Source organism: Paroedura picta, chromosome 12 (genome assembly GCF_049243985.1).
Source record: "Paroedura picta isolate Pp20150507F chromosome 12, Ppicta_v3.0, whole genome shotgun sequence".
Taxonomy (NCBI): domain Eukaryota; kingdom Metazoa; phylum Chordata; class Lepidosauria; order Squamata; family Gekkonidae; genus Paroedura; species Paroedura picta.
Window position 1 is genome coordinate 17,729,892 of NC_135380.1, and position 576,716 is coordinate 18,306,607.

Consider the following 576,716-nt stretch of genomic DNA (forward strand, 5'->3'; position numbering starts at 1 on the left):
ATGGACTATAAATCCCATGAGCCCCTGCCAGAGAACACTGGCAGGGGCTCATGGGAATTGTAGTCCATGGACATCTGGAAGGCCACAGTTTGATTACCCCTGGAGCACAGGATCCAACTCATTGAAAATCTGTAATGCTGCTGCTTCCCTGCAGAACTAGATATTGTCTCAACTCACATTTACAATGACAATGACACTGCTCAATTAGGGCAACTGCATTTGCATATGATGCACATTGATTCTCTAATTATGCTAATCATGGGCTTTAGTAGTTGGATTGTGTACCTTTGCTTTGTTTTTGGTCCTGCCAACAGCCACAAAAATAAATAAATAAACTAACAAACAATCAAATAAATAAATAGAAAAGGGGAAAAAAGACAAAAGCCAAGATTTGTTCACGCTTCCTTCAACAAAGATTGTCAAGAAAAGATGTAGCAAGCATGTTCATCACAGCTTTGATATCCTTCATTGGCTGAAACCATGGAAAGGAGAAGCAGGTTTGTCCTACACCATGGTTTGGCGAGAAAACTGCCTGCATATTATGCTCTGTATCCTTGGAACTGCAAGGATTGCAGTGCCATTCTAAGTAGATCCAAAGATCCCAGTAATCTAGCCAAAACCCAGATAATTCTTTGTTCCAACCATTATCTTCACCTTTGCAGAGATGTGATAAATGTCCCTTGTTTAAATATGAGCCAGGAATGTGGGGAAACCATGAGATTATCCCTTTACCAGGTGTTGCACTATGCACAGGTCCACACCATCCATCCATTCACATTCTCAGCATGTTAGTCTGTTTATGCAATTGGGCTCTTTGCCAGTACCAGTTTCCCAAAGCTATATTTAGGGTTGTCTGCCTTGGGACAATAGGCTTCAAAGCATGCACATGTTTTCTGAATACAAGGCAAACACTTATTTAATCAAAGGAAGCTTTTAGCAAGTCAGAACGTTGCAAAGCAAAGCCAAACAAATTTGTTCTGAAGGGGGAACAGCATATCAACCAATGTGAACTCCTCCTTTGATCTGTTCTGATTTCTAAATTTTGGTCCCCTCCAACTTACAGAAAACATTTAAAAAATGACATGTAAGCAAATAGAATTGTTGCATTTTGTTTATCACTGAGCATCTTTTTGCATGTGGAAATGTATGTATGTATGTATGTATGTATGTGGGAGGAAGGAAGGGAGGGAGGGTGGGATGATGGATGGATGGATGGCATACTTCCTTATTTGATCCTAAACCTATTCTGATCAAATCAAGCCTGAACCCTACTTGGAAGGTTAAATACGTGGCCTGGGTCCTGCTTACCTGCGGGACTGCTTGTTTGCTTATGCCCCCCGCAGGGCTCTTCGCTCTGTGGGTTTGAATCTACTGGCTGTCCCGGACTCGAAGAAAAAGATAGAGGGGAAGTTAGCAAGGCTAATAAGGAGAGAGAGGGAGAGAGAGGTAAAGAAAGAGCAGAGGATACTAACCAGGGACGAAGGGCCATTCTGGAGAGATGTAGGGGAGATTGGGGGGAGATTTCTCAGTCAGCCCGCAAGCAGGATGAAGAGCTGGGGAGAACTACAGTAGACTCCTAGCTCTGCCACTCCCAAAAAGGGCTAGACCGAGGTCCAAAATGCGATGGAACCTAGAAGACAGTAAAATTAACTTACCTAAATTCTCAGCAGAAGGGAGAAGACTGCTAGAGGGGAAAGAAAGGGTGAACACTGTTGAGAGGAAGACACACAACGAAGCCTAGAGCCAGGCGGGGCGAGGCCAGAACGGAGTGAGTGTGACTAAATAAGGGGCGGAGTCAGCACGGGGGAATATAAGGAGGGGAAAAGGAAAGGGGAGTTGGCTGGTGTAGGTTGGAGGTAACACTTGGGTGTAGGGACTGATGCTGAATAAACTGTTGCTGTGGAGAGCTGTGTGAGCTGCGTATCTTTGCCAAAAGTGATGTAGGAAGTTTCATATCACGGCGGAGAAAGAGGGAGCCGAGGGTGGGACCCAGGAGCGCCTCACAACCCAGTCAAGGAAGCTACAGTCCCCAATTCTTTGCCAAAAGTGATGTAGGAAGTTTCATATCACGGCGGAGAAAGAGGGAGCCGAGGGTGGGACCCAAGAGCGCCTCACAACTCAGTCAAGGAAGCTACAGTCCCCAATTCACAGCTGAGTGTAAGATGGGTGAAGGACATGCTTTAGGAGGGTCAGTCAGTCACTGGAGCTAATGCTGAGATCTTCTTTAACTGCTGTGGGTCTCGGAGGTGACATCCTGCACTGTGGTCCTCTGCTCCACCAAACTTGCAATCATAGCATAGGTGGAGTTCCATCAGATAGCCATGTCTTGGATGAACATACTCCTCCCCTCCCTTTCTCCCCTCCCCCTGCCTTGATTCTTCACAAGAAGTGGCTAGCCAGAGGGGATGGGAAGGTGGTGGCTTCAGCAGTTCACCTTTTGGTGAGCTCCTGATCTGGACAGAAGGGCCAAATGCTCCAGCACTCGGCAGAAGTAAATGAGGCATGCGAGCCTCGCTGAACTCCCACCTTAAGGGCTCCAAGAAGTTTTGGAGCTCTGGGGGACCTGTTTCTGATCCACAGAGAGTCATTCTCCAGATCTTAAGCTGCCTATGCTCGGGGCCCAGAAGCCACCACTGCCATTTCTTTCTGCTGCTTGTCAGGAGTTATATTTTCATTCTCTTCTCTGTATTTCTTTGTCAATTGACCTTTTTTTCCATTAGCTATATTTTCACTGTTACATCATTTAGACCTCTTATGCCATGGACACTGCAGGGTATAAGAAGTGTCCATTTCTATGGCAATATTTCTGTTGCATTTTAATAATGTTGTCAAGACAAGGAATATTCAGTTTCTTCAAAGTGTTCAAACAGTGTATCCTTCAGAAATGGATTGGGCTCCCAGGCAGCCTCCAGTAATCCCGTTTGCCTGGTAATTTCCAACTCCTCACACTACACTTTCAACACAACATTTAAAAGGACTTTTCAAAAGAGGGAGTTAAATCCCCTTGCTTTGATAGTGACAGTCTCAAGACCTGTGTTATATAGACAGCGTTTTAAAGATTAGAACTCTTCATCTTGGGAAGCAATAACTAAGGGGAAGAATACAATTGAACTGTGTATCATCAGATATAACATCAAGAATGGTTTGGGGGAAAGCCCCTGGGGAGAATCTTTGACTCAGCTGTACAGCACATACTTTATATGGAAAAGATTACAAATTCTATCACTAGCATATCTAGTTAAATGATCTCAGACAATAGGTGTAGAGAGAGAACCTGATGCACTGGGCCCACGAATGACTCGGTGCCCACCAGCGTATTTCCTAACATGCACCAAGTATTTTTAGAAAGCAGGTGGGGTCAGATTGGTCATTGGAAATCTGATTGGCTGTGTAGGTTAAAAAACAAACAAACATTGTTCTGGAAGTAGCCATCACTGCTGTAATCTGTGTGCCTTGCAAATTTTTTAAATAACAATATGATCAATTTAAAAGGCATCCTGTTAAGAAGGTCTCCTGCTTGAAATGTTGAGGAGTTACCATTAGATTCAAGTGGGTTGGCCCAAGGCAGTGGCATGAGATTTGAGTCCAGTAGCATCTTTAAGACCAGCAAACTTGAACTCTGGCTTTTGTGTGCATGAACAAATCATCAGAAAGTTTCTTCAATTACAAGTTATATGATCAAAAGGCTTACAAAAGCTCCTTTCTCCACAACAAGCAAGGGTGATATTGGTGGGAACCTGAATTTATATGGAATGCTCTGTATGCGTAAACATAAGAAATGGCTTTACATTGAATCATCCATTTGATTCTCTTCGTTTAGTGAGCATCTGTACTCCAGGAACTCAGAGATTCCTAGTATTTACTAGCTGAGGCCCTTTAATTGGATGGGAACTCAAGCTTTCTGCTTGCAAATTCTATGCTCTAAATACCTCCTCACAGTTCGGTGTGTAGGAACCTCCCCACTTACCACAGATGTAGAGATTTGTGGTGACATAACTCTTATACTATAAAAACAACCACCTGAGACATTTTTTTTTCTAATTTACAAGGAATTACCTATTCCATTTAATATTTCTGGTAAGGCCTTGGAGGAGGAGCTGGTCTCATGGCTTAAGTGACACTCAGTGCTTAATACTGACTCAGGATCGGTGTCCCACCCCTGAGTGCCTCCTCCTCCAACCAGCTTGCCTGTCTGTCCATTGGCCAGCTAATCAACTTCTCTTCCCCACCCCCTGACCACCCCCTCCTCCTTCGACTTCCCTCCGAGGCACGGAGGCTGCAGATCTCTGCTGTGTGAGAGCTGCCCCTGCTGGTGAGTTCCCTACCTCCAGCCTGCAGCCTTTCCAGATCCCAGGGGGAGGGAGAGGCAATCTACAGAATTTTTCCACCACCATCCAATCTAGCACCATTGTATTCCTGAATGGAACAGGCTTTGCCCCTAGTTAATGGTTAAATATGGAGAAGATCCAGAGTGAAACTGATTAGATGGGTACAATTGATCACAAAAACATTTACCCTGTTCCAGTTTGACTTCGGGACGCAGCTCCTCCTATGTCCTTAAAGAGAACTTGGAAGCCTCCATCAGTGAAAAGACAGCCGTCTGTTTGTTGACTAAGACAAGCTGTTTTGATTATATAACACCCGTTTTGAAATATCTGTATTCGTTGCCATAGACAACCAATGGCCGAGGTAGATTTTTATACCTCATGTGGCTTCAGTCGGGAATACACAGAGTGGATTTGGGGTGTGAGTACTCACAGTATTCTCTGGTGACCCTGACACACATCCAGACTTGGTTTAAGCATTTTGTTCAGGGGTGAGCCCCATCCACTTAACGTCACAAATGGAAGCCTTTGATTCTGGTTCAAAGCAAGTATTGAAAAGGGAGTTGAAATCTTGTTCAGCTGATGGAAAATTCTAATCCTGTGTATTTTCTAATATCCTACCTAGTAGGGAGTGGGGCTTTAATTTCCAAGGTAGAGCTAAGCTGTTGCTACTTTCATACTACTTATGGCTATCCATATCCACATCAACATCCCCCTCACCTCAGACCATGTGTCATGCATGGAGTTGTGACATATTTACATAGCAGGAAACCCCAGAAGGTTAAACAAGTCTTTGTGGATCAGCAACCATCGAAGAAACTGTGTTGGTGTCAGTCTGGCACCCGGGGAGTTGTTTGTGTTGGAAAATACGAGTCAGTGAATCCCCCCCCCCTTATCTTTTTATCAGGGTGCTCTACATTTTCTTAGCTTTCAGAGAAATTTTTGTGCATAAATTTTAAATGAGCAGCCCTATTTCCTTTCATAGAATGGCACATGGGCAAGATATGTCTTACAATAAGGAGAATGAGTGTTGCTAAAATAGCCCGTTGATATCCCTGGAAGGAGGTCTGTGATAAGACTCAGAATGGAATGCTGGTTAATTCTCTGCTTTGCATTTATGGCGAGGATATGCTCTAGCATTTCCTAACATGCTAATTTGGGACTGGGCTATACCACTTCAGATTGTAGAAGGGGGTTCACAAGTTCCATGTGATCCTGAATTTCTCATTCCTGCTGTTTCAATTCGAAAATCCATATTTCAATGTTGGTTTCTCACTTGTGCAAATTGAATCCATTTCATATTTCCTTACATTGAACTTTCTCTCTAAAAACTACACACACACACGCAAAAGAAACAGTGAAATGGGAAGAGCTGAAACTTTCACACAGAAAAAAATAAAATGCATATAAAAATAAACAGACAAGATAGAAAACTAGAGTATATATATATATATATATATATGTCTGTCAGAAAGATGGATTCTAACTGTAATTTCTCTACAATATGCTAGATTTGTATATGTAGACAATACCTTTATATAGAGCAACATTAAATCATGTGAACCTCCATGTGCAGTTATATAATCCAGCCACAGATCTATCAGTTCATTAGGAAAAGGACATGGCTCTGTGACAGAACATCTGCCTGGCATGCAGAAGGTCCTGGGTTCAAACCCTCACACCTCCATTTAAACCTATCAAGTTGCACAAGCAGTAAAAGTCCCTAGCCTGAGATTCCGCAGAGCCACTGCTAGACAATTGTTGTTGTTATTAGTTGCAAAGTCGTATCCAACCCATTGCGACCTCATGGACAATGATCCTCCGGGCCTCCCTGTCCTCTGCCATTCCTGGAGTCCATTTAAGCTCACAAAGACTGCTTCAGTGACTCCATCCAGCCACCTAACAATACTGAGCAAATAATATTGACCTTGATGGACATGATTCAGTACAAAGCAGCTTGGTGTGTTCATGTCTGTGTTCAAGGGTGGAGGTGCGATTTCATTCCCTCCAATATAAGCCTATGCCAATTCATCTCTCTTTGCTGTCTTTTGCCTCGTTTCTATGGAGGTTATAAACTTGTAATTGTATTGAATTGTGTCACTTGGTGGGAGGGGGGGGGGTCCTCTGCAAAGGGATGCAGTGAACATTAGAGTTGTAGGCACTCTGAGAAAATGAAATATCCCAGGGCTGCTGATATCTGGGCCAATAATGAATCTACATTCCCGGTACTGGGGTGGGGAAGGAGACAAAAGAAAGCCATCATGGTGGATATAGGGGGGGACAGAGGAGAGATGCAACCAGAGCAGTGAAAACAGCCTTCCATTAAAGAAACTGGGGGGTAGAGATGCTTTGAAATGTCTTACTGGTTGTTAGAATATTCCTTTTAATTTCTGTAAGACACCAAACTGGAAGGACCATGATGCGAATATTCACTTGTTTTAGGTACTTTTGATAGAAAATATAGCTTTTTATGTAAAAAGTAAAATACATGTTCTAATGATTTTGCTCAAATGTGTATTGGTAAACGCATACGGAAGAAGAAGAAGAAGAAGAAGAAGAAGAAGAAGAAGAAGAAGAAGAGTTGGTTCTTAGATGCCACTTTTCTCTACCTGCCTTCCCTTTCCTCTTCCCACCTGCCTTGCCTTCCTCTTTCCTCTTCTTATATGCCTCTCTACCCGAAGGAGGCTCAAAGCGGCTTACACTGCTTACTCCCACCATGAGATGGATTAACTCAGTTATGGAAGTCACAGCCCTTTAATTGCAAGACCTGAGTAGGTAGGATGCTTTGGAAGTCATAGGGTTGCTGTACATCAAAAGTTTGACTCCCTTTACATGCACACATGCAAAGAAGAGAAATGAGGGAAGTACTCATGGGAACGGGGTAGAAGTTCATTAGGGAGAAGTCAGGAATTGCATCAATTTAGAACTCTTGGGGGGATGTTATAATATAATCATACATATAGAAGAAGAAGAGTTGGTTCTTATATGCTACTTTTCTCTACCCGAAGGAGTCTCAAAGCAGCTTACATTCACCTTCCCTTTCCTCTCCCCACAACAGACACTCTGTGAGGTGGGTGAGGCTGAGAGAGCTTGGTCAGAAGAGTTTTATCATTGCCATGGAGAGCTCAAGGTCACCCAGCTGGCTGCATGTGGGGGAGTACAGAATCGAACCCGGCATGCCAGATTAGAAGTCTGCACTCCTAACCACTACAGCAAACTGGCTCTTCATAATTGCTGGCCCCCATCTGAATCAAGCCTCGGGGAATTCACTCATCACAACTATCTTCTTCAGTTATGACATTCGAGCCATAACGAGTTAAAATACCAAATCCAATTTATGTCAGTATGTATATTTCTTTATATTAATTTTCTGCTTACCCTCTACCAATATGTATGGACCCACAACCTTCATTTCAGTGTCTCTGAAGAAGTGTGCATGCCCACAAAAGTCTTAATGGTACCGCTGGACTCAAACTTTGTTTTGCTGCTTCGGATCTACCCAGCTACCCCCCTCCCCCGCTTCTCTATTTCAGTTGGTCGTAATTCCTACTGCCTGTAATATTTACCCCATTATCTTGGTACTGTGGCAGGTTCATGTAGCTGTAATTGCAGGAAAATTAAAAGCATTGCTGCCCAGCAGTTTTGAGATGACTCATAGCTATCCTCTGAAATGATCGCTGCCCCCGCCCTTGGCTGGAATGACTGATGACCTATTAATTTCTGTCTCCTTTGGGGTATGGAGCCTTCCTGAAAAAACAACCTGTGATTTTATGTGACTCTCCCCCACCTCCCGCTCATGGTTGTCAGGATTCTCAGGACTCTGGATCAAAACCCGCATCGTCTGGGGCAGGAATAAGCAGCCATTGATAATTAAAGAGCCAAACTGCGTCAATATTCAGAGCAAGCGATCAACAGAGAACGATCATTGATATATAACTTTGTACATGCAGCTTAAAATTAGTGATAATTAATAGACTGATTAAAAATCCATAAGGTTTTTGTAGCATAAACATTGGTGGTTGTGAGTCCTTAATGAGGGAATATCACCCAAGGGGAGCAACAAAAAGGAATAAATATGCACAGGACCACCCTGTGACTTCAGTGGTATAAATCTGTGCATAGTTTGAACCTGGATTGCTGGCAACTGTTCACTCTTTCCATGTCCCTTTCTGTAAAGCATCTCTATGAAACAGTTTAAAAAGGTAAAGGTAAAGGTATCCCCCTGTGCAAGCACTGGGTCATGTCTGACCCTTGGGGTGATGCCCTCTAGCGTTTTCATGGCAGACTCAATACAGGGTGGCCTTGCCAGTGCTTTCCCCAGTCATTACCGTTTATCCCCCAGCAAGCTGGGTACTCATTTTACTGACCTCGTAAGGATGGAAGGCTAAGTCAACCTTGAGCCAGCTGCTGGGATCGAACTCTCAGCCTCATGGGCAGAGCTTTCAGACTGCATGTCTGCTGCCTTACCACTCTGCGCCACAAGAGGCTCTTATGAAACAGTTTAGTCCCGCACAAATCATTGCCTGCTCTTACCTCCACCTAATAGTTATTCTAGCATCCCAGGTACCCCACAAGTATACTGCATCTTAAGTAAGTCACTCCCTGTTTCAAAGAGTGATATTTGGTTCTAAAGCCATAAGCTGCAGACATCTGCCAAAGCAGGAGATCTGGCTTCTATGAAAAAGTGGTCTTTCAATAATGAAGGGGAGTTCTTGTGATGATAACTTAGTGGGCTAGCCCCCCGCCCAACTACTGAAAACCCACTTTTGCTTGGGCAGGAAACACCACACACCCCCCCCCCCCACAACCATTCCCAGAACTCCTCAATTGAGAGCAGGAGAAAAAGGAGGGAGATGAGAAACAGTTGCCAACCCTGGTGATACAATGTCATCACATAGCCAGTGATACTACAGTGTTTGGCAGGACACTAGAGCATTTCTGGCGATGCAGTGACCTCACTTCCAGTTGTACCAGAAGTGATGTCATTACGTCTGGCAACATTGAGACATTAAATAATGATTCAGGGTACAAATGTTCTCATATTATACTCAGGAAGGACATGTTTTTGAGATAGAGTCAGAGTGTCCCCTAACTCTTTCTCTACTCATTTTCAGTAGGGAAAAATTATCATTAGGAATGTATGGATGTGTTTTTTTTAATGTCTCACTTATTTTCTTTGTAAAATTTCTCACCCCATCTTTTTTTGTAGCATTTTATAAACAACGCGATGCAAATTTGACAAAATAATGAAATAGTGTCTGTTTATGATTGAGAGTCTTCTTGTTTCTCTTCACCTGTCCCGGAATAGCTCTTCAACTTTTGGAAGGTAACAGCCAAGCCTACAGACAGGATTCTGTGATTCTGTTCACTTCCACTATACTCTGCTTATGTGTTTGAAAATAGTGCAGCTATTGCAAAGATCCTATAGGGCTCTAATGCCTGGAGCTAAGGAAATGAAAGCCAGTTGGCTTAGTAGGGAATGTGTGTTTGGTGAATGGCCTCTTTGTACACCACATGTAAACAGGGCTGGAAAGTGTTGATTGTGATTTGCTGAAAGATGCTATGAAAGATGCTATGCTTCATGGCTCCATGGAAATTTGAACCGGTGTCTCCCACTCCCTATAAGGAAAGCAAAGATGGAGGATAGGAACAAGCAACTGGCATGAAATCAGCCTGGCTCAAGCTGTTGACCATCCTTCTATTAATTAGCTGTTAAACTTCCCCCACTCCAGTTCTTGCTAGACAGATGTATTCATCACACAAAAATGGCATCACAGCTGGCACCAATAAGCTGCCTTCCAGGGCTTCTTAGCAGAAGAGCCAACAGTTTGATACATGCCATTGTGAACATACTGCCTTCCCATATGGATGCCTCTCCAGGCCTGGACCCAGCCCATCAGCAGAACAGCAGGAGAGAAACTCACGCTGTTGCTGATCATGCTGTATCTGTTTTATGGATAAGCAGAAAGTGTCAGACTCCAGACTGGGCAGTCTGTCTGGCACTCCTTCTCACTACCAAATACTAATCTGGAAGACACTTTTGGTTGTAACTTGAGGCTCACTCCTCATGTTCGATTCTGGCCAGTGGAACAAGGGAGAGGGGACTTATTTTCTACACAGAGAAAAACCTTATGAACCCCACAAACACAGAACCCAGATCATAGAATGAAATCTCCTTTTGTCGCTTTGGCTGAATAAAATTTGAATCAAGCTAGACCCAAGCTAGCCTGATCTCATCAGATTTTGGATGAGGGCTAGCATTTGGATGGAAGACCTTCAAGACATGCCAGAGTCATAGTCCAAAGGCAGGAAAATGGCAGACCATCTTCGAAAGTCTCTGGCCTTGAAAACCCCAGAGGGCTGCTGTAAGTCAGCTGTGACTTGACAGCACTTTACACCACCACCAAATGTGTAATGGTGAGATTTGTTTGTAGCTCTCTCATGGTTCCTTCAAAAATAAGTACAAGACACACTGGGTGTGGGGGGGGATATTAGAGTCTCATCAAGGTTGGAAAGCATCTTTGTCTCTGCACTGTTTTATCAAACTCATTTCCCCACCCCATTGTCCAGCAAGAAAATAATACAAGCCCCGTATAAGTGACTGTGTGATTTCTCCTAGAAATTAATTACCTGCTCTGGGAAGCAATGAAGGGGAGCGGACAAAAGTGTGACTCCTTCCGTGGAAGGAAAATGGGTTTCAACAAGTGATGGGGTCTCCTCTGGGGTGGCACGCCAGCAGTTAAATACCCTTTCCCTTAAAGATCACCTGGTGTTTAGATGTGGTACCAAAATGCTTTTGTTTGATCTGGCTTACAATTTGTCTGTTTGCTATATTTGCTCCTTGTTTTCATGCTGAATTATACTGTTGCTTTTACTGGCTGCGGTTAAAAATAATGATTAAAATATTACTGCCGATGTTTTAATTTATAGTGTTTTTTATGTTATTGTTTTTATTTTATCTTATGCTGTTAGTTGCCATGGGCGGATTCAGGTGGATGTGGGGCACAAAGCTCTTAAAAATAATCTCCCTTGCTCTGTTTTCTCTCTCTGTTTTTTCTTGAGAGACCCAGCTTGGTGTAGTGGTTAGGAGTGAGGACCTCTAATCTGGTGAGCCAGGTTTGATTCCGTGCTCCCCCACATGCAGCCAGTTGGGTGACCTTGGCCTCACCACAGCACTGATAAAGCTGTTCTGACTGAGCAGGAATATCAGGGCTCTCTCAGCTTCACCGTACCTCACAGGGTGTCTGTTGTGGGGAGAGGAAAGGGAAGGCAAATTTAAGCCCCTTTGAGACTCCTTCAGGTAGAGAAAAGTGGCATCTAAGAACCAACTCTTCTTCTTCTTCTTCTTCTTCTTCTTCTTCTTCTTCTTCTTCTTCTTCTTCTTCTTCTTCTTCTTCTTCTTCTTCTTCTTCTTCTTCTTCTTCTTGCAGTTTGATGCATCTATATATTAAAGTGCCTCTGAAGCATCCCTAAAGCTCTCCCACAGCTGTTTTGGCACTTTAAAAGTCATAAGGAGGGAACAAGATCGACCCCATCCTATATTGGTGTAAATGGTTTTTCCTACCTATATGCAAAACTTTACATTTGTCCCTATTGAACTTCATTTTATTCATTTTAGCCCACTTCCCGAGCCCACTTCTTAATACACATCATGTTGTGTTGGTAAGGGTGCTCTTAACTATGATCTGGGAAACCTAAACTTGAATCTCCATTTTGCCATTAAAAGCGCTCTCTCTCTCTCTCTTCTCCTAATGTTAAAATGTCATTATTTGTGAGGATAAAATGGAGGGAGGAAAAGCAATATAAGCAGCTTTAGTCCCTATTAGGAGGAATAGTGCAGTGAGCCTGAGCCCAGGAACCTGAATTAATACCCTATTCCTGGCCTACTTATGGGGGTCCATTTTCTATTCTTTCTCAGCTGAGATCTTCTCCAGTTGTCCTTTCCCTCCCAATTTGTTACCTCTGTGCCAACACACAGGCAACTGAGGCAGAAACCGCCATGTGATTATTACTATCACATCCATAAAGAATGAGAGCAGATCTGTATATCTCCCAGTATCCAACACTTGTGAAAGTTACACAAAGAACCGCTAGGAGAGAGTTTGATTTTACCCCAAAGACCTCAAGCTCCTTTCTTCTCCCGCATGCAAACACAGTTGTGCCGGCCCCTGCACCCTGTGAGGAAATTAAATCCAGAGGATTTTGTGTTTGCATTCACTCTGATCATATCTCAAAGAATATGTTAGAAATGATTGTCGTGAGACAAGGATGAAAATACGTTTCAGTTCATTTCACTCTACTCTGCTTGCTGATCCCAAATAAAATTGCATGCATCTGACCTCTTGCTTGGTATTTCTTGCATTTAGAAGAAATGGGGATGGTTATCTAATAGCTTGGGCTTTGCAGCATTTAGGCATTTATGCACATGAGGCAAGAGAGGTTCTTCAATCAAGTTTGAAAGAAGAATGTAAAATCTACTTTGGTCCATGCTTGTTGTGAGAGCTGAGACCTTACCCTGAGCAAATGTCATTTTGCTCAGTTTAATTAACTTGCAGTAGAGCTGTGGTCTTGGCAAGGCTTTGATCTTGCAAGTTCAACTCTTGCAAAGCCTATCTCCAATACCAATCACATTGCTTCTCTAGGAAGAAATGGAACTTTTAGATGAAAATGACAAAACTGAAAAGCACATTTGGAGGTGCTAGATCTAATGCATCACCCCCCCCCTTCAAGCTTCTGATATCTGGGCACAGGATACCTCTCCTCCCAATTAAAAGTAATGGCAGATTTTACTTCATACTCAACAATGGAAGGACACCTGTGTTTGTGATAGTGCTGAATTTTGAAATCGGACAGTTTAGAGTGTGAATTTGGACTAGACTATTTTGAATTTAGACATGGCTTCAAATAGAGTTCTTGCTGCCTTCCCCTGTTAGCAACCCCTTTCTTTCTGTCCCTGTTCCTACAAATAGGGTTACTAACAAGCCTTGAGAAAAAAAATGTCCTGTCCCTTTAAGACCAATTATGTATGGTGGTGGCCATGCTGGGCCGCCACCAATTCCTAACAGTGGGGCAAGCATGCCCCATTGCATCCTGTGTATGCATGGGGGAAGAAATACCCCAGCACACATGGTCTGTCCCAGAGTTGTGTGTGCACATGCACAACTCCAGAGTAGGAAGGTTCTACCGCCCCTCAAGGTGGCAGCAGTGGCTGTGGTGGGGGAGCAGGGGGTCATGAGGTGCCATCGCAGGATGTTGCTTCTGCTGGCCGCTGCAACAAGACAGCGAATGTGGAAGAATTTGTGTTCCCTTGCGACGGGCCATCCAAGGCCCTAATTTGGGCCAGGATGGCAGCAACATGGTACATACGCAGGGATTAGCCCCACTGCCCTGCCACTACCAGCCAGGCCTTTCCGCCCCATGCATAATCAATCAAAGAGAGGCTTTATGAGATGTTACTTGTCAAGTGATGTTATTTATGTCCATGTCACAAATCAAACCTCTATGAAGTCCTAGGATTTAGGTAGAATAAGAATAATGAAATAATTAAAGAGACAGGAGATTTTGCACTGGGGCTTACCCATAATACCTTACCTTTGTGAACTGATAGGGCTGCTATATGGCCCACTATGCAGGATTATACCAGAATTTAGACACAAAACCCAATTACCCATCAAAATAATTCATTACTAGAAAAGTAAATCAGTCCTTTGGGTTGACTTGTCGACAAGTGAACCCAAAGGACCTATTTGCTTTTCTAGCGATGAATTGTCATACCGCATATTTATGATGTTGTGACACTGTTTACTAATTTGCTGCTAATTTATTTTCTCCTTATATCTGTATGTTAGTGAACGGAGGGTATGTAAGCAGCTTGGCTTTTCAATTACCTTGGAAGCTGAAGAACCTGGAAGGAATGTGGCCTATCTAAGTGATAGTGGTTAGTAATTAATTCCCAAGCAGTTTTATATATATATAGATAGGCAGAATGAAATAGATATACAACTATTGCTGCTCCATTCCTGCACCAAATTTTGAGAATCTTAAAATGATTTATATTGATTAACAATAACAATATATGGCATACCAAGAATGACAACTAATACATAGAATTATAATAATATATTTTTTAAAAGATGAAATTTGGTGCAGGAACGGTGCAGCAATATAGCCTGCTTGTTGGCATAGAGCCTGTGACATCATCTCTTGTTGTTCAGTGAAGTGTCCAAGATTATGGAGCAAGGTGTTAATCTTGAGTGTTGTAGTTAATGGATTAATGGATTGTGCACCAAGCCCCTTAGACAGTATTACTTCATGTTGTATAAAAGATCTGAGATCATTAGTCCTGCAATGTTATGTATACTGGTTTGGACGTTATTCCTATTCAAATCGATAAGATTTATCGCTGAGTCAGTTACGTCTCACAGTAAATTTCATGGAAACCAATGAAAGCCCTCTAAAATCAATGGGAGGTAGGTGTGCCCAGAATAGCAGTCAATATTACTTGTCTGTGAGGATTTTCAGCTTTGATAGACTCAGGCAAAATGCTACGAGTGTGTGGTTTTATTACATATTTTTTACATACGTATGAAGGACCCCAAGTTCCTATATGAACCTACCTGACTTTCAGTCAGCTTCAGAGGCCCTGCTTCAGGTTCCCCCTTCATCTAGACAAGGAGCAATGCAAGTAAGGCCCTTTTGGAGCATGGCACTGAAACTCTGGATCTTCCTCCCTAGGGAGATTTGTCTGTCTGCCTCTATCTGTCTCACACCATTGGGTGAAGACTGTGTTTATACATTCTATTTATTTTACATATTTTATGCATATATGTGGTTTTATATATGTACTAGCAAGAAAGCCCATTGCAACCAGGAATGGAATGGGCACCAAGACCCAGGGGATACTGGGAAGTGCAAATCTCTCTCTCTATGTCTCTCTCTCCCTCTCGCTGTGTGTCTCTCGGTGTGCCTCGCAGCAGGAGGCATAGCAGGTAATTAGGGCTGGTTTGTAGGAGGGAAGCAGGGCTGGTGTGCAATTTAGAGCAGCTCTCTGTCTGTCTCTGTCTCCCTCCATCGCAGCAGGGGCAGCTTTCTCTGTGTCTCTTTCTCTGTGGCAGCAGGAGCCATAGCAAGTAATGAGGGCTCATTCTTAGGAGGCAAACAGGGCTAGTCAACAGCTTGGGGCAGTTCTCTCTGTGTCTCTCTCTGCCTCCCTCACAGCAGGAGTGATAGGAGGGAATGAGGGCTTGTGTTCGGTCTGGCAGGGCTCTGTGTGTCTCTGTCACTGGCGCGTCTGAGAGGAATGTGGCTAGTGTCCAGGGAGGGAGCGTGGGAGCTGTAGGGACAGGGACAATCAGTGTTGCTGGCTGCATCCTGATTGGCCCTATTCCAATTCGGATAGCAGGACACATCCCACCCCCCAGACTGTTTCACAAATATATAGAGGAATCATGAATAAGGATGTGTTGTCGTGTTGCAGCCAACTGATGGTGACCCCCCCCCCCAAGCAATGGATTTGCAAGGCAAGTAAGAAGCAGAGGTAGTTTGCCTTTGCCTTCCTCTGCAGAACCTTCCTTGATTCCATTCCAAATACTGAACCTCCTAAATTGGATGAGATTGGGCTATACCATGCCAGACCACATCCATGCATTTTAAGTGTTTCTATTATTGTCCAAAACATTTTAACAGTTGAAATGTTTTAATGTTTGCTTTCTTGATTACTCTGGCATAGGTGGAAATAAATAATCTATGTCTGTTTCACATTTAACTGTTAATGTTAGATTTAAAAAAAGCAAGTAAGGGCCTTCTCAGGAACTTGTTCTTGAACAAATTATTGAACAAATGTAGATGTATGTACAACAGAGGGTATGTGGACTTTCTTTATCCCGGATACATTTTGCTGTTGTTGAATTCGAGCAAATCTTGGTATGAGTCAAGAGTCAAGTAAAGATGCATTTTCTATTATCTTCTCCAGTGTTCTGTGGTTGTTAACTGGGGGACATACAAAGCAACTGGTAGCTAACATGATTCATGTGCTGAATTTGCATAATTAGCAAGCATTTTACATGATATGCAAAATAGATTGCTTGGATTTGGAGAAACTGGATATGGCACCCTTATAAATGGGGAATGATAAGTGGCCGCAGGCAAGGTTTAATTAGATGCTGGAAAGGGCTTGTACATCATCTCACTAACTAGCAATGACAAATCCCATTTACCCTGGCTATAATTCCCTGACATGGATTATGGGATTTGTAGTTTTGATTCAATTCAGGAAGCAGAAAAAAAACTACAAATCCCATAATCCCTGGCAGGAAATGATGACCACAGAGGATGGGATTTGTCATTGCCAGTTAATGAAAGGAGCAAAAAGCAATTTTAAAGAATATTTATCTAATAGCACCATGAGTTCCTCCTTTCCCCATTGAAAAAATTAAGGGAACAGGCAGAGTACAGAAAGAATACACACTCCCCTTTTAAAAATCATTAATTACAAATGTTCATGGGGAAAAAGACATTTGTCAGGAATATACTAAAATGATGGTGTTTGAGGTCATCCAAGGACACGAGGAGTGTTTGCACATCAGTATTCCTTCTTGTAACTAACCATCAATTTCACCATCACTATCAAACACAATTTTAAACATGCCTAGGCATCATAACATATTTTTGCAACCAACCAACGTTGATTGTAGGTCTAGAATCTGAGTGTATTATAATAAAATACAAAACCATAAGGAAAGAGGAAGGGAGGAAGAATGTAAGAGGAACAACAGGTTTTTATTAGAAAAGCTGTAGCTCAGTAACTGAGCATGTGTTTTTCCCATAAAACCACCTGGGCTGAATTTTGGGCCCTTTCAGGGAAGTAGAAAGGACTTGGAAAGAGCTTTTTCAACCAGCCTGGAGAACTGCTGCTAGTCAGAAGAGGCTGTACTCAGCTAGGTGGACTGGTGGTCTGACTTGGTATAAGGATCATCCAACAATCTACCCCTATTGTGCCTGGAAGTTCAATAGATGGAAATGCTGGTTGTTAGCCAGGCACAGGATGGAGGGAGTAGGAGCCCATCTGGGGGAGAGGGGCTGTCTAATGGTAATGAAGGTCCTTGGCCTTAACTTGGTGGAAGAGCACCATTTTAGAAGCCCTCCAGTACTGAAAAAGCCCTGACTGTGGTTGAGGCTAATCACACTTCTCTGGGGCCAGGGATCACCAACAGGTTGGAATTTGCTGAATGGAGAGCTCTCCAAGAGTCATATTCAGAGAGGGCTTTTTCGGATGTATGCTAACTACATATCTCCCCCAATGCCCCCGTAGGATATTCTTCATATTCTCTTCAATCACACACTACAGATCTTGCATATTCCAACAATTTGTGTATTGATACACTGCATTCATGCCTTATACCAAAAGTGTAGAATATGTATTCACAGTGCACATGAATCTGCAAAATTAACCAGGGAAAGAGGAGAACCAAAACCAGTGACCAAGAAACGAAATAAGGGAATGTTGCCTTATCCCTAGTCTGAAAGGGAAGTGAAAGGGAACACAGAAACCCCAGTTCTGCTTGCCCTACTTGCCTGATTTCCAAATAATACTTTCCTTGGTTTCCATGTAGCTGGATATATTTGCAGATTCTCTGGCCAAGACATCGTTGCAACTGCTATTCCCGCAAACATGAATAAAATGTCTGGTATTAATATTCTTGGAGGAAACAAGCAATGCCAGAACACTGCAAAAGCATTCCCATTGAGGCTTGTAATATGGGCAGTGTTACACTGTTATAGGCATGTTTCGTAAATCTTGTCCCGATTTCCAAACTGACATGGCTGGTGTCGCTTTAATGCCAGCACTTTCATTTTCTCTTTGGAAACATAAATGGCCATACATTAATGCAATAACATAATATTGTATGACACACAGAGTCTCTCTCTCTCTCTCTTTTTAATAACATTCGAAATGAAGACAAGTGACTTTTTAGCCTGCTGAATTGTTCCAAGAATGAAAGAAATTGAAAGGCCTTAAATGTATTAACAATTGCCAGGTCTGAATTATTTTTATAGAGCTGCAGGCTCAATTAACTAACTCAAGGATGATCTTCTGTATAAATGATAACCTTAAACACAATTGCTGTGCAAGCGAGGAATGGAAAATAGGTAAGTGATAGGTTGGAGGAAATTTGATTTGGAGGGGGGGGGGGTCATTTTTTTATTTTTACGTATCATGTGACAAGGGTTACTAGTTTCCATGTGGAGAGTAGAATTCTCCTAACATTTTAACAGAGATCAGTTCTTCTGGAGGAGAGAAAAGTGGTTAGTTTACAGGTAACACTAAGTTGTTCAGGGTGGTGAGAACCAAGGAGTATTGGGAGGTCCTTCAGATCTGTCAAGGCTGAGCAACTGGATGTCAACATGAGGTTCAACCTGGGCAAATGCAAAATAATACATATTGGAGCCAAAAATCCTAACTATAAATATATGCTGATGAGGTCCAAACTGGTGCAAGCTGATCAAGAGAGAGTTGTGGTAGATAACTCACTGAAAATGTTGACTCACCATGTGGCTTCAATAAAAAAGGTAAATTCTATGCTGGGGATTATTAGGAAGGAGGCTGAAAACAAATCAGCCAGTATCATAATGCTCCGGCATAAATCTATGCTGTGGCTTCCTTTGGAATATTATGTACAGTTCTAGTCACCTAGTCACCTCAAGAAAGAAATTATAGCACTATGAAAAGTGCAGGAAAAGGGCAACTAAAATAATGAAGGGAATGGAACCCTATGAAGAAAGCTTAAAGAGATTAGGGCTCTTTAGCTTGAAGAAATGATGGTTCAGGGGTGACATGATAGAAGTTTACAACATTGTACATGGAATAGAAAAGGTAGAAAGAGATACAAGTACTTTTCTCCCTTTCTGACAATACAAAAACTTGTGGGCACTCAATGAAAGGAGTGATCAGGAAGCTTAGAAAGATAACAGAAAGCACTTCTTCACACAAAGAGTAATTAACACATGGAATGCACTGCTGCAAGAAGTGGCTGTGGATACGAACCCAGACAGCTTCAAGAGAGGATGGGAGGTTTTTGAAATCTCACATCATGAGTATTGGCATCATGTACCAGCTTCAAACGAGCCTCTTGTGGCGCAGAGTGGTAAGGAGTCAGACATGCAGTCTGAAAGCTCTGCCCATGAGGCTGGGAGTTCAATACCAGAAGCCGGCTCAAGGTCGACTCAGCCTTCCATCCTTCCGAGGTCGGTAAAATGAGTACCCAGCTTGCTGGGGGGTAAACGGTAAGGACTGGGGAAGGTAATGGCAAACCACCCTGTACTGAGTCTGCCAAGAAAACGCTGGAGGGCATCACCCCAAGGGTCAGACATGACCTGGTGCTTGCACAGGGGATACCTTTACCTTTTTACCAGCTTCAAAGAAAGGCGAGTGGGTTGGCAATATGGATGGGAAAACAGACTTTGTCTCTAATGAGACCTGAATATGGATTATAAATTTTGGATGTGGAATATAAATTGATTTAATCCCCCTCTGAAGAGGAAAAAGGAGAGAGAACATTTTGTTGGCTTTCAAGGATAATGAATTGGAAAACAAACATGATATTTGCCTAGATAGGTGATAATAGTTGTGAGAAAATTATACACATAATACTGGGGGGAAATATAAACTTATACTAGAAGACTAGAAGACTGGTTGTTAAATTCTTAGAATTGGCTGAAATCTTTAAGCTTGTTATTTTGGTTAGGAAAAAAGCATTTACTTCTGCGATATACTGGGCTTTTTGTTGCTTTTTTCCCCTTTTGATTGTCAGGGAGAATAATAGTTTGATAATTTATAGATCTGAAGATCACAGATTTCTAAGTCATGTATATTTTAATACGAAGGGTCTAATGATCAGAGAGTTGAGGAGATTTAAAAAGGTTAGAGATGAAGTAAAATAATAATGTAACAATATCCTGAGTAATGTAAGTTAAAAGATATATGATGTCTATTCTTTGCGTTTTTCTTTTATCCTTTTCTATTGTATCCTATAAATGAAAAAAATTAAGAATTGCATTAAAAAAGAGAGGATGGCAAAACATATGGAGCAGAAGTCCATCAGTGGTTATTAGCCACAAGGTGTAGATTGAACAATGTGTCTGGGGCAGTGATCCTCTGTATTCTTGATGCTTAGGGTTGGAGGACTTCTGGAATTCTTGGTCTGCTGGTTGACCTCCTAATGGCATCTGAGTTTTGGCCACTTTGAGACAGAGACTGGATGGACTACTGGTCAGATCCAACATGACTTCTCTTACGTTCTTATGAAATGGCAGATTCATTGGATTAACACTATGGTATACCGCTGAGTCAAAGAACAATGGCATTGCATCCTTGCTGATCTTTGATCCGTCCACAAACTCCAGCATCACTAATCACTGTCCCCAAATCTCCTGGAATTTGTATAGGTATAACTGGCCACTCTAGCAGTTGTCCCCTACTAAAAGGTATTGCAATGCTATATATTATACCTTTCACGAGACATATTGCCTAAACAGTTCAATTCAGAAAGACATTATGGGGATGTTAAATTATTCCACTGTGATCCTAACTATAATTATACCAATCATTGGGCTGGCAGTCTCTTACCCTCCCTATGTATTAGTTGGTTGATAGAAGGGATTTGTTGTGTATTTTTTATTTATTATTTATTTTGGGATTCATATTCCACCTCTCCCAATGGCTCATGGGGTTTACATGTGTGTATAATTTTCTGTTGATTGTGCTCGTGGGAGTGTGAGGGTGTGTGATATTGTACAACACCTTGAATTGATAACAAGTGGAACAATGGGTTAAAAGTCTCTAAATATAAAGCAATGTTATTTTAAAATGCATTAGGCCATTTCTATCAATAGATGGTAGCCATTACACCAGTTTTGTTATTTTACAATATTTATCCCCCACTTTTCCTTTGATCTTTAAGTGGCTTACATGAGTAAAATAATATGCAAAGATCAGTAACATGGTGGTGATGGAAAGTACTGTCAAGTTGCAGCCAATTTATGATGACCCTCTTGGGATTTCAAGGCATGAGATGTTCAAAAGTGATTTGCTGTTGTGTGCCTCTGCATTGTTGTGTGCCTCTGCAATTCCATCCTTCCGAGGTCGGTAAAATGAGTACCCAGCTTGCTGGGGGGTAAACGGTAATGACTGGGGAAGGCACTGGCAAACCACCCCGTATTGAGTCTGCCATGAAAACGCTGGAGGGTGTCACCCCAAGGGTCAGACATGACTCGGTGCTTGCACAGGGGATACCTTTACCTTTACCTTTTAAGTGTTATATCTCTGAGCTTGCTTCTAAATTGCCCAGTAGTGACAGAGAAAGAATGCAGGATGAGATGGGGCTTTGGTCTGGTTCAGCAGAGCAGTTCTTAAACTGTAAAAACAGGTATGAGCATGGCTGAGATTGCAATATTCTGTACCCAAAAGTAATGACTGTTGAGGCTGACTATGAAAAATAGGCAATAGGCTCTGGCATCTCTCTGTATGGCAGGACAATTAGTTATAGTGCATTTTAGCAAATGTACTTGATGGAGATACCGAGACTTGGTGTGTTTCTTAAGTCCATGGAAACCAAATAAATTCATTCACCACAATTTTCTACACTAACACATATGTTTTGTTGGTATCTAGGCAATATCTTTTCACAGTTATTCCGATGGCAAGGAATATATTGAAATACTAATAAAAGACTCCTGGTAGCTTCAGGGAACTGTAGTGTTGCAAAGAGTAATATGAAATACACAAGGGGGGAAATCCAAGGTGGGCTGAAATAATTTTGATGAAGGGAGGTTCAGAAGGTAGCTGTATGACCCCTGAGTATTATTCTGCTGTGAGGCTGTATGATACATAGAAAGACAGACATTCATTTCAGCAGCAGAATATAAACCATCCCACTGACAGCTCCTCTAAAATAAAATTAAGCCCCTATGAGTAACAGAGGAGGAGGGGACACTGTCTAGAAAAAGTGAAACATTGAACCCCAATTCATTTAGGTAGGAAAGTTGAACTGTGTACCAGTTGACTACCGGATCAAGCTTAAGATTCTGGTAATCACCTTCAGGGCCATATGCAGTCTGGGCCCTAAGGACTTGAGAAATTGCCTCTCTATCTAAGCCCCCCCCCCCCAGAGAGCACTGTGCTCTGTTAACATCAACAAACTGGAGATCCCCAGCCCCTGGGTAACTTGTCTGTCCTCGACCGGAGTCAGGGCTTCCTAGTCCCCCACCTGGTGGAATGAGCTCCCAGATGACATCGGGACCCTGCTGGAGCTAAAACAATTCCACAGGGCCTACAAAAGGGAGATCTTCCACCAGGCTTTCGGTCGAGACAGGTGAACCAACCATCAACCAGAGTCCAGAGTCCACTCCCACTACCAACTGCACCCACAGAAGAAGAACAGATCCACAGTACAGTAAAACTCAATTAAATGTTCAATTTCTTGATGTTAAATTGAAAACTGTTTTACTTTGATACAAATTCCTATGGTGAAAAAATGTAATATATGCAAATCAAGATGCTTATTATATTGTACTGTTTTATGAATGTTTCCAATGTAAACGACCCTGAGCCTCAAGGGAAGGTGGTATATGTTCCACTATATATTTCTGGTAAGGGCTTGGAGGATGAGCATGTCTCATGGCTTAAGTGCCACTCCGCGCTTAACACCCACTCAGGGCAGTTGTCCCACCCCTGAGTGCCTCCTCCTCCAACTGGCTTACCTGTCTGTCCAACAGCCAGCCAATCATCTTCTGTCCCCCACCCCTGACCACCCCTTCCTCCTTACACTTCCCTCTGAGACTCCAGATCCCTGCTGCATGAGAGATGCCCTTGCTGGTGAGTTCCCTGCCTGGGGGCTTCCAACCTGCAGGCTTTCTAGGTCCTGGGGGGAGGGAGACGCCATCTGCAGAGTTCTTCTACCCCACCCCACCCCACCCCAATCTAGCACCCATTGTATTCCCAAATGCAACGGGCTTTGTCCCCAGTATAATATAATTAAACAAATAAAACAAAGTTCTTAAATAGCTCTCATTGGAGCTAATGGTCTTGGCCTTGTTGGCCCTGATTCCTCTTGCCATGTTGTCTTAGACAGGAATAGGAAAAGTCTTGGAAGGTTAGGCCTAATCCAAGAACATAATTGCATGTCAGAAGAACCAGTCCTGTTTCTGCAAATAAGAGGTAAAGCAAATATTTTTTTTGGTTAAAAATGTCAAGCTAACAACCACTGACAATTCCAGAGCTTTTTAGAAAACAAAATGCCTCCAAGAAAAGCAAACACTCTAAAAGTCAACAAGAGTTGCTCTCCACTTCACCAGCAATAAGGCTTATTTGGGGAAGGCGGGGGGGGAAAAACTCGGTAGGAATCTCCCAGTGTTGCCTCTCACCTGTTTGTACTTCACATGGTAATGAAGGTTAAATTGTATGAGAATTAGAAGTGTCAGAAACAGAGGTGAGTTCTAGACATATTATTGGGTTCTGCACTATAATAATCATCCATCTCCTGCATTTTCCTGTGGATTTTCCTAGCTGGAAGAGAATTTACGTGACACTTCATAGTACTAGGAAAAAAAAGAGTTGATTCTTAAATGCTGATTTTCTCTACTAGAAGGTGTCTCAAAGCAGCTTACAAACACCTTCCCTTCTTCTCCCCACAACAAACACCCTGTGAGGGAGGTGATGCTGAGAGAGCCCTGATTTTACTGCTCGGTCAGGACAGCTTTATCAGTGCTGTGGTGAGCCCAAGGTCACCCAGCTGGTTGCATGCGGAGGAGGAGCGGAGAATCAAACCTGAACCACTAGATTAGAAGCCCACATTACTAGCCAATATTCCAAGCTGGTTACAGGACTTAGAATCATAGAATCATAGAGTTGGACGGGGCCATACAGGCCATCTAGTCCAACCCCCTGCTCAACGCAGGATCAGCCCAAAGCATCCTAAAGACTTCATGATATTTCTCAGATCGTATAGCATATGTGAACAGGGTTGCCAAACTCCAGATGTGGGATGAAGTTCTCTTGCAGCTTCAAATGATCTTAGATTACAGTGGTTAGTTCTCCTAGAGGGCAGACTTAAAGAGTGAATTTAGTGTAGTGATTAAGAGCCAGTTTGGTGTAGTGGTTAGGAGTGTGGACTTCTAATCTGGCATGCCAGGTTCGATTCCTCACTCCCCCACATGCAACCAGCTGGGTGACCTTGGGCTTTCCATGGCACTGATAAAACTGTTCTGACCAAGCAGGAATATCAGGGCTCTCTCAGCCTGACCCACCCCACAGGGTGTCTGTTATGGGGAGAGGAATGGGAAGGCGACTGTAAGCCGCTTTGTGCCTCCTTCGGGTAGGGAAAAGTGGCATATAAGAACTAACTCTTCTTCCTCTTCTTCTTCTTCTTCTTCAAGTGGTGGCCTCTAATCTGGCAAGCTGGGGTTTTCTCCCAACTCCTCCTCTGTTAGCTGGGCAAGCTGGGTTAGTCACAGTCCTGATAGAGCAGTTTCTCTCAGAGCTCTCTCAGCCCCACCTACCTCACAGGGTGTCTGTTGTGTGGAGAGGAAAGGAAGGTGATTGCAAGCTGCTTAGAGTCTCCTTCAGGTAGTAAAAAAGCATATCAAAAAAGCAGCTCATCTCCATTTCTTCTTCATGGTATCAAAGCTCCCTGACTTTCCCTGACTCCACTATCTACAAGTATCGCCCCACATCTCCAGGAATTTTCCAAGCCAGAGATGGCAACCCTGAGTTTGATGGCTAGAACTGTTCTCAAATCAAATGTTCCTGGTAAACATCATTTTCTTCCTTTTGGTTAATCTAACGTTATCTGAGCAAATTCATGACAAATGACCTGTTATAAGGTCATGGATGCCTGACTACAAAAAACACACAAAAGAAATCAGTTTATTGATATGAAGAAAGTTGTAGGCAGGGTTGCTGACAATCACAGACAACTAGGTGGTGACTTTTATTTTCTTTATATTATTTTTGTTGTTGTTGTTGTTGTTGTTGTTGTTGTACCTTCTTGGTTGGCTCAGGGTGGGTAACAAGAGGCATGCTGCACTGACAACAATTGATAACAATTAAACTTTCCAAGTTAAATTATTAATTCAATTATATTGTTATATTTTTAACTTATTAAACCACCTCTAATAGGATAAAGGGGAATTTCATTTTTGCTGGGCGGTTGGTTTGAGGATGGTATCTTACTGGTTTTGTGAGAAGGGAGGACAGCATTGTTTCAGTGTTAATTTCCTGAACGTCTTACAATCCTGGAGCATCAGTCTTTTCTGGTTGCATGATGCCCTCACCCCAAGGGCACCCTGGAAAGCTTTGCCAGGCATCATTTGTCTTTATCAGCCCTCACTGCCCCTCATGCATGATCAAGCATGTTTTCCCAGCAACCACAAACAACCCTCCAAAGAAAGGGACAGCTCCCCTTTTCAGATTTATATTCACATGTTCTCTAAGTACCTTAGCCAATCTGGATGCCAAATTCTGTGGTTCAAGCTTACCATAACATAGTCCCTCCAATCAAGGTGCATATCAAAGAGCAAGGGTCCCCCCCCAGACTGTAAATACTCATACTCTGTACATCATGGGGACACCAACCTACCATTTCATCATTATCACAGCATATGTTGCCCATCTGCCTCCATTCACCATGCCCACCCCTAGAAATATTGTTGAAATTTGTTTTTTCAACCTAGAAGTTCAAATCATATCATTGCCTTTAATCGAGAATGCTGTTGGAACAGCTTTACGTGCTAGAAAAATTAATCCTACCTTTGAATATTTAGAAAAAAAACCTGAATCTATATAAGACAGGTAGTAGACGAGGATAAATGAGTAATGAGTCAGGAAACCTAGGTCTTGATACAGTCCAGAAGGATGCCTTTCCTTGTGTTTCATTGTCATTTGTAATTCAGCAATCTCTCTATCTTATCTCCTTTTGTGAGAGAACTGCTACTCTCAGGTCAGCAACGAAATGTCTTGGAAGTTCAAAGTGTTCCCCCACTGGTTTCTGGATGTTTTTGTTTTGAATGTCAGACTTATATTCACAGGGACTTACCTGTTTGTTCAATGCAGAGGATGTAAAGGCACTCTTGATATGGAATAGCATAAATCACATTAGAGGATGACCAGGAATATGAACCCGAGATGGTACAGCTGATGTTGTTGGGTCCACCGATGGTGTTGCAAAGATATATAAGAGAGCAAAGTTGGCATCTTGGTTTGTTGCAGGCCTTGATAACCAGAGTCCAGGTCACTGTTAAGGAGTTAATCACTGAGGGGGTATGCAAGAAAATACCCTCCCCCCAATGCCAGGGTGTGGGTAGTATTGCTATCCAGCATGGGTTGCAGGCTATTAATAATATGTCGAACAATTGTAGCTGTTAATAATACGCTGAATCATCTTTCTTACCATATCAGGAGGATGCTGTAGTGGCAAGAAGGCCTGCTGTAGATCTTTCAGGTGTGTATCTCTGTCTGAGGGGCTGGAGCAGATGCAACTACAATTTAGCTATGGCCAATAGATGGTTTGATGTGATTGGGTGTACTAGCTGGAAGCATGTAGATATGTATATTGATGGGTCAGGTGCCGGTCTGTCAGTTTCTGGTAGAACGTGACACTTACCAAGAAGGCTGAGGAGGTTCCAGTGCCCCAGGCAGCGGGATAACAAAGATTTTCAGGTGGTGGGACAAACATATTATTAGCCCTTTTCACTTTCCACCTACGCCTTGTGCGTGCACAAAGCAAATGTAATGCTTTCAAAACTGTATCTATATTTAACTTCATTCCTGAAATTAAATACTTCCAGAACATGTTGAATGCCATAATGTTGAATGCCATAATGCTCCCTTTCTCCCTCCCTCCCAGAAACCCATTCATGTGTTCTGCCCCTGGACCTGTTTGCTCTGTTATAGTTACCTCTGTTACAGTTATTAATGTTAATATTGTTGTAGTTATATATATAAATTATGGAAAATCTAAGTTCCTTGTATTGTTTCTACATTCTATGTAAACCGCCCTGAGCCTCAGGGGATGGTGCGGAATATAAATATAATAAACAAACAAATAAATAAACAAACTACCCTTTTGATACAACAAAATCAGAGTCCAATAGTACTAAATTCTGAGGAAGAGTGCCTGCACGCGAAAGTGCACGCCCTGAATAAATCTTTGTTGGTCTTAAAGGTGCTATTGGACTCTGATTTTGTTGTGCTACTTCAGACCAACATGGCTACCCACTTGAATCTACCCTTTTGATAGTTGTGTCGTTCCGGCAGCCTGAGCTAGCTCATGGTAGGCCAACCTGGAAACAGAATGGACTACAGTTCTGTATTTAGGGTTGCCAGGCTCGCTCCAGCTAATGCCAGGAATATTGGAACCCCTTTTTAAGATGCTTGTCCCTAGTCATTGTGCTAATAAATGCTTTGGACATCAAGAATCGGTAACAGTCCTTGGACTTGGTGGCTGCCTTACTTTGTTCTGTGGCTGATATACCATCACCCCTTGCTTCTCAGGCCCACATCAAGAACTGCTGAATAGTATTTTGCTCTTGCCAAGCTAGGGGAGGGCCTCCCCACACCTCTTCCATTTACAAGCAACATTTCTATTGCTTATTGTTTCTCATACATTAAGACTGCTTTATAGAAATTAGAAAGCACCAACTGTACGATTTAAATCTCGCTCAATGTCACACTTTCCAGCATATTGACAGAATGGCAAACCAAATACTCTGATTGCAGCTTTTATATCAATGAAAAGCTTAACGAAACAAATGCTGCGCCATCCGGCAGGGTGATATAGTACAGAGCAGCTGTGGGGACAGACCCAGTGGTTATTCGTATTGATAATTTCTGTGGTTTACCAGTAACAGCAAGCAACCATCTTAGGTACTGTTGCATTGCAAGCTAGTCTCAGCTATCCACCTGCAATTTTCCCTGCATGTCATGTATAAATTGTTCCGTCTTTCATCCTTGGCTATATTTGTCAACTAAAAATAGAACATTTTGAGCTTGGCATTTTGTGGATTTGTTGGGCAATGCAGACGCTTTGGACCTCTCTCCCCTTAAACAAGGGTCTTTGACTGTTCTATCTGTTCTCCTTCCTCTGCTTCTCTGGCTGAAAACAGGTGGCGTTCTTCCGCAACAACCTGGTGCCATTATGACTGGAGTCCTTGGTTAGGCTTGCCAGCTCTGGGTTGGGAAATCCCTGGAGACTTTGGGGTTGGAGCTGGGAGTGGGTGGTATTTGAGGAGGGGAAGAACCTTAATGGTGTATACTGCTGTGGAGTCCAACCTCTGAAGCAGGCATTTTGTCCAGGGGAATTGGTCTTTATTGCCTGGAGATGCGCTGTAAAACCAGGAAATCCCTATCCGTGGTGCCTGCAAAGTAATGCTGAAAAAGCTGGACCTTCTACCTAGGATGAGGGAGCTCATGCTACTTATTAGCCTAGCTAGAGCCTCTGAGACCATTTCCACATTGGGAGCTTCACTGTTCCGGCAGGAGCACAATTCCAGGATGGATGAGGTGCACCAGAACAAATGCTCCTCCGTGCGGGAACAAGAAGAGGTGGGACAACTTGCCTCAACTCTAACTCCAGCTTGCAGCCTGGCACAAAACCTCCAGTGTGGAAGTGGAGGTAATCTGACATAATGCTTGTACTGACATAATAAATGTTATATCCACTAGACTATTTATCCACTAGACCAGGAGTAGTCAAACTGCGGCCCTCCAGATGTCCATGGACTACAATTCCCAGGAGCCCCTGCCAGCATTCGCTGGCAGGGGCTCTTGGGAATTGTAGTCCACGGACATCTGGAGGGCCGCAGTTTGACTACCCCTGCACTATCCACTAGACCCATCTATGGACAATAACATGGAAAGAATATGCTGGCCGTCCTTTGACATTTGTGCAATTGCAGTCTGAACATTTGGAAAGCAGGATTGCTGAGTGCAGGGAGGGAACATGTATGTGGACACTTCTACTGAACAGACTACTTGGCGACCATGTGGAGATGGGGGGGGGCAGCACATCAGTGCACTTATACCTGCTATCCCTCTCTGCACTGTCAGTCAACATGCAGACAGGTAATCTGTACAGGTCTTCTGTCAGTGCCCTGAAAGTCAAATGTTGGACAGGTGAAATGTTGGTGAAATGCTGGACAGGTGCATCCAAGTTTGCCCACTGATAAACTGATACCTAGCTTGGTCTCAGTCTTGTGACTGCTTCGTTATTCTTTCTCTGGAGCAGCTGGAAGTCAAGACCTCCATTTTCTGTTGTGCTTCTCATCCATGCAGGTTTCACTCTATGGGAACAAGCGGTTGGGCAATCACCTACGTTAACTTTTGGCAATGAGGCAAAGGCACATTAGCAATGTGTTTTGGGTGGCTGGGCAGGGGGCTGTGGAGTGGGCTGGGGGCTGTTCCTAAGAAGGTATCAAAACACTCTCTGATTTGTGGTAGCAGTCCTAGTGATGATGCCAGCACTGAAGAAAGCACACAGAACATGCACTTACATACTTACACAACCTCTCAGAGCAATGACAAATTTCAGGGCCAGTGCTGCCTACGGTGATTCCCAATGAAACACTGAAGATTTATAACACATTCCACTGCCTTATCCTAAATCAGACCCTTGTCCTATCAAAGTCAGTCTGTCTACTCTGTCCGGTAGTGGGTCTCCAGCATTTCAGGCTGAGGTCTTTCACATCGCCTCCTATCTGATCCCTTTCAATGGAGAGAATGCCTGAGAACCTGGAACCTTCTGCATGCCAAGCTCTGCCAGTGAGATGCAGCCCTTCCCCTTTTGTGTAGTGTTTATTAATTGGATTTTTATCCCACCACTCTCAGAGACAGGCTCTCAGCAGGTTACAAGGAACAATCCAGACAATAAAACCTCATAAATACCCATTAAAACCCCAACAATAACAATTACAACAACCCAAGATGGCAAAACAACCATCCTAACAGGAAGTCCCTTATGAGGAAGCCTGAGCTTCAAGATGCCTGGGAAATGGCAACTAAGAAGTGAATTCTGGGTGTAGTAATTAAGAGCAGCAGCTTCTAATCTGGTGAGTGGAGGAGGAGCAGATTCCGCGCTCCTCCTCCGCATGCAGCCAGCTGGGTGACCTTGAACTCACCACAGCACTGATAAAGCTGTTCTGACTGAGCAGTAATATCAGGGCTCTCTCAGCCGCACCTACCTCACAGGGTGTCTTTTGTGGGGAGAGAGAAGGGAAGGGGATTGTAAGCCGCTTTGAGGCTTCTTCTGGTAGAGAAAAGTGGCATACAACATGCAGCCAAGACTCACTGCAGTCCCTGTTGATGCTATGGAGGGCTGGCTGGAGGGGGACGCATCTGCCCCAGCAGCCCATTTGCAAGGCATATTGCGCATCCATGTGCACAAACAATTGCAAGTGCGGGCATGTGGGACCTGTGGTGCATATAAAGGTGCCATGTGTGGGATCCTGTTCTCTTCACCCCAGACAAAGTGGAGCTGCTTCCTCCCCTCTCACCCACCCTCCCTACGTATATGTGGGAACAGCTTTCTTTCAGGATGTTGAGGTGGATGTTTCCCCAGTTAATAATTTTTCACAGCTGCGGGTTTACATGGGATGGAGCCTATTGGCAGGGAGTCTGGTGTATGATAGGGTTCAGGGCCTCTGTAAGAGGTAGCATGTAAATGAGAGTGGCTGACCCAGCTGGGAGGCCCAGGGGCTCGTTTGCCAGGTGGCCATGTGGCCAGGCACCCTTTGGCTCCCCCACGTAGCTCACTTCCCTTACTGGCGGAATCCAGTAGGCGAGGGGATCTGCTCTCCTTGCTAAGAATGCAGTGGATCCTCAGGGCACCTCTGGACTCCGTGGGTTTTGGTGCAGTCTGCTGACTGCTGGGTCAGGCTACCTCTCCCATGCTGTGCCACCCTCCCTTGGGGTGCTAATAAAGCTGTGGCCTTGTTTATTGGTGTGTCACATCTTATTCCAGCCTGAAATGCCCTCCTGCAAGTGAACAACCAACTCTTCTTCTTCTTCTACTACTACTACTACTGAGTGGGGAAGCAGGAAGAGGTAGGTTTGTGCAGTGTGGGAGGACAGCTAAAGTTGGCAACTTCAGTCAGCACCACCTTCCTGAACTGCCGCTAGGTAGAGGGAAATAAATTTTGTGGCCTGAAGCTCCTGAATCCTGCCTCAGATTTTCATGCATTTTGATTTCAAAAAGATAAAGAGGTGGTGGTGAATCAACGGGGAATGTGTGCAGGTGTATGTCATGATAGTGGGTGGCATTCATTATATATATATCCATACCTGCCATCTAGAATTTGTCAAGTTTTTCATGGGCCTTGATGTGACAGTGGAGTGTATTCCTGCTGAAGGTGCAGTTTCATATATTCCTCAGAATCATAACAAGGAGAGGAATTTTTTTTTAAAGAAAGTTTATGGAGACATTTTCTTTTAATTTTTTTTAAAAATAAGGCTGTGTCCTTGGTCAGGGATTGCTTATTCATGCCCATTCAGTCATGTTGCCAAACCTATAGCTTGCGGTGAAATCTGACACATGAAAATTAATATCAGCAACAATAGAGCAAGATTGTATGGAAGGAACTTGATGGGACTCCACTGACTGTTACCAACTCTGGGTTGAGAAATTCCTGGAGACCTTGGAAGTGGACCCTGGGAAGGGTGTGAGGGAGAGTCTAGTGCCATAGAATCCAACCACCACAGCAGCCATTTTCTCTAGAGGAACTGATCTCTGTGGGCTGAAGATCAGTTGTAATTCTAAGAGACTGCCAGACTTCAGCTGCAGGTTGGCGACCTAATTTAGATTTTCATAGCTTGTTCACGGAGAGAAGGTCACACGTCACATTGCCCAGTTCCAATGATTCTTTTTGAAACTCAAAAAAGGAGGGAAAATGTACTCGGCATTTCTGACAGAAGGAGCCATATTGACACGTGTTAATGACCAGGTGTTTTCAGATCGTGAGGTATGCATTTATTACATTAGGCCTCCCTCCTTTCTCCCCACCCATTTTGTCTCCCCCTCCTCTGCCTACTGCCACCAAAAGAATTGGTGACCACCAGCAAGAAGGTGGCAAACTGAATGAATTAGCAGAAGGATGGAGCGTTTAGAATTAGGTCTCAGGGACTGCTTCTCTGAGTCCGCCCCCCGGAAAATGCTTTACTCTATTGGTTCCAACCTGTCAGTGATCCCCAGCCTCAGAAAAGTACACCTGTCCTTGACCAAAGCCAGGGCCTTTTCAGCCTTGGCTCCAGGCAGGTGGAATGAGTTGTCAGCAGAGATCTAGGTCTTTTTGGAACTGTAAAAGTTCCCAAGGGTCTATATGTCTTCCAGCAGGCATATGGTTGAGGCCTGGGCCATCACATATTCACACTTGAATTGGGCCCCCCAGTTCTCCCTCCCTGGGTTATAAAATCCTTTGATCCGTCTGTCCGAAGGTTTTAGTGATGGAACTTCTCCTTTTAACTGATTGTTTTAAATGTAATAGGTTTTATATTTTATGTCTTGATGTATTGAATATTGAATTTTAATTGTTGACAGCCCCCCCCCCCCAAAAAGCTACTGCCCGGGGGTGGGTGGGTATATATAATTTTTAAAATAATAAATAAATCCTAGGGTATTTTATTATTTTTCATTGAAAGTCGATTTTGTAAGGTATTGTTGTAACCCCCCTCCCCCCTGACCATACTTGCGGGGTGGGAGCGACCAAGACATCAAATCATACATAAAAAATAAATTTTAAAAATATAACCCTCAAGAACTGGGTTCTGTTTCCCCTTGGGTCATTTATAGGAGGGGTCTCCTGAAACCTTGGTTGTGTATTATGGTCAGTTCTTGTGTCTTAGTGGTCTCTCCAGCTGAAAGCTACAGGAGAAAGCAATCAAATCCCTACTCAGTTGTAGGTAATGAGGCTTACTCTCAGAAAAGCATCCTTAAGATTCTACTGAAGGAGACCTGTTGTGGAAGCCACCAGAGTCTTCTGCAAATAGACTGAAGTCTAAGTCTGAAGGGTAAACAGGAAGCAGGATAGGTAAGCTTACCCCCACCTGTCAGGCCTCCAAGGGATCTGAAGTGGGGGCCCAAGAACTAGTTCAGGGGTAGTCAAACTGTGGCCCCTCCAGATGTCCATGGACTACAATTCCCAGGAGCCCCTGCCAGCATTCGCTGGCAAGGGCTCCTGGGAATTGTAGTCCATGGACATCTGGAGGGCCGCAGTTTGACTACCCCTGAACTAGTCAATAGTTCCCCCATATATGCTGTTGACTGAATGTTGCTTTCCCCAGCCCCTTCTTCCTAAACCTGCCATTTTCAACCTATTTACCCGCTTTTCAATTAAGTACCCCTTGGATCCCACTTCTGTGTTTCCATCTTCATAGAGAAGGCCTTCCCCCCTCCCCCCTCCCCCCCTTTCACCTGAATGAAGATAATGGAACAGTTTGCAGCTTTTGTGTGTGTGCCTTGTGGGGGGGGGGATCGGTAGTATTCAGGTCAGAACTCCAGTGCCTGGGTGTTAAAATTAGAATTCACCATTTGTCTTTGCCGCCTTGTGAAATTTTGGAGAGGGGCAGAAGTGTTTGAAGCCGATTTTGAGGCACCGACATGGAGCCATAACCAGGGAACTGTGTGCTGTGAGATCAGGGGTGGGGAGGGAGGGGGGAAGGCTGATGCAGAACAGGGGAGGGGGGGAAGCAATCCTGTGTCTTTAATTTTTCTTAGTGAAAGGAGGAAGGCTGCATAGCAATGACAGCCTCGCTTGTTCTTGCCTTTAATATGTGATCTGTTTTCTCCAGTGGAGGGCACTCAGTGTATCGCAAACTAGAACATTAGCACCAACAAGCTCCCCAGCACCGTCGCTGTCTGAGGGAGGGGGAAAAAAACCCCTTCTGAATGAGAGGAGAGCCAGCCTCTCTCGGCTACAAAACACTTTCAACCTGACCGGCTAAACGGAGAAAACTCGGCTGCCCGGCTTTTTGGGGAAAAGGGGGGCTGTTCTTCTACAGCAAAGGAGGCCTGCTTGACATCACATATCAGAAGAGCTGCAGGATGGATTGCCGTGTCTGGGGATGGCAGGAGCCAGCCGAAAAATAAGGGATGCTCGGAGCCGGGAAAGGGGTTTTCTTTTTTGCCTCTCCCCCCTCTTCCAGAAGTTGCGTTTACCTCCATGGGCTGCCGTCGCTCCACTGTGCAGCTTGCCAATTTATGCTAATGGTCCATTGGTGATGTGCAGAATGGCTCTCAGAGGTTAACCCCCCCCCTTCTCCTCCTGTCCATCAGCACCCCCACCCCCCAGTCCTGTCTTCCCTATCCCCCATCATCCCCATTCCCTTCCCCCCCCCCAGCCCCCCAAATTCTTCCTTGTCCCTCTCGGGAACTTTGTGTGGGTTACTTGCCGGATGGCAGTGAAGGAGGTAGCAGCTGGGCTTGTGTGACATGAACATTGTGATGGTTTTGAAGAAAAGAGACTGACTTGGAAAAAAAAGGGGGGGGGGAAGAGACCCAACCGAAGCAAGCAAGACGCAGAAACAGCTGGAAGATAGAAAAGGGGGACACGGTTTTGCAGATGTCAAAAGGATGGGTAAGTGAACTTTTCTTCTTCCTGTAGAACAGCTACAGCTGTTCATGTTGTACATGTATAGATATCGCCCGCTAGCTATAGATATAGCTTTCATAAGGCTGGTCACCCAGCAAGGAGAGTGAATGGTCTAAACATCTCTAGTGCATTCTTTTGCCAGGTGACTCATTTACAATTATATTTTTAGATCATGTCCAATTTATTTTTTGCTCCCCGACTCCTGCTCCTTTCGTCTTTGTCCCTGCAGTGTTTCTGTATATAATTAATCTCAGAATGCATGTGCAGAGTTAATTGCTAGAACCTTCATATGCATCCCAGAGCGGTCGTGCTGCTATGTCCATCTCCCTTTTCTGGACCACTTTGCTGTCCACCCCAAAGTAGCCAAAGGCATGTTGGATCCAATCAAGGATTCATTCACTTTGCACATCCAGTCAGCTTTCTGGGGGGGCATCCAGATTCTTAACCCCTTGCAATGTATGGTAAGGGAATGTAGGAAGGGGGGAGATTTGCTCTAGACTAGGTCTCAGAAAGGATGGGTTGAGATCTGGAAAGGTACCCCCCCCATCATTGCCAAATAACAGTTAGATCCCTAGCAGTCATTTGGTATCCTCCCCCCCCCCCCGCTCACCCCAAATTGTGACAGGTTTATATTTTCCCCTTCATCTGTAAGCTAGAGCATGTTTGTGCTTGGCTGCTGCTCTTGGCATGCAGGCAATAAGAAAAGATCAGAATTTAAATGAAAAACCTCACCGTTAAAGTGAAAAGATCGGAGACGGAGTCGGGAGCTTTTTAGCCTGCAAATCTCCACCCCCCCCCCACCACCACGCACACACACACACACACCAAGATTACATCAGTTTCATAGAGGAATAATAAAGAAAATAGCTGTGCATTCAGTTTCAGGTCTCTTTCTCCCCTCCTCCCTTCCCTTCATAATAAAACTATTATTTATTGAGAAGATAATGGCTTTTTAAAAAATCTCCTCCTCAAAGAATGCAGTCCAGTTGTCAGAAAGATTATAACTCTGGAAAGAGCCCCTGGCTCAAAGATTATTACAAGGTTTGAAAAAAGTCTCTCTCTCTCTCTCTCTTTTATGGGCTCACACACATGTATGTGTGGGCTGGGTTTTCTGAAACCTCTGTTCACTGTTAGTCAGAGAATGTGGAAAATGTGGACTGCGTGCACATTGGAGCATTAAGTACAATAAGTTGCCCAGCATGTGAAATGCATAATATCCATAGTGTCAGAAGTGGGGAAGGGGCAGAGGGGAGATCTTGATGCATATCTGAGACACCCACGTTTGTACTTTCGTTGATATTGGGATGCCATTCTGATCTAGCTAATGGATATGATTTTCGGTGAACAGCTGTCTGCATATACATACATAAATGCGTGCATAGTTTCTCTGCTGGCATCTATCTGCTTCCGACCCTATGGGACTTTCTATAGAATATACAAGAGGGGGCTTGTAGGACTTGCACATTTTGCTTGCACCCAGGTCTACTGTCTGACATGTTTGTCATCACAAAGACATCCCACCTTCCATTCCACTGTAGGAACATTCATCATGATTCAATTTGCCAACAGTTTCCTAACTTCTATTTGGTGATGTGACATAAAGCATATTTGTAAAAGAAGATGGAGCCTCTTTGGTTTGCTTGCCTGGTTTCTTGCAGGGCCATGGAGATCTAAACTAGCAAGTTGGTTTATTAAGAAATCTCTGACCTGTTCAGGAACTGTTAATTGCCCTGGAGATGAAGCTCCTTTTCCTTCTAAAGCTAAATCCCAGTGACTGGATAAATATGTTGACTGTTAAAGCCTCAGCATCCTAATGATAAGAATATTCCACCCAAATGGCATGCTGATGCACATGGGAGTGAGTCAAAAGCAGGTAGGAGCCTTAATTCTTGCTCTGAGGTCACAGATCTCACCAAGGTAATTGAATAACTATAGCATGGTAGTACATGTGGGTTGGGAATGGGGGGGGGGGGAGGCAGAAAAAGGGACCAAATCACAAATATTAGCATGCAAGACAAACAGGAGAAAAGGAACAGCAAGGAGGCATACAGGTTGCCTTTCACTCGGCTATGCTTGCTATGTACTGTGCACAATTCCATTGAAAAATAATGTACCTCTGATGGATCTGAATGGCTTGACAATGCATGTTTGTCTTCTTAATATTGTAGGTTTCCATGTAATTAAGCAGCTGAGAGGCATGAGTGCGCTGTTCGTGCTCCTTCCCACGGTGTTGTTTGTGACACTGACAGGGGCACAGCGAGCTTGCCCCAAGAACTGCAGATGCGATGGCAAAATTGTATATTGCGAATCTCACGCATTCAGAGACATCCCTCAGAACATTTCTGGTGGCTCTCAAGGCTTATCATTACGGTACAACAGCATCCAAAAGCTCAAGCCAAATCAGTTTGCAGGCCTTCACCAACTCATATGGCTTTACCTTGACCATAATTACATCAGTTCTGTAGACGAGGAAGCTTTTCAGGGCATCCGTAGGCTGAAGGAATTAATTCTAAGCTCCAACAAAATCACTCATCTGCACAACAAAACGTTCCATCCAGTGCCCAACCTCCGCAATCTGGACCTGTCATACAACAAGCTGCAGGCATTGCAGTCGGAGCAGTTTAAAGGTCTTCGCAAGCTCTTGATCCTGCACTTAAGATCCAACTCATTAAAAACTGTCCCAATTCGAGTTTTTCAAGATTGCCGCAATCTCGATTTTCTGGATTTGGGCTACAACCGCCTACGGAGTTTATCTCGTAATGCCTTTGCTGGCCTCTTGAAACTTACGGAGCTCCACTTGGAACACAATCAGTTTTCTAAGATCAACTTTGCTCACTTTCCACGTCTCTTCAACCTCCGCTCCATTTACTTGCAATGGAATAGGATCCGTTCCATTAGCCAAGGTTTAACATGGACCTGGAGTTCCTTACACAACTTGGATTTATCGGGGAATGACATTGCGGGGATTGAACCCGGGACGTTCCAGTGTTTACCCAATTTGCAGAAGCTCAATTTGGATTCCAACAAACTCACCAACATCTCTCAGGAGACTGTCAATGCCTGGATTTCCTTAACGTCCATTACTCTGTCTGGAAATATGTGGGAATGTACTCGAACCATTTGTTCTCTTTTTACTTGGCTTAAAAACTTTAAGGGAAACAAGGAAAGTACCATGATTTGTGCTGGCCCTAAGCATATCCAGGGAGAAAAGGTGAGTGATGCTGTAGAAACCTACAACATCTGTGCTGAAATCCCAGTTGTGGTCACTGAAAAGCCCTATCAGCCACCTAAAACTCCACAGAGACCTATCTTCATTCCAAAACCTACTCTTCCCAAAGTGGAGGACTACCAATCAACCTCATTCACATCTAGCCCATCTCCAGATTTCCCAACATCTGGACCAGAACCAGAGTATGAACATGTTTCCTTTCACAAGATTATTGCTGGAAGTGTTGCCCTCTTTCTTTCAGTGGCTATGATTTTGTTGGTCATCTATGTCTCCTGGAAGCGCTACCCAGCCAGCATGAAACAGCTCCAGCAACACTCTCTTATGAAGAGACGTCGGAAAAAGGCCCGAGAGTCTGAAAGGCAAATGAACTCCCCTTTACAGGAGTATTATGTGGACTACAAGCCAACAAATTCTGAGACCATGGATGTATCGGTTAATGGATCTGGACCCTGCACATATACCATTTCTGGCTCCAGGGAATGTGAGGTATGAACCATGATCCTCCTAAATCCATTTCTGCTGCTGGGAAGGAGAGGTAAATGTTTGAAGCTCTTGAGGTGTCTCTAATCACTAGAAAGATTAATGAGCCTTTTGCTTTTGGGTTCGCTCAGTGTGAAAGGTTATTTAATTAAATTACAGCAATCAGGAAAAGTGATGGTGGTTCTTTTCAATAGCTCAGACTCCAAAAAAGGCTCGTTCAAAGATGAGTCAAGGGTAAAATAAACAACAATGACAAACGCATTTGGGCCTTGCTTTACCTTCTCATTGTTAAAGGTTCATGTGAAGCTGTTGGCTTCACAACCATTCTTCTCCTTTTTTTTTTTTTTTTGCCTTGTCCTTGATGGAAAGGGGGAGGCAAATAAGGCAAATAAGACTGCATTACCCGATAGCCTTTACAGTGGATGGGAGAGTATATCTAAACCATTCTGGTTTGGCCTGGGGGTGTATACAAAATCCCATGCTTTTTCTGATCTATTTCAAATGAATTATCAAGCTGAGTATTTCATAAACTTCCTTGCATTTTTGTCCTAGTTACTCAGTACATTTAGGAAATAAGAATTTTCATGGTAAATCTCCATGGAACATAAAGAAGGATGTTAAATCCTTGTTTAAGTGCCTTGTAAATACAATGGGTTTGAGTTTGGGATGAAATATTTTGGCTGAAATGAGGGGTAAGAATCCAAATTAAACCGTCTATTATCATTGAATGTAAGCATCATCTGCTTTGTTAATATGCCATCGTCAGACTTCAAGTAAGCAATCAACAGTTGCTTACAATACATTATTTGAGTAAAATATGTAGCTATATCTGAAGACCTCAAATCCAGGGCGATATCTAATGGACTATAGCTGCATTGGCCACCCAAAATTTGTTGGTGGTGAAGAAGAGTGCTGGATCTGGCTATATTTATGCATATTGTACCTTTGCACTTGGAAGATTGGGACAGTTCTTTCCCTTGAACTGGAAAAGATGGTATAATTTAGGGTCCCTTTGATTTTATTGGGTTGTTCCAAATCAGGCACTTCAGTTTAATATATTCCTAAACCATATATCCAAGTATACCAAGGTAGGATGCTTTCTGCATCTTACTAGACATTAAAAGGGGATTTTGCTTCAGATCAATGCCCATTTGTATACATGGTAGATTTATATAAGATGCAGGTAAGATGGATACATGCTGAGATGAATTTATTCTGCTGTGCTGCATAACAGTCTCCCCTTTGGTTTTACATATCAGTATCGTTAGCTTCTATGAGCACTTTTCTCGAATGTAAACTGTTGAATTTCCTCATTGTGGTTGGCATTCCTTTGTGGTTTGGGTTCTTATACCATTAAAGGGGAACAGTTCCCATTTCAACAAGACTTGGTAGTGAAGTTGGCTACAAGTGAATATTATAAAGATTTGTATTAATTTGGGGCATTCCACTGCAAGAGGCCTTACATCCTCTTCATCAGATTTTATGTCAGTTTCATTTAATGTGTCTCAGTAAAGAATCAAGGTAACTTTGTAAGTTTCCTTTAAAATAAATTAATTGAATAAACCTATGTGGATTTACTGGTGTTTAGACATTACTCATATTGTATGACTAATGTCACCCATACTGCAGTTGGAACTGTCTCAGACTCAAATGAAAGTTCTCATTGGAGAGATGGAGGGAGGAAGCTAGTAGATGTTTTTCATCTCTGTGGAAATAAGTTTTAATATAGCCTTAATCCTTTTATGACTGGAAGACTAGCCCCACAGTTTTGTAAAGTAATAGGCAGATAAGTGTGGCCAATACATTTGTTTTAGCATCTGTTTAAAAAAGACTGCTGCTTTCCTTGAGGAACAAAAGTATAATTTAAGCTGATTCTAAAGACTGTTTGCCCTTTTCAGTGGCAGTAATAAAAGATGGCAAACGCAATATGGCCTTTGACAGCAAGTGCTAAAACCTTATCATGGATCTTAAGGGCAGTGATAAGAGCAGGCCAGCATGCTGACAAACAAACTGCAGATGGACAGATGCATTTACTAAATGAGCAGAGTCCAGTAAATCTCATTTCAATAGGTAGATATTTATGCTTTTCTTAAATGTCCAGATGCAATCTGAAAGACGTAGTATTACAAAAAAAGACTATGGCTTATTATGTACAGGTGTTTTCCCTCGCTTTCACGGTGCATGTCCGTTGGGTTTTCTTTATCATTCTGCATTGATTTTCTTCCCTTCAGTGCTCAGTTTACTTTCTGATTGCTGTTTCTCCGGGTATTCTGAGTACTTTTGTGCTGATATTTCTCTTGTTTTACTTCCAAGCCAAAGGTCATTCAAAAGCACACAGATTCTCTCGAATTTCCCACCACTCTTTGGCTGCCCCTCAAAGACCACTCTCTGCCCATTTTGAAGTAATTCTGCCCACTCTATACCTTCCAAAGCCCTCCCCCTTTCATCAGTGTACAAGCTCAATTTTTCCCTTATTTGTTTGTTTGTTTATGTATTTAGAAAAGGTAATGAATCCATCAATATGAGACTATCGCTAGTCTTGGATTGCTGAATTTCTAAACAAAATAAAATGGCAGGGAGGGACTTTAAAAGGAGCAGTGCAAGATATAGTTCTTTGCTGGTATTGACTTGAAAGGAAGATCAAAGAGGAGGCAAATGGCAGCATCCTCAGTGCAAAAAGCACACATTAGTTCATTGCTGCATGCAAACAAAAAAGGGAAAAGTAGGGATCATTGTGGAATGAAATAGAAATGAGATGTAAAGAGAGAGAGAAACTGGAACGGAAAACCTAATGCTTTGAAAACATTATTAATTTTAATACTTTAGCGAACAAAGTTTTTGGGCTGGAACCATTTCGACAATCTTTAAAATGGCAGCTGAGCCACACGGACCTTCTGCAAACCACTGAATTTAAGAACCACTTGGGATTGATACATTTGGATGAAGAGTGCAGTTCATATATGACAGGCTTTTAAAAACTGACCAGCTGATCGTGACCAGCGTGCAGGATAAAATTAGAGAATCACAAAAAGAGAACTGAGCAAATTTTCAAGACTCAAGACTGAAAAAGCTGTCCAGAACTTCTGCCAAGGGACTACTCCTCCAAACAAATTGCAGACCTGGTCAAAGTATAGTGGAGTTGCCACAAACTTTGCACAGGCATGCATGTGAAAACACATCACCAATAATCACAGTCTGCAAAGCCAGTGTCAGTGGGTTCTGCCATGTATTCCATACACTCAACATGTTTCCCCATATTATAAGATCATTTGAATCCTTCCCCATTTTTCATAGTGGCTGATAATACAGAAGAGAACCCCCTAGTGCTCTACAATATGGAAAATGGGGGGTTGCAGCTCCTGTCAATTTCAAAAAAGTCTTATCAGTTTTAACGTTGGCTTTCTCCCCCTCCCTTTAATTGCATGCCTTTCTGTTCTCTTTCATTCAACAAACTAATGCTAAAATGTATGTACAAAATCTGAACTACAAGGCTTTAAATGGAAGGTGCTTGTTGATTGCTACTTCCCACCTTTGATAGGGCAACTGTGCATTAAAAAAAAATAACTTTGGATGCCACCCCCCTCACATGTCACAAGTGATGTTTCACCTCAATTTAGAAAAGTGCTTTTAATAACTTTAACTGCAGAATAAATACACAAGAGGAAAAATAATGGTAGATATGGAAGGCACAGAATCTGAAATCCAGAGTAAAGGCTTAATGCTTTGAAGATCTACAGTAAGGTATGCATGCATAATAGGCCCAGGATTTTTACAAAGCAGCTCTCATATGTGAGATTTGGATGCTGAATACATGTACAGTTTGCCACCTGTCCACAACAAAAAGGAGAACATATCCTGTTCCAGATCAAGAACCCACCCCAAAAAAGGGTCAAAATAGGGAAAGTATGCTCAAGCCTCTTTAGGGTAAAATGTGTTGTCAAATTAAATATTAATATTTATTTAAATGAGAAACCCAAGGCTTGAAATAGAGCCTCATTAAAATCCAAATATACATTCATGCTAATGCCATCACTGATGAGACGTTTTTCAGCATCTCTGCCTTTATCAATCAACAGGCATAAATAAATAAAGCAGCATACATGCAATAAAAGAACAGCTATGTTAAATATACCGTTGGCTCCTTTACGTACAGTGATTTAATATGTTAAATAGGTAGGACACTAAGGACCTTAATTGATTCTATGGACCCGAAGGCCAGATAAAATTCTTTGAGGCCTCTTACGTTTCTAAATCAGGCCGTGGTCCAGATGAGCACTTCCAATGTCAAATGAGGGTCCTATAGGAGCCAGCCTTTCTCCAAAGTATGCTAAGGTGTGTCATACTCTGGTTTGTCAGATGTACAGTAAAGAAAACTCATTTGGCTTTCCAGACAGTCGCCACCTGGGACTGGGCCCACAATCAGATGCTGAATCTGGCTAGTGTGGTACATCACCTGGCATCAGAAGAGAAAATTACAGCACTCAAAACAACAGAGCTTTGGTCAATAGGAGTCAGTGTCAGGGGAGATGGAGAAGTCAAAAATGAAGGCAGAGAAAGAGAGATGCTGTCAAGAAAGCTAGAGGAGAAAAAAAATACTTGCAGACTAGGATATTGGCTTAGTGTATGGGAAGGATGCTAGGTCTTTCGTGCATGCCAACGATTGCTATCCATTTCATTGTCACACGAAAAAAAATATTTCCATCATTCTGCCTACTATAATTATGCGCTGCTTTTAAGCCATGAATCGCTTGAAGCAACTGGAGTATTCAGGCTAATGGGTGTGTGGAGAGCAGCCTGGTCTGCCCCTTAGCAATTAATGGCATAATCCAGGTTCTTCCTCTGGATGAGTGAAATGTTAATGCCTTTGGAGATGCATCTCGCTGCATGCTGGATATTATCTGTAAGTAAGGCTATGTGTTTATTACCTGTTAATGCTGGAGAATTAAGAACATGATGCGAAAGCACCTACAATAACGATCATAAGACAGTGCTGAAATAATAGACTTTGCTTGAATATATCATTCTTTGTCTCCATAGCTACCAGGTTCTGCTCATCAAAAGGGCAGATATTCACCATGTGGTACTCATAAATTGGGGTTGTGGGGAGTTGCATGCAAGCTCACATCTTTCCTTAGTATCTCCCAGTACTAAAGAGAGATTTCAAAACTGTGGGAATGGAGAATATATATCCTATTAAATAATTAATGCTGTCAGACGAACCTACTTCTGGAAGGAATCCTATCTTGTAGCAGGGCATCATAACTCAGGTCTGTCTCCCCAAGGCCCGTCCCATTTGCTGTACCTCAGCTTGGCTTTCACAAAGCAGAAAGATTTAGATGGGGGAAAAGAAGTTCAAGGTCTCCCAGCGAAGCACTAGAATTCTTAAAGAAATGTAAGGTTGCCCAACTTTTTATGTTGGAAAAAAAAATCCCCAAAGTTTCCCTCCCACACCTTTGGTTTTGTTTTGAAGAAAGAAAAGGTAACTGGAAACATTATAGCTGCAGAAAAGAAATTTTTTATTTTTAACGGTTGGTTGCTACCTGGTTGTTCTATTTTTATAAATGCTTTGCAAGCCAATACTAGACATGTTTAAGAGGTAGTTCAGTGGGGCTTACTCTCAAGTAAATGTATGTCAGTAAGGTCTCCCGTTCCCTATGGATGATTTTTATAAAGGGCAGGAACAGTTCTTTTCATGATAACCTCTGATAGCAGTACACATGTTATATTTTGTATTTGGGGTCAACACTTACGGTACAGAGAAAGATACAGCATGATGCCCCTCCTCTGCCCACAACCAAGTGTACTAGCCTTGTTACATCTACATGTATTTGGGATTCACCATCACAGATTAAAAGAATAGACTGCAAAACAACATACATTTACTTGAAACTATATCCATGAAAGGTACAGTCTATACTTACATGCATACATAGGTATTGTGCCCATAATGGAATGAATATGCATAGGTGGAGAATTTTGGCTTTTGGCCATGGGTATAGGCAGAGCAAGTGCATTCAGTTCTTCCCCTAAATTCATGTTGCCTTATATACTCAATAGAATTTTGGTTGGCAGGACAGGGAAAATTATAGGAACCAACACAAAAAGAAGGTCATATTAATGATCGGGGAAATAAATTTTGGGTGAGCTCATGGTAAACATCTATGGATTTCCTGAGACTGGATTAGGAGGGTTATTTCCAGGAGAGTAATAAAAAGAGATTGCACTGAGGTCAGGGTGGATAAGAGACTCTGGCAAGATGGAGTCTTTACCCATCTCTGTAGGAGACAATCATGCAAGGTCAGTAAAGATTATCTTTGGTGGCTTGACACTAATTTGATTTTGCAAACAGAAGGACTTGCATTGGCAGACTGAGGTGGACATTTCCTCTAATTGCAAAGTAACTAAGCTAAAGACATTTATGATGGTTACAAAACCTTTGGCAGTGATTGACTGAGATGCAGTAAGGCCAAGGAGGGGCAGGACAAATTTAAGGTCCTCTGGAAATCATTAGATAGCTGCTTTAATGCTAGAGTGGAGCAGTCCACACAGAATTGCCTATGGAAGAAGAGATAAAAGATGTCTAGTACAGAGAAAGTGGGATAGTCAGAGCAAAACAGGAAGATTTGCTCTGTGATTAGTCAAAATGAGGCAGGTGTTTTAGGCATAAGATATTGGGAAAAACTTGCTGACCACCACCTTCTGTCACAAGCTAGCTAGCTCCACTTCTGTCAGAATTTTGTCCTTATCTTCCTGCTTTTCTAGGCTTCTTAGAAACAATGTAGTACATTTATTGTGCCATTTACTGTGGTTTTGCAAGCTTCTTGTGAGAACTCAGTCATCTTTGAGAAACCAGTATGAACCCAAGGGATTTTGGGTTCCTTGGACAAACTATGACCTCCCCATTGAGAAAATTGAGATCTAAAATGAATCTTTGTCTTTATTTACTTGGTATTTGAAATGCTCGTTGTACAATTAAAAGGATATACATTGCTGTTGTTTTCCCTTTATTAATCCTAGGTATGTTGTGCTATCTAAATGGACACTCTTTAAAGTCCTAAGAATCTTTCTAATTTGTCTCTACGCTTGGACTAACTCTGAGGGCAACCAAAAATGGTGGCTGAATTTATTCTGGAAATCCAGAGTAGGGTTGTCAAACTCTAGACAATGGCTAGAGATCTCTCATGAGTACAGCTGATCTCAAGGTTACATAGAGCAACTTACCTGAAGAAAATGACTGCTTGGGAAGATGGACTCTGTGGCATTATACCCCACTGTGGTCTCTTCCCCACCTGCCTGCCTCAGGCTCCACGCCCACGATCTCCAGATATTTCCCAACCTAGAGCTGGCAACAGTAGGACACAGGAAGCTTGTTAAGGTATTCTTAAAAGTAGTTTGGAAGGCAAGAAGTAAAGACCATTATCTCCTCCAGTTCCTAGACAGGTGTGGCGAGGGAAAGGTAACAGCTTAGAGGTAGCCAGCTGGTGCTTATTGCCTCCACTGCTACTACCTCAGACAACAAAAGATCTCAAGTCACCTTGAGAGGAACCCTAGAAAATGCAAGTTGGAAGTGGCATGAAGGACAGTGAAGGCTGCAGCATGAACAAAAGAAATTGAAGAAAGACATAGGCAGAGGTGCATTGGCCAAAAGCTACATGAATAGCCAAGAGTGAAATGAACCACTGAGCCTTAATATAATATAACATGGAACCTCTGTGTTCTCTTCTGAAAGACCCAGCCTAGTCAGAGCCTAGCAGCCAGAGGCCATTTGCAAGGTCTGTGATTTCTTTGAACCCAACATGTCATTTTCCTTTTCGAAAATGTGCCATCATTCACAGAAACTGGAGCACTCACTCTTGTTACCTCTTGCAAAACCTGGCTCATACACAGATGGCATTTGAACTTTCTCAGAATCTGATTTCTCAAATATGTGCCTCCAGTCCTTTTGAAAATAACTGTTCCTGATTGTTTCCAAATATGGAAGCATGAAGCTGTATAAGAGAAATAGGACTATGACACTAGTGTACCTTCACACAAAAGGAAGAGGGGGAAAACATCGTCTTGACTTTTCTAGCAAGATAATTGCATGAACATCTATATTACTTTCTAGGTTAAGATGACACCAGTCTTAACTTCCCAACTTTTTTCCCCTTTATGAAAACTACCATAAATAGGATATCCCCCTGAATGCCATTTTTGAAAGCACTGTTCAAAATGCTCAAAATTTTAACCTCTTTATTATTTTATTTTAATTTTATGCATGTATTGTCAACATACAGGAAAATGCTGAGCAGATACAGAGAATGTCAAATTATAATTTCAAATGGTAGAAGAAAATTAGCTTTAGTGTTCTCGTACAAATTTAGTTGAGGTTTGTATAATCATAATGGCATACATAGCTCCAGTGATTGCATCTTAATCAGTGCCTCGTACTAGAGTTTGAACATCAAAGTAGGATTGAAAACTGGTTTGGAAGGAGTCTGATTAACATTGTGTTACCCGAAATGCTCTCCCACGTGTCCTGTGACACGCGGGTTCAAGTTGTGGGGAACAACTGGCTTAGCTTTGCGAGAGGTTGGGTAACTTAGCGTTATCGGATCGTTACCTATGTCTACGAGGTAAATTAAACCCGTGAACGGACTTAAGTGGACAAGTCAATATGTTGTAAAAATAACACTTTATTAAAGTAAGAAAAATAATAAAAAGCATAAAATACACTAACACACTAACATACAGTCGGATAGAGAAAGTAATAGAGTGGGGAAAAGAGGTTACCTTCCATTGAGTAGAGAGGCAAGAGAGAGAGAGCAGCAACACATCCTGCTTGAAGGGAGATTTCCAAGGGTCCCAAGGTGGAAAAACTCAAAGTGAGGGTCTTGGGCCACTATTTTTATGGGGTCCCAAAGGGGAGGGGACCTAGGACTGGGGCATGGGTGGTGTAGGTGATTGGACAGGAGGGGTGCATGTGGGTGGGCATGCAGTGTGCATGTGAGTAGGCATGCGGTGTGCATGTGATGGGGTCTGTCCAGGGTCACTGCATTGGGAAATGTCCTTGCCAGGACAGGAGATGGGTGTTAATGGCTCTAGACAAAGAGTTAATGGGCTTAAGCTGGATGGCTGCAGGGTGTCAATGGGGCTAGCTGTACCTGTTTGAGGAAGAAATTCCCCTGGCAGACAGGCTTAAGTCAAGAGACAAAGAGATATGCCCAGGGTCCCTGGGGCATACTGGCTAGAACCAAATCACTCTATCAGTAGTACAATGGGGTGGGGGGGAGGTCAAGAGTAGGGCATGGAGCCACCTGGATTTCCAAACCTGTAGCTGAGAACAAGCTTGGGCTTGTCCTGGTTCTCAAGATGGAGTCTGCTCTGACATTGTCCTGCCAGAGTGACTTGGTCTGTCCTGTTTCTAGCTTGCTCCCAAGTCTAGACTGTCACACTGCGCTATTGGTTAAGGAGTACAGTGTGCCAAAGCATAAGGCAGGGATCCTGCCATGCGTAACAATTGTCATTGTTAATAGTATAGATGTGATGCTAAAAGAGTTAAGGCTGCAATCCTAAAAAATCCTTCCCTGAGATTATGCTTCACTGACTGAAATGGGGTTTACCTCTGAGTAGATTTGCTTAGGAGTCATGGATTCCAAGCCTGAATCCCATGGGTTCCCAAGAGCTAGTGTGCACAAGAAAAACAATCCTTGTCAAAATGTAGGCAACTTATTTAAATCCTCTCCAGACATAGTTTTAATCTCTAGGTAACACACTACTCTAAAATCATAAAGAAAACAAGAAAATCTAGCTTAACATTCTAACACAATTGAAACCAGCATTACATGGCACAGTCTTAAAGTCCTAAAATCAAAGGTCATAGCATAAACAGGGTCCGTGTGGCTGTCTAATACCCTATAAGCATATCAAAGTCCAAGCATTTAGTTCATCAGATTCCAGGCTAGCCTTCTTCTTTAGGCTCTGAGCCCAATTATATCTTTTGGCCAATTCACATCAGGTGATGATGATAATCCAGTCAGGACCGGTTCTAGTTGGAATCTTCTAGAAAATTACCTCATCACTCCTGATTCCCTTCCCCCATCTTGATGGTCGCAGGTTCTTGCGATGAGCCAATTATCTCATTCCTAATTCAGGCCTTTATAAAGGCCATGTGGGAAGAGAGACCCAATTAGAAACACCTGCAAGATGGAAGGAGCCTCTCACTATACACATTAACCCTGGGGGAGAAAGCAGGGGTGATTTGCCACATAAAGGGATTGCCTTCTCACTCCAGCAGAGGCAGGAATGGCCAGAGAGGTGGGTAATGTCCTGTGTTGCCATGGGCTTCAGTTGTAAAATAATGGTTTCCAGAGTGCCAGTATTATGTTTTAACTAGGACAGGTATTCATTTAATATATTTATATGCCAATTTCTCTCAGAAATATTGCTGGAAGAGGTTTTCCTATGCAGTCATATAGCATGAAAAAACAGAAGTTTGCTGGATATATATCTCCCATGGTTATTAAAACCAAGGAACTGCATATTACTTTTGGTCAATGAGGACCTAATGAAACACTGACCTATTGTACTGTGGTGTTTTCCATCACTTTCATGCCCATTTTGTTTTCTTTGTCATCTTGCATTGATCTTCTTTCTTTCAGTGTTCAGTTTGCATTGTGGTAGTTGCTTCCCCTGGTTTTCTGAGAGTGCTTTTGTGCTGATTTCCCCATTCAAGCTGAAGGTAATTCAAAAGAATATAGATTCCCTCAGATTTTCCCTCCACCCCTTTCCCACCCCTAAAAGGTTATTTCCCTGCCTTAGTTGACATGACAGAAGTTCTTGGGAGTATATCCCTGTTGAATCTCCTGGACCTTTCCGTGGCTTTCAGTAGATCATGGTATTATTCTGGAGAGACTGATAGGTTGGGACTGGGGGAGGCCGAGCTAAGGGAGTCCTCAGGAGGCACTTGGCTCTGCCCTGAACTGTTTAGAAAATTAATGAGTGTGCTGTGGAAATGAGTTCAGAACCTTCCATAAACCTGGCCTTTCCAGTAAATGTCTCATTGCTTTTCCTGAGTCGAAAGACCATTAGGTGGGAACAACCTGCTCATTTTAACTCCAGAGCCTGTTTTTACTTTACGTTGCCACCTGCTGAAAAGAAGGTAATGACTAGTTTTAAACTGAGTTTGAAGGTATAAGGCTGAAGGAGCAAAAATAATGGTTCTGTGTTACATTGCATGTAGTCCCCTCTGCTGGAAAAGTCTGAAATAGCTCTTCCAGAAGCCTTATCGAGTTCCATTTTCTTTCCTTCGGCCTCTGTCCCACTTGACTTGCCAAGGTGCAAAGACACAGTGCAGATGAAAACAGCAGCACAAATTTTATGTCCACTTGACCGTAGAGACTGGGCTAGCTGGAGTGAGGTGCTTACTGATCTGCCAATTATTCTGCATTTTTCATTGCGTTCCTGCCAGCTTGCCACTGGATGCTGTTTCTGGGATGGCTTGCTCCCTGGGTGTTTGCTCATACAGATGGCTCAGACAGCAAATACCCAGATGGTGAGATTCTTATTATGTTCTTCTTCAGCTGTATTCCTGGAGAGATCCAGAATATCATATCAACTATTTATCCTTTTGGCCCATTGTATCTATGCTAGGGATACCAGTGTACAAACACACATTATGTTTTCCATTGACATATGAATGAGTGTTCAGAAGGAACTCCATTATTAGATTAAAAATTGGCCCTGGTGATGTGGAAGCAACTTCATTCCTGCTCTGTTCTTAATTGGCTTGGTGTTTCTGAGCTCTCTGAGAAGGGTATCTGTGAGCCTGAGTGTATGTATGGGTACTCCCTGCTAGCCATTCTTACTAATTTCCCTTCTTTTCATAAAGACTTACCTATAGAGAAGCAGTGGGTAAAATGGCTGGCAGGGAAGGTTGGTACAGTGGAAGATACCATGCCTCTGCGACCTGGATTTTCCATTACTGCCTCATAGAAGCTCTGAGCATGCTCAACAGGAATTTGAGAGGAAGCGGGAGGGAGTAGAAATGTAAAGTTCCAAGGCCTCAGCTCAGCTGCTCTGGTTGCCAGTAATCCCATTCAGGCAGAAGAGACTCTTGGGGATGCTCCCTGTCTCTCTTCTCTGTTCAGATCAATCAATGCAAGGACATCATTTCTCGTTTATGTGATAATGCTTTAGGGATTTTCATCTCTGTACGGATTTGGAAATTCCTAAAGTATCATCGTGCCACTTCCTGCTTCAAAACAGGAAGCAATGACCCAGCAGTCTCTGTCCCTCCAGGTTCCTGTGGTTTGCCAGCTGAAGGAGCCCGGAGAGTCGAGTAATTTGCTACTAAAGGGTAGCAGAAGTGTATCTGTTCTCATCAAATACTTTGTATGTATTATGAATGTGAGAGGAGATTGGAGGGAATTGTTGTCTGGGAACCTGTGGAGATTTTTAGCAGCCCAGATGCTCAAGAGCATCTAATAGCCTCTAGGGAGCATGAAGATGGTAGTTTTCCAGTGGCTCTTGTCTCAAGGCTCTCGCCTGGTCTTGCATTCTGCATTTTATGGCCATATTGCTTGGCCAGGAGAAACTGTTTTCAGCCTTTTTTTCTATGGTAAATATAACAAGTGTTCCAGCTGTCAGTATGGCCACGTTTGTGATAATCTGCTGTTTTATGCAATCCAAGGCCAAACACTTTCTCTTACAGAAAGCCTGATATTTTCTTTCCCACCCACTCTGTTAGCTGAATACTGTTTTAAAGCATGAGTGCTATAAAGCCACAATTCAAAACAAATCCTTCTCCTGGGTTGGAGAGGGGGAATCATTAGTTCATATGCAGGTGAATCCAGAGATCACAAAATGGAAAGCAGAACTCAATGACTACATTGGTACTAGAAAGTGGATATTTATTATTTTGATAGCACTCTGAAGAAAGCTTTAAGTATATTTTTGGATATATTCCGACATCAAGTCAAATTTTAATGTATTTTAGGGTAGGGAAAAAATCCTTCATTTTTTGAAAAAGTTTGTGGGAGCAAAAGACATTGAATTGGCATCAGACTAAATTTTCTACTGCTAAAATTGAACTTTCTTGCCTCCCACTTTGGGATGCCAGTCCCCAGGTGAGACCTGGGGATCCTCCACTTTACATCTCATCCACAGGCAAAAGAGATCAAGGCCCATTCCGCACACACAGGGTAATGTACTTTCAATGTGCTTTGGCAGCTGGATTTTCTACTTCTAAAGTGCATTGCAAGTGCATTTTCTATTGTGTGCAGAACAGGCCCAGTTCTCCTGGGGAAAAAATAGCTACATTGGAGGATGGACTTCATAGCATTATACTCCATTAAGATCCCTTCCTGTCCCATTCCTGGCTACAACCCCAACATATCCAGGTATTTTCCCTACCCAGAGCTACTCCCACTGTAGCCCACTTATCTCCAGGGACTGCTGTTCTTTAAATAAATCTTATTTCGTTCATAAGACAACATTGGACTTGTTTAATTTTGCAGATAAACCCACGTCACACACACATACACACCTCTTGAATTAGTAACAAGGAGTTTCTGTATCATGATCTCCAAATCACAACCCAAGGACTTTATTACATAGCATGTTGCCGTAAGCCTTGTTTCGAAAGCATCGGAAATGTTTTGTCTTGTCGTGGGGGAAATTTAAAATTATTTTTTCATCAGTTAGTGATTGTAGAGTGCATGCATCATTGCAGAACTTCGTGCTCATGACAAACAATTCTCGGGTTTATCAGTGCACCAAACACAGAAAACAGGATGGCAGAGGGGCCTTGATCTTCTGCTTGTGGATAAGGAAAGGGGCCAGGGGTAAACCTTCCAGCTTTAATTAGATTATACCTGATGTGAACTTTACCATTTTCTCTGAATAGCAAAAGGATGATCCTTTTGTATATACAAAAGAAGGGAATTCCTCTGCATAGTGATATGAAAGAGATATTGGCAAACCACAGGGGGGGAAAAAGGAAAGGGGAAAAAAGAAAAGAAAAATGAGCTATGTGATACAAATGCTGTACAGAATACAATGCAATGTTTTACTTTTTCCCACCTTTTTTAGGGCAATCTCATCAAAAGCAAACCGTGCCCAGCCCTGGCTAGTTCTTGGATGGGTGACCTCCAAGGAATATCAGGATTGTGACATGGGGGCTGGGAATGGCAAACCACCTCTGAATGTCTCTTGCCTTGAAGACCCCACAAGGTTGCCATTAGTCTGCTATGACTTGATGGCACTTTCCACCGCCACTAGGTTTGCAGTGATTATTCCTGAATGCATTATGCTGCAGTCTAAGGCAGCGGTAGTCAACCTGTGGCCCTCCAGATGTTAATGGACTACAATTCCCATGAGCCCCTGCCAGCCAATGCTGGCAGGGGCTCATGGGAATTGTAGTCCATTAACATCTGGAGGGCCACAGGTTGACTAGCCCTGGTCTAAGGGACAGTTCCTTGGAAGTAAGCCCCATTGAACTTGGTGGGATAGACTTGCGAATAAATATGCAAACGTGGCTTGCCATATGTCGTACTGCAGATTATTCATCATTTGTCCTCATGGCAGGCTGCAACCTACTCCCTGATATATTTTCATTTGTTGCTTGTGAATTATAGCCGAGGGGTAGGACTAGTGGTCAGTGTAACCATTAGGAGTACCGTGTGCACATGAAGAAGAGTTGGTTTTGTATACCCCACTTTTCACTGCCCAAAGGAGTTTAAAAGCGGCTTACAATCTCCTTCCCTTCCTCTCATCACAACAGATACCCTGTGATGTAGGTGAGGCTGAGAGAGCTTCTGACAGGACTGCTCTGTAAGAACAGCACTATCAAGGCTGTGTCTGGCCTGAGGTCACCCAGCTGGCTGCATGTGGAGGAGTGGCCAACCAAACCTGGCTTGCCAGAGTAGAAGCTGCTGCTCATAAACAGTATGCCACGCTGGGTCTTAACTACTACACCTTTTCTATTGGATGTAGGACTCGATTCATGCATCCTAGTTCTATAAGAGAAAACTGATTCATATAGATGCCAAAATCATTTTACTCTATCTTAAGGTCTCTTTTGGAGATAGGTGAGCTACAAATGACTTCAGTTTAATAAATAAATTCTGTAATAAATAAATTCAGTTAAAGACCCACACTTACCACTGTTTTCTGGACACTGGCCTCTTGTCTATTAAGTCATAGGCACCTGATAAAACATGTTAGACCAAGATCTAGGGATTTCGCATTTGTTTTCAGAAATAGTTTCCATGTATTTCCCAAGTAAACATTGTTTCTTTGTGATGTTGACAATTTTGATCTGCCAGCGTGTGTGTGTTTTTGTTACTAAAAAGCTTGTTTATTATTTCATAGGCACTTCTCTTATTTTCCACTCACAAACATTTGCTGTTGGTGCTTTTATGTTGTAGTTGTTTTTACTCTTGGTTTTATTTGTTTTGCTGATTTGATTCTTACTATAGATTTTACCCCTGTGGATATCTTCAAGAGTTTATGGTATGAGATGAAACAAATATTAAATAAATAAACAGTATTTCATAAAAGAAGGTTCAGAGGGGAACAATGAGAAAGATCCTGGGCCTGAGGACCAAGCCCTGTAAGGAAAGGCTGAGGGACGGACTTGGGAATGTTCAGCCTGGAGAAGACGAGGTTGAGAGAGGACATGATTGCTGCCTTTAAGTATTTGAAAGTCAGGGATTTAAATTAAGGGTAGAATGGTACTGGCTAAATATCAGAGGGGGAGGGAGGATCACAGTCAGAGTAATTCAGTGGTAGAATAGGCTAACTAAGGTGGTGAGAAGTTTCCCCTCACTGGCAGTCTTCAAGCAGTGGCTGGACAGATACTTATCCTGGATGCTTCAGGCTGATCCTGCATTAAACAAGGGGTTGGACTAGATTGCCTGCATGGGCCCTTCCAACTCTATGATTCTAAAAATATATCATATTGTCATATACATGATGGATCGGCATAATTATGCAAAATCATTTTCAGCAGCTACTTTGCTGCAACCAGTCTTTGTGATCATTAAGGAATGTAAAGGTTAGTTGGAACCTGTGTGGCAAGCTGAGAACAGATGGATCAACTTCAATACATCCCATTATTTTGAGAAGTATCAACTTAGAACAACAGGCAGAGATGTAGTGCTTATTTAAAAGAAAGCCCATTATTTGGATCCAGACGGTTTTTCTGTTGGTGATAAAGCACACCCCAAAAATCTACACTGGGGATAAGGGGACCTACATGGACAAAGGTCCTGCGGGATGGGGGTGGTGTTAAGGAGGCCTAGGTACCTGGGCAGGGCTGAGTGAACAAAAGCTAGTTCGATCCATCCTGATGTTTATTGATACAGACTTATTCTCAGGAAGATGTCATTAGGCTTGCTGCCTGTGGGTACTAAGATGTTTTTCTGAACTACAGCCATAGAAGTTTAGCATCTGTGGTAGAATTGAGTATAACTTTCCATAGAGCTCAGCCACTATATTTGCAGATTCAAGATTTTTCCTTCATAAAGGAAGCAGTATATCATCACTGGTTCTCTAGATTGTTCTGAATCAAAATGGCTGGAGGTGCATGTGTATCAATTTCAGCACTTGAGGAACTCCAGAAGAGAGACCGGATACAATATTGCCAATGCTATTTGGATCCATTTGCACATGACTTCAAACTAGGAGTAACTTTTTGAAAACTAGATATGCAGAACAAATAATCCTCCTGACGAGCATTCCCCCATTCTCTAGTTCAGGGGTAGTCAAACTGCGGCCCTCCAGATGTCCATGGACTACAATTCCCACAAGCCCCTGCCAGCATTCGCTAGCAGGGCTCAGGGGAATTGTAGTACATGGACATCTGGAGGGTCACAGTTTGACTACCCCTGCTCTTATTGGCTCAGTGTCTAATTGAATATTATAATATGGATTCTAAACTGTGCACCTGTAATCCTGCTTCTGTATATGGTTTTCCTTTGCTGGGTGAGCATGACTACCTACTAGCACTATATACTCAGGGAACAGAAGATATGCCCTTGGTTCAATTACCTTTGTCTTTCCTAGAACAGACAGAGAAATAAAAGTTTTCTACTTCGCATTTGGACAATGATAGCTGGGAGCAACAATGACCATCCAAGGAGAAGAGATGGAGGAAGTCACTCATAAATGGCTTTCACTCTGTTGACCCCAGCATTTGTGCCACAATCGTGGGTGCAAGGTGAGCTGCAGGGAGTAAGCCATAGAACAGATCCCCTTTCCCCCCTAAGATCAAATACAAGTGAGACACCAGGTCAGGTGTCCCTAATTCATCTAGTTCTTGAAGGAAAACTTGCAGTGATATTTTGATTGAATGAGTTCTTTAATGTATATATATATATTCCTCTGGGCAAACTATTGACCCTTTTGTGTCACTTTCAATGGTATATCTTGGAACCAGACAAAATTCACCTGAGTCTTGTTTTCCAAAGAGAAATGAAGTCTTTACCCAAGTTATAGCTTTGTTTTTTCTATAAGGATTTGATTGTTTTTCAGTGCATTGTCCAAGACATATGTGTGTGTGTTGGGAGGTATATCTTGGCCAATGACTGACTATGCATAGACTAGGAAAGTCAGGCCAGTGGGTCTAATCTCCACTTACCCATGACACTACCACCATCCAGCCCCCCTCCTGGCCCTGGCCTGTGTTAGGGCTTCCAATGGCCCATGACAAGGGAATGTTGATTCTTCTGTGTTCCTAGTCTTGCTGTGGCAGCCAGCAGAGGCCCAGCTGGGGCAGGTCCATGCACAAGGGAAGAGGCCTGGCTCCTCCCTGCAACCTACAGTGTCCCTGCATGGACACAAAACACCCCACAATAGCAGCATGCTGTTATTCCACCATCATGTGGTGGGATTCCTATGTCCCCTACCTCCCCCTGCTGTTGCTGCCACCATGAGGCACAACGGACCCTTCCAGCCCCAGAGTTATGCATGTACACACACAACTGCAGGGCAGACCATGTGCACTGGGTGGGGGGGGGGGATAATCCCCTATGCATACATGAGCTGTGGTTGGGCATGCTGCTCCACTGCTAAGAATCGGTGGCAGCCTGGAACAGCCACTGCTGTGCATAATCGGCTAATGTGTGTTTTATTGAGAAATAAAGAAGCACTGTCTTATCCCTCACACACAGTGCAGTTGAGAATGACTGAAAACCTCTTGAGCTGTAAGCCATTCATGGCTGCAGAGAGAACACTAAAATAGCTAAATTATCAGCCCATGTTCCAACATAGTGGAGATGCAAATATGTCTACTGAGATGTCCATGCAATGAAGAATGTAGATTTTGCGAGGAAAGGCATATTCAGAGTCTACCTTTTGCACTAAACCTAGAATTGATGGTAGTTCCTAATGAAGTTCAGTAGTTTAGAATCCATCCTTTAAACTGTGTATGCCAACCTTTCTCTGCCTGTTTTTTGGTCTTGTAAAAAAAAAATTCTACATAAGCAAGCAAACTATAAAATGGTTTTGACATGACTAGAGCTACCCTTCTTTGGCCAGGGCATGATCCGGTTGTGAGTCAATGGAAGAGTCACAAGAAGAGTCCAGAAGAGTTTAGATCAACCTTATTTATGTAGGAAGCTGACATAGAAATGTTTTAACTAATCATCATCACCGTTGGTAAAGAAATATCTTGACCTACAATCCTTCAGTGCTACTGAGTTTCACCTAAGGTGAATATTTAGGTAGAATGTGGACATTCAGGAAAAATCATCTGAAGATGATGGAGCCTGCCAGTATCAGACAGGAAATGTACTCTTTGTATACCAGTGTCATATTCTTGTCCTGCCTGATCTTGGACAAGGAAGAGCCTACTACCTGAGAAACCTTTAACTGAAGATACCAAGCCTCTTGTGGCGTGGAGTGGTAAGCAGCAGAAATGCTGTCTGAAGCTGTCTGTCCATGAGGTTGGGAGTTCGATCCCAGCAGCCAGCTCAGGGTTGACTCAGCCTTCCATCCTTCCGAGGTCAGTAAAATGAGTACCCAGCTTGCTGTTGGGGGGTAAAACGGTAATGACTGGGGAAGGTACTGGCAAACCACCCCGTATTGAGTCTGCCATGAAAACGCTGGAGGGTGTCACCCCAAGAGTCATTTGGTGCTTGCACCTTTACCTTACCAAGAACTGAACCTTCAAACTTATGTATACCAGGCAGGGGCTCTATGATGAGTCATTTCTTGAATGCTTAGGGCTGATCCTGCGTTGAGCAGGGGGTTGGACTAGATAGCCTGTATGGCCCCTTCCAACTCTATGATTCTATGATTTTATGAGTCAGAGCCCATTGATCCTTTCCCATATTCTTGGAGAGACTAATTCAGTGCTAATTTTTATGCTATGGTGCTATGATTATATCATGCCATTTTATTTTGTGAGCTGCCTCAAGCAAGTCTCTGGAGATGCAGCATATCAATTTTCTTAAATAAATAATAGACCTATTATTTGGAGACTCAAAAATCTGAAGCTCCCATGCATAGCTGGACCTTACACAGAAGAGCCACCTGAGCTCTGTTTTGAGTTCCGTAAGAACAAGACCGTTTTGTGCCGTTTTGTCTTGGTCTGATATCAGAAAAGATTTCTGTAAAGCCCTTTTAAGAAAGTCTACACTATATCCATATGTAACAGAAAATTGCCCGCAGCTCCTCAGGTACTGACTTGTCCCAGTGGTTTTCTGCAGCGCAGTAAAATTGCATGATTTTAATGTAAAAATTCTTATCTCCTCCCCACACACTCACACCTACCCTGTTCCTCCAACATAATCTTTTTCTTTTTTTCCTTTTTTTTTGCCTTTCTAGGGCCTTTAAACCATATGTTAAGGAGCCTTTGATTTCAAAAGCCTTGCCAGTGTTGTGCGTGAAGTGAAATGGGGGGGGGGGGGGGATGAAGGCAGTGCTTGTATTCTCACAGTTGGAACACAAATTGCACCAATCAAACCACAAATTTGCCTATAGAAACTAATTCTATACATACTTTCCGTGTTTTATTAATTTTTTTCCTAAATATATTCACAGTTCTGTGAGTGAGCTGGGAACAGGGGGGAGGGGAGAGACCCTGGGAAGTCTAATGAAATGATTAACCTTTTCCTCTTAGTTATTTACCTCAAGAATGGATTTAAAAAAAACGAGAGAGCTTGATCAGCTTTTTCAACTTTATTGCTCTTTCCATTAGACATGTATTTGTGGTCTGATGCAGTTAGCAAAAAAATGATGGTGGGAAATTTTTAAGTGGCCCCAAAACGCTTAAATCCAGATCTCTTTGGCTTCCTGAAAAAGATCCTCTTAAGCTGATTCCACACAGGTGGAAAAAGCCAGGACAGCATCTGTATAAACCCCGGGCTAATCCCTGTGTCCATATGACATCACAGCCAGGCTGCCGCCCTCCTGGGCCTACTGCAGATTGGGCCCTCAGAAGCCCTGCACTAAGGGAACGCAGATACTTCCACATTCCCTTTTTGTGCTGTGGGGCCCAACGGGGCCTGTCCCACAGTAGGCCTATGTGGACAGGATGGTGGAAGGGGGCAAAAAGTGCCCTTCCTGCAAAATAACACCCCTACCCCCATGTTGCAGAACCTTTCTGCCATGGCTGCATCCCCTGTGGGAACACATTTCAGCAGGATACTGGGTGACCTGCTAAAATGTGTCCCCCGCAGGGCACAATTGACACCGGACTAGATCAGTGAGGACACAGAAAGCTGTTTTTTAATAATTCTATTGTACCTGATCTTGCAATGGCCTATGGCCTAGTGCAATAAAGTTTGACTTTGAAAGCTGCGGAGCATGCAGGTTCACAGCGATGCACTGCTGCTGTGGCCTTAAATTCTTCAGGGCAATCACAGTATATGCATGTGGTAGTTGTTGTTAGGTGCGAAGTTGTGTCCGACCCATCACAACCCCATGGACAATGATACTCCCGGCCTTCCTGTCCTCTACCATTCCTCGAAGTCCATTTAAGTTTGCACCGACTGCTTCAGTGACTCCATCCAGCCACCTCATTCTCTGTCGTCCCCTTCTTCTTTTGCCCTCGATCGCTCCCAGCATTAGGCTCTTCTCCAGGGAGTCCTTCTTTCTCATGAGGTGGCCAAAGTATTAAAGCTTCAATAAAATCTACCAACATAGCACATTCTTTTAATCTATGCATTCCTGCAGAAACCGTTGAAGGAGACCACCAAATATCCATCCTTGAATTATTTTAACAAACCACTGGCCAGCTGTGTATTGAGGATGCTTTGGACTAGATTTGTAGAGAAATAAATCATTTTTTTTCTCACTTCTGTTGTGAAAGGATGATAAGCTTTTCTTCTGGGTGGTGTACAGAATGCCCCTGCTTTGTTATTTTTTCAATTGAATCTTTGGTATGCCACCTGACACACAGCTTAGGCTCCCCAAGATGGAAAAAAGAAAACAATGGGTTTTTTTAAAAATCATTTTGGGGGGGGGGCATAACCAAACATAACCAAAAGCCTCACCCATTGGCAGAGGATTATGATAAAGAAGACAAATGAATTTCCTTGAGGAAGAAGCCCCAGAATTTGGGTGCTACTCATCTAGCCTCAGATGCTGGTGAAATCTGAAGCAGGGCTTGTAGAGTGATCAAGTGGGTTCATATGGGAGTAGGTGGCCATTTTCCATACAATGGAAAATGGAGTTCTAAGCAGAACTTGTGTATATCTCAGTTCACTGTGGTTCCACTGTGATCCATGGCTCAACTGATGGGAGAGTATCATGTGGAAAGTGTATGTGGGGGAAACTGGCAAGACTGCCCTCAGCTTAGCATTTCTGCCATGGTCTGCTAAGCAGGAAGGGCTTGGGGAGAACTCCAGGTCAACAGATCCCTGGAGATCAATTGTAATTACAGGAGATGCCCAGGCCTCACCTCGAAGTTGGCAAATCTATGTATATGACAAAAGATAGTTATCATATTGGTATCATGCAGACTTATGGACACATGAGTATGGTAAAAAAACAGGACTGCACGGAGGAACAGAAAATATGAGAAGTTAGAATTGTGGGTTTAGTTTGCCCAAAGCAGAATCAAAAGGGTTTGTGTGTTGCATCTGTAGAAATCTGAAATTATCCCTACTTCCATTCTGCTAGTATAGCTTTTAAAGGGCACCTCTTTTATGCAGGGTTTGGCAGTAGGTCAGGCAAACTATCCTCTTGAGAAGCATTTCTGCTTACTATGGCCAAGTGTGTCTGCAGGTACCTAATAAAAGGCTTTCCCCCTAAAGGTCAGAAGCCATGCTGGATGTGCCATAGAATACCACCTAACAGTGCTTCTAAAAATCAAAACAAGCAGCCTGTAACTGCACTTGACTCGGAGGAAATAAGGAAGCTGCTCGCTTCATCTTTTCGGGTATAATAGCAACGGCATGATTTATAAAACCACTATTCCCTGTTCCATCCCTGTAATGGCGGTGCCTTGACGGTTAGCAACAAGCATATTATTTCAGCTACATTAGTTTTCTATTATTGAATTTCAACCAGGATTTGGTGTGGGATACTTTTCTCTCCTCTCCCCCATAATCTTTGATGGGAAGAAGGAGGGGGGGGGGAAAGATAGACCTTATTTTACTGCTCTACTCTGGCAGTAATGTGAGAACTAATAGTAAAGTAAGGATAAGAAACTGGGAGGTCTGATCTGGCTCTCCAAGGCTTTGAAATTGACCCTCCAATGGATCTCAGGAACATTGCAAGTTACCTGCATTCTTTCACATGACACTTCCTTAAACAGAGGCGGGCCATTGATCTGTCAAGATTGGCATGGTCTCAGACTGGCTGTACACCATCTACTACCTAATTCTTTAAACTGGAGAATGAGAAAACTAAGAATGTTACCTTTCTTGTATGCTGATTCCCCCACCCCTTTGAAATGAATTGAGTAAATGGAAGGGTAAAAATTGTAGTCCAGAGCTATTGTTTGAGCTGCTGGTGGATCCAGCTGTCATGGAGGTCTCACCTGTACCTGCCTATGCCTAGCAACTGTGGACTTCCTTGATGGCCTCCCTTCCAAATAGTAACTAGGGCTGAGATTGGCTTAGCTAGGCCATCCAAGTCATTTAGCTAAGCCAATTCAAGGCTATAAGAAAAGAATAAGGCACACATCCCCTTCCTTCATGACATAAGCTCAAAAGACTTCTCTTTAATTATCCTTGATTTGTTCTTAAAAACTAACAGTGAAGGATGGTGCCATGGAAAGCAATGTGAGCAAAAACATTTGGAAAAAAATGATTCAGTGATTTGTGGCTCCTGCTTGTAGTTTGTGCACAAATTGCAATCTGAACAGAGAGATGGTTAAGGATTCCTGAACATAACTGGGAAGACTCAAGTGGATAGCCCTCTTGGTCTGAAGCAGCAGAACAAATTGAGGGTCCAGGCCACCTTAAAGACCAACCAAGTTCTATTCAAGGTATGAGCTTTTGTGTGCATACACACTTCCATTCCATGACACTGTATCTGCGGAAGTGCGTGTGCACACGAAAGCTCATACCTTGAATAAAGCTTGGTTGGTCTTCAAGGTGTCCCTGGACTCTCAATTTATAAGTCAAGATTGTGCTCCTTGTTGCTGTTTCTGACAGAGGAAGGGAGGGCAATAAAGTAACCTTTGCCCATGTCTTGAAATGACTGTTTGAGTTAAAGGAGAACTCTGCCCAAGCCTCTGTTGCATTTCACAGTGTGGAGGAGAGGCTGATGAGCCCTTTGCCTGTGTGTCTGTGCTCATCAAATGAGCAAAAGAAGAAGAGTTGGTTCTTATATGCCGCTTTTCTGTACCCAAAGGAGTCTCAAAGCGGCTTACAGTCACCTTCCCTTTCCTCTCCCCACAACAGACACCCTGTGAAGTGGGTGAGGCTGAGAGAGCCCTGATATTACTACTTGGTCAGAACAGCTTTTATCAGTGCTGTAGCAAGCCCAAGGTCACTCAGCTGGCTGCATGTGGGGGAGAGCAGAATCGAACCTGGCTTGCCAGCTTAGAAGTCCATACTCCTAACCACTACACCAAACTGGCTCTCATCTAACCTCTAGCCATTTCCCACATGCTCAGTTTGAAGTATGATTCCTTTTAAAATTTAGTTGCCAGCTGAAACAATGGAGACACTCATCCATCCTGCCAGTAGTGAGACATGTTCCCTTGACCTGATCATCCTCCTTTAAGTCTTTACCTAGAACACTGATACACAGAAATAATATATTGTAGTGTTGATGCTTTGGTAACAGTGAAGATACCATGTCAAGGTTTAAGATTTCCACACATTGCATGAAGCTGTGATGGATTGGTTGAATAATGCTCCATTCAGTGGCGCAGCATACCTCTCTTGAGCATGGAGAGGTCAAAGGAGCATTGAGTAAGCGAAACATCAGGCCAAGCTTTCTTGAATGTGTCCTTGATAACCTAAATCTTTCTAAATGGTCTGAAATTTGAAAGCATCACTAACTCATAGTAAAAGAGAAGTGGAGAAACCACAGGTGTCAGAGATGTGGGTTTGAGAATTAACCCCAATTTATTCCCTGGAATTTATGGTGCCTTTCCACAATGACATCGGACTTCCTGCATATTGTGTCTTCAGCGAGACATCAGACACTCAAGTGACTCAGCAAACTGCATTCTCCATTTCTTGTTATTGTATGATTCATGCTTTACCCATAAGGTCTTCTTGACTCTTGAGTCATTCATAACCCTCTATGGTTTTTCTATAGAACTCTGAGGTCACCCGAGGATTAAAGAGTGAGTCTGATATCCCTGACCTTGCCAGGGGTTGTTGATAATAAATGATGTATCTAAGAAGACAAAGGAGAACTATGCATGTAAGAGAAATTCCCCCCACACACGACCACCATCTTTTCCTCCTCACAAGTACATTGGTAGATTCATATGTCAGACTAAGAACATGCCCTTGTTTTGCTCTGTGAAATGCTGTTATGGGTGATGCAAGTGAAGACAGAACCTTGTGTTTTTCTTACAAGGTGATAGCATGTATAACACACACAGCTAAGAGTCAGATATCGTCTATGATACTTGGAGGCTTGATGACAACGGAGGAAAGTGTGACCCCCAACTCCCCAGAAGTAATTAATTCAAGGGTTTTTTGTTCCTAATTAGAGTTCTGCAGAAGCTGGGTTATTTTCACTTGCATCCAATTAAACACTCAGTCCTTTTGCTTTCCCCATATGCTGGTGTCTGATAAGCTTTCTTTAGGACGGCGATCCTGTTGAGAATAGTGCTGGATTTAATTCTTTTGTTTACACATAATGTATCCCTTAGTTAACGTCTTGTTGTCTTGCCTAAACAAAGGTCTTTCAATCATGAGAAGAGTTTCATAGCAGCTTAGGGCTAGAGTTCCTGTGTTTTTGTGTTTATCAGTTTTGCTTTGTTTGCAAAATGGTGACTTTCCCTGGAGTGATACATGTTACAAGCAGGAGAAAGGAAGGGGATAACACTTAACTTGATCCACATGGAAATTCATTACTTGGTGGCGGCTGCATCAAGGAATCCTTGAACGTGTATGGAGTGCAATCCTAAATAGGTATTTGGGAACCTACCCCAGGATCCTACTTAGGGCTATTGAATGAGCCTTACTCTTGACATTGCTCTGTAAACTGCAGGTGGGGCTTCTGTATCAAGTAACGGGGTGCCAAACAACATCCATTCTTTTCAATGAAGTCCATTTACTTGTTTCATTAAGAGGCATCATACAGTGAGAAAGTAAATAACAAAGTGTTCATGTCATGTGACTCATCCCTAGATATGAACAAAATCCTGAATGTAAGTTTATGTAGAGGACAGAGAACTGAATGGCTAGTTTGGGTATCCAGACCCATTTCACTGATCTATGGTACTGTATGGACAACAAAGGTCAGAATTTAGGTGAAGACTCTGATGAATATTTTCCTGTTTTGTTTTTCATTGTTTTTTTAATACAAAATGTTTCTTCAAACCTGATTCAAGACTGACTGTTTAGACTGTACTTATTCTGCCCGGTGCCCCCAATCATATGGATGCATGTTCAAGTGAGAGTCAGCTTGGTGTAGTGGTTACCAGCAGTGGCCTCTAATCTGGAAAGCTGGATTTGATTCCTCCACATGCAGCCATCTAGGTGACCTTTGGCTAGTCATAGTCCTGTTAAAGCTGTTTTCACAGAGCAGTTCTATCAGAGCTCTCTCAGCCTCACCTACCTCACAGTGTAGAGGAAGGAAAGGTGATTAAAGGAAGAGGTATTCCTGAGAAAGATCTTAACCAGGGAACTGGATCGTAGAGGAGGAAGCAATCTGTCAAGGACTCCATCACATGCCATTTAGGGCTTTGAATTATGTCTGACATTGGGATGCCAGACAACCTGGTGGGGGCAGAGGTGACCCTTTCAGCTTCCACCTCTCCACTGCCAGACAGCTGGCAGGCAGGGGGGAGTTATCCATCCAAAACGGGAGGAAAGCCACAAGTCAACACCATGTTCCTATGTGGCCTGGAAGTGACATAGACATGTTGGGGACACTCTGATTTGGGGGCAAAGCTCGATGATAAAAGCTAATTCTACCATAGAGTTTTGCCCCCAAACCAGAGGGTCACCCCCCTGACATGCCTATATCATTAGTGTACCTGGCTGTTCCATTATCAGCCTGGTTGCTGCCTCGCCGTATAATGACTCATTGGTAGCAACAGAAGCATGTAGGGAACTAAGAAGACTTTTGAAGAACCAAATATTCAGGCAAGACACACTTATGGCAACATATGCGGTTGACTTTGTGGAGTATCCCATCAGTCTCTGCAGGAGTTAAAGGCTATGCAAGGAAAACAATTTTTATATTGGGATTGGATGCAGGACCTAAACCAGGCCTGGTTTGAAAGGCCGGATTTACCAACAGATGTATTCACTATTTCTGAGCGTGGAAGATGTATGGGACAGTCATATTCCCCTTCTCACCCATCCTACTTTAGTGAAGTATCACTGTGGCAGTCTTGGACCTCCCCAAATTAATTAGGTTCAATATGTCTTCACCTCAGGCTCTGCTGGCCACTTTTGGAGGCAGTCCATGTCTCTGTAAAGACATCCTTCCAAGTATCCAGACAGCAGGAGTTGGTGCTGAATCCTCTTAATTAGCCCACCCTGGTGGGAAGTGAACTGTGCCAATTAAGAGATTATCCCTTCCCTGAAATTACCATAGGGGTACACTGTGCCAGAGAGAAGCAGGGCTTGACTGAAACTAGCTTAAACACACAAAGCAGATATTTGAAAAATCTTGTGTGCCTTCATACATATGCAGCCACACAGATCAGCTAAACAATCAATGGCAGACTGACTAGGCAAGTTATCATATGTGTTCTCCAATTGCCCGAGAAGGGGCAGCAGTGAGTATAGTTTCAATAGTCATGAATAAAAGCTGCCAGGAATGTATGTTTCTGATGTAATGTTTGTTTTATTTACACCTCTACAAGCGGCACATGTTGTTCAGAGGCAAAGAGGCTCGATTTCTGCACAGCAGTGATCATCTAGCAGGAGTGGTCAAACTGCAGCCCTCCAGATGTCCATAGACTACAATTCCCATGAGCCCCTGCCAGCTGAACTCCCATTCCCCACCCCCCACTAGGCCTCTGTTGTTATCCCAGAAACACCATTTCTATGAGCTTCTTCTTTCTGGCTCTCACAAATATAGGCTGTTACTAGGAATTTTCCTGACCCCCCAAAAATTAGTTGGTCTTTTCCCAAGAATGAATTCTGAAATCCATTTGGCCAGGTGCAAAAGTTTGATTTTCTCACCATATTTTGTGGTCTGAAGGGGTAATAAGCACTTCCACCAGTACAGAGGTATCCAGGTGGGATGCAAGCCTACTAAGATAGGGGGGGACATCCCCAAGATGTGCTAGGCAGTGAGACTTGTGCTGCAAACCTTCTAGCATGATAAGGTAGCAACTGTTTCATAATCCTACACCATACCACAAGGCTGTGGTTGTGAGGTCGAGCTTTATATCCAGAATGTACTTAGAATTCACTACAAATCAGGTAACCTTTGGTCTCTTCTAAAAAAAGCTTCTGACCCAAATGGAACCTGATTCCCATGCCTAGTCTGTACACAATAGATAATGCACTTTCAATGCACTTTAGAAGTAGATTTTACTGTTCTGCATAGGAAAATCCAGCTACCAAAGCACATTGAAAGTGCATTATCTATTGTGTGCAGAATAGGCCCCAGGTGAGGCAGAAATCCATTTCATTTTCCACGATGAAAGAAATCTGTCCTTCCCAACCTCTCTGTACCAAAACCCTCTCAATGAGTAAGCAGTCCTGGCTAGAAGATGCAATGATCAGATCTCCTGGTGGGCTCCTATTCTGTATTTCAAAACTGCAATGAAAAGGTAGAAAATGGATGAGCGACTCAGCCATGCTTTGGTAACTTGATACAAGCACGTTTTTATGAACAGGCAAGTAAATTCCACTAGCAACCGGTTGCTAAAATGGATCTGTCTTAAATGACAAACCCATTAGCAACCAGTTACTGAAATGGAATGCAAAGGTGGTTTGAAAAAGGCCAAAGTTTTAATCCCCCCCCCTTTTACTGGTGTATGAAAAACAGACCTCCCCATAGTTATACTGAAAAAGAAAATACCAGGATGCCCCTCCTCATCCCAATTACAGGTGTCGGGGGGGGGGGCAAGCAAATTGATAGCAGCTTCTTGAAAACATCTCAAAGGCATATTAAAAATTAAAGCCATTTCACCGTGGAGGGAGATCATTCCCTTAGAAGTAAAATAATAAAATAATAATATCCTTACTCCATTCTGCCTTTTCTGTGTTTTATTGCATTTATTGGCCTGAGCTAACCCTTTTCCCTTGTTTTATGAAGGATTTTGCCCTGCTTGTAAGTAATGGCCAATGTATTTTAATTGGCTAGATCTCATTTCCCTTAATGTTTAATAAAATAACTCAAAGGCAGTCTAAAAATAAAACTGGTGTTTATGTTGAGCTTAAACAAACAATTAACTGTAGAAGCATCTAATATCCTTGAGCGGCTTTGAGCGTACAGTGTTCATTTGGTGGATGTCTTTCTGGAGACATAATGCTGTCTGCGTCTCACAACAATGAGGAAATGAGGTAGCTGGAAATCACAGGCTTTTCAGGGCCAAACGGCATGATGTGTTTTGCAGAGTTTATTGGGATCAGATTTCCCAGTTTATATGGTAGCCTTATATGTGAGCCAGTTTGGTGTAGTAGTTAGGAATGCGGACTTCTAATCTGGTGAGCTGGGTTCGATTCTGTGCTCCCCCACATGCAGCTGGCTAAGTGACCTTGGGCTCGCCACAACACTGATAAAGCTGTTCTGACTGAGCAGTGATATCAGGGCTCTCTCAGCCTCACCCACCTCACAGGGTGTCTGTTGTGGGGAGAGGAAAGGGAAGGCGACTGTAAGCCACTTTGAGACTCCTTCAGGTAGAGAAAAGAGGCATATAAGAACCAACTCAGAAGGCCTGCACCCACAACAGCAATTGCGTACTCGCCGCCGTCCTCATGGGCTGCAATCAATGGCGGCTGCAGTAAGTCCCAGACGTTTATTTCTTTTTAAAGTCACCGTAACTTTTTCACGGTCCACACAGTCAAAAGCTTTGAAACACCATCTGATCTGCTTCTGAAATGCATATACTCCAGGAACCAATGTAAATTTGCAAAATGATCTCTAGACTCTCCCCAGTTCAAGTCCTGCAGTCATTTTTAAAGGTTTTAAAATACATATCTGGGGATGCAGTCATACATCCCTAACTGAACATATGTTTTGGTCCCAAGGAAGCCACACTGGAGTCCCAAACTGCATCTTCAACCCTTGTGCAACAATGGCTAAGCGATAGGTACTAGAACCACAAAATGCATCTTGAACACTTGAGCAAAAAAATGGCAAAACAGTTGGAAGGGGAAGAACAAAGCACTGTGATGTTGCACTCTGGTATTTGGGCAAAAGCTCCCTGGTAAAAATGGCATAAAGCATAGAGTTTTTGCTCCAATACTAGAGCATTGACCAGACATTGCCAGCAAGATGATGTCATTTATGGTGCATGCAGGAAGTGACAATACCACATGGCTTGCAACATAGCCTTGGCCTCCCTCCCAGCTGATTGGCCGTGGGGAGCAGGGCCTGATGGTAGGTGAGTCCTACCTCCACAGGGGAGCTGGCAGGGCTATGACTGACAAATAGTACAATGGGTAGAAAAGCCGATAGCAGGAGGAAGAGAGAGGGAAAGAGGACCCAATGGGTAGGAATCATCCTTAAACTGAGCTGAAAGGGGTAAGGAAGAAAAACCAGGAGCCTTAACTCTTTATTTACTTCATTTATTGTTGGTCTTTCTTTTTTAGACTCAAAGGTGGTTTTCAGAATTATAAAACAGTGCAACAAAAGACATTCCATACCAAATGAGATTATTTTGCTGCGCATAATTTCCCCCTGTGCTGTTGACATAGGAAGCAAATGTTAATCTAATCCACAGAGTTTATTGCAAAGACCAGAGTACCTGTGTTATTCAAAAGAAGAAAACATTACTATTTATTGATGTTTTTTTTCTAATGGCCATCAGGACAATCGACACATTCCCCCTTCCTCCTAGTGTCCTAACCACATCTGATGTAGAACCAAAAGGAAAAGAACTGTTTAGCAAAGGAGAAATGTTGCCTCTGCTTGGAGAGATTTCCTCACTCTGCCCTGTAATGACATTAATGTACAGTACATACCTCAGCCACTAGATGTCCCTACATGCTGGATTGAGTCCAGGCACAAATAATAGCAGAGTAATAAATCAGGAACACAAACTACATGGACAATAGAAAGGGGGGGGGGGCACATTTGCTTCTAGCCCCGGTTATAGGTGACTACAGGCATAGGTTTCTTGTTCTGGTGCATCAGCAGTCAATTCCATCTTGAATAAATTATTTAAGTAATACTTAACTATGTCTTAAATGAGTTTACTGACTCCTAAGTGAGTTTCATATTCAAATGCCATAGTGAATAGGGTGTGTGTGATTCTTGTTGAAAAGAATAAGTAGGCTGGGCGGGGGGGGGGGGTTGCACAAGAGATTTATTTGTTTGGTTAACTTTTCTAATACAATAGTATAGCTGGAACTGTGCACCCTGTCATAATTGAAATCCACTGGATACTTCTCCACAAAGACCCACGGCCCCACTGCATGAGTTAAACTAGGTTCTGATTCTTGATTGATCTACAGCAGCCTTTCCCAACTTTTTGACAACTGAGAAACCCCTGCAACATTTTTCAAGCTTCAAGAAACTCTAGAAGTGGCATGAACATGCAGGATATGGTTGCAAAGCATAGCTGTTTACATGCCCACCGGGGGCCCTCGCACTCACACCCCCTCCAGGCCCATCCTTGACTGTATGGGAGGGGGTTGACATGACCAGATATGGTCATATCACCCAATAAATGTTTAACAAATATTAAAATACCACTAAATATTATAAAATTGAAGTTGCGTGCAGCCAACTCACTCCCTACCTGATTTGTCCTGGGGGTGTGCTACCAATCAGGAGATACCACTCTGCCAGTGAGGGCCAATCAGTTGAAACTGGACTCTGCCAATTATGACCATGCAGAGCAAATTGCACTCTGTCAATGATGGCCAATCAGCTTCAATTGCAATCTGTCAATGAGGTCCAATCAATTCAAATTGCATGCAGACAACTCAATCCCAGGGCTTGATTGGCCTTCCCTGGGAGTGTGCTGCCAATAGGGAGACACCACTCTGCCAGTGAAAGCCAATGAGTTTAAATTGCACCCTGCCAATAAATGCCAATCAGTGCAAACAGCACTCTGTCAACTAGGGCCATTCAGTTCAAATTGCATGCAGACAACTCAATCCCTACTTGATTTACCTTCCTTGGGAGTGTACAGCCAAGAAAGAGAGAACACTCTGCCAATGAGGACCAATCATGGAGTTTCCTGGGTGGAAGATGTGCTAACCTCTCTAAAAGGCCCTGCTGCTGATACATTGCACTATTCTCAGCCTCTTTTCAGCCTCTTTGCACCCTCCATCTCTCCCAGGAAAGGGAGGGAAGCAAGCTGCTTCATTTGCCTCCTGTGTTGGTCTCAGGTTTCAGCTCTCTGATAGAAAGATGATGAGCTGCAAAGGAGGCAGAGATAATCAGTATTTCAAAAACCAAATGCCTAGGAACAGACAAAATGCAATGAATGTCGTAACACCATGCTAACTTGGTGTAGTGGTTAGGAGCGCGGACTTCTAATTTGGAAAGCCAGGTTTGATTCTGTGCTCCCTCACATGCAGCCAGCTGGGTGACCTTGGGATTTCCACAGCACTGATAAAGCTGTTCTGACTGAGAAGTAATATCAGGGCTCACCTACCTCACAGGATATCTGTTTTGGGGAGAGGAAAGGGAAGGTGATTGTAAGGTGCTTTGAGAGTCCTTTGGGTAGACAAAAGCAGCATACAAGAACCAACTCTTCTTCTTAATCCAATCCAGTGAGTCAAAGGTTTCTTCAGGCAGTCCAAGGGCATCAGCAGAAGGAGCAGGTCACAGGTTGTGTCCAAGTTAATATAGGTTGTCAGCAGCCTCTCAATTCTCACTTTGTGATAAGTCCCAGTCTTTTGCAGTCACCAACTGTCTTGCTAATATGGTGTGGTGCCTTTTAAACTGGAGCTTCCTTTCCCCACATAGCTGGCATTGCTTAATTGGCTCAGGTGAGCCAGGTTGACTGATAAGGCAGGGAGCTGCAGCTGGAGGATGGGAAGAATGAGGAGTTCCTGCAACAACTTTTGGAATCTTGGTTTGTCTGCAGCTTCATTCCCTCTTGCTGGTCAGAGCTCTCTGCCTGTTCAACATCTGGCTGGGTATGCTCTCATCCAGCTGAGGCTCTCGTATCTCCATTTCATCATTTAATGCAGGGGTGGACAAACTGTGGCCCTCCAGATGTCCATGAACTACAATTCCCATGAGCCCATGGGAATTGTAGTCCATGGACATCTGGAGGGCCACAGTTTGCCCACCCCCGATCTAATGTGTATGGCTAAAGAACTTTCATGTTTGGGGATGTAACCTGGTTTGTTTTCCCAACCTCTCACCCCAAAACCACGGTACATGTAAGTCTCAGTGAATAGCATAGCACTACTGCTGACATTTCTGCATTGGCTTTTGTTCTATTTTTATTTATTTTAGTTATTAGAGTGCTTTGTGGACTTCAGCTTTTTGATTAAAGAGCATTCAAGGGATTGCATTAAAGTGAGTGTGTATCTAAACACCCACACCGAACGAGCCAATTGGATTTTTTGCGTATGTGAGGGTACATCCCAAATTCAATTGGCTTATTCTCAGTATTATTATATTTCTGCAAAATGGTAAAACTCAATTACAGAATGGAATAAGCCATCTGGACCTTGTCACAGCTACTGTATATAACATTACATATGGAGGAAATTGCGTATTGATTTAGCCGAGTGTGAACAACTGCAGCTAGAGAACCACAAACATATTCTAAATACTAATAGATACCATCAAAAACAACATGCTGTACTTGAATCTTGGCTACAGGGCATCAAGTTTAACCAAAGAGCTTTTTAAAAAAAATCATGTACTTTCTATGGAAGCGTTTAATGAAAAATGTCTCAGCAAGGAGAGTGTAATGCATTTCGAGACAATGGTGTATGTTTGTTTGAGAGTACTAACGGTATATTGGATTGCAGACAGATAGCTTAATAAACCAAAGCCTTCAGTGAGTGAAGCACTTTAATTTAGGAAAATAAAAAACTGGTCCAGAAGTGAGATTTTAGACAGTGTTTATGTGGCGCTGAGTGACAGACTGGTGGGGTCATTGGCCTGACCCAACATGGCACCTTTTTAGTTCTTATGAGTGGAATAGTGATAGTCTTATTCTTGGTGCTTGGGGGCAACAATGGGAGGGCTTCTGGAGTTCTGGCCTTGCTGGTGGACCTCTTGATGATGCCTGGGATTTGGTGACTGTGTGAAATGAAGGGCTGGACTGATCCGTCATGGCCCCTCTCATGTTCTTATGGTTAGCTGGCAGCCCATCTAGTGAATATTCTCAATTAGAAGCAGGGCTGGCTTCTGCAAGGCTACACTGCAGGAGGAAGAAGCTGCAGCCGGGCACTAGGCTTCTGGCAGAGGGAGGAGGACACCTTATCCTGCCCAGAGAGGTCCAGCCTCCTTGCCCAGGCTTTGGCCACAGCCTCCTGAATCCATTTCAGGTACCTTTTCCCTGAAGAAGAGCAGACAGCCAGCCCAGAGTGCAGGTCTTGTTCTGTTCATGAAGTATAGGAGATCAGTTTGTACGTCTTTGAGATTGCCAGCCCCCCCTGGAGGTTGGCATCTCTAGCAATGTGTGAAAGTCAAATGTAGGGGGGAGTGGGGTGGGTCTAATAGATATGTCAGTTCTGGTGACACAGGAAGAGGCCTGGGAAACCCCAGTTCCTGTGATGGGAATGCACCAGAGTGTGTAGCATCACTAATAAAATAAAATGCTTGTTAAATAAGAAGTTAGTTTCATTTTTGTGTGTGAAATATGCTAAGTAACAAACCTTGCCTGAGCAAAACAAGGAAATATTCACCCCTGCTGTCATAAAGGTACCCCCGAGGAATGCATGCACCACCATGGCAAGACTTTTTTTCTGATCACGAAGGGCTGCATCTGGTTTACCTGTCAACCTTGGTGAAAGGTGCTCTTGGCCACTACTACCACCTGTTTACTGAAGAGGTCTGTGTCCAGGAGTACCCCAAGCTACGAAGAGTTGCTTTTAGAGTAGAATGCAAATGAGGAAGGGAAGAACATGTATGCTCCTCTGAGCTAATCAGAGGAATACAAAATAAAATGTAATAGAGCTATACAAAAATAATTCCAGAGAAGGAATGTGCTCAGTGTGTCATCTGTTAGCACCTATTGCTCATTTACATCTTTTCTCCCTTTGCAATGCAAATACGCACATTGATGAAACCATAGCTAGAAAAGCAGCTTGGTTGCATCAGGGTTCATTCAGCACTGTGTGTTAATGATCTACAATTGTGCTCCTGTGCCCCCACACAGAAAGTATTTTGAGATTCCCATCAAGATGTCTTTTTTTTTTTTTTGCAGTGTTTCATGTGCATATCATTAACACGCAGGAAAAAAAAAACACAGCGGGGCAGAAATGCAAAATATTCCCCCCCCCCTTTTTAAATTCCTGCTCTTCAAACAAGGCAGAATTGCAAAATGTGGTAAGAATGAGGAGATCAGAATTTTGGAAGATCCTTGGTCCTACGATTCACCTTCTCTCTCTTCACCACTCCCATATATGGAATCTCCCAGGCATTCCTGGAGTTCCAACTCACAGGACCATTGGGTAATAGGGACCCAATTTGGATTGTTAAAGGGTTGTCCAAATCAGCTGGTTCAGATTAGGGTCCAGTCTAATCGCTTCGGACTCTACTGAAGGTATTCCGCCAATAAAGTCAATGGTGCCATTGACTTCAATGGGAATTTTCAGGTTTCTGTCTTCTCAATGGCCGGGTGTGGGGGTGGGGGTGGGGGCTTGAGTTAGGAGCTTCAAATGTTCAGTGTAATTTCAGGAGTCTAGTCTCTGACAACCTTCCAAATTTTGAGTAGATTCAACCAGGGGGTCCAATTCTAGGGGCTCCCAAAGAGGGTGCCCACATCATCCCTCCATTATTTCCTGTGGGTAAGAAAACACAGACTCTCTGTTCTGATCATAAATTCCCAACATTGCAAGTAATGGACCAATGGGTAGGACTAGAAGTGTGGGTCAGACCTTGCAGTCCTGTGCAGCCCCTGTCACCCTCATCAGTAAGCAATGATGGGCAAGGCTATACTTCTGCTGAAGAGGTAAAAAGCAGCACAAACCCACCCACGGAGCAAGACTTTGCTGTACCGTCTGGCAGGTCTGGATATTTTGGATTTCAAGGAGAGTCTTGTTTACACGAAAAGCAACACTAGGTGCTGTTATCTCCGCTTATTATGCCTTCTGTCCTTGCCTACTTCTTTTTCTTCTGTCTTTTCTTTTTAGAAAGCACAGCTATTCCAGCCTGTGGCTAATGTTTCTTTTCTCTATCTTTGCAAAGCCTGCTGGTTGCTTTAGAATTCCCCGTGAGCTTGTCTGTAATAGCATCTGGTCCGGATGCCATTTCCTTCTGAGTCGGATGTTGGGTGTTTGCGACGAAGGTATCCAGAAGTCCTCACACAACCTTCTTCCAGCGGGGAAGGGGGGGAAAAGTAGAAATCTTTATAGAAGGAAAGCTCAAGAATTCTCTTTTTAAAATTTGGGATCCCCAAATCAAGGCTGTTGGGGGAGACTGGTTTGGATTCTCTTGTTTCCTATCCAGTTCTAATGTGAGATTTGTTACTACGTACTTTGCAAGATTTGGGTTGGAATGCATTATTTAATCATTTAAATGGCACCCCATGCCCACATTGGATGTAGTTTGTCCTCAACCTTTGTCATTTAGAAAATGCAGACATGAGGACTGTAATCTAACAGGTGCAGGGAGAAAGCTTTGTTAATTCTCCTCTGCTAGTCCCTCCCCCCCACAAACTAAATAGTCCTTCACCTCCAGCAATTCTGTTGTCATCCTCTTACAGATGTGCTTACTCATTATCTTTTCTAGAATTACTTCCAAAATCCCTTGAACCTGAATCTTCTGGTTTCCAAAGTAGAACCAATGTGTTAGGAATCTAGGGATGCCAGTCCCCAGGATGGGCCTGGGGATCCCTGATTTTATAGTTCACCCCCAGACAACAGAGATCAGTTCCCCTGGAGAAAATTGCTGCTTTCCCCTCCGTTCTTTTTTCCTGTTCTCAGTTCCACCTATCCCAAGCCCTGGTGTTACTCTTTGTCCCATTGACTAAAACATTTCCATTGCCTCTGTGTGTTGCTCATGTCTCTCTCCCATCTGGAAGAACATCTGGTTGAGATGTTGGAAAAAAATGGTGCCGGGAAAAGGTTAACTTGTTGCAAGTCACTGCAATCAGAATCCACTCCTAGCTGCCATTTATCCAATCAACACCACCACCACTAGACTTGGGAGATCTATTCACCGACAGTCTCATCTCGCTTAACTCCCATTTCTCTCCCCTCCTGGTTTCAAAATGGACCAAATACTGCTGTGGTCCCTTCTCAAAGCTTGCCCTCCAGGTTATGCTGCCATAATATCTGGGTATTTCCCAACCTGGGGCTGGCTCCAGTGGTGAGAGCTCCTTCTTGCACACAACAAATACCATATTTACTCAAAACGAAGATGAACTGAATGTAAGATGACCCCCTTAAAAGATTATACATAGCCAAAATTATTGTTGGATATAATCTGTAATTTAAATGGCACAACTTCCTTTGCCTTTTTCTCAGCCCCTAATCTCTGGGGGGTTCAGCAAGTTAGAGATATCCCCCGGATATGCACAGCCATGTTTTTCTTCCTTAGATCAATGGAATAACGTGGGTTTGTTTTATCACCCGTTTCACCCCTTTTTAAATTTAACTAACCATGACTTTGTTTTAGCTCTGTCCGATTCCTTTTCCGTCTCTGCTCCAAGCAGAATCATTATAATTCAAGAGGCCTTTCTCTTTCCATGGTAGCTGAGCAAAGACTGTAGTTTCCACTCTGGGACTGAGAGTACAGCCTTGCTTTCCCACTTCTGATGGATTCCTGACCCACTGGGCTGTTGTGTCAGAAAAAAAAAAACTGTTGAATATAGCAGGTGGCAGGATGCTTCTACCAATGGTGCTTTGCTGATATAGTAAAAACCTCCGGGATTTTGCAGTGGTGCAGCAGCCAAGGAGATAAGAAGTGTCCTTATGCCAACTTCAGTGGTGGACCTGTCAAGGCTTCAGGCCAGTCCCCAAGATCCCTTAGAGTTACAGATCCTCTGCACACTACAGAGATCCATTCACCAGAGAAAACGGATGCTTTGGAGGGTGAACTATATGACATTGTACCTCACTGAGGTCCCTGTCCTCGCTGGAGGTCCCTGTCCTCCACCCCAAAATCTCCAGGTGTTTTCCAATCTGGAGTTGCCAACCATATCCTGCCTTACACTGATGACCAGGGAAGACCTGGCAACCATAGGCTGTTGTGATTGACAGACTTGAGTCTGTAAATCTCAGCACAGGCTTGATTTGCAGAACAGCTAATTTCCAGTGAATTTTTGTAAAACTGGGATAACTGAACACAAAAGCTGGTGTTTCTCTCTTACTAAAACAATGGCTTGCATCCTATAGCTTTGTTCCATGTAGCAACATGGAGGCTGCCCTCTCCTATGGACCATACTCCTCTTGGACTAACCATTTTGGTGCTCCATGGAAAATGATGTTGTCCAAGTAGAAGAGTCTAGAAACAGAGCAGCATGCTGGTAGAGGGCCGCCTCCAGAGTGGCCGGAGAGAAGTGCACATGGGACAAGGGCAAAGGATCCAAGTCCATAACTGGGAGGGGCAGCTTTTAAAAAAAAATAATGGCTTGGAGAGAAGGTACATTTCTTATGATCACACACATTTCTTTGCAAGTGCAATTGAGTGCAAGTATGACTAAGCTTAAATGCTCCATTATGCTCCCTGACAAATTTAACTCCACAAAGGTGCTACGCTACCATGTTAAGCATATAATGGCTATGGTGCTATTAAATTAATAGGAACCGCAACAATGGTTATAACATATTAATGAGAAAGAGAGGGAAAATGAATGCATTAGTGGCAAACAAATGCAAGTACAATTTTCTAAATTCTTAATTTGGCCTTGAAAGTGTTCCAGCTCATCTGTTTCTTCAAATGAGAACTCTCTAGCCATTACTCATTGTCTGAAGAGTTTTAAATTAACAAGTTCATGTCAGCAGGATTAAAGCATCCATTAAAAGGAGGGAAGATGACTCTAAGCTGTGGATCTTTGGTCGGTGGCTGAACTTAGGTAAAAAGATCTATGAGGCCATTCACTGAGACTTGCCCCCTTGCAACCTCCCACATTCATTTAAAGCAGTGGTCCCCAACCTTTTTATCACCGGGGACCACTCAACGCTTGACGATTTTACTGAGGCCCGGTGTGTGTGTGTGTGTGGGGGGGTAGTTTACTCCTCTACTCTCGACCACTGCCCTAATGCTCTTTGGTCGCTATGGTAATGTTTAAACATCCCTTCAAAATAAGATACAGACACGCCATAACAATGAACATAAGGAACATTTCATTTTCATGGAAATTTTAACTCATGACAATGACAAATCAATGGGAACCCTGAGCTTGTTTCTCTGCAACTAGATAGTCCCATCTGGGAGTGATGGGAGACAATGACACCCGAAGTGTGTTGTAAAGGGCTGGGGGGGGGGGAGAAGGCGTCCTTTGCAGCCCACCTCCAATTAGTTGACAGACCACATGTGGTCTGCGGCCCCCAGATTGGGGATCGCGAATTTAAAGTATCAGGTGTACTCTCCCTTTGATTGCCTAGGCCCATTTACACATTGAACAGGATTAAGGGATTCCCCCACCCCCCCCTCCTGGTTGGTACCACTTTAGGACTCAGTTGCAAGATTCAAGGCTTTTTTTCCAAAACAAAACCTCTGCATGTAGAACGCTAGTAAGTCATGGTGAAGACTAGGTTGGACCATCTATCTTAGCATGCTAGTTCTCTGCATTAAACAAATTCTTATCATTGGGAAACAATTAAAATACAACTCAGCCAAGGCAAGCCCAGCCTCATCAGCTCTTGAAAGCTAAGGAGGGGTCAGCCCTGGCTTGCACTTGGAAGGGCAACTTCCAAGAATACCGGAGTTGTGACGTGGGGGCAGGCGATGGCAATCCGCCTCCAAACATCTCTTGCCTGGCAGATGGTCAATGTAGCCACTGGCCCTTTCCGTGGCAGAACCTGCCTGGCTACCCACAGCCAATGGGGAATGGTATCTGTGTCTTCAGGGGTTCTTTTGACACTTGGCCTGTTGCTAGGGAATCACAGAAGCCTTTGTAAGGCTTTGCAGCACTCTGGGGTATCTCTTGAACATCAAGCATAATTTTGGGTTCTTGACCTTAAAGAGGCCTAGGTGTAGCTGTTTGATCACTGTGGCAAACCCCACAATGTCTGCCCATGGGTCCTTGCTGCCTCTGTTCTTGGCATTCTCACTTCCTCCTCCCTGCTTAATTATTTCTCCTGACATTCCATTACCAGGGTTCTTTCTTATCCAAAATCACTGACCCCTGAATGGTTTTCCCAAACAAAGATGATGACCATGCCTCCTTTTCCGACTCCCTTTTGTTTCCCTGTGCTGAACGCACTACATTTTGCCGATTCCATCTTTATGAATGTAGTTGGTATCAGTCGTCCAAGTTATGGTGCATATTAATTGAAACTGAACATTGTGTTTAGATAATAGCAATACTTAAGCACATAACATCTTCAACGTGCTGTACAAACATGAACTAATTAGTACCCCCAACACTCCACCGAGGTGTGTAATTATGTGCATTATTAGAGCTGGTGGAATTATTCCTTACGAATAAATTAGCCAGCAGATTTGGCTTTTTTCCCTGTTCAGAAATTTGTATGAATTCTAACCTTAATATCATTTGCGCAACTTTGGTATTGGAATGGTATTAGGAGGAAACTCAACCTTATGTAGACCAATCCCTATGCAAGGGAAATACTTGTTTTGGGGTGCAAGATGGAAAGAATGCTGTGCGTGGAAAACTAGGAATGATTTAGACATTGTCTGCAGTGGGGAATGGTGTTGATGAGCAAATTTCTCTACCTTCCTATCTATCCATCTATCTAGTTGCTGGGTCCCTCTTCAGAATTTTTTTTTGCTAGGTTCCTTCTGGAAACCAGTGGGAGATGGGAGGGGAACTTACTGAGAGTAGGAGGAAGAGCCAGGTGGCCTTGCAACATTGTGTCTACTTCACTTCTGATATGATGTCGATGTCACATCATCACACAGAGATGTTGGGTGATAATCTGATATTAGGGCAGAAACTCTATGGTAAATTTGGCTTATATACCATAGAGCAGGGGTAGTCAAACTGTGGCCCTCCAGATGTCCATGGACTACAATTCCCAGGATCCCCCTGCCAGCAAATGCTGGCGAATGCTGGCAGGGGGTTCCTGGGAATTGTAGTCCATGGACATCTGGAGGGCCACAGATTGACTACCCCTGCCATAGAGTTTTTACTCAAAAACCAGAGCATTATCCTGATGTCACTGACATGATGATGTGGCCTCTACATCGTGTCAGAAGTGACAGACGTGTTGTGGCGATATCCACCAGGAGCAAATAACAAGCAAATAAAATGGCTTAGCATACTTCCCTGCAAGTTCCTGTTTCTTTATAATAAACATTAATTATTACTCCATGTAAATTATACTATCTAAATTATGAACTCTCTCTCTCTCCATACAGACTTTTCCTGCAGGGCCATTCCCTCTGCTTCATCTTCATTTTAAATATACTTTTATTGTCAGCCTCCTACCACCATATTTCATAGTTTGACTTTGTGCCTGTTGTTTGGACTATTTCCCCTCCTTTAATTAAGGTTTCTCTGCTTTTATTGTGGAATTACCTGTCAGTGTTTACCTCACTATTAGTTCAGAGGGCTCAGAAAAGCCTGCTCAATTTTCTACCCTCATTCCATCATCACAACAGTCCTGTGAGGCAGGCCAGTCTCAGCAAAAATGACTAGCTGAAGGTGACAAAATGAACTTGATGTCTGAAAAGGGATTTCAACACCAATCCCCTAGGCCTTTGCTCAGTGCGTCAATCACTAAACAAGTTGTCTCTTTTCCTATTTACTAAACGTCTTATTTATACTCCAGAGAAAATATGTTGAGTCTTTTACTTCACTTATAGGAAAGTTTATATTCAAACTTTCTCCCGCCCTTTCTCCCTCTTCCTCCAGTTCCAATCCTCACTGAAAAGAAAGTGGGAAAATGTGCTCTAAATGCTTCATTGTGTGCATGTGTAAAGACCCAGAGAGATTATTATAGCAGGCAACACTGGAATCATTAGGGTAGTCATAGCAACCAGAATCCTTTTTTTCCTATAGACTTTGGGGTGAATTCTTTCAATTCTGTTGCCTTTCTTGTCAAATGCAATGAATTGATAAATCTCAGCTTGCAATATGCATCTCAGATTTGGTGTTGGTCTCTTGGACAAAGATTGATCTTAATGATGCCAATTCAAAAACAAACACAAATCAAAATTAGGAGCATGCCAAGAATGTAGAAGGTTGGAACATTACATTCATATTTCAGTTTGGGTGTCACAGCCCAGCCACATAATGGGACGACAAGGCTGCCTTGCTGAAGTTCTCGCAAGATTTGCAAGAGGCAAAACTGGTACAGAATTTCCCATCAATTTGCAATTGAAGCAAATTTGGGGTTTCCTTCCAGGAAAGATTGCCATCCCCCAGGTGGTGGCTGGAGATCTGCAATAACAACTGATTTCCAGGTAGCAGAGATCATTTCTCCTTGTGCCGGATGGTGGCAGATATATGCAATATGTTATATTAGGGACAAAGCCCATTGCATTCAGGAATACAACGGGTGCTAGATTGGGGAGGAGGGTGGAAGAGCTCTGTGGATGGCTTCTCCCTCCCCCCAGGACCTGGAAAGGCTGCAGGCTAGAGGCTCCCGGGCATGGAACTCATCAGCAGGGGCAGCTCTTATGCAGCAGGGATCTGCAGCCTCGGAGGGAAGTGGAAGGAGGAGGGGGTAGTCAGGGGATAGAAGGTGATTGGCTGGGTCCTGAACAGATAGGCAAGCCGGTTGGAGGAGGAGGCACTTGGGCAGGACATCCACCCTGGATGAGTGATAAGCGCTGAATGGCACTTAATCAAGGCCCAGCTTAAAAAAAGGCCCAGCTCCTCTTCCTGGGCCTTACCAGAAATATTAAGTGGAATGGATATGCAAGATATATATGCAAAAAGAAGAGATTTCTTTGGTGCATACACTGGTCAATAAAAATAACCTGTAGTGAGATGCTACTATATATACAGCAGGGTCCAACCAACTTTTATGCTGTTGAAAAAAAAAGAAAGGAATGGTCCCTTTTGGACCACCATTCTGTGAATCATGAGACTTGCATATGTCGTGTGGGATAAGGGCTGGAGTAACAAAAGGAATTGGGTGAAACTGAGTTAAACACCAGTCTGGATCCATATCATCCTTGTATTTGAGTAATGGGAAGTAGAAATCACAGCTTAATAACTAGTGTCTTGAGTAACTCTGTATTCCAGCTGTGAAGCAGAAAGAAATAGAATTTCTGTTACATTCCATCTAAATAAAGCCATCTTCTGAGCTGTAATATTTGTTCTTCTGCTAAGTGGTCAAATACTTTATGGCTAGATGAGATGCTTTCAGTCGACCTATTGGCAAATGTGTTCATGCTTAAATGAAGACTTTGTCAGTAGTGATAGGGTGAGTGCAAGGATTTGGATAAGGATATTTTAATACATAGTCCCTGGAAGGCTAAGATCAGTTTGGAACTGTTTTTTTGGGGGGTTTGGGGTAATGTCCAAAGGGAAATTTATGGAAGGGACATAGGAAAAATTTGGATACAGAGACAGTTGATATATGTTCCCCCAGGCACATTTCACTTTGGATGTTGTAAAGAAGCACTCCAAGTTGATGTAGGGTTGCCAGATCCTGGCAGGGGATGGAGATGTGTGGAAGAGTGTGGAAATGTGCTAACATCACCCAGAAGAGACATTGGCACCTTAGCGACCTTGGGGGGGGGGGTGATGCTCTGGCTTTTGGGCAGAAACTCTATGATATAATTAACTTCTAACCAAAGCATTTTGCCCCCAAACTAGAGCACCACCTCTGCTGTGCATAATGTTAATTTGCTGTTTTCTTCCCTTGTGGAGAGTTTAATGGAAGGGCGAGGTATGTCTGGAACACAGGGCACCCCTGCCCAGATCAGGGGACCTGGCAAACCTAAATGGTTGTGCAGGACATGCACATTTTTAAAAATGAATTTCATCCTGCTGAATATCCAGAGCTACTTACCATTTATCTCTCCACCATTTTATTCTCAGCACAACAACCTTGTGATATAGCTGTGGCTGAGGGAGTGTGATGGGCCTAAGGTTACGCAGTGAGCTTCCATGGTACAGCAGGGACTTGAAACTATCTGTTCCAGTTCATAGTTCAAAATCTAGCCTTTACTGGCTATTATCTGGTTGGTGGTGCTTTGTGTAATCTTTGTGTCTTTACCAAGAGTTGAACTTGGGGGAACCTGCATTCTTGGTTCAACAGCACTTTAGGACCCAATTGAAAACAATGGGCATATTGTACACAAAGGAGGTTACTCTCTACCATCCTGGAGCCCCTTGCTGTGATAACTGGAATCTAGGTATGTGTACTATTTTACCCACAGTTCTAAATCTCATAATTAAGGACTGCCAAGTTCAGGGGGGGGGGAATGAACACAGTATATCTGTCCCCTGGAACCAGAGCACTTGGATTCTTTAGATTAGTCACTTTGCATGTTGCTAAGCAAGTGTTAATCATAAAATGAACACTTATTTGTAAAAAGGATAAGGGAGAGGAAGAATGTTGAACAAATATGTTTTGTTGAACAAATATGTTTTTCCCCTCTGAAATACACTGTATTTAAGCAGATCATTTATAGAAGATGGATATACACACACACACATACACACACAGAATTTCTTACAGGAGGATTGAGTTACTTATAATTTCCCTCTTATTCAACTCGGGTCAAAAAATTTAACACTGAAGTTTAAAATACCGCATAGTTGAGAGAATACAATTACTGAGTTTTCCTGCATGAGTCAACAAATAGATTTCATTAACTGGGTAGTGGGGGTGGATAGGAGATAACATATTATAGAAAGCTCTTGAAATCTGGCAGAGCAGCACAAAACACCACTGGAACACCCCCATCCCTGGCTTATTTAATGAAGGGTTGTCTCTCAGTGCTTAAATGTCCATTAGGTTTTTTTTTAAAAAATCCATAACCTTAAAGATCTTCTATAATCAAAAATTCATGCAAGTCTTTTCATGTTGGCGAACTGGAAACGAAAGTCAACAACAGCATTGAAAGGTCATATTAATTAAAGGAAGCAACTTGGCACAGGTATTTCATGCCTGTTTTATAATAATGGAGAAGATGTCAAAACACATAAAAGTCATTAGCATTGTTTTGTTCCCCAGGTGTCATTTCTGAAGGATTCATTCGCTGCATGGATGTATAAACATAGAACGTGTTGAATCTACACTGTGCTCAGTGGAACTATGCTAATGGAAATGAAGTTTTGTGGTTCCTTTCTCCCAGGCCCTTCCTGAAAAATTGTTCCTGGGGTGCAGGGACATCCTACTTACCTGCACTTCTGCCACCGCCTCAGCCCTGGTGGGTCATGCTGTGGCTGTCTAGGCCCCTGGGGCCAGCGCACATGATATGGAAACTATCTCTCTCCTAGTGCAATCTATAGAATCATAGAGTTGGAAGGGACCTCCTGGGTCATCTAGTCCAACCCCCTGCACTATGCAGGACACTCACACCCCTCTTGCTCATCCACTGTGACGTGCCAGCCCCTTAAGCCTTCACATAATGAGTTTCTCCTTCAGATGGCTATCCAGCCTTTGTTTTAACATTTCCAAAGATGGAGAATCTATTCTATCACCCCAGTGTCCATTTGGTGACTAGGGATCTCCTGGGATTGCAACTGATCTGTAGGTGGCGGAGATCAATTCACCTGGAAAAAAAATGACCACTTTGGTATTATATCCCCTCCCCAACCCCATCTTCTTCACTCTTCACCTCCAAATCAACAGGTATTTCCCAACTTGTACCTGGCAACCCTAGCCACCCTGGTGCCTTTTGCATGTTTGAATCAGGCCGCAGATGGGGAGCAAAAGAGTAATCTTGGGCAGGACCCTGGTGAAGCAGTGCAAAAATCTCCTAAACGAGCTAGTAAGGAATAACAAACTTCTGCAGGGATAAACTCTTGAATGGAGGATGTGAAAAGTCCTTCATAAACCTCCTTTTCAGAATCCTAGTGTGAATTACAGGTTGCTTGTTGAATTGTTAAGCAATGCCCCGTACAAGTTATGGGTGGTGAATGCACCTGTGCTCGCTCACTTTTCTTTTAGAGAGCTGTTACAGTGGTCACAGTTTTAGTACTAGATCAATATTTGGAATGGAAAGCAATACATGAAAGACTAAATGCTGAAATAGAGGAGCATGCTTAAAGTGTGCAAAGCCCAATACGATGCTTATTTACTCAGAAGTAATACACAATGGGATTTGGTCACAGGCAAGTGTGTGCTGAACGGCTGCTTAGATTTATTTAAAGCAAAACCCTCCAATAACCTTTCTAAGAGCTTTATCAGATACTTTGTATTATATTGACAGAGGGAGTGTGAGAGAGAAAGCAGCTGCGGCAACAGCAGAACCTTTGTGGTTTGGGATTGAGGATTTTTGCAGTTTTGTGTGTGTATGAGAGAGTCCTCCAGCAGCAGAGCAGAAGAAAGGGACCCATATGGACTGAGACCTAGAAGGCCCAGAACCCACTTCAGGAGTGAGAGTTATGCAGAAGCCAGAGCCCCCTCGGAACCATCTAGAGCAGGGGTAGTCAACCTGTGGTTCTCCTGATGTTCATGGACTACAATTCCCATGAGCCCCTGCCAGCAAACACTGGCAGAGGCTCATGGGACTTGTAGTCCATGAACATCTGGAGGACCACAGGTTGACTACCCCTGCTCTAGAGGCAAAGTATCCCTCCTCCAATTTTCAAGCAGAGCCACAGAGGCTCATTACAATGATTACAGCTCCATCCTCTCCAAACTTTTCAACCAAGTCATCGTTTTAAGCTCTTTTCCTAGCTTTGTCAGCTGGTTACCGGTACTGGGGATATGAAAAATAAACCCTGACTTGGAGGGCCCTGGCTATGCCTGAGTTGTCAGGTCTCAGAAATGAAGCAAGGTCAGCAATTGGATGGGAAATCACCAAGAAACTCCCAGGGAGTTCTGCAGAAGCAGGTAGTGGGAAACTACCTCTGTTCATTCCTTGCCTTGAAAACCCAATAAAAGATGGTCATAAACCAGCCGGATTGCCTGCCTTTCAAGGATTCAGCCTGCACAAGAGCACATTCATATTAGGGCTGATTTTGTGGCGCAGAGTGGTAAGCGGCAGAAATTCTGTCTGAAGCTGTCTGTCCATGAGGTGGGGGGTTCGATCCCAGCAGCTGGCTCAAGGTTGACTCAGCCTTCCATCCTTCCGAGGTCGGTAAAATGAGTACCCAGCTTGCTGGGGGGTAAACGGTAATGACTGGGGAAGGCACTGGCAAACCACCCCGTATTGAGTCTGCCATGAAAATGCTGGAGGGCGTCACCACAAGGGTCAGACATGACTCAGTGCTTGCACAGGGGATACCTTTACCTTACCTGTTTCCCACCCTTGTTTCAGTCTGAAGTATCTCCCTTTTGTTTTCGTTCTTGTGCCCATTTGAATTTGTGCTTCTCTGATTTCATGCCTTTTTTTCCACTCTGCAGTTTGCATGCATATATTGTAATATTTGTGAAACAATAGGTGAGCATCCTACATTCTACGTAGCATAAATTATATTCATAGTCTTTATTTACATTCATCTTTTGTTACCTACCTTTCTCTCCGTTGGGTAGCCAAAGAAACTCTCCCCTCCTCTATTTTATCCCCACAACACCCTGTTGTGGTTAGCCCTTCGTGTCTGATAGCTTATTCAATAATGTTTAAAACGTATCCTTGGTTACATTGTACTACCGTGCAGATTAAACTAAGTCCCAAATTCAGTAGTTTAATTCCTGTATTGTATTATTCATATATTGTTAAAATGGGGCTTCAGAAGTCATTGGTTTATGAATGTACCTTTATTTGAGGAATGTCAAAAAAAAGTATTTCAACTTTGGAACTGTTGCTGCTTTGAATTGTTTGAAATGTTGATTATAAAAGCAAAGCGGGCTGACAGGGATGCTTTTGAACCCAACAAATAATGCTCTCTTACAGGGAACCTCAGAACTTGTAGAGAGCAAAGAGAGCTCAGGGGTATGGTCATATTGGCCAGCTTGGTGTAATGGTTAGGAGTGCGGACTTCTAATCTGTCAAACTGGGTTTGATTCCCCACTCCTCCCCCACATGCAGCCAGCTGGGTGACCTTGGGCTCACAGCAGCACTGATAAAGCTGTTCTGACCAAGCAGTGATATCAGGGCTCTCTCAGCCTCACCTACCTCACAGAGTGTCTGTTGTGGGGAGAGGAAAGGGAAGGCGACTGTAAGATGCTTTGAGCCTCCTTCGGGTAGAGAAAAGCGGCATATAAGGACCAACTCTTCTTCTTTCCACACACAACATGAAACATGTTTTCTGATACCTGGAATTTGGTTTGCAGCCAGTAACACAAATCCTGGTTTGCCTCAACAAATGCTGCTTCTGTTGCATTGCTTTGCCCGGGTGTCTCTACAGCTGCCAAGTGTTTGGAACTGCCACTGAGGAACATGCCATGACTAAGCCAGGAAGTCTACCTGTACATGACACATGATATCGTAACTAAGATGATCTTTGGTAATACACCAGCTTCGAACCATGGTTTCAAATCCTAATTTGACAGAGCTTAACTAGCCCTAGAGCAGTTGCCCTTCTTTGGACAATCACATGAATCCACGTTATTTTAACTATGCTTTTGCAAGATGTCAAGGATGATCTAGTGTGGTTGGAGGAACTGTTATTGATCTGATTGGCAGCAGGTTTTTGACAAGAGCACACTACCTGTCTTTCCTATCACCCTGCTGTCATATCAGAGTAGTTGCAAAGAACAGGACTGCTGAGCAACAAATGAAATGCATGGCTCTCCATTTTAGGATTGTTAAAAATGTTCCCTAGCTGTAGCTCTGTAGCTCGTTCCATAGCGTTCTAAAAACGATTCCTGTCTTAATGGAATATAAATCATTTACATGCAGTTTTGCAGACAAATGAATGTGAAAAACCGTTTGCTGTTAAAAGTAATGAACAATTTAGGCTTCATACAGCAAGAGAAACAGGCGGTGGTCTAATCTTTCATTGCTCATTAGGAAAATCAGCACAAAAGTTGTTTGGAAATATATTGCTCTGGCATTCTGTCATCTTCATTATTGTGTTTTGTTTTGGTATGTCTTATGATTAGAACAATATCCATAAAAATATAAACGAAACAATATGGCAGGAGTGCATCACAAGTTGTCAGTCTCAATTTTCACATCTGGAGGTGTCTTTTTAAGGAGGGAGAATACACAGTCAGCAAGACAGGTAAAGTAGCTGCGGGAAAAATCGAGGTTTTTAGACTGTTTCAAGACAATGCATTCTCCTGGACTGAACTTAGACCTAGGTTTCCTGTCTCATTGCTGATTTCTCCATCCATAACACCTCACTGCATATCACACCTAAGCCAATCATTTAGCATAAGCCAATGCCATTTAGCATCAGAAAATCACTCCACTTTCCAATATATAGGACTGTATCTGAAGACAGGTGTAGTTACTCGCAAAATTTCATACACACCTTGCCACAAATTTTGTTAGTTTTTAAGGTGCTACTGGATTCTTGATCTTTTTTTTTTTACTGTACATATGTTCACTGTACAATATGAATTGAGCTGCTTACTTAGCTTTTCTGATGCTGAAGACTTGGTTAGGAATTTTGGTCTTTGACGATATCAAGAACTGAATCCATGTGCTCATGGACAATTTCTATCAAAATAGCCTCCCTTACCTTTGTTTCTATGCTAGGGACTTTCATCGAACCAATTCTTGGTGTAAAGTGGTTTTAATGACCAGAGGTTCCATACATATTATCTGTCCTATCATATTTATTTTAAAAAGGCTACCAGCTACAATTGCAGAAATAACTTGGGTCTACTAAACAACATGTCCCAAATTTCTCACATTGACTAAATAAGAGTTTCAGAGAGATCCTAAAACCACAGACACAGAAACCTGCTTGTGCATTTAGCGGCAGTCAATTCAGAAACTCATAAAATGCTAGGAGTCTGCAGTGGATTCATTATAGTAAAACAAATTAAAATCAAGCTCAGAAGTTTGGCTGCCAGAAATCAAGCACTCTCTAACTTGATTCTCCCTCCCTCCCCTGTTAGTAGGGGAGTCTTTTATAAAACAGCAACACATCAAGTCTTTCCTTTAAACAACAATGCAAAGAACAAATGAAAGAAAGGGAGAGAAAGCTTTCTTTTTAATTGGTTGGTGATAGATTTTTCTCATCACCAGCATCCTTGGGCTGAGTATTAAAGTACGTATCCTGGAGTGTGCCTCCTAGCTCTCAGCTGCGCAATTACCAATGTATCTTAGAACTGTAGGAATAGTATGAAGGGAGGGGAATGAATGGGAGATGACATTTTCCTTAAATAGGTTTTTGAAGCCATATTCTAAATACCTCCCTTTAATTAGCAGAGAAAGGCCTTCCATATGTTTCCATCACAGGCAAGCCTCTTGAAATGGGAGGGGGTTGTTAGAGGAGGATTTATTAAGAGGATATGCCATGTTCCAGTAGAATGCAAAAGAGATTTGAATGCAGAGCCAGACTTGGCAGGTTTTCTTTATGCAAGGGTTTCCTGTAAACATTTCCCTGCTTTCTTCAGATCTTCTACAATTGAGTGATAGCCAAGATGCAGGCTACATCATGGTATTGGGGTTCTTGGTTTGGAATTACAGATTATCTACCCATCCAATTTTATTCTGTTGTTCCTCCAAGGAGCTCATGCTCAGGTGGAGATTAAAACTAGGGCTGATTTGGATATGGGCAGTTGAAGCTTGTCTTGAAATGGAACACCATCTAGGAAATAGTATCCCAGTAAGCTCCTATTAAATGGACAGGACATTTCCCCCCAAGTCGAAGATCTTTAGTTCCTGGACAACACTGTTCCTCATGTGATTTGGGCCTAAAAAGTAGCCATGGGTAGATTAAGGATAATTTTTATAGCCCTGTGGGCAGGAGAAGATTCACCCCATTATAGGGCTTTTTTTTTGGAGGGGGGGGGGTCTTTTTTGCCATTGAAAATGGCCTTCCCAGGAGCATTTTAATCTCAGTAGGGAGGGAAACAAAAAGACTGGCATGCTATACAGGTACCCATCTTTTATCCCTACCAAAGCTTAAAGCAAATCAGGCTGGTCATTTCTGACTGGCTATAAATGGGAAGAAGGATGATGGAAGCCTTATGTTCTGCTCCAGCAGTAATCCTCCTTCCCCTTCGTTTTAGACCTTATGGAACTTCCAAATGTTTTATGATTACCTTCACCTTATGTAGGGTTGACAGCTACAGGTTGGAAAGTTACTGAAGCTTTTGGGGGTGGAGCCTGTGGAAGCAAGATTTGGTGGGGGGGACTTCAACAGGGTATAATGCCATAGAGCAGGGGTAGTCAACCTGTGGTCCTCCAGATGTCCATGGACTGCAATTCCCATGAGCCCCTGCCAGCAAATGCTGGCAGGGGCTCATGGGAATTGTAGTCCATAGACATCTGGAGGACCACAGGTTGACTACCCCTGCCATAGAGTCTATTACCCACTGTGGCCATTCTCTGCAGGTTAACTGAACTCTATCACCTAGAACAAGTTTTCTCAACTGGGATTTGTGAAACCCTGGGGTTTCCAGATGTCCCTGGAAGAGTTTCCTGAATGGGTGAGAGTTAATTAGTTTTGCCGGCATATAAGACAACTGGGCGTAAAAGACGACCCCCCAACATTTCCACTCAAAATATAGAGTTTGTTACATTACATTACAGTACTATGGGCAGCTATGTCTATCCCAACTGAAGTACACCCGGCGTATAGGACGACCCCCCCACTTGGAGGCATGTTTTTCAGGGGGGGAAAGTAGTCTTATACGCCAGCAAATACTGTATATATTTATATTTGTTAAATATTTATCAGGTTAAATGATCATATATGGTTATGTCAACCTGCCATACTCCCCAAATGACCAATGATGGGCTCAGAAGGGGAGGGGGCCTGTGTGGGAATGTACACAGTTATGCTTCCCAACCATTTTTCAACACATCTAGGGTTTCTCAAAGCCTAGAGGGGTTTCAGGGGTTTCTCAACAGTAAACAAGTTGAGAAAGGTGGAAGAGAGGGTGTTCTGGCTGTGACATCTGTCACCCCATTAATCTCCAGGGTTGATTTGGCTAATCTGCGTGGCTAGGCAGGTGTCCCCACCCTTCCTCACTGCTCCATATGCAGCCCTCCTGACATTATACACTTGTTGGAAAAGGACAACCATTCTGGACAGAGGGACTGTACCATTCTTCCGTCAAGGATATATCCTAGCTGTGCTCCCCTGCTAGAACCTCCCAACAAATTCAAGTTGAGAAAGGCTGACCAAGATATCAGTTGTAACAGTGGGAGGTCTCCAGGCACCACTTACAGTTCAGTAATTGTACCCTTATGACGCCTCTGTGGTAGTGGTGACACAACTCTTTCTCAAAATTCCAGAATTACCCTCCCGTGCTCAATGAGGATGAGGATTCAAGAGTTTAACTTTTTTTTTTTTAGGGGGAGGGGATATAACCACGTCTGGCTGCAGATGGCTCTCTCAAAGAAGGGAGTTCTGAGTCAGCTTTCTTAGAGAGGTACACTTAGGTCTTCAATCAGTTTCTTTCAGATGGTAAATACCAACTCTTGCCATGTGAAGGTACTTTCAGATGAGCTGATTCAGTGCCCAAAACAGTTGGGGAACAATAAAATCACAAAGAATCAGCATGTGCTTTCAGCCTATTCCACAACTTCCCACTGTGGTCTGCAACCGTTCTCAGAATGCTAAGTGAATTTAGGGCATCACTTAGGGAATGCCTTCAGGTTTAATATTAATATTTAGCACACTGCTTCCCCTGTGACAATAAGCACTCTAAAGTGGCACTGCATTACAAGAGCAATTTCTATAATGTTGTTTAAAGCAGCTGGGAAATGGTGAAGAGGCTCCTAAATTTTTCTGGATTTTTGACATTTTCTTTAAGCTTTATAATGTCCCCCTAGAACATTTTAGAACAACTCATGGGAAAGGACCATCTGTCTTATGTGCTCTTTTTTTTTCCTTTGTTTTTCTTAGCTCCAATGGGAATTGAAATAACAGTCATGTGTCCCAAGTTGACATAGGAGTCCTTATGGTTGACATTCTAAAGAAGCTTTTCTCAAAGTAACCCATTTTGAAAAAAAACATGGGACTTAACACCTGAGTGTTTATTTTTTTCTTGTATTTATTTCTTGTAGACCTGCTTAGAACCTGTTCTTTCACTGCAGGTTTCCAAACATATGCAGAATTGTGCATACAATGGGTAATGGATATATGGGGTTGGATTCTACCTAAATTTGGGGTCTGCACAATTTTTTTTTACTGATTCTCATCTCATAATAGCAATCCAGTTACCACAAGGGTATCCTTTGGAGAGGTCTCTCATCCACCATAAACAGCAGAGGAGAAAAGCTATAGTGAAGATCTAAGCCAAGGTTCTTCTCCTTGAGCGCTCTGTTAGAGCTGTGCTTGTGTAGTCCTGGGGGAGGAGAAAGGGAGAGCAGGTGCCTAGATTTAGCTTCCTCTTGGTTCCTAGAATGAGGCTAGTGTTGCCACCTTCAAATGTTGGCTGAAGTTCTTCTGCTATTACAGGTGATCTTCAGGTGACAGAGATCAGTTCACTTGGAGAAAATAGCCACTTTGGAAGGTGGGCTATATTGTACTGTTGAAGTCCCTCTTGTTCCCAAAGGTTGCCCTCCTCAGGCTTCACCCCCAAAATCTCCAGGTATTTCTCAGCTTAGACCTGGCAGTCATAAAATTGTCATAAGAAGAGCTTGCTACATCAGACCAACAGTCCATCTAGTCCAACATCCTGTCTCACACAGTGGACAACTGGTTGCACAGGAAGGTCAGTGTCTTCCTCACCATGGTTAGAAGTAGGGGCCTTTCCTCCATGAATCTGGCTGACCATGAGCTCTCTGTGCTCATGGGCATTACAGGTAGTATGTTCTACAGTTAAATTATTGAGTAAAGTCATATTTCTTATGACTGTCCTAAATGTATTTTTCAGCGACTTCTTTGAAAGTCCCTGAGTTGTAGTATTACAGAAGAAAAGACTCCTATCCACTTTCTCCGATCCATGCATAATGGCTGCTATGAATGCAAATTTGATATTGGACCATGAGAATTATATCCTCTACATTTTCCATCCTACGTATTGTTTATAGTCCATGTTTCACTAACTGCCACCACAAAAAAAAAATCCTTGACTAGTTGATTTGCAACATACAGTGTGATGTTGTAACAATAACGAGATACAAAATGGTCAGTAATTGTGAGGTTATACTTCCATCCTTCTTAGCTGACAATGTGGTGGCAGTCTAGACTGTTTTGAATATGCTGGTTTTTGCCTGCTGGTTGACAAACATTCTTGTTTGGAAAGAATGGGTTAATGCTGTTCTTTTCTGCATCATTAAAAATAAAGGGTCTTCTGTCTCCTCCTCCTCCTCATGCTTTGGGATTAGGCTTGGTACTCCAAGGTGATGAGGAATTGACCAGCACACCAAAAATAGGAGCTCTCCGAATCTGATGCACAGATGGAATAATTAACTTTCCAGTACTTCTGAAAAGCAGCTTTCTAATCAGATACTGGGGTCAAATAGACCTCAGTGTAGTTACAGTTTTGTAAAAAAAAAAAAAAAAAATACACATAGGGAAAAGTAACCGGTAGTGATCCCAATTTAATGGGAGAAACAAGACGTTTAATTTAGGATAGGAGTAGTGGATGAAATTATACGAAGACAGTATCTTGGATCTGACCCTCAATGTTAATTTCTGTATTGTCTCTCATTACAATTATACCTTATTCAAGCACTGCCTTATTCAGTTCAAAAACAACATCGTAAAGGAGCCATTGTTTAGAGAAATGAGAGTTTTTAGTCATCTTTGGGCTTTTTCCTATGTATTCTTAGCTCTCCTTGAAGCCAGTTTAGAAAAAGAAGAGTTGTTTTTTTTATATCCTACTTTTCACTATGTAAAGGAGTCTCAAAGCGGCTTACAATCACCTTCCCTTCCTCTTCCTACAGCAGATACCCTGTCGGGGAGGCAGGACTGAGAGAGCTCTGACAGAACTGTTGTGTGAGAACAACAAGGGACTATGACTAGACAAGGTCACCAACTGGCTTCATGTGGAGGAATGGGGAATCAAACCTGGCTCTCCAGATTAGAGGCCCCTACTCTTAATGACTACATCACTTCTTCAAGCTGTGGGCTTTTCATATTTTAAGTGTAGGATGTGTCACAAAGCAGTTCTAAGCAAGTCTATTCGAATTCTCCAAGTCCATTCAGTATGGTTTATGCTCCAGAAAATGTTCTTAGGATGACACGATCATTTCTCCTCGCTCGTTTTAATTGGTTTCTAAAAGGTAAAAGTAAAGGTATCCCCTGTGCAAGCACCGAGTCATGTCTGACATGTCATGACCGAGTCATGGCAGACTCAATACTGGTTGGTTTGCCAGTGCCTTTCCCAGTCATTACCGTTTACCCCCCAGAAAGCTGGGTACTCATTTTACCGACCTCGGAAGGATGGAAGGCTGAGTCAACCTTGAGCCGGCTTCTGGGATCGAACTCCCAACCTCATGGACAGACAGCTTCAGACAGCATTTCTGCTGCCTTACCACCCTGTGCCACAAGAGGCTCTAATTGGTGTCTAACCAGCCCCAAAGCTAACAGAATGAAAACATTTATGATGTATTTCAACTGTCCCTAAATAACTGGAGCAATCCCTATTTTTCTGTGGAAAATCTCAACCCTTGCTTCTTAAACAAGAACAGATAGTTTCGAAGTCCAAAACTTTTTTTTGGGGGGGGGGAATGTATTGTTTGTTTGTTTTTTTAAAGAAGAGTTGGGTTTTTATGCCCTGCTTTTCTCTACCTTAATAAGTCTCAAAGAGGCTTACAAGCACTTTCCTTTCCTCTCCCCATGATAGGCACCTTGTGAGGTAGGTGGGGCTTGAGAGAGTTCTGAGAGAGCTGTGACAGAGACAAGGTCATCCAATTGGCTGCGTGTGAAGCAGTGAGGAATAAAACGTGGTCCTCCATACTAGAACCCACCACTCTTAACCACTTCACCACACTGTCTAACCACCCTGAAAATGTTCTTGCATTCAACAATAGTTAACCAGTTACTGTTAAAGCCTAGTCCAGAAATAGTAGCAGTAATGCAGAACCAGAGTTGATAATTTTGCCGGTTCTGGTTTGGGAAATACTTTGAGACGTTGGGGATGGAACCAGGAGTGGGTGGGATTTGGGACCAGGAGGGACCTCAGTGGAGTCTAATGTTATGGAGTCTTCTGTCCATTTTTCCCCAGGTAAATTTTACCTGGAGATGAGCTATAATTTCAGGGGAACCTCAGGTTCCACCTGGAACTGGTATCTCTAAGGCAGGGGTAGTCAAAATGTGGCCCTCCAGATGTTCACTGGCAGAGGCTCATGGGAATTGTAGTCCACGGACATCTGGAGGGCCGCAGTTTGACTACCCCTGCTCTAAGAGTTAGCCTGAGATATATGTGGTCCTGAGAAATATTTGTGTAGGTAGATATGGAACATGAGCTTGGGAGAGTATGCGATATCCATGTCCTCTCTAAATTGTTCCCTTTGAAATTGTCTAGCTCCATTCCGTTTCTTTTTACGACTGCCTAACGGTGGAGAGCTTTACGAAAACGGTGGTGTATATTTATGACCTAGCTGCATGCATTATACAACAGCACTTCTTAAACGCAAGAAGATATATTTGTTAGCCTGAAAATTATCTGAGTATGACCATAGAATACAGCAGTTAATAAAGGCCTAAATGTTTAATGACATCAGACTTGCTAATTTGCGAGTCCCTCCGGGATGGGAATATTTACTAGGCACCGACTGTTTATCATTAATTTTGCTGTCACGATTTGAAAGCCGTATGATTTAGTGGGCAAGGCAATGAAAATATTATTCTTCCCAAATAAATGAGAGGGTTGGGAGCCTGAGGTGTCGCCGTGTGAAGAATGGTGGCAGCTTTCCATGCTGTTATGGAGAAAATGATGTAGGCCTCTTTTTTCCAAGGACCAAGCCAGCTAGAAATAATAAAATGAAAGGACAGCCATTGTATAAATGCAGGTCTAACCGTGGCGAGCGATGATCCTGATGGACAAAGCTCCTGCGGCATGTCTCCTCCACCTGTGGAATTTGGCCCTTATTCTGCCTAACGAGAACACCCTAATTACCTCTATTCCAAGCCACCCAGCTGGTGACATTAAGGCATTTCCATGTTATAAATATAAAGTTGCATAACCTTGCAGCCAATTCCAGCAGATCGCTCAGGCAGGTTTTTCCCTTGAGAGATGACAGTGAGTGGGTTTGTGATAACAGAAAACACATTTTTTCCCTCATTAAAAAGAAATCAAATGGGAATTCATAAGGATACAGGGCCAAGTCCTTCTCAGTGACTTTTTCCACCAGAGGGTTCCCATGGAAGGGAGAATGAGGGAACAAAACACAAGGGGCTTGGGTCACCTGTTGGTGTGTTGGCTAGAAACATGGCTTTCTGCTTATTGAAAGAGAGGAGGATAGGATTGCCAGCCTCCAGGTAGGATCTGTGGATCAGCTCATCTTCAGACTACAGCGATCATTTCCTCTGGGGAAAATGGGTGTTTTGGAGAATGGACTCCAGGGCACTGTTCCCTGTTCTTCTCAAGCTCCATCCTCAAATATCCAGGAGTTTCCCAACCTGGATCTGACCACCCTACCCCCACCCCACCCCACCGGTGGTCGGGAGGGGGGGATCCTGGAAACCTTTAAAAGATTCAGATAGCAGGTGCTGTGAAAGACCCTAGCCTGAGACTCTGGGAAACTTCACCCAAACAGGGTGACCAATGCTGGCTGGATCAGTATAAAACAGCTTCATGTGTTAATTTCTTTTTATATAATGTGACTCCTCCATGTTTATGGAACACCCTCCAGGAAGAAACTGGAGGAATTTGAATTTCATGGCCACCTAATAGCGCTGTGTTATTTTGGAGAGCTATTGAGGCAGAGTCTGGGTAGATGGGGAAAGTCCTCCGAGTGGTGCATGAATTGTCTTAAAATATTATTTTAATGGTTACAAAATATTTATCCAGTTGCTTTTTACTGGTTTTATATTATTGCTGCCTGCCCTGAAATGTTTGGGAGAAGGGTAGATGATACTGACTGACTGAGTCTGTGGGTCTGTGCAGGTGACAGAGGAAGTCTTTGTCTGTGCACTTATCTTGACTCTCACCATTTGTGTTTATCATAGGTAAAGGTAAAGGTATCCCCTGTGCAAGCACCGGGTCATGTTCTCCCAACTTACCCTACCTTTTCATGAGCAACGCAGCCGGTTTGTAATGGAATGCACATACATAGAAGTCAACTGTGGAAATGGATCTAAGCACATGGTTGTACTCTGAGGAACCAGGTCTCGCCATCTGAGCTAGATTACGTTTCAAAGATGTTGCCAATGGTATCTGAAATGCCTGGGGTTCATCTCAGCACGCGGCAAGTGAAATGCCCCAGCATTCAAGCATAGCTTCTTTAATTTCACTTGAGATTGGTGATTACAATTAACACTATAAACTTTGGCAGCTGTTCTCAGAATCCAGTCTGTTTTGACTTTTGTCAAGGATTTAACTGCAAGACCAGAGCTAGGTGCACACAAATCTTCTGCTTTTCAGATATTTGATCTCTTGCATCTTGACTATTTGGATGAGGCTCAAAATTCGATTTCACAGATGAGTTCCAATCAATCAACAATGGAGTCCAGAGTAGTTTAGAGGGGAGTTCTGTGAACTGACATTTGTAATGTTTGGTTCTGGAATTGTGTTGATGTTCATTGTGCCCCTGGCCTTGACCTTCAAGTGATGGATGAAGCTTTTACACGGAAACTTCTTCAGTGATGCCTGTACAATACAAAGTACAGTTAACTCAAGACCAAAGCCATAGACATGCTTTGGAAAATGGCACATTATTCACCTTTTGCTAATAAATATTTTGAATGCTTACACAGTAATTTGGGGTCATTGGGCTGATTCCTCTCAAAAAGGAACTGCACATGTAAGAGGGGGCAATTCCTTCCTACTGTAGCAGTCCTCCAACTCTTCCCTTATAGCACTCTTTCAACTCCTAGGAGGAACATTTGGTGGGGTGGGTGGGACTGCTTTCAGACAGGGAGATGGAGAAGTTGTGCTACTATTGTGATGCTATCCAACCAATATTCTGTTGAAATCCCCCACCCACATTCCACCGCACAGCTCCCAGGTCTGAAGAAATGGAAATGTTGATGTCATCTCACATGTATGTCTCAATGAACATTACAAAGTGGCTGATCTAGCAGAATCTCTATGATGCATGATTCATCCAGTTCTTAAACTCATTCTCAACTAATTCCCCTCTACTGCAGCTGCCATCCATCATGGCCTTTTGTCCATGAGTATGGCATGACCTCCAGTATAACTTCCTTGGTGAGCGAAGAGGACCCTTCACCTGCCCTTGTCACCAGTGGAATCCTTGTTGGATAAAAGGTGACATAAACCTTGAATAATCTCATTCAGCAAGTAGGATGCGATGTGGAAGGGAAAAAAGAACTGTTCAACCTCTCACATGCTCAGATCTGACTTCTATGGGATTGGAACACACATGAAGCTGCCTTAAACTGATCAGACTATTGGCCCACCGAGACCAACATTGTCTGCTTAGACTGGCAGGAGCTCTCCAGAGGCCCTTTATATCCCCTGCTGCCTCATCCTTGTTTAACCAGAGATGCTGGGGATTGAACCGGGGACCTTCTGCATACAAGGCATAAGCTCTTCCACTGAGCTGGAGCCTTTCCCTTCCCTAGTAGATGTGCATAGAATCACTCTCTAGATTTGGCCTATTTTTAACTGTCTTCCTGTTACCCTTTTTGATACAAATGTCAAAGGGAAGTACGGGTGGGATGGAATGCAATTCTGTAAAGATGCTTGGTGATGTTAGCGTAGACAGGAGAAAAAGATAATAAAGTGTTTGTGCAACAACAGTTCTTTTGTACAATGTTCTTTCATTGAGGTGTCATGTGTGTTTTCCTACTAAGAGACTCATACCCAGAATGGCAGGGGAGGGGGAACATTGCTTGCCGCCGTTTGGCAGTATGTCAAGCTCTATTGACATACTATTCACAAGCCTGTTTTCAGGAATAAGAATAACCTTGGAAACATAAAGCACAAAGATGCATCATGATGGGAAGGATATTGATGTCAAGTATCCATTGCCATATAGGTTTAAAAGAAGGTGTTTTGTGAACTCTGCTTTGCAAGTCAGGTTGCTAAAAGGGGAGGGGGAAGAAAGTGATTGTTTAGCTGGAGGAGCAGATGGTGTAATTTAAAAATATTTTGGAAGATAGTATACATTTTCTCTAATGGGCTGGATTAGTAGGAAAACAGAGTAAAGCCGTGTGGGTCGGTGTGATGGGGTCTCTAGTCTTGTTTCCTGCATATGCCTCAACAAAGCCTACAGGCAGGGCACAGAGGAGGGGGGCATGGTTCAATGGCAGCGCATGTGGAATGTGGCAGGTTCCGCTCCCAGCATCGCCAGTTAAGGATCAGGTAATAGGTGACGTGAAAGCAGTCTGAAACCCTGGAGAGCTTCTATCAGGTAGAGAAGACAATATGGATCTTGATGATCTGATTCAGTATAAGCTTCATGTGTATTCAGAGGCAGAATGCTCCCTTGATTTTGCACGCATGGTAACTGTTATTCAGAAGAAGATTGCATGTGAAGGTTCAGTTAAGCATCCTGGCTCAGAGCTCTCTCTTCCATAAATGTGCCTTCTCCATTTTAGAGCCATCCGAGCTGGCTGTCCCTGTGGTATCTTGTGGCAGTAAATGTATATGTAAAATGTATCCTTTTCCCCGTCCTAAACTGACTGCCTACCAGATCAATTTGCTCTTAAATATTTGGGGGTTTCGCACCTCCATGCAATGTGTTAATTAAAAAACCCAATGTGACTTGAATGTAAGTGCATCTTAACTAATGCTCCTTTGACTTTAAATCTGTATTAAGGTAAAACTACAGCCTAGTTCCTACAAAAGCCAGCATGGAGCTGTAGTTACAGTGTCTGGTTAGCATTTCAAAATCTGCACTTTGTCATGGAAACTTGCATGGGTGACCTTGAACTAGTTTCACACTCTTATCTAAACCTACTTTCTAGGAGTGTTGTGAGGATTAAATGGAAGGGGGGATGTTGTTAGCCATGTTGCCCCCCCCTTCCATTTTGAAGAACAGTGGGGTGTAAATGGAATCAATATGTATTTTTTTTAAGAACTGAAGAAGACAGATCTGTGCCTGCCCTGCACCATACTACTTCAGATTTTTTTTAAAATCCCTGTATTAGGATTGGGCAAAATCCACTCAGTGCTAGTGGAAGGGCTTGGCTTTGTATCTCCTGGGTGAAAGTAAGCTGCAACACAGCAGCAGCCAAGGAGAAGGAACCTGGAGAGAGTGATTGAGGGAGCAGGGCAAAAAGTAAGCTGCAATGAGGCAGAGGCAGCAACCCTGGAGAAGGAAGCAGGACAGAACCAGTTGCTCATTGGCTGGACAAAAGTCCTGCAGGGGCTAGTTCCAGATTGCAGGCCATATGTTTGACACCCCTGGCTTTGTTTGTGTAATCTGTTCCTGATATATGCTTGCCTTGCCCTTCTTCCTTTAAGGAGGAAGTATAAATGCTTTGCTTCTTCTCACTGTGGCCTCATGAAAACCCTAGGAGTTAATTTGGGATGAGGGAGTGGAACAGTGACTATTCCAAGGTCAACCGGTGAAATCCATGGTAAAGTCAGGATTTAAGTCAGGGGCCTTCTAGAGCCCCATCTAGCCACACAGGTCCTAGATTCAGTCCCTAGAAGCTCAGGTCAAAAGGCGATCAGGTAGCAAGTAATACGAAAGAGAATGACCACCAGTCAAAGTTGGCAATACTGATCCAGAAGGCCCAATACTCTGTCTTCTTATCAACCCTTGTACCAAAAAAGAGACTTTGCAGCATAGTCTTAAAGAGTTACTTCCTTCTACTCTCACTGATTTTAGTGGATTAAATGGTTGTAACCAGGATTACCGGTTCTGGGTTACGAAATACCAGAATATTTGGGGATGGAACCTGGGGAGGGTGTGATTTGGAGAGTGGGGAACTTCTGTGAGGTATAATGCTATAGAGTCCACATTCCAAAAGGTCTGTCATCAAATCGTCCATTTGAGATTGTTTCCTTATTTGCTGGTTTGCCATGTTCTCTACTCCTCCCCTTCCCCTCCAGTTGTAAAGAAACAGCGAACACAGTTAATCAGATTAGCACCCAGAAAATGGCCTTGGTAACTAGCAGATTTCAGCAGAAAGTTCAACTTCAAGGAGTGTGACCTCCTAGAAGATAGTTCACTGGTTAAGCTTTTGCTTCTTAACCTAGCAGGACCCTTTGGAACTCTTCAAAGGTTCAATAAATGTTGTGAAAAGATGGCTATGAAAGAAAGGACTTGTTTGTTGTCTCTTTTCAGTGGAATCCAAAGCAGAAAGCTGCTCTTCAATGGATTTAGAAAGGCATAACTCTGCTTAGAATGGTGCCGTTAGTCTATAAGTGACCAATACATCCAATGATTCTGGGATCTGGCAGCATTCCTGGGATTTCTGAAAGCATTTCAAACAGAAGGAAATTCTAGAATGAATCCAGTTCCTCCTTTTCTCACATTGTCATTTTTGCTCTCTTTCACATAAAGATGTGGATCCTCCCCTCTTACAGATCCACACATCTCTCAAAACAACTAGATAAATGAATGTCATTCCTCATTAGCTTCTAATCACCACCATTGTCTGGCTCCAAAGTCTCTGTGTAAAAATAACTCCAGATTTTATGACTGGTCGTTTAATGTTTACTCTGAGTCAGAATTTTTCCAGTTAAGCACATTAGTTTGATTTATTTCATAAAGTCTTGTTGCAGAATCCATGTTTTTTGTTGTTTGTTTTGTTCTTTTTACTGATGGCAGTAAAATTAAATTCTGCTGATGGCAGCAGAATTTAAACTATTGCATTTATGTGTATATAACAGCTGGGTGAAGAGGTAGATTTCATTTTGAAAAAAATCTGGGCTTAAAGCAATGAATTTGGTACCTAGAGATGCTTTCAAAATTTCTGTCATCTGGATTTCTCTCTGAAATTTGGAGTTTTGAATTATCAGGTCTGGCTTACAAATTCTCCATTTATCTTTGCATACAAAAATTGTACTGTTTCACATAGTTTTTTTAAACCCTTCGCTTTAACCCCTTCCCCACCTGTTTTTCACATTAGTAATGTGCATGCACAAATACATAAAGCATTGCAAAATGTTCACCTTGGTCTGACAACACCTGTGGTTGCATCATGATGTCTGATGTATTCCTGTTTTATGCAAATGCATGTAAGCATCGCTAAAACACCACCCAAATGGACAATTTATACAATCTCCATGTTTTCCGGTTTCTTGGGTATTCAGTTCTGGGATTTAGGTATGAAATGCAGCACAGCATGACATTCTGGAATAATAACAGAACTGATCATTGGAAATCCATTGTGGTGGCCAGTGATGCTGAAGAGAGAGAGCTGCTGTGATACGGTGGTTAGACAGGGATCTGTGAGAACCGGGCTTCAAGTCCCCCCATTCAGCCTTATTGGGTGACCTTGAACCAACTATTCTCATTTGGCTTACTTGTCCTCACAGGGTTGTTGTGAAAATGGCCCTCCATGTACACTATCAAGCTCCTTAGTGGATGCTCAGGACACAACTGTACCAGATAAAGTCAAAAGAAGATGGTATCACACGCTTATTTGATGGAGATTTAAAAGCAGGGGTCTTTGCTGTCTTCTTTGTGGCAAAAGGTTCGTCCGAAGGGGAAAGAAGGTGCTCCAGAAGATGAATCACTCTTGACTTAATTGGAAATCTGTATGCAACAAGTCCATGCAAAACAGAAGAACAGGAGGATGCTTGTTGAAATGAGCAAGCACCAATAGTAAATCAAAGCAACACTAACAAATGGTTTCTGTTTGGAGCATCACAGCAAAGGTCATTCTGAATGCTGGCGGTATAGCAGGCTTCAAAAAACAATTTAGCCACATCCCCGTTGAACCGAGCCCTTCCAGGGCACTTAGCCAAGATTGCCAGACCTTGTCTTAAGTCCTCATTAATCAAGGACTCTCTAACCCCCCTCCCCCCCAACTGCGAGAAACCAGGAGAGAATAAGGAATGGATCCCTCTGTAATTGTGCTTTCTTTTATGTGTTTCCTCCACACCAACAGGTAGTAGTTAGTATTAAAGCAAATGGTGCACGGTTTCAGGTGAACTGTTATTCAGGTAGAGCATCTTCCCTATGAGAAAGATTATGGGACTTTTCAGTTTAGAAAAGATATGATTTAATGGGGGAGATGAGAGAGGTTTGAAAAATTATGTATGGGGGAGAGAGCTGAGAAAGAAAACTTCTTCCTGTCTCTGAAAGCCAACTTTGTTTCGTGGTTAATAATGGCAGCCTCTAATCTGGAGAACTTGGTTTGATTCCCCACTCCACATGCAGCCAGCTGGGTGACCAGTCACCATTCTCTCAGAGCGCTCTCAACCTCACCTACCTCACAGGGTGTCTGTTGTGGGGAGAGGAAGGGTAGTCAATTGTAAGCCACTTTGAAACTCCTCCAGCAAATACAAGGTACAAACATCAGCTCTTCTACTAGCCATGGTAAAACTCTGGGCCTTTTCGCACAGGGATCTTTGTTGCAAATTGTTTGCGGAATGAAAAATCGCCATTTAAAATAGTGGAATTCGTCGTTATGCATACCTGCCTTTGTAGTGGAATCAGTTGCGTTTTTTAGCGTTTCCCACAGGCTTCCGGTCTCGGCAGAAATCGCTAGAAAGGAAGCGCTATTGCCAAGCTCGTCCCGCCCCTGGCCGTCAAGCAGCCAATGGGCAGCCGTTAGCATGCTCCCAAACAGCCCCTTTCCCTTTAAGAAAGGTTTTTTTTTTAAAAAAAACGACCCATAGCAATGAATCTAGGTAGATTCGTTGCTACGGAGAGACCCATCCAGCTGCCTAATGTGAGCTGTCGTTTGATTGTATGATCATTTGCACGCTGCCTCGAGTGATAAAAAAAAAAATCCCCCCCCCTCTCACGGGCACGATTTTCGGCTGAATTTATTTGTAAAAAATAAAGGGACTTTATTTCAGCAAACGGGCTTTTCAGTTGTTTGTGCTTAGTGACTAAAGGTGAAGGACTGAAGCCAGGGAAGCCTCTAAACAGAAAGAGGCTCGCCGGTGCGTTTATCCCCGCTCGCTCGGAGAAAAAAAAATGGCGATCGCTTCGCCGGAAGTTTGGAGGAGAGAGCCAGGGGGAGGGACTTTGAAGAACCAGCAACAATGGTAACGCACAGATCTTTAGCGCTACTGTTGCAGATTGGTTGCAGGAGTGTATCGCTATCCGGAGGGTGAATCCACTTTTCTGGATTCCCCTGAAAGCGCCACAATGAAGCGCTTTTTGCTGATTGGTTTCAGGATTGTTGCAGATTGTCTACGACGTCGTGGGTTATGTCAAATTAGTAGCGTTTCCAAATAGCAACCATTCTGCTACTTTGAAGCCGTGCGAAATGGCCCTCTGAATCTCAAAGCCAGGAGGCAACACCATGGAAAGGCCTCTGCCTCTGTGGTCTGTTGTTGAGTCTCCAGGGGAACTGGTTGATCACTGTGAAAGATGACAGGATTTGGACATTATATCCTCAGGTGTTTTTGGATATGCATCCGTTCACATGACAGACAATAATGATAGAGCTTAGGTTACCAGCTCCAGGTTGTGAAATTCCTGGAGAAGCTTTTCTGGGGAGGTTGGGATTTGGGGAGAGGAGAGATCTCAGTAGGGTGTAATTCTGTACAGTCCACCCTCCAAAGCAGCTATTTTCTTCATGAGAACTGATCTCTGTATTCTGGCAATCAGTTGCAAATCTAGGAGATCTCCAGGTTCCACCTGGATTTGGGCAATCCCAGGTGGAGGGCACATGTTTAAGTACTCCCCCATTCAAAACAAGCACTACATGAAGACAATCTAGTATGTCAGGGAGAAGCAGGGATGCCAGCCTCCAGGTGGGACCTGGGCATCCCCCAGAATTCCATCTGATTGATAGACTAACCAAATCACTTCCCCTGGAGAAAATAAATGTTTGGATCATTGTACCTCATTGAAGTCCCTGTCCTCCTCAGATACCATCCCCAAATCTCCATGAGTTTCCCAAGCTTGAAGCCTCTCCTTTATCTTGCTAGGTTTCTATATGAAGAGTTAATCACGGAGAGGCATGAAATCCTGGAGTTCTCCCACTTGCAATCTGCAGAAGCTGCCCTCCCCCATACCATTTACTGTCGATGTAGACTTAGCCGAATGCTAAAGGGAAGACAGTTCCATGGTAGCTGTACCAATCCTGCCGTTTTGTTTTAAGTGGCAAAGAGATCTGTTGCAGAAGCTCTTGCCTGCAGGAAAGAGCCCGTTTTCAAGTTAGTGCCTTAGCCCAGAGTAAGTTACAGGATTGTACTGTTTCGGTCCGTTTGGAGGATGATTCAGCCACTCTTGTTATAACTTCAGGCAGCTCTCTAGATGTTCAGCAATAGACCTGGCAATTGAATTGCAGCTGAATAGATTTCAGAGAAAGTAAACACTGTTCGTTTTAAAAAGAAGAATTGCAGCTGAATAGCCGTAAATCAGCAGAGGGGGTGGGTGGGTTTCTTACCAAGGAAGCACTGGGTGGGAGGAGTACATCTGCTGCCTTCCCTTTGCAAGTCCTTCCCTGAGCCACTAGGAAGAGAGAGCTGGCTGTGGGGAAGGAAGAGACACCTGGGATATATATCTCAAACTCTTCCATCCAGCCATTGCTTCATAGCTGTTAAATGGAACCCCATGTTCCCAGGCCTGCTATGACTGGGGACCCCCATACCTTTTGACCCGGCAGGTACTTTTGGAATTCTGATGCTGAATGCAACCACAAAACGCTTGGCGTGGAAGGTGGAGTCAGCCCCCAAATGGCTGCATTTTAGGTGTAAAGAGGTGAGGATATATGTAACTCTAAGGGTAACTTTTCAGCATTTTTGGCTCTATTTAGCAAGATGCATTTTGAAAATGAACACTATTTAAAATATTTTCTTTCATACACACATCTTACCTTCATCCTCGCAGTGGTGACACCTGCAACAGCCCAAGTAGTGTGTTAAAAAAAATCTGGACAGCCAACCAGATCTCGGATGGCAAATTAGAAGCCCTATGGGGAAAAGATTTGCCACTTCTCCAAATTACTTGGTAGGTTCCTGGAAAGATGTCTTCAGGAACCATGACACCATAGAGACCATACCAGGGACCTTTGTCATATAGCATGTCCAGTTCAGCCCCTAATATGTCAGATGTATCTTTGTATTTAGGATAGTGATTCAATCCCCCTCTACCTCAGCTCCTGTTTGGGATGCAGTCTCTCACTCCTCCGTCACATTTGGAGGATATCCTCCTCAGTTTTCCTTCTTCCATTCCTCCTATTTTCCATGGTGTTGCTCAACAATTTAATAGCATGTGAATACAAAGATGCAATTCAGGGGATCACTGGGAAAGCATGGCCAGGGGGTTGAAAAGTTCCCTGGCATTTGCCCTACTTGGACACTCAGGGAGGAAAATGCGGAGGTCCCTGGAGTAGATTTCTTTGTTCTAATGCTCTAAAGGCTCTAGGGGTTTAATTAGAGACTTTACTGTTAATGATTCCCTTCAGTGTCAGCTCAGGCTGTCCAGATCTCAGATGCTCTGGAGAGTCAGCCCTGGTTTCTAGCTGGATGGAAGACCACCAAAAAAAAGTCCAGGGTCACTATCCAGTGGAAGAGAAGGGCAAACCAGTTTTATTAGTCTCTTGCTTTGATTTGAAAATCCTACTGCATAGCCATAAATCATCTGCGATTTGACAGTACTTTACACTCGCATACACAGTGGGATATTAACGATAATCTTTAAATGTTCCTTAGATAGCTGTTCTCCCGTATGATATTAATATAGTACCCACCTAGGGTCCTTTGGCTAGAGATGTCCGGGATTGAACCTGGGACTTTCTGTATGCCAAGCACGTATCCTGCAACTGAGCAAACAGCTCTTCTCTCTTTTTCTGTTCACAGGGAGGCTCAGCTAACTGCCTGCTGTTCAGAAGGCATGGCTGTATTGTCCTGTAGAGCAGGGGTAGTCAACCTGTGGTCCTCCAGATGTCCATGGACTACTCTTCTCACTTTTTCTGTTTGCAGGGAGGCTCAGCTAGCTGCCCGCTGTTCAGAAGGCATGGCTGTATTATCCTGTAGAGCAGCGGTAGTCAACCTGTGGTCCTCCTGATGTCCATGGACTACAATTCCCATGAGCCCCTGCCAGTGTTTGCTGGCAGGGGCTCATGGGAATTGTTATCCATGAATGTCTGGAGGACCACAAGTTGACTACCGCTGCCATAGAGCTCCTTATCTCTCAATTTATTTTGCAGAATCAGAAAATGTTTTGCAAATTAGGCAGATGTGTGCAAATTTTCAGAATCCGCATGACTGATACAGGTCCTAGGGTCAAGGTTTTCTTGGAACTGAGTTGAAAAGGATCCTCCCCACTACACACTTCCTTACATACAACCACCTGTTATAAAACACTTGTACCTTTTCCAAATGACAGATACTGAGGATGAACAAGAATCTCCTCGGTTCTTTCTGACAAATATATACCATCAAACCATTGATTTTGCAAATGTCTTTCCACCTCACTAGGCGAGGCCGATTACAGTCATTTGAAGTGGTGCTCGCGTATAAACATTTGCAGACTTGACTCCGAAGTGCCATATGTTCTCTGAATCAGAAGCAGTACAGGAGTTCATTGCTTTTAGTAACGATTGCAGGATGGTCTCCAGTATCTGAAACATAAGGCATCTGTTGTATCGCTGGCATTGGTCAGCTTGCTGAAATAATAACGGTTGAGCATCGCTGAGGCCACAATTACACTCAATATGTGACTTTATTCTGTGTTGGAACCAGAGCGTAAAAGTGAGTTTGTATGTAAACCCCAATCAACTCCTTTCTGTGCAGCCAAAGCCAGAACTAGATTCTTACTCTTCTCCTTCTTCATCGGTCAGAGACACCAGTGGGGGAGATACTTGGACTCTTGACAAAGTAGTACACCCACATGTGAAAGTGAAACTCTTTCCTTACTCCATTTGTGGGTCGAAAATAGCACTCAAGTTCCTTTAAACCCCCCTGTTGGGTACCTATATCCCCCCCTTTTCCACTTAGGATTTAAAGGAACATAGGGCAAGGGGTTAATCCCTCCACCCAGTGTGATGGTCATAGTCCTTCCCTCTGTCCCAATGTGCTTTAGGACCAAATGACTAACTGGGAGCTGCAACCACTATCCCAGGATGCCAGCATAGTACAGCCTAGGCTTCAAGGTCCCATTGGTCATGCCATTGGCACAGGTCTATCAGGTTGCACAGTGTAGGGGGGATATGGAACTCACATCATTTGGGGCAGAATTGAAGCAACACGCCTGTACCCAACAGCAGCTTTCGCCAGAGATAATTCAAAACTCGATAGGAAGTGGGAGCGACTTGGGCCCCGCCTACACTTTACAGCTTGGCTTTGTTTTCAACACCGCAAATTTTTGTTGAGACACGAATTTGCAAATGTGCAGGCTGAGCGAAATGACTGCAATTTGCTTTTAAGGTGATAATGCCACAGCGGTTTCTGAATTAAACTGATTAAGCAATAGCCGAATGCAGCTCACAAAATCACAGATGTAGATTTGAATTATTCTGGTAATGAATTTCAAAAGCTTCCTTAGGAACACATTGCTTCCTTAGATGTTAAAGGCGTTTTTTTTTTTTTTTTTTAACAACCACCAAAAAACACCTCCCCGCAGTTCCTTTGGTGTTAGGGGTTTTTTTGTGTTTGTTTTACGGAACAGTTGCAAAAGGCAGCACATTTCTTTATATGGTTCAGGGATAGTCTAACTGTGGCCTTCCAGATGTCCATGGACTACAATTCTCATGAGCCCCTACCAGTGTTCGCTGGCAGCAAATGCTGGCAGGGGCTCATGGGAATTGTAGTCCATGAACATCTGGAGGGCCGCAGTTTGACTACCCCTGCGGAAACATATAAAGCTGGTTTGCAATGAGTCATAATTTTGGTCTGTATAGTCCAATAATGTCTCTCCGCTGTCCCATTCGTAACCTGGGATATTTTAAAACTTGGAGATGCTAGGAGCTGTTTCTTTAACCATCTGCACAAATGTGATCTGTCACTATTCTAAGGATATTCCTAATTCTATATCATGAAAAAGAAAATGCCAGAGAGGTCCTTGGGTTGGAATATCGATTGATTGATCATATTGCTTTCAAAGTCTCTTGCTTGGGACTTCATCCCTAGATTTTGGAATTCTGAATTAGCTGGCTGTTTTTTCAAAGATTTACTGATGCAGTAGGAATTATCCATTGTTCCACTTCTCTCCTTTTCATCCCTAGATTTTGGGCAGAACACCATCCATGTACAGTTTGAACCAACCTCCATTTACAGGATTGCCAACTCTGGGTTGGGAAATGCCTGGAGTCTTGTATTGTAAGAGATCAAAAGCTGAAATTACACCAATTTGTGGAGTTATAATCTTTGTAGACATGATGCTGCTTCAGGAAATTTGGTCTGAAAGGCGAGGTATAGACCTTTCAGCATGCCTGGGTCCAAACCATCTGATTGTAAAAATTCCATTTCCCCCCTACGCTGTTGATTTAATTTATATTCATTTCTGCCCAAAACAGGGGTTATTCCATTAGTCAGGTTGAAAATGATCTTTTATTATATGCACAAGGCGGTCAGGTTTTCACCCCCAGTACACAAAGAGCCACAACAAATTGTGGCAAGTTCTTAAAGAGATGGGAATACCAGAGCATCTTATTTGTCTCTTGATAAATTTATATGCAGGTCAAGAAGCAACAGTGAGAACTGAACATGGAATCACTGACTGGTTCAAAATTGAGAAAGGAGTTCGGCAAGGCTGTATACTGTCGCCTTGCCTATTTAACTTGTATGCAGAGCACATCATGAGAAATGCGGGATTAGAGGAGTCACAAATTGGGATCAAGATTGCAGGGAGAAATATCAACAACCTCAGATATGCAGATGATACCACTCTAATGGCAGAAAGTGAAGAGGAACTAAAGAGCCTGTTAATGCGGGTGAAGGAGGAGAGTGCAAAAGTTGGTTTAAAACTCAACATCAAGAAAACAAAGATCATGGCATCCGGCCCTCTCAATTCCTGGCAAATAGATGGGGAAGAAATGGAGGTAGTGACAGATTTTATTTTCCTGGGCTCCAAGATCACCGCAGATGGGGACTGCAGCAAAGAAATTAAAAGACGCTTGCTCCTGGGGAGGAAAGCTATGGCAAATCTAGACAGCATCCTAAAAAGCAGAGACATCACCCTGCCAACAAAAGTGCGTTTAGTCAAGGCTATGGTCTTCCCAGTTGCAATGTATGGCTGCGAAAGTTGGACCATAAGGAAGGCCGAGCGTCAAAGAATTGAGGCTTTTGAACTCTGGTGCTGGAGAAGACTCTTGCGAGTCCCTTGGACTGCAAGGCGAACAAACCGGTCAGTCCTAGAGGAGATCAACCCTGACTGCTCTTTAGAAGGCCAGATCCTGAAGATGAAACTCAAATACTTTGGCCACCTCATGAGAAGGAAGGACTCCCTGGAGAAGAGCTTAATGCTGGGAGCGATTGAGGGCAAAAGAAGAAGGGGACGACAGAGAATGAGGTGGCTGGATGGAGTCACTGAAGCAGTAGGTGCAAACTTAAATGGACTCCGGGGAATGGTAGAGGACAGGAAGGCCTGGAGGATCATTGTCCATGGGGTCGCGATGGGTCGGACACGACTTCGCACATAACAACAACAACAACACACAAAGAGCCAAAAAGAAAAAGCAACGGATATAGCGTATCTGTCGATAAAATAGCAGCCACTTAGAAAATGGAAACTATCCTTTTGTGACTTGAGTTCAGAGGTGTATTTGAAATCGTCTAATTTGATCAGTTTCAGTTCAGTGCCCAAATTCACCACTTACCAGGAATAAATAAAATATGAGATTCTGTTGAGCTGAAACCTGGCACTTCCGCTCATCGCATTTTGAATCCCCCCCCCCCAACATTTCTGCTACCTGTTTTTACGCTTCTGACTTAGCAGGTGTTCAGTGTTGATGAAGAACGGGGCCATTCAGGCACCTGAGCACCACCTCCCCAAATCAGCTCAATTATTTGATGAGAATGTTCACATTATGAATAATATTAATAATTCAGATTAGAATGTATAGCTGCTTTTTTGGGGGAGGGTCAAGTTCTGCATCAAGAGAAAAGCCTGGATCAGCTCCCATAATTCAATGTTCCCTCACCTTCTAACCTTGCACATTGATGTGCCTCTGAGCATGCTGCAACTCAACTAAAGATGGGTGAATGAGCTGGTGTGGTATAGCAGGATCTAGCTGTGCATTGGCTGATGCAACTGCAGAATGCCTATCTTGCCTTGGACATCAGGCTTGGTCCTCGACAGGGCTACAGACACAACAAATATGATACATGTTTGCAAATAATCTTTCCCAGTAAAGATTACTGTCTTTTAAACCTCAAAGGGAGCCCAAAGTATACATTACTCCTCTCCATTCTCCATCACCTTAATAGTTAGGAGGTGGATTGGGATTGGTTGCCGCCATATTAGGAATTTTTTATGTCTTTTAGGGGTGTTTTAATTGGGGTTTAAGACTGTTGTTACCCGCCACGAGCCTATTCAGGGAGTGGTGGGAAATAAATCAAATAATAATAATAATAATAATAATAATAATAATAATAATAATAATAATAATAATAATAGCAGCTCTGTGAGTCTGGATCTGTGCCTCATCCACAAAGGTAACTAATAACTGCATACCTTCAAAATGCTCTGCTACTCTGCAGCTCTATTTTTCTGGAGGGACCAAGCAACGTTCTAAAATCCCAACAGATACATACTAGCAATTCAGAAACAAATTGGATGTGGCCCAGACCAGAGACTTGTGATACTAAGGTCCTTTGATTACCATAAGTGGTATAGGTGAGGAGATATTTTGGAAGCAGTTGCTAGTTCTTTCCCCAGAAATTCATAGATGTGGTCATTATGGCGGTGAACATATGAAACCAATGATTATATTTTGGCAAAACTCAGTGATGGTTTCAACTAAAAATAATTTATTTTCCATCAAGGGTTCTCAAAATAAAATGTCTCTTAATAAATAAATAAGTAAAAGAGAGAGAGCAAAAAAGATGCTTAATTTTTATACCATCCTGAACAATCTGTCAAAAAAAAAAGTTTGTTGATATTTTTACATCAAGCTGTTAACTTGAAAGGCAGAACTTTGTCTAATGATAATAATTGTGAGAAACTACAGTTTTTGTCTGTCATGAGATGATCAAACATTAATTAAATCTCATACCTCTTCTGCAGAAGAAGATCTGAGAATCAGAGTATGATGCACAACTGGCATCCTTTATCATTCTTCTCTGCTTAAGAAAATAACCTTTAATGTAACATTTCTTGAAGATAGGCTGTACAATCCCCCGTGTGGTGTCCATGGGTGCCATGGTGTCTACCAATGTTTCCTGGTGCCCACTTCCTTCTTTCCAAAAGCATTTCTAATCCAAAGCAATTAGCTAATCCTCTGTGGAACAGGAGGTATTTCAAAGGAGCCAAGGAAACATCAATTTTGGGTCTCTATGGAATGCCCATTAAGAAACAGCTGTTGCTGTCACTGAAGGACTCCTTGACTTGGAACCTCTCAGTATTTTGTGACTGGCCTCAGCACCCCTAGCAGCTATTTTGTGATTAGACCCACTACCTGTTCACAGAATTCCAGAACTGCTCATAAGATCCACAAGACGTCTGGATCAGGAGAGACATGTGATACAGCAGTTGTGAAGTTGTACCACTTCAAACAAATGGGTATTAGGCATTTGATGATACACTGTTAAATCTTGTATGTAATTGTGTTGGTAACTAACAGATGCCAGAATGGGAAGGTGAGTCAGTGCTAGGGGTAGGGTTGGGGCAGTGAGGTTTCACCGCCTGCCCCCAGGCTAGTTTTCAGATTTCAGACAGCTTCATCTGAGATATGACCGAGATGGTCAAATATCAGCTTTGGGGGAAATTGAAGAAACATTGCAAGAGGAATAGGCTAAACATCCCCTTAGCCTAGCTTCATGTAGTAGTTAAGAGTGGGAGCCTCTAATTTGGCATGCTGGGTTTGATCCTCCGCTCCTCCACAGGCAGCCTGCTGGGTGACCTTGGACCATTCCCAGCTCTGAGAGCTGTTCTTACAGAGTAGTCCTGTCAGAGCTCTCTCAGTCTTACCTACCTCACAGGATGTCCATTGTACGGAGAGGAAAGGAAGACAGTTGTAAGCTGCCTTGAGACTCTTTCGGGTAGTCAAAAATTCTTCCTTATGCCAAGATGCTAATTTGAACTGTGGCTCCAAGCCCTGATATTTAGCAATACAGAAAGTGCTGGTGATCTGTCAGACTAACGAAATGTTTTGACATCAGGCAGGGGAAGATGTCATTCCTCTGTCCCCTGAGAAATGTCACAGGAAACTCCTAATTAATTCTGAATTTCTCCATGGGAGCAAGCCCATCACTAAGAACATTCTTAGATGTTTACGCCACTTATCACATTTTTGTGGGGTTTTTGTTAATGCCGTCAGTTTTTCATCTGAAAAGCAGTCCTAAGACTTCCATCAATTCAAATGAAATTTGACGTGAGTGACCAAAAAGTGTTTATGAATTAATATCCCCTCTGTTTTGACCACTGTTTTGACTACTGTCACTGGCTCATGTGGCCCTAGTGGTCAAATTCACTTTTAAAAGCCCTCTTCCCCCCTGCCATTACTTCCTCTGATTTGGCTTCAGAAGTCATTGGGTAGCCCATCTGGCTATGTGTCATCATCAGCAGCAAAGTTTCTCCCCTACACAATCAATAAATAGGAAAGTACGGTGCAGTACAACACATGAGCATTTGGAAGGGCAAGGTTATAATAATAATAATAATAATAATAATAATAATAATAATAATAATAATAATAATAATAATAATAATAATAATAATAATAATAATAATAATAATAATATCCTGTAGTGTTGGCATATAGCAGTAACAGAATATTTTATTCTTCCACCCATCTCTCCAATAAACTTGCAATTCATTCTTTCAAAATAAATTGCAAATTGCCACCAGCTTCAGGCTAATTTCCCATCAACTGTTAACAGAGATCTTCTCAAGACATCATTTTATTTATGATTGGATTGCTGAGCTCATATTTATCTCAAAGATAAGGGCTTAATTATGTCTCACTGCTTCTCCGAATATGTCTCCCCAAGAGCTTGGTGTGGCAGTAATTCTAATCTGTTGGTGGTCCTTGGCCCCAAAGAAGTGTGTTTGCCCTTGACCAGAGCCAGGGCCTTTTTGGCCCTTTCTCCAGCCTGGTGGAATGAGGTGCCAGTGGAGATCCCATCCCTATTGGAACTACCAAAGTTCCTGTAAAGTGGCGCTCTCCACCAGGCATATGGTTGAGGCTAAATGAGCAAGCAAAACATAAAATTGTCCCCCACCTTCCCTTCCCTTCCCTTCCCTTCCCTTCCCTTCCCTTCCCTTCCCTTCCCTTCCCTTCCCTTCCCTTCCCTTCCCTTCCCTTCCCTTCCCTTCCCTTCCCTTCCCCACCAATGAATTAGATTATAAAGCTGAATAACCCTATTAAATTGTTTATGGTAGCACTACTCTTATTAGTAAAATCCATTAATTATCTAATTGTTTTAAACTGTTTTTTTTATGTTTTGTAACTGTGTATACACTCTGATGTAAGCCACTCCCAGCCAGCTGAGCAGGGAGGGACAGCCTAAAAGTCACATGAATAAAATCAATCAATCAATTCAGGAATATCATTAAAGCTAAAAGCTCTAAAGCATTCCAAAGTGTTCCTCCCTTTACTCAGTTATTTTAAGAGTAAAAGACCACTGCTGGAACAGGTCAGTGGTACATCTTGCCAACTTGTCACCCTGGAGGCCAACAAAAAGGGGGGAATCTGTATCAAGTTTCTCTGTGAAGCAGTAGAAGAAGAAATGTTGGGTTTTATACACTGCTTTTCTCTGCCAGAAGGAGTCTCAAAGTGGCTTACAATCGCCTTCCCTTCCTCTCCCCACAACAGACACCCTGTGAGGTGGGTGAGGCTGAGAGAGCCCGGATATTCCTGCTCGATCAGAAGAGCTTTATCAGCACTGTGGCAAACCCAAGGTCGCCCAGCTGGCTGCATGTGGAGGAGGAGCGGGGAATCAAACCAGGCTTGCTAGATAAGAAGCCACGTCTCTTAACCACTATGCCACACTGGTGGAGGCCTGATCTTGGAGGTCTGCTCTCGAGGGTCATCTGCTCTGTGTTTATGAGGTTTCCTTCCTTCATCTCAAACTGAATTCTGCCTGGCTCGTTTGGGTTCAGTGCTTTCCATGGGACAATTAGTCAGCACTTCCCCAAGGCAGGAACAAAATCTAAATGCTGTCCACCACCCTCCATTTCTTTCCAGAAAAGTTGGAACGGAGCTCCAGCCAGGATTGCCAGCTTACATGTCAAGAATAATACTGCCGCAGGGAATCTGCTGTGCCTCGCCTGCTGCCTCCATTGCAGATCTCTCTCCCAGCTCCAGGAAACAGACCTTGCCTCCCCCTTCCCCAATTCACTGAGCTGACTATTAGTCCATCTTTCCTTCAACCCGGTACATTTATTATATGTCCAAATTACATCTCGCTTCACTACAGCCCTCAAAACCCACAATTAGCTTTGCCTTCGAATAATGAGGCAGTTTAAAATAAAAATAAACATTGGCCAAGTCCTCCTGGTAACCATGCGCTGTTTAATGAGTGCCGCTTCCCGCACGCAGGCAGGCAGCTGATCTGTCAAAAATTTCAGCTAAGTACACAGTGCTGCAGCCCACCTCCCTCCTTGCTGCCTCCCAGCAGACTCTGCACAGCTGAAGGGGGAGGGAGAAATAATCATCCACCTGTAACTCTCCCTGTTTAAAATAAGGTCAAAGGATGGCTGGTTAGGAACTAACTTTGGATACTGCCAAAAATGAGTCATACTACCAATATATCAGATGCAAAAGAGAGTATAATGTACAATGGAATTGATAAAAATTCCAGAGAGTTTTGGTAGCCTCAGCTTGATTCTCACTCTAAGGCAGGGATAGTCAAACTGCAGCCCTCCAGATGTCAATGGACTACAATTCCCATGAGCCCCTGCCTGCAAACGCTGGCAGGGGCTCATGGGAATTGTAGCCCATGGACATCTGGAGTGCCGAAGTTTGACTAGGTCATTATGTTCATTCGAGCAGTGTGCTTTATCCCTTCGAGATCCAGAATCCGACTGCACTGCAAGCTCATGACAGGATGCCATGTGACATAAAAACCATGTGACAGGAAGAGGGGGGGTCTAACCTCCCCTGCACAATTCTTATGAGGGGAAAATGGGATCGGCCCATAGGTTCTTACTTGGGAGGTTGGGCTATAAGTGAGATGACTAGATTATCTCATCCCTTGTCAGTTTATGGTTCTTTCCTCATTCTTGTCAGGCTACTGGGTCTAGTGTGGTATGCTTTCTCTGCTCTGAAATTCTCCTGTGCGGCCATTTGCAAGTTGAAAAATGGGGAAAACCTGGCAGCAAGGGCCTGTGTGGTGCAATCAGGGAGAATGCTGGGCTTGGGACAGAAGACTTCTTAAGGTCAATGAGGGACCTTGGGTCAGTCTTTCTCTTAATCTCACCTTTTCCACCAGGTTGTTCTGAGTGCAAATCATGAGAATAGGATTAAGGTATATAGTACTTACCAATGATCATTGCCCATGCTGTTAAGTTTATTTATGCTAATTCACTGCGGTAATTTGGCTCCGATGCATTATCTGGGAGTGCAGGAAGCCAGGGGAGCGGCTACTCGGCACCCCCCTTTACAGAGTTGTTGGGAATGGTAGAAAGAGTGACCTTAGTCCTATCAGAATCCCTCAGCTAAACCAGCCTCAGAGAATTGCTTTGAGGGTAAAATGTGGGAGAGGTTTATACACTAACCTGACTTCCTTGCAGGAAAGATGGGATAAAAAGACACAAGGGCTTGAACATGGGAAAATATATGGAACATACTGGACAGGGAGAACCAGGTATTTGCCCAGCCATGCTACCTACAAAACACATGATCATTTCTGCATGATAGCTGGGCCGGGTCTGGCTAGTGTGAATGGTTGGACATATCTTTGCCTGGAGGGGGCATTTGATAGTCTTCCACAGCTTGCCAAAACTCTCCCCCTCCATTTTCAACACTTACAAGATTCTAAGATGAAGCCATTAGCAAAGGCAAGATCTGAGGATCTGGCCTGTGGAAGATCTGCTGGGATGCATTCTTTGTATTGCTGCTCATTAGGAAAGCCGACTTGAATCCTCACTTCACCCTCAGATCTGTTCGGCAGCAAGTTGTAGGAGCTGCCTTTCTTTTTAGTGTGGGTGTGCTGGAAGGATGGCTAGAGAGCAAATGAACAGGCTCTCTGGGGGCCGTTGAACATCAATCTGCGTTGCTCTGTTTTCACGGCAGGGCAGTCATTTTTCTTTCTGCACTGAGGGCTACAGGGACTTGACTTCCATTCCTAATTCATTTCATTCTTTCCTGGTACTCTGTCCCTTGTCTTCACTGCAGAGCTTTCCTATAGGAGAGGACCTTAAAATCAGAAAGTGGGGTTATATGGTTGATTAGGGCCTGGATGGAGACAATCCTTATTTTGAATAAGCAGTCTAGGCTTCAACTGCCAGCATTTGCCACGTTCATCAGACAGGTAAATAGCAGTAGCGTGAATCCCCTTCAGGTGGCTAATTTTGCCACTCTAGAACTGTAACCTACCAAAGAACCAGAGATCTGTTGCTGAATCTGTGTTTGAAAGGACAGCAGTGTTAAAGTCAAACAATAAGGCATAAACTCATGATCAAACCATTTGACCTCTCCATTCTATATTAGAGGTCAGTGCCCAGGAGTGGTGAACATAATGGGGAAGGGTAGGAGTGGGAGATGGGGGGGGGGGTCTATAAAATATGAAATAAATCATTATTTTTATAGCCTGCCCTTCCTGACTGCTCAGGGCAGATAACAACAAAAATTAACACTCAATAAAAAATATAAATTCATATATAAATTAGATAAAACATTCCATTTGGTTAGATTGTTGTTTAGATAGTATGCAAAAGAGAACAGTGGCATGAAGATGTGGTATACATATTGTGAAATTCATTAAATCAGACATACCTGATATCTTTGAAATGCAAAAATCAATACTGAGTATCATAGGCATTTGTGATAATGGTCCACCAAAGTGTTTGGACTCTTGCACTATTATTATTATTATTATTATTATTATTATTCTTATTATTATTATTATTATTATTATTATTATTATTATTATTATTTTGTATTTTTAGCAGTTCTGGTATTAAAGTTTGTGTCTCAAATTCCTGTTCCAAGGCATTGCTTAATTTTGTCCATGGTATACTTTTATCTCCAAACACTATCATGATATCAGAATTATAGGTTTGTCTTCCAAAGTCAGTTTGGGATCAAACTTTTGCTACAACATGGCAGGTGTTATTAGATGGTATTGTTGCACACTAGCCTTGTATGCATGAAGGGGGTGGGGCAGGGCTATACAATGTGTCCTGTCCTTGACTTCTGCAGGACCGCCAGTTCTTAGCAGTTCTAAACAAAGATTTCACATTCACAATTATACAAATGAGCTGGGATATTTTGTGCTTATTGCACAGAGAGAGCCCACCTATGTACATGGAGAGACTTGGTTCTTACATTCAGTTGAATGGGCAGGGGCCAGGATGTGGCCAGTGGTCACGAATACATGTCCTCGTGTCCACATGTTGCTAACAACAGGACTATTCCCTTTGACTTTCATAAATGAAGGAGCCATGTGCATGCTTCAAAAGGGTCAAGAGGGCCCAATTAAAATTGTTGAGGATCCTAAAATAAGACAATTCCCTTATTTTCACTTTGGCCACTTTTGAACAAATCAGTCCATCTCATCCAGGGACTGAACTGAGTGATATCGAGTTGCTCTGTATTGTCTTTATTTTTATTCATTCCTTTCACTTTATACTGTGCTTCATGATGTAATATCATTTTGGGTGATTCACTGGGCCTAACAAGCTATGTTAAAATATGAGTGTCTGAAAAAAACAGAGATATGGTAGCATGCAAAACATTTTTAATAATGATGTCTTGGCAAAATAAAGCATTTATCCCATGAGATATTCACTACCATTGAAAGCCCCCCCCTTTAAATCAAAAATTCAATAGCACAAAAACATGGCCTCATGCTGTAGTTTCTTAAGGGGTGTAAGCATCTGTGTATTTAGAGCACATGAACATTTCTGCACAGTTAAGTGATGCTTTGTTGAGTGGAATTTTCTCCCAAGGAAGTGCACATAAGGCTTCAGCCTTAACAGGAGCAAAGGAATGAGAAATAATAGCTGTGGTCAAGAGAGGTCATACCTTCCAGCATTAGTTGGCTGAAATGTAGGGATGTGCATGTAACATCCTCATACACGAAATGATTACCCAAAACATCACGGAGGGCTCACCATCTGCTTGTAGGCTGCATACATTCCTTCTCTAATGGTCTGACCCCCACTGTTTTTAAAAAGCCACAGGGGTGTTTTTTTTTAAGTTAATTATCCCACAATATGTTGCCAGTATGTTCAAAATATCCCCAAGCAGCTGCAATATGTAGAATGGAAGTCTGAACACTGCAGGGTGTGCTTGTGTTCATGCATAAGTGTACATGCGCACTGCACATCAAATGCACCCCTCCCAACTCATAAATTTAATTTCTAGAGACTGGATGAGGGTAGGTTTCTCCCTATTTTGTCCCTCCTTCTTGAATGAATCATTTTATTCTGGACTCAGGTACAGGTGCAATCAGCAACCTTGCTGTGGTTTTGTTATGGAGGCTTGTCCTGCTAAGCTTTTGAAAACACATGAAGCTGCCTCATACTGAATAAGACAGATGGTCCATCAAAGTGGCTCTCCAGGCTTTTATGCTGGGGTCTTTCACGTTACCAACTATCTGCTCCTTACTACTGCATGGTAAGCAGATGTACTACCACTGAGTCACAGTCCCTCTCAGTGTTCCACAGGGCCCTTGCTGTTTATTTTACAGGCAAAAGAAAGGACTTCTGTTCAAAGAGATCTGGATAGATAGCCAGCTTGGTGTAGTGGTTAGGAGCGCTGACTTCTAATCTGGCAAGCCGGGTTTGATTCCCCACTCCTCTTCCACGTGCAGCCAGCTGGGTGACCTTGGGCTCGCCACAGCACTGATAAAGCTGTTATGACCAAACAGGGCTCTCTCAGCCTCACCTACCTCACAGGGAGTCTGTTGTGGGGAGACGAAAGGGAAGGCAAATTTAACCCTTGGTTAGACATCATTTGGAATATTGTGTCCAGTTCTGGGTGTCACAGTTCAAGAAGAATATTGACAAGTTGGAACATGTTCAGAGAAAGGCAACTAGGATAGTTGAAGGGTTGGGATACATGTCTTATGAGCAAATGTTGAGAGAGTTGGGTATGTATAGCTTGGAGAAGAGGAGGGCAAGGGGTGATATGACAGTGTGTTTAATTACATGAAAGGTAGATACGTTGAAGAGAGGACGAACTTGTTTACTGCAGCTTTAGAGATGAAGACTAGGAGCAACAGATTTAAATTATGGGAAATGGGGTACCTCTTAAATATTAGAAAACATTTTCTGTGAAGGCTGTTCATAGATGGAATATGTTGCCTTGGAGGGTGCTGGAGTCTCCTGCATTGTAAGCTTTTAGGGGGGAACTGAATGTGTACTTATTAGTACAGTAGCGTGTGGTTTTTAAGTCCCTGAGAAGGTGGGGACCTGGTCTTTTGTGTTCACTTCCAGCTCTTTGTAATTCTGAAAAACAAATATAATAAACCTGGGTCTCAGTCTTCCTTCTCTTCTGTTTATCTTTGTTCTCTTGGGTGTTGCTGTGGCAGCAGGGAGGGGGGATAAGTAGTGATCTTTGTCTGTCATTGTCTTCTGACTTCTCTCCTCCCTCTGGTGATAAGAAGACTATTATATTTATATTCTAGTTGCTAGGATTGCTGAGACATGGAGTTCTCCCAGGGAGAGCTTACTTATTATAAGCATCCTGGGAGAACTGTGATTTCCAGCAGTTCAAGCTGCTGGAATGCCAACATTCCAGTTGATGGGGAAAGTGACCAGGAGAGAAAGAGAAAAATGGATCCATTTCCATCCCTTTCTCCAAAATAAGAGAGGAAGAGCAGAAAAGAAGAGGATCAGAGGAGCGTGGAGAGCATGTACCAGTCACTGGGGGTAGATGTGACTTCCATCAGCACTTCAGAAGAACAAGAAGAGATAGCCTTTTAGAATGAGTCACAAACTGAAGGGGTGGGGATGGGACTGGCAGGAAACTGGCTCATGGGAGGGACTGAAAGTTGGGCAGCAAAAATTTGTATAGAAATCTGCCACAGCCTAATTGACTGAGTTACTCACAAAATTGCTTTTGAGGTTGACATCACCCATGTGATTGTTAATACACAGCCAGAATGGTTGTTTTACAGGGTCATATTAAGCAGGTCTGCTCATAATCCTTTTCAGGTCTGTTTAAGGTGGCTTGCTACTTACCAAGTGGTTTCTTTCTTTTTTTTTTGAATTATTGCTTATTTAAGTAGGTTAATCATACATCATTGAAAACATCAGGTCCTTCCGACAACATACTGGGACTCAGATTGGCCCTCACTGGGGGACATGCCCCGAATAGGGTGATAGCACTTCCCCACCGAGGGCCAATCAGAGGCTCTTCCCCACCCACGTCCTCCTCCTCCTGGTACTTGGCATGATGAGGAAGAGCCAGCTGTGCCGGGCTCCCTACCCTCCCAGCATACTCCCCCACAGACACCCCACCCACCCCATCCGATGGCAGGCATCCAGTCACACCCTGCCATGTAAGCCTGGGCAGCCAGCCTTGCTGTCAGGCCCGCCCTGGTTTGTGGGGGGCCCTTCCACCCTCCCTCTGCCTTTCTGCAGCCTGCATTGAAGTGGTTTTTCCTCCTAGTCTTAAATTAAAAGGATCTGATCTTTGGTATGCCCTTGGCCTGGTATGGGTAAGCATATCTAGTGCTTGCTGATGAGATGTCAATGGACGCCTCCTCCTTTCAGCCTCTCTGAACGTTGACATTAATATGTAGGCACTGAGATAACTTGTGTTGCCAAAATTTCTATTTGTGTCAGAAGAAGTAAAAATTAGTCGCACTGAAGCACATTAAAGATACTAACACTAATAATAATCATTGGCATTGATTTGTGAGCTCACCCACAACATCAGTTACATAAATTCACCAACAAGCAGCTATTTAAGCAGCTTGCTTAAATTTAGCCCCCTTAGTCATCTTTTTGCCACCCATTTTTTTTTGTCGTTTGCATTCCTTTAATCTCTTCTACATAGATTTATTTTTAGAAGAACTTGCTGCATTTGACATCCAGTCCATGCACAGAAGCAACATGGCCTAAAATACTGACTTCTGACAATTATCTACCCTTCTTCCCCCACAACAGATACCATGTGAGATAGGTAGGTGGGACTAAGAGAGCTCTGAATGAAATGTACTGGCCAAAGGTCAACCAGCTGGCTGCATGTTGGAGGAGTGGGATATCCAACTTGGTTCCCCAAATCAGAGACTGCTACTTCAACCACTACACCAAACAGCTCTCCATGTTGCTGTGAGGACAAAAAGAAAGGGTTTCATAAATGTTACTTCTAATTTGTTGGCGAGCAAAAATGGGCAACAGTTGTGGTTGTTTGATCAGTATGGGTATGGCAGCTTTACATGAAATCAGGTGCAGAGCCAAATTTACATGCTCACCATTTTAATTTTCCACTCTGAGTTCTTCAAGGTGCTTCTCCTGGTGTTTTGGATCAAGTTATGCAAGAGCAGTCTGCAAGAAGGCACTCTGCAGAATTGTAGAGGCGGCCTTGAGTACACCGAAGTCTTAGCCAAACAGAGAGTGCCTCGTTAAGCACTCCTGCTGTCGATGAGTGCCTTCTTTCTCATCCACGTATGTCACTCATGTCACAGGCAGCGTGTTAATTTTTTTTCCTGCCCATTATAGATAGTGCAGGTAACAATTTTCACCTGGAATTTTCTCAGAATGGGCACTTAGCTAATAGAGTAAGCCACCCTGCTTTCTCCCAAAGGAACTTTGAACCAGACAGAATAAACTAGATGGAATGAGAAGATGGGGTCCGTTAATTATCGGGGTCAGGGTTTGTAAAGTGCAGTAGTGGTTTGGAAAAAGGTAATAATTTCAGGTGTTTCAATACGTGACAGTGGGAGGAAAGCACCCTTGAATTTCATTAAAGAGTACGTAAGTGAATGGCTAATAGCTTATGCTGTGACTCTACACACAGACACTCAAGCTTTTGCATAGCATTCAACAGAAAGATTCAGAAATGTGCATCAAAGTTTCCGCTTAACCTTTTAGCTCCAAGTTCAAAATATACAGTCAGTCTTTATATGGATCTTCGTAGTTTGTTTTCTCCCGGCGATGCCTTGTATATTTTCAAGAGTAGGAACCGAGATTTATTGTCTATGAAAATTGAATAGGAAAAGGCGCTAAAAGGGCACACGCAGAAGCAGTTTATCAAAATGTCATGAAGAAAATTGAAATGTGTTATTTCAATAGACTGGATTTCATTTTGGCAGCGTATTACACCATTTAAATTCCTGAATCAATTTCAAATGCAAATACAAGCGATCAGGACTCTTTTTTTTTTTTTTACTGTGAAATTTATTGTACATTGGCGAGGGTGGGGAGACAAGTGCTTAAACCAGATTATTTGGTACCAAGAAGATCCAACCAACACATATTTAACTTTCCCTTGTTATCACCTCATGTGGCTCCCTCAGGTCCACAATGCACGATGAGCTTCCAACATCTAGTAGTCCATTAAGGATTTATTATCCTTCTGATTTTAACTGAAAAAAATAGAGCTGCATGCTAGTAAATTTTATTAATTCTGTTCAGATTTGAAAAGCCATGTTTCTGGCATTGACTCTTCAATGGATTTAGAAGAGTGGAACTCTATTTAGAACACCACTGCAAAAAAAAAGGGGGGGGGAGGAATCCTTGACTTGTGGAGCGTATGGATGAGGGGGAAAGGAAAGCAAAGTTTTAGAACTGTGCTACCACAAAATAAAGCAGGTGCAGGAAGCAGCAGGTGCTTGGAATTAGAAAATCAGGGCACTCATGGGGAGGAAAGGTAAAGAGCTAAATATCGTGTATAAAAGAGAAAAAGAGTATGCAATTAAACACATCATATTGGATGCTTCCATTTAAACACAGAATGTGCTATTCAGAATCCAAATGCAAAGCTTATGCCAGTAGGCTATCACAAGTGTGCCTGGATGTGTGGATGTGTGTGTATCCCCCATCCCCTTGCAGCTCTGCTGCTTGGAAACTGCAGTATTTTTGGGGACAGATTCTTGTGTTTAATTGCTCTCCAGAAATAGATCTGGAGCTGTTTGGCAGCACTTCGGGAGGAGGATGGAGGATTTGGAAGGAAATGTGGATTTAGTTGTTTTTTTTTAAGTATTATATTTATTAAAAAGGATCTTACTTTGGGGGGGGGAGGGAATATCTTTCTTCCTTCTTTCACCAAGAATTTATTATTAAGGCTACAAATGGAAATAGATTATAGAATTATAACACACACATCCTAAAGCTGCTATTTGGCCATATTTACATCCAGCATTTTGCTTGAGCAGAACTCTGTTTTTGATCAGCAAAAAGAAAGTTTTTGCTGCCACCTGTTCCTTGTTTCCAAAACCCTCCCCTTTCTTTCCGTAGTAAACAAATATTCATGAAGAAGAAAGGATGCACCATAACTGCAGAAAGGACCTTGAATCGAATGCATTGGAAGCATATGCTGGCCTTGTTCTGAGTACCGTTTTTGTATGATCTCACAAATTCTTTTCCAGTAACTGTCAAAGATGGTTCTTATTGGAACCCGGGGGACATACTTTTTCCAGTGTCACTTTCAACCCAGTCCAATATATGTTTCCTGAAAGTGAGTCATAATAAATCTCTCCTCTTGCTGTTGGTACACACAGCTGAAAATCAGAACGACATTTTGCAATGTGCATGGAATATCAAACTGATTATTACCAGGTTTCTGAAATGGGTTTGCATGGACCTGTATTAGGTTCTTAAATTAACTTGTCCCTTTGGCCCTAGAATTGAAAGGCAAGTTTCATTGCATTGGCTGAACTAGAGTGCATTGCTGTTTGCCAGTCTGCATGCCTGCTTTTAGTTTAACCCTCTGCTGGCACATTGTGCAATCCCATCCTGTCTAAAAACTCAGCATGATAATGTGGCTGTCCCTCAGTTTTCTTTGCCTGCATGCTAGCTATGCTGACAGGTACTGTATCTGATCACCACTATCCTATGCTGGCTGTCAATAAGGTTCAAATGATGCTGTTGCCCAGCAGCGAGTAGGTCCCTTTGCCATTGTCCGGGAGCTGATGAGCCTTGAACGTCTGTTTGGGAAAATCTCTCCTGCCCATCCTCAGAGTACCCAGCTGCTTTTCTTACACAGGCAGCACAAAGAGGACTTAACCATTCCCTCAGTGGATAAGACTTATTTAAAATGCCAGGTCATCCTGTGAAAGGCCTTTTTTGCACTGGTGGTTTTCCCTATATTCACTGTGAATGGACCTCTGAATATTTGAACCTGAAAAATACTTAGCTCTGAGTACACTGAACCTGGGAAATATCAATATTTTCAGATATTCCCAAATCCCAATATGGCATTCAAATTTGGGATTTTTCAGGAATCTTGATTTTCTTTGGCTCCATTATATCCTGTGGGGTCCATTATAGACAATGGTTCTCATTGGGCATAATGGAGAATTGATCCAGAGTTATCTGGGGCTCAGGGTGTGTGTCTATATTAAAAATTTCAAAAACTTTGCACTTGGGGTCCTATTCTATGGATCCCCCAAAGAAGATACCCCTATCTTCTAATGGATCTTCCCATCAACTTCGGCTATCTAGTGATCCCAAAACATCCCAAATATTTTCAGCATTGTTTGGGCTCACTGTTTTGGATTGTTGGGAAAAAAAGTCAGATCTATACAAATGGAAATGCAATAATAAATAAATAAAATAAATATTCGGCTGAAATAATAGCTGAAACACTGAGAGAATGTTTGGGCCTATTTTTTTTGCCTCAGATATAGTCGAATGTACCCCTCTAGGGAGCTTGTTAACTTTTTTGTATAAACAACTATGGCTACGTTCAATGTGCCTCCAGAAGAGAAGGAGAGAGTATAACATCAGTGTCCTAGCTAAGACACCAAATAGCAAGGGGAAAGAAAATCTAGCTTTGAGGCGGGTACAGTGCCAAGCAGTATAAACAGAAATGTTTGTTCTTAGTTAGTTCAAAACTGTTAACAATTTGCTTATTGCAATTCAGTAGAGATATTCACTTTGTACAACCTGATGTCCAAATCACTTTAACCCCATTTTAATTTGTTATTCCCATATATGTAGCCCAAGGAAAAGACCACTCAGAAGCAGTGAAAGGTGGTGGGCTATTTCCAAGGGGATGCAAAAATATGGAGGGGAGATGAGGAGGGAGGAACACTTAGCCTAGGTAGAAGATTGGAGGAAGGTTGTGGGGACCAAGGGAGAAATAGCTGGCCAAGAACTAGAAGGGAAATTGGGTAAGTTGAAGCTAAGGGGCAGTTGGGGATGAAGGGCATGGAGGGAAGGTTCAGAGAACAAAATAAAAGAGAAATACTTTGCTTGACTACCTGTCCTGTAGTAGGAATATGTATTGCACATCTGGAGTGGAAGAGGGTCTAGTGACAAAAATAGTAGGGTAGTGGGCCTCAGGGAGGCCTATTCTACTTTTTCCCCTGCCCAGTCATTGGCAAGTTGGATATTTGCTGCATGCCTACTATCATTGACTGGGATTCCTTGTGGGGTAGCCCATGTGTCTAGAGGTTGTGGATGATAGACAATGTTAATACTTTAGTGGGACAATTTGGATGACTAATCGCTGGTCAGAATAGTGATGATGGATCAGGAGATCAGGCTGTTCTACCTGCCTGGATGTTTCATTTGCACTTTAGAGAAGCTTACATTATAATGTATATTTTGAATAGTCCAGAAGGCCAGATTGTCATCCTACAAATATTGGTGATTAATCATGAGTTTAGATGCAAGGGGGCTTGGGGCATCAGAAAGAAGACTTTGTTAGGGTATGTCAGAGTTCTCCAAGGAATTCAGCTTTTTCCTCTTGCAATCACAGTTTATTGCATGGTGTTTGTTCATGATTCTCTGACATGGCATTAAAGGACTGAGAATCTAGGGGAGTTCCAATCTATGTTTTTTACCATGGTGGAGGTCTTCAAGGTAACACTTGTACCCTTATGAGAGCAGTTCATTACCTTATTGCAGTTAAATCCAGAGATATTCTTTGGCACAGCTAATGTGCAGAAATCAAGAAAATGGTTTACAGCGCTTCCCTGAGGCTGTCACAGAGGAGGTATAGCATTTGTTAATTTGTACTGAAGGGCAATAAAACGCAGAACCATTTTGATTTTGTGTGAGTCACAGCTGTCTTTTTTTCTGTTGATGAGAGCCGCAGGAAAAAAAATCCACAATGAGATAGGAAGCTGGAAATGAAAGTACATCTGCTGAAAATGTCAATTTTAAATTAAGGGAGAGATGAAATAGGCAGACGTGAGCCTTAAGAAAAGATTTTCTACTACACTTGGAAAACTAAGGCACAGATTTTTATCAAGATTGTGTGTTTATATAAAATGTATGCAGTATCGCATGAGCTAAAATAGGTACAAAACACTATATAAAAAATCTGTTCAATAAAGTGCTGCGAATTACTCAGATATGACTTCACTGCTGGGTCCTGTTTAGCTATACAAACCATAGCTTAGTTTGCATATAGATAATAAAGCACTCTTGTCAATTGCAAGTGAATACAGATGAAATTGCCACTGTACTGCTCCCTCTGGATTAAATTTGAATTTACAAATCACAGATAAGTTCCAAGCCACCATTGTCATATGCGTTTTCACCATGCTGGTATTTTCAAACTGTATCCAGTTCCCGGTGTAAATTGAAATGAATCTGGCGCCCAAATCCAATGTGGCACTTTGAATACATATCACTGGACTTTTGCTTGGAGACTCTGTTAGTTGATCTATTTCCTGTTTTTCAGCTAGACCTTGAACCATCCTATTTTCTACTTGGTGTGTGGTCCCTTTTGTTTAATGCTTGCAAAATGTGAAGTGATGGAAGCTGAAAGGCAAACTCCCCCACCTAAAAGATCTATGATTCTGTGAATCTCTACAAAGAGAGGGTGAGCAGCAAATTAGCATAAAACATAATGAAGGTGTATAACAGATATAACCCCAGGACTTAACAGGAATATTGGTTTCTTATCTCAGTATATATATACCAATCTCATCCAGTCTTCTTGGTATTCTCACCAAGAAGGGCCATGCATCTTCTTTATTGTATTGTTTTTTTATTTTATTTCTTATTTGGAACAGCAGACAGGAACAGTGATTGTAATGTAATGCACTGAATAGTAGAATGAAATGTAATTTGGAATGGTAGATTGGAATATATTTCTCTGGTCTGGTGATAGAAGAGACATAGCACTGCATAATCAATCTCCCAACCTTAAAGAAAAGGATGCTGTTAGTTACCACCATGCTTGAGAGGAGACAGCTAGAGTAGAACAACATGATCTCACTATCTCTCATCATTACACAATTAAGAAAGGCACATTTATACATCAGTTTCTAATTATGATGTATTTATGATGTATTTATTTCCTTCACAATGACTTATTCCATATGAGGTTTTTGTACTGGAGGTTTCATCCTGGGCTGCGGGCTGGAGTTTTCATTGTGGTAGGTTGCCCCACCTCTTCCTGCACCCACATGGTGGAGCATTTGCCCCGGCGCACCTCATCCGCCCCCCAATTTGTGCTCCTGCACGGGAGCTGGGACAATGAAGTTCCCAGTGCGTAAACAGTCTTAGTGCTGCTTCCAAATGACATCAGCAGCAACCTGGAGCTCTCCAGTGCATGGCACAATTTTTGTCCAGTTTGCTCCACTATGAGGGAAATCGCAAAATCTCAAATTTCCCTCTTCTTGTCATGCTGTGAATTGGGGCGCAAACAGGGGCAATCCTGTCTGAAGGGAGAAACATGCAACAGACTTGGTAGCATTTTGCCTGCCGTCGCACCTGCCTTCCCCTCTCCATTTCCTGATTGAAATTAATAATAATAATGACACATTTCAAGTTACAGTGAATGCACCGATCCCACAACCACTACAGAGAGAAAGGAAATTTACCAGTAGCCAAACAGATTTGAGTTTTTGTTTTGTTCTGTTGTCAAGTCACAGAAAACTTGTGGTGACATCACTTGGGTTTTCAAGGCAAGAGTCATTCATAAGTGGTTTGCTATTACCTGCCTCTGTGTAGTGACTCTGGACTTCTTTAATGGTCTCCCATCCTACTAACTTGAACTGACACTGCTTAGTAGCCAAAATCTGATGACAATGGCATAGCCTGGGCTATTCAGGTCTGGGCAGCTAAATATATAGCCTGGTGTATTTCTGGCTAAAATGGACCCAGTCTTCAGCATAATGTTCTTGAAGATCATTTGTTCCATGGTGCTCTCGGTATTCATCCTTTCCTTACACAGACAAGAAGAAAAAGAAAGCTGTGCATCGTAGATCCAGATGTAACAAGCCCCTCACGAGACTTTGTTTTAGTTCATAAGGGAAGGCTTCACATTATGTTTAGTTAAAATTCTAGACCATTCAGTCCTAATATCTTGCCTAATGGTAGGGGGTAAATTCCTGTACAGCATGTTCAATTGCTGCTGAGGCCAGTGGAGAAAGGATGCAATTGTTTATGGTAAATTTGCCCTCTTAAATGAGGACACACTGTTAATGAGGTGGTGTTTTGGAGGAAAGCTTCATTAGTCATCTGTTCGTCTTGTAACAGCTCAGGGCTAAACAGGATTTGCTGGACAAATACTACACATTCCATTATGCCTCACTGTTATAAGGTGTTGAGGGAGGGTATGTGTTGAGAAAGGGTGTAATTATTTCTAAATGTGCAACATGCTCACAGTGGGCTTCAACAGTTGTAGATATCTCCTGAGACAGCTTCACTGGAAATAAATGGGAGATGTACAACTGGGATGATTTTGAATTTTTCTTTGCTTGACATGCATTCAAGTGACCCTTGACTCTTTCTGCACTGATTTTTATTGCCTCCTGCTGAATTTTCAATATAAAACACATGCATCTTTCAGCACAACTCATGCATCAATACATCACCGTTATATATGCATAATATTTAGTATACTTATAAAGACATCCACTATACATATAAGTACCATATAAATTGTGGATGAAAATTGCACCACAATACACACTCTCTACAAATCCAACAGTGACAGGAGCATAAATCTGAACCAGCTGACAAAAACAAATATTTTGGTTGGAGCCAAGAAACAACATCAACAGATGCTGTACTCCCCATCTGGGAAACTATTCACCATCTGATTAACCCCCTTGGTAAGGGTTTAAATGACTAGAGGAGGTGGTTTTAATGTTTTAAAAATCAATGTATGATCATTTCAAACCTGTTGATACCCTCTCTGAGCCTACCAGGGAGGGCAGAATACATTAATACAGTTCTTCTTGTTGCTGTTAATAAGGAAATGAAGTAAGCATTTGTTGATCACTACCATACAATATCAGGATCTGATCTGATCTGCTTCTATCCACAAACTTGGATCCTTCCTTCCCTTGCTGATCGTAGAAATAATTAAGAGTCTTGCCTTAGGTGTGATTCTCAGACATTTGTAGAAGGCAAGATCTAGATTGGGTGAAGGCTGCTTCCAATGTATTTTGTTGCTTATATCCATATTTCACATGAATGCCTTCATGTAGAAATTAGGACTGTCCTCAAAGTTCCCACCAAGGCCCCATGGTTTTGATTTGAACTGCCTCGTTTTCTTTTATTACTCCTTTATATAACTCAAACTTGCAAGATTTTATTTGCATGTCAGGGGATTGGAGGGATATGATTGGCAGATCCAGGTTGGGAGCATTCTGCAGATTTGGGAGTGAAAGCCTGGGTAGGTCAGGGTCCTCAGTGAAGCACAAGGCTGTAGAGTCCACCTTCCAAAGCATCCATTTTCTCCAGAGTAACTGATGATATCTGCAATCTAGAGCTGAGCTGAAACTCCAGGGGGTTGCCTATGGTATGCCAGCTTCTGTGTTGAACTGATTTTATATGTTTTAGTATTATTTTAACATCAGTGGAACAAAAATGTTGTAAAAGTAGCGTAATAAAACAAACACCAATGGGGGGGGGGGGAAATATGGGAACCAGGAAGAATCACAACAGATATATGCATGTGAGAGGGAGATTTGCAAATCCCTCATTTATGCATGAAGATGTTATCCACATACATTTGTTGGCACACTCTCTAGGAATAAGACAAGGCTGCACACAGGGTTTTTTTTGGGGGGGGGAATATTCTTTAAAAGAAATAATACATTCATTGTTCAATCAATGAAAGCCTATTCACAATGGTATGAAATAGAGAAATAATAGAAAAAGAGATTGAAAATTTAAGATAACGTGAGAAAGAACTAATTAAGATATTTCATGAAGGTTCTGGAATATAGTGTAACACCCCCTCCCCCAAATAAATAATCTTGTGCTTTGGGCTGGCACCAAACCTAATCAGGCATTATTACAGTCTCCCCCCAACATTATCTTCATGTTCCTCATTTTGGAATAAAGCATGGTATTCCAATGAAGATTGTATCAGACGTGAGCTTGAATGTGTGTGACCTTTGTTTGGCTACTCCAAGAAAAATGATGTGTTAGTGTTTTATTATTATTATTATTATTATTATTATTTCGATTTATTTCCCGCCACTCCCAAATGGCTCGCGGCGGGTTACAATATCTTAAAAAACCCATTAAAACTCCCATTAAAAGACTTTAAAATGTCACAACATGGCAGCACAATAATAAGATCCCCTTCCTACCCCCATTCCTAAAAAAGGGGGGGTGGAGGAGAAGGAGGTCAACGATGTTCAAGAAGCCCGGGGGAGAGCAGTCGATGTACCCCGGCAGCCCCAGCCTCAACCATAGACCTGGCGGAAGAGCTCCGTCTTGCAGGCCCTGCGGAATGTTATGCACACAACTGTTCTCCCCACCTCTATATTTAAGGATGTTGCTGTTTTAACCAATACTTAAAACTGTATGGCAACAGAATAAATCAGAATCTGAAAAGAAGGCAAAGCGATAGTTTTATGCAGTAAAGCACTTCATTATGTATCCAAGGCAATAAGAACAACAAACACATTTATGCCACATCTCCCCATCCCCCAATGACAATGTGAATCAACCTCCAATTGATATTCCCAATTCCACTGGATCCATTTTAGCTATTTTGCTGGCAACGAACGTCACCAGTGCCATCTCACGTTCTCTTTATACCATTATTTTAAACTAAGACTGGTGTTCAGAACATGTTGCCTGGAAAGGGTGTTTTCTTCTAAGACTGGTGAAAATGTCTGAGAAGATTATTCCCCATCAAGGAAAAGAGTGGCCTGTTTCCCCACTGAAAATATGTACTTGATTTCAAAACTTTTGTTAAGAATGAAAGGATCTTGAGCTGCATTCAACACCCCTGATTATTCTTGGAACTGGATTGGAACAGCAGGTCTTGGTTCAGCTTTGACAAGAATTCATGCATAGCCGCTGCCCAGATGGAATGGAATTTGGCAGGCTCCTCGAATATGTGTTTTGTAACCTGGTGACTGTGGCCAAAAGTGAACATTTCACATGTAAATAGTTTCAAAAGGGATGCAGATTCTTCCCTCTTCCTCCCTCGCTATCCAAAATTGTCAATGGTTTTATGTAGGCTTGCAATTCTCATGGTTAGAGAACAATTTGCTATCAATATAGTATTTACATAATATAAATAGTTAAGAGAAAATATGGTTTTAGAAAACGGTTAGGAAAATGCTGCAAAGACAATCTAGAGTAAGAAGGTGTGCTGTACTGGCTCCAAGGAGGGGAAGTAGTTTAGCCGCCCCAAATACACAAAATTATTGTATTGCCTTTGTATTGAATCATAGAGCAGAACGGTTTCGGAATGAGGAAAGCTGAATAGTTTGGGGTGGGGGGGACAGAGAATAATGGGATCTGGTACCTTAAAAAGGCCAGAGTGTCCAAATGTCAGAGCCGAATATCATTAGCACTCAACAAGGGTAGGGGAAAGTTCAGCTCTGATGTTTTGAGAATTTCTTGCAATTAATGCCTGCTATTGAGAACAGCTTCTTTCAGACTCCTGATGCGACTTCTGACTAGGACGCAAGCTGGGTAATGGTTTAGAACAGGGGTAGTCAACCTGTGGTCCTCCAGAGGTCCATGGACTACAATTCCCATGAGCCCCTCATGAGGGGCTCATGGGAATTGTATTCCACGGACCTCTGGAGGACCACAGGTTGGCTACCCCTGGTTTAGAACAGGGGTAGTCAACCTGATCAACCTGCATTTGCTGGCAGGGGTTCATGGGAATTGTAGTCCATGAACATCTGGAGGACCACAGGTTGACTACCCCTGGTTTAGAAGACATGTAGATTTTAGTGACCATTTTAAGATCAAAACTTGGAATGAATAAGTTTCTGAAGTTGCCAGGACTGATTCAGATGATCTGGTTGACTAGATGGTAACTTGTTTTCTTGGGTTACCCTCCCAGAAAGGAATATATGATTCTTCAGTCAAAGATATATGATACCTGCTTTCTTTTGGTAGAATCTCCAAATAAACTCAAGAGTGATGAGAGAGATTGATTATTGGGGGGGGGGGGGACTACTTGTGTCACTTTTTAAATTTAAAACATAAATATATTCTACCTTTCGACCGGAACAGAGATGAAATGTATAGGTATAATTTGTTATAGGAATACAATGTTTTAGTTTGTTTGTTTTTGCTTTCCTAATCTAAAAAAAGGAAATGGTTCTTAACTTTGCAAAACCCATTTATAGAGCCTTTTAAAGATCTTTGCCATCAACCTTGAGAGTTTTTAGTTGTATTTATTTGGAAAGATTTTAAAGGGATGGAAGATGATCAGTTATCATTTTTGCTTGCTCGGAAAAGCCAGGCTATGCTCATTGGAGGTTAAAAATGTATTTTCATATAGGCAAATGCAGAGAGAAGCTTTTTGATAATAAGTTGATCAAAGACATCTGAAGGAAAACTTCAGGGGATCTCTACATTTTTATACTCATCCTAGCATTATTTGCTACTTTGTTAACAAGATACTCATTATGAACATTCTTGGCTCCTTGTTAATTGCTCCTTTTGAATTGCAGATGCTGGTTTAGATTCACGTTTTAAACATTTCCTAGATACAAAATCCATCGGGAGAGGGCAGAGGGCTTTCAAACTTATGAAATTGCTCTAATAATGTTTGTTTTGATAGGTTTTTTTTAAAAAAACATCTGGCTTGCCTTCAGTCAGTGCCTCTATGCTTTAATGTTAAGAGAAGATGATGATCACCAGCTTTTATGTGAGCGCTGTGAAGACTTCACAGCCTTGGAAGGAAAGACGTTCTTTCCGCTACAGGCACCCCTTGATACCACACGTCAAACGGATCTGTCCCACTGAAATTACATTGTCACATTTCTTTCTTTCTTTCTTTCTTTCTTTCTTTCTTTCTTTCTTTCTTTCTTTCTTTCTTTCTTTCTTTCTTTCTTTCGAGACCTGATTCAGATCAAGACCCATGGATAGATGGGCTCAACCCTTCACTCAGCACTGTTTTCTGAGCTGGAGTGGCCCCAGAGAACTGGCATTTAATCTGCCCTATTGGTTCTGATGGGAGTTCGAATGGTTGCTCCAAAAGGGGCAAATAGCAGCATCACAAAGTCATTCCAGGTCTGGGAAATGGCCTGGTGATAGTCTTAAATGTTCCCTCCTCCATGTCCCAATCCAAACTGGACCAAAATAGCCCTTCAAGAAAAAAAGTAGTGTCATAAAAGTTTCACCTAAACATGAATACTTTTTTTTTTACATATATAATCTATTGAGTGCTAGGGTTGAGCTACCCAGCCATGCACAAAGCACAGACTTTTTCTTCTCTGCTGGCCACATGGTAAGTTTTTTTCATTTTTATTTCCAGCTCTTCATCCTGCTCTCCATGTGCTCCAGTAGGCACAGTCCCCATTTCCCTGTCCTGGTAAATCACTGCTCTTGTTTGGTTCCTATTTGTGCCACTGAGGAATGTCTTGCTAAAATTTTATTACAATGCCTTGCTAGAGTTGCCATTATTTAGGATCTAACTCCCTCTCAGGGGTCTCTGGAAGTCAAATTAAATCTTGTGCTCTCCCACAGCATCTTGTCTCTAATGTGCAGACATTAAACACACAAGGATGAATGCACTTGGAGGAAAATGGCCTCCATTTCCCCATGTGGCACGGGTTTATTTTAAACAAATATCTGCAAATTATAGACCAATTATGTTTTGGCGAGCTATCATTAACCTAAAGAACAAACACCTTGGTTTTAAAAAAGATTAATACTACCAAAAGATCGGGTATTGTAGGAGAAATAAAGACAGAACAGAGAGATACTTCTGCATGAAGATTCTGGGAGTAACATGGACACTGCTTGTATGAGAATAAAGGCATATCAAACAGGCCCCAATTTTCTGCAAAAAATTTAGTTGCTCTTCTTAGCCGGGAGGTGATGCTGAAATTGTTATCCCTGATGTTTTAAACAGAAAATCCTCATTTTAATTTCACTCCTCCTTTGTGTGCATTGCACCCCTTAGTGCAATTTTCCAGGAAAATGTACACATTTTCCAACTTCATATATGGATAAATATTATGCAAGCAAGGGAGCTTCCAGGATGTGTATGGGGAGGAACTTCCCATTCCTTCCCTCTTGCTCTCCCTTAATGCTCAGCTTCCCTTTTAGGGTTGCCAGGTGGAATTAGGCTGGCAGAGGGGGGATTTGGGAGCATGGTCCAGGAGTTCCCCAACATATTGACCTCGCAAGAAAATGATGTCAGCAAGTTGGGGGCAGTACTCTGGCTTTTGGGAAAAGTTCTATGGTAGAATTTTGCCCCAAAACTAGAGCAGGCACCACACCTCACTCCAGCTCCCCCCTGGAACCTGCAGTCCCGGTTTCCTTCAGGCTCTGCTTCCTTCAGACACTGTCCACCACCATCATGCCTGGCCCACTCCCCTCCACCTGAATCCTGCAGAGCCTCCATTTGTGGCTCTGCTGCCTGAAAATGCTGCCTACTGTCATTCCACTCAATTCCCCCACTCCCAACCTTTGTGGAGCTGATTTTGGCATGTGGTATGTGTGGCAAAGCCACAAAAAGCAACTCCACAAGTTTCGCGGGGGGGGGAGTGGAGCTGCAAATGGAGGCTATACAAGTTGTTAATGGGGAGATTGGGGAAATGTTTCCTGCTTTCATAAACTGAAGCAGATGGAGAGGTGCCAAAGTGGGGGATCACCAGGCCTCAGTGGGGGGTCGGGCATCCCTATTCCCCCTTCCCCACATAATAATGTAGTTCTCCCTTCTCTTACTCTATTCCATACAGCCTTCTGCACAGTTATTGCCCAGTTGTTTATGCAGCATTAGTGTATGCACAGGTGTCGCAGGCTACTTTTCAGAGATTTTAATCTTATTTTTGTACATTTTTTAGATTTATGGTCAAACCTAGTGATTGTCCCGGAATTCCATAAACACACCTTAGTCCTAAATGGTATCCCCTTGCAGATATTTTGATTGGCACCGGAGGACAACCTACCAGTGCAAGATACTTCTTTTATATAACTGTATTCTACAGTCACTCACATAATTGTGTGGTTCTCACTTCATATTTCAGTGACTTCTCTGCGAAGCAGTAATATATAGAAAGTTGTTGGTTTCTTTACCCCCTCAGTGGATGCTGCTGGGATGGACCTTAACAGGAGGGACTTCAGTGGGGTATTATGCCATAGAGTCCACCTTACAAAGTAGCCATTTTCTCCAGGCAAAATGGATCGCTGTTGCCTGAGATCAGTTGTGATCCCAGGAGACCTCCAGGCCTCATTCTACACCTCTGTATGTCCAGGTCCCATGAGTCTCAGCATAGATTTTTTGAGTAGTCAAATAGGATGCCTCTTTCCTTTCTCATTACAATAAAAGCTAGCTGGATCCAAAGTAAGGCGCAAGCCAGGTTTGAGATGGATCATATATGTTGACTTTTCTTTTCTTTTTTTAGCATAGATGCGTAATTATCTTTATCCCTTGCAATCTAGAAAATATCCAAATTGTTTCCCCGAAAGGGCTCTGGCCCTTAGCAGAGGATCGTAGGATGTATTAATAGCACCAGGGAAGAGTTGAAAATGTCATCTGCTGTCTTGCCAGGAGGTCACTAAAATGCAGTGAGAGAACTGCTGACGTAGCAGCCCTAAAACGGGGGGGGGGGGGGGGGTAATGGAAGTATTCCCAGGAACACTTCTTCCTAATAAATGGATAGCCTTAAAATGTTTAATTAAAAGGTTATATGTTGTCTTTTTATTGCTTTGGGATATTTTGTTGTCATTGGGTCAGTTGTACAGCACGGAATGTACACTTTGAGAGCTAAAATTAGAAGGTCATCGTTCAGTTCGAAAGGCACTAAATATTGTATGCACATTAAGTGAAATTCGGGGGGGGATCATTCAATAATTCTTATTAGCCGTTTGCAAAGAGCTTGCCCAAACACTCCTATAACTGGGTTACTCCAGCCTAATCCCAGTTAGTTTATACCAGTTCTATTTCTGCATAGTACTGTACTGTCACTACCATGAGGTTATGGCTGCTATGACAGGCAGAGTGGCTCACCTGATGCCCCTGAAGACCTTTAAGCATGGCACAGAGGCTTGAACTTTGCCATGTCATTAATCCTCCCTGCCAGTGGACTTCAGAGGGGTTTTGCATTCAATTTAACATTCAATTTAATCATAGTTGTCAATAGCAATTTATTTGTGCATCAGTAACACAGGGGGAGAATTAAGCAAAAATCCAGGGACACCTTAAAATTTACTCCAGCCAGAATTTTCCTGCCTCCAAATCATCAGATGGAAAATGTGCATGTTCCAATTCTAGAGCAAAGCATTCACACGAGTCAGCAGGGGAACAGAAGTGTGCGTGTGTTTGAGAGAGAGAAAGAACAGGAGAAACGTTCTCAGCCATATTTGATCAGCCTGTCATTTCAAGGCAGAATTTTTATCATATTATGCCATATCAACGAGGCATTGGCTGCCTCTTTGGTTTTTTGGTGTTTTTTGGTTTTGTTGTTGTTGTTGTTGTTTTGGCAAATGTGCCATAACGCAAGAACGAAATATAATTTATACTAGCCTAGGACATACTGCCATTCAGATGCAGCTTGACTACATTCTTATTTGGTCTGGCACCAGACTGCCCAGCAGGTTTGCATTGGGCTTTTGCTAAGCTGCATATTTGGGGAGATGTTGCCCATCCAAACAGATGGACTGCCATTAGCATCACACACTGAATTGTAGCATTTATTTATGGATGACCAAATTATACAAATTGTGACTGATTTTAACCGTTGTCTGCTGAGTGGAGCAGAGGTGCAGCAGCAGGGGTGGGGGGATCCATAGGCTGTGTGGAAATGTCCATGCTCAAAAAGCTGATTGTTCTGTGCTACTAAGAAGGAAAAGCTGAAGCAACCTGCTGAGTAGCCACAGATAGGCTGATGGACAGACAGATGGATATTGAACATTTGGCTCATTGTTCCCAGCTGGTGATCAGTACCTTAGCCAAATCAGTAGGTGCTTGAACATGCTTAAATGCTATAGTTAAGACCCAGGCACATGCTGGCAGGCACTCACGGGAATTGTAGTCCATGGACATCTGGTGAGCCTGGCCTCCCCTGCTGTAGTCATATATGCCATGTCAGAGTTGTCAACTCCAGGTTAGGAAATTCCAGGTGATCTGAGGATAGAGCCTGGGGAGGGCAGGACTTGGTGAGGAGAGCATCCTCAGCACAACATAATGTCATACAGTCCACACTACAAACAAGCCATTTTCTTTTAAAACAAACAGACAAACAAACCTGATTTCTGAAGTATGGGATTCCAGTGTGCGAATCTAGCTGATTGCTCCTAATAAGCAGACTTTGTTTAATAAAATCTCTTTATTGGGGATATGTCAATGCTAACATCTCTAAACTTTTGCTAAGACTAAACACCTAGGAACCATTTATCCATCTTAACCTCAAGCCTTCCTGGCTCCTCCTGCCTGCCCATTTGGGTGTGAAACTCTCCAGATGCTACCCCCATAGCCAGGCCAGAAAGACACAACTGACGCCTCCCACCCTATGGCCAGGGAGAGATAACATTTTCCCACACATCAGAAGGTTTGCAGCCAGAATTCCTGGTGCAAACTGCACTACCCTAAACCGGCTCCATTCACACCCAAGACAATCAATTTTACAGAATGAAAGGCAAATAAAAACAACAAATGGCAAAAGCTGGAACACAAGGATTTGATATCTAGGCCCAACCTATTGGCTATGCCTTGACCTCTTGGGAGGAAAGATGGGATAAAAATGTCCTAGTTGCTGCCGCTGCACCATCTTTATTCTTTCTCAAATGTACGCAACATCTTCTGAAAGAGCAGCCCTCCCCCATCACCCTGGTGCCAAATAATTTAAGAAAATAATGCCCACTGTAAATATGGCGATTCATGCAGAAAATTAATTGCTGTTCCAATCATGATGAATTCAGCAGAGCGATCACACTCTTCCTGAGTTAGATCACTGAGGGAAATCTTAAATTTACTCTTCATTACAGCTAAATGTTGGAATTTCCCCCGAAATAACCCTTGCGGTCCATCTGGTGTGCTGTAAATCGAGCTGATAATATGGCATCCCTCCCTGAACTCTAATTATTGTTCAGCTATCCATGAGAAAGAGTATACAAATAGCCCTCCCCCCCCCCCCCCAAGATAAGGTCTGTCTTAACTGTCTAGGGTATATCAGGAACTTATTTTCCTGGAAGATAATCAGGATTTTAAAAAAAGAAAAAAAAACTGTTGTTAATTTAATCTGCCTTGATTACTGATTGGCATTTGAAGGATGTGGCTGAGAAGCATGGCACATTTGTGGTTCCTCATCCCCTCATCAGTCATTTTAATTTATACCTTCATCTATTTCCATTGTTTTCTGATGGTGACTTACTGTTATCTGTCCACAAGTCTGAAATGGAAGTACCCAGGAGAGGTCTATGGCTGTTTGGCAAGGATCAAATTTGAGGCTGGCATAAAGTGTTCTTTCCCTTAATCACTGAACTGCTTTTAAAACAAAAAACAAAAAAACATCTCTTTTATTGGAGGGATGAATAAATCTTTACAGGATATTAACTTAAGTCTCTGCTTATGTTGTCTATTTGTTGCAGAGTTTCTCTACCCCACCCCCTTTTTATCAGGTCTTTCAAAGTGCTGTGCCAACACAATTGCATTGTAAAACATAATTAAGCCAGGAATTACCTCCATGGGCCATGAAAAGAACAGGAGGGTTCCAGCTGATTTCTATGAGCCTTTTAACCAAGCCACAAGTTTGTTTAAAACAACCACAATATGGGCAGTTGGGAAGGTGTTTTATTTTTTTGGGTGTGTGTGTGTGTGTGTAAGGAAACAGGGTGGTAGAGCATTTAACTTTCCACACCTGCCAGTTCATTGCAGTCTAGGGCCAGTTGATCCGTTGCAATGTAGATGTGGCAGATACATGGCTGCCAAAAAAACATTGGATCAGATGTGTACTGGGAGTTTCATTACGGGAACACAATTCCTAGGCATGTCTTTGAGTCTGCCCTTCCTCACTATGATGTTTTCTAACCTGAAGTGGTGCTAGGCCATTTTTCCTGTGTAGGGAAATATATGCATACTGTTGACAACACATTGTTCTCACAACAGGGCAAACAGTGCTTCTGGAGACATTCCATGTTTGGAAACCAGTGTTTGTGTGAACGCTTAAAACCTTTCTCCTCCTTCCATCATGGTTCCACCCAACTGAGCTGTTTTGCTCCCTTGATGTCTTGATCTCTTAATAACTATTAGTCTTGAAATCTATATAGCTTAATAGCTATTAGTCTTGAAGTTATACATCTAGAGGTCCTATATATCTCAAAAATGGTTTCTAGGAAAAAAACATGAGAGGTATGTTGCCTTCATGTGCCACATGTAAGTTCCTGAAGGTATTTGGTTTGCCACTGGCCTCTGTGGATCTTAAATCTCATCCATCAGGGCTATTTATTATTAACTTTTGGGTCAGATCTTCAGCTGCTGATGCCTATGGATAGCATGACCCAGAATTTAAAGTGTTGTCTGCAAACCACATATCCTTGAGTCGGTTTTCCAATGCATTTTTTTTTCTATTTCAATATTTCCCCCTACACTATATTTTAATAAAGCCTGCCAAATAAGGCATGCCAAGGGCATTTTTGGAAATGGGAGATGCTTATAAACTATTTCCTTATTCATGAGCAGTTGTAATATTGGAGCAGTGGGCCAGTTACCTTTCTTGTCGGTACAGTCACTTTGTTGATTGGCAGTCTGGCAGGTTTTTGTACATATTCATGATCCCTGAGGTTGAATGTTGATTAAAGTGATGCTAGGATCAGATTAAAAGGGAGCTCTGCCAGGGTTTCACATTGCAGAATTTAATGTGCAAATTTCCTCCACAAAATATCAGTTCTGTGATGCTCCTACAGACTTGAATAATTTGTTACCTACTACAGCTTGGATACAAAGGTTTCACAGCCCCACCTGTGCTGATTTATCTTCATTGACTTCAGTGGAATGATAACTTGGAGACACTATGTTGGCAAGATCATGCACATCCATCCTTTGGATATTTTTGATTGGCTGTACCAACAATTCTATCTCACAGAATCACCGTGAGACTTTTTTTTTTTTTTTGAACTGTTGTTCCAGATTTAGGGAGGGATGGCTTGTCTGTCACTGTTGATCTTCTCATTATTTTTTTAAAATCTGTTTACTTCCAATGGACATTAGGGTCCCTCAAGCACATAGTTCAAAATCCATTGTTGGTCTTGCCAATGTTGGTCTTGCTCATGGTCCATGCTCTCAACCACATCATGTACCAGGATGTCAAATTCTATAGGCCTTGACCATTCCGGGGAACATGGAGCTGGATAATTTATATTAAGTTTGGTCCAGGGCAGAGGCAGAGAAAAACTTGATCTCTCAATCACACATCTATAACACCTTTTATCCTATCTAGGCTGCCAGCCTCTCACTATGTCGAATAATGAATTGGGCACCATGGGCATACTATCTGTAGAACATGGGCAAATTCTTTAAAAGTCCCTCTTTTTATCATTGGGAAGAAATTAAACAAGCAAGTCTCAACATCACCTCTTTTTGTGCAGTTGCAATGGCCCCCGTGTTTCCAGATTTTTTTTTATTTTCGTTTTCATTGCTAGAAATAAAACTCCAGGTAGAGGTTCTGGAAAGTTCTCCACATCAATCTCTGTCCAAAGGTTTGCAAAGGTCAAGGAGAGCAGCAAAGATACTTAGCTAAACTGCTTTGGCAGAGAAACAGGTATACAGTGTCACTGTCAGTGGTAAGCACTTTCTGCCGGCCATGGGATAATTTATTAGCAAGGGGCTACATGCCTGCCTGAAGAAGAAGAAAAAAATATATAGGGGGTGGGGTGGGATGCTGAAAGGTTAAAAGGAGTTTTAGAGAAGGAGAAAAGAAAAAAACACTTTCTGCCTTCTGCATTGTGGTCATTGTAAGACACTTACAAATCAGCATTTTTGGAAACTGCCACGCTCCCTGAGGACAATTTTGTTGTCTTACCACAATTTCTTGTGGCCTCCTTTGGAAATGCCTCAGATGTTTTGCCTGAGGGAGAATCTGGAATTCCCTGTCTAACTTTGGCCTCAGACAAACCTTAGTGACAGCCAAGGAATGCATAGGACCACTCTAGCTCATCATGTATGACTTTAAAAGGGGATTAGACAGATTGTTAGAAGACAGATCTATCAGTCCTGGGGTTGGCTACTGGTGGGAGGATTAGGGACAGGGACATGGGAGGCTTCAATATGCATCCTTGTGTTACACCAGAAGAAAACCAGGAAATGACATGGGATAGCTTAAGGCAGTGGTCCCCAACCTTTTTTAGGCTGGGGACCGGCAGGGCATTGGGCCGCGCCCGCAGGGACCGCGCCCGCGCGGGCCACGCCTACGCTTCGGGCCGCGCCCGCGGATCGGGCCGCGCCCGACCGCGCCCGCCGGCCGCACCCGCGAGCCGCGCCCGCCGGCCGCACCCGCGAGCCGCACCCGGCCGCACCCACGGGCCGCGCCCGTGTCTCGGGCCGCGCCGGCGCGGCCTGCACAGGTGCGGCCCGGCCCTGTTTCCTTCTCCCCGCCCTCCCGCAGTAAGTAGCTTCCCGGGCCGCAAACTTGCGGCCTGGGAAGTTTTTTACTGCGGGGGGGGGGGGGCGGGGAGAGGGAGCCGCGGCCCGGCACCATGGCCTTCGCGGCCCGGCGCCGGTCCGCGGCCCGCAGGTTGGGGACCACTGGCTTAAGGAATACCAAACAAAACAAAACAAACAAACAAAACTCTGTATTGTAAAACCAGAGAGTTTCTTTCTTCTCCCCCCCTCCCACAAAAAAAGTAACATAATGCAGCGAACACCACCTTTAAAAACAATCTCTTATAAGTAGTGATGAAAAGTGGAACCTGGTCATTCCCTGCCATAGGCAGGTGACCAGCAAGTCTAATCAGGAGGCAGTGTGGGAAAGATCTGTGTTCTGTTGTTGGACTTCCTGAGTAACTGGTTGGCCAGTATGTCAGATGGGATGCTGATACAGATGGACCACTAGTCCGATCCAGAAGGGCTCCTCTTATGTTCTTTTCCTACTATGGGTCTTTGTTGAAATTCTGTAAAAGTGTTACATTGGTGGTAGAGAATGCTCTTCAGGGGTTAGCATGGTTAAACATCTTTAAAGGCTGGTTGACAAGGCTTGCCCACGGGATTTCAATTCCTTACACCAGCCAGTAGTTCAGCACCCTGCCCCAACTGCTACTGGTGGTGCTTTCTATGACCTGGGCTTACTTCAAGTCACTGCACCAAAGCCCAAACCAGACAGACATGTGTGAAGTTGTGCATTTCCCCAGCTTCAGTGGTGGAACAGCCATGCCCTTAAGCTGGCCTGAGCTATATGCCAGAGAAGAGAAGTTGCTGCCAATCACACTACCTAGTTAGCAGCAGCCCGCTGTCCTTCCACTATCATGGAGGTTGGGGAAGGCAGGCTGGATGAGAAGGCCCTGGTGGCATCACTGGGGGGTGCAGTTTAGGGTTGTGGCTTGCTGTCCCTAATGCCCCCACCCAGCCTTCGTGATTTACAGGTCCACCTAGTAGTCCTCCTGGTGGAAGTCCCTCCTCTTGATTAGAGATGCTGGCATAAATGCCTAGTAACAGTGAATGAAGTAGAATGGAAGAGAAGCATATACAGGGATGCTTTTACTAGCAAGCAGGCAATAATCCTGGTGGTCCCTCAGATATCAAAGGAGCCTGCCACTTCCTGTGGATAAGTGTTTTAGAGGGGGTAGAACCCCAATGGCTTGATAACATTTAACTCTGCAGACACTGATGGGGTTAAAAACAGTTTGGAGAACTATCTTTGTTTGAGGTGATATCATGGTACAAGGTAAAATGCACAGTACAGATCTCACATTCTTTTGCCTTATATCTATACTTTTATGTTCCTTGTTCCATTGTCTGAGGAAGAGTGCATGCACTCGAAAGCTCACACCTTAAATAAATCTTTGTTGGTCTTAAAGGTGCTATTGGACTCTGGTTTTGTTGTGCTACTTCAGACCAACACGGCTACCCACTTGAATCTAGAATAAGAACCAGCGTGCCTAGCTTGCAGTGTAGATATTATTCATCTCCAATATGTGGAGGCCAAGCTCTTGGGGAAGATAATGGCAGTGATAGGGCTGTGTGGATATACCCCTTTCCATTTCTTTGTGTTTTCTTCTGCTATCCCTCTGATCCTTTTTGGTCTTGCTCAGCCAGTTTGTGTGGTTGCAGGTTCTGAACTGTATTTCTTTCATCTCATATATATGTAGGTTGCTCACCAATAATGTTAGAAATGTCTACCTTTTTACCATGGAGGGGTAAAAATATCAGCCTAAGGAAACAAAAGGCCCCCCAAATAAAATATCTCATAAGGGGAAAAGAAATTGAAATGGATTTGTAAGTAGGGATGAGCCATTTGATGGCACCCTTAGCCACTGGTCATGTTCAAGAACCTCCACCCAGACCTACTTCTTATGCACAGGGCCCTATGTTCAGCTCTTGTTACGAGGGCATAGGCACTCTTAGTCTACTTGCTTTGACTCTTGTGTGATCTTTGATGTGCGTCCCCAGCGTAAAATAATAATTGTGTTCTGTGTTCCTACTTAAAATATGAATGATTCTTCAAGGCGATTGAGTGGCCTGTAGTGCTAGGCCTTTGATCTGCAGGCAGCTCCACTGAAATAGCAATAGACTGTTGATTACATAGCTGAGCCAAGGACTGTACATTTACTCCCTGTAAAGATGAAAAGGAGGAATCCGGAGACTGAAGGTTAAGTTGAGGCATGCTGAGGCTGTGAATATGGGATAGTGGCAATTAGGACATGGTGTGGGGTGTTAGGGGAGGAAAGGCAGCAAGGTATAGACTGATCTCATCGGATCTCTGAAGCTGAGCAGGGTCTGAACTGGGATGGGAGACCACCAAGGAAGACTGCAGAAGAAACAATGGCAAACCACCTCCACTTCTCACTTGCCTTGAAAGCCCCACATTGGAATATTCATAAGTGAGTTGCTACTTAAAAGCATTTAGCCCTGGGGCTTTTTCTTAGTTAGAGGTTGCATGTTTATAAGGGATATATGCTAGGGCTACTGGGCTGTGCCTGACGACTAGTGGGAGGCTTGGGGGCAGGGACACGGGGTGTACCTCCAAAGCAGCCATTTGCTCCAGAGGAATTGATTTCTATAGTCTGGGGTGTGTTGAAATTCCAGGGGATCCCCCAGATTACACCTGCAGGCAGGCATCTCTAACTTTCTAATATGGATAGCGGCTGAACTGGAAACCGTTATCTGTATTGAATTATGCAAGATCTGCAGTGTGCATGTTTGGACAGAATATGAATTGTCCTGCAAGAGGAGATGTGCATGTAGCATAAGAACTTTCTGATGATTTTCAAATAATCTCTTCCAGTAGCCTCATCGGCTCAATGGGAGAATTCCGGCTTCTTACTCAGTCTAGGTCTAGGAAGCCAGTTATCTGGACTTGATACAGTCTTAGAACACCCATCCTTCTCTCCAGTTCTTATTCCATGCACACAATCTCTTATGTGGAAAGGGGGAAAACTGAAACCTGTTTCATTTCTGAAATTCCTTTGATACAACCTATAACAATAATGAACTTTCAGCTTAGGCTGAGCCTCCCAGGACCCTCAGGCTCTGGCAATGTGTTCTTTCTTTCTCTCCCTCCCCCCACCCCCAAATCTCTCTCTGCAAGAACAGGATTCCTGCCTAGTCAGCATAGTTAAAGCTGATTATGGTCTTAGATTTCTGCAGCGAGGAAACTCAAATGGATGAAGCAGTCAGCGGCATATTACATAAAGGAGTAGCAGCAACACATGCAGCTATTATGCTTACTGATTTCTCTATAGTTTAAGTCACTGTTCTGCCAAGAGAACAATGGCAACTTACTGGTTTCTGAGCTTCTGTGTAGCTTACAGGAAAAAGAGGACCTCTGCAGTTTACTTATAGCATTCCCCGCACACACACATACACACACTATGGCCACATCAAAGCTCTTTGGTAGGCCTGTTTAATCTATTCTCTTTTCCTCCAAATCCGGTAGAAAGGCAGGTTTACAAATCAATTGCTTGCCCATCACAAAAAACAACAACAACAACCCTAAAACTATCTTTGATCTGCTGCTCTTGGCTGATGTGTGTACATGGGCTCACTGAAAATTTGTTCCTGTTGATTTATAGACTGCAAACAAGATGATTCTTCTTTTATAGATAACATCACTGCACACCAGTATGATACACCCAGCACACATCAAAAGCAGCAGAAACCTTGGAACACCAAATAAACCAGGTGCAGGATTCGGCCTACCAGTGTGTTGACAGAAAGACTGGCAGCACATTTCTGATTTTAATCTTTGCCAAATAGGAGTAAATGATGCTATTTGAAATGGTTAATAAGGCTTTATGCAATGCACATCTTCATCTGAAACATGAATGCTTGGAGCTAAGCCCCACTTCATTCTATGACACTTCATTCTTACTATGTATCCTTTGGGTTCCACCCCCGGGAAAAACGACACATAACAACCAAATATAATATTTTCTTTTGTTGAAAAAAAGAAAACAAAAAACGCAACATGGAGCGGCCATAATTTTGAATCCAGCAGTGAGTAACCATTGAATGGGGAGAGTATTCCTAACCATTTCTCTGCTGCTTATTTTCCCAATGAGCTCTCAGTTGCTTCTCTTATGAGAAATTCCAGATATGGGGTTGGATCCAGTCCAGAATTCTACTTGCACTAGAGCTCTTGCACTGGTGGAAAGACAGATCCCTTCTGTTCTTCTCTGTTGTCATTATGATTTAGTTTTCGATCTACTTATCTTTTGACAACAAAAGAGGACAGGAGGCAATTCCCACCAACCTCCAGAAGCTGTACATTTAGGGTTGCTTATGGAGCTTGCAGTCTCACATGAAATTTTGGTCCCAAGTGTGCTCTTGGAACTACCCAGAGAAGTAGCTCAGTACAGTCACTGATTCATTTCAGATACAGAATACAAGCAACTCATGTAGAAAGCTATTGTATAGCCCATGACTGCTATCTTTATTTGCAAAGGTCATTGATTTAGCCCCCTGGCAGAAACCATTTTGGCTCAGATCGCCTAATCAAGCTTGTGCAAGCTAAGATGATCTTTGAATCTTTGTACATATAAAGATATATTTCTGGCTTCCATTATGGAGAATTGTTTGTAAAAAAAAATCTAGAAATAAACAAAACAAAAATCCCTCTTAACCATCTTGGTCTTCTGCCTTGAACATCAGAGTCCGTTCATCTTCCTATTCATCCAGTCACTACAAGTGGTATGAAGGGGGAAAGGATACTATTCATTTGCAGTTCTATTACTGGAAGCTACAGTTACCAATTCAGATCTGTGGAAGAAAGATAATTACAAGAGCTGATTGCCAGGCATCCTCCCATATTGACTCACAGGGCAAAGAGAGAGGGAGAAAGAGAAGCTAAAATTATAGCACAACTCTCAGCGGAATATTAATACTTTTAACATGATTGTACTCTCTTTTTATCAAGAATAAAGTTAATAAAAAGAGACGGCTCTGGTAATTTTGTGCAATATGACATTTTTCTTTGCAGTAAGTACAACTCAGCATTCACTTGGTGGACTAATGAAACTTCCACACCTTTAAAAATATATAGAGAGAATGATCTCCCTTTGGGCTGTGAAAACCCTTAACAGAATTTAATTTTATTTGTTAAAACTTTCATGAGCAATATTATGGGGAGGATATCTTTGGTAAAAGAATACCATGTTTTGAGAGTCTCAATAGTATATGTATTTTTAAACCCACCTTTTCCTTTGCATAGCCCAAGAGTGGTTTGAGTTTTGAAGTTTTCACTTCACTCACTGCTAATAGGCAGATTGCAAGATGGCTTGGCCAAAGCTATCTTGACCCTAGATTGCAAATAAGACTCCAGGCCTGGAGTCCAATATATGGATCATAGTGAAGGACAACACAAAGAACACTCTTGGCAGATCAGGAGATTGTTGGAGGTCAGAATAAGACAGCCGATGGATAGCCATGGTCTTTTGGGATTGACTTGGGGATGCACAGCTGTATGGGAAGAGAGGTTTTATCTCTCTTCTTACATAGTTTTTTTTTTTTTTACAAAAAACACCTCATTCATCACTGAAACATCTTTTACCTTTTCTCTCTCTCCATGGCTGACCCATTAGGTATTTCTAGCAATTGCCAAGGGAGTCAGAAAGGGCAGCAGATGGAACAATTTATCCTCCAGGTTTCTACCTAGTCAAGACACTGGGGAGGGGTTCATGGTCAGCAGCTGGCATGGGGACCCTGTTTCCTCTCTCCCTCTGTCCATCAAGGGTGGGCCCTGCCACCTGCCCACAGTGTGGGGGATGAAGATAGCATGTGCCAGGGAAGAGGGGGATGGGTGGTGTCTTCCTGATTCCTCATAACGTTAGGGGAGGCAAAGAGGGTGGGCATGAGCAATTACCCTACCACTGGAGGATGGCATCTTTCTACCTGCCCTTGCCCCTCCAATGACACAAAGATGGGAATCGCTAAAAGTGGATTTGCCGCATCTTATTGTGCTTCACATCGGGGAACAATGAGGGGCAAGCCTGTGTGGAGGGAGAAACACATGACAAATCCTGCAGCATTTTGCCCACACTTGCACCCACAATACAATGTTTTCTTAAGTCTCCATGGTCTTTTGAGGATTTTGCAGCCAAAACTCAGTCCCGTTAGTGCTTTCTAGCAGTGGGGAATGAATGGGGAAAGAGGGGGGAGCAAGTGATGAAGCAGCCCTCTCCTGATCAGCTGGACATCTATTCTCTTTGTTCTTAAGCCATACTGTTTACACACAATCACTCTTTGGGGTCCAATTACCATGTCCAGCCTCTCACAAGTCTACCGGAATATAGAGACAAAACAGCAAGAATCCCTGAGGGAGGGGGGTGCTTTATCATTGTGGGGTTTCTCCATAGCGATGTGGAAATATTAATTTTAAAATAAAAAAATGCTTTAATCTTGTGGCATTACCACATAGCAATTTGGAAGTGCACTTTTGTTTTGTTTTTTAAATTAATTTTGGGGTTCAGGGAGGGGGAATGGAAGTTTGAGTCCCGCAAGCAAGAGGCATTGAGAGCTTTGCAGCTCCATGCGGAATTAGTCAATATGTTGACTCCTTGTCTAGCTGCTTTCTCTATCATACCCTTCCAAGTTTACCTCTAAACTTGTTTCCCATTGCATGACATTTCCCAAGTCTCCCCCTCAATATTTAACCAATATTTTTATGCACATAGTAGAAATTAAATAATTCCTATTAGGATTTTCTTCCCTACAACCCCTCCTCCATCTCTCTACCAGGCTGCTTAATGAGCCCAGTGCAGGACATAAAATATTAGTACTAGCTCTCTGCCGCCATACAGAAAGATAAAGCAATGCATTCAATGTATTCTGACAAAAGGAAGTACCTCCTGGGTGTTCACTCCGGCAAATGAGATATAAAATAGTTTCATATTTCCCTGGGGTATCCATACCATTCATTCTATCAGCCTGCAGTGGACTGGGAACCATTAAAATGTATAAAACTAATCTTCCGCTTGGCTAGAATATCCCTTAGCCTGTATGGCAAGGTATTGTCAGGATTCTGTCAACATTGCTAGTTTGAGATGGTTTAAGGTATTGCGGTTTTTTAGCTAATAGCTATCTAATTCCACCAGATTCACATCCTACCTGCTACCTGACAGTGTGTGTTAGATCAGAACTGGCAGCACCTATATTTCCTAGGAGAAAAACATATAATATTACTAGCTAAGTTAACATAGTCTATTTCAAAAGTTGGTGTGGGAAAGCCTTTTCTTCTTTAATTATATACATATTATACTGCTCAATTCATACATTCATTTTTGAGCTTTTTTTCTCTCTGCAGATACATGGTTTATCAATACATGGCCCCAACTGCTTTGGGGTTCTCTTTTAATTGTTTTGTTTCCTTGCAAGTCCCACCAAAAAAAGTGAATATTTTTAGATCACTTATCAGAAATCCCATGGATTTGACCTGATAAGTAATTGATATGTGTGTCTGTGGGGGGGGGGGCTGATTCAATCATAAAATCCAATCTAACAGGATATCTCTATGATCCCTACTTTAAATGTCAGAAATGGCATTACATTGTGCCTCCAAGCAAACTTGGAGGCAGGATAATTTAGAAAGAAGCATGTTGCTACAGTAGAAGAATAATTGGTTTTTATACCCCACATCTCTTCCTTAAGGAGCCTCAAGGCAGCTTACAAGCGCCTTCCTTTCAACTGATCCCAACAACAGGCACTTTGTGAGGTAGATGGGGCTGAGGTAACTTCTAAGAGAACTGTGACTGGCCCAAGGGCACCTGCAGGCTTTATGTGGAGGAGTCAGAGAATCCAGTCCAGTTCTCCAGATCAGAGTCCTTGACTCTTCATCACCCACTGCAACATGCTGATGTATTCCTTGCCAAATCAAATACAGAACCGTAGATTCCTCAATATGAACTCACAAGTATGTATTCCTTGCTGCAGGATGTTTGGACCAGTTACAGTAGCAGCCCCACATAGGACATATTACAGTAGTCAAGGCTTAATTTGTTACTGAGAACATGATTAATCTGCAATAGACACAATGCACTGGTTAGATTAAAGATATTAGGATTTTCTCAGGTAAAAAAAGCCTCTTTTTTGGCAAAACAAACAAACTTCTGCGTATTATTAATATTTATAGAGGAGTTCATGACAGCTCCAACCTTCACCCCCCCCCCCCCACACACACACACGCAAACAAATTTCTTGATGCCAAGGAACCATACATTCTTGCAATCTAGAATGGGTTTACCAAAGGAAAAAAGTAAGTATAGATATCCACAACTGTAATGCATTGCTCATGCTGCTGTCTGCACATTATCAATCAAAGTGATTGTGCTGTGATTCCGATGAGAATAGAGCAACATCTTTAGAAGATGAGCAGAGCTATTTTAAGATCTGATATTTATAATCCCTAGAGGAATGATTAAAGCTTCTTCTTTTTTTTCCCCTTCCAAGCACTAGGGGTCGAGAAAAAAGGTTTGAAAAGAGCATTTCCCTGAATGTTCTTTGTAATGTTATAACTCCACATGCAAGAGTTTCTAGGCACTCAGCATTTTCTTAGGACATAACAAATTTGCTTATGGGACAGCAAGAGGTATTTCTAAACATGGCGAGTGATTTCATCCCTATGAAATATGATTTCCAATAACAACTTTGTCAGGAGGCAAGCCAAGGCATGGGTGACATAAGGAAAAGCTAGGCTTGCCAGGCTTGGGTTGGGAAATATATGATGATTTTGGAGGTGGAGCCTGAGGTTGAGCAGGTTTAGGGGAGAGGAGAGATTTCAGTGGTGTACAAGGCCACAGATTCCACCTTCCAACAGGGCTATTTTATTCAGGTGAACTGTTCTCTGTCACCTGGAGGACAGTTGTAATCCCAGGAGATCTCCAGACATCAACTGGAGATTGGTAACCCTAAGAAGCAGAGAACATCAAAAAGCAGGGAACAGGATAGGCATGTATGCTAAGGAAAAAACTGGACCACTTAGGGCTCAGAAGAAGCAACTTCAGACCGTGAAAAGCCCAGCCAAAGCGCTTCAGCCAGCTCTGAAGCACTCTGGTCATTTAAGTCTTGCTCCAGTTTCCTGCTCTGCTGGGCAGGCCAAAGCCATGCTGCCATGGAGGGTGTGGGGCTTGCTTTGGGGAGTGGGAAAAGCAAGGCCTGCTTCCTTGAAGCCTGCCCTCTCTGGCTTCGGGTTGAGTGAGCTGGCGCGGCTGTGTTCCCGCCCTGGTTCAGCCTTACCTTGGCAGCAGGGTGAAGTGCCTTAATGCCCGGCAGGATAGCAGAACGCTCCCCTCAGTGGCACGCTTACTCCAGAGTTCTGGGGGAGATGGCAGACCTAATCAATTCTTGATTCCAATAGCACCTTTAAAACCAACAGAGATTTATTCAAAGTGTGAGCTTACAAGTGCATGCCGTCTTCCTCAGACACAACTTGAATCGATCTATTCAATTCTGTTCTTTCACAGAGAAGAGAGGAGGGTCAGGAAGGAAAGAGGCTATGAAATTTCATAATTTCACTCTGTAGAAGCTCAGAAGCAGGCAATGTCTCCTGAAACCTTCCTGTGTTTGAGCACTACCTTGGGGTATGTAAGATAAAACATCTGCAAGAGTAGAAGTTACAAAGGGATGCCTTGATTCCTCTGCAAAGAGAAATTAAAGAGAAATCTCTCTTTTAAGAGAGAGAGAAAAAGAGGAATCAATGGCTTTTTTTTTTTGGGGGGGGGGGGGTTAAAAGAATTTCAGAAATAAGACATTCCCCTTCCCATAACAACCCCAATTCTGGAGAGAACTGCTGTCAGAGAGGAATCTGAAGATGTTCCTAAGAGATGCTAACCAGTCCCAGATCTTCTGGAGAACCATAGCTTAGGGTCCCTTTGATTCTAATGCTGAATATTTAGTTCAGCATTACAAGTGTGAAAACTTATGCCCAGGATATAACACTTAGTGATAGTGGCATATTTTTAACTGTTACAGCATGCGTTCTTAGTAGCTCTGCTTCCTGCTGTGATGTTCCGCGTTGTTAGAAAAGCACATCTAAGAAAGATCTCTTAGCTTCACTGGGAAAGGACAGGCCGGGTGCGTGAATGTTAGAAAACTATCCTTTGAAAAAAAATGTGTACAGTGCTAGAAAGCAGCAGCAGAGGGGTGGGGGGCACCTTCCGAGAAAGTTCATTTCTGTCAGTGTCCCCCCTCTCCCACAAGAAAAGAACCCTCTCATTGCTCAAACACTTAATCAAAGCCAACGGAAGGCGTTAATGCAGGAAGGAATTATGATAAACAATGTTGAAAGTGGTCCAAATAAGGGACTGGTGTCTGGAGTAATTGATTTTAGAGCTTGTATCCGGAATGTTTCATTATTGCTGAGGCACCAGTTGTGTTCTGTTTTCTTTGTAATTTAAGCTTGCTGTACCATTGGTAATGATGTTCTTGGCAGCTACAGATACAGTACCCTGGGTAAACACTGGGCAAAGTCAAATTTAAATACTACCGATCTGGTTTTGTTAAGAAGCATCCTCATTTCGTTTTGTACCACGTTAGAGAATTAATAAGGAGAAGTGTGCATGCCGGGTTCTATGTTGTTTGTTTGGGTAATTTTCAACAGAAGGAGGTTCACAGCACTTTACGGTCAGTTCTTGGCTTGACAAGCAAACCTTACGGGGGCTTTCAAATTGATCTCCGTACAGTTTTCAGAAGGGGGGGGGGGTCAGATATATTGTTCAAGTTCACACAGTTGTCATAGTTAATCCATTTTTACTTAACCCACTTTAAAAAAAAACCCTCACCTTTATATTGAAGCAAAACATTTATGGAAGACCCACTTGGAAAAAAAAGGAATGCATTACCTTGAAGCAGTAATAAACATTGTCAATGATTTCTATTATTATAAAGCCCTGCTATAGAAATGTTTGGTTTTGTAATGTCATCACATCAACAATGTGATCCCTGATTGGATGGATCATGTAAAGAGCAAGAAGAATTTTGGGTTTTTCTTTTTAAATAGAAGAAATGAAAGAAAGGTAAGTAGGACAGATAACAAAATGTTAATGCATTGAAAATACATGAGGAGATGTAAGGTTTGGGAGAACATTTTTCAGTCCACGCCACCCTCAAAAAATAAATCAATGACAGCCCGACACTCACAAAGAATGTGGAACACATACCTGCGCAGGGGCTCCTTCTTTCCCCCCTCTCTCAAACACACATCTACACAAACTCCTTTTTCCCCCATTCCCTCCTGCCCTTGTCCCCCACTTACCTCTCGCTTGCCTGACCTCCTCCCTGGTCCTTCCCCTGCCTCCTCTCTCAGACACACTTACAAACAAACTCCTCCCCCTCCCCTGTTCATCCCCCACCCTTGTCACCCTTATTTCTGGCTTACTTGACCTTCTTTCTGGTCCCTTTCCCCTTCCTCAGACATACACCCAGACTCCCTCCTCCCTCCCACCTCCTCCCCAGACTCACCTTCATGGTGGTGCTGTCCTGGGTGGCCTCCATATTGCCTTGTGATCCTCCCCCCAGGCCTCAGGCAAGGCCAGTGCTAGGTTGCAAGGCCTCTGCACTTGCCCCACAATGGCCCAGGCCTCTTCTGGTGTGCTCCTTGGGGCGGGACTCCAGACATCATGTCTATAGTTATGTTCATTTCAGGGGGCACGCTAGAAGATGTGTTCCACATTCAAAATACTGCCCTACTCAGAGTGAAAAATAATACTATAGTTCAGCTCAAATTTCAATAGGCTGACATTGGATAGTAGGGTGCCAAGACAAAAAAAGACTTGGCTTCTTCCTGTGTCTCTAAAAGCTACTTGATATGCCAAGAAAATGTCAAACTTTTCATGGCACGAAGATAAACATTATCCCCTCCTTATGTCAAAATTGTTGTTAAAGGTTCAGGATAGAAGATGACATAAAAACAGAAAAGTTGGCACTGAATTTGCACTAGGATAAAAACACCGAACCTGGAAGTGGAAAAATAGAGAGATCCAGTGATTTAGAAGAGAACATCAATTGCTTTCCGCAGCCACCTCAGTCTGAGGGCCTCTTTACCTTAATTGTTTTATTTTATTCCATTTTCTACCATAAAACTTAGTTCCAAAGGCTAGGGCAAATCAACATTTCTTTATTTATTGGAGTTTTGTACTGCCACTTCCCAAAAGACTCATGGCAGTGTACAAAATAAAATCATAAAACCCCTCACAAAACCCAATCCCCCCTTCAACAATTCCCCCCAAAATACAATCAGGTGGTGAGATTCCCTAATCCCCCCCCCCAACTATGCTGCAGTACAATAAATTCCCCGCATAGGTGATTCACGGGGCCAGACTAGATGATTCATTTCATAATGATACCAGGAAAATTGGAGAAAAAACTTAACCTCAAAAAATTGAATCAAGAAGTGAGAAGGTTAAAGAAATATGAATATGTGGCTTAATGGTATAAATGTAATATGTAGATAGTTAAAAAAAATAAAATTGATGAAAATACAAGTATTTAATAAAAAGAGTTAGTCTCATATGCAAAGTCAAATGATTAAATATCAAAAAAGGAGGACTTTCTTTTGCATACAATTTATGCTACTGACTGCATACTATATTTGATAATATATTGATCTGGGCCCTGGAAGGAAGGTACATAGTAGAGTGACTACCTTAGCACAAATGCATCAAACCAGGGCCCACAGTTATTGATTAAGAGACCTCTGCAATTTCAGTTTAGCTCTGAGTCACAGTTAATAAGATTACAAGCTCTACTGGGTCTTTGTTATTCTGAGATTACTTATTATATGTCTGGAACTATTGTATTTGACAATTTATGTATGCCTGACCACTGAAGAAGGCCACCATGCTTAAACACATTTACTATGGGTCATTTGTATGATCGATTAGGCATGAGAGGGATAAGCTGGGCCAGAACTCACGCTGCAATGGGGCAAATTCCCACTGATGCATGGCATTGCCTTCAGTCCGGCTCCCTCCCAGCCCTGGCCCGCTTTAGGGCCTCCGATGCCCGGTGTTAAGGGAATGATAATTTTTCAGCATTCCCTTTTGTAATGTGGGTGCTATTGGCAGCCATGCTGGGTTGGGCCCATGCATACAGGGAAGAGCTAGGCTTTCCAGGCCTGGCTCAACTCCCACCTACAGTGTCCCAGCAGGGACATAAAATGCCCCATTAGGCTCCACATCATTTTGTGGTGCCACAGAACCAAACAGTGTTTTTTTTCCCACTCTTGCAATGGTGGGGCAGTGTTGTGATGTTATCTCACCTTTCTGAGGTGAGCTCCCCCCCCACACACACACACACACACTTCTGCCTCAGCAAGGCATGGTAGAACCTTTCTGCTACAGCTTTGGCGGACCATATCTGGTGGGGGAAATTTCCCCCCGTCAGTACACTGGAAGTGGCGGGCAAGCTGTCCCACCTCCAGAAACCACCAAATGTTTTACCATGAGCCAGGTCACCTAACTTTCCTTCCCCTTGCCACAGCTTCATGGCTCTGAAGAACTTTCTTTCCCAGGTGCCACAGGACACAGTTCAAATAGGGACCCTAGTTCAGAGAGATGAGGGGCTTCTACTTTTTCCCTGGCATTGCATTTGACCCCAATTCAGGGCTACACATACAATATTTAGTGTAGGAGAAGGCCTTCAATGAGGCACATAATCCAGGACAGCTTCGGGTCTGGAAAATAGCATGGGGGTGGAGAAAGCATAGAAGTGATACCAGTCCCTAGGTGGGACCTGAGGACCCCTGGAAATATATATCATCTCCAGGTGACAAAGATCAGTTCCCCTGGAGAAAATGGCTGCTTTGGAGGGTGGACTTCCTAGCATTATAATTCACTGAGTTCTCTTCCCACCCCAAATCCTACAGTCTGCTGACTCCACCCCCAAAGTCTCCAGGTATTTCCCAATGTAGAGCTGGTAACCATAGGGCACAGGGACCTGCTGTACTGCTGAGCAGAAACCAAGTTGGGTCCAAAAAATCTCTATTTGACTTGGTATTAAAATAGTATCAGACTCTCAGCTTGGGGTGGAAGTGGAATAGACTTGCCAGCACATGGCGGGTAACCTGTCAGGAGACTCACCAGCTTGGTGGGGGTCCTTATCAGCAATGCAACAGCATCACTGGTAATGTGATCATGTTACTTCCAGTAAAATTGAAGCCCATCAGTAGAGATCAGGAGGGTGAAGTGGAAGACTTAGTACCCATAATACAGGCATAGTGGAAGTGCTTGGGTGCTTCCTGCCTTCCTTTTAAAAATATGTTTTAGGGAATAGCCATTGAAGAAAATGTGCTTACCTTGGAAATGGGTAAATTTAATCCATACCTCATTTGGGTTCCCTTATATTAATTTTGGAAAATACAAGAATTGCAATTTTATTTTTTGAACGTATACATTTGGAATATACACACTAAGAATTGAGAAGTATCAGGAAATAAATGTATTTTCCGCCTGCATCCCACTTTCTGTTTCTTCTTTTCTTTGTTGGTCTTCATGGAAAATGTCTTTAGCAGCTTCTTTCACAGTATATGAAGTCTACACTTTTGATGTGGTCTTTCATTGGCCTGATTTCCCCCAACTCGGATTCCAGCAACAGCGGATTGGGATGGGTGGTGGGTGGGAAAGCCTTGCATGTTCTTCCAAACCAAACATTCTAGTTTGAGATTAGATCCCCTGTTGCCATAGCAGCAGCTAGGAAAATTAATTTCTCTAAAAGATTTATTAACAATGATTACATTTTTTTTTAGCTCTTTATGGCTAGACACAATATCCAGCGCCCCCAAACAGAACATAAATTCAAACACCAGGGAACAATTCAGATCACATATGAGCCTTGCTATATGTAGTCAAGAATAGTATCTCACTGGTGTATATTAATGCACTTTAGCCTGCCCAATCACAAGATAAATTTCTAGAAGATAGAGCCTGTGCACTCTGGGGGAAAAAACCCCCACTGAAGTTCTTATTGCCAGCCACTTTGCATAGCACTTGCTGGGTGTGTCCGTGCAGTCAAATTTAATCCAAGGCTATTCTCAATATGCGCCCAGCCTGACTGATTTGCTGGGATACAGTTGCCTTTTCTTCGTGTGTTTCTCTCCCCACCACCTTCCTTCTTTTTAGCTCTGCACTTTCTATGGCATTTGACTTACAAGACCTGCTACATCTTATAGCAAACATCAGTAGATCATAATAATTTCTCTTCATTAACAACTAAAGTGCCTGATCCATAGTGGGAAGGACACAATAATTAGTATTTTTAATTGTTATTTAATTTACTGAACTTTTCCCTAGCTTATTAGTGTGTGGGACTAGGGATGCCAGTCCCCAGGCCGGATGTGGGGAACCTCTGGAATTATTGCTCATTTCCAAACTAAAGAGATCAATTCCCTTGGAGAAAATGGCTGCTTTGGAAGGTGGAATACATAGAATTATTCTCCACTGAGGTCCCTCCCCAACCCAAATCATTCCCACTCCCAGATCCACCCCAAAGTCTCCAGGTATTCCGAACCTAGGGCTGGAAACTCAATGACCGTTTATCCACTGGAGGTTTCATGCTGAGCTGCAAGCTTGAGTTTTAGTCATGGCAGGTTGGCCCACCTCTTCCTGCACCCACATGGGGGAGCAGTTGGCCGAGTGCGCAACATCCATCCCTGATTTGTGCTCCTGCAGTGAAGTTCCCAGTGCGTAAACGATCGATGGGACACATAGAAACGTAAGGTTCCTATTTCTGACACACTGTAGTAACTAATTACGGTGGCTCAGGAGAGATGGTAGGGTCACTGCAGAACTTGAACCTTTACTAAGTCCTTTGGGTACGTCAGTGCAGTCAAATTGTAACCCAAGGCCATTCACAATCTGGGCCCAGCTTGACTGACTATACTTCCCAAAGGGCATTACACTCTTCTGATTCCAACAGGCTGGTGATCCCTGGCTCAAGAGAGGTACATTTGGACTCAACCAGGGCCAGAGCCTTTTTGATTCTGGCCCCTCCCTGGTGGAATTAGCTCCTGGAAGAGCAAAGCCCCCTGTCAGAGCTGACTCAGTTCCATAGGGCCTGCAAGAGGGAGCTCTTCCACAAGACATTAAGTTAGGGCTAATGAACTCCAGCAATAACATTCCTGGGGCTTCCTTTTGGCTGGATCTCCCTAGAAAGCCAGATTTGGTTGGTGGACTAGAAGAGCGACTAACAGCTCAAAACTGCAACTATTAGTCAGCAGCTAGTCTGACCGTTTTGATCTTTTTAACAGGTTTTAATCGTTAATAATTTTTAAATTAATTGATACTTTGATGTTATTTTATTAATTATTACCAAAGCTGATGTTCACTGCCCTGAGACGGTGAATCTGAGCGGGGCAATAAATAAATCAACCAGTATTTTTTTTTAATTAATGTTTATATTTTTAGCTATATGTTTTACCATTGATGTACACCACCCTGATCCTACAGCAGAGGGCAGTATACAAATGAATGAATGAATGAATCAATGAATCAATGAATGAATCAATGAATGAATCAATCAATCAATATGCCCCATTTTGCTTTGTGGAGGGGTTTGATCAAGCAGTCGAAAAATATAAAATAAATAAATAAACCTATGATGACCTCAGCAAGAGTTTGTAAGGTAGAAGTGGTTTGCTGTTTTATTTACTTATTTATTTATTTTATTGATTCTTATACCACCTTTCCATATGGCTCAGGATGGTTTACATACAACATGGGGGGTACATGGAACAAATTAATATATAACATAAAGAAATACCACAAAAATAATCTAAATAACACAATTTCAGTGATCTTAAACAATATAAGGAACGGAACTTCCTGTTGTCTTCCTTTCAGGGTTGTCTATTCCTGTTGTCTTCCTTTCATTGTTTCTTGGCTGTCTCCTATCTGAATACTCACAATGCTTAGTTTACAAGTTCCAACGAGATCATACTACACTGTGCCCTTTTAGCAAATCAATGTGTGAAGCTTCCTTGTTGTGAAACAGAGCATTCATCTACTGAAAATAAATCTCATATAATTGGCTCTTTACTACATTCATGTTATATTTTTTTCCATGGGTATCAGTGTGATGTACATCATATTTAGGAGAGGTCTCTCATCCAGTGGCTAACCTGATCCTTTTTTATTTTTAAAGGCAAATTTGCTGCTGTTGTGTGCATGCAAACCATTTAAAGAATGTTCTTTTATATGTGTATGTGTGTGTGTATTCTGTCATTTGTTCACATACACACCTGAGGTTGTTCACGATGTAATGAAAACACAAATCCATAAAATCCCCCCCCCCAAAAAACAAAAAAACAATACCAATGTCAAGCCTCAAATCATTCCCACAAAATTTAAGAACCAGAGCAGTCACAGGAAAATCCAAGAGTGTGAAATATCAACATTTAGGGACAACACAGTCAACCTTTCTTTTAAAGGGAGTCAAAAACAAGATCTCCAAACCTAGCATTGAACAGCACAAAATAATATCCAGACCTATACCAGCAGCAAATTCCCAGTTGTAATACTTATATAATATTTGAGAGCATTCCTTCAATTTCAAGGAGTCTCAAGAACAACCCAAAGTGCTTAATTCTTCTGGAAATTAGCTCCTGAGAACCCACTTACTATTCCCTTTCTTTGAATAAAACAATTTGTTCTCTACTTATCAAAAATGTAGCATGAGGCAGAGGAATAGTATGAGTCAGTGGGCTATTTCATTCGTTTACAATTTGCATAATGTTTTCTGGCTGCTGCCAATCCATTCCTTCCTCCCTTCCTTCCTTCCTTCCTTCCTTCCAGACATGGTTTTTTTTAAAAATAATGCATGCAATTATTTATTTTGCTGGAAATGGAAACTGAGGTCCCTTATATCTTAAACTGTATGAAAACTGTCCATGCAGGACAAGGGCTTGAGATTTGGGGAGGGGGGGGTTGTGTGGACTGGATAAGTTCGAGTGAAAAAAATGGTTTGATCCAATTTATTTAATTGCAGCATCTGATTTGGATTACAGTGTGTGTGTGTGTGTGTGTGTTTACAATGCTTTATCAAGATACATTACTAATGTAGGGGTGACGAACGGCAAGCATGCAATTTTTGCATTGTATGTAAATACCTACACAGGCATGTAGACTAAGCATTGTACATTGACAGTTTAAATGTAACGCTGTAAAAAAACAGCAATGGACACCAGTTTTTTAATCAGAGAATCATAGAGTTGAAAGGGACCTCCTCGGACATCTACTCCAACCCCCTGCACTTTGCAGGACACTCATATAATGTATCAATTCAGTTTTGAAAAGGACTCCACAACATGATGAACATATTGGAAGCATCCCTAGCTCTTATCCTAGACAGACAACACTCTGAGTCTGGCTATCGTATCCAGGATTTTAGGCCTGCATCCCTTGACATCTCTGGGGGAGGGGGGGAGATTAAACAGATCCACTGTTTGCCAAAAAAAGCTATTTATGCTCCCACACTACTTTGTGTTTCTCAGCATTTTCCTCTTCTTCCCTCCCTCAAAGGTAATGAACCATAAGGAATTCTGCATTAGAATTAGTTGTTTGCCATTTGGGTTATTAGTTTGAAAGAATCAGGGAGCATCAGGAAGAGCAGGATGGCATCCAGTGAGAAAGGATCTCTTTTGTTTTGACATATCGTAAAAATCCCTTTCCAAAGACTATCTTTTGTATCCCCTCAGATGGATTTATTAATGGGCTGTACCTTTTTCTCTCCTGTAAATCATATTAACAATGGCTTGATTTATGCGTGTTCCAAGTGAACAAATTTACACAATGTTGTTTGTCACTTTATTTCTGGGAAACTAAAATTGTGCTGGAGGGGAGGAAGACAACAACAATCACAAGAAGGAACTGGTTTTATTCCCCTCCCTGAGAGGAAGAAGCTACTTGTTTAACACGGATTTCTGAGAGTCAGTTGCTCTTATTATAAAATGCCACCAAGACTTATCTTAAGGGGCCATTGCCGCTGTGGGGGAGGAACGCCAACAGGGACATGGCTGGTGGGAAAGAACTCCCAGCCCTGGAATCCTCTGGGCAGCACATGTATTGGCATGGTGATGGGGGGCGTGGCTAAGCCAGGCGTCTGTTAAAAGGATGGCCTGACATTGCTCGGCCTCTTTTCCTCCGCAGGGTGCTTGAAGTCTTGAAATTTGAGGGTTATGCATGTCTAAGGAGGTGTTTAGGTGCTCTAGGGAAGGTGGCACAGTATTGCCCAACTTTATCATACCTCAGAAACTAAGCAAGGCTGGTACTAGGAAGGAAGGCCACCAAAGAAGACACTGCAAAGGAAGGCTATGGCAAACCCCTTCTGCATCTCACTTGCCTGGAAGGCCCCTTCAGGGGTTGCTGTATGTCGGCTGTGACGTGATGACACTTTATACTCACACTGAACTACTCAATGATACTACAGGAGTAATCTGGTCTAAGGAAATAAAACAGTAGAGATGTACCACTGAAATATAACTGCTCAAAATTCATCCTGACTACAACCCTATGGACTGTAGTTAGCTCAAATGAAACTAATTCCTACAGTTGGATCCAAACCATCTAGGCAAGATCTGGGCCTTTTGATAGAACCATCATGAAGTCTGTGGCTGTAATCTGATTTCATTTCTCCCATGTTGTCTCAGACTCCCCTTATGAGGACGTAAGGACAATAAGGAAATGACGAGAAGAGTAAAGGGTGGAATAGAAATATAGAAATCTGGATTTAAAAAGTCCAATTTTAATCATAAATTGCTTATTATAGTGATTGCTTAGGAACTCTCAGCCTAATTTACCTTACAGGGGAAGGGGGGATTTGCAAATAACTTTGTGGTTTCTACTAGGAAATAAATGAAGTCTTTTTTTTTTAATTATACCAATCAAACTATTAGAAAACATAGGCTGAGCAAGTGGTTACTGCTGACCAACCAAGGAATCCACTGGCTGATGACATGGAAGGGGGGTGACTACAGCCTGTGAACTCCCACTATTCTGAAAGAGTGGGAAGCTGATTCCAACTCTTTCTCCTGAAGCAGAGCATCCCATGTTTCTAACAGCTGAATAGACCCCACTCATGCATAGCTGGATGGATGTGAGAAAGGCTCACTCTCACTCCTTTCAAAGAACTTACAAAACCCACCCTACCCCAGAGTACTCTCAGGGATCCCTAGGCTAAGAAATATTGCTGTTCAGCATCATCCCTGTTTGGCATTTTTGCATACAATTCTGTTGACCTTGCTGGATCAGTGTCCTAGCCACAGGGACTCTCCTTGTGGGAGCGATGCCAGCTATCATGCACAGCGGCACCAGCAAGGAATGATTCAGTGCATCAAGTCAAGTGCTACATGTAGGGGCATTTTGAGGTCCATTTTTTTAAGGAGCTCTGGTTGCCATCAGTCCTGAGAAGTAAAAGGCATCCACTGAGCCTCTAATGCCACTTTCCCCGTTCCAAACTGTCTGTGGGATCCAAGGTATGCTCAGAAGACCCAGAAAGGCAGGCTCCTTATGATTCACCTCAAACAGAAAAAGGTAGTTCTGAGCAAACGTCCGTTTCATGCTTGCCTTGCAGAAGGTTAATGGCCCTTGAAACTGTTGTCGAAAGGGTTATGTGTGTATTTGTGTTTCTTTATTTTTATAAGGGAATTGACAATAGAACAATTCAGTTAGGGTATTGATTTGAAAGCCATCTATGTCTGAGTCCTAGGGCTAAAACTGACACGATGCCATGAATTCCCTACCTGGAGCTCCCACTATATTCCTCTTTTTTAAAATGGCTATCATATTGGCCACAAATTGAATTGGGTATGCCTTCCACCCTGTGCCACTGTCATGATGCTTATCAATTCCATAGAGATGGCATTTGCCCTCCTGGAAGAAACCTACAATTCTCATATCAGGTCCTCTTGGTTTGTGCAGGACAGCAAATGGTAGTCCTATAGGGTTGTTTCAGGACAGAACAATGCTGCTGGAGGCTTCGCTCACTCCCCCCAATGCAGTACCATCATCTTGACTCAAATCAGGATCCCAAAGTTCAGTTAGCTAGCTGTTTCATCCCCAGAACTTCAAGTATCTCAGCTCCTTTGGCCCTCATTCTTATCCAGCAGGAATTTATGGGTGCCAGATATTTGTACATGTAGCTCTCTTGGTGTAGAGGTTAGGAGCACCAACTTCCAGTCTGGCAAGTCAGGTTTGGTTCCCTGCTCCCCCACATGCAGCCAGCTGGGATGACCTTAGGCTCAGCACTGCACTGATAAAGCTGTCCTGACCAAGCAGTTATAGCAGGGCTCTCTCAGCCCCACCTACCTTACAGGGTGTCTGTTATGGGGAGAGGAAAGGGAAGGTGATTGTAAGCCTCTTTGAGACTCCTGGTAGAGTAAATCGACATATAACAGCCAACTTTTCTTCGTCTTCTAAACATAAGAACTTCTCTTGTTATTTCAGCTAAGGCAGTACAGAAGTCCTTTACACAGGATCCTACCCTCTCCCTGTGTTCTGGATTGAGACCTGCATCATTCTGTGCATGTATCTTTATATGGAGGATAACAGAGGGGTTGCAACTTCTTATAAGCATGGAAAGGAAACTAGGCATGAACTCTGTTCCATGCCTGGGGAGGAAGGGAGTGCCTGCCTGGAGAGAGGCTGGCTCTATCAATGGAAGAGATTTTACAACAAGCTCTGAGCTGCTCTCTTCTCTGTTGATAGTTGTCCTTGGCTAGTTGATAGTTGTCCTCTTCAGTATGTCTGTAATGTCAGATGTAGAGGACTATGCATAAATACAGTGGAATGAGTGCCCCTTGCTATAGCTTCCCATGGCCACTGAAGAGCCCATAAAGAGGAGTGAGGAAGCAGCCACTGGTTTGTTCTGTTTGTTCCTGCCTCTTTTCAAAATTGCCCTCTTGTAGAACATTTTTTAAAATTAAATTGCATTGTGAATTGAATTGTATTTTGTTAATACTATCTGCCTGCAGGCCAAATTTGCTAGAAATGTGGCCTTGGAGTATGATAAGTAATAAATAAATAGATGCATTGTTCTGTCCCTTCCAGTGTAGTGAATGAAAGAGAACGTTCAGATGAGGCTGCCCAACATGAATATCAGGATGTCATATATAAACAGAGACCATTTCTGCACAAGGAATCTGTTCATGGGCAGCCTTCAAATATTGGCAGGATTTAGAGCCCCCTCCACATGACATGGCCTGTATCTCAAGGCTGCCCAGTAGCTCAGTCGAGTTTTGGCTATTTTTAACTCGCAATTTTGGGAACTGCCAAAACTGGATTTACATCCCTAAATTACACATCCCATCAGTGAGCAATCAGTGAGTACCCAGAGATAATCAGTAAGTAACCAGAGTAACCAAATCCTTCCCTCATGCCCGCCCTCCCCTATCCATTTCCTGCTCTAAGTAATTTTTTAATGGCACGGTCCATGTTGCAGTGTGACTGCAAACCTACATTGTCAAAGGTAAAATAAAATCTTCTTTAAAGTGTCCACAGTTTTTTGGGGATCAGGCAGGCAAAATACAGCCCCTTTTCTGTTTTCTGATGATAGGGAATGAGCTGGGAAGGGGGGGGGCAGTTGATCATGCATCCTTCTCCCAGTCATACAGGGGTCTGAGCACCTCGTTTTTAAGCCAACCACTAACACAAAATGTCTTTTTGGGCTCCAGGGACCATGTTCAATATTTCAGAAATCTACCCAGAAAGAAATAAAGTCCCAAAGAACACGATCCCAAAGAGCAGGGGGATGCTGTATCATATTGATTTTTATTAAATATGCATCTGTGTTGTGGCATTATCTCATAGCAATCCAGAAGAGCTTAAAATAATAATAATAATTTCATGTTTTGCAGAGGGTGTGTCAGTCCATGAGAGCTGTGCTGTGATTGGTTGCTTGCTGTGATTGACAAGTCAAGGAGAGGAGGGAGAAGTTTGTGTTGATTTCCCTTGCAGCCTCATCAGGAGGCAAAAAGCCATGATGGAGCAGAGGGAAAATGCAGGAGGGGGTCTCCCTATGAGGAGGGCTGCAAATGCAAGATTTGACATCTTGCGTTTGTAAGCAGGAAGTCACTCACGTTTTACCCCTTCCCTGCAGAAATGGTCAGAGTATGCTATAGGAATGAATTTGGCCCAGGGAGGAGCTTGGTGGCAGGACATATGCTTGACCAAGCTGTGAATTGACAAAAAAGGGCTCCACGGACTAAAGTATATTCAAATCAGGGGCATGGTCTACAGCAGGGGTATTCAAACTGCGGCCCTCCAGATGTCCATGTACTACAATTCTCATGAACCCCTACCTGCAAATGCTGACAGGGGCTCATGGGAATTGTAGTCCATGGACATCTGAAGGGCCACAGTTTGACTACCCCTGGTCTACAGTGTTGCTATCATCTTAGTTCATCCTCATAGCTTTGTATGGACAATTATTTCCCCATGGAAATCCCCATGGAGTTGAAGAACCATTAGCACCTTAGTGCACATACCAGGACATTTAATCCATCCCTTGCAGTTTTGCAAATATTTGTTGTTTGTTCAAGTCAGTAAAGAAGCCAAACACTAAAACATTGCATGTGTAGAGTAGGAGAGGGCTGAAGGGGGATGGTTATAAAAAAATCAGACTATCCCCTCCCCCACTGAGGTTTTTTACAAATAAATCTGCAGCAGCTTTTAAAGAAAATTGTCAATGACAACAAAGCCAATAAATCACTTTAGTATTTTGTTCAAGGTGAGAAGAGGAGGAATAATTTTCCACACAGCCTCGATCTATAAATATAGGTGATCATATGAACTGTTGCATATGAGATCTTATTGATTTGTTTTCCATCTTATTCACCATCTTCCTCCATCTTTTGTGTTCCTTTAATTATCATTTTTGTGCTGTTAAGGTCAATGGATTGCTGATTCAGCAAAGAGGCTTGCAGCTTCTTATTGTAACCTCTTGAAATATGCAAAGATAACCACCTTTCAGAATTTGGTCACCTCCCTTCTTGTGTCATCCTAGAGATTTAATTCATTTTTATAGAATAGACCATCACCACCTGTGGATCTTGACTGGGAATCCATATATTTGACAGAACTTAAGTCCAGGAAGCCATTCAGGACATGAATGAGTACAGGCAGGAGATCTCCATTGTAAAGTTGACTTCTTGTGAGTGGAACTGGGGAAAAATCAATAATCCTACTAGGTTTCCAAAAGGAAAGATCAGGACTGGGACCCTTGCCTCCTGGATTCTGTTGCAGCCCAGCTAATCTACAAGAGTGACTCAGAGTGGGGTCTTTTCAATTAAATTGAATTGAGCCATATGTATTAGCAGATTTGAACTAGCAACCTTCTTCTAGGGACTCGTCCTCCAATATAAACAGGTCTTGCATTGGAAGAAGAGCTACATGTTGGATGAAAGCTCCTTAGACTAAAGGAGGGCTCTAGTAGTGTGGTAGGATGGAGATAGGATCTTCCCCATTATTTCTATTGTTAGGTGCCTTAAAGGTTTTGTTGTTGTAAGAGAGAGGTAGGGTTTACTTATAATAAATCAAATAGGTCAAATATGTCTGTTTGGTAGATGGTCTGCCCTAGTTCCTTGTTAGATATATTTTAGAATGTGAACCTGCAGTGAGGCCTGAACTGGCAAATTAAAGGATGTCATATATAGATGTCAGTCTGCCACATTGTTAAGAGCAGGGTGGGATAAAGGAGGTCTGCTTGGAAAGTAGGTCTGGAAAGATTTTCGAGCCTGTCCTCAGTAGGAACAATAGAAAAGAAAAAAGGCAAAAACAGCTGAGTGATGAGTAACTTCAAATTACCATTTATACTGCTAAATTCTGCATGGCCACTATTAAGTTACATATTAAACTCAGAGGATAATAAGATATTTGTACACAGAGTTATGTGGTTTTATGGTCTTTGTTTTATTGCCCGTATGTTTTAGCAACTGTTAAATAATTTATATTGATGGATATCTCATATATATGTATTATACATTTTATCCAGTACGTGGTGGCACAACATTATACTACAGTTTGCACTGGTATAAATGACTGCTAGTAAAGGTTGTTGTTGTTGCTTGGAAACCAGGAAGCTAGTAGGCCAGGACAGATTGGAAGATACTCCTTGATCTCTATAGATTTAGCTTATATCTGTAAGCAGGTATGTCATTTTTAGCTCATCTCCTAACTTTTCATGACTCAGGACAGCTTACAGACTGCAACTTTACTAATACAAAGTAAAAGGTTTGATATCCCCATTCCTCCTCTACATACAGCCAGCTGGGTGACCTTGGACTAGTCACAGTTTTCTCAGAGTTCTCTCCACCCACCTCACCTACCTCACGGGGGTGTCTGTTGTGGGGAGAGGAAAAGAAGGCAATTATAAGTTGCTTTGCGAGTCCTTCAGGCAGTAAAAATCAGGGAACAAAAACTCAACTCTCTCTGCTCTAATTCCAGGCAGTCCCCAGGTCCCACCTGGAAGCTACCATCCCTTCTTGGATTAGACCTGTGATCTGTTTATCCCAGAATCCTGTCTGTTACAGCAGCCAGTTGCATTTTAGGGCAGCTCTATCACTGCCTCCTCTGATGAGAAGAAAAGATTAAAATATTGGGGGGCCCAATTCCAGAGGCCTTTGGGATGAATAGAGACATGTCATTTCCACCTCATCTAATGACTGGGTGTAGAATCATTCATTCCCTATGGGCCCAGGGTGGCATTGATTGGTCATGACCTTTCTTAGATGTAGATTGCACCCAAAACGTCCTCCACCATTCTCAGCACGGTGAAGACGGATAAATGGAGTGAGCGAAATGTCTTTCAGGGAAGCTTCTCTGCCATTACCGAGGACAACGTGACAGATGCCTGGATCAGCCTTTTAGGCAGGTGGTGTGTTCTGCACCATGCCTGACAGCGACTTCAACGTCTCTGCGAGGCTTTAAAACAATCCCCAGAGGACGTTGGGACAGAATAATAGTGTGCCAGCCATGATATATGAATATACACCTAGGCCTTGTCATTTCTATTCCATCGCCTACTATGCGAGGGCTGCTTGCTTGGATTTGTGTGGCGGATGTTATTATCACAGTTGCAGATAACGCTGCAGTTAGTAATCTGCCGCCTAATGCACTGATACATCTGCAAAACCTTCCCTTCTAGAATCCAGGCTCTGCGGAAGCTTTTGCGAAAGAACACTTCATTAGCACATCATGCTTTTAATGTCACAGTCCAGTTGACTCATCATACACTGTGCCTTTCTTTTTAGAATGTGATAATGAGGGGAATTAGGGAAAGGCTCGACCATGTTTTAGGCCACCGGAGCTAGGAATGAATTCTGTGAATCCTTGTTTCAAAGAATGGTTAGAGGATGTTCTTTGTTTTGTTTTTTTGTGCCACATCTGTTTCACCTGATATTTCTGGTAAGGCCAAGGAGGAGGAGCTGGTCTCATGGCTTAAGTGCCACTCAGCGCTTAACACCCACTCAGGCCATCTGTTCTGCCCCTGAGTGCCTCCTCCCCCAACCAGCTTGCCTGTCTGTCCAGTGGCCAGCCAATTGCATCCTGACCTCCTTCCACTTCTCTCCAAGGCTCAGAGGCTACAGATTCCTGCTGCATGAGATCTGCCCCTGCTGGTGAGTTCCCTAACAGCTGCCTGAAGCCTTCCCGGGTCCTTGGGGGAGGGGGAGGCCATGCACATTCTTCCACCCCCACCCCCCAATCTAGTCCCTATTGTATTCCTGAATGCAATGGGCTTTGTCCCGAGTTTCCTTATATTTGTGTATTTGTTTCTTTTTGACTCTGTCTTGCTTGCCAATGGAGTTTGTTTACAATGTTCTCCTCTCCCCCATTTGTATAGAAAGTGGAGGCAAGCAGGGAGAAAGAGTGCTCAAAGGAGCAGGAAGTCTCCAGTGAGCCAGGCAGGACACAGGAGGAGAGTACTGGAAAAATATCCAGAAGTTCCTAATCTAACCATGTTGAATACATGACTCCTCCAATGTCCCCTGCTAGACACTCTTCACATGATTTTGAATCATGCACAAAGCAGACAAGCGAATAATTTATGTTCTGGGAGTTCATTCATCTTTAGCTCTTCACCATGAACTCACTAGGTATCCTGAAACAAGCTAGCCTCAACATTGATTGCACAGGGATGTTGATCTTGAGCTGTCTAACAGAGCGGCCATAATAATTGTTCAAGTATGTGAAATACTGTGAACATTGAAAATGCTGTTATCACTGGGCTATACCACCATCTTTCAATGGTACCAATTCAGATGACAGCTAGAATCCCATGCGTTAGAATATTTCTGCACTACAAAATACTTCCCTCAGACTTATAGGGAGAACCCTTCTCTAGGCTGTCCAGTGGTTTTTCTTCTTCTTTTTCTGAGTGATGGGAATGCTTTGGTACGGAACCTTCTCCTGCAGTCTGCAGTGCTGTAGCCAAATACAAGTTTACCAGCTGAAGGGTTGCTGAATTGCACCACATAGATGTGTGGTTTGTTTTTATATTTAATCAAATGCTAGTTTGCATTCGGAATAAGGTGTCAGAACCTCTCAGTAAGCACTGTTCAGAGTCCAGGAATTCAGCAAAGTTACTGTCTTGCCAATAATTTCACTCCATGAGTTTTTATTGATGTGAAGAAGCTCATTGCTATGGCCTTACTAGGTTAATTAAACTGGGAGGAAATAGCTGAGTCGGCAAGATAGGGAGTAGCCACTGTCTTATGCGGGGTGAGGATTTATTGTAAAGAAGCTTGTAAATAATGGCAGTTTCTGCCTCCCAGAATGATTCTAAAAATTATTAGTGGTAAAAGCAGATCATTCCACCTTCCTTTATATCAGTTTCTTTTCTAGCATATTTAAAGATCAACAAACAGAAATGATAACTGTCCTTATTCAATATTGATCATTCCACTCTGGATTTCCAAAAAGGCTTTGGAAGAGGAACAAATTGGGAAGTAGCAGGATGGCCTGGATTGACTTATGGCCTCCAGCACTATGGCACCTTCCAAGCACATGAAACTAATGGCTGATCTAGGGCTGATTCTGCACTTTGTTTTTTTCTGTTGTGGATCCTGCTGAATTCATATTGATTTGAACTCGGGTCTTCCTCTGTCCCCCCCCCCCATTGAAACAGAAAGTGTTCTGCACTTGATTGGGGAAGCTCAGACTGGGGAGGAGAGCCAAGCGCAGCAGGAGTCTCTTTATTTCTTTTCTTGAACATGGGGAGGGGGAGAAAGGATTGGAGACAGCAGAGGTGGGGGAATATATCCAAGAGGCAAATCTCTGCTAGGAGAAGTTAGTGCTTCTGGAGTGCAGTCACTTTCAGACAAGCCTTGCGACTGGGAACCAGGAAGTCACCCTGGTCAGTCAGGAAGACTGCTTTGTTACAATGTTGGAGGCACCAGGCAGGAAGTTTAATTTGGAAAAAGCATTTACTGATGCTGATTTTTCAAATATCAAGGTTTATGTCCACGTCTAGATATTGCAGGGGAAAGGTAGGCTCACTCTGGATCAATCATGCATGTTGCAGAGTGAAAATTTAAAGCACAGCAAATGAAAGTGGAAATAGGCTTCAGTGTAGGTGGCAGGGATTTATTCAGACTGGGAGTGGGTAAAAAGCCCCATGCAGACTAGCTAGACCTAAAGCACCACCACTGCACTGCAGATAGCCAAAAGACACTTCTACAGCTACTAGTCCAGTAGGGGTCCAAAGAGTATCAGACAGTTTTATAAACTGCCCACTCCTTTTTTCCTTAGTGCTCTGGTACAAATAGAGCTAATGATGCTTGGCCTTGACTTGCCTAGCCCATCCTAGCCTCCCTCCCTGCTGGACCATTCAACTCCTTTTAGGGCACTAGCCCTAGAGTGTACATCCCCAGAGACTCATAGTTCAATATTGCAGTCCTAAGCAGAGTTACACCTTTCTATTTCCATTGAAGTCTATGGACTTAAGGAGAGTGTAACTCTGCTTTAAAATTGCCTTAAGTCATGGTCAGGTAAGTGGGGGAAACACAGAAAGAAAGATATGGATGTTGTTTTTTCAACCAAATCTATAATTTTAGGATTGAGAGCTAACATGGAATAATGTCATGCTTGTCTCATTATCATCCACATTATTGAAGATCTTGTGCTGGTCAGAAAAGCAAGAAAACCAGACAATTCATAGAAAGGGTGTGGATTCCTCAGGCATGCAGAAATATGTGGCTGTCTAAATTATTATGAAGAGAGGAAAAGACACACAGAGGAACCCAGTCTGATTAGCATGTTCAGAACATCTGGAAGTTAAATGAAGGGGTAAAAAATCTAAATAATATTGGGGGTGTCAATTGGTTTTCTTTTTGATTTCTCAAAGATCTCCAATGTCCCTGCCCCCCCTGCTGGCAAATTAATGGTCTAGTAAATCTTTGGGTGTCAATAAAGAAGACCCAACCCTGGAGAGGTTGGGGATACACACTTGGAAAACTCCCCATTTATACATAAAAAATAATTTGTAAATGAAAAGGCTGCCCATAAAATGAATGAATGAATAAAAACTTTATCTAGATGGAACATTCCTCTGCAAATCGCTTTCATCTTCTTGCTTTCAAGACATGTTACCATACAGTCCTAAAGAGAGTTGCACCATTCTAATTCCATTAACTTCAAGAAATTAAGAAGGGTATAATTTTTTTTAGGATTGCAGTACTAGCTGTTTCAAGGGATGTTCACAGTAATAGGCAAACTGATTGGAATCTAAATGCATTGTATTATATCACTATGGTAAAGAATGGTCTTATAAAAATCATGTGCTTACATAATAGAGAGAATTGTTTCTTATCAAAATCCATTGACACATACTAATTTTCACTTATTAGAGTAATTTAGAACTCTCAAATAGACTATTGTATAGTCTACTCTTTGAACCTTGTACAGGAAAAGCAAGGAGGGAGTCCTCCAAAATTTCATGTATCATCTGTATAACAAGTAACCAGAGACATTTTGCTCCTCTGCATGTTTTTCTATTATGAACATTTTTGAATTTCTCATGCCTTCTGTTGAGATCTCAAAATATCCATTTTGATTGTTTTTGCTATCATGCGTATCAAACTCTGGAGTCTTTTCATGCTATTTTGGGTTTCTTCACAACCTCTGAAATATACTAATTTTTCAGTATTATTTGTGGAGATGGTGGCAAAATCTTGTTTGGTCAGACTGCACAGCTGAATCTTGGTTAGGGTAGCGGGAGGCTTCCTGCTGGTTTTGCCCCACTACCAACTTCTGTGCCAGTACATCACTTCCATGTACAACCTGGAAGTGATAAGGGGTAGCTCTATGAATTGCTGCAAACTCTATGGTAAAACCATACCTGCAAGTGACATAGTGGCATTGGTGGCCCCCACATTTCTCTGCACCAAACCCTTCTGCTGGTTATCAGGCTCAGTTTGATAACCCTAATGTTGGTTCTCCTACATTCAGCTGTTCTTTGACTCAGTGTCTGATGTACTGTAGATTTGTATGAACAGTCGGAGTCTGCAGTCCTGGGTGGTTTTGTTTCATCACAAATTCGAGCGGGAAAATATTTAATGTCCTAACTGCGTAGATTTGTGACTAAAATATTCCAGGACCCCAGGAAAAGCACACTGATGTATTACAAAACAGAATTAACAACGACTGCAACAACAAAATAGAAAGAAATCCATTTTTAAAACAATTTGTTGTGTAAAGAATGTCTGAAGGATAATTTATTTTAAAATTATTACAGAAATGCTCAGTTGTGTTCTTCTGCACCTCAAAACATAACAAATACAACAGTCAGTCTTGTATGTCCCCAGAATTTTATAGACATGGAACTTTTTGAAGGTACTCATGACATTATGTCATTTTACGTTCTTATTTTCCATTGTAAAACATCAGACCGCTTCCACACCAGGAATGTGGCCCGACTCACTGCTCTTCTAGGATTGGGCTGAATTCCTACTTCCTGATGATGTTGGTACTCATCTGAGGTTGTCCCAGGCCTGGTGTGACTCATGTCCTCAGTTGGCCCATGGCAAGGAAAAATGTTCCCTTTTTTGCAATTGGCCTCATCACGGTATAGGTCAGGCCTTGGCCATCCAGAAGGGGGGAATATCATGCTGTCCTGGACCAGCTTCTTCCCACCACTCACATAAAAAATAAAAAAGAAGTGCTCCAGGTGGCTCTGCCACTTTATGCGAGAGCCAGTTTGGTGTAGTGGTTAGGAGTGCGGACTTCTAATCTGGCATGCCGGGTTCAATTATGCACTCCCCCACATGCAACCAGCTGGGTGACTTTGGGCTCGCCACAGCACTGATAAAACTGTTCTGACCGGGCAGTGATATCAGCGCTCTCTCAGCCTCATCCACCCCACAGGGTGTCTGTTGTGGGGAGAGGAATGGGAAGGCGACTGTAAGCCGCTTTGAGCCTCCTTCAGGTAACATCGCTGGGTGCTGCAGCGATCTAGGAGAGCGGCGATGGGCCACAGGTGCATTTGGGGGCGATGAATAACTATTAAAATAATTTTAAAAATTAATTTCCAGGGTGCTGAGTAATATTTTTCTGGAAAGGGGGCGGTAGGCCAGATAAGTTTGGGAACCACTGACTTAGAGGATCTGCAGAACAATGAGGTGAGGTCACTGAGTCCTATAAAGAATTTTTTCATGGCTGCAACTCTTGGCTTGTTCTGTATGGCCCCTTCCAACTCTATGATTGCTTGATTCACTGTGGTCCACTTCTAGGAGCATTTCTTTTCCACAATGACCTTGGTTTACTTTCGATGGTCATGACCTACAAACAGGTGAGGCAAAGAGCAGTTCCACATAGTTTTTTTTTTATATATACAACAGCACCAGGGCTGAATCTGTTTTCAGCGCAACCCTAAGCAAGGCTATTCCCATCCAAGCCCATTGACTTCAGTGAACTTTACTTATTTGATTAATTAATAAAATAGTCAATTATACCTTGCTTAACCTGGCAGCCACTTCCTCAGAAGCCAAATGCTGCTGAAAGGAATTAGAGTTCCCTTTCATGCTTTTTAAAAATCTGCTTCTAACTTTCTCTGTCTTCACTCCACATTTCATTGGTATGGCATTCCAAACAAGCCATTTTCTGAAGCCCCCTCTCCATCTATCAGTAGGTTAAAATTAATGTCTTTTTTCTTCTCCATTTTATTTATATTTGAGCTTTTGCTCCTCCCTGTCTCAGTCGGCTCAAAATATGCATGTACACCTTTTTAAAAAAAAACTGTCCATATGTTTAGGCCACTCTTTTATACTCTGTTCATGCACACCTCTGCATATGCTCATTGTTCAGACTGCAGCAGTGCCCTCAAATACTATGTTGGGGAAACACCCCAAATTGGCTCTGCAAGAATTGCCTCCCAGTGTTTTGCCGCAGCTCCTGTCCCGCATTAATCTTGAAGAGCAACAGCCACCACACAAAAAACATAACACTTTAAAATGTCATAACTTGAGTAGGAAATGGCCCATTACATGAAGAATGCTGATGTTAATGGGGGTCTCAACTAAATGCTGTTATTAAGTGAAGCAAATGCCACAAATTAAAAGCAGGCCCATTAGATTTGATGTGACACCTAACAGTAGCAAAATAGTGTATCTTGATTCATTGCTGACATTTGGTTTATCCAGCTGCTATGCTCAGAAAACTGGACACCATCAGGGTGCATGTTTCTTTGCCTCCTGCAATGCACAAACACACACACACACACACACTTTCTGGAGAGGCCTGACAAACAGGGATGTTTGGCAATATCAGCTAGCATCCTTCACGCAATAGACAATATCTGACTCAAGAGAATAATCTATTTTCTGCCTCCCGTCCTGCTGTGCCGGGGAATAGCTGCTCACTGTGCTCCTTCTGATCACAGTATGCATTTATTCCCAGCGTGGGTATTAAGCAGGGATGCTTCTAAAACTTTTCTTCATCCAAATTTCTCTCTAGGCCTTGGAGTTTCAAAACATAGTACTTATTTCTGAATGGATGTAACAAAGAAAATAATATGATTTATAAATTGATTTCTTCCCCCTTGTTTCTTTATACAGGAAATGGCTCGGGGCAAATCAGTGCAATGGAATGTGATGGGTATATGTGTGTGTGTGGGGGGGGTGACATTCTAGCTTACTCTGTTAAAAATGGTGTTTTATGTAATGAACCCTCAAAATTTAATTTAGTTACTCACTGACTTCGTTTATGCCCTGCCTGTCCTCCCAGCGGGAACCGAACTTGGCTTGCGTTGTTCTCTTGGTATAAGTTTGGGTAAGATTTTGTATGTGACCTGAGATAACCCAGGAAACTTTCATGTCAGACTGGGGGATTCAAACTTGGTCTTCCAGATCCTAATCAGATCCTTAACCTGCTATATCCCACTGGCTGTCATGAGTAATATTCCCTGCAAAAACCCCTTATGCAATTTCTGATAAATAAGGGCTGTAGGTATTTTGTATTGTTTCTGGATAAAGTTGGCCACCTGGAAAGAAAACTGTTTCTAAACCCAAACAATATATCTGAAAAGCTCTTTCCTAAGGACCATGTGGTTGTTTTCTACTTTTTTCCTTGTTGATGTTTTCCCAACTGACACAAAGGATTGTTGAAATCATGCTGAAGTAACACATGTCTTTTTTTGAGAAAGTTACTACCTTGCCAGATCATGGGAATGCTGTGGACATAGTTTACCTTGATTTCAGTAAGGCTTTTAATAAGGTTCCACATTACATTCTTATTGACAAGTTGGTAAAATGCAGTATGGATCCTACTGCTGTTAGGTGGATTGAGAACTGGTTGACAGATCACATCCAATGGGTGCTTGTAAATGGTTTGCCTTCTTCCTGGAGAAGAATGATGAGTGGAGTGCCTCAGGGACATGTCCTGATTTGTGTGTTGTTCAACATATTTATAAATGGTTTGCATGAAGGAATAGAGGGAGTACATATAAAATTTGCAGATGACACTAAACTAGGAGGGGCAGCAAACAAACCAGAAGACAGAATCAGATTACAGGAGGATCTTGACAGGCTACAGAACTGGGCTCAAATGAATTTCAATAGTGATAAATATAAAGTTTTTCATTTAGGTAGGGAAAAAAATTATATGCATCACTATAGGATGGGCGAAACTGGTCTTGGCAGTAGTTCTTGTGAAAAAGATCTGGGGGTCTTAGTAGACCAGACATTGAACATGAGTCAGCATTGTGACTCAGTGGCTAAAAAGGCAAATGGGATTTGGGGCTGTATTAAAAGAAGTATAGTGTCCAGATCAAGTGAGGGAATGTTACCGCTTTACTCTGCTCTGGTAAGACCTCCCTTGGAGTACTGTGTTCAATTTTGGACAGCACAACTGAAGAAACTGGAGCATGTCCAGAGGAGGATTATAAAGATGGTGAAAGGTTTGGAGATCAAGTTGTATGAGGAAAGACTGAGGAAGCTTGGTTTGTTTAGCCTGGAGAGAAGATGACTAGGAGGTGATATGATAACCATCTTCAAATATATGAAGGACTCTCATATAGAAGATGGAGCAGAATTGTTTTCTGTTGCCCCAGAAGGTCAGACCAGAACCAGTGGGTTGAAATTAATTCAAAAGAATTTTCGGCTAAACATCCAAAAGAGGTTAATGACAGAGTGGTTCCTCAGTGGAATAGGCTTCACCAAGGGGTGGTGGGCTCTCCTTCTCTGGAAGTTTTCAAGCAAATAGTCATCTGACAGAAATGCTGATTTTATGAACGTAGGCATTTGTTGGACAGGAAGGGATGTGTCAGTGTGTCTCTTGTGGCCCTTCTTTGCATACCCAGGAAATTGCTGATTGCCACTGTGGAATGATAGGGGAATTTCCTCCTAACCAGGCTTGGTTCTGGGGATTTTTGGTGGGGGTTCACTGGGGCATGAAATTGGGGTCACTGTAGGTGGGCAGGTAGTTGTGAGTTCCTACATTGTGCAGAAGGTTGGTCTAGATGACCCTGGAGGTCCCTTAGAACTCTTCTGCCATTGCCATGGAACATATCTTTCAATGTTGCTTGAATAAAACTAGTGCTTTTAAATTTCACAGCCAACTCAATTTAAACTGTTAATAAAATACATTTGTATCAGATAAGAAAAGTACATTTTATCCCCACCAATTTTTCAGCTATCTTATATGGGAGAATGTCCTTGAGCCTTTGACTTGCCACTGGATCAGGAAGCTGTCTTGGTAACCTTGGGCCAATATCTCTCCCAGCCTAACCTACCCCATCAGGTAGTTATTTTGAGGGGGAAATGGGATAGGAGAGAACAATCTTATAAACGGTTTTGGATCCCCATTGGGAAAGAAAGTGGAGAAACTGTATCTAAATAAGTGTAATCAAGTGGTATTTCCCCTGCTCATCCTGGCCAGCTCTTATTGCTGTTATGCACTCCATGATAATGTATCTGAGGAAGTGTAAATGCACACAAAAGCACATATGCCTCGAATAAAACTTTTCTGGTCTTAAAAATTCCACTGGGCTCTAAATTTGTTCTGCTGTTACGTAAAACAGTAGCCCTATTCTGGCCAGTTTAGAGCACAACTTTAGAGCACAGTTCTCGGATTAGAATGCACACATGGAGATAGTCATGCCAAAATAATGTGCAACCAAGGAAACAGCTCTAATGTCTCCCATGCCCGTCCCACATCCATCTAAACTTCCGCCCCCATCACAACAAAAACGTTTGTGTTTTATTGCAATAAAAATGGAGATTCTCAAACATCAGTGGACTATAATGTGGCTCCCTTGCCGGACAGCCTCATGTTAAATCATCTGCACTGCTATGCTGAGTGCATGTATTAATTGAGATGTAGACCAGCATTCCATCATACCTTTCGTGCTGTGATTTTTCAGAGCCTTTGGAAGGTAATCATCTTGCAGAATGGGACAGACACTGACAACACTAAAGGATTTTTACCAGGGTGGTAGGTGGGTGGCTGGATGAAGTCACATCAGTCTTTGTTGCTTCTTCCTGCCGTCTCTGAGACATGCCTGGGAGCTGTATGAAATGATGCATGCGCCACGGTCAGGAAAAATGGGTGAGTTTTCTACTGAGTTATTGATGGCCAGATCTGGTGATCACACGCTCTACTCCACCACACATGCTTATTCATTTCAAGGGGCTTTGCAGAGGATGGATGGCCCTAGATCCGCCGGCTTCAATGCACTAAATTTTTAAGTGCAGCTTGGACCTGGGAATAAGGTCATTGGCATTACATTCTTTCATTAGCAGTAAACGTGCATGCCAAAGATCTTCTCTGTGAACAGAACATAAAGGTTTTATTTTAAATGCTGAGCCTTACATTAACAAGCACATAAACAATTCAGCTGTTCCAGAGCCTAGTTCCAAATTAATGTTCAGATTCGACGTTGAAAGCTGGTTCCATGTAATGCTTCCTATTTGATTCTTGCCGTATGCATCCGTGTATCCATCCGCTGGAAACTTTTAAAAATGAATTGATTTTTAAAAGTAACCCGAAAACAACCCAGTGATCATAGGAAATTAATCTACACATCTAGCTCAGCTCCATGGGCTCTACCGAGGAAAAGACACCCCCCCTAGACTTTTATCCCCCTCTCAGTAGGCAGCTCTGGCAGAACAGCAGTTTAGGGATCTGAAAATGGTTACTTTGAATACAACATTCTTTGCTTGTAAATATGAACTTTTTGCTGTCTAAATTCCTCCAGGAGCACAAAAAGCTACTGCATAATGGGGGGGGGGGGGAGGAAAAATGTATATGAAAGCTTACCAAAGGCTAACATAACTCCCCTTCCCCGAATTTTTGCAGCTGCGTGCACAATGCTAGCCCCCTCCAGTCTTCAGTTTATTATATTACCCCCCAAGCCCTTGTTATTCTGAACCTGTTTGTACAAATAAAATGACACTCCTAAACTCTGCACTAAAACAAATTAGATTTATTTGGAAGAGTTCAATGAACAGCATTTTGAATGGGATCCATAATGGGCTTTTTAATTAAATGAATATAGTCATTTCATAGAGGCAGTTCTCATTAGTGTGGCGATGTTGAGATGACCATTCCCTCCTAATTGTGCTGTATATTTATGTAAGTGGCTCTATTTTAGGGTTGGTTTGAACAGATTTATATGTAATCATGCCTTGACACCTCACTCAAATTTGAAGGCAAAATAGTCCTGCTTCCCAAAGGAAGACGTCAAGCTTTACATTTCCCCCCTTGGTCGTTGTTCTAATTGCTAGAACATCTCAGCCTACCATACACGGTGAGTCTCTTGATGCCTGTAGCCCAGTATTATTCCCTGCTCACCACTTAGGAGCTTGATGCATCTTTCAAGGCCTCTGGCCACAGGGGTGAGCGGCACAGCAACTAGAGACGGGCCCTTTTCAGTGATGGCCCCCCATCCTTAGAATGCCTTCCACCTACAGTTTAGCCTGGCTCCTGCTTTGTTAATAATTTGATGTCAAGTCAGAACAGTCTTGTTTACTTACTTAATTTATCCAGTCTTTTAACTATTTTAGAGCTAGATTTTTAAACTTGTTTTTCACTATCCTAAGGAGTCCCAGAGTAGCTTACAACCACCTTTCCTTTCCTTTCTCCACAACAGACGGTGGGTGAAATAGGTGAATCTGAGATAGCTCTAAGGGAACTACTCTGCAAGAATAGCTCTAAGAGAACTGTGATTAGTCCATGCAGAGCAGCAGGGGATGGAGATAACCCAACATAAGATGTGAAGTGAAAGGAAAACCTTGGAGCAAACCCAGAGGTTTCTGTGAGAAAGGAATCTCAGGGAAGGCTGCCATTCTCCCCCCCCCCCCCCCCCCGGCTATCTCATGAGGTTCATGGGGATCTTCAGGCTCAAGTACCTCTGCAAAGAACACGTTCTCCCCCCTCCCCCTCTTTCCGGTTTCTAAGAAGTGCGTAATTTAGATATGTGAAGTATGAGTGTTGTCGGTTTTAACAACACAGGCTACACAAATGGGTTCTACAGGTAGAGGGGAAAGTGTCACAGCACAATGTTAAAATGCTAATTAAGTTTCAGGCTTTGCGGACAACACTCTCGTCCACCTCAGCCGCTGAGTCAATTGGCAACCCTGAGTGTACTTCATGTCATATCTCATTTGGAGACAAATAACCGTCTCGATGCTTAAGGGTCACTTTATCTCTCTCCAGTCAGCCTTTTACGTTATGCGGGGGCAGAGGCAGCGAGAGAGAGAGCCGTTACGTGAAATTGGCCCTCGTGCTTACAGAACATTTCTGGTTTGGAAGACGTCCAGAACTGACCCCTGTGGATGGATACAGTGGCCTTTGTGATCCAGCAGCATGGGTTTTCAAGGGCCTTCAGCAGATTCTGGTAAATCCGAGTTCCTTTTAGTGCTGCACGTCAAAAAATAAATTTCCCTGTCACTTTATAACCACGGCGACTCTCTCTTGACCATAAGGCAAGAGAAGCAGAGGCTCATATCATTTTTTTTTAAGTGAAAGAAAAAATTATTTCATTTAATACCAGGCAAGATGCCAACAAGACTTCTTTTTCCTGCAAGAAATTCTAGCAATAATGTCAGTTAGTACAGTCATAGTCCACAAAACTTCAGTCCTGAAAATATGTATAATGAGAAGTTCAATGACTTTTTCTTCCCTTTCTACATTCACTGTGGACTGTGGAGCACATGCTCATGCCACAGCCCGTATCTTAAAGAAGTGAGCCATGAGATGACTAGAGATGAAGTTCTAGACCTACTGGGGAAATTAAAAGATGATAAGTCTGCAGATGTATGATGGCATATACCAGAGTGGACTTAAGGAACTCAAATGTGAGATTGTTGATCTACTAATCCATGTATGTGACCGATCACTAAATTCAGCCACTGTATCAGAAGACTGGAGAATAGCAAATGTGAGACCATTTTTTTTTAAGGGATCCAGAGAAGAATCAGGAAATTACAGGCGAGTGAGCCTAATGTCTGTCCCAACCAAATTAGTAGAAATTGTAATCGGAGACAGAATGGTTAGGCACATAGACTGATTATTGCACAGGTCAGAAAAGGTGGGCTGGTGCCTGCATGCCAGCAGGGCTAATCCCTGTTTATTCATGATGCCAGCGCCATTCAGGCTGCCTCCCAGCCCACATTACAGCCTCTGATGGCCCACAGCAAGGGAACATGGATTCTTGCCTGGCTGGGGCAGGCCCATGCACAAGGTAAGCACCAGACCATTGAGGCCTGGTTCCTCTCCCCCACCTGCGGTGTCCCTGCAAGGACACAAAATGCCCCATTAGACTTCACAGTGCTACAGAGCCAAATAGGACATTTGTATACCCCCCACAATGATGGGATAGTGGCATGCTGCTGTCCCACCATCATGTGGTGGGACCCTCATGCCCTCTGCTGCTGCTGCTGACGCTGCCACAAGGCACGGTGTACCCTTCCTGCCCTGGAGTTATATGTGCTGTTTTTACTGCCATGTATTATTTTATTTATTGTTGTATGTAGTTTTAATAGGATTTTATGGGGGGGGGTATTGTAGTTGGGGATCCATCTTGTAACCCACCATGAGCCACTTGTTTGGAGTGGTGGTAAATCAATCAATCAATCAATCAATCAATTAATCAATAAAAGTCTGCTGAAGGAAAATAAGTATGGCTTCTGCAAAGAGAGGTCCTGTCTGACCAACATTTGAAAATTCTTTGAGAAAGTGTATGGCCCCTTCCAATTCTGTGGTTCTATACTGGGATCATTGTGGATAGCTCAGTGAATTTTCAACCCATTATGCTGCAGTGGTGAAAAAGGCAAACTCTATATAAATGATTATTGGGATGGGTATTGAGAATAAAACAGGCAATACAGTTATGTTCGTGACCTCATTTGGAATGCTGTGTATAGTTCTTGTTGCTGTATCTCCAAAAGGATATGGCAGAGCTGGAAAAGGTACAGATGAGGACAACTAAGATGAGCAGGGAGTTGGAACACCTTCCCTATGACGAAAGTCCGAAAAAAGATGCCAGGGAAGGGTGCATGATGGAAGTTGAGGAAATTATGCCCAGTGTGGAGAGAGTTGACAAAAATGATTTGTTCTCCCTCTCCCAAAGAACTAGAACCTTAATGAAGCTTTTGATTAGTAGATTCAGGATTGGCAAAAGGAAATCCTACTTTATACAGAGTGTAATTAAAATGTGGAATTTGTGCCAAAAGATGTGTGATGGCTACAAGAATGAACAGTTTTAAAGGGGGATTGAATAGTTCAATGAAGGGTAAATCTATCAATGGCTACTTGTCATGGTGTCTGAGGAGAACCTCCACCTTCAGAGGTACTAAACCTCTGAATCCCTGAGGCAGGAGGCAAGATTATGTGCCATGACAGGAAAATATAATAGTCATTTTATTAAAAATACTGAGGATTACTTTTAGGTAGGCAGGGATTCTTAACCAGTGAAACAAATGCACTCTGCACATGTCCATATATACTCTATGTCTCTACAAATTATGGATGTGTAGAATCTTGCCATGAAATATTGATCTCAACAAAAAAACCCTTTTTTGGCTCCCTCTGAAATTATGCAATTATTTTTAATCTGAGAGAGGGAACTCCAAATTCACTTCACATTTTGTGTTGAGAAAAAATTCTGGGGATAATCTCAAAGTATACAAAAGTTACCTGGGATTTTTCTTCTATTAACAGAACTTCTTGGTTTACCTCAGAAATCCTCAGATGTATTGCCTGAGGGGGAACTGCCATATTCATTTCAAATTCTGTATTAACTGACATTTTGTTGGGTGATTCTAGGACACATTTTCCAGGGTTAGGCCTTCAGGTTGAGTTTTAGTGGACCTTAGCTTAGATTACGCCACATTCACTGTGTGTTTGTTATTTATGGGCTCCAGCACAGAGACTCCAGACTAGTTGGAAAAAACAGCATTTTTAGAGACGTTCCCTAGTTATGTATCATGGGAGATAAATCACTGTTAATGGAAATCATTCAAATTGTTCAGCGGATAGTTTTAAAAGACTCTTAATGTCTTAATAAACTACTCTGAAGGTCAGGAAGATGTTTTCTCACACTGTGTGAATACTTCCTAAGGAAATGAAATGTCAACCTTGTTAGCTAAAGTGAGTTTAAAAGAACTGAGTGTGGTTTGTCAGCTAACAGGCCCCGTGCTGCCTTAATGCCAAAGAAACATTTTTTGAGAAACAGTTCCATTAGATTCATCTTGATTTTTCTCTGTTATACTCTCTTTATGCATTATTACTTAGCCTTTGCATTCATAGAGGCTATATCCTTTGTATTTTATGAATAGGAAGATGGATGTCCTGAACTTTATTAGCCATCTTTGGCAAACAAGCTAGTGTATTAGGGGTGAGACATAAAACAACTGCAAGAGCTGAAGTTGTACATAGGATACATTGACACCTCTTAAAAGAGAAATTTCTGTTTTAAAAGAAGGGGGGGAATCATTGCAATCAATGGCTATATCTTTAAAAAGTGAATTGCAGAAAAGGAAATCCCCTTTCCCACAACAGTCCAACATTTGGATGGTTGAGCCCTGGCTCCAAGTTAAACATGGTTTGATACTCCAGCCTTCCTTCTCCTTGCTGGTACAAAACTTATGCAGAGAGATGCTGCCCATCAATTCCCACACTATTTAGAGTAATAGAATCATGGAATCATAGAGTTGGAAGGGGCCATACAGGCCATCTAGTCCAACCCCCTGCTCAACGCAGGATCATCCCTAAGCATCCTAAAGCATCCAATAAAAGTTTGTATCCAACCTTTGCTTGAAGACTGCCAGTGAGGGGGGAGTTCACCACCTCCTTAGGCAGCCTATTCCACTGCTGAACTACTCTGACTGTGAAATTTTTCCCCCTGATATCTAGCCTATATCGTTGTACTTGTAGTTTAAACCCATTACTGCATGTCCTCTCCTCTGCATTCCTCCTCCAGCCCTCAGAACCACAGTCATGAGTAAATAGTTTAGATACCTTCTCCATTTGTCAGTCTAATTATAGGAAACATACCTAACCTGCACAAATCTTGCCAAATCCTTGTTAGGGCCTAATCAGTCCCTCTGGATTGGGCCTGTTCCTGTAATCCATCATAACAAATGTGAAAGAGATAACAAAGTTCCTTCTCCCTACCAATGGGGGGGGGACCCTTAAAACCCCTACTCAACCCAGAAATGACTGAATTATCCCAAATTACTATAAATCAGGAGAACTGGAAAAGGAGGGGCTTTGCTGAAAGTGTGTCTGGTTGTTATTCTTCCCAACCCTCCTTCAGAGTCTGGCACACTCATATCTCCTAGCAAGATGAGCAACAAAAGAACTCCCATGGAACACAGTTATTGAAATAAGCTCAGTTAATTACAAGAATTTACATACCTATTAAAGTTCTGATTGCTGATATATCTTCAGTCTACTGTAAAACAACTTTTCCCTTTCTTCTTGGCCCTCTTTTTGTCATGTGGAACTTAATATTTGTAGTGAAAGCCTGTCATTTGCCATGATCGGTTAAACAATAAACCCCACTAGACTATTTTATATAAATTCTAGACACTCTGCAATTTCGTACATGGAAACAACCCCCTCCCCCCAAAAAAACAAAAAAAAAAAAAACAAATAGCACATAAATGCTTATGTGTTTGATTCTCACAGTGGAGAAGCAAAATTGAAACCAGAATTGTCAAGCTGAATCAAGCAGAGATGGGAAATTGCATGGCTGTTACCCAAACAGATAGCATCCCTAGATTTGTGTGTGTTTTATTTCATTCTATAGTTAGGCCTTTGGGAAGGGCATAATTCCACTGCCTTTCCCTTCTGCATGCCCCAATATGCAGTTTAATATGAAATGGCTTTAATTTGTTTTATTTCTTTTTTTTGCTGAATGAAGGCAAAATGCTAACAAGCTGCATAGTGTGCAGAGCTCGTCTCCTTGGTGTTCTATGCACATGCTTTCAAGCTGTCAAAAGGATAGTCAGAAGCAATTTGAGAGAACATTGTGTTGCGTAGGACACGTGCTCTTTGGCAAAGCTGGGGTGCCTTGTTTAATTGTCTAATCATAAATTCTTTTGCAAAGACATCAGAAACAGGATTGGCTTTTAACCCTCTTCCTTCAATCATTTTGGGAACATTCCTGAAGGTTTTCATGGGACTGGGCCATTTTCAGTACAAACCAGACTTGAATTCATGCATATGACCACACGGTGTGTCAATAAAAATCTATAGGAAGCCATTTGAAAAGTTCTAGCACAACCATCAGTAAATTAATTACTGTGATTTTTAAAAGCCTAGGCAACATTCCTTATACATGCGTTTCTTTCTCCAGAGGGTTGTGCCCTGTTATCTAAAAATGGATGTATGTGGGATGTGAGGCAGATGAGGATAATGCCATAGCAAGCAAGGTCTTGCAGATTCAATAATTCGACCGGAACAAAGAGAGCTATTTAAAAGCTTCTCAGTTGGAAGATCATGAGAGGTAGGATAATTGTGAATTTCCATCTCTGCTCCTTGAAATCAGAAATCCTTGGTTTAGTAAAACTGGGTTCCTTTTTTTTAAAAGGTATTTTCTGATTCTTTAGGCTTAATGTTCTCCATAAACCATATGCTTCCCCCTACTTTTTTTGGGGGGGAGGGGCATTGATTCATCAATCAAGGTTACATTGTGTCAGAATCTCCAGGTTTTATGCCATGTTTTTATGCCATGATTTTACCCTGCTTTGTTCTGTTGCTTGTTAGAGTTTGATATGGCCTGGCCTGTTTGCCCTGATGTAACACTGAAGCTTTGGTTTGACACCCCAAGGTCGATTTCCTGCCACTATGTTTTATGCCTTACCCTCCTTCCACATTCCTTTCCCTCTCTTTTAATGTCCTGTAGTAGTTTCCAGACCTTCCTGTTCTTTGATGGCCAAATGGTTATCTGTGTATTTTGACTCCTTTGAACTATGCTTGATTCGAGTTCCCAAGGGAGGGGGACGAACCTCCTATATTGTTTGCCCTATGCTTTGTACCTCAGTCCTTACTATGCCTTGGATGTAGATGCTAGCATTTTCTTAAATAAAGAAACTTTCATTCCATGAGTTTCTCGCACACTGCACACACACACAGATTATTTAAGATGAGAGTACAACCATACAAGATGTGTACACTATAACATACACCTATGGTAAAAAGCAGGATACCAAAACTATGGAAAAATAATAAAGAAAATTAAACAGAGAATGTTCACTCATTTGTAAAGAGTTAAGTAGCACACTACAGTCCTGGCAAGGCCTCCTGTGTATAAAGCACTCTTAAAAGTAGACAATTTCTACTGGAGAAGAGATGGAAGGAAATACCCTTCCCTTGACATTCAGTGCTCATCTGAACTACACCCACACTGCCTGGTGCTTTTAACTTCAGTCCATTAAAAAAAAAATCAGTTGCAATGGAGAAGGGGATGCAGGACTTAGAGTTTCCAACTACTGGTCAGGAAATTCCTAGAGATTTGGGGGAGAAGCCTATGAAGGATGGAGCAGGGAGGGTCTCAGCCTGGGTGAGCAACCGTAGAGTCCACCTTCCAGAGCAGTCATTTCCTCTTTGGGAATTTATCTCTGTAGTCTAGAGATCAGCTGTCATCCCAAGAGAATTCTACATCCTACCTGGAGATTTGCAACTCTAGCAAGGACTCACAGCTGTGGAGTAAATAACAATCCTGCTAGAAAGCCTTTTGTGGCATAGTGCCCTCATACTTGTCAACCCTATGTGGGGACCACAACTATTTTATCTGTCCATGCTATATATAATGTTTTGATATTCATAAGGGAAGTATGGATACTACAGAAGCAAAACTGTTGGAGGTAGTCAGAAATTGTATCTTGCCGTCCATGTACACTTAGAATAAACTGTTGGAAACTGGATTTTTTTACGCTAACAGTTTCTCTACCAACTTCCCCCACGAGTCTGCTACTCATGTCATTCTACCAGGATAGAAATGGGGTACTTGTGGAGGCCAGGGATTTTCCAGGTGGCTTACAGGGGGGGGGGGAGATATTTTCATGCTCAGGAGTATCCGGTCCAGTAGTTTAGATCCAGGACTTCCCTAGAGTCAAATACTAGGGTCACACAAAGCTGTTTTTGAATTTTTGCCCCCCTCTCTTCTTCAGGTGATGCCAGTTCTATCAAGGATCAGTTATATCTTAAATTGCCTTAACTATACATGTTCCCAGTGGACCCTACACATTTATTAGTGCCACTTTATAAGGTCTGAAAACCTTCTGGGAGGATCACGGATATGCATACTCTGGTGATTTCCAGACTAGGCTGTTGTAATGCACACTATATTTGGCTGTTTTGGCAGCCAGTAGTTGCTCAGTTGTTGTCCTGGGAGAGCCAGTTTCTCCAGCTTTAATTTATCTTCACTGCTTTTAGCTTCAAAGTACTAGGTTTGACCTTGGGCCCTAAAGTAGAGTACTTCAAGGACTACCTGCTCCAACATGAGTCTTCAGAAGAATTTCTATCCCATTTTCAGCAGGTGGTCACATCTAATAGGGTCTCCTCAGCAGCAGCAAAAACTTGGAAACCCTTGGGAAGTATACTTGGACCATCCCTTTTGTCTTTTGAAACCCTGATGAAAACTATCCCTTTTCAGCAGAGATTTAAAGGAATTAGGTGGAGATTGTGGCTCAGTTAAAAAGCAGGATGGACATTTAAAAAAAAACATGTTACATTCTTGGAAAAGAAAGAAGGAATCAGAGAAAATGCTGATGGCATCAAATGCTCTTGTAATCATAGAATCATAGAATCATAGAGTTGGAAGGGGCCATGCAGGCCATCTAGTCCAACCCCCTGTTCAATGCAGGATCAACCCAAAGCATCCTAAAGCATCTTACTATGATGTCATAGTAAGATGCAGATGATCCTTAAAACATTTAATCTCGCTTTAACAATCTGCTGGAAGTTTATTTTATAGGGCCCATATGATCGCTATGGTAGGCCAATTTTTCACTGCAGTGTGCTGAAATGATTGACCATCTAGAGAGTGTTCTGATACATCTCTTTCTATGTGATTCATTTGGATGTCTTTTGAAAGAGATCCATACACATTAACTCAAGATATGCAGTGTGGTCCTAAATGCTTGTAAATAAGTCTCAATGAAATTATCAAGATTCAAGTCTAGTAGAACCGTACAGGCAAACACAATTTCTGGAGCATGAAGTTTTGGGAGACAAAGTTCCCTTCCTCAGGTGCCACTGAGGAAGGAAACTGTGAATTTTGGGAGCTCCTACCTTTAAACAATCTTGTGGGTCTTTAAGGTGCTCATGAATTTGAATCTAACTCTTCTACTACAGACCGACAAGGCTGCCCTCTGAAAACATCTTCACAGAAATCAGCAGATTTTATTTAATGGTGATGGATCCAAGGGGAAGAGATATGTCTAAGGTTTAGGAGTCTATCATAGAAGACCCAAGTGAAGAGGAGTTCTATGAACCTTCATTTGCACAAGTAAGAGTCACAGTTAGAAGCCATTTTGAGCCCAGTATCTCAGACAACTCTCATGGTTCCAAGATGCCACAGGACTGGAAACTGGATGCCCACTTGGGAGAAGGTGAAGGGAATCAGTCTGGTTCAGCACATCCATACACACATTTAGGAATCTGGTGAAGACTTCCATTCTGTGAGTGATAACATTTTATTGTTCATGATCCTCATTGATCAGCTGGGCTAATCCCTCTGCTCCTACTACTACTAGTAACCATTAATGATGGATGTCTGCTTTGGGATTCTCCTGTTGGTATATCTGAGTGTCTTGAGTAAATATGAACTTCAAAATTATCAAAATCTTTGGCTGGACACATTGGCTAGATATTTGTGCCAGTGAATTTTTCCACACAACCAGAATAATCTCATGTTTTTGCTGCTGTCACTGGTGAAAAATACTAACAATATACATCTTTCTACTGCAAGCATTAGGCACTGGATGCCATAAATATTTCAAAAGTACTGGAATGTTAAACAGATGGGGTGTTGGCCTTATTTGAGATTTAAATTTTACAAACGTTTTCATTCTCCCTTACAAATTCCTCCTTATTGCCTCCGCCAAAAACACTCGAGAGATTCAGTGAATTTCATTAAAACCAAAGTGGTACAGAAAACATCCTTCCCCAATGAGAAAAACTGTCAAGAATATCACAACCATGTTTATTTCATTTGTCTGGACAGCGACCAAAACAGATAATATGTGAGGATTCCTAGGAAGATGATTTAGGTCCAGAACAGAGGGAAGTGACCGGGGAAGATTGGCTTTTAAGATGTGCTGAAGGTCTTTCTCAGGCCTCTTATCAGCATGTTCTCTTTTAATTATTCCCCGGTTCCACAATAGGGAAGACATCTGTCCATTAATCTTTAACCTTGACATTTTCATTCCCTTACAATGTTTCCTTCACCCTGAGTTGTACCCAAACAAATGACCTTATGAACTTAGTTTGTTATTGTTCCAAAGCCTGTTTATCTGGTAAACATCCTCATTATGCTGTGTACTAATTCATGCCTGATTTGTTCATTATATAGATTCAAGCGGGTAGCCTCAGAAAGGCCTAATGTTCTCCGTATTTTAATTTATCTCTTATTTGGAATAATTGCTTTGAACAATTAGATTGTGATGTAATGATGACTAGTATAATACAGTGCAGTTTGGAATTGTATGCGTATGCTTTTTTTTCTGGTCAGTGGACAGAGCCAAATGCTCTACTTCAAAGATGATGCCCCAAGATGCTTCCATGCTTGAGAGGGGCAGGCAAGGGGCAGAAGGGCAAGGTCTCAGCTAACTGCTGTCAGCAACTGATTCTCTATTTGCACATTATTCTCTTAATGTGGACATATTTATTGTAGCCCAAATGTTTCCCATGCAGTTCAATCTCAAGTGAATACAAATCCAAATTGCGGGTTTTTTTCCTATTTATCTCTGGAATCTGGTGACCATTTCTGTTATGCTGCATGTTAATTTACTCTCACACTTTGCCTGCTATTATGAACCTCTTTCTTCCATTTCATGATGTCATATCTGAGAAAGTGTGCATTCACACAAAAGCTCATCCCTTGAATAAAACTTTGTCGGTCTTAAAGGTGCCACAGGACTCTAAATTTGTTTTTCTCCTTATATATGTGGTCTAGTTATTTCCATTTCATTGGTGGATGAAGTGTGCTATGCATCCGAAGGCATATAACTTAAACAAAATTTTGTTCGTCTTGGGCATTTACCGTGCTAGCAATGTTATGACGGGCTGATGCCAGTTGTTTGCAATGAAGCAATTTGCCCAGCCACTTCCTGTACCCCATGGATTTCTGCCTACAAAAGAGGCAGCCGGGACAGAAAAGTTCTGCTGCACGGGGGGAGGGGGGGTCTTTTCTGTTTAGGAAAGTAGTAGCAATACCTAATTCCTAAATTTATTTTTTAATCCTATTTTTTTGGGGGGGGGGGGAATGCCCCAGGAGGCTTTATGGTGCTGTGCAGTGCCACGGAGCCAGCCAGGGCATTTTTTTTGGTCCCTGTTGGGGGAGGAGCCAAGCCTAGGTGGCCCAACTCTTCCCCTGCCATACAGGCCTAGCCTGACTGAGACTCTGTTGCTTCCCGGAGCAGAAAAGGGAATGCAGGTATATTCACGGGCCCTCGCTGCAGGGCAATGGAGGGCCTGAGTCAGGCCTTGCCTGGGATGGGCCTGACTCGCCACCAACATTATGCAGAACCACACATTAACCCTGCTACCTGACAAACAGTAAAGTGGGGCTAATTCCGGTGTGGAGAGCCAGCTTAGTGTTGTGGTTAAGAGTGGCGGATTATAAATAAATAAATAAATAAATAAATAAATAAATGATCTGGTGAGCCAGGTTTGATTCCCCACTCCTCCACATACAGCCAGCTGGGTAACCTTGGGCTAGTCGCAGTCCTGTTAGAACTGTTCTCACAGAGCAGTTTCCCCTAGAGCTCTCTCAGCCTCACCTATTTCACAGGGTGGCTGTTGTGGTGAGAGGAAGGGAAGGTGATTGTGAGACTCTTTGAGACTCCTCTGGGTAGTGAAAAGTAGGGTATAAAAACCAGCTTTTCTTCTCAAAGGTGCCATTGCACTCAAAATTTAATCAGTACCTCCAGTAATCTCCAGGACATGATTACAGGGTGACTGAAGTACAGATAGAGCAAATTTAATTCTCCCACCTCAATAGTGATCCTACTTGTGGCTCATGATAAGGGGCAGGATAAGTTTCAATACTGGACAATACCTGGGGTTGCCAGTGTCCAGCTGGAGAGATTTCCTGGAGTTATAACTTATCTCCAGGTGACAAAGATCAATTCCCTTGGAGAAAATAGATGCTTTGGATGATGGACTCTCTGGCATTATACCCTTCTGTCGATCCTCTCTTCTCCAAATTCCCATCCCAGAATCTCCAGGAATTGCCAGCCTGAATTACATTGCATGGACCTATATCTGAAGGCAGGACACATGATACATTTGAAGGGCTGAAGTTTTCCTAATGAATGTTCTTGCATATTACCCTAAAGGTGCAATATTCCATGGGGGGCTGTCAGAGAAGCTGTTAGGGAGGCAGCATAAGGTAAAGTGAAGATATCTGAGGCCTGCCTGATCGAGATGGGAACTCATTTTCAGAGTTCAGGAAGCTTCATAAATATTTTGCCACACTCGAATGCTCTTTACATCCTAAGAGCTCCAAGCATTTCAGATTAATAACTAAGCCTCTAAGACCTACACGGGATAGAAAAATAAAGATGACAGATATCAGGATTTTCAGAATCATTTTGCACCCATCTAGATTTATTCACATTGCAGTTAGTGCTAACACTTTCCTTGTCAGATGTCAGATCAAGGGCCTAGTAATCTTGCCAGGTACAAGCCAGGAGATTTTGAATCATGCACCATTCCCTTTCTCTCCCTTTCAGCCTCCCATTTCAAAGATGCTTGCAGGAAACCTCCATCTAGGAAGGCTGTCATTTTCTTCTTGACCACATACTCCAGCTATGAGCAATGCAACACAGAGGCAAAAGGCAGCATTTCAGAAAGCAAATTCTATCCCTCTTCACCAGTAATGCTGCAGATTTAGCAAATGCAGCCACGTCGTTGAGGTTTTCCTAAGCTAGAAGCCAAGATTTGTGTGACTACTTTTGAGATTGTTTTCCTTTCTTTTCTCCTTTCTGTTCCCTTTCATTCAATCACTAATGCTAAAATGCATGTGCAGAACTTGAACCATGAGAAACTAAATCAGGTTTTCTCAGCCAGGGGTTTGTGAATACTTGGAATTTCTTGACGGTTTTGAAAAGGTTCCTGGATGGGTTGGAGTTAATTAAACATATATCAGGTGATATGACAATCATGTCAACCTGCCCCTCTCCTCCAAAAATGGCCAATGATGAGCCTGGAGAGGGTCAGAAGGGGAGGGACCCAAGTTGGGCATGTATGCAGTTATGCTTCCCAGCCATATTCTGCATGATCACACCACTTTTGGGATGTCTTGAAGCCTGAAGAATGTTACATGGGTTTCTCAGCAGTAAAAGAATTGAGAAAGGCTGGTCTAAATGGAAGGTGCTTTCTGCATAGCTGTGATAGACCATTTGTAAATTTGAGGGAAAAGAATGGGGCATAAGGTGGGCACAGAATGCAAAGTCAAGATTGAACGGTTATTGCTTCGAAAATCTGCAGTAAGAAGTGCATGCATAATGGGCAAGAATTTCCCCTTAGGGAAATTTGGTTTTGTAAGGGTAAATCAATCGCTGTCTATAAAACATGTTGAGAAGTTTGATTATTTGCAAGTTATTTTCCCTTTCACTGTCCAGTGCTGAAGTTTTCTTCTGGACTTTGATGTTCTTCAATCACCCCCACCACCCCCAGTGACCTGATAACAGCAGAACAGTTATGGGCATTGAATTGACCAAGAAAGGAAATATTTTTGGCTGCTTTTGGCATTAATATGGCCACAGCCATTTATTATTAAACCACCCTCAATAGGGGGTTGGCCCAGCACGGAAGGAGCCTGATCCCTCAGCTGTTCTGCTGTTCAACCTGAGGGTCTTTGGATGCCTTGAGACCCGCTTCATCCTGGGAGAGCAGGTGCTCTGCGTCCGGAATCCCTTACCAGGGGAATGACCAGTTTGGGGTAGTGGTTAGGAGTGTGGACTTCTAATCTGGCATGCCAGGTTCGATTCTGCGCTCCCCCACATGCAGCCAGCTGGGTGACCTTGGGCTCACCATGGCACTGATAAAACTGTTCTGACCAGGCAGAGATATCAGCATGCTCTCAGCCTCACCCACCTCACAGGGTGTTTGTTGTGGGGAGAGGAATGGGAAGGTGACTGTAAGCTGCTTTGAGCCTCCTTCGGGTAGGGAAAAGCGGCATATAAGAACCAACTCTTCTTCTTCACCTCACATTGATACCCCTTAGGCTGCTTGGCTATGAGCCCCTGGCCTCCCAGCCAGGAAGGCCATGCTTGTATGTCTGCTGTAACTGGGTCACAGTCTTCCCACCAGACTGGGGAACTGAATCCGGTCTTCCAGGTCCACTTAAACTCTATGCAACATTGGGTTTCCAGTTTTTTTTCAATCATTATTTTTATTGTTATTATATAACGTGACACACACATATGCATGAAATGCATATATGGCACATCTATGATTTTGAGTTTTAATTCATACTGCAGTGCAGTAAACCAACTGATGCCTAAACTGGAGATGGAAATTTGCTGGGGTTATTAATCATTTCGATGGGATTGTGAACAAGGAATAAAGCGCACGACAGAACTGTACACCAAGTGCCGAACCACCTCCGCCTTCTCTTTTGAGATGTGATTGAAAGGAGTCTTAAAGACGGCTTTCTTCTTACTCATATTACTAAACTTTCTGATTTGCAGAACAATCCTATGAGGAGCTACTCCATGCTCCCCCAGGATTGTGCTGTGGGTTGGAATGAAATGGTTTTCATTCTTAAAAAAAAAAAAGAAATCCTAAGAAACAGAAGCAGACCGTGCAAGATGATAATGCCACAACTAACCTTAAATCTAACTGCTCCATAACTCCTGATGACCCTTGAACTTGTTTATTTCCAAGTAATTTTTTTTTTTCAATAGGGAGTAGTTCATATGAAATATTCCAAGTAACTCTTAGTGGATACCTATAGCTAGTTGGGTGGGCTGTGGCTCAGTTGCTAAGACATTTGCTTGGCATGCAGAAGGTCTCAGGCTCAATCCCCAGCATGTCCAATTAAAAGGATCAGGCAGAAGGTAATGTAACAGACCTCTGCCTGAGACTCTGGAGAGCTACTTCCAGTCTGAGCAGACTGATTCAGCTTCATGTGTTTTCACGTGTGTAGTTTTCTTAGTTATTCATTTACTTACTATATTTCTTATACCACTTTCCGTCGCTGCTCAAAGCACCTGCCCTCTTTAGTTTCCTCAAAAAAAGACTTTCATCGAGGTTGTAGACTTTATTTTATTTATTCATTTTATTTACTTCATTTACAGCCTAGTTTTCTCACTGAGGCTCAGGGCAAATGACACAATTAGAAGCAATGCAGTCTGAGCAGCACAATCAACGCTGCAGTAAAACAGAGTTGCAAAATTAGAGAGCCGTACGCTTAAAACAGTATACTGCACACAATAAAACAGTGCCTTACCTAGAGCAACCAATGAAATGAATCTGGATCACGGACTCAAGGGAACAGTGCCATGAAAACTACCAAAAAGTTCACAGACATTACCTATGACTATTTTTAAGCTTTTAAAATGTGTTGTGTGAGGCCATTAATTATTTGGTCCATCTGTTAAAAGCTCGAGAGAAATCTTGCTTATAATGTCTGTCCTTTTGTGGTTCTACTTGGGCTGCGTTCTGAAATGTGCCATTGGGATTGGGAAGGCAGTATCTGCAATTCAAATTACTCATGAAGATGTAATTGCCAATGTACAGTTTAGCCTCAAAACATGGAATGTGGCGCATCAACTGAGCACATGTGCTGAATATCGTTTCAGTCCCTGGCATCTCCAGTGAAAGAATCTCAGGTGCTGGCAAAGATCTTTCTGACAATTAGGATAGATACTACCGTGAATGGCAAACATGTGATTGCTAGGGATGGAACATTTTCACATGGACAAATTTTGAGTCCAGTAGCACCTTTAAGACCAACAAAGTTTTATTTAAGATATGAGCTTTCATGTGCACACACACTTCTTCAGATACAATGATTCACATGTTCACCTCTCAGACTTTCATTTGGCTTCTTTCTTTCTTTCTTTCTTTCTTTCTTTCTTTCTTTCTTTCTTTCTTTCTTTCTTTCTTTCTTTCTTTCTATAATATCACAATTCAAAGGTTAAGATATGACTGGGAAAGCTGGGTCCAAAGTTGGTATTCTGAGGCTCAATCCTCAGCATGAGCCCCCTGCCAGCGTTTGCTGGGAATTGTAGTCCATGGATATCTGGAGGACCACAGGTTGACTACCCCTGTTCTAGAGCACCACAAGTGGTTTCTGTATCAAAGAATATTGCTGGCGATTTCCAGATGTTGATACTTGAAGATTGTCCAAGTCCAAGTGGAGAATAATCTTGCCATTGTAGCAATGCTAGGTTTTTAAATGATGATCTAACTTTATTGCTACAATGCTATGACCATCCTCCGCTTAGTAAACCTTTCCTCATCAGAGTTCGAAGAGTCCTAAATGTAATGAGTTATGAACAAGGCCAACTGGACACATGAGTAAAACAAAGATTGTATAGAAAATCAGCCCCAACCCATATGTTCCACGATGCAGTATATATTTTCAAGGTCAAGACACACATGCTGAAATCTTCTTGTTATGATTAAGAATTGGCAGGTGGTAAATTATGTGGGAATTACTGTCACATAATTATAGGCTTGATTTATATGTAATAGCATTGGGTGGTGATGTGCTCTCCTGCCGCACTCCCTTCTGATCGTTAAATCAGCTTTTGTTTTACATTTCACTGATGGCAGAAACGTTTGTCCAATACCAGAGCTTGGCAAGGTTTTGGCAGCGCTCACTTGCATTCAGCAGCTGCGGCTCCTGCTGGGAAAATAAGTGGATACTCCTAATAGACAGGGATGAGCTTTTATTACCTGTTCCAATGTGATTATAAAGAAAGTCCAGATCTGAGGTGCAGTCAAGGGTTGCCAGCTTCCAGATGGTGGCTGGAGATCTTCTGGGATTACAACTGATCTCCAAGTGACAGCTGCTTTCAAAGGCAGTCTCTGTCATTATATCCCATCAAAATTCCTCCCCAAACTCCAGCCTTCTCAGGCTCCACTTTCCAAAATCTCCAGATATTACCCAACGAGGAGCTGGGAACTCTAGGCTGCTGCAAGGCCAGTTGGTCATGCTTTTGTCTCTGGGAGGTCTAAGGAGGGATGCTGCAGACTTTGAGATGAACAGGACTGATTGGTAGTCAGTGTTCAAAACCCATAATCACTGGTGTGCAAGGAAGCTTAAGAAGCATTCGTTCCCTAATCCACCAGATGGTATTATGGCCACAGGCTTCCTGGTCTGTTGCCTTCTAGAGAGCCTGGACTTGTCCTGCAGATGACCGCTTTGTAAAGTCTGCAGCTGACTCTAGTGTCAAATGATTATGACCTTGTGAACTGGTTGATCCAGCAAGGCAATCTTCCTAGGCTAGAGAAACTGGTAGATAATGGACCTCAACTGTTCTGCAGGCAAGTGCAGAAGTTGTTCTGACCAGGATCCTGCAGGAACTATCTCCACCAAAGTGCTATTCGAGCTCAATGGAAATGAAAAATAATAACATCACAGCTTCTCTCAAAACATCATACCGAAAAAGGACTAACTATTCCCTTGGAACATTAAGACCAGGGCAGAGTCTGCACTTACTTTCTTTATTCCATTGTCAATCCTGTTGAATTCAGATTGCTTTGAACTCGATTCTTTCTTTCTCCCCCCTCCCCATTGAAACAGGAAAGTCTTCTGCACGTGTTTAGGGAGGCTCAGAAGGTGGGGGGGGGGGAGCCAAGCCTCTTTCTTTCTTTTCTTGAATGGAGGGGGGGGAGAGGAGCCAGGCAGGGAGCCTCTTTCTTTTCTTGGAGGAGAGGGGGAGAGGATCGAAAAAGGCAGAGGAGGGAGGAAAAATCCAGGACTGACAGAAGTTGAGAGAAATTAGGGGCTTCTCCTTTAAGGCAAGCATATCACATGACCAGGTGTATTCAGGCTTAAAAGCAGTCTGAGATATCACACAATAAAGGTAGGGTCACTCCAGATCAATCCTTCTTGCTGCAGAAGGAAAATTAAAATCGCCCAAAATCCAAACGGAAATCGATCTGGGGTTGGAATAAAAGCTCCGTGCAGTTTATGCCCAGGTGAAAGAACGTTAAAAGGGTTAAAAGAGAGTAAACGGAAGGAGATGGCAAAATTGGCCTGCTGTGAAGTTGTGGCCTCCTAGATGAGAAATGTCTTTTTCTGGTAGTAGAGGAAGGAACATCCCAACCATTTATCACCCCACCATACACACACAATTTGTCCTATCCCCCCCACACACACACAAAATAGTATATCTTGATGCTGACACTCCTTTGCTCCTTTATATGCTTGTCATTATTGCCCTCCTCACAATCCAGTGTAGGAAAATGTATGTGAAATATTCTAATTTATTCACACCTTATTTTTGGCCACCCAAAGCCCATTCCTTTCTTTCAAAGTCTGGAAGATATTCGGTCCCAGGCATTGCCAGTTATCTGGTACTAAACAGCAGCTACCAAGACTACCTCTGTGTTCATTTGGAGGGATGGGACCTGATTTGGTACATAGGCTTAAGTACCATTTACATTGCTGGATAGGTCTCCCCACCCTTGACTCACTTCCAAATGTAATATTTGCCCAAAGGCTTTTGGGAATAGGGATTACCTGGATAAACTGTGCTTTATTGAGAAAAGATAGCTGGCTAACTTAACAAGTATGAGATCTCACCAGTTCTCCTTTATGCTCTGTAGGTTCCTTGATCTGAATGCATTATAAAAGTCACAATAAGAATTTTCAAAGTGTTCATTAATACTAAGCCTATTTGCTAAGTGCTAAGCTTCACTGGTGATAACTTGATGGAAGCATTAGGAAAATAGCAAATGGGAGGAATTACGTTTGAATGTGCGCTATACCGGTTCCAAAATCCTTATCAGGGAAATGCAGTATCTTAGACTTCATTCATTGAAGATGGGAGAAAAGATAAGTTGAGGGGCAGAAGGGCAAATTGAATTCTTTTAAAGCTGTATCCGCTTGAGGCTTTGAAAATAATTAAAGACACAGGGGAAAAATGTTCTTGGAGATGTGTAGATCATTTTAATGTGTTTCAAACTAATATTTGTCATCCACATGAGCTCCTTGCATCCATGTACACTGTGCATCCTGGTTAAGGCCTGTGGATCTCTCTGATGGGGTTGTTTGTTTAGATGTTGCTTTTGTTCTTTTTTCCTCTTCCTCTGTCACTCATGGTTTCTACACATATCCTTGGCCAACCTTTTTCTCGATTCAGAGCTTTCATTTATTCCCATCTTTGATCGAAGGAGGGCTCTGGCACCTTAAGTGCAGAGAGCAGCAGGAAGTAGTTTGCCCACTCTTCAGCACAACCTGAGTATATAAAGAATGTGGTATGCACACATATTGCATATACAAGACACATGGATTCAGTCCCTTGACAAGCAGAGATCTCTGGATATTTTAATGGGATTTATTTTATTTTTTTACATTGGGAAACATTTACCTAAACACATGAAAAAGAGAAAATCCATAGGTTAGGCTGGACACAGAAAGTGACTGTCAGGGTCTCAGCTCAAAAAGCTTCTAGAATTTTGTTACTCAGATGAGCCCAGCATTCATACATCCATTAGTTCTCAAAGACGAGAGCTATCGGCTGTAATGGTACATTGTGACACAAACTCTGTTTTCTCTTCAGATCATGTAAATCATGATGCACAAATGGTTGGAGGGGGGGGGGGAAGGATGTTAGAGCCAGGGGGATACATGCTATATATTATGCTATCACACGCCAAAATTCTACACCCTCTGCCTAAATGCCCACATTCCATGTTAAAAATCAATACTGTACATGAAAGCAATATAAACATTTTATTTCCAAACAAAATAACAATTGGGTAGAATGGAAGGAAGGAAAAAGTAGGCTCTGAGAGAAAGGAGGATGGAATATTCGTCATGAAACAGAACACCAAATGTTTCCTAGGGCTGAGACAAAATGAAAATGTACATTTTTTTCCTCACACACTATGAAACATGACCTTTTGTGGTGACTTACCAAGATGCAATTGTTCATAGTTATAGCACCCTCAGGATACACACATTCAGACAACAACCCTCTCAGCATATATACAGAGTACTTCCCAAGTGGACTTCAACGGGTCACATTCTGGCGCCAAAGAAGTCAGATTATGGTAGGTGTTTCAGATGAGGTTTGGGGGTTTCCAAAAAGACTTCTTTACAGTTTGTTCATGTTTGCCTCCAAACATTCCTTTATGCTTTGCTTGTCATTTCGGCTTCTTAATGTGTTTTGAGAGTCCGGAGTAGTGTTTCCTGTGTTACCTCAGTAACCTTTGCCAGATCCTTATAAGGCAATGAAACACAACAGAAGTCCAGTGGCTTCTTCGTGATAAACAGCATTTAGCTCAGTATGTGCTTTCAGAAGTTAGAACTCACTTCCGCAGGTGTGACAGGTCAATCGGGATAACTATCACCATATTCTGATGGAGAAGTGAAAGAAAGGTGATATGCCTAAAAAACACCAAACCATTCCAACAGCACTTTCCTTATTCATAGTGCCTTCTCACAGCACTACAGGATTTCCTGATAGCAGGCAGCTACGGTATATCCTAGAGCAGGCGTCCCCAACTCCCGGTTTGGAGACTAGTACCAGTCCGTGGATCAGTTTGTATTGGGCCGCGGCTCCTCCTTGTCCTCCTCCCCGGCTGCTGCCTCGGGGGCTGCCTTGCTACTCTGCCACCTTTAGTGCTCTCCAGCGGCCGCCATGGCTGGGGCTCCCCCTTGGCCTGGCATTGCGCAGCTGCTCCTGGCAGCGCCCCCCAGTGGGCGGCGGGAAGTCGGGTGCCAGCAAGAAAGCAAGCAGAGCAGGGGCTCAGGCAGTGGCAGTGATGCCCCTCGGCAAAAGACTGCCCTCCTCCCGGACCTCAGTAAAATTGTCAAGCATTGACAGGTCCCCGGTGATAAAAAGGTTGGGGACCAGTGTCCTAGAGGGTTGCCAACCTTCATGTGTGGTCTACAAATCTTCCAGAAGTATAATTGATTTCAGGTCACAGAAATCTGTTGCCCTGGAGACAATGGCTGCTTTGGAGGGTGAACCCTGTGGATATATACCCTATTCTTCCTCTCTCCATTTCCTCCATTCTCAGACTCCATCCCCAAATCTCCAGGAATTTCCCAACCTCAAACTAGCAGCCTCTGATCTCAGTGTTTTCAGGTCTCTTGGTTTGAGCCAAAATTTCCTGTTTTGGTATCCCTTGTGCAAACTGATTCTTTAATTTTGTGCTATTTCCTGGTAGCAGATTTCCTCCCTTGAAGGCACACATTTCTTCAATGTTACGCTTTTGTTCATAAAACATCATCATACATTATAGCTACACTAGCAGCAAAGCCCATTGTTCAAACAATACAATGGGCTCTAGCCTTGCCCCCTATCCCCAACTGCAGAGGGGCTACTCAGAGTGGGTGCAAGCTCTGGCGGGGGCTCCTTGCCTCCCTCCCTACCCACCTGGGCAGCTCTGCCAAAGCCTGGTGAGGTTGCAGTGGGGCTGCTCGTGGCAGGGGCTGCCGTACCTGACTGCTGCCTCTTCATGCGGCTGGAAGGCGGAGGGGGAGGCAGTCGGGGATGGGGCATTCCCACCTGATTGATCTTCTGGAGTGTCAAGTGCCCTCACTTCGGGGCAATCAGAGAGGTGGAAGCAGTTAGGGGTGGGGCATGCCCTGCCTGATTAGTACTTCAGGAAGAGTGACTCCCTAGGGGCCCAATTAGGTAGGCAATGAGTCCCAACTCCTCCCACCATCCCTGTCCAGTGTTATTTATGGTACAGATAGTGTAAATATAAACAATGTCTGCAACATTGTATATGTTGTATATTGGGGTAAAAACATACATGTATATACAATGCATGCTATTGTAGCAGCAGTGAAAAGCAGGGAATTGAAACTGAGGAAAAATCTATTTAAAAAAGGCAACACAGGGCATAGTTGCATATATGCCTGTAGACAGTATTTCTCAGCCCTACTCATGCTAATTTGGTTATTTTACCGACACATGTGCAAGCTTCGTTGAGAGTTAGCCTTTTTCCCTAAAGTTGCACGTTTGTACTGCAAACCTTAATCTCTCTTAAAGGTTATTGACTGTCAGGAAGGGAAATAACTCTGACTCATTCATCGAGGCACGCACTATGCTGCCAAAACAGCGGAAGTAGAGATAAGTTTGTATATGCTACTTATATTTGTGTGCCAACACAATGATCAGTTTATTAACTAACATATTTTCTCCTTAAAAAAAACTTTTGGTGTTTGACAATCAGCCAATGGAATGCAGAAATTATTGAAATGAATTGGTAGAAAAGTTGTAGAGTAGCTTGAGGAACAAATACATTTGTTTGGCTTGAGTGTTTTGCCCATGAATATATTTCAATATGGGTATTAGCTGCTTCTCCTTCCTGTACATTTTAGGACACTTTTGTTGCTATCTAAGGACCTGAAGTGACTGAGGGGTCAACTACAAATTAATTTTTTCACTTGTTTAAATTTGTTTTTCTGTGTTCTCTGCAGCCACACAGCAAATACAGGAACTTCGAAAAGAGAGGGAGACAGAGACAGAGACCTAGGGCAGGGGTGGTCAAGCTGTGGGTCTCCAGATGTCCCATAAGCATGTGGTGGCAGGGGCTCATGGGAATTGTAGGCCAGAAACCTGGGGGTGACCATGGATGCCTCACTAACACTCGAGGCACATGTCAAATAGGTCAAACAGGTAGCTAGCCAGGCATTTTTCCATCTCCGCCAGGCTCGGCTACTAGCGCCCTATCTGTCCTCTGAACACTTGGCCATAGTGATCCATGTGACGGTCACCTCCAGATTAGATTTCTGTAACTCGCTCTGCACTGGCCTGCCTTTGGGCTTGATCTGGAAACTGCAACTGGTCCAAAATGCGGCTGCTAGGGTCCTCATGGCTACATCTTGGAGGGCACATATCCAGCCAGTGCTGAGGCAACTGCATTGGCTACTGGTGATCTTCCGGATCAGGTTCAAGGTTTTGGTTTTGACCTTCAAGGCCATCCATAGTCTGGGCCCAGTGTATATGAGGGGCCGCCTATCGCCCTATGCCCCCTGCAGGACTTTACGCTCTGCGGGGGCTAACCTATTGGTCATTCCCATTCCTAAGGAATCTCGCCTGGCCTCGACCAGAGCCAGGGCCTTTTTGAGCCTGGCCCCAACCTGGTGGAATGAGCTCCCGGAATTGCTGCGGGAATTGTCATCATTCCGCAGGGCCTTCAAGACGGAGCTCTTCAGCCAGGCTTTCGGTTGAGGCTGGGCAGCAAGATCTAGCCCCCTTCACAAATGTGACGGTTGCGTCACATGCGGGATATAAATTTCATCATCATCATCATCATCATCATCATCATCATCATCCATGGTCATCTGAAGAGCCACAATATGACCATTCCTGACCTAGCGGTTCAGAATAGTACTGTGAGGCCCCCCCAGGTAGAAAACTATGGGTCAGGGGAGTTGCTTTGCCCATTTGCCTGTTCCACATATAGCAACAAAGTCAGTTAAATAACCTCCCCATCATAGTTTTGTATGAGAAAACTTATTTTAGAGCCATTTCATGATTGTTTGGGGTCCCCTAATATAAAAGAAGCAGAAGCAGTTCCCCACAGCTGCTGAGTTGCTATGCGATTGGGAGGAACAAGGGGAACCAAGTGTAAAACAGTAAAGAAACATAATATGTTGCTGACACCTGAGATCCAGATGTCTGTCATCTTAGGAAACAAATGCCTGCCTTTGCAAGCGCTTTAGAGGAAGAGTGGGATGCAAGTGTTTAATTAATAAAGGATGTAATTAAAAAATGCAAACCACTTTTCATATTGATAGGACAACTCTGAATGAGTGACAGAGCAATTTCATTTTGGCAGGTGGGTTGCTTCAGTGCACGTGTCTCTCCGCACCGCATAACACAGCTCACCGTAAATGGCCCCCACATGCCAACGATCAGTGCCAAGGACTCCAGGCTGCCCAGAACCAATCTGTCTCTTTTTAGACATGAATTGCTGTGAGTTGTGCTTTACACAAATGTTCCAGCAGGGCTGGGACTCTGTGCTCCTTCTGCTGCCTCTCACTCCCAGCCCCTGAGAGCTTAGAGAATCTTGGAGCACCGGCAGGAGGCTGGGGGTTGTCTGCTTTGGATAAGAGAGAAGGGATTTCTTAATGCATTTTGGGTTCTCCCACAGCACTTCACGGACCCTCCAAGCATGTAATAGTAATACGCTGTGTTCTTATGTTGTGGTATGGCTTTGTGGTTGGAGTGTTCATCTGCAGTTAGGGAGATGCGGATTCTGTGCTCATTCAGAAAGGTCACTGGGCAGGCTTGAGCCAATTTCTCTCTCTCTCTTTCTCTCTGGCTAACCTACCTCACAGTTTTGGTTTATGGATGGGAAAATGAGACCACAGACACATTTCTGGTGTCCTTGGAGGGAAAAGTGGGATAAAATGTCATGGCAAAAAAATGCACATAGGGCTGGCAAAAGTCAACATACTTTATACACATGGTCTTGTGGTCAGCTAGGCAGATAAATAGCTAGGTAACAACTGTAGCAGTGTTGGGCCTCCCTCCTGCCCCCTCTGCCTACCTCTCCCCCCCCATATGTTAACATCTGCTGGCTACAACCCTGTCTTTAATAATTAATTTGATGCAACAGTGATGAATCGTGGTTTGTATAATTTAAATCTAGTTTTCGTCTTATGTACTACAGTTTTACTGAGTTTTTAGACTGTTTAAGCTGCGCCAAAATCAGTAACTGAGAGGGGTGGTATATCAGTCAGTCCCTACAACTGCCCTGTATTCTCAAGCCCATAGTATAGCCAGGGGACTGAGGATGAGAGAGAGAGAGAGAGAGAGGTGCTTGTCTAAGGCTAATATTTGTGTAAAACTTATCACATTTATAACATTCTTCATTTCAAAGTCATTCGGAAGTCAAAGCAATGTAGATCAGTCTTCTAGGAGGTAACTCCTACCTGGGTGTCCCTGAGACACATTCTTACTTCCCTTCAGCAAGGATGCTGTATCTCGAACACTTCAGACCATACCAGGATCATAACCTATTTGCTTCGCTGCTATATTTCTCCAGCTCTCCTGATGTCAATTTTTTAAAGGAAAATAAGCCATGGGAAGAAATGGAAAATGGTGCCCAAATAAAGAACCAATCCATGCAAGCTAAACCAGGAGTCCTGTGCAGCTTTAGAGATGGGCATAATTGATTCCATCAGCTTTTGTGAGTTGGAACTCACTTCATCATAGGGATGGAATAAATGTCGTTAGTCTTTGAAGTGTCTCTGGACTCCGGTTTTATGCTGCTCTTCCATCCTCACCCCTTTGGAATTCACACCTGAGGAAAAGTGAGATTTTTTTGGGGGGGAGGTGTTTGAAATAGCAGGGTAAGTCTCAAAATTATCCCTCCTGAGGTTGGGGAATATATTTTAATTTGGGGTGTAGAACAAAAGATACCAATTTAGGTTGATAATTGCAAAGACACATACTTAAGGTTTAATACCTTCCTTTCATAATACCTGGATCCCCCCCCTCCTTCCGTTCCTCTTTCTTTTAATTGCTAAGGCCCCTTTTACAGTTACTGTCAACATTCCCTCCTGAATGGAATAATTTACCCTTTTAAACTGACAGGAGCTGTCATTATAGAAATTGCCAGGCCAAGTTTGACAGGATTCGCACAATCGGAGGGGGAGGGGGGGGGTTAAAACTTTTAACGGGCTTTGCGGCAGCCCAGATTTTTCAACACATCTTGTCAGTCTATGCATGACTTCATCGCTGCCTTGTGAAAAGTTGGCAGATTAGAAGATGATATCTGACAGATCTGAAGTGGCATGGATGGCATCTTCTGACAATATCACTAGGAGAGGAGGGGACCATGATGGGGGAGGGGGAAAAGTAACTATCATAATGAAAAAAACCCTCTTTTGAAAATCAGGTAAGCCATTTACAAACGGAATGGTGCTTGTTGCTTGCCGATCACTGCTTACAAGTCATTGCCGTTTCAGGGGGTGAAAACTGGAGATGGTAAACACGGCAACTGTGTTCTTTTACTCCCTGAGAAAGAGCATTTCTTGGGGTCCAAAGGCTTGCTTTGAATCACAAAGGTTTGCGAACTTGGCACTTTTCATTGGTTGCTCTTTTGGAAGTGAAGATTAACGCTGGCAAATGTTGGAAGCAGATGTAGAGGCACATTTGGATGCTTCGCAAGCTTCAGAGCATCTGACGTGACAAACAACGGAAGGGGCCATGTGTTTGTATATGTATGCGTGTGCAGCTGCGCAACTGTAGTGCTTGTCACCACATATCTGTGTCCCCGTTCCCCTTTGTCAGAGCTAGTGTTACAAACGCTATCCATCATTGTGCAGCTTTGTATTGATCTGTTACAAGCAACGTTCTCGAAATGGTGTCTCTCTGTCATTGATGGAGCTAGATGAAGAGTTGCAATTAGCACTGGAGAAATGTTTCCACCCAGATAAGCATCAATATTTCTGAGTGCTGGTATCAATGTTTTACTTCTTTCCCAAAAGATCTGGGTTGGTTTAGGCTTGCATGAAATAATCATCATCGATAATAAATAAATGCAATGGGAGTCATTGCCGGTTTGAAAAACAGATGTCCAAGAAGAACACCTGGGGGCTGGATCCAGCCAGATATTTTGCTGGTGAAAAAAAAGGAGGGGAAAGTCACCCCCCCCCAAAAAAAAAAGTTACGTTGCAGGATACCTGCGTGAAAGAAAGCCATGCGGCATAGGGGCTATGAAGGGAAGGGAAGGGAAGGGAAGGGAAGGGAAGGGAAGGGAAGGGAAGGGAAGGGAAGGGAAGGGAAGGGAAGGGAAGGGAAGGGAAGGGAAGGGAAGGGAAGGGAAGGGAAGAAAGAGGATGATGCCCAGAAAATGCTGTCTGGATCCACCATGATATGTTCCTTGAACAGAGAAATATGTTTACTCAAAATCAGGACTTAGAGATGGGGGTTGAAGATCCACCTCTACTTCATGGGTGACGTAGTTCTAAATGTTGTAACAGTTCATATAATCTGCGCAACTTTGTTTCAACCCATGATACACGTTGCACAGTGTTCTAAGGAGATCGCTGTGCAATTAGCAAATAAAGTTGCTACATTACACATTTTAATAAAATAAAAGTTTATGAAAATTTGGGGGGGGGGATTAGGATGGAGAGATGACATAAGGGATGTTTCGGGATATTCCTGAGACTGAGAAAAGATTCTCATCCCACCTTCACTCCCCCTCCCCAGAAAACCAAGGTAGTTTCATCAGTGGCTATTCACAGCCATTTCCCTCCCACCATTTTATTTCAAATTCAGCAGCAAATTGCCTTTGTTCCATTTTCTTCTTGAACTATCCTGACCAATCAGGGATTGCATCCTGTTGGCAGAGTTTAAACATGCAAAGGGAGCAAAGCTCTAAGCTGCTTAAAAGAAAAAAATTCTGAAGAGAAACAAGATTTGTGTAGAAAGAGGAGAGAGAAATACCTCACTGTCCCATTGTCTTCATTCAGTCTGTTGGGGCGGCAAACAGGGGAAGTCTGCTTAAGAAGCAGGAAGTCCCAAAAAGAGCCAATCAGGATGCTGGAGGACATTATTTGAGAAAAAAAAAAAGGAAATACCTATTATAACTATGCTAAAAACATATATCATCCGATGCCCCCATAGAATATTCCTCATATGTTCTTGATCCATGCACCCTACAGATCTTGCATCTTCCAACACATCCAAGTGTAGGGACCTCACAATGTCTATGTCTAGCTTTTTGCTGACCTATAAAGTCACACAAAACCATTTAAAACAAGCCTACTACATTCAGTACAGGTTATGTGGATGATTATGACCTTTCAGGTATCAAACACTGCGATTGTAAACCAAATACTTCTACAATGCCTAGGAAAGCATCAAAAGATTATATCCTCTGTCAGTTATTACAGAGACAACCAACCCCCTCCCCCAACTAATCCTTCTATATTGGAAAATGTTCAGTTAATAAAAGGATTTACACTCTGTTCTCGTATAAATAAGCTAGTTTCGGGAATACAGGAAATACTTTAAAAGCCTTCATCCTCTCTTTTGTTTATTTTTCCATTTCACACGGCCTTATTAAAAATAACTGAGAAGCTTTCCATCTGACAGTTCCCTAGTTGTACAGCCTAGGTGTCATTTCTGAAAGTAGAACTCTTCAGTGGTGAGAAACCTATTAAAAGCAGTCAAAGTTAAGCCCAGCAGGTAGCATTGGAGTGGGTGATAACAGAGGAAGTTTCTACATTATGTTTTGGTTTCTTCCTTTAAAAAACAGGCACTTACTGGATGTAGTGATATCTGGGCACCTAAAAGTTTATCCTAATAAGTTTCTCTAAAGGTCAAAACGAGATGGGATGGAATAGCCATGATTATTCTTAACGCATCTACCAGCTTTCCAGGGGAGAACTGAACCTTCTCTTCCCCTCTGTTTAACCTTGCTGCAATCTATCATTTGAAACACATTCGCCAAGCCCTGCTGGAAAAAGAAAAGTAAGTTGGGCTGATGGAAAAATTAAAGAACAGCAGAGGTACATGGGGAAGCTTGATGGACAATTAACCTCCCCCTCACCTACATGGAATAATCAGAAGTAGGTGGGTCACAAAGATGCTCTGTCACATACTTGTGCAGAGGGGAAATGTTTTCCTCTCTTGTTTATGTTGCATGGAGTACTTGCATGTTCCTTCTGGGAGAGATATTTTAAACTTTAAAATCTTTTTTGGCACAAAAAGAGATTTTTTTTGGGGGGGGGAGATTTTATGTCTTGCTGTTATGGTGGTCAGGGAAGCTTCTGGTGCATTCCTAGGTCTATGGTGGGAAATCCCTGGAGATTGTGGGGGGGGGGGAGCAGAGTTCAGCAAAGATGTGAGGTCACTTTGGCATGCCATGTCCCATGATGTCATGTCTGGGTCAAAGGTTAACTGGTGGCACACCATGATGAAACATAACCAAATCCTACCCCTTCCTGTGAGATCACATCTTCCTTTCCAAATTTAAATTCCTCCTTCACCTGTTCACCCACCTTACATTACTTGTAGGATTCCAATTGGGTTAGGGGCAAAACTGGTGGTTGGGGAAGACGACCCTCCTTTTTTGTTCTCTAGCATCCATTGTGAGTGAAGATGGGTGGCATACTGTATCCTTTAAGGTGGATGACATTCTGTACTGGCCTCCACAGTCTCTATGGTCTCACCACAGAGACTATGGAGGTGAAATTATAGAACATCAGCAATGTTTTCTCCTGCCAGCCGATTTCTGATGGTGGACAGGGATTAATGACAGGAGTTTGTTTGCCAGTACTAGGAACACAGGAACCCTGTGTATTCATGAACATTTTAAAAGTTTCATTTTAGTTAAAACTAAAAATATGTTTTGACACCAAATGGTTTAATTTGGAAGTGATTTCTTTTAACTGTCATTGTTTCTTTATTTCTTGGACATTTTGATGAGCTCTTTGATGAGAAAAAAATTGTTTATATGTTGGTGTATCCATAAACACATATGGCTGTCCATCATGTCTTGTTTGACATTAAGGCTTGGTCTACAATAGGATGAGCCTACTTGTTTGTTTGTTTGTTTTTTTACCTTTTGATTAAGTGGATTGATTCAGCTTTTTCAATTAGTCTCACTCTGTTCCTGTCCATGTTGCAGCCCCTAGCCCAGGCTTTCTCAACCAGGGTTTCATGAAAGCCTGAAAAATGTTTTAGGGATTTGTCAACAGTTTAAAAGTTGAGAAAGGCTGTCTTAGCCCATGTAGCTTTAGTATATGTAGAACCCATGATTTTCAGAACAGCTTGGGGCGGGTCAATAAGGGTGCCTCTGTTTTTCACCCTATTTGTTTTCTCAATGCTGATGATTCTGCTGTGTCTTGTCAACAATTTTTTTGACTTGTATTGCATTGTAAATTTACTCTAATGAAAGGATAGGAGTAGACCTTCAACTCTTCCTTCATGATGTTCCTGGGAGCCCACTGTCCCCAATAAACAGTATTTCAGGGATTTTGGCCTGCAGCAAAGGGATCTGAGCATGACCATCTATTGGATATCTACTGAATGCTATGCATTTTCCCAGACACATTTTATTATACAGAGTTACCTTCAGGGAAAGGGTGTTCATTACCTGAAGATGACAGCTAAAAGTTGCATTGTGATGACTACACCTCTATCAAAAATTAATGTTCAGAATCAGTGCTAGTAACAGAGCACGGTTGAAGGTAGCTGTAGCTCATTGCTCATTACAATTTTTAAATTAATCTGAGATATGCCTCATCTTCTCCTAGAACCATATTTCTACATAATCAATTATGGATAGGCATCCTCTTTATAAACTGGAAAAGGTGGTTCATTTAGTAAACATCTACATTTTTCAGTGCATTTTTTGTCACATGAAACATTTCTTGTTGCCTGGATTTCTAAATCAAATGTGACATAAACAGATGTGTTTATAGTGCAATCCTAAACACAGTTACAGCCTTCTAATTCCCCTGTATCAAATGGGCATAAAAGGGTGTAACTTTGCTTAGGATGGCAATACTAAACTAGTAAAACCCCCAGTTCAGAACCCATTTTGAGCAAAGTCCCATTTGTACACAAGCACATGCTCTTCATATGATGCTGTTCCCACAGGACTGTGACATGCACGTGAATATTACATCCGTGTGAGCATAACTGTTTGTGCAGGTCTTACAGGTAAGGCAAGCCTAAACAGAGTTACAACCTCCAAAATCCATGGATTCAGACAGGTGTGACCCTGTTTAGGATGGTACCCAGGGAGAACAATCCTGTACCATGCCTGTGCCTTGGTGGCTGACCACTGCATAACTCCAGAGGCATTAATCTATTCCCTAGGGGCATAAGTTATACGGTGGCCAGCACACAAAGTGGGTGGGTTTGCAGTGTCGGTGGGGGAGGTTGTATGGAGGTGGTGGTGTTATGATGGACAAGGTTGCCAGATCAGGGGCCATGTGACAAGGGGGTAGAGTCCAGCATCCATCTCAGGCAAAGGTCATAAAGGGGTGGGACACAGGAATTCTGTTTCTTGTCAGGAGCACACACACCTCACCCATTAGTATGGAAGGGGGTTGAACTCTCTGCCCCACAGGCATCCACAGCTGTCTGAATACTTGCACAGAGCATAGGATCTCTGAAGGGCAGAAGTGCCCTGCCACAGTACTCTTGCACCAACAAACAAACAAACAAACAAACAATATGGAGAGACCAGAATGTCAACTGAAATTGTCCCTTCTGCACTTTTATTCAAGAAGATACATACAGCTCAGACTCATAACTCCTCCATATTATAATAAGGAATATTTTTCTAGTTTGGTAGATTCTACTTTTCCCTTTTTCATATACAACGGATTCAATTAGCTGGCCTGATTTTGTGACTATTTAAGAAAAAAAGGGAAATTTCAAAATAGCCAGGTTAGCAATTTAAGGTTAAATAAAGTAGTGGTAATTTTCATGTCCAATGCAATGTGCTGACAAGAAATCAATCTCCTCTTTGTAATAAAATTAACCTGATCCCTGTGCACATTATTTTTCACAGCTGAAGCTTGTCTTAACTAAATTTTGGCAATTTTATAGCCTTTTTAATACAGTAAACCTGTTTGAAACATGAGGAAGGGGGGGGGATAACGTGTTTTTTAAACCCATCTGAAATCTTGAATGATTTGCTCAAGCCTTAACCCATCTGGGCATTGTGAACTGCTTCTGAATGACAAATAGTTCTTTATTAGCTGTAATACTTGCCCATCAGATTGGAGAACAATTTATGAGGCCTTCCTTCCTTGCTAGTTTAGTTAGAAGAAACGCAACACAGAACAGAGCTAAGTAGTTGGGAGGCCATTGATCAGAGATATCACAAATGGTACTTTTCCCTTCTTTGGTAGTGATTTTCTGTAGGTGCATTGGCATACTAAATCTTACAAGACCTTTGTTGTTGTGCCCTTATCTTTTAAGGTTTTCGTTTTCAATATTTGGTTTGAGTTCCCATTAGTGAAAATCAATACCAATGGTTCCCTTCCCCTCATTCACATGTAATGAAACTGAGAGGGTATATAGGAGAGTGACAAGGATGATGCAGGGCCTGGGGGGAGGGTCAAAGGCTGAGTGACTTCGGAATGTTCAGCCTGGAGAAGAAAAGGTGGAGAAATGACATGATTGCTGTCTTTAAGTATTCAAAAGGTTGTCACCTGGAGGAGGACATTGAGCGGTTCCTGTTGACAGCAGAGGATAGGATCCGCAGTAATGGCTTTAAACTATGTGTAGAATGGTAGCAGGAGAACAGCTGTGTCTTGGAGACCAACAAGATTTACAAGTTATAAGCTTTGGAACTTCTTCAGATACATGCCAAAGGGATGCTTGACTCTCGAAAACTTATCTTCCCAAAATCTAATTAGCCTGAAAGCCGCTACAGGTCTTGAATCTAGGGCAGGGGTGGCCAAACTGTGACTGTCCAGTGCTGGCACAGGCTCCTGGGAACTGTAGTCCAGGGACTTCTGGAGAGCCACAGTTTGGCCACCCCTGATCGAGGGAATAGCATGAGTGGAGGTTGACAGATTATGAGGTGCAAGGGCTGTTGACCATACGGCATTCCTCTCAAGGGCTACATGCAGCCCAAAAGACATATACCCAGTTGAAAAAGTTAAATGTTTATGTGTGCAGCTGCTATTTAGATTAGGACTATGTTGGGAGTTTGACCAAAGTAAATTCACTTTGTTTTTATTTTGTTCATGTAATTAAAAAACAAACAAAAACCCTCTATAATTCCTGCTTTGTTTTAAATTAACAGCTTGGATCCTGCCTAGATTTTCTATGTGTGCAACAGTGCTCAAGTTTTGTCATTTCCCCCTTTCCGAAGCAGCTCCCCAACCCACCCCTGCAATTGTTTCTCCTGGGAGGCAGGATATCAGAAATCTCCATGCACTTTGCTAGGGATGTGCAAATATAAACACGAAGTGACTAAAGTTCTAAGGCAACTTGTTAACTTCGGCAAGTGTAAAACTGATGACCGGTAGGTGTTGGTATAGATCCAGCTCTGCTTTCCCAGGGGCACAGAAGCACATGGAGTGAAATTCAGCATTGCATTAAGTGTGACGCTGTGAGGGTGTTGAAAGAGAGAGAGAAATCAAGAGATGATGGAGAACAGAAGTGTGAATAGATGTGCACTCCTGCTTTGCATTCCTACCTCTGAAAATGAAAGAAACATAAGTCTCCCCTAGGGTTTATATGCGGGGAAAAGCTCATCCATCTCCCCACCTCCGCACAGTTGGTTTAATGTGTGTACCAGCTCTAATTACAAGTAGTGTGTTGCCTTCTTGCAAAGCTGACATGAAAATGAAACTTCCACCAGTGAGGAACATTTCAACCATGGCATTCCCCCCCCCCTTTCCCTGCAGGGATTTCACTCCAGTGTAGGGGGAAATTTACCAGCTGCATGTTGATTGTTATGAATTACTACGGACCAAGCCCCTTGCATTCGGGAATACAATGGGTGCTGGATTCAGGGGGATGGGGTAGAAGAACTCTGTGGATGGCCTCTCCCTCCTCCCAGGACCTGGAAAGGCTGCAGGCTGAAGGCCTCGGGCATGGAGCTCACCAGCAGGGGCAGCTCTCATGGAGCAGGGAGCTGTAGCCTCTGAGCCTTGGAAGGAAGTGGAAGGGGGAGGGGGTGGTCAGGGGTGGGGGATGGAAGGCAATTGGCTGGCCGCTGGGCAGACAGGCAAGCCGGTTGGAGGAGGAGGCACTCAGGGGTGGAACAGCCACCCTGAGTGGATGTTAAGCGCTGAGTGGCACTTAAGCCATGAGACACACTCCTTCTCCAAGGCCTTACCAGAAATATATTATGTGGAACACATGACAGGGCACATGCAGCTCCATCAGGGCATGGCCATGAGGAATCCATGACCAATCATTGATGATTCTTCTCTATGTCCGTTTGTATTCATCCTTTCATCCAGGGAGCTTAGAGTAGCATGCATTGTTCTCCTTATTCTGTTGTCCTGACAACTCTTTGAAGTAGGCTGGGTCGAGAGAGAGACAAACTAGTCAATCACTCAGGGAGTTGGGGTCGAGGGAGGGAATTTGGAACTGTTTCTCCCAGCCCCTATTCTAGTGGTCTAACTGAGGCTCTTTAGATGTCCATGAACTACAATTACTACAATCCCCTGCTGATGGTGTTGGCTTCTGGTCATTGTAGTCCATGGACATCTGGAGAGTCACAGTTCTGCCACCCCTGCCCTATTTCAACACTAATCACTGTATCATATATCTCTTTGTGTAAGTATGAAGTAAGAGAGATGCTGGGAGATCTATGCTCTCCCCAGCATTTTTGAAGGAAATAGCTGTATAAATTCCTAATTAATATTGGGGTTATGGTATACCAGATGTAATTTTCCCCCACTATGGAATTTCCCCCCTCAAAATTGACCCCCATGCAGCTGTTAATCCTGAAAAAGGAGAAAAGAAAAACCCCTTCAATTTATATTTCTGCACCCCACTTTACTAGATTGAGAACAGAATGGGGGGGTCTGTTTTGACTGGTGAAACCAATCAGGAGAGAAACGGTTAGGATCCAAATCAGGCTCTCATTACTGGTTTTACCCTTTAAAGCCATATGGCAGAGATCCCCAGGCTTTCTCATTCTGGCACACTCTGGTGGCCACAGGAACAAAATGGCAGACATAAAACAGATTGCATAAGAAGTGGGGCCAGTCACAAAATGGCTGCTGCAGCTTGCCTTCAGTCACTCAGTGCCTTGTGCTCTGGTGTCAGCTGCTGCCAAGGCAATGTTTAAATGATCTGTGAAGTCAATCAAATCCCCAATTGCCAATGAGAAGCTTTGCTGGGCAAAAGCCCCCCTGACCCCTCCTACTTGATAAAGAAACTTGGCAGGCCTCAGGAAAGGGTCCATGTGTGACTTTTCAATTTAGAAAAAAGACAACTAAGGGAGGGGGCATAATAGAGATTCATAAAAGTATACATTGGGTGAAGGAAGCTGACAAAGAGAACTCCCCTCCCTCTCCAAAAATACTAAAACTCAAGAGCATCCAATGAAGCTGATGGGCAGTAGGTTCAGGACTGCCAAAGAGAAAACGATAATTGCAAATCCAGATGATTTAGTGATGACCACAGAAATGAACAGCTTTAAAAGGGGATTAGATAGTTTAATGAGGATAAATCAATCAATTGCTACTAGTCATGGTGACTAAGGGGAACCTCCACAGTCAGAGGCACTAGGCCTTTGAATCCCAGTGCCAAGAGGCAACACCAAGAGAAGGCCTTGGCCTCTATGCCCTGTTGTTGGCCTCCAGAGGAAATGGCTGGCTACTGTATAAGAAAGAATGTTAGACTAGATGGACAACTGGTGTGAACCAGCAGGGCTTTTCTTATGGTACTCAGGGATTATTTGAATGATTAAGGTATGAGTTACCTATTTGTTAAAAAATAAACCTTAACACCCATAAATGTGGTGTGTAGGTATGGGCGCGCGCACACTCTTGTGCATATTGATCAATTGATTCCCCCCACCCATTGAAATATATTTTGTTATCCATATAGTGCTTTTCTTGCATTGTACCACATTACATTCCAGTCTCCTTTATCACTGGGAGCCTAATGGGCTAAATCAGATAGCTCGGAAGCAAGTGAGCCATGAGAAGCCTATTTGTCAGAGTTCACCATTAGGACAGAGAGTTTGGGAGTGCTGAAGCAGATACAATCCGTGTGTCTCTGTGTGTGTGTGTTTTCATGGCAAACAACTGGAGATGTCATGGAAACAGCTTGCACAATTCACAATCCTCATCTATTTGCAGTAGAAAATTAATAATGATGTATGTAATGGTACAAAATCATTTGTCATGTGTGTACAAAGAAAAGGTCTTCAATTCCAGTTGCATTGACAGTAGTATTATGTTCCACCACAAGTCACTCTTGTGATGATTCCACAGTTTCATGCTTTCTTTTGCACTTTATGTGTACCTAAACATCCTTTCCCATTCATTCCTACCACCATTTAGAAGCTTTTGGACTGGCAAAGAAAGGATGGGGCATCAGACATCATGAGGCTAATTGTAGAAGACATTGTCATGGCTGTTCCGGGTGGAATCACCTTCTCTTGAACGTCTGTGGTGTTCTCAAGCCACAAGATTGAAACAAGGTCACATCAGTTAACCTCCGAAGCAGACTGATCCCAGAAAGAAGTTCTTGTGGGATTGTGAAATCCATTTTGCATCCAGCGTGTTATTACCCCAGCCGGCATTATGTATTGAATGAGATGTCTTGTGCCGACCAATATATGCTTTCAGCAGTTAAATGGCGGCTTTTTTTCCATGGGGACAAAAACTGTGTTCTTTAAATCAAGAGGGTAATTAATTTTCCTGACAAGCTTTCAAAGTGCTCGATTGAGATTTTAGGCATCATATATATGCCTTGACAGTTTGCATTTGCTTGGGTTATTTCTTTCTCCCCTTTCTTCCCCCTGAGGTTTATTTATTTATTTATTTTTATACAAAAAAGTCCTGAAAGCTCCGCTAAGCTGCATTGTTAAAGTGTTCAAAGCCTCATGAACTCCAAGAAATTGGTTTATTGCTTAAAAGAAAACATCCTCTCTTTTTTGGCATCTGAAGCTCCCAAAAGAAGCATCATAGCCTTCAAATGTTGCCCTTCTAAAGACAGTGGCAACCATGTAGGAATTCACCAGTTCCACTAGCAAAGTTTCATCCCAATGTCTCTGTTTTTCTTTTCATAGGTATTAGGTCCCTCCCTTGGTTGCAGTTGTGGTGGTTCCTTTTGTGTGAGAGTTGTTATTTCTAGGGTCAATAGGCTTAACTCAATTTGTTAGTGCAGACCTGCTCATGCCACATTAGTATGTCCCCCACAGCATGTCCAGTGTGGTCAGAGGGTTGAAAACATGCATTGTCCAGAGAACAGAATTGATCAGGGTCCTTAGCCTGTTACAAAGTTGAGTCATGTCTTGTTTCTACTGTAAACTCACTCTGGATCCTTTCTCATGATGCTGTTACTTAGCCTCAGTTCCCCATCTGTAAATTCAGAAGGGCCTTCCTTCTGGGATTATCGCAAGAGTGAACAAAGGCCACAAAGCAGTTTGCAAAAAAAAAAAAAAACTTTATTTGGGGAATGATACATTCTAGAAGAAGAGCCTCTTGTGGTGCAGAGTGGTAAGTGGCAGAAATGCTTTCTCAAGCTGTCTGTCCATGAGGTTGAGAGTTAGATCCCAGCAGCTGGCTCAAGGTTGACTCAGCCTTCCATCCTTCCGAGGTTGGTAAAATGAGTACTCAGCTTGCTGGGGGGTAATGACTGGGGAAGGTACTGGCAAGGCTACCCTGTATTGAGTCTGCCATGAAAAAGCTGGAGGGCGTCACCCCAAGGGTCAGACATGACCCGGTGCTTGCACAGGGGATACCTTAACCTTTACATTCTAGAAGATTCAGGAGAATGGGATCCTGGCAGACTGTGCCATTATTGTTACCCATCGGTTTTGCTTTGATCTTTCCTGAATTAATTTTCACTAGGACTGAGTTTAATTTTTTGTTTACCTTTTGCTTTTAAAGTGGGAGAGTGCACCCCCACTTTTAATTCAGGTTTATGGAGGCTTCTCACAACTCTGTGCAATAATAATTTCTCATCTGCTGCTGCTACTGTTTGGGGGTTTCTCGATTATATTTCAGTCCACTTTGATCATTTCAAACCAACCATGGATCACTTACCAAAAATAATACCTCTTTGCAATATTGCCAGCAGTGATGTACCTGCCCTAATTGGGTCCTGTATAAACAGAAAGAAATTTCCAAGCTGGCAATAGCAAAAAGCTTTATTCAGAACGAGTTCCTAGGTATAAAACCTCGTTTTCATATTTTATTTCCTCAGTAAACTTATTTCTGAATTGGGTTTGTTTCATGGATACAAACAAAGTCTTCAACCCACTACCTAATTCATATATACCTTTTATATACCTTATACTTTATATTTTAAGCCATATAATTTGTATCCATATAAGCCATATAATTAGTATCAAAGGCCCATAAAGGTAACATCCCTGTGCAAGGGACAGCCATGGGGGTTCATGCTGGGTGGCCATTGGGTGGTGTCCCCATCAAGTATGGGGCTCTGGCTGCCATACCCTAGTTATATCATTGATTGCCAGTCAGAGCCAGCTGTTTGTTCAACACTGATAGCTTTTGTTAATCTGGTCCCTTTTCTGTTCATCCTCGGTTGCAACTAGGCATGTTGAATTCAGTTTGGATAGTCCAAATAATCACTGAATCAAAGTTGATTCAGACAGATTTTGGATTCAGACACACAACCCTGTCTAAATTGACATCCCCCTGAAGTTAATCTGCCTGAATCAGCCTTGGACAAATCACTGAACTACAGTACGGGCACTTTTCGGCCATATGGAGATCAAGTAGTTTTAAGTTTAAAGGGACCATTTTTTCCTTTATTCCATTGTGTTTTGTTTGTTTGTTTTTTGTTGGGGGGGGGGTTGAGGTAGAATCACCAAATTTGCAGCATAGCTGCAGGAACCTTTCCTCAAAATATCCTTTCCCCCCCCCCTGTTTCAAAAAGATTGGGCCATTGCACCAGGGAGTCCAAGTCTACAATACCCAGAATTGTGTGTCCCCATCCAACCTCCATTGTTTTCAATTGTGAAACAAGAACAAAGAATATTTTTCTTTGCCATTGGAAACCCTCTTTGGACACCCATAGAATTGACTTGAGGGTTCTTTTGAGCAGAGTCTCACACAGCTACACTACAAATTTGGTGCCTCTAGCTCAAACCCTCACCTTCTCAGATGACAGAATAGATGGAAAAGGAAAAAAAAATTCCCATTGATTTAAATGATACCGTTGACTTTAGTGGTGCCAAATTGCTTTGGATTTAGCCAGTTTTATTTGGCAAAATCCTAGCCAGGGAAGGGTGCTTTGGATATGTTGGATTCGGGACAAGTTGATTTGGGTCAAATCCAAAACAATCCAGGTTTTTTTTCCCCACATGCCTAATTGTAAAAATCAAACATCAGGAAATATCTCCTAGCCATCTCATTTCTTCACTATTTCTGAATTGTCTAGTAGTATTAAGTAATGCATTATTATTTCTGAATTGTCTAGTAGTATTAAGTAATGCATTATTATTTCTGAATTGTCTAGTAGTATTAAGTAATGCATTATTATGTAGAAGATACCTGAGTGGTGCCTTGCTGACTATATATGAGAGTTTAATTTCACATGTTTAAAATATGGAACTCAATATGCTACTCATACTCCCATTCTCCCCATATTTATTTAATGAAAGCAGAGTAATTAGGCTATGTCATTTAAAGGTTTTTTCCCTAAAGAGTCACAGCATAAAAATAATTGCTATTTTTATGTTCCATTATTCATTAAGAGGATGAAAACAATTCTTCATCAAGAAGGAACAGAAAAACAAAATTATGTGATTTTTAAAAAGTGCCAGTTAAAACAGTACAGTTTGAACTATCTTGAAGGTGGCAAGCTCCTTTGACTTGTAAAATCATGTTGATAAAGTTCAACAAAAGTCTCTGAACTTTTCACCTCCAGTAAATATTTGTTCTTTTTTTTTCCTTCAAAAAAGTCATTATTTATTTTTATGTATTTTAGGGAATCTGCATATCACTTCTTGAGTCCAGCAAAAAAATAACAACAAACAAACAGAAAGTCATTAAAAAACAAAACAAGCCATTAACATAAAAGCATAATGTAGTCTAGGTATTCCTGCCAAATATTTCTCATCCAAATTTCTTTTCAGATGCTGATAATCAGAAATAGCTAGAGTTATTCCAGTAGTGTGACTTATTCATGAATGCTCCTCCCCCCCCCCCCATTTTACCTATGTATGGGTCAGCTAAACACTACATAAAAATAATTTTCTTGTATCAAAGTTGCTTTAGGTCGGTGTGTGTGGAGACACAAAGGGGAGAGTGGAAAGATACAACTGACCTAAAAAAAAACCCTGCAACCTGCCAAAAATAGTACCTGTTAAGAATCCATAATTAATTTTAGCAATTCTCATAAATAACAGAGAATTGAAATGGGGGCTCAGGGAGAGAAATTTTATAACTGTTTTTTTAAAAATGTTCAGTAATTTTTAATGTGTTTTAAATGAAGGCATGAATCCAATTTGAGTTGACCGGTGGTTTTAACAAGAAATTGGAATGATATTTCAGCTTTCTGTGAGATTTTAATCTGTATCTATTGATCTGTTTGTGGGTTTATAGCTCTTAACATAATTACATAAGCAAAACAAACCCAGATACCTTTTCAAGGACAGGACAATCTAAATTTTGACAATGTAGATAAAGAATAAAAAAGAAAGGGAATTGTCAGCTACAAAAAGCTTGAAATTAAGCCTGGACCATGGCATTACTTGCTACATTAGACAGTAAAAAAATGCACAGTGACAATTTATTTAAGTGTTTTATTTATATCTCACTAGGCTGGCAATTTTCAAGATAATACTGAATGGTATTTATTCTGTTTATAATGAAAAATGCAATTTGTTTAAAATTAGAGGGAGGATGGGAAATGTAATGGTAGCAGCAGTTGAATGGAATTCAGTTTCTTTGCACTACAAATTTCTGATTTTTGACAAAATAGGCTGCGTGACTGACCCAGAGTCACCCACAGAGTTTCCATGGCAGAGCAGGGATTTGAACCTGGGTCTCTCAGATCCTAATCTGTAACTCTAACCACTCTATCACACTGGAGATTGTGATCTGTCCTACAGATCAGGAGCCATGCTTCCAGTGGGAGAGGGTGCTTAATAATCTTCTGACTCATTCTTTCTGCTCCAAATATCCTTTGCCTTTGTTGCTTTCCCCTCCCCCACACATACACATACTTTTGAATTGTGAATATAGGACAGCAGTTCTCAACCTGGGGGTTGCAACCCTTGGGGTCAATTGGCCCTTTTCCGAGGGGTCACCACCACTGCTGCCGCAGCCGCCTTCCTAATGAGAGCCAGTTTGGTGTAGTGGTTAGGAGTGTGGACTTCTAATCTGGCATGCTGGGTTCGATTCTGCACTCCCCCACATGCAGCCAGCTGGGTGACCTTGGGCTCGCCACAGCACTGATAAAACTGTTCTGACCGAGCAGTGATATCAGGGCTCTCTCAGCCTCACCCACCTCACAGGGTGTGTGAGGAGAGGAATGGGAAGGCGACTGTAAGCCACTTTGAGCCTCCTTCGGGTAGAGAAAAGCGGCATATAAGAACCAACTCTTCTTCTTCTTCTTCTGGTGTGAAGGTTGTGTGCTCCGGCACGCTGATGATCACAGAAGCCCTAGGCTGCCAGCGCCACAGCATGGAGGGGAGGGGGGCTGGCACTGGCAGCTCGCCAGCCAGGGCCCGCACACAAGCACAGAGCTCTGCACCTGTGTGTGGGTGCCGGCCAGCACGCCGGCAACACCCCTACCCTCCATACTGTGGTGCTAGTTGCCTTGGCCTTATGTGATCACCAGCAGGCTGGACTGCATAACCCTACGACCCCCTTTGGGTCACCAAGGCAGCCTCGGCAGCCCAAAAAGTATCACACTGTCAGGTAGGTTGAGAACCACTGGTATAGGAGGAAAAACTGCCGGGAGCAGATTCCTGCAGGAAAATTATAGCTGGGCTGGAATGGCCATGCCACTTACAGGAAGTTTCCTGGTGGGCTTCTGCCCTAAAGTGGCCCCGGCTGCCAGGATCGATCAAAGTTAAGGTGCAGTAGCCCTGCTGGCACTGCAGAACCAGCAGAGTTGGTGGCTATTGTGGCCTGATTACCAGTTGTTTCCTTTTTCACTGCCACCCCTTTTTGCGACAGGACAGTGGCTGAGCCAGTGCCCATCACTAACACTTCTGTGCTTAGCAAACCATGCTAAGATTGCCAACCCTGGGTTTTGAAGTACCTGGATAGTCGGGGGTGGAGACTGGGGCTTAAGTAGGGGAGGGGACTTTGGGGGAAATATTGACATGCAGTTCACCTTCCAAAACAGCTATTTGCTCCAGGAGAGGTGGAATAAACAAGTTAAATGAATAAATAAGAACTGGATGATTTATGTAGTCTGGAGACTAGTTGTAACTCCAGGAGGTCTCCAGCCCCCACCTGGAAATTGGCAACCCAACCAATAGTCCTGTCTTGTACCAACTTTGACTGGATTCAGGGCCATTCTGAGTTGCCAGTCTGCCTCTGAACTGTGGCCAGCAAAAGGCTGCCACTTTCCCCCAACTGTCTCCCTGCTTCACCCACCCTGGAAGCAGACTATGCAGATCTAAATGGGCCCTCGTGAACATGAGTTTGTGTGTGATGCCCAGAATTGCCCTTAGACTGTGTTTCTCTTTGACTGCTTACAGCGGGGTGGGGGGGGGGGAATGCTATCGATCCCTCTGACATTCCGGTGCCTTTTGGAGGAGTGTCTCCCTCCCTCCGATCCCCATTTAAAATCCGATTGCAATTTAAGAATGAAGCATTTCGGCTACAATTGGATGAGTGTTTTAATTAGAGATAAGAGATGCAGCCTGCTGATATCAGCTGCAGATAGCCTGCTTGCTCTGGCTTGCCTCCCACTGACACGTAATGCATCATTTGGGCCGCATCAGCAAGATAAGTTTATGTGTATTTTTTAAAATGCAGATTGGTTGAGGGAGGATATATCTGCAATTAAATAGATCCTCCAGTGCCTATTAGCTGCAAGAAGATTGTGGGAGAGAGAGGGCATCACTCTGATGAACTAAACCAGAATTACAAAGGCACCATGCTTTTGGTGAAACTATTATGGACTTCCAGTATATTTAAAGAAGCATTCCATGGGCATGTATAAAATGTCCTTTTCTCCTTACTAAAGGAGGTTGCTGGGAGAACCGATGTGGAGTATTGGTTAAGAGTGTTGGACTAGTAGCTGGGAGACCCAAGTTGAAATCCCCTCTTCTGCCATGGAGGTCACTGGGCGATAGTTGTCAACCTCCAGGTGGTGACTTGAGATCTCCTGGGCTTCCAGATGGTTCTCCAGGTGACAGAGGTCTGTTCACCTGGCTGCTTTGGAAGGTGGACTCTATGGCATTGAGGTCCCTATCCTCCTCAAACCTTGCCCTGCTCAGGCTCCACCCTTCCCAAATCTCCAGGTATTTTCCAGCCTGGAGTTGGCAAAGCTACCAGATGATCTTGCGCCAATCACACTGTCTAATCCTAACCTGCTTCACAGCCTAACATGTTAGGAGAATGATGTAAGCAAATTTGGGCCTCCAATAGGGAGAAAGGAAGGGTAAAAATGAATTAAATAAATGTCCAAAAACTAGATGCAGAAGTTTCACCATGGCAGGATTTTTGAGTCATCACTTCATCAACTCATCCCCAGACCAAAGAGATCAATTCCCTGGAGAAAATGGTTGAGTTCATAGCATTATAATCCACCGAGGACCCACCCTACACCAAATCTGGCCCACTCCTAGCTCCTCCCCTCAAAGTCTTCAGGTATTTCCCAGCTCAGAACTCACAACTCTTTGCGGAAGTGTGCTAGGTGACCTTGGGCCAGCCACACACACTTAGCCTAACACACCTCACTGTGTTGTTCATGTGACAACAAAATAGAGGCAGGGGCAAACAGGTTGAAAGCCACACTGAGTCCACATTGGGAAGGGAAGCAGATCAATATTTGATTTAAAAAAATACAATATATGGATATCGCCTCTCCACATACCTGTCCCTAAAAGAGTTAACAGTAGCACATTGGTTCAGACGTTACATTCCATGCTAATAAACAGAGATGAGATCTAAAATAGAATGAACTGCCAACAACATCCTAAAACAACTAATTAAAGCCCCTGTAACGCCAAGAAACAGCAAATCAAGAGGGAAACAAAATCCTACACCAATTAATTAAAAGCATCTAAGTCTTTTAGTGGGTGATGGCTCACTAGTTATGACTTTTGTTGTGGAAACAATCATTAAGAAGCATCAGCATTTCAGTCCTCATACTCTGGTACTGGGCGGGGGACCTAGCAATAGCATTGGGGTGTGGATAGATTTGCCAGTCTCCAGGTAGGGACTGAAGATCTCCTGGGATTATAGCTAGGGATGCCAGCCTCCCCAGCCTCCCCTGGAATTACAGCTCATCTCCAGGCAATAGGGATCAATTCCCCTGGAAAAAATGGCCGCTTTGAAGGTGGACTGTATTGCATTATACCCCAGAGAAATCCCTCCCCTCCCCAGACCCTGCCTTCTGCAGACTCCACCCCCAAAGTCTCCAGGTTGGGAACTCTACTTACAACTGATCCCCAGCTGGCAGAAACTGATTTCTCTTGAGAAAATGGCAGCTTTGGTGGGTACACTCTATGGAATAATACACTGTTGTGGTCCATCCCTCCCCAAAACTCTCCCCTGCCTCTCCCCTAAATCTCCAGGAATATCCCAACATGACACTGGCAACTGCCCTAGGCAGGGGAGAGCATTCAACAGTCCTGAACCATCTGAATAATGAGGCACTTTTAGCAAAAGATCTTTGTGCATATCCATTCCTCTCTTGTGTTTGCTTAACAAGGGACTGGTTTGGGGAAGTCTCACATGCACTGGATATCTCTGTGGGAGCAGAAGATGAGCTTCCTGTTAAAAAAAAAATTAACAGGCAGAAAGATTTCTCTTCATCCCGCTGATGTCTGAAAGGAAGCAAAGGAAGAGATCAGAAGTTCACCTAGGTTGTATGGGGGGGGGGGAGGGAAGGTTCTGCTTTTATTTGCCAGAGTCCAACTTGCTTTGCTGAATTTGCCAGCTGTTAGTTAATAAATAGAAGTTAAGATAAGATAAGATATAGATAAATAAGAACCTTTGCTTTTCTTTAAAGAATGTATTTTGCATTAAACATTGTATGCTAAATGTACCTTAGACTGATTGTGGAGTTTAAACAAATAATAATAGAGCTGTGTATTGTTTCCCTTGCCATTATCTTCTCAGCTCTCCGGAGACGTCCTCTTTCAAAAAGGAATTGTCATGGATGATTGTGCAGTGAATAAGGTAGGAATTAATTACAGCAGAAGCATTTTTCTTATGATTATTTCCTATTATATTTTCGTGTCAGCAAAGGGCGTCTGTGGGTCAGGATTGGGATGGTCTTGTGTATTTCACCTGCGAGATTTCCTTTTTCTTCAGCCCACAGTAAGCATCAGCAGCGTAGATCAAACCACGATTATCATAAAACAGAAAGAGAAATGCACAGCTTGTCTTCTTCCATGCCACAAGCTAATACTCCTGAGAATTATCTCCAGTTTTATTGTCAATTTTTCAGAATCATTTGCATTTGTTTGTTCCAGCAACGATGCAAAAAACAAGAAGAGCAATGCAATAATAGAACCCAAATGATCCTGTGTATTAATATTGCTCTTTGACTTCGGGGTAGGCCTTCTGACATTGGAAGGGTAAAAATAATCACTCTGTTATTTCTAACTCTCTTCTTCATCAGTTTGGATCCTCTACTTGATTAGACAAAATAAATTCCCATCTGGAGAAAGAATACAGTCACAATACAAGTTGCAAGGTGAACAGGGGAGAATGTGATCTAGATTCTAAGGAGATGAGTTTTGCCTGACAAAGGTAACAGTTTGGGGGGCTGTTAGAAAGGAAGAAAACAGTGTCCCCTTCCAAGGACTGGGATCATCCAGTCCAATGTAGTCCATGACCAAAAGTGTAATATTCCATGAATGCATGTCCCAATGCTGTACCATAAGCGTATGCCTTTAATTTCTGTTTCCAATTGATCCTAGGGAGAACAAGAAAGTGCACTTATTTTGCAATAGGTGAAGCAAAGGAAGTAGAGGAGAAGCAAGAGAGTAGGAAGGGGGGCAGATTCAAATTTTTAGTCACTCCCCTGGACATTGAACCCAGCTACCCATAATTTGGTCAAGTTATAAGTACTGCATTAATCCAGAACTGGGCTTAATTTATTAATTTTGCACACATGGTTTTGAGTGATGTGACAAAATCTGACAATAGCCTGAGCAAAGGTAGCAATATTTTGATGGATGCTACTTAGAGCATAGAGGCTGTCTCTCCTACCAGTATCTGGTAGGATATTATTATGTGTCCGCTGATGGACCTCCAAGCTTCATGGCATTGTAATGATGGATGCTGCAAGGAATATTCAGTATATCCCAGGATCCCTTTTAACATTACAGAGAATGGTGAGATACAGTGCTTGGCTTGCTTTCCATGTAGTCTGGGAGGCATGGAAGCCAAAAATCTCCTTTGCCTTGCTGCTTCCTGAATGGGAGCTCAGTAATTCACTCTGCAGCTTTGCAAGAGACCTCTGAGCCCATGCTTCATAGACAGTAGCTATGGTCAGATCAAATCTTCCACAGATTTTAAATGGTATAAGCAAAGAAATGCTTATACCAGGGAAGAAATGCTTCTATTTCCCTGCCAGAGGGCAAATAGCATCTTATGAAAGAGGTGACTTAAACCAGAAAAAGAAAATAGTGGAGAGAGAAAGACATATTGTCATCCTCCAGGACCTCAACCCCAGTCTGATTCTCTTGTCTTCCAGCTAGTATTAATTTAAAAAAACCACAGGAGAGCCACTCATGGTTCTTCTGCCAACCATGTCTTATTTGGACTCTAATCCAAGGTAGATGTGTCTGGAGCTGTAGGAGATATCATCTTGTACCCACACATTTGTATCTAACATAGGGAGGGGGCATATAAGTGCATACTAGCTTGCATAAAAGAAGAATTACACCATTCTCCTCCTATCTTACCTCCTTCTCCAACGTAAGCAGTACTTCTGTAGGGAAAAGAGTTGGAGGAAGGCTATTTATTTATTTTATTTTATTTATTTATTCATATTTATATACCTCCCTTCCCTAAGGCTCATGGCGGTTTACATAGAACTGAAAACTATACATGGAACCATACATATAATAACTATGTTCAGGCTGGAAGATGTTTTCAGATTTTATTTAGTGGACTGGTGGGATTCAGACGATGGCCTTCCTTTGCTTTCAGAGCTTTTGTTCTAGCCAAACTAGGAGATAAATCATCCAAGCATCCAAATGTCATGAGAGTTGGACTTCACTTCCCACACCTCTGAACTCTTAAACAAACCCAAAAGAAAACCACCAACTGCTTCAGATGTCATAATATATATGATAATTTTTAATTGTTATTAACTTGATCTGTATACTACATTTTCCCATGATGGAACTAAAAGCAATATATTGGTTCCCCAAAAGGGCACAGGAACTGAACAAATCCAAACCAGTTTATCTTCAGCAATGTTGTTTTGTTATCTGCTATCTAACCATCCCTATGAGCCTCTTGTGGCACAGAGTGGTAAGGCAGCAGACATGCAGTCTGAAAGCTCTGCCCATGAGGCTGGGAGTTCGATCCCAGCAGCTGGCTCAAGGTTGACTCAGCCTTCCATCCTTCCGAGGTCGGTAAAATGAGTACCCAGCTTGCTGGGGGGTAAACGGTAATGACTGGGGAAGGCACTGGCAAACCACCCCGTATTGAGTCTGCCAAGAAAACGCTAGAGGGCGTCACCCCAAGGGTCAGACATGACCTGGTGCTTGCACAGGGGATACCTTTACCTTTACCTTATCTAACCATCCCTACACTGGGTATGGGTATATAGAGATGGGGATCCTCCATCATGTCTAATTTGTAGTTTGAAAACCCTTTGGGCAGCTTGCCCTACTCTGATTGGGGGACTTTATTGTTTGGTTCAGGAATTCTGTGATTTCAGGTACCATCAAGGATTTTCTTGCTGAGAAAGATATATATTCGAACACTACCTGCTTAGCAAAACCCTGCATAACAATAATGTTGCTCTAAAAATGTTGACATGCCACTAAACGTTATCTTGATCTCTTGCATGGGATCCTTGGGGGGGAGGGATAATACATGGTGTCTAGAGCCTTTTGATGAATACAATATAACCTTAGTAACTTCAGTTCTAAAAAAAATTCAGATACTCTCTTCTGTTATACATCATATATCATTGTTTTGATGTATGAATTTGCATCCTAGAATGAAGTTCATAGAATTAAGTTCAATGAATTTCAATTCCATAGAATGAAGTTTCATTTCCTTGTGTCTGCTGGAGATGTCTAGGATGCTCTGGATGTTATAAAGCCACATTACAACAATTTTTGGGTGGCATGAAAGATGCAGAATATGGAATTATTTGATTTCAGATCCTTCAAGTTTAAGTATGATCAGTAGTTTCACAGCTATCATCAACTGAATGACAGCCTGGCTAGAAAGCAAAATAAAAATCTGTAGGTCACATCTGAAATATGTTTACCATGTAAACCAAAGGAACTTTTCCATCTAAGAAGGTGAAATGATTGTTTTTATTAATGATGTGGACTAATCTAAGGGATGTAGACTAGTGCAAGCTCACCGATTAGAAGCTGCCATGCTAGTTCATGTGCTATTTTATAGTTGCATGTAACTGAATAAAGAAACATGTAGAAATCAGTTGTAGCTTTCATGCATACCCATTTTGGAACAGACATTTTTGTGTTTGCCAAGGGTCAGGTCCTGATGTTAATCTGATCAACATAGATAAGAGTTTAGTAGAATTAAAATGTATATTCAGAGCTGGATTTCAGTCGATGGATTTCAAAAGCTTAAGACTTTCCCATCTGAATTTTTCATGAGGTATATTGAAACTTTCATAGAAAGTTCACAAGAAGGAATTGATGCATAAATTTCATCGGGTTGCACTTTGCTAGTTGATGCTTTCCTCTCATTTATATTATGCAATGTTTGACTGCCTTGAGTGAAGGTTAAATCAAGTTCAAAGAGGTGTTAAATTTTGAAGGGATGGTGCAAAACCCCATAATTTCAACCCATGTGGAAATTACCATAGCCTGTAAAACCTCAAACTTCAACATTTGTTACATCATATTCTAGCAATTCCATAGCAATTTGCTCCTAGACAATGACACAAGACTATAAAATCATATATAATAAGTGATGGCCTGTTTAATTCAGTATCTCATTCCCACTGTGGCTCCCCTTTAACCTCTGAGAAGTCCATAAAAGTGTAAGAAAGCCACAACCTTTTCCCAGCACCCAGTGCCACGAAGCATTCCTACCTGAAATATAGGGTTTGATTTAGTCACCATAGCTAATAGCCATGGATAGACTTATCCTTCTCTTGTCTAGTCCCTTGTAAAATGATTTTAGATTTTCTTCAAAGGTCCTACGCAAGTGAACAAAGGTAATCCCCTTCCGATTTCCCAGTTTTCTTTGCCATGTTACATTGTTTAAAGTATTTCCCCCTCCAACCTGTGTCTTGAGCAGAAGGGGGGGGGAAAGCCCAAACAAAGAAGTGAGCCACAACGAAAACGAGTAATGTATTAGTGCTTAGGATGCTGTACAGGATGGGGGAGCTTCAGATTCAAATCCCTGCTCAACCAAGAAACTCATGGAGTAATCTTGGTCCAGTCTCCCCCACCCCTCTATCTCTGTGGTGTTTAATAACCTCACAATATTGTTGAGAGGATGCAACAAGATACCAGGACTATTTGTACCACTTAGCTCCTTAGAGGAATGGTTGTGTAAAAATAGAACAAGGGAGCAGCATGCAGCTCCTCTTGAGTATGTGCCTTATTAAAGTAAACAGGAAATTAAACTCCTCCCTCCAATTAAATTTTTATTTGCGTATTCATGCAGTTCAAGGTGACTTACAATTCCAAAAGTTAAAAACATACAAATACAGTAAAACTCTATTTCCTCCTCTTATCGTGATGATATGTGCAGCTGAATTCCATTAAAAGGCTCCACAAATATTCAAAAATCTTGCAGCACCTCCTTAAAATATCTACAAACATTAATCTCCTCATGGATCCCATTCTATGAGGTGGGAACCATTCTAGAAAAAGGAACAATGAGCCACTTTGAGTTGTGGAAGAACTTGTTGCTGTTGTTAGTTGCAAAGTCATCTCCAACCCGTCGTGACCCCATGGACAATGATCCTACAGGCCTTCCTGTCCTCTACCATTTCCCAGAGTCCATTTAAGCTCGCACTGACTGCTTCAGTAACTCTATCCAGCCACCTCATTCTCTGTCGTCCCCTTCTTCTTTTGCCCTCAATTGCTTCCAGCATTAGGCTCTTCTCTAGGGAGTCCTTCCTTCTCATGAGGTGGCCAAAGTACTGAGTTTCATCTTCATGTGGAAGAACTAGAGCATGGCAACTAGAGGATCAGTTGTCATGTAGGGACATATGGGGTGAGATGCTACTTCTGATATGTAGGTCCTAGTTCAAGAAGCGGTCTAATGGTTATGGCCAGTATGACCAAGTGGAGGCCATATCCAGTATGGTGCTAAAATATAACACCAAGACATGTGAAATGTTTGAGGTTTGATCTTTCCACTTGTATTGGTGAACAAAATACGTGCTCTCTCTGTCTTGTTTTGCAAATCTGACCTTTGCATTTTAGATCAAACAAACATAGACACTATAGAACCCCCAGAGGATAGTTTCTTCAGCTTTTCAAGGCCAATCTTGTTTCTTTTGTCCTGTGTTTAAAAGAATGAGATAACCCCTTTTTCTTTTGCTTCTCAATATGCATCCCTACCGAATATTCTGCTTTCAGTCAGTTGTTCTCATTCTTCCGAGATACTTTTCTGTTGAAGAAATTTTGTAACCCACTAAAAGCAAGCATCCGACAATTGCATTTACTACTGAAATATCAATACATTGCTGTCCTTCCCCCTTTCACACAGAAGTGAAATTATTTTCTCCTACAGTATATAGGAAGCTTAGATTATATTGGAGTTCACATTGCCTGCAAGAATTCCCTCTTTTCCTATCTCTAAGAGTATGTTTGCATATCATTTGGAATAGCTGTTCTTAATATATGTGGATTAGAAGGTATGGATAGCTTGTTCCAGTCTGGATTCTGAGATTTCATATAGGTTCCTATTTTTTTTCCCCCTCTGGGCAATTGTGGCTGCCAGGCATGTATGTGTATTCTCTGGTTTGACAATATTCTGTCTGGGTTCCTAGTTTGATATCAATTCCATCTTGTTGTTGGACCATTTCCACATAAGTACAAACCTCCCTTCGACTTCCTTAAGTAACTGAAGTTTGTAAAACCTTCGGCAGAACTTTTTGCCTCCCCAGATGTAGATCGGAATTTAGTGCCCCTGTCATGTTCTATGGCAAATCTCCCCAAAACAGGCAAACTCAGCATTCTGGCTAGAATCTCAGTAGTTTATTCAGAAGAGTACAAATGGCATCATTAGACTTCTGTATTGCTGAAGACCAAGGCAATAGGCAATTAGAAGCAATTATACAGGCAAATCCCGCCCCCCCCCCCCCAGTACATATTTCAGTTTCACACAAGACAGTTCTTATCTCTCGTCAAAAGTCTAGGCATGACTTTGGATCCTGCATTAACAAAGAAAGCCTGTCTGGCATTTTTCCATCTGTGGCAGATGAGACAGCTTGCACCATACCTCTCACAGCTAGACCTAGCTCCATGCAGCATTTACCTCTAGACAAGACTTCTGCAACTTGCTCTATGCAGAACTGCCCCTGAGATTGTTCTGGAAACCATCTGGTCCAAAATGTAGCTACACAAATCCTGACAGAGACTCAGTATGTTACACGTATAACTCCAGTGCTCACCCAGCTGTATTGGCTCCAGATTGGGGACCAAATCAGGTTCAAGGTGCTGGTTCTAACCTTTAAATCCCTAAACAGTCTGAGACCCATGTACCTGTGGGACAGCCTTTTCCCTTATAACCCCCCAAGAGCACTGAGTGTTTCACAACAACATCTGCTCAGGATCCCTGGCCCAAAACAGGTGAAGTTGGCCTTGATCGGTGCCAGGTCTTTTTGGCCCTGGCTACAGCCTGATACAATAAGCTCCCAGGAGAGAACAATTCATCAGGGTCTGTAAAATGGAGCTATTCCATTGGGCTTATGGATGAGGCCAAAAATAACATGAGAAAGACGTATGCAATAAGATTTGTTAAATGAGTTTCAGCAAGGACACTGGTCTGAAGAAGGACCCAATTGAGCTTCTCAAACTATGTCCTCTGTGATGGGGAAGACGTTTAGCACCTGCTTCCTCTAAAGATAAATCAGATGAGAGAAAACTCCCAAGTTTGAAACCACTCTATAATCATTTTAATGTTTTTTGTTTTGTTTTGTTTTTAAGCCAATAGGCTTTTTCTGACCAGCTATCAGCCAATTAGCCTCCTATCATCTGTTGAGAAATTATATTCTTCCCTTCTAGGTCAAACATTAATGGAATGCATTGGGAAAGCATTAGTTGGGAACAAATTGACTTTAGGAGAGTTTTTTCCACCACTGATTTTTCTTTTCTGGGATTTGGACATATTTGTATGCTTAAATGGGCATTGATAGAAAGGTTCAAAGAAAAAAGATCATATAGACCAATTATGCACAACATGCCCCATCTCTTCCCATGAGGAACAAAATCCCCTGGTGCACAGGGGCTGCCCCAGAGTTGTTTGTGTGCATGCAGAACTCTGGGACTGAAAGGTTCCACCACACCTCGTTGTGTCAGAGGGGATGGGGCACGGGAGTCTCACCGCATGATGATAGAATAGTAGCATGCCACTGTCCCACCATCATGGGGTGTGTGGAAATGCCCCATTCAGTTCTGCAACACTGCAAAGCCAAATGGGGCATTTTGTGTCCCTGCGAGGACCCCGTAGGCACGGTTCTTCCTGTATGCATGGACCTGGCCTAGCCTGGCATCTGATGGTGGCTTTGGCAAAAGTGGGAAGGCTGAAAAATCAGTCTTACCTTGCTGCAGGCCATCGGATGCCCAAACATGGGCCAGGGCCAGGAGGGTGCCAGGCTGGTGGCAACGTCATACATAAACGGGGATTCTGCCATGCCGCTGACAGTCCGGCCTTTCTGCCCCATGCCTAATCGGTCATAGTAACTCTAATGACAGCTTTACTGAGTAAGATCAGAGGTGCAATCTGGAAGAGAACAAAAACAGATCAGAGGAAATCCCACTGCTGTTCTTTGCTTATTTCTGACAAACATAAAGAATTCAAAATATATTGACCTTAATATTTTTACAAAGATTTACTTGTACTTTTTGTAGCAAGTGTTTTATATTATGGTAGAGAGGAGGGGAGACAAAAAAAAAAAAAAAAAAGAACAGCCTGATATTTTTTACCCCTAGTGTGTGATCCAAAGTAAATTCTGTTTGACCTTCTCATACATCTTTTTGTTCTTATGTTGACTCAAAAAAACCCACAGTTGTGCCTCATACAGAAGTCAGAAGTGCTGGAGAGAGAGAGATGGTGCTTAGACATGCTAAACTCTTTCCCATTCTCCCCTGTTTGATGGATTCATCTGGGAATAGCTTTTCCATGTCAGAACAGCAGGGGAAATTCACACTAGCAGAAAAAAAAATGATCACATGCTACGGGTGGTGTGAACACTCTCATCATGAAATGTAGCACCCCAGCATGCCTTAGGCAAGTCAGATATTTTTGCAATTCAATTCCCAGGAGGGGAAAAGGGAGAAAGCCAATTCTTTCTTGAGATGGGGGATGAATTGCAATTAGTAAATACCTCCACTAGAACATAGATACTGCAATTAGATGAAAGTTCTCATTCTAACTTTAAAAAAAATCCCACTTGCAGACCTTATGGGAGAACACATTTTCCCATCCCTCATTCATATGAGTTGGGACTGGTTTCCATCATAGTAACACACAGTAATACCCTGCAGCTTGAACTGGCTTGCCATCAGCTTCCATTTACTTCTTCCAAGTGACTTGGAAGTCTTGGGATGATTTTCCACAGAGAGACCATGCACTTTGGAACAAACCAACAACCTCCTTCAATCTACCCTTGATATCTATGCTGGAAAGTTATTTCTAAAATTCAGTGTCTTCTGGCATTGCCTCAGCCTAGCAGTAGATAAGTAGGCATTACGATTATTGATGAGCCCTGAACCTCCTCACATAATGTGAGTGACATATGCTGCAGGCAGACAGGTTCAATGTTGGAAAGACCTGCAGGGGCCCAGTTGTACTTGGACCATGGCATGAGGTAAGAAGGGGCTGCTGCCTTCTTCCATGTGTAATTTCCCCAAGCCAAATTAACCTTAGATGGAACACTTGTCCAATGATGTGTCTGAGTTCATCCAGATTTGTAGTCTCCCCCATCTATAAAAGCCCCCATTGTGTGGATATTTTGATCTGCACTCTGAGGTCTTTTTCCGAATTAGATAGAAATATGCTCTTCATTGTGGGTTTTTCCTTATGGAGGAAAAATATAATGCATTGTGTTATCTCTCTGCCTGCTATGTAGAAAAACATGAATTTAAAAAATAATCAAACTTCATAAAGACCTCCCAAATTGGATACAATAAAGTATAATGCTGATTTCCTGATGCACAAATAACATTTTAAATTAAATTTGTTGCAAGGAAACAGCAAATAACAAGAAATAAAGAAACAGGGTTTTCAGACACCGGAAAAGCTTAAATGGAAAGAGGAATGTTAAGGTCAAACCGCAGAGATTAGAAATTTGAAATTGCATATCATATGATCTTCTGTCTCTGTAGACAATTGTAATGAAATTTGGATGATACATTACAATGTTTAACTGACTAGCAAACATATAATGTGTTCATTTTATAGTTAAGGGGCAAGGAGTGTATTTGTGAGCAGTGGTTGAGTGGCAAAGCATTTCCCAGGTTCAATCCCTGGCATCTCCAACTAAAAAGCTAGAAAGTAGGTGACATGAAGATTTCTACCCTAGAACTGGAAGAGCCAGCCATTCCACATAATACTGACCTTGATAGACCAATAGTCTGATTTGTTAAATGTGGCTTCATATGTTAACATGGTATATATTCTATTTAGATGGCAAATGGAAGTCAAGTGGACAAAGGAAGACTTGATGTAGTGGTGAAGAGTAGCGGCTCCTATTTTGGCAAGCCAAGTTTAATCCCACAATCCTCTACATGCAGTGACGTTGCCACCAGCCTGGCCCACTCCTGGCTCTGGCCTGCTTTAGGGCCTCCAAAGGACCATGGCAAGGGATCACTGATTTTTTTGTGTTCCTTTTTTTGCTATGGCCACCATCAGCAGCCGGGATGGGCCAGGCCGGGCCGGGCCAGGCTCCTGCACACAGGAAAGAGTTGGGCCTCAAAGGTCCGGCTCTTCCCCTGCCTACATTGTCCCTCAGGAAAAGAAAATGCCCCATACGACTTTGCAGTACAGCGAAGCCAAACAGGGTGGTGTTTTTATAAACTTCTATGAAAATGGGATTATGTTGGCATGCAATCCCACCCTCATGGAAATAACACCCGTGCCCCTCTCCCTTGCTGCCATGGCAAAGCATGGCAGAACTTTTCCACTCGGAGTTGTATGTACACACCCCATGTGTCTGCTGCCATGCATAATGGATCTCAGAGCTCAGAGTGTCTGTTGTGAGGACAGGAAAGGAAGGCGATTGTAAGCTGCTTTGAGCCTCCTTCAGTGAACAGCAAGGTATAAAACCAACTCTTCTTCAAGTTTAAGTATGATCAGTAGTATGATCATAGTAGTATGATCATAGTAGTAGTTTAAGTATGATCATAATTTACTTATTTTGCAAAAAGCAAATGATCTGATTTCAAAAGGACAGATCTCAAAGGGCACTGTTTCATAATTGTCTACGTATGTCGGTTATTCCCATGATGATGAGCAGAAGTGAACATTATTTGTTTTAAAAGTACATCATAAAAACACATCAGTTCTCTGAGTACTCACTCCAATTTGGCCATCAATTCAATGTTTTTTTCCAGCAAAGCACCTGACTGCTTTGGGCACACAATCTTCAGCATCTTTTTTGTTGTTTTTTTTCACATCCTGGCATGGTAAAATATTACAACATCACCAAGCCAGCTCCTGACCCATGAACCATGGCAAACAGATGCCTTTGATATTTTCTTGGGAAATAACCTGCATAAATCTGGAAGGACAAATGGTCTATGATCCTGAAAATAAGACTGACATTATTGGTGTGAGAAACCAGCCTGCTCTCACTACATCTCCTCTAGCATCCATCTGGAGCCAGTTAACAGGATCATATGCTACACTACGCTGAACAGGAAGGAGACTCTTTGGGTCAGTTTATGTATGCTGCATGGAAGGGGTCTTAAAGTGCTTTAGAACAGGGGTAGTCAACCTGTGGTCCTCCAGATGTTCATGGACTTCAATTCCCATGAGCCCCTGCCAGCATTTGCTGGCATCTATGTAAAGCTGCATCTGTGTAAAGTCCTGTTAAGTTACAAGGACTTCTGCTGAGTCCACTCCAGCAAGGGTCTTTCAAGGCAAGTGAGAAGCAGAGGTGGTTGGTCATTGCCTTCCTCTGAAATGGCACTGCCAGTGGTTCTCCATTTACCAACTCTGCTTAGCTTCTAAGACCAGACAAGATTGGGCTATACCATGCTGCCTTGCCTTCCTGCAATGAAGTTAGACACATATAATAATGAATATAACATTTAAAAAATGGAAAATAAAGAGGATGCATAGCTTTTGGGATACCTCCCAGTTCTTTTGTAGTCCAGTCTTGCAGTGGTGGACATTATGTACAAAAATATGGAGATTGCAGAATAAGAAAACAAATTTATGTAGTTGTTGAAAACCAGTGGATTCTTGTGGCTAGAGATGAGGCTGAAGCACCAAACTTCTTTTCAGATGGAGATTAATTTATTTATTATGTTCTGTTCTGTTCTACCCCAAAGTTTTTGCTTTGTTTCTGTGCATGTGTATGTGATTTTCTACTTCTGGACACCATCCCCCCCATAAAACGTATTCAGTTGACCATAAATTGTGTCCTTAAACAACCATTTTATAGAGAGACAGGGAGACACACACACATAAATAATGTGCATTGTGCTTATCAATTCAGAATAAATGTTGCATAAAAATTTATGACATGTGCATGCAATATACATGAATGTGCAAAGCTGGTTAGCAAAAAGCACAACATCACTCATAGAAGAGAAGACTTGTTGTTGTTGTTTTTTATTGCACTTTTCATGACCTGGAAGAGTCTCAACATGCTACCCCTCCTTCCCCACAACAGACACTCTGTGAGGTAGATGACAGAGAGGCTGATTCTGTGAAGGCTTAAGGGGGTGGCAGGTTACAGTGGATGAGTAATAGGGCTGTGAGTGCCCTGCATAGTGCTGGGGGTTGTACTAGATGACCCATGTTGTCCCTTCCAACTCTATGATTCTATGGTTATATGAGGCAGAGAGAGCACAACACCAAGCTGGCTCTCCTCTAATGTTTTGGAGAACAGTGGCTCCCCCCCACCTCCATGTGAAATGCACTTGTCCAAAAATTCTTACCATCTAACAGCTGGTCTGCAGTGTGTCTGAAATGCCCAGCAGACAAACCATTCATCTGGCGAACACCATCCTAATGGGAGTGTACTTTAGTTAGATTTCATTTCAAGGGGGCATTATTTATATGGATGAATAACCAACCCTGTCCCTAAGCCTCAGGGTGTGGGTAATAAAGTTTCTTCTCTCATTCACTGTGGCTTTGGACATTAATTATCTACATAAATACAGGAACTGCTTTTGATGTTCAAGTACAGGAGGCTTGAGGGAGCTGTGCATCTTGGAACTAGATGCACATGGCATTAATGTGCAAAGCAGGGGCTTTCGCAACTGAGAAGAGACACATGTTACCCTGAAGCAGGGGATCACTCAGACATTTCCATGAAGGCTGATCACTCTTCAGAAGTGTGCAATACAAACAAAGAGGTCTGAACCTCCTTTTAGATATAAAACAGCTGAAGGTTAAAGCAGTGATTCCTCCCGCCCCAAGCACCACTGCTGAACTTCCACAACATTAAGGATTGGCAGTTCCAGAACTGTTCTCAGATGACCATCAGCTTGGAGATTCCCAGTGACTCTGGGCAGATTTTTCAAGATTCCCGTCACCATCATTTTGTACATTTTTTAAAATCCCACTCTTATCTCAAGTAGTTCAGGAAAGCATCCGTAGCCTTACCTGTCTCCAATTAACTTCCCAATGATCCTGGGAGATTAGGCTAAGAGTATGGGTAGGCAATCGGCTTAGCTGAGCCGGGCAGAAAAATACTTTTTTGGCATTTTCCCACCCAGCCTGGATAGACCGATTGCCTATCCCTACTTCTTGTTATTATTCAGATATTAATTCAGCCCCTACTTCTTGTTATTATTCAGATATTAATTCAGCTAAGTACTATTTTTTTCAATTTTTCAACTATCCCCATTGAGAATGAATACCTAATATAAATAAAACCTAGCAAAGTGAAATGCCCGAAGTACAGAGAGAGGCACAGCTGAGTGTGGAGCTGAACCTGGTTCCAGTTCCTAGAGCAGCAATCTAACTGCTATACTACGTTGCTTGCCTTTTGGTGCTTAAGCAGTCCAGGTGCAAAAAAATCCTCCTCTACTCATTATAATTATAAGTGCTTCAGGAATTTAACTTTGGTAAGGTTTATATATTTAAGGAAGGGTTTCATTCTAAGTAGGGTAATGTTTCTGAACTTAAAATGAAGGGTCCTCTCCACCTCTGCTATCCAACCTGCCAGTTGAGATCTGCCTCTCAAGACCCGCTAGCTGTGCCCTGGCTTCAGAGGAGAGGAGGGTAGCACAAGAAACAGAGTATTCTGTGGGGGCACCTCCGCTCTGCAGCGCCCTTCCCCTTGAGGCTTGCCTGGCACCTGCCTTATATTCTTCTAGGCAATGGACCAAAATTCATATATTTATTCAGGCTTGTAAATTTGGGCTTTTGGTCTGTCTCTGTTTTATGATGGGTAGTTTTTATCCCATTTTATGTCCAAGGGCTTTGTTTTTTTAAGGCTTGTTTTAAATATTACGGTATGGTTTTAATTGCAAGGCTTCAAGTTGCGAGCAAATTACATTTCTGGGCCCCATTCTTGGACCCCCCCCCAAAAAAAAGATATCCTCAGTGCTCTCTCTGGAAAAGACAGTTGCAGTTACAGGAGTTCATGGGACGACCAAGGTACAACCCAGCAACACCAAATTCACAGGGAAACTTCACTTGGGCAGACACCCGCCCCTCCCCCCAGCAAGAGTGTGCCCCTTCATGGTCCCTCTCAACAAAGCACCAGAAAGCAGATGTGCCACAAGCAAGGCAAGCATTCCCCCACACACACATATCCCCCCTATACAATGTCAGCATACTATAGTGGCTAAGAGTGGCAGAAGCTAATCGGAGTTTGAATTCCCGCTCCTCCACATGCAGCCAGCTGGTTGACCTTGGACGAGTCACAGTTCTTTTACGGCTGTTCTCGCATAGCAATTCTCTTAGAGCTCTTTCAACCTCACCAACCTCACAAGGGACATCACCACATGAGGGATTTGGCCCAATTCACTGCTTGTTGTAGATCAAGCCAAATTCCTGCCACTGCACGATGTTGACGCCGGTCCGAGATATAAGAAGCCCTTCTTCCTCTTAGTTTCAACTGGTACAATATTGAACAAAAGTGCATCAAATATAGGGTAGAACCTGGTAAAGCCAATCCTGCTGGGAATCTTTTGAGAGTTCTGAAGGGTCAGCTCAGCAGGGTTCTGCCTTGGCTTTAAATGCAGATGACTTTGAAAGATAACTAGATACAAAGGCAAATTAGTAGCGTTTTCAATTAGCAACCATTGTGCTATTTTGAAGCCGTGCGAAATGGCCCTCTGTGTTCAGAAGCAGCAAACCTTTGAACACCAGTTACTGGGCAGGGGGGTGTAAGGGAAGATTAGCATTTTAACATCTTACATTTGGTTTTCTGGAAGAATCTGCCTGGCCATTATGGGAGACAGGATGCTGGATGAGGTGGCCTGATCCAGCCTGACTCTTTTTACATTTTCATTTCCTTATGAGTTGCAAGAGTCAGGATTTGACCCAGTTTCCTGCCAAGCTTTGTTGACTGCAGATTTGGCAGTTCTGCCTGCGGTGCAGGGCATGTTTAGTTTGCACTACCTGTGATTTAAATGTGACCTTCTTCATTTTACAGTGGAATTTATTTGGAATAGATTGCAGGTAACCCTGAAGGGGAGGGGGGATATGCCACGGCTGCTTCTGCATTATCCTAATCAGCTTTGTGGGAATTGTAATATACACAATAGCAGGAAATCTTTAGGTGATTTAGGGACTTGGTGTATTTCTGAAACGGAAGGCTGTCCTGCATATTTCACATTGGCTAATCAGTTCAGTATGGGGAAGCAATATTTAAACGAGCAGAAAATCATTAGATGATTTACAAAATGCTGAAAATACACATCGGGAATATGAGGCATTCCTTTGAAAGAGAAGATGATTTAATTATTCTTTGCTGCTCAAAACATTCGTCTTGGTAAAAATTAAAGCAATTGTTTCATGCAGAAAATTGTCTTCCATGTTAATATTTGCTGAAAATGAACAAATGGCACATTGTCAATTCGTTGCGTTCCTGGACTTAAAAAATGTATTTCTTTTTCTCTCTCTCTCTCTCTATAATGCAGAGTAGTTTTTCAAAGCTAATAAGGAAAATTCTATAAATCTGAACATGGTTTATAGTTCAATTTGAAAAAAGTCTGTGTCTTGTCTCATAGAATTATATTCAGACAAACAAGCCTCTAGAAATATTCTGCCGTTCCTTATTTCAAACCTGCCTCGTTGTTAAGGAGCTTCTGTTGGAATCATGGCCATGACCCCTCATCAAAATGAAGCCAACTGTTAACAGGAGGCTATTTAATTTACAGTATTTATTTTATATTCTCATCTATTTATTTATACAGCTTATTCTTGTTTACTTACTGGAAAGGTGAAAAAAACAAACAAACCAAAACTTCAAATAGTTTACAGGTCTGGTGCACATACTTATTGGGTCAACTAGAACATCATGGTGTGGATGTGGCCCTCTTCTCTCCACTATATAAATGAGGGTTGATAGGATATGGGTTCCTCATAAGGAAGTGAGCTGAGAACCATCATATTCTGATAGCAGCACGGCTGGCCGTCTGTATAGAACATTTGTCTTGCAATTCTTTATCTGATTGGTGAAAAGAAGGGAGACCTGCTGGTTTTTCCACCAAGCAAAGGTAGTCACCATCCTAGTAAAGATCTGAACTGGACTACAGGCAACTGGAGTAGCCTGATATTAAGTTGGATCATCACAGCACTTAGCTATGTATTGGTCTTCCTGCATTAGTAGCATCTCTCAGGAAGTCCCTGGGAGTGTTGCTTAGCCTGCTGAGATGTACTCACTAAAGAGCTGTTTATTTGTTACAATACTTTTATCCAGCCTTTTTTGTGTGTGTGCAGAGACTCAAATGGACTAACAAAATGCCATTATGAAAGAGAGAATATATTCAAGTTGTAAGAAAGTAGCCCACCAACATAGGACTGCCAGGTCCTTCCTGGAAACCAGCAGGAGAATGGGGAAGGACTTACCTGGAGCAGCAGGGAGACCCATCCAATGTGCAGTGATGTATCTTTTTTACTAATCATGTGATTCAGAAGTGACATCATCACATGTATTTGGGCAGTGATGTAGACATGTTGCTGCACATTGGATGGATTTCCCCTCTTTGGGGGGATAAGCTGCTCCCTGCTGGCCATCTGATTGGTGGTGGGATGGTTGGCCCCCACCTCCACAAGTGGGTCTGGAAACCTTTCACCAATATCAGAGTAGGTGACACCACAGGTGGTGATAAAAACAGGATAGGTATTTTGAGAGATGAATATGCAGATATATCCAGCCAATAATAATGCATTCCCCAGTAGGGATGGTCATGAACCTAAAAATTCCAGTTTGGTTTGATGTGGCCCCCAAAGTTCCCAAACTGAAACAGCCAATTCAGACCCCCCCCCCCTTTCTCCAGTCATGACAAGCCATGGCTGGGAGAAAAGATGGGATTGTCTGCTACAGGAGGGGGAACAAAATGTTTAATGGCTAACAGCCCTTTAAATACATCAGCCGACCCACTTACTGAGCTGCTAGGTTTAAATAGCTAGCAGCCATTTTTCTTGCTGGTTCCTTTCCCCCACATTTCCAAACATGGCAAAGCTAAACTAACTAGTGAAATGGCTCACAGTCATTTCAAACTAACAATGGGGCAGGTGTGCCCATCTGCTGTTAGGTGGTTTCCCTTCCCTCTATTTGCAAGTATAGGGAAGCAAAACCAACCAGTGAAATGGCTGCCCACCCTGTTCATCTAATAGTAGCTGAGCTTGGAACTTTACAACTGTGTTGCAAAAACCAAAGATCCCATTTCAAAAAAAGATAAATATTTTGTTTGGGATGTGTGCCTTTGTCACCCTTTAAAATGATGGAGTGACATGTTTACAGCTGTTTTGACTCTTTTGAGGAATTTCAGTTCCAGTGGAGGAGTGACCTCCTGCCAGGTTAGTTGTTTGTAGAATATTTTATGACCGCCGAGTGTTCTTTGCATATCACTTTCTTTTTATTTTGTTGTTGTTGCAAAAATTGATTAAAAAAAAAAACACTCAAACTTTACCTTACACAGGATTCCATTTATGAGTCTGCTGACTAAACTATGTGATTCTGCACTATGTTAATTAGTGCACATTGGCTTGGGTCCCACCCAAATTTGTTGAGATAGATTTCCATCAATGGAGCGAAACAGACTTAACCCATGGCTCTAAAAATTGCTGAATGAGTAATTCAGCGGTGACATTTACTGCCATTGAACATGTTGGCATAAGCATTGGTAATTTTAAAGAGGTTTAAAGTCATGGAGGAGGGGTCCATCGATGGCTTCCAACCATGGTCAGTAAAAAAACCCTGCAACATAGAGAGGCAGTAAACCACTGACTACCAATGATAGAAGGCAGTACCAGGATAAGACTTCAGCTTCCGTACCTTGTTTGATTGTCCCTCCAGGGCAACTGGTTAGCCACTGTCTGAAACAATCTGCTAGACTAGATGGACAACTGGTTTAACCCAGCAGGTTCTACTGGGTTAGTTGTACCCCTTAATGCTGTTTCTGCAGATTTTTATCTGAAAGACCCCTGAAAGACCATAAAGAAGGAGGTCAGAGGTCTGAAGCTGGAGGAAAGAGTCAGTGGAAATTGCCACCCTCCAATTAGCAGGATCCAACCAACAGAAATGTATTTTTACACTCAGTTTAACAAAGTAGAAAGTTGAGCCTAGGGAATGCCCCTCTGGGGTCAGCAGAATAACATCTTCTGGTGGAGGAAGTTCATATTTGTGGTACATAGTGGTAGGTTACAAGCTGCCTTTGTATTCTTCCTCATTTCATCTGGCAATTAAGTGAAAGCTCCCCTTTGTCTCAGACTGAGTTTTCATTTTTTCAAACCATCATTTTACAAAAAGGGGGGAGGAGATCTGTGGTTTTGTTGTTGTTTCTCTCCATGAGAGTTTGAGGAAACTGAGTCTGGGGGATCTCATCCTAGATGTCTATACTAGTTCCCTTCCCCACCCCCCAAAAATAATTATCATTGTGAAAGAGATAAATTGGTGGTGAGGATGGTTTGGTCTGCATGCATGTTCAGCAGGACCAGTCCTTGTTGTGGTACAAGAAACATTTGCCTTGGTTTAGATAGGAAAGCCCAACTTTCCTGTGCCACAACAAATAGTAGAAGTAGTTGTTTTTTGTGCCCTGTTTTTCACTACCCAAAGGAGTCACAACATGGCTTACAATTCCTATCTCTTCCTCTCCCTACGACAGACTCCTTGTGAGGTACGTGGGGCTGAGAGAGCTCTGACAAAATTTCTCTGTGTGAACAACCTTAACTGGACTGTGACTAGCCCAAGATCACCCAGCTGGCTGCATGTGGAGGCATGGGGAAGCAAACCTGGCTCTCCAGATTAGAAGACACCACTCTTCACCACTATGCCAAGATGGCATCAGAGTAAAGGAAGAAGTGTAAAGAACTTGTTTGAAGTAGAATTGTTTTATTTGCAGGATTAGCTTGACATCATTTACTGTGGGCTGCTCTGTTTGAAGCTTGCTGCAAAAATTATCTGAATTGACCACTATACCAAGCTGGCACTGTAGTGATTTCCTTGGACATACTTGGTAATATCCACAATTTAAGGATGTGTTCTGTAAAGCTTATTTTAGCTCTTGTTTGGGAAGGGAAGGTAGAAAGAGATGGATATTGTTGATTCCAGTATGAGTAAGACCTAAACTTCAGGTGAGATTTGAACTCATCTGATATTCAGCTTGAGTTTAATTTTGAATTTGCTGATGTCAATAATGCTATATGTGGAAGCAAGCAATTACTTCTCTAAGGTTATCAACAAAGTTAGATCTGGGATCCATTCAAGTCTAGGTAACAAGAGAGCTTGCAAGTCATTTGCAGCTGATAGAAGATGCTTCTGGCCATGCTGATCCAGGTTTCTGTAATCACACAGTTGGATTACGGCAACATGCTTTACGTGAGTCTGTCCTTGAAGAAACCTGGAATCTACAGCTGGCCTAGAATGTGACAGCCCAATGATGATCAGGTGCATCAGCTGCCATTCTGTTTCTGAGTTCAGTTCAAGGTGGTGGTTATCATCTTCAAAGCCCTTCATGACCTTGAACCCACAAATCTGAAGGATCATCTTCCATATGTCCCTGCGTGCCAGCTATAGTCATCAGGAAGATAAGGAGTTAAATCGTAAACACAGGCATAATTCACTAGAGACTTAGGGTCTCTATCCATCACATCTCTTGAATCTCAACCAGTACTGACTCTGTGATGGATGTTTGTTTGATGGGTAAATGTTGATTTCCTATTGAATTAAACCTGTGGAACAGATGGAATATTAAATCTTTGAGACTGTACTTTATGCATGAAACACAATAATGCATAATTGGAAATGCAAGTGATCCAGGTCTGCTACTACAGAGAGAGAATTTCCACATCAACAAGAATTAGACTGAGCATATTCTGCCGAGGTGCTTACGATACCTGCTTAACGGTATAAATCTTGCTATATTTGAAATGCTAATCTCTTTTGAATGGTGGAAAACAATGACCATGGTACTGCTGCTCTTAATTTTTTAATGAAAAAATACCATCATATGTTGACAAGTGATGAGTAGACTGTTCTGTTTCCTCTTTGTTCTGAATTGTCACTGCATGCTGTGTTCCGTTCCTCATTAATTCTATTTTAACTAAGATAATTTCTAATAGTAGTTCAAGAATTGGAATGGGGCACCTTGTTTACATTGTTGCCTCCCCGTTATCAAGGCACATGAGCACTGCAACCAAAAAAGGTCTCAATATGATTGTCTATATTATTTCATTGGGATTCTTTTGTTTTTCTGATGTGTGCATATAACTATATACAATAACATTATTTTTGTACTTTAGGACAATCACACAGTCACATTACTTGGGTATTCTATATGCATCTTAGTAGGAAACAACAAAAGGAGGTAAGGGAAACCCTCCCTGAAAATCAAGTCAGGTGTCTGTTTCATTTGTGAATGCAATGGGCTTGGCCCCTAGTACCATATAAAAAGCATATTCAGCACACAGGCCAAAGCTTCCTGTGAAAGTAGGGGGGGCATTTAAAGGGAGGAGGGACCACCTACCATCTGACAACGGGTGCCTCGCCACCCAATCCCTTTATATTCCTCCTTAACCTGGCAGCTTTTCTTGTGAAGTTGGTGGGGAGGGATTTAAAGGGACCAGGTAGTCATCTACCAGCTGAGAATGACAGCTGCACTGCCTGCTCCATTTAAATTCTTCCCCAGCTTGGGGAGGAATTTTAAGGGATTGGGCAGTACAGCTGTCATTCTCAGTTTGTAGGAGAGTACCCAGTTCCTTTAAATCCCTCCTCCCATCTTCTCAAGCAAAGCTGCCTGTGAATGTAGAGGGGGTATTTAAAGGGAATCCATATATACCGCCCATTGCATTCCAGCACACAACAGTTATTACTGCTAGTATTTATATATTCACAGTAGAGACACATTTTGTCACTCTATGGTCACTGAGTGTAGAGAGGCTGGGTCTCCCATCAGCAGTGAATTCCTCATTATAACATTGTGTTCATAATCAAGACTGGCTTGGATTTTGTGAGCGCTTTATTGCACCTCACTATCCAATGAATCTGTCCCTTTGTGATGACATCATCCAGCTTCGCCTTGGTCAGGATTTAATGCTTTCTGTTCTACTTGCACCAAAGGGGGATAAATATGACAGTGTACCAAGTCTCTCATTGCAGGCTCTATGCAGGCTCTATGCAGGCTCTATGCAGGCTCTATGCAGGCTATGCAGGCTCTGAAAAGCCAAGGGAGGTGTGTGGCTGGCAAATGATGGAACTGGCAATAATAGAGTAGGTACCCTAGACCAGGGGTAGTCAACCTGTGGTCCTCCAGATGTTAATGGACTACAATTCCCAGGAGCCCCTGCCAGCATTTGCTGGCAGAGGCTCCTGGGAATTGTTGTCCATGAACATCTGGAGGACCACAAGTTGACTACCCCTGCCCTAGACTGGATCTGTCTGAAATTTGCAGCACTGTGAGAGGAACATTGTGTTTCCCTCAGAATTCTCCTTAAAAAGCTCAAATACCTGTTATAGTCTGAATGGAATGGGGAAGCTTTACTGATCAATATTTTCCACATTTGTATGCACAGTTTATTGATATGTTTCAAGCTATTATTTTGGATCATTTATTTCAGACCATTGTTTCACATAATGTCAGACAATTGAGTACCAATGGCAGGACAATCTGTGAGAGATCTTCCCCCCTCCCAGTTTTCATGCACTTGTAGTGAAAGTCTGAACTCATCTTCTTGAAAATGAGTCCTTCAATTTATTGGAAGTTGTTAGGCTATTTTTTTAATGACAAAGTTATAGATACATCATGGTTACATAATTTGAACCATAAAGATATTCCACTTTGCAATAGATATAATAGTTATGCGTTTAGCAATTTTCCTAAAAGGCGTGCCTGGCCATCAGTTTAAACATACCTTCCTGTGGTTTCCTTGTACCGTTACCATGACTGTAACTGAAGATTGCATGCTTGATTTCTCAAACACATCTGCATGTTTGGATACACCTTTCAAAAGGGATTTCAGCACTGCTGGACACAGGTTTTTATTTCCGAATGCATAGCACAATTTGTTGTGTGTGCGTTTGGGAGGGTTTAAAAAAAAAAATTCCTTCGCACATCTATCAGAACATTCATCAAAAGATTACTAATAAAAATAACCATGGAAAGTTTGCTGCTCATAATGAACTCCGAGTAAAATGTTAGAAGTGAAGCCATAAACTACAAGTACAATGATATAGGCTAGATATCAGGAAAAAAAATTCACAGTCAGAGTAGTTCAGCAGTGGAATAGGCTGCCTAAGGAGGTGGTGAGCTCCCCCTCACTGGCAGTCTTCAAGCAAAGGTTGGATACACACTTCTCCTGGATGCTTTAGGATGCTTTGGGCTGATCCTGCGTTGAGCAGGGGGTTGACTAGATGACCTGTATGGCCCCTTCCAATTCTATGATTCTGTAATTCTTTGATAACAGCCTGGATTTTAATGTTGGAGACATCATTGCAGGACTAACGATAGTGGATATTTTAGTGGCAGCTATAAATGCCAGATACTAAGATTTCAGTCAGGCCTTTAAATGCAGAGTGAAAGAATAAAAAGGGGGGTTGTATTAAATCTTAATTCCAAAGGACTTTATTTCTAAGGCCTTTGGAATTCCTTTTGACACATTTCGAGGGGAGAGGAATGCTATGGTTCTTTTTTGAGGCTGTTCACTGGGCCTCTGTATATGTAGTCTATTAACCTGTGCTCTGTTGTCACCTGCTGCATGCCTGTTTAAGCATATGCACATGCACACAAGCATGTGGGCATGCACACAGACACACAAGCACTTTTCAATGCATAGTAAAATATATTTTAATTGTGCTTGTCTGTCTGATCACTATTAATGGCTGCTGATCTGTCTGGATTGGCAGTCGTTCATATATGCATCTGCACACAGACTCATGGGAACTGTAGTTTTCTCACCCTCAGAGTCATTTAATTATCTGACCCAGTCATCCATCATCCTCAGAGAAAATCCATTTAATCTAATGTATAGGTGTTAAAGTGGCTGCAGGGCAGAAGGAAATGAAACAGCTGCAATGCTGTTTGAAGGGCTGCTTGAGTTACATGATTGTAAAACAAAAAGAATGGAGGCCCAAAACACTGTTGGAATATGCAAAATCTATATGGCTCATGATACAGCAGCATATATGAAGAATATCGTACGATATTAAAATGCCTTTTAAAATGTCTTCCAAGTGAACTCTTAATTTGAAGAAGGCATTTAAAGCCTTTGGAGTTCACTCCAAGATAAAGTCGTAGTTTGGAGAAGGCATTTAAATGGATTGTGAGTCCTTTAAATGACTTTGGAGTTTACCCCAAGCCAAAGTAGTAGCTTGGAGAAGGCATTTAATGGAACCATGATCCTCCATTGAAACTGGGAGGGGTTTTGAGGAGAGGCACCAGCAACTATGCTGCAAATTTTGGACCTCTGCCTCAAAAAAACAGTTCTTCCAGAGCCCCTGGTAACCACATTCTCCATTATAACCTATGGGGACCACAGAGTATAATAGTCCTCATAGGGTATAATGGAGCTGAAAATATTCAGAATACTCAAATATTTACCTATCCAAATACCCTACTGGAATTGGGATTCAGGAATATTAGGAAACCAATATTTTAGGGGTTTAAATATACCCAAACCAGAAAAAATGCTGTTATGTTTTTGTTGTTTGTTTGTTTTTTGCACACCCCTATTGGAGTATAAATGAAGTAAGAACAGTAAAATTTCCAACCATCTAATCCAGTTTACAAAACCACTTATTATGGCGAACCCTCATATTCTACATATAACGCCCCCCCCCCAATGCTTTCGATCATTTATAAGTGTTGACTTCATCAGGACATGGGCACCATTGTATGCCTATCAACTTTCAAGTCCATCCTGACCCAAACCTGGGACACCTTAACTTTCTTACAAAAAGTTGAAAGTTGGCCCCTTTACCCCCACTAAAATAATTGTAATTGCACTGAGAAATGTGTCTTTCACATCCTTTCTGAATTTGCTGTTCTTCCTGGGTTAGAATCTGACAAGACGCCGTACATGATCTCATTCGTATCTTGGGTAAGGGGTTCTTGTCAACAATTTGCAGACAAAGTGACTTGATGCGATCAGCCTGTCTGGAGCCTAACTGTCTTTTGAAAGTAATGACACTCTCTCCTAAGTAAATTGTTTTATGATCAAGCTGTAAGGCTATCACACACCAACACACACGCACACAGCACAGGTACAACAACGGAGAGTTATCAGTGTGTCTTTTTTTTTTGTAGGCTGTATTATGTTGGTGACATTGTTTGACTTTTCAATTTGCAAGAGTTCAGCGAAGCTTGTAAGTTTATGGGCTTATCTAGAGATGGCTGCCCTCATAAAAACTATCATCCTATCTATTCCGACACAGTCGGTTGTTGCAACAACATTCCAAACAGCTTTATCATAAACCTCTGCACCCACATGTGCTGCTGTCTTGAGGTGTGGAGACTTCAAAACTCTTGACCAGGTAAAAAAAATCAGTTCAGCTCTCCTTCCACTGAAATGAATGGCGGATCCTACACTTGATGCAATGCACAGGCTTCTGGGCAATAGGGCTGCTAGCTCTGGGTGCTGAGCTGGAAGTGGTAGAGCTGGAAATGGGTGGGATTTGGGGTGGGGAGGAACCTCAGTGGGTTATAATGTCATGGAGTCCGCCCTCCAAAACAGCCACTTTCTCCAGGGGAACTAGAGATGAGCTATAATTCCAGAGGTCCCATACTGATGTTGCATGTTTCCGAGTACAAGGAATTCTGCCCATAGAGTATGATTTTTGCATTTCTGGCTTCTCCCCACAACCCCACATGGCCCCTGATCAGAGGATCCTTTCTCCCCCAAGAACAAGAGGAGGTATTTTGGGCAGCTTCAAGAGAGTGGAAGTAATAGTGCATGGTTAGAATCCTTGCCCACTGAAATGTCTAGTGTTATATATGTGGTTATGTAAAAGATTCTAATGATGACTGATCTTGAGATCTGAGGTAAGATTGGAGTGAGCAATTTAATTGCCCAAGTGTTGCTAGTTCTCCATCTTGGGGGCGGAGGGGAGGAGGAGGAGGGTGGTGATGATGGTGGTGATGGTTCAGGTTCTTATATGCCGCTTTTCTCTACACGAAGGAGGCTCAAAGCGGCTTACAGTCGCCTTCCCTTTCCTCTCCCCACAACAGACACCCTTTGAGGTGGGTGAGGCTGAGAGAGCCCTGATATTACTGCTCAATCAGAACAGCTTTCTCAGTGCTGTGGTGAGCCCAAGGTCACCCAGCTGGCTGCATGTGGGGGAATGCAGAATGGAACCCGGCAAACTGGATCCCAATAAAGAACTTATTAAATTCCCAGTGGCCCTGGCTTCCTTGAACCCATGGATTTAACATCCAGTCTGGATCCAGTTGGATACCATCACACATTGGTGATGTGATATTAGCCATTCAGTCGAGTGTGACTCTTGTCAATCCTATGGCTTATCTGTTGCCACGATTTTCAATCTTGAACTACTTTTAGTTTGTAATGATTTGTCCAGTGTCCATTTTGATTGGATCTAATCACTGTGTTCTTTGTCAGCCTGTTTCCCTTTTACCAATGACCAATCCTAGCATAATTGCCTTCTCCAGTGAGTTGGATCATATAGTATGTCTAAAATATGTAAGCCGGAGTTTTGTGATTTTGCCTACCAGTGGTATACTGGGCTTTATACGCTGTAGTATTTCCTTCATTTTGACTTTTGCTGTCCATGGAATCCACAGAAGCCTTCTCCAACACCAGAGTTCAAGCAGATCGATTCGTTTCTTGTCCAGGTTTTTTTTTTTTTTTTTGTAAACACTGCAAAAAGAGGTAAACACTGCAAATATTTTTGTGCACTGTTTTATTGATGTGCGGATGCTGCTGTGAAACTCTGCATCCAAAATCTACATTGAGTTCCTGTGAGGAAGTAGATTACAAGTCAGAACCTTCATTCAACTGTGATCATAGGCTGCTTTTCTTGCAGGGTTTTATCAATACACAACAAAAATGTAGATGAACATGAAAGACACAAACTGAAGAAATAAAACCAAAGCCATGCATGCTCAGTCCAAAATTTAGACTATTTGAAGGAAGAATGAGTAGAAGTTTCCTAACATCTCAGTTCAGCTCAGCTCCAAAAACAAGATTGGATAATATGGAGTGTAGCTCTTAACTAAGTAACTGCTTTCTAAGGCTGTAACTGTGCTTAGGACAGCCCTGTAGGAACTCCAAATTCTAAAGAGAAATTTGGATGTGGAAATCCAGAAGTAATATTACTACAATAACATTGGCTCCATGCTGCACTGGTACTATAGTTCCTTGAACTAGGACAGGAAGATATACTATCATAATACATTCCTAGGATATATATTCATAGAATCATAGAATCATAGAGTTGGAAGGGGCCAAACAGGCCATCTAGTCCAACCCCCTGCTCAACGCAGGATCAGCCCTAAGCATCCTAAAGCATCCAAGAAAAGTGTGTATCCAACCTTTGCTTGAAGAGGGGAGCTCACCACCTCCTTAAGCAGCCTATTCCACTGCTGGACTACTCTGACTGTGAAAAAAAATTTTCATCCAAGGCAGAAGTTTGTCCATATGAGGCCTCTGAAATTATATCTCTGCCTTGTGTCACAATTTTCTTGTCCCAATTAATGCCTTTTTTTTTTTTTTGAGGGGGTGCCTTTTGTTAAAAAGTTAGTGTGATATTCTAGAGTTGTCATTCTTCAGGGTTAGACACCCTCCACAGGGTCTCTAGAAATTAAATTTTGAAATGTGGAGTGGATGGATTGCTCTCTAGTGTTGATGTATTTGTATGAATGCCAAGCCAATATACAACGCACAGCTTGACATTTAACACACTGCAACTGTTTCGGCATGTTTTCAACTGCTGGTAACTTGTTGTAAGACAATTCTGTTTCTCTAGCACATATTTACACAGAAGAATAACAAAAAACCCCTTTCTTTAACTGCAGAAGACAGGCAATTTCAGATGAAATGAATGTACTACAGAGAAAACAAAGCAGAGCTCTCTGCAATGTGTACAAAGGGGAAAGGGGGTTGGGCGGTAATCACGGGAGGGGGAGTTATTCTTTCCAAAGAACTCTAAAATTATTTCCAATTTGGTAGGCCCTTCTTATGAGTCCTCTAGACTAGCGGTCCCCAATCTTTTTCCGGTTGAGGACCGCCTCCGGGGTTGATGGAAAGCTGCCGGCCCACCCACGCGCATGCACATTTTCGTCAGCAGGTGGTGCTAACGCGCATGTGCAGAATAGTCACACATGCGTGTTTTCACCAGCAGGGGCGCAACGCGCATGTGTGGCGGCTCCACGCATACGCGTTAGTGTTCGCTGGCATGCCGGAGGCTGTGCTTGCCTCTTCCCCCAACTCTCACAGCAAGAAGCTAGCTGGGCCGCGAGTGAAGCAGCTGCTTTGGCGGCTGCTTCACTCGGGGCCTGGCAAGCTTCTCGCAGCGGGGGGGGGGGAGAGGCAGGTACGGTTGCTGGTGGCCCGGCACCGAGGCCTTCGCTCTAGACCAGCAGCCCCCAACCTTTTTAAGGCTGGGGACCACTAGCAGGGGTGGAATAGAGAGGGGCGGCCTGGTGGCGCCATGCACACATGATAGCTCCGTGCAAACGCGCATGTGCGAAGGTTTTGTACATGCACGTTTGCACCCAGTGGGGGGCAAACGTTCATGCACAACAGTTATGCGCAAAGGTGCATGCGTGAAGCGGTCGTACATGGAGCTCCGTGCATGCACATTTGAACCTGCCGGCATGCCAGCGGGTGCAAACGCACCTATGCGGAGCTCCGCACAAGCGTGTTTGTGCTTGCTGGCATGCCGATGAGCGCACCTCCCTCCATGCAGCGCAGCGCTCATCGGGCCTTTGGCAAAGGCCTGGCGAGTGCCGCACTGCAGGTGGGGGGGAGGCCCGGTGGTGAGGGTTTTGCGGTCTGCCACCGGGCTGCGGACCGGGGGTTGACGACCACTGCTCTAGTCATTCTCCTTATGAGCCCCCAAACCTGTCTTTTTATTTCAACACAAACCAGATGATGCTTTCACATTCTATGGTAGTGATAAATAGCTTGTCTCTCTCCCCTCTTGTCCTTCTTCTGAGGGCTTCAGAAGTGGTTATGGAAGATAAGACTGCTTACTTCCAGCTCTTGTGTCCTGAACACTGCTACAGTGGCATGTACAGTGCCAGCAGACCTGGAAAAAGTAGTGTTTTCAGATATCCAAGACAACAGGGATCCTGTTGTAAGGACATAAACGTGTTGAATTCTCAGGTCCTTGGAATGTGATGAAGAAAAAGTGAGGAAGACCTCTTTCTCACCTCCCTCTTTCTCTACAGACAACACTCTGTGGCAACACAGCACTGTGCCCTGCATGGCACCTGCGGCTGGACAGCTTATTTATTTACTGCATTTATTCCCTCACCTGTCTGAGTGGGTGGGATTGCTCGAAGGTGCCCCAGCAAACTTCCATGGCAGAGTCAGGACTTAGTCTCTCAGATCCTAGTCCAATGCTGTGACCACTACAGTATGCTGATTAAATTACGACCATACTACAATGATGGGGTCTCCTAAAGAAAAAATGGCAGCTTATGTTATGGCACACTGTTGAGGTCCATACCCTCTTTGAAGCCTCCACCCTCTCCAGGTCCCACTCCCAAATCTCTAGCAATTTCCCAACCAACAGCTCACAACACTGAAAACACATTTTTATATGTGGGAGGTAAGCATCACAACCTGATGAAGTTCATATTGCTCTTCTTGAATTGTGGGTTTGGGTAGCACCTGTAGAAACAATGTCAGACTATGCGCTAATCTGGGACACACAAATTCCTTCACATGCAAGCACGTAAGCCGTGTATTCACTCACTCTTTTTAAAAGAGCATTGTAATGGACTGCTTTCTGGATCAACCAAAATGCTGCTTAATTATCATATAGTTATAAGCTTCATAAACCAGTAGTGGGTTGCGTTGTGACAAAGCACCAAGAGTCACTGTCTCGTACTCAGCCAGGGAGACTGGAGAGAGGGGGAAAAAATAAAACTTGATTCTGGAGTAAACGGAATGACCGATTATGCACTGGGAACTTCATTGCCCCAGCTCCCGTGCAGGAGCACAAATCGGGGGCAGATGAGGTACACCAGGCCAAATGCTCCCCCATGTGGGTGCAGGAAGAGGTGGGGTAACCTGCCACGACTAAAAACCCTGCCTGCAGCCTGGCATGAAACCTCCAGTGCATAAACGGTCAATATGTTACTGTTCAACAGAGGCAAGCTCTCCCCCCATGTTTTTTTTGTTTTTGTTTTTAAAGGCAACTAATACATTAAGAGCTTTTACATAATGAGAGGGAGTTTATCACCATTTTTTTATGAGCATTCTCTCCAAAACATTTTACTTGTCATACAAGTTCTGTAAACGGGCTCCGTACCCACAGTGGATGATTGGTTTTTTGTGTGGAAACCTTCTCGGATAAGCAGTGCCATAAAACAAAGCTATTGTTCTTCTATGAATCATTGCGGCCTATCCATATAGAGAACTTTGTGACTTACCAAGTTAATAAAATATTGATTAGAGCAAATGTCGGTGATGCTATCCCGAGAAGAAATATTGCGTACACGATCTTTTAAAAACACATCTCCCCCCCCCCCAAACACACACACCCGTCACCCAGCACCCATTTGAATGGCTACAATTGCTGTCATTTTCAAAATCGCAGAGATTTACTCGTGATGCCTTGGGTGCTAAAAACAGGGGGAAAAAATAGTCTTGAATTCTGTTCGCTTGGGGAATGAGAGAAAAGGAAGAGGGAAACACAAAGCTCTCCATTGACTGTATTCTAGCAATTGCAGAAGAATCCTTTTGTAGCAGAGATTTTAAAAGATGAGTCTACCCAAAGGAGAAGAATGGGGGAAAGTTGTGTGCCATTAAAACTCTCAAAGTCAGCTTGTTGAGATTCAGTAGCCAACTTCTGGGTCTACAGTAAGAACATGTCCAAAAATCCTCCTTTTTTGACCTTCTTTCAGGATTTATTTCTGGAGTGGAACCATGCACTGGGAATCTTCCATTGTTCCAACCTCCCCCCCCCCCACTCAATTTTTTTACCACGTTTTGTGCAGGTGTGATACGTTGCATCTTTCAAACCTTCCTTCAATTTTATGCTTATATATCTGCTGCCTATCTCTTTAAAAATAACAGTCTTGTTGTGGTTGTATCCATAGTTGCACCACTCATCTCTTTGGATGAAGTTTTGCCATGTGCCTATCAACAAAACCTCACACAGAATGAAATTTGCTATAACTTTACATGCAATCACATCAAGCTTATCTTTTGTGTATGGGGAAGAGGCATTTCTTACAACCCAGCATAGTCAACTGGCTGGTGAGCATGCATGGATCAATATGGGAGCTTTCTCATGGATCTGAGAGGCAGCAAGAACCTGTCAATCAAGTAAGCCTCTCTGCTAAAGAAGCTGCCCTGGAAGAGCTGAAGAAAATTAACTTGTATGAGGGATACAAATTTCTCAACAGAACTGCTGCATGGGTTGATGGCTTTGGAATCCCCTTTGCTGTTCCTGCAATGGAGGAACTTGGCCCATTCTTTAATTACAGTGAATTTTCCCTTCCACCAGAAGCTTCCTGTGGCATGTGGCAAGAAAGCTTGCATTGCTACAGCCATATGCACAAGAGCTCACAAGTGCAATCTCTTCCTACCATTTTAAAGGAAATAATCATATTAAAATAATATTTGGTGTTTCCTTTCCCTTTCCTCCATACATCTATCTTGAACAATTTCTAAAAGTAGTTCCCAAACCCTAGGATGCACAGTTTGCTGTAGCTTTCAATCCCCTCAGACCACAGCTTGGACCAGTGAACATATTACAAGTGTGTATTGTGCTAAATGTTTCATTACATGCAAAGAATGGCAGAAGGCTTTTCATAGGGTTGCCAACTGTAGGTTGGGAAGTTTCTGGAGATGGAGGGGGGATAGAGCTTGGGGAGCTCAACATTTGATCAAGGGAGGGATTTCAGTGAGGTATGATGCCATAAGGTTCACATTTCAAAGCAGAACGGTCATTCTAGGTGTTCCCCAGGCTCCACCTGGAGATTGGCAACCACATCTTCTATCACTCAGCAGGCGACTATTTGCATGAATTGGGCCTGAGATATCTCCATCTTAACCGCTCACACATCATATGAACAGGACATTAAGTTTGTCTTATGAAGAGGAGGAAGATGATCATGATGATGATTAAATTTTTATCTTGCCCTTCTTCCAAGGATCTCAGCCCCACCCCCCATCCCGTTTTATCTACATAACAATCTTATTACTTAGATTAGATTGAGAGATAATTGACTGGCTCAAGGTCACTCAGGAAGCTTCATAGCTAAATGCAGCTTTTTAAATTGTAGTTTACCCTGCCCTAATCCAGCACTCTAACCACCACACCATGCTGGTGAGAAATACTTCTGCTTTGGTGTCCTCCAAGACAGTTGACAACTAACTGACACATTTATGGGAAAATGTTGATTTGGAGATATTAGAGAACAAAATAAACCAACCATATTTACCGCTATGCTTTGGAGGGTTTTGTTTGTTTGCTTGTTTGTCTTTTCATTTTATTAGGATAATGCTCCCCAGTGCAGCAGCTGTGTCAACAAGATGGCAATGACCAGCATGGTTATGAGAGTGGCACTAGGGCTGCCAGCCTCCAGGTGAGGCCTGGAGATCTTCTGGAATTACAACTGAACTTCAACTGACAGAGATGAGTTCCCCTGGAGAAAATGGCTCCTCTAGAACAATGGTCCCCAACCTTTTTTGGGCTGGGAACCAGGGGGGGAGAGGGAGGCCCGAGACCAGAGGGGAGAGGGAGGTGCGGGCACAGCTCCCGCAAACCAGCAGGCACACCTCCCTCTCCCTTGCTACGCATGCGCGCTGCGCCAGGAGGTATTGGCCACCTCCCGGCGCAGCGAGCACAGCGCTGTGGGGAGGAGGTGCAGGCACTGGCAGGTGCAGTGCAGCTGGTCCATGCCGGCACCTACAAATGTCGCTCCCCCTTCCAGCAAGCGCACCTCCCTCCCCCCCGCTGTGGTCCGATACCTAGGCCTCCACGGCCCGGTGGTTGGGGAACACCGCTCTAGAGGATGGACTCTATGGTATTATACCCTGCCAAGGTCCCTCCCCTCTCCAAACTCTGTCTTTTCCCAGTCTCCATCACCATAACCTCCAGGAATTTCCCAGTGCAGAGTTGACAACCAGAGAGGGAACTTTCCCAGAGGATTGCATTGACTTCTAGGAAAGGTGTCTATAACCTTGAAAGGTATACTTAAGCAGGTCAGGAGGACTCCATTCCTTTCTGTGAGTTCAGTAAAGGGGAGCATGAAGAAGAGAGAAATTATTACAAGCCAATACTGCAGAGGGCACTCAGGTTTGTAGTTGTGATAGTGGATTGGTGTGAGTTTGCTCACTGTTGCTTACTACCACAAACAAACTGCACAGGGAGTGCTTGCTTTTCAGCTCCAGTAACTCAAAGCAGCCTTTTTCAACTTTTTGCCAACTTTTTGCCCTTTTTCAGGCTTTGGAAGTGGTGAAATGCCCCTTCAGAGAAGTGGGTGTGGAAGTAAGATGTCGGAGCCAACCAATCAATTGATTGCTCCTTTACCATTTCCATTGTGGAGAAGCAGACTAGGCCTGTAGACCAAGAGGGGAAGCGGGCTCCAGTGATATCTAGTGATGTCAGTGACCATCTGAACTTCTGGGCAAGGCCATGTAACCCCTGGGACGCTCTCATATAACCCTTAAATCCCTGCCCTCAAGGTAAGTGGTTAGGCCTGGTAATGGCAGGAGGATGAAGGGCAAGAACATGGGGGGGGGGGTGCATCATTGGGTATGTTGCTATATCACTTCTGGGTCAAACCATAGAGTTTCCAGTGGTTCCTAGAGCTACTCTGTGTTCCTAGAGCTACAGGGCTGCTGGTTGGAGGCCTCCCAGCATAGTAGGATGTCTGGCAGTCCTAAAAGTGGCCCATCAGGAAATACTCATGGGAGTGGAATGGCCAATCCTCCCAAGAGATTGTGTGTATGGAAAGGCGTATCTCTGAGGGTTCCCTGGTTTTTTGGCACACTATGAGTGTGCTTTGCTCTGGTGGGGACAAGTACAGCCCCAGCTTCTGGACAATGATTATACAAGAAAAAAAAAGGTCCAGGTCTACCAGTGAGACCAATAGTGCAATGCATGAAGTAATCCTAGTGTTCCAGCAATATTATGGTAATGTCAATAGTTCATATTGAGGATGGCAAGCACTGCACGCCCCTACTAATGAAGTTAACACAGTTCAGCACAGATTTAATCAAATTAAAGCATTGTGTTGGATTTTTGGCTTAAACTCTGCAGTGTCTCTGGAATCCACTCCATGTATGCCCCAGAAAAGCTTTTAAGGTTCCCTGATTGCTGGTTTCCCATCAAATTCTTGCAAGAAATTGAAAGACATGTTTTAGCTGCTTGAATGACAATGCCCCAATTATAACATAAAGAAGAGCCATACTCATTCCAGGATTCTGTTATAACTATGGTAACCTTGCATGCTACATCGCTTTGCTGAGATGTGGGCCTGAAAACCACATGCTCCAGAGCGAGAAGCCTGTAATTGTGTCCTAGTAATATGTTGTTGACTAATGTCATTAATTTTCCATTGGTTGTTTGCTTGGGTTGGCTTCCGTGGTTATTCACATCTGAAGTTTTATTTTAATGATACTTGCTAATAAAGCCACAGGGAGTGTGTAGGTGGGTTTGCTCTTATCGTTCATTTGAGCGTTAATCATAGAGGTTTTCCTCCTATTTTCTGACCTTGTATATTTTTTAACTAAATGAGACCTGTTTTAGCAAAATATGCTCGGGAGATAAATTAGTGGAGCTGTGTGAACAATCCCCCCGAGTTAACATAGCAATACCTTTTCCCCTCTTTTGTGTGTGTGCGTGTGTGTATTCTGCAAAGTAAGCTCAAAACGTTTGTCTATGTAATTGTTGGAATCCTATTTTAACAGTAATTTTTTTTGCAGTAAATGTCTTGTTCTAATGAATAGCTCTGTAACAGGTTCTGAGGAGCTTGATGAAATCTAATTCCACAGATGTGTTCTGAGAATCTTCTATATATGGCTTGATTGACAAAGGAGCATATGGATTTTTGCTCTCGCAAATGTGATTCCATCTATTCATATTGTCCTACACTCTAAATGGACACTTTACAGTAGGAAGCTAATAAGATCTATTTGTTTTGGTTACATTCCAATAAGAACTAGGAGTTCTTAGATGAGTTACATTTCCTTTATGCATGTCTGCTGTGATTTTCTTAGGGTTTCACTTCTACGCCGTTCCAGGCTAGAATTGTCTCTTTGGTGGCGTAATGTAATAGTGATTTAATTACAATGCCAAGAAGTGCTTGGAAGTTACCTAGAGACCTAGGTTACCTAGAGCAGTGGTCCCCAACCTTTTTCCGGCTGGGGACCGGCGGGGCAACTGCCCCACCTGCGCAGCGCGCATGTGCGGCCCCACCTGTGCAGCGCGCAAGCGCGGCGCGGCCCTGATTCCCTCTCCCCCCTTCCCGCAGTAAGAAGCTTCCCGGGCCGCAAGCTTGCGGCCCGGGGAAGTTTTTTACTGGGGGGGGGCGGGGAGAGGGAACCGTGGCCCGGCGCCCTGTCCTTTGCGGCCCGGCACCGGGCTGCGGACCGCAGGTTGGGGACCACTGACCTAGAGACCTAGGTAACCTGGCCTGGGTTGCCAGGTAGGGCCTGGGGATCTCCAGGACTTATGGCTCAACTCCAGCCTACAGATATCCTGGGGGGGGGGATCTGCTTTGGAGGATTAACTCTATGTCTTTGTACCTCACTGAGGTTCCTGTCCTCCACAGACTCAACCCCTCAGTCTCCAGGGATTCCCCAACCTAGAGTTGGCAACCTTAGCCTCCTTGCAGGTTTGCCAGCTCTGGCTTTGGAAATTTTGTGAGTGGAGCCTGGAGAGGGTATGGTTTGGGATGAGAAAGAACTTCAGTGGGGTATAATACCATAAAGTCTACCTCCCAAGGTGGCCATTTTCTCCAAGGCAGCTGCTCTCTATCATCTGCATATCAGTGGTAATTCCAGGAGGTCTTCAGCCACCACCTGGAGATTAGCAACACTGGTCCCTTGCCCCCTCCAGGGGCCAGGGGAACCTGGCAACCCTACCTCTTCCTCTTCTCTTCATACGTAGAATCAGTGCCCAGTTAAAACACATGAACATGAACTGTAATGCAAAGTGACCCAGTTCACCTTAAGGGTTAATGTGAACGTTAGCATACCTACTCCGGTCTCCTTGCCATCACTATCCTTGTCTCTTTCAAGACTAATTGTGAGAATCTGTTTTAATTTCCATAACTTCATGGCACAGGGGAAGCAGGAAGCAGGAGTTGATGGCATCACCTTCTTATTAGGATTCCATCGTGAGCTCCATGATTGGAATTGGGAGATCGCCTAGTGTCAGATGGCCAAAGACCATAATTAAACCATACACAGGAGACAAGTTTGGCTAACTTTACGATTCGGCTGGGCAGTAGCTCTACCTATGTCAAGCTTCAGCATGATGGAATGCCCTGTAGACAGTGCTTAAGCATCTAGCATGAACATTAAAGACCCGCAGATCTGAGCACAGCTTGCTTGTCCAAGGGGGACCCAGGCTATGAGAATCAGGCATGGAAGTTGGGCATACTCAAAATGGAATCCATGGGAGTCTTTATGACAGCCCATATGAGTCCAGAGATGCATGCAATGTAAGAGATCCCAAGAAATGCATGAATGCATAAGAAAGAGACAAAAAGAGAGTTCACTTTTGGGTTCAGAGAATTTATAGACTGCTGCCCCCTTTGGGATAACTCCCCCCCCACACCCTGTTGACAGAGGAAGGTGACCTAGCTATCCATTTCAGAACATTTCAGTATTATTTTAATTATTTTTGGGACAAACATTTTGCGGTACCAAAGCATAGAAGAAGTCGACATCCATAAAACACCCCAGAAAAGAGAATCTTACTACAGTCATTCATCAAGGTTGCTTTTTTGCAGTGTTTTATCAATATGAGCATCAGTAAGGTTTGGGTAGGGGAAGCAACGAAAATCTATAGAAGGAACTGAATGTCTCGGCACACCGCACAAAATCTATTTTTTGAATTAATTTGAGAAATTATTCTAGTTAATGAAAGAAAAATGGAAGACAGTCCTGAGACCATTTCTGGAAGAGTAAGGAACTAAACTAGGGTGATCCATACATCCCTATGTTTGATTTGACCTTCACATCTTTCTTTTTATCTTTCCTTTCCTTTTTTTTTGGTGTGCTTTGTTTTAAATGTAAAGCAGGCATCCCCCTATGTACAGCAACTGGCTACACTTCTTGAAAACTTGATGGATTCCCTCCCTCGTTTTTATTGAAATGACTGCAGATGGTGCATCTGTTTGAGTAATAGCATTGAGGCTTGAGATTGATAACAGCTTGTTTTAAGCAGCACTTGCCAACTCCTCAAAGACTAGAAGGTTGCATACAAATATCAAAGCAAGTCTTGCTTGTGCCGTGTGAATTATGGACTGATCCTACCAAGTCATGATAGCAAATAAAATTTATCACAAATTTGGGGGCTCCATTTTGTTAAGTACTGATTCTGGAACATGTCCAACAAATGACTTCTGGGCAAGCATGGTATCTTTACTAATTTGTCTCTTTGTGCAATGATATGGAGAGCACTCGCAGACAGGATAGTTTGTCATATTCTATAGCTCATTTCCAACACTGCTGAACTTAAGAAGGGACCACCATTACAGAGATCATGCTTTCATGGCTGGTCACATTTAGCTTGCTTCGCAGTATAGCTTTGCTATCTATTCAGCCTTTTTGGACTAATGAAGCTAACTGTCTATGGCAGCATTAAAGGGCAAATGAGTCTTTAACACGCAAGTCGTTTTTGGGGCCCTGTGTAGATGCATTTATCTGATGCAGAAAAATGAGTTTCTGCGGTTGAACATTTGGTCGATTTATTTGCTCGGCTCATTTCTGTTGCTTGGGAAAGATAGAATGCATGATTCAACCTCCATCATCATTTGTGATGTGGTGGGTCACGGGCATGGATTCCAATCTCCAGGGGAGGCCTGGGGATTCCCCAGAATTACATCTCATCTATACACTAGAGATCAGTTTCCCTGGAGAAAATGGATGCTTGGAGGCTGGACCATGTGTCCCTGTACTTCACTGAGGTCCCTGTCTGTCCTAGGCTCCACTCTCAAATCTTAAGGCGTTTCCTAACCTGGATCTGGCAACCTTGTCCCCTTCCAGCAGAGCTAGCTGAGGTATAGCAACCTCAGTTATGAGACTCTCAAATAACCTACGGTCAATGTTGCAGAAGTCCCAAGTATGACAATATTTGGGGAGGAACTGCTGGACAAAAGTCAAGGTGGTTTCGGCATTCTTGTGTCAAGGTGTCGGAGAGAACAAGCCTGTTCCAGGTACTTGCAAGAGAACTGGGGACAAGGACTGAATCAGATTCCTTGTGTTATTCAACTCAAGATCTTTTCTCTTATCTGTGTTTAGTCCAATTAATGCATACATCTCCTTTTTGAGGATTTTTTGTAAAGTATCACTAGTTCTTATGGGACTAGAGGAAGAGGTTTTTAAAAGGGGGCATTGTCTGTTAAATGCCAGGACACAGAGTAGGCCTAACCGTATATATCAGGGGTAGTCAAACTGCGGCCCTCCAGATGTCCATGGACATCTGGAAGGCCGCAGTTTGACTACCCCTGGTATATATGCTTCAGAGTTGTCTACTCAGATTGGCAGTGGCTTTCAAGAATCTCAGACAGAGATGTTTCCCACTACTAGCTACCTGTTTCTTTAACAGGAATTGTTATGCATTAGCCATAGGGCATTGGACATAAAAAGCAGTGGCAGTACCACTAAATCCACACAAGGTGAGAGAATTGTCTTGATACTGGGCACAATGATCTGAAATTGCATACTGAATGGCATTGCTGATGGCCATAGTGTTGATGGGTAGGATCTCTCAGTAGTGTTGATGTACAGGCAAATGAGGAATGGGGTGGTTTAAAGGATTATCAACCTCTGGGTGGCATCCGGAGATCTTCCACTATTACATTTGACCTCCAGATGACCAAAATCAGTCTTCTGGGAGAAAATGGATTCTATGATATTATATCCTACTGAGATCCCTCATTTCACCCTCCCCAGGCTCCACCCCAAAAATCTTCAGGAATTTCCCAACCCTACCGGCCACTCAAAGCAAATTCATACTTAAGGGATAGGAAAGAGTTAACTAGCTGCAGTTCTGCTGTAACATTTTCAATTAACCCATATTTGTTGTCTGGAACTTTTATTTTGGAGTGTGAGGCAAAAAGATCTTTTTTATTAACTTTAATGGAATTCTGGGTGTTCAAAAATTCTAAATACCTTATTATCTTTTTTCCACATAGTCCATTATTTATTTCTTCTTTTAAAACTTGTTTATATTTTTGTCCACGTTTTAGTAAGTTCTCGGCTTTATGTTGTCAGTTCTTTTGTGTGTACATATGTTGCACAGTTGTGGTTTTTCAAATGCAGTAAATACAGTCATACATAATGTGTAGTGTTGACTTATTGACACATTTTAAATGTGTACCTTTATGAAGGAATTTTAATGTAGGATTTCTTTAAAAAAATAATGGGTTCTGTATACATAGCAAAGAAATGAAACAAAATGGGAACATTCAGGTCAAAACAGTGAGGATGAGAAAACTGAAAACAGTTTTCTTATTGTATTTCACAATACTGTACTTTGCAGTTGAATGTTTCAGGGCAACATTATTGACTAGGGATGTGCAACCCTCCGCAAAGTTTGGGTATCCTGAATCCAAAAAGCATCACCCCCCCCCCCAATATTCCTGAATCCCAATGGCAGCATGGTATTCGGATTTGGTAAATATTTGGGAATCCCACATTTATTTGGCTCCATTATACCGTGTGAGGACCATTATAGTTAATGGCCTCCTTAGAATATAATGAAAGGTCAATTCAGGGATATCTGGGACTTGAGGTGGGGCTCCTGATCAACCTTTCCAAATTTCAAGAAAATAGAATTAGGGGGTCCAATTCTATGCCCCATGAAAGGGTGCCCTCATCAGTTGGTTTAATGGAGGGGAAAGACATTTAAAGGAGACAGTCCTTTTCAGTGTCTTTTGCAAGCAACTCTGAAACTATTTAAAAGGCTAGTTGTCCATTTCAATGCCTTCTGGAAGCAGCAAGTTCAGCCAGAAAGCATTTAAAGGGACTACAATTTAAAGGATTGCAGGCCCTTTAATCACCCTTTAAATTCAACTATGTAGCCATCCTGACAAATCCCAAATATTTTTTGAGGGGTGGTCATTTTGGATAGCTGAAATTAAGCCCCGATTTATATAGGGCTAAAAGAACAGCTGGAAATGCACATTCGTATTATTGACTTCAAGAGGCCTCAGAGCCATGTTGCAACATTCTGAATTGGCATGCTCTTTTCAGAAGGAGCCCTTGCTATATATCATTTCCATTACTGAGGATAAGCTAGGTCTCAAAGACAATCTATAATATGGTAAGTGTGTTATTTTTGATATGTTTGAATATAATTTTGCCCTGTATCTTCCAAACAGCTTTTGTAAATAAATAGCTCCTTGTTAAAGGTCTCTGATTGTTTGCATGTCATAGTATTGTAATTTCTTGTTAATAAGCACTAACCCAGGGATTTCACTCACTTCAATTTCAGACTTAACTTTGATTCTTCTTCACTGGATTGCATCCAAGTGTTCTCTATCCTAGGCCTGCTGCTGTAGACAGGATTAAAGTTAACAACAGAAAGGCCCTTATCAGTCCTATTACACGATCAATTTTGCAGAGAGAATTGTTGGTATGACACAAATAGGAAGCACCTGCACAGAGACCGCCACCATCTCACTATTCCCTTCAAAGATGTTTTGCTTGTCACCATTTGAACTGTCTCACAAAGCTATCCCAGCATTGTTCGTCATAAGTACTCAGACGATGAGTAATGGAAACAAGAAGAGATTAATTGCCATGCCATTGGCATAGGATTATCCACACCGCATACAAGTAATAATAGGGGCAGGCAGCAGAGTGACAGATCTGTTGGAATCCAAAGAGAAGGCTGATGTTCCATCTTATTCATGTCTAATTGTTCATTCTTATTGCAGCACTTATGGATTGAGAAGCTGTATAATTCACTCGGCTGAAGCTCCTGCAGCATTGTTTAAGATGAGTGGCATGGATTTAAGTTGGAGTGTTTGACTTTTCCTCCTTGGTTTCTCTTGTTCAGGAAAAACTTTAAGTCACAACCTTATGTTTCACCAATGTCTAATTGAAGGTTTAGTATTACCCAGTTCTTTACCATCCTTAAATAGTTCCTGTTTTACCCACTTGCATTTCTTAAAGAGAACAACACATTGTTGTCTCTTTCTTTTTTTTAGGACAATTTATTTTGCTGCACATTGGGCAGGTCACATCTCATCTTCTTAAAGTAGACACAAGTATCTCTCAAGTAGGGTTGTCTGGCTCCAAGATGAAGCCCAGAGATCCTCTGGAATGACACTTATCTTCAGACTACAGAGATCAGTTCCCCTGGCAATGTTGAAGGGATGACTCTGTTGCATTAATACCCCACTGAGATTCTCCCTTCCTCAAATCCCATTCTCCTCAGACTCCACCCCTAAATGTCCAGGAATTTCCCAACCCAGAATTGGTAACTCTATAACCAAGAATAGGTATCACCTTAAGTAATAAGGTACACCTGTGGTATGCTGCCATTCATAATGTTAGGTCACTGCAGATGGGGACTGCAGCAAAGAAATTTAAAGACACTTGCTCCCATGGAGGAAAACTATGACAAATCTAGACAGCATCCTAAAAAGCAGAGACATCATTCTGCCAACAAAAGTGTGTTTAGTCAAGGCTATGGTCTTCCCAGTTGCAATGTATGGCTGCGAAAGTTGGACCACAAGGAACGCCGAGCGTCAAATAATTGAGGCCTTTGAACTCTGGTGCTGGAAAAGACTCTTGCGAGTCCCTTGGATTGCAAGGCGAACAAACTGGTCAGTCCTAGAGGAGATCAGCCCTGTCTGCTCCTTAGAAGGCCAGATCCTGAAGATGAAACTCAAATACTTTGGGCACCTCATGAGAAGGAAGGACTCCCTGGAGAAGAGCCTAATGCTGGAAGCGATTGAATGCAAAAGAAGAAGGGGACGACAGAGAATGAGGTGGCTGGATGGAGTCACTGAAGCAGTTGGTTCGAGCTTAAATGGACTCCATGGAATGGTAAAGGACAGAACAGTTTGGAGGATCATTGTCCATGGGGGTCACAATGTTAGAAGTGCTGTAGAAATACAACAAAACAAAACAGTAACTCAGTGGGGACTTCATGCGTGAGTTTCCACTGTAAAGATTCCTAGTAAAATTCCTAACAAAAGAGTGAATAGGTGTCTTCCCTGTGAAGCCTGGAACTGGTAAATTGGTTTTGAAACATCTATTCCAAGAAAGTCAGCAGGTCAATAGTCATTATTGACTAGTGAGTGATGGGGTCACGCATGGGAGAGAAAGAGTAATGGCTGAACTTTAATGGGAATCATGAGTCAAGGGCATCTGGCCTAAGCTATCAGCCCATTAGGATAAAAATTAATATTAAAATTAATATTTTAATTTGCTTTAATGACCTGCGATTATATTGCTTTTTACAAGTAGGGTTGACAGGTTCCCCTTGGCCACTGGTAGTAGGTGGATGGGTGGGGATAAGGTTACCAAATTCAGGGGAAACTGCTGGATATTTGGGGATGAAGCCTGGGGAAGATAGGGACCTCAGTGGGGTACAGTGCTACAAAGTCAACCCTTTAAAGCATCCATGGCCTCCAGGGGAACTGATCAGTGCAATCTGAGCTGAAATCCCAGGGGATTCTCAGGTCCCACCTGGAGGCTGGCATTCCTATTTATGAAGTTATACAAAGAAACTGTGTTTTGCCTTTGGTCATAGTTCTATGGCAGAGCATATGCTTTGTGTACAGATTGTCCTAAATTCAAACTATGACCTTTCTAGTAAAATAATCTTGGCTGATCTGCCAGTCATATCAGACATTATTGAAGCTCATGCCAGTGGTCTTTTTTTCAAACAGATTTCTGACGCAGCTTCAGTTCTTTGAGTCTGTTCTCAAGGGAGTTGGACTAGAGCCAGTTTGGTGTAGTGGTTAGGAGTGCGGACTTCGAATCTGGTGAGCTGAGTTTGATTCCACGCTCCCCCACATGCAACCACCTGGGTGACCTTGAGCTTGCCACAACACTGATAAAGCTGTTCTCACGGGGTGTCTGTTGTGGGAAAAGGAAAGAGAAGGTGAATGTAAGAGATTCCTTTGGGTAGAAAAAAGCGGCATATAAGAATCAACTCTTCTTCTTCTTCTAGATGACCCAAGAGGTCCCTTCCAACTCTGTTATTCTATGATTCTGATTCTTCAACATCTACCTTTCTTATTATCCCTATATCCTATAAAATATTAATCTTGCCTGGTCCTTGTCCCTCATTAAGTCCCTTTCCCTATTTTCTCTCTCTTTCTTTTTCATTTGGAGTCATCATATTAAATTTTTCTTGGCATGGGTTGGCTGAATTGTTAATCTTTAGGGTTTATTTCCATCTGAATTTCTAGATGGCAAATTTCTGGCAGAGAAATGATTGTGCCTTGCCTCTAATGCGCATCAGGGTAAATGCACCCTTATGATTCATACGTTATGAGTACTAAAGCTCATGCTCTCCCATTTAACACTGCATTGTCACTGACACATGTTTTCAATGGTTCTTCTAGTATCACTTTAACCCAAAGGAACATCACCGTCTTGGGTTTTCAATCAGTTGAAGACCTGGCTGTTGAAGAATAAAGGGATACATCAAGTAGCTGGTGGTGATGAATCTTCAGCAATGTGTTAACAGTGGGCTTTCAATATTATCCTTCTTTTGCAAATAGGGTATCCTTGTTTTGTTTTTCTCTTATCTGTGAAATGTTGAAAGTTCTGTGACATTGAATCTGTAGCCTTGCTCATATACTTAGTATTAAAGGAGAAGGGCTGTCAGGCAGAATGAGTAGTCCCAACATCAGTACGGGTTAGTCCTACACTTTAAGGCTTTACTTTAGGCAGGATTATTTTCAAAATCCAGGATTAGGCAAGTCTTCCAATATGGTTTAAGCCTGAACGTACCATGTGGTGAACTCATGTTATAACATCTGGGAATACGATATCAGGACAAAATCTTTGTGCAACTCTTTAGAATGTCAAAGGCACTTCACAGACAATATTGTAGCTGGTTCTGCAACTAGGGCTGGCTTTATCAATTTAGGTGCACGTAGGGAACGGAGGCTAAAAGGGAAGTGGCCTCTTTAAGAAAGGTTCTTACTACGTTCATCGAAGATCCAAGCGTTGGCCAAGTTTTGACTTTTCACAACTCAAAATGTAGTTCTGAGCTTGGGGGATGTACTTCCTTGAAGCTTCCCCGGTTTCATTGATATCTCATAAGGAAAGCAAAAGGGACACTGTAGTGGCGGTAAACAGTTTAACGATTCCAGGCCCCGTAAAAAGACGAAAGACAAGCCAGCAGTCGTGTTCGGTATGAAGGCAGATGTTTGTTTTGTGTTAGCCAACAAGAATTACTGCTTCTTTGTAATAAAAAAAATCCTCTTGACAATCCACACATGGAGTATACATATTTTAAAATATGTGAATGAATCAGGTGTGTGTGTGGGGTTTTTTTTTTTTTTTTTTGTAGAGCTAGAAAAGGAGCAAGGGGAAAATACAGTCAAAACAACGAAAGGATTGGAGCAGCTCTGTTGTGAGGAGAGGCTAAAGCACTTAGAGCTGTTCGGTTTAGGAAAGGGACAAGTAGGAGGAAGCCATTTGAGGTTTCTCAAGTGGATAACAAGAACTTTTTCTCTTTCTTTACCAAGTACTCAGGATCACGCTGTAGAATTGATCAGCAAATACATTCCTAACAGACAAATGGCAGTATGGCTTCACAGAGCTAATGTGCAGGAATGGTTGCCACGAGATGTAGAAAATATGATTTTAGGGATTTGGCAAATTTGGAGAGAAGAGGTCCCTTAGAGCCTGTCAGAAAAGACAGCTCAGGGGACTATTGAGTTCATCATTAAAGAACAGCCTGGAATAACCTGGGGCTGTCATTGTAGAAGCCGGGAAGCTGGCACAGAAGACATGGTGGCAGAGTAAGGGTGCACCTGCTGAAAAGGCAACATGTGTGTGGAAACTCAGTGGAAGGGGTGAAGCATACTGGATGCTTATAAGTGGCCGCATGCTCTGCTCAGCCTCCTTCACCAGCCAATGAGCCAGGATGCTACCCGAAGAAGTCACGGCTTACAATGCTACCCACCCTCCAGCCCCTTGGATTATGGCTGATAACGGGTTGGCATATTGTTCCTGCCCACAGTGGTGGTGGTTTGTTGGGATTGATTTATTAGTTACTTTGTCACACCTTGCAGGTGGGTAGGAGACAGAGCCTATTTGGTGGGGAGTCCGTCTTGTGTGCCTGACTCCGCAAAATAAGTGGGCTGTTTAAAGAGGTGGTAATCTGTGAGCTGGGCCGACCTGGCTGGGAAGTCTAGGGTGCTCACAAAGCTGGGTGGCCTGGGTTGGAACCAGAGGTGGTTTGTAGGATTGTAAGCTTTGGGCGCTGAAGCGGCCGATCCAGCCCAAAGCAGCCAGTGTCGTAGAACAGTGGTCCCCAACCCCTGGTCCGGGGACTGATACCGGTCTGTGGATCATTCGGTAGCAGGCTGCGGCTCCTCGTCCTCCTCCCTGGCTCCTGCCTCAGGGGCTGCCCTGCCAACCTGCCACCAGCTCACCTTTGGGGCTCTCCAGCAGCCACCATGGCTAGGGCTCCCCCTCAGCATGGCACTACACAGCTGCTGCTAGCAGGGGCACCGGCGGGAAAGTAAGCGGAGCAGGGGCTCAGGTGGTTGTGGCGACATCCCTTGGCAAAAGACTACCCCCCCTCAGTAAAATTGTTAAGCACTGACCAGTCCCCGGTGATAAAAAGGTTGGGGACCACTGCCGTAGAACAAAGGGGAGGGGAGGTGCCAGTGGCGGTGTGCAACCCAGCACCTGCGTCTCTGTGCTTGTGTGTGTGCGCCAACTGGCACGCCAGCACCGGCAAAACCCCTCCCCCCCCGTGCCCCGGCACTGGCTGCTTCGGGCTGGCATGGCTTCTTCGGTGACCAAAGCGCACAACCCTAGCAATTTGCACCTTCTCTGGCATCTTAGGTGGACCCTTCCCTGGTTAGGGGCTACAGCAGCATGGGGGGGGGGGCATGTTCCTAGCTGGGAACCAGTGTGGGACCCAGGGGAGCTGCTGTAGTGGGAAATAGTAGCCAGATGGCTATGGAGTGGCTCTTAACTCCCTGGCAAGCCAACATATCCCATGTTTGATTATTAAAAAGCTGTGGCCTGTTAGCCACATCTTATTAAGCATAGAATTGCCCCCATGCAAGTCAATAGTTTTCAAACAGGATAGTTCTAGGCAAAATTACACATCCTTCTAAACCTGTTGACATTAACAGATTTAGAAAGGTATAATTCTGTTTAGAATTGTTCTGGGAATACTGACTGCTCAATGCAATGGTGAGTCATTGCCTCCCTGCCCTGGTTGCTGACTATCTGGATGCTCCTGGCTGGCCATAGTGGGAGAATAGATGATGAGCAAGGCAGACCTTCGGAGATGTTTGCAAAACGTAAAAAAATAAAAAAGGTCACATTAACAATGAGATCTAGTGCTATTTGCTCCCATGACTTGCGCTTTAAAATGTAAAAAGCTTATCAGCTTGGTAGTCTTTTGTGTATCTCAGCCTTACCTGCTCAGTGAATTAAATTAATGTAGGCTACAGTCACATCCTTTATAGTAAAGTAATTGTCCCTGGCAATACAGTGCTGGTTTTCAGTTGTTGCTATTATGCAGAAATGTTCCCATAAATCAGGAACTGGTGATGTGCTGCATTATGTGCGAAGCCCTCAAATTAACTCCCAGGCATATTTGTCATTAGGACACAAAACCTCTCTATGGCTGTCATTTAAAAAAAAATGTATTTTCATTTTCAATTTGAAAGGAGATGCTGTATTTGAGGCGAGACGGCATTCAAGGCAAACTATCAGATTTAACTTGAGGTATATGATAAGGAAATAAAAGAAAGCTATTGGAGATTTTCCTTCTGTTGGCCACGGCAGAGTTGGAGACAGAATTAATTAGCCCAGCCAGTTATTTGTCCATGGATACATAGTAATAGTTTGTATATACCATATTGAAGGCTATGCATGGCTTCTTTACAGCCATCCCAAAAAATCAATGCTGATGAATGGCAAGCCATGGGCTGTGATTCAATATATCCATCTTCTTCCTGCTGCTGTGTTTGAAAATTTACTGTAATGAACATTCATTGCTGCGAAACTTTATATTTGGATACATGGAATGAGGATTCCATCCAAGCCCTTAGGGAAAATTTATCGGGCCAGATTTTGAGGAGGAAGATTCCTATACCTACCTGTTGTACTAGGCTAGGTTTGTCATGGGCTATCTTTAAAACATGAACAAATAGAGGGCATGATGAATACACTTCTTGCTTGGGACATATTTGGAGAGGAGTGCTATCTTTCAAATATTTTAGGAGGCACTGCAAGGGCTTTTAATGGGATGCAGATTGCAAGTAAATTCTAGAGGATGTGTGTTTATTTGCAATTTTGATTTATTCTGTATGCTTTTAATTTATGATTTGTAAGCTGCAGAACAGTACCGGTTAGATATTGGGGAATCAGGGTCAGAGTACTTCAGCAATGGAATTGGCTGCCCAAGGAGGTGGTGAACTCCCTCCTACAAACACTAGTGGTCTTCAAGTAGCAGCTGGACGTCGTGGATACTTATCAAAAACATTGACAGCCCTAGGCCCAGGTGGCCAGATCAGAAGCTAAGCATAATAAGTACTTGGAAGGAACACTTCTAAGGAAGAATTTGCGGAGGAAGGCAATGACAAACCTCCTCTGCTTCTTAACTCTGCTTTGAAAACCCCTTACTGGGGTCACCAAAAGTCAGCTGTGGTTTGAAGGAACTACACACCCACACACAAAGCTTCCAGCAGCAGTGTTAGATCCAATATGACTCCTGGGCTTTTAACTGAGTCATCAAGCATCCGATGAACCTCACTGGAAGGGGGAAGCACAATGCCCTTCAAGATCTCTGCCCTGCCAACCTGCACCACTTCATTCTGTCTGACTTAATTAACCAAAGCAGTCAGGTAAGGACCTCTGAACATCTACCAGATCAAAAATCATGTATGCAGTTATTTTATTAAAACATTTATATTTCTTTTTTTCCTTATGTTTCTAAGGCACCTTAGATTCACAGATTTGGAAGGGGCCATACATGTCATGTAGTCCAACCCCCTGTTCAATGCAGAATCCACCTAAAGCATCCAGGATAATCATCTGTCCAGCCACTGCTTAAAGACTGCCAGTGAGGGGGAGCTCACCACCTCCTTAGGCAGCCAATTCCATTGCTGAACTAGTCTGTATCCATGTACTGATCACATGCTGTAAAAAAATAAATCTTGATTCAAATAAATTATTGCCTTTTTGTAGTGTTTTGCCAAGGGAAACATAAATATCAGTAACATGGAGCAAAACATTGGGCTAAAAGTCCACCACAGGTGGCTAAAGATTCCCTCTGTCTCTCACGGTCAAGACAACACACCCAAGGTATGCTGCTACTATAACCTAGTCCCCTTGAATGCAAAAGTAAAAAAAAAAAAAAAAAAAGCTCTAATCATCCTTCCTTTGGGCACCATTCAGGCAGAAGAGGAGTTGCACAAGAAAGGCATCTATACAGAAAACAATGCCTAACATTCAAGTAAAACCCAATGAAACAATGGACAATTCTTAATTCATTTATTTCACTTTGGGAACAAGACCAGTTAACCTGAAACTCAATAATCTAGCGGGTCATCTGAATATGAATTTCAGAAGCTTCTCTAGCCATTGAAAATGAGACACTTCCTCCTTCCTGTGCCTTTCCTTCTCACTGTAGAAGATCATTCCCTGCACGGGTGTCTTTCTCAGTTGTTTCCAATTACTTTTATTGGTCCCTGAAAATTTAGAGATCCATTTAAATAAGGAAGAGATCCATTTTCTATAAGGAAAAAGTGCCTGCAAGAGCTGTAGATTGCAGCAAGATTTGAAGCAGGGTGATGCTTTACAAGCCTCACGTGGCTCTTTTTTCATTAACTATACTCATTTACAGTCAGTCATTTTATGGGTTTCCTTCTCAGTGATAATCCTGGAAATGATGGAGTAAAACCGAGTCCTGTGTTTAATCAAGAGAGCAGCTCATTCTGACTCACACTTCAAAGATTTAAGGTGAGGAAAGATGGCTGGAGAAAGATTTAGCCTTTCCACCTAGTCCGAAAACAATGAGCACTACAATCTCTGAATACTGAATAGTTATATCAATAAAAGACACCAGAGAAAGCAGATATTAACTAGTGTTCACCTGTCATAAGGGCTGTCTGTGGGGAATGCTAAGTTTTATGTTAACCTAAAGAGTTTTGTTTTGTCTTCCTTTTTTGCTTTCTGTATATATTTGCTTCTAATTAGCATATGCTCTCTTGGTTACTTTTCTCGTTCATACTAAGCTCACATTTAGGGCATAAAACTGAACTGAATGTGTTCATATCAGTTTGTAATCCCTGCTATGTGCTTGCTGCCTCATTTGACTGGGAGCAGAAGGCAGGGGTTTAAATGGCTCTGAGTGCTTCAAATCCTTTTTTCTGATCCTTTCTGCTCAATTTTTTTGTGAAAAGCAGAAAGAAGGTGTTTGTGTGTGTGTGGGGGGGGGGGGATTAACCCCCTGCTGTTCACAAAGCACCATGAATTTGTGGAAGTCCACGACAGTTCTTCAGTTAATGAACATTGCTTTGTGAACCATGAACCAGCTAAAATGTATGATGAACATTAGTTTATGAGCTAGTTCATGCCCATCCCTGTTCATATTATGCCTAGTTTCAATGCAGACACTGGCTTCTTTTGCTTTGGGATTGCATAGAGACCAACTTGCATATTACTTAGTTAATTTATTTTCTTCCTCTTTCCCCCTAGTCCCAAGATTGTTTCTTGAGGTTATCACAATATTTGGATCTCCATAGCAATGAAGTGGCTTTCTAATTTCCCCCTTTACATGCCTTGTCCACATATATTCAATAATATTTCAGTAATATCAGCAGCACATCTTCAGAGCAGACCTTGAATGTTAACAGGTTAGCAGAGAATCCACCCATGTGTATAATGTATTTGCACATAATGTTTCCATGGGAATTGATCATAGGAGTAACCCCACATCCCTGGAATGTAATACTATAAACAAGACTGTTTTGTGTCCTATTTATGGGTCTGCAGATTTTGTACCTGCCCAAATTTAAGTTCCACATTGCCCATTTAAAAATGGGAAAATCTGTTGGATTTCACCTATAATTATAAGAAGTTCCTGGACCCTGGACACATATGGAAATTGTCCTCCTTTTTCAAAACAATGACAGCTTAAGTAGGATTAAAAGCCAGTTCAGATGACCAAGCTAGTTTCATTAATGCACTGTTATTGAGTGGATCTGTGCTGATTTCAGCTGTGCTGCTCTATAAAGTTCACTGGATAGTCTGGCCAAGTCAACTCATTATCTCTTAGCTTGATCAACTTTGAAGGGTCATTGAGTGACTAAAATAAATGTCACCCTGAACTCCTTTGGAGGAAAAAATATACTAGTTTCAGCTATGATTCATCCAAGGCTATTACAGTGGTACTTGTGGGATAGCACTGAAATAGGACTCATAGGTCTGTGCCCCACCCTCCTGTTTTCAAGGCATATATGCTCATTAGTGTACTGGATATCAGAAGGCTGATACATATATTACAAAGAGCTATTCACTCATCTCATTCCTCCACAGGTTCATAGTCTGGGTTGTGGGGAAGTATGAGAGATGCTTAAAATGTAGGATATCTCTGTCACTGGCTGTGAGTTTGGGTCAGGACTGCTGGGCACCTCTTTTCAGAGGAGTCCACTGCATCACTGGGCTTTGTTGGAGCTGGCTGATCCATGGCAGTCATATTCAAAGGTCTTCTTTAAGCTTTGGCTGGTGCAGACCACTTCTTGCCCACATTGGTATGCAGCTGCTCATCAGGAACCAATGCTCTCCATTCAGCCTTAGATTCAAAGCATTTCTTCAAAAAGTTGACCAACAGTATTGTGCTGCTTGCTGTTCTAAATTCTGGGCAATGCCGATATAGTGCTGAATAAAGCCATGTTTTCTTAGGATTCATTGATTTGTCCTCATCCCTTGATACCGAGGTTGCTGCCACAAAATGTAGGCCATTGTTACTGGGGAAAAGATCTAAGGTGCACCATCAAGCACTGAATTTTTATGCAATGTCTCAATGCTGACTTAATAAGATACTAATTTGGTCTTTTTATGTTTCCATATAATTTTATACACTTGCAGTATTGTGTGTGCTTTAGTGATAGTTCCGGCTTTTTAAAAGGCAGATGTCCACATTATAACTATTCATAGACTCAGTGTTCATGGAATCATAGTCCATGAACATCTGGAGGACCACAGGTTGACTACCCCTGTCCAAGAACATGCAACTGTGCTATGTGAGAATTTGCAGAACTAATGTGAAGAAATAAAGTGTGCCATTTGATGTTGACTTGATGGAGCATGTATCCTCGGTTAAATTGAAAGCTCATAACTGCCATGCTGAAACATGCTTAGAAATGACAACCAAAACTGAATCTGTTGTTATTTCTAGAAACTTGAAAACAATGGTCTTTACAGCCTGCTATGGGTCAGTGGAACACCATGTGTTTTGCATGCAGAAGGTCTCAGGTTCAATCCGGTTTAAAAAATGATAGGTAGGTGATGTGAAAGAGCTTTAACTCTGGAAACCAGTTGAAGCTCAAAGGTGGTGATATGGGGGATCATTACATCCTATACGCTGCTACATCTCTTCTGGGTAAAACTGGAAGTAGAATAGGGTACTCTAGGAACCTCTTGAAACTCTATGGTAAAACAAGTTGTCTTCAGAAGTGACCTAACAAAGCACAGGATGCTGAGGTGTTTTTAATTCTTCCACCAAGATGGCTGCTACCTAATTTCTAATCCTAAAAGTATTGGTTATCAACACTTAATTATCGAGTACACACTGTGTGATGTGCATTAGGGTTTTTTTTTACCATTTGAAGCATCATCCCACCCCCCACCCCCTCGATCTCACAAACTGTTAGCACATGATAACTCAGGGGGTAAAAAGCAATATGTCACTTTAAATACACAATTGCACACATTTTACTCAAGTTATTGGGAAATGTACTATTAATCAGCAAAACATCAGCATTTGATGCTGGCTGCATGCTTCAGTTAGATTTCCTTTCTTATGTCAGTAGATTATGTTTTAATTATGCGTTCTTATTCCTGCTAGATTTGAAAAAGATTGGAGCAAAAGGGGAAACATTTGGAGTCCTTTGTAATTCCTAATCAATACGTCCGTTGAATAGTGATAATTGCTTAAAGTGTGAGCATCTTGGTAGCTAGCTCCCAACTGTAAACAGCTTCCAAATGAAATTTTAGGGAGGGAAGGGCAAAATGTTTCTAAGTAGAAAGAAAGAGAAATCAGAAATACTGACACACTTACTCCAAAATTACAGTGGATCATAACAGAAATTACAAGCCCTCCAGTTGGGGCAGAGTGTTCCCCACCTTCCTGCTTCCATTGCTTACCTTAGTGGCAGGCAACCCTAGAGTATTGAACCAAAATTTGGGAGACCTAGGCTCCCCCATAAAGTTTCCTGGGTGACTCTGAGCTGGTGACTCTTGTTCAGCATAACCTTTTTCACAGGATGATTGTTAAGATAAAATAGAAAAAGGAAGAAGTAATTTTGCTTCCTTGAATGCTTTCAAAGAAAGGAAGGAGAAAGAAGGCCGATACAGATTTCTTTGCATATTTATTAAATATCTGTTGTTGTTCTTCTGTTGGTTATATGGTAATGGAAAGTTCTGTTACCAATGAGAATGAGAATGGAAATTTCCAACAAAAAATATGGTTCACACCAGGCTTTTCTGCATTCTCATTTTCCTCCTCAGTAAATTCCTGTTGAGGAGGGCGTTCTACATGGGCTCTACTTGTGCTTTGGTCCCTCTAGTGGTCGATTCAATCTCACACTGATTTCTGCCCTACATATCTTCCTGCAGATGTAAACTTCCAGCAGGTTTTTATGCTAGGCATAAACCAGTGTCGTTGGCTAGCAGAGGGAGCAAAACAAGGGTAGGACAGAAGTTCCCCTCTAAGAAACAATAACTTAAAACAAGGAAAATGAGAATGTGAAGAAGTCCATTGCTGCCAAAACAAAAGGAATGGCCAAGGCATGTATAACACTAGTAAACTGTCCTCAGAGCCTCACATACCAAACTGAGATGTGAAAATGAACTAATTGGGGGGGGGGGAGAGAAGGTGTTAACGCTTTCCCATGTATTATTTCCTTGACTGGAAAGGTTTTATCAGGGAGGAGTAGTGGTGGACTGATATTTGTACTTTTCCTGTCTTTTTAACAGTGTAGGGATTTAGCCCCCAGTGTAGGGATTTAGCTTTAATTGCATGCCAATACAACCCACACCTATTCACTGGGAGAAATTTATGCGATTGGCCTCCTAAAAAAAGGAATTGGTTGGGGAGGGTCCACTTTCTTTCATCACTTTCTGAACAGTGCAGAACACTAAGAGCAGTCACGAAAAGCATGACATCACATCTATTAATTTGGAGAGTGAGGCCACACACATGGTTAATGATCCACTGAGCGGATTTATATCTTTCGGTTTTCAGCAGCTTACTTTTAGGCCTTGGAATGATGAATTTCCCCTCAGCCTGACAACTTCCTTTTTGAAAGTCAACATTTCCTTTTGAGTGCCCCGCCACCCCTTTCGTTTGAGGGGGGAGGGGAGATTAACCCTTTCCTGGGACAATTCATTACTTTTGTTTGGTTAAAACTGATAAGCGACACTGGGGCATCATTTCAAAACGTATTAAGGGATTTCTTTTTAGGCTAGAGGATCACATTTCAGAGGAACTGTGACAGACACATGTATTAATCAGAAAGGCTGGGGCATTTATTTGGTTTGTATTCAGCTTCATTTTAAAACAACTATACATGACAATGCAGTCCTAAGCAAAGGCCAGGAAATAACAACAAAAGACAATGACCTCTCTGCCTGAGAACCCATCTGCCAATAGAAGTCCCTCCAAGCTCCAGTGCCTCAGAAAGGGTATTAAGGGGAGGTGGTCTTAAAATGTTTTAATGGTTAATGTGTCTGATTATTTCAAAATTGGTTATGTACAATTATTTAGTAGTGGTGGTGGTGGTGGTGGTGGTAGTAGTAGTAGTAGTATTCACAAGCCCACTGACTTCAAAGGGTTTTGGAGGGTGTAACTCAGTTTAACATTGTACTATTGTAAAGAGGGAGAGAGAGAGAGAGTATATATATACACACACACATTCACACAAGATTTTGGTGCATGACCAGCCAAGTTGATGCATTCATTTTCTTACATAAGGCTTTAGCATTACAGCATTACCTCGTTTAGTTTAATATTTGTTTCTATTTCAAGCTGTTTCAGTGCCCTGCTTTTTATGGCTGAATTTGTAGATTTAATTCTAATGTGCATATATGTTGGGTCACTTATGTGCAATCTGTATAGGATTTAGGGATTTGATCTAGACTAGACTTTCTGCCTCCATAGACAACAAATTTTGGTTCCCCTGGAAGAAATGATGGCTTTGAAGGGTGGGCTCTATAGCGTTATGTCCCACTGAGTTTTTTCCACTGTCCATTCCACTCAACCCAGGCTTCACTCCCAAATCTCCAGGAGTACCCCAGTCTGTAATTGTCAGCCCTAACATTTCTTTGGTCATTGGAACTGAAGTTTTCTGTCTCCCCAGTATATACATACTGAAGCCCAATGATTTAATCCAAATCTGCTCTTGGGGGGACAGGGGTCCCTTGGGGACAGATGAATTCGAGATCTGAAGCAGAAAGACAGAACTAGTGGAAATTATCACACCCCAACCATTAGCAAACAATTTAGCCCAGATCCAACCCATTGAGTGCAGTGCATTCCATTTACATATCTAACCTACATATGATGAATATTGTATCACCTTGAAAATAACAGGCATTTTCTGTTGTTGTTTTTTGTAGGGAGGAGGGAATCAGACTATGGATATAGAAATGAACTGGTGGGAGACTCATGGGTTGCATTTGCATAAAACAGATAAAATGAAAAGAGAGATTCAGGAGCAGAAAAAAGCCAGGGATGAGAAATCCTAGATAATTCTTATTAAACTGTTTGTATACATTCAACTGTTTGAATGTGTTTCCATACTCTCTCTCTCTCTCTCTCTCTCTCTCTCTGTCTCTCTCCCTCCCTCCCTTCCTTCCATCCATCCATCCATCTGTACTATTTTCTCGTTTTCTGATAGAGTATCTCTAGCAGAACCTCACAATGCCTCTCCTTTCATACAAATGTCATCCTTCATTTGAGATAATTCTAATTATATAAGAATTTTGCATTGTGAGCTATTCCTTTCTTTACAGGAAAGAGGCCTACAGTTGGGGGTTTTATTGTTGGGAGGAAGGGATACAACTCTGTGTAGTCATTGTGCCTCTGATCATTAAGTATGACAAGATTACCTTCCCCTCACTTGTGTAGCCTCAGGTCAATTACACGATCCTTATAATAATGCTCTTGGCTGTACATTAGCTTTTTTTCACAAGCTTCCAGTAAGTTAGCATACCCTCTTTCATTAGCTAATATGACCAGGTTGTCTCTTTATGGTAAAATTTAGAGTAAAATATAATGGCAGGGGAGGGCCCTCTCTTATTATACTACATAAAGCAACACATGTTGATGGTGCTATATTAACCAACAATAGTTTACTTATTACTAATACAATGGTTCTCAACCTGGGGGTCTGGACCCCTTTGGGGTTCGAACAACCCTTTCACAGGGGTCAGGGCAGGGCGAGCAGCTTGGCTGGGGAGGGCGCCACCACTGTTGCCACTCCTACTGAAGGCGCCTTCCAATTTATATACAATTTATAACCCATTTATATACAATAGTGAACAATGGATCTTCATGCTATTGGTCAGGATCAGTTTAATTTATGTGAAATAAGACTTGCATACTTTTATGGTTGGGGGTCACCACAACATGAGGAACTGTATTAAAGGGTCAAGGATTTGGAAGGTTGAGAACCACTGTACTAGAATTTGAGGATATCCAATGAAACTAATGGGCAATAGATTCGGGGTGGTAGTAGACCCTTCCAATTGAGGTAGTAGACCCTTCCAAATGAGAGCCAGTTTGGTGTAGTGGTTAGGAGTGCGGACTTCTAATCTGGCATGCCGGGTTCGATTCTGTGCTCCCCCACATGCAACCAGCTGGGTGACCTTGGGCTCGCCACGGCACTGATAAAATTGTTCTGACCGAGCAGTGATATCAGGGCTCTCTCAGCCTCACCCACCCCACAGGGTGTCTGTTGTGGGGAGAGGAATGGGAAGGTGACTGTAAGCCGCTTTGAGCCTCCTTCGGGTAGGGAAAAGCGGCATATAAGAACCAACTCTTCTTCTTCTTCTTCAATTGAATATAATGGCTTGCAGTGCTACACCCACGAGAGGCTGGAAGAGATAACGCTGTACCCAAAAAATTATAATTAAGAATAATGTTAAAAGTTATACAACATGGTTCATATATAAAGTAACCATTTTCATTACCACATCTTGTGTATCACCCAAGGGTGCCCCATTGAAATGAGTGGAAGCAATGCAAGAAGATGGTGGTTTTGTTCCCTAAGATGGCAACAATATCTGTTTTCACCGATACAGCACTTATATTTGGGGAAATGCATTGCAACCCACATTGTATTTGGCCTCACAATAACTCTGTCGAGCAAGACACAATCATTACTATTTTAGAAGTGGGGAATTTATCCTGAGAGAAAACAACTTATCCAAAGTTTCACATTGACAACCAGGTCACACAGCTGCTCCGTGCTTGATAGCGAGGAAAGAAAAGATATTTCATGCCACCTTTAGCCTGGCAAGTAGGTGGTGTGAAAACCAGTTTTTAATATTATTATTGCGCTCCCCTCTAAATATGGAACAGTTATTGACAATCATTGGCAGACCACAGTAGATATAATCCATGCTGGATTCAGCTTTGTACAACTGGCAAATGACCTTGATAACTGGCTCTTGCACCCAGATCAGGGATTAGATGCAAAATCTGGTTGATTTAAGACCACCTGATATGGCAGATCCAGAGGAAATGTTTCATTTGAATTTGTTTTAATGACATATACCACTGGACAATGCAGGCATGAACATAACAATTTTCTACTCCTTAGGGAACCTGCTGCGTGAAGCAACCATTTTTACATTGTTCCAGGGTATATGCCCACCCCCTAATTAAGGGGGCAAATCAAGGAGACATGGGTTCCAATGGGTTGATCTAGTATCCAATCACAAATTTGAGGCTAATATTTCACAATTGCCACCTTCCAGAGTGGCTTGTGGTTCAAAACTTCTTCCCATCCAACCTGCTTTTTGGTTTCCAGAGTTCCTAATTCTCTGGTCTTGTTTGCAGAGCAGAAATTGGGCCAAACAAGCTTATGGGACAATAGTGGAGTGGAATGAGATAAATCTGCTAGTTTTGACTTTCCTCCCAAACAAATGAGGATGCAAAGGTTGCCTTTAGCAGCCTTCCGTCTAGAGAAGCAACAATGAATCACTAGATATTCCTGTAGCATCTGCTCTCGTTCGTTGGGAAAGAAAGGTAGTGTCATCATCAAGACTTACTCTGGCTTGCAGTGCTACACCCACGAGAGGCTGGAAGAAATGTGTGTGTGTGTGTGTATGTGTGTGTATACACACTGTGATCATTTTTCCCCCGAGTGAATGAGGCAGCTGCTTTCTATCTGGGAAGAAAATTGATAACTCAGCTGTGTGACCAGCAGGGTGCTTTTGTCAGACTCATTGATTTCCTTCCCTGCCAGGCAATGACTGCAACAACCTCCCTGCAGAATGTACAATGCCTCCATCCTGGCCATCGTTATCATGGCAATTGAGCAGTAGACCCTTCCAATTGAATATAATGGTTTTATTATGGAGAGGGTTGCATTTCTCAGAATCGCTTGATTCATGAACTCAAAAGGCTGCTTCCACTTTACCCCCTCCCCTGGAAATTGCACCACTTGAAAGATGCAATTTCGTTAAAGCAATAGCTTCTTGCCATTGTCCAGGATTGCTGGATGGGTGTCATAAAGAGAGCTTTCAACCCACACATGCCATCTCTTGGTCTTTGGGAGAAGAATGCTCAAGCCATTTTGATTCATGGCCTTCTTGCCAGTTATGAGCATAGAGCCAAATGTTTAACAGGCTGCTTTGTGTCCAAGTGGATTTGGATATATCTGTTTGGATAATTATGTTGCTTGTTTGCATTCTCACAGTGCTTTTTTCCATCATCCCACACCCACCACTCATCAATCTTACATTTAAAAAAAAAATCAAGTCTTATTACTAGGATCTCTATATGTCTCCAGCTCCAGCTAATCTTGCAGTTATTTCTTGGAATTGTTTCTGAAATAGATGCAACTCTCTCACACACACACATGCACAAAACCCTAACCAGACATCTAGAGTACATTATCCATATTGGTGATGCATCTGACTATGCCTCTGACTTAAAGAGGGAGTGAATAGCAAATATTATTATTTATGATAAAAATTGGTCAATTCAATGACCCAACCATGATTCAGGAATAAATACCTCTGATATTCATAAAGAAAATATAGTTCTTGGACTGGGAAAAAGCAACAACACCCCGTGTAGAAGGAATTGCTACCAGTCAGGCACAAAGATGCTTCAAGAGGAACATGAACAGATCACCACCCATGTAATCAAGAGATCGTAAATCTTTATTGTGAAGTTTTTTCTTGACAACATGGCCTTTGCCATAAGGCACTTCTGGATAATTTTCAATGGGAGACAAGATAAAATGTTCAAAGTTCACAGCTTCCTGTGATCCCTATGGGGTGCCATCAAATTGAAAATGGAAAGTATAACATTGTCTGTAGAAACAATTGCACAAAATGTCCTGTCTTGGCATAGATGTTGTACCAATCCCTGTAAATCCATCTGGAACAAAACATCCATTCTATGCAGAGGGCATTCTTCACTGGCAGAAGGTATCAGAGCTGTATGGGAACATAGAGGCACTGAGGTGCAATGATGTTTGTTTTTTTTAATTCAAATTGAGTCATGTAAGTTTTTTTCTTGATATCTGACAACATAGGCTTCCTGCCTCCCAAAGCAGTGATCAAGGCTGACCATTGTGATTGTAATTTTGGCATCAGAACACATCTGTGTTCCAGAGGTGAGTCATTCCCTACCTACCAGGTAGTGCCATTTTGCCATTCAAGGATCAAGTCTTCACGCAGACTTAATTTCCAATTTTGAATCACTGACCAGGGCATTGGATATCAGTTGACCAGTAAGAATGACTTTTTTGGTGGAAACTCAGTTTCTAAATGACTCTTTATATGACTAGAAACAACCCATTCAAAATGCACACATATGCACCAGAGAAAAGAGTTTGATGCTAGTTTTGTTCATGCCAATAGATGAAAGGAGGGTAATAGATTGTTACAATGGGTGGATAGAACTGTCTGAATTAATGCAAAGGTTATTATTTTATTATTTAAAATTAAATGCTCCAAGGCATTATTATTTCTGCACGATTACAAAAACCTTTGTGTTACCTCTTGCTAATGGGTTCCTATGTGGCTTATGCCCAGGTATTATCGTTGCTATGCCGTGCCAAATCTGCCTTATTAGAATTCTCTGTTTTGCATCACTCCAAAAAGAAAAGAGATTAAATGAATTTTTTTCCCTCCCAAAAAACGGGAAGGCAATTTTTAAAAACCATCTCTTTTTCTGAAAGAATGTACATCACTTGTCAAACACAGCATCTCCTCCATATAAATGTGATATTTATCAAAATATGATGAGTGATTGTGAATTTGTGATTCTCGTGATACGGGGCTGTCTTTCGAGAATGCCTGGCTCTGCCTTCGTGTTTACAGTCTAAGAGATTAGACTTCGAAGAGCAGGGTGTGAAGAGATAAAAATAGATGATGGAGATCAGCTTGAGAAAGCAGGAGTGAAGAGGTGAGGTTTTAACAGGCATATAAATGCATCAACACAGAGGAGGGCACAGATGGATGCCAAGAGGCAGAGAGTTGCAGGGGGAGGGAAGCAGTAAGGGAGGAATGGAAGGGGAGATGCAATTTTAGGCTTACAGAAGGTGAGAATGCCAAAACAAGTAGAAGGGGAAAAGAAGGGGTGCGGAGAAAGAGAAGAACCTAGATGAGAAGAGGCTTTTGAAAGTTCATAGAAGAGAAGAAAGGTGGTTGGGGGGGAAAAGAAGGCATAACGTGATTACAATGGAAAGGATAATTTATTATGTCCATGGGATTTAAGGGAGTTAACTGGGAATAGGATTCTTGTTGTGGAGTCCTTTTACCTCAGCTTTTCTTTAAATCTTTATTTTCTATATATAGCTTCTAGTCAAATTCCCCCCCCCCCCGGATGCTCAGAGATCAGGAATAAATTATTCTTTCCGATCCTCATAACCAGGGGTAGTCAAACTGCGGCCCTCCAGATGTCCATGGACTACAATTCCCAGGAGCCCCTGCCAGCGTTCCCATGGACATCTGGAGGGCCGCAGTTTGACTACCCCTGCTCATGACTTTCAGTTTAACTGGAAACAACTCTAAATTTAATCTGGAATTGCAGCTAGCATAGAATGCTATAATTTGCTCCTCTGGTTTATTTACATCTCTCTGTTCCTTGCACATGATAATGCTACCCCCAAAGGGGTTTTCACATCCTATATATGATTGTATCATGCTTTTCTTCCATATTGCCTAAGTGCATAAAATGTACATCATATGGGACAAACACACACACACACAAATGTGATGGGAAGTGAAATTCTTTGGTAAAAGGCATATAGGAAAAAATCAATATATTCCCATTACAAGATTTAAAAATATAAAAAGAACTACGTTCTCTTTGTTCCACTGTGGAAACAAGATCAGGACATTCAGAACTCAAAAAATATGGATGGAAATCCAGATGAGAGAAATTTTGGAAGCATTTCTGGTATCAGTCCTTTGAATATTTCATGTCATAGCGCAGAAATGCAATTACCATGTATGAGGGTCAGATTTTGCAAAGGCGAGAATGATCCAGGATGAGCTTTGCATGTTCAATTAAACAATCACTGGAAATATCCCATTAAAATGCCAGATTTGTTTTTTTTGGAATAAGAACATGCCTGCTGCCTCTCAAAAGAGTCTCTCTCTCTTTGTGGGAAGGGATATGACTGACCATGCAATGCTAGACAGTCATACCATTCAAAGTCTGTTGAAGCTTAGAAGAATTCTGTTTAGGGTTTTTAAATCTGTAACCAGTTGCTCCTTAGAAATCAACACGTTTTTCCAGGTAGAAAAAGTCAGGTGGGCCTGGAGTTCTCCTGTAATTACACTCATGATGACAGAGATCAGTTCCCTTGGAGAAAATAGCTGCCTTGGAGGGTGATTTTATGGCATTAGGACCTGCTGAGGCTCCACACCTAGAATGCCAGGAATTTGGCCACCTTAATTGACTCTTGAAAGCTTATATCCCTCCCAAAAAATGGTGTGGGTCCCTAAGGGTCTACTGCACTCAAATCTAGCTGTTGTAGCAGAGACCAGCATTGTCACCCTCTGAAACTGTTAAGAATTATAGTATTTGTTGTGCTCTGGACATTTAGGGACCAGGAGCTCAGAAGCAGAAACTTCCTAAACTCATGTGCAGGATTTGTCAGCTTCCACCTGACAGCCAATCACTGAACAGACACTGAAGGTCCAATCACAGGCCTCCATTAATGGCCAATCACAGGTCTTGGTGAGATGTGTATATATGTCCCCCAGTTCTGGTTATCTATGTTGAGTATTTCTTCTCTAAGATCTTGTCTAAGACCCAGTCAAAACAGTCATTACTGATCAAGGTTAACCAGTTGATTGACAGAACATAAGACAACTTTCAGTTGTTCATATAGGTACCAGTCATATTTTGCACTACTCTGGCTACCCAGTAAGGAGAAAAACTCACCCAGAAGGAGTGAGTAGAAGGAATTCTACTCATTGCTTCTAAAAAAAACAAATCATGGTCGTTGAAACACAGTTATACAATATTAATCTACTAAGAATAAGAATCTAATTATACCTTTATGGCTTACATAATTTTGAAGTAATTACTTTATGAGAAAGGGATTCTGGATGTAGCAACTATAGTGGTGAAAAACACAGGAGGGATTTTTTTTTGTTGATTTTAACATATTTTAGTGTCCTGCAAGAGCCATTAAAATCATATATCTAAATTAAAGGTTTATTTGCAGTGGCTCATTTAAAATGTTAAATTACATGTGACCAGTTGTTGCCCCAGGCAGCATTTTTAAAGCAAATGTAGCTCAGAATAACTTGAAGGCTGGAGCAGAATATTAAATGTTTCTATAAAGAATGATCATAATGCAGCCTGTTTGCCCAGAGCATTAAACCTTTTCAGCACTGGTTTCCAGTAATTGGGGGACATAAGAATGTGTCAGCAATAGAAAATAGTTCAAAAAATTCTGTTAGGATCAACAGAATTGGCCTTGTACAATCATGGGACATGGATCCGGGGATGTTTTAAAAGAAGAACTTTGGTATATTAGATTGTTAGTCTATCTCCTCCAGTATTCTGTTTCCCACAGTGGCTAACCATGTAATCCTGAAAGGGCTAGGAGTCATGTTGTCAACTAACAGGTGGGACTGGTAGATCTCCCAGAATTATATCAGATCTCCAGACAACAGAGATCAGTTCCCCTAGAGAATACAGCTAGTTTGGAACATGGATTGTATGGCAAATTAGAGATCAGTTAGCTACTTTAGAACATGGATTATATGATATATCATGCTGAGGTTCCTTACTCCCCAAACTGCACCCTCCACAAGCTCTACCCCTAATGCCCAGGAATTTTCCAATGAGAGTTGGCAACTCTACAAGCAAAGAATGCATGTCAAAGATTCACCATGTTGATGGCTGCCCCGTTACATATTTAGCATGGAGGGGTTTTTTTTTCCATTGACTTACCTTCTCAGACGAAAGTTACCAAATGTGCAAAATGGCAAAGGTTATAGTCTTGTAGTGCTTGAATACTGACCCATTCTAGTTATGTTGGACCCAAACCTGGCAAAGCTAAATGATTTTAACACCAATTGATCTTCATTGGCAAGAGACTTAAGCATATTTACTAATATCACAAGACTTAAATGTGGTATCAGGATCATTGTCCTTGAAGACTGTGCTGCTAAACATGAGCCTGCATCAACAAAAGCCATGTGGAGTATGGCCTGTCATAAAGATGGGAAAATTAGGCAAGATGAGATAAAAAAATTGGCAGGATCCAATCCTATGAAATTAAGTCAAGCATTTTCCTCTCTTTGTTGTACGTCTACCACCCCCCCCCCCCCGCTGCGAAGCACACATAAGGTTGGTGTAGCAATTATGAGTGGTGGTTTCTAATCTTGATTCCCTGCTCCTTCACATGCAGCCAGCTGGGTGACCTTGAGCTTGTCAGAGTCCTGTTAGAAGTTGTTCTCACAGAGCAGTTCTGTCAGAGCTCTCTCAGTGTCACCTATTCCACAGGTAGTGGGGGAAGGCAATTGAAACTACTTTAGGCAGTGAAAAGCCATGTATAAAAACCAACTCTTCCTCTTCTTCTACATCAGGGGTAGTCAAACTGCGGCCCTCCAGATGTCCATGGACTACAATTCCCAGGAGCCCCTGCCAGCGAACATCTGGAGGTCCACAGTTTGACTACCCCTGTTCTACATAGATGGTTACCACTCTCAGCCAGGTGCCATTAGTTGTTGGCAGCACATTTGCAAAGGGAAATGTCAGAGACTGGCTATCCCTATTGTTATAGTTTACAGAGGCCAACCCAATGCAGAACTTCTTGAAATAATATATCGGGCTTTCTAGATTGTCAGAGGAAGCTGTTAGCAGCACTAGCCCTGGCAACTCTAATTTGAAAACCTGGATATGCCAGGAGGTGATTAAATGTATATCTGGGGCTGTCAGTTCTGAAGCACAAATTGTCTCCTCGTTTTTGTCATTGATAGTGAAATGTTGAATTCCAACCTGAATTGTAATCAAGCATTTAAAGAGAAATAAGTTATGAAGTGACCTACTTTTCAGCCCATCAGAAATTTCCTCCTCTATACTTTGACTGACACATTCACCTGATCTAAAATAAACCAATTTGTTCCATAGTGCATTTCAAGAGATGTGAATATTTTACAGAGAAAAATAGTTCTACCTGCATGGTTAAGAGCAGTGGTCTCTAATCTGGAGAGCCAGGTTTGATCCCCCCATTCCTACTCCACATGCAGCCAGCTGGGTGACCTTGGGCTAGTCACAGTCTTATAAAGGTTGTTCTTACATAACAGTTCCTTGAGAGCTCTTTCAGCTCCACCCACCTCACAGGGTTTCTGATGTGGAGAGAGAAAAGGAAGAAGACTGTAAGACGCATTGAGACTCCTTTGGGTAGTGAAAACTGGGGCATAAAAAAAAACTTTTCTCTTCTACAAATGGAGAAAGGAAGGTGTGACTTTGCCTAACACAACACATCCCAAGAAATCTCCCCTTGTATTCAGTGCTGATTTATGAACACTGTACCATCAATTCCTCCCCCCCACCCAAGATATTTATAGTGGAGATGTTTCTTCAACCAAAGGATTTTCAAGTATTGTGTTCTAGGTATATGCAATATATTCCACATTCCCTTCTTGATTATTGCCCATGATTGGTCTCCACTTCCATGTTTTGTTTGGGGCTGTGAAGCCATGCACTAACTTCACTGCAGTGTTCATCGTGCTGCCCTCAGGAAAGTACCAGGCTTGTTCTAATCTGCAAGTTGGTCCTGATGAATCAGTGTTGTTATAAGATTTGCAGCTTGTTTCAAACTGTTGTGCTTACCTGTAAGCAAATGGCCACAAAATCAGTCCCAAACATGTCCAATCCCACATTTATTCCTTGATACAGGGAGAGAAGCAAGCAATGTTCCCTGTGCCATTGCAGGCTGCTAACTATGTTACTGAGTTTCTTGCTTGTTTGCAAGTAAAAAATGTTCGAAACTTTTAGAGTGCCACTCTATAAAGGAATTTCCCCATGGTCTGTAGTCTAACATGATTAGGAAAAATTCCCAGTGTGCCACCCAGGAGGGGCAGTGCATCCTCTTGGAACTCTACTGAAGCCAGCTACTACCCTCCCCCCCCCCCCCGCCAGATTCCCCAGCATTTGTCCACAGAGGACTTGGAACCCCACCCCAATAATAACTCGTGTACAGTGTAAACATGTACTGTATCAAAGCAAGGCTGGACACTGATGTCATTTCTTGATATTAAATCCTTTCTTGATTGTCGTATGTGTTCTGTTTTAGATGCTATAGTCTCGAAAGCACTCATAAAGACATAGTAATACAATAAAAGGAGTGACTTGTGCCACTGAAATTTAATCCTGACCCTTTGTCTGACAAGAAATCCATGTCGCACGATGAGGACAATCAGAAAATATGATTTGTCCCAGACATGTGATTCATAAGGCAGGCCTGATGTTCTGCTGTCAATTCCTGTTCCTATTTAGAATTAAGAGTAAAAAGAAGCCATGGGAAGTAAATGAGGGGAAATGATTTTCCCACATCAGAAGGTTAAATATTTGGATCACAGTTAAAGAATGATCCTTATTTCATGCAGGTATGTTGACAATTATGAGCCTCTTGTGGCGCAGAGTGATAAGGCAGCAACATACTGTCTGAAGCTGTCTGCCCCTAAGGCTGGGAGTTTGATCCCAGCAGCCAGCTCAAGGTTGACTCAGCCTTCCATCCTTCCGAGGTCAGTAAAATGAGTACCCAGCTTGTTGGGGGGGGGGGGTAAACGGTAATGACTGGGGAAGGCACTGGCAAGCCATCCCGCATTGAGTCTGCCATGAAAACGCTAGAGGGCGTCACCCCGTGCTTGATGACATGACCCGGTGCTTGCACAGGGGATACCCTCATCCAAATTTTGTCTACGGCATGGAGAAGGCGAAGCCTTCCTATTTTCCATCTGATCTCAAAAGGTGGGGGCCCCAGAAGCTGGGATGGAGATTACCATAAGGGCCAGGCAGGTTCATAAGAGAATAGATTAGTCTCAAAATGGATCGGGCTTTGAATTTTGAAACTTAGTTGCAAGGGATAGAATTTAGGACCTTCCATCTGTGCTGTAGCACTGAGCCATACCCCATCTCAGTTAGTTGCTTTCCAGAGAGCCTAATGGGACTGTCCACGAGGGATTTTCTTCTGTGCTATTTTACTGATGGCTCATGGATAGCCAGGTTGTTTGCCCACCTCGCTCTTGTGACTCAGACAGAAAAGGTTTGATAACTCTAATGGGAAAAGATGTGGGTGTTTTCATTTTCTATAGAATTCTTTTTTCAAGTGTTTTTTTTCCATCAGAAAACAGCTGTGCATATGAGTGAGAAGAAATAGGCATCCTACTGGGTGTGATTGTCACTTGTCTGATTTTGCATACAGGAAATTTCAGCAAGCAGAGAGATCGCTCACAGACTTCGGTGCCGATGCAGCTCAGAGAAATAGTCTTCATATTGGTTCATTCATCTAGCATGGAATGATACTGAGGGCTCCGTCCTCCCTCCCCTCCCCGCCCCCTGATCCAAAGCAATTCTTATAATAATAATCAGCACCACTAACACAGGAAGTGGGGAAGTGAAGAAGAAAGGCCTTGGTGGTAAAAAGTATGAAGGAGCATATTTCTCGGCTCCATTCTTCCTTCTTGTCCTTTATCTCTTCACTACATCAGGTTGGATCCCGGAGCCCATCTAGCTTTTCCACTTGACCTCACCTACCTAATTCCCTTCCATAGTACAGCCATCACCCTGTACCTGTGGGTCCCATGACTCTTTCCGAGGGGGGTCTTTTTTTGGTCACCAGCAGAAAAGCTGGTTAGATCCAACCATTCATTCATTCTGCCTTAACTGGAAGGTTTCCGGAAATTAATTTCCAAACAGGAGCCTTTGTGGTCTGCCATCCCTTCATTTCACAGGTATAACATCCACTGCCCATGGTAGCACCCTTTCACTTCCTTGTTCATTCTGTGCTGCACCTATCATGGCTGACCCCACCCACTGTACTGATTCACATTTTTGGGTATGCTCTTTGGAACAGAACTAACCCCATCCAGCAGGCAGCTCAGAAACCAAACCAAGTCAAACTGGAAACCACAGGGTATTTCTTATTCCAATATTACTATTGCTATTTTCATGTCCATCCCCATAATCAACATATATTTAGCTAGAATGTGATTTCTCCAACACCACACACAATGCTACAACAAGGTAGGAAGAAAGTACCCTGCCTCTCGATCCTTTCACTGCAGCATGACTGGAAGCTGCCACTCATCTCTTGCTGCCCATCCTTGCCACAGCAAGGCAAAGCAGCAAAGGAAGGGGAAAGGGAGCCAGGTGCACTCCATGCTCTATGGCCAGGTGTAAGCTCCCAGAAAGAAGCAAGAAGTTGGCAACCCACTTGCCACCCTCTAGAGTGGGAGCACCACCCTGATCTGCTGCTTGCCACAGCAGACCGTAATACATGGGTAGGCAACAGGCAGGCTACTAGGTGGGGGCGGGAGTGCTGGCTGCCTCCCATCTACCGCTGTTGCCCTTAGGCAATGCAGATGAGATTTCCCATCCAATTAGGCATCCCTGTTCAAAAGCCTGATTCCTCATGGTTATAATAGCCCCAACCTGGAGCAGGGTGCTGAAGGTTCATTTCCCAGCCACCATGGAAAGGCAGGCTGCTGTGATGAAGAAGAGTTGGTTCTTATATGCCGCTTTTCCCTACCTGAAGGAGGCTCAAAGCGGCTTACAGTCGCCTTCCCATTCCTCTCCCCACAACAGACACCCTGTGGGGTGGGTGAGGCTGAGAGAGCCATGATTTCACTGCTCGGTCAGAACAGTTTTATCAGTGCCGTGGCAAGCCCAAAGTCACCCAGCTGGCTTCATGTGGGGGAGTGCAGAATCGAACCCGGCATGCCAGATTAGAAGTCCACGCTCCTAAACACTACACCAAACTGGCTCTCTCATGATCTCATGTTCAGCTTGGTACTGGTGTCCACGAGCACAGCATAGTGCAAAAATGGAGAGAACATGGTTGGACCATTTGATATCAGGCACAGCAAAACACATCTCCTTAACTGCAAGGAGAGGTGTGTGTCCCCCCCCCAATTAGGTCTCTGTTAGTTCTGAACTGCACCCATTCTAGACATACCTGAGATGAGAACGCCCATGCTACTTTGCACCAGGCTAGTTATGCCAAGCTGAAAGAGATGCCAGTTAGGAGCCCAGCACTGGTCTCCCAGGTCACTTCAGTTTCTGATTTAATCCTTTGATCATATTAAAAATCAACACCAGGGCTTTAATGAGCTGCTCTCTCAGGAAACCTGGTAAGTATAAACAAGCCCTGACTGGTAAGTATCTGCTTCTGAATTTCCAGGACAGAAAGAAATTAATGCAATTTCAGATCTTGAAACATTATGTCCCTGACCTTTTTAATAATACTGCCCAGCCTTTCACATTTCTGCTGGAGGGGGGAAAAATGAAGTTGGTTCACACAGCCAAGCAGTCCCCGCTGAGAGACTGATTACATCCAGGAGACTCGGAGCCTGTACTAACAGAGGGACTGAAAAAAAGGTATTAAAACCGAAGGAAGGAAGGAAGGAAGGAAGGAAGGAAGGAAGGAAGGAAGGAAGGAAGGAAGGAAGGAAGGAAGGAAGGAAGGAAGGAAGGAAGGAAGGAAGGAAGGAAGGAAGGAAGGAAGGGAAAATGACATATAGGCAAGATGACAGAAAAGGCTTTCAATTTGCCTTTTGTGACTGGAATTAGCCTGTAAGGAAGGAATTATTGGTTGCCTTTTAATGGAGGACACCATCTTTCCGAGTTCTTTCTTTGACTCTATATGTCCAGGCTGAGCACTGTTGTTTTGATTTCATTTTTAAGTTGGTGACTGTTGTTTCAGCTTGACAACCATTAGGAGACCAGAGGGGAGTGGGGGCATCATCAGCAACAGCAGATGTCACTTCCAGGAAAAACCGGGACTTTCCAGTGAGGACTGTCATCACTTCTATGGTTTTTTTTTTCCCCTGGAAGTGACATCACACCATCGCCTGGCAATGACTCTTTAAGATAATGTCTCTCCCAACAGACAAAGCAACAGAGGTGGGAAATGCTAGCCGGGGATAGGGGCTTGACAGGCCTAGTTTATTATCTGTCTTGTTTTACTGCAGCTTCTTTTTTCTGTTGTGGTTTTTATAACTTCAGACCGCACATACAACATGATTGTGTACAGCATGGGGCATCCTGCACAAATGAGCGCCAAAGCGTGTAATTAAGGCCAGATGCTGAGAATATCCTTTTCCTGATGCCGTGGATAATGGTTGTGTGCTACTCAACCCCGTGGCCTTTATAAACCAAAATGTGCATTTCCTCTGGGCCTTAAGTAATACTAAGAATACATATATATTATTGCATCAACTTTTCATCTTTACAGTGTTCATTAATGCATTGTCAGTAATGGGGTAAAGAGATGCAAATGAATTGAAAACACAGGAAAGCAATTGAAAATTAATTTTAGACATTCTCCTAGTTGAAACCATAATTATGGAGGAGTAGAATGTAGGTCAGAATGAAATTAACATCACAGGGAATCCCCCCCCCCCCATCCTTACTGTTCTAAATTAGGCCTGTGTTTCATGAAAAAGGAAGATATCATTTTATTTAGAATTTTTTAAAACATCTTTGTTGTTTAGCACGACAGTGCAACAAGTGGTGGTGTACTAGGTCACATCTCTGACTTGGTATAGTGGTTAGGAGTGCTGACATCTAATCTGGCAAGCTGGGTTTGATTTCACGCTCCCCCACATGCAATCAGCTGGTGACTCTGGGCTCGCCACAGCACTGATGTTCTGACCGAGCAGTAATATAAGGGCTCTCTTAGCCTCACCTACCTCACAGGGTGTTTGTTGTGGGGAGAGGAAAGGAAAGGTGAATGTAAGCCACTTTGAAACTGTTTTGGGTAGAGAACCAACTCTTCTTCTTCTTCTTCTTCTTCTTCTTCTTCTTCTTCTTCTTCTTCTTCTTCTTCTTCTTCTTCTTCTTCTTCTTCTTCTTCTTCTTCTTCTTCTTCTTCTTCTTCTTCTTCTTCTTCTTCTTCTTTATCAACTGCCAGTGGCACTCAGTCAATGAAAAATCTTTTCCACCATCAGCTGCCTGATAACCTTTGAAGTTCAGATAACAGGGAGTTAACTGGGAACCTTCAACATGCCAATCACATCCTTTACCAGTAAGCCACAACCCCTCTTTGAACCATCACCTTGCTATCAAGTGTAATAAAGAAAGTGGGTACAATAAAAGGTGATGTTTTCTTTGCAGTTTAATCTTGAACATGCCATAAAGTTAGACTTTGAGGTTTTTGGATCATCTCCTTGTGGAAGATCTCCCATTCCACCTGTACGGAGAAATGATGGTATTGCATTGATCCTCCTAGTGCATCTAAAGACGGACTACTGATTTTGGCAGGGATTTGAGTTCTCAAATCTCCCATAAGATATTAAATATAATAATAGTCAAAGCAGGGTTTTTTTTAGCAGATACAATGCTGTGTCTGTAATATTTGAACTGAGTCTTAATCAAGATTGGTCCAACTATAAACTATCATGTGTACACATGAAGATGCCATCTGTTGAATCAAAGCATTGGTCAATCAAAGGCACTATTTTCCACTTGGGCAGTGGGTCTCCAGGATTTCAGGCAGAGGTCTTTCAGAGCACCTGCTATTGGAGCTTCTGTATGTCAAGTGGATGCTCTACCACAAAGCCACATCTCCTGCCATCCCCTGTTCTACCCCCTTCATTAACCAAATTTTAGGGTAACCAGCCACTTCTGTGTAAACATCTTGGAAAGTGAGCCACTGTTTGCATTTCTAAAGATTCAGCACCAACATCAATTCTGCATGGGTGCAAAAAGCTGGCTAATCCCCGCAGCCACATTACGTTGGCACCAGCCCAGCCCTGTCCAGGGCCTGGCACAGATAGGACCCATGTTGCCCCATGGGAAGGGAACTTGGAGAAATCTTCATTCCATGGTTTCTCCTGGGGGCCAATGGTGCTTGTCTTGGTGCAGGCCCATATGGACGGGCGAAGAACCACGCCTTCCAGGCCCAGCTACTCCACACCTAGGGTGACCTGGTAGGGACACAAAATGCCCCATTCAGCTGCATGGAATTTTGTGGCACTGAGGGGCTGCATGGGACTGTTTTTCCTTGCACGAAGGAAATGCAATAACAATGCAATCCCACCTTCATGCAATGAATCCCCCCCCCACACACACACACAGCAGAACCTTTCTGCCCTAGCTGCTTCCATGGGGACACAGAAATCCACAACTGAAGTTGGTCTTCCGTGGGGATGCAGGAAGCATCAGAGCATGCTGCTCCCCCACAATGCATTGGAGCAGCCACCACCATGCAGAATTGGTACAAGTCATCTTAGTCAGTCATTGACTGTGTCCCCAACAGTCAGGTGCCTCTGCACCTTTTGATTATCATCTGTTTAATACAGAGTGGCTACCATTTTCACTGCTGTCCTCGGGAACCTGCTGTCAAATAAATTGTGCTCAACAGTAAGATCAATTAAAGAAGAGCAAGAGACTGGCTGTGTCACCATTTTCAATAGATGCTTATGGATGAAATGAGAATAACAGTCTATTTTAAGTGCCCAGGAAGGGTTGCATTTAGTTGAGATTAAATAATTTGCAACCTAATTGTGTGATGCTTAAATTACTGAAATTAAAAATGAATATATGATTGCATCCCAGTTAGGGGGTATGGATAAGTATCCATGCTCCTAACTAGTACACCAAGCCGGCTCTAAGGATCATTGTGCTACATATGTGCCTTGCAGGCAGCTGAACACCACTTCTTCTGTTATATTGACACAGAGGCTTCAGTTAACTGCCTTCGCTGGTTTTAAAATCCAAGAAGATAGGATCTCTCTTCCCTTTCGGTCAAACAGATGTGATTGGAAAGAGAAACTGTCCTACAATATATCTTTCAGCAGTTCAAAATCTACTTCTTCAGTAATAGTGTACAAAACAGCCAGCTTGTTCACGTATTCTCATCCAATTCTCCTCCATCCCACATGGTTTTTGAACATGCTGCCACTGCCATTCTCAGCAAAGCCTTTTTGAGTGACCAAAGAGAATGTGTCCCTTCCTTCTTCACTAGCAGAAAAAATTGATGGGCTCATGCCTGCTGATATGTACCCGAGAAAAGATATACCCATTCTCCACAGAGAGATCTAGCTCAGAAAACCTCTGATGAAAGATGGACCTCCCAAAGGAGAAAAGAGGAAAATGATTTGTGGGGTGTTTTCTTATTAAAAAAAAAATAGGGACTGCCCCTGGTAAATAGGGATGGTTAGAATACATGCATAAATATGTAAGACAGACAGACTAGAAGAGAAAGTGTTGTGTTTTATGGTTAGGAGCAGCTTTCCCCAATATATTTTCAAATTAGATTTTGCTCACAATGTGACAAGGGATTCATAATTCCTCTCAGGCTGTAGGGTTTAGTTCACCAAGTGTAAATCATGTCGAATCAAAGTACCTGTTCTGTGCCCTTTGGAATGCCATTTTGATGAGTAGTGAAACCAACCAATTATAACCAAGATAGCCCGCCCATCAACACTTTAACTCTTTCTCCTCCATAAAAGAGTATAATTTATATTACCTATCTTGGCCCTGTGCACACCAGTTTGATAGAATTAGAAGAAAAGAAGATATTCTGTATTGGGTCTTATAATGCTCTGTGCAGTGTTAAAGTCTAGAACAGTACTTTCCAATCCTGGAAAACTTATAAAGATTCATCGAATAGCAGACAGTTTCCCTCGAAAGGTAGTTGAAAGGTGTCACATTCTTTCCCTTGTAACATCAAGATACATGGGAAAGGTATATATCTAAGGTATACCGAGTTCATACAAATTGACTTTGAAGCCCATCAAACTTAACCGGTGCTGTTTGTAAACCAAGTTTATGTCCTAGAACATGTCCCAGCACCGTTTGCAATGTTGAGATTCCATGACAAGTGGTTAATAATTCTTCATCAGGCACTCCAAGGAATACAGTGAGATGTTTCTTTGTAGTCCAATCAATATGGAAGATGTTCACTGAAGATCGAATTTTTAAAATCACTGCTTTCCAAAATATGCTCTTTTTTTTTTCTCCTAGAAAATGACTAACAGGATAGGAAAGTTGCAAGCTAGGCAATGCGACAGAAATGCGTGCTAGCAAAAGTGGCCAAATACTTTGTTGAGTAAATTGTTAAATGCTTGAAGTTGCTAAAGAGGCCTGAGAAACCTTGCTCATGGGCCTTTCTTATGACTCATTCTCATTCAGGTGTGCTTATGTATTGCTTGCCCAAAGCTCACCAGGAACAGCAAACGGTCATCTTTGAAGCTGCAGACTTGGATGAATGGATTTGTAGAGCAGAGAAATAGAGCAAAGACATATTCCGTTGCAGCTGAAAGATGGTTCTCTTATGATTCACTGGTTCTATGATGATTCAGAATGAATGGCTACAAAGCAGGAGCCCCTAAGCTAAAATGGCCAGTAGACTCCACTAGATCAGGAACTGTTTTCCAGCAGGTCATTAATTAAATCAGTGGATTGGAACTCTCTTGCTTTCCAGCATCAGCCGAACCAGCAGTCAGCAGTATGTTCAAACAGGTAGGAAGTATTCAAGAGACAGAAAGAAGCTGTAAGATTTGAAGATACTGATGCCCTGTGGCAGGCATATTGCACATGACACAAATCCTAAGAGGATTCATTGTCATTTAGATTTCTGAACTGAATCCTGCAGCTATGACCACATGTATGCCAAGATTTCACAGTTAAAACAGAGATACATCTGTAGCATCCCTTTTTCTTACACCTCCATGTTACATCACACATTGCTGGAGGTTTACCTGCCCCTCTCCCAAAATGGCCAGTGATGGGCCTGGAGGGGGTGGGAAGGGGAGGGACCCCAAATGGGTATACAACTATACTTCCCAACCATATATTCTGCATAATCGCGCCACTTCTGGGCACGAAGAATGTTTCAGGGGCTTCTCAATGGTAACAAAATTTGAGAAAGGCTGATCTAACCTCTACTTAAAAGTCTCTAAATAAGGGAGAACACCTCCTCCCAAGGGAACCTGTTCCACGGAAGAACTGCTCAGACTTCCAGAAAGTTTCTCCCAATGTTTAGCCAAAAGCTCTTTTTATTTAGTTTTAACCCATTAAAATGTTTAATGGTTAAATCTAGGGCAACAGAAAAGGACTCCATTCCATCCTCTGCATGGTTTCATTTCTTTTGGAATATCCGTATCCTAGCCTTTCCTTATAAGAGTCGCATATAGTGTCATCCTAAGCAGAGTTGGGCCTTTCTGAGTCCATGGAACTCCATACTCTTAGACTGGTATAAGCCTGCGTAGGATGTCACTGTAAAGCAGCTAAGAACAACATATCGTAAAAACTTAATGAGACCAACAAAACTCATCAGTCCAATCTACACAATATGAACGGTTCACAAATACCCATAAAATCTACGCAGATGGCAATTTATAGACAGCAGATGGAACAATCTCATCCCCCCCCCTCCAAAAAAAAGGAAAAAAGCATGCTGTAGCTATGCATGTGAATCAAGTCTCGCGGAGGATTGGCCATGTAACCAGCATCAGCTTGTTGAAAAGAATAAAACAGTTTTATTGTGATGAGAAACAACTTGCATAGAAAGAGAGAGGGGAGAGGGTTCTACAGCCTAACTCTCTCTATGTTGTTGCTTCTGGCGGCAAGCAGGGAGGAAGTATGTTCAAGGAACAGGAAGTCTCCAGATGAACCAATCTGGATGCTGAGGAAGATTATTGGAAAAACAGACCACGGGCACTTTAAATAAGTTTTTATTTCACCTTTGACAATGTTGGTTTATGGTCACACTGCAACATGGATCGCACCATTAAAAAAAATACTGGGAGCAGGAAAGGGAGAGGGGAGGGTGAGGTTGGGACAAAGCTGCTGATACGGGCTTATCTCTGATCGCTCACTGGTTGCTCACCGATGGAATGTGTGATTTAGGGTGGTAAATCCAGTTTAAAACGGCCAAATCTTGACCTGGCTACTGGACAGCCTTGGGATGTAGGCAACATCATGAGGAGGGGGCTCTAAAAGCTGTCAGCATTCGAAGGCTGTCCAGGAACATATTCCTTGCACGGAAATGGTAAGGATGTTGCTGTTTTAACTATGCTATACACATTTCCTTCAGTGCCCCCTGTAGAAAGTTCTTCATTTCCCTTTGAATTATACACATAACTATGCATATGCACCATTACATTTCTGCCCTGGGTTGATAAAAAGAGATACTGAAAGCTGTCCATGTGTTTCTCAAACATCGATGACCTATTTGATTTAAGGTCCTTCAAGCTAAAACCAAGTACCTTTTGACACTGACATCACACATTTCCTAACTGATCTAAGTGTTCTAGAGCTATTACTTCAAGGACTCTACAAACAGTAATACAGGCCAGTTCTATTAACCTCATGTTAAAGACCAGAGTGAAGAGCGAAAGTCAGTGCCTTTCCTGAAGCCAACTGCCAAGAGCAGTTTAGGAGGTATCCAGTTCATCTGCTCTTCAGCCTTTCCAGACCCTTAATTGCTAGGCAGCTGCATTCAACTCAGGGGAAGGGATAAGCACAAACCAAACCACATCCTGTTTGTAGTTCGCGAACTGAAGTCCATGATGGGTCCATGGTAATGGACTTCCACAAATTTTTAAGGCAGTTTGTGGGGGTTGTGCTGGTTTCTGACCAGAGCAAAAAGTGGGGATTTAAAGGGACTTCAATTCAGTTTGGTGTATGGGCCCACTGAACCTAATATAAAGGGACCACAGTCCCTTTAAATCGATTTTATCAGAACACATCAAAAATAGCAGAACAGTGGGCGCATTCCCAGGCACTGTTTTGGGCCCTGCTCATAAGGAGTACAGATTAATTTGAAAAGGGGGGAGGAGACTAAGTGGGAAGAAGTCCATTGTTAGGGGCAGTCATTCACCAGGGACTGAACCTAGGGAATGCTTAAGGACTGGAAGATTGGACATCCATTCATCCCTTCCTAATATGATCCATGATTTTATAGCAATCTTTTTTGCAATCTACCCTTTTCTGCTAAATAATATTGTGGTTTTTCTAAGGAGTTTCCTTGTTTGAGTGACTCTGGAACTTATTTCTTACTGTTGTTAAAGTAGAGCTGGGGTAAATAAATGCTCAAGCAATTACTAATGCAATTCCTGTGTGTAATGGTTGGAAGGGAAATGTTCCAAGCTCTGCATTTATCATTTAGCACTGTTCTCTTTTGTGCCAAGGACTGTCCCTGCCTTGGCATGTGTAGGAAACTCGGCTGCTTCCAGCAAAAATGGCTGTTTACACAAGCACGGAGAGGGTTGAACACAAGACTGGCATTCCATATGGTGTGGTTATGAATGGATTTGGATGTCATTCATCTCATGTTGGGATCGTATTTTGTATGATCCACCCTGACATGAAATAATCATAATAAGGGCGGTTGGCTTATCATCATTCCCTTCTTTTGAAATGAGGTTCACAAGAGACTTCACAAATATTGCGGATATTGTCTTGCCCCAGTACATCAAAGTCTTGACTGGCTAATAATTAGTATGTGTTAGAAGGATTCCTCTGGTGTTTTAATTCCCAGTGCTATCAGTTATTTTTCTTTCCGATGTTGCGACTATGTCTTATTGCTCATTTGAGGTGCCTCGTGTACATGCCGAAAGAGGTCTTTGGTTTTTGGATGTGCTTCTTCGTTTCCTAATGAGAATCTCTGTCACTGGCTTCTGATGATAATTGGTGTAGGATACCAATGGGATTCTTGAATAAGGGTTCGTTGGGATCTGCTTGATGTAGAGAGAGCCAGCTTAGTGTGGTGAATAAAAGTAGCAGCTTCTAATCTGGAGAACTGGGGTGGATTCCCCGCTCCTCCACATATAGCCAGCTGGATGATCTTGGGCTAGTCACAGTCCTGTTAAAGCTGTTATAGAAGAACAGTTCTCAGCCTTACTTATCTCACAGGTATCTGTTGGGAGTTTGACTCCACCCCATGCCTCCTTATTGCATGGCTTTGCAAACAATTGTTTAAACAAACATTTAAATCAGTCACCTATGATCTAAGTCACTCCATTCAGTTAAGTAGGCCTTAGAGCCAGCTTGGTGTAATGGTCAGGAGTGCGGACTTCTAATCTGGCGAGCTGGGTTTGAATCCCCTTTCCTCCACATGCAGCCAGCTGGGTGACCTTGGGTTTACCACTGATAAAGTTGTTCTGACTGAACAGCAATATCAGGGCTCTCTCAGCCTCACCCACCTCACAGGGTGCCTGTTGTGGGGAGAGGAAAGGGAAGACGAATGTAAGCCGCTTTGAGAATCCTGGTACAGAAAAACAACCAACTCTTCTGCTACTTCTTCTTGTTCAGACATAATGGCAGCTGATAGGCATGTTTTTGTGCCTGTGCACTTTTGCAAAGGTTCCGTGAAAATCTGTTTTAAGTCATTCAGTTCCATACAAAATAATGCAGTGAACGGTCCACACCTGTCATTTCATAGTCAAACACGGTACGTTGACTGTCAAATGTGCTTAATAGGGGATTGATGTCATCCCTAGTTATTTACTGTGGTTTCAATGATATTGGGGTCTTATTACTGAGGCTGGATTTTATTTCCCTTCATCTTTTGTGTGCATGGCTGTGGCTTTTTGTTCATGCCTTGCTTTGCATTCTGGTTAGGATAAAAGCCACCATGATTTACCCTTTGTTATTTAACTTATTTAAATAAATTATTTATTTATATGCAACGTTTACATGCCACTTTTTACCCAATCAGGGCCACCAGGACAGACAATTCCAGGGAGGTGACAAATGTGGCTGCCATAATCACCTTAGTGCCCCTTGATTGTAGTGGGGATGAGCAGCAGAGAAGGTTGGTTCTGACAAGGCCCAGTGTGCTTTCTGGGTCTTGCAGCCGCAGCTTCCTGGCTTTGCAGAGGCTGGACTCAGCTGGGAGTGGGCAGGCCCCTCTGCTGTTCATATAAGGAAGGAAATGAGAGGGCTCATCCTCCTTGCTCCTCAGTACCCATTGACATTTCTTCCCACCCTCTTGCTTCACATTGGTTCTCTTATGTCATTATTTCATCACAGCTGGCAGTTATATGAGTGGGTGGGTCCTTTTGGGTGGAGCCCATGCCTGTGTGCCTGGCCCTGCAGTCTTGGGTGCCTCCTTAAGAGGCCGGGTGCATTCTGAACTGTAGCGCCTTTCTTGTTGGGGAGGTTGCTGCCTCGCATTGCAGGTGACTGGGGCAGTCCTAACAGAGGCTGCTACTTCGGGGCTCCTAGTTCACATCACCCTCCTATTGCCCAGCAGGCCTTTGGTTAGGGGGAGCTTGACCTGCATTTTGCTAGGTCCCTGTGGAGTAGCCTGCTGATGTGTTGGTTCCCTTGCAATTGGGTGGCCACAGGGGGGCAGGATCCGCCCTGGGCTTGCCATGCTCTTCTTCATATCAATAGAGCTGTAGCCTATTTTAATGCCAAAAGCTGTGTTTGTGTTCTCTGTTAAGCTTGAAATCCAGCCTACCGCAATCAGAGCAGAGATCTTTTGGGTAGAGAGGAGGGAAACAACCCCCCCCCCACACACACACACATACCAGCTGCTAATTCACTGCCTGTTCATTGGGGGTCTCCTGGGGATCTTGCCCCTGCCACGTAGCTTTCCTTGGGTATCACCATGCTCTGTATGGACTGGGTCAGGAAGGAAGGACCCAGAGGACAGATTCATACATTTGACACTGTGGATTCCAAGATAGTCTAGTACTAAGCCAGTGAACTGGTTTGCAGTCTCAAATTATCACTGAATCATCACAAGTAGGGGTTTTTTTTCTTTGTTTTTAATGCCCAAATTTGGCCTTTGGGATCCCATTCTGTCATTTGGAGGTAGACAGGCAGGAATACCAGTGTGAAAATCTCAAGGGACGCTCTGTGTGTGTGCGCGTGTGCGTGCATGTGTGTCTGTGCACTCGCTTTCCTGCGGAATTTACTGCCTTCCTCCACAAATCCATTATGCTGCCTGTGGAGTTTTTCAACTCTGGGAATGCCCCTGTGTCTGTGACTTTTCATTTGGAATAATTGATTTAAGAATTGATAAGCTGCTTTGCCTGGAGGATTGTGCTAACAAAGTCGATTCCTCCAGGATGCCCAGGAAATGTAATGCTGCTTGTGCTTTTAGAAATTATTTAGCCACTTACGTGTAACAATGTTGCTTTTAGCTTCTGAGACAGGGCTTAGCTTGGTTTTATGCCTGTTGAGGATGTTCATTTGCCAGATCATGTTCCAAAGCTAATTTAAAAAAAATACCACCAGTGTGTCTCAAATTAAAGCAGGAGCATGCTTGTGTACATATTACAAGACTCCTTTTACCACTGCAGGTATCACCGCTGAGATCCCCTCTTGCAGATTCCATGTTGCTGAAGGCTCTTTTCCCCATGCTGTATGACTGGCACTGTTTCCCTTTTAAAGAAAAGCTCTAAAAGTTTAATAGAACCTTTAATTTGCAACTTGGACACTTGTTGCAATGCTTACCTGGCAAGGTGGTGAAGAATGGGAAATGAAGCAGTGTGTTGCCCCTTTGCATCCATGTGTGTTTGAATTCATGTACCTTCCACTCACCAATTTAGTGCCTAGTAACCTTAGTACCTAAGGAATTCTGTTACGTATCTGTGAACATTGACAATTTCTTTTAAAAAGGAGAGATTTGTCCTAGAGGAAAAATTAAGGGATAACAATTTATCTGAGAATGAAAACCAGATCTAGTCAATAGGAACAGTTTGAAAATATCATTTTGTGCCATGCAAAGTAAGGACTGTTTGTCAGTGGTAATCCTGATTGGGGATGCTGTTTTCTTTGCAAAGAATATACTTGAAAACCAAACGCACCCTACTCAAATGCACATTTTATCTCAAGTCAAGGACCTCGTATGCGCACGTTGCCAGTCTGTTCACAATTTAAAATGAACAGTGTTTTAGATTCTGTATGGCATCTGGTCAAATAACTGCTGTTGACTACATGTTGACAATTTGCAGGACTGCTAGGATTACATATGCCCTGGGGCCATCACCAGCATGTGACAAGGCATTCAAATTCAACTGAAGTTCTCATTTACATACTGCTTTAGTATCTGTACAGTGAGCAGCATTTATCATGTTGCTGTTTGCTCAGAATAAATTAAACTACAATTCCCAGGTGACACTGCAAGAATATACTTTGTGATACAATTTAGAACTCTTGATTTGCATGCTTGGCCTTAGGAATCCAGCTAGCATCAAAAGCCAACTCTAGTATGCTAGAGTTGCTAACCAGGCACCCTGCCTTGTCTCTCCAGGACAGCCTTTTCTCTGTTGTTCCCTTGTGATCCAATTGAGCTTGGATCACAAGGGAACAACATTTCCCCATCAATAGAGATTGGAGGTTTTTCATCCAATAGAAGTTCTCTAATCAGTTCTGCACTAGATTGTCATGACATTGTGTCTTTTAGTGGGTGAATAAATTGGGCTCATGCTAGATCATAAAAAGGGTAAGGAGCAAAAGGGGATACATTTGCAATACAATTCAGAATAGGGTTTGCAATACAATTTAGAACAAAGGCAAAGATTTTGGCTTATTCAAGAGTATGACTTAATAAAATTGCATTGAAATGAAAGAGTGGTTCACACAAGCATTAATTTTTAATAGCTCCCATTCATTCAATTTGGGCTGGTGCAGCAGACCTTTTCAATTAATAACCACCATAGTGATTTCACTAAGTCAAAAATTTAAAAAATAGAATAAAGTTCGATTCAGCCAGCCACAAGCTCATCCTTCTTACAATAACATGCAATTTCATGCTCCTCTTTCCAACCTGCAATTATTACTTTAGCCTATAAACATGTGTAAATAGCTTGGCAGCTAACATTTGCTAGCTAACATTGAAGCAGAATAAGCCACGTATGAAGTTGCCCTTAGTTTTTGCAGCCCTAGTCACAAGCGCTATGAGATTTCAGAAGGTGCTGGGCAGGTTGCATTTCTGATGTCTGGAATGATGGATCCAATGAGCTTGTCAACATTAGAGTTGCCATATTTTTCTTGGGAAATTCCTAGAGATTTGGGAGCCTGGGGAGTGCTGAGTTTGGGGAGAAAAGGGAGCTCAGCAAAGATGTGATGCCATGGAGTCCACCCACTGCAGTTGCCATTTTCACCTGCAGTCTGGAAATCAGCTGTTATTCTGGGAGGCCCCATCTAGAGGTTGGGAACCTGATGACATCAGGATCATATGATGGGCAAGTGGTTTCTGCTTTCCTAGGTGTCAAAGCGAGAAGAACATAAACTTTCATACCAGCAATACTTCTACAGAGGGTAGAAGAAGATAGTTGGATGCAGCAAAATTAGATGGGGTTTATGGTTTATGGAAACTAATGTGTTTTTTTTATCCCAGCATAAGGTCCTGTGGACAAGAATAAGGGATGGCTGACTGCACTGGAGTCCACATTGATTTATTATTTTATTTATTTTTACCCTCTATTTCTCTGTAATGGGGATTCAAAGCAGGCTTTCTCTTGGCCTGGATCCAGAAATTATAGCTATTGCAGAATGTGGCTGCTTAGGTCCTTATGAACACTCCCTAGAGGACCCATATTTGATTTGCCCTCCAGCAGCTACATTGGCTGCCAGTTGATTTCTGGGTAAGGTCCAAAGTGCTAGTGTTAACCTTTGAGGTCTTATGCAGTCTGGGCTCTGGATTCCTGAGGGATATCCCTGCTGAGTATGTACCCCGAAGTCCATTATGCTTAGCTTATTCTAACTTGGTCCCAAGAAAGTATGATTGACTTCAATTCTGGCCCAGCAGAATGAGCTGCCAGCAGAGACATGGGACCTATCAGAACTGTCAAAGTTCTGAAGCTCTTCCACCAGGCTTCCACCAAGATGAGGCCAAAATAAGCAAAAGTGAAATCAAGATGGGGTTCCCCTCTCTCCTCCCTTGTCACAAGCCAGTCCTTTGGTGGAGTTTTTAGCTGCCCCTTTGTTCCTACCACTCTACCAAAAGACTGGCTTGTGGCATAAGCCTATCTGGCATCCAAACTATATCACTGAAATGTAATGTTCTGCTCAGCAATTTGTACATGCCTCCGGTGATACAGTATGGAGAACATACCTGGAATCTACAATCTATCTTGCAGCTCTGGCTTAGGAGAATACATGTATTCTATGAAAACCTTGTTGTAGTACAAAAGAGTCCCACCCAAATTGAATAGCGTTGTTTGCTGAATCCTCCAGTCCTAGAAATATGAGCTAGCTACCACACCACCATTCATTCACCCATTGTCCTAGTCCATTCTGCACATACTTTTAATGCACATCAGAAGTAGATTTCCCTGCTTCTCACAGGAAGGTTCTACTGCAAAAGCACGTTGGAAATGCATCTCAGCACATGGTTATCTTTCTCAGATTTACCCCATTGCTGCTCAAGTCATTAAAAAAAAATACGCTGTGGGGGTAGATGAGCGTCATTCAGCTAACATTTCGCTGAACAAATAATCAGTGGCAAACAAAACAATAATAAAGTTCAGTCTGACAGGTGCTGGCATTTATTTTTCAAAAAGAGAGGTGAAGGGAAGAAAGATCTAATTGTTTTGTCAAACAAAGCCAAAGCATTGGTACAGAGTGGGTTTTATGAGGCTTTGGAAATATTCAGATGCAAAACAGACATTTTAATAATTGCTCTTAATTCATGCCTGAGCAGCCCAAAGGTTTTTTTTTTTTAAACACAATAAAAGCAAATAAATATTAAGTTTATTTTTTTCCTCTTTTTTTACCTCTGATATGAATACTTCTGTTTACCATGGGGAGGAGAGTGAGAAAGGTTATAATTTGTCAGTGCAATCTGTGTGATGGGAGAATTAGAAAGACAACGTGAATTTCATGACATTCAAATGATGTTGCCTCAAGTGATTGGTGTCTTTGTATCAAGCCTGTTTCCTTACCCCATGTTATTCAAACCATTAGTGGTCTGTGGTAGAGGGGAATAGGGGGGCATCATTTTTAAATATTTGTTTTCTTCTAATGTTTGGAGCACTTTATTTCATTAACTTGTGTGTGTTCCTTTGGAATCTGCCATTTAAGGGGCACTTTCCCCATGTGAAGCCTTAGTGGTTATCCATCAAAATAAATCAACTAATTAAAATAAATCAACTAAGAGCCAGCTTGGTGTAGTGGTTAGGAGTGTGGACTTCTAAACTGGTGAACTGGTTTGCTTCCATACTCCCCCCACATGCAACCAGCTGGGTGACCTCGGGCTCACCACAGCACTGATAAAGCTGTTCTGACTGAGCCGTATTATCAGGGGTCTCTCAGCCTCATCCACCTCACAGGTTGTTTGTTGTGGGGAGAGGAAAGGGAAGGTAAATGTAAGCCACTTAGAGACTCCTTCAGTTAGAGAAAAACAGCATATAAGAACCAACTCATCATCATCAACATCATCTTCTTCTTCTTCTTCTTCTTCCTCTTCTAATTTCACTTCCTGGAATAATTGGATGTATCAGTTTGGTGACATTGCTGTTTCTGGTTCAGCACAGTAATGGAGAAGTTATGATTGCATGACCTTTCACCTGTAGCACTCTATATTAAGGTGACCAGATTGTCCCACTTTTGGAGGGACATCTGGGGGTACCTGGCAAATTGTACTTTAGTTGAAATTAAAAATATATATATTACAATACTATTTTTGCATTCTATGCGTTCTGTGAAACTTTTTGTTGCTCCATATAGACCAAATAGACCAGATTTGCATGGAGGACAATCAAAACAAGGAAGAGCAGGGTGAATTTGGAGCAACGTAGATAGAGATTTTGTAGATTCTTTTAGCTGGAATGTTTTAAATTTTATATTATTTTAATTACCAGTGAATACTTTTATGTACATTGTAATTTGATTACTAGCTCTCTGCTCTGAGATGCCACATGGGGAGCAGACTGTAGTCTTGCATCTGGCTGAATGAGTGTTCACAGTACAGAAAAAGCAGATACAACAATCAAAGGCCTCCTTAAATGGCTAAACAGGAACTTTGTTCCCATTATTCTTTTGCCATTGCATGAACAATGCCATTATTCTTTTGGCGTTACTTTGGAGAAAAGTTAAATAGGAAAAATAGGGGGGGGGGGAAATCCTTTGATTCCCACTCTTACAAAGAACACAAAGCTCAGATTCTTGGCTAGGAGAAATTGGGTTATAAACTAATACATCCATATAAAAAACAAATACTAACATTTATATACCATCCAATGGTACAAGTCCATAGGATATGGTACGGCAGTTGCCCCACATTCTGGAGCCTCTGAAAGTCCATTCCAGTTGGGTGATGGTCAAAAGTTTGTATAGTTCCACTAGACCAGGGGTAGTCAAACTGTGGCCCTCCAGATGTCCATGGACTACAATTCCCAGGAGCCCCCTGCCAGCGAACGCTGGCAGGGGGCTCCTGGGAATTGTAATCCATGGACATCTAGAGGGCCGCAGTTTGACTACCCCTGCACTAGACTCTAGGAACTGAACCTGGGACTTTTTGCATTCAAAGCTCCACCACTGAGCCATAGTCCTTCCCCAACGATCTAGTGCTTGGTTATCATGCACTAAGGACATCATTCCTAATGTGCAATACTACTGCAACACTTCACTACTACTGTGAAGCCATGCATTTCACATACATTTTCTGCTGATAAATCATCTGCCCCTTCTCCCATCTCCCAGTAGATGCCCAGTCCTCTCCACAGGATTCCCAAATGATAGACTAACTCAGAGATGTCTTACTTAACTGTTATTGATGGATGCCAAGACAGCTTCAGCCACAAAACTATTTTGATTTAGATCACAATGGGTTTCAGTGAGGAAGTGGAGTGTTAAAAGCATGAAAGGTGAGGGTTAGGTTGTGTTCCAGAAGCATGCAATTTGTACACACAGAGCTCAATAACCTCTTCACCTTCCCCCTGCAGAGCTGTAATCTGTGCTCCAGACCATATGGAATCAGTCGCTCACATGGTGTGAATGTAAATAAAGCTTTTCACTGTCTTCTGCATCAAAGTCATTTTTATGCTTCAGTCTCAGCAAGCATTTCTATTCACTCCAAGATACAGTTAGCATAAAAGCCATCCTACTGTTTAGAATGCATTTAGATGGATAGTTTCCCTTCCTCCCCAAATGAAAAAAAAACCTTAGTGATTTGCTAAAAAGAATACAGTAAACTTATGGCCTATTTTCCCCCTTTGCTCAATGTCTACCTTTTCAGCAGTTTCCTTTGCTTCTGCTTGGGTATCTCTAATCCTGAGATGGAGGAAGGATGGGCTACTATCTGTACTATCTTGTTGGGAGAAGCAAAATAAAGAGGATTGTACTGTACATCAGATTTAGCTGCGTGGTGCAATGAGCAGTACAATGATTGTCTGCATCTCTCTGTATCATATTTTAGAAGGAGGGTAAATGTAGTAATGGTTATTGTTGGTAACTGAGGGTAGATGGATTATCAGATCATAGAATCATAGAGTTGGAAGGGGCCATATAGGTCATCTAGTCCAACCCCCTGCTAATTGCTGGATCAGCCGAAAGCATCCAGGATAAGCATCTGTCCAGCTGTTGCTTGAAGACTGCCAGTGAGGGGAGCTCACCACCTCCTTAGGCAGCCGAATCCACTGCTGAAGTACTCTGACTGTGAATGTCCCCCAATATCATTCTCCATGTTACTGTGGGTCCTATCCTCTACTGCCAGCAGATCCCCTGTCCTCCTCTAAGTGACAGCTTTTCAGATACTTAAAAAGAGCTTCTCCAGGCTGAATATTCTCAAGTCCTTCAGCCTTTCCTTATAGGGCTTGGTCCCCAGGCCCTGAATCATTCTTGTGCACCCTCTCAATTCTGCCAGCATCCTTTCTGGCCTCCAGAACTGCACACAATACTCCAGTTGGGGCCTGACCAATGCGTTATACAGTGGGACTATGACATCTTGTGATTTTGATGTGATGCCTCTGTTGATGTATATTCATTTAGGAGGTTTGGTACCCATGCATACTCGGGTTGTGACAGTCCTCAATACGCAGACCAAAATCACCAACCAGCGTGGCAGGTCTGTTGTTTAAATCAGGGGCAGTCAACCTGTGGTCCTCCAGGTGGCCATGGACTACAATTCCCATGAGCCCCTGCCAGCGTTTGCTGGCAGGGGCTCATGGGAATTGTAGTCCATGGACATCTGGAGGACCACAGGCTGACTACCCCTGGTTTAAATCACTTGTTCTTTTTAACAGTTCAGTCGCCTTATAAACATACACTTCCTTGTTTCATAGATATGATTGTCAAGATGTATTGAAATGTACTTGCTAGATAAATAAAGATTCCACGCTAGATACCAAGCTGCAATAAATCAGCTTTGCTTCACCAATGCCCGTGCAGCAGCAATAAATTACGTAAGACTCAGGTTCCCAGTGTTCAACAAAAAAAGTTAGGAAGATCTAAGATTACAAATCTAGATGGCTGAAATATTGGTAGCTAATGTTCCAAAAAGACCGGACTTCATCTTGTGTACAAATGAAGGCTGCCAAACCATAGCTGGCAAACTGTGTAGGGAATCAAGGTGTGGAAATTGTCATGTTGGCCTGATGCTGGTGCATTGACTCCCATCAAAAACTGAGTGGGAGGGGAGGGAGGACACAATAGAGTTTTGTGAATCTAGGGATGACAGTCTCCAGTTGGGACCTGGGAATCTCCTGAAATTATAGCTCATCTCCAGACTCTGGAGAAAATGGCTGCTTTGGAGGGTTTACTCCACACCATTATATTTTATGTATTTATTATTTACAATTCAATTTATATCCCACCTCTCTTGACTAAGTCATCTCGAGGCAGCTTACAATGATAAAAACAATATACTCCATGAAATTCATAAAACGTTAAAATCTACAATTACATACAAAAATACTTAACAACACGGCTCCACTTGATTTAAAACTCAGTCAGGCTCAGATTACCATGCCAGATGTGCAGCACCCAATATTCCATTGAGGTCCCTCCCTACCCACTTCCGACTCCACCCCCAAAGTCTTCAGGTATTTCCCAACCCAGAGCTCACAACCATATATGGATCCTAGAATGTCTGTGACATCACTACTAGTATTTACCAGTGGCATTGTTCTAGTACACACCCCTGTTCCCCCTTCCGATGCCTTTCAGGCATTGGTGCTCAAAGCTATAGAGTGCTCAGAGGCCTCCTGCTATAGTTACAGTGGGGGATCTGGCAACGGTAGAGAGAAATCTGAAATCCAATACTCATTTATTATACTAACCCCACAGGATCCATAATGCTTCCTGCGATACATCCAATGTCAACAAAAGAACCTTAGATTGCAGTTTTAGGGGTAGCAATTCCTGTTCGCTGCTGAATGATTGTGCAGGGTGCAATGCTAATGTATACTCAGCAACTGGGCATGACACGTAATGTGAATAAATGCTTTTAGCAAGACTTTTAGTAAGACTTTAGCAAGACAGAAGCTGCAACTTGGTTTTCCTGCTTCAAAGCTCATGAAACTGGAGATTTAGCACTTTTATTATGGTTGCTGGAGAAGAACAGCAATAATCAAGAACTATGGGGTTGGCCCACTCCATAAGGGGGGATTCCTGGAGCTTTGTGTGGGGGGGGGGTTCCGTGGTGGAGTTTGGGGTGGGCACGGTTTGGGGAGCGGAGAGATTTTTTCAGAGTACAATGCCATCCAGTCTGTTCTCCATTTTCTTCTGGGAATTGTTTTTTGCAGGCTGATGATCAGTTGCAGTTCTGAGAGGTCCAGAGCCCCCCCCCCCTTGGAAGAGAGCAATGCTAGCTGTCAGGGAGCCTTAAAAAAGAAAGTGGAGGGGAAATGCCAAGTGACTTTTTCCTGTCCCCTTAGCTCTTTTGGTGTGGCTCATGTTTTAATGCTGGGCTGGACTGAAAACGTCAATCTGTTCCTTTTTGAGGAAGGTGAGAAGCATCTGAAGGGACCGACAGTATTGGCTTCTGAAGCCCAGCAACCGGCTGGAGCTAAATGGCTCGCTTGCTTTAAACCTGTAGAAGAACATTGGCAAAACTAGGGGTGTCAAGTCTCCTGCTTTAGGTCAGCCTAGAGAGAATTCATCTGCTGTTCAATCACTGTCAGTAGAATCCTCCTCACTGCCTCTCTGGAATTAGTGGGCAGGGGTGAGGACGGTAGGGATCTGAGGACAGAAGCAATTCCACCATAGCAATTCGAAGTACAATTGCAGCCTTGTTTTCAGCGCCATATTAAGCCAAACCTTTTAGTCTAGCAATGCTAACTCTGCAGCTTGGCAGCTGCATGTGGCTTTTTGGTATACCACTTGCAGCTCTTCTGAGCACCGTTCCCAAAGAAGTACATGCCCCATATTTCAGGAAAGTAGGTAAGACTATTGGCCTGGTGGGGGCTGTGGTACCCAATTAGTACAGAGAAACTTCTTATCCCTCCCCCATCCCTTGCAATGCTAGCCTTCAAGTTGAAGGGCACTTCCACACAAGGAGTCATTTATTCTTTTGACCTCCAGCCTAATAAAAAGTTCCTGTAAACCTGAAGAACTTGCACACTGTTTTGTGTCATAACCCTGGCTTACAAGTCCATCCCTTCACTCTAGAGACACAAGGCTGGTTCAAGTTCAAAAGAAGTGGGGACAGACAGCCTCACATACTCAGGGTACTCCTGACTTGCAAGCACTGTGAGGAAAAGCTGAGGGACTTGGGAATGTTCAGCTTAGAGAAAAGGAAGTTTAGAAGGGGCATGTTGGCTCTCTTTAAATATTTGAAAGGTTGTGACTTAGAGGAGGGCAGGGAGAGGTTCCTGTAGGCAGCAGAGGACGGGACCTGCAGAAATGGATTTAAGCTACACATAGAACGATATCAGCTAAATACCGGGGTCAGGGGGAAATCACAGTCAGGGTAGTTCAGCAGTGGAATTGGCTGCCTAAGAAGGTGATGAGCTCCCCCTTACTGGCAGTCTTCAAGCAATGGCTGGACAGATACTTATCATGGATGCTTAGACTAATCCTGCATTGAGCAGGGAGTTGGACTAGATGGTCTGTATGGACCCTTCCAACTCTATGGTTCTATGATTCCAATTAAAACAGCTATAGCTACACATTTCATATTAATAAATCTTACTGTTTGTATGTGTTTGATGGGGTGGCATCCAGTAATCACGTGGCTCATTTGGTTGAATTGAACTGAGAACGTGCTTCTCTGAGAATTGTGCTTCAACTGCTGCTTCAGTCTGATATTTCAGAGCTGTGCTCTAAGAGCCATGAACCGTAAATGTGTTCACCTGGGAGTATGTTGAAGTCCTTCTCACAGCAGGCCTTCAATGGGTACAACCCTCTTCCATTGTTGGCTACAAAGAGGTGTTCCTTAATTACAGAGATCCAAAAAGTTTACTTGTCCCTATCGATGACCTTTCAGCAACTGCTGTGTCTTCCTATTCTTTCTTGAGCGTCCAGAGTGGGAGGTTGCAAGACGGCCAAAAGGGAGAGGGCAGGAATAACTGTTATCTTTGCTAATAGGAATCTAATGGACACCACAGTCCGCCTGTAATTGGATTTTGCTTCAGATCATGATTAGGGAGATTGCTAAACAAAACGTATAGAACCTGCCTGCAGAAATTATATGCATTCGTTGGAGATAACTGAATGAAGAGATGGGATAAGGAAGATCTTGGAGTTATCAGGTAGACTAAAAGGAAGAAATAAAGGCAAGAGGGGTGGAAATCATTCTCTTTTTTGAGGGGGGGAGGGGAATGCAAACCACACTCCACAATCAGAAGCCTCCACTGTGACAAATAAATAGTCCAGCTTGCTTGCATGTCCGTTATTACATTCATTGCTTTTATTATGATGCAGGTATCTGATTCATTCACAGTATGGACTATTAAGAAGATGCAAAGCTCCTTTCGAGCTTCATCACACCCTTTAGTATCACGATAAAAAAGAATTATGAACCATATATTTCTCTCTGTCTCCTCACAAGAGGTGTTAAGATGCAGAACTTTCTGACTAAGCCAAATGTTTTCGGTTGTGTGTGTGAAGGAAAGGCAGTTAAATTGTCTGGCATTTTTTTTCCAAAGATGCTCAATTGATTTAAACTATATTTGGTCTTTGTCAGGGTGGATGACAGTCTCCAGTGGTTAGATCCTTTGTTGATGTTCACAGCACAACAACAGCTTCTCTGACAGCTTTTTCTGTCTATGGAGAATGATTTTTACTGCCAATTCTTCCTCCCCATACTCTTCCACTGACCTATAGGAGTATACTTTCAGAGTGCAGAGAAGGCTGTGGTTATAGAAGGAAGGCCTAGAGATTACCTTCTTCAAGGTCACTCATGGACTTAATCCAGATTTTTTTCTAGATCCTTTTGTTCAAATCACCTAAACCAAATTCAAAGGAGATTAGATAGATTCATAGAAGGTAGGTTTATCAGTGGCTACAAGCTATAACGATCGAGGGGAACTTCAGAGGTTGTCAATTTCTGAATGCCAGAGCCATAGGACAAGATCAGAGGGAGCTCTCAACATCCATGCCCTGTTGTTGGCCCTGCAGAAGAACTGGCTGGCCTCTGTTTGGTATTGGATGCTGGACTAGATGGACCATTAGCCTGATCCAGCAGGTCTCTTCTTAAGTTCTTATGTGATCATATGTCTTGGAACTTGATGCCCCAGTCCACCATTTCAGTGGTTTTGGTCTTTGGTCACTATACCTGTAAACTGTCTTGACTGCCATGGCCATAGTTCAGTGGATGAGCACATGTTTTCTATTCATATAGTCAAATCTGAATCCCTGCTATGTCCAGTTAAAAAAAAACTATTAGATAACAGCTGGAAAAGAACTTTACCTAAAAACACAGGGAATCACTGCCAAGTCAGCATAGGGTTAGATAAACCAGTAGTCAGCTATGAATAATGTAACAATATGTTAATTATATATTCAATTAACTCATGCTGATTTAATATCATGATCTGAAATCCTGTACATCAATGTTGGTTTCTAAGCATTCATTTCCATCATACAGCCAGTCTTAGAAGGCCTTCCTCCTAGGACCCAAGGTGGACACATAACAATATACCCCCATAAAACCCCAACCCCTTAAAAGTCAGTGTAAATAAGACACTAATGTCAAGATGACTAAAACCCTCCTACCTCCCCACAAAGGTTCGCTCAGTAGTATAGCATAGCCTGAGGGGAGCCCATTGATCTTAAAAACCTGGCCTCAACTGAAGGCCTGGTAAAAGAGCTCTGTTTTACAGGCCCTGCAGAAATTTGATAACTCTGTCAGGGGCAGAGCTCTCCCAAGAGCCTATTCCACCAGATCAGGGCCAGGACTGAAAAGGCCCTGGTCCAGGTCGAAGGCAGGCATATCTCTCTGGGGCCAGGAACCGTTAACAGATTAGTACCCCCAGAGCAAACAGCCCTGCAGGGGGCATAAGCAGACAAGCAGTCCCTCAAGTATGCAGAGCCCAAGCCACACATGGCCTATAAAATCTCACAGAACTTTGGAAGATGATTAGAAGGTTGGACCCCAAACATCTGTGTGATTCTAATTCTCCAGTGATACAAACAGTGTTCTAACTGGGAAATGTGCTGCAGTCAGAACAGAAAGTAATAGGATAACTGAATCAATATAAGGTAGTTGGCTATATCCTCCTATCTGTCACGTTACCTTGCCTTAGGAGGTACTTCGTGTAGTCCATGTAAGCTGTATCAGATAAATGAGTCACACAGACTTTGGTCAATTATAATTAAAGGTCAGAAAAATTCAAGTGGGCTTCTGATGATTTCCCCACATTTTGCTTTAACACCATCTAAATATATTTTAGAGAACTGGCTATATGCAGTCTTTGAATCCCTTTTTGATACCCTGTCTGAACTCCTACAATTCCAGAGGGCCTGCAAAAGAGAACTCCTCCACCAGTCATTCATTTGAGAGTGACTGACTCAACAACACCCACTGGTTTCGTCCCCCCAGACACCCCCCATGACCTGAACCAATCTGATCTCCCAAGGGTTTTTGTTTAAATTGTTGTTCTTATTAAAGTTGCTGTTCAATCAAGCCTGTTGTAATATTCTATTAATTTTGTAATCACTGTTGGAATTGCTGATTTTTTAAAGGTTGCAACCAATCAGCAGCTTCTTAGAAGTCATCTAGTTGCAATAAGTAGTTTGGATCCAGTATTTATGCCCATAGAGTACAACTTTCTCACCTGCTGAGGTCCTTTGCAAACAAAAATGCCCACAGTGAATATTTGGAGCTGTGTTGGAAGGGGGGAGGTGATCAACTACATGGGCATCTCCATTTCATGGGAAATTGCTTAGACCCTAATCTAGAAAACATGTGTTAAACTGAAGCCTTTTAAAATCAGTGGGTAGGTTCATCCAGGGGACACTTGTAGGAAGAAGAGCCTTCAAATGGCCAGAGGAAAGTTCTGTTGTTGTTCTTAAAAAGAAATCTTTTCTTTCTTCATTTAAAAAAAAATGCCTAACATATTTGTGTGAACTTTTTTCACTGATGTCAACCTAAGCATGACTAGATGTCTCTAGTGTGATTAAATTTCACTATAGTTACAAACCTCCATGTAGTGGCTAGAGTACTTCCAGGCAACAGAGATCAGTACTCCTGGATAAACTGGCCACTTGGGAAGTTGGACTCTATGATCCAAACCCTGCCCTTCTGAGGTTCCATACCCAAATATCCAGATATTTCCCAACCTGGAGTTGGCAATCCCAGTTGGTGAGAAAATCTGTTCAGTACTCTCATCAGGCTTAAGGCCTTCCCATTGTTCATACCCATTATTACCCATTACATTGTTCAAACCCATTGACCACTGATACTCGGTCATTCATCTTCTCTTGTTAGGCACTCACCTGTTGTTCATTGTGCATAACTGCTCCTCTCCTCCAGTCAGATGCACATATGTTCAATCACATAGCTCTAGTGCAGGGGTAGGCAAACTGTAACCCTCCAGATGTCAATGGACTACAATTCCCATGAATGTTGGCAGGGGCTCATGGGAATTGTAGTACATGGACATCTGAAGGGCCACGGTTTGCCCACCCCTGCTCTAGTGGCTTGCATCAAAGGCTATGGAGAAAGGCTTGGGACATTTTTAGTTTATAGATATATTTTTTTTCAAAAATCCCATATTCCATATCTTTTCAGTCATACTTAAATAAAATAAGCCCCAAGCAAGTTTAAAATCACAAATGTATGAAAGAGTTCTGAAGTTGTTTGAGCCTTGAGGTGACAGACTCAGTGCTGGGGGCACCACCCAGAAATATCTGTGTAAAGCAGAGATAAATAAAGGAGTCACGGAAAGAAAATGTTGCCTGTCTAGTTCTGGCATTTCTTTCACAAGATCGAAAGCTGCCATGGTATCACTCTGGTCCACTTGGAGACGAACAGAATCCAATTAACTTCAAAAGGCAAAATGCATGGATGACTCTACTGTCAAAGTGACCTTGGTAGAGTAGAGGTCTTTATAAGACAGCCTCTTCTGTAGAGAGAACAGAAATTAAAAATACATGGGACCAGTTTTCTGGCTATAGATGGCCTCTGACTAACTCTCTAAGCTAGAATTTTGATTCATTTTTTCCCCTTTGATTTGCCATCCTGCTACGTGAAAAAATATGGCCTTGTGCTTAATAGAATCCAGTTGAAAGGCACACGTCACAGCAACATTGTGGACACCCAGCAAGTATTAGCAGGGGGAAATGCCTGGAGGGGAGACCAAATGGAACGCCAATGTTTGCTGTTTTGAGTGCCATGATGAAAGCAAGATATAAATGTAATACCTAATCAGATGCTTCTTATAATAATTTTACAATAATGGGGGATAACAGTATTTACAATTTTGTTATTAAACCTGATGAGATGATTTTTGGGCTAATCCCTCTTCTTTTTTTAGAAAAATAGAATTTAAAAGTGCTGATGGAATAAAAATTAACAACATGATTGATTTGTGTCCTTAATCACTGTTCCTAAATGCTCTCGAGAAATGCAATTATTATAACTGGGTGAAACTGGGGTGCATTTCATAAGGATTTCTAAAGTTTTCTTGTTAGTCTTCAAAGGGCTACAAGACACAGGTTCATCATCATCGTTGTCGTTGTCATTGCTGCAACAGGCAAAATCACTTATTCTGTGGAATTGCTCCCAAGATTTTGGAGTTCCAAATTCAGACCAGCTTTTCATCCTAAAATTCTCCCCAAATCCTGTTTCTGGGGAACCTCTAGCCCATAACAAAGTTATTATTATTGAATTTTGGGTTGCCACAAGGTGGTGGTGGGGAACATGTGGGTGCATTTTATATCATAGAGCTGTATATGTGTGTGGTGTTGTCTTCAGTTCTCTCAGTCCATATGCATTTCTGCCATGCACAAGAAGAAGAAGAGTTGGTTCTTATATGACGCTTTTCTCTACCAGAAGAAGTCTCAAAGCGGCCTACAATCGCCTTCCGTTTCCTCTACCCACAACAGACACCCTGTGAGGTAGGTGAAGCTGAGAGAGCCCTGATATTGCTGCTTGGTTGGAACAACTTTATTCGTGCTGTGGTGAGCCAAAGATCACCCAGCTGGCCACATATGGAGGAAGAGCAGAGAAACAAACCCATTTTACCAGATTAGAAGTCTGCACTCCTAACCACTGCACCAAGCTGGCTCTCAAGTATATGTGTACCTCTGCAGAAAGAATACAGAGAAAGAATATTCATGCCATTTTACTCTACAACCAAAGCTTCCATTTTGTGGTGTTTTATCAATGCACATGAAACACCAATGGCATAGAGAGAAAATGATACCTGTGAACTGAAGAAAATTAAAAGCCATGGCAAAGGATCAATTTAGAATTTCTCCTAGTAAAACTGGAATTAAGAAAGAGAATTTAGGAACACTTTAGAATTGCAGCGGGGTCTTGGCACATGATTCCCACAAGTTCTTAAAAATGCCAATATCTTATGTTTTTCCTACCCTCTCCAGCCCAATTGCATGAGTTTGGGGAGGAAGCAAGGTAAGGGCTGAACTACGACAGAATTTACAATTGGCAAAGCTATTAGAAGTATGCCTGGCTAATGCCTAAAACAGTGATAAATGCTACCTGAATTCAAGCTATTGCTTTTAAGCGGTAAGGGAAATAAATCCAAGATTTCCATAGGGGCAGCGCTTAGATTAGACTTAATCTTTCAAAGGAAGAAAGAGCAACAGGAATTTTCTGTACCTTAAAATAAATGCCTCCGTCGGAGCAAACCGTGACCCTAGCAGTCCCTGTAGCCCGACTGCAGAACACGGCTCTTTCAGATAATGGATCAATGCAGCAAAGTTTAAAATCCTCCTAGAGCAGGAAGCAGAAATATCATCTGAAAGGGCTGCTTTGCTCCAAGGATGGCTGATTTGTGTCCGCTGAAACAGCTGTCATTTAATCAGTGCCGGAAACCCCATTGGATAAGTGGCCCCTTTGAATGCCTTTGTGCAACGGAGAGCTTTCGAACGGCATGTGAATTCATCAGCCATGTAATATAATTTCCACTTCCACTTCTTTAATCAGTCGGTGGCTTTCAGTAGTCCTGGACAGTTGTGGGATTGCTTTTGTGGATTTAGGCTGGGGGGAGGGGACATTATGTCTACTCACACCTCCATTTTTATTATTAGTGTTTTGGCCTTAAATATCGCTCTGTGTAAATAATGGCGTTCGCCGCTTATCTGAAGATGGAGTCTTGCCACCTTCATGCCTTTCAATCACACACAAGCACAAAAAGCATGCCCGTTACATCTCAACAAAATCCACCCCCCAAAGAACTCCTCTGCACGTTTTGCATTCACCTTGGAAAAACAAACAAACAATTGGAATGAATACTTAAAAAATTAAAAGCAGTGGTAATAAATCACAACAGAGTGTGTGTGTTCTAAAAACCAAAATATTTCATAAAGTCAAAGAATCAAAGAATCATAGAGCTGGAAGGGGCTATACAGGCTATCTAGTTCAATGCCCTGCTCAATGCAAGATCAGCCTAAAGCAGGGGTAGTCAAACTGCGGCCCTCCAGATGTCCATGGACTACAATTCCCAGGAGCCCCTGCCAGCGAATGCAGTCCATGGACATCTGGAGGGCCGCAGTTTGACTACCCCTGGCCTAAAGCATCCATGGGCAGTCTAAAAGTGTCCATGGTTACTTATTGTTCTTAGAAATACAAAAGGAAAACTTTCTGAGGGCTTCTGAAATTCTGGCCCTGATGGCCCCTGGATTTTGACCACTGTGCGATACAGCATGTTGGACTGGATGGGTCATTGGCCTGATCCTGCATAACATGTCTTATGTTCTTACGTAACATAGTTGTAGTGACTCACTGTCACTACATTGATGGCCAAGATGGCACTCTTGTCCAATTATGCAAAATGGGAAAGCGGTACTTGTCTCTGGATTTTCTCACAGAAAATGGCTGGAAGTATCGAATCCGTGTGAATGACAAATACAGTGCTGGCATTTTTCTCATTGCCATTGGCCGCAATGAATAATGCCTCAGTCACTCTCGCATGCATTTATAATTTTCCACTTCTCATAAAGCACGTTGCCAACTTTTATTTCATTCCAGCTTAATTCATAATAATATTATTAGAACTATTCAGCGACACTCTGTAATGTGCATCAAATCCTTATTACTTCCTTTGGTATCCAATTTTTAAAACATTAATCACTGCTAATATAATGGTATCCAATTTGAAGGGAATATATTTATTTCAGGTGAATAGTAATATAATTTGGCTCTGCAGTCTCATGCGTCAAAGATATATTATGAAATTATTACCCGGCACCTATGGAAATGTGGATGACAGCAATGAGCGCCCAATGAAATTGCGGTAACCAACTAAATTACAAATGAAAATCAGATCACTCTGTAACAATTAGACACTTAAGATGTCATTGAATAGATTATAAATATTTTAAAATCACATAGCTCTATTTGCATCAGATATCATCCACCCCAGTATCTTTATGTATGTGTGCTCCTGTTTTAATAGCCTGGCTCCATAGAATCAGAATGCCTTTCCTTACAACAATGGAATGACACTCATTGAATTTGTGGTCCAGTTGGAGAACTCCACTATCTTTACATTAATGTCTGGCACTGAATTTGTAAAACTGTGATACAAATAGGCTGAATAAAATAAGAAATAATGTTGCGGTTATTACTTGCTGGATTTTTTTTTCACTTTCAAATTCATTATCTTTATAAAGGTAGGGTCATCAAGCCACTTAATTCAGGACATTAGTATCTGATCTACTAGGGCCATCTTGAAGTCATATATTTTGTACTGAGTGCAACTAGAATCAATGGAGTGTACTTAGCAGCCAGACCCTGTATATCTCCTTCACCAACAGTGAAGAGATGGTGGCTTGTGCAGATAAAATTATTACTAGAATTCAGTGGGCACAACCAGTGTAGAGACACTAATTCTTCCCTGAAGGCAGTACATCATTCAAGTTTCCCAGTTGTCCATGTGTAGAATATAACAGCACAGATTCTTTTAATCCATTTTCCATTAACACATTCTGTATATTTGGGGGGAGAGATACCATTTTGACATATGTTTTGAAACGCATATAATGTGGGCATTCATACAAATGAATTCCATGCAAATTAACAGCCTATCATCAGTAGGATGAGGAATCGGTACCTTGGTGCAGCTTTCCTTTGGAACTCTTATGGAAGGGGCAAAATTATGTTTGTGCAATTATAAATCAACTATGCATGGAAACAAATGAGAACTGTGCAAGATGTTCCCTATTAATTTCAATTGTGCTGATTCCACAGTATGATAACTTAAAAGCAGGTGTCAACGTCATGCAAAAGCAGGAATTTGAAACCCCAGGATTTCATGAAACCCTGGTTGAGAGGAACTAAATCAAAATGGGGAAAGCCTCCCATGCAGGAGCACAGATTGTGAGTGGATGAGGTGCACCAGACCAAATGCTCCCCCCGTGTGGGTGCAGGAAGAGGTGGGGCAACTTGCCCCGACTAAAACTCCAGCCTGGCATGAAACCTCCAGTGCGTAAACGGTCTAAGAGAGGCCTAATGTTACTGCTCTGTGGGAACAGCATTATCAGGACTGTGGCGAGTGCATGGTCACCCAGCTGGCTGCATGTGTAGGAGGAGCGGGGAATCAAACCCAGCTCACCAGATTAGAAGCTGCCACTTTTCACCACTACACCATGCTGACTCTGTGGAATTCCTCTAGCAGTTTCTCATGCTGTGGCTTTCAGGAGAGGGTACCCAAGACTCATTTGTTTGTTTGTTTGTTTGCTCCACTAAAATATTTATATCATGCCTTGCTGTAAAACATCCAAGGTGGTTCACAGCAGAAGAGTAAAACGATTCATTAAGAAACAAATGTAAATTACAAACATTAACTGTATAATTATAAACAGCATCTAAATATAATAGCATGAGCATAAAATATAAATAGAATGCAATGCATTCACCCATGTCCACAGCTGTGTTTTATGTTTTTAAACAGAAAAATATGGAGCAGCGAAAAAGCAAAACAATCTAAGACAAGAGACAAAGTATCAAAATGGCATAGAGGATGAACAAATACACTACTTGATCTTCCTTCCTTCCTTCCTTCCTTCTCAACCACATTGGCCCACTCATTTGTGTTGCTGATACTGATGGTTGTTTATGGGTGAGAGCCAAAGACAAGGCAGAAGGAGAAACATTGCTATGATCAGATGCAACACGGGAGAGGATGTGCAGCTGAAAATGTGCAGCTGAGCAACGGAGGATTCGGCAGGATGATGCTTGTCTCAGTCACACTTAGAAACCAGTTGCATTTTGACTTCCTATTGAGCTGATAGCTGGGGGTTTCCCCCCTCCTCCCTGTTGTGCTTTCTTTCTCCCCTTGTCTGCATATACAATGGACACATTTCCTTTTGAAGTACAGCCCGGGTGTCATGGGGGATTTCATTTCTGAATTGCACTAATATGGAGAGGAACAAAAAGTGTCAGGGCATATTACTCCTTTGCAAGGCACCTTCCTGCAATCGAGGCTACGTCTGCCGCTCACTCGCTTTTGCTCCGGAAAAACAGAGAGTGACAGTTCCACCGTGACACTTGAATGCTGCATTATAAATCACTGTCCCCTCCCTCCCAATCACATCACATGTCCAACACGACAGGTTCTTCCCCGTTTCTTCCTCCTTCCTCCTGATATTACCCGTGTCGTACAGGGCCCTTTCTGATCTGCACAGACTAAGCATGATAAATATTCAGTGGTATCATATTATCACAACAAATATCGCCTAGAGAAAAACAAGTGGGAAATTCCTGTGCCAATAAATAAACATTAGGTTGAATTTGTCATTTCATTTCAGGGCGGGCAGCAAATTGGAAAGTGGCGGGCAAGTCACAGGAGTTAATTTCCTTACAGGAGACATCTGTTCAGGGAGTAATGACCTCTCTGCTGATGCCATCCTCAATGAGTTTCAGGTTACGTTAGGGTCACCACCACCCTTTATCACATATAAAGATGGGGGTTAGAGCATACATTCAAGGGGGAGGAGTATTTTATTGAAGGGGTGTTGACTATGTTTGGATGTCGCCTCCTAGATATGGAATGATCATACAAGCTGGGGGTGACATAATATCAGAGGCAAAGGTCAAATTTGGAAAGTGGAATTCCCGCAGGGTGGGCTGAACCCCTGTGTCCCTACTTTCCTGCTGACAGAGGACGTGCATTATTATAAAGAGACAGCAATTCCAAGGCTTCTAAATATTCATTTACAGTAATAAAATGTACAATGGTAGACTATGGACTTATGACCTGAGCAGTCTACCATGACCTGCTACCCTAGGACTTGAGCAGAAGATGTTCCTAATCCTCCTTCCCCAAACACAATGGCCAGCACATTGTGGAAGGAAGAAAGACCTACATGCAAGTAGGGATGTGCATATCAGATACAAATACACACACACTGATTGGTGCTGGGTGCTCCGTTTTTATAGGAAAATTGTAACCTTGTGTACTGATGAGGTAGTCTGTGCTTGACAAAGAACCTAGGAGGCATGTTATGAATTGTCCAAGTGTGGACAAAGTTATAGGAAAATCCTTGAAGGGTTCCCAGGAAGTTAGACAATAGACAATCTACCAGAATAGATCTGAAAATGCTAATCTTTCTTGATAACCCCTTGATTTCTGGATGGGAAACTGTCTAGGTGGGGCAACTGATGGAATTTGCTAATTAAGTTTTGTGGATATGAGAGGAAGGAATTGGAAGTTTTCTCATTTAGAATGTTAAAAACTCAAGATGTTTTGCATTTTGTTAAAAATCAAAATAGTTCAGCTTTCCCCATGAACACAAGTCAAACCATTTTATACAGCTTTCCACTACCTTCTCAGGTTGCCAACCTCCTGGTGGAAGGTGGAGGACTCTCAAGATAAGAACTGATGCCCAGATGACAGTCATCCGTTCCCCTGGAGGGTGGATTCTGTGGCATTATACCCTGCTGAGTTCCCTCCCCATCTGCAAACAGCTGAGCAGGGCCGTCAAATGCAAGCATAGTGGTCAGCTAGTCCCATTAGCACTGTTCACAATTCCAAAGGTTGTCCTCCCTAGGACATGGATTTCCTTAGGCATTAACCAGGCCTAGACCATCTGCAAAACAGCTGTAACATGTAACTTCCACGGATTGACACAAATTCTGGAAACTGAACACCTACTTCCTCAGCCCAAGTCTGCTTTGTTAGCTACAAAGTCACCTAGAATTCTTCTACCTTTTGTTTTCTTTTAGTGTTAGTATCAAAGATTAATATCTGCTCAACAGCCTTTAGTAATTAACCATCGTGTCAGAGCTGACCGGACTCTGACTTTTGCTACTTATTATAGCCTTTGATATCAGAACATGGTATCAGAAAGTCTTAATCCTGGGATTATTTCCTGGATGGGTGATTCCTTTAAAGGAGGCCTTTAGCGTGCCTTTAATGTTCAAGTAAACTTGGTGTGTTCACTATAGCAGAAAGTGTCTTAAATTGATACAGAGATTGAAAACGGTTGTGCTTGCAGTACTTTATATCAAGAGCTGGGGAAGAATCAATATTTTGACCATTTCTGTTCCAGAGTGAACCAAAACTTTGTATCGAAATTATAAATGAACATTTTGCAAACTTTAAAGCAGGAGTAGGTGATCCACAGGTAGCAGTGTAGTGCAGGGGTTAAGAGCAGTGGCCTGTAATCCGGAGAGCCGGGTTTGATTCCCCACTCCTCCACATGCAGCCAGCTGGGTGACCTTGGCCTAGTCACAGTTCTCTTAGAGCTGTTCATACAGAGCAGTTCTATCATCTCCATCAACCTGATGGGGTGTCTTTTGTGGAAAGGAGAGGTGTTTGTAAACAGGAAGGGAAAGATGTTTGTAAACTGCTTTGGGACTCCTTCGGGTAGGGTAAGTGGGGTATAAAAACAGCTCTTATTTTCTTCACTAGGGTTGCCAGGGTGAGTGAATGAAAGTTGTGTGCTGGCTTTTTTTCTCTCCCTCTGCTGCTTGGAGCATCAGTGAGCAGCAGCAGTGACTGGTGGGAGGCAACCCTCCCCAGCACATGTGCTAACAACACCACATCAGACCATTTTGCTTGGCACCAAGGCGATGTAACCAAGGCACCTATGCCACTTCTGGGAACAACAGTGTGGGCTCAGCAGGGTGGCTTATGGCTGCCATGATCTTGTAGACCTACTCCGCCACCAAACAAAAGGCAAATCTTCGAGAATTTGAGTTGAAGGGGGCAGCACCTCATTGGAATAGCTTCGACTTGGCATGCAGACAGTCCCAAGTTCAGCCTCTGCCATCTCCAGTTAAAAGGAGGTGATGTAAAACAGGGGTAGTCAAACTGTGGTCCTCCAGATGTCCATGGACTACAATTCCCATGAGCTCCTGGGAATTGTAGTCCATGGACATCTGGAGGACCACAGGTTGACTACCCCTGATGTAAAAGACCTCAGCCTGAGATGCTGGCGGGCAGTTTCCAGTCTGAAGGACTCGTGGTCCAATTCAGTAGAAGGAAGCTTCATGCATATGATCCACACAGTGTAAAAAAGACCACCCTCATTTTAACTCAAGCTGGTCCTGATTTATTCCAGCTGGGGATGGGAAAGAGGACACAGGACTTGTACGGTAACTTTGAGAGGAGTTGTGTTTTGTTTTGTTTTTTGGTCCTGATTGCGATCTCTAGTATGAGAAAGTAGCAATGTTTTTTGATGATACAGAAACACCATCCTAGAAGGTCCATTTATTTAAGTAAAAGCAAATGAAAGGAAATTAAATCAAAGCTAGACTCCATTGAAAGGACATTGCCCCTCTGTGCTGTTGTTTGTTTGCAATTTCATCTTGAATATATCTAAGAGGAGCTCGTGGTTGTGCAGCTGAATGTTAATGATGTTGGCCGGCTGTTTTCATGTCTTTTCACTTTGTGTGTTGCAGTCATGAGGGGTTTGGTGCGGCTCCTTTTCATTCCCGCCGCTCCTGATTCATCAGTTGTTTTTATGTCATCATTTATCTCCCATGGATATGCCATATGCTATTGATGCGCTGTTCACACCAGTGTTGTTAGAGGGTGGCGCCATAAAATAAATTGCAATAAGGGACACAGATAACCCACCAATGGCTGCTTTGGGAACAATCACAAGTTGTTGAGCAGTTGAAAGACAAATGTTGCCCTATAATGAAGGCTGTTGTTTCTAAACATCTCCTTGGCTCTTGGGTGGCGCCTATGGTTTGGCTCTTTGCTTTGAGGAAGAGCTGTTTGGGGAAGAAGTACATTGTCATGTGTCATAACTTCCACAGGCCCCATGTTGGGGATCATGGGGACAGTGTGTGTGTGTGGGGGGGGTTGGCTTCAGGACATCTAAGTTCAAATCCCTACCCAAAGAAAATCTCATTTGCCTATTATGCACGGCCGCTGAAATGGCGGTATGGAGAACGCAGAGGAGGAAGAAGCGAAGCAAATCGCTTACGCATGGGATGGAACACAACGGCAGGAAAAACCGAAGTATCCGATTATGCACGTGGCTACTCCGGAGCCGCTTCTGGTTGCGCCCTGGTCCCAGGAAGCTCCACTTTCTTCCGCATCCCGCTAGCGCGGCTTTTTCGGTGGCATACGTTGACTCTGTGCCTGGTTGCCACCTGCAGCATGCATAATTGGTGATTTTAGCCGCCGCCATTCCACCCCAAATGCGGACCTTCCACTTCGTGCATAATAGGCCATTGGGAGACCAGTCATTTTCTCTTTCCCAGCCTAACCACCTTCCAAGAGATCATGAAAGGTTAAAATGGAGGATGGGAGATTGCCATAAAATCCTTGGGATGAAGGTGCACAAATAACGTTGGAAAACTGTGCATTTTATTAAGAAAAAATTGATTGAAAGAAATCATTCAGAAATCTTAAAAGACTAATAGGTTCTATTTGCATAAGAGAGGAACAAAATCACAATGGGGAAATTTTGATTTAGTTGAGCCAGTGGGAATGAACAATTCGATAGCAAACAAATTTTAAAGTGATAAAAAAAAAACCTCAAAGTAAAAAAAAATCACTTCTTTTCTTTTCTTTTTTGCTTGTGTATCATTCCCCAATAATGGTCCCTGGTGGCTATTAAGGCTGAAATAAATCCTGAAATTCAGCATCCTGAATAAAATTGTAAAAATAATGAACGGATCCCTTTACAGATTGTTCAGGTTGGAAATCTGCAATCAAATATTTGGACATGCAATGACTTCATTATGCTCAGTTGGATTCCTTTCAGTAAAAGTTCACAATCAATTAGTCTGAGTCTGAATTCCTAAATTCATTAAAATTCATTCTTGTTTTTAATTATGCACTTCATGTATGTGCTTTGGAACTAATTGGCTACTGTCTATGCGTGGGACATTTTTCATCTTCCATTGCTAATAATCAAGGAGGGGTGAAGGGCTTACATACTCAGCTGGCTGCCATCAATCGAGCAGCACCAAAAACAAGGGGGAAGATCTTGGCTCACTACAATGCTGCATTTGGGTAGTCATGCAACCAGTGAAGATTCTTGTGATTAACTAGTGCACCAGCCTTTCTTTATCCCTCTGATTCCAACCTTGTCCCCAAAATGTGGATCAAAAAATCTGCACAGTGAGTCCATGTATGAAGAAGAGGAGTCATTCTACATATTTATGATGGCCCTGGGGTTTGCAGAAAAATCTAAAAATCTAAACTAAAAGCATGAGGGGAACTGCCAATGTCCCAAAACAGGGAATGCTGACTGAAATTGTATGAATGCTTGTAATATCATGGAGGCATTCTGTGGGTGCTTAGATCCTGGCACAGAGAAGAAAGGGAAATGCTAATGAAGGGAAAGGAGATGAAATGATGCCACAGAAAAGGTAGAAAAACGTGTGAGTGTGTGTGGGTTGGAAGGTTCAGGATGGAGGTCATAAAGGACTAGCGGTGGGCCAGAAAAAAAGAGAAAAAGGGTCACCAGGGCAGAAAAGGGTAAAGGGTTAATAGGGGCTGAAAAAGATACAAAGAATTAGAGCAGGTGAAAAAGTGAAAGAAAGTAGTGTGGTCAGGAAAGGGAAAGAACAAGCCAGTAGATGACAAGAAGAGGATAAGAAAGAGCTGGTGGGGACCAGATAAACTGGGGGCCAGGTGAGAGTCCATAGAATTTCCCTTCCTCATGAATTTTTTGGAGGTTCTGCCAGGCCTATAGTCAGATTTTCTTTTTTTAATTGGGAACAACTTTTTTTTTTTGTTAAGGGACAGTGTCTGTACATAACTGCTCTGTGCTTGAAATCTAGCAATTGTTGATGTCTGCTTCTAATTATAAACCTGTCCATTTCCGACAAGAAAATGTAGACATTGTTGAACTGTTGCCAAATGACCATATAAAAGACAGACAGACAGACAGACAGACATGTTTCACAGATTGAATATACAAGGAAGAGAAAATCAGTGGAACTTACCCCCCGCAAAAGTTTCTTTCTTTTAATGCTGAGGTCCTCAAATCTTAAAAAGCCTCTTTAGCATTCTGATTTTTAACCTCCCACTCCAGTGCAGGGTTGCCAAATGATCAGGAAAAACAGAGCCTGGTCTCCTCTTCTGCCTTTCATAGCAGTTTGCTCTAAAGTAATCAGCAGGTGCCGCTTCGGGGGGCAAGGGAATAAGCGCAAATCTGTGTTGCCCATAAATGCCTAAGCTTCAAACGGCTGTTGCACAGAAGCAGGATAAAGACCTTTTGGAAAACCCCTGTAGAGGGAACACAATCCCAGCATGAAGGCGCACATGAAATACCAGATGATGTTATTTAAAGTAATACCATGAAAAATCCCCACTGTCTCTTTTCATTAGTTAAACCTCTGCTAAAATGACAGGACATAATTTCCCCACCCCTCTCCCCACGGCCGGCTAGCAACCACAGACATAATCAAGGCAAACCAAAAGCGCTCTAAGCTCCCACTGACTACAGGGAAGGAGTCACTCGCCTATTTAATTGGAAGGTGGTGTGATCACTCGAGGTTTGGGTCAGTCCTGCTGAAGCTAGAATCCAAGAATTCCTGGGAGTAAGCCCCACTGAATAAAATGGGACTTACCTCCAAGTAGCCAAATTAATGCAGCCTCTGTTTACCTGCATGGTGGGATGGCTGCAGAGGATTGTTTATTTTTATGTCTCGTAAGATAAGAAGGGCAACTCTTCTTTTAAAAAAAAAAGGCAATTAGGATTATTTTTATTTTTTTTTCCAGTTTATTTCCCGCCACTCCCTTGCGGCTCGTGACGGGTTACAGTGTCTTAAAACCCCCATTAAAACCCCATTAAAAGACATAAAACATTACCAACATGGCAGAAAATCAATAAAACCCAACTCCCCCCCCCACTACTAGCGGGGTGGAGAAGGAGGTCCCGATGATGTTCACTTAAGATCCCAGGGGTGGTGGAGTAGATCTGTCTTGCCAGCCCCGACCTCAACCATATACCTGGCAGAAGAACTTCGTTTTCTGTTGATATAAACCGACAGAAAATAAGCCAAGATCAGTCATTGGTACCAATGATCAGGTTGCATTCCATAACCCTGCTAGGCTGTGGGCAGAACTGCTTCCCCAAGAAGAAGGCCTATTCCTAATTCTTTGCTGGAATGGCCTGTTTGCCACCCCCAAGATGAGCTAAGAAAGCAGCAGGAGTTGCTGTAATTTACCGTCCTCCTGTGGTAACTTTCCACATCTCTGTGACATCTCTATGTAGCAACTGCTGGAGGCCAAGAGCAGCCAGCCAGTGCTTTCAGCTTGTGCTTTCAGCTTGTGCTGAAAGCCAGGCAGTGCTTTCAGCCAGTGCTTTCAACCATGGTGTCTGGCAGGTTTTTTTCCTCATATCTAGCCTATATCGTTGTACTTATAGTTTAAACCCATTACTGCACGTCCTTTCCTCTGCAGCCAACGGAAACAGCATCCTGCCCTCCTCCAAGTGACAACCTTTCAAATACTTAAAGAGGGCTATCATGTTCCCTTTTCTCCAGGCTGAACATTCCCAAGTCCCTCAACCTATCTTCATAGGGCTTGGTCTCTTGGCCCCAGATCATCCTCGTCACTCTCCTCTGTACCCTTTCAATTTTATCTATGTCCTTCTTGAAGCCTCCAGAACTGCACACAGTACTCCAGGTGTGGTCTGACCAGTGCCGTATACAATGGGACTATACATCTTGTGATTTTGATGTGATGCCCCTGTTGATACATGAAACATGATACATGAAGCTTTCTTCTCATTCCCCTAATTTAATAGTCTCACTTTTACTTTGCAACTGGTAGATCCAAATGCATGGCATAATCTGGTTAAAAGCACTGTTGCTTTTCTGGCTTTCTCTTAATGTTATTCTCAACCCCTAGCCATGAACTTGATCTCAGTCATTAATGGATTTGAATATTTCACGTTATTTCCTTTCTTTTTCTTTTTTGCAAACCAATTTTTATTTGGATTTTTTGTGTTTGTTTGACAATATATAAACTTCAAAAATACATGAATTATAAAACATCAGTTGTAACCCAGTCTTCAAACACACTCACCAACATATTTAGTACACAGTAGTAACATTTTGGTAGGTATCAAAAGCTTGGTAGTGAGGGGGAGGGAGATCTTTTCTGAATAAGAGTCACTACAATCTCTTTCTTTTCTTATTAATACAGCATTTATTTGTTTTCTTTTAATGGAGTCCAGCTGGGGGTCTCTTCTTCAACTGTTCGAGGTTTTCACTGTAGCCTTATGCAGGGGCAATGACCGTGTCCATGCAAGATTCTTTTCCAATTTTGCTTGACCCTTCATTTACCCTGGAACCATTAAACTTGTTGAATAGTGGTGCCTAGCTTATCTAGGGGGAGGAGAAGAAGGACAACCCAGAATCAATTTGTTCAGAGAAATGGGAAGAAGATAGAGGAAGGATGAAAGGGTAGAAGGTAAAAGGGATATCAAACTGGCTAGAGCAGGGGTAGTCAAACTGCGGCCCTCCAGATGTCCATCTGGAGGGCCACAGTTTGACTACCCCTGGGCTAGAGCTTGTGCTGTGCCATCTGACACAAAATGATGCCAGTCAGATTATAAATATGGGTTGAGAGTATAAGATTAAATAGTATAAAATTAATGTTTTCCCTCCTCTCTAGCTCTTTGCCTAATTTTTTTAAGGTGGTTATTTCTTAATCTTGCAGCAGATGACACTATTGCTAAACAGAATACTGTTTAATGAATAACAAAGTGTAGACCAAACAAAAAGTGACTTTAATGGGTTATCTAAAAGCGGAATTTGGATAAAATGGAGGCTGATAAATATCGACAACAACCAAACATTCAGGCTTAGCTTCGTCCAGGACAAGTTCATGAGAGAGTCAACAGCCTGGATGGAAAAGACAATCCAGGAAGGAATGGAAGAAACTAAAAGCCATGGGAAATTGCCCTCTCAGGTGCCCATGGGCCTGGTGCAATTTGTCTATCAAAGTCTGAAAATCAAAACAAAACCAGGGTGTGGATGATTTTCATCATATTGAGGATGCTTCCCAAAGAAATTAGCATTCCCAGATCTGCAGGCAAACTTGGATGTCACAAACATCCTTATTCTATCCTATCCTATCCTATCCTAAGGTAAAGGTATCCCCTGTGCAAGCACCGAGTCATATCTGATCCTTGGGGTGACAGCCTCTAACGTTATCTTGACAGACTCAATACAGGGTGGTTTGCCATTCCCTTCCCCAGTCATTACCGTTGGGTACTCATTTTATCGACCTTGGAAGAATGGAAGGCTGGAGTCAACCTTGAGCTGGCTGCTGGGATTGAACTCCCAGCCTCATGGTCAGAGCTTCAGACAGCATTCAGGCTGCCTTACCACCCTGCGCCACAAGAGGCGCTTTCCCCCCTATCCTAGTCCTAAATAATAACAATAAAAAATTAAAAACATGTTATTTGTTTGTTTGTTTGTTTATTAGATTTTTATGCCACCCTTCCACATGGCTCTGGGTGGTGTACATATAACATCATGGGGGGATACATATAACATAGTCAAATACAGCAACAGGCTTTCAGGGACCTACCAGACAATGTGGCAAAGGAGATGTGAGGGGGAAAGGGGGAAATTGCTGCATGTTTTAAAACACCTGGGGATGGAAGATGCTTGAAGGGCTTTACAAGTGGAAGCTAATGAAGTGTCACAAATTAATTAGTAAGGCTAAGGTTATGAATGAAATGCACCTCAGTGGCCAGGAATACCCGTTCAGAATGTGGCCCTTTGCATGAGGAAAAACTGGTGTCGCTTTGTTGTTGCTCCTGAGAGAAGTGCCTCCCTACCCACATTCAGGTTTCCTTTCCTTTCTTTTATTGCAGCAGTAATAGTGGAGGGAGTGTTTACGTAACATTTGTCAAGGTAGAAAAGGTTTTCTGTACTACCCCTCCAGCTTTTTTTTTTTTAAGATATCTTTCACACTTTGGCTCCACTTTTCTTGTTTGAAAAAATGTCTGTATCCAAGGTAGCTGAAGTGGTTGTGCTTACAAAAGGATCAAAGCCAGTCTGCAAAAGGGCCTCATTGTTTCTCCTCTGGCTTCCTGGAGATGACTGGCTGCTGAAGTAACGAACCTTTTCTTGCACGTTGATGCCCCCAGCACTTTTATATCATGTGGAACAAAGCAGGGGAGATAGAATCATAGAATCATAGAATCATAGAGTTGGAAGGGGCCATACAGGCCATCTAGTCCAACCCCCTGCTCAACGCAGGATCAGCCCAGAGCATCCTAAAGCATCCAAGAAAAGTGTGTATCCAACCTTTGCTTGAAGACTGCCAGTGAGGGGGAGCTCACCACCTCCTTAGGCAGCCTATTCCACTGCTGAACTACTCTGATACTGTATATGTCTTGATTATTTATACCCCCCTTTCCCGTTCAAAGCAGCTTTCAATATTATTCTCTTCTCCAACAAGCTGAGTGATCTTGGGTCATTCACAGTTCTCTCAGAGCTTTCTCATTTCCACCTACCTCAGATGGAGTCAGTAATGGGGAGGGGAAGGGGAAGGTGATTGCATGCCATTTTAAGACTTCTTTGAGTAGTGAAAAGTGGGGTATTATAATCAGCTCTGCTTATTCCTGAGAGCCAACATGGTGTAGTGGTTCAGAGCAGCACCCTCTAATCTGGAGAACTGGGTTTGATTCCCCGCTCTTCCATATGCAGCCAGCTGGGTGACCTTGGGCCAGTCAGAGTTCATTCAGGGCTCTCTCAGCCTCACCTAACGCACAAGGTGTCTGCTATGAGGAAAGGAAGGGTAGGTGATTGTAAAGCACTTGGAGAGTCCTTTGGGTAATAAAAAGTAGGGTACAAAAACCAACTCTTCTTCTGAAACAGCCACTATGTGAAGTACGTTTGGCTGAGAGAGTGTGACTGGTTACCCAACAAACTGGGGTTGCCAGTTCTGGTCTCTGAAATACCTGGAGATCTGAGCGTAGAGCCTGACACAGTGGTACTTAGGAAGGGGATGGTCCTCAATAGTAGGGTATAATCCTATGTAGGCCACCTTCCAAAGCAGCCATTTTCTCCAGGAGAAGTGGACTAAATCCTTTAAACAAATGATTTCTGGCATCTGGAGGTCAGCTGTAGTTTTGGGAGCCCACCAGCCCCCACTTGAAAGCTGGTAACCCTACACCAAACTACCCTGGCAGTGTGAGTATTTGCAAATTAGTTTCCCAGATCCTAGTATGACTCTTTCACCTCTACGCTACACTGGCTCGTAGTCGTTCCCTACGGTGCCGTCTCAAGGAGAGTTATGACCTTGGAAGTCAATGTGCTTAGAAGGGTGTAAATCTGTTTAGGACAGCACTGTTAATTTCTTCGAATGCCAGTAACTTTATGAATCCCTGGTTACCTTGTGGGAAGTAGAGCACCCTCCCCACAAGGGTTACCAACCTCCAGGTAGCACCTGGAAATCTCCTGCTAGTTGATCCCCAGATGACCAAAATCAGTTCTGAAGACAATGGCTGCTTTGGAGGGTAGACTCCGTGGCATTATATGCTGCTGAGGTCCCTTTCCTCTCCAAATCCCAACCTCCCTGGACTACTCCTCCCACATCTCTAGGTATCTCTTTCAAATCCAGGTTGGGAAATTCCTACAGATTTGAGTGTGGCGCCTGGGGAGGTCAGAGTTTGGGGAGGAGAGGGACCTCAGCAGAGTCTATTGTTGTAGAGTCTACCATTTTCTCCAGCAAAACTCTCCTTGTCTGGAGATTAGTTATAATTCCAGGAGATCTCCAGGCAGTGCCAAAATACATTTGCAGCCGTCCTTCTATGTAGATTCTATGCATACATTTCACACTCATTGTATCTGCTTTGAACATCTGAAAAGGACCCCCGTTTAGCTCTGTGCTATTTCTACCTGCTGCTTTGTGCCAATCAGAGCCTGTTAGAAGCACAGAAGCAGGCCTTGCCGAGCTGCTTTTCCCCCCTGGAGAGTCAGCAATCTTAAATCGGAGCGCACTTGGGTGCAGAGCGGAAATCTTTCCTGCTAGACAGAACGATCATAAAGTGTGACAGAATCATTATATATATTTTAAAAGGCAGACCCGTTTTAAGATGGAAACTAATACCCTTATTTGGGGGAGTCATTTTAAAAAAGGCCATATAAATCAAATTGGGACTGAACTCTCCCTCGAAGCTGAAATAACTAAACTGAGGTTATTTTACTTTGGTCATATAATCAGAAGACAAGAGTCACATAAGAAAACAAAAATGCTAGGGGAAGTTGAAGGCAGGAGGGAAAGAGGAAGACTCAATGTAAGATAGATGGACTCAATCAAGATCTGAGCGAGGCTGTTAATTATCTGACATTTGGTGCTCATTTACTGATAAGGTTGCACTTAACACACATTGAATTTTACCTGACATTGACCGTTTATGCACTGGAGGTTTCATGCTGGGCTACAAGCTGGAGTTTTAGTCGTGGCAGGTTGCCCCACCTCTTCCTGTACTCACATGGGGGAGCATTTGGCCCGGTGCACCTCATCCGCCTCTGATTTGTATTCCTGCATGGAAACTGGGGCAGTGAAGTTCCCAGTGCATAAACAGTCATTTTGGCCATGGGGTTTTCTACTGTTTACTCTGGTTTTGTAGACTGGTGTGCAATTGTTAGGCTTGGGGGCGAAGCCAGGATTGGGTGGGATTTTGGCAAAGGGATCTCAGTGGAGTCCACCCTCCAAAGCAACCATTTCCTCCAGGAGAGCTGATCTCCTTCGCTTGGAGATTAGCTGTGAAACCGGGGGATCCCAAGGTCTCACCTGGGGACTGGCATCCCTAGCAATTGGGTGTACAGCTTGAGGGATTTTTAAATGACTTCAATATGGCATTTATATGTTTATAACATGGACATATTTTCCAGAAAATATGGGTACAGAGAAACAGTCTCTAGCACTGATGTAACAAAGAAGAAATTCAGTTTCCTCAAAAGGGAAGCAAAACTGAAATGAAGATTTGGCCATCAAAACAATAGAGGTGGGAAATTTGAGAGTATCTCTAGAAGATAGTCTTTTATGCTGCTGAGAAGATGGTCTGCCACAGGGATGTTTGGGATTAGAAGGAAAAAGCAGGGCATGGCTACGCTGAGCAGCATTCTGACTCATGCAGCTGGAGTGGAGAGGCTAGAGCGGTACATGCATGCGGAAGGGGCAGCATGCATTTCTATAACAGTGCATGATCTTTCACTTCTCCCTCTTAGTCACCAGCACGGCATTGGAGCTTGTCTCTCTTTGGGAGAGTGCCTTGTTCAGAGGCACGAAGGTTGAAATTATGACACACAGATGTGCAAGTCCAAACCTTCAATGGTTATTGAAAAAATAGGCAAATAACCACATTACCAATCAACTATCCTTTGGGACTTGAATTATTTACCAGCTAGTTGATGCCCTTTGCTCTCTGAATCAGAACCATTTATAAGCAGCGTCTTCCTGAGATTGTAGTCTGTTGGTTGGGCTCAAGCATTTTTTTCCCCTCAGGGCTGGGACAGAATTCTGAGAGTGAGCAAAGCAGCAACCATCATCTTGTTTCTTTTGAAATTAGTCAAATGTTGGTGCCAGGATGGTGTAGTGGTTAAGAGTGATGGCCTCTAATCTGGAGGGCTGGGTTTGATTCCCCACTCTTCCGCATAGAGCCAGCTGGGTGACCTTGAGCTAGTTAAAGTTCTCTTAGAGGTCTCTCAGCCCTGCCTTCCTCACAGAGTATCTCTTGTGGAGAGAGGAAAGGAAGGTGATTGTAAGCCACTCTGAGGCTCCTTTGGGAGTGAAAAGCAGAATAAAAACCCAGTTCTCCTTTTTAAGACAAGGTTTTGTTCACTCAGAATGTATAGCTTGAAGAAACCTGAGGAATTTTGTTGTTGTTGTTAGTAGCGAAGTCGTGTCCAACCCATCGCGCCCCATGGACAATGGTCCTCCAGGCCTTCCTGTCCTCTACCATTCCCCAGAGTCCATTTAAGTTTGCACCTACTGCTTCAGTGACTCCATCCAGCCACCTCATTCTCTGTCGTCCCCTTCTTCTTTTGCCCTCAATCGCTCCCAGCATTAGGCTCTTCTTCAGGGAGTCCTTCCTTCTCATGAGGTGGCCAAAGTATTTGAGTTTCATCTTCAGGATCTGGCCTTCTAAGGAGCAGTCAGGACTGATCTCCTCTAGGACTGACCGGTTTGTTCGCCTTGCAGTCCAAGGGACTCACAGGAGTCTTCTCCAGCACCAGAGTTCAAAGCCTCAATTATTTGATGCTCAGCCTTCCTTATGGTCTGAGCGTCAAAGAATTGAGGCTTTTTTAAATTGAGGAATTTTTAAAAATCCATAAAACACTGGTAAATTCTGGGGATCACTAAAAAAGATATATTGAAATAAGTGAGGTATGCTAAGTTAGCATAGGAGGTAGCAGTTTGCACCTCTTCCACATTTCAATGTTTGGTGTATTTGTAATTTTGCTGATAGAAACTGAGATATTTACACTTTTAAATCCCCTGAATATGCCAATTAATACAATTAAATGTGTTAACTGGTAGGCATTTTCTGCTGTTAGAGCAATCAAGCAGTTCTACATTTTATAAGAAAATAAGCATTGCTTGTATTTTAGTTTTTCTCAAAACATCTGTTCATTCTTTTTCCTGAAAAAAAAGAAAGAAAGCAAACCAGCAAACCAGTTTGCTTTCCCCGTGGCTTTTGCATCTCTGTGCTTTTGTGGCACTTTTTAAAAATGTGCTATTCTTTCCAGTTCTCTGGTCCAAACAACTTGCTATGGCACGTTGACATTATGGCATGAAATAGCCAATCTATTTTGGCTGTATATTAACACCACAAAGCCGAATAAGATTAAAAACGGTGCTTCCAATCATGCATGTATTTATTTGTTTACTCGAGTTATATGCCACCGTTCTGCCATAATATATCTCTTAAACTAATTTGCATTAGGATAGTTAGCACCTATTCAACTCTCTGGGACTTCTATTAACCCTTGTTAATTCAAATGAACCCTTGTTGAAGTCAATGGCAACAACGGTCTTTTAATTCAAGAAACAGCAGAGGTCTCACTAGTTCATTACACAGACTCCAGCTACTGTTCCACCTTGTTACTTTCTATAACATAGTATTTCTTAGCAGGATGCAGGATTTTCTTTGCAGTATTCCTGATCTATCTGTAAACTTGGGGGGGAAATGTGATTTTTTTTTTTTACCAAGATATAATAATCCTCTCCCCCAAATGAAGACATGAGGCACATATAGATGAGTTAACCATGTATTAATGGACTTTTATTTTCCTTTCTTTTCTTTCTTCTTGCATTCTCATTTTCCTTGCTTGTAAGTTTCTGTTTCTTTGGAGAGTTTTCCCTGGTCTGAACCTCTGGTGATCAATTTGATCCTAAACACATATTTATGTCCTGCACATTTCCCTGCAGATTTAAACTGCAGGTTTTTATGCTGGGTATAAATTGGTGTAATAGTGAATGGAGAGAGAAGGCGAATAGAGGGAGAAAATGCATGAAAAACAGAAACAAACAAACAAAAAAACCCCCCAGGAACTCACAAGTTCCTAATAGAACTTGAACCATTCCAAAGGGCCTGCAAAAGGGAGCTTCTCCTCCAGGCACTTGACTGAGGTCTACCCGAACCAATCACTTCTCATTGTCCCCCAAGCCTCCCTCCTATGGAAATCACTGCTAATTTGTCCAACTCACAGGGCTTTCAGTATGAGATAGTTGATTTAATGTTTTCTCTACTGTTCTACCATTCTACTATATTATCTGTTGTTACCACCATATTATTATTGTTACAATTACTGAGTCATCTGTATTGTTTTCCTGCATTATATAAACCGCCCTGAACCTTCAGGGAGGGTGGTATATAGATATAATAAATGTGAGGAAAATGAGAACATAGAAAAGACCATTGATGGCTGATTGACAAATCTAAAAATCCAATACTTTCAGATTTGGCACAAATTGATTCAGGCCAAATCCCCCAAATCACCATTCACTGGTGTGGATTTGGCCAAATCAATTCTGACATATCCAAATAACCCAAATTGATTCAGCACCATTATAACCTATGCCACTATTAAATTCAATGGGACATTTTTCCTTTTCATCTATCCTCTGGTATGGGGCAGGGGGGATTGGAAGTAAAAACGCCAAATTTGCTGTGCAGCTGTAGGAATCTCTCCCCCATGTTTAAAGAATATCGGACCAGGGATCCAAATCTATGAGCATCCAAAGAGGGTGTCCTCATCCAACCTCCATGCTTTCCTGTGTGGGGGAAAAAAGACATTCTCTGTTCTTTGTCTCATGCCTAATGAAACACCACCTTGCATCCAGGCAGGGCACAAATTAACCAGCCAGAGAACTGGATCTCAAGTAAAATGGGGGCCTTTTCGCACGCGGATCTTTGTTGCAAATTGTTTGCGGAATGAAAAATCGCCATTTAAAATAGTGGAATTCGTCGTTTTGCACACCTGGCTTTGTAGTGGAATCAGTTGCGTTTTTTAGCGTTTCCCACAGGCTTCCGGTCTCGGCAGAAATCGCTAGAAAGGAAGCGCTATTGCCAAGCTCGTCCCGCCCCTGGCCGTCAAGCAGCCAATGGGCAGCCGTTAGCATGCTCCCAAACAGCCCCTTTCCCTTTAAGAAAGGTTTTTTTAAAAAAAAAACAGACCCATAGCAACGAATCTACGTAGATTCCTTGCACTGGAGAGACCCATCCAGCTGCCGAATGTGAGCTGTCGTTTGATTGTATGATCGTTGGCACGCTGCCTCGAGTTATAAAAAAAAAATCCCCCCCCCCTCTCACGGCCCCGATTTTGGGCTGAATTAATGTGTAAAAAATAAAGGGACTTTATTTCAGCAAACGGGCTTTTATGTGGTTTGTGCTTAGTGACTAAAGGTGAAGGAATGAAGCCAGGGAAGCCTCTAAACAGAAAGAGGCTCGCCGGTGCGTTTATCCCCGCTCGCTCCGAGAAAAAAAAATGGCGATCGCTTCGCCGGAAGTTTGGATGACAGGCTCAGGAGGAGGGACTTTGAAGAACCCGCAACAATGGTAACGCACAGGTCTTTAGCGCTAGTGTTGCAGATTGGTTGCAGGAGTGTATCGCTATCCGGAGGGTGAATCCACTTTTCTGGATTCCCCTGAAAGCGCTAAAACGAAGCGCTTATTGCTGATTGGTTTCAGGAGTGTTGCAGATTGTCTACGACGTCGTGGGTAATGCCAAATTAGTAGCGTTTTCAATTAGCAACCATTGTGCTATTTTTAAGCCGTGGGAAATGGCCCTGGGTCTCTTTGAATGAGTTGGGGTTTTTTTTTTCCCCAGATGACATTTACAGATGTTTGATGGAAATCACCACACTCTGTTCCCTGTTAAGGTTATTTATTGTCACGCCAGATGCTGTTGCAGATTTATCATTCAACCCATCAGGAAGTGATGTTTCCATAAACCAAGGAGATTGTATGCCAGAATGGTAGGCATTTCAGAATGAACTGAATTGTCAGCCAACCATGACGGTTTGGATTATAACATTCAGAATTGAACGCTTCAGTAAGTTTTCTTAAGCAAAGATCATAGGGCTGTGGAGGCTTTTAGATCCACAGGAGGGACAGAGGAAACATTTTAAAGGGCTTCAAGCTTCATGTAGAGATTAAGAAAAAAACCATGTGGGAGAGGCTAATAGAGTAATGCCTTTGTTAGTGACTGCAGCCAGCATGGAAAAACAATCTTTTTTGTTTTCCGGTCCTAACCTTTCATTCCAGGGTTCTCATACACAATTTTCAGTCGTAGCTCAAAAACCTTAAGGACTGTGGAGCTTAGTTCAAACAAGCATTAAGGGCACCCTACAAAATCCAAATGGCAGTTTTACAAGCAACTGTATTCTTTAGGCTAGCTGCAACTACGGAGAGTACCATGGCTGCTGCTCAGGGCCCTAAGCTGTGCCGCTTTGTCAGTTTACATTACTGAAAATGTAAGTTTCTAGCCCTCATGGGTATACGGAAATGTTAGCAGTTCTGCCAATTGAATGTATTTTGAGCCTTCCTTCCTCTGGAAGCTGTTCTTTAGTGCCATTATAGGTCTATAAGACCTTGCCTTATGTAAACATTCCCTAACTGTACATCTTTGCTTTTTTACCTGATAGGCACCTTTGCCTTTGAATAGCCTGGATTCAACAGGTGTAAATTCAACAGGTTATCCAGCCAGATAGCTGCTCTAATAGAAAAATTGTGTCAATTTGGCTGTACTTGCTAGAAGCAAAGTAAATGTGCCAATAGAAAAGAGGCAGGAGCTCTTTGCTATGGCCAACTGAGCAGGTTTGTCCTGTTCTATCCTTTAGAATCATACCAACCAGCTTTGAAGCCGGTCCTGTAAAATAACATGGATAATTTCTATCACAGATTCTTAAAACTACACCTTTGTAGTGTATTCAGTCATGCCCCCCCACCCCCGGGTTACTGATCCTTGTATATGTCATAAAACCCTGAAAAGGGTATCTTGACATGATCATGTACATCATAATCATGCGTATAAAATACTATATGGTTCAGAAATCAAAAATGGGTGAAAGGCCAATTCTGAACACATTTTCTGAGAAGTTGAGGCCATGTAATATGGAACCTCAAAATCTGGGAAGAACTAATATTAATAAGTTCATGCAAATCACTACTGTTAAATGCCATAGTATCAGTGAATTTCAACTGACTCCAGATGGGAGTAATAGCATCCTTCTTTTCATCTCCCTTTCAAACTCAAACATTTTATAATTATGGAGGCCCACAAAGACCTATAGTGCTGTTGGAGGTTAAAAACAGAGGACTCTACCCCATTCATATAAAGAAACCCAGAAGTTAACTGCACCTTTGCCCATCTCATCAATTTGGCCTCAGGATAAGCATTAGCATTGGGCGGTTCTTCTATGAGTTACTTCCCTGGATGCCATTTGTAGGGGGACATGGTTGACCCCTTGGTAGACCTTGGGAGATCTGGACTACAAAACAGCAATAAGTAGTGTTCCAATTTGAGTCAATGGAGCCAGCACCCTAGCAACTTTCTTACCCAGCGCTTCTGATAAGCTAAGCCTTATCCGCTGGAGTTGAGAATGCAAACAGTTTTGCTTGCTTAATGCAAATCCAGTATTGTGGAGAGAAGTATACGGAAATGATGCAGTCAGAAGTGATAATGTTGTTCTTGATTTGGTTAGGCCTTTCCCATCAAGGGTTGCCAGCTTTGAGTGTGGAAATTCCAGGAGATGTGGGGGTGGAGTTTGGGAAGGGGAGGGAACTCAGGAAGGGTGTGATATCACAGAGGTCCTTTGAGATTTTGCACTATTCCACATTTTTACTTTGATCATTAACACCAACTGTAGAAGACAATTTGCAAAACGGGGTACTACCTGGACCTTGTTTGAACTTCAGTTTGGACTAACTGTTGCACTATACCTGTTGGACTTCTGCTTTGACTATTAAATTGTAGGATACCTGTGGAACTTTCAGACTTCAATTGCAACTAACTGCTGTACCATACCTGTTGAACTTCTGTTTTGATTAATTCTTTAGACTACACCTGTTGAACTTTTATATACAATTATGTAAATTTACACATTTGTTGCCTATGCTTGCTTAATCATACTTTATATAACTATTTTTTGCACTTTTATAGGCATTAATATTTAATCGTTAGAGCTACTACATTTCTGGTTGTTTCCATTTACTGTGGACCCCATTTTTTAATTGTTTTTTTGTATTCACCTGGAGGTTAGTAACCCTACTCTCCTCGTTATCCTCCAATGCCCACAACAACTACTTTTATGGCAAGGATTGACTCTATCTTGGTGTTCTCCATGTCTGAAGCCAAATATTGACATCAGAATTCTGATAGATTTGAGAGGACTTAGTCATTTTCCTGAATGGGCGTTGTTGCCTCAAACCTATTTAGCAATAAATATTTGGCTGTCTTGGACTAAAGGATTCTGGGCTTAAAGCTGCCTTGTACCGAATTAGCCCATCAACCAATCAGGATCCACCCAGATTGGCAGCAGCAAGATCTCTGGCAGTTTCTTCACATTGTCTATGACCTGATCCTTAGCTGGAGATACTGGAAATAGAACCTGGGACCTTCTGTGCAGCAAGCCAATGCTCTGCTACGGAGTCACAGCCCCTCCCATGTATTTGGCCATAAAAACATTGAACTTCTAGAGCCTCCATGTGGATTTTCAGAAGTTCCTCTTCACCAAATTGATTCTGTTAGGTGTCCATAAGCACTTCTGTGCTGGACAAATAGCAAAGATTTCATTTTTAAAAACTGCATCTTGGGGGGAAGGGAGTATACAAGCATAGCAAACTGTGTCCTTTGTTTATGACCAACAGGGTGACATTCACCATACCTCCTTCTCTTTCCTGAAACGGCATCAGGGGCAAAACTGGTCCCATGGTGCTCTAAGTACATATGAAAGACCAAAAGTATATGATTATAGAAGAGTATTCTGTATAGTCTGCATGCTTAAAAGGATAATCGCTTCATCATGACACTGAAAATTACAATAATCATAGCTGCAGTTTTCCCATTCTTATTCCTTCTCAGTCCATTACAGGGGCCTTTTTTCAACACACAAAATTGGTACTTGCTGCTTTGACAGCAAAGGACAAATGCCTTGACATGGCATGATGTTTCTTGCCGAATAATTAAATCAAAGTGTGGTGTAAATCCCAACGGTACCCCTTCATTGGCAGTATTTCTATCCAGACTCCTGGAAACCATAAATCCAGTATTTAATATTTATGGCATTCACCTGTGGTTCAAGGTTGGAGACTGCTGGCAAGATTGAGATCCTGTCTGGATCAACAGCCAATGGTATTTAACTCCTCAGGTACCATAATATGGATATGACATGTACCAGCAGTGCCTAGTGATGGTGCTGAAGTTTGGAAATGAGGGTCTTGATGTACAAAAATGCCCAGCTCGTAATATTCCGGTTTATTTTGATGTGAGTTCTCTTGTCCCTAAATTATCTTCTACCCATAATTTATATCCAGTATAGTATGCATGTAGAATAATAGAAACATAGAGTTGGAAGGGCCCACACGGTCCATCTAGTCCAACTCCCTGCTCAACATAGGATCAGCCTAAAGCATCCAAGATAAGTATCTGTCCAGACTGCCAGTGAAGGGGGGCTCACCACCTCTTTAGGCAACTGATTAGCCTGCTGAAGTACTCTGTGAGAAAAACTTTCCTGATATCTAGCTAGTACCACCAGTAAACCATATATTTTCAAAAACAAGGGGTCAACCTGAGTGGTCGGCCAGTAATAGTCCTCCCTTATAGCTGAGCCCCAATTGGGAGGGAGCCCTCGGCAAGGAAGAGATGATAAGGATTCAACTCTCTGCCCCCAACTTCCTGCTGCCCTCGGCATGTACTGGATGCGGATGGAGCTGGCACCACTGAGTAGCTCAGGTGTGGATGGAGAGGAGAAGCAGCAGCAGCAGCAGCAGAAGCAGAAGAGGCCCCAGTGAGTAGCTGGGCCCTGGAGGGAGGGAGGGATGGGGGAGAAGCAGCAGTGAGTTGTCCCAATGAGTTGCCCTGATTTAGAAGTGGGACGGGGTGAAGCACAGATTGCCCCAGTAAGTTGCCCTGGTGAAAAAGTTGGGTGAGGAGGGGAGAAACATAGACCGCCCCAATGAGTTGCCCTGGTGTAGACAAGGGGTGAGTTCATATTAGTGGTTTATTGCCACTAATGTGGTGGTTTCCTTTAGTCACTATATAACTAGTAGCCATTGATTAGGACTTCTCCATCCATCTGTCTAATCCCTTTATACAGACAATGACTCTCTTTATTGACAGAACTCCATAATGCAATTAACCCCTTGAGTGAAGAAGTGCTGTGTTTTGTCTGTACTGAATTTATTGCCCCTCAATTTCATTGAGTGCCCACAAATTCTAATATGATGGGAGACAGGGAAGTTCTCACTGCCTGTTTTGTCTATCCCCTGCACAGTTTTATAAACATCATGTTTCACATGTCGCTGTGCCACGTTAACTAGATGCTGCTCAGCATATTTACGTCTGTGGTACAGTAGAGGTTGAAGATCTTGCTCACTACATTCTGCGTTGCCCTGTGTCCTGGAAACCAAGATATAAGTGTTGAGTGGCTGTCTTAGCCCATCTGACTTGCAGGCCCAGCTGAGGAGAAAATAATATTCTTCCCTGCAGATGTAGAGTCATACGTGACATGTATTGCAACCCTGCAAATTCTGGCTGCATAGGAAATACATGTAAAAATGACGTCCAACACTTAAAACAAGTAGTTTGGTGATCTGTTAATTGTGTGGCTTCTGATTAGGAGTGTGGACTTCTAATCTGGCATGCCGGGTTCGATTCTGCATTCCCTCACATGCAGCCAGCTGGGTGACCTTGGGCTCACCACGGCACTGATAAAACTGTTCTGACCGAGCAGGAATATCAGGGCTCTCTCAGCCTCACCCACCTCACAGGGTGTCTGTTGGGGGGAGAAGAAAGGGAAGGCGAATGTAAGCCGCTTTGAGTCTCCTTCAGGTAAAGAAAAGTGGCATATAAGAACCTACTCTTCTTCTTCTTATCTCTAGGGCTGTCTTTATTCATCCTATATTTTCTCTGTGTTTAATTCAGGCCAGCTTTGTATTGACCTTTGCCCAGGTGCAATGCTCACTTGTGACTACTATTATCAGAGAGTCTAGCTGGGAAAGCCCTTTGTAGCCCTGGATCTTAGAACTTTGGAACATATTTTTAATGTCTCCTAGTTCATATTCAGTTTTATCTGGTTTATACTTTGTATTACATTGTTGCAAAAAAAAAATCCCTCACATGCCAGGTGTGTGTGCTTTGTCAAGGAATACCGTGGGTACGCCTGTAGATGGGATCACACGTTTAGAGGTAAATTGGTACAACCTGCCTTCTTAATGATTAGATGTCAGGTTTAATTGTATGCCTGAAAACGATCAAGTGAATACATTTTCTGTGACATGTTGTGACTGAAACAACCCACATCTAGACATATTGCCCAGAAATTGAAATATTTGTTCTTATTTGATACAAAATGTAATTATTTCTTCATAGAATCTGGAAGGTGTTAGCTTCCTTTCATTGTTTTTTTTTTAAAGCTCCCTTGATAAATATTGTTCTGCCTTCATGTCAGTGGTGGCTGGCAGAAATATGCATTATTCAAGCCATTTCTGTTGTCACCACCCAGGGTTCTTGCAGAAGGGAAGGGGTTCTGCATATGGTAGCCAAAGGCAGCTTGGCTTAAGTTGGACATGGTGACTGCACCAAAATGCACATTTGCTATCACTTTGGGGGTGCACCCGTTTAAAAGTAGAGAGACAATATAACAGTGCAGTGTGATTTCTATGTTTCAGAATGTCTACCTCCCTCCTTCAGTCAGCATGGTGAAGTGGTTATGAGTGGTGGCTTCTAACCTGGCGAGCCAGGTTTGAGTCCCCACACCTCCTCATGCAGCCAGCTGGGTGATCTTGGGCTTGCCACAACACTGATAAAGCCGTTCTGACTGAGCAGTAATATCAGGGCTCTCTCAGCCTCACCTCACAGGGTGTCTGTGGTGGGGAGGGGAAAGGGAAGGGGATTGTGAGTTGCTTTGAGACTCCTCCTGGTAGAGAAAAGTAGCATATAAAAACCAACTCTATTCAAGTGAGGAGTTTAAGCTAGCAACAGTTCTTCTTATTGACTGGCGTCTGCAGCTCAGAACTAGGTGTGATAGTTATCTGAGTGACATTTCCAACTTGCTGAATGGGGCATAATCCAGCAGTAAATCATTAAAATTAGACAGCTTCAGCATGGCTGATCAGAATGTTACTGATCTCTCTGTGTGTGTGTTTTTTTTTTTAAAAATCCAATATGGGGGGAGGGGGGAAGAAATCTGCCTGTTCATGCATTGTGCCAGCCGAGCTCTTTGTATAATGTCAAAGAAACAAGAATTGAACATTGTGTTATCTGTATTCTTTCCCCTCCTTTCATGCTGTACAATGTGAGCACTGTCTTTGAAAAAAAAAATCATGTTCTTTTCTTTGTGCAAGGAGAGAGCCTTAAGTTGGCCCTGGTCCAGCTCAGGTAATGACATTACTTTTGCCCATCTCCATTCTCTTTGCCATTTCATCTGGATATGATGGTATCATTGCCTGCCGCCTTTACTTGTGTATGATTGATGTGACATTGCCTGCCAAGGTATTTGCATTAATACTAAGGATTTAAGGCTGCTGATGGCTCAAGGAAAGGTTGAATTGGATTGAAATGCAGGACAAAAATATTTTGAATTGTACCAAACACTCTAACAGAAGTTGATGTTCAGATCAGGGAGCGTCATTCCTATAGCGCCAGTGCACCGAAATCACTTGCATGCTTTGATCTCTGCAGAATCCCCGGAGCTAGATTAATCATCGTGCTGAATATACCACACTAACGGCCTTCACTCACCATAACAAGCCACGTGACTTGGACAAGCCCTGATCTTGTGTCCTCCTCCCCTCCATCAGGATCCATTTGAATATAAGACCAGTAGACATGTTGGATCAGACCAGTGGCTCACTTAGTCCAACATTGTGTTTCCAACAGTGTCCAGTTGGATGTCCCATGAAGCCTGCTAACAATACCTACCCCAGCAACTAACAATCAGAGACAATCAGTCTCAATCCAAAGGTCTCAGTCAGCTCCCAAAGCTGGGTGTCATCTGCATATTATCTGCCTATGATAGACCTATTCTCAATAACTGATAATAATAATGCACTCGGGATGGCTTACAGCAATAAAAATGCAATAATATAACATAGGTAAAAAAACGAATCCCCTCCCCTTTCCCTTTCAACAGTTCTCCAGACTGGAGATGGTATAAAATAAATAAAATGGGAGGAGCTAAGAGGGAGGAAAGGGAGGAAGAAGGAAGGAGGCCCATGTAGCTTCAGACAGCCAAGGCCCTGGACCCATTCTAGTATGGCTTCTGGCCTGACCATGGAGTGGGTATGGCACTGGTTGTTCTGACAGATGACATCCAAAGACATCCAGACCAAGACAAGTCAGTGCCCCTGCTATTGCTATATCTTACCATGGTTTTTGATATAGTAGATCAACCATCTCACCATTGTGGGATTATGGGGGAGAGTCCTACAGTACCTGATCTCTATTCTCCAAGGTTGGGGACAGAGGATTCCAACTCAGGAAGGACAATTGAGCTGTTACAGACTCCAATGTGGGGTTCCACATGTGTGATTTTCTCCCTGACTCTTTTCAACATCTTTATGTGCCCTCTAGGCCAGCTTGTCCAGAGGTATGGGCTGGGATGTCACTAATATGCAGATGACACCCATGTGGTTAGTATATTTTTATAGTGATGATTTGTTATGTCTTTTAACTAGGATTTTATCATATTTGTTGTAAGTTGCCCCAAGTCCTCTATGGAGAGGGGCAGCTCAGAAGAAGGAAGGAAGGAAGGAAGGAAGGAAGGAAGGAAGGAAGGAAGGAAGGGAGGAAGGAAGGGAGGGAGGGAGGGAGGGAGGGAGGGAGGGAATGGTCTCAGCCATAAGCCTGGTGGAAAAGTGCTGCTTTACAGGCCCCATAGAATTGTGACAGTTCCATTAGGGCCCAGAACTCAGCTGGCAACTCATTCCCCAAGGTCAGAGTTAGGACTGAAAAGGCCTGGAAAACATCTTGGGGGCCAGGGATGACCAATAAATTGCTGTTGGCAAAACACAGAACAATCTAACTTGGTAAAACCTCCCATGATTTTCACATGCTTCAATATTCTCACTGGTTAAAGGTAAAGGTATCCCCTGTGCAAGCACCAGGTCATGTCTGACTCTTGGGGTGACACTCTCTAGCGTTTTCATGGCAGACTCAATACGGGGTGGTTTGCCAGGGCCTTCCCCAGTCATTACCGTTTACCCTCCAGCAAGCTGGGTACTCATTTCACCAACCTCGGAAGGATGGAAGGCTGAGTCAACCTTGAGCCGGCTGCTGGGATTGAACTCCCAGCCTCATGGGCAGAGCTTCAGACTGCATGTCTGCTGCCTTACCACTCTGCGCCACAAGAGGCTCTTCTCACTGGTTAGCCCTGCCTATATGGTAGTAGACCATATTATTTCTGTCACCTTAGTTTAATTTTCTTTGGAGTACCCAATCTTTTTGCCCTTCTATGTATTTTTGGAATTCTGATACCCACCAAAGAGCTGCCATAGAGACTATAATCAATCATTAATAACTGTGTGGGATGCTGGGGCCAGTCATCCAACACTAGGTTCCAAGCTTTGTTCTAGGATGGAGGTCGTGGTTTCTGAATGAGTGATCCCTACCGACACAAATGTTCCTTTGAAATACCTCCTGCTTCAAACAGGTGGAGAAAAGCCAGTACTGACACTTAATTTGAAGAACAGCTGTTTTGGGAAGGAAGCAAACCACAATGATATTGCTGCCCAAAGGTAACATGTAAGCAGAGCCATATCTAGGTGGTAGCAGTCCCCAGAAGTGCAAACCTCTTTGCTGTGTTTTGTATAGAAGAGAGGATGACTTCTATTCTGGAGATCAAAGATGATGCACATCATCTCTGCTTTCATGACAACCTCTAATTGCTAACACTGCTTTCATCAGACATCCTGTATCCTGGACCGAGGGATCTCCACATTTTCTGAACTTTGCTGTTCCAGGGAATGTATCAGTTGTGTCTTCGTACTGGAGCATCTCTCTGTCTTGTCTCATTTGGAACGAAGCAATACATTTGTTGCTACCCCCGTGAAAATCCTCTCATGAATACTGCAAAAGTCATTCATAAATCGAGCCTTAATTATTTAAAGCCATTTTCCTCATTAATTGACTTAAGGATGTTGCCTTTCATCTGCCCAAGCTGAATTTATTGCAATGAATTATGAATTTCATTTCAATTAAGTTTGGTATGTACACATCTCTGGATCTTGTAGCCATCTGTTTGCCATCTGTTGATTGGTTGCTATTCCTGTAGAGTGTCTTCCTTTGAAATTTAGATGGCCAGACGTGCTTCACCGATTTATCATTCGGCTTCTCTTTGAGATTAAATCCAACTGCTGCTCCCTCTGCACTCTCTTTCGATTGCAGGGAAAAATTAAAAGCATCATTAAAATCTTTTTTAGTGTTAATTGTGCCTTGTTTTCCAAGTGCACTTGTTTTGTCTGGACATGCCTGCTTATATAAATGTGGGCATATAATCTTTGTCTTTACTGAGTAGCAGTTGCAGGCTAGAATTGAACCCTTTATGGGTAGAGTCCCAAAGGCCTACTGGTCCAGGTAAAGTTCAGAGTTTCTGCCAGTCTGCTTCTCTGGACTGTAGGGCATGTTTTCAGGAATTTAGTCTCTGCCAGATGTTATTTTCATGTGAACGAGGAATCTGTCAGCTGTGTATAGCAAGAGCACTCACTCCATGTGATATACTTGATATGTTCACATTTAGAGTGAATTGAGCAATGCACGGATTTTCATAAATTCATAGAGTTGGAAGGGGCCATACAGGCCATCTAGTCCAACCCCCTGTTCAATGCAGGATCAGCCTAAAGGATCCTTGACAAATATCTGTCCAGCCACTGCTTAAAGACCACCAGTGAAGGGGAACTCACCACCACCTCGATGGCAGATTCCACTGCTGAACTACTACACACAGTACTCCAGGTGCAGTCTGACCCATGTGATATGCTGTGGGTCTACAGCCCCATGCAGTTTTGATGTGATGTCCCTGTTGATACAGCCTAAGACTACACTGTCTGCTCATATTTAGCTTACAGTCCACAAGTATTCCAAGTGTATCGCCCATCAGGTATGTATGCTACTCATTTTTGTGACCCAGATATAGAACTCTTCACTTATCGTTCTCATTTGCCCACTTTTCCAGGGTGTTCAGATCTCGTAAAACTCTATATTCTGTGGTGCTCATTACTCCTCCCAATTTGGTGCCATCTGATAATTTCATGAATAGTCCCTTTGCCCCCTAATCCAAATCACTGATTCAAATGTTGAAAAGTACCAGACTTCTAAGTGGAGGGAAGAGAAATCAACTGGTGAAATGGTTGAGAGTCATTTCATCGATCCAATTTGCTTCTTCCTGTTTACAAGTGGGGCGGGGGCTAGATGGATGGGTTAAATGGTCCACAGCCATTTAAACCCAACAGCTGATGAGCAGATCTGTTAGGTTTAAATAGCCTTTACAACTGAACCAAACAGGATGAAAGTTCAGTAAACCCGTTCATGCCCATATGTAATAAAATATTGAATTCTACTCTCAGTGTGTTTTCTTAACTGAATCAGCACAGAGCTTTTATCCTGTCATCTACACTGAATTCAATTTCCATTTTGATTTTGGGCAATTTAAATTTTTCATCTGCAACAAACTTGATTGATCCAGAGTGACTCTACCTTTCCTCCACAATATCCTGGAGTGGATATAACCCTCGATATTTGAAAAATTGGCATGAGTAAGCATGCAGCTGTCTGCTTTCCCTGAAATAATTTGCTGCCAAGCCTCCAGCCTTGAATCCAGTAGAAAATCCCTGATTGGCCAGGGTGTCAGTTCCTGGTTCCAAGGTTGCAAGGCTTCCCTTTAAAGTGAAGCCCTAACTTCTCTCAACAGAAGCTCCAGAAGCCCTAACTTCTCTCAGCAGATATTTTCCTCTTGGACTTATTCCCCCTCCTCTACTGTCTCCAATTCTCTCCCCCCCTTTCAAGAAAAGAAAGAAAGAGGTTCCTGCTGCACTTTCATTCCCTCCCCATTATGAGCTTCCCGAGTTCAAATCAATCTGAATTCAGCAGGATCCACAACAGTGCAGAATCGGACCTAGAAAGATCCAATTAGCCCATGTATGGGTGATTTAGGATTCTTATGTTACTTGGCCTGGAGTTCCATCATAGAAGAAAGGCAGGTGGGTGTTGTCAATGAAATATACCAGCACACCGTTTTCCGTACACTCAAATTGCCATAGTAGAAATTCCTTGCCTCCATTTGTGAAATACCACCTTGTGAAGAAACCCAGACTATTGAAAGAGAGACTTGTATTCAGAGGAGCCATAAAATAGCCCCATGCAATTCTCCCCCAGCAAGGAAGACTATTTATTCCATTAGGAAATTTTCTAATTCTACCAGTCCTCAGACTTCCTGATAAAATAGCTTTCCCCTTAGGAACTTCAAATCTCTCGTAAGGGCACTGTCTCTTCTCTTTAAGTAGCACTTATATTTGTGCCGATTAGAGAGATATTGAGGTTTGGTCCTGTGCTGTTTTAATGCTAAAAAAATATAGAGAAAAAAGACCATGGAGCGTATAATTCTTTCAGATTGCTTCTTCAGAGACAAACACTGGAGTTGTTCACAGTAGAAGCCTTCCAGAAGAAGAGTTGTAATCAAGTGTGCAGCAAAAAAAATGGCCTCTAACCTCATACCTCCAAATTCATTTCTTTGTCAATAACCTGGCAGTGTCCTTTTCCCTCCTATTGAAAGTCGTTTATTTGCAAATAGATATATGGATTTATTGCCTCTTCCCACTGCTAAAACAATACTCTAGATGGCACCTGGCCTCTTTGGTTACCAAGTAAATTTCTTCTTATATTGACATAGGTGGAAACGGGAGGAGGGAGGAGGGGAAAGAAAACCTGCCTCAACTCTTACCTGTGTCCGAATCTCTCTCTAATATTCTCCAGTTTCACAGAAATTATCAGTTTTATTTAGTGGGCATTTTAGAAAAAACCTGTCCTTCCACTTCATTGTTCTGGCATATATTCTGTTTACTGGTTGACATATTTGTCAGCCCCTTAAGCCACTTATCTCTAAAGGCAGCTAGCAGCAAATAAGGGTTCATAAATGAAATAAATATAAATTCATCCATCGGATGAAGTGAGTTCTGGGGCACAAATGCCCATCCCAGCAATGCATTTGTATTTGAGTCTAGCAGCACTTTAAGGGCCAATGATTTTTGGAGTATGAGCTGTCGAGAGTCATTCCGAGAATCAGATGAACCCATACATTTGTTTGTTACAAGAATTCTGTTCAAACAAACCAGGCTTTAATCGAGTCAGGTGATTTGTCTCTTGGCTCAGTATTGTCTACTCTGATCGGCAGCAGCTCTTTGGGGTCTCAAGCAGAGGAGGGTCTGGCCCCGCAGCTGCTTTCTGAGATCTTTTAAGTGAAGATGCCAGACATTTAATCTGGGAACTTTTGTATGGAAACCATATGTTTGCCACTAAGCTATCATTTTCACCTACCATTGTAAATAAAATGCATCCTTTTCCTGTCATGTTTTACTAGTGTGCACATCTGTTCCAACACATTGGAGCAATACTACACAGAGACAATCTTCATACAGTCTTCACACTGCATATGCACACGCTAGTAACAGAAGGGGAAAAGGGGGCAATAAACCAGATAAACAGGCTGTAAAAAGGTAAAGGTAAAGGTATCCCCTGTGCAAGCACCGAGTCATGTCTGACCCTTGGTGGTGACGCCCTCTAATGTTTTAATGGCAGACTCAATACGGGGTGGTTTGCCAGTGCCTTCCCCAGTCATTACCGTTTAACCCCCAGGAAGCTGGGTACTCATTTTACCAACCTCGGAAGGATGGAAAGCTGAGTTAACCCAGAGCCGGCTGCTGGGATTGAACTCCCAGCCTCATGGGCAGAGCTTTCAGACTGCATGACTGCTGCCTTACCACTCTGCGCCACAAGAGGCTCTTAAACAGGCTGTAGATCACCAATAATGCTTACGGCTGATTTCAGATGGGAGCTGAAATGGGAGCTGAGATTTCTGATGGGCAGTGATCTATTATTATTTCTTTGAAACCTGTGCTGGAATAGGCTATTTCTGGGTATCTGGCTTAGTCAGTCTTTCTTAACTTCTTTGGGTGGGTACTGTGATCCCAAATACATCTCAAGAATGTCTAAGAATTACAGCACATATGGTTGCAAACATAGTGCTTGGCTGTAGACAATGTTCTATGTGGTATGCTCAAGGAAGTACGTTTTCAGTAAAAGTTTTCAGTAAAGTGTGAAGTTTACATGTCCACCATGTAGCTGTATAATGGTGTCTCAAAGACCTGTTGCATGGATCTCTCCAAGATGATGGCAAAGTAAAAACAGTTGTGATCCTGGCAGATTCTCTTGAGAACTTCCTTCCCATGGGTTTCGCTGATAAATATGTCATCCATGAATCTAAACTAGAGATGAGGTGTTAGGTAGGAGTTGAGGAAGTGTGTTGCAGATAAAAGATGAACATGTTTGTATATGATATGTGAGTATCAATAGCATTTTGGGGCAAATTGTGTTATAGGGTTAAATTCTGTTGAAGGAAGCTTTGGCTTTGAAAAGCTCAAACACCTACTGGACTCGAATATACAATCTGAGGGATAAAGTTCCTAATGGCTTGTTGTCCAACTTTGTGGGGAATAAGGATGGATAAAGCTTCCACATGCATACTGGTCAGGAGCATATTCCTTGGGATACTATCAATCGATTGCCATTTCCTCAGGAAGTATTGCATGAAGCACTTCCTCAGTAATATTGCACAAATAAGTTCTGCCCATGTAGATCTGCTCCTGTAGATATGAGGGTAATACTTTTTTATTATTATTATGTTACAATTTCAGTATTCCTGTCAAGGCTATAAAGATAGCAAATTGTTAAATGTTTTATTGGAGAGTCCTCTCAGCCGCCTGTATAAAGTCCATCTTCTTCAGAATGACAACTGACCTTCCTTTGTGAGCCTTCTTGATTATGATGTCAAACTGTTTTAAGGGCTCTTTGCTGTGCCTTGTTCCACACGGCTGAGATTGTGCTGTAAGTGATGGTCTTTGCTGATTACTTCCGCTCGGGTATGGCGACAGAAACATTTCTTGTCAGAATCCATTGAGACTCCGTAACTATCAGGACGGGGCCACAAAATAAAGCCTCGTGTTTGATTTGCTTAAAAGGACAAGCAACATTGAATCCAGGGAGCTCAGCAAGTCGTGTGATCCGTTTCCATACAATATGTGGGGTTTGTGATATGAAGGAGGGTAGAGGGAATATGTGATGGCTTGGGGGCTTTCTGTCCCCAAGAACCGACAGTACCTTTCTATGTGCTATTTGCACATATCTTTCAGTGTAGTGACATATATTTCTGCATTGTTTTCCAAGTGCTATTTGGAAGGAAATTTAATTCCCTGGAGGAATCCAAATTGACTTGAAAATCACTGCACAACGAAAGGGAGAGAGAGTTTTTGAGAGCTGTTGTGAAAATCAAATGCAATGAAGTCTGTTCTCTAAAATCTCTCTCTCTCTCAGTAAGGGAATTACATTTAGGGATGGGCAAATTCCCTTGACTCTGTTTTGTCATAGTTACTTTGACTATCTGCACGCTAGTTCAGGAGTAGTCAAACTGCAGCCCTCCAGATGTTCATGGACTACAATTCCCATGAGCCCCCACCAGCAAATGCTGGCAAGAGCTCATGGGAATTGTAGTCCATGGACATCTGGAGGGCCGCAGTTTGACAACCTCTGAACTAGTTGATTATTGCTTTGGCTTTTCACTTTTTTCCCAGACCCAGTGCAAAGTAGTAGCAGTGGCCCATGTAGATTTTGTGCTTGGTGCTGCCTCCTCCCAGGACAAACAGTGGAACACGTTGCTAATGCCAGAAGGAGTACTCAGCCCCAACATGAATCAGCCGTAGTTGTTGCTTTCTTCTTGGTCTGCTTTGGTGCTGCTTCCTCCAAGCCCAAACAGAGTGCTTTGATCTTTGGACTTGGTAAGGTTCCTGCTTGACCTGGGTGGTCCAGTATTTTCACCGACTGATGGGTGGAAACTGCTGGTATTATTTATGGGTTTTCCCCTCTCAATACCAGACACCTGGCCACTTTATCTTGAGCCAGATTCTGATCCCCAGGATTATGGAAAAGTCCATATCTCAGTGGTAGAACATTGACTTTGTGTGCTAAACTCCCCAGGTTCAATCTTCAGTCAGAAAGATCTGGTAGTAGGTAGTTTGAAAGACCTCTGTTTGAGATCATGGATGGCTGTCACCCGTTATTAGACAATACGGGCTTTGCTAGTGAAAGGCAGCTTTACGCACTCATAAATTTGGGATTGGAAAAGTCAGGAGGCCAAAAACACTGGCTTCTAAGCTGCTACATCCCAGGCCAGGTTTCAACGAGGGTTTTGTGAAATCCTGGGGTTTCTTGATAGACCTGGAAGGGTTTCCTGAATAGGAAGGAGTTAATTATATAAACATTTATCTGGTGATATGACTAGATAGGGTCTTGTCAACTTGCCTCACCCCCTCCCCAATTGACCAATGATGGACTGGGAAGGGATAGGGAGGGGAGGGGCCCCAGGTGGGCATGTACCCAGCTATGATTCCCAACCATATTCTGCACAGTTGTGCCCCTTCTGGAGTTTCTTGAAGCCGGAGAATGTTTCAGGGGTTTCTCAACAGCGAAAGAGTTGAGAAACACTGCCCCAGGCTGAAATTCTCCTTGTTCCTGAGTCAAATCTATCTGGGTTTTCTACTAGTGAAAAAGAAAGTTATCTTCTTTGATCACTCAAAACGTCTATGTTGAGATTCCTGTAACCGGGATGTAGAAGAAGAGTTGGTTCTTATGTGTTGCTTTTTTCTACCTGAAGGAGTCTCAATGCAGCTTACATTCACCTTCCTTTTCCTCTCCCCACAACAGACACCCTGTGGGGTGGGTGAGGCTGAGAGAACCCTGATATTACTGCTCAGTCAGAACAGTTTCATCAGTGCCGTGGTGAGCCCAAAGTCACCCAGCTGGCTGCATGTGGGGGAGCGAAGAATCGAACATGGCTCACCAGATTAGATGTCCACACTCCTAACCACTACACCAAGCTGGCTCTTAAAACCATGAGGGAGAACAGTAGTATGGAGAGGAATTGGGTGAGACTGAGTGGAAAATCTGACTGGATCAAAGTGCTTATGTGTTCTGGCAATATACTAACAGAGATGAAGCTCGCTGTAGCATGTTAGGCAACATTTGTGTTATCAGCTGGATTGAGAGAATGAAATACAAGCAGTGTCAGGTCTGCTTCATGCCCTTAAGGAGACAGATCAATGCTGTGTACCATCGAGTGGATAGATCAAATTTGTTGGGGGCAAGTTTGCAGTAGAGAATTTTTGAGCATCCCTGATTACATTGCAGGAGGAAGGCCAAAAGATCCATTTGAACTAGTACATTTTGAAATTCCTTAGGGGACTCTTGATTACCGCTAGCCACTTGCAGGGAAGTCAGAAACACCAGGGATAACATTCTTGAAACACTGCTGGCAACCCAGTTTGTTGTAGTGGGTAAAGACCAGTGACCTCTAATTTGGGGAGCTGGGTTTGATTCCCCACTACTCCACATATAGCCAGCTAGGTGACCTTGGGCAATCTCAGTTCTCTCAGAATTGTCTCAGCCATACATAGCACACGGGATGTCCATTGTACGGAGAGGAGGAGAGGCAATGTAAGGTGCTTTGAGAATCCTTCAGTAATAAAAAATGTATAAAAAACAGCTCTTCTTCTCCAGTAAGAACCCATATAGACATTCTCCTCCTCCAATCAAAGTAAGCCCATTGTTTCCTTCTGCCAATGAGTTGGAATAGCCTGGACTTTTCAGACAACCTGGATTTTTAGAATCGTGGCCCCATTAGGCATGTGCACTTGAAAAAAATATATATTCTTTTAATTCTCCATTGTCATTTAAGAAAGGACAGGATTATGGTTTTCATTAAATGTCAGGAGTATTACCGTACTAGAAAACCATGTTGAGGGAAGCTTCTATTTTTATTAATTTAGTATTAAATATCTGCCCTTTATAAATGGGGAGGGCACTGCAGGAAATGGCAGGTTTCTGGTCTGTTTGAAAGATCCCCACCCCCAGGTGCCATCCTGAAAAACGTGTCCCCAGCCATTCTTCTTCGGTTATGTGGGAAAATTATGCTAGAGTAGCTGTTTTTAACTAAATGGCATCCCCCTCCCCCAATATAACAATTAAAATGAGAATAAACCTTGTAACCAGCATGAGTCCAATGGGGTGGGGACATGGGGACCCTGTTGGCATCTCTTTCAAGGGAAACCAGAAGTGGAATCACATCATAGAATCTTCCACAAACCCTAGAGAGGATTGTTATTAATGGGTTTTCTGCAGAAGCAATGTCATGCTGTCAACCTGACAGTCCGCTGGGGGGGCCATGACAGACCATGAATTTTAGTTTATTTTTCTCCTATTACCACGTGGAAACCTAGCAACAATGACAGAAGTCCAGAGTCCAACTCACGGATTGCATAATCCAAGCAAGGCACAGGCAGGAGACTCCAAAATAATCCAAGGCTTTTTCCTAACATGCAACAAATGAGGAGCAGGAGGAGAGAAACTGCTGCAAAGAATAGCTTGACTGGCCCACGACAGCTCTGCGCATTCCTTTCTGGGATCAGATTTAGGGTTTCCCACCTCCAGGTGGGCCTACATGTGACAGGGATCAGTTCCCCTGGAGAAATGGCTGCTTTGGAGAGTGGATTCTATGGCATTGGGCCCTGAGGAGATCCCTTCCCTTCTCAAACCCATCCCTCCCCAGGCAAACCCTCTCAAACCCCTCCCTTCCCCACTCAGAGCTGCAACCCTAGATCAGATTGTCTGGAAGATCCGACTCACTTCTCCCCTCTCTGTTTTGTAGGAAATATAAAAAATGATGGCAGAGAATGAGCCTCCCAATACAATTCTGGAATTACTTTTTCCCAGTAATTATCAGAAGAATCCTATCAGGGTTCAGGAAACTATTAGGAAGTGTTTCACTGTGTTGAATAATGTCTGTCTAATGTGATAACAGGAAATCCAGGTGACCTTTAGGGTCCACAATATTGGATCACACACCCTTAGCCCCCAGGCTGTAGAACACCTTTCCTAAGGATACTCTTCTGATCTTTCAGCCGCTCTGCAAGGCTGAAGAACCAAGAGATTGTTTGTATCTGGACGACGTCCCTCCAGAGGCTTTTTGGCAGTTGACATTGCTGTAGCATTGTGTTGGTTAATGCTGCTGTTTTTAAAAGTTGTGGGAAGCTGTTTCTATTTGGTTTCTAAAAAAAAACAGCGTAAAGCACTCAAGTTCATCATTGCAGAAAGGCAGGTTAATAAAAGTGTCATGGAGAAATAACTGAAGCTTTAATCCTCTGGTTGTTGCTGTTTCCACTCACTATCTCAGTAGCTGAAGAGAGGTATCTCCCACTCTTTCATCTAGAAATGGATCCACTAGGATATTTACAAAGCTATTTAAGTCACTCTAAAAAAGAAATGCATAACATGAAACAACAAATCCTACCAAACAACCAACAAACAAACAAAACAAATTAAGGAGGGCTTTTAGCCTTCTTAACCTTGTATAAACTGGGATGTTATTTGTCTAAAAGCCGTTCTGGTTTTTAGACACTCTTAAACTTGAAGTAAATAAATTAAGGAATTCGAAAACCCTCTGAAACAGCTTTGCACTAGGAAAACAGCAATGATGGAGGAAGACAAATTTCTTCTTGAAGTAGTTTTTGTAGTCCTGGCTTTGCTATAGAGACACTCTCTCATCTGATGGAAGCACACCAATAAAGGACTTCTGTAGATGACCTTAGTGTCTGGTAGATTGATCTGACAGAAGGCAGACCTCAAGACAATCTGATCTCAGAACATTTAGGTTTTTCCAAGTCAAGACCATCACTTTGAAGTAGCCTCCAAGCTGGTAGAGGTGGCAATACAGTTATATGCCCCAAATTGTTCAACTCTGTTATCTTCCTGGCAGCCATATTCTGGACCAGATGCAGTTTCCAAACACCCTTCAAGAACATAAATTGTATGTCAACTAAACATGGCTGAAAGCACATCTTCTAGAAGAACCGTTGGATCCAGTAGCATCACAAAACTCAGATCAGAATTTTAAAGGGCAGTTCCATATTTTCCAGTGCACTAAAGAATCTGAGATCAGCCATATTCCCTAACCAAGAACTTTTCCGTATTGTTCAAATTATTCATCCTCAACCTTCATACTCATCATTGATTTCAAACATTGTGTTGTGCTGTCAAGTCGCTTCCAACTTTTGGTGACCCTACAAATCAGCGTCCTCCAAAACATGCTCCATTAGCAGCCTTGCTCCTGTCTTGCAAACTGAGATATGTCTGTAGCATATTTTTTTGAGTCACCCATCTTATGTTGGGTCTTCCTCTTTTCCGGCTGCCTTCAATTTTTCCTAGTATTATTATATTTTCCTGTGACTCTTGGATTCCCATAATGTGCCCAAAGCATGACAGTCTCATTTTAGTCGCTTCGGTATCTAAGGGGAGTTCAGGATTGCTTTGATCTATGACCCACTTATTTGTCTTTTGGGCACATTCTCCTCCAACACCCTATTTCAAATGATTTCAAGCATTACACAGCAACAAACCTCATCCCAGTTTTGTATCTGGCTTGCGTTAACTTCTAAGGAAAGGAGGTTCCCGCGTTTTGGCAGAGACACTGGATGTGTAATACTTACCTACATTTTCATGCTGGCTTGATCAAAAATCATCCTTGTAAGACTTTGAAGTAAATAGTACATTCATTTCAGAATAAAGACTTCATTTCCACTAAAGACTTCCAAAGAATTTTAAGAAAAGGATGTAACCGGTATGTAGTACAAAGGCTATATACAGTATTTGCTGGCGTATAAGACTACTTTTCCCCCCTGAAAAACATGCCTCCAAGTGGGGGGGTCGTCTTATATGCTGGGTGCACTTCAGTTGGGATAGACATAGCTGCCCATAGTGGCCCATAGTACTGTATTTGGAGTGGAAATGTTGTGGGGTCGTCTTATACGCCCAGTCGTCTTATACGCCGGCAAATACGGTACATTGAATGGGAGAACCCTGTAGTATTTCAATATTTATTAAGTGCATTTTAATTCCTTTATACATTTTTCTTCACAACAACTAAGGGGGCAGGTTACTTGGTAAGCTTAATGTTAAATGGTGATTTGAAGCTGAGTCTATAAAGTCTGACTCCTCATCCAACAGTTTAACACTACATGGACCTACCAATAATTATTACTTTTCTGGTTCTTGTATTTTGAAAATCTAAGCTCATTAATAAGAAAAAAATCGAATTGATTTCACAAAAAAGCACATGTATTAGACAGACTACATGTTCCATTTCAGTCTTGTAGCTGTTTCCTCATAGTTACTTTCTCAGGATATTTACATGAGATATGTTTGGCAGGTAGAAGGCAGTAAATGGTGTCCTTCTAGACTTTGGTATGAAGCAGATTAAGAGGCAAAGATATATAATGATTCCTTTTCTTTGACTCTTATTCCTACTATAGGAAGTGAAAGTATTTGGAAAGATGGTAAAATATGAGGAGCATAGCCCCTTATTCACCAGATAGTATTTGCAGAGCACTCCCCTCTTTCCCTTGTTCTCATTTCTGGTACTATTTTCCACTCGTCTTCACATCTGGATGGGAAATTGTTTTGGCTGAAATCGCAGGGACACAGGTGGTGGCATCTACCACACATTAATCAGGTCTTTTTTTGGCTCCATCTCAGCGGTTGGTCTTGTATTTTGTTTCTCTTTTAGCTTGTTTACTCAGTGTAGCAAGAGGAAGAAAGCATCTGACATTCCTTGAAGTCATCTAATGTCGCTTGAAGTCATGCCAGCTTCCAAATGGTATCCTTAATGCATCCCCCACTCTGACCTGTATGGTGTAGCACAAAAGAACTTGCCTGTTTGAAGGATGGCAATGAGGCAATATCCTGTAGTTATCCTACTTATTATCTACACTGTTTATCACATACATATTATGTAATCATAGAGCTGGAAGGGACCTCCAGGTCATTTGGTCCAAGCCCAAATTATATATTTGTAATATGTTATTGATTCAATTTCAGTGGGTGGGGGACCAATGGTAGCACATCTATTTCACATGCAGAAGGCTCCAGGTTCAATCCCTGGCATCTCCAATTCAAGTTATTAGGCAGTTGGTGATATAAAGGCCTTTTATGGATGGCCCAGAGTTAAAGTTTCCAGGTCCCTCCTGACAATGGGCAGGGGATGTGGAGACTTACAAAGAGAAAAAGGAAAGCCCAGGTCAATGATACACAGGAAGTGACATCTCATTGCTGTGTTGCTCTGGTATTTGCTCAAAAACTATGTGATGAAAATGGCCTCCACCATCATTTTTGTCCAGCTACATGAGTTTTACCCCGATGTTGCTGTCATATTGATAGCCAAACATCTAGCCTAAACAGCCTTAGAGAGCCAGCTTGGTGTAATGGTTAGGGGTGCAGACTTCTAATCTGGCATGCCGGGTTTGATTCTGCACTCCCCCACATGCAGCCAGCTGGGTGACCTTGGGCTCGCCACGGTTCTGATAAAGCTGTTCTAACTGAGCAGTAATAGACCAGTATGTAGAATTATAGACAATCCCTAATAACTGAATGATCTATCAGAATATTGCAATCATTTTCTTTACCACCATGCCATCAACATCCTCACTTCCTGTGCGATGGCAGCCATATGTTCTGGTAAATTCCCCTACTAGCAAGCTGCTTTGTGGCTGTGGGACAGGGCCTCACAGTTGGGGACCACTTCCTCCACCAAGGGGTCTGGTAACCCTAGACAGGTAGTCCAGTCCATCAGGTCTCAGCTGCTAAGGAGTGACAGCCCTGGTTAGTAATTGGATGGGAGGCCAGCAAAGAATTCCAGGGTCAATATGCAGAGGAAATCAACCACCTTGAAACCCTTTGGGGTCACCATAAGTCAGCTATGACTTTATGGCACTATTTACACACAGACACATACACACAAGGGGGCATTTACTGGCCTTGTCTGTTTTGACTCATAACAGAAAATTACTGCAGGCCTATTTGTGGACTCCAATTGAGAACACGAGACAAACCCAGTTTTGGTGTTCTCTCGGGATTGCAATACTCCCACTTGCTTTAGAGCCATGCATGGAGTTTACTTACTTTAAATCTGCCTTTCACCACTGGCAGACTCAGAATGGCTGAAAAGTTCAATATGTCCACAGCACAGGGGAAGTAAGAAGACAGGGGAGCATACCCTTCAGCAGCCAAGATCCAATGAGGTAGCTTATTGTTGTGAATGCTCACACATCCAGAAAAGGCAGAGGGGACAAGTATTCCCAGAAGCCACCTTTGCTATTGGCTTACCTCTTTGTTAAGAAATTTCCCCAAGTGGCTGAAGCTTTTTCTGCTCTGTTATACTTCAGTGAGTGGCTATTCTTCATGAAATGTTGTGATTAAATACCGTGATGGGAATAAATCTAGCATCTTACTCTGACGGTTATGCAGGGGTAACCTTGTGACTATGGCCTGCCTGTTACCTGCAAGCTCCAGTGCCCGGCATTGGCTCAGCTGCTACGATGTCAGATGTTCCCTGAATACTCTGGGCCAGCAACAGAAGGCTGATAAATGGTGTAATTTTGATGAGGGAAGTGAAAGATCCGTCTGAGGGGAAACTACCTTCTGCAGGGCTCTTGCGACGGCTCAGTCATCATTCAGTCTGCCCACAGTACAGCTTTAAAGGACCAGATCCATTAAAAGGAATTAGTCCTCCTGAACCCAAAGTCCTTCTAGTGTTGGTTCAAGAAGCTGGATGCTCCTGGGTTTATGGACTGCAGTGAACTGTTTATTATCCCCTTTAACCGGCCTGCATATTTTTTTTTTCTGATTATTTTAGGGGGAAAAAGGAATAAGTGTATAAAGTCAAGAGAGTAATTTACAATTTACAGGAACTATAACTACAGCTCTTTACATTGGCACAATAAAAGGGTTGAATATATTATCTGGGTTAATTTACTCTTTTGCCTGACAGGCTTCTCTTGCATAGCAACAGGATCAGTTCCATCCATCGATATTTGAGTGAGTTAATTTCACTGTGGATAGCTGGTCTGCATGCACCATAAACTCAGTTGTTCAGACCTCTAGAAAAAGAGTTTCAAATTATATTTTCATCCCAAACATGGACACCAGACTCTGCTATTTCCAAGCAGGGCTGTCTTCACAGCATTCTAGCCCCCAGGCAAAGCAGGGCACTGAGACTCTACCTACAGCTGCTGCTGGCAGTGCCCCACAGTGGGCTGCAGGAAGTCAGGGGTGCCAGTGGGAAAGCAAGTGGAGCAGGGGCTCAGGCAGTGGCAGCGATGTCCCTCGGCAAAAGACTACACCCCGGTCCTCAGTAAAATTGTCAAGCATTGACCGGTCCCCGGGGGCTCCCTTGCCTAGTGCCCGCTGTATTGTTATTACAGCGGGCTTAATTACTAGTACTGCTATAAAGAAGAAGATTTTGAAAAACTTGCAGGACTGGTAGTGCTATAGGGAAACTTTGTTTTCGGGGAAGATCTGGGTATTGGTAGCAAGGATACATCATCTCTGCCATTTCCCCCTGCGATTTCTAGAAGTCATTTGTTCCTTACTTGGTGTAAGTGTGGTTAAAACCAGCAAGGTAGAGTATAGTTTACAAAGCAGCCAGAGGAATCTGCCCCCGTGGCATTGTACAAGGCCCAAGTTTGGCTTGCTATCTTCAAACATCTTGTTTTACAAAGGGATGGCTTTATAGAGAGAGGAAAGGAGCAAGGCAGAAGCAGCCCAAGCAGAAAAATAATTTCACTACATCAGAGGGTGTAATTCTATCAGGATGTAGTGGCTGGTCATTGTTCACCACAGAATAGCTGGCTGTCAATCCAAGGAATGACAGGTAGAGCCGGAGGAAATGGTAGCACAACCTTTTGCATTTCGCTCACAACGTGTGGACTCTGGAAACCTATTAGGAATTATATGGCCCTTTCTTCTGAGGAGGTTAGATAAACCAGGCTCAGCTGCTTGCCATTTACTGATTAAGGTCTTTTGGAGGGGACCATAAAATCCTGAGATCTTGTAGGCTCAGGCTAGGTTTTTAAATATCCTGCAGCACCTGCTAGAGGAGTTAACTTACAGAAATACTTTCCTTTCCCCCCATCCCTTCATCCCAGTTACCATAGCACTGAAGCATGTTACAGAATGACATGTCTCTGAGTGTTCTCAGAAGGCTGGAGATTGTTTTTCATCCATCTTTACAAATAGGCATTGAGGTACTAGGGGAATGCTCATCTGTTTCTCCTCTGGCCCTGTTTGATCAGTCTGATCCTGAGGTCCCAAGCAGAGGTGAAGCGGGAGAAGAGCCAACCAAGCCTCAATGAATTATCCAGCATAATCAGTGATTATTCTAGCAAGATAAAATCAGAGTCCAGTAGCACCTTTAAGACCAACAAAGATTTATTCAAGGCGTGAGCTTTTGAGTGCAAGCACCCTTCCTCAGACTCTTCGTCTGAGGAAGAGTGCTTGCACTCAAAAGCTCACACCCTGAATAAATCTTTGTTGGTCTTAAAGGTGCTACTGGACTCTGATTTTATTGTGCTACTTCAGACCAACACAGCTACCCATTGGAATCTATCCTAGCAAGAGACTTCCATAAAATTATGGTTGGTATTTAGGGGGGGGAACCCCAAAAGCTTTATAATGAGATATTTAGCATAAGGCGCCATGTTCGTTTTCTCTCATTCTGTCTTTCTGTCTTTCAAACGCACACAGAGTCGCACTTTCCCTCATACCCCCATACATTTACCATTAATGAGATTCATGCTATTTTCTTTTAGTTACTCCTGCCATTTCCTTCTCAAAAGGTATGAGGGAAATTTTGACGGGATATGTGGTTAGATCTGTGCAATTCCATCTTGCTAAACACGCCCTTAATTGCCCCCCAAATTCCTCTGTAATTAGAATGTTAACAAATGAGATAGCTTCCAAATAATATATTCTGGAATTAATTATGCAGAGCTGCAATTCAAACTGGGTTTCCTGGTTGGAAGGCTTTGCAGGTGCAGGGCGAGCTGATTCAGGGCCCTGATGCCAGTTTCCATGACGATTCCGGCTAGCCCTAATGGCAGACTGAGTAGAGTTACCGGCCAAGGGGTAGGGCTTGGAGATCTCTCGCTGTTACAATTGATCTCTGGACTGCAAAGATTGGTTCCCCCAGAGAAAATGGCTGCTTTGGAAGATGGTATCTGTGGCTTTAAACTCTGCTGAAGTCCCTCTCACTCAGGGGTAGTCAAACTGCAGCCCTCCAGATGTCCATGGACTACAATTCCCAAGAGCCCCCTGCCAGCGAATGCTGGCAGGGGGCTCATGGGAATTGTAATCCATGGGCATCTGGAGGGCCGCAGTTTGACTACCCCTGCTCTCACTCCTCAAACCCTGCCCTCTCCAGGTTCTGTCTCCAAGATCTTAGTATTTCTGAACGCCAGAGCTAATCACCCTAATCCCAGGTGCTTTTTCTCTGTACAGAAAGGAACCTTTAAGGGATATTGCTTACTGATGTGTCAGTAACAACATTGCAGGACCCCTTCCCTACATATTCTCTCCCCACCCCCAGCCCCATCACCGTGTAACTGCGGTCGAAATTGACCCCAGGCCATTTGCCTTTACCTCATTCTCCAGAATGTTATATGCATTTCTTTTTGCTTGTTTAAAGCTTACCTTTCTGCAAACTTGCATTTTGATGCTTTATATTGTTTTGCATACATTGGATGCTGCTTCCATCCCTCCTAGGGACATCGTATCTCATAAATAACCGAAATAAAGTCACCTTCGTCAGCTCCTGCAAGCTTATCACAGTCTCTGCTATCCTGAAACAGACAGGGATCTTGTGGCAGCTTCAGCATTCCCCTGTTGCAATGAGTTCCTTTCCGCCAAAGATGAAGCTAGAATAACTATTGGTTCGTCTTTAAGGTGTCAGTTTGCTTTTGCAGAAAGTGACTTGCGTTAAGTACCCCTCAGGAAACTGAATCAGCACTGTTCCCAAGCCCTGTTCATATGTTACCTATCTGTAAGAAAAATCTAAAAGGCTGGATACCCATCTGATGAAGAGGCTGATTCTGTGAAGGTTCAAAGGGGTGGCAGGTTACAGTGGATGAGCGATAGGGTTGTGAGTGTCCTGCATAGTGCATGCGGTTGGACTAGATGAGCCAGGAGGTCCCTTCCAACTCTGTGATTCTATGATTCTATGTGTTCACTTTAAAAATCATTGAATAAATGTATTCCCATTCATAGGTGGCACTGAATGCACATACTCCTTACATGTTCACGTGCACTGCCGTTCAAGAGAACAAGCTAGCACATATTCACTTGTGACTACAAATGAAAGTAGAGACCAGTGCCTGGATAAAAGTTAGGATCATTCACATGTTGCACCTCTGCCGGCATGCAGTACTAGCCCTTTCCATGAAAATAGAGCAGATTCCTATATGATCATGTTTCTTTTATCTCCAGATTTCTCTTTCTAAAGCATTATCCTGTACCAGTAGCAAGGGCTCGCATCACATAGGAGAATTTACCAGGCCGATGAAAAATGCATGATTCCTGCAAGGCTGACTTACTGTTTTTCCCCCACGTGTTTTTTTTTTTTTTTTAATGTTCAAAAATAATTGGAAGTGACAAGAGGAAAATGTTGCATTTTGGATGCTCTGATAAGCAAGCAACGCTTAATAGATTAGAAAATATAATTAATTACTTAATTATTCTGGAAGTCGTGGGTAGTATATTGTTCAATGAAAACTCATTGTCTAAATAATCACAGTGCAAATATCTGTTATATTATGGAGACAGGCTGTTGAGCAAAATATTTTAGTAAAGTATGCCTGTACCTGTAATGAATTTGCTCCTCTTAGTGGCAAGTTAGCCTAAAGTCACTCAGTGAGTTTCCATGTCAGAGTGGGGATTTGAACCCATGACTGACACTAGCTATTACCCCTTGGATCCTTGGCTTTCTCCTGTTCTAGCCTTTTGACACTGTAAGCTGATTTAGCAGGAAAGCAAGGGTATAAATAACTGAATGGTTAGACAAAAATGCTCATATTCATAAGCTAGTTAGAAACAATTTAGTATAAACTACATGTAATGCTAGAGGACCTGTAATCAGATCTCCAGGCTTCTGTCTGGGAGTCTCAGAGAGACCTATTTCATATCAAAATCATGCAGGTCAAAGGCTTAACTCTTCCCTTCAGACCATTCTCCTCTCCCCTCATTTATTGATGAAAGAAGGCTAAAAGAGAATAGGGCAGTAAAGGAGGACCATGTAAGGCAGGGGTAGTCAAACCCCAGGGGCTCATGGGAATTGTAGTCCATGGACATTTGGAGGGCCGCAGTTAGACTACCCCTGATGTAAGGAAACATACTATTTAATTTGTCCATAAATGATTTGGAATTGGCAGTGAGCAGCATAGCAAAGGAAGATTGCAATGAGCTACAAGAGGATCTCCATACATTGGGCAATAGGGATTTCAGACCCTCTAGTGGGGGTGGGTGTCCCTGGCTCCAAGGCCACTGCCAATTACTGCCAAAAATTAAGAAGTCTCACCCAACATTTTAGCAACATCCCTGAATTAATTCAATGTTAGCTGAAAGTAATATAGGCTCATCAGGATGAAGGCCGATTCTAGAATGTACCCTTTTCAGGTACAGTATATAGGGTTGCCAGCTCTGAATTGGGAAATATCTGGAAATTTTTGGGGTGGAGCCTGAGGAGGGTGGAGCTTGGGGAAAGGAGGGGTTTCATTGGGGTAAACTGCTATAGAATCCACCTTCCCAAATGGCTGTTTTTTCTCTGGCTGAAATGATCTCTGTCACCTGAACATGTTGTGATCCCAGGAGATCCCCACCTACTACCTGGAAAATGGCAACTCTAAGTGAATATGGTTCCTTTTACTACAGCAATCCAATGATAGGAGCAAAGGGAAAAAAATGAGTGACCATTTAAGGCCATGTGAGTTAGCCTAAACAAAAGGGAACGTCTAAATACACACAGGGCTCATTCTTGCCTTGTTTGACCCAAGCTGGGATCAGAGGAGCGCAGGTGACAAAAGGATATTGTGATGACCTCATTTTTTAACTCAAGACTGAATTGTTTCTCTTTCTCTTTCTGCTGGCTGCTATTGAACCCAATTAACAGCCTTTAAAGGTGGGGAAAAGACAATCTAGGTTGAACAGAATAAAGTTTGTGTGACACTGTTTCCTCTAAGAAGTTTGCTGTAATAGCATTTTTTTTAAAAAAAGAGGGAGAAGCATTTGAACAATGGTATTTTAATGTGACAATTTCTTTTGAAATTGAAGGAATTCTTTCTCCTCTTTGAGGCTTTTCTGCACAGATTTTGGTCTGTTTTCTTAAGCCCTTCCTAAGCAGCCTTTGAATCTATAAGATGACATCACGGCAAATGAATCACGTGCCCTAATAACAAACTAAAGGTCCCATAGTAATTCATTAGAAACTGGGAAGCTGCTATTAAAATTTTGCATGAACTAATTTGAATAAAAAGTGGGCAAGCATATGCCAATTCATTTTTAGGGTGTATGTTTTACATACCAAAGAGGGATATAGGTGTGCTCCACATAATATATTTCTGGTTAGCCTTGGAGGAGAAGCGTGTCTCATGGATTAAGTGCCATTCAGCACTTAACACCCACTAGGGAAGCTGTTCCACCCCTGAGTGCCTCTTCCTCCAACTGGCTTGCCTGTCTGTCCAGCAGCCAGCCAATTGCCTTCCATCCCCCACCCCTGACCACCCCCTCCTCCTTCCACTTCTCTCTGAGGCTTGGAGGCTGCAGATCCCTGCTGTGTGAGAGCTGCCCCTGCCGATGAGTTCCCTAAGAGCTGCCTGCAGCCTTTCCAGGTCCTAGGGGAGGGGAAGGCCATCTGCAGAGTTCTTCCACTCCACCCCCCCCTCCCAATCTAGCCTCCGTTGCATTCCTGAACACCACAGCCTTGTCCCCTAATTATGTTTATGTTTTCTCAGTGGCTGTAGTTTTGCTGTTCACTTTGTAGACTGGCTTGTTGTTTTTATGCAGGTCTGTGTGTTTTTTTATATATATGAACAATGCCTGCAATTGACACATAAAACACATATTGTATAGTGTTGATTTGTTGGCGTACAAGATATGTTGAAAAATATGGTTAAAGAAAGGCTGAAGTGCAAGGAAAGAGGACACACATGGCATGCAAGGAAAGAAACAGAGGTTCAATTCACAGATTGGAGAACTGAACTCAAATCTGAGATTCGGGGGGTCAAAACAGCCGAGATGAGTGATTCAAAATTATCCCTAATTTGAATTGAATTTATGGGTTTTCTTTTTTTTTCCCAGGGAAAATGACAGGCATAGTGAGAGAAGTCACAAGAGTCTTGATTAGCAAAATGACTTAGGGGATTCTTTACGGTCGACCTAAATTGTCATCATGTTGCACCCAAAGCAAAATGTGAAGCAAATTTGATTATTTCTTCGGAGGGTGAATATGTGAGGCTATCGGAAGGGAAGTGGAAGACAGAGATGACAGGCAGGTCAGTCAGCCCGTGTGTGTTGCCTGCCCTTCCAAGGCCAAAGTGCCATCTGTCTGGTGGAGAGCTTTATAGTGCTGTATTATTACTCAAAGAAGTGCAGTATGCTAACTGCATGGACTGAACTGATGCAGCAGAGAGAGTGGCAACAATCTGTCACAGCAAAGAGAGAGAGAGAGAGCTTTCCTTGACAAGTCTCCATTTTGCATCATTAGTTCCCACAGCATCTAGGAGCGGAATGGAGTTATCTGTCCCCCGAGAGAGCCGAGCATGCCTCCCAGGGCACCAGCTGCATGATCTCGGTATCCTTTCTGCTGCCTCTGAAGAGAATATAATTAGGAAGCTCACAGATTGTCCGGGGCTTTTATATGCCCCATTTCTCTTGGGCTTCCTCTTTTGGCCTTTGAAAGAATGCGTACCATTCACTGTGCTAGAGAAAAAAATCTAGTTCTCCTCAAAGAAAGGAGATGAAGGCCCAGTCCAAAGAAGCAGCAGGAGATGAAGTGATGTGGGTTTTCCTGTCACGTACCACTTCCCATCCCAATCACAACACCGGTCGAAAAGCCCTGTTGTAATGGTCCCTTTTGCTTGTAAGGCAGGAAAAGCATAGTCCCTCAAGCGTCTGTTCTTAGGGTCACATGACAGAATGTGTTCAAAACAACATTTATTTCTTATCAAGGAGACACAATGATGAGAGCAGTGAGTCTCAGGCCGAGGGAACTTATGCAGCCTACAATTCAAACAAGCACAACTAAAGAGCATGGGCTCTAACTCAATGAACTCCTACGATTATCAGAGGAAGAAGCAGTGCTTCTCGATCCAAAATATCCCCTCATCTTAGACTAGTGGCTTCAACTGCTTGAAATATGTGTGTTGCATTTTCTACTGTTTTTTTTTTTAAGTGTGCAATATGCATTAACAACTGGGGACCCACTATCCTTGCAAGGGGATTCACCTCCCCCCTCCCCCCCCGCATTGCTGCCACACATCTCCCAGCCAAGTCCCCATTTGGCTCCCTAATTGCCATCTGGGGGGCATCAAGGACTGCGGGACCTCCCCACCCAACTTCCGTGTTCTGTCTGGGCAGGGGAGCAATGAGGACCCCCTCCCCAAACCTGGTCCCCTTGATAGAAGAAGAAGAAGAAGAAGAAGAAGAAGAAGAAGAAGAAGAAGAAGAAGAAGAAGAAGAAGAAGAAGAAGAAGAAGAAGAAGAAGAAGAAGAAGAAGAAGAAGAAGAAGAAGAAGAAGAAGAAGAAGAAGAAGAAGAAGAAGAGTTGGTTCTTATATGCCGCTTTTCCCTACCCGAAGGAGGCTCAAAGCAGCTTTCAGTCGCCTTCCCATTCCTCTCCCCACAACAGACACCCTGTGATGGAGATGAGGCTGAGAGAGCCCTGATATCACTGCCCGGTCAGAACAATTTTATCAGTGCCGTGGCGAGCCCAAGGTCACCCAGCTGGCTTCATGTGGGGGAGTGCAGAATCGAACCCGGCATGCCAGATTAGAAGTCCGCACTCCTAACCACTACACCAAACTGGCTCTCAGTTGACGGTTCTGTAGGCAGCAAGGGAGTCTTGCCATCTTAAGTGGGAAGCGGCCATGTAATCCTGCCCCCCCTCAAATCCCACTTCATGGCTGTGTGGGTGGGTGGACTTGTGGGCCTGGCAATAGGGGTGGAGAGGACAGAATTGTCCCCTAGCCAAATCCTTTATTGCTGACTCAGTGGCGGGGAGCAAGGACTCCTGAGCCCTGCCTGCCTGATTCCCTCCTGCCTGATTCCCTCCTGGCCAGTTCACTGAGATTTGCAGGGGGGAAATCCAGCTGCCAATTGCCTAACCTGAGCCAGCTCTGGGCCCCACAACCCATCTTTGAGCTCAGTGCTTGGAGCATCTCCCATTGTCCTCTGCCATGGCAGCCATATCCCGAGCAGCTCCTGCAATCCTCTGCTGCAGTTGCCTGGCCTCGAGTTTCACCCAGGTTCCTTTGCCATGGCAACCAGGCCTGGAGTATCAGTGGAACTAAGAGCGCACCTGCACACACGCACACATTCTCTGTGCTGCAGCAGGGAGAAGAAGAAACACACTTCATCCCCCTCCGTCCAAGCCTGGTCCCTTTTTTGCCTGCTGTCCCCTTGCTACCGCCACCGCTCCTTCTGTGCCCTGCACTTGGTTTGCCTCAAGGGCCTACGCCCTCCTGCACAGAACTGCAAACAAGACAGCAGCAAGTGAGTTTGAGGCCCCCTCTTCCTTCAGTCCTTCCAACACACTCTTGGCAAGGGCCTTTCAAAAGCGAGCTTGGTTGATGAAGTTCTTTAAGGACACTTAGGGACAACTTTTCCCACCTTGGGGGGCTCCTTCTCTTCCAATCTGGCTGCTTCCACTGCAGTTATGCTTGGCTAAATGGTAAAGGTCAAGGTATCCCCTGTGCAAGCACCGGGTCATGTCTGATGCTTGGGGTGACACCCTCTCGCGTTTTCATGGCAGACTCAATACGAGGTGGTTTGCCAGTGCCTTCCCCAGTCATTACCGTTTACCCCCCAGCAAACTGGATACTCATTTACCGACCTCGGAAGGATGGAAGGCTGAGTCAACCTTGAGCTGGCTGCTGGGATCGAACTCTCAACCTCATGGGCAGACAGCTTCAGACAGCATTTCTGCCGCTTACCACTCTGCGCCACAAGAGGCTTTGTTAGGATACCACAAATCCTTAAGCGGGCTGTGGGGCTACAAGCCCCTTGAATCCTTAAACTGGCTCTGAGCCTTATGGTTGAGCTTTCAACAGATTTTGGTCTTTTTTATTGTAGGACCTGTAGGTTTCAGGGCCTCTGAATCAGAAGGCTGATTCGAGCCCAGAAATCCAGTGAGTTCTGAGCATTTGTTAGCCCATGCAATCGTGAATGAATACTTTTTGCAAAGCAACTGTAGATAGACTTTTTAAACTGTAAACAAATTGTCCAAGTATGAAGAACATGAAATTCTCTCTTTAAGAGAAAAAGGACATTGTGAAGAGGTTGTTATCTGCTTTGAAAAGTAGCACGTTAGGTCTTGTGGAAATTCTCTGCTGGTATAAAGTTTGATCAGCGAAGTGGGACTTCCTCATCTCCTCCTTGGTAGACAAAAATGCTCTTGTTTCAGGATTATATTCTTGTCAAAAAACAGAGCCTTTTTTCACTGAAAGTTTAGGGGCTGACTTCAGTGGCAAATGTTATGAGCTAAAATTTCTGAGACTTGCAATCTTTGGCTAGCTTCTTTGGCTGCTAGATTTAATGGTTGTTTCTTCCCACCCCCCTTTAAAAGAAGGAGCTGTTGGAATTGCAATCAGCAAGTAATTTGGTGAAGTAAGCAAGCAGACTCCATTAGGCTCTCTGCTTATCTGTAGCCATGTAGTCTGCTTCCAGCCTTTAGGGGCTTGCAATTTGTTTCCTTTGTAACTGTCTCTTAAGCTTTTGTTCTTTTCGTCAGCAAGGAGACTGAAGCAGATGAATATGATATATATCTGTAAATAATCTTTTCCAGTAAAGATTTCTCTCTTTTAAATCTCAAAATGCTGTGAGTCTGGATCTGAGCCTCATCCACAAAGGTAACTAATAACTGCATACTTTCAAAACACTTTGTTACTCTGCAGCTCTAATTTTCTGGAGGGGCCTAGAACCAAGTCTAGTCCAAAAGTTCCAACAGGAACAAACCGTGTCTCCTCCTCATGGAAATTCCTAGCAGACTGTTCTGGATACCTGTGGTCTGACCTGATTGGAATATAGGCATAACCTTAAGAAGCCCTAGTTATCTGTTTGTTCCTATTTATCTCTGGAATCTGCTAACCATTTTCATTATGCTAAATGTTAATTTACTCTCACACTTTGCCTATACCTATGAACTGCTTTCTTCCATTTCATGATGTCGTATCTGAGAAAGTATGCATTTGCACGAAAGCTCATACCTTGAATAAAACTTTGTTGGACCTTTCACGTGCCACTGGACTTTAATTTTATCTGTCTGATAGTTTACTTTCTTATATCAGATCATTTAATGCTTGGCAAGAAGTACAAATCAACTTTTAAGGAAAACATGAGTATAGTAGGCAAGTAATGCTATTATAGAATCTTTGCTTCCATTTTATCATTTCATTATGAAATAGCTATTTGTATCTTTAACAGTGCCTCTCAAAAGAAAATTATACCATCCATTACTGTTACATAGATGATTAAAGGAGAGCAATTACATGAGTCTATAACACCATCTAGCCATAGATAAGCAGGTCACAGGCAAGGGTACCATTCTAAAAGGAAGCACCCAATCAATTCAACGTCCCATATTCATAGGTGTTTAAATAGTATCTGAACAATTGCTAGCTGTCTCACTTGATAAGGGCACACATTCTTAGCTAACTAATTATCTAATAACTTCAGACATCTACAGAATTATCTGTACGTGAATAGCCTACATTTTAATATAAAATATATATAAAATATAAAATACAAGCTCTTCATACAAAAAATATATGTCATCCCTCAGCCAATGTACCCCATCTGTGAACTATGTCTTCAATGAGCAGGGGGTTAGACTAGATGGCCTGTATGGCCCCTTCCAACTCTATGATTTATGATTCTATGATTCATTTCTATGAAGTTGGACAGACTTGCTATTATCAGGGCTTCTGCACTAGTGTCTCAGGATATACTAGAAGAAGAAGAGTTTGTTCTTATATGCAGCTTTTCTCTACCTGAAGGAGTCTCATATCTGGAGAGTGGTGTTGTTCAGAGACTAATTGGATTAGACATAGATGGCAGAGGATACCTAAGAAGGATACCTTCAAGGATAGCTTGTCTTGGACCAGTCACATAAGAGGAAGAGGGGAGTGAAAAGAGAAGGGTTTCAAATTTTTGTTGCATGCTTTGTTTGAAATCTTTCTTTCTTTCTTTCTTTCTTTCTTTCTTTCTTTCTTTCTTTCTTTCTTTCTTTCTTTCTTTCTTTCTTTCGCAATCTAAATATGATTTTAAAAATGGTGACCCATCTTTTTCTCATAAAAAGAGTGTATGTGTGAAAGTATTTCATTTCTCTGTGATGTGCTGAATGGTGATAAACATTTCTGAACTAGACATAATTTCACTAGGTTGTTTAGAAACAATTAATGGATCAGTTGTGGAACTAGTACCCATGGCTTGTTCACAGCTGCTAAAAGGTCCGTTACTGCTGGGAGGAGGGCAATCTGAGTCTATGTCAAAGTATGATTGGACATAATCATTTTTTGAAGGATTGCTTTATTAGCACAACTGAGATTTTCAAAAGAGCACAGAGGTATAATTTTCTTTGCAGAGACAAATTCATTGAACACTGGAATATTTTTATTGTGTTTTGGAATGATATACAAGATACACATATTATCTCGAGGACTTTTTATTTATTTATTTATTTATTTATTTATTTATTAATCATACTTCTATACCGCCCTCCCCGGAGGCTCAGGGCGGTTTACATTATAACAGAAAACAATACATAAAACAGTCTGTAGAACATGTATAACTGATAACTAATAATTGTAACCAAATAACAACACAGTATAACAGTAAACAATATAGTAATACAAACAGGTCCAGGGCTTATTGATGGGATTCTGAGGGGGGGGAGCAGGGGCCCTTGGTCGCTGATTGATTATGTCTGGTCTCGGCCAAATGCTGTAAATATTTCTAAATTTTATTTCATCTTAAAACAATTTTTAAAAGGTAAACATTTTCTAACTTTTTGTGAATCAACAAACCAACATTCTACATTGCAGTAGGAATGCTCAAAAACTGTCCAGTGAAGTGCTGTTTCACACACTGTCTCATGCATTCCCCTTAACTTTTGCACACATTTGCCCTGAAATTCTTGACATTCCTACTGTGAGGTTCCTCTCACCGCACTGTGGGCTTGTGACTCGTCATTCTGTTCATGGTGAAGCCACTTCACTTTAGTCCTCAGAATGTGAAGGGGGGTTCTGCAATGCAAGTCCTTTTCCTTCCCAGGGCTGGGTTCCTCTTCGCTCCCCCCCCCTTTGCTGCTTCTGTAGTTCAGTCCTTACTTTTCTCTCCAACCAGATGTGATGCCTTCCTTTTTATAGAACTCATCTGGCCCGTATCCCCATCCAGCTTGTATCCATCCCCTACCCCTGTCCTACGTGGGAGGCTATAAAAGGAAAGAGAAGCCTTACTGGCCTGAAGAGCCAGATTGGTATAGTTCAGGGGTAGTCAAACTGTGGCCCTCCAGATGTCCATGGACTACAATTCCCAGTAGCCCCCTGCCAGCATTTGGCAGGGGGCTCCTGGGAATTGGAGTCCATGGACATCTGGAGGGCCGTAGTTTGACTACCCCTGGATAGTTGTTAGGAATGCTGACTTCTAATCTGGAGAGCCGGGTTTGAATCCCCACTCCCCCACGTGCAGCCAGCTGGGTGACCTTAGGCTTGCCACAGCCTTGATAAAGCTGTTCTGACCAGGCAGTAATATCAGGGCTCCTCACCTACCTCACAGTGTGTCTGTTGTGGGGAGAGGAAAGGGAAGGTGACTGTAAACCACTTTGAGGCTCCTTCTGGTAGAGAAAAGCGGCATATGAGAACCAACTCTTCTTCTTCCTCCGCTCCCTGCTGCCTCAGCTTGGAGAGTCAGTGTAGGGTCAAGTTGGTGCAGGGTGTCAGTTCCTAATATTATATAAAAATGATAGAGAGCTTTCAAGGCAAAAGGTGAACAGAATGGCCATGCATCGAAGACTTCCGAAGACAAAAAATAGACATGCCAATCACTGGAGTGATTTGGAGTGATGTCAGTGATGGAGAGGGAGAATTGCGGTTCCAGTGAAAACAACACTGTCTACCACCAGAATGCAGTGGGAAGGGACTGCACAATGGCCACAATTGCCAGGTAACTCTTAAAAAATGAACCGCTATGGAAATGAATGAGTCTGCTGAAGGGGCTGTGGCTCAGAGGTTCGTCATCTGCTTTGTATGCAAAGGTGACCGTTTCAGTCCTTGATACTAGTAGGTTCTGCAGCTGTGATAAGCTGAGAATAAGTCATGCAGCCTTGATGATAAGAATGAACTATAGGGATCTGTCAGCTGCAGAGGGTCACTTTGGCTCCCTTGTGGCAGTTCAGGAACATGCAGGCATGAATTCATCCACGCTCTGGCAGCTTGTTGAATATTCGCACCTGGGGAACAGACAGCACGCAGAACTAGTGGGTAGTTAAACACCCTTATTAGAGATATATGAACAGATTTCCTCCTTGTCTTCTTCTGTTGCCCCATAGGTTTGCTCAGTCTCCTTGAACTCTAGGTTAACTGAAAGAATTACTGAATTAAGAGGAAGAGGAGAACCTTGTACAGCCACATAAGAATATATTGAAGACTGAAGCCACATGAATCGGATAATTCACTTTCAATGCACTTTACAAGTAGATTTTCCCATTTTGCACTTTGAAAGTGCATTCTCCAACATGTATGGAATGGGCCTGATTCAGCCTCTGCCAGGTAGGAAATTGAGGATATACTATTCAGGGTGGGATCATAGAATCATAGAGTTGGAAGGGGCCACACAAGCCATCTAGTCCAACCCCCTGCTCAACGCAGGATCAGCCCAAAGCATCCTAAAGCATCCAAGAAAAGTGTGTATCCAACCTTTGCTTGAAGACTGCCAGTGAGGGGGAGCTCACCACCACCTTAGGCAGCCTATTCCACTGCTGAACTACTCTGACTGTGAATTTTCCCCCTGATATCTAGCTTATATCATTGTACTTGTAATTTAAACCCATTACTGCACATCCTTTCCTCTGCAGCCAACGGAAACAGCATCCTGCCCTCCTCTAAGGATGTCTTCAACCTTCAACCTTAGGGGTTGAAGACATGGTTTCCATGCACAACTTCTTTGGGTGCCCCTAGAAATCATTTTGCAACATGGAGGTTCTTTTGAGGACGCTGAAAGTTTGGTGTTACCCCCCCCCCCGCCCCTGAGCTTCGAAAAGGAAGGAGAGGGCTGTGTGTGTAAAGTAAGTAAGTAAATACATTATTTGATTTGGTCTAATATGTATACTTTTCTAAAATTGGCATCAGACCTGAAGAAAATGTTCCTAGCAATATTACTTTATTAAACTATCAGTCATATGTAATTTTAATCATTCTGATTCGCAGTGTCTATTTTAATCATAACACAAAGAAACTCTATAATGTTTTTGGTTATGGTACAGACAGACAGACAGACAGACAGACAGACAGATAGATAGATTCCCTAAAGTGAAAATGTACTATTTACTATGTAACCATGAAAGCATATTGATTTGACTATTTACAACCAAATTAACCTCCTATCTTAGATTTCATGCTCATTAGCTATTGGCATGGATAGTCAGAATTTAAATACACATATTTATGCAATTATGTAGCTTAGTATGCATTGATTCATAATTTCTGCCTTCTACCCCCCCCCCCCAAATTTTTCTTCCTCTAGATAATTAGCTTTTTATTCAACCCTTCCCCTTTTTTTATTGAGTGGAATTTGAATGAAAATTGGCATTCCCTTCCCAGGTACAAAAGCAGCATTTTAAAGGTCTTTTTATATTGGTTACATTACATTGCCTTTAATGTGGGGGGGTGCATAAGACAAAGAATGAAAATTAAAAACATTTCAACTCAGTTGCAGCGGAAAGTATAGAGTAGGCCCAAGATTCCGTGCCCCATTGTAATCTGGGTTTATTCATCCCGGCACCATCAATAGACAACTGAATGGCACATGCATATGCATTGATTTACTTTATTTGCTCTTCTTGTATGCCGCTGTTCTCAGGACCATCTGGCCCCCAGCAGCTCACAACAATCTAATAAAACAATAAGTAACCTTAAAACAGGGTAGTCAACCTGTGGTCCTCCAGATACCCATGGACTACAATTCCCATGAGCCCCTGCCAGCGTAGTCCATGGACATCTGGAGGACCACAGGTTGACTACCCCCTGCCTTAAAATACCCCTCCTACCCTTCCTAACCAATCCACCCTGATCCCAATAATCCCCATGCCAGCTGGCTTTCCATTTCACATGTTCCTCATCATGAAAGATCCTCACAAGCAGGGTGAAGTCATTTACCAGGGTAGCAACCTGGTGCTACCCAAGCCAAGAGGTATAATGGTTAACATGTCAAACAGAGTCCAAAGAGACTTTGGCTCATATTTAGACACCCCCATGAGGTTCATGGCATGATATTATTCCTGTCTCCGTGAGAATATAATGGAATGAAAAGGAAACCATAGACTCTGCCCTGTCCTCTTGGAGAAAGTAATAAGATTTACTATATACTTCCCAGTTTGGTCCTGAAGCACACCTTTGGAAGTTTGAAAAAGAAAAAGGTTTTTTTTTTAATACCCGGCTTTTCATTCCCTGAAGGTGTCTCAAAGTAATTTACAATCGCCTCCTCTTCCTCTCCCCACAACAGACACTTTGTGAGATAGGTGGGGCTGAGAAAGCTGTCACAGGACTGCTCTGTGAGAACACCACTATCAGGACTGTGAGTAGCCCAAGGTCACCTAGCTGGCTGCATTTGGAGGAGTGGAAATCAACCCCAGCTCCCCAGATTAGAAGCTGCTGCTCTTAACCACTACACCAAGCTGGCTCTTTGGGAAATGTTTCAAGGGAAATTCAGCCCCCGCCCCCTCCCTGAGAACCCACTGAGATGTTAGCTGAGAATGAGAATTAGTTATTTCCATTAGCAATTTGAGATTTTTTCCCCCTCCTTGCAATGTAGTACATTACTGTTGAATTATTTTCTCTTTAGTGACATAGTAGTCATACCTAGTGATATTTTCTTTCCTTAGGCACAGGATAATAGCCATGCCCTCTCCCGGATATCCCAGGCTAATCCAAACTCATCAGATTTTGGAAGCTAAGCATGGCGGGGGTTATCCAAATGAGGTGGCCCCCCACCAGTTTATAAACAATCAGCTGCTCCCCCAATTTCCTAAACTTCTGCTCTTCCTGATCTCTGACTCCTCCCTTGTTGGACAGGCTGTGGACATTCCTCACCATTTTACACCAGCGGCATGAACCCGCTGAGAAACCGATTGACTTCCTTCAGACTCAAGCATCATGTTCCAAACCAGCCAATATAATTATGCACACGCTAGAATTATTCTCTTTTCTAAACCCTTGCCGGGTAACACCAAGGAATCCACCCATGTCATCGACAGAAACAACCTTAATGTGATGTTCGATTTGACAGATGGTTAGAATTACAGCTCAAAAATGTTGCCGTGTGATCCGTGCACGTGTCAGGATCCCAGAGGCTCTTGGAGAGCCAAACTACACCACGCTGCAAATTTCAGACAGAATCTGCTTTGGCTGGCATCAGGAGCAAACAGAAGGGAGGGATGTTTGCTCAGACCATTCCAGAACAGAACAGGAGTGGGCAAACTTGCTCCATCTTTACACAGCCAGGTAATCCACGGGGCGCTGTGTTAATTAGATGAGAAGAAGAAAAATACAAATCCCATCCTCCAGTGTAGGGTCCTCATCTGTGGAAATTTTTCTTCTAATCCCATCTGAAGTGAAGCCATCAGCTCAGTTGGACAGCTCTTCAAATAGAGCAGCTGGTTATCACTGGCGCACATTACCAAGTGCGTGTTTGATAGTTTTGAGTCACGAGCCAGGATGTATTCCATTTGTTTAGAGGGAAAAACAGAGGAATCCGGCAGTAAAGTGGGTATGTCCGGTGCAGATGAGCAGGGCACTGAAAGGAACAGAGACAAGGGCGGGAGAGGGTCTCTCTACGGAAGGCTAAGAGGCTCCTTGGTTGCTGGGGGGGGGTCAAGCTGTTGAAACAATGCACTGGGACTTTTTTCCTCTGAATCCCCCTCAAAATTGGGGACCACATTAGGTTGGCATCAGGGCTTCCAAGAGTTATCATGACTCCCAAGAAGAACATCCTCATGACACATAAGGGCCCTTCAGAAATCGAATGCAAAAAAGATGTCCCAGGGACACCTTACTTGTCCCCTTACACAGCCCCCCTTGCTATCCCTGAGCAGCATATATGCATGCTCCTTGGTTTCTGAAGGATGAGCTACATCAATGGAGGCCACTGGAGTGAATATATATCAAATCAGGGAAAAGCTAGGCTGGCTGGGAAGAGAATGTAAACTTTGAGAACTCCAGGAGCTGTCATATGAATCAAGATATTAGTGGGGTCTGTTTCCTAAATACTTTGCTCATCAGGGGGGGAAAGTACAGGAAAGCCTATGCAATGGCTGCAATCAATTGAGGATGAATGAACACATCCTTTTGGATTCCGTGTGTTGTCATTTTGAATGGTTTTCATCTGTCCAATTGCATTGCTAGCACTGAAAATCCCTTTGTTTCTTATGCATGCCACTCAGCCACAATTTATATGTAATGTTGATTTTCTGACATTCAGAGAACTTTGAAAAATGCATGTTTTATGGCAAATGGCAACACGAGCTAATGGAAAATGGTGTGGAGGATGAAAGAAAGGAGCGGCTAAACCAGCATGGGGGATTTTCAAGTCCGACAAACAGGAGGAGAATCACAGAATCATAGAGTTGGAAGGGGCCATACGGACCATCTAGTCCAACCCCCTGCTCAACGCAGGATCAGCCCAAAAGCATCCAAGAAAAGTGTGTATCCAACCTTTGCTTGAAGACTGCCAGTGAGGGGGAGCTCACCACCTCCTTAGGCAGCCTATTCCACTGCTCAACTACTCTGACTGTGAACATTTTTTTCCTGATATGTAGCCTATATCGTTGTACTTGTAGTTTAAACCCATTACTGCGCGTCCTTTCCTCTGCAGCCAAAGAAATCCCAAAGCATCCCTAAAAGTGTCACTGACAAACTTTCTTTTGCTTGTAATGAGAATGAACCGAAGTTTGGCGCATACGCTTCTTCATGCCGTCCCCCGCCCTTCAAGTACTATACTAACAGTGTGATGATGATGTTATCCATTCAGTAGTGTCCTACCCTCAGTGATTCTATAATCCTGAATAAAGCTGCATCCTTCTATGGCCACCTGAAGTTGGTGGATTTAAAAGGTTGTTTAGGATTGCCAAATAATAATCCAGGAAAGCTTCAATAAGCACAATTTGCTATGGCAGCTGAATCTGGGGGTTTAACAAATTGTTTTTCAGTTACAAAGCAGAAGAGAAGGCAGCATCATATAGCCCAGTCTTGTCAGATCTTGGAAGCTAAGCAGAATTTGTACTTTGAAGGGAGACCACCAAAGAAGACTGCAGAAGAAGGGAATGGCAAACCACCTCTGCTTCCCACTTGCTTTGATCAATAGCCTGTTCAACAGTTATTCTAACTGTTTGAGCATGTTCAACTGTGCTAAAATGCTGATTGTGCATGTGCAATCTCATAGTGCTTGACCACAAGGTCTGTTTCTCCATCTCTACCACCAACATCAAATGTTATAATGCACTGACACGATACTGTGCAGGCACAAAAACACAGCCCAAGCAGCTTCATACAGCAAATGATACATGTGACTATGCAACACATATGCTGTATTCCATTTCAATACTTTGGTCAGGGAAGCTCCCATGTTCTTGGCAGATTTCCTACAAAGTTGTTCAGGAGGATATTTTCATTAAGGAAATTGGGTATATTATAACACATTGGGCCAGTAAAATGCATCTTACTTCTAATGTAATCTCTTGTTCAGTGTTGCTTAACATGCCATGTCTAATGTTTATGTTTGCAAGTTTTGTCCAAATTTCTGCAGTTCTAGTCCTTCCCCTTGTTTAATAGGTGTCTTATCGTATTGATTAGGTTGATTTCCATTGTGTAGTCCACCTTGGGTCTCAATAAGAAAAGTGGACTATAAAAAATATGATTGAGTGAGTGAGTGAGTGAGTGAGTGAGTGAGTGTGTGTGTGTGTGTGTGTGTGTGTGTGTGTGTGTACAGGAACAAAGAGAGGGTGAACGGAACTCCAAAACTGAGTCATGCTGATAACATGATCATGATCCTAACAGGGCAGGTGGATTCACCAAGAAGTTCCTGGTCAGATGCTAACTGTACAGACACAAGAACTACTACTAGTACTACTGCTGCCGCTTGTACTACTACTACTACTACTACTACTAATAATAATAATAATAACAACAACTATTATTATTGTTGTTGGCTTTTAGCCCATGGCTAAGCCAATGGCCCTGAGTGAGCTGGACCTGTCCAAGAGGTAGTTTATTATATTTCCCACATTTCTTAATTTAAATTGTGTGTTTGTAAACCTCTCTGGGTCCACATAGGGTACAGGGTTTTCAGCTCCATCCTGGGGGATTTCTATAGATTGAGGGCAGGGGTGGGGGGCTGTGGAGGGTGGCACGCGGGTAGGAAACTGCCATGTCTTCCAGGGTAATTTTTCTATGGAGAGATCATCTGTAATTCTCAGAAAACTCTGAGCTCCACCTGGAGGTTGGTAACCCTACCTGGGGGAGAAAAGCAGCGGTTTTTGTTTGTTTGTTTGTTTTAGGTTCCTATATAAATAAATCATAAGCAAAAAATGTTCACATTGCTGTATCCCTATTTAGTTTCATGCAGAACAACAACAAAAAAACTTCTCTGTGCACTTGCTTCTTGATCTTTTAGCATGCTCTATATCATATATTTTCCTCTCCATTGGTCAGGATCTTAGTTACAATCAGATTGGAATATTCTTCACGCAACAGCAGCAAGAATGTTATTTTTGGCTACCGTCTGCCTGAAATAACCTTCCTTTGTCTTAACTCTTCAGGCCACTGGTACAGAAGGGGTGGTTCCTGAGGCTTCACTAAGTAGTAAGTTTGCTGTCACTGGGTAATACGGATATTTCCTTTACTAACTCTTGCAGTGGCTCTCAGCAGAGGAAATCAATATTCATTTGATTTCAGCTACCCCTAGCTGATACCGCAAAGTCACAGTCTTGGCGTCTATGCATGAACCCGCAAAAAAAAGTTAAGAAAGGCTGGTCTATATATTCTGTACTGATGCCCCTGGCTGCAAATCTGGCCATGTTCAAACTGCCTTTGCATTCCGTTTTAGTAACCCTGTTGCAAAAGCATTTAATCCTGTCAATCCCGAGAGACCTGTTTTAGTAACCAGCTGATAATAAAATGTATCTACCTGTTTGTACAAACCCACTTCCACTGGGTTAGCAAAGCTCGGTTGAGCCATTTTGGAGGGAAACGGCTTCCTTCCACTTTCCACCCCTTCTTTATGCTTCTGAATTGCCATGGTGTGCTGTTTAAAATGTTCACAGTGTTTCTACTATGCCACTTCCCCCACTTTTTCTCTGTGTGATCTTCCTCAGAGATTCTTCCCCCTCCCCCCAAAAAAGCATTCTAAGTTGAGTGCTATAGTGCTAAAGCAATATAGCGCTACAGTGCTATAACAGTATTATTGAGATGCCTTGACTCCATTGACTACCTTAAGATGCCTTGATTCCATTGACTCAAGGCAACTCAATGGTGCCACTATAGCACGGAAGTGCTATAGCGGTATTATTGAGATGCCTTGACTTGAGATGCCTTGATTCCATTGACTCAAGGCAACTCAATGGTGCCACTATAGCACAGAAGTGCTATATTGGTTTATCATTATGGCACTCAACTTAGAATAGTCAAAGCAAAAATAATAACTCCAAGGAAGATCACACAGTGAAAAAGAGTGTGGGGAGAGGGGAAAGTGGCACTGCTTGCAATGACCACAGTGCTCCAGAGATGGCTCATTAATGGAAGGACATCTGCTGTATTTGCTGTATTGCCTTACTAGAAATTGGGCCAATGACGAATAACAGCTGCTATAGAATGATAATGAGAAAATCTTCCCTGTTTGAATTGGCAGAATCCTTGCGCATATGCAGGTTTGCAAGATCCTAGTACATAACTGTATACCTGTCCCATACAAACAGAACAGGCCAGGTGACCTTTGAACACAGTCAGTACGATTGTTGAACACATTCAGGGCAAAATTTACAGCATCCCTACTATTGACTACAGATGCTGAGAACTTTGTGCCAGACATGTTTGGCAGGTGAGTAATTTTTGACAATTACAATCAGATATGAGCCGAGCCTCAGATCTCTTGACCTTGCCACCATCTGACTCAAGCTGGTGCCAAACTGGTTTGCAGTAGCTGTGGAATGCTAACTGAGGAGTAACATGGAATAATAAGAGGAGGCTGTAACGGGGAAGTATGAAACCTACAACTCCCATGGGGCTTTGAGAAAACATTCATACACAATGTGCTGCCAGTCTAAACAGACTGGCAGCTATTAACATTGTTAATATGCAGACTTGTTCAAATAACACAGTGGTAAGAATTGTTAACAACCACGGGTTTCTTTTTCGGTGGTTCATGATGAGAACAATTACTTTACTGAATCTTTGTTTAAAAATCGCAGCCCAGCTGCAGCAATGCCGCGTCTATGGAGGGAAATGTGACTCCTAACAGGCTTTGCAAAAATGTGCATGTGCAAAATACAGTCAATTGCACTGCACTGTTGTATTTGGATATGTCGGTAACGCAATTTGCTCCATACACTCGGACTGTTCCTAAATAGCCAAGTAGTCAGTTGCAGGGGAGGGGGGGGCAGTTCCCTACTTATAGTCCCTGGACCAACTCCGAAGTGCTTGATCATCCCTGTTGTCATCTGTGAATGGTGGTGTAATCCAAAATTAACCACATAATCAAGCTTCAAAGCAGATGATAGTTTGGACATTATTTCAAGTATGATACTGTGTATGAACTGTGTTACATCACATGCAGAAGGATGGAAGTATGTTATTATGTTACTAGAGGCCAAGCCCGTTGCATTTGCTAGAATAGGGGGATGGAGTGGAAGAACTCTGTGGATGGCCTCCCCCTCCCCCCAGGACTTGGAAAGGAAGGCCGCAGGCAGCTGTTAGGGAACTCCCTGGTAGGGGCAGCTTCTCCCCACAGGCTCTGCTGGGAAGCCTGGTTTTGCCTTTCCCCCGGTTCACTTGTGAAAGATCCCAGATATATTCAAGAAGCCAAAATAGATCTGTAAAATACCAATATGGAGTGTGGTGTTTTTTGTATATTTTTTGTTTGGATAAACTCAAATGCACACCCCTAATATGTATGCAGTTTGGCCCAGCCTAGCAGCACAACTGGGCCATACTTTTCCCAGGGAAAGGCTGTCATGGAAAGAGAAAGCTGAAGTGGGGACAAATGATAAATTTAGATTAGCTGGTGTGTGGGATGGGGAGAAGGAAAAAGGGGAGGCTATGGTGGTTTTAAGGAAAGCAAAAGGATATACTGGATGGATGGATCAGATGCCTCCCACAAGTTTTTGCAAGGTCTTTCATTGGATTCTTCTAAAATGGGCTTATTCCTATCAAGAGATATTCTGGATTAGCTCCATAAGGAAGCACTAAAGGAAATACAGCCTTGTTCAGTGCACAGAATTCACATACATTTCCTATCTGTCACTGCCAGAACAATGCTTGCCATTCATGTGTTCATCATTTCAACAGATGCATCATACTGAAGAGTGCACAATGCATTAGCATCAAGCTTGCCACATACTTCAGAATAATTCTCTTCTACTTGCATAAGCTGGTGTATGTCTGAGTCTGTTTATGAATTCATTTGTTCTCTGGGTTCATTTCATGTCATCTAAGAACAAGGGCATCTTGACAAGTAGAGTTTGGAGAATCAATATTGTTCAGAACTATAGGCAATAGGATTAGGGAGTTTGCAGGCAGAAACTGGAAGGGAAGAATGGAGAAAGCTGCCATGGACGTAAAAGAAAGGCAAAACAGGAACACGTAATTGAATCTTTTCAAGAGAAACAGAGTACATTCATCAAACGCAAATGGCTTTATTTGACTATGAAGGCTATGAAGAGCAGCAGATCAAAAGTCATTTTAGTCTAATGGATACTCCATTGGCCTTGGAGGAGAGAGATCTGGATTCAAACCTCTAGTCATTCAGGAACCCCATGGAGTGACTTTGAGGTTGTCGAAACAACTGCATCAAGCATTCTATCTTGAGTTCCTTGGAGAAAGGGTGAGATTTTTTTAAAGTCCTGAGTCCATAAATCCTAGATGTGCTTTGGGCTATGAATAGTTTTCACAGTATGTAAATTTGTGCAGGGACAAGGATTACCTCTTTGACTTTAGTGTTGGAATCAGCCACTCATATGCATTTGGGATAGATGTGTGTGTGTGTGTTTTCCTTTGGCATTTAATGAATGGGTAGCCACTGTAGTCATTAAACACTTCAGAGGCCGTCTGTACAACCAGAGCTTCTGATTTAAAGCCAAATTATATGTGGCAAAAACACATTTGAAATTCAACTTCAAAGTTTCATGCTTTGAAACCAAGCAAGAGAATGTTAATGGCCTGTAAAACATAGACGCTTGCTTCTACGTGTGCGGAATTTAGTGGGAGAAAGCCCCAGGGACAGATTCCTTGAGAATTCCATCCTTGTGGGAGGGGACACAACGACTGCATTCCCAGAAATATATTTTTTAAGTCTGACTAAGGGCAATTTCGGGTTCCAACTGCTTTTTAAAACCTCAAAAGAACATGATGAAGGTGTGATTAGTTAAAAATACACAATTCAAATTTTACATTTTCCGTGTTCATGATTGTCCAAGCCAATTTAAAATTCTGATTCATGTTTGGTTTCAGAAAGCAACTATTGGTTAAAGTTTTAAATTTAAAGAAAATTAAAGTTGTTTGGGGTTTTTTGTGTGATAGTAGTAGTTATGAATATGAGCCTCTTGTGGCGCAGAGTGGTAAGGCAGCCGTCTGAAAGCTTTGCCCATGAGGCTGGGAGTTCGATCCCAGCAGCCGGCTCAAGGTTGACTCAGCCTTCCATCCTTCTGAGGTCGGTAAAATGAGTACCCAGCTTGCTGGGGGGTAAACGGTAATGACTGGGGAAGGCACTGGCAAACCACCCCGTATTGAGTCTGCCATGAAAACGCTGGAGGGCGTCACCCCAAGGGTCAGACATGACTCGGTGCTTGCACAGGGGATACCTTTACCTTTACCTAGTAGTTATGAATATCAGGCATGCACCTCCACAGCACTGGACCGGTGGCAGACTGGAATGGTGCCGCTGGTGTGGAATAACCCACTGAAATGTTCTCCAAAGGATTTCAACAAAGCCCCTTGGATCAGAAGAGTACTGCCTCTATCTGTTGGATATTGTAACTCTGTGCAAGAGCATCTGAGAGGTAAAGTGTTCTCAATTGCTCTGGGAAGTTCACCCTACTTTCGAACCTTTTTTGGCCATTGATTGTTCTCATTTTTCATCCTATATATGACTTCTCTTCTTCTCACACTCTTCTGGGCTTGGAACATTCACTTTTAAAAGTACTCAACAAGTTAAGTGTACCTCCATGGATATGTAATGTAAATTGGGCGTTATATTTCTAAGTAAAATGTCTTTCTCTTTTTACCATTGGAATCTGATCATCTTTGTAATTTATTTGAACACCATTTTCCCCGTAACTGAGATACATGGAGAATCAGAGATACGGTATAAGGCTTCAGTGCTTCCAAGCAAATGACTATTTAAAAAATGCAATATGATCTTCCTACTGCATCCCTCTCTGAATCCAGTCTTGGGGGCTGGCAGACACTTAGGAACAGTATGAATTGGCAGCAGCATTGTAGGAAGACAGAGGAATCAGTGGAAATATAGAGCAATCAGCAAAGCCTTTGGCCTAGTGGAATCTTAGAACTCTTTTGTTTTGTGTCCATTGTTTTCTTGGGTTGTCTCCTTTTGTTATCCCCTGAATATCTGCTTTTGTGCCCTTTCCTAAAAAGGAGAGGAGGAATTTTCTTTCTGGTTGTATCCTGCCAGTCATGGATCACAGAGTTATTAATAGTATCATAGAGTTGGAAGGGTTCTCCAGGGTCATCTAGTCCAAACCCCTACACAATGCAGGCACTCACATCTACGTGCTCACCCACAATGGTCCCAATTTCATGCCCAAGTGATTCCCCCCCACCAAAAGTCATCAGAATCCAGCCTGGCCTCGAGGAAATTCACCTATTATCCCACAGTGGCAATTAGCAATTCCCTGGGTACACAAGGAAGGACCACAAGAGACAAACACTGGTACATCCCTTCCTGCCCACCCATTCACAATCTGCCTATGTTCATAAAATCAGCATTTCTGTCAGCCTTCCAAAGAAGGTGAACCCACCACCTCCTGAGGAAGCCTGGGCCCATTCTGCATACATAGGATAATGCACTTTCAATGTGCTTTGGCAGCTGGATTTTCCTGTGCAGAACAGGAAAATCTACTTCTAAAGTGCATTGAAAGTGCATTATCTATTGTGTGCAGAATAGGTCCTGTTCCACTGAGTAACCGCTCTAACTGTCAGGAACTTCTTCCAGATGTTTAGCCAAATATTATTTTCAATTAATTTCAACTCATTGGTTCTGGTCTGACCGTCTGGGGCAACAGAAAACAACTCTGGTCCATCTTCTCTATGACCCATTATGCACGGGGGGAATAACGCACACTCAGGGTGGAATGGCGGTGACTAAAATCACTGATAACACATGGAGCCGGCTGCAACCGGCCACAGCTTCGGTGCATGCTGCCGAAAAAGCTGTGTTAGCGAAATGTGGAAGAAAGCGCAGCTTCCGGGTTACCGGGGCACAACCAGAAGCGGCCCCGGGATCACCGCGTGCATAATCAGTTACTCTGGGTTTTGCCGCTGTCACGCCCCGTCCTGTGCATAACCGGTATGCTTCGCGTCTTCCCCCTCCACGTTTTCCATGTGACCCGAAATCGCTGTTTCGGCGGCCGTGCATAATGGGCCTATGACAGCCCTTCAAGTATTGGAAGCTTGTTATCATAACACCTCTTAGTTGTCTTCTTCCCAGGCTAAACAGACTAAACATTTTGACTTAATGCTGCAGCAGAGCGAATTAGAATTGACTTCTTAACACTACAAAGCCAAATGAAAATGAAATCAGTGAGTCCTGACCTTCTTTTGAATGAGAGGACATCCTCCCGTCCCCCGTTTTGCGCCTGAATTATGGCCCAAATGAAGGGCTGTGTTTTTCAAGAAGCAATTTTCTTTTGCAAAATACCTTTCTCCCATTTGGGTTCATCTTCAGACATACATTTATATAACAGAGTTGTATTTTATCGGTATGGGACTTGCTGGCAGGACTCTAAACATGCCAACCACAGGTGAAACACTGGCCTTTATTTACTCATGAGTGGCATCCTCTGCCTTGCCTGGCTGTGCCATGTGTATTCCCCTGCTGTGGTTGGTGTTTATTGCCTTCAAATGCAGAAAGTAGACTTCAAATGCAAAGATCAAAGCACAAACCCACTTTCTTCCTGATGTCAATGTCAATTTCTTCCTGATTTCAGTTGTGCAACCCCAGAAGCAAAAAAGCAAATAAATAAGACGGGGAGAGGGGGAGTATCTGCTATCATTGGGGGGTTTGAGCTACTGTCACCGGTTTTGATACAGAGAGTGCTGTTCCCCCATGCTGATTCTGCCTGTGCATTCGGAGCAGCAGCAATCAGCATGGGAATTGGCGACCGCTCACGTACGTCTTGCAGATGTCACATCGGTATGTCAGTATGCTGGATACCTAGGAAAGCACACTACAATTATGGGAGAAAAATGACACCTGGAAGCACCCAGAAAGAGAGGCAATGAGGGAGCAAAGCTATAGAAGATGAATGTTTTAAAAAGGCAGGAAATGTAACAATGACAATGGTGCGGGCAGGCACGGCCACAGTCTTGACAAGTTCTACTATGATTCATGCCACCGAACATAGCCAGCTCTCTCCCAGTGAAAGATATTCAATCTTCTGTTTTCCTACCTTTAATAAAAACATGCCTTAGAACTGGGATCCGTATGACTGTCGAGCTGTGAGAATGTATTTAGTGCAGTCGCTGAAATACATCTTGATCAAAGGCACTTCCTGTTCAGCAATCTCTTTGGGGTGGAAGAGCCAAGCGTTGCAGTTAATTTCAATCAGGCTGACGAGGGAAGTTTGAACAAGCTGCTTTGACGTTCAGGTATATATACTGAATATGGGTTCATTTACGAAGAGTGTCTCTCTACCTTCCTCTTTTGCTTTCTATTAAATGTCCTTCACCTACTGTGTCTTATCAGAAATGCTGCAGGCTTCTTGCAGAGCAAACCCATAAAGGAGCACGCTTCCCATTGAGTGAGATGATTCGGTAACGGTATGATATAATGCAAGATTCCCTAGATCTTTTGTTTGTTTGTTTTGTTAAATTGGACAAATGAGGATCTTATAATGACTTCTTAGCAGGCAGTTAGCAGGCCGAGAGGCCCTCGTTAGCAGGCCCAGCCTAGCAGGCCAAGAGGCCCTTGTTAGCAGGCCCTGCTTAGCAGGCCAAGAGGCCCTCGTTAGCAAGCCCTCCACCATGACCCTTTGCCCAGGGTCCTCTCTCCTTACCTGCATCTGAGAACAAAGAGGCTAGAGTCCAGGGATGGAGGGTGGGAGCTGCAGGGGCAGGGCCAATCAGGGTGCAGCCAACTTTGCAGGCTGCACCCTGATTGGCCCTATTCCAACTTGGACAGCCGGACATGTCCCTCCCCTCAGGCTGTTTCACAAATATATAGAGCAACCATGGATAAGGATAATTTCTGTACAGCCCTTCCCTCGTAAGCTCAGAGCGGTTTAAAACATATGCTATAAAATCACAATCACAACTAAAACCATTTGTTTCAGTTATAAAATTCTAAAAACTGTTACAATGATAACATTATGTTTAATATTTAACCATTTACATTCCTGATGGTAATTTGAGTTTGTGTTAGGAGCCTGATACGACCCTCAGAGTTGAGGGAGGGGGAGAGAATAAAGTGCCAATGAGATGTTTTAAAGAAATTGATGCTATCTGTTTACCTCTCAGTAATAGCTGAGTATGTGCAGGGGGGCCAGAGCCTTTGCGGTTACAGGGACCTCAACCAGAGGCCTGGTGGAACAACTCCATCTTGTAGCCCCCGTGGAACTGTTTCAGGTCCTGCAGGGCTCTGAATTCACTGGGAGGTTGTTTCGCCAGCCAGGGCTGAAAAAGCAGAAGAGTTGGTTCTTATATGCTGCTTTTCTCTACCCAAAGGAGTCTCAAAGCAGCTTATAGTTGCCTTCCCATTCCTCTCCCCACAACAGACACCCTCTGAGGTGGGTGAGGCTGAGGAGCCCTGATATTACTGCTCAGTCAGAACAGCTTTATCAGTGCTGTGGCAAGCCCAAATTCACCCAATTGGCTGCATGTGGGGGAGCGCAGAATCAAACCCGGTTCGCCAAATTAGAAGTCTGTACTCCTAACCAATACACCAAGCTGGCTAAAGTTGAGATAATCTTTATTTTTTGTATCAGGCTTTCTCAACCATGCCAAAAGCCATGGTGAGCAAAAAGCAAGATGTCTTGGAATAATATAGACCCATTTTCTGGTCTGCATTGCTTTTCGTAGGGAGCAGAAAGCAGGGGTTTAAACTTTAAACATCTCAAACCAATATGAACTGGTTCGATTTGCAAACTACCCTATCAGTTTGTGATTGGATTCATGGTTCAGCTGCAAACTACAAACCGAACCACAAAAATGTTCCTAGTAAATAAAAGTTCCATGGACTATTGACTCATGAACCCATGATCATGAACAGAAGGTCCTAATTTTGGTCTGAATGACCATAAATAAACATTGATTTGAACAGAAGATCCTGAGCTTAGCTAGATATTAAGAGACATCACCATATTTTGCTGACCATAGAATGGCCATTTGTCGTTACCTGCTTCTGTATAGCCTGGTCTTCATCGGTCTAAACCCTGGTCTTCATCGGTCTAAATACCAACCAGGGCCAACCCTGCTTAGCTTCTGACAAGATCAGTTTATCCTGGGCTATCCAGGTCAGGGCTTAATCAGTTAGAAATAGAATCAATAAGAAGTTCTAACAGGGAAATTCAGCAGAGCTTACAAATAATCCAAGGAAAGAACTGTGCATGGTCCAATTCAATGCAGCCAAAGAAAGATGATGGTCTCATCCTGAATTTGTCTATAATTCATTCCCCATACAGCTTTACTGTGTCTTTTATCTGTGGACCATCTTGTCAAATACCCTGTTAACAATGGTAGCCTGCCACAGAGGAAGCAAACTTGCGCGAAGAATAATGACACAATTGCAATATTCATCCCTGGTGTCTTTTAAAGCTTACCTATACAACAGGTCTAAATTGGATTGTCACAATGGTTTCCTCCAAAGAATTCTAGGATTTATATTTTTGCGAACGTGCTGGGAATTTACTGTCAAAGACCACAGCGCTCCCATAGAATTATGATCAAGGAGGTCTTTGTATGGGGAAGTCATTACAGCTAAGCTAGATTCATGCAATATGAGGATCTTCATGGACATGAAAATGTGCACGCTGATATTCTGGGAAAGGAAGGACGGAAATGTGGAAAATTCTGTGATGGACCCATTATGCACGGGGGGGAATAACGCACATTCGGGGTGGAATGGCGGCGACTAAAATCACCGATAACGCACGGAGACGGCTGCAACCAGCCGCAGCTTCGGTGCATGCCGCCGAAAAAGCTGCGTCAGTGAAACGCGGAAGAAAGCGCAGCTTCCAGGTGACCGGGGCGCAACCAGAAGCGGCGCCTGGATCGCCGCGTGCATAATCGGTTACTCTGGGTTTTGCCGCCGTCGCACCCCGCCCCGTGCATAACCGGTGTGCGTCGCGTCTTCCCCCTCCGCGTTTTCCATGTGACCCGAAATCGCCGTTTAGGCGGCCGTGCATAATGGGCCATATTGATGCAGAGCAGTCCAAAGCTTTCTCCCTCGACTCTGTATGCTGAAGGAAGACCAGTACTTCCATTTATCTGGGAGGGTTGTCCTCTTCCACCAAGCATCCAGGGGCACACATGGAGCAGTAAGGGAAGAAAGGGAAAGCCACCTAGTCCGCCTGATCAGCCCAGTCAACCCTGGCAATCAGTGGGGTGACAAGATCTCTCACGCATGATGGAGGAAGAGCCAAATTACACTTTGCTGCCCTGCCCACTTGCTGGAGTCGTGGAAGAAATATCCCCATACATGTAACATTTTAATAGGGTGAATATAGATGGAAAATTCAATACATTTATGTTTATATGCTGCAGGCAGTCCTTGCAGTGTTCAGGGGGAATTGGTTTTACTCTTCAAGTCTGTGCATGATCGTGCTTACGTTATTCAAACATTTCATCTCTGTATTAATGCGTGCTCCGTTGCTGAGGTAGAAACACATACGGAGGGATTCCAGCAGAAAATATCATCCAATCTACTCTCTGTGTTAGGCTTGTGTACATATTTGACTTCATGTCACAACCTTGAACTTATCCATTTTTACCTGTGGGATAAGGGCCAAACTGAATGATATGATTTCTGATGTGTAATACCTGGGTTCCCCTGAACAGACTTTGGGCAAATCTAGACAATACAGCAGGGGTAGTAAAACTGCGGCCCTTCAGATGTCCATGGACTACAATTCCCAGGAGCCCCTGTCAGCGTTCGCTGGCAGGGGCTCCTGGGAATTGTAGTCCATGGACATCTGGAGGGCCTCAGTTTGACTACCCCTGCAATACAGCATCCCCGATGACAACCTGAGGAGACTGGAGGAAGTTTATCTCTGCTTTAAAATGGCGTGTGGGCCCAAGCCAGCTTGGGACTATGGTGTAGGGGGAATGAGGGGCTCCTCACACTGTATTTCAAGAACCCAAAGTAGCCCAGGGACTTGGACTCTTGAAAAGCAGCCTGAGGGAGACAGTTGTCCCTCCGCCCACAGTGCAGTAGCCACAAGCAGCATGGGGCCCAAGGGGCATTTTTAAAGAGGAAAATCCCTGACTTTAAAATGGATGTGATATCCAGGGGTTATCCCAACCCCTGTGATTCAGGCAGTCACATGTCAGATATGAGGGGTCTCTTGTTTCCCAAGTGCCTGAGGCCCTGATTCAGATTGGGTCCATGAGATAGGGAGACAAGGGGTTTAAACCTTTAGTTATGCCATTATCCTGACACAACATGGTTCTGGGGAACAATAATTGTGGGTTGGATCTAGCCACCTTTTTCACTGTCTCACCCATCTCCTCTCTGTACTAAAGCCCTCAGTCTACAGGGATGTTGTACATGTCAGTCCCATGGAGGTAGTCATTTTTGGTGGTCAAAAATAATGTTTCCTTCCTTTTCCCCAGTAGAAAAGATGGTTGGACCCAACCCAATTTAATAAAAAACTCAGTATGGCACATTATATGGATATTCTACATGATGTACACCATCTCTGTAACTAGCTTGGTATAGTGGCTAGGTCTGTGGACTTCTAATCTGGCGAGCCAGGTTTGATTCTCCACTCCTCCACATGCAATCAGATGAATGACCTTGGGCTTACCACAGCACTGACCGAGCAGTAATATCAGGGCTCTCTTAGCGTCACCCACCTCACAGGGTGTCTGTTGTGGGGAGAGGAAAGGGAAGGCGCTTTGAGACTCCTTTGGGTAGAGAAAAGTGGCATATAAGAACCAACTCTTCTTCTTCAGTAATATCAGGGCGGTCTCAGCCTCACCTACCTCACAGGCTGTATGTTGTGGGGAGAGGAAAGGGAAGGCAAATGTAAGCCACTTTGAGATTCCTTCAGGTAGAGAAAAGCAGCATATAAAAACCAACTCTTCTTCTAATCTACAAAACAGCTACCAAAAAGTGGAAAAATGGAGCTCTGATCTAGATCCACTTACATATATAAATGGGATGTGTGTGTGCAAGGACCGAGTAATGTCTGACCCTTGGGGTGACGCCCTCTAGCGTTTTCATGGCAGACTCAATACGGGGTGGTTTGCCAGTGCCTTCCCCAGTCATGACCGTTTACCCCCCAGCAAGCTGGGATAAGGAGGTTTAAAGTATGTGAGCTTAAGCAATTTGTAACCCACACTGAAAATGTTTTCAACATTGATTCCCCCACGGGTCAATGTTGACGGGATTTCCCCCCCTGCCCCCCCTTTAGCTTGGTGGATTTTGGATTGAGCACTCTTTCTGTCCAGCAAACAAATCTGACAAATACTTTGCACTAAGTAATGTGGCTTTTCTGCTTCAGCAGTTCAATCTGAAAAGTCACTTCATTTGACAAAGCTTTAAATTTGATGTAACAGCTTCTGAGTACATTCATGAGCATGGACTACATTAAATGGTGTTAGCTTAGTTTATGGATGCTAAAGTTGTGTTCTATTTTTCTTTAAATGAGCAAGTTAAAGTGTCAAATTTTCTTTAAAGTGTGTATATGTATGTGTGTGTGTGTATATACATACATACAGAGAGAGAGATTGAGAGAGAGAGATACACACACACACAAGTACACTTCCACAGATACAAGCCTGCAGCAGAAAGCTTATACCTAGAATAAAAGTTTGTTGGTCTTATAGGTGCTATTGGACTCAAATTTTGTTCTGCTGCCTCAGACCAACACAGCTACCCACCTGAATACCTTTGCTGGAAATTCACTTGTACAATGCAAATCTGACAACATTTTACAGGGGTTTCATTTCATACATTTACATATTGATAAAACACAGGAGAAAAAAGACCAACGTTGGCATTCAGTTCTATCAAGTTTCTTTGTTCTTTCTGTGGTATGCAGGAGCACATTGGCATAATACCACACACATATGTGACCACACCAAGGCTGCTTGTTTGCAGTTATTTCTCAATGTTCTTTGTAATAAGGAAGGAAAAGCATTAAACATGCAATCCGAGGAACTTAAAACTGCAGCCAACTGTGCATGATCCAATTCCAGAATTAATTAGATATTTTCCTAGTTAGTAAAACAAGGAGTGAAGCCCTATACGGAGAATTAAAAATGGTTAATAGTAAAGGTACCAAATTCAGAAAAGAAACTTAGTTCCACTCACTGTCATTTGTTAAGTAGCAGTGATTAAATAGTTTGACAAAACCCTTTACTACTACTACTACTGCTACTGCTGCTGCTGCTACTACTACTTCTACTACTTCTACTACTACTACTATTTTTCTTCATCATCATCATCATCATCATCATCATCATCATCATTTTGTTGTCTGTGTCCCCATACTATATCAATTTATCCTTTGATTCCCACAAGTGTTTTTTTTTCCTGCTTTTAGCTTTCATTTGGTTGTGTTGTTGTGTTTCACCTTTTTTATTATTGTTTCTGGCTCCTTTGAGAACACTTTTACCCTGATCATTTTTCCAGCTTTCATAGAATCATAGAGTAGGAAGGGATCTCCAGGGTTATGTAGTCCAGCCCCCTGTACAATGCAGGAACACTTTTTTTTCAAGTGCTGGATGTTTCTATCAGTTTTCTTTGTCTCCTATACTTCAAGCCCACTTTTCAGGAGCTGGACAGTTGTCATTATTAAACCACTCCCTGTCCCTCCCAAGAGGAATGATTTTCTTGTTTGTTTGTTTTACCACAGTAGTCCTGTAATAACAGTTTGAGCAGGTTCTCTGAATTGCCAGCTTTAAAAATAAAAGCCTCCTTCTCCTTCCTTTGCAGAGATATGCTTTTTTCCTTATATCTCCATGAGGGATTAGAGACTTACCTCTCCTTAAAATGAAAGCTGGGAATTCAGTGTGCCTGCTTAAATAATCCTCTCAACATTACAGTAGTATATTGATATTTGAAAGCTGGTTTTTAAAAGATTGGGGGGGGGGGGCTCCCTTACACCACCAATAACAGCAAGGATGTCAACAGCACCCTTCCATGAAAATACCCATTATTGAAGCCACACTGGGAAAGGGGCAGGCAGTAAAAATGCTCAGAGACGTTCAGAAAAACACTACCCAAACCGGTTCCAGTGCTTGCGGATTGACTCCAAAGAAAGCCAGGGGTAACTTGAGCATGTAGGAAAGATCAGTCTTAAAGGAAGTCAGAACTGACACTTTCTACTTCACCATTTCCCCTGCTGTAGTGCTCAAATAAAATGATACCCTTATTTCTTCCACGTGACACAAAAGTGGCTCAAATTGAACACTAAAGAAAGCTCAATTCTCTGTTCAGACTAAATTATGCAAACAAACACTTATGTATTTTTGCCTTGATTCAATTTTCTCAGTTTGCATTTTCACTCTTCACCTAACATTTGAGGTTTTTGCAAAATTACGTTTTCATTTTGGCAAGGAGTTATGTGCTGGTGGGAGGAAAATTATGGGGTAGTGGTGGGCAACAGAGGGCAAAGAAAAGCAAACATGGTTGGTGGTCACAGAAGCAGAAACAGAAATGCTGACCCCTAAATATCAGAGATGTGTGCATATATTACTTGCATGACTTCAGACTAGAGCAAGATTTTGGGATTCCCTTCCAGTTATTGAATACAGAACATGAATAAAACACCGGTTGCCTTTTCTTGTTCCAAAAGAGTCATGATAATGGGAAGGTTTATACCAGGTAATTTATTCTAATTCCTTTAATTTTAGTGGATGCAGAAGAATGTTTAGGATTACACTATAAGGTCCATCTGTATCCTGATTTACTTCCAGTAGCATTTCAAAAACTATTGACTAAGAATGAGCTCTGATGAATGTTGGTGAATGTTGTACCTTTCCTAAGCAGCTTATTTTGATTCCTTTGGAAGACATGGGAAAAGACTCCGATAGAAGAAGACTGATCCAAGAAGCTGGATTGTCACCTTGCCTCATTTTGCTTTCACGCAAGAGCAAAAGAGCATCCAGAGCAATGCTCTGGGCCAGGAGCTCAAATATCACCATTTCAGCAACAGCTACAAATCTCTCCAGGAACTCACACGTGCTCATTTTAACTCGTTGATGGAACTAATATGTTTTCCTGCAAAGTGAATGAGTTGACAAAGGAAAGAATTTCCTGCGTCCCTTGAGAATTGATTAGAGGGAGCAATCACTGAGCCATTCTTCTGCCTCCCTCTCTCCCTGTCCTTTTCAGATTTCTGATTCTTTAAAGTGGAGGAGGGGAGAAGGCATCCTTGTCTAGCGGCAGGATAAATTCCAAAGTAAATTGGTGCACATCTCCAGAATCTGGCTAACACTGAGTAAACCTGGGGCCAGCCTAGTGATAGTCATGCACATTGTATGTGTTTCTCTCAGAACACGACTGTCGTCAGTTCAGACCGCTTGATCCTTGGTTGTCAATACGGTATTTGTTCCTTTCCTATGACCTATTATCACCTCAACAGTGATGTCAACAACACTGAATTGTTATTATAGTTGCCAACAGTAGAAAATGCCTGGAGCTTTTGGAGGTGGAACCTGGGGATAGTGTGGCTGGGGAGGGGAGAGACCTCAGCAGGACCCACCCTCCAAAGCAGCCATTTTCTCCAGAGGAACTAATTTCTGTTGTCTGGAGGTCAGGTTTAAAAGTAGGTCTCCAGGCCCTGCCTAGAGGACAGCAACCCTAGCTGCTGACCAACATTTATCTTGCAATAAATCTATGCAAACTAGCATGCACAATATTCTGTACACCAGTCTCGGTGAGGAGATATGGCACAATGGAGGACTGATCAAGGGCTGTTTCTACTCTGGGAAACAAAGCTATTCAGAACTCCAAAATACAAGTTCAGAGGAGGAGAAGGAAGTACCCACTATGACTGTGGATGCACACATCAGAATTCCTTGCAATCTGACAAATAATGCCCAAGCTCATCTCAACTGTAGGCACAATGGGATACACCTTGTGGGTTGAATGAATTTTATTTAAACAATCATAGACCAGAGCAAGTGAGTTTGTAAGCAATAGGTAAAGCAAACTTCTTTGGTTATTAATTAACTGTTCTGATTTGTCTTTTGGTGACTTATTGGCAGTCATAATCAGGTGAGTAGCTGTATTGGTGTGAAGCAATAGAACATTATGACAGTCATTAAATTATTCTTAAAATGGTATTTGAACAGTGCAATCCTAGGCAGAATTACACCCTTTCAACTGAAGGCTGAAATTGTAAGTTGTATTAAGATGTAAGTTGTTCAGGGCGATGAAAACCAGAGAGGACTCTGAGGCACTCTAGAGGGCTCAGTTGAGGCTGGATTGAGTGGGAATCAATGTGGCAAATGAGGTTCAACAGAGGCAAGTGCAAAGCAATGCACATTGGAGCCAAAAGTCCCAACTTTAAATGCATTTCCAAACTGGTGGTAACTGCCCAGGAGAGAAATTTTGGAGTCATGATAATTCATTGAAAATGTTGACTCAGCATGCGACTGCAATAAAAAAGGCAAAGAATCATTAGGAAGGGAATTGAAAACAAATCAACCAGTATCATAATGCCTCAGTGTAGCCTGACTTGAAATGCTGTGCACAGTTCTGGTTGTCACACGTCAAAAAATATATTATAACATTGGGAAAGTGTAAAAAAGGGCGAATAAGGTGATGGAATGTTTTTCCTATGAAGATGGGTTTTAAAAGTTAGAGTTCTTTAGCTTAGGGTTCTTTAGCTTAGAGCAGGGGTAGTCAAACTGAGGCACTCCAGATGCCCATAGACTACAATTCCCATGAGATTCTTTACAATTCATGGGAATTGTAGTGCATGGACATCTGGAGGGCCACAGTTTGACTACCCCTGGCTTGGAGAAACGATGATTGAGGGGTATTGTGATAGAGGTTTACTAAATTACACATGGGATAGAGAAGGCAGATAAAGTACTTTCCACCTTTTTCTCCCAGTAGAAGATCTTGTGAATACATTATAAAATTGATGAGCAGTAGGTTAAGAACAGAGAAAAGAAAGTACTTCACTAGAAGAGCAAGTAACACCTAGAACTCACTGCCTCAAGTAGTGGTAGCAGCTACAAGCACAGACAGCTTCAAGAGAGGATTGGATAGAGGTCCATCAGTGGCTATTAGCCACCAGGTATAGATGGAATATTGAGCCTCTTGTGGCGCAGGGTGGTAAGGCAGCCGACATGCTTTCTGAAGCTCTGACCATAAGGCTGGGAGTTCAATCCCAGCAGCCGGCTCAAGGTTGACTCAGCCTTCCATCCTTCCGAGGTCGGTAAAATGAGTGCCCAGCTTGCTGGGGGATAAAACGGTAATGACTGGGGAAGGCACTGGCAAACCACCCTGTATTGAGTCTGTATCTGGGACAGTGATGCTCTATATTCTTGGTGCTTGGAAGATCACAGTGGGAGGTCTTCTGGAGTTCTGGTTCCACTGGTGGACCTCCTGATGACACTCCTCTACTGGCCACGTCCCATTGTCAGCCTGTGAAAGCCAATGTTAAAGCCACATTCCTGTGGCTTTAACATTGCTGCTGTGCCACACAGAGTATTGAACTGGATGGGCCATTGGCCTGATCGAGCACAACTTCCCTTATGTTCTTAAGTTAGTTGTCTCCAAAGTTGTAAAACCATTTAGAATGTTGCTGTAAGTAATTGCACTTGTTTCTATCCGAATAAGGCATCAATCTCAAGGCTTCCCAAGATACGAGGCTGCCTTATACTGATTCGAACCCTTAGCCTTTCGGGGTCAGTATTGCCAACTCAGACTGGCAGTGGCTTTCCATGATCTCAAACAGTGTTCTGTTTGAACACATGATCCTTTTAGCTGGAGAGACAGGTGATTGAACTTGGGACCTTCTGCATGCCAAGCAGATGCTCTATCACTGAGCCGTGATCCCTTATAAAATGTCCAATTTTATGTCAACGTACAATTCACATGGGAGACAGCCCCTGTCCTGCATCACGAGAGTTCTCTATACAGGTAGCCTGAGCATGCAGAAGTACATTATGTCCATGCACACAGAAATGGGGCTTTAACATTGGCTTTCACAGACTGGCACGTGGCCAGTAGAGCACTCAGTGAAAATTTCCATCTGTCCATCCTTCCATAGCATGTACAATATACATTATATAATTGAATGTCAAAGAAGTTTATGTGGCATTTAGACTACTCTAACAAACGCTAGAATGGAAAATTGGTTTGAATAGATGATCTGTGCAGTACGTGATCCGCTTCCCCAATCCCCTCGTGTGGCAAACTTTGAGTCAACCTCTAGTGTTTATTATTCCGTTGTATTGTAAATTTTCTGTCTGGCACTTTATGAAGCTCGAGCAACTGCATTGATCAGCAAGGGAACATATATTATTGCTATTTTATTGTGACGGAGGAAACCGGCTGGGGCTGTGGTGCTGGCTTTTTTATTGTTGTTGTACTTATTTTTTAAACAAAAGGCATTTTGGGAAACATGTGGGCATGGAGAAAATGGAAAACAATCGGCAGAGAGTCAACAGTTGCCAGGCTGATATTAGAGGGTTGGCCCAAACTCAAGATGTCTTGAAGGTCCTCCCCCCTTTGTTGCATCTGTGACTAATAATAGACTTCAGAAGAAAGAACCATCACATCAAGGGGCATATCTAAGATATTTATAAGGTAATTATTTTGAACATAAAAGAGTTTATGTTGATTCTCACAGCAGTCCCCTCCCCCAATGCTGCATCCCATACCAATTTCAGGAGCAGTTTTTTTCCAGGATGAAGTAGGATTTTTTTCTACTAGCCAAGCTCTATATTTGCACCCCTTTGGTTTTATCTTTATAGTTACAACACTATAACCCCACAACACCGCTACATATGAGCTGTAGGGCTGTCAGTTGTGGCAGGCTTTCCATCCTATCTGAAATGTCCTGAGAACTGTACAGCTGTTCAGTACAGCTAATCAGTACAGCACAGTATAGTACCATAAATATGAAACTGCCTTGTAGATCAGTGAGTTCACATGATTGTATGACACAAGGTAGACTGATGCCAGCGCTTCAGGATTTCACACTAAGATGGGTCCTTCTTAACACTTGCTACCTGAGATTCTTTCATTGGAGATACCAAGGATTAGGTTTAGATATTCCGTATGCAAATGTCATGCCCACCAGTGATGCTAATTCATTCAGCTATTGACGTGTATCTAAAGAAACCTGGATGTTCCACTTGTACTGGCTTCGTTCCACTTCCCTTCCCCTAATACTGCACCTCCAATTTCATAAGCACATAGGTAAATGAAAGAGAAAATATCTCTGACATTTTAAAATTGTGACTTACTAGATGGTTTGTGCCTTTGATGTCTACCCAGGAACCCACCTAATCTGTTGATCGGTTCTTCTGATCATTTCATGAGCCAGGGCTTTTGACTTCACAGGCACAAAAAGCAGGCAATGTATCCAATACTGGTCAATACTGCATTGGCATGAAGATGGAATAAAATGGGAGTGATTTTATGGAGCAGCCAGTCTGGAATAAAAATGACCCTGGTTAAATACAGTGGTATGGAGTGAAACTTGGTGAATGCAAAACTTGGCTGGACCCAACCCATTATCAATGCACTCTTCCTCAACTCTCAGTTGTTTGGGACAGGGAGTAGGAAGTCTACATCTCCAGCCTTCCTCTATGCAAGCAACTGGTCATCAGAATATCTAACCAAGGTCATGCGTGCTCAGCCCTGGTATCTATGCATGAAGGTGTGAATCAGCGTCATGGTGTTCTCCTCTGAATTTGTTTAAAGCTGCTGTATCCTACTGATGCATGCTGAGCATCTATTTATGTTAAAGGCATTTCTTATTGCCAAAGTTGCTGCAGCTCCAATGGTAGTAGAAGGTTATTTATCTGCTGGGATGATTGATTTTATAATAATAGGAGCCATATAGTTTATCTGCTACATTTTATGTACCATTTTTCCAACAATCAATCTACACAGTATACTGTTAGCCCTTTCTTTCTTTAAGAAGCTTGAGTGGACAGTGATGGCTGCTGGGACAGTAATGGCAGCTGCCAGTATGGTTGTGTTGGGAGCTGGTGGGTGGTAAAGGAGCCTGGGGCAGGTGTTGTGGCAAAGTTGAGACATCACTTCTGACTTTGCACATCAAGGGATGCTCTAGGGCAGTGGTCCCCAACCTGCGGGCCGCGGCCCGGTGCCGGGCCGCAAAGGCCATGGCACCGGGCCGCGGCTCCCTCTCCCCGCCCCGCCCCCGCAGTAAAAAACTTCCCAGGCCGCAAGCTGGCGGCCCGGGAAGCTTCTTACTGCGGGAGGCGGGGAGAGGGAATCAGGGCCGGGCCGCGCCTGTGCGGGCCACGCCCGCTCGGCCCGATCCGCGGGCGCGGCCCGTGGGCGCGGCTCGCGGGCGCGGCTCGGGTGCGGCCCGATCCGCGGGCGCGGCGTGGGCGCGGCCCGCGGGCGCGGCCCGATCCGTGGGCGCGGCCCGCGGGCGCGGCCCGATCCGCGGGCGTGGCCCGCACGGGCGCGGTCCGCGGGGGCGCGGCCCGATGCCCTGCCGGTCCCCAGCCTCGGAAAGGTTGGGGACCACTGCTCTAGGGTTCCCTCAAAACTCCATGTGATGCCTATTCTCACCATTGCCCCCTGCCATTTTACTAAGTGGCAAGGTTGGAGATCTGGCACTGTAGCAGGAGATCTGGCCACTGTAGATGCCAGTGAAGGACATGCATGCAAAGAAATGGTGGCTGCTGGGTAGGGGGATGAAAGAAACGCTAGGACTAGGAGCAAAAGTTGCCATTTACTTACTTGCCTTCTTTGTCTGATTCCTCCAAAATACGGAACCAGCCATGTTTTTGTTTATCAAAGAAAGATACCTACAAGAGGCCTGGCCAATCCAGAGGCCTAATGCTGCCTTCCAATCCCAGAGGACAAAGCTTCATGCCAATTTTCACTTCTATATCTGAAGAGCTGAACACACGCTGTGGCCTCCTGGGCCAAAGTGTGAACCCTGAGTCTGATTAAAGTCTCGGAGTCTCTCATAATATTTGAACACGTCTGAGATGCTCCAGTACACACGTGATAATATCCTGAGGGTTCCAACGGGGCTTGTTTTCTGCTTGTTCTCCCGGGGTTTCTTTTTATAAAGATAAATGGAAGGTGATATGAATTGTATTTGATTCCTGAAATCGTATTCAAAGGTTTGTTTCCTCTGATGAACGCATACATTCAACGCCTTTGAAAAGTTCGGCTTCTGAACTTCGCTTCAGTAATTTCCGCTTTGTTTAATTCTCTTCCCCGGCTAAAATTGAAGCGGAGGCAAGGTGGCACATGGTCAAGCAAGCAGCCGTTACACAAAGGAGTGACATGAAACTAAAAATTGCAAGCCTTTGAGTGCATTAAATAACCAACGATGAGGTCGCAGAATAGCCAAGAGTAACTTGCGGATTCAAGCATGCTCAATTCCCACTGTGTGAGGGCTCAGCAGCTTTCTACAGGAGTATCCATACCAAACAGAGCCCCAGGGCATCCAAGTTCAAGAGGAACGCTGAAAAATAATTTCAAAACAAAACACTTGAATTTAAATGAATATTTAGAAAATATATGGAATGAGCTGAACCATTTGTGTCAGTGCTAACTGCAAGCCCTTATATCTGTATTTATAGCGATACACAGCTGTTGGTTTGTCAGTGTTTGCAACAACCCAGTGGAAGTATGTTAGGCTGCGAAATTGAAACTGGCTCAAGGGGAACTTCATGGCTGAATGGTTGCATGTGTATTAAGTGTTAAGTGCATGTTAAGCTCTGTCAGGTCTGACTAATGGAGCCCCTGTGAATATGAAATAAGGACCTTTAAAACATCCCGTCATTAGTAGTCTTGCTCAGTTCTTGCAAACTGTGGGCCTTGCAAACTTCCTTGATGGAGTCAATCCATCTCACGTTGAGATGTCCCAGTGAAATGTCAGGGACTAAACTACCAGACCACAGCTACATAGCCCAGAAAACCCACAACAACCAACCAGTTGTTGTTAGATGCAAAGTCATGTCCGACCCATCGCGACCCCATGGACAATGATCCTCCAGGTCTTCCTGTCCTCTACCATTCCTCGAAGTCCATTTAAGTTTGCACCCACTGCTTCAGTGACTCCAACCAGTACTATACACCCTGCCTAGCTTCTGAAATCTGATGAAATTAGGCTTACAAAATAAAGTCTCTAACTTACATGTTCTTACACAGCAAAATGACTTTCCAATACTTTCATTCTTTCAGTAAGAAAATGTTGTATCATGGGTCAAGTACATTTGGACTCCACATTTCCCCCAAGGAGCCCAAGGCCAGTGTTCATGGTTCTACCTTCCTCATTTATGCTCACAACCACTCTGAAATAGAGACTAAGAGGGTTCCCCTAGGTCACCTAGCAAGAATGAAAATTTAACTCCTAATCTCCCAGACTCAGTATGACACCTTAAGTACTAAACCATGCTGGGTCTCATAAAACAATAATTACTCCATGTTCAATAAATGACTTTAATCAAAAACAGATTGATAGGAAAAAACTCATTATGAGAGAGAGAGGGAGAGAGATGAATATGTATAAAATTTCCTTATCAAAGAGATTTTTTTTACAACAATCTTGCAGTTTCCACTCCAAATAAGTAATCACAGCATCTTTAGGGAATCTCACATCCAGAGTACTCAATTTCCTTCAAAAGATGTGTTCAACACTGCCATCTAGTGGGATTCGCTATAATATTTTATATTTGAAGGTGTCCCTTCAAAAACATGGAGGCCAGAGTTCCAGCATTGGTCACATGGGTATAGAATCACAGAATAACAGAGTAATGAAAAGGATCGTGTAAACCACCTAATGGCTGCCTGAAAGGTTTCAGATGTGTTGTTGCTGCCCTTTGATATATCCATCCAGGTAACAGACAGTGGCTTTCAAAAGGGAAAGGATTCAGCTGTCCCAGTGGATGAAATATCCCTGTGGTGATAATTTATTTTATCTTAATAATATTTCATTTATAACCATTATTTCTCCTCAAATGAGGACCCAAAGCAGTTCCCATCATCCTTTTCTCTTCCATTTTATCTTCCCAGCAGTCCTTGGGGTAGGTTAGGCTGACAGAATGTGACTGGCCCAAGGTCACCTAGAGCAGGGGTAGTCAACCTGTGGTCCTCCAAATGTTCATGGACTACAGTTCCCAGCAAACACTGGCAGGGGCTCCTGGGAATTGTAGTCCATGAACATCTGGAGGACCACAGGTTGACTACCCCTGACCTAGAGAGCTTCCAAGGAATGACTGAGGATCTGAACATGGAGGTTTCAGATACTAGACCAGACTTTCTCCACCAGGGTTCAATGAAACCCAGGGGTTTCTTGACAGCCTGGAAGGGTTTCCCAAATGGATGAGAGTTTATTATTTTTAAAAATATTTTTAAAAATTTGTTAGACATGTATTGGGTGATATGACCATATATGGTCATGTTGACCCACCCTCCCCACTGCTCAAATGGCCAATGATGGTCCTGGTTGGGGTGGGAAGGGGAGGGACCTGGGTAGGTGTGTACACAGCTATGCTTCCAACCATATTCTGCACGGATTGTGTCACTTCTGGGGTTTCTTGAGGCCTAAATAATGTTTCAGGGGTTTCTCAATAGTAAAAAAGTTGAGAAAGGCAGTACTAGGCTGACACTCTTCACACCTAAATGGTTCTTTGTTGATTGAAGGTGCATGCAGTGAAAGGCATGTAGGGTCACCAGATCCAGGTTGGGAAATACCTGGAGATTTTGGGTGTGAAGCCTGAGGAGGGAGGGATTTGGAAAAGGGAGAGACTTCAGTGGGTTATAATGCCTCACAACACACCTTCCAAAGAGTCTCTTTTCTCCAGGAGAACCTAGAGAGCTGTTGCATAGAGAGCAATTTTAATAGCAGGAGGTCTTCAGGCACCACCTGGAGGTTGGCAATCCTAAATCCATTTAATGTAATGGAGGGAGGAGTGTGTATGGTTACTACTCTTCTGAATGCTTCCAGATGAGCATGGTTGTTGACTCAAAATGTGGTAAGCCAAAGCAAATATTGACTCTTGCATATTTGGGTTTTCATGTCTCGCAATACAAGCCCTTATAATTACCTTGTTTGCTCTTCATCCAATGATTTCCATGGAATTGATGCTGTTATTAGTCATGTCAACCAACCCCAGATGGATCAGTCCAGCTGGGAAGTTTTATTAATTTATATACTCCATTTGTCATCTGCTTTTCTCACTTTTCTCTTACAGAATTATAAAAGCAATACAATGGAGATCAGTGTAATACATAGAATAAACAAGGGGATAAAAGTCTATGACACCAATAGGCAACAGTGAAATTGCCTGACTGGGACAGCCATTTTTGGAGGCCTTGCTTCAGGTGTTCCCACATTCTGAGATTAGGCAGGTGGCAACTCATCAGGTGGCCATCTTGGCCATGGCCCCATATTTCTGGAACATTCTCGCCAGGGAGATTAATCTGTCAGTGGATCAAGACTTTATTTTTTTCATTTGGCATTCCCTCAATGATCATAGAATCATAGAATCATAGAGTTAGAAGGGGCCATACAGGCCATCTTGTCCAACCCCCTGCTCAATGCAGGATCAGCCCAAAGCATCCTAAAGCATCCAAGAAAAGTGTGCATCCAACCTTTGCTTGAAGACTGCCAGTGAGGGGGAGCTCACCACCTCCTTAGGCAGCCTATTCCACTGCTGAAACTACTTTGACTGTGAAATTTTCCCCCCTCCTTCCCAACCAGTCTTATATTTGCTGTTTTTATGTCCTGCGTATATATTTAAACTATGTTTTTAAGAAATTGTTTTAATGATCTCTGTGAGTGGAAATGTGATTTTAATGGTTTGTAAATGTGATTTTATCACATATGTTCTAAACTGTTTGCCTCCTTGGTGGCCTCTGTAGGGGCAGAAAGGTGTGATACAGATTTTATAAAGATCCCAGCCAAGGCAGATAGGGTATAATTTTAATTGATTGTATTATGATTGTTATTTTTGATAATGTTTTGTGAACTGCCCCGAGTGGGTAACCCTAAAAGGGGCAGTATATAACTCTAAAAAAATAAAAACAATTCAGTAAAGTTTCATTATACTCTTAGAATAAAAATCCCACTATAATATAGCCAATAAACAATGCTGTAGGAGAAGGAGGGGGAAAATAAAACTTTACAAATTCCATCACAGACAAAGCAATGTGATTTCCAACAAAAAAGTACCCTGTTGCATAATTTGTTTTTTTTTCACATTCTTAATCCCTTGTGAAACCAACCTGAAGAATTATTCTGAGGCACAGAAACCTTTACGAACTTGTTACAATATGGAAGTCACAACCATGTGTGGTGGACCCATTTTCAGGGCAATCCTAAACTGAATTGCACCTTTCTAAGTCCATTGACATCAGTGGGCTCACAGTGGTATAACTCTGCATCGAACTGCACTCTTACTTTGCCAACTTGGTTATGTCGCTCTTTGATTATGTGCTGTCCAGTCCCTGAGAGCCATGTCTTGGTCCTGTTCTGTTCACAAGAAGTTCCCCTGCCTTGGACAAGTGGGATTCTCTGCTGCCTTCCCACCACATGTAGTAGTGCTCGATCTTTCATCCATAACTTCCCCTTTTCCTGGCCTGTGATAGGAATCCGATCTTTTCTGTGATGCATCAGGAGGCGTTGGCTACAGTTTGCCTCAGCTTTGTATAAATGAGATGAAGGTATTGTCCATCTTTATTTTGATGGGGAAGAACAATTAGCCTGCTTTCGAGCGGCACATGCTGAACATTCATCGTACCTGACATGTATCCCTCCATTAGAGTGAGCGCCAGGGAGATGGATTCAGGGCAGTGCTCAGCGAAGTGGCTAACCAAGTCAGTCTGAATTATTCCCCCTTGTCAAAATATGCAAAATATTCATCCATCCACGCCCATGCCAAGCTTGCTTGATTATTTGGATATTGAAATGCATGGTAATCCTGTGAAACCATTTGGCCACTAATTGGAGTAGCCCATTATATTTAATGTAGAAGGAGATGCAGAAATTGCCTGGGACCCACACAATCCACTTTGTACCAAACTCGAATCATTAAGATAAATTGGCTCCCTTAGATTTGCTATTAGTCTTCATGACCTCATTGCTACACCTATTTACTTGCCTTTGCATTCAAATGCCTCCTCCCTCTGATTCATGGGCGAAAACCCAGCTGTGCTTTTTGTCCTCGTGCTCTCTGGTGGCTTGGACAGAGGCAATGTTAAAGAAGCCCTCTTTTTAAAGATGTTATTACATTCCCAATATTTGGGGCCTGTGGAAGCATGGAAGCTGCAGCAGATACAAGGTAGACTGTCTTCTCAGTTTCCCTTATAGTTTTTCTTTTGAAGGAAACAGCGAGCAAAGAAAACAAATCTAGGACAAGAAAATGTGTCACTGCTGGGTTTTGAAGCAGGGATCTCGTATGGGTATTATTTGAAGGGGTTAGATCCTAAGAGAGAAGAGGGAGGATTTTTTACTATCAAGATGGCTATAGCAAGGATCACAGGACCTACATGGACAAACATTATACAGAAAGGGGCTGCAGTGAGGATTGGAATCAGGCAAGACTGAGTGGGAAATCAGGTGGGATTCAACCTGAACTTTCTGCTGGCTGTTCCAGTAATATTGAGGAATATCAGTCCCCAGGTGGGACCTGGGGATCTCCCAGAATTATAGCTCATCTGCAGACTAAAGAGATCAGTTCCCCTGGAGAAAATGGCTGCTCTGGAGGGTGGACTCCATAGCAGTATACTCCACTGAGTTCCCTCCGTGCTCCAAATCCAAGCCACTCCCAGATCCACCCTCAGAGTCTCTAGGTATTTCCCAATCTAGAGCTGGCAACTCTAGGTTTTAAAATGTATCTGACTGATATGGTTATTAATCTGGCACCTTCCTTGGCCGTAACGACCCTGCTTAGCTTCCCCCTCCTTGCATTGCATCAGGGGTAGGCAAACTGTGGCCCTCCAGGTGTCCATGGACTATAATTCCCATGAGCCCTCCCATGAGGTGCTTAGCTTCCCCCATCCTTGCAATGCATCAGGGGTAGGCAAACTGTGGCCCTCCAGATGTCCATGGACTACAATTCCCATGAGCCCCTGCCAGTAAATGCTGGCAGAGGCTCCTGGGAATTGTAGTCCATAGACATCTGGAGGGCCACAGTTTGCCTACCCCTGCAGTACATAATAACAGATAACGCTGAAATGGAGAGGGGGGAAAAGAGGAGAGAATGGGAACGAGACATTTGAAATCAGCCCTTCCCCAGAATCTTTTGAATAGATACAAACAATGTCCTTTTGGAGAAAACCGGGGCTTAACGATAAACAAAGAGTTTACAAAAGTCAGTTTCTGGAAGAGAGTAAGGAAGGCAGGAAGTCAGGGAGATGAATCCTGTTTGACACAGAAGATTTTCTTTCTCTCTCTCTCAAACGGAGCAAGTTTGAAGAATATTAGAGTAGTTTGAGACTGTTCAGATCATGGCTGACTGGTTTAGAAGTCAGTCAAGCACGCTGTCTCTTGTTGACGTGAGCGGCAGACAGTTTCCCACAAGAGTTCCTTGTGCTTTTCACATGTAATGCACAGAGCTGGGTTACTTTCCCCTGCAGGGCACTTTCTGCCTCATTATATTCATACTTAAAATCCATCACAGTAAGCAATAACAGCAGCACCTAGGAGAACACTTGCATATACAATCCTTTGTGTACATTAGGTCAGCATCCAGGGAGTGATGCAGTTTGTTATTGTTTAATTCTCTTCTCTTTGCGTATCTCAGGAGGCAACATTGTCACACGTTGCTTTGAACATTTGGCTGTAGGTGCCTCTCCCCTCTACTTGGGGGGTTATGAATCACCCCAGATATGGTTTTGGGGTACATATGTTTTTTTTTGTTGGCCTGAGAAATTTTCTTCAAGCTGAGAAAAACATTCAGTCTGCATGTTTAGTAACTATTTAAAAGAAGTGTTGCTTTTTACTGTTTGGTTGAGGGAGTGACAGGAATGTCTTAAGATATCGGCAATTTTTAAAGAAAATGTTGCCTTGTATACAGCTGTGTCAGAAGGTGGGGGTATTATGTGAAAGATGAAGAAAAAGAGTTGGTTTCTTTATACTCTGCTTTTCAGTTCATAAAGGAGTTTCAAAGCGGCTTACAACTGCTTTCTCTTACTCTCTGCACAACAGACACTCTGTGGGACTGAGAGAGCTCTGTGAACTGAGACTAGCCCGGAGTCACCCAGCTGGTGACATGTGGAGGAGCAGTGAAGTTAGATCACAAGCCTCGACAAACAACACTAGGACAGGAAGTGAGATCACACGCCTCAGCCAATCAACACTGGGACAGGGAGTGAGATCACAAGCATCTGCCAATCAACACTGAGCCAGGAAGTGAGACCACAAGCTCAGCCAATCACATTTCAGAGTGGCTAAGTGATGTTGTGATGACATACCATGATGAAATCACCACTGACCATATTGCTCAAAATGCTATCACAAAAGAACTCTCTCATTCAAGAGGCTTTCAAAACAATTGCCAAGAAGGGTGACAAACCAGTAGGAAACAGAATCAAGTCTTTCCAAGAACACGTCACTGCCAACAGTAAGATGCATCACAAATGTTGAAGAAGTCCAGCTTTCTAGCCACTGCACCACTGAATGAAAACCAAGACCTCCAGCTGTTTTGTGAATGGCCATGCCAGAAAGCCACTGTGCTATTGCTCACACCATTCATGTGGTGACAGTTGTATTTGTTTGCAGCTTCGAATATTATACCAACAGTCACCAGAGTGCTCTGCAAATACTAGATGGTTTATCCATTCCCTTCTAGTGAGACCTTTCACATATTAGTAGGGAAGGCTTTAATAAAAATTAGTAGGGAAGGCTTTAATAAAAATTAGTAGGGAAGGCTTTAATTAATAAAACTGCTTATTTGAGGCAGGAAAGAGTGGAGGATGCCAACACAACTCTTTTGAGTTTCCACTTTAGGTTACTGCGAATTCCCTCATGGGAAATGCATAAAATCAGTTTTAACAGCATTCCCAAAATGTTCAGCAAACAAGGAAACCATTTGGTTCCCTGTTCACCTGAATCATGAGTTTTTTGTACGGGATGCTAGTAATTCAGAGCATTAAGAGAGCCATCATGCCATTTCCCCCCAGTGTGAAAGGGGTTTCTCTCTTTCTCTGTATCTAACAGCACAGCTCATGCATCAAGTCCTGAAAAGTTTTGTTTGCGCACAGTGACATCATTGCTCTCCTTTTCAGTTTTACACAACATTCAATCACTCAATTAATATTTATTTATGGTCATTCAGACCAAAATAGAATCATAGAATCATGGACTCATAGAGTTGGGAGGGTCCTCATGGGTCATCTAGTCCATCCCCCTGCACTATGCAGGACACTCACATCCCAATCGCTCATCCACTGTAACCTGCCACCCTTTTGCCTTAACAGAATCAGCCTCTCCGTCAGATGGCTACCTAGCCTCTGTTTAAAAATGTCCAAAGATGGAGAATCCACCACCTCCCGAGGAAGCCTGTTCCACTGAGAAACTGCTCTAACTGTCAGGAATACATGTAAATTAAAATACATGTAATTAAAAACTAAAACAATTTTAAAAGAGAAAAAACAGTAGTAATATTATAAAAAAATTAAAGGGTCTGACATCATAGGAACTTCAAGATGTTAGATTCAATATTTAAAACATACTTTAAGTTACCAGTGACAATTGGCTCTTTGTACTTTTGAAACTGGATCAGATAGAAATTTTCTGATCCACGTACATAGTAGGCAATTTCATGGCAGCAGTGCAAAATTTAGCTGTGCAGAGAGTTATTTGCCTATCTTCATCTTGAAACAGCACCTTGATTTTCTCCTTTGGGGAAGTCCTTGGGTGGGTGTTCAAAATTGGCTGAATAAAATTGCATCTGATGGCAGTTATGCAACAGTCTATGTTCCCCCTGCACTGAACTCTGGAATGGTACTTCCATTTTTTTGTGTAAGTAAGCCAAAGCTAGGAAAAGAACTAGAACCCAGTGGATTGAAATATCTACAAATGACATATTAGAACAAAATTGTGGAGGAAATTGGTATGTAGAGACCTTCACTCTAAGACACAAATAAGCTCTCTGTGGAGAAAGGATTCCAATTTTTCTCTTTGTTTCTAAAATGCCAAGTTGCCCGATAATTATTGCCTTTCCTTCCATTTCTTTCATACGATAATGTTAACAGACATGCTTGGAATACTTCTGTGTTAAGGACAGCCTTGCTGCAAATGTCTCCGTCTGTTTTTTCTCCTCTTACCAATTCTTTTTCCAATTTCCTTCAGAATCTTGTGGGTGCCTTTCTTGATGAGTTCGCTGCATACTGTAAAGACATGCCCAAAGGAATGACAAAATCATTTGTTTTCTGGAGGGTATTTAAAAAATACAAACACCCAAAGCAGCCTCATTGTCGAATATCCTCTGCCTGCTATGCCGAGTGATCGTGCGTTAATTTTCTGCTTGCTTGGTCTCTGATAAACAAATATCTATAGAAGACATCTGTAGCAAGCACCAAAATTTGACTTTCACATTTTAATATTGGATGCAATGTCATTGTTTTGTCATACTGTCCATTGTAGGCATCTAGTTAAAGGCAACAGTGAAATCGCACGTACAAAGAAGAGGTTGCTAACATGGGTAGCGGTCCTTTAAGGGGATGAATTGTATTCAGCCTGACATTGTTGTGCATTATGTGTCAAGATCTCAGGAAACTTTATGGAGACTGCTTACAGTTCATCATGTGCTAGGTAGTGTCTCTTCTCAAAGGTGATGTGTCCATTAAAGACCGAGGATAGAGCTAAATGAATTCTGTTTTCATGACATAGATGGTGCAGTCCTAAACAGAATTATACCCATTCTCACAGAGCCAGTTTAAGGATTTGCAGGACTCCTAGTACCAGAGTCAGTTTAAGGATTTATGTGGCCACCAAATATGATGGGTGCAACCAGACTGGGGGCACAGGATCCCCACACACAGTGGAAAGGGGGGTCCATCCGAGTATCCTTAAAGAGCCTCACCAGAAGTTCACTGCTTTAAAAAAAGGACTTGCCAAGAGTCCTGCTGCTCCAACCCACTTTCTGCTGCCTCATTTGTGGTCCCATGTAGGAGGGGGGTGGCAGTGGTGGCAATGTGAGGTCAGAGCATGGAGGATGGAGAAGCAGCAGTGGTGAGTTGGCAGTGGGCAAGAAAGGAATCAGGCTTGGACAGAGGAGGACAAAATGGGCTTCTGCTTCTTCCCACTGTGGAGAAGTGAGCATTTGTATACAGACATGCTCTTAGTTCCCACCCTTGGCTCCACCTTCTTAGGGCTGCACTTGTGCAGTACAACCACTTCCTGTCCAGCTCTGGCACTTTGATGTTGTCATTCAGCGTAACATCCTTGCACCATTAAAGGTAAGGGGAAAAGCAGGGGGAGGAGAGAGGCTACATCCCTGACCCATGGCGGGGAAACACTGTGCGAGGCCCCTGGAAGCACGGGGCCCCATAGCACATGCTCCTCATGCTACATGGATAAACCAGCCCTGCCTTCTAAGCTCAGTGACCTCAAGAGAAGGAAGCAGCTCTGATTAGGACTAATGAGAGTCTACCAAAATAGGGATACTTCTCACTGTACTAGCACACCTATCTCTGGACTCTGGTGACATGCAGAGACTCAGTACAGGAAGACCAATTAAATAGAACGCTTCTCTCTGGTATCTCATTGACTGTGGTGTCCCTTTTTTATATAGAAGTGATATGATCAGTCATATGATAACCTTCCTGCAGTCTGTAGAGGTCAGACACAGGGAGGGGGTTGTGACCTGGCACTATTAAAGAGTAGAGATTGGAGCAGATGGAAAAAAGATTTTAAGAAATCTGGTGCTCTTTCTCATGGGCCACTGTCAGATGATAGGATCAGGATTCTGACAAAGTCAGCCTTGGCTCTTGTGCCCGGATCAGATGCCCACGCCGTCGTGGCTTCAGTCTTTTAGGCTCCAGATTTCTTAGCCTTGCCACTCATGCGGGGAGCTCTGTATTTCCTCGAGCAGCAGCCTATGAGTCATTTCTCTACCTCCAGAAGCAGTGGCGCTGCATCCTCAGCGTGGGCATGCAACTCCTGTGAGTGCTAATGACAGAGACATATGCGCATCAAGAAGAGACGCTCCCTTACGAGACACGATTAATGTGATTTCCAATGCATTTGCACCGCCATGTGCAGTGGGGTTTTTTCACTGCTAGGAGCTAGCTGGGCAATTGTGTTCTTGTAATTCCTTCTGAACAGTGTCCCACTAAGTCATTCAGGACAAGAAGAACACCCCTCTGTGTCTGCTGCCATTCAACGTGCTACTGGGCTGACTGTTCTTATTCAACAGAGAAGACACTCTGCGGAGAAAATTGTCCTAGGAAAGAATGGGGGAGGAAATAATATATTCTCAGGCTCTTGATTTGGTGGGGAAGATAATGCAATTGATGCTCTGGTAAACATGGACTCGAGTCTTTTGGGCCCCCTTTTAACTCAGATTATGTCAGCCAAGCTGATTCTTCCTGGGATCAGAGATAGGAGCCTGATGTTTACTATGCTCACTTTGAATATCGAGGTGGCTGCTAGAACTGCCAAATTGCCTCTGATTGTATAGCTGAGCCAGAGAAGAACCCTTCCTCCTCCGTATCGCACTTCATTTTTCCCTGTTGCCATATTTCAGGAAATGCATGCACATCTCCCTGCTTGGAAGGATGATCCAGTGCACATTCACTTTACAAACACAACCAGGACTTGCATAAATATGAAGCTTAAATCAGATGTGCAAATGAGAACTACCCAGTGCATGTATAATGCATAGGCAAGTACACCTCATAAATTAATTTTACACGCATTCATTGTAATATGTGAACATGGCTTATGGTTGCTGCTGCTGCAGAACCAAGGCTGGTGGGGACAGCTGGCCAGCTAGACATGGAGCTAACCAGCAAGGCATAGGCTAACTAGGGCCTAGTCTGCATTCACAGGATAAAGCACTTTCAGTGTGCTTTGGCAGCTGGATTTTCCTGTGCAGAACAGGAAAATCTACTTCTAAAGTGCATTGAAAGTGCATTATCCATTGTGTGCAGACTAGGCCTAGGTGACAAGTAGACGGGCAGGAAAGTCCTCTCTCCCAGCCCATTTCCACCCCTTTGCTAGTGCCTGAGTGCGCCTTGAGGTGGGGATATTATAAGGCACTCCAACCAATGAAGAAAACTTAGTTTAAACCACACACAATTGTCTTTTGTCTACATTTAGCAAGTACAGGAACCATTATGAGAAATCTCTCCAGGCCTCTCAAGGTAACAAAAGGTAGTATCAGTGAGAGCCAGCTGGATGTACCTATTAGAGTGACAAGCCAAGTTTCGAACACCCTAATCTGCCACAGAAGCTTGCTGGGAGACCTTGAGCCAGTCACACACTCTCAGCCCAACCTACCTCACAGGGTTCTTGTGAGGATAAAACAGAGGTGGGGGAGAATAGGTCCCCATGAAGAAGAACGGTAGAGGTATAAATAAATAAGTAGTCAAAATAAGTGATGAACTTAATAAGTAATTAACTTAACTTGCCTTTGAGAGCTTCTTATGCATGTTGTGTCCTTCAGTGGACGATATAGTGATTAGGATTGTGTTGCAAGAAAAATAGACGAGAACAGCAGTGTGCAAACAGGGGACTGGATCCATCAAGATTCCCTACTAAATTGAGAGCCGGTGTGGTGTCGTGGTTGAGAGTGGCAGCCTCTAATCTGGAGATCCAGATTTGATTCCCCGCTCCTCCTCCACATGAGGCCAGCTGGGTGGTCTTGGGCTAGTTTCAGTTCTCAGCACTCTCTCAGCCCACCTCCCTCAAAGGAGAGGAAGGGAAGGAGATTATAAGCTGCTTTGAGATTTCTTCTTGTTCTAAAGCTCACCCAATTCTCCCACATATGACAACCTCATAAATTTTGCATATGCAAACCCCATGATTCTTGATGAGATGTAAAGCAGCATGGAATGGCCTGATCTCATTGGATCTCGAAAGCCAAGCAGGGTATTTGGCTGGGAAACCACCAAGGTAGACTATGTAGAGCAGGGGTCCTCAACCTCCGGTCCACGGCCCGCTACCGGGCCGTGAAGGCCATGGTCTCGGGCCGCCAGCGGCCGCGCCTGCCTCCCCCCCCCACAGCGAGAGGGGGGGAAGAGGCAGGCATGGCTGCTGGCACGCCAGTGACGCAAACGCGCATGTGTGTTTGCACCCCCTGCTGGCGAAACCGTGCATGCGCAGCAACTGCGCATGCGCGTTTACATGCAGCTGCGGCGGCCGGGCCGCCGGCTCTCTCCCACCCTTGGAGGCGGTCCCCGACTACAAGAAGGTTGGGGACCGCTGATGTAGAGGAAAGCAATGATACACTACCTGTGCTTTTCACTTGCCTTGAAAGCCCCTTGCTAGGGTCACCGTAGGTATGCTGCAACTTGACAGCTGCTTGCAGGCACACATGTTCTCAGCGTACCCTCTTTGAGTGGTCAAAGAGGATGCCTTTTTTTCACCAGAAGAAAAGCTGGCTGGACCATGCCCAGGGGCTGGCTGGATGTTCAGCAGCTCCCATTGAGATGCATGAACAAAGGTTTGCAATCTTGCAAGGACATCAGCTTTGCCTCATAAAGAACAACACTTCTCCCTTGAATCAATCCTGCGTTTGTAAAAGTTGTGGAAACCCTGGGCAGTTGTTTTCCTGAGTTACAACCCTGAGGATTGTAAGGGGGGGAAATTATATCTTGGAAGCCAAGGCTTGTGGCTTTAAGAAATCATTTTTATTTTTGCTCTCCACATACAGAACTCCTGTGCAACTTTTAAAAGAGCATTTAAAACTCTTTAAGGAAGCCATTCATTCCTGGGTGGCCCTCTCGCATGCCATAAATTTGCAGCCATTCTAATGAAAAGCCAATACTTAACCCAAGACAAAGACCTATTTCACTCATTCTCCAAAGCCTTCATTTGTCACTCTGGCAGCAACATTATCAAATGTTCATATTAAATACTGTATGTATTTATTGCGAGTTATGGATGGAGCAGGTTGCCATCTTTATGATCACTACCCAGAAAAACAACTCTACCTTCTCCCTCGTTGTCATATTTCTTGCCTGACAGGAACTATGTGCTTGGGTTTTCAAGTGCTATATGAGACATATCTTTGAGAGGCCACCCTCAAGCAACTGGGTTGTAGTATTTGTGTACTTTTCATAGGAAAGGATATTGTGGTTGGTGAGATTTCAATGCCCAGGGAGGGAGGGAGGGACCTATAGACCTTAGGGAACTAGCTAAAGCTCCTTGACATGCAATAGGTCCTGTCTTTTCTTCCATCCTCAGTATGGAGGTGTACCACTGTAAGATCTGGCATAAGATCCCAATAATTCAAGGAAATGTCTTGGTAGTCGGTTCAATTCCAGACAGAGAAAGACTTGTGTGATAAGATTTACACATAAAGAGCTCACTTAAACCCATGTTTATCAACAGGGTATAACTAAATGTATACATATCATTCTGTGGTTAGGATGGTACCCTTGGTCACTTGTAATAAGGTAAAGGTAAAGGTATCCCCTCTGCAAGCACCGAGTCATGTCTGACCCTTGGGGTGACGCCCTCCAGCATTTTCATGGCAGACTCAATACGGGGTGGTTTGCCAGTGCCTTCCCCAGTCATTACCGTTTACCCCCCAGCAGCAAGCTGGGTACTCATTTTACCGACCTCGGAAGGATGGAAGGCTGAGTCAACCTTGAGCCGGCTGCTGGGATTGAACTCTCAGCCTCATGGGCAAAGCTTTCAGACGGCTGCCTTACCACTCTGCGCCACAAGAGGCACTTGTAATAGATACTCATTTAATGTCTGATGATCAAGAGCTGTGAGTCAGGCCTGCTGTTTGAATAAAGAATTGGGTCATGTCTGCCAGTTGTGAAGCAGGTATTGATGCTTACCCATAAGGCTATTTGCAGTTCAGGCCTTGCATACCAGAGACACTGCCTTTATAGCTATGCCCCCTGAACAGTGCTTTGCTCTAATAACATCAACAAATTGGTGGTCCCTGACCCCAAGGAGGTACATCTGGTCTCAATGAGAGCCAAGACTTTCTCTGTCCTGGACTCCTACCTGGTGGAATGAGCTTCCAGAACACATCCAGGCCCTGTCGGAGCTGGCACAGTTCTGCAGGGTCTGCAAGATGGAGCTCTTCTTCCAGCCTTTTGGTTGGGTCCCCTTGTTGTAAGATGCCCCAGACCGCAATCTGATTCCAGGAGAATGGGAAAAATCTGGGACTGTTGATACTGACATTCAATGCAGATTGTCATCCATCTCTTTTAATTTAATTATAAATCCAAATGTTAATGTAACTGTAAAAATAATATGTATACTGCCCTGAGTCTGCTCACTGGGAGGGTGGTATAAAAATGAATAAATGGATAAATCAACGTGGTTTTCTAAGCTTGGGGACCAGGAGAAAAAATGGCATACACTGCAGCTTTATTTTCATTGAGAGAAAATGTAACAGTATTACCGCCATTACAGAATTCTGACATATGCTGAAACTGTGGATGTTGCATGATCCTTTCACTAAAACAGTCATTCATCGCTATAATGCATCACCCACACAGGACACTGCAGTTGTAAAATTCTGTGACAGCACAGCAATAGCACATAACACAGAGATGCATGGATGCAGCCCTGGTGTGTCATCGCAAATGCGTTAGTAGTTCAGATAAAGAAAGCTAAAGGGATATAGGTCTTTCTTTAAGGCTATAGCTAAACTTCTGTATGAAGAATGGCCATTCCTTATTTTACACTTCTCTAGCCTACCAGCATATCATCTCAAGAAGAGTTAACCCTAGGACTTTTAATTCCAGGTTGGGAATTTCCTGCAAAGTTGGGGGTGAAGCCTGGGGACGGTGGAGGCTGGAAAGGGGACGGATCTTGTCATGGCATAAAGCCACGGAATTCACCCTCCACAGCAGACATTTTCTCCAGAGCAAGAGTGTCATTAGGGCATGGATGTAGAGCTTAGATGTAGCTGGATCAGCTGCACTTTTAACAATGGCTTCCTAAGCAGTTCTTCAGTGGACCTCAATGGACTTAATGGGGTATAATTCTGTTTAGGATGGCACTGCAAAAGTTGCATAGCAATGGAATGTTGCCAGTTTGGAGGCTTCTATTACTGCTGCATTGTGCTCTCATGAGCCTAAGAAGGCAGAAAACCAGAAAGTCAGAATGGAAGAGGGGCCAAGTTTTCTATATTGATTGGAATCCATTGGGCAATTGCTCGGCTGCAAGATGATAGTTCCATTTATTTTGCTATAAGACAGGATGTGAGCTGCAAGAGATAGGGATCTCTGAACAGCTTGTGAAGACTGACATTTCCTGAAACATCCTAATCTGCTACAAGCAGGACGGGTCATCTAAGTCAGCAGGGCAAGTCTTAGATTCCCACTGGAGTGAAAACATGCAAATGGAACTTTGAGAACAGGTATGAAAGGTGAATCTAGAATATCAAGTGGATACAGGCAAAACCAAGATTTTATTCTACATATTTTTAAGGCAATTGTTATTCTGCAACATGGGTGTCAGAGTTTCAACTCCAGAGCTTGATTTTTACTGGCACCATTTAGTAGCAAGATCTACAGAGGTGAAGACTTTGGGATTTAATACCAGTTAATTAATCCAGCCCATTAGCCCCAAAAACCTCAATGAATATGTGAAGTGCTACTAATGCAATAAGCTCCTTAGTTAATAAAGACAAGGTTCGCTTCAAGGAAATGATGGCACCGCATTCATTGACTTAATCAACTATCTGCAACACTTCACTGACAGCGAATAACAGGCCACAACAAATATGTTGGATCAACATCATAATCTACTTAGTTCATTTCTTTAAAAAAAAAATGTGGGTTTATTGTCAGTCACTTCCAAGAAATGGGAAAATAGTTCCAACATATCCATGCATCAAATAAACAATTCCTATAGTTAATGAGATATTATCAATACCAGTTGTGAGTATACATCTTTAAAAAGAAAATATAAAAGTACATTCCAGAATGAGTGACTTTATGGTCCTCAAAAACAATGTGATCAAAAAATCATGTTACCTTGTTTACTGTGTTTGTTTCTCCCTGGGGCTTCTTGATGGCTTTGGAAGGGTTTCCCAAATGGGTAGGGGTTAAACATTTATTGGGTGATATGACCATATATATATGTTCATGTCAACACCCCGTCCCCCACCTCCAGTATTAGATATGTTTATTTCAGTCAGTGACCGGTGCAGAATATATGACAATAGAATATAACAATACATCATTAATTAAAGGATTCCAGAATATTTCATAAATCCAAAAGATCCCTTATACATAGTCAGTCGGGCACTTGTACACATAATCACAAATCTTTCATATTTTGCAATAATACAGGATACATTTCTTATTTCTACCTAAAAGGAGAGCTTTTAATTTAGCAAGTCTTTAAGTGGCCCTTGAATCAGTCAAGATAGGATAAAGCAATTCCTGAAATGGCTAATGATGGGCCTGAAAGGGGTGGGAAGGGGAGGGGCCCCAAGGTGGGCATATAAATTGCTATGATTCCTAACCATATTCTGCACAATCATGCCACTTTTGGATAAACAGTGGTAAACAAGTTGAGAAAGACTGCTCTAAAGTCAACCCTACATATTATGAAACTACAGTTCTCATCAGCTCTGGCAAGAAGTTGTAGTAGAGAAAACTGGGAAGAGTAGTTTTAAAAGAACACATGAATCTGCCTTATACTAAGTCAGACTTTGGTCTATAAAGTTCAATGTTATTTGCTCAGACGTCAGCTATCCAGAATCTCAGGTAGATGAATTTCATGTCAGCTCCTACCAGATCTTTTCAACTAAGGTTGCTAGGCTGTTGCCAGGGGAGATTAGCACAATGTTGTATGTGCCATAATGTCACTTCAAAAAAAAAAAAGGCATAATGTTATGTCACTCTAGGAATTGCCATAACCATAGAGTTTTGGCTCATTCCTTGAGTTACATATTGTTACTTCTAGTTCTTCCTCATGTGTGACCCTGACTCCACCCCCCCCCCACTGCAGCTTGGAGCAACCATGTTTTACTTGGAGATGCTTTCAATTAAACCTGGGACTCTCAATTTTTGAACCAGGATTTCTTTTTCATACTATTTATATAGATCCAAAATCACAAAGGCAAAATAAATTGATAAACTGGCTAGCAGAGCAGAGGACATGACAAGAGGACATCTCATAGCAAACTGACAGATGTTTGCTTGTCATCAAATAAAGGACCAGCACTGAGACGCTATCACTGGCTGTACATCCCAAGAATCCGCCCACTAGATGTTTAGGAATTCATCCCTTCCATTCACAGTTCAGTGGTATTTGCTGCTGAAAACACAGGTGTAATCATGGGAGGTGCTACTGCAATGCAAAAAGTCCAAAGTGGTCCTATATCATCTTAAGCTACTGGTGCAGTAAACCTTTATGTGATTAAATTATGGCTTAGGTTGAAAAGCTCTGAATATGGGTAGAATGGATGGAAATAGATGGCCCAGTACTACAGCACTAGGCTGAATTATTTAGCTGCTGAGTCCCTTCCAATGCATGTCCACAGGGAGTCATTTAGCTCCTGTAAGTCTCTTGATTACTATAGCCTCAGTTGACAGAGACCCATGGGAAGCAACCGAATTGCTATGTAATTAGAAGGCTGTTGCGTTTTAGCTAGCCCCAGCACGTGCCCTTTTCAAGGGAAGGTCAGAAGTGGAGAGGAAGCCATCTTTTGGGAAAACTAATCTTCCACAATGGATCAGCTTGTTGAACCAGAGTTTTCTGAAGCATACTTTGGAACATACTCTGAAAACTACTGGCAGAGTTATATTTTCACCACCAGCTGAGCCAGTAGGGCAAGATCCTCTACAATCAAAAACTCCTATTTCAGGATGCCACAGATATTTGGATTTAGGAGTTTGCACTGTGACTCTCATTATCACTACCCTATAAATAATGGGAACATTATTATTTTATTCACCCACATCAATGCAAAGTCTAAACCCAGGTCTGTTAAAAAGTAGTAGGTCTGCCCTATTTCTGGAGTGGGGTGTATCTTAAGATGGATGTAAAAATTAGAGGTTTCCTCATGCCCATGTATAATCCAGTTTCCAAAAACTTGTCTATGTGTGTCTGATTGTCTATGAATTATTAACTTCATAGGAGTGTTGTTTTGTATATAGGGCTTAGTGTTGCCAGCCCCCTGGTTGGGCAGAGCATCCCTTGCCCCTGCCTCTTGGTGTAGCAGTGGGATTTTTTAAAAGTCTGCCAAGACAATGATATCACATTATTTTTGACATGAAAACCAGAAGTGATGTGATGCCTCTTAGGAAGCTTCAGAGACTGTATGGTAAAATCAAAGAGTTTCCAGTGATTCCTAGAGTTTTTCCAGGTTTTTTTCCCCAGAAGTGATATCAACACTGATGGCTGCTCCCCTATGCCCCCATCACTCCTCTGGTTACCAGGCTAGTAGGAATGCTAACTGTGGTTTGAGAAATGCCTGGAGAACTGGAGGTGGTATCTATGGAAGGCATATCTTAGGGAACAGAGAGATCTTAGTGAGGATGTGATGTCATATAGTCCACCCTCCAATGTTGCTGTTTGCTCTTTAGGAACTGATCTCTGTAGTCCCCCCACCTTTGCTAAACAGGAGGGGAAGTGGCTGAGAAAAGAATAGCTCCATATCAATGTTCTAGAATTACCCCATGTCATTGTGGTCTTCCCCATAGAGTTTAAGGGGAATTCCTAGAATGCTGCTTAGAAATTACACTGCATCTTCCCCAAAATTTGTCCTCCCCACAACAATGAAGCATTCCCCCTTAGATCTCTTTATGGGATTCTCATAATGGTCTCTCTTTTCGAGTACATTTTTGATAGGCTGGCCATGGTAACTGGACCCGATTGTGTATTCACAGTAACAACTTAAAACACAGAGCATGGATGCCAAGCGAATAGGGAGAGGGCAGCTGCATCACATGCATCCCCCTTTCCCAGTACATTCCCCACCACCAGAAACACACACAGGAACGTATTTTGGCTGCCCGATCACAAAATTACCCAACACAATGAGGAGAACATTTTATTTTTATGGAGGGCACATAGCTTTGCAGTCCTGCAGCAACGCAGACCATGCTATTAAAAAAGCCAGAACTGGAGAGAAGAGGGTGGGTGCCAGTGTGGGCAGAATGCCACAAAGACTGTTGTGTATTTCTCCCTCCACATACGCTTGCCCCTGTTTGTTCCCTGGATCACAGAGCAGCAAGAAGTGGCAAATCGTGATTTTGTGATTTCCCTCATCTTGAAACAAATCTGGGGGTAACTTGTGCCAGCCAGTTGTGACCTCCAGGTTGCTGCCATTATCCAGTAAAAATAGCACTAAAGCTTGTGAGAAATGAGAGGCTGTCTAGGGGCAAATTCCTCGTGCAGAATCGGTCTAGCAATTTGATTATTCGGCCATTTAAACAATGATTCCATTCTTTCACAAGAACTAATGACAGGAAAAGTGTGAAGATATATGTATGATCTATGTGCATCCTGCAGATACTCCTTCCTGAAACACTGATTTCACAGAATGTTCCTTGAAAACTGCAGTACTTATAACTCCTCACTCCTCTGTAATCGGCCTATTGATCTTTACTTCTATAAGTAATAGTCTGCAAGAGCAAGACCATTTCCTAAAATTAGACTTATTATCTATCCAGAAAAACAGCAAAAAGACCATAGCCCCCCCCCCCCCAATAATAAAACCTGTGACATTGCATTTGGTGGAGAAGCATCTTTGGAAGGCTAAAAAAGGACCTTGCACTCTGACAAGAAAAGGCCCTGTAGTTTTCAAGAAGATAAATTAACATCAGATGTCATGTCTAAAGCTGACACGTGAAGCTGTCTAAGACTGAGTCAAACCATAGGTCTATCAAGGTCAGTTCCATGTATTCTGACTGACAATAGCTCTCCGTGGTCACAGGAAGAGTTCCTTTCACATCTCTGAAATGATAGGGAAAGGAGAAGACACCAGACATTTTGAAGATTTCCAGATGGAATATCATCCTCTTAGTTTGTCAAGTGCCACCAAAGGGATAAAAAAGTCCAGGTGCTTGATATTAGCAGCACTGGAGTGGAGTAGGGGAACAGTCCTGCCTATGCAGAGTTGAATTATGTAAAGTTTATTGCAATGACAGGATTGCAAGAAGAATGAACAGAGCTGGGTTCTTCCAGCAGCAACGAGGAAGGAGAAACAAGTGTAGCCATCAGTCAGTTTTGAATGGCTAAAAGCATGTAGTGTACCAATCCTCTAAGTTCAGGTGGACTAAATCCATTCTTTATCCATATTTGCATTGATTAAACTGCTCAAATGGATGGAGGATAGCAACAGCATTCCAGTTCAAATGCTATATCCTTTGTATGTTTGCCTGCTTCTTAGTGGGCTGGATTGCCAAAGTTAGAGGATTAAAACCTGGGTGGGTGGGAGAGGGCGCCCATTTTGATGGTTGCTTTGAACATAACTGGAGCCATACTGAATCAAATCAAAAATTAGGCTTGCTGTTTGTCTAACCCATGGCAGAAAAAACCCCATCCTCGGCCCCAATCCCCCACCTTCAGTGCTTTGATGAGTGGAAAAGTTGAGCACCATTGATTTTTCCCAATCGCAGCACCCATACAACCAAGAGAACTGGCAGTATTCTCTTTTACTAGACTGGTTCAAGTAATTGTAAATAAAAGCTTGGGGAGGGTCGAATTGAAGCATATACTCCACCTGGCCCTTAGGCTGCACCATGGCACACATACGTAGAAATCTGTGGTCAAAATATGCTTCTTAAGACCTATTGCTCCAAAGCTAATGTTTCAGTCGCTATTTCTGTTTATTTCTCTGTGTGGAAAGGCCTTTGAAACTTATAATCTCTGTCCTGATCTACTTTTCTCTTTTGCTACCAAAGAACAATCTTGAGAAGAAAACACACACACACCAAAAAAAAAAAAATCAAAATGGAGCTAAGGGGACAGTTTGGAAAACTACAGAAAATATAGTCGACAAGACAATGGCATTTCAAGGCCATTTAGAGATAATGTTGTGATTCAGAAGCTTTTAGCTCCTGTTTGGAGGCAAGAAACAAAGCCATGATGTGCACTGGGCCCCATCTGGTTAATGTCCCATACATTATTACTGTAAAACACAAGGCCTCAGTCTCCAGACTAAACAGAACACAAACCATTGCTGGCTTTTATGATATCGTAAAGTGGCATTTTAACATCCTGAGATCAAGGCTGGGTGTAATGTGATGGAGGTCCTTCCGTTTCAGAGGGAATATTTTACTTTAGTTCATGGGAGTACCGAAGTGATTGTGGCAGTCCCATCAATGTCTGCTAGAAGTAGTGACTATCATAGCCATACCATTCAGCTGTCATGTGGAATGAAAAAGGTCCAAGTCGAATGCCAGCCACCATGAAAATCTTTGATTCTTCATAATGATGCAGAGGACAAAAAGAAAGACATAGGACCATTCCACACAACGGTGGCCGCACTGGGCTACGAGCCTTGCGGTGCTGTGGAGCAGAAAGCTCTGCAGTTTACTGTGTCCCCACAAGGGACACATTTCAGCACCAGATTAACTCTGGCATTGAAATGTGTCCCCCCGGGAAACAAAGCAGTGGCAGAATAGTTCTGCCATGTGAGGGGGTGCCGCAGGGGGGGGGGTTATTTTAAAGGAGTGTGGGACTGCATGGAATGCAAAATAACTTCCTGCAAAATAGAAATGAATGCCCCACTTTGCCCCGTGTTGTGGCAAAGCGCCATAAAGCAGACTGGGGCATTATTTGCCTCCACTGGGCCATACGGGCCTGCTGCAGGACAGGCTCTGCTGGCCCCCATAGTGGCAAAGGGAACACAGATTTTCCTGCATCCCCTTAGCCCGGGCCAACTGAGATCCTGATCCACAGCAAGCCCAGGAGGGGGCCTGCCCAGTGGCCGCATCACGTGGAATCAGGGATTTGGCCCGCTTCCATGTGATCACCCTCTCGGCTATATCCACCCATGCAGTATCAGCCATAGACAGACAGATATATAGAGTCTCTATCTGGTTTGTGGATATAAGATATATATTGAAATTGCCAAGACAGCCTAATCTGAAAATGCTTAAATCCAATGATTAAAGCCATGAAGAAACAAGTCAGATATTTCTACAAACCTGAAAAAACATCCCAGATTTGCAAAAAATCTGAAATCTAAACAAAACAAAAAACATGGAGAGGTTAAAATACCCCAAATACTCAAATGAAACAAGGACAGCCTGCAGGTTTAAGAAACAGAAGCTTCCAGTGGCTGTTACTAGGCAGCCACAGTATTCTATGCTTGGTTTCTGCCAAGGAAAGTGAAAGGAGGAAAGGTAGGGGGAGGACAATAAAGGCTGATTGGAGAGAAGGAAGCATGAAAAAGGAGAGAGGCTGTGGGGACTCTCAAGAAAGGGGAAGAGGTTGTAGTGGGGGAGGATGAAATGAGACGGCCCCCAGCAAGTCCTTGCAAGTCTTTCATGTGTGTGTGTGTCTGTGATGTAGATATGATAATTTGGGTGCAAAAAAACAGAACATAAAGAATTATAGGACATAAAGAATCATGGGTTTTATTCACCCAACAGAGAAGTTTAACCAAATGGGGAATTTTCTGGTCAAAACATCAAGGATGGGAGATCAGAATATCATCAAATAAATTGGGGCAAATGAGTATAAAGAAATAAATTAAGCTCTTTAGATCATACTGGATATTAAGATCACTATATTGCAACACAACAAAACGAAAATTCGAAGGAGAGCAAGTAGAAAGAGCTACAGAATTGGAATTCATTAATATTCTGTGTGACAGGCACCATTTGAATAAGGATTATGAATGGCTTTCTGCTATAAAATGTAATTGGCTTCTATACGTTTACATGCGGAATTCATATTTAGTGCCATAGCAATTGTTTAGCGTTCCTGCTTGACATGAACAAATGTTTCCATTAACTTTCTTTGTGCTGAGTTTCCCCATCCTGGAATAGGCAGGATGGAGTGTCGGTAGGTTGGTGGGGGGAGTGCGAATTTCCCCTTATTTTTTTTTCCTATTATGTTTAACTTCCACAGGAGCACCTACCCATTTTTCAGTCCCATTTGTGCAGCTGCTGAAGCTCATGTCTCAATGCAGAGGAGTCAGTCACTTCCAAAACCAGGGCCCTGTGTGTGTGGAACCAATATGTCATTTGCACAATGGCCTGCAGTGACGCCAGAGAGGGATATTCATGATGCAATTCTAAAGCGATTACAGCCGTTGAATCCCATTGACTTCCCCAGATTTAGTAGAGTAAAGCTCCGTTACGGATGGCGCTGTCTGTCGGCAACACGTCGCATGCGTATGAATCATTTCTAGGATTGTGCGCTGAGACTCAGGCGCAGAGTCTTATGACGGTTTCCTTGGCAGTTTTCTTTTAATCTAAAATAGTCCGGGTAGGCTGTGAATTGGTTGAATGGGAGGCATGTGGAGAGAGCCATCTTCACCTTTTCACTTTTCATCCTCAAAACCACTTTCCCCAAGATACTTTTTGGCACTAAAGATTCATCCCTCCCCCAATTGCCAATATATTTTTCCCCTGAAGGTTTTTTTTTTTAAGTCTGCTGAGTAGTATGTGCGTGCTTGTGTGATCCTGATCCTCAGAGCTGCAAATAGGGTCTAATACAGGGGTAGTCAAATTGCGGCCCTCCAGATGTCCGTGGACTACAATTCCCAGGAGCCCCTGCCAGCAAATTCCCAGGAGCCCCTGCCAGCAAATGCTGGCAGGGGCTCCTGGGAATTGTAGTCCACGGACATCTGGAGGGCCGCAGTTTGACTACCCCTGGTCTAACAAATTGTTTGCTTTTCTGTCTTATGACCTTACTCATAGATTGCACAATCTGCCCTTGCTAAAATTTATTAGGCAGGTTTTTGACCTTGCTTTTTGCTCTAATAGGAACTGGAAGTGGTCTAAAAGAATCCAAAAATGCAGTTTGAATAAATATATCACTGAAATAAATAGCAAAACTAATAAACTGAACAAACCAAGAGAATACCGATGACATCATGGGCTCATCCTGACTCCATTGGACTCAATAAACATTACCGGATGCAAGTCCAGGGCCAGGATCCCTTTGGCTCTTGCCAAAAAGTTCTTCCCTCTAGATACATCCAAGCTTCTGTACCTGCAATTGGCAAGGTAACAGAAGTTCTGCCTGAGTTCTAAAGGCATGTTCCTCTTTTGCTGAAAGGGTCTCTGATCACACCTGAGTTAATTTTCCTATACCACACACACATACACATAACAGAGCAATGAATGGACCACAAAAACCCAGGTGTGAGCCAAAACCCAAGTCACTGGAGTCTCAGATGCCAGTCATGAAGGCTAAAAATTCAATTCAGATGGCTTGTTCACACATGAGCCTTGCCACCTGATATACATAGTTATCAATTGATGCACGTGAATGTAAGAGCCATTTAAATGTCCCCTACTGGTACTATCTGTATTCACATGCTTATTTCTGTGGTTCTCTGAACTGGAACATTAGTGTTGCCCCTGTCTGCCTTGTCTCACTGATGCTGAAAAGTTATATGCCTCCTCTTCCGTCATCATGTTGACCTGAATCTTCTCTTTGTCTTTTCTCTAGGTCCCTCACCATATGAAAACCTTGCCCTACTATAGCTATGACCAACCAGTGATTGGATACTGCCAAGCCCACAAACCCCTCCATGTAAATAAGGGATATGACACCATTTCCCGGGACCAGGCCGAAACCACCAACATGGAGCTCAGTCGAGATCATAGCTTCATTGCTACAATTGCACGTTCTGCTGCTCCAACTATTTACATTGAAAGAATACCAAACTGAGGGAATTGCTTTCCTGAGAGTTCAGAAGGGGCGGGAGGGTTCTTTTATTCCAGGGAGGGGGGAACCTTTGATTCAAGATGGAACACTGAAGTTTGCCATTTCCGGTTGACAAACATTTCCATGCAAGCAGAGAGGCAAACAAAACGACCAGTTACATGAGGAGGACTGCGGAACTTCAGAAGAGTCACCTTGCAGTATGAAATCGGAGAACTTCAGGATTTCCTTTGGCTTTAAACTGTTGAACAAACTTCTTGGTGTAAATATCAAAGAAAGATTGTCAAGTTCTTATTACAAACGTTAGATTTCACTCTAGCAACATAAAGGGATGGATTAAAAGTTTTGTTTGTATATTTGATTTTTCTACACTGCACGGTTCCTTGGAAGGAGAACCACAGGTACAAATATGGGGTTGGGGCAGACATCAAATGGAGTTCCAGGCATTATTTCTTTAAGTGTTTTGCACTCTTAGAGGATTTCTTTAATGTTTTCCCCTCCTTTTTTCCCTTTGTTTTGGGAACAAATCAACCCAAGATCTCTTTTCTTTTTTCTTATGAGGGTGGGCAAACAGTACTATAATTTCAGACTCCAAACATGGTGTTAAAGGCTTAAGTTTAACCAAAAGGACATTGGTAGTTCATGTGAAAGAACAAAGAGGTGAAACAGACAAACCTTGGGTGCATGTACATTTAAGATCCATGCTGTACCTTTATGGGGTGGGGGATCCTTTGGTTTTCTTCCTATCTTCATTGTGCTTCATTGTTGACACTACAATTATGTTTGGGATTCTAAAAACAGCATTAAAAAAGAGAGAGAATTTATTAATTAAGAGCTCACCAGTGAAATGTGTAGCAAGGCTAAATGAGGGATGGGGAGAAGGATTTGGGGTACGGTAATTTCCATAATGTAGTCAATAGGGTGAAAATTGTTAGGATGGGTTGAAAGAAGATCCTGGGGAAAAAATGATGGCTAGTGTGATTTAAACAAAGGAGGATGTGTAACATTGTTTGATTTATTTTTAATTAATTATTCTGATCAGTTAGCTTTTGTGTAGTTTTTATCAATAAAAGGACAAAAAAGTGGTGGGGAAAACAAACCTATTATTTTGTGGCTAGGATGCTACAACACAACTAATCTAATGACTGAATATTTTCTCTAGCTGCTGTGTGCAACGACCTCTGCAATCAACAGATGTTTGAACCAGATGGATTTTTAGTCTGCATTATAAAATATGGTGATGTTATAAGTTCCATGGGCACCCTTGGCATATTTAAACCCCCTTGTCATGAGTAAAAACCAAAGTAAAATAACAGTGCAATAAAAGGCAGGCTTACTCCATCCTAAGCCCCTTGACCTTAGAAATTTGATTGAGAAGTGAACTACACAATGGGATGGGGATGATCCAGGGATCCAAAGATGTGATGTTGGGCTTGGGGCAAAACACAGTCCTGGTGTCTTCTTATCCCCTCCCCCAAATGCTGTCCATGCATAACATGAGAGTATTTAACTACATGGATTAAGAACGTAATATACATAATTTTGTAGGTTGAATGTGATGCTAAATTAATAACCATGAATAACCATGAATATTTGATTTATATACCACCACTCTCGGCCAGGCCGACTCACGGCAAAGGTTTATGATAGTTGACTGCATCTCAGTGCCAGGGCAACTGAGATCTTGGTTCAAATGTCAAACATCCTTGAAAGAAACCAGGATGTAAGAATATCATTGTGTTCTTGGCATTTCCTGTTTAAGCAAAGTTGATTCATTGAGAAGAATTCAGAAGAGGATCAGAAACAGGTAAGACCTGACAGTGCAAGCAGGTGAGTCAACATCATGGAGGATCAGTGCAACTTAGAAGGTCCCAGTCTGACAAGTAGAATATTTGCAAATTCTAGGCTTTTGTGTTGCATTTTTCAGAGACAGTTACCAGTATGTTCAGGGGAGGATTGCAGGATTGGATTAGGACCTGATAAATCCAGGCTCAAATCTCCGTTAAGCCAGAACATTCAGTCAGTGAACTTGGGCATGCCACTGTCCCACAGTCAGCCTACCCGGATGGTTGGACATATATACATATAGACAGATTTAAACAGAGGTTATGCTAATGGTAGACTGGCAAGTTGTCCATATCCTAGGGAAAGGCAGGCACACAAGTTCCATTTAATTGGATCAAATCCTTTAAATTCAAGATTTAATTTGACAGGATAATCCCTTAAATGTTTTGAATGCTTTGGCTTGTGTTGCATAGATGAGCCATTCAATCAACCTGATCTCCATGGACAGCTCTGGGGAGTCTGGAGTCTGCATCAAGCCTGCAGGACTTAGAAGCTGCTGCCACCCACATGAGCAGTCAATGAACTGACTATTTTTTGCTGATGGATGTTTATGCCTGAGCACTGGAGCTAGACAGCCCTGGCAATGATCGCATCTCAAGATTAATCAGTCAATTGTTTGCACAGAGTTGGATGCATGGGGGAGGGATTTTGTGTTATTCTACTGCCAAGCAATATAACCAACTAAAAATAAAATCTGAACCAAAATGCAAACTTAGTAAAAGAAGGCCCACTTGATTGAAGAAGTCAGATGTATTAAGGTCTTAGAGATCCCATTTCCTTCAGCTGGAAATGGTCTGAATTCTTCCACTCAAAATAGCGACAATCACAGTGGAAAAGGACTGTCCCTGCACTGCTTCTCACCCAATGAGTGAGAGGAGAGAAGAAGAAGAGTTGGTTCTCATGCCCACTTTTCTCTATTTTGAAGAGCCTCAATGCAGGTTACATTGGCTTTCTCTTCTTCTCCCCACAACAGTCACTTTGTGAGGTAGGTAGGGCTGAGAGACGTTTGAGTGAATTGTGTCTGAACCAAGGTCACCCAGCTAGCTTCATGTGGAGGAGTGGGGAATCAAACCCAGTTTTCCAGATTAGAGTCCTCCAGTCTTAGCCGCTCACCATAGTGACTGAGTGGTAGAGCTGGCTCAGTGGTAGTGCAGAAGGTCCCTGAAGGTCAATACCCAACATCTTGAGTTTAAAGGAACAGGCAGCAGGTCATGTGAATGACCTCACCCCTCTGGAGAGCCACTACTAATCTGAGTAGACAATACTGACTTTGATGGACCAATACTCTGGTTCAGTATAAGGCAGTTTTATGTGAGCAAAGGCAGAAGGTTCCATGTTACATCCAGCTGCTCATCCTAGCCAACTGTTAGATGGACAATGACAGACAAACAGAGATGTAGGACAGAGAAGAACAAAGGTTTTGGTCCTCTCCACACTGTTTTTATTGGTAGTTTAGGTAGCTGCGGTTTTCCTTATCCATATCAGGAGGTCTTCAGCCACTTCTAGGAAGTGTCCAAGATTGGAGGGGGAAGGAATAATAGCAGAGCCAACTAATCAGGGAGGCACAATGAGGAGATTAAGGCTCAATTTTTGTTCCCAGATGTCCATGGCATAATAGGTGAGGAACACCACACCCTGGATCTAGGCCAACAGAATATGAATCCCTGTTGGCTCTCACCTGGCTATGAGAATCATGGCGGACACAATTAGTGTCTCTCACTTTGGGTGACAAAATGCTCTTGAACTGGCTTTAGTTTGTAGGATCTTAGCCTTCGAGAGTCAGTTTTTGCCAGGAAACTGGCATGTGAGGGAAGGATTAACAACCCCTGCTGAACAATTTAAGTAGGCCAAATAAAAACTGGAATCGCCTTGACTGTTTTAATGCAAATGCCAGGCTATCAGATCACACACATAACTGGCAGGTTGAATTTTGCTTCAGAGCCTACTTCCGGTCTACTTGTTGGTTCTACACACTGAGTTGATTACCCTTATAAGCAATTAAATATGCCTGTGTAGAAAGTATGTGTGAAAGTCAAGGAACAAATCACTTTGTCGAAGAAAGAAGTGGGAATGATTGATTTCTGCTAGTAATGCAGCTCTCCGTCTTGTGAGCTATAAAAAGTTACCACAAGAAATGCTATTAAAATGCACTTCTCTTTTGGAATTTAATCTTGACTGTAGTCAAGAGGGAGCTTTTAAACTCTGTTAAGAAATTTACCCCCTTCCTGACTGAAGTTTGAAATGGTGCCCTTATTCTCCAGCAAGGAGTCTAAATTATATGCCTTGACAAATTATCTTTATATGACTAGCAATATATGTGTTTACTTTGTATTAATTATTTGGCTTTCAAGGTTCATATTTAGAGTGGGGGAGAAGCCATTTCATAAGGACTGGGGAAGCAAAGAACTTGTTGGGGTAGGGATGACAGATAGAAAGATTGATGTAGGCAAGCATTATAGCTTGTAAAGGAAACTAATAGTCAAGAAAGAAATGCAGAGACCTAGGCTGGGCAATTAATCTTTGCCTTTAAAGCCCCAGAAACTCTACCTAGAAAGTGTCTGTTTTTTTTTTTTGTTTTGGGGGGATTTTTTAGGTGTACACTTAAGGTGCATTAAGTACACATCCAAAAATGAAAAGAACAAAAACCAAGAATTTGCAAAATGATATGTCATGTAGGAACAAAAATTAACATAGGGCCGGGACAGCCAGGTTAAGAATGAAGTCTTATAGGGACTGATATGAACCAGCTCACATACCAAAGTCCATCACAAATTCAGGTTTGTTCATTAATTGTAAAGCAATGATTGTGGGAGACTGCCCGGCATGGACAGTTCATGGTTGTTTGTGGCAGTTCATGGCAGTTCATGAATGGATATATTTGCAGAAAGACTACTGTCCCCACTCAATTAAATTGTTTACAAAACTCCAAAGCAACCAGGGGATGGGGGGAATTCTCCATCCTTGGAAACACCAATACAAATCTTCCTGATCTTAACAGACACTGCTGGCTGCCAATAACAGTATTCTCATTCTGCTCTATGGGATGAGGATGCCATATATATGCTCAGCTCAGCTCCATGGCCTCTCTTATCCTGGCTGTTTTCAGGGGAGAGAATTTGTTAAAAATGGAGTAGCAGAGAACTTTCTTTCCTGAGAACTCCTCTCCCCTGTTGGAGTTTTGGTGTTAGGTGGACTCAAGGCTCTGAACCATCCATCTCTCTGCTCAGACTTAGCAGAGGGGCTTAGTGATTGAAAACTCCTCTCTCTGCTGGGGGTTGGGGGGGAGTCTGAGGAACCTTGTCTCTCTAGCCACACTGAGCAGAGGGGCTTAGCTACTCGTTCATCAGCTGAGAGCCAACATTTCCTACTCTCCCATCCCTCCTGATTTGAACAAATCCCTCTGTGGCATAAGGGTGAAAGTGTTGTTCATCATGGGGAGAAGATTCCTCTACCTCCCTTGTACCACATGCCCCTGTCCCTGGGCATCAAACCCATCCTGCCAGCCCACTGAAATCCACCCCTGGCAGGCCATCTTTCCCAATATCTTTTCCTGGAGCTCTCCACAGAAGAGAAAGAGCTGTAAACACTGCCCAAAGACCAGCAGTTGATAACACTCTGGGGAAATTTCTGACAGCAGGGGGGGGAAACATCCCTTCTTCCATGCAAATCCCTGTTGCACCTCCTGCCTCCAGTACACTCCTCAATGGCCCATCCAGTACCAGCAAACAGCTGTCCCTACTCCCACCTTCTCCAGTCCTGGGGTGTCATTTCCAGCTATTTTCCTTTGTCCTTTTCAGGCATCTGCAAAGGGTGCATTGTGGTACATTCCTACTGGAGGAAAGAGTGGTAGACCGCATGTGGAAGAGGCCCATTCCCTCTCATCAGGGAGAAATGGAGGGAGAGGGAGAGACCCCTCAAAGAAAGATTCCCCACATTCAGGGTTCTGTAGATGGGACATCAAGCCTGGCTGCCTTCCAAGAGGACATTCTCCCAGGGACTCTAACATTGCCATTGCAAATGGCTACATGGAGGGCCCAAGATGAATGCTGTGGATGGCCAACCATTCTCTCTCATGGAGAATGTAGTTTTTCACTGGCTATTGCTACAACTGACTCCCTGACACTCTGTTCCCTCATGGAGGACCAAGAGCCAATAGCTGCCATGCACCATTCCATAGTGGTGATGGTCAAGGTTGAACCCTCCAGAGCACAAGGCAAAACTGTGCACTTCCTGGCAGATCTCTGGGGCAGCTAGCAGCATCTCTCCCTCTCTCTCAGTGCCCACTGGTGGCAATAAGAAGACTTCATTCTTCTGGACTGTTGGGGAATGGTCCAAGCCTAAAACAGGGTGGTCCTGTTAACTGGCTACAAAGTGGTTCTGCTCCATGCACATGGTGCAAACCTTTGATACAAAATAGCCTGAGGGAGAGGGTGATTGCAACATCATACATAACTAATGGTCAAGGACGCTGCTCCCAACATGCTGGCAGCAGTGAAGGCTATGTGCTTCAAGGGCATCTCCTAGCGATGAAGGATGCTCTAGGGCAGTGGTCCCCAACCTTTTTCGGACCAGGGACCAGTCTGCAGCAGGGGGGACGGAGGCGCCAGTGCCGACACGCCGGCAGGTGCAAATGTGCATGCGCAGAGCTACCATGCCTGCACCCACCAGCGCCTCCCCCCCCCGCAGCGTGGCGCTTGCTGCATCGGGAGCGATCGGCCCATGAGTGTAGGCTTGAGCGAATTGGCTGCTTCAGAATCCAATTGCTCCCGGCGCAGTGAGCACCACACTACGGAGAGTGGAGGAGAGGTAGGCACCTCCTTCCCCCCCCCATGGTCTGGTACCAAGGGTTCCATGGACTGAGACCGGTCTACGGCCTGGGGGTTGGGGACCCTTGCTCTAGGGCTCCTGGGACATGGCCATCCATATGATTCAGGCCTTGGTGACTAGATTGGTGACTTCTCACACAGCATTAAGCCTGCCTGTCTGCTGCACAAGAGCCAGGGGTGGGGGGTGGGGAGCCTGAACACTGGCCCATCCTGGACTTGCCTACCCACTGGAGCAGAAGACCATGGTGCAGGAGGTCATCTCCTCCATAACCATCCTGCATGGGGAAGAGGAGCTCAGCATCATCTCGAGTGACTGGCTGACTCTTTCCCAAATGGTGTGTGTCCTCTAGCCCTTCCTGATCATAAGAGTAAACCGCTATGCAAGGAGAGTCTTGGTGGAATAACAGACACAGCCACGGTGGCAAAGCTTTTTTGCAGCATTTCATCAATGAACACATGCAAAAATATAATGCAAAGGGGGGGGGATGTGAAGCTGTTTTTTCTTGCCCCTTTGTGATGTGGCATCTTCAGAATGCTTTGCTAAGTGAGGGTCAGCTTGGCCCCATTAGAGGAGGGGGAATGGTGAATTCTGAACTTCAGACAAAAAATTAAAAAATAATAACAGCCTGTCCATGAGCCAGTGTTGGAATGGAGTTGATAAATTAAGTAACTGGATGTTTGGGGGGGGGGGCAGAGAGTGAACCAGTGGAGTTGTAAATGAACAGAAGGAGAGAAATCTGCTTGTCCCTAGCAATTGTCACCCTGAAGAGGGACCCTTGGGTCTTTCCTTGTGACAGCTCTGTTTGACAGCATGCTCGCATGGCGATGATTGATGATTCCAATGTGCAGCTCTTCGATGGTTGTTCTGTGGAGAAGTTAAAACGTGAAAGAAGATCCCTAATGCAGCTTTTAGCTACATCCGACAATCCAGAGATTTATTAACTGTGCTAATTATTGCATCAAATGACAAAACAACAACAACAAAAACAATACAACCTTACATATATTTGTGGTATGTTTACAGCACTCCGTGTGAGATAAATTGCAGGCAAACAAAACGTATAAAGTATTTATGAGACATGCAAATAGATGTTAAAAGATTTATAAACTGGGTCCCACACAGTGTGAAAGTGATGACAGGGTTATATGTATAAATCCCTCGGTAAATATTTGTTCAGCATCAATATTGCTGATATTAATTAATTAGTTTACAGTTTATCTACAAGTTTGTGCTGGATGATTTACAGGTCCCCATCCTAAGGGTTTGAAATATGACACAAATGGTGTATGTTGCCCATTAACAGGCCTGACTATTATTGCTGGCTCGACATAAGCAGCCTATAAGGAATCCTGGCTAGAACCCAAACTCTGAACCTGTTTATGTGGCCTTAGGGAAATAGCAGCATTTTCATGGTCCCCTGATGGTGCCAGGATCAAAACCATATGCATCTCATTAGGTACTAGTGTTATGACAGAGGAATCTGTCATTGTCAAAGGGGAGAGCTGGGGCATTATCATCCCTCCACTGTGGTATATGGCTCACAGCTGACTACCGTATATACTCACATATAATCCGAATTATAATCCGAACCCACCACCTCCCGAGAGCTCTTCAGTTTAGTTGAAAGCCAACATATTATAGAAGAAGAAGAGTCATTTCTTATATACTGCTTTTCTCTACCCGAAGGAGTCTTAAAGAGGCTTCCAATCGCCTTTCCTTTCCCCACAACAGACACCCTGTGAGGTGGGTGAGGCTGAGAGAGCCCTGATATTACTGCTCAATCAGAACAGCTCTATCAGTGCTTTGATGAGCCCAAGGTCACCCAGCTGGCCGCATGTGGGATAGCAGGGACTCAAACCCAGCTCTCCACATTAGAAGCTGCCACTCTTAACCACTACACCAAGGCTTTTAAGAGTGGTGGCCTCTAATCTGGAGAACTGGGTTTGATTCCCCACCCCTCCACTAGCAAACATTTAAAACAAAAGGCTTCATAATAACATATAAATGTAAAAATAAATGAAAAGAGGCACATTCATTCACCTCCAGCACCTGTACATTGGTAATACGTGCATATAACAAATTTAGATACAATTGTATGCCCATTCTCACCAAAATAATTGTGGGGCTTTTGCAGCATTTTTTCAAGGCACATTCAGGACTGGAGTGCAACTCACATGAAACTGCCTTATATGGAATCAGGTCCATCAAAGGTATCTGATGAAGTGTGCATGCACACAAAGACTTATACCCTGAGCTACCTTTATTGGTCATAATAGCGCTGCAGGACAAACTTATTTCTATTGCTTCAGACCAACACAGCCACTCACCAGAATCTGTGCTCTGGCAATTCCCATACTCCAGCTGTGGAATTAATTTTCACAAATTCTCTGATTTGAACAGCAGCTCAGGAGCTGAATGCATAGCAGATAGCACCTAAATAAAGGAACAGAAAAGAAATCTCAAAACCAGCTTGGTGGTGGCCTCTAATCGGGAGAAATGGGTTTGATTGCTCATTCCTCCACAGGCAGCCAGCTGGGTAACCTGGGGCCAGTCACAATTTTCTCAGAGCTCTTTCATTCCCCCTGCCTCACTGGGTGTCTGTTGTGGGGAGAGGAAGGGTAGGTGATTGTAAACCGCATTGAGACTCCTTCAGGTAATAAAAAGCAGGGTACAAAAATACAGCACTTCTCCATTCTTCTTTTTCCCTCTTAGTTAATTCTTGACATACTGACCGGTATGTCAAGTGGAGAGAGCAATGAGTGAGGTGCACGATTTGATCAATGTTCAGCCTTATGGTTCCTGCTGGCAATAGCTGTCAACCAATATGGTAACTGAAAGTCCAGCACAATATTTGCAAGATGTGTCAGATGTAACAACCAGGGGAAAAAATGATCCCGAAAGCTCACAACATCAAAAACATCAGAACTAGCTTAAAGTATTGCCTCCGGCCACATTCCTTACACAGGGCACATCCTTAATATCCCATCAAGTGGTCAGGCACAAGAGTGATGACCCTCGTGCTAACACTTCGATGGATCTGTCATTCCGCCTGCGAAGTTCTGTGATGTCAAATATTTCTGAGCGGGCCAAAGGGTAAGCCTAGGATTGCTGATCGCCAAGCAAAGGTGTTGCTCTGAAATGGTGCTGTTCCATCACAGGTCTAATAAATATTTAGCCTCCATTTTGGGAAGCAAATTGAAAGCACCGCAAAATATTAAAATACTAGGGGCCAAGCCCGCTGCATTCTGGAATACAACGGGAGTTGGATTAGGGGGGTGGTATGGAAGAACTCTGTGGATGGTCTCCCCCTCCCCCCAGGACCTGGAAAGGCTGCAGGCAGTTGTTGTGGAACTCACCAGCAGGGGCAGCTCTCACACATCAGGAATCTGCAACCTCCAAGCCTCGGAGGGAAGTGGAAGGAGGAGGGGGTGGTCAGGGGTGGGAGATGGAAGGTGATTGGCTGGCCACTGGACAGACAGGCAACCTGGTTGGAAGAGGAGGCACTCAGGGGTGGGACAGCTGCCCTGAGTGGGTGTTAAACACTGAATGGGACTTAATCCATGAGACATGTGCCTCCTCCAAGGCCTTACCAGAAATATTCAGTGGAAGAGATTTTGTAGATCAATAACACTGACCAAATAAAGACCCAACCATCACTTCCTCTTATGCCTCAGTTCCTACCCTTAAATATGACTTTGTCCCAAAATTGTGATCACCCATTGCTATTTTCTGATAGGCTGTATTAGTGATTGACATGTAAACCTCTCTATAAGCTATATTTATAAGCTAACCTGAGGGCTCTTCACCCTTTAACGATTCTTCTAAGTGTGCCAATGTTCCACTGTTGCTTAATGCAGTAAACATATTATGTGTAACAAGAAGGTATGCATCTGTGGAGATGTGTTGGAGGTATGATAAACTGTTGTTGGCATGTGTTTGTTGCAGGTTTGAAGATATTGACCTTCTGGTATTTTGTTTACTGTTGCAAATGCTGGTGGAACACCATTGTACTTTTAAGCTTCAATGTAATTTCCAAACTGGCCCTCACATTCAGGAGCTAATGCTCCCCTGCCCATAATTTGTTCTGCTAGACCTTGACCTGTGGATCTTGCTTGATTTTATAAACAGATGTAACTGTAATGGTAATCCTTTAGTAAGTTGTACTTGTAACAGTAATCATATGGTCTTCTATTTGTTTGGGATCTCCCTGTATTATCACATTAGGGAAATCAGAAGGGGAATATAATGCAATTCATTGATTGATTATCAACCCAATATATAACCCGTTCTTTCTGGAACAAGGGAGATTCACAAAAATCTCTTAATCGTAGTTAAGACTACACCATAATGTGATAGGCAAATTAACAATGAATTCTGTTCAAATTAAAGAGTGATCTCAGAAGGGAGATTCTGCAACCTCTATAGAACCCAACTAAAGGGATTAGATGGCTAGATGACACCATCATGTGTGTTGAATATAACAGGACCAAATAATAGATTCAACACAAATTACAGTGCCTGGGTGCTTTCACACATGCTAAATAATGCAGTTTCAAATCCACTTCAACAGCCATTGACAAGTGAATTTTGCCATTGCACACAGTAAAATCCAGTTGCAAAGTGTTTTGAAAGTAGATTGAAAGTGCATTATTTAGTGCATTATTTAGTGGGTGTGAAAGTGCCCCTTGTCTTGGAGGCACATACAATATTAGGGCAAATTGATTGCATATCTTGTATACTTGGAACAATGAATGAAAGGGATAATCACCTCCCTTTATTGAGAAGTTGCCATTCTCTGGCTTGCCCAATAATGGAAAGAAGGAGATGTGTTCGGGTTCAATGATCAATGAAAACAGCCTGTGCTTTCTGCTTGCTTATTTACATTTGCAGTCCCCCTAAGGAGACATAAAACTCCAGAAAATGAGTTAAACTAGATCTATTTGTGGCTGATCTGCTTCAATAAAGCATCTCTCGATAAGCGATGAAGGCTAAGAGCTTTGGCTCACTGCCCTGACTTCAAACTAAGCCAAAACTACCACCGACATTATTTAGCTTAGCCTAAACGAGAAATTGTTCAGAGAGGTCTTGAGCCTCATCTCCTTACCCAGCTTGCCACTCAAGCAGCTAATGTTTGGCTGATGCTGCTCAATGCCCAGGGAATCCTGTTCCACAAACTACCTCTAGCTGCACACTAAATAAGCAATTGACTAGAACAATCTCCCTTTATTGTTAAGCAAACCAGTCCCTGTGGACTAGGCCTAATTAGCAAACTGACCCTACCAACAATGTGGAGCAGGCAAAAATGGAATCTCCTTTCTAGTCATCCTGAAGGACCCTCCCTCTCCAACCTCTGCCCCAAAGGTGACCAAGGAAGCCCAAGTTATTCAGATAGGTCTGGTGGGTGGGTCACCTGCTGGGATTAAGCCAGGCATGCTGGAGGCAGAGCTTTTCCATGCAAACCTCTTAGTGAAGATGACAGGCACTCAACCCACCCATGAAGCCATGGAATTCTTATGTTTCATTTCTTTATACAGGCAAAGCCAAAAGACACTCACTACTGAATAGGCTGCCTAAGGAGGTGGTGAGCTCCCCCTCACTGGCAGTCTTTAAACAAAGGTTGGATACACACTTTTCTTGGATGCTTTGGGCTGATCCTGTGTTGAGCAGGGGGTTGGACTAGATGGCCTGTATGGCCCCTTCCAACTCTATGATTCTATACTCCTAAGGTGCATGAATGAACATATAAGTATCTGTCTCACATACTTCAGCAGTAGAATAGACTGCCTAAGGAGGTGGTGAGCTCCCCCTCACTGGCAGTCTTCAACAAAGGTTGGATACACACTTTTCTTGGATGCTTTAGGATGCTTTCGGCTGATCCTGCATTGAGCAGTGGGTTGGACTAGATGGCCTGTATGGCCCCTTCCAACTCTATGATTCTATGATACTCTCAGTTTGGCTTAAATAAACTATGTAAAATGATCCTCAATTAATTAATTTCCTCAGTAAGGACATCAAGACAAAATATCACACAGTCATATCTGAAGGAGTAGACAGCACCAACCTATGGTCTGGACTTGTACAGGAGCAATATAGCATTTCCAGATTCAGTGAATTTGCACAATTCGTTATATACAAACAAAGACAAAATGTGTGGGGCACTTTGCCAGGGAACTGAACTGGTGGTTGTGCTTTGGTGTAGTGATTAGGAGTATGGATTTAGAATCTGGCAAGCTGGGTTTGATTCCACGCTTCCCCACAGGCAGCCAGCTGGGTGACCTTGGGCTCGCCACAGCACTGATAAAGCTGTTCTGAGCAGTGATATCAGGGCCCTCTCAGCCTCACCTACCTCACAGGGTGTCTGTTGTGGGGAGAGGAAAGGGAAGGCGACTGTAAGCTGCTTTGAGATTCCTCCTCCTCCTCCTCCTCCTTCTTGAAATAGTAGGCTCCACAGAATCCTTGGGGGACATGATCGCAATTAAGGGTTCCATTCCTTAATGATGGCACCAACTTGGACCAAGTCAAAATCAGAAGGCCACCTTGCAAAGCATGAATGAGATCACTCACCTTTCAAATGCAATCTTTTCCCTCCTTATGGAGATACTTGGCTGAGCTGTGCATTGCTTGTTTCCATCATTTATATCCTGCCCATCTGCCAGAAACCTCAAGGTGATGTAAACATAAAAATATACAAGGACATATTAAACTTAACCTAATAAAACCTCTAAGAAAAACTCCTAAAATCATAAAACAAATCAAGTCACAATAGGGGAAAATAAACTGGATTACAGAGATATGACTGCATCGGGCAAGCTTTGGAAACCCTCAACCTGTTTTAAATTAAGGAGCTCTAATGCAGACATAATTTATGTGATCTTTTTTTCATGGAAGTTGCTCACAGAGCAGATTTTTCACTCTCCCTTAGCTGCCAACTACTCTTTTAGGAAAACAGCCTGAATGTTTTCACTCTAGTATGTGTAACAGGGAGCCAGGCTTTGTGATGAGAATTTCATCATGCAGACTGTCACATATTGAAGGCAATTGTTCCTCCTTTTCATTCCTCAGTCATGTTCCTAAAAGTCCCTGGAGTCTTCAGGCTCCAGGAGGTAATTGACCTCCCCATTATGGTCATCAGAGTATTATGAAGAAGAAGAAGAAGAAGAAGAAGAAGAAGAAGAAGAAGAAGAAGAAGAAGAAGAAGAAGAAGAAGAAGAAGTTGGTTCTTATATTCCACTTTTCTCTACCCGAAAGAGACTCAAAGCGGCTTACAGTCACCTTCCCTTTCCTCTCCCCACAACAGACACTCTGTGAGGTGGGTGAGGCTGAGAGAGCCCTGATATCACTGCTTGGTCAGAACAGCTTTATCAGGGCTGTGGTAAGCCCAAGGTCACCCAGCTGGCTGCATGTGGGGGAGTGCAAAATCGAACCCGGCTCGCCAGATTAAAAGTCCGCACTCCTAACCACTATACCAAACTGGCTCTCTCTTATGGCTACAGTTCAGCGACTCTCAAAATGTAGAACATGAGGGCTCCCTCATCCCCTTCCATCCTCTTCTGGCTGCAATGTTGTGGCCAGTGGTGAGTGGCAAGGCCACGTTTGACACATGTCAACTAAAACTAAAAGGAGGGCTGGCAAGATCCATCACAGTTCAGCCACAAAGGCTCCCTCACTGACCCTAATTACACTACACAGACCCAGCCCAGAGATCCTGCGGCAGCAAAACACATCATTCACTCATTCAATTGGTATACACACGTTCCTTTGACAGGATACAGTCCCTATGTATTTATCTCACATTGATCTCACATGGGATGGAAAGCAAAGATAGTATGGTTTTGAATGTGTTGGGCTTTTAATTGCCAATAAAACTGGTATGCTTTATGCTTTCTGCCTGATATTTGGCAGGGAGTATTCCTTCAGTGAGTGTACAATCTCTCAAACTTTGTTCTTGAATTAAAAAAAAAAAAATTAAAGTTACAGGGTGAATATCTGTTTCCAATCTGTTTCCCACAGAAAAGAATGGACAAGAAAAAAAAATAGGAGAAAAATCGGTGAATACAAGAGCAGATGAAATATGCTACACCCTCGGAAATGACATCGTTACTCACACCCTTAGTCCTCCTTTTGCTCCTTTCCTCTGCCCTTACGACTACTATGGTGGCTCTGCTATGTGGGCTGAAAAGAAGAGTTTGAACTGAAAAGACAGCTTGGAGGGAGGGCCCCCTCCCATACTACACCACTTCAGAGCTCCCACAGACCCCCTTCAGAACTCCCCTGGACCTCCTTCAGAACTCCCACAGACCCCCTCCAGAACTCCTATGGACCCCCTGGTAGGCAATCCCTTCTCTAGTCTAAGAGTAGAAGGACAACAGCTGCTCAAGAAATAAATTATTTGTATAACATACTTCTCTACTTTAAGGAGTCTCAAAGCAGCTCACCTTTGCCTGAGTTTCCCAACAACAGGCCCCTTGTGAGAATGGTGACTGGCCCAAGGTCAACCAGCAGGCTAAACGTGGAGGAGCGAGGAATGAAACCCGGTTGTCCGGATTAGAGTCTGCTGCTCTTAACCACTACGCCAGCTTGGATGTGCAGCAGCTGTAATGTCTAGTTTGGCTCCTGGATGTTAACTTCCACTTAGAATTAAAGGAACTGAACTTATTTTATCCTGTACTTTTCTTATTGTATGGCTGCATAATTCTAGGGGTTACATGCAAATTGCCCAATGAACATTTTAGTATTTATGTCATCCTTGATTACACATATTTTTTGACTAGCAAGCGGCGACTGACCAATGAAGACGTGACTCCTGTTTGGCAGTGAAAATGGCCACAGCCTTTATTGCCTCAATGAAGGGTTGACCCTGAAACCAGGAAAGGAAGCCTATACGTCTCCAGCTGTCTGGCTGCTTGGATGTTATGCTTCTGTGGCGCTTGGGGGCCCTGCCTCACTCCCAGCTGGGAGGGAAGGTCACGCTGCATCACAAAAGATTTTACTTGGGAGGCAACTCACTGGGGACCAACGGGTGTCCACTGGTATCCCCTGTCACCTGCCCACAATCCCCTGGCCTCCCAGCTGAGTAGGCCATGCCCTTATTGTGGCCAGCCTTGTTAAGGAGATCCTCTCCCGTTGGGAGTCCCATATGCAGATGGGACTCCCTGCCAAAAGGCTCCTTACTGGGACAATTGAAACAATCCATATCAACACAAATAATACAGTTAAACTAGGGTGGGAGGGAGGGTAGCTGTCCAGGTGGCCATGACATGGAGAGGCCAGGCAGCCTGGCACGCTGCCTTAAATAGGCATGTGCACCACTCCCTCCATGTGACCTGGGCTGCTGAGGTGCACGCCGGCCTAGCAGGAGGTTGCTTGTCCTCGGGCGCCGCCGCAGCATCAAAAGGCAGCCACGGTAAGTCACATTCTTTTCTTGTGTTGCAATCTATACTTCAACCATATTTCCAAAATGGAGTACATGGATATGCCCTGAATATCCAATGCAACAAGCCTCTCTTTAAAAGAAATACTATGGGACACTTCAAAGGAAAATGAGGAAAAAGAAAAGAATATGCATAAAGTTCTGGTCTTTGACATGGACAACTGGAACCGGCCTGGCATATTCTGGACAGAACTAACATGCAGGAATGAAATAACATCCATAGTTTCATGGCACTAAATGGGGCAACATACAAACTAACAAATTGATCTCAGCATCCTCCTTTGTGGCTCAGAAGCCCCAATGCTGCTCAAATCGAGTTGTGAGCTGTATATATAGACAAAGATACAGAGGAAATCAGTTTGTAAACTGGCAGGCCAAAAGGCTATGAAATACAAAGGGTAGCAGTAGGATTCCTAGACTTTGAAACATCTCAAAAGGAAAAGACGAGTAGTACAAGCACTAAAAATATATTTCTATTTGTCACGGTATTTCTGACTTGGTGTACAAATAGTATTGGGGAAAGGATGCTCTCCATTGAGCTTGGATCTCTTGATGGGGCAGAGAGGAACAGTTCCTTCTTAGAGATGGATCCAAGCCTTCCTCTGAAACAGCAAGTACCAAAGGCACTTGACTGAGGATGAAGTGAGTGGTAAAAGTCCAACTGGTTTCAACTGATGTAGACGGAGGCTGGACCCGCTAACTCTCATGACTTTGATGAAACTACAGTCCGGATATTTAATGTATTTTCAGAAGCTTCTAGTTCTACAAAATATTGGATAGTGAAGACTAGACTAGGTAAAAGCAAGGTCTGCTTTCATCCAGTGATCAGTATGGCAATTCCATTCTCCCTGTTGACATGAATTATTCCACAGCTATAGAACAAAGCAAGAGTCTGAAGAGGAGGTTCTTTGGAGTCTGAACAAAAAGGGAATGTGACAGTTTCAGAGGATGGAAGGACAGAAAATCATCTCAGAAAAGTACCATGAAGGTCAAAATGGTCTTTGGAAAAAATGTATTGTTTGCTATCTTGTACAGACTGAAGTAACTGGAGATTTTCCCCCTTACATATAGCAATGGATATGCAGGTGAAGTGGTGACCTTCTAAAAATACATCAATATTTCAAAAAAACAAAACAAAACCCTACAAAATGAAGGTTTACAGAACGTTCAGTCACTTTTTAAAATGTATAGATTTGTGGGGAGAAGGCAACAAATCAATAGGAATTGCAACTTTACCTCAGCATGAGGCCAAGGGAAATGTCAAAGATCTTATGTTTTCATTCCAAATTGGGGGGGGGGGGAGAGAGAATCTCATTCAAACTCAGTTTGAGTGCATTGAAGTTGTCATCTTCCTTGGGTTTTTTTAAATTGGATTTGCTTTTGTGCGTTTAGGTAAAGCTGATCCTAAAACAATTCTGACTCAAAGAGTGAAGCAAGGCCATGGCTTCTCTTGACAATTTCCACATGGAGGGGTAAAACGTGTGTGGCTTCCTGCTTGCAAACATGGTATGGTAAACCTTGTGTTTACAGCCCTCCTCATGGTACACCCCTCCTGCGTTTTCCCTCTGCCTCATGATGAGGCTGCAAGGGAAGGAGAAATATGTTGTGCTGTTTAAATGGGTGGGAAGTAAGCCACCAAACAGACTTCAGGTACTCGTAAGCAGCCAAACTACTCAGCAATAACAAGAAGAATGAACTCCTTCCTGTTAACCGGCAAGCGGAGGAGGAACTGAACTGGTAGGTGTTCATGCATTCCTAATTAAGAGCTGTCATGAACACTATGCTCTTCTTCAAATATGTTTTATTTTTGTTCAAAATGCTGCAGTGCCAATATTGGCGATCAAGGGGGGGGGGGGTTCTTTGCAGAACTTACTACCCAGCCAGTCAGGCACTTGGAAGAAAGCTATTGATTTCCTGTACTTAAAAGGAAGTGGTTGGACAGAGAGAGACAGAGAGAGAGAGTAGGAGGGTGGGAATCTGTGCATTGAATGTTGTATATAACAAACGTAGCAAAACACTTCAATCACGAGTACAATAGTTCTGTTGATTTCGGTAAGAGCAAGGAAACAAATGTAAGAACTGGCATTAATTTCCTCATAATATTGTTGATGAAAGACAATGGTGAAACTAGCATTGTGAGTGAAAAATGTGGCCAAAGGGTTATATGATAAACTTTCTTTGTTGTATCTGGATCTTTTAGCCTCCTTTCCCCTTCGAAATCAAGGCAGTGAGTTGTCTGGCAAGCTCCTTTGTAAACCCTTGGAGATTTTCTCTATGACGAAATCATGTTTTGATCATTCCAAAGGTTTTCTTATTAGTATAATATTGAAGCAGGAGGAGATCTGAGAGGATTCATGGGGGAGGGAGCATCCCATCTTGCCCACTGGCTCCTGCTTTCAAGCTCTGCAGTTCCCCCTTCTGTCTATCAATTGTCCAATTTCCTCTTCTTTCCTGAACTTCAAAAACACTGCCCCCCTAGTCCCAACCCACCCAACTGGACAGTTTCTCTTCTTCCCCCTCTGTCTTCTGCCTCTCCCCTTTCTCCCATTCTTCATTACTTCCTTTCCCCCCACAGACTCCATGCTTCTTTCTATGGGAAACCAACTATAAGTGGACCTTGGTCGTGATTTCCCCTCCAACCCAACCCATCGGTTGGCCTGAAGTGGTCATCTGCAACTATGGGATTTAGCACTCATTTAAGAAGGGGCAGTTCTCCATCTTATTCCAGAGGAGCTGGAAGGTTCCATCCAGGTGCAGTATTAATGTGAAAGCTATTATGAAGCCATATTAAATATTTTGGATTCAAGATGGCTTGGAACCTGTCACTATAACTTCACATATTGGCACTTTGGCATGGAGAAATCCCCATCTTGCTTGTGCTGCCTCTGATGATGCCACTTATAGGTGAAACATCTGGGACTGAAACTATGAGATCACAGCCCCAGAGCCCAGAATACCCACAGCAGCCAGAAGACTCCGGTCATGAAAGCCTTTGACAATTCAAAGCCTGGACCAGAACCAATGGGATGAAAATTATTTCAAAGGAAATTCCATCTAAACATCCAGAAGTAGTTCCTGACAGTTTCTCAGTGGAACAGGCTTCCTCGGGAGGTGGTGGGTTCTCCATCTTTGGAATTTTTTAAACAGAGACTGGATAGCCATCTGATGGAGAGGCTGATTCTGTGAAGGCTCAAGGGGGTGGCAGGTTACAGTGGATGAGTGATAGAGTTTTGAGTGTCCTGCATAGTGCAGGGGGTTGGACTAGATGACCCATGAGGTCCCTTCCAACTCTATCATTCTATATCCTCATTGCTAAGGAAATAAGTTCCTAGTCAGAAATGCTGAACCAGAGCACATAATAAAACTTTGAGGAAAGGCAAAATCAGTGTTTCTTCATTATACTGATCTATAACAGTAAAAGTGTAACAAGCTCATCCTAGAACTAATCATTAGCTGTCTGTCTCCTATTGCTGTATCCAGCTGACTATGAGTTTATTACAGAAGTTTGGCGAATTAGTCTATCATCTGCGAACCCCCCGTTGCAAGTTCTGACTTGTACTGCTGGGGGGGGGGGGGAGCTGTTTTGTCAATTTGGTGTCCGTAGGTGAAGAGTTAGTGGAAGAAAGTGGGACATTATCTTGAAACAAGAACAAGCCAATATGAATCTAGACATTGTGGTTATATCTTCCCTCAGTGTTTTAGTGCAGGAGATATTCAGAAATATTAAATATATAGAAATAAATCTCTTCCAGGGGGTCAAACGAATCTGGAAGGGATGATGGCCAAGCTGCAATTTCAGTTCCACCTTACAGCATAGACTCAAGGTCATTAAGAAAAAGTTCAATGTGTTCATTGACTAAACTTCTAGTATGTTACACTTATTCAAGGGGGGCTCTGCACAAAGACTGGGGTGGGTAAAGGAGACCCTCTTTCACTGACATAGATATGAGTTGCCTAATTATCCACAGGGCCTGTAGGATGGAACTCTTCTGCCAGGCATTTGGTTGAGGCCAGGGTTTCTATTCCTATTTGTATAATTTTGTATCATTTGTATAATACTTTCTATTTCTATTTGTATAATTAAGGGTCTTAGGGGTTTTTATACTGTATTTTATTGATTTTATATTGTGGACCTCCTGGAGATGATTTGACGTGAGGAGCAGTATAAAAATCTAAACAAATAAAATAAATATTTTTTTTCACCTAAATCTGTAGGAGGCAGATACCTGCTGGATCAGAACAGTGGCTCATCTAAGCCAGCATCCTGTTCCACAAAATGGCCAATGAGGATGCTATTCACAGTGGGATGATGGGCAATATCCCTGCCCCACATGGACTCTTCTATCAAGCAGGTGTAAAAATGGGGACTGGGAAACATGACACAATACCGCTGCATCATTTCTGCCCAGAAATAGCATCAGGATGGTTTAAGAACACACATAGTTTTACCATCAAAATCAAGGAATTCCTGGACAGTTGTGAGGTCACTTCTGGGTATTCAGCTGGAAGTGATGTCACTGTCTGGCTACACACACACACACACACACACACACACACAAACTCCTCCTGATTCCCAGTGCCAATCTGTCACCCCTACTGGTCAACCAATTGTCCTGGAGGGCCAACAAACAGGGTCTGTTCTTCCATTTTTTTGTAATTTTTATCACTTGGTGTGAAAAAGTTTTTCACAGTCAGAGTAGTTCAGCAGTGGAATAGGCTGCCTAAGGAGGTGGTGAGCTCCCCCTCACTGGAAGTCTTCAAGCAAAGGTTGGATACACACTTTTCTTGGATGCTTTAGGATGCTTAGGGCTAATCCTGCGTTGAGCAGGGGGTTGGACTAGATGGTCTGTATGGCCCCTTCCAACTCCATGATTCTATGATTCTATGATTCTATGATTCTATGATTCTATGATTCTATCCAGGAAGCAAATAGGGCTGAGGGTGGGGGACTGTTGAGAGGAGAGGGGAGAAACAGCAAACCTATACAAGGAAGTTGCCATAGGAGAAGAGGAGAGAGCGAGAGCAGAGTGTTTTCTTTGTTTAGTTAGAGTGGTTTCTTTGGTTGTTATAGTGATACTACTCCTCGGCTTTGACGACCTAGTTTATTGATCCTTTTTCTTTCTTCAGCAGCACCTGACTGGTTTTGAACTCTGCAGTGCCCTTGGTCAAACACTCCACTTCTCTTAAATGAAGGTGGAGGCATATATCCATGTGGTTAGAACATTTTAAAGTCATATCCACACCATCAGATTAATAGGAAACCACAAAATCCACTCAACCTGTGGAAGATGCTGGTTACAAGCTTGATGTTTTGAGCATGAAAAACCAGGGAGGGAAACTAAAGAGACCAGCTTGTGGAAACTGTTGACTGTTAAATACGATGAAGGTGCTCTACATTAATTTGGGGAAACAGTCATTACTTTATTGATGTGCAGAGGAAGTCATTGATAATGAGGCTTTGAGACATGCCAAATGACTATGAGATCAGTTTCAGTAGTCAGAAGTAAGCAATAAAACACCTCATATGTGGCCTCTGTCCATGTTTGGCAGGGAAATTTGGCTCTGATGGGGAAAAAGGGAGTTGTGCATCACTTCTGGGAAATTTCATCCCAAGAGACAATCCCCCTCCCCATGACACACACTCAGCTGGTCTACTTTATCTAGCCCTATCTCTTCCAGACATTGCCTTTTGCCTATTACAATAGGTGCATAAAGTTAATAGCAGCACGTTGCCATGTAAAAACATAGTCGATACTGCCCAGATTGCTTCTTGCTTGCCAAAAATGGTGAAATGACTCAAAAGTGTCTTCCTAGTTGTCACTGTGTGCCAATTGAGCCTACAGGCCCAGACAGCGTCTGCTCCCAGGATGCTCCCAATCCTCCTGCAGCAAAGGAGAGATCATTACAACTTTGCAAGGAGTAAGCTATTTGGAAAGGAGTGTGTTCACACTTTTATTTGAAGGTTTCATGGTGCAGTTGATGAATAAGGTTATGAGGTTACCATTTACAGAAAAGGTGTGTGAAGGTCAGAGTGTCAAGCTTCCGCTGGAATGAGTCACAAAGCAATGCCCCCAAATCAGTGCATCTTAAGAGTAGGTTTTGTGGTTCCTTTGGAAACTTTATAGTGAACATCTATAAAGATGTCCCTCAGGGATAAACAGATTGATAAGGGCTCAAATGGGGAGCCTGTGTTGCTAAAATTGGAGCCAGCTCTTGTCAGATCCTGGAGGCTCATTGGAGATTAGGGAACTCCCTACTGCACCCAAAGGACCTGCAATATAGGGACTGGCCAGTTAGCCAGTTTTGGCAGGACTTTTTAGCAGTGTTTCTCATTCCCTCATCCTACTCGGGGAGCAGGAGGCATGAAACGAGGGAGATCTGTGTTGATCATGTCATAAAGTCACTTTTTGTTCCAGAACAGAAAGTGGCATCCCCAGAGTCTCTGCCCTCCACTCCTAGGGATTGCCAGACAAGGGCTGGATTGCCAGACAATGAATGGTAAATACTGAAACACCAGTCTTCAGATGGTGCCTCACTGCCCTGTGTTGTTGTTAAACTTTATACTGAATTGCATACACTACAGGGGGAAAGCAGCATCCACTGCCTATAAAAACCTAGGTTCATCTTCTAAACTTCTAAACATAATCTATATGGTACAAAACTGTACACATCAACAATCAAGGACTCTGCTTGTGATTGTATCTGCTATTGGCCCATTCAAACAAACAAGGCAATACTTGAGGATCAGGTCTCTAAGTGGTGAACAAACCTATCTGATTCCGGTTCAAATGCACATATGCTAATTTCTCATACTGAAATCAATGGTCCTTGTGCTTAACTGGACTGTGCCCTTCTTTCCCATGCAGACATACATTTCAGTTCCCATTTGACCAAAAACAATCTTCCATTTAATCTGAATGGAGACTTCTAATGCTTGCAAACAACCCTTTGTGGAGTGCTTTATAGCAAATGAAATCGCATGCCCTGCAGAAATAGCAGGCTAATTGAGTTACTTGGGTCCCAAGTATGCCCGATGGGGGACAACGAATCTGTGGTTTGATGGCATGACTGTTTTCCAATTGTGTAATGTGCCATTGTTAAAGCTGTCAATTAACTTGTTCCACAAGGTGAGTAGCTTTCATTGGGTTAAGGAAAATGACTGCAGGAGAAGTACTTTCTAAAGCAGGGGTAGTCAAACTGCGGCCCTCCAGATGTCCATGGACTACAATTCCCATGAGCCCCTGCCAGCATTTTCTAGTCCAACCCCCTGCTCTACGCAGGATCAGCCCTAAGCCTCCTAAAGCAATTATACTTGGGAGTTGCCTTAGTCTGTTCTCCACTAAAATATGCAGGCAATGTCTTCATGATTAGCTATGATAGTATGCCCTTAATGCATGGAAAGATCAAGTTGTCAACCACTCCTACCTCAAGCCAAACATTTCCTCAGGATATGATCATGAGTTCTTTGTCCACCAGACTAACCAGAGACCAATTTACTCCAGTCACACACCCCTTTGGAGTGTGTCCCTTTTGTGTCTATAAGTTTCTTCCCAGGCAGTTAAAATCAAATTGGGTCCATTTATTTTGGCTCCAAACCAGTCCCAGCTTTGGAGCCCACTTGTTGCTCAGCTTTGAACATTTTTACAGTATACATCTAGCCATCACAAAATCTAGAACTTTGCAGGAGCCATCCCCTGGGCTTTCTCACTACTGCCTATGCATAGCATGCACACAAGAATCGTAGTATCATAGAATAATAGAGTTGGAAGGGACCTAATGGGTAATCTAGTCCAACCCCCAACCCTCAGCTATTTGGAACTGGATTCAGTTTCTACCCTACTTCTTCGTTCTTTGCTCTCTTTACATCCAGGATGCCCAGGACTTCTTCATGGCATCAGGACAGGCTTGTGTGTTTTTGTTTGGCATCTTTCATCATCAAGCAGTGGCCAATTGCCAGGTATATTCATGTTAAGTTTTGCAGCCTTGGAGATGCTTGTGAAGTTGTAAGGCAGCTTTGCCATCTTTCATTATCACCCTGAATTGGCTTACTGGGAGGGTGGTATAAAAATCTAAAAATGGATGGATGGATGGATGGATGGATGGATGGATGGATGGATGGATGGATGGATGGATAGATAATGTATCTGCAAGGCTAGAACTTAATGCTAGAAGAAGCACAGAGCTCCAGCAGAAAATGGTACTCCTTAGCAAGATTTTGCATTGAGCAGGGGGTTGGACTAGATGGCCTGTATGGCCGCTTCCCACTTTATGATACTATGAAATATAACTTTATCACTGAATTGTGTGTTTTCTCATAGCTGCCTGTGACACCATATGGATGTGCTTTCTATTGTGCTGTATATTGTGAAGTGAGCCTGTGGCAGCTAAATGATTTTGGTAGCATATACTTCTTCCATTACATGTGCTTTTTTTAAAAAAATGTAACTAACAATGAAGAGGTGGATGAGAAATAAGAGAGCACCAATGGCTATGCCCTGGACTGTGTGCATTTGTACAATGGTTACACTGTATGAAGTCCCTCTGGACTTTCCAACATTGTGGTGACAAAGTACCTGTGTGGACCACTGAGGTCTGGTGAATGAACAGAAATCAGTTTGGTTTGTTTTCCCTGCAGGATCCCTTCTGTGTGTTTGCCTTGGTGTGACCAACAGTAATTTCTCTTGGCAGGAAACCAACAACATTTGAACCTTCATGGGACATCTCAAGTTGTTCCTGTAAGTAAGTTAAACCTTCCATATGTTTGAATTGCCAGCAGGATCATGGGCTCTCTCTCCTGAAAGGAATCATTATGTATCTACCGGTCAGAAATTCTGGTCATATGCCAGAGCTGTCCAAAATGATAGGGGAGTGCTTTTAGAAAAAAGAGGGGGCAAGAAAGAAAAGAGGGCTAAAGCAGAAGTTTGTTTATGCCAGGAACTCCTGTCTTGCCAGAAATTCAATGCATATGTTTGCACTGCCAGGCATCCATACTATTGCAAGCTAACCTTCGCATGCTGGGAATTCAGCCCCTCAGATGGAATTTCCAAGAATTAAATACAGGGTGTGCCAATCGGGAAACTTCTTTTTTCTAGGCAAAGCCATTTCTTTGCAGCTGTGAGAGTTCTGGGGATGTACATACATATTGCCCTGAAGATTCCATGCTGACTCAGGGTGGGGTAGATTTGTTACAAACCAGTCCCAAAAGATCAATTAAGCAGGATATTCCCATGGAAATACACATAAAAGCAGCTGCATGTAGGTAATGGTTGAAATTGTGATAAAATCAAGTGTTTCAATCAAAGCAAAATAAATTGAATTTGTCCGTGGAACACCTCCGTGTGTCTTCTTCTTCAGGTTAGTTTTAAGAGGGCATCATGCAATGTTAAAGAGCCTCTTGATGTGGGTGAGAGTGCAAAAGTTGGCTTGAAACTCAACATCAAGAAAACGAAGATCATGACATCCAGCCCTCTCAATTCCTGGCAAATAGATGGGGAAGAAATGGAGGTAGTGACAGATTTTATTTTCCTGGGTTCCAAGATCACTGCAGATGGGGACTGCAGCAAAGAAATTAAAAGACGCTTGCTCCTGGGGAGGAAAGCTCTGGCAAATCTAGACAGCAAAAACTGCCACATAATATGTATGTTCCTGTTCCAGAATTAATTTTAGGAATTCTTTTCATTTAACCAGAATTTAGGAGGAGTAGGAATTTATGGAACAAAAGAAGCAAGGAGTTGAGAAACCTAGGCCTATTCTTCACACCATAGATTATGCACTTTCAATGCACTTTAGAAGTAGATTTTCCTGTTTCGCACAGGAAAATCCAGCTGCCAAAGCACATTGGAAGTGCATTATCCTATGTGTGCGGAATGGGTCCTATTCTGCTGTGGAGTTTGGATGATGGGTTCTTTGTATAATCCTTTAAATTGCAACTCACTAATATAATCATTTAAATTGCCTCACTATCTCTCGGGCCTATCAGCAAATAGCTTACTTTGGAATTTTGGATGAATCCATCCTATTTTGGATTTGATCTTGCTCTTTACTCTCTAGATTTTCCATCACGTTTTTTGTAAGAAATTTAAGGAAAAGCCAAGGAGAAAGGAAAGAACAGGGCTCCCATTATCCCCCCCCCCCCCATTATTTCTCCCTCCACCTCCCAGTGTCCAGGTTTACAATGGCCGGCTCAGGATTCTCTGAAAAAGTACACACAGGAATGTGTAAGACTAGTATTTGAGTGATTTTCTAGTATGATACCACTATATTATGGAATTTAAAAATTCTCGAGTGTGATTTTATTTTAAATATCCCATAAGAGAATGTCTCCATTAAGCTCATCCTTATCTGGAAAACCTAATGCCACATCCTGTTCAATGATAATAACCACACAGATAATGCTTTACCTGCAGTCATGCTCATTTATCCCAATAATTCCACATGCTCTTTCTTCACTGTCCCACAGATGTATATAGTGTATCTCTGACCCCTTTTTGAGTCATTAGCAAATGTACTCATAACAGAGCCATTGATCACATTCACAGCCACCTCCAGGGTGATTAATGAAATATGCAAAGTGAACAAAATCACACTTGGAATTGATTCTCGAAGCATCCTAATGATTGTTCTTCAGATGTGAATGATTCACTTTCCCTCATGCCTCTCGTGTTTTATCCTTAACCATTTTTAAAAATCAATAAGAATTTGCACTCATGCAGCACTGGATTTTGCCTTGAAGTCTTAAAGTGCTTTGCAAAATAAATGAAGCCTCACAGCGTTCAATCTGCTGACTATCTTTTCTTTCCAAGGTGGGTAAAAGAGGGTAAGATGAAGAGTGTTCCTTCCTATGGATTGCACTGGGGAACATTAGAATCTCTGGAGTGGCTCAATTTGTACACAAAAAGGGGCTGAGGTTTCCCAGTGGAGATAGTCCTTTTACAGCTTCTTCTGCAGGGGAGAGGGAGATGCATAAAGCGAGTCTTCCTCCCCCCAAAAGGGCAGATTTGAAGGAAAACAGAAGAGAAGTCAACTGCAGGTCATTGCACCATGGATTGAATGGACTGAGTCCTACCAGTTCCCCCCCCCCCCCCAATAACAAAGAATGGGAGATGGGACTCTTTTTGATCACTGCAAAGGCTCTGCTGGGGATCATGGGACCCACCTGGACAAAACCATGGTATAGAGGAGTAGCAATAAAGAGGGTCAACAAGGAAGATCAAGGGAAAACTACTGGCAAATCCCAACCTTCTAGATAGAAGAAACTCATCTGAAAAACTTCAAATCAGCCATACTCACCTAACCCCTAGCGGGGTTAAAAAAAATCATTTTGGGGATGGGGAGTATAAAATATAATCAGTGTTTAATTTAAGGATTATCTAAATGCACTTAAATGAAAAGTTGTTCACTATAGTGTATGAAACCAGACTGTAAACCAGGAAATGACTGGTTCAGATCCTGGCTACAGTATGAGCTAATCTAGGAAATAGTATTAGGGCAGCTATTGTCTCTCAGTCCCAGCTTTCCCCAACTCCATCCACACTGGAAAGATACCAATACTGACCTATGTCATATGGTTGACACAGGGACATGTAAAGTATACAAGTTCCTATCAGCATTCTGCTGAGGGTTGGACTAGATGACCCTGGAGACGCCATTCAACTGTATGATTATATTACAAAGTAAAAGAAGATATTGCCATGCTCTGATGATCATACAATCTAAAAACAGAGAAATTAGATAATAAAAGAAGAAGGAGGCGAGGATGAACAGGAGTAGAATTTGAAATCATTATAGTTACCTGTACGAATGGTTAATTTTTTGTGAAGGAGGTCTTCATGAAAAAAGATTGGTTTTGATGTAGTAGGGGTCTTAATAGTGGTGCCACATGGATGTTCTGGGATCAGGTTTCAGTTCTTGGCATGCAATGAAAACAAAGGGTCTTGCTTCTGATTAGAGATTGATAGGATCACCTTTGCACATCTTATTTGGGAGGTATCCACCATGGACAGATCTGGAAGTCTGAGCCAGAAGCAAACCTTTTCAGGTACAATTGAAGCATGGGATGGTGGAAGAGGAGCAGATTGCTTTAGGTTACATGCTTGCTGAAATGTCTGTCTCCCGCTCATTCTGTCTTCTCATTCTCCCTTGCTCTACCTGTCAATCTTGAACCTATCACAAATACTACCTTTACTAATAGGAAAAGACAGCCGTTACCAAGAACTGGCTCTTGGACGCAGCCCCTGTTATGAGGTAATTTTTCCCCCCTTTCCAAGTGGAACTAAAGAAAAGGGTCATTGGTTTCCCAGAACATGTTCACAATATTAGTTGCAAGACCACTTATAAAAAAACCCCCTCAAACCAAAGAACTGTTTGGAAATCTTTTGGTTTCTTTTGTCCTTGTGAGAAAAGAGAAAGACAAGAAAAGGGGGGGGGGGTAGTTTTACATTACCAAAAAGATTTAACACAGTTAATAAAATAAATTCCCTAATAAAAAATTCAGTTCTGTGGGTAAACAGGTGTAAGGCTTTCCTGAGAAATGTTATAGGTCATCCTTTTAATGCCATCTTTTGGGCAAGAAGCTCTGGTTGGCATTTTTGTCTTCCTGTGCTAGATGGGCCCAGAGTCCAGATACATGGCGCCTGATTTTCTTGTGCTCTTGTAAAAAAAAGTCCAAAAATTCTGAACTTAAGAATGCTCATTTTTTTCATGTAAAGCTGAAATATTACGGCTTTTTTTTTTTGCTTCTATTTCGAGGAATCAAGGTTTCCATAGTGCTTTAGAGATAGAGCTGGATTCTTAACAAAAAGAGAAATCCTTGAGGATATTTGGCAAGAAGGGAACCTGGAGGCAAGGGAGCTATGTTACGGTCATGCCTGCAAATTATGTAGCCTCTCCAATATAATACAAAGGTAAATAATCATACTATCTCAATCCCAGTTAATTGCATTCAAGAATACAAGCATCAAAGAGACCCAATATGCACGGGCCAGAACATGCATGCTGGCGGCAGCAAGGCATCAGGGAAAATCCCTGACAATGCACGCCACTGCCGCCAGCGCAGGTGTGTCCCAGCCCAGGACCTTGGAAGACCCGCATTAATGAAATGCAGGTTCTTCCAGAGTCCCAGGACTCCCGAGGGCACAGGAGAGGGCCAGGTCGCCCGAGCCCCGTGCATAATCGGAGGAGCTGGGCTTTTAGCCCGACTCTTCCGCTGATCTATGGCGTCCCTGCAGGGACGCCTCTCACCTCAGCCAACAGGAGCGACCCCCTGCCCCCGCCATGGTGGGGCGACCCTCTGCCCCCACCATCCTGCAGTGGGGGCCCCCTGCCCCAACCCCCCCCAGCCACTGCTGGAGCTTACCTGCACTCCCGGCACTTCTGGCCCCACGTTGAATGTGCCAGGGCCATTGTGCCAGGACATCTGGTGGAGCTCCGCCCCTCTGTGTACATGGGGATGGCAGGGCTTTTTGCCCCACTGCAATGGAGTAGCTGCTGCCATGCATAATGGGTCAGAGTGCCTCCCCTTCTGGTTGGTCTAGCCTTCATAGTCTACATAGCTTTGGCTATGGCTGGGCTCTTAGTACTGACTGCTGTTCTCCTCCTCCCAAAGGGTGACATGCAACACTTCAGCTTCTTTCATTTTCACTACAGCCTTTCTAAGTAGTCTAAGATGAGGGATTCTACCATTCTATCCCAGTTAACTTGAAGGAATATAGAAGGGGTTAGGATAGCACTGTTAGTAAACATAGGAAACATTGTGGTTGAACAGGAATAAAATATTCTGAAGCCTCAGGGCTGACATAAATTTGACCTTGGCATTCAGCGAGTCATTTGGCCTGATAAAGAAGCCATCTGGGTTGGTGGTAGGGCTGCCAGGCCTGGCAGACATCAGGCAATGGAAGAGGCAGGGAGTCACATTTGGGAGGCAGGGAGATTGTTCCAAGGATGTCAAGACCATCACTTCTGCCCAGAAGTAATCCCACTGGAGGTGACACCCTAGCTTTTTTCAAGTATTAGATCATGGTGACATCGCTTCCAGGCCATGCCAGGATTGACACCATCATGTCTCTTCATTTTGCCCTTCCTATTTCCTCCTGTCTCGGTCTATATTGGGAGGGCTGGCAACAGTAAATGGGGACGAAGAACTGGGGAAGGAGCATTAATTCTTCCCCTATGGACATAAGCCATGGTGGATCAGGCAGCATCCAATTTTACAATGCATAAACCAGCCTTTTTCACATTTCCCCTCAAGAAACCCCTGAAATATTCCTCAGGCTTCGAAAAAATGCAGAAGTGGAATGATCATGAAGAATATGGTTGGGAAGCATAGCTGGGTACATGCCCAACTGGGGCCCCTCCCCTTGCCACCCCCTCCAGGCCCATCACTGGACATTTTGGGTGGGGTCAACATGACCATATATGGTCATATAACCTAATAAAAAATTAACAAATTGAAAACAATATATCAATCACTTAACTCTCACCCATTCCGGAAACCCTTCCAGGGCTGTCAAGAAACCCCAGAGTTTTACAAACCCTGGTTGAGAAAGTCTGGCCTAAATACTTGACCTGGAGAAGCAACAAACAGGGCATGGAGGCCAAAGTCTTCCCTTGATGTTGCCTGTAATAGGATGCAGAAATACTGCCCCTGATTATGGAGATTCTCTTTTGTCACCATGGCTAGTAGCCACTGATCGATCTACCCTCTATGTGTCTGCCTAACCATCTTTAAAAGCATCTATACTTGGGGCCATTAGCATATTCACTGGCAATGAATGTGATGATTTTATTACCTATTGAGTAATAAATATTTCCTTGTGCCTTTCCTGCATCTATGGTTCATCAGCATCATGGAATGCCCTCGATTAGTTTTGTTCCCCTCCATGATTTTCCTGATTAGAAAAAAAAACCATCTCCCCTCTCCACTCTTTTAAGCCCTGGGTGTAAACTGCACGGAGCTTTATTCCAATCGCAGATCGATTCAGTCCCTGCCCTCTAAACAGAATGCGATTTCTGTTTGGATTTGGGGCGATTTAAATTTCCTTCTGCAGCAAGAAGGATTGATCTGGAGTGACCCTACCTTTATTGTGCAATATCTTAGAGTGCTTTTAATCCTGAATATATTATAAATTCCATTGTTTTGAATCGGGGCTCTCCTCTGTGGTAGAGGACCCGTGATTGGTCACAGGTGGTCATGTGATGAATTTGCCTTAAAGGAGAAGCCCCTAATTTCTCTCAACTTCTGTCGGTCCTGGATTTTTTCTCCCTTCTCTGCCTTTTTCGATCTTCTCCCCCTCCCCTCCAAGAAAAGAAAGAGGCTCCCTGCTTGCCCCTCCCTCCCTTCAAGAAACGAAAGAAAGAGACTTGGTCCCCCCCCCTTCTGAACTACCCTAACCATGTGCAGAAGACTTTCCTGTTTCAATGGGAGGGCGGGGGAGAAGAAGACCCGAGTTCAAAGCGATCTGAATTCAACAGGATTGACAATGGAATAAACAAAGTAAGTGCAGACTCTACCCTGAAGCAAAGGGAAATTATGTAAGCTACCCTGGAGAAGCACAATAAAACAATAAGGACACCTTTATTTCTCCTCCATCAGACATTAAAGCAATCATGACAGGGGCATTTTTTATCAGGAAAATAGCCAAAGTGGGATGAGTCAGCCACCTTCCTTCAGTACCAGGACCCGGAGCTATACCACCCCCCCCCCCCAGTTAAATTACATGTTGGTTGCTCCAGTCTGACACCTTTTACCCACTACGCTGGCCCTTGAATTACTTTGTTTTATCCGAACTCTGTGACTGGGAAGAAAATTTCAGTGCCACTAAATATGCTCCTAAAAATACTTTCGGTTTTGTCCTTAAAATAGTCTGATCTTACACATGAGCTTGCTCATTTGTTGCTAGAAAGTATACTTAAAACAAAATGTTCATGACAGTCACAAGGCGATGAGCCACGTCCATTGTTAGATGGTTGTTGATATTATTTCTAAAATTATCTGAATCCAAAGCATATTGGTCTCATTATCTCTCTTCACACATCTCTCCATATTTTCCTCTTCGTTTTTCGATACTCTGAGAGTTCACTTGTAATTGGCCCCTCTTTTCTCTCTCTTTTCTGACTCCCTCCTTGGTGCCGTCTGTCGTAGCTCTCCCTGGGCCTGAAGCAGCCTTCTCATCTCTGTTCTGACAGTTCAACTCCCACTCCTAAAATCTTTCCTTAGAATGTATCACTTATGAAAAAAAATATCTCTTGGTCCAGCACGGCCAAACATTTCTACTGGTCTGCTGCAACTTTGTCCTACTGTACATCAGTACTGCTTCATCAAGTCCTCCCATTGTCCTTATTTCCAATTTCACTACAATTCAGTCCAATGAGACTTGAGCTGGAGATGCTGAGGATGGACGGCAACCAAAGACATGGGACCAGTCAAGACCTACTTTGTCAATTCGATGAGGTTTACCTATCAAGAGCTATCAAGGTGAGGGGATGTTTGCTAAAGAGAAGCCATTCTGGGGGGAAAGTTAATTGTCTTGGAAACCAAAGTGCTTTGATGAATTTAATCATATTTTAGATGGAAGCCTTTTAATCTTTTAAAGTAAAAAGATTAGAATTTCCTTAGCCTGACTATGTAGAGCCATTGGCCTGGTAAACTGGGACCTTCAGTTATATACTGGATCACAACTAGGTCTTTAGTTTACCAATAGAGACACCATTATATTCTTTATTGTCAGCCATTTCTTCTGTCCCTGGACCACAGGTTGCTGCTTTTAGGCCTTATTTTGTCTTGCATTGCAGGTGTCAGACTCAGATCTGAGAGATCCAGGCCTGAATCCCCACACTGTTATGGAAGCTTCAGGGGTGACCTTGGGCTAGTCACTGACCATTTACGCACTGGGAACTTCACTGCCCCAGCTCCTGTGCAGGAGCACAAATCGGGGGTGGATGAGGTGCACCAGGCCAAATGCTCCCCCATGTGGGTGCAGGAAAAGGTGGGGCAACCTGCCACGACTAAAACTCTAGCCTGCAGCCCGGCATGAAACCTCCAGTGCATAAACAGTCACTGTCTCAGACTAACTTGGTTTTTGTGAGGCTAAAATGAAGCAAAGGGAAATTATGTAAGCTACCATGGATCCCTATTGGGGTCAAAGGTGGGGTATAAATGAAGTAAATAAATTAAATTAATGAATTGCTTTATCTGTGTCCCGAAGGTCCATATTCTACTCTCTAATGCAAACTTATTGATGGCTATTCAATCCCTTAGCGTAATGATGCCCCCCTGCTTGATATTCTGATCTTACATTGATGTCATTAATGATAATGTTGCTGACGTTCATTATTCATGTGGCTCAGAATATGAATGACTGCAGCTCACAATGCCTGGTTGTATTCTGAACTAAAAAACAAAACAATTCTGGCTCAGAATGTCAAATGAGATCAGCCGTCAACAAAAACATGACTGACGCTTCTTTAACTGTTCTCCTTTTGCTGAATCTCTTGACAAAGCTGTGGACTTTGTGACTACGTTGCCCAGCCAAAAAACTTTATATTCTAGATCCCTCAAATCCTCCCATGTGAACGGAAAGGTTTTGTTTTAGTGCTTGGATTTCAAAGAGGCACTCGGACACAAATGGTGCTGCGGTGGGGGGAGAGGGAATATAGGAAGCAATGCCATTTCTGCCTGTTTGTTTGCTTCTTTGTTTACATATGGATACCTGACATGGATCCAAACTAATTTAAAAGGGAGAAATGCTACATAACTAAACAAAGAAAAACCAGCAACAGATGCCTCTGAGGCTAGCCCATATCCTATTGGCAAGCTCATCTGAGGACACAGGCTGCAAGCCATGAACTAAGGGCCAAAGGACCAAGAACCCTCGGGCTCTTGCCCTTGGGCTTATCCTTTGCTCCTGGCCATGTTCGAGTCTATAGAATACCTTAAAGAAGAATGAAAGAGCCAATCTTCAGCAAATAGGTTGAAAAGGTGCCAAAAGACAGACAGACAGACAGACAGACAGACAGATAAACAGCCTTCCTTCCTTCCTTCCTTCCTTCCTTCCTTCCTTCCTTCCTTCCTTCCAATTTGTAAAGGAAGGCACATGGATCAACAAACAGGAAAAGAACTCTGGGAAAACAAAACATATTTTTTCCCAAATGAACACAGACAAAGCTCATAATTGCTGAGCCAATCTGTAGCCATAAATGAAGTGAGGCTGCATCACTATGCTGAACGACAGGTAAAGTCATCCACTTGTGTAGGTAACAGGCTTGTTTGCAGTCAGAGCCCTCCTCTCACAGTGGAGCAGCTTATAGGCAAAAACATCTCTCCATCCACCACCCCAATATCTTAATGCCAGACACTGTCTGGCCCAAAAGGGCACAAAATGGATGCCTATCAGAAACACATCTGGGCAAGTAGTTTAGAAGTGTGAGTAAGAGGGGCTGAACTGTCAACTTGAGAGCCAGCATGGTTTAGTGATTAAAGAGGAGCAGACTGTAATCTGGAGAGCTGTGTTTGATTCCCTGTTCCTCCACATGCAGCCAGCAGAGTGACCTTGTAATAGTCACAATTCTCTTAGAGCTGTTATCACAGAGTTCTCTTCTGGAACTTCCAGCCACAGCTACCTCGCAAGGGGTTTTTTATGGGGAAAGGAAGGGATAGGTATTTGTAAGCTGGCATTAAGATAATTCTATTCACCTAACTCATTAGCCCTTCTTGCTCGGTGCTTGTAGGGTCATCAAACCTCTCCCACACCACTGTCCACCTCAGTAAAGCCCATTATGCTGAGAGGCAGCCTTGCAGGAAGAGAAGAAAGTGTCCTCATGTTGCCCTATAGAACATAGGGAGACAATCCAGTCCCTTGTCCCCTGCCCCAATAGGGGAATCTTATCAAATCTGCATAGCCCACAAAGGGGATGGGCAAGTTAGGGCTTGGCCATGGTTATAATGGTCTTTATGTGCCTGCCTGGTGTCTGAGATGGGCATGACTGGGTTGCTGGCATGTCTTGGGTGTTGCAAGTGGGTCTACCATTGAGTATGTAGAACCTGTTCCTTCTCTCTCTTCTGGTGAGCTACTCCATAGCAGAGACCACTGCCATTCACATTCCTCAAGATATGGGGCTAGGTTAAAGGATGAAAAGAGTGGCTAAAACTGAATTCTGGCATGCACTCATGCCTATATGTTGTTGTCTGTGACAGCCAAAATACTCAGCACCTTGTGTTCTAGCTCTGGAGGGCAAAGGGAGGAAGCAACATCTACTCATGGCCAATTAGAGCCAGATTATGGGACCAGCATGGTGAGTAGGGAGGAGGCAGCAATGAATCCTCTTCTTCCATGCCATTGCCACTCAATTGTTCACTTAGGCTGTGAGACACAGAGAAGTAACAGCAGGCTGAAACAGCCTCACAGCTGTTCCTACAGTGACCTTTGAACCCATTTGCTCAGGGCATGGGTGGGACACACCTGCTCACTGCTACGGGACACCAGAAGAAGGGGGCTCCAGGCAGAGTGAGATCCACTTGATAACATCGTGCCAACATTCCCCCCAAAAACTGGAACTGGCCCAGTTGGCCTGTGCATACAACAGGCCTTTATTTGGAAAAGCACAACACTAATTATGTTTCTGATAGTGGGTTGGTTGTCCTGGAAGTTTCCTTCAATGGCCTTTCAGTGCTTAGCGATTGGAGATCTTTATTTTACTCCACCAAAGGTGCAAATTTGTTCTGCAACAGTAAATCTCACATTGGCTGAGATCGCAATATGCGTTCCCCACCCGCCTCCCTTTCAGATTTTCTTACATAAGGTTTTCTTTTCATATTATCACACGTTGTCTGAGAATCTATCTTTAACTCACAACTGAGGCCCTTATGCCTGCTTCCAGCTGTGCCCTTTGGAGAGCTAATGTGAGCCCACGGATTATGTGGCGCTCGCAGGAGCAAGATCCGTTACTTCGCCAGGTTCACGTCCATCAGTGAGCTGTCTCCGCCCACGGACATGCTTCACTGAGAACACAGAAACATACTATTAATGCATAGCGAGGAAAATAGGTAGACATTATCTCATCTAAATATAACTCCACAGCCAACCTCTTTTCCTTTTTTTGCTGCATAACTCGGTAAGCATCTGCCTGTGTTTTTGCAATCCTTTTGGGTGAATTTAAATAGGGGATAGGGTGTTCTGTTCCTGGCTCCAAGGTAAAATTTCACCTTCATTAGGCTTTCACTAAGATCTGGCTCAGCTGTATTTCTGTGATATGGTTGCCAGAGTGGCTGGGATCATCCTGTGTCATGACACTTCTAGATTTGGAAGCAGGGGATGATTGTTGGTATATTCTCCCTCCCACATCAAAGCACTTGGGGCCTACTCGAGAGCCAGTTTGGTGTTGTGTTTAGGAGTGCGGACTTCTAATCTGGCATGCCGGATTCGATTCTGCACTCCCCCACATGCAACCAGCTGGGTGACCTTGGGCTCGCCACGGCACTGATAAAACTGTTCTGACTGAGCAGTGATATCAGGGCTCTCTCAGCCTCACCCACCCCACAGGGTGTCTGTTGTGGGGAGAGGAATGGGAATGCGACTGTAAGCCACTTTGACCCTCCTTCAGGTAGGAAAAGTGGCATATAAGAACCAACTCTTCTTCTTCTTCTATTGGTTGCCAGGAGCAACACAGCCATTTCTGCAATGGGAACTTCACTGCCCTGGCTCCCATGTGGAAGCACAAATCCAAGGTGGAGAAGGTACACTGGGCCAGATGCTCCCCCATGCAGGAGCAGGAAGAGGCGAGGCCCTAGCTCAAAGACCAGCCTGCAGCCCAGCACAAAGCCTCTGGTATAGAAACGGTCTGGGACAGTATCTGGGGCTGTATCAGGAGCAGAAGGTGAGGAAGTCATGGACATGGTCTATCTGAAAATATCCTCTGGTGGCCCCAAGCTCATGAACTGGACCAGATATGGTTATTTAACTCTGCAACACTGTTGCCCTTCTGGTCAATGGTTGATATTAGCATGGAAATTGATTAGGACTTGCCCTATATATGTAGTTCCAAATGATTGTGGCATAGGATCCTGACTAAATGGAATCAGAAAGTCACAGAGAGACATCTCAGTAAAAAACAAGACATGTTGTATTGTTTGAATGTAAGATTAAGAGAAGGAAATCAAGGACGAAAACCTCTACCCTGTCATGAAGCTCTTAGAGTGATCTTGGGCCAGTTGCTATATCTCTACTTAGCAGACCAGTTAGTTGGGGGGGGGGGTATCCATCAATTTCCATTGCTATACATTAAGGACATTGTACCTAATGTGAAACATTAACCAAATACGAAGGTTCATCAATAAACAAAACAATTGAGGAATTTTGAAGGAAGCCAAAAGTCTTGAATAACAATAATTCTGAATTCGTCATCCTGGCTGTTTAAAACAAATTCTTATTTGCATATATTGACCCAACACATTTTTAATTTTTATTCCCTGCCTAAGTAAAATATCCTGAACTTCCTAATTTTATTACCTTCTCCCTTAGATTTGGCTGTCCATGGTCTGTACAGCACTATTTCTTTATTTCAAAATGTATGTGCTGTCTCCCCAGAGACCTGTTCATGGCTGCTCATGAAGCAAAACATGATAAAATCATTTTTAAAAATAGCGTACATAATTAAAATTAACAATTCATAAACCCCCAGCAATTAAAAAAACAGCCATAACATTAAAAAACATAAAAGATGTAGCAGCCTAAATATACTTGAAAGAGTCCCAAAGCTTTAATATCCAGCACCATATTCAGAAATTCTGCTCTTGATATGGTGTTAGTTATTAAAGATGTCAAAAACTACAGTCCTTTTTAAGTAATGTTCCATAATCAGCCCAGGCTAGACTGATCTTGTTAGATTACATAAGCTAAGCAGCACGTAAGTAGTTCTCTGAACATAAACAGGGAGCCCATTGTATGGGGACAGTTTATGGTCTGTGGACAGTTTGAACCTGTTCATCAAGTCAGGTGCTTCTCAGGTATTCAGACATTACAATGTAGTATAGTTGGCGGTGCTTCATGCATGTCTGAGAGCTGTACCACAAGATTTTCTTGACATTTTTTTTCCTATGAGGTAGTTGCCAGGTCTTTCTTTGTTGTTGTTGTGAGGTGCGAAGTCGTGTCCGACCCATCACGACCCCATGGACAATGATCCTCCAGGCCTTCATGTCCTCTACCATTCCCCGGAGTCCATTTAAGTTTGCACCTACTGCTTCAGTGACTCCATCCAGCCACCTCATTCTCTATCGCCCCCTTCTTCTTTTGCCCTCGATCGCTCCCAGCATTAGGCTCTTCTCCAGGGAGTCCTTCCGTCTCATGAGGTGGCCAAAGTATTTGAGTTTCATCTTCAGGATCTCCTTCTAAGGAGCAGTCAGGGCTGATCTCCTCTAGGACTGACCAGTTTGTTCGCCTTGCAGTCCAAGGGACTTGCAAGAGTCTGCTCCAGCACCAGAGTTCAAAAGCCTCAATTTTTTGATGCTCGGCCTTCCTTATGGTCCAACTTTCACAGCCATACATTGCAACTGGGAATACCATAGCCTTGCCTAAATGCACTTTTGTTGGCAGGGTGATGTCTCTGCTTTTTAGGATGCTGTCTAGATTTGCCACAGCTTTCCTCCCCAGGAGCAAGAGTCTTCTAATTTCTTTGCTGCAGTCCCCATCCGCAGTGATCTTGGAGCCCAGAAAAATAAATTCTGTCACTACCTCCATTTCTTCCCCATCGATTTGCCAGGAATTGAGAGGGCCGGATGCCATGATCTTTGTTTTCTTGATGTTGAGTTCCAAGCCAACTTTTGCACTCTCCTCCTTCACCCGCATCAACAGGCTCTTTAGTTCCTCTTCACTTTCTGCCATTAGAGTGGTATCATCTGCATATCTGAGGTTCTTGATATTTCTCCCTGAAATCTTGATCCCAATTTGTGACTCCTCTAATCCCACCTTTCTCATGATGTGCTCCGCATACAAGTTAAATAGACAAGGTGACAGTATACAGCCTTGCCGAACTCCTTTCTCAATTTTGAACCAATCAGTGATTCCATGGTCAGTTCTCACTGTTGCTTCTTGACCTGCATATAAGTTTCTCAAGAGACAAATAAGATGCTCTGGTATTCCCATCTCTTTAAGAGCTTGCCACAATTTGTTGTGCTCCACACAATCAAAGGCTTTAGCATAGTCAATGAAGCAGAAGTAGATGTTCTTCTGGAACTCCCTAGCTTTCTCCATGATCCAGCGTATGTTGGCAATTTGATCTCTAGTTCCTCTGCCTCTTCAAAATCCTGTCTGTACTTCTGGAAGTTCTCGGCCCACATATCGCTGGAGCCTAGCTTGTAAAATTTTGAGCATAACTTTGCTAACTTTGAAAACCCAATGGACAAGGTGAAGACAAGGTGAAGAAGAATCGATGTATTTGAACTCTGGTGTTGGCGGAAGCTTCTGTGGGTTCAATGGATGGAAAAAGTAATAAGCAAGGAAATACTACAGTGCATAAAATCTGAGATATCACTGGTAAGCAAAATCACAGAACTCTAGCTTGCTTACTTTGGCCATATCATACAATCCACCTATTTGGGGAAAGCAATTATGCTAGGACTTGTCAGTGGACAAAGGAAACAAGGCCGACAGAGGGCATTGTGGTGGGATGCAATTGAGATAGACACTGGTCAGAACATTGCACAACTAAAAGAAGCGGTGTGGGATCGGAGATCGTGGTGATGGTTGTGCCATAGGTTTGCCAAGAGTCGGACTTGACAGAATGTTTAACATCATCACATCAACATGCATGTGCTTTCTCACAGAATACAGAACCCAATAACAGTCCTTCTCCCCCCCCCCCTTCCTTGTTGCTGCTGTTGCTTAAAACTTGACATCCAATAGAAAACAGTCAGGAAATCAATCACCTGGCAATTATAAACACTCAGAGTTGTGTTTTTGTAGGTCTTTCCATTTGGTGTTTAAGTCCATATTATTGGCATTATTCATAAATACATCTTTTCACACAACCTTATGAGAAGTGTAATTCCCCTCTTACATCCTTTAATGATGATGCAACCATCCGTGACTCTGAGTAGAACGGATTTTGTGCGGATGTAAAAGTCACTGCAAGGCAAGGACATGAAACATTCCTACCGCAAGGAAGCAAAATTTCACTATCACAGTTACTATACAGCTGTGAAGCTGTCTGCTAGCCTCCAAGGGGCTCAGTGGACAGGTGAACAGATTATTCATTCAGCTCACAATTGTTGAGCAAAGCATATTGGACTATTGAACACATTTGCTGTGAAATTCACAGCATCTCTAACTATTTATTCCCTCTATCTAGTGTCCATCATCAATTCCCATTCAAAGCAAAAGACTAGCTAGCTATTGTGCATCCATCAAAGCTAATTAGTGTTCCTTCCCCCTCCCTGTGCCAGCAGCTTAATTGTGTGTCACAAGTTGCCACTTCTCTTCTTCATTGTGGTGATCTGGGATAAGTGCTCAGAAAACGGGAAACAGATCTGCAATTGCAAAGATGCTATTTCCACATTGCGCAATGAAAGCCACATAGTGTCACTGAAATCCCTACTGTTGACTGTGCCATTCATGTGCTAAATTCAATACGACAAGATCAGTATAGGTCCAAATGGCTGTGAGATGATCTTGTCCATGAATATCATGATGTGGATCAGACTAAGCAGGACAAAGAAGAACAATTTCGATGGCTAATGTTTTGTAGGTCAACGGGCATCTATTTTCCAGTTTAAAGCATTATTTCTTTTAATAGCAACAGGCATAATCCTGTGGAAACAATGCACTTATAATCCCAGTGATTTTAGTAAGGGAAATATCATCAAGTGCTTAATTAGTGCACTGAAAAGAATAGAATTTGTAAGTACCTCACAAACAGTACTTTTGGTAAGTACCTCAAGGTCTTGATATGGGGCTGATATGTATACACTTGGCAGATGAACATTTCATAAAGTAAATTCATTCATTTATTTATCCACCCATCCCATGGTGGTCCACTCCCCCATCATTCTACACAGCCAATGTGCTGGGTTTACAGGTATCATCCATTCATTCACGAAAGGGTTAAGATGAAGTTTCTGTAATCTAGTTAGCTACTCGTTTTTGGGGGGAGACTTCCTTCCTTTTGTTCTTTAGGGTCAGAGAGAGAGAGAGAGAGAGAGAAGGAGAAGAGAGAACAAAGAAGCAGGGTGAGTTAGGTCAGAACTAAAAAGACGAGTTAGTTCAGTTACTGTTTTCATTCCATGTAACTCTTTCCCTAATTATGTAGTAAACGTGGATGCTTTATTTCAGATTTAGGAAAGGGCTGTTCACTATCTTGTTGTTTAACTGTGGAGGTTCATTGGGAGCAGGAATTCTATTTAGCGTTTGTTTCAGTTACGTTCCCATGCATGTCTCTCAGTTTTATCCTGTTCTATGTCTCCTATTCGTTGTTTCGTTTAAAACTAATGTTTTGCATTTAGGGGCAATGCTACTATGAAAGGAGAATCTATCCACAAGGTTTGCTACCGAATAGCCCAGACATAGTAGGGAAGGTGCAATCTCATGAAATCTTGGAAGCTCAGCTGGTCTGGTAACCATCAAGGAAGACTTTGCAGAAGAAGACAATGGCAGCCTAACTCTGCTTCTCACTTGCTCTGAAAGCCCCTTGCTGGGGTCTCCTTAAATCTGTTGCAACTTGGCAGTACTTACATACTGGCACCAGGCAGGGGGACCGGGTAGAACAGGATCTTTTCCTGCTCCTTTACAAAACAGTTCTGGAGTTATGTGAAAAGCAATGAGAAAGGTCTCCTCTGAAACTTCTCATCTGATGAAATCCAATAAATTGGAAGAGGTTTGAGGAGGAGTCAGAGCTGAGCGTTAAGAGTTGAAGGACTGGGATGTTCTACCACTTCCCTCCATCAGCTGTGCAACGTGATGGGTTTACAGCTGATACTTGAGAACATGAGTCCCATGGGACATTGCTGAGCAAAACATCCATTTATCCCTGTGTCTGTTATTTTTTTTTAAAGAATAGAAGTACATCTATCTGACATTCCTGTGGCTCCTACACCCTCCCGCCAACATACTTCAGAGGTAGGAGAATCTGAAAACATCCTGTCCTCTAACAAACAGGAGCATCTGTACACTGAAAAGATGAGGCCAAGACACAGTGACAACTGGAAGCTGGCCTAGAATATGACTCACCTTGTGCCTTCTGCTCTTCCACATACATTTTTGGATCACAGGCTCACCTCTCCCTCCCCTCACTGCTCATTTCCAACCCGCAGTTCTTCTGTACGATGTGATTTTCCCCCCGCTTTTGTGCACCTGTCATACAAGCAGCAAGCCCCCTTCACTTTCACTCCTACCAGCTGACAAACCTGCTTCCCCACCGTTTCACATTTGCTGTACCCTCTTCACATCCTGGTAACAAAAAGGTTGTACAAGAGACAGAGAGGCATCGGAGAAACAGGCAGGCCGCTGACCTTTCTTTGAGATGATGTAGTAACATTGGGGAAAAAAACGTACCAAAAACCAAAATCCTTATTTTATTATTATGTTTTTACTGTCTGCTGAGTTCCTGTTGCGGAAAATATGCCCGTGAATCTAATTGCTGCCCTGGCAGAGAGTTGATTTTTCTTCTTCAAAAAATGCTTTAAATAACATTAGCTTCTTTATTCGCTCTATACATGGTCTTCATATAAATTGACAGGCTTTTATTTATTGGTTTATTTTAGTTTTGCCACTCGTTCCTTTAAAACTCTTAAGGGTCTCCATCTAAGGGGGGGGGAAGTGGCAATATGTTTCTCCAAATTAGACTGTTCTCAAGGGGTGCGATCAAGTTTGAACACCACCTACTAAAACTAATGATTTTTTTCATGATACAAATGTCAGACCACTTTGGGTCTTACCAGGAGTGGAGGGAGACGGCGATCGATTATGCATGGGGCAGGTAATCCAGGGTGGTGGCAGCAGGGCAGACCCAACTGCACACAATGCTGCCACCATCCCATCCCTGGCCTGGCACAGCACTTCGGAAGGGCCATGGTAAGGGAACGCAGAATCTTCCACTTTCCTGGAGATGCTGTGGATGCCAGCGGGGGCTAGGTCAGGCCGGGGATGTGCATAATCAACAGAGACAGGACTTTGGACCCAGCTCCTCCCCTGACTTACAGTGTCCCTGCTGAAGTCTGCCACTATGGGAGGTGAGCTATATGGGGGAGCCAAAAGGGCACAAACCTCAATTGACTGCCCCCAGGCCACCTGGCAAACGAGCCCCTGGCCTCCCAGCTGGGTAAGCCATACTCACACACAGACCACCTCTTAGGGAGACCCTGAACCCCATGGAGTCTGATCGCAAATCAGATTCCCTGCCAACAGGCTCCAACCCATGCAAACCCGCAGCTGTGACGAATTATTGACTGTGAAACATCCATCTCAAAATGCTGTGTACACATCAACATAGGATGGGAGGGGAGCTGCTCCAGTGGCACCTCAGGTGAAGAGGGCAGGATCCCTGTATGTGGCACCTTGTATAAGCACTGTGGGTCCCACCTTTCCCTGGATGCTGTGTGCACTGCATTTCCACAGCATGCACCACTAGCGGGCCTCTGAGAGGGTCGCATTCACCTCTGGGCAGGCCCTCTGCTACATCAATGCTCGGCCGCAGTAAGTCTTGGCTTTGTTTTTATTGAGGTAGATTGATTCAATGTATCTGAAGAACTGTATACACACAAAAGCTTATACACAGAATTAAACACCGTTGGTCTGAAAGGTGCTGCTGGACTGAAAATTTTGTTCTGTTGTTTCAGACCAACATGGCCGCCCACCTCATTCCACCTTAGGCATCAAGTTCACTTTCCCATTTCAGATAATTTAATTCCTGGCAGGACGTACACCTCAACCATAGTATGGGCCTATTACAAGTACAGTACGCAAGTCAGACTATGAGAGATTCCCTGCCTCCATTTTATCATCTTAGTACAACTTAGCTATTTCTGTCCTTAGCCGTGATTAACTGAAAGGAAAATTATACTGTCCATGATTGCTACACAGATAATTAAAGGAGAGCAATTATATGAGTCCATAAAAATATCTTATCCATAGATAGGCAGGTCACAGGCAAGGAGTCCGTTCTAAAAAGAGGCTCACGGTCATTCCAGCCTGCTATCTCCTTATAATTGCTCACTATTCTTCTGGAGAAGGGGACCCATTCTTGGCTAACTAATTATCTTGCAACTTCAAGCACCATACAAGCGATCTGTTCTTAAAATAGATTCCAAAACTGTGAATTCTTGCTACTTTTTTTTCCTAACAGAAATATTAAATTTTCTAATATGTGTGAATATCTCTTGGCCCTCAAACAATACACCACCTCCTTAAGCAGTCGATTCCACCGCTGAACTACTCTGACTGATATCCCCCACACACACTGATATCAGGCTGGTACCTATCTGCACTGCATGCACTGTGATCTGGAGGGTTTCATCTCTGCACTGGGTCTCCTCATTATCCCCTCTGACTCATGAGAAGTATGACTGAAATCTTCCTGGCTTCGGGAATCCTCTGCCAATTTGAGGTCCCTGAGCAAAATGGAGTTTGCTTCCTGTCTCTGAAACTGAGAATCCTGGCATGTGGGGAAAAAAACTCAAATTGTCCCCAGTGCTTGTACATCCATGGCAAAATGGAGTTCGAATGCAACCCAAATTAAGTGTTTTCTATTGTGCTTTGTACACAAGGAGGGGGGAGGGAGCTCTAGACTGCAGTAGATAATCCCATCCATCATACACCCCAAAATAAGGGTTTGTTGTGACCTCTGGATGTAATCGTATTAAACTTAGAAGAACAGAGAACATAACATATACAAATATAATGCTGTCCAAATTATATAAGTCATATGTTAGTTCATTACTAGGACCGTTTATGCACTGAAGGTTTCATGCTGGGCTGGAGGCTGGAGCTTTAGTCATGGCAGGTTGTCCCACCTCTTCCTGCGCCCACGTGGGGGAGCATTTGGCCCGGTGTGCCTCATCCACCTCCAATTTGTGCTCCTGCATGGGAGCTGAGGCAGTGAAGATCCCAGTGCGTAAACGGTCTAGGTGTATCAGAATTAGCTCGACTCTTGAGTATTGCTTCCAATGTTACATCTGCACAGATCTCAGGGTCATAAATCTCTACAGAGCTTCATTGTAGGCCGCATTTAGACTGATTTCTTTCTCAGAATGAATGACTACATCAATATTAGTATGTGACAAGCCCAGGTGACAGGGACCAGCAGTTAATTCATAATATATTTCTTCAGTTTCAAAAGAAAATAGCTGATTCAACACCAAATGGGTGTATACAAATGAACTCTATCTACAGCAGAAGCATGTGTATCATGTACCAAATCCATTAATTAATTCAATATTTCATCTGCCTCCCGCCTCTACTAAGTTTCTCAAGGCTACATTGCAACAAATCAGAAATGTCCAATGAGTCCAACATTGGTACTCTTGGTTTGGTAAACTAATTCAATACTTTCTGCATTTTTTGAAAAAAAAATGCATTAAGTATTCAAAATTGAGCACTCTCAATTGCAAAGTATCTGTATTAAAGCAACATCCCGCATGCTGTGGAAGCTGCTGAACCATGCACCATATATGTTTAAGTTGTAGCAGATGTGCCAAATTATCACATTTATGAGGTACAACAGACGGTAGTTATTCCATCAGACCGCAACCTGCCTCTACAGATGACCTTCACACCGAGCTCTTGCAGTGCAAGGTGAAGTTAAAAATAAAACAATGGCAAAGCTCACCATGCAGATGGTATCACTTCCTAGCAATGCCAGAGATGTGAGAGTTGCTCCACCCCCCCCCCCACAACACTCCTGGCTTGTCAAGTAGAGCCCCTTTGCTACAAATAAGCTCCAGCCACACATGAAATAGCAAGAGGGTGGCTTTCTTGTACAGGTGAAATTCCTTGTCATCTCTGCAGTTCTGAGTTCCTTCACCCCCATGATATAAGTGAGGTGAAACATTCCCATCAAAAAGGCACTTTCATTTTAAGGGTGTCCGGTGGCTGTGGTCTGAAATTTCTGTTGGAAAGCTGCCCACCTTGCAATTCACATCTACTTTAGGGAGGAGTAGATTTCCTCCTCCTTTTATGCCTTTCTTTCTTTCAGAACTTTGCTTCGTGCTGTGTTCTCGTTCATTCCAGGAGGAGGTTTAAAATTAATTTCAGAATTGGCGTATGCCTGGTTTGCTGCACGTTCCCTTTGTTCCTCGTGTCCTTCCCCTTCTGTTTTACTATTATATGCCTGCCTGCTGATAAAACATTGCAAAAAGTAGCCCTGGTGTGATCATTGGTATGACAGATCAAGATCCTTTCCGTGAAGGTCACCTCACAACGGAATGCAAGGCACGGAACGTTATAAGGGATGGCTCGCACAGTTTTTTCCCCTACAAAAATGAGACAGTAAAAATAAATAAAAGATTTGTAATGTATTTGTTCACCTTCAGAAATAAGAGGAAGTAATTTGGAAATCCAGGATTTACTTTCTACCAGCTACTCGTCTAAGGTGAGGAAGAGAGGAAGAGAGGTCCCCCTCAGCCTGCCTCATGGCTCCTTCACTCTTGGATTCCATCACCAACCAGACATTCTGCATCTCAGCAAAAAGGGAAGCAAGAGTTGGAAAGCCACCTCTCATTCCCTGGCAAAAGCTTTCCCCAGGTACGTGCCCCCAAGCCCTGGTTTGAGTACTACAGGTGAGGCTCACTAGGAAGAAGAAGGGCAGTGAGGAAATCGACAAGGGTTCAATTCCCCTTCTCCAGACTTCCTTTCCATTCCTTAAATTGTATCCTTACTGTGTGAATTTGACAGATCTGGGGAAGACCTGTATGACCCAGCAATATTGGAGAATCCTGAATATTTGCTGATGCATTCTGGAACATTATTGTCCCATTTGGCTTCTCTGCTAGGAACTGACAGCGACCTTTTCCGCACGGACGCCTGCCAAACTACGGCTGTTTGAGCAATTCTTCCCACCGATGTTTTACCCCAGATTTTGGACTTCAATAATTTAGTCTTGTTTCCAAATGGACAACAATGTTGTTGATTTTTTTAAATTCCTAATACAGTACATGTGTAGTTTGCTACAAATTTTGGTTTATCTAGTTCGCTCTTGCTTGCCTTTCCCTCTACACTATATATGTGCATGTATCCACTGTTCTTTTTAAAACCTACTGCAAATGTATGGCTATATAAGACGTTTCTATGTGTGCATCAGTAAACTCAGCACAAAACATCTTGATGCAATCGCATATTTGGCAATGTGGTATCAAGGTGCAAATGCATGTGTACATGAGTAACTTAAGGAGGAATATTGAAGGAAAAGATGACAGCATTGTAGCAACTGAGCAGGCTCCAATGCCAGAATTAATTTCAGAAACTATCCTAGTATTTATTTGTGTATTTAATGCTTTCTATGTCACAGTTCTCCCCAAAGAAGCTTATAGAAACTTCCAATTTTAAAATTTAAAAAACACAATTTAAACAAACCAGACCACAAACACATCCTGGGCAGAACAAAAATTGAGTCCGATAGCACCTTTAAGAAGACGAAAAAGAAGAGTTGGTTCATATATGCCGCTTTTCTCTACCCAAAGGAGTCTCAAAGTGGTTTACAATCTCCTTCCCTTTCCTCTCCCCACAACAGACACCCTGTGAGGGAGGTGAGGCTGAGAGAGCCCCGATATTACTTCTCGGTCAGAATAGCTTTATCAGTGCTGTGGTGAGGCCAAGGCTACCCAGCTGGCTGCATGGCAGTCTTCAAACAAAGTGACTGGCAGTCTTCAAAGAAAGGTTGGATACACACTTTTCTTGGATGCTTTAGGATGCTCTGGACTGATCCTGTGTTGAGCAGGGGGTTGGACTAGATTGCCTGTGTGGCCCCTTCCAACTCTATGATTCTATGATGCTATAATTCTATGTGGGGAAGCAGGGAAGCAAACCCAGCTTGCCAGATTGGAAGTCGACACTCCTAACCACTATACCAAGCTGGCTCTCCAACAAAGACCAAAAAAGATTATGCATCCTGAGCAGGACCTCTGCCAGTCTGGCTAGCATAGATCGCAGGCAATGAACCTTCGGCTGAGAGCCAAGATCCAAGATCTCTTTACCTCTTGCCCTCTGGTCATGCCCAAACTTTTATATTGAGGTGGGGGGGGGCAGAAGCTCAATTAGATTTTTCATAGCTGGTGAGATGGTCTTCAAACCCCAAATTAATGTGCACTGGAACACAACACAGAACAAATTTCTAAAACAACTGAGGACTGGAACTAGAGAACTAGTGTCAGCTGCTGACAGTGGTAAACTGGGAAACCCCTCAGTCCACAACATGTCTTGGGACTACCCAAGTCAAGATGCCCTATGCTTCTGATTGTCCCAATTTAACAAAAACATGGCATTTAAGCTTTGTAATTCTCTTTCATGGCATACAGATTTGAGGAATGGACCATTTAAGACTCCATGGACAGAAAAGTACATTATAGATTAGCGCCATCTCCATTATCGTAGAATGATGTGCCCAGGGAGGAAAACCCAATCCCCAGGGGGCCTGTTACATTATGGGAGCATGAAGCTTGTCATTGAGTGGTACTCAAGATAGTCAAGGACTTTTGTGCTTTGCTGAGAGATGATCGCAGTAAATCCTTGGGCTGCAGGGACTGAAACACTTGGGAGTCTAATAATGAGCTACAAGAAGCAAATTAAGCATTGGAGGATGATCCTGCTGCTGAACTGGGATTTCACAGCTCTTTAGCAGACACGGGCAAAGATGCCTTGTAGTTTAGCTTCGTTTACTTATGTAACTGCCTTTATGCCCACTAAGGGCACCAAAGGGATTTACAGTTGGGGAGGGGGGCAATAAAATGCACAACGATATGTGCAAACCCTAACACAGAAAGGAGGAGAGGGCAGAATCAGTAACAGCAATCAAATAGCTGTCAATCAGGACCAGAGAAACAGCAAATATAAAACATGGTCATAAAATATCATGAAAAGACCTTCTGGATATTTTTAAAGACACCTTTAGCCCACTGCAGAAGAGATGAACTGAATCTCATTTCCTAGGGCAGGGAGTTCCCTAATCCAGCAAGAGCTACTGAAATGGCCTTGCAGTCAGCCCCCATAGCCTTAACTTCAAATTCCTGTAAGCCCCTGTTGTTATCACCTGTGATCAAGGGCAAACGTGTACACTAGACACGTGTGAATGTCAATACGGCGCACATTCCAGCGTACCCCAAATCCATACTAAAATAGCCAAGTTTACACAGAATGCTTCCTTCTGTTTTCATTTCCTGGAAAAACGGTTTGCTGGGGTTGCTATGCCTGTTGCAATGACAGCAATTATGCATGTTAATAAATCCACTGAAATTAAACTGTTTATGGTTGCATTGCAAGGGTTGCTGGCTACTCTTGGCTTAATGCAATGGCCCTGGTATAGTGGTGTGCATTCAGGTATACCTGAGCTGAAAATATTCCTGAAAAATATCTTATTGGTATGTTTTGCTATATTTGGCTCAGCTGTATTACCTCCCCATGGGAGGGTTGGCACAGCACTGGAGAGAGAGCCTGACCTAGCAGTCAACAGACAGCACTAACACCCCATGGAGTCCAGAGGCACCCTGGGGACCTGCACTGTTCCCAGCTGGGAGAGCAGATCCCCTTGCCTACTGAAGGGACCTATGTGAGGGAGTCAATGGCTGCCAACCTCATTTGGCTGTCCCCAGGCCACCTGGCAAATGAGTCTCTGGCCTCCCAGCTGGGTAAGGCATGCTCATATATGTGCCACCTCTTATGGAGGCCCTGAACCCCAGGGATTCCGAGCACGCACCAGACTCCCTGCCAACAGGCTCCATCCCATGCAAACCCAAAGCTGTGACAAAATATTGACCACAAAACATCCACCTCAAAACTCGAACAATGCCGTATACACATCAACACAGGGTGGGTGGGAGGGAAGATGCTCCCGCAGTGTCCTTGGCGAAGAGGGTGAGACCCGTGCACATGGTGCTTTATATAGGCACCATGGGTCTTGCCCTGTCCATAATGTTGTGCATGCTGCGTTATGGCAACGTGCACACTAGCAGGCCTTGTAAGCGGTCGCATCCGCCTTCTAGCAGGCCCTCCGCGCTTCAATGTTTGGCCATGGTACGTCTCGGCCTGGTTCTTCTGAGGGTCCACTGACCCAAGGGGCACAATTTTGAGGAGAATAAAGGTAAAGTGTGCCATTGAGTCTCAACTAACTCACAGCAACCCCATGAAGTTCCACCTCATTGGGTTTTCAAGGTAAGAGATGAACAAAGGTGGTTTGCCATTGTCTTCTTCTGCATACCAGCCCTACTTTTCCTTGGAGGTCTCCCACCCAAGTACTGGTGTTTCTTAGCTTCTGGGATCTGACTAGAACAGGCTAGTTGCGGCTAACAGGACTACTACCACAGGGAGAATAAAAGACTCAATGGAGAATAAAAGACTCAGTGGAGAATAAAAGACTCAATGGAGAGAGGAGGTGTGAAAGTTACTGGTTAAGCTGCAGTTCAGATCTGTGCTAATGCCACATGTGATACAAACCATACTTGTGATCCAAGCCAGCATCAGGTGGAGCTTAAAGAGTGGGATCCTCTAATCTGGAGAACCGGGATTGATTCCCCACTTTTCCACATGCAGCCATCTGGTTTTCCTTGGACCAGTCACAGTTTTCTTATAGCTGTTCTCACAGAATAGTTCTCTCAGAGCTCTCTCAGTCCCACCTACATCACAGGATGTCTCTAGTGGGAGAGGAAGGGAAAGGTGTTTGTAAGTCACTTTGGATCTTATTTGGGTAGTAAAAAGCGGGGTATTAAAAAACAGCCCTTTTTCTTCTTTAAAATGTATGGGTATAAATCTGCAAAGTCTCCTTTCTGAACTCCCCGGCAGCGAGAGATACAAACTTAGCTATTCATGGGAAGTTCTGCTTGCAACAATAGTGGGTAAGGTTATATTTAGCCAGGTCATAGATCTGCAGTCTAGAGATCCGCATATGAATCCATCCTGTTTCTAATTGTTATGCATTCATAGGCAATCTGCTCTGTTGCTTGGCAGACAATAGCAGCCTGTTCAGAAGACTTGTTTTTGTGTATTTGATTCTTTTCAAGCATGTTTGACCCTGACCTTTAGATGACATTATCTGTGAGTTTTATTGGAGGATGTCATATTATAGCTATAACATAGCAGACAAACAGTTCAGGATTGAAATAGAATCTGTTGATTTAGACCAAGAGAACAGAAAAACTCAGACTTTTTGGGTGTTTAGGATTAAACCATTACACCTAAGTTTCATTTCTTTGTCTATAAATTGTTAGTAATCCTAAACAGGTCTATTAAGGAGGCAGTATCACTTTGTTCACTAGGCCTCATTCCCAGGAAAGTGTATTTTAGAGGTGCAGGTAATAACACTTGGTTTGTATAGCTACAAAGTACTGGCAAAGTTTAAATATGCAAAGAAACAAAGGATTTGCTGCTCAAAGATTAAATAATTGTATTCAGAATAGAAACAATTTTGTAAAGAGAGAGGAGAGAAAGTCCTGTTCTAACTGTTAATCTGGAGACAAACAGGGAGGAAGTGTGCTTAAAGGAACAGGAAGTCTCCAATTGAGACAATCAGGATAAAGGAGGATATTGACAGGCAGGTGGGCATTTTCTGGGCACCAATAATGACGCTTCACACCACATTTATTGGCAGAACCGGCCACAGCTTTATTAACCTGGAGTGTTGGTGGGGCATAGGGAAGAGCCTTTCTTGTGGTCAGCCGACCACACCCCCAACCCGATCTCCCTAGCGGCATCCCGGAATCCCTCCCCTTCTCCCAGCCGGGAGCAAGGATTCCAAGCCACTAGGGGCCTTATCTGGGAAGTGTCACCCACCCGAGGTACCGCAGGGGGCACACACCTCCATTGGTCCAACCTCGGGCCACCCGGCTGTGTGAACCACCAGCCCTTTCCCCAAGGGTCGGGTGTTCACGCCCAGCCACCTCTTAAGAGGCCCCAACCTGGGAGACGGGCACACTCCGTACTCCCCCAAAACTCTGGCTCTCCCTATGCCACCCCGCCGGCTGTGACATAATAAACAAGAAAAAAACGATCCCCTGTACTTGCAACACACGACCTAACCAACAACAGCAACCTTTTTTTTTTTTTTGCGAAGGGAGGGGGGGAGGGAAACCTTCCATCTCTGGCAGCTCCCAGGGGCTAATGAGGCGGGCTGACGTACGTGGCGCTATCTATAGCCCGCCTCATTAGCCACGTGCTGCACGCTCTGCGGCTCGCCGTCCCCGACGTGCCTAGCACGTCATCCGCCGCGTCTGCCTGGTGCTGGCTCCCCCGCCCGTCAATAGGCGGCCCAGGTAATTCTCGGCCTTATTTTATTTGAAAAAATACTAGGACATTCCCTTCTAAATATGCTAATTGCAAATCTCTCCCGATGCTCCCTGTAGGATATTCTTCATATCATGCATACAACAATATTCCAACACGAAGTTACTTGAGCTAAAAGGAATCCATACAGAAGTCAAAACTGAAGAAAATCCCCATTCTAAACCTTTCCTTAGCTAACCCTAACCCTAGCATTAACCTCAATATGAATCTCTATTATTTTCCATATTTTTTACATTTAAAATAATGTTAAAAATGTTTATACGACTCATGACCTTTCCTTACCATGTCTAAGTACTTTTCCTAAATTGGCAGAGGGTCAGATTTTACCTTTTGTTGCTCTTCATACGAGAGAATTTTTGGCCTGTAGTATGCTTTGTACTTTAACTTCACAACTCCCTTCTGATTCCGCCTCTGCTCCTAGTCATAACAGTACCTAGAGAAAGAGTTCCGTACAGTGTGCCATATTCGTATCCAAATGATCAGGGGGGGGGGAAAAAAAGGGGGGGGGGAGACAGAAAAGGAGCACATCTGGAAAGATACCTACCTACTGTTTTGCGTTTTTGTTTTTGTTTAAGCTTTAAACCTTGCTCCTGTGAACAGACAGGTCTTATTCCTGTTGAATTGGAGCGAGCTCTTTCCACCCCACATAAACAATAAGAGCCAAGAAGGAAACTTACATTTATTCTGGCTTTGATAGCTTCAAGACTGCCTCTGCTATTGCTCTGGTGTAGCTTGGAGAAAGGTAGCTTCTGACTTATCATCACTTAACAAAGTTATAGGCCCTTTTAGCCTTCTCCCATTTCATAGACCGTTTATGCACTGGAGGTTTCATGCCAGGCTGCAGGCTGGAGCTTTAGTCGTGGCAGGTTGCTCCACCTCTTCCTGCACCCACATGGGGGAGCATTTGGCCTGGTGCACCACACCTGCCCTCAATTTGTGCTCCTGCACAGGAGCTGGGGCAGTGAAGTTCCCAGTGCATAAACGGTCATAATGACGGTAATAGAGAGGAGCACAACACGGAGGAGGCCTGAGAATATGAGGTGAGGGCGCTGAATGCACCTGCTGTATTTTTGTGTCTGCAGCTTCTCAGGATCATCTGGTGAGGCTAAAATTAAATTGCCGCCTGCTCTTTCTGAGGGCAAACAAATGTGTTCTGGAGAGGCTTGCCCTGACACACTGTTTATTCTAACGTGCAGCTGGATCCATTTTGTGCACTGAGAGAAATATCATGCAGCAGAAACAAACTTTGTGTCCAGTTAGGCACCAATATATCTAATTTTCAGGATTAGTCCATCAATGGATGCTGAAATCTGGGAGACTGGGGCTACACACTGACAAGACAGATCATTCTACAAACTAGAAAAAAGACAACAGGTTTGCAGAAAAACCTGATTTTTTTTTAACTATCCCAGGTCTAAACCTTTCTTCACGTAATAGAATCAGTGCCTCTAATTTTAAGAAATGAAATGCCCTCTTAGTGAACTACGTAAGGCTATAATGGAGACTGAAGCTGTGTGGAAGTTCTCCTGGAATGCTTCCCTTTGGATGGTAGACTCTGTGGAAGGGTTTCCCAACTATCGTCCTGGAAGGGTTTCCTGAAGAGGTGGAAGTTAATTATTTCTTTTTTTTTTATGATTAAACATTTATTGTGATGTGCTCATATCCGGTCATGCGGACCCCGGGAAGGTGAAGCATGTACATAGCTATGTTTCCCAACCATATTCTGCATGATCACAACACTTCTGAGGTTTCTTGAAGCCTGAAGAATGTTTCAAGCGTTTCTCAACACTAAACACGGTGAGAAAGGCTGTGCTATGGACTCACAACCATGCTGCACTCCCCCCTCCCCACCCCCCAACTCTGTCCTCTCCTCTCCAGGCTCTACCTCAACTCTCTGGGAATTTCTCAAGCAGGAATTGGCAACCCTATGCTCAACCTGTCCATAGAGATTTCTTCCATAAGGAAGGCCGAGCATCAAAGAATTGAGGCTTTTGAACTCTGGTGCTGGAGAAGACTCTTGCAAGTCCCTTGGACTGCAAGGCGAACAAACCGGTCAGTCCTAGAGGAGATCAGCCCTGACTGCTCCTTAGAAGGCCAGATCCTGAAGATGAAACTCAAATACTTTGGCCACCTCATGAGAAGGAAGGACTCCCTGGAGAAGAGCCTAATGCTGGGAGCGATTGAGGGCAAAAGAAGAAGGGGACAACAGAGAATGAGGTGGCTGGATGGAGTCACTGAATCAGTCGGTGCAAACTTAAATGGACTTCGGGGAATGGTAGAGGACAGGAAGGCCTGGAGGATCATTGTCCATGGGGTCATGATAGGTTGGACACGACTTCGCACCTAACAAGAACAACAATGCCCAACCTACCCTCCCCACTCCAATTTGCAGACTTACTAAACTGGAATTCCAGAATGAAGGCAGGAATTGTGTAGTTGTATTTCACAGGAGACGTCCAGGTTTCATTTGAAGATCAGTAACGATAGGTGGGCATCCCACTAAAAGCTCACAATAGCCTTCATCTGACTTTTTTTGGGGGGGAGGGAGTTCAGAGAAAAGGTCAGATTAGATGAGATGGAAACCATGGTTCTTCCAACATTTTCTAAATGCAAATTAAATGTGCATGGGGTCCCAGTCTGGATAGGAACCATGACGCAAGGAGGGAGTATTCTTTGTAAACTTGAATGGCTTTATCTATTGAAACAACCACAACTCCATGCTCCCATTTATTTTTAAAGGATTATGTCTATAGTTGCATCTGATGAGCTGCCCTCTGCCATAATAACTGTGTTACTGCTCCTAACATTCTTTGTTGTTTTAACCACGAGGCACAATTTTGCTTATAAACTGTAAAGTCCGTGTAATTTTTCTGAATTTTCTTTTGTATCTGCTTCAATGACTTTAATGTGATTACCATAAAGAGAGCCCTGCTCGATCAGGCCAATGGTCCATCTAAATTCAGCACAAAGTTTCATGCACTAGCCAATCAGTTGTCCTGGATGGGCAACCACCAGTGATAGATGCTAACCCCCCCCCCATGTGATCTCCTAGTGCTGGTATTGATATTTCCTGACCCTGAACATGGAGGTTCCACTTAGTTACCATCTCTAGTAGCCATTAATAGACTTGTTCTACCAGAATCTGTTTCCCTTCCAAAGCTACCTATGCTAATGTCTACTGCAACATCCGCTGGCAGTAAATTCTACTAAGTATCAAAATATTCACTAAGTATAGAAATATATTTAATCTGCCTCGAATCTATTGCCTATCAAATTCATTGTGTGCCCACAGGGTTTAGAAGGGAAAGAAGTTGTGTTATCTCTGGGATGGTTTACGCACATAGAAACCCAGGTATATCTTGAGGCTGAAAAGTGTGTCCTTGTTTTGCCTCTTCCTTTAACAGCTCAGACTGATAAGATGTTAGTTAAACTCATCCCTATAGTCACCGCTATACTTTAAAATCTCCCTTTTCAAGGAGATCCACTCAAGCGCCTCATTAGTTATTTCTCAATAAGAGATGAAAACCTTTTTGTTAAGGCTAGCCTTCAAAGGGGAAGAGATGTTATTGCTCTGATTGGCAGTCAACACTTTATTATCTCTGCTGAATTCTGGAGGGGCTGCTGGGTTGATCTGTGGAAGCCCAAACTTGTTTAGTATGTGGGTAGCTGCGTTGGTCTGAAGCAGTTTGCTGGTAGGGGCTCATGGGAATTGTAGTCCATGGACATCTGAAGGACCACAGGTTGACTACCCCTGGTTTAGAAGGTGTCATGAACAAACTTTAGATTCTGGCCTAATGGGGATGCCTCAAGGAAACAGATCCTCTGTGTAGCTGAACGAGAGAACAATCTATACAACTTGAGTGGAGTTAGAGGTCTCCGGACTTCTTTTCTTGTGTTGCCATGGATCCGGAGATATTCAGTGTTTCATACCTGCCTGTGTTGAAGATAATATAGTCCAATCAATTGATGCTGATGCTAAGGTCCAATCAGTTGATGAAGATGATAAAGTCCAATCAGTTGATTAATTAGATAAACACACTAGTGTCACCAGTTAGAATTTAAATTCTGGGGTTTAGTGTGGTTTTCTTTCCTTCACAGATTTTGGTACTGCTGTTGTTGCTGTTGCTGCTACAAGTATTCCTACTGCTACATTGCTCTCCATTCTTTTATGTTATCCTCACAACAACAACAATGATCTTGTGAGGTATGTTTGGCTGAGCGATGGTGACAGACCCAAATCTGGATCTAACACTACACAGCCTTTTTCAATCTTTTGACCATGGAGAAGCTCCTGAAATAATTTTCCAGGCTTCGAGGAGCCTCAGAAGTGATGTCAACTGGGCATTCCTTCCTGCCATGCCCCTCTGTAGGTGCCATGTCACTAGAGGTGACATGGCACCTACAGAGGGGCATGTCACTAGAGGTGACATCACCACCCATGTTAACAGGCAGGTTCGAGGAGGACTGAGGTGGGGAGAGACAGGAGGTGTTTAAGCAGAAAGTAAGCATGCAGGCTCTGTCCCTTCTCAGGAGCAGAAACCATCAGTGAACCCATGCTCAGGGGGAGGGGAACAATCAAAGTGGCCAGTCACCTAGTTTGTGTCTGAGTCCATTAAGGCAGGAAGGGAAATGCCACATACCCCATACAGAGCTCCCATGGACCTGCTTGGGAATCCTGCACTATGTCTTCTTGCCAGCTTGGTGTAGTGGTTAGGAGTGTGGACCTCTAACCTGGGGAGCTGGGTTTGATTCCCCGCTCCTCCCCCACATGCAACCAGCTGGGTGACCTTGGGCTCACCACAGCACTGATAAAGCTGTTCTTACCGATTAGCGATATCAGGGCTCTCTCAGCCTCACTTCCCTCACAGGGTGTCTGTTGTGGGGAGAGGAAAGTGAAGGCGAATGTAAGCTGCTTTGAGACTCCTTCGGGGAGAGAAATGCGGCATATAAGAACCAACTGTTCTTTTTTTATGCTTTCTGCTGAACATGTAATCCTCCTCAACCATGATGGCACAATGTCAACAGGGTAAGTTTCTTATATTGGCAAAGGACCAACTACAGCCATTTAGCTTCAGCATCATACAAATGTGACCTATACATACAATCCAATGGTAATTGTCCAGGAGATTTCCTTCCCATCTGAGTTTTACTTTGAAATAGAGAACCTCAAAATGGGAACCCAAGTTGAACACCAAATGGGATTCCAGACTGGCATCTCTGATTTGCCCAGACTGGTTGCTTAAATCCAGCAACAAGATTTGGAACGAATCTTATGCCAAGAAACATCAAATGTGTCACCAGTCCAGCTTCCTGAATGCATCCTAGAATGTATTTATCTGATACTTCCTCTGTAGAGCTCAGGGGATCAAAAAGAGTATTCCTCCCATCACAAGCAAGCCATGACATGCATTCTGTTTTAGGCTGAAGAATGTGCTGCCAGATTACGTGGCTGTCTATGGGAGTAAGAATGGAGGGTTTGAACTTTGCTCACTGGGATGGTAGAATCCAGGCTAGAGATTGGCCTAACATCTCTCAGCAAGCATCATAGTATAGTGGGAGGTTGAACCTGGATCTCCAGGGTTTGGTCCAACATGCTAATGCACTTTGTCACACTGACTCCCTCAGCCATTTGGCTGAGTTGTATGAAATTCCAGTAAGTTAGTCCTTCGTCGTTAAAAAAACGTAACAAAAAAAAAAACACTCCATCGCTTAATACCCCCCTCAGCACAAGCCTGTTGCTCTGGGTTTGCATCATAGTCAAAACATCTCCATCCTTGGAGATTTATGGATCATGTCTAATAAGCTCCCTGACTTGATTGGTGGAAGTTGATATTCCAGTGCAGATCCTAATATCTTGAGAACCAGAATGTCAGTCTAATCTTCAACTCATCTCTCCTCCTTCACTGTCAGTCCTATGGATGGAATTTAGGTAAAGTCAAGGATTTCAAGATACAAATGATTTCAGAAAACCTGAGGGATAGATGCACCTGAGATATTTGCTTTTCTCAGATTAAAAATTAAAAACTCAATAAGTAAGTATTTAAGTATTTCAGCTCTATTAGCTGCTGCTGCTGCAAGCTGTCTGACTCATCTCTGATCCCATCTATTTTTTAAACCTTGCTCTTCCTTCAAGGAACTCAGGTCTGCAGATGTTTTTCTTTCTCCTCTCTTTTATCCACAACTATCTTTTGAGGTAGGCTACGGGGAGAGTGTACAGGAAACATGGGAGCTTTGAGGCTAAACCAGGATTTGAGCTTTGGAATTTTTGGGCCTCAATTGATGCCATCACCATTACACAAGACTGTCTCTCAGTAGGCCAAGCTAAGCAAACCATTCCTCCCCATATTGGCTCTCTCTTTCCTTTCACCAGCTCTATTGCCACTTTTTGCATTCACCAGGGTTGAATGGTCAAGTAGACTTGAAGAGCACAGTCGATACTTGATGGTGCAGCATTTATTTCCAACAGCCCTCTTAAAGCATTTAGTGATGGCAATGTTCTCTTTATCGAGGAGAGTGGATAAAGTGAGTGGGCGGTTTTTTGGACAATATTATTTGTCTGAATGTGTGTGCAGTGCTTTGCCATCCATATCTGCTTCAAAGTGATTTAGGAGTCCTTCACACTTCCTGCCCCTTCATCCTGAACTAAACTCATTCACTCCTTTACTAGCATACCAAATTGCTCCATAAACATTTCATTACCAATAAACATGGTAATACTTCAGTGAGGGCAAGTATTTTATTCCATCAGACACTAATTGCATTTTTTTTTTAAAAGACAGCATTTTGAGGGTTCGGAAGATTAGCACTAGCTAGTTAGTAAAAACCTGTTGTCCCCACCCCCACCCCCAATCGGCTGTGGAGTTCAAATCAATATGTAAAATCCAGTCTTGTTAACTCCAGCCAGTCCTCCTGAGCTCCTGTTGCCCCCTTTGGGTTTCCTACTGGCAATGTTGCAATTGCAGAGACTATCATAATTTTCAGCATCCTTTAGTCTGGGTCTAGACTCTAGGCCTAGTGTCCCTGAGTCCATTCATTGCCTAGCCCAGGGGCAGTCAAACTGCGGCCCTCCAGATGTCCATGGACTACAATTCCCATGAGCTCCTGTCAGCGAATGCAGGGGCTCATGGGAATTGTAGTCCATGGGCATCTGGAGGGTCGCAGTTTGACTACCTCTGGCCTAGCCAGTTCCTTGTCTGTAATGGTGCCCAGATTTTCTTTTCTGATGCCAACAAAACTTGTTTGTGATGGGTATGAACACACTACATTGTGCTCGTGTACTTTCCTGCCTCCTCTTCCCTTTGTGTGTAGGATACATTCAAAAGCTTTCTAGTGTGGGAAATCTTGATCCCAGTTTAATGCACTCTCACTTCATATCTGAGTGAAGGCAGCTGAATGAATTGGAGTTTGTTTCCTCTCCATGAACCAGGATTCTAACAGGACAATTCTAAGCTGTTCTGCAGTATTTCAGAACTGCACTCTGTAGATGCTCCGAGGCAGACAATACCTGCATATTAACCTCTTGCTAGAGTGTTGGCAGATTTTACATATGCAAAGAGGGGCAAAGCACCAAGCTGCTTAAAAAAATAGAACAGTTTTATTATGTCAAGAGAAACAGTTTTGTGTAGAAAGGAGACGGAGACATAACTAACATTTCTGCTCTGCATTCATTCTGGAGGTTCATTCTGGTAGCAAGGCAGGAAGAGGTGTACTCGAAGGAGCAGGAAGTCTCCTGTGAGCCAATCAGGACAGAGAAGATTATTTGAAAAGCATCATGAAGTTCCTAATCTAAATATGTTAGCTACATATCTCCTTTGATGCCCCCTGTAGGATATTATTTATATTCAGTTTAATCATGGACTCAATAGATCTTGCATATCTTAACATAGCCCGCAGCGCCGCGGGCGCCGCGGACTAAATAAAGCTGTAAGGGCTTTGTAGGAGGAGTTAGGGCGGGCTCTGTCTGGGATGAGGAAGGGGGCCGATTGGCCCCTTCCTCTGGACAGACCATTGGCCGGGCGGATTGGTCCGGCCGATTCCCGCCCTGCCGAAGGGAGCAACTGTGAGCCGCGCTCTGCGCGGCTCGCAGTTGCTCTCTTGCCAGCGGCCTGACGCCCGAGGGAGCCCTGGCCATCAGGCCGCCACCCGAGGGAGGCCCCACCACCCGAGGGAGCCCCCGCCGTCAGGCCACCGCCCACGGAGCACCCGCCAGCTGCGCTCAGCGAGAGGCCCGAAGCGCCTCCGACGCCTCAGGCCGCCAACCACAGAACCCCCGCTGTACTGTAAGTATCTAGCACCCGCTGTATTGGTCGTACAGCAGGCTTGATTACTATTTCTAACATAAACCACCACCCGGTAGTTTGTGACATTAAACAACTGCAAGGGTTTGAAATCCCAAATGGTGCATTAATCTCTCTTCAAAGAGAAAAACAAAAGAGAAATCTTTTAAAAGAGAACAAGAGGCATCAGTGGTGATTGGGGGAAACAAGTTCCTAGTTTCACAAGTGTAGGCATTTAAATATCATGGGAAACATGCAGGAGGGGAGAGGAGCATGCATACACAGTAACAAGCTGCTTATGCACCCTTCATGAACAGGGCTTGGCTGCACCATCTGATTGCAACCGTCATGTGTAGTCTTGCCCCATCCCTACTTTCTTCTTGGCTTCTCTTTGTTAGTGGCTTCACCATCCCTTGTTTCCTGCCTTTTCAGGACACTGTGGACCCACTTTTTAACGTTATTTTGTTTCTTAATGAGCCATTTCTCTTTCAACCCTTCCAGAGTATGCAACCCTTTCTGCACCTTAGGCATCATGAGATCTCTTCTGCAGAGCCCCCACTGTTCTCAGTTTATCATCTCAGTTAAGACTTTTTCTCCACCTACTCTTCCTTCTCCATACTCTTTATTTGCCTGTTCTGCATCCTTTCGCTATGAATTGACACCCACTGTCTCCTCCTTGGTTACAGCTAACCCAGAGGATCAAGAGAAGTCCTGACTTCACTGTGGGCTGGAGCCGCTTTCTGCACGTCTAGAGGCTGTAGTCTTTCAGGATGCTCTGTGGCAACCCAGAAGCACAGATCAGTCTGTAGTAGATGATCCACAAGAAGAATCTATCTGCCCTCGCTTGGCATTCATTAGGGTATGAGGCATCTATGAGGCAGGTGCGGGGATCAGCTGACATTTCCTCTTGCCCTTTCTTTAACATTCATTTCGGTTTCATAACAGGCTGTGTTATTGTCCACGTCAGGAGGAGCAATTTGCATTACAGAACAGCAGTGTCTGTTCTGATTAAGAACAACACTTTCCTACATATCCTTCTTTCCATGAATATTGAAATTAATTAAACCCAGCAAAGGCTCTAGTTCAACCTAATGACTTAGCAGTGTAACTTCTTATGCGTTCCGGAACTGAGTGAGATGGTACAGATGCAGCTCTTGATATACCTAATTAGGAACATGATTTGTGTAAAGAGATGGAGGGATGCGTCAAAGTGCTCAGTGCTGCTGGCCTCAAACTACTTGCTTTTGAGACCACCCTGCCTTTTAATAAAAACAAGCAGGAACCTGAAAGTGCATGAGCAAATTTCCCCCATTCCCTACTATTTCCTTTCTCTCCTTCCACAAAATTCCCCACAGCCTCTTCCTCTTTCCTGCCTCCTTTTCTTCCCATCCATCAGCCCACCAACTTTTATCTTCCTCTTCATCAGATTTTCACTCTACCTGTTGCACTCAGGAGAACTATAGTCCAGTTTTATGGTTCTGGTTACCAAGAGTTTAAGTATGCAAAGAAGTGAAAAGCCCTAAATGCCTTAAAATAATTAAATAGTTTAATTAAGGAGAGAAACAATTCTGTAAAGAAAGAGGAGAGATAGAGAGTTCTAGCTGTTTTAGTGTTCTGCATTCATTCAGTCTATTCTGCAGGCAAGGAGGGAAGATGTGTAGCAGGGAGTCTCCAATTGAGCCAATCAGCACAGAGAAGGAGATAATTTGAAGAATAGCAGGAAGTCCCTGATTGAAATATGCTAACTATATAACTTGTCCTGTGCCGCATGAAGGATATTCTCCATATCCTGTTCAATCATGCATACAATATATGTTGCATATTCCAGCAGCCAGGCCCACTGCAAATCCTGCAAGGATTTCTTGGTTTCTGTTTCCCTGTTCTATTTCCTCTTTCCCTTCATTTGATAACACTTGCATTCCTTAACCTTCTCTGTTTCCTTCCCTTTTTCCTATCAACCACCAACCTTTTCTTTTATTTTGCTTGTTTTTAGATTTTTCTGCAAACCTAGGACGCGCTTAGTAGGTTTGTCAAAAGATCCATCGTGGCCCTTCATGGATCAAGTAGATTTAAGTGTCCTCAGATTTGCCCAACTTTGCTAACTGTCTATAGTGTAGCTTTTGCCCTTCTCTTGTCCATGTGTGTGTGAAAGAGATAGAGAGCACCACTATTAGCTTTTACTCTGCATTAACGCTGAAAGCTTATTTTAGAGGTGATAGTTTTAACGGAACAGTGTACTATTCAGCAAAGGATATTTGACTTTAAGAAACCCGTTAACTTAATTTTCAGAGTGTTCCAGTTAATGAAGTCCTCCTTAGCCCATGTTATAAAATTATCTCATTTGGAATATCTACTTGAATGTGGGCTAAGATAAAACAATCCAGGACAGATGGTGGAGAGGAACAATATGCAATGATTTCTTCTTCTTCTTCTTCTTCTTAAATTATTTACATCCCACTTGTCTCCCCAGTGAGGACCCAAGTGGCATGTAATTAAAAAAAACCCAGGACTGTTTCCACAGCCTCAAAAAAAAAATGTTGCGGTGGCCTTCCTAAACTCCCATGGAATAACAAAGCTTTTCTGCACAAAAATCAAGCTCTTAAGGGGCAGGCTGGAATCAATCCCTGTTTGTCACACAGTTTGAGAATCCTAAAAAAAAACAAAAAACTGCAATTTCCCCCCTTTGTGTTACAATGCAAATTTGCAATAACAATAGCACCTGCTTTCTGGGAATACTCTGGAAAGTTAAAAGTCAGAACCAAGGACTCCACATCCCCCCTGCCTTCCCTGTCTCCCCCTCCAGCATATAAATACACTTTATTTTCATGATTTAAGGTGCAGCGGAGCACTTTGTAACTTTCGTGCACATAAACAGATGTGTAATGGCGGCCAACATGCCTTGTCTTCATGCATGCACGGTGATTGAGCATACATCAACACAAGACACCCCCCACTTGCTTGGGTGATTTGAGTGCCATGGGAATTGAGGGATGGGGGAGTGTGATTTTTTCCCCCTTTATTTTTGATTGCACTACAGTACAAGTGCATTTGTGCTCATGCTCAGACCAAAAAAGGGGTGGAGAAATGTAGATTCTAAAGGGTAAATTCCCCGAAGAAGCAAAAGAATATGTCTAACAGTACAATCTTATGCAGATGTCTAGGATCACTGATTTCTGTGGAGGAATTCCAGTCCTGGATTGCACAGGAAGACTGTTGGAAATGATATGCATTTCAGGATTTAATTTAGGGATGAACAACTGTTCATTGAAAACAAAAAGCAAACCAACCAACAAAGATTTGCATTTGTTGTTGCTGTTAATGGTTTCAGATCTCGGCTTTTCTTTCTTGGCTTTGTTAGATATTTGCATTGTCTGCACATTTTGTATGGGTTTAATATATAATTCATATGGTATATTTACTCTAGTCTAAACTTATTGGAAATCAATAGATTTAGACTGGAATATCTTTGCATATGATTGCACTGTTCTTTCTTTACTTGAAATACTTGTGGTGCCAACTCTCCCCTGCAAATAACATAATGTAAGAGCACAACCAGAGCTCTGCTGGATCAGACTGGTTGTCCATCGAGTTAAACATCTTGTTTCATGCAGAGGCCAAAGCTATTGCCCTGGAAAGCCAGATATCAGGTCACAGAGACCCTGAAGTTGTCTCCTATTATTGATATCCAGGGCTCTCCTGCTTTTGAATTTGAAAGCTCTATTTTGTTACCATAGCTTGTAACTAATTAAATGAATGAGTAGTTCCTTTTGTCTGTCCTGAACCTATTGCCTACCCTTTTTAGAGGAAACATTTGACTCAAGAAAACAGAAAAGGGTGCAGAAATAGAGTATCAGATTGAATGTGCAAGGGAGAATCGCCATGGGTATTTGGGGTTGAGAGGTGAGAAATTTGAAATCATCCCTACATGCATTACATGAAGGAATGGTTTGAAGAGTCCCATTGTTCCTCCTCAGTTCTCTCTTCTGGGCTTAAGAACGTATTTACTGATTATTTTTGCCCTGTTTTGTATTTTTAGAAACATGGCCAGAAAATCTCTTTGGGGTTTAAACAATCAAAGAGAGAGTGGTTGTCTTGAGAGTTGGCCTCATAGGCAGGTTAGTCAGCCATTGGAATATTATTTCATGAAGGCTTCTCGGGTGGTGATAACATTATTCCACCCCCTTTCCCCCAATATCCCCTTGTTCATGTTTTAATCTCCCACAGAATATTCTGCAGCTAGAAAGACGCAATTTTGTCTTAAGCAGGTTGGTCTCAACTCAATTTAAATCCAGCTAAGAGGACTAAATTGATATGTAAGTAAGTGAGTCAAGAGCTCAGAATCTCTTTTGGAACAAGCTGGAGAATGTGTTCCAATTCTCATTTATTTCCTGTTAGGGCTCCTCTAATGGAATAAACCATACGAGAGGGATATCAGTGCTGTGAATTTTCTATCTGTCAGGCAATGGAGTGGAGACTTAGTTTAAGAATGCCCCCCTTCCCCTGCAGTAGTAGGCAATGGTCAAGACTGGGCAGGCTACTAGACGATTGCTCTAACTTCATGTTATACAACAGGGGTGGCCAAACTGTGGCTCTCTAGATGTCCATGTACTACAATAACTATGAGCCTCTGCATGTTGGCAGGAGCTCATGGTAATTCTAGTCCATGGATATCTGGAGAGCTACAGTTCAGCCACACCATTTATACAGTCTTGGGGGAGGGGGGAGAAACAAATCCTAGTGTCAATTGAGAGCATAAATGAGTTGCTTGTAAGAACTATGAGAAAACTGAGATGGGCACATTGGAACTTGTCATGAGAATGGAGAACATGAATTCCTGTATCCATGCTGAATATATGTGTAGATTACTCCTGTAGGATAATGGCATAATTGTACAAAGGGTTTCGGGTGGATTTTGTAGACACTGAACCATTACATTATACTTGTGCATCCAAACTGACCACCTCTGAGATGAATGTTGTCCGCATAGGGGTGGAAAGGAATGTGGCATTAATGCCGATGGCAAAATCTACACATAATTCTTTGCTCCATGGTACTATTTTGCAGTGTGGCTGCCTTGCTTTGAGTAGAAGTAGACTTTCAGTCTGGAGCTGATATTGGTGCTACTAATATACGGAAAGTACATTTATTTCTCAGAATCTGTACAGATAGAGCTACGTAAGTACTGGGGACTCCATCATACAACCAGGTATTTCTGGAGTTTGGAACTCAGGTTGTTTGAAGAATAAAGAATGCACCTTATTTTGTTAGTTGTAGAACTGTGTAAGACATGATTAATTCCTGGTCCAGGGAACCTGTGATCCCTGTTCTCCTGAGTAGTTGCAACACTGCCAACCGGCAGAACACAGCAACATGTCAGAGGGACTCTGCTCCAAATCTTACTTCTGCCATGAACTCATGACAGGGCCTTAGACATGCCTCTTGACTTGAGCAGAGGGTTTCTGTAATTTGATAGCAAAATAATGCCTGTGACACCCAGATTTGGATAGCCAAGGCTAACCTCATCTCTTCAGATCTTAGAAACTAAATAGGGCCAGCACTCCTATTTTGGTAGGAGACCTTCAAAGAATACATGACACACAGGCAGCCAATGGCAAACCATCTTTGAATGTCTCATGCCTTGAAAGCCTTAGAAAGCAAACTGATTTGAGATTGTTGGCAGAGCTTAAATATTCAAGGAGGTTGAAGCACCAAGCTGCTAAAAAGAAGAGAAACAATTTTCTACATACTTCTCCATTCCACCCCCCTTCATTTTTCAGTTGTCATCTTATTCAGTGAGACAAGAAGCACAGATTCAGATATCTGGTATAAGTGCTTGGCAGAGAAACCACTGGCAAGCTTCTGAATAAACAATGCATCCCACACATTGTTGTATTTGTACTGTCACACGTTGTAACAATAAGCAAACTGTATATCCCATTGTGGACAAGACAGTCTTGGGGGTGAGTGGGTGCTACCGTGTAATGATATAACAAAACATCTAAGTGGGCAATGTTGAGGTGCCCTATGTTGAGTCAGACAATTAAGTCTATCCAAGTCATTACTGTCTCTTCCGACTGGCAGGGACTCTCCAACTTCTCCAGCAGAGGTCTTGCGCATGACCTCCTCTGATCCCTTTAAATTGAGATGTTGGAAATGGTTTGGTTCAGGGGCATAGCATGCACATTGTAGGCAAAAGATCGCAATGTGCATGTTATGCCACTGAACCAAACCATCCCCCCAATAAACCTCCATCCCTCCTAAAGAACATATGAAGCTGTAGCAGCTCACCAGTAGTTCAGGACAAGTTTTCATATTATCTGCTACTGGAGCTTTTAAGTGGAGAAGGCAGGGACTGATCCTAGAACTGTCTACCTGCAAAGCTGATGGTCTGCCATGGTGCCATGGTCCTTCTCCATAGATGATGTATAGATGGAGCCTGAGATTTGAACTAGGGCCTTTAAGACTCACAACACAGTTCCTTAGCTATGTTGTGAGAAATACTTTGGATAAAAGAATACGGGAGGTCTTAAAACTACCAAGGCTAGATTATTTTCCTTGTTCGTCTTTTCATTCATTATGGATAATCACAGGTTGCAGGTGGCATGAGTCTGTGAAACTACACCAGAGTGTGGATACTCTTGGAGAATGAGTCCCTCTACACATGTCAGTCAGAACAACAGTTAAACAGATTTTTTTTTAAATCATAGTTGCCATCTAATGGAAAGAAGGTCCCCCAAAGACCCTTTTAACAGCCCTACAGAGTAGAAATAATTGACACTTTCCAGTAAGTGTACAGATATTGAAATGATTCACTTTATTAACTCTCACTTCTCTCTCCTTAACGTGATAATATGTACATTAAAGATGATGGTATCATATGCAAGGGCATAGGAGAGACTAATGGACCAGAACGTTAGAAACCATCTATTACTTTCTCTAAGGAAAACATTTATTTTTTTTAATGCCATGAAGTTTAAAATTATGAGCTAATCTTTGGATTCAGTCCACACTGGAATGTTAACATTCAAGGGATATTTACGTGTGATTTGGTCTTGTCTGTTAGGACTCTTGCTGTTTGTCATAGTCAGGACAAGCATTAAGGGTCAGAATGGTTGTACATCTGCTAAGGGTCTGGGTTAAATTTTTGCCCCTATGAGGCAAAAAAGGGGAAAGCACACTTCTACAACCTTTTCCTGTAGCTGTAAGAAAACTTTTGAAAATCCCTATCACCTGAGCCTGCTAACTAATCTCTTCTTATTCAATGGCTATATCTAAAAAAGGTAATTTTGGAGAAGAAACTTCTCTCCCCATACCATGCTTAATCATGTCAGAAAGGGGAGCTTGTTTGCTTATGACTCATTTTCTGCAAATAAACTAGCAAATGCCAATGTTTCCATGGTCATTATTTTGCCCAAGGTGGAATTCAATTCTTGTAAGCCTCACCATTTTTGCTGCCCTACCAACTACCCTTTGGCAACCAGTCCAGTCTGCTATAGAGAGACCTAAAATATGGTTGCTTTCCCTTGAAAAGTATCTAATTATTCTTTTCTGTGTGACTGAATTAACTGGCGATGATGTTCGTTCTGTGGCTTTTAGTCTAGCATTATGTATCACAAGAGCCTCTTGTGACGCAGAGTGGTAAGGCAGTGACATGCTGTCTGAAGCTGTCTGCCCATGAGGTTGGGAGTTCGATCCCAGCAGCCGGCTCAAGGGTGACTCAGCCTTCCATCCTTCTGAGGTCGGTAAAATGAGTACCCAGCTTGCTGGGGGGTAAACGGTAATGACTGGGGAAGGCACTGGCAAACCACCCCATATTGAGTCTGCCATGAAAACGCTAGAGGGCATCACCCCAAGGGTCAGACATGACCTGGTGCTTGCACAGGGAATACCTTTACCTTTACCTTTTATGTATCACAGCACAGTCTTCTGGCAATCTTGGGGGTGGGGAGAGGATTTACCTATCAGTTACCTCTCTTTCCCATTTGTGGGCAAGAACAGTCCACATGTTGCAATTGACAATGAATTTAAAGGAAATGGAACAGAGATCTTTTATACAATCCAGGGCATGAGCAGATGGGCAGAAACAGTGAGTGAGAGTCCTGCACTCTGAGTTTATCCCCGCGGGTTCCCACCTCTACATTTATTTGTGGGGTGAGATGAGCAGAGTCCTCTGAAGTTAATGTTCTTTATTTGGATGGATGCGCCGTGTGGGATTTTTACGTGAGTGGGATTGTTAGAAGAATCAGTGCATATTCATACACCAAAAAAAGTAAATGTCAATACAAGCTAACAAAAGCCTGAGATGACTCTAGGAGCATTGTGGGCTGTGGTGCACAAAGGCTTATTCTAAAATAAACAATGTATTAGCCTTTGTGTTGACCTAAAACTCCTGTTTCATTTTGCTGCATTGGACAGCCAATGCACACCAAGTAGGTTCAGTGCAGGGTTACATAGCTGGAGAATTCCCTGCACACTGAGGCCTATTATGCATGGATGTTTTCCAACAGTTTCACCGTACATGTCCGTTGGGTTTTCTCTGACATTCTGCATTGATTTTCCTCCCTTCAGCACTAGTATGCTTTCCAGTTGCTGTTTTCCTAGATTTTGTGAGAGTGCTTTTCTGTTGATTTTGCCCTTGTTCCACTTCCAAATTGAAGGTAACCCAAAAACACACAGATTCCCTCAATTTTTTTGGTTGCCCTTTTGCAGGCTCTTGAAAATCACTTCCCCACCCTCATTGATCTTGTTCTACCCACTCTGTACCTTCCAGAATCCTTACCCCTTTATCTGTGTACAAACTCCATTTCCTCCTACTAGCAGCCTGAGTCTAGAAATATGAGACTATCACTTGTCTCAGAATGCTGAATTAAAAAAAAATGACAAGAGGAAAGTTTAAAAGGAGCTGCTTGATGTTGAATTCCCTGCAGGTATTGAATTTAAAGGAGGATCAGAGAGGAGGCAAATGGCAATGTTCCCATTTAAAAAAAATGGATTTAAGTGCTGCATGAAAACAAAATAAACGGTGGAGGATCATCAGCATGGAATGAAATTGACATGCAGTGTAAAGAGATATATATCTACTGGGAGGGGAAGCCTAAAATGTTGAAAACATTTCCTCCTTTAATGCCTTAGTGAACACAGTTGAAGGGGAACCATTTTGGCTGTCTCCCGCAGCTTAACATTAAAATGGTAGCTGAACCACATGGACCTTCTTCAAACCACCAGACTTAAGAATAACTTGGAACTGATCCATTTTGAGAATACAGTGCAATCCACACAGCCTTTAAAAACTGCTGAGATCATGACCAGTGTGCAGGATCAAACTAGAGCAGGGGTAGTCAAACTGTGGCCCTACAGATGTCCATGGACTACAATTCCCACAAGCCCCTGCCAGCGAATGCTGGCAGGGGCTCCTGAGAATTGTAGTCTATGGACATCTGGAGGGCCGCAGTTTGACTACCCCTGAATTAGAGAATCACAAAGGGAAAATCATGCAAATTTGGAATGAAGGGCAAGAAAATAGTATTATTTTGCAGCTCTTCTAGGGAAAAATACCCATAGAATGATGGGATGGTTTACAGGTTCTTATAACCATCCATTGACTTTCAGTAGCTGCTCCTTGTGTATTCCAGAGGTGGGTATTTAGACTAAACTATAATGAGGATAACATTCTCCCTGAAATTCTTTTGTATAATCCATCTCTGGCATTGTTTTAGGAACCGTTGTTAATTATTCTGTGTGTGTGCTTCATCTGACTGTGGATCGATTTTGCCCAGTAATTTACATTTTGACAGATGCTGAGTTATATTCCTAACAATATGCCATATATATTATTTTTGATTAGTCCACTTCTGGCTAAGTGCTGGGGTGGGAATCTGTTCTAATATGCTGATCTTAGGGACTGCTTTGAGCTGAAATGCAGCCCTAAGCCAGGCAAACAGAAGAATCCAAATGTTCCCTATTCTTCTCCCCAAACCCTTTCTCACTTTTAATTGATGGTTCTGACTGACATTGCTTAGGGTTTTTTTCTCTTTTCTTGTGTTTCAGTCCACAGTTTGGCCTCAATTAAACAGGCAAACAGCTATGTGTGCTTAGTGCTGCCTTAGTGCAGGGGTAGTTAAATTGCGGCCCTCCAGATGTCCATGGACTACAATTCCCAGGAGCCCCTGCCAGCATTCGCTGGCAAGGGCTCCTGGGAATTGTAGTCCATGGACATCTGGAGGGCCGCAGTTTGACTACCCCTGCCTTAGTGCTTAGTGAGCCTCTGCAGCTGATTTTTTCTTTGGATTTTGGTGTTCTGAATTAACTGAGTTGGAACTGATGTGCTAGCATTTTGCCATTGTTGTTGTTGTTTGCATTCCAGATGTTGCACCAAGCATTCCAGATGTTGCATTCCAGATGTGCACATGACTGGTTTGCTGCAGCTTTTGGCTGGATACAGAATAAATTGCAACTGCCCATCCCATTCCCACTGCAGCCCACCAATCTGCACAAAATGGTAGCTGAAGGAGGACTGAGATCTAGCAAAATCACATAGAAGCGCATTTGAAGGGCCTTCCTTTCAGATTGGCATTAAATCTAGAATTCAAGGTAGAAGTCGCCTTTGAGAAGATCTGAACTGAAAGTGAGTTCAGTGGTTGCCTGTAGTGTGGCATAAAGAGGCCAAAGTTACATTCATATTTTAAAATAATAAGATTTTTTTTAGTAGTGATTTAGTCAGCTCTTCATGAGAGAGAGTCCTGGTGAGGAACCTTAGCTTATGTGATACGCTTTTTTTTTTTTTTACCTCAGAGAAAAGCTGAAAGAACAGAAACCTTTGTTGGCTCTAATCTTGTTTGTCAACTAATATGCTGCAGCTGCTTTTCCAAATTTCCATTATCAGCACCCATGAAAAATGCAGATTGGATTAAAAAATGAACAGTGGGCTGTTAAACCACATCTTTAATGTCATATCCCATCAGCTCCTAATTAGCTGTAATGCAAGGTGACACGGCACAGACATTTGATGCCATGTCACGCATCACAAGGAAGAGGACATGTTTGCTATTGTGGCACCTGCTAATTTTTCTTCGAGTGTACCACCTGTGTGTGCTTGCATTTCATTAGGCCATAAACATGAACAAATTGTTGTGTAGAAGGTAGATGGAAATGTTCTGAGCACAGAGCTCATGTGACTGTTCACCAGGTCCCAAGTCACAATTCATCTCACGGGTACTATATCTTTCCTCATTCTGCTACTGCTAACTTTACAATGATACAATAAATGTGTTGGCCAGCAAACTCTCCACAAAACCACCTAACTAGAGATGTGCTAAACCTGCCCGGGTAATTTCAATAGCCCAACTTAGTCAGTGGAGATTTCCACTGATGCAAGAGGGATTGTGGGGAGAGGCCATGTCTCAGTAGTAGCACATCTGGTTGTTTTCAATCCCTGGCATTTCCAGTTATAAGTAGCTAGTAGTAAGTGGTGCAAAAAAGCCCTGCTAAGACCCTGGAGAGCCATTGCCAAATTGAGTAGATAGTTCTGGATGGAACAATCCTCTAATCTAAGGGAGCTTAGTAAAATGGTTTCCTCTACATTACAAACTTCCAACACTGCCCCTCATATCCCAAAGGACTTTGCTTTGAGAATGAGATATGGAGAGGGTCTTCATCCTGTTCCCCAAAGCAAAGCCCTCTGCTACTTGGAAGGGATGGTAAAGACACTGATCCCTTGCTGAGGTTCATGGGACATGTATTTATTGCATTGGAATCCCATCTTTCTTTCATCATGGAATTCAAAGCAGTGTGAACAAGCTACCAAGAATATTTCACACCCATCCAGACGTTTACCTGAATTTGCTTAGTGTATTCACAGAAGGTTACTGCATTAAATGCCTTCCAGTCAACCTGGGATATATGATATCTAGTGACATACATCTCAGAGTGTCCTGGGAGCTTTCATCACATATTTGAGGCCTTCACAGCAGGAAGCAGAGATTAAACTCTGGGCAGCTTCTGGGTCTAGAATGTTTACTGGCCCTCTAAACCAGATTGAAACTACTCTTGCACCGCTGTTTGGAAGCTGTGTTTGGGAGAAGGGTTTTTATATTCCGTATATATTGTGTATCACAATGCCCTGTCCAGTGATCCTGAGCATGCTCCATCAGCAGTTACCAGCCAGCTGCCCAGTGTGACGATGAATATTGCTACTGATTATTCAAGTGAAAAGTGGCGCATGCAGGTAAAATGCAGAGTGGGTTGGATCCTGCTGGCCTTTTTGCTCTGTTCATTTGCAGTCCTTGCTCTAGGTTTTAGCTATGCAAGCCCATGACTCCCAGGGTAACCGAAGGTTGGTCCGAAGGACTCTCCCCTCTCTTTTTCATTGCCAGAAAAGTTGGTTGGATCTAACCCATTCTGTAAAACATGGCAAGCGTATAAAAAGATTAAGCAGAAGAAAAAAGTGGCCATCGCCAGCTTGGGACTATTTTCTTCTGCTTATAAGAGGGCATTGTGAATTGAAAATAGGCCTGGCAGGCAGATGTTCAATGCTTAAGTGTGATTGCAAGGATAACTACTCTGGAGTGGGACAGGACAGCAAGAAGCTCCTGTTCAATGCCCAGGGCATACGAATGCCACCATGCATGATCCCCTCGCGGTTTGCTGTGCAGCACCCATGTTGAGTTCAAGCCAGCAGATCCATCTCTATTAGCCAATTTTCCAATTTCCAACAGAGGGTGCCTTTGGCTTCTGTGTCAGCTGTAGTTTATCACTCCACAGCACTGAGTAAGACTGCATCAATAAATCCTCTATTAGGGAAATCTGCAAAGAAGCAACAGCCTTATCTTAATTAGGCAAAATATATGATTCCTGCCATGATGAGACCAGGAGCTAGTCAACCCTGCAACAGAGTCGTTTCTTTCGTTCCCATTTCTTTCCGAAGCTATAAAACTCCGCTTGAGGACGTTGTGTGACGGGCAAAAGCCTCACAAGAGCATAAGCAAGTTCATGCAGCAGAGGCCAGAAATAAGCCCAGGAAAACGAATGCACTGCTTTATCTGTAACAACTCACCAGTTTGTTAGGATCTGGATTCTTCAATGTGGCGCCCACCCACCAACCTTCCCTGTAATTTCCCTCCCTACTGAGTGCAGCAGTTCACATCCTGAGCAGAAAACGCTTCCACCAGGCTTTCGGTTGAGCTTGGGCTGCATAATGAGCTAAAATAGTGGGTCCTCCCCTACCCTCATGGTATCTGGATCCCCCTGGGACCATCCATTGCCCCAGTTCACATCTGTTTACACTGCCAGGAGTAGGTGAATAGGTAAGTGAGGTATATGGATCTGTTAGGAATTATCATGCCTGCCATCTTTGTTTTTAAACGGTGTATTTTACTGTGCTATATTGTAATATCGGCAAGGTGATAATCTTGCTGGCTTATGTTTTTATGTTTTTATTGTAGTGAACTGCCACGAGAGTTGGCAGTATAAAAAAATAATAATAAATAAATCTTAAAATGGGCCATGGGGAGCTCCAGATGCCTCCTGAGTGAGGCTTCCTGTGTTAATGCGTAGCCCAGGGGTAGTCAAACTGCGGCCCTCCAGATGTCCATGGACTACAATTCCCATGAGCCCCTGCCAGCTGGCAGGGGCTCATGGGAATTGTAGTCCATGGACATTTGGAGGGCCGCAGTTTGACTACCGCTGGCCTAGCCACTCATGAACAGTGTGGCCAAAGGCATTTTGGGTGGAAAAGAGATATACCTCAATATGGGTGTAACTGTAGAGAAATGCTGTATAACATGAAGTTGAAAACTGACATGAATTGTTTTGTCTCTTCCTTACGTCTGAATTTTCCTCTTTTCCTTTTTTTTTAAAGTTCAGCAGTCAGTTGTGTTGGTGACAGAACTGACAGCATCCTTAGACTTTGGGAACACTGTTTTCAGAAAAAAAGTAATTGAATGTACAATTAATCTATTAATCTTTGATGTGCCAAAATACTCCTTGTTTTCACTGTATTTTACGTCTGGTTTCAGAAAATGAAAAGCATCACTGAAACTCGTAGGTTCAGCCTTGCGGTTGCACTAGCTCATACCATCTTGACTAGAGAGTATTTCCTTCTGTCCCTTCTCCCCACCCAGGAAATGCAAAAGCAACAGTTATTTTAGACACCATAACTCATTTAAACTCCAGCATGAAGCTCTAATTTCCCTTGACTGCATTGTGGACACCTTTCAGTGTGAGCATTTTTTGCACATGGCTGCACATGTTAGTGCAAATCTATTTTCTGCCCGTAAGCATCTCCCGTCGGGCTAGTGGTTTATGGAATCTTTGCTCGCCTCCATTCTCTCTTCCTAATTTACTTAGCAATGCTGGATGGTTTCATTTTAAACAGGTGGATACCGAAGCTCTTCAATCATCCTCAGAACAGATGACAGCTTCATTTCAGCCACAGAAAGCCCAGATAGCTCCCTATCCCTTCTTCCTTGACTTCACCGTTTGAGAATTGGCAACAGCTGGCGGCTCCTTCCTATGGATTAGTTCCACTGGATGCATTTAACCTTTGGGCGTCTGCAAGGTCTTCGAAATATGTCTGCATTCCATACCTGTTTCAGCCACTCAATCAGTTTTATTGTTTCCGCCCAAAGACTGCATCAGACTGCACAGAATGCAATGACTAACACACACCAACGAAGAAAATAATCAAACAGCTACCCTAAGTAAAAGCCTTCATTCAAGTTTCTCACCAATGATCCTTATTGGGAGTCCTGTTTGATTCTCTAGAGCAGGGGTAGTCAAACTGCGGCCCTCCAGATGTCCATGGACCACAATTCCCAGAAGCCCCTGCCAGCATTCGCTGGCAGGGGCTTCTGGGAATTGTGGTCCATGGACATCTGGAGGGCCGCAGTTTGACTACCCCTGCTCTAGAGAGATGACTATCAATCCAAATGAGCTGTAAAGACTGGCCGTCTTATGGTTTTAACTGTGCAAGCTGCTTGTTTCCTTTGCCACTGATTTCTGCTTGGGCCTATGAGCTCATCTGAGAACCTTTGAACATAGTAATGAACTCCTTCTAATACTGCATAATGGGGATGCTTTGATAAAGCTTCTTCAGACTTACATGTGTCCTTGCCATGTAAGTCCTGTTTGATTTCCGCGAGATTTCATTCAAAGTAAGTCTCTGTTGAATGTGAACATTTTTTTATTGCAAGAAGATAAATTTGAGGTGGAATCTTCCCTGGAGCTCCTCAAAATGGTAGCTTACACCAGGCCCATTCATGGCTGTTTGCAACTGCTTGAGTCTTTTTTCAAACATTCGGGGGGGGGGGAGAGGAGCCTAAATGTATTTATTTACATTATTCATAGCCATTCTCACTGATGAAGTTGTTTTTTATATGATCACATTCCCTGATATGAATAGGTATCCTTTCATGCCCACCATTCACTTGGGATCCTGCCTGCCTGCAGAGGAGATACAGTAGGTAATGCAACAGGAGACCACTCTTCCTCTGGTAGCATTGCAGGCAGTGGTTCTTTCTCTGCCACACAGCACTTTCTTCTGTCACATGTCACATTGTTGTCACAGAGGCTCCTGAGGTGAGGCAGTGGTGGTTCCCTTCTCTCCCACTTGCAATGGCACTGCCTCACTAACCTAGAAACAGCTGAGGATATGTAGTGGCAGTGGAGCAGGTAGGGTTGTGCAAGCCCAGAGAGGTTCCTTTAGAGGGGAGATTAATCCTCCCCCCCCCTTGGGTAAGTTTTTGCATATTTCTAAAAACCTTTAAAATTCCCCAAGATTGTGGGGAAATCTCCCTTCTTCCCAGCTGGCCCTGATCAGAAAAAAAGACCAGTATATAAATATTTTAAATTCAATGACTAGCCTTTTCCTGAGGATCAGAATGTCTATTAGTCATCCTGATTATTGCAAAGATTAGTGAGGTACAGATGGGGGCACCACTTTGTTTGGTGCCACCATCGATAGGACATGATGAATTGTCCTTGCCGGTTGTTATTCCTGGAGAGGTTCTTCTCGGTTTCACGTATCTGTGCTCAGCAAACAGGAGAGAAGGAAACCACAGGAGTCTTCATTTTAATTTGACAGACTCACCAGGTCACCCTCTGTTGCCCTTTAAAATGTAGTTATAGTCAAGGGGGAAAAATGAGTCTGTGAAAGGTAAATGACATGGCAGGCCCTATAATTTCTCTCCCGCCAGGACTCCCAGCTAACAACATTTGTGTGTGGGGGGGGAGGGAGGGTGGGTATAGATCTAGAGGTTGTTTTTCTTAACTGCTAGTGTGGCTAATTAGAGGCGTGTTTTTCCCCACCCTTCCTACCTTCCCATCTTATAGAAGAAGAAAAAAGAATCCACAGTTCCGCAGAGATACGGAATAACCTTGCAATGCAAGACTGAGCTCCATGCACCACCCTATTTCTTTGTGCTCTGCACCACAAAGAAAAAAAAATGCCTTTATTCTATGACTGGTATATATTTTGTTTCCTTTATCAAGATTACACGAGCCATGGGGAACAATAAGGCATGTTGCCGGAAACTGCAGCTCAGCTCCCAGGTAATGGGAATCACAGTGAACCTCTCCTTATTGTACCATTTTCTCATCAACATCTGGGTGCTTTGCCATGCACTCAGCATCACACACACACACACATACACACACACTGGTGAGGAAGTTTTGTACAGTGCAATAGGAAAGCTGCTTTATGAACAGAGGTTTCCCCTCATCTTGTTGTTTTAGAAAAGAAACAGGAGTTATTTATTGTGAAGGAACTCCATACTGGATGGCCAAGTGTGCCATCTGTATTCTAGCAATCAGTCTAGGCCAGGATAGAGACAGACGGAAGAGAGCAAATCTTGCCCTCATGGTGGCTAGGCAAAGAAGACAAGAGAGGAGAAGATCCCTGAGAATAATATTCTGGAAAAACAAAGCAGATAAGAGGAGGGCACATGGATACTGGAACTACCTCTTTCTCACTCTGTACCCCCTCTGAAGTTATGTTGTGTGCTATTACTAAGAGTTATGGTGGACAATGAAAAAGGGGGAGAGTAGATACATTCTTTAGAAACCACCTTCTGAAGCCTTAGTATGGTTTTCAAGGCAAGAGATGTTTCTTGGTGGTTTCCCATCCAACTACTAACCAGGGATGACCCTGCTTAGCTTCAGAGATGTGATAAGTTTGGCCTACCCTGGGCTATTCAGGCCAGGGACCATATGGTTGAACATAGAGATAGGAAACATCCTCTTGGTGTTGGGAAAACCCTTAAGGTCAGGATGGGACAGGGCCTGGAGGACCGAGCAGGACTGTTCCACCAGAATCCTCATGCTGCAAAAATCTTCAGGTGTCCATTGTCACCCATTAAATCTCTATTAAAAGGGACAGGACATTGTTCTCCAGACAACTTGTTTGCAATTGTATCTTTAAGCTGTCTATTCCCCCCACCCCCCACCCCCAGCATCAATATTCAAAATTCCTCCCGACATACAACACATCATGTCATTAGGCATTTCTTCTGTGATACATACTATTTTCATTTACTCTGCAATATCTTGCCCTCCACTGATTGAAAATCAAGATGATGTTTATTCTATCAGTTAAAAATGTATTTCAAAACCTTATTTGTCTGACAATACACAATTGCAGTTTGAAATCGACGTCAGTAGAGTGTGATATGGCAGACTCCGAGCATCAAGGGGCTCATGCTCGTGTACACGCATTTATATTAGGGATGAACAAATGTTCTGTACTTCATTTCTTTTGTTTATATTGTTTTCAAGGTTTTCAATGTGCGCCTTTTTTTTGTCTTTCCCTCTGTAAATCCTTTGTGTTCTGTACCTGTTGCAGGATTTTAATAAGCAATTTATATGTATAATATAAACGAAACCAGTTTAGTTTTCTAAACCAGTTTAGGTTTCTGCCTGAAAGTTCATGACAGTTTGTGGCTCACGAACCAGGCATGCCATGAACCAAACTGCTTTTCATCAGTCTGTGCCAATCCCTAATCAAGGTGATACTATTGTCATGAATTCTACATATGTTTCCCTTCCAAATTAACTTCGAGAATCATCATCATCATCATCATCATCACCATGTCAGCCTCTTTATTATCATGATGATCAAAGATCAGCTTAATATAATACAAACTGGCATCAAGTAAAACAAGCTTATTATTCAAGACTTGTTGTTGTTGTTAGGTACGAAGTCGTGTCCAACCCATCACGACCCCATGGACAATGATCCTCCAGGCCTTCCTGTCCTCTACCATTCCCCGGAGTCCATTTAAGTTTGCACCTACTGCTTCAGTGACTCCGTCCAGCCACCTCATTCTCTGTCATTCCCTTCTTCTTTTGCCCTCAATCGCTCCCAGCATTAGGCTATTCTCCAGGGAGTCCTTCCTTCTCATGAGGTGGCCAGAGTATTTGAGTTTCATCTTCAGGATCTGGCCTTCTAAGGAGCAGTCAGGGCTGATCTCCTCTAGGACTGACCGATTTGTTCGCCTTGCTGTTCAAGGGACTCACAAGAGTCTTCTCCAGCACCAGAGTTCAAAAGCCTCAATTCTTTGATGCTCGGCCTTCCTTATGGTCCTTATATTCAAGACTGCTAATCAGTTAACATTGGACTACAATACTGTCGATATGACAATGTGCAACATTTTTGAAATCGTGTTAGGGCACATTTCTCTGTCTTACGAGGCAAGCAATGGTAAAGAGTCTTGCTACTTTGCAAGTAAGACATCTTTGTGTCTACCAGTGAGGAGCATAACTACATAGTAGCTATTTGTTCTGCCTCGATATCTGTCCAATATTGGTGCTATATACCGAGAGGTTACAGTGTACATATTCCATAGTTTACACCATCCCCACCTGGTATGGCCATAAGCATAGGGAGTCTGGGCATATCTTCCTTCCATAAGAGCTGAAGGGAGGGCACTGAATAGAGCTAGGATGAATGATCTGTGATGTTTTGGATAATCCAAAGGATATAGATGACTTACTGGAAGAAATGTTTCATGTAAGTTTCCTGCAACAATGGGAGGGTAAGCATATTCTCCAAAGTTACACTTAACTAATATAGAAACTATTTATTAGTGAACTAAATTCTACACATTTAGAGATAAAGAGATTCCTATTCTAATCTAGATAGCTGGATGGCGAGAGATGCTGGAGGCATCTCTGTATCCACCATGTTGTAGGCTTGAGGAATGAAGGAGAGAAGACTCAGCAAACAGGAAATTAACCTCTAGGGACAGGTCAGGGAGATCAGAAGGTGAGTGGTCAGTGTTCCTATCTTTCTCACTAACTCTATGGTGAAGAGAGTTCCTGTTAGAGTTTCAAGTCAGGAGATATTGTACAGACAGTTATTTCCAACAATAAGGAGAATATAACTTATTTTTAACCACAAATACATAGCTTGAAGCCAGGTATGGGTTTCTAAAGAGATGGGCTCTGCTTCTAGCCATAAGAGGGCATTACATATGCATCAAGGGACTCTGAATACCATTCACAGAAATTTGGATTGGATTGTTTCTAATTGCCCATACACATTTTTTCTATAATGGCCCCCAACTTGTTGAATGGCCTGTCTGAGGAGGGGCATGCTGCTGGCATAAAACATGATTGTTCAGGAAGACATGTGTATAATAGAAACAGGGTTACAACATAACAGATTGGTCCAGAAAAATGCACTGTCTATTGATTTAATACCATGTTTTGTCATCGTTTAACATGTCTGTTCAACACATCCTGTTTAATTACTATGCTTTGTTCTAGCCATAGCTCCATTTCAAAAACTGTGCAAGTCCTAATCCTATAATATTTTATTAGATGTAGCATCCTATTTATTGCATTTAGTTATATTATATCATTTACCTTACATTTCAGTGAAAAAGGCAGAAAAGAAAGAAAGAAAACTGTCTTCTTATATAGTTAATATAAGCAATACGTTCTCCGTACTTCTCCAGCCAGTCCACAATTCATCTCATCGCTACACTATTTTCGAGACTTTCTTGTTGTAGAGTTGCTGTGCTGTGATTGGAGGACACATTTAACCTTTTTTTGATAAGGTTAATCAGATCTATTAGCATAAGTTAATTAGATAAATTAGATTAGTTAGCATATTCTCCTTAGCTCTTGCCAAGGCTGGAGAGTTAAGATCTGTGGTAAATCTGTTGAGATTAATGATAGTTTTATGCAATGGTTAATTTGCTCATATTTTGGATGGGCAATCTGCTTGCCATCAGTCCTGCTCTAAATGGATCTGTCTACTCTCTTTTCCTAAAGGATGGATGGACTTGATCATAAATATTGTAACCAAGCATAGACTGTTGGCTGTTGATTTCTGAAAGTGGAAAGGATTTGTAACATTTATCTCCCTCCATTCAAGATGAGTTGCCATTGCATCACTTACAGCATTTTAGTTCAAAGTATGGACCTTTCTTTCTTTTTTAAACTATGCTCCAATGAAAATATTAAGAGTGGCTTTAGCAAGCAGGTGTCTAAAAAAATGTGAATCAGAAAGAACTGAATAAAATAATAAACACCTGGTTCATGTTGAAAATCCCATCCATGTCCCTTCTTCTCAGTTTTCTCTTCTAACACCAAATATCCCAATTGTGCCTCTGATGAATTAGTCCTAATCTGACTTGCAGCCTCTATTGCAAAATACCTCCCAAGGCATCTAGGCACCTGTAGCTGCCCAAGGTCTCTGCTTGGCACGTGCTCCTCTCCTGGTTTTCCAAGCACTTGGTGGGGCTTTTCTCTCTGTGTTCAGCCATCACCCTCTGGCCTTGTAGCAATTGCCCATTGAAGGATCAGGGTTCCTATCTTCCTTGCCCTGTTCTGAAGCTTTGTATCTTTGTCTCCCACTATGCAGCAATTGGTTATCTTGGGAATACTGCCTTGTGTATAACAGAAAGAGTCATTTTCCCCCCAACTGCTTTAGGATGCTTTGGGCTGATCCTGCATTGAGCAGGGGGTTGGACTAGATGGCCTGTGATTCTGTGATTGCCAGCACCAAAAGGTATAAACCATTATATTTTCTATTTAAAGAAAGATGTCTACATAGCATCAGACTGAGCAAGAATTCCAAATGAAGAGGTTAAAATAAAATTCTGCTGTCCCTCCCTCTGTACATGCCCTAACAAGAATTATAGAAGGTAAGTCAAAAAACATTGCTACAAAATCATAGAAACCATTATTAAACAAAAATATCAAAATGTGAAGGTGTTATTTCTTGACATATCCTCCATCTAGGTCTATACACTTCTGAAGTTGATGTTTCAATCTTTCTAACCCTTCCCCCAAAGAATTCTGGACTCTTTGATTTACACCATGTCCAAATGGCAATTTTGGCGTTCTTGAGGGATTCATGTTCCATTTAAATGTTCTTGAAGTTTTTGGAAGAAAAAGAAGCCTGAAGGTGCAAAGACTAGGGCTGTAGGGTGGGCAGGGTATGATTTCCCAAATAAATTTTCATGGTACATAGTATCATTGAAGAATGAGAAGGTACTTTGGCGTAATGGAAAACAAATTCCTCAGCACAATTTTCTTGGCCTTTTTCTCACTAATGCAGTTTTCATAATACTTCTTCATAATAAACCTTTGTGATTGGCCTGTGTCCTCTGAGAAGATGGAATACAACTGTTTGGACTAAACCTGTGCATATATGTCCTGGAAGCCTAGTACCACATAAGGCAGGCTCATTAGCTTAAAAAGTTACTGTTGTTCTAAAAAATTCTTGAATCCATTGTCGCAGCCAGCGCCGTGTCGCGGGTGTCATGTGCCTACTTCATTCTGAGCCCCTTCCCCCAAAAGGCTAAAAATGGCTCAAACTGGGGGGGTGGGGGATTCTTCATTTAAACAACGTTCTTGGACTGAAAAGGTGCACTGTGATTCTGTGCATTGGAAACAGCTGTATTGCTGGGGTAACTCTGAAAACAGGGGGTAACTCTGAAAGATTCCTTCTCAGGGGGAGGGAATCTTATGATTCTCAATTGCCTACATTCTTTTTCAAGGTCCTGTTGAACAGATCTCTCACACCTTCTCCACCTCCCCTCTGTTATTTTAACCATAAGAGCTCTAGTCTGAGGTAGAAGATATCAAGACAGGGGGCTTTGGGTTTCTAGCCAGAAAGATGTGACAGGAAGAATGGAGGGGGGGGAAATGTTTTATGGGTACTTTGTCCTCCCCTTGTTCTTGTACCAAGAAATTGCTTCTGACTGTGTATATAATATAGATCTGGAGGCCTGCCTCCTGTTGCAAGTCGCCTGGTCTTTGAATTTTCTTCTCCCCATGGAGGGCATTGAAAAATCCTCCATGAAATAAGCTGAAATTCACAGATGGCTTCACCCTGCTGGAAATCAGAAGGGGATCATTATGGAACATAAATCTAACCTCTCGCCAGCATCCTTGATCCAAAGTTGGCTCTCGTTCTTACAAAATGATGCCTCTTTGGCACATTACCACCGAAAAGAAAGCACATCAGCAACTCTTTACTTCAATAGGGGCATTTGTTAGACTTGCTTGTGTAATTAAATTCTTGATAAGCATTGCACATGCATTCTTCATCTGTATGTGGCTGACTGTATTAGAACTAATTTGTACCTGGTAGCTTGGACTTGTAAGGAATGTGATATTTTTTTGTTTTCATTTTCAGGTTTTTTTTTCTCTTTTAAATAAAGCATGGTCAAGTTTAGTTAAATGTGTTACTGAAGCTCTGTGCAAGTGTGCATGCTTCAGTTCTATTTTTACTTCGTAAGAGCCCTGCTGGATCAGTGGATCAGGCCAGTGGCTCGCACACTAACCCAGCAGCCTTTTTCAATCTTTTGACCATGGAGGTATTGCTGAAATATTTTTTTTCAGGCTTTGAGATACCAGGAAGTGATGTCAGCTGGTCATGCCTCCCTGCCCCACATGGAAGAGAGAGAACCCTCCCCTTCCCAGCCTCATCAATGGCCACTTTGGGAGGTGGCTGCTTAACCTGCCCATATAAGGGTAGAAATGATGTCCCCAGCCACCATTTTGGGGGGAAAAACGTGCTGCAGAAACATGGATGGGCCTTCATGGTAACGTATGGTACCTTGGTGGTATCATGGCTGGGAAACCCTGCACTAGCCAGTTCCTCTGCAGGGGCAACAACAGAAAATAAAGGCCAAGACCTTCCCCTGATGCTGCCTCTGTAATCCTTACTGCATCCTCTGGCAATGAATTCCATATTTTAATCACTCACTGTGTGGGAAAGTATTTCCTTTTATCTATTTGGAATCTCCTGCCCATCAGCTTCATTTGAGTTCTGGTATTTTAAGAGAGGGAGAAAATTGTCTCTTTGTTAAGTCTCTCCATGCCATGCATAATTTTATAATGTTATAATTGGTTCCATTGGTTCCAAAGGGAAATATATATTTAGATAGTGTCACCAACCTCCCAGAGGGTTTGCAGTTCTTGTGGAATTACATCTGATCTCCAGACTACAGAGATCAATTCTCCTGGAGAAAATGACAGCTTCAAAAAGTAGAATCTATGATATCACCTCCCTAATCGACTCCCCTCTACTCTGTCCTTCCCACGAACCACCCACAGACTTCCTGGAATTTCTCGGGCTGGAATTGGCAACCTTATTCCCAGGCGCAAATAGTTCCTCCCTAATCCCGCTAGGACCAAGTTTTCAGAAACTGCACCCCTCACACCAAATATGCCATATTTCAGAATGACTGGAGAAAGCAGCCTTAGTTTATAGGCAACTATCCACACAAGCCTATACAGAATTATTCCCTGTATAGAGGAATCTAGTAAAGATGGGGAAAGCAGTATCGTGTAATAGTTAACGCACTAATCAGAGATTGGGGTGGTCTGGGCTTAAGATCCCATTTAGCCATGTTCACTATTTGACTTTGGGTTGGTCATTCTGTCCCAGCCTACTGTCAAGCACGGGGCTTCAGAGAAGACAAAATGGAGGCTCAGAGAACCAAAGCTATCACACTGAGGTCTTTGGTGAAAGGGTGAGATATGACTGTTGCAGATGGGAGGGATTGAAGAGATGGAGCGCTTTAACAAAGTCACAGCAGAAACACTGAAATCATGGAGAAATGACCTACTTCTCCATACATATCTTCAAAGAGTCTCCTAGAAATCTGTAGCCCCACCTAGCACAAAAGTCTGACCCTGCTGTCCATTTAACACACGGTTTGTGCGACATACACAGAAGCCGCAGTTAACCTGCAGTGTAGGAAGGCTGAATGGGCTAAATCAATACCTCGACACACATTTCTAGAGGAGAGGAAGAAATCACACAGTGGTATCCAGTATCCCCCCCCAATGCCTAATTAATGGGTATCATATAACTTTATTTATCTGAAGAGGATATTAAGACATTGCTTTTTAGGCGGAAAAAAGCAAAGAAAGTCATGAGGCACAGTACCCTTTGGACATTATCTATTAATTATTTTCATCATCAGAAATGAATAGTAGATCTACAACCTGTGATAAAGAAAAGCCATTTCTCCCTGCCGATCCAGCAAAATGGAGATCGTTAGCATGCCTGAGATCCATCATTCGAATTCAACGCCTGAAAATATAGCCCACCTTTTCATGTACTCAGCTGATAGCTTCCCCCTTAATGAGAATCTCTGAGTCATGAGAACATTTCCAGATTTCAATCTTGTAGTAAAGCAGCAATAAATCACAGAGATGGGACAAACAAGCGTCTTTACGAGATGGCCCTGAATCAGTTATTTAGCACACGAGCAACTCCATCTCCCATGCATCGTTTCCAATAGATCAAATGTTTCTGTTTTACAACAGTAATCAACAGAATTGGGAAAGTGGCTTCCTTGCAATGAGATGTGGAATTAGAAGGGGGAGGGGAGCTAGTGACTGCAGTCTGCTTGGAGCATGCTTATCAGGTGCCTTGATACTTATTCTTGCTCAAGACCAAATTTGTCAAAATAATACAAACACAGGAATCTTACCTTTATTGTAATGCCATCCCTCCTCTAATTTTCCTATCCGGGAAAGAGGCATTTTGCAATAGATGTGGGAGAAGAATAATATATGCAGATTGCACGAATTATGCAAATGTGATTGGATTATTTGATCTCATAAATCAGTCCGCTTCAATATATTAAATGAAGTGCTCGGCAGAAGCGGTCCAGGCTTAGAGTACTGGTGCAGAACACAATGTGAAATGCGAACCAGCATAACAAAAGCCATGGATTTTGGAAGGACTAGCCACACCAAATGGCTGATGTGAATGCCTGCTCCCATAAGGGGGAAACTGGCTTTACTACTCCCGTCCAGACTCTGCAAGATGCAAACAAGCCAGCAACTTGTGAACTAACAGTAGCTACCTAACCAACTCCCTGCTGATGCTTTGCTGCTATCAACCAAACAGATTAAAACAAAAACAAACAAAAACTGGGTCTGCTGCTAGGGAGAAATACCTTCTACTGGAGAACTACCAGGGACTGACCCTGAAAACTTGGTTATTTAAAGAGAGGTGCTCTACCATTAATTTTTGTCCCAATCCTTAATATTGTTCCCCCCCCCCTCGACTGATATCAAACCAGGGATCTTTCACAGCTGTGACAAATGGGATAACCACTACCAAGAGCCAGTTTGATGTAGTGATTAGGAACACTGACTTCTAATCTGGCGAGCCAGGTTTGATTCCCCATCCCTCCACATGTAGCCAGCTGGGTGACCTTGGGCTTACCACAGCAGTGATAAAGCTGTTTTGACCGAACAGCAATATCAGGGCTCTCTCAGCCTCACCTACCTCATAGGGTGTGTGTTGCGGGGAGAGGAAATGGAAGGCAATTTTAAGCCACTTTGAAATTCCTTCTGGTGGAGAAAAGCAGCCTATAAGAATCAACTCTTCGTCTTCTTCCAGGAAATTTAGCGATGTTTAACTTACAGTGGATACAAGTTCTCTTTACTTCCTTCCCCCCTTATTTAGTGACTTGTTAGAGAGAACAAAACCTTTAAAGGTAGGAACAATGGCCAGTTCTGCTAGGCATGACAGAAACTCATAAGTCCCCTATGGCTCAGTTCCTTTTGTCAACGGATATCAAAGCTGTAAAATTCACATGCGTACAACAGACTGACAGTCCGTCTTGGATGGCTAGGTTCCTTTATTTATATGGAGGAGTCGATCTAGCAGATAAATACTGCTGAAAGTCAGTAAGCATGGCCTATTTCTATTTTGATGTACAATGGCAGATTTTGAAAAAAATCAATGTAGTCCCAGATTTATAGCCATGAAGTGTTTTGTACTCTCTGTTGGCATGAATACTAGTCAGCCACAAGTTGGGAACCCAAGAGGAATCATAGGAACAATAAACAATTAGGAATTTGCCCTTCAGAAGCACAATAGCTGGACACCACAGAGCTTCAGGACTAGAAGAAAAGCTTGCAGTAGTTATAGCCAGCAGGGGAGACCCAGATACAAAGCTCTACTCAATCCTGAAGCTCATTGGCTTGCCTTCCAGAATTGCTGGTGAATGAAATGGAAGATGGGAAAACCAAGTACATGATTCTGAGCTCCTTGACGGAGTATAGAAAGATAGAGCCTTAAGGTACTCGCCAGATGGTTCTTATTTCCTCTTCCATCAGATTGCACAATGCCTGTAAATTGTGATCTAATTAAAAAGGAAACAAGTTGCTAATTAAACAAATTCAATACTATCATTTCAAGTCACAACAGTGTAGGTGAAAATCTACCTTTCTTTTTGCCAGTTTGGGCTTATGAGCCCAACATTCCTACCTGGTCCTTTCCAGTGACCAGTAACCCTTGTACTGCTGTGTGTCAGAGGACGGGGAACTCACCACCTTGGTCTGCTCTGAACTGAAGTGATATGCAACTGGGTTAAATACGTTCAGCTGTGCTACATTGTCAGTAAGCCTCCATTTGGGCCTTAGGGACCATAGTGCTGTAGTCTTGGCCTATCAACACTGTCTCCCAATCTGTTTCTGGATGCAACTCAAGTTGCTGGTGTTAACTTTTAAAGCCCCATACAGCTTGGGACTGGCATAACTGAAGAACTATGTACTCATAAACCTACTCAACTGGTATGACCTTCTCCCAAGGTCCTTTTTCAGATTCTCCCACTCTTGGGTGGTAACCTGGGAAAGGACCTTCTTGGCCATGGCCCAAAAGTTCAGGAACTTTCATCAGTTGCCATCTTCCACTGGTGGGTGAAGACTTGGTTTTGTTTTGTTTCATGTTCCCTCAGTGCTCCAGCCTCCCTGCCATATGTTTTGGTTGTTGTTTTTATGTGTAGCTTAGGTCTGGGTTTAATTGTTTTATTAGTGTGATTTAGCTGGTTTTAAGGAAGTGAATTTATTATGTACATTTATAACCTACTAGCTACTTTGGTAAGCCCAAGGAAGTTTTTTTTTTTTTAAGCAGGAAATACATTTGAGAAATAAATAAAATATTTTGGCTGTCCTCCCCATCTTAATGCCAGGATTTCGGGGTCAACAAAACAGTGCTTCTTGTAACTTCTAAGATAAGCAGCAGAAAATTGAAAGGCCTACACTTTACTCATGTCAAATGAAGCTCAATACGCTGTCTCAAGGAGAAGCCTCCTGCACCCAATCTCCAGCCATTAAATCATTATTCAAGGATGCTCAGTGATAAATCAGTGTGCCTAGAGATACATAAAGAGCCCATTGCATTATGTTTTCTCAAGACAATTTCTCCCACCTAAAATTGATCTGCTTTAGAGACTATTTGGAACCATGCATGAACTCTCTGCTACTGCCCCCAAATCATCATTAATTATTAATTAAACATAATAAAGCTCAAGTTGACAACTCATTCCCTACCTGATTGGCCCTCAAATAGACAGAGAGCACTCTGCCAATCATGGCAGAGGGTGGTATGCAAATTAATTAAATAAATAAAATTGCACTCTGCCAATGAGGGCCAAATCAGTTCAAATTGCACTCGGCCAATGAGAGCCAGTCAAGTCAAATTGCATGCAGACAACTCACTCCCTGCCTGATTGGCCCCCCCTGGGGGGTGTTGCTAATAGGGAGAGAGCACTCTGCCAATCAGGGCCAATCAGTTCAAATTGCACTCTGGCAATGCAGGCTAATCAACTCAAATTGCAGGCAGACAACTCACTCCCTGCCTGATTGGCCCTCCCTGGGGGTGTGCTACTAATAGGGAGAGGGCACTCCCGCCCACTAGCAGCTCAACAATTCTGCATCATGTTGCTATAGGTGCGCTTATCTGGCGCATCATTCTCACATGCCCTCTTGCCACCCGTGCTGTAGCCCTTCAATATGCTGCTCAGGTAAGTCAGGGCCTTTATATGGTAGCACATGTGCAAGTCTACTGTTATTCGGATTGATGAAGAGTGACTATTATTTGGGCTTTAAGATTCGAATGTGTGTGTGATTGTCAAATGTTTCATTTCTTCACTTTTCAGTGTTGTTTTTTAAAAGAATTATATAGCTGTGTTCCATTCACACAGTGTAAATGGTATCTCTATACATAATCTATGCCATTTATATGCTTAATTAGTATATCTAGTAGTAAATTTCTGGCCTGTATAGATAGTGAATGAGCAAGACTGGGTTTTCCACAAGCAAGTGTTGTTATATACCCAAGGGACTTCCTTGGAACAGAAGAGAATAAGACTTTGAAAATTAAACTCACATGCAAAAGTGGGGAGGGGAATGAAACTGAATGAATGATCAGATTCTACATGCATGTGGCTCTGAAGCACGGAATGGTGAAAGCAGCTGCAATTCAGAACGGGAAAATGGAGGAGGAGAAATTGGCCATCTCACACTTTCAAGAATTGTTAGGTTTTGGAGGGAAATATTCTGAGTGGGGTGATGGGCTTCCCTATTGTCTCCCTTGCTATGATTATTTTCACAGCAAACTATTCAGTCCCCATTAAGATGATGGAAGTAGTCAAACTGGGCCCGCCAACATTCTAGATAGGCAAATCTGCATACTTATGTAGCAGTATGCATAAACAGATTTAACAATTCTTTTTCTGCTTTCCAAAATTCTGAAGCAATTGCAAAATTGCAATTCCAAAATTTCTATGGTTTCCTTCCCCAAAACAGACAAAGAATGGTAGTCTCTCATTTCTGAACCCGTGGGGGTAACTGTGGTCCTTTCTTTATCCTAGGCCAGCCTTTTTCAACCCTTGGGCTGTGGAGGAGCCCCTGAAATAAATGTCCAGGCTTTGAGGATCCCCGGAAATGATGTCAGCAGGCCACACATCCTGGCCATGCCCCACAGAAGTGACATGTCAGCAAAAGTGACAAGATCACTTGCACCCTTCGCCCTCCTTTCACTCCCCCCCCACCTCTGAGTGCAGGCAGCCAGTTCCCTAGCTCAGGTGTAGTCAACCTGTGGTCCTCCAGATGTTCATGGAGGACCACAGGTTGACTACCTGCTGGCAGGGGCTCATGGGAATTATAGTCCATGAACATCTGGAGGACCACAGGTTGATTACCCCTACCCTAAAGTTAAGAGGGGAAAGGCCATGGACCCCCTCCAGACCCCTGGTTGGGAATCCCTGCCCTAGGCTAACAGCTAATGAACATTACTGCAAACTGAATTTTCTTGCCATACCCAGAATGCCACTCGTCATTTCTTTAAAAAAAAACAATCCACCAAAAATTGTTGTTCTACCTTTATTGATCAATACGTCTTTGTTAAATCGATCAATTAGTACAACATTGGTCTAGATTAAAAGTGCTGACATCCTCATCCACCATCCGCCAGCCCCCCCCCCAAAAGTGGGACACTCAAAAAAGAGACAGAAGGAAACATAGTGAAGAAATGTTTAAAAATAACTAAAATTAGGAAGTCAAGTAGAGAAATCAAATAGAGCAGACCACTGTTAGAAATGCATTGCCATTTCAATAAGAAGTCTGGTTTTGTGCTTCTCCCCCACCCCCCACTCTCTGTGCCATGGTATAAAAGAAATCATTAGAAATCAATCATAGCACAGTTGAAATTGAGAAGACAAACCTGAGCAGGTTTTTTTTTTTTTGCATCACCGTTGATCTTATCAAAAGAGTGCTAGCTTTTGATGGACGTCCTGTGGTATTTTGCCTGAGGTGGAACTTCCAAACCTGTTTCTAATTACATTTCATGTGAAGTTCGGTAGTAACTCTAAATAAAGTTACCAGCGACTAGGAACAAATTGCACCTTTGTTTCTATGCTTCCTAAGCATTATGGGCGATCTGTATGGGATGACATAACAACAGATGAGTAGACTCTCCTTCTTGCAATTTTCTTATGAACTGTAAGGGATGAGAAATCTTTGCAATTAAATACTGGCTATAGGCGATCATTTTGAACCCACCCCTATGATCAAGTTGAACAATCTTTCTCTTCAGCAGGTTCCCAGCTTTGCTGATCCAGGCTGACTGTATGTTCCTCTGGGCAGAGTACTGTTTCTTTTGTTCATGCCACTTTGCAGGGCACTGTGCAGACTCATGGTCCGCCCGTAATCAAATGGCTACGAGAGGGCAAAGGACATGGGATGGGGGTGGGGCTTGTGGAGAAAACTAGGAGGATACAAGCAGGAACCCACGAGGACCAGCAGGAGGCATATCAATTACCCCTCCCCTGTCATTTCCTCTATCCTGCTTCTTTCTCTACCTGCCTTCATCTGCTCCCACCATCTTCACCCTCTCCCCTGCAATCTCCACATAGTTGTGTGGTGCCAGACACTGGGGCAGGTCCACTTGCATTATGCAGAGCCTTCAAGAACTTGTGGGAGTGATTCAACCCCCCCCCTCCCCCAGCACATTATCTCCACTTTCCCTCCCTGGCAGCCACTATATCTCCTGCCTCATTCTGTCTCAACCATTTACTAACCTACCTTTTCTCTACCTTCATCTACAGTTGTATATTTTACTTATTTACTTCATTTGTACTCCACCTTTCTCCACGCTGGGGACCAAGGCATCTTACATGATTCTCCTCTCCTCCTTTTTATCTTCACAACAATCCTGTGACATAGGCTAGGCTCAAAGTATATGACCAGTCCCCAATGACCCACTCGGCTTCCACAGTAAGATGGGAATTTGGACCTGAATGTTCCAGACACTGCTCTGAAGCTCCAGCTTTCATGGGTAGAATTGTCATTTCTGGATTGAGAAATACATGGAGACTTTGGAGGTGGAGCTGGGAGTGGGTGGGATTTAGGGTAGAAGCATAATGCTATGGTGTCCACCCTCAATGGAGTATCATGCTATGGAATCCACCCACAAAAGCAGCCGTTTGCTCCAGGAGAACTTATCTCTGCCACCTGGAAGCTGTAAAACTGTGGGACCCCAAGGGTGGCTGCTGTTGAACAGTAGCAAGCAGCTAGGCCTAGTTAAGTACTGCAAATCAGGAGGCATCAAGTCATACAGAGGTTGTTGCCAGTCCTAGGGGTCTCCCAGATATTACAACTGAACTCCAGATAACAGAGCCCTGCCCCCTGAGGAAAATGGCCGACCCCCATCTATAAAGATTTCAGCTTTTTCTGTGAAACTGGGACATTTTCATGTTTAAGAAAGATCCATCTTGAAGATTCACCATTCCATTATCTGGATTTCAGCATCCTAAACACTGACCAACTTTGTAAATCTGGGGTGGTAATTCAAAGCTTGGAAAGTATGGATTTTGTATTCTGCGTACCATCACACCGGCTTCCTTGGTAAACCACTGCAAAAGAAAAAAGTGGTGGAGGAGAAGTCTGGGGGTCATTGTATGCTTGATTGCATTGAGACAGGAATTCTGGAATATTTTAAATCAAGGAAATGGATAGGATTTTCTGGATTTTTAAAGAAATCATTGCACATTTGTGAGATGGAGGTAGGGAAAGATGTGATGAGGGGAAAGCTGCACCAAAGTGTGCCTAAGTAACACTCAGTTCAGTACAAATCGTGTAAATGGAAGTGAAATTATAGAGGACTCCTAGTGACCTAATTCAAAATTTCAGACCAGAAGTCCAGGGCCTAGTCTGCGCACATAGGATAATGCACTTTCAATGTGCTTTGGCAGCTGGATTTTCCTGTGCAGAACAGGAAAATCTACTTCTAAAGCGCATTGAAAGTGCATTATCTATTGTGTGCAGACTAGGCCCAGGTATATCCACAGCACCAGAATCACCCAGTCTCCCTTCCCAAATCAGGAACAGGTTGCAGGATCACATTCAAAGCTTCTGCTGGAGGCAGCCAGGTGGGGCAACCCACAATGAAAGGAAGGTGCCGGGAGCACAGCCATCCATGCCCATCTTTCTTAAACTATCAAGGTACTATGTGCTGGAGCCAAACTTTGCCTGTCTGTCTCTGATTCCCAGACTAGCATAATAACTGGTGAAGCACTTTCTTTTCCCCCCGTAGCCTTTGTGAAGGGGAATATAATGAGTTGCCACCAGCCTAATGTATCTGTCTGTCTCCCTTGCTAAGAAATCTCTTGCATGCATAAGATATTTGTGTGGGTATTGCTTCTCTGAGTCATGCCTTTGGAGATTTGCCCATTGCTACACTAATTTGTTTTGTTTATCTTTACTTAGTGAGCCTTTGGGGATTCACAAACATTTAGAGTAGTTTATATTCCTCAAGCAAAATGTTAGAGAGACCCTTTTACATATAGAGCATTTTATGAGGGAGGGTGTTTTCATAATGGGCTGAGCATATTGAGAGCTGCTTCGGAAATCCGCCACCATCAGATTTCTCTCTGGTTTTTTTGAATTTCTGAAATGTCTCACAATGCGTTAAGAATCCTCCTTAAAAAAAAAATTATCTGCACTGTTTTTGTAGACTTGTGTTTTTTGTTGTTGTTATTAATTACAATGATTTGTTTGTTAATTAAGACAATTGATATGAAAATGAAGCAAACTGTGGACAAAACAAACAAACAATCCCCCGTATTTTCCTTTGTTTAGTTTTTTTGCAGTATTTGTAGGCTTAGCCTCTATTGGTTTCACTCTTACAAGGCAGACATTGTTTTCCTAATGCATGCATAGAAGAAGCATAGTATAGTAGGAGCGGGGAGATAAAGTCTGCTTGATGGGCCGAAGGCTATTGCCACTGGGATTACATGCATGTGTGAGCTATTCTAATTCTGAAGGGTGCTGGGTAGGACTTTGCATTCCTCTTCCCTCCCAATGACTGCCCTGCTGTGCCAGAGTTTACTTGCAGACAGCAGTATCCTACCTGCCTCCTGCTCTCCAAACCTTACCCAGTCCAAGACCTGGAGGTCTCTTAGAATTACAATTCATCTCCAGAAAACAGATCAGTTCCTCTGCACAAATAGTTGCTTTGAAGAGTGGACTGTACCATGTTATAACTGGCTGAGCCCCTCCCTAAAACTCCACCATCTCCAAGCTCCACCCCCAAGGAATTTCTCAACCTATAGTTATCTTGTTGAAGCTATATATAGTAGGGTGTTGTTTGCTTCTGGAGAGGTCATATTGCGTAAACCTATGTTTGCCCTTCAATCAGCAGATGACTGTAAAGTAGAGGGAGGGTCCATTGGAATACAGTGCCCCTTCCTCTTCTGATTGGCCGTGCCTTGTGAGGCATTTAGCCTTATTCCTGCCCTCAAAAATTCATGTTCCTTTTCCTTAGAAAGTGATCTATGCCCCTGCTGCCTTTGGGCAGGGAACCATCTTGCACAAATCAGTTGATTGGCTTGCAAATGGTTATCTTGTTGCACCCTTCTCTTCTCTACCAATGGCTACTGAACAGCCTACCAGAAATGTAATAGCAGACTGTTAACATTATGAATGGAATTAATGGAACTGATAGTTTTCTCTGCCGTGTTAATAATAATGCAATAACTCAGAGTAAATGAACAGTAACCAATTTACTGGTTGATAACATGACTCAACTGATTGATCACTGCATTGCAATTCGTGGCATAAAAGGGACTATTACATACATGAAAATAATACTCTCTGTATGCCGCATTAACAGTCATGCATTAGTTGGTTAATCTGGCGATAGAGCAGCAATCTCTTTTAGTGGCTCTTCTGTGACACATTTACAGTAATGCAGTTGTTCCTGAGACTGTCATTAACATTTCCAGAGGGCTCCTTTAATAGAAAATTTATCTCACTGCACTGTACTGTTCGTAATATGGAGCTGCGGGATTGGTTTGTGTGTGTTTTCCTTACATGCTCCAAACATTATCCAACATGCATTAAAATCCTGCCGGTAGCTGATCAGATAATAGATATACTTTCTTTGGAGAAGATGCTTGTGAGATGAAGCTCTGGCCACAGAGATTTTGTGAATAATAAGATCAAGGGAACAGATGCTCATTTTTTTTTGGGGGGGGGGGAGGAATCCCCAGTAGTCAGCCCTGTGACATTAGTGCTTGGCTCCAGATATTAATGAGCATGTCATGATGAAATGTAACCTATGGGAGATGTATAAAGTCAGCAGAAGCTGGTTAAGGCTGGTTGTCATGATAACCAGAGAACACTGAGAGAAGAGCCAAAAAAGAGAAAGCCCAAGGAGGTAACTGGGACAGTAAACTGTTGCCAGAGAACTTAGTCTTCAGAAATTGTATGGCCAGAAAAGGGAGAATTACTGGAGACAAGTTCAGCCAAGTAATTAGAAACTAATAGCAGCCCTCCAGTCTGATATATGCCGTCATGTGTCAACAATGCCTTCTGCTCTTGATGCAGGACAAACAGATCATTCCCTTTGCAAAAGAATAAGCCAGAAATAGATCTGACATTAAAAACAGTAATTCTCTCACAAAAGAATTCCAAAGAGTGACTCCAATGTGAAAGTGCTGAATTTGAATTAATCAAGAAGTCTCCCAAGGATTTTAAAAAGCTTTGAAATTCCTCACAGATATGAGTAACAGACTTTTCTGCATGCACAGCTTACTTTTCATGATTATGGAATTATCACGGAATTGGTACGGCGTAAATTCAAAAGTTGTGACTGCACTCTACATATTTCTTTCCCTCTGACTTTAGTTTGGGAATCTTGCGGTATATGTTCTGCATACAACTGAGAAAAAACATCTGGTAGTGTCCCCCGCACGGTGTTTGTTTGGTGTTTCCTCCGGAGGGCATGTATCTTCTTCAAGTTAAATAGCACTCTCTAAACTTTCCCTATCACTAATTTTCTTTTGAACAGTGATCCAAGTTCAGTTTTATCAAGAAGAAGTTAAAGGCAACTTACAAACATAGACTCTGACAATATTGTAACATACACACAAGAAGTTAACTAACGAAAAGCAGGGTTGACCAGGAAGAGTTTTGAGGAAGGAGGAAATTCATACTTACCATCATGACATGGAGAAGTCTGGAGGTTCAACTGAAATGACCAGCGTATTGGAGAAGGAAAGAAATAGCCCACACACAAGGAGGTGGTGTATGCAAGATGTATGAAAGAGCGAGACTGGTGCCAGGTACTCTTTGTATCATTGGACTATGGCAGATGTGGTAGCCCCTAAAACAATGTATTTGATATGATTTCTTATGTGTGATAAAGAAACTAGGAGGGACATGATGGGCTTGTCTAGAGAGAAGACAAGATCCAGGATGGAACCTCGATGTTTCCCCAGAACCAAATAATAACTGTGATTAACCATGGATGTTAAGATGTCTTGGCAACCCTTCAGGACAGGAAACTGCTAAGGTGGAACAGTGATGTGAGGGAAGGAGAGATTGGGAGCCTGATGAGATTAGTAGCACTTTTCCCAGAGAGTCTATTGTCCCAAATATATGCATCCCCATTCTGGGTGGGGAAAGAATTCTATTGGTACATCAGTCCCTGAAATCTCAATAATCTAAAGAGTCCAGGTTAAGTCCTGGAGACCTGACATCTTGTTTGCTTGCATGTCTGCTGTCTGAGAGCAGACCATATACCTTTGCATTTCAGGTGCATTTGCCATCTAATGCAGTGTCCATTTCCTGGCAGATAGTGTGTTGCAAGGGGAAGAGCTTCATGGAACCATAAGAATATGCTGGCAGGGGCTCATGGGAATTGTAGTCCATGAACATCTGGAGGACCACAGGTTGACTACCCCTGCTCTAAAGAGTATACCACACTAACCATATACTATTGTTGGAGATGCCAATTCCTCCTCTCTATAAAAGGCATGGCATCTGGAGGCAGGACATGATGTACAAGTCCATATCTCTGTTTTGGGTAAGGTCAGATTATAAATATGACGATGATGAAGCTTTTACTTCAAAATGTCATGGGTCTTTACTTGGTTTTTTTAAAAAAAGGATTTTGTCTGCTTGTTGACCTTTCCCAGTGATTCATCCTTGCAAGACCCCTGAATCTCTGCAATGAATACAATATGGAGCAGGAGCTGCCAGGTGGTGTGCAGAAGTTAAGGCTACAAAATAAAATCTAATCACTCCATTGATGCACTCTAATGTATGAACTGCCACACTCATCAATCACTTTCTGGAACGTATTGCACAAACTGCTAAGGGTAGAAGGAAGCTGTGTGATACTTTTGGCCATCAGAAAGGAGAAACAGTTTTAAAAGCTTGTTGCAAGAATAGCAAGCCGGCTGACAGAATCCCCATTGTGTTGACTTCACATTTCTTAAGGAACAGAGGCCGGTGCCACTCAAGGGCAATCCGTTGTTTGTATGGTATATTGCCATTGATTTATAATGGAAGCTGTTTCAGGAACCAATCTGGCTGAAAAGTCAGGTGTAAATATAATGTATTAATTAAAAGTTACAATTGGTCAGCCTTCGATGAAAGAGATCCTGGTTTAATCAGAAAGCTTTTGACCTGCGCTTCAGAATGTCCTGCAAGCCAATATTCCTGGTGCAAGTTTCGAGGAAATGCCTTGGTTCGCACAAAGAGCTAGTGTGCTACAGATAACAAAGTGATGGGCTTGGACCAGGGTGACCTGGATTCAGATCCCACTTCAGCATGAATATCATTGTGTAGCTAAGTATCTCAGCCTAGTCTTCTTCAGAGGATTAGTGTGATGACAAACTGTGTGATCTATCCCTGCAGAAAAATCTTCTGATTTTCCATCACATGATCTTTTAAAAATTATTTATTTATTGTTGGATTTATATCCCACCACTCTCCATGGACTCGTGGGGTCTATAGCCACAGGAACTCCACAAGTGGGTATTTTTGCTTTAATAAATGGTAGGCATGCCCATCTATTTGTATATCCTGGGATGTATCCCTATAGTATGCAATGGGAGAATGCATTCTGCTGTGCATCCAAATGCAGATGCTATCATTGTTTTCACTGGGATGTTTATTTGCATGTGCATCTAAATATGGACTCTGTGTCATTTTAACAGAACACAGATTGGGATAGGAATGTCATAATTTGCTTTAAAGGGGTCGTGCACTTGGATTCCTATCTCCCGGTGAATAGATGAAAGAATATGCATGTGTAGTCTCTGGTAGTTGGGTCTCCCTCCCTCCCTTCTCCCTAATGAATAGTAAGTCTGATGGAATCTTATCAGTCATTTTTCACCTTAAAAAAATACATTGTTATTGCTGACAGTTCACCTAATGTTTGTCACTGTTGCTGATGACACTCCTCCCCCTCCTTTACACCATTTTGTGCCACTTACATGTTCACGCCAATCATCAACTATTTATATACAATTGGCACAAAGTAACACTGGAGAATGCATTAATTGAAGCAAGAAAAATTAGGTGTGACTCCAGATAAGCCGGTGCCAAAATAAAGAGTCAAAGATTCGCTTCTCACAAGGGAGAAATAAAATTGAAATGAGAATAGTTAAACCATCCAGGCATCTTTCAAAATTAAGTCTCCTCCGTAGATCTTGTAGACGGTGAGATAGAAGCAGAATTGTCCACACAAGCAGGGTGTGGTTATTAGTACCAGAAACAAAAACTTCCCTATCAGATTACCATCCATATTGACTACGGGTGGGGCTGTGGCTCAGTGGTTAAGCATCTGATTTGATGCATACAATCCTAGGTTCAATACCTGACACCTCTGGTTAAAAGGATCTGGTAGCAGGTGAGATAAAGAGCCTCTTGTGGTGCAGAGTGGTAAGGTCTGAAAGCTTTGCCCATGAGGCTGGGAGTTCGATCCCAGCAGCCAGCTCAAGATTGACTCAGCCTTCCATCCTTCCGAGGTCGGTAAAATGAGTACCCAGCTTGCTGGGGGGTAAACGGTAATGACTGGGGAAGGCACTGGCAAACCACCCCGTATTGAGTCTGCCATGAAAACGCTAGAGGGCGTCACCCCAAGGGTCAGACATGACTCGGTGCTTGCACAGGGGATACCTTTACCTTTACCTAGCAGGTGAGATAAGAAAGATCCCAAAGAGCTACTGCCAAACAGAGTAGATAATGGACCAATGGTCAGTATAAGGCAGCATCATGTATTCATTCATGTGGTTGAGGCCGGGCGGCAAGGAAGATCAGGGCCCTCCGACATGAGTGGCAGTAGTGATTTACATCAGCACCTCGGTTCACTGTCTCCCTGCTAGTGTGTGTTTTTATGGGACTGTTAGACCGGGTATGTGTTTTTTGCAGCAGCATTTTACCTGGTTCTTTTACGGGCTTTCGTATTGTATTTAATGGATTTTTATGCCTGTTTTAAGGAGTTTATGAGGTTTTTAGTCAAACATTGTACCCCGCCTCGAGCCCTCGGGGAGAGGTGGGCAATACATTTAAATAATAACACTACCTCGTGAACAATAATAAGAATAGTTGGTTCTTATATGCCGCTTTTCCCTACCTGAAGGAGGCTCAAAGCGGCTTACAGTCGCCTTCCCTTTCCTCTCCCCACAACAGACACCCTGTGGGATGGGTGAGGCTGAGAGAGCCCTGATATCACTGCCCGGTCAGAACAGTTTTATCAATGCCGTGGTGAGCCCAAGGTCACCCAGCTGGTTGCATGTGGGGGAGTGTAGAATTGAACCCGGCTCGCCAGATTAGAAGTCCGCACTCCTAACCACTACACCAAACTGGCTATCATAAAGATGGCTCACATAAAGATGTGTCAGCTTTTCCTACTGAGTATCCTTAATCATTTCAGAACTTTTATCATCCCATGAGACACAGCTCAACTTCTCAAAAGGGGCCCAAAGTGCTAGAAACAGAAGCCAATGAAGTGTAGCACCTCACAGCGTTACACTCCTTAAAGATCCTATCTCCAAGTACCTCTAAGAGAGCCAAACTTTTCAATCTTGAATTCCTTTGTATGTCAGAAAACATTTTTTGCTTCAATTGCACTCAGTGTGGATTGATCATATAGCATTAACACCAAGCCAGCATCCCCTCCACGCCCAACTGCAAACCCTGTTTGCAGACTGATAAGTTAAGTAGGCTGTTTGATGATTTCAGGGAACTGATGAGAGGGAAAATGACTTCTCAGTAATGGTGATTGTGTGGCTGGGCCAATTCACAGTAGATACAGAAAATGTGACTTAGCTGTGTGATAACTTCTGAAGAGAAATCAAAGCAAGCTAGAGAGCACGCTTCTTTGTGTCACTATGGTGTTCTGTGGGCAAAACAAGGGACAGAAAGCAATGGGAATCAGTAAAGAGCAAGATTACTGCTACTGCCAGGAGCAAGACAACAGGTAATGATAAGGGGGGGGGAGAGGAGAGATAAGCAGGGATAATGGCATAATATCAACACTACATGAAAATGCTCTTACACTGCAAAGTTAAGCATGCATTGCCTGTCATGGCTGGCAACGTGTCTGTTTGTTTGTTTGCTACTGGGAACAGGGCTGGCTTCCTCTCATAGGCAGAGGAGTGAATTTCCCACAGCAAACTGGAAAACAGGGTGGGGAAGAGTGACTTTATAAAATTTATTTTATATTCGCTTTTATTATCCACCATTTTGATTTGAATGTGTACACAAATGAGAAACAAGACTGGCGGCGCTCTCAATTGAAACATACGGCCAATTAAATGAATGGTGGTTTTGTACCATCTTAAATGAGACTACATTGGCAGGACAGCTATCAATATCTTGCAGCTCCAAGCTGCTGTGTATGTTATTTATTGGTTTCTTTTATAAATATTATCATAGTAAATGATCTCTGCATCTGAATTTCTCATATAAATATTAGTGACTTCCTCTTCCAAGTCTTCCCCTCCTTAGTAACTAATGGGAACGCAGTGAAAGCAATCTTGTTGGCAAGACTGGCAAAGTTTTCCCATCCCCATTGCATCTATATTTATTAGTGCTGTTTCCGATGCTGTGGTTGAATGGGGTTTAGTGATATTATGGCTGATGCAAGTATAATTATTGCTTGTCATTGTAACTTTCTTTTGGAAGTAGTGCACACATATTTGAAATGAGCAAACAAGCATACACCACCGGCACAATAATTTTTATGGGTTTTATTTTCCCAGTTCATGACTAGTGCAGTCTTGCAGACTTAGTGATTCTGGGGCTCTGGGCAAAAGATGAGGCCGCAGAGTCATGGCCATCCTACATTTACACTGGACACGCCATCACTCCTACCCCCTGGTCAAGTTGCCAACTCTAAGGTGGGAAATTCCTGGGGATTTGAGGGTAGACATGGGAAGAATGGGGTTTGGGGAAGGCAGGACCCTAAGATGGAAAAAATGCTAAATATTCTATCCTACAAATCAGGTATTCTTGTAGAGGTAGTAGTTCTCTGTAACCTGTTGTAATTCTGGGCACTATCCAGGCCCCACCTGTAGGTTGGCAACCCTCTGGCCCTCACCTCATTTGAGGTGGGCAGGAACTCCTGCTACTACCAGAAAATACTGCTCAGGGTACAAATGGGATAAAATACAAGTAGCCACAGCCACCAAGTCTGCTGGGTTCCTTGTGGATTTTTCATGCATTTCATCATTGACATCCATTTTCTCCTGAAACAAAGTTTGAAGGATAATTGGTAGGTTTGCTGAAAAACATCTCAGGGAGTTCTCAAAAAGGCTGTGAATGTTCTTACAGTAACATCCCATTACCTGGGGATCTAGACAATGTTACCAAGGCTGAATGTGATCTCCATCGGCTTCTTTAAAGTGGATCTCTTCCCAGAATATGTGTCTCCGCCCCCCCCCCATTAGCTTTGGATTTGATAACTCTCATTTCCATTTGGCACCAAACCTTTTGAGGTTCCACTGCTCACTGCAGAGAAATCCACTAATGCTCAGCTTGTTAGGATACGAGACCCCTCATTAACTCAGAGTATTAAATGAAACAGTTGAGTTAGTAACCAAATCGACAAAGAGCCAGCTGACTGTGTGTATGATTAGGGACTTTGTCATCTCGTTCATGGATTAATTATATGGTCCATTATGCTGAAATGTGTGCTTGATTTCAAGATTAGCTTTTTTCTTCTCTCCTTGGGATTTTTTTTTTGCATTTGCCATCTGGTGTAATGTTCCTTATTCCCCCCCCCCCCTTCAAATGAAGACCAAATTATAGATTTCTTAACTTGGAAGACAAATTTAGCTAACTAGAAAAACTGTGAACACGAGAACAGATAGCTCTTTGCTTAATGTATTACCTTAAAAACACAAGAGTTAACTGGTTTTTCTTTATTTTATTCCTTTTTTACATTTGCTTGTGTGAGAGAGGGGTTAACCAACAGTCTCCATTCTCTGTTTTTGTTGCTATTTTTTTATATTCATTTATATTGTGCACATATGTTGAATGCTTTTTATACACAATTTAAATGGTATGTACACATATGTATAGTATACAAAATGTATAATGCTTATGTAGTGAACACACACACACGCATATCACAACAAAATTCCAGTCCCAAGAAACAGAAAAAAATTCCTCTGAATGCTCCCCCAACCTTAATATCTCTGAAAGAACATTAAATGTGCTCTGGGAACCAATTCCACAGGTTCATCTAGGACATCCTTTCTATCTTTTTTTTACTGTTGAGAAATCCATGAAACATTCTTCAGGCTTCAAGAAACACCAGAAGTAGCATGATTGTGAAAAATATGATTGGGAAGCATAGATGTTCACATGGTCACCCAGGGTCTTTTCCTTTCTCACACCCTCCAGGACCATCTTTGGCCATTTTGGGAGGGGTGGGTGGGTTAACATAATGACCATATATGATCATATCAGCCAATTAATGTTTAACAAATTATATATAATATATATAAAGGTAAAGGTATCTCCTGTGCAAGCACCGAGTCATGTCTGACCCTTGGGGTAATGCCCTCTAGCATTTTCTTGGGAGACTCAATACAGGGTGGTTTGCCAGTGCCTTCCCCAGTCATTACCGTTTTACACCCCAGCAAGCTGGGTACTCATTTTATATATTTCCTACTTAGATTCAGATATTTCCTGTTGGTAGACTTTTTAAGTAGTAGGGTTAAGAAAGTTGTTATTCCTGGAATCTTGAAAAACTAGCTAGGCAGAACAGACAAAATGGGTAGATAAACGAATAGGTGAATCTCAAAAGAGGACAGTTATATGCTATGGCGTTAACAAAAAGGGACAAGCAGGCAGCTTTAGCACCACTTGTTTTTTGTTACAGATGTATAATAAAAGCCAGGGTAACACACCGGGAGTCATTTTGTTCCAGCTACCCCATAGCCAAGAGAAAATGGCCATTAATCATTTATTAACAATCACTCTTAAATGGAAATGGTCTCATTCACTATTGTCGCTATAAGGAGAACTGAAAATATGCTTTCATAATAATCAATATTTATTTTCCTCTATATATTCCAATGCCTTGCTGTCTTGTTCAAGGAGGTCAGGGGAAGGGAGTCAAATTCTGTCTCACTAATTACAGTGAACATACACTTACTAAATGTCCACTATACCCTATTATTCCAATGTTTGGTTTCTGTCAAGCTCTCACAGTCCCTGTCTAAACAATGAACAAACACATGGAGAATTGTGCCTAAGGCAGGAATGATGGACCCAAAGCCTGGGGAAATGGTTGTTGGTCAAAGAGGCAGTTTTGCTGGTACCCTTCATGGCAGCTCATTGATCAAGTTTAAGACTATAGCTTTCTTACAGTATCAAGTGCTTCCTTCTGCCTTCTTCCTAATTCCGCCTGTGTTTCATGGAGTGCAAATGTTCTACCTTTGGGGGATCTAAATTTTTGTCTTTGCCTTCTCCAGAAGTGAGAGTGTTTATACCTTAAAATGTGTATTTTCTATTTTGTTCTTAAAATTGGGCAGGGATACTCCTTTAGGAACAGGATACAGTCCCTGTGAATTTCATGAGGGCTGAATGGAAGATAAGACATACCCAGATTGTATATTATTGAAATGTACTTCTCATTGACACTAAGGAGAAAACAAAAATAAATGAAGGAAATAAAGAATATAGTAAAACAGAGTATTTCTTTTTTTAATAACGAAAGCAAGTTGCCCCCACACCCCAAAAGAATATCTTCCTGAAGAGAATTCAACATTATGAGAAATGTATTCCAAGTGTATCACCCCGATTTCATATATGCTAAGAATATCCATACTAATATGCAGCCGCATGACATTAGGTGTTTTTTATGTTATAAAGAAGTTTGTATTTTTATTAATACAGTCCTGGTTTTTCATTTTGTGATAGTTTCTTGTACTGAACAGCATCTATCTTCTTATCTAATTATCAGATATAATTATATTCCATGATTATTCTTTCTATCACCCTCCCTTTCTGGTGTTCTTTGCTACTAATTGAAGTACCACCTGCTCTACTTTTCAATGTCTTTCACTATTATATATATGATCAATAACTCTTTTCCCATTCTGCCTGGAAAAAATTAATTTATAAAAGAAGAAGTGTGCATAAATATACTGTTTCAAGTACAGATGGTGCTGTTTTGATTTCCTTGAATCAAGATTCTGCAGCAAACATTTATAGCATGTTCTCAAAAGATGAAACCTAAACACCTTATGGGCAATTACAGAATTTGTCAAAGTCCCTAAATAAAGCCTTTGTCTGCATTCGACATTATGATTTCCCTCATTTTTCCCTTAACAGTTTTTTGTGAAAATCCCAATTCCTCCTCAAGTAGCGGCCTCCTTGGGTAGTATGGCTTCCTTTTATTTTGGACTTAGTAGTTTTAATAGTCACTCGCTTCCTTTTACAATCTAAGTAGCTAGAAGATCTGAATCTTGGGACTCCCATAGAGGCATGTGGGTACAGAAACTATGTGCAATCTCCCCCAGTTGAGTGACATATTCCTCTCAATAACAAGGGACTTTCAACATTAGAGGCATCACCCAACATTTCTGCTCAGCCCAAGAAAGCTGTTGTTGCATTAACAAACACCCGATTCCTATTTCCCCCTTTTAAAAACTCAATCAAGGAGGACACTCAAATTATTTATTCTCCCCCCACCCCCACATCCTGTTTCAGGAACTATATTGACACACCCAAAACGTTTATGACAATGCAGATCTGGCTCTCTTCAACCTAAATAAATGTATTAACCATCTTGCCTCACCCAGACCCTTTGTGCCCATGTGGAGTTGGCTCACAAAAACCTAATATAAATGTAATTAATTAATTAATCAATCAATGTAAGAAATACATAAATTAATTAATAATGTCCCTGCTAAAGTCTGACAGCAGTTAACTTTTAACTTGACTACATCTAAGGCCAGGATATCCAAATCCCACCTACCTGGGGATCTTCTGTTCGTAAAAGAAGGACCTCAGGAAATAGCAAGTGGTTCCTCAGGACCCTGGTCCAGATCTCTGCTGATCAGAATGTTGGTTTCCTTCTAAGAACCCCTATTTCACTTCACAAGCATTTTCTCCATGTTTAGCTGGCTCCTCACTCTGTTCCTTGGACCTCAGCTATGTCCCCTCCTGGACCTTTCAAGACCTCAAGTCCAGGATTTAAGATCACATGTCCCTTCCCTAAAATTTCCCCATTTCCTCCTTCATGTATAAGTGTGCCCTCTTGTTGGTGTACATGTGCACATGTGTTGGATTACTTAAAGGTATAGTTGGGGTAACAGTTTCTTTTTGTCCTTGCATGTTCTCTCCTATATCTGCCCCCCTCTTATCCTTTCCTTCATCATGTAATGTGATTAAATGCTTCCTCGTTGGGGGAACTGTTGGCTGTGGATCTCACCACTCTCGGATTTGGAGATGGTCCTTAGCATGGGATGCTTTGACTTTTGTCTGACTTTGGTGGATTTCTGGAGCATCTGATTGGCCAGATTAGATGGACTATTGGTCTGATCCACAGGACTCTTCTTATGTTCCTAAAGTTTCCATTAAACTCCAGTTTGTAGCAACCAGCAATCTGGAGAAACCCAATCAAGGCAGCACTTGATTCAGGAGGCTAAACTGTAAGGAAACTGTGGTTCAGGATTCCAGACTGTGCAGAGAAAATCAAGCTTCAGTTTGTAGATAGTGCACATTTGAATGTTAAGGCAAACGGGAGTTTACATGGGGAATTTACAAAACTTGTATCGTTCAAGTGGTCTCTTGAGAGATGGAATGCGAGAGCATCCAAATAAGTCTCCATAATTGGTGGCAGGCCTGTGAGTGGGTGCCAACCCTCCTGGAGAGGCATGGGGCTTACAGTGCCAAGTGGCCTGCGATGGGACCAGAGTTGGTTTGCACCCCCTCTGGCATCACAGGTGGACACTTCCCTTGGTGGGGACTACAGTGGCATGGGGGACCTGCATTCCCAGCTGGGAACCAGTGTGGGCTCTGGGGGGGGGTCGCTGTAGGATGGGGTAGTTGTAGTTAGCTGATTATCAAGAAGGTAATCTCCTCCCAATCTCCTTCCATGCCAACACTCCAAAGAAATTAGTTAATAAAAAGCTGTGGTCTTGTTTTAAGACAACATGATGAATATGAGTATCTCTTCCATTATCATCATCATCATCATCATTATTATTATTAATTAGATTTATTTCTCGCCACTCCCCGTAGGCTCATGGCGGGTCACAATAGTCTTATCCCCATTAAAATACCCATTAAAAGACTTTAAAAACAATCCCAACATGGCAGAAGCTCTCATTATTCCTACCCTTGCTATCAGAGCGGCAGGGAGGGTGGGGAGGAGATCTAACTTACTAGGTCTGGGGGGGGGGGAAAGGGGAACTCATTCACTGACCCTGGTCTCAACCAAAAACCTGGCAGAAGAGCTCTGTCTTGCAGGCTCTGATATTGCCCTTTGCAAGTCAACAGGTAAAAACACCATCAATTAAAAACAAAGTTCCAGATTAAAAGCAAACAAAACCCCAAAAACCCTACATATACACACCACTGTTAATCAATAATCATAAAGAGATACTCATGCAGAGTCTATACCCATACTCTAAAGAGAAAGAGAAATGAGTGAATGCATGTTCATGATAGGTTAGATTGCCATGAAGAATCTGGTATGCCACAGTCACTTAAAAAAAAAAGAAGTTTAGCCTAGTTGCTGTGACATCCAAGCCATTTTTAACTTCTTTTGAAAATGTTTGCCATTTCTTTTTCATTCTGAATCTGTAGATGAATGTATATTCCCTTATATACTACTTTTGAAGAATTTTGAAAAGGCAGACAGCATATCTGTTCCATGATGGAAACTGTAAAGCTATGGCTGGATCCCATGCTGAACTCCCACTTTGCACATCTGGAATGCAAGAGGTACCTGGCTTGGCTCACAGTAGGTGAAAGGAACTGTCAGTCATAGCCAATCCTTAAATACCACAGTTCTGTGCATTCAAGGTACCCACAGATTTTAACTAGCCAGAAGCAGGTAAAGGTACCAACTAATTAAACATAAACGCCCATTCTTTGTACCCTCAATAAACCAAACAACAGGAAGGGGGGGGGGGGAGAAACTAGTCTGTGCTTGTAGTGCTTGGGAAAAGTAAGCAGTGGTGTAAAACACTTGAGAAATAAACACACTGACTTTCCTTAAGAAAAATTGCAGGAAATTGTTAATCCTGAAGCCCGCTGTTTTTAGTGATAATTGATTTTGACAACAGGAAATAGCCTGCCCGGTACATCATGAAGTTTGCTGTGCATATAAAGAACCCATTTAGAGGCTATTTGTGTTCAACTCGTTAATTCTCTTTCTGCCTGTTAACTTTGAAGTAACGCTTTTGGGAAAGGGCTGAAGAGTCAGGCGAGAGAACAGATAAATTCAATGCAGTCTGAAAACCGACAGGAAAAAAAAATAATTGTGAGGCTGTAAAGGAGGCAGTGAGAACATTCTTTTGTGAAGCAGATAACAGTCAAGGGTGTTTTGAGCAAGAAACACTAGCTATCTTCTACACTGTGGATGGGAAAAATAAATAAAGCTCCTCGCATCTGGAAGGGGAAGGAAAGGAAATCACAGGACTCAAAGATGTACTTCTAAAGGAGAGTTTCCAAAGATAAGCTTTTCTAGGGATCATGTGGAATTTCTCATCCCTGCTGTTTCATCCCTCAAAGTCCTGCTTCAGTTTTATTTCTCCTTTGTGTTATTTTTTCCCATTTGCTCCAGGGTTATTTTATTTTATTATTTTTCTTGTTCCCACATATTGAATCGTCCCTATAAAAACCCATGCATTTGGATTTATGCTCCAAGGACTTGATCCGGTGAAACACAGGTGGGAATTTACTTCCATGTGTGGAACTCTATAGCTAGAACAGGGTTGAAATAAGAAGCACAGGGTTCAATCCATTTCACTCTTTGTCGGGAAATACACCACAGTCCTGATGCAAAACTACCCACAGTAAAGAGAAGAAAGAAGGAAAACCTAGGATTAAAGATATTCAGTGCTGATCTCTACATTCAGAATAATTACGAAGGGGACAATTTTTTAGAATTATACACTGAGGATTACATTTCCCAAGGTTCACTGGGCCATACCTGTTTGTTTTTTCCATCAAGTGTCATCTGACTTACAGTGACTCTGCATGGTTTTCAAGGAAGAAAGATATTCAAAAATGGTTTGCTAGTACATTCCTCTGGATAGTGTCCCTAGAGTTCCTTGCTGGTCTCCCATCCAAGCATTGAGCAGAGCCAACCCTGCTCAGCTTTTGAGATTTGATGACACTGGGATAGCCTTGACTAACCAGGTTGGGGCAGAGACTCTTTTCCTGCCTCTCAGGTCCAGAAAAACAAATAAACCAAAATATTCAGGATTTTATGAACCATAAATTTTATGCAACATAATTTATGGGTGACCCATAAACCAAACCACAAACCCAGTCACCTTTCATATAAGCGGAACCTTGGTCATGAGGTTTGTCCCCAAAACAGCTAAGCTGTCTCAGGTGCTAAAATGTTGAGCCATGGCAGAATGTTGCCCCTGTGGCTCTGATGTCTCTGATATGAACAACTGAACCAAGGGAACCAGCTGCCCCCAGAAATCAGCTGTTGAAAAGGGCTTTCTCAGGTAGCCAGGACTGCCCAAGAAATCACCTTTAAATAGTTGTGATATGGGAGCAGTTTGCTCAGCTGCTTAAAGAGGATGTCTTGGGTAGTTCTGGCTGCCTAAGAAAAACTCTTTAAACAGGTGAGTTGTGTGGACAGGTTCAGCCGTTTTGCGCCTGAAACCATGAGCCACATGAGAAGGCTGCCCCCATGGATCAGCTAGTCTTTTGGCAGTGGGGATGTTTTGGTGGCTTTTGCAGGGAGGAGAAAGCAGGGGTTTAAATCCCTGTATTTTGCTTCCTATGTACCTCCATGAACTGCCTTAAAATTTCATGGAGGTTTGTGGCTCGGTTACAGTTTGGGAACCACAAACTGGCCAATATTAATCAAGAGGCTTGTGACCTGGTTTATGCCTATCCCTAATTCTGGCATTAAAAAAATTAAGAATGTTGCTAGATTTCAATATACTATCCATTTTTTACAGATTGTCATTCTATTACCTTCAGAGTGCTGAATCACATGATTACTCCGAAAGTGCAAGAAGATCTGTGCTTGAAATAATGGAAACCAACCATAAGTAGAATTTTTGATTCATGCATCTAGATGTATCCATTCACACCCTTCTTAATAACAAGCATATACACAAATTAGTTCTGGCCCATAATTAACTTCTATGCCAACAGATAATGCCCCCTCCATCCAGACAGTCCCTAAACCTCTAATTATGGCATATAAATTAGTAAGTAAGAGCATAAATCTTTGCTGAAGCTTGCACAAAAATGGCTAATCACTGCATTGAATTCTTTATTGCAGACATCATTGCCTTCTTTGAACTTGGGGTTTTTAATGTAACTTTAGATCATTTTATTACAAATAGCTAACAGTCTCAGAAGAAAAGTGTGGGGGGGTATTGTTTAGATCATGGAAACAAATGTCCTTGGTATTACTATTACTACTAAATGCTTAATCCATCCTTCTATGGGTTACGGGTTACAGGCCTGCAGGTAGAAGAACTGGCATTCAGTGTGATGGAGCTCTCCTTCCTAACTGGACACATTGTTACATTTTGCCTTTGTACATTTTTATCCCATCCTTTCAGGTAACTCAGAACAGAATAAATGGGTGTTCTCTTCTCCAATTTACCTTTATAACAAACTAGTAAAAAAGCCCATTGTATAAAGGATACAATGGGCGCTAGCAGGCGGGGGCCAGAGCGAGGGATGGAAGGCGACCTGAAAGAGGAGGCGGCCGGCGGCTCCTCGGCAGCTCCTCGGCGGGTTGGGCTCCTCGGTGCGCTGGGCTGCGGCGTCTCCTCGGCGGCACCTCCACGGTTCCTGAAGGCTGCTCCTCGTCGGTTCTTGACGTGGCTCCTTCTCGGCGGGCCGTGGCGCTGGCGGGCGAGTTGCTGCCGTGGCTGAGCGCAGCCTCGGCGGCGCAGCAAAGCATGGCCCCTCTGGCGATCGCGGGCCGGGCACCGCCGTTCGCGGCGCCGCTTCCTCAACTAATGGCGGCTCTTCCGGTGCCACCAATCATGGCACCGGCGTCGATCGCGTCGCTGCTGCCGACATATGTACCATTTATCTAGCATAATACATGATTTGTATAACACTGATATACTGATATTCAAGTAATTAAAAAATTGATATACTTTATGGGGGGAAATTTGGGGCAAAGGAACAACAAAAATGGCATGAAAACAAAGTCTGGTGATTTCACACCAGGGAGAAATAAAATTGAATCAAGAATATTTGGATGGCAAGAGAAGGGTTGAAAAATCCAAACTCATCCCCAGTGTGCATACAAGGGTCTTGTTTATTTCCTATCTAGGCCTTTCTGTTGTCTGCCATGTTTGACATAGCAAGGGGTGCATCATGCATTCACCGGGAGCACCCAGGGTGCTGAGTCCTGTAAAGTGCAATGTGAACTCACATGCTAACGACCACCCAAGGCGTCCGGTTGAGAAATCAGGTTTTAAAAAATGCAATAATCTGTGAAGTGATACTTCTTAGTGAGCTTGAGATGAGCTAACAGCGCATGCAGAGAGTAACAGCACAAGCTCCCTGGGGCTGCAGCCTTACAGCAGATGAACGGTGGCTGCCCGTTGGGTCTGAATAGCAGCAGTCCTGCCCCATGAAAGATTTTGCTCCTGGCTAGAGTGTTATGAAGCCATGGCAATTACACTAGCTGGGGATATTTATATTGGATGTATTATTCAATTTTTATCCTGTACTTCCTCTGGAGCTGCATTGCTGATCTCCCACCAACAGTGTTGTGTTATGAGGCAGGGAAGTGGCTGACAGCTGGAAAGAATGAAGGAGGAGGAGGAGGAGGAGGAGGAGGAGTTGGGCTTCATACCCTTACTTTTCTCTACCTTAAGGCATCTGAAAGAACCTTAAAATCACCTTCTTTTCCTCTTCCCATTACTTTACGAGGCCAAGAGAGTTCTGAGAGAAACAGTCACTGTCCCAAGGTCTATAAGAGCCTGGAAAGAGAGGGGTAACTTAGGGAACAATTCTAAACAGGACTACTTTGATATGAATCCCATTTTCTTAAACGGGAGGAGAATGTTTGTAGACCACCTGATGCTGCAGTCCTAAAGAGAGTTACAGCCATCTAATTCTGTTCAACTCAATGGATTCAGAAGATGTTAACTGTGCTTAGCGGTGCAAAATCTACTTGGCAATTGCTTTTTGCCATTGTTCATTTCTCATGCCCCATTCCCCCCTCCCCATGCTAAACTGAGTTTATTTATAAGAATGAGAGCCCACAGCCCACAGTGTCCTGGGGTCTGCAGGCACTCATAGTTGGACCTTGGCCACCATCCTGAAAAGGCTTATGGTGGATATAGGTCTCCAGATACACTGTAGTCAGCAGAAAGGCCTTGAACAGCTAGCTGCTCACTCTGCCATCTGACTGTACATCTGTTAAGCAACTTTATCCCGCTGTCTGCTAATTTGCTGTTCACCCTTGATCTATAAGTATGGACTGACAGCTTCCATTTCAATGTATCTGAAGTGTGCATGCACACGGACACTTGAATAAAACTTTGTCGGTTGTAAAGGTGTCACTTGACTTGGTAATTTTTATAAGGCAACCTCATAGGGTCATCAAAAGTCATCTTTGGCCCTGACAGCACTTTATACACACCTACAGCCGGCCCAGGTTGACTCAGCTTTCCATCCTTCCGAGGTTGATAAAATGAGTACCCAGCTTGCTGGGGGGTAAACGGTAATGACTGGGGAAGGCAGTATTGAGTCTGCCATGAAAACGCTAGAGGGCGTCACCCCAAGGGTCAGACATGACTCGGTGCTTGCACAGGGGATACCTTTACCTTTACCTTTACACCACAAAAACGCATTGCTGAGACGGGAAGAAGGCAGTGGTTCCTGAGAGGGAGTAAACAGAACACTGGAACTGTGGCTAATAAATAGGGACATTTGGAGCATATGCAATTCTCAGTTTATCTGGTTTGTCCTCTGATTAAATCGAAGTCTGCTTTGATCTGCCTGTCACTGGAGGGTCTCTTCTGTAACTAAATGCCTGGCCCGATGTAGCTACTCTCTCCATTTGCAGCCAAACAAAGGGGTTTGTTTGTTTTGTTAATGGCACCAATTAGACAGCGCAAATATAATCTGCAGCTCAGTGTTACCTTGAAGGTCAATAGGATTGCAGCCACACAATCAATACCCACAGATCTATCAAGACACCTATGACTGGAAAATGGGGTTTTATTTTAATTAAATAGGTGCTCTGAAAAGGAGACATGGTCCCTATGGTGAGGTCTCTCTGGTCAGAATTGAAGCCAGGGCTGTCAGCATGAGGAGACTCACTAAGGCAGCTGGACCCTTGTTGATGACATAATGACACTCCCAACAGTGTACTGAGATCCCATGTCTGATGCAACCAGAAGTGATGCCAGCACATTATCGGGGACGCTGGAGCTTTTGAACAAAACTCTAGATAAATGAGAGTTCTGCCTGAATGCTAGAGTGTCCCCAGTAATAAGCCGACATCACTTCCAGTAGCACAGGAAGTAACATCTGTGTGTCAGAGCACAGGCCTTCCGTCTTCTCCATGATTTTTCTCCCACTGCTCAACTAGGTGGCATCAGGAAGGGCTCGCTGGGGGTTGGGGATCTCCTGTCCTCAATGGGAACCTGACAAGCCTAGTTAATGCTTGGTTGTTGTGATAAATATTGGTGACTTTCTATGGGCAAATATAAAAAGGTCTAAATATTTTGAAAAGTTCGTTGGAGAATGTCAGAATTTTGCACTGTTTTCCCAGCGCACACCATTCTCAGTCAAATGTCTATTTATTTCTTACATTTCAGGGAAGTATATAAGTTCCATCACTTTTATCCTCACAGTCACTTGATGTTGTGGGTTAGGCTGTGAGAGAGGTGATATCCAAACAATGTCCACCTGGAAAAAATTGCAGCTGAGTGTTGACAGATTATGTCATTTAACATCTTACATAGCATGACTGAGAGAACTTTTGGTTCCTTATATTGAATTGGTAGTTGACCAATTCAATTACAAAAAGTCAGAAGAAGCAGGATAATCATCCACATACACCCCCACAATAATATGTGCTTTGTGTTCACTATGACACCAGCTTGGTGCAGTGGTTAAGAGCAGTGGCTTCTAATCTGGTGAGCCAGGTTTGATTCCCTTCTTCTCCACCTGCAGCCAGTTGTGTGACCTTGGGCTTGTCAAAGTCTTGTTAGAGCTGTTCTCACAGGACAGTTCTCTTAAAGCTCTCTCAGCCTCACCTACTTCATAGAGTGTCTGTTGTGAGAAGAGGAAAGGAAGGCAATTGTAAACTGCTTTGAGACTCCTTCAGGTAGTAAAAGGTAACGGTAAAGGTATCCCCTGTGCAAGCACTGAGTCATGTCTGACCCTTGGGGTGACAGACCCCAGCGTTTTCGTGGCAGACTCAATACAGGGTGGTTTGCCAGTGCCTTCCCCAGTCATTACCGTTTACCCCCCAGCAAGCTGGGTACTCATTTTACCGACCTCGGAAGGATGGAAGGCTGAGTAGACCTTGAGCCGGCTGCTGGGATTGAACTCCCAGCCTCATGGGCAGAGCTTCAGACTGCATGTCTGCTGCCTTACCACTCTGCGCCACAAGAGGCTCTATTCAGGTAGTGAAAAGTGGGGTATAAAAACCAACTATTCTTCAAAAACTTGACCTGATTGGCCCTGAGTGGGCGGGTTGCACCTTCCCAATGGCCCCCTTCTTGCCATGTCTCCTGGGACATGGCTGCAGCCAGAAACCCATCAGGCCACTTTCCGCAGGTAGGGAGGGAGACCAGGGGGAGGGCTGAGCCAGGTTGTGCCTTCCCTTTGGCCCCCTTCCTGCTACAGCTCATTGGACAGGACTGTAGACAGGAACCTGTTGGGGCCTCAGGCCACTGTTTCCCCCCCCCCCCCATTGGGGTGGGGGAGACTGGGACAAGGGCCAGGTCTGGGTTACATCTTCCATTTGGTCCCCTTCCTGCCATGGCTTCTGGAACAGCGCTGCAGCCAGGAATCCATTGGTGCTGTCAGGCCATTCCAAGCTTCAGACTTTGCTCCACAAAACTCACTTTGGCCCGTTGTCTAGCACCTGTTACTATTCAGGGTACAACTGGCTTTGCCTCTAGTAAACGAATATTCTGAAGAAAATTCACTTCAAACCAAGTTTGGCTGGAAATTTGTCTGTCAGATGTTTCAACTCCTTTTGCACTCTTTTCTGAGGCATTATATATTTATACTGCCAACTGTTTCCTACTTTCTACCTGGGCATGGTATTGGTGTACTGAGCATTATTTATAACTGTATGCTTGTTACAGTTTTTTTTTTCTCATGTTGTGAATTCAGTTGGTGTTTTCAGTTTGCAGTTAACTATACACCACCATTTTAAGTATACCTCCTGGAACGTCTGTACTTATTTTTACATTTTGCGGATGTTTATTTTCCTTGAATGGTACAGCTGCCAAATCTATCTTGGGGAGGCCAGGGTAAGGACAGAGGTCGGAGGACTGTGTAGCTATGGAACACACCCTCCAAACCTTCCATTTCCTTCAGGGGAACAGATTTCTGTCCCCTAAAGCAGGGGTAGTCAACCTGTGGTCCTCCAGATGTTCATGGACTACAAGTTCCATGAGCCCCTGCCAGCATTTGCTGGCAGGGGCTCATGGGAATTGTAGTCCATGAACATCTGGAGGACCACAGGTTGACTACCCCTGCCCTAAAGGTTTGTTCCAGGAGAACCCCAGGCTCCAGATGGAGACTGTCAGCCATGGGCAACTGTGGGCAACTGTATTGAGATCCAACAAACCAGCCATTGTAGTGCACTGATTGCCACAGGGTTGTACCATGTACCATGACAGAAGTGGCTCTCATATTACCAGGTGAGTGTTCAAAGAAAAACATGGTTCTCCCTGTATTTTATGTTCCCAACAAGCTGAAAGAGGATGAGTGCCTCATAGTTACCCAACAGCATTCATGGCAGAGTAGAGACTAGAATTCAAGTCTTCTGAGTGTATGTCCAACATTGAAATCTCTAACCTACACTGTCTACCTCTTCTGGGACAGGGGTAATGTTGAGACCCCTTCTCAAGCAACCATTGCTCAAAAGATTTTCCCCATCTACATTTGGCTTTAATGCAGATTTAGACAAATTGTTATTTTCTTTTCCTATTTCCCCCTTGTCTTCTGACACCACTCTCCTCTGCATCCTTTCTCCCACCACTACTGACTCTTCTCTGCAAAGATCCTGCTGCCATTGAGTGCCTTTCTCCTCCTGGCTCCTTTTCCTCAATGCTGTTTCTGCTGTCCATGTCTGTACGCCATTTAGGGCTGGTATGGCAATGCACACTGTCATCTAAACAGAAGCTACCTACAATTATCACTGTTTCAGGCTGCACTGCATAATATAGCCTAGCTGCATGGTGGCCAACCCTTGGCTGTCAGTTATGGGGCTAGTGATGTTAGTTTTTGGGTAGCTTTATGCCTGTGAGTTGTTTTATTTTTTTGTTAATAGGTTATTGTATAGCTTGAAAAAATGCAAGCTGTCTGGTGTGGACAGAAAATTGACTCAAAGAGGTAAATTCCTCAAGTGGAAGTATGCATATCAAAACCATGGTCTTGTGATATTGTTTAAACTGGTCTCCTAAACTGATGGATGTGAACAACAGAGATTTCTAGTTGTGTTCATACAAAGCTTGAAGGAAAATTAATAACCCTCTAGTTCTTCCTTCTCTGAACAGTGATGTAAATAAATAGTGCAGAATGTGAGGCAGACAGATAACTACCTAAGAAATACTTCATCTGATATCATCAAAGGCCCTGCAGTGATTTAGGAGGGAAGAAGAGCTCCTATTGATTCTTCTTGCCAAAGAGAATTTTCCTCAGCAGTAACTTACCTGAGATGCAATTGTGCAGTATTTCCAGTACTAAGAACACTCTCATTTATGGTGTATTCCATAATTCACCTGAATCACTGGAATGGGAGGAGAGCCACCTTAAGTTTTGTGAGCACTGGATGCTGTTTCTGAAACTTCCTACATTTGGGGCTCAATCACACAAGACACCCAATGTGTGTGGGGTCACAGGTGCATGACTAGACTCTGTCAGATTCACCTTAAATAGAATTAATTTGTTTGGTACTGTAAGGAAGCCCTGTGAGAGGGGGAGCTTCTGATTTCTCTTCTGACCTCCTTTCACCAGCAAAAATAGCAATGAGGGGGGCTTTTCATATCTTTTTCTGGCTCCATGTGCCCTAGGTACCAGGAAAAAAGGGGGCAACATTCTACCTACACCCAGGCCTATTCTGCACAAAATAGATAATGCACTTTCAATACACTTTAGAAGTAAATTTTCCTGTTCTGCACAGGAAAATCCAGCTGCCAAAGCACATTGAAAGTGCATTATTCCATGTGTGCGGAATGGGCCCTAGTATCATTTCTGTGGGCTAATATGAGCTGGGTTAGACATTGGAACTGCTTTCTCTTCCCTCACAGCATTCCCTCACAGCACCTAGCAAAAGAGAGCTGTTTAAGATGAGATCCCCCAATATACATCTAACTGCAAGTCCAGTCATGCAAATCTGATCCCTTACATGCTGGGTTTGTTTCAGTTAAGAGAATCCTAATATCATTCCAGGAACCCAAAATAACAATCTGAAACAGCAATTTTGTGTGTATATTTTTGGCTTGGGAGTTCTGTTATGCACACCTCTAGCCAGGTCTATTAGACTCTACTGCTATTTTGTGTGCATATAAAGTACCCAAGACTGTTTTCAGTCCTGTACTGTTGCTATTCATTGCAGGCAATCCTCTCAGGTAATCTCTAAAGGAATCTTAGCATTCCTTGGATCCCAGTTTGGACACCATTAACTTAGGATAAGGCCAAATTATTTTGTCTTAGCTAATACCAGAAGGTTAATTATTACAGAGCACCAGACCACAGTGGCTCATAAACCCTTGTGTGATATTGGATGAAGCAACCAGGATCCAGAGTAGCTTACATCACTATACAATACTTGCACAATTCTGAAGTTGTCAGTGTCTTGTAGCTGCAGCTGCTCCTTCTATCATTTTTGTGGGCTTAATTCCCTTTTTATTAAATCATTTTTTCCTGCCAATCTTTTTTCGTACTTGTCTGGAGCTCTGTCTTGTGTGTCCTTAGCCTCAGACTCCACTGACCTGGTCACTGAGAATTAGATAAAATGATGCCTAATAAAAACTTATTTGCTAGCCAGTACCTTTAAATAGAAGGTTTAAATGTCTCAAAATATTTAGTAGCAAAAATAACCCTCTACTTGCTTAACTGTATTTCAATCTCCCTCTGTCTCTCAAAATGTATTGTTTATTCAATCATACAGATTTTTAAAAAAATTTCTGACTAGAACATAAATTATTCACTTGTCTAAAAAAAAAACCAGGTGCATCTGTGATTTCTGCAGTGCATTGTAAAGTAGTCTGCATAGGGACAGCAAACTCTCCTGTTCAGTTACAGACCTGTTAGGTTTGAGAAATGAGTACATGTAGACAGCTCTTTTGTCAAGAACATCCTGTCAAAAGTAGTTGGCCAAAAGCACAGAATTGTAACCATTCGTAAACAATTGTCACTTGAGAGCCACTCTATGCCCACTCAGCTAGTAAAATGTGGAGTGGTTGTCCAGGGTTCACAGAGACTGCCCCATAATTCTCAAGTAGCAATTATCTAGGCTGCAGAAGTGGTGTAAGTATCCCATGTCTATGCCGCCAACAGGGACAGCCTAATAAAGCCAAGAATTTCAAAAGACATGAAAGGTCATAGTTTTGTGAGCACTGGGCTCAGACAGAATAGGCAAGGCTCAGACAGAATAGACCTTGACTGGAGCTAAGTGGGCCTCGTTGTGTATGATATTACTAAGCACCATCTCATAGCATCACCAGGTCCTGCTTAGGCACTGAACTTCCCTCATAAGGCAGTTCCTGTGTCTCGTATGTCATCCAATTAGCTATGTGTGTTCCCTCATAGGAGGGCAGGGCTCAGGTAGAAGGGAAAGCCTGAGGAGAAACTTTTCACTTGTATATTTGAATGGGCAAGTTGGAATCTCAGGCTAGGCTCTGGGAGACTTGGGTTTGAATCCCCACCCTGCCACACTGCTCACTGGGTGACCTTAGATCCGTCACACATTTTCAGCCTAACTGATCTCACAGGGTTGGTTGTGAAAATAAAATGGAAGAGACAAGGATGCCGTAAGCTGCTTTGCTTCTCCAAGGCATGGTGTAAAGAAAGAAAGAAAGAAAGGAAGGAAGGAAGGAAGGAAGGAAGGAAGGAAGGAAGGAAGGAAGGAAGGAAGGAAGGAAGAAAGGAAGAAAGGAAGAAAGGAAGAAAGGAAGAAAGGAAGAAAGGAAGAAAGGAAGAAAGGAAGAAAGGAAAGCAATGAAAAGTGAGGATATAGAAGCTGCCAGGAAGCAGGGAAGAAGAAAGAGTGTGAGGAGGGGGGATAAAGGGAAACCAAGATTCCCCCTACAAGTCTTTACAGGTTCCCCATAGCACAACTTGCTGGCATACAGCAACTGGACCTGGTATAGCACCTGGAACTGCACAGCTTGCCCATAGGTTTCCCTAGTAGAGACTGCTGGGGGGAGCAAAGGAAGGTAAGCTGAAGACAGGGGAGTAGATAAAGGTAGGTTGACTAGAGCAGGGGTAGTCAACCTGTGGTCCTCCAGATGTTCATGGACTATAATTCCCATGAGCCCCTGCCAGCGTTTGCTGGCAGAGGCTCATGGGAATTGTAGTCCATGAACATCTGGAGGACCACAGGTTGACTACCCCTGGACTACAGAATGGGAATGTTGGGACTTTTGAGTCCCTCCAGAGAAATAGAGCTGCAGAGTAATAGAGCATTTGAAAGAATGCAGTGTTTAGTTACCTTTGTGGATGAGGCACAGATCCAAGCTCACAGTGCTTTGAGGTTTAAAAGAGAATAATCTTCACTGGGAAAGATTATTTACAAACATAAATCATATTCATGTGTTTCAGTCTCCTTACTGAAGCAGAATATAAAAGCTTAAAGCATAGTTACAAAAGCAGCACATTGCAAGCCTATATGGCTTGGCTGCATGCAGGACTACACCCCTCACATCAGCAGATGGAGACATCTGAGCCTTATGGTGGCTGCTCTTTGCTTCAGAAAAAGCACATGGAGCATCTCTTCCTGAAGAAAAAGTAAGTGGGCAGGAGCCCACCTTAAACAAAGGAATCCTCAGAGCATGTGCTTAGTGTTTTTTCCACTGCACCTTCACCAGTGGCTACTTGATGTCACTAGTGAGCACACAGGTACTGTTCAGCGGCTGATGGGCTGATTTCACCAAATTATTTGCTGATTGCAATTCAACAGGTAAGAAGAGAAGAAACAGAGAAAAGAAAGAGACTATGGGGAATTTCAGGAAAGGGGGTGATGAAATACTGGGGGAGGGAAAACAAGGCCCCCCTATGTCTTTGCATATAATTCTTGTTTATTCTCATGACAAACTTAAATGCAATTAAGTTGATTTTTAATTGTCGGGTTGTAAATGTTTTGATCTTAAAATCCCAGTTTGGATTACATTTTACTTCTGTGTGAATTCTCCCCCCCCCAAACACTCTTTATTTTCATACAATTTTCTGTTTCCTCTGTCTCCACATTTCCCTCATAAAATGTATGCATTTCTCAACATTATGTGTGTGTCAATAAGCTGCCTTGTAACTACAGGCAATTAACATTATATCTCTAATTACCATATGCATTCCATATAACAGCTATATACAATACACACAGAGTGAGTGGGATCCAATGGACAAAGGTGCAGAAGAAACTGGAGGAGGAGAGCTTTTCCAGAGTTTCTCTTCCCCTAGCAACCTACCCGGTTTTCCTGACCATTATATATTTTTCAGATCTGTCCTTGGGTTTGAATTCACAGATGTGGTCTGGGATTTCTGTGCTTCACAGATGTGCCAATTAGAATTGTGACCTTGGTAGATAGAAAAGGCATTGAAGCTTTCCTTCCAATCATATTCCCAGCTTGAAATAGCCTTGGGGAGCAGCTGTTTGTGTTTGGGGCTCAATGGGAACTAACCTGCTACACATAAAGCTTCCCAAATGGTGAAAATAGCAGCATCACAGGGCCATTTCAGGTCAGGAAAGCAACTTAGGGGGAGACTTAAACCTCATTATCGATCATGGTTCTGATTGGAAGCAACCTCCAGAGTAGCTGAGAAACATGGAGCACTCAAATGGGGCTGGCCCATGGACTTTGGGCACTCTAGGTAGCAATTGCCAGCCAGCTTGCTCTTCTCCCCCTAACTGCCCTCTTCCTTTCACAGTGAGCGTTGGTTGAGTTCAAATATGCAAAGCGGAACAATGCAACAAGCTTCTTAAAAGAATAGAAGTTTTATTGTGAGGAGAAACAGCTTTGTTTAGAAAGAGAGGAGAGGTGTTCATTTGAAAAAAGGTCAGGAAGTCCTTAATCTGAATATCCTAGCTGCATATCTCCTCTGATGTTCCCTTTAGGATATTCTTATTTTCTTTTCAATCATGCACACTATAGATCTTGCATAGTCTTACAGTGAGGAGGCAAGAAAAAACTGCCAACCCTCTTTGCTCCCTCATCTGTGGTGATGAGGGGAGACAGCGTTGTGTAGCATAGCAGCACCCACCCTCCTTGCCCACCACAGCACTGCAGGCCAGGAAACCCTTGTGCTGTAGCAACTCAACAAGGGAAGGAGGAAGAGGGCCAGGCTTGGCTTATCCCACTCCTGGGCAGAGTCTGCACTTACTTTGTTTATTCCATTGTCAATCCTGTTGAATTCAGATTGCTTTGAACTCGGGTCTTCCTCTCCCCCCCCTCCCCATTGAAACAGGAAACTGTTCTGCACGTGGTTAGGGTAGTTCAGAAGGGGGGGGGAAGCCATGCCTCTTTCTTGAAGGGTGGGGGGAGAGGAGCCAGGCAGGGAGCCTCTTTCTTTTCTTGGAGTGTGTGGGGGGGGGGAATGATCGAAAGAGGCAGAGAAGGGAGGAAAAATCCAGGACCGACAGAAGTTGAGAGAAATTAGGGGCTTCTCCTTTAAGGCAAGTTTGTCACATGACCACCTGTAGCCAATCACAGGTCCTCTACCACGGAGGAGAGTCCAGATTCAAAACAGCTTTTAAATATTGAGGGTTAAAAGCACTCTAAGATATCGCACAATAAAGGGAGGGTCACTCTGGATCAATCCTTCTTGCTGCAGAAGGAAATTTTAAATTGCCCCAAATCCAAACGGAAATCACATTCTGTGTAGAGGGCATGGACTTAATCGATCTGAGGTTGGAATAAAATCTCCGTGCAGTTTACACCCTGGACAGAGGGAAAATACAGGCTCTCCACAGCTCCCCTGCCTGTTACTTCCCTCAACAGACCTGGGCAAGTAAACAGAGAGGACAGGCAGGGCTGGTTAATAATGGCAGGTTGTCACTCCTTCATTTGCGCCCCACCAGAGGCTTGGCACTGTTGAACATAAGAATGCCCCAGTAATGTGATTCTCTGGATCCCAACTAATAAATCCATGACAGAGATTGTAGCATTTGCTCAGATCCATTGGACACCACAAACCGTCTCTAACTGAACGGATGTCCATTTCCAGTGTCACAAATTCTTTTCTGTCCCCCCCTCTTCTTTTAATGTTTCAAAAGAATCTGTGTTGCATGCAGATATCTTTTCCCTTCTTTCTTCCGTTCCCTTGGAATCCTTCTTCCTTTAGAAGAGATATAGCACTACAATTGTATGGCTATACACATCTCAAAATAAGGGGGGGGCGAAATCTAGCCTCTTGAAGACGCTGAATATTCTCTTTTAATAAGCTCTGAGGTGTCAGACCTTTGGTGAGACAGCTGTATTCTCCAGTGGCTACAAAGGAAAGGAAAAGGTGGGAGGATGAAGAGTGATTCTTTTTTCAACTGAGTTTGTAGTGCAGTCCTTAGTTTGCCCTTTCCTTTGTCCTCTACTTTGTAAGAGAAAGTTATATCTCTAGAAGAGACGCTTTGTAAAAGGCTACTTCAGGTTTAGAATTATCCAGGAAACCAGTAATGATCAGAAAATGGGGCTTCTGTCCACAATTTGTGCATCTGTTGAACATTCCTCATCATTAGGGCTAAGTTTTAGTGATCTTAGGCAAGGTTGCTGAGAGTCGACACCAGCCCCCAGATAAAGATTTCTTCCACCCATTTAAAGAACATTTCAAGAAGCACAGGATTATGGAAGAAGGGAAAGGAGGAAAAAAAGAAGGCAAAGTGGTGTGCAAACAATGATACAGGAAATATGCCTCCTTGAACTCAGTGGGGTTTATTTCTCAGCATGGTAAAACCAAGAGGGCAGGATGGTATTCACAAACATTTAAGGGATTAGACAGTATGGGACCAAACTGCTCCAGGAATCTAGATTCTCTTACTTTAACACTTTGCCTAACTGGAAAACAGTGCAGGAATTCTTGCTGTGGGAGAGCACCTACTATGATCTGAAGTCAAGAAAAAGGTTGAAAGTCTGGATTCCTAGAGAGGCTTCATCAATAGTTAGAGAATTAAGTTGCTGGCGCAGATCAACAACTGTTGTGCAGATTGCTTCCTTGCTGTTGCATGAGAGAAAGACGAGGCAGACAGAGCTGTATGGGCCCACCAAAACAACCAGGATGCTGGGTATTTTACCCTCCACTCTTGGCAGATATCCAAGGTCTGGTTCAAACATACAGGATAATGAGATGGCGAAAGATTGTGGATGGACAGACTACGACTTTAGACAGCAGGTGATGGGTTCCTGGTTTTTTGATAAGAGAAGTATTAGAGAATGCTCCATGTAAATAAAAACTAGTTTGGAAAGGAGGAAGTTTTAAAAATAACACAAAAGAAACAAATAGGTGGGGAATACCAGCAATAGAATTGGTTAGGAAAAGGCACACAATGGCAACATATGAAAACAAATATCCATAATAGATTAGAGTCTAAGCTCATCTTTCTCAACTTTTTACCATTGAGAACCTCCTGAGATATTCTTCAGGCATTGAGAAGCCCCAGAAGTGGCATGATTGTGCAGAATATGGTTGGGAAACACAGCTGTGTACAGGCCAATTTGGGGCCTCTCCCCTTTCCACTCACTCCAGGCCCATTGTTGGCCATATTGGTAGGGGGAGCAGGTCGACATGACCATATATGGTCATATACCCTGATAAATGTTTAATATATGTATAAAATTAGTTAACTCCCACCATTTGGGAAACCCTTCCAGGGTCATCAAGAAACTCCAGAGTTTCACAAAACCCTGGTTGAGAAAGTCTGGTCTGAGCAATGATATCAGGCTGACATGACAGTCCTAAGTGAAATTACACCCATCTAAATCCACAGCTTTCAATAGACTCGGAAGGGATTAACTCTGTTAGGACTGCAGTGCTTTGATTGCACTATTAATTGCGCAACCATTTGCACAGTGTCATTTTTAAAAAAGCAAAACCTTTTGTATCCACTATGACATTTCAGAAACCTCTTGCTGTATTGGGGGAACATATCTGTACTTGTGAATATGTAATTATATTAAGCACGTGTTGAAACTGGCACACAGTCATTGCAAAGAGAATCCATGGTAAAAGTTGTCCCGGTTTCAAATAGTCCCTGAAAATGGAAATCACCTTTCTTACTTACTTGATTCATTTTGACTTGCAGAGTTTGACTTCCCTTGTGAATTAAAGGGAGGTCATAAATCACAAACACTGGCAGGTTTTCCAGTATCTCTTGGCATCAATAGGATTACCAACAATGGGGGAGGCTTACTCTGACATTTCAGCTGTATCTCCAGTAATGCAATGACTTCTCTTCTAGCACACACCAGAAGGGACTTCATTGCATTGCTGGTGACATCATGATACTATGGTATTTAGGCAACATCTCGCTAGTAGATGTTTTAACCATAGAGTTTTGCCCAGAAACCAGAGCATCTCTCTGTTGCTGGTGATGCAATGACATCATGGCAGAAGTAACATTGCTGTAACATTACTTCTCACTGTAGTTTTGGGATTCCCAAACCAACATTTGGTCAGTACTATTCTGAAGGCCAAACTGAAAGGTCTTGGGAAGGAACTATTGTAGTCTTCCTATGATTACATCCAGCCATATGTTGACAAGAACTGCCCTCCATCTTATCCTGCATTGAACAATATGAGATTATACCATCAATATCTCCTGCTACTGGTTTCTGTGGAGCAGGCTGCTGTTAAATATACAAGTGCATAACAGACATTTTCCCCTGTTCAGTTGGCAATTCCATTAGCAGAAGCCCTTCAGCTCCCCATCCCTATGCTCTGAACAAGAAACCACCACAACACAAAAAGCTCACAAGTTCTTTCAGCTTTGATTCTGCAGACTCATAAACATATGAAACTCCCTCTGAAATCCACAAGCTAGCCTTTGAGTTTAACAACTCATAAAATATGAAGCTATTTATTTTTATGTGCTGTATATATAAGTTCACAGATTGTTGGTACCCCATTTTATGCCTTTGAAAGTTAATCTTATAAACATATTAATTAAAACATGACAAAATGGAACATAATTTGCAATATACTGCAGTTTGTGAAACATTCCACTCTTAATTTCTATATGGTTGTTTAAAAATGCTATTTAATATTGGAGTGAAACAAATACATGCCGCACTTTCACAGAATCAGCTTATTCCTACATATCCTTTCTCTTCCAAACAAAATTCCCTGGAGATAGGGGCATAGAAAATTTTTAAAAAGGTGGAGGGGGGGGGAGAAAATAAATGGTTCTTAACCATATATAAACTGGCTACTGTGCAACTAAATTAGATCTTTGGCCATAATGGGCCATTTAGACCCCCAAATTGTGGATGTGAAATGTTTTATTCATTTTAGAACTTTAAGCCGAATTGACCTGTATAGCCATTAAGTGAAACATAGCAAGAGAACTGGAGAACAACCGGCTCTTGACTGTAGAATAAATGAAGTGACATAACTTACAGAGCTAAGTGTATATTTTACATTCCTTGGTCTAAACTTACAATTACAAATGTTCACTGTAAAGTGAAATATGCTAAGGAACTCCAAAGCAGAGAGATCTATAATGAGAACAGAGAAACACCCAAAGCAGGAACAACTTAAACTCGTTGGACTATTCTCGCTGAAAGTCAGCAAAATCTTCCCTTTACTATATTTAGCCCAGGAAATCCAGAAGCACTGGCTGTACCATCAGGGCAGGTGGACAACATCTCCGAGAGGCATGGAAGGCAACACCATCACTTTCCTGCTACAAGTTCCAAGACTTTTGGAACAAGCTGAGGCCTTTGCTTCCAACCGGCCTCCTGGGTAACAGGTGCAAGTGACAGCAACCCTGCACACCCTTTGAAACACATGATAAATGGCAACCCCTTTCCAGGGTTTGACCTCATTCACTCAGCTTGTTTGTCAGGACAATGCAGCTGCAAATTGCCTTGCTGACTCCAGTAATGTTTACGGAATGTGGGGGAAACAGCTGACCCTGTGTGTTTCCTTCTCTTCCTTCTGAGTTTGTTGTTCCACAGTTCAGGAGGTGTCTTTAGTAAGTGAATAGGATAAAAAGAGACTAAGAGAACAGTCTATTGCAGTGTTTTATATATGCACCTCCTTGCTTTAACTACATTGCCCAGTGCCCTCTGCCACTGTACCCCACTTTCTGCCTTATGGTATGTCATGCCATTGACACTCTTTGGGGTTTTTAAAAATTGTTTTCCAGTTCTGTGATGCTAGTCCAATTGTGCTGCCTATTGGTTGGCTTGTGCTGTCAATTCAGATTGTAGTTTTCTTTTTCATATTTTGTGATCTGTCTTATAAGTGAAATAAATGAATGTGATTAAAAAAAAACCCCAGTCTTTCACACCAATAAAAAAAGAGATAAATTGATCCATGTGATTGTACGGACCTCAAGAAATGTTTGCTGGTTCTGCTGTCGCTCTTTTTCTGCCCCACATGCTGGAGCAGAAAAGGCAAGCCTTTACTTCCAAACAGGAGGGGGAGGGGATGAATTCAAAGCTCTAATCTTGTTACATCTGTTAAGGAGTAGCCATGAACATGTACAGAGTTATTTTTGACTTGTCTGTTTTGTGCTGCTTTTACGATGAACATATTTTTATTGACCAGCTTTTTGTGGGCAGGCTGGTTTTTATTGTTTTATTGGCTTGTTTCTGTTGCTTTTTATTGGATGGACTTGTTTTTATTGACCTGTTGGCATTATTTTTATTTGGGACCAGCTCAGGTGAACTCTGCAAAGACAGCACCCAGAATTTCTAAATAAAGTAATAAATGCAACGCAATTCCTTCATTTCCCTGTTTGCTGCCTTTTATTACCTATATACAGTTAAGCCCCCTTTTCCTGTTAAAAATTTGGGAGGGAGGAGTGCTGGGCAAGAACTCCAGTCTTCTAGCATTTCTTACAAATATTGGGAACAATGGAGCAGCACTCCCCTCCCCCCAGGAAAAGGTACATAAATGTACCTGCAAAACAATGAGTACTACAGAGATTACTGAATTTTTTGACCTGAAAAAATGAACACATTACTATTGTGAAATTGAAAGAGTGAGGATTCGTGATAGAAAAAAGCAGCTGGGTTCACTAAGGTTACTAAGTACAGACACAAATCAAGAATCTCTCCAGTGGTGTTTTTTCCTTTACCTATTTTGTTTTTGCCCCCCTACTTTATTGGTATCGGAAAGATTTATACTCCCTCTTTTGATCAAAACAGGTAACTTGCAAAAGGTAAAAACAATCCATGAACCTGAGCTTCAGAGAGATGTGGCTCTAGCATCATGTCAAAGCAGCAGAGCAGAGAAGATGATGATGATGATGACGATGATGATGTTGAATTCTTTTTTATACTCCACTTTTCACTACCCAAGGGAGTCTCAAAATGGCTTGTGATCACCTTTCCTTCCTCTCCCCACAATAGACACCCTGTGAGGTAGGTGGGTCATGCAACCTGGACAGCAGTTGCTTATTTATCCTGTATTCTAAATTCTAAATACATTTAATCACAAGGTAGCTCAAATGACAATGGCATCCTTAATTCCCATCTCAGGGGAACTCTTTATGACGGCAACATTTGTTCTGCCGAATATATATGGAATGTCAATGGAATGGAAAGTCAAATACATATTGGGTGCAAAGTGCTTGGTGAAAGAAAATTCTAAAAGAAGGAGTGGAATGCCAGATGAATGGAATAGCAATGCAGCGATAATAAGGGAATCCATGATGGAAAGGAGCCGGGACAGATCCCTTGTTTCAAATGCTTGAAAGCTTCTTCAGTGCTTCTTGCAATTTGCAGGTATTTTAAACGGGGGCAAATATCTTCATCAAACTTAGCATTTAAAAAAAAAAAACAATTTTCAAAAACAACCCCTAGAGTGTGGCTTGATTCCTGAAACTGAAATATATATATTTGTTGAGTCTGGAAAGGATTTATCTAAATCTGAAACTGCACAGTAGGATTCTTCTTTAACTTAACCTTCCTGTGAAATTTCCTTCCAGCTCTGCAGACTTTAATAGCCTCAGGTTAGACGGTGGCATCGCAATGTACATTCCCCCTGGCTATGTTTTGAAGAACATTCGGAAGTCTTGTCCAGTGCAAAATGCTGCTGATGGGCCACTGTGTGCATGAGTTTTGATATTCGTTTTCTAACCCAGGTCAAAATCTCTCCTTGAACGCCACTCGGCAAAACAGGAACCATTTACATTTTAAAAGTTACTTGGGCTTGTTACCACTACACTATTCTTGAGCAGCTGATGCTGACTCAGGTATTCTTTCACACAGAGAGGAACACAAGATCAGACTTCAGCATGAGGATGTTGAGGTTTCCCCCAATAGGCCAAATAGCACCCCTCTTCAGGACCATTGCAGGACAAAAAAATGGTAAAGCAGGAAGAAAAAAGCCATTCTCCATGTGCTTTAGAGGCATGATCTGAACTGGACCCTGCACACATAGGAACTGAGAACCCACAACTCAAGAAGAAGAAAAGTTAATTCTTATATGCTGCTTTTCTCGACCAGAAGGAGTCTCAAAGTGGCTTACAATCGTCTTCCCTTTCCTCTTCCCACAACAGACACCCTGTGAGGTAAGTGAGGCTGAGAGAGCCCTGATATTATTACTCAGCCAGAAAAGCTTTATCAGTGCTGTGGTAAGCTAGCTGCTTGTGGGGGAGCAGGGAATCAAACCCCGCTCGCCAGATTAGATGGTGCTCCAAACCACTACATCAAGCTTGCTCAAGTTACAGGAGAGACAGAGTAAGGACCCCAGATCCTACTTCTGTTCTCTGTAATATGTAAATTGCTGTGATTGTGGTGTAAGTGATTACTGCTACTTCTGTTTCTTAAAACACCACTAAAACACCAAGGCCAGTCTGGTGATGAGGGTTAAGGAACTGTGCTCCTTTTTCTCTCTTTTGGCTAGCCTTTCTCAATGTTTTTACCATTACGAAACCCCTGAAATATTCTTCAGCCTTCAGGAAACTCTATAAGTGGCAAAATAGTGCAGAATATGGTTGGGAAGCATAGCTGTGTACACATCCACCCGGGGCCCCTCCCCTTCCCACCCCCTCCAGTTCCATGATTGGCCATTTTGGGAGGGGGTGGGTGGGTTGACATTTCCATATATGCTCATACCAGTCAATAAATGTCTAACAAATTAAAAATATATTAAAAATTAATTAACTCCCACTCATTCTGTAAACCTTCCAGGGCCATCAAGAAACCCCAGAAGTGGTTGAGAAAGCCTGCTTTATTCTCATTCTCCTCTCTCTCTCTCTCTCTCTCTCTCTCTCTCTCTCTCTCTCTCTCTCTCAGACTGTCAGTTTCAAGGAAAGGAACAAACCTAAATTCATCTTCCTGTGCTTGGAATTTAAACAGTAGCTCTCATCCCCTCCTACTCCAGTCTCACAAGGTCTCCAGGTTTTGCAGGAGCTTTGTTTCCATAGCAACTGCAGTAGTAATACCTAGCCAGGTTCTCCTCAAACAGCTGTGGGGTTCTGGGTCCATGTTGGCTTCTGTCATTTGTTGGGATCATGGCCAGTTGAGTGATGGTGATGATGATGATGATGTGGCAAGAAGCTGGTGTTGGGGCCAACTCTGAACAGCTCAGTACAGCTGTATTTACAGTAAGCCCAGTCTCATCGGTAACCTAGATAGAAAATATGTTATCCAAATTTGACAAGATTTAAACTACGGCATGAGTGTCTTCTAACCCCCCTACAAATGAGTGTATTTTTTAACCCCCCTATACAAGCTTTTCCCATTATTAATCATCTCAGCAATGCAAAGAACAGGCTTTTGTTTTTCTACTGTCATATATAGCTGGACTCAAGGCTAGTTAAAAGCAAAACCTACATTATCAAAGGGGTGTGTAGATCTAGAAACCATAACGTCTAATTAGGTATTTTGCCCATATGTATTGTTTTATGTTAGAGATTAGATTAAGATGACCAGATTAAACCACATTCAAAGCACCCCCCCCCCCCCGCGCTGCATTGGGCGCCCAGCAGACTCATAGAAGCAGCATTGCCCCCGGTGCCGCGTTTCTGGGCCCGGTGGGAAGGCGTGCTTCCCCCCTCCCCCCTGGTGGTGGCACGGCCTTCTCCTCGGGTCTAGAAGAACAGGCCTGAGGGGAAGGCCTCCTTCTTTACTTATGGTGTCCTGCCACTTTCTGGCCTGTCCTGGTGAGGGCCATGAAGCCATTCTGGTCTGTCCTGGTGAGGGCCTAGATTGTGCCTTCAACTGATTGGCTAGAACTGCTGTCTGTCCTGGTGAGGAGCCCACCCACTCTCCGCCCACTTAGCCCTTAACGAATTATGGAGAAGGGAAGGATTCACCAATGTTGCACACATAGGTTCCATGTGCTTTCTGGTGTTCCATGTGCTTCCTTCCTCCCCAACATGTTTCCCCCAAAACCAAAAAGCCAGTAGCTAAATAACAGTGGGGAAAAGGTGGTGGTTAGACTGAGACATGCGGTGCTACATCTAGCCCCAGATGAAAGGCTTGAAGAGCAAATCCTCCATACCATTTTCCAGAAAGTGGGGGAAAACAACAACAGCAGCAGCAAAAAACTAAGTTAGCCTACTCAGGTGGGGTTTTACAAAATTGGGAAGATTGAGAAGGCCTTTCTCAACTTGCCAATGAACATGATTTCATCCAATGCAAACATGTCAAGAAGACCAACTCTGGCTTTTAAAACCTATGAGCAATTGGAGGGGGGATGGGAATGACAACTGTGATAATTTTGAAAGCATCTTTATCAGAAACAACCAAGTTCCAGAAAGTTTTTGCAAAGTTTAACGGCAGTTCCACAGAAAGTCTCCCCCGGTCCACATCCTGATGGTCACTGTCCTGGAAACCTCATTGAAGGACACAAACACAGAAATCAAGCTGAATGGTTGAAAACAGCAGTACTCAAGGGAAGGAGGTCTGGAAAGAAAAGAAGAAAGATTCCCCCCTCTTTCCTTTAAACTAAATTTATAGTTCGGTGTTGGAATGAACAGTCAGGAAATTGCTTTCAAGAAGAGAGAAAGGGGAATTGAGAGCACTGAGGGAGAGAGCGTGAGGCCAGGTCCCATCTTCCTTTTTTCTTTTGTCAAAAAATAAGAACGAAAGGAACGGGCAGTGAATTTGATTCTTATAAACACTGTGGATTTAAAGCAAGACTTACTGGCATGCCAGTGGGCTGGGAACAGGTCGGCCATTCATTTAAAATCCAGAGAGCTTATATGAACACATGAAGTTTGATTCTCAGGCCTTGTCTCAAATTGGGAACTAACAGCTTTGAGAAGTCCATTTTCAAATACTAAGATGAGGACTGCTGTTACTTAGGATGTTTTTGGTTTGTTTGTTTGATTGTTTGTTTTATTTAGACCACAGCACAAAACTTCAAGAAGGCATGTGGAAGGAGAGGAGGAATAGGGAAAGAGCCTGCTAACAGCTAATGGCAACTAGTGAATAAAAGGTAAAGGTAAAGGTATCCCCTGTGCAAGCACTGGGTCATGTCTGACCTTTCGGGTGATGCCCTCTAGCATTTTCATGGCAGACTCAATACGGGGTGGTTTGCCAGTGCCTTCCCTAGTCATTACCGTTTACCCCCAGCAAGCTGGGTACTCATTTTACTGACCTCGGAAGGATGGAAGGCTGAGTCAACCTTGAGCCGGCTGCTGGGATCAAACTCCCAACCTCATGGGCAGACAGCATGTCGCTGCCTTACCACTCTGCGCCACAAGAGGCTCTCACTAGTGAATACTATCTGGCTAAGTTTGTTCACCTTTGCTTCAGCCACTTAAGCCCTGAATGTCCCCAGAGGCTCCAACCAAGAGGCTTTTCTTTCTTTCTTTCTTTCTTTCTTTCTTTCTTTCTTTCTTTCTTTCTTTCTTTCTTTCTTTCTTTCTTTCTTTCTTTCTTTCTTTCTTTTTGTGTGTGGGGGTCATCTGGGCATGAAATTGGGGTCACTGTGAGTGGGCAGGTAGTTGTGAATTTCCTGCATTTTGCAGAGGCTGGACTAGATGACGCCGGATCCTTTCCAACTCTATGAATCTATGATTCTCTCCTCCCTGTTCCTCTTGTGCAGAGGGAGACTGACAGTGTCCACATGTGGGAAACCTTAAATCAGGCTGCATTTCCCTGTTATGTCTGAGTGCAGGGTAAAACACTTGTATACAGAAATCATCGTGGCTTGGCTGAAGGATTTCCAAGCCAGGAGGTTTTCAGTCACATGCCTTGCATGACTGTGAGCAACAAGGACCCTGGGCCAACGTGGCAGCAAGCTGTGACTGGGCCTTTAATGGACAGGCCTAAAATCGTCCTAATGCCTAACTATTATCCGTACTTGAAACATAGCCAGCATTTGAAATGAAATTCAATTTTGACAATTTTAATGGTGTTAAGTTGATTTACTGCACTAGGCCGATTTGGACAGTTTACTTGGAGATGTGATATGATGGATATGACAGCTACAATTTGTCGATTAATTGGATGTATTGTGAGGGATGTCTAGTAATAAATCATCTTGATGTGACAGATCAACCCTCTTTTGCCTCTGTGGAAGGCTGGAGGTGTGTACAGAGGTTAGAGTGCTGGCCTAGGCCTGGAGATATTTAGCTTCAAAGCCCTCCTTCTTATCATATCCCACTTACTGGCTAACTTTCTCAGTTGAATCTACCTCAAAGAAGTGCTGTGAAGGTTTGAAAAAAAAAGGTGGATAAAATCTAAAAAAAAAATCAGAAAGCTTCATACATTACATTTCTATGGGCTCATCATGTTCCATTTTTTTCTTATAGAACTGTTCACGTTGGCTTGCACAACAATACAAACCACACTTATAAAATGTACTAAAGCCCGGAAATTCAGAAGTATCTCTAGATAAAATAGGTCAGTTGGGAGTGTTTCTGGGTCTCAGCAATAAGTGCTACTGTTTCTTGTAGCCACTGTTTTCTGTTGCTTTGTATGCTGTTGCTTCTTTTGCTAGGACAAGATTGTTCTCTTGTAAACTGCAACCTCAGTGCTGGACAATGTGCGATTTTACATTTGCGTTTGTTTAAATCATGGATATGCTAATGAAAAAAAAAGGCAATCCCAGATCAGGGCTATAAAGACGTTTCTTTCTTTTAAAAAAAGAAGAAAAAGAAGAAGTGCAAAAGGGACAGCACAGAAGATTAGTGAGAAAGAAACAAATCTTGTGAGAAAGCAGTCAAGGGTATATATTCAATATCCGTTTAAAGCTCACAGTCTTTTTCATAATAGAATTGGATAATAATACCAGGCTGTGCAGTGTGATTAATGAAAAGTACCTGATGTAAAAGCTACCAAATATATTGAAAAAGTAGAATTTTTAATGTGTGCTTTCATTTCCCCAGCGAGCTCTTTAAAAAAGAAACCTTATTTTTTAAGGAATCCGCTGATACGTTTAACAAAAGTCAAGATGAAATGCTTCAGCAGAGATCAAAAAGACGGAGGGTTTGATTGTACTCCCCTCACTAGACTATTAGTCTTTATTGAACTTTCATCCTAAGGATCAATAGGTGTATTTGATCAAATATGGAGAGCTATCAAAGATGCCCAGCTTTACCTAAAGGATGTGTCAAATGGAAGTCTCTCCCTCTGGAGAGCATTATGACTCCCAAATCTGTGCTTTGATACCCTGTAGTGTCCACATGGCTTTGAAATGGGTTTTTTCCCCCCATGAGGATCATTCATTACAGTAGAACCCCATTTATTTTGACAGTCTTTGGAGAGGTGGGAGGAGGGCAGCAAAATATATAGCAGAGCTGACAGCTAACTAAATTGAGAGTTTCTTATTGGGCCGTTGTGATTTCCTGAGGTCTATAAAGTGGAAGGGTGGGACATGTTGCCTAATTATTCTATGAAATTAGACAATGCCCCAGTAAATATTTGGTAGATATTCGGACTTTGTATTTGTACGGTTCAAAGCTTTGTGTGTGTGTGTGTCATCAAGTTGCTTCAGACTTACAGAGGCTCTGTGATTTAATGACCACCAATCATTAACAGCCTTGCTCAGGTCTTGAACTGAGGACTGGGGCTTCCTTTATTGAGTCAATCCATCTCATGTTGGATCTTCCTCTTTCCCTGCTGCCCACAGCTTTTCCTTCCATTATTGTCTTTTCCAGAGACTTCCAGATGATCCTCGAGGTACCTTCCAGCTCTGTTTCTTATAATGTGATCAAAGTGCGATAGCATCAGTTAAGTCATTTTAGCTTCTAGGGAGTGTAAGAAACGAGTTTGAATGTGAGAGTTGAAAGATTTTAAAACGGAGAACTGGAAGTGTGCTTTCTTAGTGATTCAGCAGGAATCAATTAATGACTCAGAAAAGCGCTTCCCATCTTGGGACCCTTCCATTCTGTGGTCACTGTGGAAGTGCAGGAACTCAGGGTAGTGTTGCTGGCCTAAGCTGTAAGGTAATGAAGGAAAGAAATTACAGCATTGAAACATTGTCCAAGCAGAAAGACTATATCAACCACAAAATCCCCTAAAACCACTAGAAAGCCATTTGGATCCATCTGGCACTGTGTGTGTGTGGTTGATCTTAATTCCTAACCCTGAAGAGAATGGTATCCTGAAAAGTCTGAACCCAAACAAGTAGTGGTCTGTCCATGACAAAGGAACTACTGTGAGTTCCTCCATTCTCAGATTGTATTCCTCCTGTCCGGAACAAAATATCATCTCTGGGTTGGGAAATACCTGGAGACTTTTGGGATGGAGCTGAGAGTGAATGGGATTTGGGGACCTGAATGGAGCATAATACTATAGAGACAATCCTCCAAAGCAGCTGTTTTCTTCAGAGGAATGGATCTCTGTCACCTAGGGATGAGCAGTAAAACCCAGGGAATCGAACCTGGTGCTCCAAATTAGAATCTGCTGACCCTTGTTTTGACCATTGTGCTGTGTGACCTCCCTTGGAAACAAATAAGTGGGATATGAATGTTCAATTAAATAATTAATTGCAGAGATAAGTTTTCAACTGTGTAATTCACAGTTCTTTCTCATTTGCCATTGTGCTACATTACCTCTAAAGGTGGCACTTTATTAGGAGAAGAAAACATTGGCATTACATGGAAGGGAAAGAAGATGTATACATTATGAAACATAGCAGGGAAGCTTTTCTTTGCAGACATAAGACTCCCACTTTCTTCCTTTGGCTAGCATATATTAGTGGGAGAAATAACTTTGCAAGTTCCATCCATTAAAAATGGCTCAAAATCAACATGCCAGGCATTTCTTCTTTCTTCTCCTTTTTCATTTTGTAACTCCTCAAGTACAAAGTTAAAAGAGGATAAACCAGCAGGTAGAATTTAAGCTACACCCCCCCCCCCTTCCCTGCTCCATTGGGTAGATGCACAGTGCCTTTGAAAATGAGAGGGATTTTACATGTAGAAATTGTAACAGCTTGCTGTCAGGACATTTTAAGCTTCATCTTGGCCTTTGATATGTAGGGACTGTAGTTTCTTAGCAGATCAAAAATGCCACCATGGTATTTGACTGACGAGAGCTTTTATTTTGAAAAAAAAAGAGTTTATCTTTCTTATTGGGTTTTATTTGAAGAATATTCAGGCTAAACCCGAGAGTTCCAAATATATACTTGCACAGTTTTGGTGCTAGAACAAAGTATGCAAAATACAAGTGAAGATACCTTAGCAACTTTTTTTTGGTATTTTTCCTCCTTTCTTTTTTGTAAGCTGACTCTTTCTGCCATCATCAAGACCTGACTTTTCAATTGTCAGACTGATATTTTGGCTTTACTTTCTTATCACTATCAATTCAAATTCCCTTCTGCTAAGTGAAGAAACTTGTGTACAATTCCCATGGGAATTGTAGTCCATGAACATCTGGAGGACCACAGGTTGACTACCCCTGCTCTAGAAGACTTCTGTTGGATTGAGGACTTTAATGGAAGGAAGTTTCCTTCAAGGAATGATTCCTCACTTAATAGACGAGAACTACTGGATCTGAGCCAATATGTCCAGGACAATTGGTTCTACCAAGTGTTTGAAAAGAACTTTCTTTACTAGTGAAGGGCTATGGCTTAGCTGAAGCAGAACATAAGAAGACCCCAGCTAGACCAGATCAATGATCCATCTTGGCTAGCAGCCTGTCTCACACAGTAGCCAACCAGTTCTTCCAGAAGATTAACAGGACATAGAGACTGATACCTGCCCCTAATGTTGCCTCCTGACTTTGGTATTCAGAGGTTTAGTGCCCTTGAACATGGGTGTTCCCCTCAGTCACCATGACGTAATCGCTGAAAGACCTATCATCCATGAATCTATATAATCCTCTTTCAAGGCTTTTTATTCCTAAACCCATGACCATAACCTCTGGCAGAAAATTCCACATTTTAATTCCTTTCTGTGTAAAGAAGTAAACCAACAAGGACAGAACAATAAACAACTATGCATGTTCATATATCTTTGTCATCTCCAGACTTATTTTTGATTCCTTGTTATTACTCCCTATATCCACCCTGGTACTAACTCATGCCACTCTTACAGGACAACACGGTGAAAATCCAGTCTCACATCTTTACCCTCTGCAGTTATATAACCCTAGTTGATGGTATGTTCATTCCCTGCCATGACTACTAGAAAAAGAAGAGTTGGTTTTTATATGTCACTTTTCTCTACCTGAAGGAGTCTCAAAGTAGCTTACAATTGCCTTCCCTTTCCTCTCCCCACAACAGACATCCTGTGAGGGAGGTGAGACTGAGAGAGCCCTGATATTACTGCTCGGTCAGAACAGTTTTATCAGTGCCGTGGTGTGTCCAAGGTCACCCAGCTGGTTGCATACCAGGGACCGGTACTGGTCTGTGGATCAGTTGGTAGTAGCAGGCCGCAGCTCCTCCTCGTCCTCCTCCCCGGCTGCTGCCTCGGGGGCTGCCCTGCCACTCTGCCGCTGGCTCAGCTTTGGTGCTCTCCAATGGCCGCCATGACTGGGGCTCCTGCTTGGCGTGGCACTGCACAGCTGCTGCTGGTGGTGCCCCCCCAGTGGGTGGCGGGAGATCAGGGGTACAGGCGAGAAAACAAGTGGAGCAGGGGCTCAGGCAGCGGCAACATCCCTCAGCAAAAGACTACCCCCCCCCAAGCCTCAAGTAAAATTGTCAAGCGTTGACTGGTCCCCGGTGATAAAAAGGTTGGGGACCACTGCAGTTGATGATAGTTGTTTACAAGAATTCAGAATGTATATGATGCCAGTGGTGTTTGACAATGGTAATAGAAAGGAATCAACCAGAAGTCCCTCCAGTAGCACTGGCCTATATATTCAAGCCTAAGGGGCTGAAACTCTTCTGATTAATCCAGTTTGTTGTTCGTCAGCAAACATCTCCTATACCCCTTAATCACAGAACAACAGAGAATATCTGGGGAATATATTTTGGCAGCAGGCCTACTGCAGCATTTTCACTGCCCCCCTTCCATTCCTAGCTAGAAACAGTTATGTGCATGTATGCTGGTAGTTTCCAGATTAGACTACTGAACAGGGCACAATCTTTTCTCCTGTGCTATTCAATCTATATGTGAAGTCCTTAGGATAAATCATTCATTGTTTTGGAATTGAATGCCACCAATCTGAAGATGATGCTCAGCTCTATGTCTCTCTACCCAAGCCTCCTGGTGATGTGACAGAGGCCTTGATCCACTCTCTGACTACTGAGGAGTGAACAAATTGAGGCTGGATCCTAACAAGACTACTCTGTGACATTATACTTCATTGAAGTCCCTCAATCCCCCAAACCTCTCCTTTCACTAGGGATGCCCATCCCCAGATTGGATCTGGGGATCACCTGGAATTACAGTTCATCTCCAGGGTAAAGAGAGCAGTTCCCCTGGAGAAAATGGCTGCTTTGGAGGTTGGATTCCCTAGCACTGTACAACACTGAGGTCCCTCCATGCCCCAAATCCCATCCACTCCCTGCTCCATCCCCAAAGTATCCTGGGCCCATTCTGCACATGTTGGATAATACACTTTCAATGCACTTTAGAAGTAGATTATCCTGTTCTGCATAGGAAAATCCAGCTGCAAAAGCATATAGAAAGTGCATTATCCAATGTGTGCGGAATAGGCCCTAGTATTTCTCATCCCAGAGCTAGTAAATCCATTAGTATGTGGCTATCATGAAAGATCTGGCTAGTGATCTCTTATGAATTATTGTTTTAGCACCAAGATCCTCACACAATCCCAATCCTATTAAGGCACATCAGGAACTTTCCAAATGTAGTAAGTCACTAAAAATGCCTTGATGCATCAAGCCTTGGTGCTAACACAGCACTAAATGGTTGCATGGTTTGACTTGAAACTGCAGCCGGTTGATGCTTCTGACAGTATTTCTTCTGCTCAGCTGCTGATTGTTAGCTAGTTATATTTAGACAATATTCCATTTTTGATCCCCTGGATATTTAGAGTAATATTTTGATGCTGTAATCAGCTTTGGGGGTCACTTTTGTGCCAGAAAGTAGAACAGAAATGTTTTAAATGAAATCAATACGTAGAAAAAAAAAGCAATTCAGCACTACTAGAAAAACGGGAGTTTTGCATCCAAAATAAGCTATGTGACTTTGGTACATTTATACACATGGCTCAGTAGCACCGCACATGCTTTGCATGCATAAGTTCCACTTTCTGTCTCTGAGATCTCCACGTACAGCATCTCAAACGGCAGACGTCGGGAGAGACCTTTCTTTGCCAAAAACCAGATGACAGAGCTGATAATACTCAGCGAAACGGACCACTGTTCCATCAACATCAGGAGTCAGCAGTGCGGTGACCTTTCCTGGTGCCTCCTGCCAAGTGTTTTTAGAAAGTGGGAAGGGGCAGAGGGAGCTTTTGCCAAGCAGGGCTTCTGATCGACCAACGGAGCTCCGGATGGCTGTGCAGATTTTTCAAAACGCCGCTTTGGGAGTACCTGCCACCACAGCACAAGGATCTTCACTACGCACTGAAGGTGAGCTGTGTGCATGGAAGAACATGTTTTAAAACAGCATGTTCATTTCAAAAGATTCCATGAAACAGGGCTTCTGCTTGAAACATGGAAGAGTGACAGAGTTAGGTGTGACCTCACTCCTTGACATTTTGTGGTTGGCTCCTGTGGTGCCAATGCCGTGGTTCTGCCCACCACTCCGTGTCAACATTCCCAAGGGGGCCCACTGACTCAGAAAGGCTGGGAACTGAGGCCTACATCTATCTGTTCTGTTCTGTTCTGACCGAGCAGTGATATCAGGGCTCTCTCAGCCTCACCCACCCCACAGGGTGTCTGTTGTGGGGAGAGGAATGGGAAGGCGACTGTAAGCCGCTTTGAGCCTCCTTCGGGTAGGGAAAAGCGGCATATAAGAACCAACTCTTCTTCTTCTTCTTCTTCTATCTGTGTCACATGGCAAAAGGAGAAGTTATGTGACTGTGTATACCAGTGGCTCTCAACCTTCCTAATGCCGCGACCCTTTAACACAGTTCCTCATGTTGTGGTGACCCCAACCATAAAATTAGGCAAGTGTTCTTTCACAGAAATTAAACCAAAATTGACAAATGGCGTGAAGATCCCTTGTTCATGATTGTATATAAATTGTCCCCCCCAGGGTTTCACAGTTCAGTTCTGCCTTTTGTCCACCATGCCGATCTCACTCTTTTCCGCTGCTCCAGACAGACGAACGCTCTATCTCAATCTACCCCACAAGGCACCCCTCTGGCCAAGATGGTTGCCCTGCTGTGACTGTTTGACCCCCAAAGGGGTCCCAACCCCCAGGTTGATAACCACTGGTGTATACCTTCATGCAGCTTGTTTGCAAAATTGATCCGGTGTGTATTTATTGGTTTTAAATGGCATTGTATAGAATTCAAGGACTCGTGAGTTGTCAGGGTTATTTATTTTGGGCATCTGCTAGCTACTTAAGGCACTTCCTATTAAGATACAACTTGAGCTGATGTGCATTTTAAGATTAGCACATGAAAAAGAATGCATGTAAAAGTAGCATCAAGCCCCCCCTTTAAAGGAGAAAAATAGCTTCCTTAATATATTTGTACAATGCTTTGATGATTTAAAGCCTGCCATAATGTGCTTCGTTTATATCGCTTTTTCCATGTAAGTATTCAACATAACTGACTGCTAAAATGCACTCTCTGTGCCTCAGAAGTTTGCTTTGAATTAATAATACACTCAAAAGAGCCTTGTAATGGGGACTAATTAGATTGGGTTTGAAAGCATCCATTTCATGTCTATCTCTTAATGAGATCACATTGTCAGATTGGGTTATAGAGATCTTGCATCCTCTGCCTGCTCTTGTCCACTTTTAACCCAAAATGCAGTGGCTGGATAATTATAATCCCATGGAATTGCTTAAGATGATATCATACTGTGTAAGTATGTAGTTGTTCCAAATTAGCATTATATACCATGTTGAATTACAGCAAAGAGAGATGGCTTTAGTGCAAAGCAAAAGGGGGGGGGAGCACAGTCCTGTTTTCTGCAATACCCAACCTGGGTGTAGTCTGCATGGGGATTTTTACCCACTCCCAGTTCAAATGAATCCTTGCAGTCTACACTGAATTTGATTTCCATTTTGTTTTTGGGCACTTTAAATTTTCCATCTGCAACATGTATGATTGATTCGCGGTGACCCTAACTTTCCCCTGCGATATCCTGGAGTGGATATAAGCCTCGATATTTTCCATGATTGGCCAGGGCATCAGTTCACAGTTCCCGGTTGCAAGGCTTCCCTTAAAGTGACTGCGCTCCAGAAGCCCTAACTTCTCTCAGTAGAGATTTGCCTCTTATTTTTTCCCTCTCCTCTGCTGTCTCCAATCCTCGCTCCCCCCATTCAAGAAAAGAAAGAGAGACTCTTGTGCTTGGCTACCTCCCCATTCTGAGTTTTTCTAACCCAATACTGAACACTTTCTGTTTCAATGGGGGGGAGGGGATAGAGGAAGACCCAAGTTCAAATCAATCTCAATTCAGCAGGATCTATAACAGAAAAACAACAAAGTAAGTGCAGAATCAGCTCAGCTTGCTGCCACCTCAAGCCAAAGGGTTAGGAGCGCTGACTTCTAATCTGGTGAGCCGGGTTTGATTCCCCACTCCTCCTCCACATGCAGCCAGCTGGGTGTCCTTGGGCTCCCCACAGCACTGATAGAACTGTTCTGACAGAGCAGAAATCTTTCAGCCCCACCTACCTCACAGGTTGTCTGTTGTGGGGAGAGGAAGGGAAGGTGAATGTAATCTGCTTTGAGACTCCTTCAGATAGAGAAAAGCAGCATATAAGAACCAACTCTTCTTCTAACACCTCTAGAGAGGGGACAATCATTGTCAGGAAAGAGTTAAACACATCTCACCTCAGATACGAATTATTCCTCCCCTGAATATATGCCAAAAGGTAATATATGCCTATTATATCATTATTGTGGCTGAGAAGATGAAAGTAGGTTTTTTGAACCCCACTTTTTACTTCCTGAAGAGTCTCAAAGTAGCTTACTATCGCCTACCCTTCCTCTCCCCACAATGGACACTCTGTGAGGTAGTAAGACTGAAAGAGCTCTGAGAGAACTGTGACTGGTTCAAGGTCATCCAGCTGGCTGCATGTGGAGGACTGTGTTCAAAGTAGCAGGAAATCTCCAAATGGACACTCCAATCAGGACACTGGATGAGAGTATTTGAAAAATTCCAGGAAGTTCCTAATCTAACTATGCTAAATACATATGTCCTCTCACACCTCCTGTAGGATATTCTTCATATCCTTTTGAATGATGCACACTACAGATATTTCATATTTAGACACTTTGGAAACCTTGGCTGTGGTTGAAAAAAGTCATACAAATAAATAACCATTATAACACACTGAACACATCCAATTTTACATGAGAGTGTCATGTATCATTAAGAAGCCGAGATAAATAAATGAAAGTATAAGCCATAGACAGATTGACAAATATACATCAAAACCTTCTTTTCACATTTGGTGTCACTGATTTCTTGTGCGGGCCTTCACTGGCCTTTCTTCAGTATTCTTCAAGACATACACATATCCAAACAGTATTATTAAAATGTGGCTTAAATTATATAGCACTAAACATTAGATTAACTTGTAGTTGATGTTCTTCCTTTCTTGTGTTAGGCAAGAATCCAACTTTGCATGCAGGTATGCGAGGGGACTGATTTCCAAATGTTGTTTCAAACACGTCATCCTAGGTTTGCAGTTGCCAAAGAGAAGCAGGGTAATGTATAGTTTTTCCAGGCACCATTTCCTCTAGGGAGTTTATTGATGCCATCAGATAGTTCATAGACAAATCTGGGAACTTCACAGATTTTTTTTTAGCGTTGAACGTATTGAGTCTGCCATGAAAACGCTAGAGGGCGTCACCCCAAGGGTCAGACATGACAGTGCTTGCACAGGGGATACCTTTATCTTTTTGTAGGAACAATAAGGAAGCTGATATTCAAGGCATGTTGTCACTTCCTAGAGTGATTGTCAGACCAAAGTAACATGATGTCAGTTCTCATTTGGTGGTATGCATCTTCTTGACTTTTTAAACCAAGATCCTGGAACATACCAAACACCTATGAAATACATATTTTGTTTCCCATTGGAATGCAAACTTTTCTCATAAGAGGAATACAGATCTACATCCTTCAGGTAACCTTACAAAGCACTGCTTAAAAGTCAGATGGAAGAAATACAATGCTATCAAAGTGACATTTAATCATGGGTTTGGAAACTTCAGAACTGATTTTCTTCAGATAACTTATTTTTAACTCGGAGTATAATAATGAGACTTCCAACAAAGATATGTTTGTACAATCTCAAACTTTGTCTCTAGTTAGACTTGCAATCAAACTGCACTATTAAAAGAAATAGGCAAAATAGAACACTCATCAGAGAATTGCTCCAGTTAATTAAAACTGTTTGGAGATTCATAGAAGTGATATCTTCTCAAAAAGTTAAACTATCAAGAAGGGAAAGGTCAATTTCTCACAAAACATTCACACCCGTGTAATTTAAGCATTGCTGTCTTATACATTTCCCCCCCAAATCAATTTTATTGATCTGGACATTGTTCTACCATTCTTCTGAGCAAAACTTGGACCCTTCCCCATTTGTTGCGAATGGAATATAAATATCTGTGAGAGAAATGCAGATAAGTTTAATTCAACCAGCTCATCTGTTGGTGAAAAGGGAATAAAGCATCTTCTTTGACCATTAAAAAAAAAAAAAAACTATGCTGAGAATCACATGACCCTCATGTACAGGGGTAGTCAAACTGCGGCCCTCCAGATGTCCATGGACTACAATTCCCAGGAGCCCCTGCCAGCATTCGCTGGGAATTGTAGTCCATGGACATCTGGAGGGCCGCAGTTTGACTACCCCTGCTCATGTACAATAGCCATTTGGGATAGAGCCTTTAGTATGGAAAGGAATTGGGTGAGATTTACTGAAAAACCTGGCTGGATCCAACTCATGAAAATCTCCTGCAAAATTTCTTAAGTTCCAGAATACTTTTTGACATATTTTATAAGCAAAGATAGTAGCAACAGAGGTGAAATAAGGTCCATGATGGAAATGACACCGAATTTAATGAAATGAAATAATCCCAAGTGTACATCCAAGAATTTCAGAGTCCTTGGAACACAAAAGGAAAATGACAGCATAATGAAAGCCAACTTGAAAGAAACCACAATGGGAAAAGAGATTTGATTAGAAGTCGAGGAATGCTCCTGCAAATGAGCCCAGAATGGTGGGCAATTTGGAGAAGAATCTTCACATCTCCCCTATCACTGTGACATGAAGTTAATTTCATTTACTTTTTTTTTTTAGAGGGGCATGGTTTGATTGCCACCTTATTGCTCACTAGGGATGTTACTGATAGAAATAATTAAATAATGTACCAAGAATGATCTCGGTTGAAGACCTGTTTCTCATGGGACCCCACAGCATACCCTTCTGCTATTAAGGTTCAAATTAAATGAAGTCTAGTGCT

The 576,716-nt window shown here is 42.9% G+C and overlaps 1 protein-coding gene and 1 long non-coding RNA gene across 4 annotated transcripts; one reads left to right on the top strand and one right to left on the bottom strand.

Annotated features, from left to right (window-relative positions):
• The first annotated feature begins 34,104 nt into the window (after window positions 1-34,104).
• Window positions 34,105-433,698, top strand: LRRTM4 (leucine rich repeat transmembrane neuronal 4). Of its 3 annotated transcripts, none has more exons than XM_077306076.1 (4): window positions 34,105-34,940; window positions 37,124-38,670; window positions 225,725-225,784; window positions 413,819-414,176. In XM_077306076.1, the coding sequence occupies exons 1-4, from the start codon at window positions 34,937-34,939 to the stop codon at window positions 413,846-413,848; spliced, it is 1,641 nt and encodes a 546-aa protein (XP_077162191.1). In that variant the 5' UTR covers window positions 34,105-34,936; the 3' UTR covers window positions 413,849-414,176. The 3 variants fall into 3 exon arrangements, 2 of the variants coding, with proteins under 2 accessions (XP_077162191.1, XP_077162190.1); XR_013225893.1 differs by lacking the exon at window positions 413,819-414,176 and adding an exon at window positions 432,398-432,474 and having other exon boundaries at window positions 34,106-34,940; window positions 37,124-38,719; XM_077306075.1 differs by lacking the exon at window positions 413,819-414,176 and adding an exon at window positions 432,398-433,698 and having other exon boundaries at window positions 34,110-34,940.
• An 81,018-nt stretch (window positions 433,699-514,716) lies between these two features.
• On the bottom strand, window positions 514,717-520,307 carry LOC143821753 (uncharacterized). The gene is made up of 3 exons (XR_013225896.1): window positions 520,199-520,307; window positions 520,019-520,073; window positions 514,717-515,791 (listed from the first exon to the last, which is right to left on the bottom strand). It is a non-coding gene; the product is annotated as an uncharacterized LOC143821753 (long non-coding RNA).
• Window positions 520,308-576,716: the final 56,409 nt, after the last annotated feature.

Coding starts and splice junctions, on each gene's coding strand:
- LRRTM4 (XM_077306075.1), top strand. Junction 38,671..225,724: donor CTGGCTCCAGGGAATGTGAG/GTATGAACCATG, acceptor TTATCTTCTCAG/CTCTCCGGAGACGTCCTCTT. Junction 225,785..432,397: donor ATGATTGTGCAGTGAATAAG/GTAGGAATTAAT, acceptor TCTTTTCTCTAG/GTCCCTCACCATATGAAAAC.